This window comes from Eschrichtius robustus, chromosome 1 (genome assembly GCF_028021215.1).
Source record: "Eschrichtius robustus isolate mEscRob2 chromosome 1, mEscRob2.pri, whole genome shotgun sequence".
NCBI classification, from domain to species: domain Eukaryota; kingdom Metazoa; phylum Chordata; class Mammalia; order Artiodactyla; family Eschrichtiidae; genus Eschrichtius; species Eschrichtius robustus.
The window spans coordinates 95703574-96233663 of NC_090824.1; the positions used below are offsets into that span (position 1 = coordinate 95703574).

General features: G+C 39.1%; 2 protein-coding genes across 7 annotated transcripts; both read right to left on the reverse strand.

The window, feature by feature from the left end:
* Positions 1-29290: 29290 nt before the first annotated feature.
* FBN1 (fibrillin 1) lies at positions 29291-282159 on the reverse strand. The gene is made up of 66 exons (XM_068551179.1): positions 281992-282159; positions 281018-281362; positions 245180-245262; positions 243057-243155; positions 233543-233638; positions 230063-230158; positions 168985-169182; positions 165460-165585; positions 157091-157216; positions 151302-151460; positions 146282-146461; positions 145164-145304; positions 143330-143449; positions 140152-140277; positions 138375-138497; positions 134668-134790; positions 133422-133574; positions 129763-129816; positions 128035-128160; positions 125524-125649; positions 124838-124957; positions 124478-124615; positions 123584-123634; positions 121810-121935; positions 119639-119866; positions 117814-117939; positions 117566-117694; positions 116622-116747; positions 116393-116518; positions 115070-115192; positions 113675-113800; positions 111557-111682; positions 103661-103783; positions 103385-103507; positions 101808-101933; positions 99887-100009; positions 98012-98134; positions 97552-97716; positions 95321-95389; positions 95110-95235; positions 93770-93892; positions 92956-93114; positions 90117-90188; positions 86485-86610; positions 83469-83591; positions 79680-79805; positions 77675-77791; positions 76733-76861; positions 76016-76135; positions 73284-73409; positions 69344-69493; positions 68933-68998; positions 68542-68658; positions 65986-66105; positions 63898-64020; positions 62468-62599; positions 60422-60547; positions 59638-59844; positions 57668-57793; positions 57276-57398; positions 46911-47027; positions 46516-46644; positions 45631-45750; positions 34492-34723; positions 31787-31961; positions 29291-30586 (listed from the first exon to the last, which is right to left on the reverse strand). The coding sequence occupies exons 2-66, from the start codon at positions 281179-281181 to the stop codon at positions 30197-30199; spliced, it is 8616 nt and encodes a 2871-aa protein (XP_068407280.1). The 5' UTR covers positions 281182-281362; positions 281992-282159; the 3' UTR covers positions 29291-30196.
* A 110327-nt stretch (positions 282160-392486) lies between these two features.
* CEP152 (centrosomal protein 152) lies at positions 392487-522181 on the reverse strand. Of its 6 annotated transcripts, none has more exons than XM_068535972.1 (27): positions 522116-522181; positions 515820-515913; positions 500369-500472; positions 500072-500144; positions 499712-499990; positions 498487-498652; positions 495633-495776; positions 494402-494541; positions 490991-491191; positions 485486-485633; positions 483738-483829; positions 482811-482974; positions 468596-468791; positions 463158-463280; positions 462450-462559; positions 461574-461702; positions 461318-461450; positions 454511-454792; positions 452139-452270; positions 447087-447737; positions 443650-443785; positions 439433-439600; positions 435317-435416; positions 434306-434409; positions 428586-428742; positions 428237-428340; positions 392487-392562 (listed from the first exon to the last, which is right to left on the reverse strand). In XM_068535972.1, exons 2-27 carry the CDS (start codon positions 515904-515906, stop codon positions 392555-392557), a joined length of 4131 nt encoding a protein of 1376 aa, XP_068392073.1. In that variant the 5' UTR covers positions 515907-515913; positions 522116-522181; the 3' UTR covers positions 392487-392554. The 6 variants fall into 6 exon arrangements, with proteins under 6 accessions (XP_068392073.1, XP_068392063.1, XP_068392047.1 ...); XM_068535962.1 differs by lacking the exon at positions 392487-392562 and adding an exon at positions 397437-397555; XM_068535946.1 differs by lacking the exon at positions 392487-392562 and adding an exon at positions 424170-425464 and having other exon boundaries at positions 495633-495773.
* Positions 522182-530090: the final 7909 nt, after the last annotated feature.

Genomic DNA, 530090 nt, shown 5'->3' on the forward strand with positions numbered 1-530090 from the left:
CCCTACCCTTTTATTGCCCCTCCCTCCTTCCCTCTTCCCACTGGTAACCACTACTTGTTGTCTCTATCTGCAGGTCTGTTTCTGTTTCATTATATTCATTTTATATTTTACATTCCACATATAAGTGATAACAGAGTATATGCCTCTCTCTAATTTATTTCACTCAGCATAATATACTCCAGGTCCATCCATGTTGTTGCAAATGGCAAAATTTCATGTTTTGTGTGTGGCTGAATAGTATCCTATTATACACATCATCTTTATCCTTTCATCTATAGATGGAGAATTAGGTTGCTTCCATATCTTGGCAATTGCAAACAATGCTGCTGTGAACATTGGGGTACATGTATCTCTTCAAATTGGTGGGAGTTTTTCTGGATATGTACACAGGAGTGGAACTGCTGGGTCATATGGTGGTTCTGTTTTTAGTGTTTTGTTTTCCACAGTGGATGCACCAATTTACATTCCTACCAACAGGGTACCAGGGTTCCTTTTTCTCAGCATCCATGTAAACATTTGTTGTGTTCTTTTTGACGATAGCCATTCTAACAGGTGTGATGTGATATCTCATTGTGGTTTTAATTTGTATTTCTCTGATTAGCAATGTTCAGCACTTTTCATGTGCCTGTTGGCCATCTGTATGTCTTCTTTGGAAAAAATGTCTATTCAGGTCTTCTGCCCATTTTAAAAGTTAGGCTTTTTTTGTTTTATGTTGAGCTGTATGAACTGTTTATACATGTTGCATATTAACCCCTGTTGACTTTACAACATTATTCACAACCTAAAAGTTGAGAGTTATGTTTGATTCAGTGGGAATTTTTAGGACTTCAAGCCTGGGAGGCAGCATCTCAAGTAACCGTAAGAGAACTGCTCTGAGGAGGCGAGGAGGGGGGCCAGGTTATATAGAAGTTTTGCAACAAAGGACAGGTAGTCAGGAACATCAAGAGATTATTGAGAACTTCAGATATCTGGTTTTCTTTAAGGAATTTAGCGCTTTTCTATGGATGGGAAAATTCAAGAGTCTGGGCTCACTGAACTCATTCCCTTGATATGCACCTCAGCTATATGGGGCCACTATCCTGTATTTTCACATCCTGAGTTTCCTCAAGGCTCACCATAGGGAATGGCTGCAGTCTGATAGCTGCTAGATGGCAGGTATTCTTCTCCTTCCTGAGTTCCCTCAGGGCTCACGTTAGAGGGCTGCAATTGTTGATGACAGTGACATCCTGTGTTTACTGATATGGCAGGAAATATTTCATTTCTCACCGCTTACTGGTCGTATCATTAGCAAATGTTCTCCCATTCAGTAGGTTTCTTTACATTTTGTCAGTGGTTTCCTTTATTGTGCAAAAGTTTTTAAGTTAAATGAGGTTCTATTTATTTTGCTTGTATTTCCTTTGGTTTAGGAGACAAACCTAAAAACATATTGCTACAATTTATGTCAAAGACTGCTGTGCCTATGTTTTCATCTAAAGGTTTTATGGTTTCCAGTGTTATATTTTGGTCTTTAATCCATTTTGAGTTTACTTTTGCTTGTAGATAATGTTCTCATTTCATTCTTTCACATGTAGCTGTCCAGTTTTCCCAGCACCAATTATTGAAGAGAGTGTTTTTTCCCCATTCTATACTCTTGACTCCTTTGTCAGAGATTAATTGAACATAAGTATGTGGGTTTATTTCTGGGCTCTCTATTCCATTGATCTCTGTGTCTGTTTTTGTGCCAGTACTATACTCTTTTAATGACTGTAGCTTTATAGTATAGTCTGAAGAGAGGAATCATGATTCCTACAACTCTGTTCTTCTTTCTCAAGGTTATTTTGGCTCTTTGGGGTCTTTGTGTCTCCATACAAATTTAAAAATGTTTCTGTGAAAATATCATCCGTATTTTGATAGGGACTGCATTGAATCTGTAGATTGCCTTGGGTAGTAGGGTCATTTTAACAATATTAAATCTGGCAATCCAAGAACACAGTATATCTTTCCATCTGTGTTGTTGTCAATTTCTTTCATCAGTGTCTTATAGTTTTCTAAGTATGATGTCTTTTAGCTCCTTAGGTAGGTTTATTTCTAGGTATCTTATTCTTTTTGATGCAATGGTAAATGAGATTGTTTCCTTAATTTCTCTTTATGATAGTTGTTGTTAGTGTTTAGAAATGCAACCAATTTCTGTGTATTAGTTTTGTATCCTGAAACTTTACCACATTCATTGAGCTCTATTAGTTTTCTGGTAAATTATTCTCTAAATTCCTTGTTTCTTCTTTGTTCAATTTTGGGAGATACTACATTTCTAAGAAACTATCCATTTCTTAGAGGATATCCATTTTATTGGCATATAGTTGTTTGTAGTAGTCTCTTATGATCCTTTGTATTTCTGTGGTATCAGGTGTAACTTTTATTTTTTCCTTCCTTTTTTTTTAAACACCTTTATTGGAGTATAATTGCTTTACAATGGTGTGTTAGTTTCTGCTTTATAACAAAGAGAATCAGCTATACATATACATATATCCCCATACCTCCTCCCTCTTGCATCTCCCTCCCTCCCACCCTCCCTATCCCACCCCTCTAGGTGGTCACAAAGCACCAAGCAGATCTCCCTGTGCTATGCGGCTGCTTCCCACTAGCTCTCTATTTTACATTTGGTAGTGTATATATGTCCATGCCACTCTCTCACTTTGTCCCAGCTTACCCTTCCCCCTCCCCGTGTCCTCAAGTCCATTCTCTATGTCTGTGTCTCTATTCCTATCCTGCCCCTAGGTTCTTCAGAACCTTTTTTTTTTTTTTTTAGATTCCATATATATGTGTTAGCATACGGTATTTGTTTTTCTCTTTCTGACTTACTTCACTCTGTATGACAGACTGTAAGTCTATCCACCTCACTACAAATAACTCAGTTTTCTTTCTTTTTTTTGTAACATCTTTATTGGAGTATAATTGCTTTACTATGTTGTGTTAGTTTCTGCTTTATAACAAATTGAATCAGCTATACGTATATCCCCATATCTCCTCCCTCTTGCATCTCCCTCCCACCCTCCCTATCCCACTCCTCTAGGTGGTCACAAAGCACAGAGCTGATCTCCCTGTGCTATGGGACTGCTTTCCACTAGCTATCAGTTTCACATTTGGTAATGTATATATGTACATGCCAATGTCTCACTTTGTCCCAGCTTACCCTTCTTCCTCCCTGTGTTCTCAAGTCCATTATCTAGTAGGTCTGTGTATTTATTCCCATCCTGCCCCTAGGTCCTTCATGATCATTTTTTTTTGATTCCATATATATCTGTTAGCATACAGTATTTGTTTTTCTCTTTCTGACTTTCTTCACGCTGTATGACAGACTCTGACTCCATCCACCTCACTACAAATAACTCAATTTCGTTTCTTTTTATGGCTCAGTAATATTCCATTGTATATATGTGCCACATCTTTTTTTTTAACATCTTTATTGGAGGATAATTGCTTTACAATGTTGTGTTAATTTCTGCTTTATAACAATGTGAATCAATTATACATATACATATGTTCCCATATCTCTTCCCTCTTACATCTCCTTCCCTCCCACCCTCCCTATCCCACCCCTCTAGGTGGTCACAAAGCACTGAGCTCATCTCCCTGTGCTATGCGGTTGCTTCCCACTAGCTATCTATTTTACGTTTGGTAGTGTATATGTGTCCATGCCACTCTCTCACTTTGTCACAGCTTACCCTTCCCCCTCCCCATATCCTCAAGTCCATTCTCTAGTAGGTCTGTGTCTTTATTCCCATCTTGCCACTAGGTTCTTCATGACCTTTTTTTTTTTTCCTTAGATTCCATATATATGTGTTAGCATACTGTATTTGATTTTCTCTTTCTGACTTACTTCACTCTGTATGACAGACTCTAACTCCATCCACCTCACCAGAAATCACTCAATTTCGTTTCTTTTTATGGCTGAGTAATATTCCATTGTATATATGTGCCACATCTTCTTTATCCATTCATCCGACGATGGACACGTAGGTTGCTTCCATGTCCTGGCTACTGTAAATAGAGCTTCAATGAACATTGTGGTACATGGCACTTTTTGAGTTATGGTTTTCTCAGGGTATATGCCCAGTAGTGGGATTGCTGGTTCTTATGGTAGTTCTATTTTTAGTTTTTTAAGGAACCTCCATACTGTTCTCCATAAGGGCTGTATCCATTTACATTCCCACCAACAGTGCAAGAGGGTTCCCTTTTCTCCACACCCTCTCCAGCATTTATTGTTTGTAGATTTTTTGATGATGGCCATTGTGACTGGTGTAAGGTGATAACCTCATTGTAGTTTACTTTTTTTCACACACACACACTGTATTTTATTTTTACAAGAGATAAATAGACTGACACCAAGCATTGTACATGGATGACCACAACAAAAGCAACAATGATTGCAATTACCACACATGAAACACACTCATACTATGTCATAATATTGACATTCAGTCCAGTAATCCTCCACTGTAACAGCTCCTTTACTTTGCAGTGAAAATTTATTTGTATATTCTTTACCTCTGAGTCTTTGTGGGATTTTTTTTTTAATTCAAACAGAAAGTCACAAAAATTATACTCATCCTCATCAGTTCACTCAGTCCCATGTAATTAATTTTTTTTTTCATCTTGATCTTTAGTTAGCACTTTTATGAGTTCGTCAGTTTTTCATTAGAGTTCTGAAAATGCTTATTCATTCAGTTCAGCAGTACAGTCAGTTACCAGAAACCTGTACTTGTCAGAGTCTTTTCCATGAATTTCTTGAAGATGAAACCCTTTTATAGGAACATATTTGCAAAAGCATCAGAGTACACCCAGAACTGTCTGTAAATGACAAAAGACTTAAAAATGACCACGGTTAAAGATTTGATGAAAGTTCATAATAATGCAGTTGACAAGAAAATTAGTTATTTCTGAGATATACATTTTAAAGTAATAACTAGTATTATGAATTATAACATTATACCAGAATATATAAGATTTTTAGAAATTTCATGTAATGTCTGAAACATTTATATTAACATATTTCCATACAAATAACCCAATGAAAGTTTAGTATTAGTTGTTTTGTTTGTTTTTTTATACTGCAGATTCTTATTAGTCATCAATTTTATACACATCAGTGTATACATGTCAATCCCAATCACCCAATTCAGCACACCACCATCCCCACCCCACCGCAGTTTCCCCCCCTTGGTGTCCATCTGTGTGTTCTCTACATCTGTGTCTCAACTTCTGCCCTACAAACCGGCTCATCTGTGCCATTTTTCTAGGTTCCACATACATGCGTTAATATACAATATTTGTTTTTCTCTTTCTGACTTACTTCACTCTGTATGACAGTCTCTAGATCCATCCACGTCTCAACAAATGACTCAGTTTCGTTCCTTTTTATGGCTGAGTAATATTCCATTGTGTATATGTACCACAACTTCTTTATCCATTCGTCTGTTGATGGGCATTTAGGTTGCTTCCATGACCTGGCTATTGTAAATAGTGCTGCATTGAACATTGAGGTGCATGTGTCTTTTTGAATTATGGTTTTCTCTGGGTATATGCCCAGTAGTGGGATTGCTGGGTCATATGGTAATTCTATTTTTAGTTTTTTAAGGAACCTCCATACTGTTCTCCATAGTGGCTGTATCAATTTACGTTCCCACCAACAGTGCAAGAGGGTTCCCTTTTCTCCACACCCTCTCCAGCATTTGTTGTTTGTACATTTTCTGATGATGCCCATTCTAACAGGAGTGAGGTGATACCTCCTTGTAGTTTTGATTTGCATTTCTCTAATAATTAGTGATGTTGAGCATCTTTTCATGTGCTTCGTGGCCGTCTGTATGTCTTCTTTGGAGAAATATCTATTTAGGTGTTCTGCCCATTTTTGGATTGGGTTGTTTGTTTCTTTAATATTGAGCTGAATGAGCTTTTTATATATTTTGGAGATTAATCCTTTGTCCGTTGATTCATTTGCAAATATTTTCTCCCATTCTGAGGGTTGTCTTTTCATCTTGTTTATGGTTTCCTTTGCTATGCAAAAGCTTTGAAGTGTCATTAGGTCCCATTTGTTTATTTTTGTTTTAATTTCCATTACTGTAGGAGGTGGATCAAAAAAGATCTTGCTGTGATTTATGTCAAAGAGTGTTCTTCCTATGTTTTCCTGTAAGAGTTTTATAGTGTCCTGTCATACATTTAGGTTTCTAATCCATTGTGAGTTTATTTTTGTGTATGGTGTTAGGGAGTATTCTAATTTCATTCTTTTCCATGTAGCTGTCCAGTTTTCCCAGCACCACTTATTGAAGAGACTGTCTTTTCTCCATTGTATATCTTTGCCTCCTTTGTCATAGATTAGTTGACCATAGGTGCGTGGGTTTCTCTCTGGGCTTTCTATCTTGTTCCATTGATCTATGTTTCTGTTTCTGTGCCAGAACCATATTGTCTTGATTACTGTAGCTTTGTAGTATAGTCTGAAGTCAGGGAGTCTGATTCCTCCAGCTCCGTTTTTTTCCCTAAAGACTGCTTTGGCTATTTGGGGTCTTTTCTGTCTCCATACAAATTTTAAGATGATTTGTTCTAGCTCTGTAAAAAATGCCATTGGTAATTTGATAGGGGTTGCATTGAATCTGTAGATTGCTTTGGGTAGTATAGTCATTTACACAATGTTGAGTCTTCCAATCCAAGAACATGGTATATCTCTCCATCTGTTGGTATAATCTTTAATTTCTTTCATCAGTCTTATAGTTTTCTGCATACAGGTCTTTTGTCTCCCTAGGTAGGTTTATTCCTAGGTATTTTATTCTTTTTGTTGCAATGGTAAATGGGAGTGTTTCCATAATTTCTCTTTCAGATTTTTCATCATTAGTGTATAGGAATGCAAGAGATTTCTGTGCATTAATTTTGTATCCTGCAACGTTACCATATTCATTAATTAGGTCTAGCAGTTTTCTGGTGGCAGTTTTAGGATTCTCTATGTATAGTATCATGTCATCTGCAAACAATGACAGCTTTACTTCTTCTTTTCCAATTTGTATTCCTTTTATTTCTTTTTCTTCTCTGATTGCCATGGCTAGGACTTCCAGAACTATGTTGAATAACAGTGGTGAGAGTGGACATCCTTGTCTCGTTCCTGATCTTAGAGGAAATGGTTTCAGTTTTTCACTATTGAGAATGATGTTTGCTGTGGGTTTGTCATATATGGCCTTTATTATGTTGAGGTAAGTTCCCTCTATGCCCACTTTCTGGAGAGTTTTTTATCATAAGTGGGTGTTGAATTTTGTCAAAAGCTTTTTCTGCATCTATTGAGATGATCATATGTTTTTTATTCTTCAATTTGTTAATATGGTGTATCACATTGATTGATTTGCGTATATTGAAGAATCCTTGCATCCCAGGGATAAATCCCACTTGATCGTGGTGTATGATCCTTTTAATGTGTTGTTGGATTCTGTTTGGTAGTATTTTGTTGAGGATTTTTGCATCTATATTCATCAGTGATATTGGTCTGTAATTTTCTTTTTTTGTAGTGTCTTTGTCTGGTTTTGGTATCAGGGTGATGGTGGCCTCATAGAATGAGTTTGGGAGTGTTCCTTTCTCTGGAAATTTTTGGAAGAGTTTGAGAAGGATAGGTGTTAGCTCTTCTCTAAATGTTTGATAGAATTCACCTGTGAAGCCATCTGGTCCTGGACTTTTGTTTGTTGGAAGATTTTTAATCACAGTTTCAAGTTCATTACTTGTGATTGGTCTGTTCATATTTTCTGTTTCTTCCTGATTCAGTCTTGGAAGGTTATACCTGTATAAGAATTAGTCCATTTCTCCAGGTTGTCCATTTTATTGGCATAGAGTTGCTTGTAGTAGTCTCTTAGGATGCTTTGTATTTCTGCGGTGTCTGTTGTAACTTCTCCTTTTTCATTTCTGATTTTACTGATTTGAGTCCTCTCCCTCTTTTTCTTGATGAGTCTGGCTAATGGCTTATCAATTTTGTTTATCTTCTCAAAGAACCAGCTTTTAGTTTTATTGATCTTTGTTTATTGTTTTCTTTGTTTCTATTTCATTTATTTCTGCTCTGATCTTTATGATTTCTTTCCTTATGCTAACTTTGGGTTTTGTTTGTTCTTCTTTCTCTAGTTTCTTTAGGTGTAAGTTTAGATTGTTTACTTCAGATTTTTCTTGTTTCTTTAGGTAGGCTTTTATAGCTATAAACTTCCCTCTTAGAACTGCTTTTGCTGCATCCCATAGGTTTTGGGTCATTGTGTTTTCATTGTCATTTGTCCCTAGGTATTTTTTGATTTCCTCTTTGATTTCTTCAGTGATCTCTTGGTTATTTAGTAACGTATTGTTTAGCTTCCATGTGTTTGTGTTTTTTACGTTTTTTTCCCTGTAATTCATTTCTAATCTTATAGTGTTGTAGTCAGAAAATATGCTTGGTATGATTTCAATTTTCTTAAATTTACTGAGGCTTGATTTGTGACCCAAGATGTGATCTCTCCTGAAGAATGTTCCATGCGCACTTGAGAAGAACGTGTAATCTGTTTTTGGATGGAATGTCCTATAAATATCAATTAAATCTATCTGGTCTATTGTGTCATTTAAAGCTTGTGTTTCCTTATTTATTTTCCTTTTGGATGATCTGTCCATTGGTGTAAGTGAGGTGTTAAAGTCCCCCACTATTATTGTGTTACAGTCAATTTCCTCTTTTATAGCTGTTAGCAGTTGCCTTATGTATTGAGGTGCTCCTATGTTGGGTGCATATATATTTAAAATTGTTATATCTTCTTCTTGGATTGATCCCTTGATCATTATGTAGTGTCCTTCTTTGTCTCTTGTAACGTTCCTTATTTTAAAGTTTATTTTATCTGATATGAGTATAGCTACTCCAGCTTTCTTTTGATTTCCATTTGCATGGGATATCTTTTTCCATCCCCTCACTTTCAGTGTGTATGTGTCCCTAGATCTAAAGTGGGTCTCTTGTAGACAGCATATATATGGGTCTTGTTTTTGTATCCATTCCGCAAGCCTGTGTCTTTTGGTTGGAGCATTTAATCCATTTACGTTTAAGGTAATTATCGATATGTATGTTCCTATGACCATTTTCTTAATTGTTTTGGGTTTGTTTTTGTATGTCCTTTTCTTCTCTTGTGTTTCCCACTTAGAGAAGTTCCTTTAGCATTTGTTGTAGAGCTGGTTTGGTGGTGCTGAATTCTCTTAGCTTTTGCTTGTCTGGAAAGCTTTTGATTTCTCCATCAAATCTAAATGAGATCCTTGCTGGGTAGTGTAATCGTGGTTGTAGGTTCTTCCCTTTCATCACTTTAAGTATATCATGCCACTCCCTTCTGGCTTGTAGAGTTTCTGCTGAGAAATCAGCTGTTAAGCTTATGGGAGTTCCCTTGTATGTTATTTGTCGTTTTTCCCTTGCTGCTTTCAATAATTTTTCTTTGTCTTTAATTTTTGCCAATTTGATTACTATGTGTCTCGGCGTGTTTCTCCTTGGGTTTATCCTGTATGGGACTCTCTGCGCTTCCTGGACTTGGGTGGCTATTTCCTTTCCCATGTTAGGGAAGTTTTCGACTATAATCTCTTCAAATATTTTCTCTGGTCCTTTCTCTCTCTCTTCTCCTTCTGGGACCCCTATAATTCGAATGTTGTTGTGTTTAATGTTGTCCCAGAGGTCTCTTAGGCTGTCTTCATTTCTTTTCATTCTTTTTTCTTTAGTCTGTTCTGCAGCAGTGAATTCCACCATTCTGTCTTCCAGGCCACTTATCCGTTCTTCTGCCTCAGTTATTCTGCTATTGATTCCTTCTAGTGTAGTTTTCATTTCAGTTATTGTATTGGTCATCTCCATTTGTTTGTTCTTTAATTCTTATAGGTCTTTGTTAATCATTTCTTGCATCTTCTCAATCTTTGCCTCCATTCTTATTCTGAGGTCCTGGATCATCTTCACTATCATTATTCTGAATTCTTTTTCTGGAAGGCTGCCTATCTCCACTTCATTTAGTTGTTTTTCTGAGGTTTTTTCTTGTTCCTTCATCTGGTATATAGCCCTCTGCTTTTTCATCTTGTCTATATTTCTGTAAATGTGGTTTCTGTTCCACAGGTTGCAGGGTTGTAGTTTTTCTTGCTTCTGCTGTCTGCCCTCTGGTGGTTGAGGCTATCTAAGAGGCTTGATGGGAGGCTCTGGGGGTGGGTAGAGCTGACTGTTTCTGTGGCGGTCAGAGCTCCGTAAAACTTTAATCCACTTGACTGTTGATGGGTGGGGCTGGGTTCCCTCCCTGTTGGTTGTTTGGCCTGAGGCAACCCAACACTGGAGCCTACCTGGGCTCTTTGGTGGGGCTAATGGCAGACTCTGGGAGGGCTCACGCCAAGGAGTACTTCCCAGAACCTCCGCTGCCACTGTCCTTGTCCCCACGGTGAAACAGAGCCAGCCAGCCCCTGCCTCTGCAGGAGACCCTCCAACACTAGCAGGTAGGTCTGGTTCAGCCTCCCCCAGGGTCACTGCTCCTTCCCCTGGGTCCCGATGCGCACACTATTCCGTGTGCTCCCTCCAAGAGTGGGGTCTCTGTTTCCCCCAGTCCTGTCGAAGTCCTGTGATCAATTCCCACTAGGCTTCGAAGTCTGATTCTCGAGGAATTCCTCCTCCCGTTGCCGGACGCCCCAGGTTGGGAAGCCTGACGTGGGGCTCAGAACCTTCACTCCAGTGGGTGGACTTCTGTGGTATAAGTGTTCGCCAGTCTGTGAGTCACCCACCCGGCAGTTATGGGATTTGATTTTACTCTGATTGTGCCCCTCCTACCGTCTCACTGTGGCTTCTCCTGTGTCCTTGGACGTGGGGTATTCTTCTTGGTGAAGTCCAGTGTCTTCCTGTCGATGATTGTCCAGCAGCCAGTTGTGATTCTGGTGCTCTCGCAAGAGGGAGTGAGAGCACATCCTTCTACTCCGCCATCTTGGTTAATCCATCCTCATTGTAGTTTTGACTTCCACTTCTCTAATGATTAATGATGTTGAGCATTCTTTCATGGGTTTGTTGGCAATCTGTATATCTTCTTTGGAGAAATGTCTATTTAGATCTTCTGCCCATTTTTGGATTGGGTTGTTTGTTTCTTTAATATTGAGCTGCATGAGCTGCTTGTAAATTTTGGAGATTAATCCTTTGGCAGTTGCTTCAATTGCAAATATTTTCTCCGATTCTGAGGGTTGTCTTTTCGTCTTGATTATGGTTTCCTTTGCTGTGCAAAAGCTTATAAGTTTCATTGGGTCCCAATTCTATATTTTTGTTTTTATTTCCATTTCTCTAGGAGGTGAGTCAAAAAGAATCTTGCTGTGATGTATGTTGTAGAGTGTTCTGCCTATGTTTTCCTCTAAGACTTTCCTCTGAGAGTGTCTGGTCTCAAATTTAGGTCTTTAATACATTTTGAGTTTATTTTTGTGTATGGGGTTAGGGAGTGTTCTAATTTTATTCTTTTACATGTAGCTGTCCAGTTTTCCCAGTGCCAATTATTGAAGAGGCTGTCTTTTCTCCACTGTATATTCTTGCCTCCTTTATCAAAGATAAGGTGACCATATGTGCATCGGTTTATCTCAAGGCTTTCTATTTTGTTCCATTTTACTATACTTCTGTTTTTGTGCCAGTACCATACTATCTTGAGTACTGTAGCTTTGCAGTATAGTCTGAAGTCAGGGAGCCTGATTCCTCCAACTCTGTATTTCTTTCTCAAGATTGCTTTGGCTATTTGGGGTCTTTTGTGTTTCCATACAAATTGTGAAATTTTTGGTTCTAGTTCTGTGAAAAATGCTATTGGTTGTTTCATAGAGATTGCATTGAATTTGTAGATTGCTTTGGGTAGTATAGTCATTTTCACAACGTTGATTCTTCCAGTCCAAGAACATGGTAGATCTCTCCATCTGTTTGTATCTAATTTCTTCATCAGTGTCCTATAGTTTTCTGCATACAGGTCTTTTGTCTCCTTAGGTAGGTTTATTCCTAGGTATTTTATTCTTTTTGTTGCAATGATAAATGGGAATGTTTCCTTAATTTCCCTTTCAGATTTTTCATCATTAGTGTATAGGAATGCAGGAGATTTGTGTGCATTAATTTTTTATCCAGCTACTTTACCACATTCATTGATTAGCTCTAGTAGTTTTCTGGTAACATCTTTAGGATTCTCTATGTATAGTGTCTTGTCATCTGCAAACAGTGGCATCTTCACTTCTTTTTTCCTGATTTGGATTCCTTTTATTTCTTCTTCTTCTCTGATTGCTGTAGCTACAACTTCCAAAACTCTGTTGAATAATAGTGGTGAGAGTGGACAACCTTGTCTTCTTCCTGATCTGAGAGGAAAGGGTTTCAGTTTTTCACCATTGAGAATGATATTGGCTGTGGGTTTGTCATATATGGCCTGTATTATGTTGAGTTAAGTTCCCTCTATGACTACTTTCTGGAGGGTTTTTATCATAAATAGGTGTTGAATTTTGTTGAAAGCTTTTTCTGCATCTATTGAGATGATCATATGGTTTTTATCCTTCAATTTGTTAATATGGTGTATCTCATTGATTTTCCATATATTGAAGGATCCTTGCATTCCTGGGATAAAACCCACTTGATCATGGTGTATGATCCTTTTGCTATGCTGTTGGATTCTGTTTGCTAGTATTTTTTTGAGGATTTTTGAATCTATGTTCATCAGTGATATTGGCCTTTAGTTTTCTTTCTTTGTGACATCTTTGTCTGGTTTTGGTGTCAGGGCAATGGAGGCCTCGTAGAATGAGTTTGGGAGTGTTCCTCCCTCTGCTATATTTTGGAAGAGTTTGAGATAGGTAGGTGTTTGCTCTTCTGTAAATGTTTGATGGAATTTGCCTGTGAAGCCATGTGGTCCTTGGGTTTTGTTTGTTAGAAGATTTTTTTTTTTTTTAAACTGAAATAGTTTTCTTTTTTTTATTCACGTTCTTTATTTATTTATTTATTTATGACTGTATTGGGTCTTCGTTTCTGTGCGAGGGCTCTCTCTAATTGTGGCAAGTGGGGACCACTCTTCATTGCGGTGCGCGGGCCTCTCACCATCACGGCCTCTCTTGTTGCGGAGCACAGGCTCCAGACGCGCAGGCTCAGCAATTGTGGCTCACGGGCCCAGTCGCTCCGCGGCATGTGGGATCCTCCCAGACCAGGGCTTGAACCCGTGTCCCCTGCATTGGCAGGCAGATTCTCAACCACTGTGCCACCTTGTTAGAAGATTTTTAATCACAGTTTCAATTGAAGTGCTTGTGATTGGTCTGTTCATATTTTCTATTTCTTCCTGGTTCAGTCTCGGAAGGTTGTGGTTTTCTAAGAATTTGTCCATTTCTTCCAGGTTGTCCATTTTACTGGCATAGAGTTGCTTGTAGTAATCTCTTATGATCATTTGTATTTCTGCAGTGACAGTTGTTACTTCTCCTTTTTCATTTCTAATTCTAGTGATTTAAGTCTTCTCCCTTTTATTTCTTGATGAGTCTGGCTAATGGTTTATCAATTTTGTTTATCTTCTCAAAGAACCAGCTTTTAGTTTTCTTGATCTTTGCTGTCGTTTCCTTCATTTCTTTTTCATTTATTTGTGATCTGATCTTTATGATTTCTTTCCTTCTGCTAACTTTGCGGATTTTTGTTCTTCTTTCTCTAATTGTTTTAGCTGTAAAGTTAGGTTGTTTATTTGAGACGTTTCTTGTTTCTTGAGGTACGATTTTCTTGCTATAGACTTCCCTCTTAGAACTGCTTTTGCTGCATCCCATAGGTTTTGGGTTGTCGTGTTTTCATTGTCATTTGTGTCTAGGTATTTTTTGATTTCCTCTTTGATTTCCTCAGTCATTTCTTGGTTATTTAGTAGCATATTGTTTAGCCTCCGTGTGTTTATTTTTTACAGATTTTTTCCTGTAATTGATATCTCGTCTCATAGCATTGTTATTGGAACAGATACTTGATATGATTTCAATTTTCTTAAATATACCAAGGATTGATTTGTGATCCAAGATATGATCTATCTTGGAGAATGTTCCATGAGCACTTGAGAAAAAAGTGTATTCTGTTGTTTTTGGGTGGAATGTCCTATAAATATCAATTAAGTCCATCTTCATGTAGCATTTAAAGCTTGTGTTTCCTTCTTTATTTTCATTTTGGGTCATCTGTCCATTGGTGAAAGTGGGGTGTTAAAGTCCCCTACTATGGCTGTGTTACTGTCCATTTCCCCTCTTACGGCTGTTAGCATTAGCCTTGTGTATTGAGGTGCTCCTATGTTGGGTGCATAAATATTTATGATTGTTATATCTTCTTGGATTGATCCCTTGATCATAGGTTCACTTCTGATTTTATTGATTTGGGCCCTCTCCTTCTTCATGAGTCTGGCTAAATGTTTATCAGTTTTCTTTATCTTTTCAAGGAACTGACTCTTAGACTAAAAAAAGTAGAAAAGATCAAGGAAACTATTTCATTTACTTCGCTGTGATGTTTATGATTCCCTTCCTTTGGTTGTTCTCTTTCTAGTTCCTTTTAGGTGTAAGGTTAGGTTGTTTGAGATTTTTCTTGTTTCCTGTGGTAAGCTTGTATCACTAGCTATAAAATTCCCTCTTAGAACTGCTTTTGCTGGGTCCCCAATATTTTGGATCAAGGTGTTTTCATTTTCACTCCTCTCCATTTAATTTTTTTAAAATTAATTAATTAATTTAGTTTTGGCTGTGTTGGGTCTTCATTGTTGCGGCAGGCTTTCCCTAGTTGTGGTGAGCAGGGGCTACTCTTCGTTGCAATGCATGGGCTTCTCATTGCGTGGCTTCTCTTGTTGCAGAGCACGGGCTCTAGGCAAGTGAGCTTCAGTAGTTGGGTTACACGAGCTCAGTAGTTGTGGCACATGGGCTTAGTTGCTCCGTGGCATGTGGGATCTTCCCAGACCAGGGCTCAAACCCATGTCCCTTGCATTGGCAGGCAGACTCTTAACCACTGCACCACCAGGGAAGTCCCTCCATTTATTTTTTAGTTTCCTTTTTGATTTTAGTGATCCATTGATTGATTTAGTAGCATATTGTTTAGCTTCCATATGTTTGTGTAAGTCTTTTCCTTGCAGTTGATTTCTAGTCTCAGAGTGCTGTGGTTGGAAAAGATGCTTGATACGATTTCAGTTTTCTTCACCTTACTGAGGCTTGTTTGTTGGGCCTAGAATGTGATCTATCCTGGAGAATGTTGTATGTGCATGTGAAAAGAATGTGTATTCTCTTGCTTTCAGATGGAATGTTCTATATATGAATTAAGTCCATTTGACCTAATGTGTCATTTAAGGCCGGTGTTTCCTTATTGATTATATCGGGATAATCTGTCCACTGATGTAAGTAGGGTGTTACAATCCCTTCCTGTTTTGTTACTGTCAATTTCTCCTTTTTTGTCTATTAATACTTGCTTTATGTATTTAGCTTCTCCTGTGTTGTGTGTATATATATTTAAAATTGTGATAGTTTCTTGGATTGATCCACTGATCATTATATAATGTCCTCCTTTGTCTCTTGTAACAGTCTTTAAAGTCTATTTTGTCTAAGTACTGCTTCCCTGGATTTTCCATTTGCATGGAATACCTTTTTACATTCCTTCATTTTCAGTCTGTGTGTGTTTTTAAATCTGAAGTGAGTCCCTTTTAGGCAACATATATGTGGGTCTTGTTTTTGAATCCATTCACCCACCCTGTCTTTTGATTGGAGCATTTAAGCCATTTATGTTTATGGTAGTTATTGATACTTATGTTCTTTTGCCATTTTGTTAATTGTTTTGGGGTTGTTTTTTCATAGGTATCTTTTGTTCTCTTGTGATTTGATTGTCTTTGGTTTCCTTTTGCTTTTGTGCATGTATGTATTATAGATTTTTGTTTTTGTTTTAAATAATTCATTTTTATATTAGAATACCGTTGATTTACCATGTGTTACTTTCAGGTGTACAGCAAAGTGATTCAGTCATAATATACGTATATCCATTCTTTTTCAGATTATTTTCCCATATAGGTTATTACAGAATATTGAGTAGAGTTCCCTGTGATATACAGGAGGTTCTTAGTGATTATGTATTTTATATATAGTAGTGTTTATATGTAAATCCCAAACTTCTAATTTATCCCTCCCCCAACTTTTCCCCTTTGAATAACCATAAATATGTTTTTGGAGTCTGTGAGTCTGTTTCTGTTTTGTAAATAAGTTCATTTATATCATTTTTTAGATTCCACATATAAGTGGTATCATATGATGTTTGTCTGTTTTCTGTGTGACTTCACTTGTATGATGATCTCTAGGTCCACCCATGTTGCAGCAAATGGCATTATTTTATTCTTTTTAATGGCTGAATAATATTCCTTGTATATATGTACCACATCTTCTTTATCCATTCCTCTGTTGATGGACATTTAGGTTGCTTCCATGTCTTGGCTATTGTAAATAGTGCTGCATTGAACATTGAGGTTCATGTATCTTTTTGAATTATGGTTCCCCTGGATAGATGCCCAGGAGTGGGATTGCTGGATCATATGTTTAGTTGTATTCTTAGTTTTTTTTAGGAGACCATACTGTTCTCTACAATGGTTGTACCAGTTTACATTCTCAGCGATGGTTGTACCAATTTACATTCTCAACAACAGTGTAGGAAGAGGGTTCTCTTTTCTCCACACAGTCTCCAGCATTTATTGTTTGTAGACTTTTTAATGATGGCCATTCTGACTGGCATGAAGTGATACCTCACTGTAGTTTTGATTTACATTTCTCTAATAATTAGTGATGTTGAGCATCTTTTCATATGCCTCTGGGACATCTGTGTATCTTCTTTGGAGAAATGTCCATTTAGATCTTCTGCCCATTTTTGTATTGGGTTGTTTTGGGGTTTTTTTGATATTGAGCTGTTATGAGCTTTTTTTATGTTTTGGAGATTAATCCCTTGTCGGGCACATCATTTGCAAATATTTCCTCCCATTCTATAGGTTCTCTTTTCATTTTGTTTATGGTTTCCTTTGCTTTGCAAAAGGTTTTGAGTATATTTAGGTCCTGTTTGTTAATTTTTTATTTTATTTCCATTATTCTAGGAGACTGATCTAAAAAGATACTGCTGCCATTTATGTCAAAGGGTGTTCTGCATATGTTTTCCTCAAGGAGTTCTATAGAATCCAGTCTTACATTTAGTTCTTTAATCCTTTTGAGTTTAGTTTTGTGTGTGGTGTTACAGAATATTCTAGTTTCATTTCTTTACACATAGTTATCCAGTTTTCCCAGCACCACTTATTGAAGAGACTGTCCTTTCTTCATTGTACAGTCTTGCCTCCTTTACCATAGATTAATTGACCATAGGTGTGTGGGTTTATTTCTGGGCTTTCTATCCTCTTCTATTGACCTCTATGTCCTTTTTTTATGCCAGTACCATACTGTTTTGATGACTGTTGCTTTGTAGTGTAATCTGAATTCAGGGGGTCTAATTCTTCCAGCTCTGTTTTCCTTTCTCAAGATTGTTTTGGCTATTTGGGGTCTTTTGTGTTTCCATACAAATTTTTAAAATTTTTGTCCATTCCTGTGAAAAATGCCATTGATAATTGGATAGGGATTGCATTGAATCTGTAGATTGCCTTGGGTAGTATAGTCATTTTGACAATATTGATTCTTCCAATCCAAGAACATGGTATATCTTTCTATCTGTGTGTGTCATCTTTGATTTCTTTCATCAGCGTCTTATAGTTTTTGGAGTACAGGTCTTTTGCCTCCTTAGGTAGGTTTATTCCTAAGTATTTTATTCTTTTTGATGTGATGGTAAATGGATTGTTCCCTTAATTTCTCTTTCTGGTCTTTCATCGTTAGCGTATAGAAATGCAACAGATTTTGGTGTATTAATTTTGTATCCTGCAACGTTACCAAATTCATTGATGTGCTCCAGTAGTTTTCTGGTAGCATGTTTAGGATTTTCTATGTAGAGTATCATGTCATATGCAAACAATGACAGTTTTACTACTTTTCCAATTTGGATTTCTTTTTCCCCTCCATGGCTAGGACTTTTACAACTACATTGAATAAAAGTGGCAAGAGTGAACATCCTTGTCTTGTTCCTGATCTTAGATGAAAAGCTTTCAGCTTTTCTCCTATGAGTGTGATGTTAGCTGTGGATTTGTCTTATGTGGCTTTTATGATGTTGAGGTAGTTTCCCTCTGTACCCACTTTCTGGAGAGGTTTTATCATAAATGTGTGTTGAATTTTGGCTAAAGCTTTTCCTGCATCTACTGAGATGATCGTATGGTTTTTATTCAGTTTGTTAATGTGGTGTGTCACACTGATTGACTTGCAGATATCGAAAAATCCTTGCATCCCTGGGATAAATCCCAATGGATCATGGTGTATGATCCTTTTAATGTATTATTGGATGCAGTTTGCTAGTATTTTGTTGAGGACTTTTGCATCTATGTTCATCAGTGATATTGGCCTGTAATATTCTTTTTTGGGAGTATCTTTGGTTTTGGTGTCAGGGTGATCGTTGCCTCATAGAATGAGTTTGGGAGTCTTCCTTCCTCTGCAATTTTTTTGTAAGAGTTTCAGAAGGATAGGTGTTAAGTCTTCTCTAAATGTTTGATAGAATTCACCTGTGAAGCCATTTGGTCCTGGACTTTTGTTTGTTGGGGGTTTTTAAATCACAGTTTCAATTTCATTACTTGTGATAGGCCTGTTCATATTTTCTATCAATATTTCTTCTGCTTCAGTCTTGGGAGATTGTACCTTTCTAAGAATTTGTCCATTTATTCTGGGTTGTCCATTTTATTGGCCTATAGTTGCTTGTAATATTCTGTTATGATGCTTTGTCTGTCTGTGGTGTCTGTTGTACCTTCTCCTTTTTCATTTGTAATTTTATTGATTTGAGTACTCTCCCTTTTTTTCTTGATGAGTCTGGTTAAAGTTTATCTATTTTATTTATCTTTTCAGAGAACCAGGTTTTAGTTTCATTGATCTTTTCTATCATTTTCTTTGTCTCTGTTCATTTATTACTCCTCTGATCTTTATGATTTCTTTCCTTCTACTAACTTTGGGTTTTATTTGTTCTTCTTTCTCTAGTTTCTTTAGGTGTAAGGTTAGGTTATTTATTTGAGATTTTTCTTGCTTCCTGATTTAAGATTGTATTGCTATATACTTACCTCTTAGAAAAGTTTTGTTGTGTCCCATAGGTGGTGGATGATCGTGTTTTCATTTTCATTTGTCTCTAGGTATTTTTTGATTTCCTCTTTGATTTCTTCAGTGATCCATTGGTTATTTAGTAGCATATTACTCAGCTTCCACGTGTTTGTGATTTTTACAGTTTTTTTTTTCCTAGTAGTTGATTTCTAATCTCATAGTGTTGTTGTCAGAGAAGATGCTTGATATGACTTCAGTGTTCTTTAGTTTACTGAGGCTTGCTTTGTGGCCCAGCACGTGATCAATTCTGGAGAATATTCCATGTGCACATAAGAAGAATGTGTATTCCGCTTTTGGCAAATGTTCTATAAATATCAATTAAGTCCATCTTGTCCAATGTTTCATTTAAAGCCTGTGTTTCCTTATTGATTTTTTGTCTTGACGGTCTCTCCATTGATGAAAGTGGGCTGTTAAAGGCCTCCACTATTATCGTGTTACTGTGAATTTCTCCCCTTATGGCAGTTAACATCTGCCTTATGTATCTAGGTGCTCCTTTGTTGGGTGAATATATGTTTACAATTGTTATATATTTTTCTTGGATTGATCCCTTAATCATTAAGTAGTGTCCTCCTTTGTCTTTGTCTCTTGTGATAGTCTGTATTTTGTCTGATATGAGTATTGCTACTCCAGCTTTCTGTTGATTTCCATTTGCATGCAATACCTTTACCCAACCCCTCACTTTCAGTCTTTATTTGTCCCCTAGAGCTGAAGTGGGCCTCTTGTACACAGCATATATATGGGCCTTGCTTTTTAATCCATTCAGCCAGTCTTTGTCTTTTGCTTGGAGCATTTAATCCATTTACATTTAAGGTAATTATCAATATGTATGTTCTCATTGCCATCATGTTAATTGTTTTGGATTTATTTTTGTATGTCTTTTTTCTTCCCTTACTCTTTTGTTCTGTTTTCTTTTGATTTGATGACTATCTTTAAGTGTTGTGTTTTGATTCCTTTTTCTTTTTTGTGTGTGTATCTTGTGTAGAGTTTTGGTTTGCAGTTATCATGAGGTTTTCATACAGTAGTCTCTATATATACATGACTGTTTTAAGTTGCTGGTCTCTTAATTTCAAATGCATTTCCAATATCCTGCATTTGTACTCTCCTCTTCTCACCATTATTTGGTTTTGATATCACATTTGTATGTGGATGACTTCCAACCTTTGCTGTATGTTTGTGTTTACCAATGAGCTGTCCCATTCATAATTTTCTTGTTTCTACTTGTGCCATTTTCTTTTTCGCCAAGAGTAGTGTTCCTTTAGCATTTGTTGTAAATCTGGTTTGGAGATGCTGAATTCTCTTAGCTTTTGCTTGTCTGTAAAGCTTTTGATTTCTCTGTTGACTCTGAACAAGATCCTTGCTGGGTAGAGTATTTTTGGTTGTAGTTTTTTCCCTTTCATCACTTTAAATATATTGTGCCCCTCCCTTCTGGCCTGCAGAATTTCTGATGAAAAATCAGGTGATAACCTTATGGGGATTCACTTGTATGTTGTGTGTTGCTTTGCCTTGTTGCTTTTAATATTTTCTTTTTGTCTTTAATTTTTGTCACTTTGATTAATATGTTTCAGTGTGTTCCTCCATGGGTTTATCATGTATGTGACTTTCTGTGCTTCCTGGACTTGAGTGAGTGTTTCCTTTCTCATGTTAGGGAATTTTTCAGCTATTATCTCTTCAAATATATTCTCAGGCCCTTTCTATCTCTCTTCTCCTTCTGGGACCCCTATAATGCACATGTCAGTGTTTTTAATGTTGTCCCAGAAGTTTCTGAGACTGTACTTTTTTTTTTTTTTTTTTGTTCTGCAGCAGTGTTTTCCACCAACTTGTCTTCCAGCTCACTTATTCGTTCTTCTGCCTCAGTTATTCTGCTATGGACTCCTTCTAGTATATTTTTCATTTCAGTTATTGTATTGTTCATTTGCTTGTAGCTCTTTATTAAACATTTCTTTTATCCTTCCGTTCTGTGCCTCCATTCTTTTTCCAAGATCTTGGATCATCTTTACTATCATTACTCTAAATTCTTTTTCAGGTAGATAGCCTATCTTCACTTCACTTAGTTGTTGTTCTGGGGTTTTATCTTTTTCCTTTGCCTGGAACATATTTCTCTGCCATCTCATTTTGTCTAACTTTCTGTGTTTGTGGTCTCTATTCCTCAGGCTGCAGGTTTGTATTTCCTCTTGGTTCTGGTGTCTTCCCCTTGGTGGGTGAAGTTGGTCCTGGTGTTTGTGCAGGCTTCCTGGTGTGAGGGTCTGGTGCCTGCCCACTGATGGGTGGAGCTGGGTCTTGTCCCTCTGGTGGACAGGGTCATCTCAAGTGGTGTATTTAACAGGCGGCTCTTGGCTCAGGAAGACTTTAGGCAGCTTATCTGTTTATGGGTGGGGCTGTGTTCCCACCCTGTTGGTTGTTTGGTCTGAGGCATCCCAGCATCAGAGCTTGCAGGCTTTTGGGTGGGGCTATGTCTTGGTGCCAAAATGACAACCTCCAGGAAAGCTCATGCAGATGAGTATTTCCTGGGATGTCTGCTGCCAGTGTCTTTGCCCCCACAGTGAGTCACAGCTGACCCACTGACTCCCTAGGAGACCCTCTGAGACCCACAGTTATGTCTGACTCAGGCTCCTATGGAGTCACTGCTTCGCTGTGGGTCCCAGTGCACATGAAAACTTGTGTGTGCCCTCCAAGAGTGGAGTCTCTGTTTCTCCCAGTTCTGTGGAGGTCCTGCACTCAAGACCCACTGGCCTTCAAAGTCAAATGCTCTGGGGGCTCCTCCTCCTGATGCCAGACCCCCTGGCTGGGGAGCCTGATGTAGGGCTCAGAACTCTCTCTCCTATGGGAGAACCTCTGTGATAAATTATTTTCAAGTAATTTATGCCCACCTGATGGGTATGGGATTTAATTATATCTTGAAAGCCCCCCTCCTACTGTCTCACTGTGGCTTCTTCATTTTTGGGTGTAGATTATCTTTTTTGGTAGGTTTGAGTCTCTTTGTTATGGTTATTCAGCAGTTAGTTGTGATTTTGGTGTTTTTATGAGAGGAGGTGAGCTCAAGTCCTTCTACTCCGCCATCTTGTCTCCCACTCGTGGTGTCCACATTTTATTATTTATTTATTTATTTATTGAACATCTTTATTGGAGTATAGTTGCTTTACAATGGTGTGTTAGTTTCTGCTTTATAACAAAGTGAGTCAGCTATACATATACATATATCCCCATATCTCCTCCCTCTTGCATCTCCCTCCTACCCTCCCTCTCCCACCCCTCTAGGTGGTCACAAAGCACCAGGCTGATCTCCCTATGCTATGTGGCTGCTTCCCACTAGCTATCTATTTTACATTTGGTAGTGTATATATGGCCATGCCACTCTCTCACATCGTCCCAGCTTACCCTTCCCCCTTCCCATGTCCTCAAGTCCATTCTCTATGTCTGCATCTTTATTCCTGTCCTGCCCCTAGGTTCTTCATAACCTTTTTTTTTTTTTTAGATTCCATATATATGTGTTAGCATATGGTATTTGTTTTTCTCTTTCTGACTTACTTCACTCTGTATGGCAGTCTCTAGGTCCATCCACCTCACTACAAATAACTCAATTTTGTTTCTTTTTATGGCTGAGTGATATTCCATTGTATATATGTGGCATCCACATTTTAAATTTCTATTAAAAGTTTTTAATTTCTCGTTACCATGAAGCTTTTATATATTTAGAAATATATATATGTGATTTAAGTTGCTTATCTTACTTTCAAATGCATTTTAACAATCCTGCATTTGTACACTCCTCCCCTCACTATAACTGTTTTTGATAACATATTTTACAGCTAATTGTTTTCTGTATCCCTTAACTGCTTATTGTGGATATAGATGATTTTACTACTCTTGTCTTGTAACCTTCCTACTAGCTATGTGTGTGGATGATTTTCTACCTTTACTGTATGTTTGCCTTTACTGATGAGCTTTTTCATTTTGTAATTTTCATCTTCCTAGTTGTTGACTTTTTTCATCTAGAGAGGTTCCTGTAATATTTCTTGCAAAGCTGTTTTGATGGTGCTGAACTCTTTTAACTTTTGCTTGTCTGTAAATCTTTTGATCTCTTCATCAAATTTAAGCAAGAGCCTTGCTGAGTAGAGTATTCTTGGTTGTAGGTTTTCCCTTTCACCATTTTAAATATATCATGCCACTCCCTTCTGGCCTGCAGTTTCTGCTGAAAAGTCATCTGATAGCCTTTTGGGAATTCCCTTGTATATAACTGATTTCTTTTCCCTTGCTGCTTTTAATATTCTCTCTATATTTAATTTTTGCCATTTTAATTGTCATGTGTCTTGGTGTGTTCCTTTTTGTGTTAACCTGTATGGGACTCTGTGTCCTTCCTGAATTTTGATATCTGTTCTCTTTCCCAGGTTAAGGAAGTGTTCAGCTACTGTCTTCAAACATGTTCTCAACACCTTTCTTTCTCTCTTCTCCTTCTGGGACTTCTAAAATGCAAACATTAGTGTGCTTATGTTGTCCCAGAGGTCTCTTAAATGGTCCTCATTTCTTTTCATTTTCTCCTGTTCAGTGTCAGTAATTTCCACTTGCTGACCCATTCCTTTGTATCATTTCAGCTTGCTGACCCATTCCTTTGTATCATTTAGCGTATTTTTCATTTCAGTTATTGTATCCTTTATCTGGTTGTTCTTTATATTTTCTAACTCTGTTAAAAACTTCTAACTTCTCACTCTGTGCATTCATTCTTCTCCTGAGGTCTTTGAACTCTTTCTCAGGTAGATTGCCTCTCTCCATTTCACTTAGTTCTTCTGGGGTTTTCTCTTGTTCATTCGTCTGGAATATGTTCCTCTGTTGCCTCATTTTGCCTAAGTTGCTGTTTTTATTTTTGTGTCTGGTAGGTTGGTTAGGTTTCCCAAGCTTGAAGAAGTGGCCTTTTGTAGGAGAGGTCATATGTGTCTCAGCAGCACACTCCCCTCTTGTTACCGGGCTATATGCTTTAGAGGCTCCCCTATGAGGACGGTGTGGGTCCTTCTGTTGTGGTAGGCTGACTCTGTGGGCAATCTGGTAGGCTTGGTTGGACCCTGGTCCAGTTGGTTGCCAGGCTCTGCCTTCTGTAGAGGCTGCTGGCCACTGGTTGGTGGGACAGGGCCATGAGGTGGCTGACTGCAGAACCCCAGGGGGCCCTGGGCCTTATGCTGGCTCACTGGTGGGTGGAGTCATGGTCCAGAAGACTCGGGCTATTGCCTGCCCACTGGTGGGTGAAGCCAGGTCCTGGAGTTAGGGTAAGCCTACTGGTGGGTAGAGCCAGTTCCTGGAGTCCGGTTGTAAGACTCAGAGGTCGCAGAGCTGGTGTTGGATCCTTGGTGGTGGGAGGTAGTTCCTGACTTGGTTGGGTATGGGGCCCAGGGTGTCTCAAAGCTTGTGTGAGCCTGCTAGTGTGCAGGGCTGGGTCCAGCTGGTCACAAGGCAGGGTGTGGCCTGCTGATGGGCTATGGGATGGTGGTTTTCTTGAGTCTAGTGCCTGCCCTTTGGTGAGTGAGGCTGGTCCAGAGGCTAGAGCAGGCTCCGTGGAGGGCAGGGCTAGGCCCCAGGGCATTCTGGGACTGGTACCTGCCCACTGGTGGGTAGACCTGGGTCCTGGGCCCTCTGGTGGGCAGGGCCACATCCTGAGGTGGCTATGGGCTCAGGGGGGTCTTAGGGCAGCATATCTGCTGATGAGTGGGGCTGTGTCCCTACCCAGTTAGTTGCTTGGCTTGCGGCATCTCAGCACTGGCTCCTACAGGCTGTTGGGTGGGACCAGGTCTTAGCACTAATGAGCTAGAGGGAGGACTCCACAATGGCACTGGAAGTAGCAGTGTCCACATGGTAGAAGGAGCTCCCAAAAATGGCTGCTGCCTGTGTCCATGTTTCCAGGGTGAACTGTAGTTATCTCCTGCCTCTCCTGGAGACTCTCCAAAATCAGCAGGTATGTCTGACCCAGGCTCCTCTCAAATTACTGCTTCTGCCCTGGGTCCTAGAGCATGTGAGATTTTGTGTACACCCCTTAACAGTGAAATCTCTATTTCTCTCAGCCCTCTGTGACTCCCAGAAGAAAGCCCTGCTGGCCTTCAAAGCTATATGCTCTGTGGGCTTGTCTTCCTGGTGCAGGACCCCTGGACTGGGGAGCCTGACAAGGGGCTTGAACCTCTCCTTTGGGGGAACCTCTGCAATGTAATTCTCCAGTTTGTGGGTCTCCCACCCAGGGGCATGGGACTTGACTGTATTGTGAATTTGCCCCTCCTACCTGTCTCTTCTTTATGTCTTTAGTTGTAGAAGATCTTTTTTGGCAGGTTCTGGTCTTTTTCATCAATGGTTGTTCTGCAGATTGTTGTGATTTTGGTGTTCCAGTGAGAGGAGGTGAGCTCAGGGTCTTTCTACTTGGCCATCTTGGCCAATCTCCTGAACACAGTTTTCTGACCCCAGATTGCCTACAGTGTCAGGACTCTGGATCCGGTGCTCCCGAGGACCTCAGGACTGAACTGCACTCTCAGCAAACTTTCTCGATATGATAAGGAAAGGTCAGAACTCTGTGAATGAAGAATCGCAGACCCTGAGGGAAAGACACCTTGAGATGGAGAGCCTTTAGGAACGGTGTCCCAGATTCCATGCCCTCTCCTGGTGGGTGAGAGGCCTGTGAGAGTGGGTGTGGATGAGGGGGCATGATCAGGAGCAGTTTTCTCCTAGGGAGCTGGTTCTACAGTAGACTGACGCCTGGGCTCAATGCTTGTGGGGAATGACCCACAAGAGAGCCTGGTGCGGTCAGTTTACAAGTGTGTAGGAAGCAGCAGGCCTCAGAGGAACTTGCAACCTTCCTGAGACACAGGATCACTGGAGTTGGATCACAGAACTGCTGTAGACAGGTGCAGTGAACACGCTGAAGGGGGGATAATCTTGGTGCAGCTGGAGGCAGAAAGACTGAATAGCATATCATGTTGATTTCATGTAGCAACAAAAATATATGGACACAAACCCAATCCAGCCTGTCATGCTTTTGAAATTCTGATATATCAAGGTCCTGTGAATCTTTCCTGATAGGTCTCATCATAGCAGAGCTGTTGGGAAAACCCAGAACAGAGCTTGCCATGCAGACACAACTATACAGGACTGTGACCTTTTTATGTAAATGGCTGGTGGGCTTGATGGGATGTGTGTTTATCATCGGGATTTTTTCACGTCTCCATTTCCAGGAAAAGAAAAAGCTAAATCATTCAGGTTTGATTTAATTCTCCACCAGAGAGAATTTTCCATTAAAAAGGGAACAGACCTCTTCTGATTTCTGCAAGTCTCAGTACAGCTGCAAAAAACACATCCTGTGGGGTATGAAAGTTACCCAGAAACTGCTGAAAGGAGCAGCTGCTTTCTGCTAACCGTCTCCACCTCAGTGTTGCTTAACTTTGAACTCGAGCTAAGGATTCTAGAAATATACTGAATGGGATGCCTTATAGCTGACGCTACAACCAACCCTTGAGGGGCAAAAGGGAACATAGAGAGGGTAATGCTGCCTTGATTTATGAAATGGGAGTAGCTGCAAAGACCAAAAATGACAGTGAATATTTGTGTGGAATGGATAGAGAGCAGAGAGTTGAGCTAGTGGGAAATCACAGCCACTTACCTGCTATGACTTCATTCAGTTAAAAAGAAGGCACCTTCCACTGTCCAATAGTAAAAAATGAAACTGACCTCTATTTGTAGAGGTCGTAATTCCAGCTTACATCAAGGATGCAAAACAGCCTATGTCCTGAAAAGAGGTTATGACGTTGCCAAAAAAACATTTTGGATTCATTAGCAGTTAGTTGAAATAACAGATTTGGTGACATTGCCAGGTTCTGCCAAATGTATGTCAGGTGTCAAATGTACAAGACCCTTATGTTTATAAAGACATTTGTGAGAATGTTAGAACCTTTTCATTGAGACCCAATCTTGTAAGTGAACCCAGTCTTGGATACACATGGGAATTTGCAAAACCAAATTCAGAGCCGCCTTGTTTCTCTCTAACCCTAAACTCATAATACCAAGAATCGTTTTCTAACAGTACATAATGTGAGGCTCATATTGGGTATCAAAATGCTTTAAAAAGTAAATTGGTTTGCCTTTTTTTTTTTTTGACAAAGTGTTTAAAATTGGCAAGGGGGAAATAATTTTGTCTTCAGCAATGTATGAGAAAACTAATCTTTCTCCCGGTAATCTACTAGCATTTAAAAACAATGTCTTTAAACCATTTAATAATTACGTTTGTAACCTATCTCTAGGAACTACAGTTAAAGTCAGAATATAATACATTCTGTGGACAAAGGTGACTGACTTTAAAAAAAAAAAAAACTAACAATTTACAGGTATATAATTTTTAAGTATGCTAATATAATATCAACCTAATTGTCCTTTATTTTGGCTTATCTAATTTACAAACATGATTTCTGAAGCTGAACCGTATTTGTAATGGCAATGTCCAAAGCAGTTTTGGCTGAGTGAAGTGCTATTTGTTGAACAAAAATGTCGTTGTTTGTGCAAGTTTAAACATTTCATAAGGCCAGCTGAGTTCATTTCAACCCTACTTACAAAATAATTATTGGCAAGTGAAATGGGCTGAGGGGTAGAGACAAGACTTTTCAAGCTTCTGAGATTTATAAAACCAAATTCTTCAACCATTGAAAGTAAAATCAAAAGGTCACAGACAATTGGAAGTTACAGGTTTAAATCTCAGAATTAAAAAAAAGTTCCGGCAAGAGGAATATTTACAATGGAGCAGTGAGGAAAATGTTTTGTTACAGTCAGAAGCACGGAAAATATGCTGTTTGAGAATCGTTGGCTCTTAAATAAATAAAATCCACACTGAGACTATTAAAAATATCAAAGTGATCTACTCTGTGCCAACTCTATTTTGTTCTGTTGTTATAAAGAAAATCCATTATTGAATATAATGCAGTTCAGGTTAAATTACCAAAGACATTTTCCATTTGCAAGCTGTTGTTTACCATATGCTATATATTCTTCTCTAACAATTTTAGTACACCTCCATCAGAGAACCATAGGCGCAGAGATAAAAGGAAATTTTGAGTCATTTTAACTTCCTAACCAAGGTACAAATCCCTTCCAAACTAGTCATTCGACTCGCTCATAATTGATGCTCAATAGAGATGAAATTTTTTTGGAGGGCAAAATAATAGATTTTTAAAAAAGAATACTTTGAGATGTTCATGGCCTGTTAGTGGAAGAAATCATCCTTATCCACTGGCTGCCTAGACTGAAACACTCTAGTGACAAGGGAGCCCACCACGTTGCAAGGAAACACATTCTCTCAATGGGTAGCTTGACAATCAGGAAGGTAAGTGCTAAACTGAGCTTTACACCAACTGACCCTGGTTTTGTCTTCTAGAATATACCTACTCCATCTTCATTAGCCTAGTTTTCTGAAGATTTTTGAGAGGACTTTTCTGTGTCCTGTATGGTTTTTTCTCCATGCGGCAACCTCATTTCACTTTTATTTTCACTAGCCTTAAATGCCCTAAGGGCTTTTAAAAATTCATTATCAATTGAACAAGCTTAACTGTTAAATATTCAGTATTGCTCTTAAAATAAAACAGCATTTTCAAATTATGACATTCAGAAAACAAGAGTTATAGCATTCAATTGGATTCAATTTGGGATTATCCCTTTGTAATTAGGCTAGCACTGACTAACAACAGATGTTTAGGGGAGAAAAAAAGGATGGAACGCCTAAGCTTGCCAACACTGTGTATATTTGAGGGGAGGGAGCATGATAAATTTTTATAATGGAACGCATGTGCTCTAAGACAATGAACTTGATGTTTTTAAGTACTGAAATCTAGTAGTTTAAAAGTCACAGGATTAATTAGGTCACGTTTTAGAAATAATGCTACAGTCTAAATATCTTGTTGGTGAGAAATAACTCCGCTGTCTTGAATGAATAAAACAAAGGACCGACTCAAATATGTTAAAATTTCTTCTAGTGGTTGTATATTTGGCACCTTTAGATGCTGTAACTAACAGATCCAGGATAGTTTAATTTCAGGAGACTTTATTTAGTCTCCAGAATGGCCCCTCCAATCCCACATCCATGCAAGAACACAAAGCCAAGGGGTACACTAAAAAAGAGACTGTTTTATTGTGTCATTTATGACATGGACCCCTTGTTGACAGGAATGGCCGAGGGTAATCTTGGCATATTGCACAGGTGTGATGAAGGATGCACTGGTGATCCTCTGGCTGCTGAGGCTGTTTCCTGGTCCTCCCAGACCTCCATGCATGTGTGGGCCAGTCACAGAAATTTCATTACCGCTTGGTGTATACATTTAACAAGTCTTTGGTCTTAATAAGCACCATTACAAACCCTCACATTAAGGGCATTATTATTCTAGTTTATAAATGTTTCAATGATAAAAAATAGCACGATTACAGTATACACACACTTAATTTACATGTAATGTATTATACTCATAACTGAGATAAGCTACTGAACTAACTTTGGTTGATTGAAATTAATGAAGTATTTGAACTGAATACTTGTAATTTGGTTTCTAAGTTGTGTAAATATTACAGTGCATTTATAAATCTAGTTTGAGAATTTACTAGCACCAAATAGATATTATAAATGGCCAACCTAATACTTGTATTTGGAGAAGCAAAGTTTTACAATTTGAAAAAATAGAACAGTCCATAAATTGAAAGCACATTCCTGTACGTCTGCTAGAAGGATGGCACGTCAGCATGAATGGCCAACCCCCAGTGGAAATACATGTCCCAGTTTTCAAAAATAAACACATATGACAAGGTAGCTTAGCTACATACATGAGAAGCCTGAGAAAGTGGTTGTTTTGAACTAGGGTAGTCACCTGTACCTTGCTTTTGTAATACAAGAATAGTGCTTATTTATAGCAATTTACGTGGTGAAAGACTGTACCTATAATATGAAGATTCTGATTGGGGGAAAAATTGAGTTCTACCTATCTATCTTTGTTTTTTAATTATTTGGTCTCTGGCTGGTGAATTAATGAAGCAAAATCTGAATTTTCATCTTCAGATTATCACCCAGTTCACCACTGAGGTAGTCTTTGTCATATTTATCTTCTAGCTGATTAAGTTCTTTCTTTTTATAAAGTGGACTACTACTGATTTGTAATGAATAGGTTCCAACCACTGGCTTCTTCTTTGTGAAGTGGAGGTAGCTGATCCCTTCCTTTTGGTTGATTTTAAAGAAGCCGTTTTCATTTCCAGATTCAATCAAGTATCTGTTGTGATTCGTCAGAGTCGTAAGGGCTGGAAGGAGTTCCAGGATTCGGACCTTGTTATTGATGTGGGAAATATTGAAAGCAAACATGGCTGTCTTCTCAACATCCCAGCTTGCAAGACTCACATTGGCTTCTATCTCAGGCTGATCCTGGAAAGACATATGGCAGTGTGTTAAAGAAAAGGTAAATATGCCACTTACTAAAGAAAAAGTGACTCAAATCTCACACTAACACAACTTTCTTCTCATGTTGTATGTACTGTATTGAAAGTGAGTATTCATAAAATACTGCTTAAACCACGAATGTTAAATTCGCACATTTTTATAATATTAAAAAATAAACATGTCAAGGAGAAAGTTGAAATCACTTGTATTTGGCGGTCTTCTATTGCAGTGGGTCTCAAAGTGTGGTCCCCTACCAACAGCATCAGTATCACCTGGGCATCTGTTAGAAATGCAAGTTCTTGGTGTCACCTGAGACCTAGTGAATCAGAAACCCTGGGGATGTTTTCCAGAAATCCGTTTTAACAAGCCTTCCGGATGATTCAGATGCACACTCAAGTTTGAGAACCACTGTTTTAATATATTATTTTCTTTCCAAAGACTTATCTCATTTCCCAAACCACAGCAGATGGGTTGCAGCACTGATGCTAAGAAAGAACCAGTTTATTTCAATTTTATTCACTGACGCAAAACCATCCCCACCGAAAGACACACCTATGAACCTACTTCCTGGCTCTGATGATCTGCTAATATTCAATGCTTTTCACTGGCTTCTTGCTTGCCTCTCTGGGACCACATGTGCTGGATTCTCCGGGCCTGCAGCCAGAGGTCTGGGTGAGTATCTGCATTTCTGAGTTGACTGAAAGGCTGCAGCAGCCGTAGGCAAAGAAAACCAGGCTGCTTGAGCTCCATGTTGTTTTTGTCTAGAATCCAAGTTCCCTCACACTCCACATGGCTCTTTTCAGTAGAGGAGCCTCTAGCTTTCAGAACTTGGCATCCCTGTGTAGGGAGGACTATATCACTTCACTATCCTGCCCACTTGCTGTCCTGGATCTCAGACCTTGTCCTTTCAGCAGACTTTGGGTGGGTGCTTGACTTTCTTTTCGGCGAGACAGAGGAAATGAGCAAGTATGTGAAAACCTTCGAACGGCCACTCCCTAAAAGCAGCAAGAAGCTCCAGAGAGCCCCACAGACCCTTGTGAAATACAGCCTAGAGCTCAGGGAATGTCCGGATTTTCTCCTCAGGGAGATTTTTCACACTTTGGGGGCATTCTTGGAGGAAACCATAGGAATCTGGAGGACCTTTCTGCAGTAGGAGACACCAGGAGAAACCACCTTCTGACCTACCTCAGTGTTGGAGGCATTTGTTTCATTTGCGCTTCTCCGCTTCCTGCCCCGTTTGGGGTAGCCGTTGATCTTACACTCATAACACGCCTCTGGGGAGAGGGAATTGTCATCCATTTCACCACTGGCAGGTGGCTCTGGGCTTCCTCGGCCCATGCCCATTCCAGAAACACAGTGCCTATGGTAGAAGGGAAACATAGATGTTTTTCGTTAGAATTGGGAGATGGAGGAGCAGGAGATCTGGTGAAGCCTGGACCCTCCCTAGTGACATTTCAGTCCTTGATTATTTGTCCACTGGGTGATCGGCTGGTTCTGAGAACAACACTGAAGCCCTCGGTGTTTGGCCTCAAATTCTCAGTTCCCTGGGTTGACTGATTTCTTTTTACTGTCTCTCAAGGCCCCGTTTTGCATATTTATTTGTCCCTTCACTTCCCAAATGACATGTGGCAGGTGTTTTGCTGTACTGCTGGGGAGGAAACGGGGAGTGGAAACGAGAGAGGAACAGAGAATGAGGGAGACTGTGTGACTCGGGAGGTTCAATAAAAATGCCTTCTGTTTATGAAACAGGCTCCACATGCGTGAGAAAGGTGTGAGACGTCACTGTTCAGTTCCTTGCCCTCTTCCTGCTTAACTGATACTATCGCTGCCACCTCCACTCCCACCACCGCCACCGTCACCAGCCTTCACCACTCCAGCTTCCGAGCAATCACTCCTATTATCAGACCTGTCACTTTGGCTGAAGCTCCTCCTGGAGATAAGGAGAAAGCTCTAGGTGATAACTGAGGTTGATTTAGATATAAATTGTGAGGATATGCTATGCCATGTATAAAATACATGTTATCAAAGCTTGCCCAACTGTGGGAAATTGTTTCAAATCATTCAAAACCACTGGGTCTGTTGGCTCTGACTCATGTGAGGCTGGATAAACAAACCCATGCCCAGGAGAAAACTAGTTCAGCTGTTTTTCTTTGCCTTTCAGTTTTTAAAGCCAAGTTATGGAGGGAGGCTTGCCTGTTTCACAAGTACCTTGTTTTGTTATTCTGCTTACTATTTCATAGGCCACTTGGAGTGTATTTACCAGGCTCCTCTTTCAAACTGTGTTGAAATATTTGAATGATCCTAAAAGAATCTTTACATTGGGGTAGGGTCCACTCTAGTGACTCACGGCAGAACCCAAATTGTTATAAATGCGTAGATCTCTACTACTGGGTCCATTACTGGGTCCATAATGTAGACCAAATACTATTTTCTCTTTCTGTATTAGTTGATCTATTCTTTATAGCTCATTTTCCTTTATGCCTTTAAGATTCAAAATATAATGCCAATAAGAAGAACACTTTGCATTTTGCAGCAATTTACAGGTTTCTAATATTTTCTGTAATCCTGCTGAGCCTGACACATTTCCTTTCCTTGTCCTTTAATCTTGCACCATGAAATGTGTAGAAACAATAAAATGGATGAAATGATAAATGCTCATCCTGTATGTGTGTGCATTCACACATAATGATTAAATTATTGGAAGGCAAACCCCAAATTCACAGGCTTTGGCTCCTTTCTCAGAACTCCCTTCCAGTATTTTCATATCCCTGGAACACCACTTACAAGAAGTGTGACTATAAAGTCCCACTGGCCAGAAGCCAGTTTGGAGTGTCACAATTTTTGCTGGGAAAATGGTTCTGGCATTAAACTTATAAAGAATGAGTCTACTGAGAGCCAGACACAAACATCTGGAAATTTGAGTCTTATTGCTGGCATTCTGTGTGCTTCCCATGAAACATTCTTTTACCTTCTACACACCCCAAAATGAATCACTTGATGTTTGTGTGTCAAGAAATCAAAGACCACAAAATTAACAATTTGATATATACATGTATGTGTGTGTTGTGGAATGTGTGACTTTGTGTGTGGGGGAGTATATATAAGTGTGTGTGTTGGTGTGTATGTATATTTAATGTCTGTGTTCCTAATTAAAAAGTTAAAATTTGAGCTCCTTCACAGAATAGCCAAAACCAAGACAACCAAGTCCAGACTAATTCAGTGGGGAAGAAGACCTAAACTTTGAAAACTGAACACTAACTTTTAAATTACAGAGTAGAATAAAAACACATCTTTCCTGCCCCAGCTCTCACACATACAATGTGGTGAAGTATTCTACCTGGAAAATACAGTAATTCTTTTAACTCTTATATTTAATGCTATTTTGGCAATTTTTAATGTAAATTTAAGTCTGAAATGTAAAACCGTAAAGGACTCCACAAGAGGTATCTTTTTGGTTTATCCTAACAGGAGCTAGATGAGAAGGCATTTTAAGTCGAGACAGAATCCTGCTTGCCCCAGGAGAAGGCTGCATCAGCAAAGCGCAGCCTGCGTCCAGTTCTGTCACAGGTCGCAGCCCCTGTATTTCCTGAGAGATGAATCGCTTTCCAACAAGATGTGAAGATCAAGAGGATGAGACACATGAGCTATAGGGCGAGGTATTTACAATGTCATTTCATTATTTTGTTTGACATTCTATGAACTTCCAGAAACCTAGACGTCCCCTTTCAAATAAAATAACCTAAAACCTTTGCAGCGCTAATTGGAATTAACTCAAGAGTCATAAAAAGTATGGTTCTGCTCTCCCAGGACAGGTCATTTTGAATTAAATATACTTAATTATGTCACGAGTGAGAAAGCCTCCAACCACGACCACGGCTAGCAGGGCTTACCCTTGGCCTATTCGGAAGTAGCCAGGTGGACAGGCACAGAGGTAGCCGCCCTCGGTATTGGAACAGCCGTAACTGCAGGGGGCCTGAGAAGAGCCACATTCGTTGATGTCCTGGCACCCGCCGCTGAACTGCTCGTACTGGAAGCCAGCGGGACACATGCACTTGTAGCTCCCCAGCGTGTTGTGGCAGGAGGCTCCTCCGCAAATGTGAGCACTGAGGCACTCGTTTTCATCTGCAGAAGAAAACAGGAGACGCCGCATATGTGACACCAGCCAGAGGCTTCTATGGAGGTGTCTGCATCAGGCCACTTGCTGCCGGCCAGCTGGCCCTCCCCTAAGGCTCTTGGGAAGGTAACACAGGCAGGGGTGGCTGCGGTGGGAAAGGGAACAAGAGAGAAAGGTGTGGTCTCTTGCCATAGGGTGAGCAAACGTGGTTTCTGAGGTCAAGTGCACCGGGCAGGGTACGCCAGGGAATGGCATTCTGAGGACCGGCAGACTCCAGTTCTCATCTGAAGCCAACGCTTGTATGTCCTGCTCCACGGGCGCATCCCGTGAAGAACGTGGGGGGATGGGTCATGGCTGAGGTTCAGGGTTCAGGGTTCAGGGTGGGAGGGCAGGAATCAGTTCTCTGCGCCTTTGCTTCACAAGTGCCCAGTAATAGGATGGTTATCTCCACAGCAGAGATGAACCGTATTCCTGGAAGCTGCTTTCTCAGCCTTCCTCTTTCAGGATGAGTAGGGCTGGCAAGGGCTGACATCCTGCAGGAAGTGTCGGCCCACTAGGACTTCATCTTCCAAGGTCCGTAAAAGCCCCCAGGTGCTTGCCCTGGGGATGAGTAGTGTCTTCTGGTATGTCTGCTCCCATCTCTGAATGGGCCCCCTTATCCAAACCACCTCACCCGCATTTAAACTGGTCCTTTCTCTTTTTCATTTGCTGAGGTAGATTCATTTTTCAAGAACAAAATTGTTTCTAAGAAAATATCTTTTTTTTTTTTTTTAAATTGGGAGAACAGGTGGGTAAAAACGGTGAGGGCAGTATACTTACCTATATATACACACACACAAAATTCATATTGCCTTCCACCCTTCCTTCCTCTCTTCCTTCTCTTCCTCCCCCTTCCTTTCTCGACCTGCCCCCCAGCACCACTTCTTGCCTGTACGTAGTTACAGAGAGAAGAAGGAGTAGATATACAATAAGAAAGCTATTGGTTGAGCTGCCTGCTATGGCCCAGTGCCTAGCTATGCATCTGTTTGAGATCCTTTATATCCAAGGACTCTCAAGTACCCACCCAAGGTCACTTAGGTTCTAAGGTTCCTAAAACAAAATGATTCAATATGCCATCGTCTGTGTTCGTTTTTCCCTTATTTTAAATTAGAGGTGAGCTGTGTGATAGAAACTAATGGAGACCATGGGCATCCAAGGATGAACGAAGAACCGAGGGTAGTTGCTTTGGTGAAGGGAATATCTCTGGGCTGAATGTCTTCTCCTTGCCTTGCTTATCCACCTCCAGACTTCTCACCTGCCCTCGGCTCTACAAGGCTGATCGGAATGGAGCGTCCACAAGCTCCCCTCCTGTATCCTGAGCTTTTGGTTGGGCTCAGCCATCTGTTACCTGCTGGGACTCTGGCTGATAAAACCTCTTAAGGCATGGGTATATGTGGGGAAGACCTGTTAATACAGAGCTTAGATTTATTCTGTTTTGTTCCAAGGAGCAGAAATAGGACCAATGGTTAGGAGTTAGCGGGAGAAAAGGTTCATTCTTTATAAAAAAAGATATTTCTAAGAATTAAAGTTTTCTATGCATAGATTGGGCTATCTTGGGAGAAGGTGAGTACCCTTCTAGGTTGGAGAGGGATTGGTATGTTAGGAAACAGATCAGACTAGATCATTGCTAAGGTTCTTTCTGAATTTGAGTATCTCTCTTTTTAACTTGGAGTATCTATTCCTGTCAAGAACTCTCCCTGTCTCCTTTTCACATTCTTTTCTACTTTATTTTACATTTTTTCCTCCCTGAGAATCCAATAAGTTTAAATTAAACTTGCTTATCTGGGTTGGAGAGATGGGGTAGAGTGGAGCACGGATTCAGATAAGAAATTGGCAAATGTTCAGTGTTTACAGCTTGAAAACAATCTGTTTGTGCACTCACCCTTTCTATCAGTATACAAATACCATGATTTGTTTAACATGTTTTGCACTTTTCCTGACCTTTTTCATCCTGTGTGTGCACCCTGGAGCAAATGGCTCCACAAGGAATTTTTCTACACGCCAAAATCTTTGTTTTATTCTTTCAGTTGTTACTTAAGTTGGTGAGGGTTTTGCTCTTTTCATAAAAAGAGACAATTCTAATTTGAATGAAATAGCATTAGAGTCTCTGAAAGACACTCCTTAAAAGCAGATGGAAACCTACTTACTCTGTCCTCTAAACTCAAAGGTTCCAGCATCAGGCTTGCATAGTGTGTCTTAGCTGTGGTGTTAAGGGAGAGCCACTGGGAGAACTCCAAATGTAGAACAGCCTTTCCTTTACTAATTTCCTCTAGGTCACGATGGGTCAGCCCCAACTTCAAGCTGCAAGTTTGATATTTTCTAGAAAGCAATGATATCCGTGGCCCTTTACCCTAAACCCATCCATCTTCCAAGAGTGAACTTCTGGCTGCCTAGGAGCAAGGATTCAGGGAGGGCTGGTCCAAGAGATCTGCTCTGCATGGCTCTGGGGAAGCCATTCTGGCCCGAGGCAATACGATGCTCATTCTGGGTAACTATAATTCCCAAGAATTATGTGACCAGTTTGAACTGGTATCTTCTGGGCATCAAAACCCCCAAACCTCTTCCCACTTTTTTAAAACTGAAGTTTAGTTGATTTACAATAGTGTTAGTTTCATGTGTACAGCAAACTGATTCACTTATGTATATTACATAGGTCCATCCATGTTGCTGCAAATAGCAATATTTCATTTTTTTATGGCTGAGTAATATTCCATTGTGTGTGTGTATCTTCTTAAACCAATCGTCTGTTGATGGGCACTTGGGTGGTTTCCACATTTTGGCTATTGTAAATAGTGCTGCTATGAACACTGGGGTGCATGTATCTTTTCGAATTAGAGTTTTCATCTTTTTGGGATATATGCCCAGGAGTGGGATTGCCGGATCATCTGGTAGCTCTATTTTTAGTTTTTTAAATAATCTCCACACTGTTCTCCATAGTGGCCACACCAATTTACATTCCTACCAACAGTGCAGGAGGGTTCCCTTTTCTCCACACATTCTCCAGATGTAGACTTTTTGATGATAGTAGACTTTTTTGGAGATAGTAGACTTTTTGATGATAGTCATTCTGACCAGTGTAAGGTGATACCTCACAGTGGTATTGATTTGCATTTCTTTAATAATTAGCAATGTTGAGCCTCTTTGCATGTGCTGATTGGCCATCTGTATGTCTTCTTTGGAGAAATGACTATTTAGGTTTTCTGTCCACTTTTTGATTGGGTTGTTTGTTTTTTTGATACTGAGTTGTATGAGCTGTTTGTGTATTTTGGATATTAACCCCTTGTAGGTTTCATCATTTGCAAATATTTTCTCCCATTCCATAAGTTGTCTTTTCATTTTGTTGATGGTTTCCTTTGCTGTCCAAAAGCTTTTAAGTTTGATTGGGTACCATTTGTTTATTTTTGCTTTTATTCCTTTTGCTTTGGGAGACTGATCTAAGAAAATATTGCTACGATTTACATCCAAGAATGTTTTGCCTATGTTCTCTTCTAGGCGTTTCATGGTGTCATGTCTTATATTTAGGTCTTTAAGCCATCGTGAGTTTATTTTTGTATATGGTGTGAGGGAGTGTTCTAACTTCACTGATTTACATGCGGCTGTCCAGCTTTCCCAGAACCACTTGCTGAAGAGACTGTCTTTTCTCCATTGTATATTCTTCCTTTGCTGCAGATTAATTGACTGTAGGTGCGTGGGTTTATTTCTGGGCTATCTGTTCCATTGATCTATATGTATGTTTTTGTGCCAATACCATGCTGTTTTGATTATTGCAGCTTTGTATTATAGTCTGAATTCTGGAAGGTTTATGCCTGTAGCTTTGTTCTTTTTCCTTGGAATTGCTTTGAAAATTCTGGGTCTTCTGTGGTTCCATATAAATTTGAGGATTTTTTTCTAGTTCTGTGAAAAATGTCACAGGAATTTTGATAGGAATCACATTAAATCTATAGATTGCTTTGGGTAGTATGTCCATTTTAACAACATTAATTTTTCCAATCCAAGAGCATAAGATATCCTTCCATTTCTTTGAATCATCTTCAGTTTCCTTTATTAATGTGTTACACTTTTCAGCATATAGGTCTTTCACTTCCTTGGTAAAGTTTATTCCTTGGTATTTTATTTTTTTGATGTGATTTTAAACAGGATTGTTTTTTTTTTTTTACTTTCTCAGATTGTTGGTGTAAGGAAATGGGACAGATTTCTGTATATTAATCTTGTATCCTGCTACCTTGCTGAATTCATTTATTAGTTCCAACAGTTTTTGTCTGGAGTCTTTCGGGTTCTCCATATAGAGTATCATGTCATCTGCAAATAGTGACAGTTTTACCTCTTTGCTTCCAATTTGGATACCTTTTATTTCTTCTCTGATTGTTGTGCCTAGGACTTCCAATACTATGTTGAATAGAAATGGTGAGAGTGGGCATCCTTGTCTTGTTCCAGATTTTAGTGGGAAGGCTTTCAGCTTTTCACCATTTAACATTATATTGGCTGTTAGTTTGTCGTAATGGCTTTTATAATGTTGGGATATGTTCCCTCTATACCCACTTTGGTGAGAGTTTTTATCATGAATGGATGTTGAATTTTATCAAATGCTTCTTCTGCGTCTGTTGAGATGATCATGTGGTTTTTGTCTTTCTTTTTGTTGATGTGGTGCAACACATTGATTTTGCATGTGAGCCACCTTTGTGACCTGGGAATGAATCCAACTTGATCATGGTGTATGGTCCTTTTTATGTATTGTTGGATTCAGTTTGCTAATATTTTATTGAGGATTTTTGCATCTATATTCATCAAAGATATTGGCCTGTAATTTACTTTTTGTGTAGTGTCTTTGTCTGGTTTTGGCATCAGGGTGATGGTGGCTTCATATAATGACTTTGGGAGTGTTACCTCCTCTTAAATCTTTTGGAATAGTTTGAGAAGGCTAGGTATAAGTTCTTCTTTGTATGTTTGGTAGAATTCCCCAGTGAAACAGTCCGGTTCTGGACTTTTGTTTGCAGGGAATTTTTTTCATTACAGATTCTATTTTACTTCTAGTGATTGGTCTGTTCAAATTATCTGTTTCTTCTCGATTCAGTTTTGGCAGGCTGTATGTTTCTAAAAACTTGTCCATTTCTTCTACGTTGTCCAATTTGTTGGCATATAACTGTTCATAGTATTCTCTTATGATTTTTTTGTATTTCTGTGGTATCAGTTGTTATTTCTCCTCTTTCATTTCTTATTTTATTTGGGTCCTCCCTTTTCTTCTTGGTGAGCCTGGCTAGTGGTTTGTCAATTTGGTTTATCTTTTCAAAAAACTGGTTCTTGGTTTTATTGATCTTTTCTGGTTTTTTTAAAAATCTCTATCTATTCCCTCTCTGATCTTTATTATTTCCTTCTGCTGACTTTAGGTTTTGCTTGTTGTTTTTCTAATTCTTTTAGGTGGTAGGTTAGATTGTTTGTTTGAGATTTTTCTTGTTTCTTGAGGAAGGCCTGTATCGCTGTGAACTTCCCTCTTAAAACTGGTTTTGCTGCATCCCATAGATTGTGTAAGATTGTGTTTCCATTGTTGTTTGTCTCGAGGTATTTTCTGATTTCTTCTTTGATTTCATTGTTGACACATTGGGTTTTTTAGTAGCATGTTGTTTAGTCTCCATGTGTTCATTTTTTCCCCATTTTTCTTTCTGTGGTTGATTTCTCATTTCATACTATTGTGGTCAGAAAAGATGATTGAAATAATTTATATTCTCTTAAAGTTCTTGAGGCTTGTCTTGTAACCTGGGAAGTGGTCTATCCTAGAGAATGTTCCATGTGCGTTTGAAAAGAATGTGTATTCTGGTGTTTTTGTTTTGGATGTAGTGTCCTGTAGATATCAATTGAGTCCAACTGGTCTGTTGTGTCATTTAGGACCTCTGCTGCCTCACTGAGGAAGGATCTGTCCATTGGTGTCAGTAGGGTGCAAAAGTCTCCTACTATCATTGTACTCCTGTCAATTTCTCCCTTTATGTCTGTTAGTATTTGTTTTATATACTTAGGTGCTCCTATATTGGGTGCATGTATTATTGAGTGTAATATCCTCTTCTTGTAGTGATCCCTTTGTCATTATATAATGTCCTTCTTTTTCTTTATGGACTTTGTTTTAAAGTCTATTTTGCCTGATATGAGTATTCCTACCCTTGTTTTCTTGTCATTTCCATTTGCATGAAATATCTTTTTCCATCCCCTCACTTTCAATCTGTGTGTGTCTTTCTCCCTGAAGTGAGTGTCTTGTAGGCAGCATATTATAGGTTCTTGTTTTTTATCCAATCTGCCACTGTGTCTTTCAATCAGAGCATTTAGTCCATTGACATTTGAAGTAATTATTGAGAGGTATGTACTTACTGTCATTTTAAACCTTGTTCTCCAGTTGATTTTGTAATTCTTTGTTCATGTCTTCTTTTTTGTTTTTCGTTTTGTGGTTTGATGGTTTTTTAAATATTATGTTTGAGTTTCCTTCTTTTTGGTTTTTGTGAATCTATTTTATGTTTTTAATTTGTGGTTACCCTGGTTTTCAAGTATGTTGACCCATAACTATATCTACTTGCTTTAAACTGAGAGTCATATAAGCTCAAACACATTCTAAACAGTCTACATTTTTTAGTCCCCTCCTCCAAATTTTGTGATTTTGATGTCCTATTTTACATCTTCATGTTTCTGCTTTTGCTATTAATTGTAGATATAATCACCTTTACAACAATTTTTTGATTGTTTTTTAATCTATGTACTGGCTTAAGTGATCTTCAATCCTTTTATATATTTGCCTTTCCTATTGGGATTATCCCTTTCCTATAGATTCTTGCTTTTCTATTTAGAGAAGACCTTTCAATATATATATATATATATATATTTTTTCCTGGCTGCACCACATGGCATATGGGAGCTCAGTTCCCTGACCAGGGATAACACCCATGCCCCCTGCAGTGGAAGCGTGGAGTCCAACAACTGGACTGCCAGGGAATTCCCTCCGTATTTTTCTTTTTTAGGGTAGGTTTAGTATTGCTGAATTCTTTTAGTTTTTGTTTATGTGAGAAATTTTTTCTCTCTCCTTGTATTCTAAATGATAATGTTGCCAAGTGTAGAATATCTTAGGTTGCAGGTTTTTCCCTTTCAAGACTTTGATTATATCATGACACTCCCTCTGGCCTGCAAAGTTTCTGCAGAGAAATAAGCTGATAGTCTTAACGGGGGTTCCCTTGTAACTGAATCTTTCTCTTGCTGCCTTTTGAATCCTCTCTTTAACTTTTGCCATTTTATTTATGATATGTCTTGGTGTGGGTCTCTTTAGTTTCATCTTGTTTGGGACCCTTTGTGCTTCCTGTACCTGGATATCTGTTTTCTTCTTTAGGTTTGGGAAGTTTTCAGCCATAATTTCTTCAAATACACTTTAGATCCCCTTCCCTCTCTCTTCTCCTTCTGGAACACCTGTTATATGTAGATTGGCACGCTTTGTATTATCCCATAGGCCCCATATGTTGCTTTCATTTTTTCTTCACTTTTCTTTCTGTCTGCTGTTCTGATTGGGTGATTTCCATTATTCTGTTTTCCAGCTCACTTATTTGTTCTTCTGTGTTATTCAGTGTGCTATTCATTGCTTCTAGATTGGTTTTTATCTCAGCAATTGAGTTGTCTGATTTTGACTGGTTCCCCTTTATAGTTTCTAGTTCATTGTTTAATCTTCATTTCTATTGATAATTTTTATTAATTCTTCAGCATTTTTCTTACCTCCTCTTTGAACTTGGCTTTAGTAGACTGGTGAGGTCTATTTCATTATCTGTTCTTTCAGGGGGGTTCTCTTATTCTTTTAACAGGGAATAGTTCCTGTGCTTTTTCATTTCACTTAACTCTTTCTCCTAAATTCACGGAGACAGAGAAAGTTATCTACTGTGGTCTTGGAGGGGTGTTTTATGTGGGAGCATCCCTGTGTAGACTGTGTGATTCCAATATTTTTGGTGAGAAGGCTATTATTTATGGTATGGATGCCAGCCACGTCTTTCCTCAGAGTGTGCTGGCCATTATTCCTTTGATAGAGGATGTGATTGGTGTTGTGCATCCATAGCCTGCACTGGATGTTGGGTGGGGCCTCCTCTTTGCTCTGTGGCTGTCACAGCCCTGTCAGGGTGGTGTCTGCTCCACAGTTGTTGGAGTAGAAGCCCTGAAGGTCAGGTTTGACCAGGCTCCGTTGCCCTTGAGTGTGTGCTCTGTCCCAAAGGAGGTGACTGCTGAAGCAAGTAAGGCCCGTGTGGTCACAGCAAACCTAGTGCCACCCATGCAGGTGTCCATGGTTCTGCTGAGAAGCAGCCCAAGGTTGTGTCCCTTTCTGTTGTGTTCATCCCAGACCTAGTGCCAGGCTGTGGTGTGGAGTGGGCTGGTGCTGGAGGCCAGGGTGCTGTGGCTGCAGGAATCGAGGTGGTCGTGCTACTGTCTGGAACCTGGACTGCCTCTGTGACAGGCCACTCTGAGGACCTGCCCACCCCAGATCCGGCTCCAAGCTGTGGGGTGGAATGGGTGGAGATGAGTGCTCTTGCCAGGAAACAACCTCTGCATACTCCTTTCCAGGGCCTGTCCACCCAAGTCATGCGTTTCTGTGGCACCACCTGGTGTGTGCGCTGACAAAACCCACCGTGGCCGGACCCGCCCCTGCCTGAGATTCAGCACTTAGTCACTGCTTATACTGGCAGCCCAGCCCCACATGAGTTTCAGACTGAGAAGTGTGGCAAGGTGGCAGCTGTCAGTGCTGGTCTCTCTCCGCCCTGACTGCTAGCAAGCCGGCACGTGTGCACCCCTCACAAGCAGAGTCCAGTTCCCTCCATCTGTCCCAGCAGACCTCCCAGCAGGCAAGGAAGCTCCTCGGGGTGAGGGCTGTCCACGTGGACCTTCCCTCCTTCACAGATTGTCCCAGGGGTTCCAGTCGCATCCCGATGCCTTCTTTTTTATTTTATTTTTTCCACCCTACCCAGCTTCATGGAGATCTTTCCTGCCACTTTGCTCGAATAAGAAGTCTTCTGCCAGTTTCCAGTTGGTTTTCCGTGAGCGTTGCTCCACATGGAGATGTTTTTTTTTTTTATAAATTTATTTATTTATTTTTGGCTGCACTGGGTCTTCAGTGCTGTGCACGGGCTTTCTCCAGTTGCGGCGAGCGGGGGCTACTCTTCACTGAGGTGCGTGGGCTTCTCATTGTGGTGGCTTCTCTTTCTTGCCAAGCACTGGCTCTAGGCACACGGGCTCAGTAGTTGTGGCACACGGGCTTAGTTGCTCCGCGGCATGTGGGATCTTCCCGGACCAGGGCTCGAACCCGTGTCCCCTGCATTGGCAGGTGGATTCTTAACCACTGAGCCACCCGGGAAGTCCTGTAGATGTATTTTTGATGTGTTTGTGAGCTCCACATCCTCCTATTCTGCCATCTTGATCCTCCCCTCTCTTCCCACTTCCTAATAGACTCATTCTTCCACAAGTCCCAGGCAGGAGATGATCTTCATGGGGCCAAAACAGAATCTCCAGGCAACGAGGGCATGACCTGGCTATCTCTACTATTTCTGGACTGAGTGTAGGAAGAGGAGGGTAAGGCCCAGCAGTGACAGACCTCACCTCTTTTATACTCTTCTCCACAGCTCCAATTTCATTCAAGGGACCTACGTAATAAGGGCAGGTAGGCTCATATGCTGGGTATGGAATCAACAAAGCTCATGCTGGAAGTTCTGTGAACAATGTCAGAAACTGGTGATTAAAATCCAAGACCTTCCTGAGCTGATAACAAAGGGCTTTTTATTAAAACCAGACAGCTAATCAGCAAGCTTGTACAGCCTAAACTCTAGCACTGCGGTCATTTTAGCCAACACTACTCACCTCTGCAAAACTGCATCTTGTAAAGAATCAAACCAGATGAGAGAGACACACGTTTGGTAAATGAACACGTACCAAATGTGTCTTCACTTGGAGTCAAGTCAAGCGTTGCAATGTGGAGCAGCCACCCAGGAGGCAGTCGCTCTTTGTTTTTGCTAAGGAGGGCCCTGTACCCAAGAGAGTGGCAGCCAAAACAGGTCACCAGAGCACAAAGCTTGCAGTGCTACTTGCTGAATGAAAAAATAAAACAAGTGAAGGTGACACTAGAAAGGCAGCTCTAAAACATGAAGTTAAGAGCCTTGGGTTCTAGCTCTGGTCCTGCCACCAAAGAACCGGTAAGGACAGACTACCTTTCCTTCCTGGGCTTCTAAGACTTCATCAGTAAAACAAAGGGCTTGGGCTAGATGGATTGGGGTCCCTCTAAATTTGCAACGTTGGGATTCTCTGATGTGCATTAAGAGTTATTTTCCTATGACACTGTGGAATCAAAAATGACAGCTTCAATTTAATGGGAGATTCTGGGGGACTCCCTTAATATTCAAAACAAATCAGCAATCCTGAAAAAAACTTTTTGTGTTTGCTGCTTGCACTCTGCCCCAAAGATGTATAGCACTCAATGGAACCACTTCTGCGTCTTCTGGCCAAAAGTTGCTCATAATAGCCTCTGGCTGGCTGATAAACTACAGTCAGAAGCAGGATTTTGTTGGCCTCTAAGGTGAAAAGAACTCCATGTGGGCTGATGACTAGCAGTGAAGCAGGAGAGCAAGGGGATATTGGGAGTCAAGGAATTCTGGGGACATTTCATTTCAAATGCCCTCAAAATACCCTTTATCATTATTTTTTTTTTTCTTAGTTTGCTACTTTGCAAAGGCTGTGACTTCCTTCTGGATTCAACAGGTACGGACAATTTGCAATGAGTATTTGTTGCTTCAATGACAAGTTGAAACTTTTTAGAAAGAAAGCAGTTTTCTGACTCATGGGAGCTGATAGCAATTCATCTTGTGAACAAGGGAAAACTACTTGCCAACACACTGGTTCCATTGGTAGTGCTGGAGATAGCCCTGGGGGCAGCTGCACCTGTAGCCCCCGATGATGTTCTGGCAGCCATGCTGGCAGCGATGGTTCCCTTCGCACTCGTCCACATCTGAAAAAGAAAGAGTCGCCTTTAAGTCACGTCAGTGCTTGTCTCAGAGGTGTTCTCTGAAGCAACATTTATATGCATATGAAAGTGAAAGGCAATTTCATCAGAAATCTGATCCTTAAAAAATTATTCTACCACCAAAAACTTCAAGAATATCTACTCTGGAGCTTTTGATAAGTCCAAGGAAAAAAACATTCATATATCCCTGGTAAAGTCCACAAATAAAAATGATGAAGAAACTAACGCAAGGCACAAGAGCACTCTATGAGACAGCTGTGTAAATTATTTATATTTCCTTATTTGTGCCAGAATTAGAAACCAAAATGTCAGTACAAGAACAAAATCCTAAAAAATACAAGTAAAACATTTAATCATATATTAGCAGAAGAGCTAGTCCTCATATATTTAATCCACATTGAGGGAATCCTTCTAAGACTCTGGATCCAGTGACTAGAAAATTAGTCAAATTCAGGAATCTAGCTATTTTTCTTGACTGGGTCATTCCCTATTAGACTAAATTAACAACTGAGCAGAAAAAGTCTTGTTATATTCAGGAGAAGCATGGGTTACGGACACAATCAAGCATGAGACAAAAGATGGATCTCTAAGATATGGGACCCGTGCAAACTAGAGAAAACGTTTCCCATCTTCAGCTGGCTATCTCCCCTGTGCTCAGTTCTGATGTCTCCTAGAGGATGATGATGCAGGTGTTTATAGGCCAGCTCCACAAGGACCGACCAGCTGGATCAAGCTAAGGGCTCGACTCACCTTCACAGCTGGCACCGCTCTGATCAAGTGAGAATCCCCGCTGGCATTCACAGGTGAAGCTTCCAGGAGTATTCTGGCAAATGCCCTTAGACCCACACAGGTTGATGTCAGAGGTGCATTCATTGTTATCTGTAAGAAGCAGTGGGGGAAAGGAGAGGGTGAAACTTCCCCAAAGCTGTCTTTGTGTTGTTTGAAAGAAAGAAAGAAGGGTGATTTGCTCAGAAAAGGCCAATAACTTTTCACATACACGCATGCACACACACACACAGACACACATACATGTACTCACATATATTTTTGAGTTTTATCTTCTTATTCCAACAGCAGAAGTGCTCGAAAACAATCCCTTAGAGGAATAGCTGCACTCCATATAGGATTTTTCCCCTCCCACTTACCAATGCAGGCAGTATGGTGTTGGGTAAATCCAGGAGGACATTTACATGTGAAGCTGCCAATGGTGTTAACACACAGGAACTGGCAGTTGTGCTGCTTAGTTGCACACTCATCAAGATCTATAAGAAAATGCAAGATGGGCATTGGAATTGAGCTGAAGCCCAGGTACCTAGAAGCTGCCCTAGGGAGCAGCTCTTGAGTTTTCTTTTCTACATCTCAAATGACCTGGTCAGAAGAGAGCCACAGCAAATGGCTAGGAGAAATCCAGGAGATAAGGGTTTGAAAGATAAAGTATGGTTTCAATTCAGACCAAAAATGCATTTCTTTGGGGATCCAAGAAAAACTCATTCCCTTTAGTTATAGGAATGCAGAAATTTCTCAGCAAAGAAATGTCCAATAAATTATAAAATTTAAATGAATTACAAAATGAAATAAAAGATTAAGGATTCTCAAAAATTTCCAAAGCACTGAAAAGATCTATTCAAGTTAAAATATAAAAAGAAATGTTGGGCTTCCATGGTGGCACAGTGGTTAAGAATCTGCTTGCCAATGCAGGGGACATGGGTTCGAGCCCTGGTCCGGGAAGATCCCACATGCAACGGAGCAACTAAGCCTGTGCACCACAACTACTGAAGCCCATGAGCCACAACTACTGAGCCCACAAGTCACAACTACTGAAGCCCGCGCGCCTAGAGCCCGTGCTCCACAACAAGAGAAGCCACCACAATGAGAAGCCTGCGCACCGCAACAAAGAGTAGCCCCCGCTCACCGCAACTAGAGAAAGCCCGCGTGCAGCAATGAAGACCCAACACAGCCAAAAATAAATAAATTAAAAAAGAAATGTTGAGGGTGGAAATGAATTTCTCGGCTTGGTTCTTTCCTGTTTGCTGTTTTTAGTCTTCTCAAATGAGCTGGTCAACCAGGTCAAACCAAACAAAACTAACTTTTTTTTTAGATTCTCCTTTGGATAAAACAAAATTGAGTAATCAGGAAGGAAACAAAGGAAAGAAAAAAAAATCATTCTGATAAGCTAATAGCATTTTTTAAAAGACTGCCTACAGTATTTATCCAACATTATTTTCCACTTCTCAATAAAATCCTCCGCTTTGACCAGGCCTCTTTCCTCACTGCCAGAGCTTGTGGCTCTTTCTGAACTCCATAGCTATTTTAAACCTTCAAGAGATACAAAGTGTGTTCCAGCTTTTAGTTGAATTTTAATCAAAAAAAAAAAAAAGAAACTGCAGAGAATTTAGGAATCTATCGGCCTACCTTCCTTCCTGCCTGTCTCTCTGCCTGCCTCCCTCCCTCCCTTGTGATCTTCTTTTATCATTGTATACAGAGCTGTGCTTGGAGCTGCAAATCAGTGCCAGTTCCTGGCTAGACTAATATCTGGAGTGGACCTGAACTAAAGAACTGCCCATATTTCTCCCAGTGCTGACATCTCTTAAAAAGGAGCCAATCCTGTGCTCTTTCCATTGCTGGGGAGTTGCTGTTTCTGCTTTTCTGGTTTCTGCATGATTGGCAGCTGTATGTCTCCTGCCAGCAGGTGGCCTCCCTTCTCTGTGACCCCAGGGGACTTGCTAGAGCACCATCACACGGTTACTGAAGCTTACCTGCAAACAGGTGAGGGGGACAATTCAGTGATTTTTAAAAAAAATTTATTTCATATTGGGGTATATAGTTGATTAACAATGTTGTGTTACTTTCAGGTGTACAGCGGAGTGATTCAGTTATACATATACATGTATCCTTTTTCAAATTCTTTTCCCATTTAAGTTATTGCGGAATATTGAACGGAGTTCCCTGTGCTATAGAGTCAGTCCTTGTTGGTTGTCTATTTTAAATACAGTAGTGTATATATATCAATCCCAAACTCCTAATCTGTCCCTCCCACCCACCTTTCCCCTTTGGTAACCGTAAGTTTGTTTTCTAAGTTTGTCTGTTTCTGTTTTCTAAATAAGTTCATTTGTATGATTTTTTTTTTTAGATTCCACATATAAGCAATATCATATTGCTTACATTGATAAGCAATTGTTCATATTGAAATATTTGTCTTTTTCTGTCTGACTTACTTCACTTAGTATGATGATCTCCAGGTCTATCCATGTTGCAGCAAATGGCATTATTTCATTCTTGTTAATGGCTAAGTAATATTTCATTGTATATATGTACCACATCTTCTTTATCCATTCTTCTATTGATGGACATTTAGTTGTTTCCATGTCTTGGCTATTGTAAACAGCGTTGCAATGAACATTGGGGTGCATGTATCCTTTTGAACCATGGTTTTCTCCAGATAAAACCATGGTTCAAAAGGAACCATGGTTCATATGGTAGCTCTATTTTTAGTTTTTTAAGGAACCTCCATACTGTTCTCCATAATGGCTCTACCAATTTACATTCTCACCAACAGTGTAGGAGGGTTACTTTTCTCCACACCCTCTCCAGCATTTACTATTTGTAGACTTTTTGATGATGGCCATTCTGACTGGTGTGAGATGATACCTCACTGTAGTTTTGATTTGCATTTCTCTAATAATTAGTGATGTTGAGCATCTTTTCATGTGCCTCTTGGCAATCTGTGCGGCCAAGGGGCACATTTCTCCATTTCTCTTTGGAGAAATGTCTATTTAGATCTTTTGTCCATATTTTGATTGGGTAGTTTGTTTGTTTGTTTGATACAGAGCTGCATGAGGTGTTTGTAGATTTTGGAGATTAATCCCCTGTTGGTTGCATCATTTGCAAATATTTTCTCCCATTCTGTGGGTTGTCTTTTCGTTTTGTTTATGGTTTTTCCTTTGCTGTGCAAGAGCTTTTGAGTTTAATTAGGTCCCATTTGTTTATTTTTATTTTTATTTCCATTACTCTAGGAGACGGATTGAAAAAGATGTTGTTTCAATTTATGTCAAAGTGTTCTGCCTATGGTTTCCTTTAAGAGTTAAGGTATCAAGTCTTACGTTTAGGTGTTTAATCCATTTTGAGTTTATTTTTGTGTATGGTGTTCAAGACTGTTCTAATTTCATTCTTTTACATGTAGCTGTCCAGTTTTCCAGGTACCATTTATTGAAGAGACTGTCTTTTCTCCATTGTATAGCCTTGCCTCCTTTATCATAGATTAATTGACCATCGGTGCATGGGTTTATTTCTGGGCTTTCTATCCTGTTCCATTGATCTATAGTTCTGTTTTTGTGCCAGTACCATACTGTTTTGATGACTGTAGCATTGTAGTATAGTCTGAAGTGAGACTATACTGGATTCCTCCTGATTCCTCCAGCTCCGTTTTTCTTTCCCAAGATTGCTTTGTCTATTTGGGATCTTTTGTGTATCCATACAAGTGTTAAAATATTTTGTTGTAGTTGTGTGAAAAATGCCATTGGTAATTTGATAGGGATTGCATTGAATATGTAGATTGCTTTGGGTAGTACAGTCATTTTGACAATGTTGATTCTTCCAATCCAAGAACATGGTATATCTTTCCATCTGTGTGTGTCATCTTCGATTTCTTTCATCAGTGTCTTTTAGTTTTCGGAGTATGGTTCTTTTGCCTCTTTAGGTAGGTTTATTCCTGGGTGTATTATTCTTTTTGATGCGATGATAAATGGGATTGTTTCTTTTATTTCTCTTTCTGATCTTTTGTTGTTGATGTATAGAAATGCAACAGATTTCTGTGTATTAATTTTGTATCCTGCAACATTAACAAATTCACTGATGTGCTCTAGTAGTTTTCTGGTAGCATCTTTAGGATTTTCTATGTATAGCATCATGTCATCTGCAAACAGTGACAGTTTTACTTTTTTTCCAATTTGGATTCCTTTTATTTCTTTTTTTCCTCTGATTGTTATGGCTAGGACTTCCACAACTATGTTGAATAGAAGTGGCGAGAGTGGACATTCTTTTTTTGTTCCTAATCTTAGAGGAAATGGTTTTAGCTTTTCACCATTGAAAATGACGTTAGCTGTAGGTTTGTCATATATGGGCTTTATTATGTTGAGGTATGTTCCCTCTATGCCCAATTCCTGGAGAGTTCTTTTTTTTTTTTTTTTAAATCATAAATGGGTTTTGAATTTTGTCAAAAGATTTTTATGCAAATCTATTGAGATGATTATATGGTTTTTATTCTTCAATTTGTTGATGTAGTCTATCACACTGATTGATTTGCAGATGTGGAAAAATCCTTGCATCCCTGGGATAAATCCCACTTGATCATGGTGTATGATCCTTTTAATGTATTGTTGGATTTGGTTTGCTAGTATTTTGTTAAGGATGTTTACATCTAAGTTCATCAATGATATTGGCCTGTAATTTTCTTTTTTGGAGGTATCTTTGCCTGGTTTTGGTGTCAGGGTGATGGTGGCCTCATAGAATGAGTTTGGGAGTGTTCCTCTGCAATTTTTTTCTAACAGTTTCAGAAGGCTAGGTGTTAACTCTTCTCTACATGTTTGATAGAATTTGCCTGTGAAGCCATTTGGTCCTGAACTTTTGTTTGTTGGGGTTTTTTAAATCAGTTTCAATTTCAGTACTTTTGATTGGTCTGTTCATATTTTCTGTTTCTTCCTGGTTCTGATTTTGGAGATTGTACCTTTCTAAGAATTTGTCTGTTTCTTCTAGGTTGTCCATTTTATTGGCATACAGTTGCTTGTAGCAGTCTCTTATGATCCTTTGTATTTCTGTGGTGTCAGTTGTAACTTCTCCTTTTTCATTTCTAGTTTTATTGATTTGAGCCCTCTCCCTTTTTTTTCTTGATGAGTCTGGCTAAAGGTTTATCAATTTTATCTTTTCAAAGAACCAGCTTTTAGTTTCATTGATCTTTTCTATTGTTTTCTTCATCTCTATTTCATTAATTTCTGCTCTGATCTTTTTGATTTCTTCCCTTCTACTAACTTTGGGTTTTGTTTGTTCTTCTTTCTCTAGTTGAGTTAGGTGTAAGGTTAGGTTGTTTACTTGAGATTTTTCTTGTTTCCTGAGGTAAGATTGTATTGCTATAAACTTCCCTCTTAGAAATGCTTTTGCTGCGTCCTGTAGGTGTTGGATTGTCGTATTTTCATTTTCATTCGTCTCTAGATATTTTTTGATTTCCTCTTTTATTTCTTCAATGATCCATTGGTTGTTCAGTAGCATATTGTTAAATATTTATTTGGGTGTGCCGCGTCTTAGTTGTGGCACATGGGATCTTTGTTGCTACTTGTGGGATCTTTTAGTTGTGGCATGCAGGATCTTTAGTTGCACCATGTGGGATCTAGTTCCCTGACCAGGGATTGAACCTGGGCCCCCTGCATTGGGAGTGCAGAGTCTTAGCCACTGGACTACCAGGAAAGCCCCTAGTAGCATATTGTTTAGCCTCCACATTCTTTTAGTTGATTTCTAATCTCATAGTGTTGTGGTTGGAAAAGATGCCTTACATGATTTCAATTTTCTTAAATTTACTAAGGCTCACTTTGTGGCCCACCACGTGATCTATCCTGGAGAATGTTCCATGTGCACTTGAGAAGAATGTGTATTCTGTTGCTTTCAGATGAAATGCTCTGTAGCTATCAATTAAGTCCATCTGGTCTAATGTGTCATTTAAGACCTATGTTTCCTTATTGATTTCCTGTCTGGATTATCTCTCCATTGATGCAAATGGGGTGTTAAAGTCCCCCACTAGTATTGTGTTACTGTCAGTTTCTCCTTTTATGGCTGTAAGTATTTGCCTTATATACTGAGGTGCTCCTATGTTGGGTGCATATATATTTACAGTTGTTATATCTTCTTTGATTGATCCCTTGATCATTATGTAGTGTCCTCCTTTGTCTTTGTCTCTTGTAACAGTCTTTATTTTAAAGTGTATCTTGTCTGATATGAGTACTACTACCAGCTTTCTTTTGATTTCCATTTGCATGGAATACCTTTTCCAACCCCTCACTTTCAGTCTGTATGTGTCCCTAGATATGAAGTGGGTGTCTTGTGGACAGCATATATACAGGTCTTGTTTTTCTATCCATTCAGCCAGTTTACGTCTTTCAGTTGGAGAATTTAATCCATTTACACTTAAGGGTAATTATCAATATGTATGTTCTTATTGCTGTTTTAAAAATTGTTTTTTCTTTGTTTTTGAGGGTCTTTTCTCTTCCCTTCCTCTTTTGTTCTCTTGGATTCCTCTTTCTTTTTTGTGTATCTATTGCAGATTTTCAGTTTGTGGTTACCATGAGGTTTTGATATAGCAGTCTATATATAAACAAGATTGTTTTAAGTTGCTGGTCTTTTAATTTCAAATGCATTTCCAACATCCTGCATTTGTACTCTCCTTGTCTCACCATTGCTCGTTTTGATATCCTATTTGGGTGTAGGTGATTTCCTACCTTTACTGTATGTTTGCCTTTACCAGTGAGCTTTTCCATTCATAATTTTCTTGTTTCTAGTTGTGGCCTTTGCTTTTCAGCCTAGAGAAGTTCCTTTTGCATTTTTTGCAAAGCTGGTTTGGTGGTGCTGAATTCTCTTAACTTTTGCTTGTCTGTAAAGCTTCTGATTTCTCTGAATCTGAATGACAGGCTTGCCGGGTAGAGTATTCTCAGTTGTAGGTTTTTCCCTTTCATCACTTTAAATATATTGTGCCCTTCTGGCCTGCAGAGTTTATGCTGAGAAATTAGCTGAGAGTTTCCTTGTATGTTGTTTCTTTTCTCTTCTTGCTTTTAATATTTTCCTTTGTGTTTAATTTTTGTCAGTTTGATTACTATGTGTCTCGGTGTGTTCCTCCTTGGGTTTATCCTGCCTGGGACTCTCTGTGCTTCCTGGACTTGGGTGACCGTTTCCTCTCCCATGTTAGGGAAGTTTTCAGCTATTTATCTCCTCAAATATTTTCTCAGGTCCTTTCTCTCTCTTTTCTCCTTCTGGAACACCTATAATGTGAATGTTGGTGCATTTAATGTTGTCCCAGAGGTCTCTTAGACTGTCTTCATTTCTTTTCATTCTTTTTTCTTTATTGTGTTCCATGGCAGTGATTTCCACCATTCTGTCTTCCAGGTCACTTATCCGTTCTTCTGCCTCAGTTATTCTGCTATTGATCCCTTCTAGTGTATTTTTTATTTCAGTTATTGTATTGTTCATCTCTGCCTGTTTGTTCTTTAGTTCTTCCAGGTCTTTGTTAAACATTTCTTGTATCTTCACAGTATGTGCCTCCACTCTTTTTCCAAGATCTTAGATCATCTTTACTATCATTACTCTGAATTCTTTTTCAGGTAGATTGCCTATCTCCACTTCATTTAGTTGTTCTTCTGGGATTTGTATCTTGTTCCTTCATCTGGGACATATGCCTTTGCTGTCTCATTTTGTCTAACTTTCTGTGATTGATTGTGGTTTCCATTCTGCAGGCTGGAGGGTTGTAGTTCTTCTTGCTTCTGCTGTCTGCCCCCTGGTGGATGAGGCCTGTCTAAGAGGCTTGTGCAGGCTTCCTGATGGGAGGGACTGGTTCCTGCCCACTGGTGGGTGGAGGTGTGTCTTATCCCTCTGGTGGGCAGTGCTGTGTCAGGGGGTGTGTTTAGTGGGCAGTTGTTTACTCAGGAAGACTTTATGCAGCCTGTCTGTTGATGGGTGGGGCTGTGTTTCTGCCCTGTTGGTTGTTTGGCCTGAGGTGTCCCAGCACTGGAGCCTACAGGATGTTGGGTGGGGCCAGGTCTTGGTGAGATAAAGGCAGTGTCCAGGAGGGCTCATGCCAATCAGTACTCTCCAGAACCACCACCTCCAGTGTTTGTCCCCACTGTGAACTACAGTCACCCCTACCTCTGCAGGAGACCCCTCCAATTACCAGCAGGTAGGTCTGGCCCAGGTTCTTATGAGATCACTGCTGTTTTCACTGGGTCCTGGTGCACATGAGATCTTGTGTGCACCTCCAAGAGCAGATTTTCTGTTTTCCCCAGTCCTGTAGAATTCCCGCAGTCAAACCCCACTGGCCTTCAAAGCCAGTTTCTCTGGGGGATCCTCTTTGCATTGCCAGACCCCCAGGCTGGGGAGGCAGTGTCGGGCTCAGAACTTTCACTCCTGTGGGAGAACTTCTGTGGTATAATTATTTTCCAGTTTGTGGGTCACCTACCCAGTGTGTGTGGGATTTGATTTCACCGTGATTGCGCCCCTCCTACCATCTCATTCTGGCTTCTTCTTTGTCTTTGGATGTAGGATACAGGAAGTCCCCTACATATGAACCTTCAAGTTGCGAACTTTGAAAGATGCAAATGTGCATTCACATGTCCAATCAATCATGTAAGTTAGTTCATGTGTCTGGTGTACATTGTCTTGGGTGCATCCCCTACAAGTGGTTGTGCCTTTGTGTACTTTACTGTACAGTACTGTATAGAATACAGTACTGTACAGTATCTTTATTTCAAGCCCAGGATGTCTGGAAGCAAGTGTAAAAACAGCACTGGTGTAGCTGGTACTACTGTGCTTTTCAAGGTTCTATACTGTAGGATTAAAAATGTTTATTTTTTGTGTTTGTTTTTTTATGTATTATTTGTGTGCAAAGTATTATAAAACTATTACAGTACAGTACTATATAGCTGATTGTGTTAGTTGTGTACCTAGGCTAACTTTGTTGGACTTAATGAACAAATTAGACTTACAAACGCACTCTCGGAATGGAAATTATTTGTATGTAGGGGACTTAATGTATATTTTTTGGTAGGTTCCAGTGGGGTTTTTTTGTGAATAGTTGTTCAGCAGGCAGTTGTGATTTTGGTGTTTTCGTAAGAAGAGGGGAGCTCACATCCTTCTAACCTACCACCTTGTCTCTGTCTCCAACCTCACAATACTATCTTTAACTACACCACTAAGAACAGCAACACTTGCTGTTTTCACATCCAAGAAGGGGAATCCAAGAATCCCCTTCTTTCCTCTTACTTGGTTCCTACCCATCTCTCATGGGGTGAGTGCTGGTCCTTCATTTCCCCTGGGGTCATCCTTCTAGCCTCTTTCCTCTGTTTCAATAGTACCTGTATCTGCACCACTCATTTTGATATTTAGTCATATATGCCAAGTATGTAGAAGAATTTAGACCTTATGAGAAAAATAGGAGAAAGAGTCTTATATTGTAAGTAGATCTGTAAAATTTTTTTGTATTCCTAAAATCAGAGTATTACAGATGTTTTTCATATTAATACATTGTAAAAGAACATAACTACTACTATACATTTATTTTCATTTTCCGTCTCTTAATTGCTAGAAATTTTTAGGATTTTCTGCCCCCACAAGTTAGAAAGACGCTGTAAATTTGTTTTGATTCGTACAGATAGTATACACACCGAGAGACATTTTTTCCCCTGAAGTTGGTTTTTCATTTACACAAATAATTTTGTGGCTGTGAGCTGTAGCCTCACGCTGCCCAGAACTCACTGTGATCCACAGATGTAGAATAAAAGTTCTATGTTTTAAGACAGAATTTTTGAGTAGCTCTCTCAACTTCCTCTCCACATACTGCAGGATTATATAGGACTTGTGCTGCACAGGAAAATTTCTAGCATTGTCCATATGTCATCCTGTATTATCTGCCTCTTAACTCTCCCCCTTTCAGCAGACAGAGGAAAAGGGTTGATGGCTCTACTTCTCTTTGCTCTCCTCTTCCACTCCATCCTACCATTTAACTTCCTTTACTTCCCTTTTTCTCCTTCCAGGCTTCATGGCAGAACACACTAACTCTTATTCTGCCATCTGGTCTACCTTTCCTTCTTCAAATTATCCTTGAGTCTGACTCACTTGTGCTATTCACTCAATATGTGAAGTTCTTATTACAAGAACAAATTTATACCAATATAATTTTGCAAAGGATAACTTCTGGTTGATCAGGAATTTCTGCAGAGAGTTTTGCTGTTTCTTAATTCTTTGTAATATCTGTGTCTCAAATAAGCTGCTGGGGGTCAGGAATGGCCCTATTTTGCAGAACAAAAACCTAGACAAAGTGTTTACTTAATTAGGCACAGTGTTCTCTAGGATCATGGCACTGATTAACCCGAGGTAGGCAGGACCATGCTGGGCTATATAGTTATCGAATAGACTGATTACATCCTTTCTGTTTTCTATTTATTGCATTAATGTGATCAGGTGTCTGATCCACTTGAGCCTTGGAGAGCTGGCCCTGCTGTCTGAGATGCTCATGGACGTCCCCCATGGATGCCCATGGGGCAGGCAGTGAGGATAGCTGCTGCCACTGGTCCTCTGCAATCTCCCTGGCCTCAGCCTCCCTCCAACCAGAAAAGGAGGTGGGTCACAGGGAGGCACTTACCCCAGGGAAGCACTTCTTGCCCGCAGAGAGGGTCTTTCAGCTTTGGATCCCTCGAAGGCACAAGGAATGCAACCATGTGCCCACGAGACAGATGAGTGGGTGAAGGCAAATTCTACTTTACCTTTGCAGCTCCTTCCATCCTCCTGAAGAATGTAGCCTTTCGGGCATGAACACTGGTAACTCCCTTCTGTGTTCTTGCAGATAAAATTGCAGGGTTTGGGGGCCTGGTTGCACTCATTCAGATCTATGATCAAAGAGATACAATGTGACCGCCCATCATCTAAAAAGATGCCTAAATGCTCAATACCCACAGCATCTAACAAAGAATCCTAGTTTTGAAGAAGGAAAAAGTAAATTCTGTGTAGTCTTTGATCACTGTCTTACATTTCCTTAAGAAAGTACACAGGCTTTCTAGATTTTTAGTTTGAGGGTTTTTTTTTGTTTTTTTTTTCCCACCATAATGTACAATTTCCACCTGGGAATAAACCTGAGCATCAGAAATAGAGCACTTACCTATGCAGGCAGTTCCGGTTATATCTGGAGTATAGCCAGTTTTACAAATGCAGTGATACGATCCTCTGTCATTGACGCATTCCCCATTCCGGCAAACGTCATGAATAACCTTGCACTCATCAATATCTATAATGTAATGAGTAGAAAGTAAAATGAGAAAGACATTATAAAGTGGACAACATTCATACATAGGGGTCACTTCACTGTAAATACTAAAACTGTGTGACTATATTATGGACCTAAGGAATTAAACCAAAGGGATGACAGCATAAGTTTCATATGTAATGGTAACTATATTGAAAGGGAAATGAATAACTTTATTAGACTCTAGGGGAAAACTTAATAATTGCTCTTCTAAATTTATATTGTTTTTCTCCATTGGGTCCGGAGAACAACCATCTCATCTAGACATATTTAGCTCCTTGCTCCATCTCATGCCATCAAGCTTGCCTCCTCCAGACATCTCGTAAATGAATCACAGCAGAAGATCCTTTTGATAAGAAAATCCCATTTTCTTCTAATAGTGTATGTCCAAAATAAGGAAAGTTTTCTTTCTATTCTTTTTGTTGTGTTTAAAGTTAATCCTGAAAAATAACAAACTGCATACTACTGGGGAAATGGGACCAAACTTCCCTCCTTTGGTTGAGGGAGGCATCAGTGGATGGCTGGGCTGAGTTTTTGCAGCCTGCTAGGGAAGAGAGACCCTTACTCACAGCTCCACCACAGGGAGAAAGATTTGGTCAATATGTACTGTTGGGCATTAAAGACACTGTCCCCCATATCTTGACCCATCTGTTTCCTTACTGCTTGGCGGGATGCCAATACCAAGTGAGTTCTTAGCCTTTGATTGCCAAGTAACCATTTTCTATCAACAGCTCTTACTTTTCCTGATTTTTTTTCAAGTTTACTCTGAAGTGCAATTTAGCATACCCGTGTTGGTCTCAAGAAATGAGTCTTTCCACCATCTCATTTTCATATCCTCCAAAGAATCATAAACTGCTTTTTGGTCATTCCATCTTATCTATTCCGTCTTTTACCACATCCAGTTCTGTTAGTCCACCGTTAGCCACATCTTTCTAACATGAACACAAATCCTCTTTAATCTCTTTCTTCTCCTCTCACTTCTGATTTCCTCCCAAGGAGCTCAAAAAGTCTTTCTCCTTTCTCTTTCATGAGACTAAAAACAATTGCAGTTACTGTTGATAAACACAGGCCTGAAATTTGTTATTCAGAGTTGCCTCAGACACCTCAACAGCTTCCTCATCCCTCGCAAGTTCAAGCAGCTTGCACTTTTCCAGAGGCAATTGTCTTAATTGCCAATACAATCGCCCCTCCATATCCAGCGCATTGGTTCCAGGACCCCCTCACTGATACCAAAATCCACGGACGCTCAAGTCCCTTGTATAAAATGGCATAGTATAGTTGGCACTGCAGGTTCAATCAATCAACCTCGAATCGATATCATCAATCCAGGGTTGGTTGGATCTACGGATGTGGAACCTACAGACATGGAAGGCTGACTGTGTATCAGCGTTGTTTATACTTCTTTCATGCAGTATATTTCAGCCAATTTTATGAGATAAAATACACATTGGTGGACTAGTTTAGGAATTTAGTGATCACTTATTCCAAAGTTTATCTAAAAAATTATATTCTGAGTGAGTAACCAGTAACTGACTGACTCACAACAAACTTTGGCTTGAAAAGTTGAGGACTCGTAATGCAGAGGCAGGGACTCAAGCACACACAATTTAATCAGACCAAGGACGCTTTGGCAACATGAAGTTGAATATCTAAAATACCATAATGAAGACTTTTTGTCAACCTATACTATGCAACTCAGCCTAGGCCCATATTATAGATTCTGTATTCTCATCTGTTCTTCATGAAACAAATTCCCTGAAAGTATTTTTGGACCATAAATGAAGTACCTGCTCTGTTGGTCAAAAATCAGAACAAAATAAAGTTACCTGCTCCATTGGTCATAAACCCTCGGCCATGGGGGCAGAGTTTTTTGAAAGCCACAGTGCCCTGGAAAGGGCAGATCTCACAGTGGGGACCCCAGCCTCTCCCTCCGTCGCAGCAGCATTCAGACTTGGTGACTGGGTTCCTGTTGCTTGAGCCGATCTGACACATGTTTTGGAGCACCTCTGTGAAGCAGTACCCTTCCCGGTTGTCTGGAAGGGACATGATATTGCAAAGAGAAAATTTGGGGGAATGTTAGGAGCATAACAAGGTATTCAGAATTTGGTCAGATATAAAACCCAAGAAGGATGTAACACTTTACCCTGGGTGAGAAGGAGCAAGAAGGGAAAGCTGGAAACGGCAGTAAGAGAGAAAGGATGACATCTGGGGAAAACAAGAAAGACGAGAAATTCAGTAAGTGGGCAGAAAGGCATTGGCCTCAACAAGGTTATCACTCTGTCTGCTCCCAGAAATATGGGGGAATAGTCATGCTATAGAGGGGGGCAGAGAAACACTTGGAAACGGATCCTGAGCATCAAGGGCTTAAAGAGGCAGCTGAGAAAGAAATTCCAAGCAAGTGATTCAATGATGATACAATTAGCAAAGGAAGAATTTAGCGGCAGGGTGGTGCTAAACCCAATGGACAATCACGGTCATTGAGTCATCTCCAAAATAGGAACATTTCTAACCCTTGCTCAAATTTCAACAGTTTCTATCATTTCAAATAAGAGATCTGGTTTCAAGTGTCCCAGTGGGGGGTTACAAAAGCATCCTGTCATCTGTACTCACCAAGGCACTCATCCTGGGTGGGGCTGGCTGTGAAGCCATCATTGCACTCGCAGGTATAGCTCCCCCTGGTGTTGAGGCAGCGCCCGTTCTCACAGATCCCAGGCTTGGTCTGACATTCATTCTCATCTGTGTGGTTTAATTGAAGGACCAAAAACAAGAGGAGTCATCTGTCTGCTTTGTACAAAGATGGATTCTTTTTCTTTTAAAAATTTAGTTTGTGAATAGGTAACCTACTCACATTGTTCCAAATTCAAAAGGTACAAAAGAATATTCAGCCAATGTGCCCCTCCCTCCCCTTTCCCCAGCCACCAAACTCCTCTCCTGGGAAGCAACCACTGCTACTGCCAGTTTCTAAAGTATCCTTCTAGAGATGAGTTATGCCCATACAAACAAATACAACCATTCATGCGTGTACCTCCACCCTTTTAAAAACATAATTGATAGCATTTTTATATACTTAAACAGATGATAGCATTTTAGGTACATTTACATTTTTCACTTAATAAAATTTAAAACTTTCCATATCTGTACATGTAGAGGATTCTCAAAGGATTATTTTAAATGAAGGGAAAAAAACCTTAAGATCAATCTGTTAAAGAAATATTACAATACTTCACTAGAATAATGTCTGTGATGGTCAGTTTTGACCTGAGGGAGTTTATCTATACTAATCTTCTGATTCAGTGTAGAGTATGCTTATTATAATACTTCAATAATATTAAGGAATCCTAATTCAGTCTCCCAGGTTTAAAAAAAAGCCTTAAAATAGCTGGAGAGTCTTATGATTGTTTAGAAAGATCGTAAAGTAATTTGCCTAGGCGCTTCCAACTGAGAATAGTTTCAAGCCCCTGAGGCAGAGATCTCCTTACGAGAGGCAGAGGCTTGGAAGGTGACATCCAGAACAGCGTTAAAACAGCTCAAAATTCCCAATGCCAAGGCCACCCTGATACCAATTACATCAGAATATCTGAGTGATTCCAGTGTGCACCTGAGGCTGAAAACCACTGATCCCAGAAGATCCAGTGTATGATCATAAATCCACATGCTTTTCCTGTGCTTTGAAAGTCTGCTCTTCAACTTCTGTTTAATTCTGTATCTTACAGAGTAAGAGGACAATGAGTTTCTTAAGCTTCTTGACCAACAACATACAATATACTTTCCTGATGTGATTGATTGATTGAATATTAAAAAGGAAAAGGATACATGTGGGAATTTTCTAGTATTTTTTTCTTATATTTACTGACTAAAGCAGAGGTCAGGAAACTTTTTCTGTAAGTAACAGTAATGTTATAGTATTACTATATAATATACAGTCAACAGTTTAGGCTTTGCAGGCCATTTGATCTCTTGTTGCAACTGCTCCACTATGCTCTGCTATTGTGGCATGAAGACAGCCATGGAAAATAATGAATGGTTACAGCTGGGTTCCAATATGAGTCTATTTACAAAGACAGCTGGCGGACTGCCAGGCTGAATTTGGCCCTAGGGCTGTGGTTTGCCAGTCCCTGGTCTACTATGGTTTTCAAGGCTGAAGCCACATTAGAATCACCTGGGGAGCTTTAAAAAAAAATACCAGTGCCTGGGCCTCAATCTAGACAAGACGAGTTTCTCTGGATGTAGATCCCCGTGGTCTAGTAATGCTCCCGGTTCACAGGGACCAGGCATCTGGACTCAATGTCAGGGGGATGGTAGAAAGTTAAGTCAATAGAGAGGTATTCCAACGTGGTGGAAAGAACTGACCCCAAAACAACAAAGGAGTATAAAAACGGTAAAGGAAGGGACTAGAGGAAATAACCTGGTCTTCTAATCCTGGCAGCAAAATGGGCCTAGAAAGCAGGCAGAGGCCAGCTCAGAGGAAGAGAAGGATGTTGCTGGGGGAATTCATAGATAATCGAGAGGCAAGGGGACCTCTACGGGAAGTCATGATATGAGGTAAGAGAGGCGAGAAGAACACAGTGTCCACAAGGACTCAGAGCCCACGTCTCTTCTGTCCTTTGTCAGTCACTTCCCACTCGTTCAAAGCTCCTTTGGTGGGGATGCCCTTACCTACGCAGCCTTCTCCATCGGGTCTTCGCTGATACCCGGGTCCACAGATGCAGATGTACGTGCCGATGAGGTTCTTGCATTCCATCTGTTTTTCAGCACAATCGTGTTTTCCCTCTTCACACTCATCCTCATCTGGAAAGAATGTACAACCACAAATTCATAAAAGGAGCTGCCTTAATTTCCTGCCTTTTAAACACAAAATGGTATTCAGTAACCAGTTTTCATTGACACTATTTCAGCATTAACCTACTTCCTTTTGCATTGTTGGGAGGTGGTCTCTTAAGATGGGAAGGAGTCTTCTAACCCCCTTTGAACTTAATGAAGACATTTCTCTCTGATAAATTCTTCAAAGGCAGGAAGTGTGATTTCCAATTCTTTTTGACGGATTGAACTAAAAAGGCCTTATAAAAGGCTTTCATAATATGATGATAATTATAACAACAGCATTATCATACTGATATAATAATAAACCAAAGCTTCCATTATACAGTACTTATAACAATATAATAGATTATATCTTAATGTCAGAATAATATATTAGAATCATTGTGAAATATAATAATGAAAGTTTTGGTTTTTATACTTTGAGGAAAAGACAAGCATCCACAAATATCTTCTTCTCTACTGGTTCTTCCCTCCATTTCCTTTTTTTCTGGAAGTGTGGCTCTTCTTCATTCATTACTTTCTGTCCTATGGCATTTCCCTCTCTTTATCTTTCCCCGTTATATTATCTGAGCTGAAAAATCTGGACTTTAGCCTGCACGTGACATGGAGCTCTCACTTAGGGAATTCTCCTACCTTTAAGAAAAAGTCTATTTAAGCCATTTGAGGAGAACAGATATCTGCTCATTTAAGACTTTGGGAGGAGCAAATCAGAGCTCTTCAAGGATCCCCAGGATTTACCCATCTTTGTATAACAGAGCTTAGTCCAGTACTTTGGAAATTGCAGGTGTTCACAGTAAGCATTGTTTAAAGTAGATTCCATGTGTTACCCCATTCTTGGACTATGATATTCCTTAGTGATGGGGATTATTTTTTAATATTCATATTCCTTCTTTTGTGTTCTCAGTTATCATACTGGGATATGATTATTTATATCTGTCTCAACCTCTTCATATTGAGCTTCTTGCATGTGGGGAAATGTCTTTTTTTTTCTTTATACCTTCACACCTTGCAGAATGGCTGGCATGTCACAGGCATGCAGTGCATGGTGAACTATAAAGGATCTGTAGTGCAGCCCTCGACTCAGCTTTAAGCTACAATTTAGGAGAAAAGGTAGCAATGACAACCCCCATACTATCCACGGACTACAGCAGTGTTCCCCGATTCCCAGCCTTCCTCTACTGATGGGAAGCTTTGGAGGGACGCCTCCCATCATAGACAAAGTTAGGGCTCCCTGGCTTAGATGACCTTGAACATGAGTGTCTCACCTCTGCACATTCTTCTGTCTTCTCTCAGAACATATCCAGTGGGACATTTGCATTCATAGGAGCCGTAAGTGTTCACACATCGGAAAGCACAGAGCAGAGGATTCTGGGCACACTCGTTTATATCTGTGGCGGAACGTAGTAAGAGAATAATGGATCATAGGCATCAACCGAAACAAGGAATATACTTTTAGCAAAAGTGGTAATGCTTTATTGTCATAAACATGGATAGGCCAAGCAGTCTTTGATGTTCAAAGAATTATAAAACTGAGTTGGTTATTTTATAATTGGTATAAGTAGGGTGATCATACATCTTGCCTCTTCCAGTACAAACTCAAGTTTATGCCTATTGTGCTGGTGTAACTATTAACTGTTATTTAGCTGGATGAGAAATTACAGGTCACCCTACATTTGGGAGCTTTTCTGAAACCCTGGCTTTGAAGTCTCAAGTTGACCAGTTGCCTCTCCCTAAAGTCACATGGAGTGGGGATCAGTTTTACCCCATTCAGCCAAAACAACTGCCAAGTCAACTGCTGTCAGAACAGAAGCAACCCATCCAATATCATTAACCACCTCCCCTTCCCCAAATAAGAGAGGCTCCTGTGAAGTAACAGTGATTCTTATGCCCAAGAAAATGGTGTTCTGAATAATTTCACACTGATGCCCAAGTTATAGCCTTAAATAGCTAGGAATAATAATGATGATAGATTAATAGATAGAAGTGATTTCTGTAGATTACATAGTTTGGAACCATCAGAATATGTTTTGGAAAAGCAGGGTTAAAACAGACCATCTTGATATCATGTTTCTCCCTAAGGCCAATGGTCCTGACTGAGAACATCAGTGAGACCCTAGATCTTGATTTAAAAATTCACCAACAACTTTGACTATGAGTATTGATGGGTCATATTTCTAATGAAGAGCTCACTTTAATACCCACTTTACTGTCTCCTCCCCTTCATTCTTTTATTAAACCGGTGGTTCTCAACTTGAGAGTGCATCAGAATTACCTGGAGGGCTGCTAGGCCCCACTCTGAGAGTTTCTGATTCAGGAGGTCTGGGACGAGGCCTGAAAATCTGCATTTCTAGCAAGTTCCCAGGTGATGCTGATGTGGCTGATCCAGGGACCACCCTTTGAGAACCACTATTCTAGACACTCCCTCCCTTTCCTTACATCCCTCTTTCTTTCCTTATATCCTACCAAGCATACTGACAGTTGCTTAGAGAGTATGGACAGCCTCTTTTGCTGTGATTGCTCCCAGACGGTTAAAGGATATTGGTGGTTATCTCAGTGTGTAGATGTTTCTGTGAGTAGAAAAGAAATCGAAAAAGAAAGGGCACACGGGATACAAAGAAAAAAGGTTGCGGGAGGGGGGGAATGGAAAATAAGAAAGAGGGTAGTAGACAAGGCAGGTGTTGTATCTACATATTAGTAGTAGAGGACTGCCCTGGTGGCGCAGTGGTTAAGAATCCGCCTGCCAATGCAGAGGACATGGGTTCGAGCCCTGGTCCGGGAAGATCCCACATGCCGTGGAGCAGCTAAGCCCATGCGCCACAACTACTGAGCCTGAGCTCTACAGCCCGTGAGCCACAACTACTGAGCCCGCGAGCCACAACTACTGAGCCCACGTGCCACAACTACTGAGCCCACGTGCCACAACTACTGAAGCCCGCACACTTAGAGCCCATGCTCGGCAACAAAGAGAAGCCACCGCAACCGCAATGAGAAGCCTGTGCGCCGCAACAAAGAGAGAGTCTGTGTGCAGCAACGAAGACCCAACACAGCCAAAAATAAATAAATAAATAAATAAATTTAATAAAATAAAAAATAAGTATTAGTAGTAGAGACACCAACAAGAACTCTGCATGAGATGCGGCATAACTTGTTCCATGAACCACTTACATCTTTTTCAGATACTCTCTGCAGAGAGGAGGCCACATAGAGAAGAAATGATAGCATGGCCCACCAAGCCCAGATTTTCCTTATTTTATATACCCTGAGTGGTATTTAATATTCAGAATTGTAATCAACCAACTACTGTCCCTATGATCAGAACATGTAACCAACTATTCTGTGTTTAAGAGGCTTACCTTCACAAGTCATCATTGGACCAGGCTCAAATCCCTCCTCACAGGTGCATTCAAAACCTCCAATCACGTTCTTGCAGGTTCCATTTCCGCAAGGATTGCCCACTGAACACTCATCAGTATCTGCAGGTGATCAGAAGTGTAGTCAAAACATGATGGATTGGGAGAAAAATGGACTTGGACTCAGAGAATACCTTTCTTTCTATCGGAATATTTTGATCTCTAACATCTTGTTTTATTCTCATTCTGTCCTTGAGAAAGGAGTGCACGTGTCTTATTACCACAGATTTATAGCTGTGAAATTTGACTTGCTAAGTGGCAGTGGCAGTAACAGTAATGGTACCTGGGCTTCTCAGCCCTTACAGTGCTCTTCACCATGAGTGTCCCCAGCCTCCTACATTATGAAGTACATCTACTGGGAATAGATACTCAAAGGGTTAAAACAAGGCTTCTCTCACAAGTCAAAAGTTTTCGCTTACTTAAAGCTAGAAATACATCTCCAGTTTGGCCTTACATTACATCATTCTCCAAGAAGTCTTAAACATGATGCATTTTTGCCAGATATAAAATAGAAGACTAAACATACGCAAAATAAGAGACCAGAGGTTAAGCAAAATTAATACACAAGATAAAGTCAAGATTCAAGTAGATTTTCTTGATTTTGTTGAAACCAGATGGTTTACATTAGGCAGAAGAAAGGCTAGAAAGAAATGTGTTTAGGGTATGATCTCTCTAAACAACTGTGGAGAGAGAACAAATCTTACCAAGGAAGTCTAGAAAATATGTATGTCTCCTAACCCATCCACCTAGAATACTGACTGTTCTTATTCTGACACAGCTCTTGGGGGAGAGTACCTTCCTTTGGGAAAGGAACATTTCAGAGAAATAACATTGCTATCTCAGCTGTCTAGAGCACAGAAGAGCGATGGGTTATTATCAAGGACTATGTCTCATGTTAGGTTCTGAAATCAGCAAGTGAGGGCAAGAGGGTATGGCAGAGAGACCCTGGGTGACGAGGCTTATTTCTCATATACATCGTAGCGCTAACTGAAGATACTGAATAGAAAACATTGACAACTTTGCTTTTGTTCTGCTATGAAATTGCATTTTGCTCTCAAGAATATTACATCTCTTTCAAGTTAATAAAAATCACAATATCATTGGTTTTTAGAGCTGTAAGGTAATTAGAAATATTTTAATCCATCTGCACCATATTACATTCTGAGGCTTAGAAAGGTGGTTAAAGCCTCATGCCCTTATACCCTGAGAAAACCATAATTCAAAAAGAGTCATGTACCAAAATGTTCATTGCAGCTCTATTTACAATAGCCAGGACATGGAAGCAACCTAAGTGTCCATCATCGGATGAATGGATAAAGAAAATGTGGCACATATATACAATGGAATATTACTCAGCCATAAAAAGAAACGAAATTGAGTTATTTGTAGTGAGGTGGATGGAGTTAGAGTCTGTCATACAGAGTGAAGTAAGTCAGAAAAAGAAAAACAAATACAGTATGCTAACACATATATACGGAATCTAAGAGGGAAAAAAAAAAAAAGTCATGAAGAACCTAGTGGTAAGATGGGAATAAAGACACAGACCTACTAGAGAATGGACTTGAGGATACGGGGAGGGGGAAGGGTAAGCTGTGACAAAGTGAGAGAGTGGCATGGACATATATATACACTACCAGATGTAAAATAGATAGCTAGTGGGAAGCAGCCGCATAGCACAGGGAGATCAGCTCTGTGCTTTGTGACCACCTAGAGGGGTGGGATGGGGAGGGTGGGAGGGAGGGAGACGCAAGAGGGAAGAGATATGGGAACATATGTATATGTATAACTGATTCACTTTGTTATAAAGCAGAAACTAACACACCATTGTAAAGCAATTATACTCCAATAAAGGTGTTAAAAAACAAACAAACAAACAAAAACCTCATGCCCTGATTCCCTATATGGAAAGAACATCTTCTAACGGACACAGACAAACCCTCAGCATTTATGCCATTATTAATTTAGGTTACACTGAATGGCTTTGGATTTCTTAGATAAAAGAGGTCAGAGATCAGCCGTAGGAACCATTCTTTGAAATTTTCATAAGGGGGTTAAAACAAGAGGAATGTACACTGGGTACACAGCCTTTCATAGTACTAACTGTAACAAAATTTGGGTAAATTCTGTGTTTTACATACTAAGAGAATAAGATGATGACCATTAACAATTTTTTACCTTTAAATTTCACAAAGGCTTTCATTATATACGCTGTCCTTTCTACTATCTCTTCAAATGTGTTCAGTGCCCTCCTCATCAGACTGTAAGGTCCATGCAAGGAAGGACCATGTTGGCTTGGTTCACTACGGTAGCCATAGAACCTAGCACAGTGCCTGGTACGTGGTGGGGACTCAGCTGGTATTGCTAGATGAATGATATGTGAACAAGTATATAAAACTTATTTCTGTCCCATCTTGGTACTTATTCTTCCTAGCGTGAATGCTGAATAGCTTAATTTCTGATTTGTAAAATCCCAATAACAGAAACCGCTTTATTACTCACCCACACATTCATTCCCTTCCAGAATGTAGCCAAAGGGACACTCGCAGCGATAGGAGCCATCGGTATTGATGCACTGCCCGTGTTTACAGACATCAGGTTCTTTGCACTCATCCATATCTTAAGCAAAGGAGGAAAACATAGTGAATAACGATGTATTTTTGGAAACACAAAGGTAAATTATCATTTCAGTGCCTAATCGATGAAACATCTAGTATTGCAATATTAACATGCAATACAATAATACAGTTGGTATCTAAGTGAAAAGACCAAAAAAAAAAAAAGAGCTTAATTTTCCAAGATAAATGTGGAGAAATAACAGCTAGAGAAAGGACAAGGAAGAGGCTGGTTGAAAATATTAAGAAATGCTGAGAATCCAGCACAAGCCACTCACCAACCGCTGAATCATCGGGTCCCACAATGATTCCACTTCCATAGGGGCAGATCTGGCGGAAGGCCTCTGTGATGGAGATGAACTCTTGTTAATAGGTGGGCCAAAGGCAATTAACTATAGGCTCCTCCCCAAGTACTGTGTGGAAGCTGCGCGTATTGGAACATGATGAACAAGCCAAGCCCAGAAACCAGAGAAAGATAACAAGGCTCCCAGAGCTGGTGTACCTACTACTTGGGCAGCTTTGAGTCGTAACGTAGTTCAGAAGAAAATAACTACCTAGCTCCTGAGATAAGATAATTTTAGTGAACATTTTAGTTGGACTTACAATTAAATTGCCTTACGTTTTGAAGGTCTACAGTCTTACAGCCTGTACCTTGAATGGCCAAAGAGAAATGCAGATAGTGGACATACCATCGGGTTCAGTGGGGCACAGCTCACAGGGATCTCCCCAGCCTTCTCCCTTCAAGGCACAGCAGCATTCTTGTTTGGAGTGATTTCTGGATTTGGGTGATGAACACTTTCCTCCTTCAAACTTCGCGTAACAGTAGCTCATTCGCAAATCTGCAGCACAAATTCAAGAGACCCCTCAGCTGCTTTCCTACTAAGTCATTATTGTATAATACTGAGTGAGAAACAATCCACCCTGTTAAATGTGATCTCTTCTCATTACTAAAGTCACACTTTTTAAGTGATTATAATAGTAATTGAGCTGAGATCTTTAGAGTGGTAAGTAACTTCTGTAGTGAGAGCTGATGAACAAATCTATGTGGCTCTTACCTTATTATTTCTCATTTTATCCAATGTTCCAAAATAACATGATGTGAATAATAAAAACCAACACTGCCACATTTCAATGCTGACGTCATCAGTGACTTCAGGGTGGAGACATTCAGAGATGGTATAACATTTAGCAAGCACAAGTTAAGGCAGACCTCCCAGTTCTAGTACTCACTGTGATATCACACTATGCTGTTTATTCTGTGTCCCCTAAGCCCTGGAGCCAAAATAAAACCCCAGATTCCAGGCACAGAGCAAATAAAGATGTGGCAATTTTGTGGACTGGCAAAAATACAACTCAATGGTATTTCACTGAAGCAGCTACTCACGCAGCTTCTGTCTACAAAACATATGTGAGGTTTTCTGCAGATTTTACACACGTGTGTGTACACACTTGAACACACACAGAAGCTTATTTAGCTCCACAGAGAGAGGGAAGGTAAAGAGGAGGACAGGGAGATGGGTGGATGTGAAGGAGAATAATTGTTCTTCCAAAGAATATATTTCTTTAACATCAGTTATTTCTTGGTAACTCCAACATGGAACATGGGGCTGGGATCTAGTTCCTACAACAGTCTCCAAAATTGCTTGACAGTTTTGGTAACTGACTTTTCCATTTCTTATAGAGCAAATTGGGTGACTCTAAAAAGTGAGCTCATCCAAGAGCCTGGAGTATGTTTTCCCTCAAATTTGACCTCCAAAGCTTTGCAAACTCCTCTGAGTTACACAGAGGCTAAAATCTGCAGGTTTTAAGGAAATGCTTTCATATCCATTTCGCACAATCCCCCTTTCTTTATGTATGACCAGGTCTGCTCTCTCCTGTCACTGTTTTCAATTCCAGGTAGCATATTATTATAGCCATCTTTGATTTCAGTTAAGACAATTTCACCATCTTTTATTTCACGGAAAAGGAGACAAGGCAAGAATAACTGAGTTGCCAAAGATCATAGCAGAAAACTTTTTATGAATTAAAGGAAAAATATCAATCAATCAATCAGTCAACCACATTTACCAGGCTCCAATAAGTCAAATTCCGTTGACCTCTCCAATGAACTTGTTGAACTCTTCATGGCTACCAACTCTTTTAGATAAACTATCTCTCTAGTTTCTACTCCATTTTCATATCCATTATGGCTGGGACCTGAAAGGCACCTTTCAGCAAACTATTCTCCTGAAGGTGAAGAGCAATAAAAGCCTATCCTTGTCCCGCAGTATCTCTGCTATTTAAGTGGTTGCTTTGCTGAGAAGTGTCAAGATTTAACAAATTGTAGTTTCTTGAAGGACACCTTTTGATGTGCTTTGTTCTTCAGGTTCATCGTCACATACAGTGTTTTGTGTTTATTGGTCCAGTTTTTATTATTTATGCCTACAACTGTCTTAAGATATAATTTAATGACTACTCACAAAAATGTCTCAGCAATTATATCAAAACTCAATTCTCTCCTTTGTCTTTCAGCTTGTAATGTTTCTTTTAAACCTAGATACATGCATGTGCTAGTATTGGTCTGTTAATTTTCTCACTCTCTTCTCCTTTCATTACTGACCCTATTCCATACCCCAGCCCAGCTCCCCAACACCGCTCTATCACCTCACCCCGGGAAAAAAAAATCTAGGTATGAAGTTTAGAGTGAGCCTAAGTGACAAATTCCCTTCACTGAACTTTGTAAGTGGGAGTGGCTCATTTACATCTGTGGCCTTTAGGTGCCAGGGTCTGTTCACCTGAGTCCTGTATCACATTTGTTCCTTCAAAAACATTATCTGTGGTTCTGTGGAATTTTCTCATTTTATGGTCAACAGAAGCCTGACTCCTAATTTGTCATCTTACAGTAAAAACCCAGCTCTTAATGCCCTGGCTCTAGCAAAATCTGTGCTCTTTGGGAGATTTACATTTGCTTGTGATGATCCTCTAGAATTGGTTTTGTTTTTTAATTAAAGGTGCCTTGCATCAGGAAAGAGAGTTTTGCATGCCCACATCCTTTAACGAGGGCTTGCTAGGATGCCTGTGTACCGGTCTATCTGCAAAGAGCCTTAATGACCTTTGAAATTTCATCAGAGCTACAAAAGTCACTTTCCCTGCTTGCATTCCTCAATTCTGGCTCTGCCTCTTGGAGCTGAGCATGTGGCAGGGCTGCTCACAGCTGGGCTGATTCTTCCTGCAGCGTTAGCTTGCTCTGTGACAGGCCAGTGCAAATTGAATTAATAGCCTATGAATTTCCTCTGGCCTGCCACATCGGCAGATTCACACCTGGTTTCTCACTGCTTTCTTTCCAAACTCGGCCAAGCCAAAGGCACACAAAAACAAGGGAGTAGGAGTTAGAATTTATCTGGCTGGTCTGTACCATACAGACAGAATATTTGCCTGAATCAAGCACCATCCCACCCATAACCCAGAAATCCACATGGGCCTCTGATAGCTACCTACAGGATCAAACCAACAGAGAATTCTCAACTCTCCCCCTTCACACCCCTAAATGTTAGGTGACCAAATGACCCGTTGAAAAGTACAAAGTTAATCAATTTGAACAACAATAGCAAGAGCCTATGAAGGACTCAGAAATGAACAAAGCTTTTTCACGTATTCAGTAAGACTGGTTGGGCGGGTATTCTTATTGTCGTTTAAAAATAAGAAATATGAAAATTGAGCTTCCAAAAGATTAAATGACTTGCCCTAGGCTATAAATGGCAAGGCTGAGACCCCTAAGCCCAATATTTGGAATCTTAAATGATATTCATTGCCTCTTACTTGGTAATATGGAAGCAAAAGACAAAACAAAACAACCAAGGAAAAAAAACTGAACAAAAAAATATAACAACAACAAAAAAACCACCGGAAGGGGGTGGGACGGGGGTGGGGGGGGAGGATATGTCTGTCTGCGTGTGTTTTTTTTGTCCTGAATTCACTAAACTAGTCTGTATAAGTAGACAGACACACACAATTGATTGTTTAGTAGAATCTGAGTAGTTTGCTGAGACATAATAAACTGTGTTATGCTTAAGTTCAGGCTCCCCTTTTGATTTTTTTTTTTTAAGTTCACAAGTATCATTCCTGAAAACAGACTGTGGGCCAGCAAGAATCCTGGTCGGTTCACATTTATTTCTCTGTTTTCTTAGAAAACTTGTGATGTAAGAGATAGGCATTATATCATGGGAGCACATGAGTTAATCTGCACTTTTCTGTCTGAAAGTCTAGGTTTTGGCCCATATTTACAGAGGTTACCTCTTCAGAGGCAGAGAACTTGTAACTGAACTTCCCCCAGGCTTTGCCATGTTCAGTGGCTCATGGCTGGTCCCCTGCTGACTGACCTATCAGCATCTGTGTTCCCAGGGGGAGAGACAGGTTTAAAGTGCCAGGACAGTTGTTGTACAAGCAACCATAATTTGATGGATGAGTTTTTAACCTTAAAAGTAAAAATGAACTTTCTGACATATGGTAATCATTAGACGTCTGGATGAATGAAAACACTCCATCTTCTCTTTCACAAAGAATCAAAACTTCGCCATGTTTAAAAAATAAAACCACAACAAATAAACACAGAGTAATGAAAGTCTAAAGTCAAAAGTCAAAAGCACTTACCTTGGCACCTTCTTCCAGTGGAGGACAAGGAGAACCCATCTGGACACAGACATTTGAAGCTGCCTTCAGTGTTGCTGCATGTGCCCAAGGCACAAATTTCTGGTTCTTCAACACATTCGTCAATGTCTAAAAGAAGTACATGCGTCAAACAAAGTCAAAACATGATGGAGACACCATCGGATACTAAATGCACAATGTAAAAGTACAAAGTGTAACTGAGTTTCAAAGCTCTTCTAACAATGAAGATTTTTCCTGTATCATGATGCTGTGAGTGGACTTCTAGGCTGTGATGACTTTATTTCTTATTTCTTTTTTTTTTTAAGATTTTTTTGATGTGGACCATTTTTTTAAAGTCTTCACTGAATTTGTTTCAATACTGCTTCTGTTTTACATTTCGGTTGTTTGGCCACGAGGATGTTGGGATCTTAGCTCCCTGACCAGGGATCGAACCTGCACCCCCTGCATCGGAAGGTGAAGTCTTAACCACTGGACCGCCAGGGAAGTCCCTGTGATGACTTTTAAAAAACTAGTTTTGATGGTTCTTATTGTAAAAATGGACTCTGCAAGTGCCTTCTTAGGGATGCAGTGAGAAACATCTTTTACCCAGACTGAATTTCTTGGATAATTAGAAAAGTTGGAGTAATTTCATACCACCCTAAACTAGGAAAGAAGCAAGAAACTCTGGAGTCTGACTTCACCACTACACAGTAAGCAGACGCTCTGAAATTTTAATTGTGCTGCCAATGAGTTACCCCGTGAGAGATGTAGGCCTTTGAACCAAATTTGTTCCCCTCCACCCATCTATCCACAGTGCCTTTCCCCAATATCCCATGCTACAATATCCTAAAACTATGACTTCTACCAGGACACTAGTACTCATGAAAATAATCCTATGCAATACAAACTAAAGATATCACAAGAGATGAGGCTCCCGTCTCTCATTTGCAGTTTAATTTGTCTGAAGACACAAAAATATCTTCTGTGTATAGACTATAGTTTTTCTTTTATCATATAGATAATAGGAATTTGACACACATAATTGTGGCATGTCTCCTTTAGCATGTTAATATACCTTATCTACTGTAAAGGAGTAATTAAGGATGGTTTGCAGGGAAGTTTCAATGGCTCGAGTATGTTCTAGTTTGCCTGGGAGAGTCCTAGTTTATGCCTGTTGACCTGGACTCATTACTAATAGTGCCCTCCTCAAAATTGTCTTGGTTTGGTCAGTGAACTACATGATGACCCTACTTGTGGAAAAAGTATGACCACTCTTTCCAAGAGACGTACCCATCTTTTTCCCCGACTTTCAGCAGGAATTTGTAGTGAAAAAGAGGTAAGTCTTGATTCTGAGCCATGCTATTTTTATGGAAGTTTTTTTTTTTTCAACGAAACAGATACCCCTTGTATCTTGCGACTCTTTATTTTCAGGTTTGTGCAATGAGTTCTACCCACACCAAAATGTATTCGCATTACACAGCTTTATTCCCACGAGGTCCAACTAAAGGGAAGTTAGGATATTAACTTTGTTATCTTGACTTAATTTTGTAAATACCACACAATAGATTTTCTAGAAATGTGCAGTGCAAAGTATCTTCCTGTACAATGCAAAACTAGCTGCTTCATCATTTCATGTTCTCATGTTGCATTTATAGTTGCATCATGTTTCCTGTGGCTTATTATCTGAACTGCTGCTGATGATTGAACTGCTCCATTCCTACACTCCCTCCACCCCGGCATCCAACCTTTGCTTAAAAGTCAACTTTTGTAAAAATGCTCAGATGTCTCCTTTTTGTTTTTGTTGTTGTTACGGTAGAAATCAAACTGTAGGTGCCAACTTCATAAGGGTAGGGACAAAGATTTAGAATGAACACATTCATGAACTATTCTGGAAGTCATTTTTCTTTCTATACATTTTCATTCTGTTCATTTTAGGGTAATTTTGCATTAATCATGGAGTGAATAAAGCTGATCTCTAATAGAAGTAAAATAACACAATAATTTGTATTTAGGTCTAATTTTGATAAAAGTGTTTTCATTTAGAATATTATCTCTTGACTGAGAGTTAAATTAGATACATAATAAACATTTGTCATTGATGATATTAAAAGTGGACAATTCCTACTCATTATGGATTAGATGCAGACTTGTTTAAAGGTGGGAGCATGGACTAGGTGACTTCTTAAAAGTCCTTTCCACCCTATTCATTAATGAAGTTCTGGCAATTAATGTCCTTCATTTAATGCAATGATATACGTATTGAGGAATGCAGTACTATAAAATTTGGTGAGAATTTATTTGTAGTTACACATTTCTACCATTCTACAAGTCAAAATAACATAGACAAATTATATAGCCACATTCATCCAACCTTGAATGTGGTCACTTAAAGATTTTAACTGGAATCAGGAAGCTATGTTTAGTTGCAACCCATTGGCACTTAAAAACATGTAATCCAGAACTTTTTACCAGCTGCATAAAAGTATATTGGAAAAGTGTCAGGGTCATGTGACCACCCACATACACAGAGCAAAATAGCTTCATCAGAGATTAGCATTAGAATTGATGTTCCTGTCTCACTATCTAATTTTGAGCCCATAAGTCATACCCTACCCTTGGATTTGTTTCTGATAAAGTATTCCAAAATGAAGACACCATCACACCATCTCAAAAATTTGATAATGTCAATGCAGTGACCAATACTGCTAATTTGCAAATATTGATAGCCCTCCTACCTTCACACTTGTCATTCTGGAGACTGTATCCAGGTGGACAAATACATCTGTAGGACCCATCCAAGTTCTGACAGGTGCCTGGTGCACATTTTCCAGGTTCTAGGAGACATTCGTTGATATCTGCAAAGAAAAGGGAAAAAGAAGAAAGAGGTTCCCACTAGCATGATTTCCATCAAGCAACTAAAACTGAAAGAAACTGGAATAAAATCTAAGAAATACGTAAATCTAAAGTCCACAAACTCTACCATGGAGAAAAACTAACAGCTCAATAAAAATCAGCTTTATTAGCTTTCAGAAGTGTGCAATGTATCTAACAACCATATTTTATTTGATCTACTTTCCAGGAAAGCATAGCACGTGAAAAGACAATGGGTATGAAGATCTTTGAGGACACCCAAAGGATTGTATAAGAGCTTACCACAAAGCTATGTTGAAGAAAAAGAATAAAAGAAAGGGAATTACAGTTGTTTATAGAACAATTTAACTGTCTGTTACATTGAACGCTGTAACTGTTTCTGTAATTACAAACACTTAATATTAAAAGATAAAGGGGAAGAGTGGTATATATACCATACACACATACAGGCAGGATTAGTGTACTTCTACTCTGATCTTTTTCCTCCAGGCTTCTGAAGGAAGGATTGTGATAGAGACTGCGTGATTCCTGGAGTGGTCTCTGGGATGACCTTTGGAGGGTCTTTCTGAAGCAGCACTCACCCACACAGGTTCTCCCATCTGGAGCCACCTCATAGCCTTCATTGCACTGACACTGGAAGGACCCCACTGTATTGATGCATTGGCCATTTCTGCAAAGGTTCCCATTTCCAGTTGCACATTCATCAACATCTGCCAAAAAAATATCCTTTGATGTGTTCCAAAGAAAATGTCATAATCCCATCAATGATCAAAACTTTTAAAGGGAAAAATACTTATACTGAATTTCAGTGGCCTTTGCTGGCTCAGGCAGACTTAAGAAATTCCAATATGATCTAGTTTATAACAATAGACCTGGCTTTACTCACCTATCGGAACCTAACAAGATGACATAATTCTACTAATTAGAGATTGATCATTTATATTAGGATTTTATATGAGTTTCACCTTGATCATCCTTTAGGTTTCATTTTTAAAGGTTAAAACTGAATTACTAATACACAATGCAGCTGAGGGTACTATTAAGTATTCTTGTAATCAGAAGTATATAAAAGTAGCCTCTAGCGCAATACAAAATTTGGTTCCTTACCCTTGCTTGTGAATAATATAGCATATTTTATAAGAAGAATTTTAACTTCTTTGAAGGGAGGCTATAGTGAAACATCTAGACAAGTAGGTCCACACTGCTCCTGAACTATGGAATTTCTATACAAAGGATAGCTTTTGTATGTTTTAAAACATATTCGATTTATTTTGAAATGTATTTAATTCGCAGCATAGTAGACATAAAAATTATAGCTGCTAATGAGTATATTAATAAAAGTAATAGATGTAGTAACTATACTTGACAATTAGCACATTGTATTTAACAACTCTTTTAACCTCTTGTCACGCATAAGATGGCATATATTAAAAAAGATTGCCAGCACGCTGGAGATGATGCTAATTACAAAGAACACACACAAAACTGCCTTCCTTTGGTGGTTGAGTGTTTTGCACACGCACCTATGCAGTCATTGTTGTGGGAAAGGATGAAACCGTGATTGCAGCGGCAGTTGAAGGAACCAATCGTGTTTCGGCAAGTTCCATTCCCACAGGCATCTCTTTCACACTCATTTATGTCTAGCAGGAACAAAGGACATAGAAAAACATGATTATTAACAGAAGAAGAGGGTGTATGGTTACCTGCGGTTAAAAGGCATTTTAGAGTTCACAAAATGTCATACGTAGGCTGAGAACTTCTAGATTCGATGTTGGTATTAGTTCCAGCAGCGGCAGCTCCCTGTGAGGAACCAGCAAAAGGCAAGGTTCTAAGCCTTGGGAGAAAATCCTTTCCTTGGTTGCCATGTGAAAGGAGGCAAGCTAAGGACATGAGAACTGGACAAGAACTATTTCATTCTATTTACTTCTAGAGTTCTCCACCCTTGCCACTTTTCTCAAATCCTTTCACTTGGAAATGGAAAATTCTGTGCACGTCTGGGTCTTGATTTCACTGCCACCTTTGGCAAACTTCAGCCTTTAAGATTCTCACTCCAGTTTACCAAAAAGCAGTGAGTCACCTGATATTACCCCAAAATCAGCAACAAAATAAATTAGCTTTCTAACTCACCTGGAATTTTAGACATGTTTCTTTTTCCCAGTCCACCCCTAAAAACCCACGACCACTCCCATGAAATGGTGACTTATCTCCCTTCTAAACTATCCCAATGTGATGGCCCCTAATATGGCTCCTCTCTTGCGGTATATTTTGTCTTTTTATTGGTCTATGACTTTTCACTTTGACTATCTGTGAAGCTATTTTGGCATCTTACGTGTCTTTGCATCTTGTGACAGCGGCTATCATCTTTTCTCATGAAGAGTAGGTGTACATTATATTAAGGAGGAAATAAGAAATTAAAATGAAAAAAGTTGATATTGCTGGTTTGTTATATCAACAGGCAGAATGAGGAGGGCAAGGACAAAGAGATGGGGAAGGAGTGGAAGGTAACACCTCAGATTAGCAAAATGTAGTGTTTAGAGTTAGGATTTCCTTTCCTTTCAAATTTTGGACATAAAGATAAGTTATCTGTGATCTTAAATCAAGAAGCTACTGCTGAGCCCAAAGTGACTCCAACATGTGTGTCTGTGGTTGAAGACTGCATCCAGATGAGTCACCCTGCCAGCAGTCAAAAACTTCTGCCTTGATTCATTTTTAGCCAAGCAAGTGAAGTTCTTTAGTTGGGCAGGTTCTTTGGTAGAGGGTTCTAGATAATTCAGATGGAAGAGGGAGAATGAAAGTTGGGCAGGGCTTCATTTGATATGTAGGGATTATCTCTCCAGTGATGAGCAGGGCCTATTATAATCTTCAACTTAAAACTTATCTGCTCTGAAGATGACCAAACTTTATGAGAATGTTCCCTAATGGATAAAGCCAATTACAGCCAAAGGCAAGCACTTGAAACATTACTCTATTGATTGTTCTTTTTCCAGCTGTGAAATTGATTCATGTTCATGAAGTCCCCAGAAGACTTAATGGATGTTGCTTTAAAGTAGAAACAGAAAGGAGGGAAAGAGAGAAATTGACTGATTACATATTTGAAGTATATTCTAAATCAACATTCTGATTCAGTACTAAGACCAAGGAAGAGGTTTAAACTCTTGAGCTCTTTTCCCCTAGGAAAATGATCTGTAAATTTGTCTTTAAGGACACAGAAATATTATAAAAGAATAATAGGCTTTTAACATTAATAAATAGTAATTTTTTGTCTTAATATCTTTCTCAATTTATCTCTTAGTCAAAAATTTTTCTGAACTGACAGCCAAATGATTATCAAGAAAGAGGTTTATGATGTTCAGATTACTAAAGATTAAATACCAAAGGATGTTAATGCTACACACCTGCTTCTGTTTTTATTTTATAAATAAAAAAACAACTACTGAAAGGTTTAGTGTTAACTTTGAATATATTCAGATACAAATGAGTTTTTCAATAGGCTATGAAGAAAAAATGAAATGATAGTCACATACTCACCCAAACACATGGTTTGATCAGCATTTGTTTTAAAACCAGTGTGGCAAAGACAATAAAAGCTTCCAACTGTGTCAATACACTGTCCGTGGCTGCATATATTGGGGATTTCTTGACATTCATTGCGATCTGTAGATAAAAATTAAGTGAAAACTTAGAAGACAAAATCAAATCAAATAACTTACTTCTAGGTATTGCTCTCAGGATTAATCCTAGCTCTAAACTAAGCCAGTAAAACAGATGCCGACATATTTATTTTTGACTCAAAATTGGTTAAAACTTACTCTCATTTACTGGGTACATTCAGACCATATTAACAATACACAAGCAATGAAAAAACAGGGGCGGTATCCAAAAAGATCTTCTAAAAGATGAGAAAACTTAGAAGTAGAATGGGGAAGAAAAATCCAAACGGGTAGGTAATCCATTTGATGATCTGCCTAAGCAGTATCCTAGACTGTGTAATTGATTGAAGTATTTTGTCTAGTCAAGATTTGGTGCCTCAAATCATGGAAGCTTCATGGCTTCCTCTAGAAATTTAAATCAAACAAATCCCATTGCTAAGATAGGTTTTCATGATGGACAGCCTGCATCGTCCCTTGTTCCACTTACCCATCATTATTGTGTCTCACTCCTATAACCTTTTGTTCCATCTGAACCAAGTCTTCCTGTCTACACATGGCTCCTTTCAGCACTTGACAATCCTAATGATGTTTCTTTCTTTTTTATCCATATTCTTTCAGAAGGAAGCCCTCTCATCTTGCTTCTGCCAGTCTTTAGGCTTTAAATTATATCTGTCATCAAGTGATGCTCTCCTGAAATCTGATTATCTGAGGGGCCAAATTTGTTGCAGGAATCCACAGGTGACATAATTACATGCCTACTTATGCCTCTAATTTTCTAAAGCTCTCAAGATTCTACGTTTAGGGAAAATGTTAACTCAAAGGGCACTGCGTTATCCTGATTTTCCTATTGTCACAAAAGAAAGCAAATGGCAGAATGCCGCCTTGGGTGTAGATGTTGTAGAGCACCGCAGCACCCTGCTCTCAGCTGAACAGTCCACACTTGCTGTTTGCCTGCCCTATCTACTGAGAAGACGGCAACTGGGAACAGGCACTTTGTGCTGCACAAAGCAGTTGTGCCCAAGCCAGGAGAGAGTATATTCCCTTCATTTCACGTGCTCAGGCTGCCATTTTTAGAACTACTTCCTTCCAATACGCAAAACATTTAGAGTTGATGCATCACCATATCCTTTAAAAGTCTCAGGTGGGGTTGAGTATATCATGAAGAGGGGAAATTGGGATAGAGTAGCTTAGGAGCTACGGCTAACCTATGCAGAAATGCTAGTGAACAAATTAGGATTATTTCCATCAGAGAAAATGGATTTAAAATGAGCAAGCTGCTCCCTGAGATAGGCAGAGGAGATTGATTTCCATTGCCAAGCTCTGTGGAGGGAGCTGATTTTGAGGAGGGTTGGCCCAAACCTTGGGTAACCTCTGGTAACATGGATCTGGGAGAATGCAAGGACCAGGTCTGTCTTATCTCTGGGACCCACAGAAAATGGAGAGCATTAAGAATCTTATTAGAAAGGGATCCTCAATTAGGAATTTTCTTTCCTACGTTGCCTAGTTCATGATGATTTTTAAAAAATGAAACGTGGATTACTTTGCAGTTCTACTGGTGAAAGAGAAAGTTACAATTCTAGAGAACTTAACTGTGAAATTCACTTTGTATTGAGACCAGAAAACTAGGTTTCTACAGGCACCAAGATTTAAACTCCCAGAAGGTTCTGTCTGAGGTTGAGGTAGGAGATTTAAACAGGGTGCTGGGGGAAAACACCCACGCAGTCAGCAGACAGAGAGGAGACCATGAGGAAATGGCTGGGAAGAATATGTCTTTAGCTGGGCAGTACATTTCAGAAGGGGGCTGCATTTGCTCTAATGCCACACCTCCTCAGGTCAGACCAGCATCCTCGGCTTCGATACCTAACTGTTCTCTAAAAATCTCTCAGCAACAATGCGGGTATTATGGCCAGCGGTTGAAATTGATGTACTTATGGATTCAAATAAAAATCTTATTATGATAAGGAAGTTTTAGTTCTTTTCATCTTAAACACAGGAAGACAGGAGTATTTTACAATATGTCTGAAAAAATGCCATGTATAGGACAGTATTTAAAGACATCTTAAAAGATTTTAAAAGTAAGATGTAAGTGAAGACATTTCCAGAGTGAATTCTTCAGCCCTAGAGGCTGAATAGCTGCAAAACTCAAATTCAAGTACATTCCCTTTCTTGTGAGGATTTCGATGAATGAGGGAAATGAAGATTTGGCTACAGACAACACTCCTTCACAGTACTTATCGCTGGTTAACGCTGGATGAGCTTTATTTATGTTGCTATTCTACAAGAAAACATGACAGGGCTTAAGCCCCAGCAGGCCCTGGTTGGACGTCTTGTCTTGATGTATAAAATAGTTGTTCCCTCATCTTGCCTGAGCATGAAATGGTGTGAAATGACATGTTCTATATTATCAGCAATTCCTTATTTTGATTGGAATTATTTCACGCAGTTTCAAATAAATATAAATTACAAGCAAAATGCAGGGAAGTGGTATGAATGCCAAGTTTCATGAGGGCATTGTGACTCATATCAGAGACGTCCTCACTTTTCCTGTCCTGTTTTGTTTTGTTTTTTTTCAGTACGAGGATAACAACTGCTCTGCTGACAAAATGCTAAATACTTGCACATGTTCCTTTAAACCCCCAAAACAAGCCTTGATTCTCAAAACGAGTTTTTGTTCTGGTATTACACCCTCTTCCCACCAAAGTCTCATAAAACAATGCAAAATACCCTACGGAAAGCAGTGCACTTCCCACCACTTAATCACTTCCCACCACTTAATCACCATGTTCCTTGGTGTTGTTTCATTCACAAATGCATAAAATATCCAGGAAGTTCCTTGTGAAATGAGCCAGAAGCAAAATAACACACTCTTCCTGACCTCCTTGCTAAATATACAGTGATTTATAATTACTAAAAAACTCAGATGAAAATCATTCTGAGGTATTACTTTCCTCCTGGGCTGAAACACCAGTGTTTTTATTTTCACACCACTGGCTACAAGATACCATCAGATACCTAATAACTTTACTATCGATTTAAGTTGGTAGCACGATCATCCTTCTTATTTCTGCCGCATCCCTGACAAACGGGAACAACAAAAAAATTTAACCTCTAGGGGATAGTTTCTCATTTTACTGTAGGTGACATAGCAAATAAAAGGCTTTCAGCGTTTGCTGCCCTCAGTTGTGTAAGCTGTTTAGGAGAAAAAGTGATACTGTTGGTTCTTTTTCCTTGGCTTGTGCAGTTTAATCTTGCCCAGCTCAGGAGAGCTTTGCCATCTAGACTTGGGGTATGTGGCCAGAATGGTGACAACCTCACCCACTCCAGGGGGATTATGTGAAAGGAAAAAAAAAAGTATTTGGTCCTGAATACCAGTTAGGGAGTGTGTATGTGTGTGTGTGTGTGTGTGTGTGTGTGTGTGTGTGCGCATTTGTGGGAGTGGGTGTTTGCAGCAGGGCAGCAGAGAGGCAAATTTGGAAACATCACACCTCCAAAGGGAGAAAAGAGCTAAGTGTGAAGACATTTCAACAATTTTCCCTTTTTCCCAGTTTAGTTACTACAACTCAGAAGTCACGTATTCTTCAACCTAACCATCTCAAATAAATCCAGGTATCTGCAGCTCAATGGGGCTGGCCCGTCGGGTGGGCGCTGGGCGGCCGGGACTACTTGCCATTGCACTGCCCTGTGGAGGTGAAGCGGTAGCCGGGCTTGCAGTCGCAGCGGTAGCTGCCCGCAGTGTTGATGCACTCCGCGTTGCGCTGGCACACCGGGCCGTTCTGACACTCGTCGATATCTACAAGCAGGAGAGAACTGAATTACAGGGAGGGCAGAATCTGGTGTCAAGCCGATGAAGCCTCTCACACAACGTGGATTTATATTTTCTCGTTTTGATCGGTTCTACTGAACAAACCATGGAAGATGGAAAATTTGTTTTCTAATTTTTCTGTTTTACAGATATTTTTCAGAAATGCAAATACTTGATTTATCACCACACACGGCTTCTAATGCTGCTAATGTCTAGAAAAAGCTGTGAAACTCAGCTTCAAGGGCCAGGACTTGATACGGGTATAGACCAATATCCTAGGAAATCTTGTATTTGCTCAAAGCCTGGGGGTTTTAGGATTCAGTTGGGTTGCTTTTGTCTGGAAGGTTGTGAGGTCTGCAGAGCAGAGCATCTCAAACCTTAATGTGCATATGAATCACTTCGGATTTTTTTGAAAGGCATCTCTGATTCAGCATGTCTGGGGAGAGGCTTGAGACTCTGTGCTTCCAATAAGCTCCCAAGTGATGCTGGGTGCTCCTGGTCCACAGACAGTGCTTTGAACTGCAGGGCTGCACAGGCTCTTGCTTAAATTTCTGCCACATGGCAGTCAAATCAAGGAGACTTAACATGAGAGATTGCACATAAAACCACTGAAAATAACCAAACGCTCACTATCAAAGGAAAGAATAAAATGGATATTGTGTGCTCCAGGGCTTTGACTACGCTCAGGGAGTTGTTTGTCTATCTTTTAAAAATTTTAACAGCTACCTAATACAGTTCAAATTCACGGCATTGCAAAAGTTACTGCACGGTCCAGGCTATAGCATGGGGCAAAATACATATTCCCTTCCCCTGCTCTTATGAAACATTCTAATTCAGTCTAAATCCGGGAAAGGGAATAGCCTGTAACACAGGTGGGAGTCAGCCCAGCACCAGTACTGGGGTTTCATGCAGAAGTCGGCTCAGCCAAAGAAGTTCCCACAAGGGGGCGGCAAATACATCAACCTAGGCCTCCTAGGTGTAGTGCTTTTGTGGTGGGAAAACCTCAGGACTATTGGCAGTCAGTGGGAGTTACCGTCTAATATGGGGTGTGCCTCCTCTGTACAACAGATACAGAAGCAGAATATGCCTACCTTGGGTTACGGTGGACCCAGGACCCAGGACCCAGCACCACCTCACCCACCAGGCCTGCCCTGCTCTTAATGAAGGGTGTACAGAGACACAGAGGGTACCTTGTGCAGTTGGAGAAGCCAATCGGTGTCACAGACGAGCATTTCTGTAACGCGTCAGGTGCCTAACATCTGATTATAGACGTACTTGGGCAGACACATGGACCCTCCCTAAGTCACTTCTGGAATCCATTCCAATTTCAGTCTGGCTGAGGCATGTACTAAATCAACCTTCCTTTTCTGATTCTGCGAGCTAAGAGTGTGCTGGGAAGCCGCTGACCCTGGATTAAACGTTCACCCTGAAGATGGATATCCTACGAAACGGACACCGCAAGTTGGAGCGCTTTGTAATCTCCATATCCACTGAATGCTACCCTGACAGCAAAGTGCCTTACGCTGGTGCGGCTGTAGGTTTTCAGTCTCATGTGTGTAGCAAGGTCTAGGTTGACGTGGTGGCCCTGGGTGGCCTTGCCTCTGGTTTCTGGCCAACGGCTGCTGCTTCAGCAGATCTAAGTGCCAAAGAGGCACCTGGGTAAAGTAACCAGCTCTGAATGGAAGAGAAGGGGAGATGCCACAGAAGGCGGCAGACATCCTGAGGCATGTACGACAGGTGGAAGACAGTGGCTATGAGCAGGCAACCACCTCTCGCACTATAAGGTCACCTGCTGTGGGCTTTCTTCTCCATTCCCACATCGTGCCTCCTCCCCACACCTGATCCTTGACGACCTGAAGCCCAGGGCCCGAACCAAAGCCCGAAATGACTATCTCCTTAGGAAGGCTAGGAATGGCTGTCACCCTGTTCCCACTCCCCCGCAGAGCAGGCAGAGGAAGGGACGTGGGCCAACTTGGCCATAGGAACAGAAAGCCTGGTGAGGAGAATTTAACAAGCATGTGCTTGGGGCTGTAACTTGACTCATGGTCTATAAGTTGTCCCCAATTTAGGAGAAAAAGATTTTTTTAATATTAAAATGTTGACCTATGTGCTCTAATACATGCTCTAAGGAGCAATAAGCCTTTCTAACATGAACAAAAACTCTGCTAGAGGCTCTAAGTTTAAGTATTAAATAGAAAATTATGCTAGCTGTCCTAGGGCCCATGGTATATTTAATAACCGGTAACGTCCCTTTTACTAAAATGTAAAAGAACACTATCTTCCCCAGATGTCGGAAAAATATGAAGTGCGGTAAGGAATGCGCAGAATCACAGCACAAACACATGGCAAGCGGAGGTAATTTGAAAATGAAAAAAGTACCATTTGCACGCATGCCAACATTCTTCATATAAAATCGAATTTGCTGTTCTTGCCATTTGGAATTCTCTCATGCATTTGAAATATTTGCATTAACCTTGTTTTCACTTGGGAGGAGCAAAGGCTCCGTTTGGAAGAGAACACTGATTTTGAGGTTCAGCTCAAGATGACTGCCCACCACTCATGCTCACTTTCAAGCAATGTGAAACAATAGCCATCTATTGGACACACCCGGGATCTCGAGGCTTTTCCATATCAGCTGGGAAATCTAATACATTGTGTGTGGGGGGAGAGGGCTGGGGAATGGACATCCTGCTTTCCCCGCTGCGTGTTAGGGAATTTTTACATGAAATGTCTGTTGATCCACATGGTGCCCTTCACTATTGCTAGAGTTTGATGGATTTCTGAAATTCCAATGTTGTGAAATTGACCACGTGTGTGTGTGGGTATGTAGCTCATCGGGGTGGCTCATTTCTGGATGTGATATGGTGACAGCCTCTCTTACCTTCACAAACCAACAACTTGTCATTATAGAAGAAGCCCACTGGACATTCACATCGGAAGCTGCCAACCATGTTGATACACACGCCATTTTCACAGACCCCTGGGATCTCCCGACATTCATCGATATCTAGAAACAGAGCAGGTACGTGTGAGTGACGGAACGGCACGTGGTCCCTCTGCAGGGTAAACTGGAATTGGAAGTCAGCTGCTTCTAATTCATTCTATGTAAGGTCTAAAGCCAAAGAAGAGAAAGTGCGTGTGTATGTGTGTGTACATGCTTGCGTGTGTGCTGGGGTGGTGATGGAAGCGGGGACGTCAGTGAACAGCAAATTGAGATAACTAGACTGCGTGTCAGACACGCATGCGTCTATCTGATTGACTATCTGTTTTTCTGGTTTTGTTTTATAACATCGGCTTTGTCCAGGTAGGAGCCATCTTTGTCCCCACCGGGCCCTGTGCACCAGATGAGTAGAATAAAAGTGACTGCCAAGAGAAAGTGGTCTCTCTACCCCAAGTGTGTGGTGGTGTTGGTCTAGAATGGGAGAGGAGAGCTGGTGAAGAACAGAGGAGGAGCCCATGGTCACGGCCAACTCTGATCTTCCAAATTCCACTTCAACACCCCCTTTCTCCCTCACATGGCTTTCAAATGGAAGTAAGTCAGGTCTGGGGATGTAAGCTGGGCCTGGGCTGACCATGAAGACAGAGCAAGCACCAAGGAAGGACTGTCACAGTAGACCGTGGCTTCCCAAGCCCAGGCGCCGGGGCTGGCTTCTACGCTACGGTGTTACCGGCCCCTGGTACACTGTCTGACAAATGTTAAGTGCCAATTAAAATGTATTCAATGAAGAGCCAGTACCTGGAAGTGGGGTTGGTGAGCATTAAAACAGGACCAAAGTAGGAGTGAGAGCAGGGCCAGGACCCAGGCTGCTAAAGCAGGCTGGCCAGCTGGTGAGGGAGCCACGTGGGCAAGTCTGGTCTCCTCACCAGCCTGGTGGGTCCACTCGCTGTTTGACCTGCTCTGAACTCCTGACCATTCAGTGTCCTCTAGGATAATAATGGTAACAGTGACAGTAACAGTAGTGTCTCCCTTGCTATATGCCTGGTATATTTCTCAAGCATTTAAGCTGGATTTAGTTACCAAATCATCAGGGCCACCCTATGAGATGGTCTCTAGGTACTCTGACTATCCTCATGATGCAGATGATGGAACTAATAAGGCCAAGTGAGAGCATGGAACTTGCCAAAGACCGTACAGCCAACAGGAGGCAGAGTTGGGATTCGATACCAGGAATCCGCTAACAGGCTGTCCTGTCTCTCGTATGCTTTTCCACAGTCAAACAGTCTTCACAAAACCTTTAGCGAAGTGCTTGTTATTCCCAGAGGGCCCCTCTACCAGCCCTCTGGCAGAGTTTCACAAAACACTTCAGAAGCCGGGAGGGAATGTAAAGCTTTGGTCTTTCCAATCCATTAGGTTTCTGTTATTGTTGTTGAGATACTTTCCTTTACATATCACAGTCAGGAGCCTCTGCAAGATACTTTGTTTGCATAAATTGTAAGAAGATGGCTATAGACTTAAGTGGAACTCACAAGAGCTTTCAGAAGAATCACACCCTAAAGCCAATCTGTTTTAAAGGAGAAATTTGACAGAACATGGACTTAACGTTGGACGTTTTTCTAAAGGGCTTGATTTTGTTTGAGGACAAATTGACCTCTTTAATGGAAGTAAACCAGCTTAGAATATCAAAGGGTATATTTCCATTTTGAATACAAGTAATTATGTTTTAGATTTTTCACACATTTGTCATTCATGTTCTTAAAAAGTTAGGCAAAGAAATATCACAACTATGAACTATCAGCAAAAAGCAAAAAAAAAAAAAAAAAATTCAGACATTCTTGAACTAGGTACGGGTTAAAACATGAAATGTTATGTTCACATTCATTTGTTTTAAATATAAGAGATGTATTTTCAAGTTTAACAATAACAGGCTGGGTCAAATTTCTAGCCATTGTTAGGCATAAAAGAGCAAAAGCATATATTAAAAATTATATTTTCTTTTCCTGTCTGGATTCCATTTGAACTTCAACTTGGAAAAGTTTATGTTTAAAGACAAGATTAATAAACTTGCTATAGTTTTAACCCCACACGAATGGGTTCTATATGCCAACAATCTTCAGACCTTTCAGAAGAAGAGTATAAAGCTTAAATAAAACAAAGTTTCTCAGTCATCTAAATATTTTGTCATGCTGGAATTTGCTAACAATAAGTATACTGCTAACTATCACATTTCCAGCTTTCAAGAGCTAGCGGCAAAGCAAGCTGTGAGTCAGGACTGGATTCTGGTCTCAGCTCTGTTATTAATTAGCCAGGTGACCTCAGCTGAGTCCCTTCCCCTGTCTCGGCCTCTGTCCCCTCAACGGTAAGGCAAGGCCTAGCTGATGTGGACTAGACGATGTCTGAGGCCTTTCCAGTTTTATTAGTGGATGTTGTTCATGCTATTTTGAGTCTTTGCCTGCTGCCAACATTAGAAGGTAGGCCTTGCTGGGGTACACGCCTGGTCCATCCACGGAGAACGATGGACTCTACTATTAAAGACCGCTCATCTTCAGATCAGAGATTCTAAGGAGATGAAAAGATCTGTTTTGGGAAGGGGAAAAACAAAGCAGCTAGAGCCGGGTGTTTCATGCCAATGCCATTTAACAGGTTTTCTTTCCAAATCATGAAGTTTCTTTGGATGTTGACTAGGCTACGGAGCCATATGTATTTGGCACTAAGAGAGCCAGGCATCATGATTGCTGGAGCAGACCCTTGTTTTCTTAAACAAGGTCATTGGAAAGGCTGATGTGGATTTCAGTTTACTTATTAGGAATAAGATGGAACAGACCAAGTGGTGATGTTTGCTACTAGACACAACTGCTCAGAATTAAGAGGGGCATCTAAGGATCCATATAAATCACACTGGGGAAAGACTCTGAGAATGCAGTAGCTTTCCATCTGCTTTCATGTTATTTGGTTTTAAACCACAAAGGCATCACTTCCATTGGCTGAACGCTGTGCAGTACTTCTGAATCCTGCATAAGCTTCACTAGCACCGCAGTGGTGTCTGCTCCAGTTACCAGACAGGGCCTCAGATTGGAAAGTTTTTTTTTTTTTTTTAATTTCACATCTAAAAATCCCAAAGCAGATGACCTGAGGAGATTCTATGTGAGATAAAATTGATCCACCTACACATAAGGATTGGTATGAACAGTCATATTAAACTCAGGTCTTAGTCAGATGGAAGGATTGGGAATTATAGTCAAATCAAAAGTCAACTGGCCCTACTCCCAGAATCTCTCTTTGTTGATGCCTAGGGTTGGTTTAACTAAGCTTGATTGTAATTCTGTGAAAAGCTTTCCAGTCCCCTTAATCATGACCGACAAATGCTGCTGCCAATTAGGTGGAGCTACACAGGGTGTCTGTACTGTTTGTTTCAAACTAAGAATCAGAGTTTCAATAAAGCTAAATGGCACTGTTTAATGATTTGTTCCTTCTAAGAAAAAAAAAAGAGCAAACTGAGAAAATAACAGTGTGTACTTCCTTTTCTTAACACAAAGGCAGAGACAAAAAGTTCCAACAAAGGCATCACAACTCACCAACAGGTAAACCAGTGTAAATGTCGATGACGAAGCCTGGCCTTTGACTTCCACAGAGTGTAGCAAATTCATCTGCAGTGATTGAACAAAGGTGGGTTGAGCGGGGTGGGAACAGGGGTCAGCAGAGAGCAATAATTAGGCTGAACAAAATTACTTTGCATCCATTCTTGAAAGGTATTTACCTGTATTTTGAAAAATTTAAAATAAAAAATTAATCTGAAAATTCCTACAGATGGTGTAAACTTCTCCTTAAGACAAACACTGAAGGAAAAGTGACCTCATGTTGATGTAATAATGAGGCAGAAGCAGAGGTTTCTATATCATATGCCACTCATTTGTATGATCTTGCCTGTAGAAATCTGGGTTTCTATAAGGATGTTGTTCAGCTCTGAACCCAGGGACTGGCATGAGTGCCTCTTTCCACTCTGCATTAAGGGATCTAGGATTTAACGAATGTATACAAAAGCCATTTCCTCGATAGACTGGGGGAGACCATGGCAAATCTAGCTAAGTTCTTGATATGAGGTCTATTAATGACTAATTCACGTCAAACAACCAACTCACCTCATTACTTCAAGTTTTGGAGCTGGATTTCTTTTGGTGCAGCTCTCTTGTTCTCTCTCTCTCCCTCCCCCCGACCCTTTATCTTTCTCTCCTTCACCTGAATTCATCAAAGTTGATAATAAAGGATGCACTAAATGTCATCTGTGGTCCCTTTTAACTCTGCGATTCTGTAATTCCAGATCATGAGTGTAACCAGTATAGCATGGTATCAATTTAAGCTCAAGATGGCCATTGCCTTGTGGGTCAAACCTACTGAAAATTAGTAAAAGGTTTCCAAAAGTATTTTAATCAAAATGTAACATGTTCTCTTCCTAGTGCTTTTATTTCCTTATAAAAAAAGGAGTGAGGGTCCACTTCCAACAAGTGTCACGCCACCTCCACTGACCATCCAGATTTCAGGGACTCCTAAAATGTGTGCAGACTGCATAGCTAATGAACAGCCATGGCTGGATTTGGCCAATATTCAACATGAAGACGAAACCTTGCATTTTATATTAAGAGTATGCAGGTTCTTAAAACTCAGACAGATATTTCTGAAAGTAAATGACAGTCTTTATCAGAGATCTCCAAAGTGGTCTGCAGGGGAATGTACAATGATCCATCAAGGTAAAAAAGAAAATACTAGGATGTCTGTCTTTGTAAAATCCAATTTTAAAATTAATTTTGTGTATCTTTTGTAATAGAACAGTTTATGAAAATAATCAATGCATTTCTCAATATAATTGAAAACAAACATATAGAGACATATACACATATACTTTTACTTGTAAATACACACAGCAAGTGTGTGTAACCTCCAGGTTTTTTAACGATAGGTATGTATGATCAAAAGATTTGAAGGCCACTGGTCAAGATCAGGGGTCAGCAAATTTTTTCTTAGAGGGCTAAAAAGTAAATATTTTAGGTTTTGCAAGCTGTGCAGTCTCTGTTGAAACTACTCAACTATTTCACGAAAGCAACCATAGATAATATGTAAATAAACTAGTGGGGCTGAATTCTAGTAAAATTTTATTTACTAAAATTTGAAGTTCATAAAATTTTCAGGTCATGACATATCATTCCTTTGACTTTTTTTTCAACCATTTAAAAATGTCAAAATTATTTTTAGCTTGTGGGCCATACAAAAATAGGAGGAGGGCTGGATTTGGCCCATGGGCTCTTGTTTGCCAACCCCTGGTCGAGCAACATCTTGCAGAGTGGAGACAACTCGTAATGCTAAGTAATGGTTATTACACTCTTTCCAGAGTAAACAATGGATGAAATGGTATATTTTACTAAAAAAGAATCTTCTGTTTTATGCACTGTCAGGTAGCACCAGACAATAGGTTTAGGATTTTACATATCACTGTGGGGAATGGAGTAGGTCCCACACAATTCTCAGATCAGTACTCTGCATGGTAGTTCATTCAATCTAAATCATAAAGATAATCTAGATCATCATTAGTAAACGATGTCCTCATGATATATATGACATATATCATCTACTGTGTAAGAACACTGCACCAAAGTTTTTGCTTCATTTACTGCTAAGATGTAAATTAGACTTTTTTTTCCCAAACAGATAACATTATTTGGATTTTTCTGCATGAGGATATAGAAGAAGAAATTTCTCTAAGATCTCAATATCAAGGAGTTGATCTTTTCTGCTTGTCTTTAGTGTTGATTTTGCTTTGTGGTCATTGAGACTCTTAGATTCGATCACATCTCTCTCTATATGAGCTGCTAGAAGGTTTAGAGCCCAAGTTATTGCTCGTTGCTGGCAAGTGTGTAGGAATTCCCAACTTGGATCGTGTGTATTACCCTTGTTCCTTGCTCTGAGTTTCTTACCCTTGCCTGCCATTTGCATTAGGCCTTCTTATTTTACATTTGCATCTTTGTGGGCCACCTTGAATTCTTTCTGGAACAAGATTAGTTATAAATAAGTAAAACTGATAGGACTATGGTTTACTTATTTGTCATACTGCTTTGCCCAGTGTTTCCAGACTTTTAGTCATATGGCAGACTCCATAACAATGTTTATATTTTTGTGATATACTGAGTCTATACGTCTGGTGAATGGACCTGGGTATAAATTAGAAAGCGTATTCTGTGACTCAGTTTTCAGCTGCAAGGACCAAGATCAACTGTGAATTTAACTATTTGCCCTTGTGAGCTAATCCTTTCTTATGAAGATCAACGATGCACCCTTTTCTTCCCTTGCTGAGATTCATTTCCCCAACAATTTGTGGGTAATGTACCGAGCTATCTTTCTGGTAACGGTGAAACTAAAACTCACCTGTGCTTGGGATGGGACACTGTTCACAGGGCTTATTCCAGGCCCGGCCAATGTTGTAGGAACAACAGCACATCTTCTTGGTCATATTGAACAACAGTTCTCCGTCGCAGGTCTGGTTGTCAGCGTAATAGTTCCTGTAGCACAAGCTTCTCCTCATATCTAGAAGAAAGGAGGAAGTTAAGGGAATGGTGATGCCATGGGGAAATCACGACAGGGAGATTCTAAAGGGATACTTAAGGAGTGAATCTCTTTTGAAGTGTATTGTAACTTGACTTCAATCAGGGCAGGAAAAGCCTGCTCTCACACAGCTCTCCGTCGTCCTACGCTGCTACAAGGAAAAGGACTTTGAGAAATATATTCCCTGTTGTTTTGTGCCACAGAACTTAGTCATTATGTAGCTGCGGTGTTAATAAACTTTACGTGACTCTCCACCCAGTCTCCTAGTAACAATTCTCCCCTGCTATTTGGCAGTGATTTTCTCATTTCCGACTCATGATGTTTTAATACTGTAGGTCAGTGCTGTAAATATAGTTGTATAAAGATACACCCAAAGTCAAACAAAAGAAGTACTATTAAACCTTTGTTTGGGATTTTCCAACATTACATTTTAAAGAAAACTCCCAACCACCCACACGAGGTGGTGAGAAAAGGCCCAGCTTATGCTTTACAGGGGAGGAGGCTCTCTCAGTCAAAGGGTGGCAGTACTCGCTCTTATGAGTAACATAATGCTGAGGACTAATTGCTGCCTCGGAAGCTCTTTTTCTCTTTGCAGATGAGGACCAAACATGCACTATAAAGAAAAGCTGGGACTTACCCATGCAATTATTCCCCCCATTCACTTGCATGTAGTCTGGAGGGCAAATACAGGTGTAGTTGCCCACGGTGTTATAACAAGTCCCTGGACCACAGATTCCGGGAGTTTCACATTCGTTCACATCTATAATCCAAAGAGAAAGGTGGTATGTGAATATGGAAATTTCACTCTTTGGAATGGTCTGGTACTCAGGGTCAATATAAATGTTGATGGTCTTGGAGAAAATCCACAGGGCACTTCGCAACCTGGATAAGGAAAATGGATGTTTCATTCGTCAGTGTCCTTAGTCTGTGCTAATGTGTGCATTTTCAGGAGAGGAGTTTTAGGAAAGGAGATTTTACCTTCTGATATGAGTTCTTAATAAACGAGTCCAAAACATCCTCAAACACGTGCAGTGATGGTAATGTGGAGAAATTATAATTCTCAAGTATCTTTCAGGAAGATAGCTAGGTACTTCACATGTTCACAAAATCTCAGGAAGGATATGATATATCCTGAAGCCATCAAAAACTGGCTTCATGAATCTGCACTGGTAAGACAGCACAGAAGTAGGTATATCACGCCTCCTTCCCCATTTTCAAACACAGGGGTTGATTCTAATTTTTGTTAACTCCGTGGGTCTTAAGCTGTGTCATGTGTATTGTGATGCTTGACTAATACTCAACAAGGTTGTCACTGCCGAGGTCACCTAATAAGCCTTTTGGAGAACCAGAGGAATATTTCCCCTCCAGGACACAGGGAGGTCTCTTCCCAAATCTGTTGTGTGACTCCTGTATATAGATGAAAACCATTTCCCCATGCTGGTCAATGGTCCACGTGCTCTGAAAGCTAACAGTGGTCGATAGTCTCCATCTTCCCAGTAACACAGGATGAACAGGAGTCATCACTTGCATCATAAAAGCAAAGGGGCTGCCTCCAAAGAGAAGCGCATTTAAATGCTTAGTACAAATGATAAGTGGTAAAGGACAAGAACCAGAGCCCATAACTGTCCAGAGTATAGAAGCCACTGAAACGAGACCTGTGCTACACCAATAAAAATGGCTTTTCTGAAGAGCATGGAAAACTCTGCAGGCATAAACAGGACTATGGCTCAAGATAACAAAACACCGTTTCTCTCAAAAAAAAAAAAGGGAGATTTAGGATGTATTGGACATGATATTCTGTCACTAACATGAGCGCAAGCTGCCACATGTGTGGCATCGTTTCCTGGCCATGTTTGCACTTAGACTATTGTGCTGTATTGCTAGAGTCTCAGTTTCCCTGGTGACTAACTGTATGCTGGTTTTTGAGGTCAGTTCTTAATATCTGAAAGAACCTGTCATCCTAAAAGGGCCATTTACCATCACACACTCGGGTGTCTTCATTCAGGTAGTAGCCCGTCGGACAGCGGCACTGGAAACTGCCAAAGGTGTTGATACATTTCCCGCCTTGGCACAGCCCTGGGAGCTCCTGGCACTCGTCGATATCTATCAAAATGACAACAGCAGCATTGTAAATAAACCCGAGGCAGTTCCAAAGGTGCACACTTTAAGATCAGCGAAACAGAATTACCTTCCAATATAACCGTGATAGGGTTGGGTCGAAAACCTTCTCCTCCAGGACACAGAATTTTGTACTCAGCTATGGAAACAAACAAACAAAAAAATCAGACTGAGTTCTTCTGAATCTAAAATTTCTAGAAATAGTATCCTCAAGAGAAAAACTGACATATCCATCTGAAAATATTCATTTTCAGGAATCTCTGGCAGTTACCCCGCTCACCTGAAGCAGGTTAACATCTTTGTATATACTTGTCCTTTCAAATGGCTTTTTCTATGTGTGCCAGATGTAAGGCTACTGTCCTCAGTCTCTGAACCTTCCGCCTACTCTCTGGTCTCATGTTCTCATGAACTATTTTATTCTCTATCTCCATTATTATGTCTTTTTAAAGATTTTTCTTTCCCTTTTAATTTTGTAACCATCTCCTCCATTTTTATGTTTTGTTCGGTCTTACTTCCTGAGAATCACAACTTCCCTTCATATTGTTAATCAGCTTGTCTCCAAAACCCTTTCCAAACAGAGCCCTAGGAAAAGCTGTTCTTTCTTGGTTCCCATCCCACTTCTCTCCTTAATGACTAGAGAGCTTTCGTGCCCCTCTGTTTCTACGGAGGGCAACACTAATTCCCCTGGTTTCCAAAACCAACTTTTTACAGTGTCCTTTGATTCCCTCCATTAATTCTGTCATCCAAGTATTTCACTCGAAAACATTTCTTTCAGTGCCGTGCACCCCCAGTGTGATCCGTAGAGGAACACCTGGATGAGAATGACCCGAATCTGCTGTATCATCCTGACAAGCGTCTGTAAGAATCAGTTCTTTCATAATGATCATGGTCTTTCCAAATCTGATAATCCCCCTCCTCGATTTCTGAAATTATATGTATACATGCATAAATGTATATATGTATGTATTGCAGTTCTAGCTCTGATCCAGTTTGAGGTGGGGTGGACCTCTATCGCTTGGTTAATCACTGTTACTCTGTAGAACCGACTCCCCCTGCACCCCACCTAACCATCTTGCTTTGATTCTTTCAACATCAGTGAAATTAACCGTCCTCCTCTTTTTTCTCTCCCCTTTCTGCAATCATCCACTCTTTTTAAGTTCCCTCTTTCATGTCACACCCTTCCTTCAAGCCCCAATTAAAACATGCACCAAGTTATCACCACACAGTGCCAATCACAACTGACTTCCCCTTCTGAATAAAGGAGAGAAGGAGGTGCCTGCCAAGCATCCATCCCTGTGCTGGGTGCTTTACATGAGTGACTTCATTTAATCCTATGAGGCATATTATGAATGAGGAAACAGGCTTGCCGACTCCAAAGTTACATGGGTGGCAAGTGACACAGTCCTAACTGGAACCAGGTGTGCTCTTTCTCCCACTCATGGCACTGAGTCTGCTCTTCTTTCTTGCCTTACTGAGGTCTACAATGAATTACAGCTCTTATGTTTAGGTCATATTTTGCTAGACTGTACACTCCTGGAAGGCAGGAACTACCCATTAGACGAGAATTAGCCATCCAATTATCCATAAATTATCACCTCTGCACACCCAAAGTACATCCTTTAGGTATTCAACAAATAATTTTAGAAAAAGTAAATAAGTGACCCTTCAGCAAGGAAAGAATCAATACCTATCCCAATATACCCTGTAAGCAGCAGCCACTGACCTTTGCCCCAGAAGCTACATCTGACTCTAAATCGTAATACAGCATCCACTTAGAAAAAAGGAAAGCCTTTTATGTTTTTAGAAGACATTATTTATGTCCTTAAAATCACACTCTAAAGCTTTCTTTCAAGTCATACCACAAGAATGGAATGATCTTCCATTTCATATTTGCTTAGTTAATTGCTTCTTTTTCACCCAGGGAAACTCCCGTCTGTCCTAGAGCTTCTAAGACTAGCCAATAGATGACAAGAGGAGAGATCAATGTGTCCTAATATGATATAAGTGACCTAGCCTGGAAAATCTTCTTTAAAATACTGCTATCTTCTTTTCACTCAGACAGAAATGAAATGTTGCCTGCCCTACTTGACTTTTTAGTGCAAGCCAACTGGGGACATGTTCTGACTTCCAAATTGGGAGTGGGATTCTTCAACAGGGCTGAAAGGACTGATCTCCCCTCCCTGATTAAAGAATAGAGACCAGTGGCAGCTCCCTCCCTCTGTGGCTTCTATTCTCTGGAGCTAGAAAGGAGAACTGGACTGAGCTGGAATGATAATAATAAATAGGAGGATGTCCACTTACATGTGTTCACAGCAGGGCACAGCTCACAAGGAGTACCCCAGGCTTTACCCAGAGAACAGCAGCAGGAAGCCTTGGAAACACCAACTCCAATTTCATTGCTACAGGCTGTATCTCCATTGTCTCCTCGAGGTCGAACATCCAAATAGCAATTTCCAGAGCGGGTATCTATTTACCATATACAAACAAAAAAGCGTCAGGCAAATTCTTTCTACGTAAGGGTTGAAAATTCAAACCCACTTCCAAAACTGTTTAATAACCATAATTTACTAAGAAACTAAAAAGTGCCCAAACACATATACTGGGAATTTACCTAGAGAAAAGGACCTGAAAGTATAAACCATATTTAGGAAATGTTTAAATTTTTATACGATTACTTTTTAAAAATTTGAGAATGCAACGTTCAATGTTGCTTTAAAAATAACAAACAGTACGTTTCTCTGAAAAGTTTTTAAGATCTTACCAACACAGCCAACTCGAGTTGGATTCAGCTCAAAATCGGGTGGACAGTCACAGGTATAGCTGCCTGGGGTGTTGACACAGTTCCCACTGATACACGTGGTTGGATCCAGACATTCATTAACGTCTAAAACCAAACAGCAACGGGCGGCGTTATCACCCAAGCCAACGCGGGGAAGGCATCACCATAAAACGGTAGCACCAAATCTAGGGCTCCCAACTAGAATTTTTAAGAGTTTCCAGTTGTAATTACCCCTAGAAATATAGTCTTCCACTTCTGAAATAAAACCCCTCAGGAAGGAAATATGTCATAGTCTTTGGTCTTTTTCCCCTGGAACACATTTAGCATTCAAATTTGTCATCAGGAGAAAATGTAACTTTGGAACTAGGAAAAATATTTCAGTGAAGGTAACTGAAAGCAAAACACTACTGTGACCTCGGTCAACCAAAACTTCAGACACAGGTTTTAAGAAAATATATTTAATATGTGCAGCTTGTTATTTTATCAAATGAGAGCAAGATGTCCCAGGGAACCGTCAGGAGCAGGAGACTTCTGCTGCCTCCCCCGCTGGGCGTGCTTGCCTCAGTGCAGCTGAGCGCAAGCACAAACGCACACACAAGGCCTAGCGTGTTTCTTCAGGCCTGCTAAGAGTCTCTTTCCCATCACTGATGCTGGGTTGAATATTTCCCTTTCAGTTTCTATTCCAAAAACATGTACAGAATTCCAGATATTTAAGACATGGGTTTTGGCAAATTCCACCCCTGTGCAATCCTTTTGTCTATTTTGAATACGTGTAAAATATTCAAGAACAGACACGCTGATTCAGAGAGAAGAGATTGGGAAATGAGGATGATACTTTCTGCTCCGGTCCTCCTGCTCAGCCCTGGTAACCCTCTTGGAGGTTCCATTGTGGTGAAATTCTTTTGCTCAAATCGCATGTGACCTTAGAGGGACAGGATAGACTAACAGAAATCAGGGTGGGTAGAATGATGCTGGTGGTGATTTGGAGAACTGAGGAGAAGGCATGGCAGTGGAGAGGTGACTTCCTGCTTGTGTGCTTAGAGGCCGGCTTGGTGTCATAATAGTTTTTTGAAAAACCAAGAGAAGTAGGTGTGCTTGGGCAAGAATACCTTAGTCCTGAGCAATTTCAGGGAGGTGGTGGAGGTGGTCATAACTGGAGAGCCACTGAGTCATGGCTTGTTTAGGCAGCTGGAATAATTAGGGTTTTCTTGAAATCCTGAGCCCATACAGAATGGAACTTATTTCCTTAGTATCCTTGAATCGAAGGGGACGCTAGGGTGGAGAACTGAAAATGGCTCTCAAAGTCTTAACTCAGTGCCGAAATCAACCAGTGAGGGTCTACAGAGTGCCCGCTATGGCTTTTCTAATTTTTTTTTTTTTTTAATGTTCCTGAAGAGTTCTTTGCTCTAGGAGAAAATGATCTACACACTAGAAATGAGTGGCTGACTTCTAGGTACCGCGTTCTCTGGTGACCACCAACAGGCCAGGGCTCAGAAGGAGTGGGTATCTCAGCAGAGAAGTTCAAGACAAAACCCATGATCCCAGGGCACATCCTTCAAAAGGAAACTCTCCAAAAATGTGCCCAAGTAGAAAAGGAACGGCAAGCCCCTCTGTAAGCATGAGCTTGATTCTAGGCTACTAATTCTGCACCTTCAACTCTCTTCAACTTTTTCCTCTGCATGCTCACATCTAATCAGTTCCAGGTCTGAAGAAATTTATTCTGTGATTCCTAATGCTTCTTCATCCCTGCTTTTCTTCTGTGACTCTGCAGATATCCCTGTGCGATCCTGCAAGGCCCCAACAGTTGGGTCCCCTGGGACGCCTGGGAACAGATTTCCATGCAAACGGATGCCTTACCTGTGCAGTTCCCCCCGCTTCTGTCCAGTTCGTAGCCGATCTCACACTCACAGCGGAACAGGCCAGGGAGGTTGTGGCAGGTTCCAAAAACACAGATGTTCGGAAGAGAGCACTCGTCAATATCTTGGGAAAGGAGGAAAAGGGGGAGAAATTAAATTATTTTTTTGCTAAAGAAACTGCCTAATGTAATTAGGCAAACGATGTTATTATTAAGAAAATGAAGACTATCTGACATCGACCTAGGTCCTTCTCCTATAGACTTTCAGATGATCTGTCATCTGTAAGGAAGTCTCCTAGGTGAGAACTTCCCTTTTCTCAGCCCCTATTACATGCCAAGCAGTGGACTAAGCATTTTATGTATATGTATCTCATTATGGTGTTCTACATAGCTCCACATCGCTTTTGTGAAGTAAGAGCCAAACAAGCCAACTTAGACTAAATTCTTTGGTTGTTCTTACCTACACGTTCACTGTTTTTGTTGTGAGTTAAAATTTTAAGAACCACAAAGGCTTTGTGGTAACTTTTATCATCAGTTTTTATAGTCCTCTGTGTTCCTAGTACCATGGTGCGTGTTTGCAGTTGTTGATGGAGATCTAAAAACTGCGGAGGCTTTTTCCAGGCCTCTGTCCCTGCCTCAGGTTAACATGCTGCTTGTGTAATTGGCACGCAGGCACATCTGCAGCCTTGAGACTGGCTTTTAATAGCCATGAACACTCTGCCAGTGATGATTTATATTAAGAACAAACAAACAAACAAAACATTCCCTTATAGCATTAAGGGAAGCAAAACTTTCACTGTGCCTATTTCTGCTCCCAGAGGTGGCACAGTACCTGTTTTCCTTGGATGTTCACAGTCACAGAAGTAAACAAGGCATTAGGCACATGATCAACAGCATAATTAGTTTCTTGCCTCAGAGGAATTTTATATCAAACTCTGCCTATTTCATATAAACTGTATAAAGAACATCCAATGGTTCCATAACAAAGAAAAGTATTTACATAGAACTATATGAGGGAATTAGTATACATGTCACAGCTGAAGACTGACTCTGAGTTAATGTCCTAGTAACAAGCAACAACGATTAGTTAAGACATTAATCAGGGTCTTGTTTAAACCTCTACTGTCGATCGTTACCATGTGTTTATTTCTACTGAAATTTTTTCAGTTCACTGTGGTCACTAATTCTTCTCAATGAGGGATAATGTGCTTAAATTTGACAAGTGTGGGTAAAGAGGAGAATCTTGTGTTTCTTAGTGGGATCCATCCTCAGCCAACAGGCTCTCAGGACTCTTCCTGTCTGACCAACACTTCTCAGGAAGATGGAGCCTTACACTGAGAGACATCTTGACATAGGGTATCATCCCTAGGGGTTCCTTACTGAGTGGATTTGCGAAAGACTGTTCCACGTCCATATGTGTTAGATATTTGGAGACCGTGTGAGACATAGCCAGGACATTGTTCTACCTACGGACAAGACTATCCACTCTGCTGTTATTTTAAAGCCTTTATTTCTAGAAACAAAACCATAGCAGAGATTAAAAACTGTGTCTCCATATTTGGAAAGAATCCTTCCCTATCAGGGCACCAGCACTTTGAGCTCTCTCCACCAGCAATGGGGACGCATATGTTGCACTGAGTTGGTTACCCCCATTCTCCTACGACTAATGGATGTACTCTTGCAAATCATCTGGCCAGGGCTGGATGTGCAGCTTATGGCCAAAGAGCTGAGATTTTCTCTGCACAAAGAGGAATGGTCCAGCTGGAGACCCGATCTGTCCACAAACTGAACTGACCAGGTTAGATGGGAAGCCAAAACACAACTTGGTGTAAAAAACAAACAAATGAAAGGCATCAGGAATGTTTCAATAACCTGATCTCATCAGGCCCTGCAAGGCCCCCCGGCAGCTTGCCCATCACTTACCTTCACAGGCTTTCCCGTCAGCACTGGGCACAAAGCCCATGTCACATTCACAGCGATATCCTCCCGGGGCGTTTAGGCACTGGCCATTGCCACACAGATTCAGGTTCTCAGAGCACTCATCAAGATCTACAGCCAGAAAGAAACACAAGTTACTCTTCCTTAGTTAGGAGTTTTCTGATTCCTCAGGTCCAGCAACTTTTATAATTGTCAGCTTCCTGAGGGTAGCGCTATTTCATCATAATTTCTACTTGACACATTAAACTCAATTTTCCCTTTTGAATACTAATATTGACTATATAGTAAACATGGGGTTCAGATACAGAATCCTGAATGCTAAATTATCTCTAATGGGTAATGAGTCAAACAGATCATTCACACTAAGACTTCTGCAAGCAGGATCATCAACATGAGGACACATCCATGACAGGAAATAACACGTCATGGTTTGTGCCTGATTCTCAAGCTTCAGGCTCTGCTCAGATGGGCAGCAAAAGACCTAGAATAGCAACTACAGAGGAGACCAAAGATTCCTGCTTAATCTCTTCTGAGTTTTGCTACTAATCACAGGTGTTAAATATCAGACACATGAACCATACATGCCTGGTACCTGAAACTTGGAATATTTTCTAAAAAGCAATGGGAAGTTTATGATGACAAAACTTCACTGGGTTAAGCAAAAACAATTTCAAGTATGATAAAACTTTTAGTGAGCTAAAACAAAATCCAGGTAAATCACTTACTGGCCCTCAGCCCCTTTTATGTTTAAATGACTTCTTGTAAGTCATTTAAGGATTAACTGACGCTTCAGGTCCTATGAGCTTCTATGCCACCTAACGGCCAATGAAAAATGTACTTCAATATCTTATTTAATACCAATGCCCTGCCTTAAAACGTGCTGTCTGTATTATACATGGTCATGATAAGTGTATATATCATTTCTTTATAATCATGTTTCTAATCATACATATTTAAATATATGTAATAGTTCACATTAATTCTATGACTACTCATTAGCACTGAGAAGAAAATGTCATTAATATACTGTAAAACTGGAAGTGAATGAATTCCTTTCAAAGCAGTTATGAAACTCTTACTTATACTTATATGTGGAATGATAACAACGATGGCAAGTGGAAGAAAAATATATGCTGTTGATCTGATCCAGAATGTCTAATTTCTTTTCCTCACATAGGTTCCTACAGCAAGTTCACACTTGGTTTTAATATGGAAAACAAGTCAGCAGTGAGAAACAGGCACAAAAATATAAAGGCTAAGGGTGACGAAAGGAAGTGTGATTTATTTTAAACTCATGACATCATTACATACAGTGACACATATATCAACTATATAACTATATATACATCTATGTAAATATATATTTAGTTTCTGAGGTCTCCCTAATTGAGTCGGCTACAGATTCCCATTCCACAGGAATGTCGTTTCAAATAACCAATATTTTCTGTTCCAAGTTGTCTGTAACTGACCCAGCCTTCAGAAAAGAACTGATGGTTTGAAAGACGTCGAGCACCTTGCTTTTCTGACTGCCGTTTACACAGCTGTTTCCAACACGAGCCTACCTGTACAAGTGAAGCCATCGCCTGTGTATCCTTCCTTGCAGAGGCAGCGGTAAGAGCCCATGGTATTCTTGCAGTCTGCATGTTGGCTGCACATGTGGGTTCCATTGGAGCATTCGTCCAGATCTTAAGGAAAGAGGTCACACATCATTATGAACAGAAAATGTGACATTTAAAATCAGTAAAACACAAATTAAAGTTTTCTTTACAGAACTGATATGTTCATATTTATAATCCATGCAGTTCATGAGAAGCAGTTTCTGTTATTTTCCAACCCACCAGTACACTTAATGCCATCTCCAATCCACCCGGGGCTGCAGCTACATTTGAAGCTTCCTGCCGTGTTGGTACATACAGCATGTCTGTCGCAGTTGTGTGCTCCAATTTCACATTCATTGATGTCTGGAAAAAATAACCAGTGGTTTAAAAAAAGTTTAGCAAAGATGCCTTTTGGGTCTTTTAAATAACTTAGCAATATTCAAAAGGTGACTTGCTTTCACATTTCTCACAGTATAACATAGATTGGTTTAGCATCCACATGTATATGCTACATAAATTGAACAGATTTAAATTTCAATTTACTAAGAACAACATAATGCTACTTGCTGTTGTTAACTCTAATTATTTTCCATTATTTTAAGGTAAGTGTCCAGCCACTGCAAAACAAAATGAACCTCCTTCCACTGGAAGATCTTAAAAAGTGAGTTGCCTAACATTCTATCCTATTAATGCTCATGGTCATTTGTTTCTATTCCCAATATTTTTATTAAATCAACAATAGAGAAATGATGCACATTGCTTTCATATCTCATATAGACAAAGGAATACAATGTTGTTGGCATGTTAGGAAGCTTTTTCAATCATATTCTATACACTAAATATATTTTATTCTTAAATGTAAAACACCGTATTATTTAATCACGCTTTATTTCTATAAAAGTTTTACTTTAGGTATTGCTAATTCAAGCATTTGCAGAGAATATTCCTTAAGGCAGTGTGTGAACTATCTTTTCTCTAGCTAGCACTTTGGGACCCAAGTCTTCTTGCATATTTCCTGTAAAACTCAAGTCAATTCAAGAGAGATTTTTCAGTAAAGGGAGAACCAGATTAGGGCCACATTGCTAAAAGACTTCAAATTCTCAAAAATTCTCCATTCTTCAAAATTCCATTTCCAAATTTAGCCAAGATAGACTCTATAATATAAAAGCATTATAGAAGAGAATATATGTAGAGAACAAATGTATGGATACCAAGGGGGAAAGGGGCGGGGTTGGAGGAATTGGGAGATTGGGATTGACATATATACACTACTAATACTATGTATAAAATAGGTACCTGAGGGGAACATACTGTATAGCACAGGGAACTCTACTTAATGCACTGTGGTGTCCTAAATGGGAGGGAAATCCAAAAGGGAGGGGATATATGTATATGTACGGCTGATTCATTTTGCTGTGCAGTAGAAGCTAACACAACACTGTGAAGCAACTAGACTCCAATAAAATTTAATAAAACAAAAAAGAAGAGACTATAAATTATAAAGTAAAATATGTTTTGTTTCCTGTGATATTGTGATTTATAACAAGAAGTGTATATTTGGTCTTTGTCCTGTTTCTGGCACAGAACTCCTAAAACCCTTGGAATTTCCTAAGTGCTAAGAGTGAAAAAGGTGTCTTTTGTTATGTTAATGAGGTGACGGACATTTGGAAAGCACTTAAGGATGGGGGCTGGTTGCCAAGAGAACCAAAGGCATGATTAGAGAGGTGGAATTTTCAGTCCCATCCCCCACCTCTAGGGAGAGGAGAGGGGCTGTAGGTTGAATCAGTCACCAAAGGTCAGTGATTTAATCAATCGTGCCTCTGTCATAAAGCCTCTAGAAAAACCCCAAAAGATAGGGTTTGGACAGCTTCCAGGTTGGTGAACAGTGAGGACCTGGGGAGAGTGGCTTGCTCAGAGATGGGATGGAAGCTCTGTGCCATCTCCCCATACCTCGCCCCATGTACCTCTTCCATCTGGCTGTTCTGAGTTATACTCTTTTATAGTAAACTGATACACCTAACGAGTAAACTGGTTTCTTGAGTTCTGTGAACCACTCTAGCAAATTAATCAAATTCAAGGAGGTGGTGGGAACCTTTGATTTATAGCCAACTGGTCAGAAGCACTCATAACAGACAACCTAGACTTGCGGCTGGCACCTGAAGTGTGGACAATTTTATGGGACTGAGTCCTTAACCTGTGGAATCTGACACTATCTCCAGGTAGATGGTTGTCAGAATTGAGTTGAACTGTAAGACAGGGAGTTGGTGATCATTATTGGAATTGGTACCAGAATCTTATTTCCCGAAATTGATCTATTTCATAATGAAAGACAGGCACTTAGCCTCCTAACCAACTTTTTCATTAACTAAGAACAAGAACTCCTAAGTATGGATACAATGATTCCGTATGGAAACCAATGTCTAACATAAAGCTTAGGTTAAGAAGGTAAATCTTGGCATATGAAATGTTGCAAGAATTTTCAGTGATCACTTGAATAGCGACATGAAAAATAAACTGGGCAAGCAACTTAGGTTTACCCTTTTGTTTACTTAAGAAGCCCAATTAAATGATTTGAAAGTGTTTGGAAACATGCTGTTTGCCAAATGTTCCATCTGAAGTTCTGAAATGGTCCTGAGATCTTTGGCTTTGTTATAACTTCTAGAGCAAACACAAAATAAAATAATGTTATTTTTCCTACAAGAATATTTTGCAATATCACTAGTAAGTATAAAATGAAAACACGCCTAGAAGAATGTTCTAACAGTTGCAACGTATTGTGTAGGTGAATCTTAATGTAACCTTGGCAGCCACATGAACCTACTGAGTTATTAAGGCAGGTCAAGGGAAGCACATGCCAGGCAGCTTTAAACTTGTGACTGGGAGCTTTAATCAACTGACTAATTGAGCACGGCACATTCCAAGGAAATGAGGAGGAAGCCCAGCCCAGGGATAACAGTGGTAAATAGGCAGGGAATTCAAGAAAGGAAGCCTGACCTAAGGGCTCCCAGGCAGGGCCACGGACACTTCTTTCTTCCTCAGATAATCACTCCCTTCAGAGTTAATGATGCAAAGCACCACTCTTGCAGTGTGCTGCCATAATGTCCCTGCTTTATTTGTCCTGATCTCTGAGTTAGGTAGAAACAATGACTTTCGATTGCCTAAGTGTTGAAACCTCCAGATGTTAAAGAATCAAGGAATTTTCTAAGTGCAAAGACCTTAGAATTTGACTTTCTTAATCTTCAGTTTCTCAGAGAAGGAAACAGAGGTCCCCAAAGGCATGGGAACTTGTCACGGCCCCAAGGTCAGTGAGGGGCAGAGCCAGCACACCTGGAACTCAGTTTCCCATCCACTGTTTGGTGCTCTTTGTCTTGAGCCACAGCTGCCTAATCAAGCTGATTTCTTTAGTCACATCAGGACTAAGTCCTGATTAAAGGTCTAAGTCCTGATTAAAGGTCTGCTTTCGAAATCTTGGCGGTATTAACAGACTTATAGAAATATTCACTAATCTTTTCTACTAAGTACAATTTTCAGAGATGATCATAGCCTGTCAATCTAGTAATCCTGTTATCTTTTTCTTTTCAATTTTCTAATGTCCAAAGATACTCTTATTTTCATGTGGGTTTTTTACCTTCCATATTTAATCTTGCAATTAAGAAAATAACTATTGTTTTTTAAAAGGAGAGTCTCCCTCCTTTTTGTTATCATGAATAATATATGAACATAAATTTCTAATTCAAGAAAATATTTGCAGTTTTACCACAACGTTTTCAGGGTGAAAATACATTTTATTTGCAAGAGGCCGTGTATCATGGGCTTTGGCATAGGAGGGACGAGTAACTCAGGTGCCCATACTCAATTTTCCATTTTGTGAATCTTTGTATAAGTCATTATCTCAATGGCTTACACTACCGGTATGTCACAAGTGAATTAGAAAGACTTGGTCATAATGTCTAAAGGCATCTCTGAATAAAAGGTTTCTTCACGTGTGTGTGTGTGTGTGTACACACCAACCATTATTCATTAATTGTTTCCACGGCAGACATGGGCCTAAGACTGTACTTCGTTATAAAAGCAGACAGAAGGGGAAACTGAGCCATAAGGGAAACAACCAAACAAAAACACCATATTCAAACACTCCACTCTTCAATAATGTGAGGGAAACATAGCACACGCTTGCCAAGAACATCTCTTTCTGTACAAATGTTCTCTTTCCCCCACAAGTTTGCTCCAGACAGAAAATTCCTTTTTAAGATTAAGCACACGCCAAGAAAAGCAAAGAAATTCAAATTTAGGGCTGACACTGCAACCTCCTTCACCCCACCAGAGCTCCCTCACAGAGACTCAAAGGTCCTACTTGCATGGCTCTCATGAAGGGCAAGGGTGTGGTCTGAGCAGACCCCATGCACAGGTTCTGGGTGTGTTCCACTTGAATCTGACACTCGAGAAAGAGACTGTGCTCTGAGCTGCTCTGGCTTTCTCTGACAGTCATGGCGGGAGAGGCTGTGTCACCCACACAAACGCCTGCCTTCCTGCCATCTGGGCATCAGTCACGAGAACCCTAGTCCAGCAGGGCTGGCACACTGTGGAATCTCCTTGGTGAGTCGTTGGGGAAGAGGGCGTTAGGGTGAATGGAGAGGCCAAACGTGAAGGCTACTTGGATTTTTCAGTTTGGACCCAAATTTGAGCCACGACTATTTAACTGAACACCCACAGAGTTTTCACAGGCTGACAGCCAGTGGAGGACAATTAGCAGTGATAAGGAGCTGGAAGGAAATGAGGGCAAATTTTCACTGAGTGCTGGTGGTTTTGAAGTACGTGATTCTCTTTCATGGACTATACCCATAGCAACACGTCTCGTATGAAAAGCTGAACGATTGAGAAATGGAGTTGCCCAGCAATCCTGCTATTTTAACTGAAAACAATCCTGATTTTAATTGTATGCCTTACTCACTGACCGAGTGAGCAAGCATGTGATGGTAGGTACATTCTTACAGATTACCATGAGAAAGCCAGGACGCACCAAGGATGGCACCTGGCAGCAACCTAGTTTTTCTTCCTTCAATCTGTTGTCTGACTACAATTATGTAGAATGGGCATCAGAAGCCTTGTATGTGTGGGCCACAGAAAAACTGTAATCCAGCCCCCTTAAGCCAAGGATAGAAGAGATGTGTTCTAGGTTACAGGAAAATGTCCATTCTCCCTTCATTAAACTGAACGTTCCCCTCAGCCATATCCACGATGTGAACAAAGCTTAAGGAGAAAAAAGAAACACTTAACATCTGTGTGGGCTGGGAATGTAAGTCAGTGGGTGGATTCCGAACACTGCTAAAGTGATTGGGGGAAAAAAAAACATGTTTATTTGTTAAAATGGAAACAATCAGTAATGACAAGGGAGCTGAAATATTTAGACAAAGCTGTAATGGAACCCAGAGGACATTTTTTAAGTTCTCGTGAAACAAAGTTCCTCCCTATGAAATAGCATACATATTTTTATAATTCCTTTACAAGGTACTCATTAAAATATATGTGTACATACGATATGTATGTATACATATTATATATGTACGGAAATAGAAGTAGATATATTTCTCTTGTCTGTCATCAAAACATATTTCCAGGTCTGTTCTTCACTGTTATTTGTTGTGAGGCTTGCTTACCCCATTAAGCAAGATACATATCTCTATTTACATTAGTTGCCTGGGACATAATAAACACTTGTCTTTAACATACTATCACCAAGGTAACCTGATGGTGTTCTAAGTTGTGAGTGACACACATTTTAAACTAAAAGCAGGCTAAAAGAGCCCTAGTTACATGGGATTCAAAGAAATATTTTGGCTCAGATTTTTTAAAACTTGTTTTTGAGTATACCAAACTTGCTGCCAATTCCTGTTTGTGTAAGTCATTTCCAATCAAATGTGATACCCTTGGTTGTTAATAGCAGGATTTACACAGACCCTCTTTTTCTTCCTGCTCTAATACACCCTCTCCTTCCATACTTCACTGCAGGGCTGCTCTTACCCAAAGGGAACACTTGCATAGCTGTGGAGCACCCTGGTGATTTCTTCAAGCTCATGAACCAGTAAAAGAACTAGGAATAAAATCCAGAGGTCTCCTCCTTTACATGAGGATATCACATACCATGCTGCTATGATATCAGAAGGGCCATGGAATTCAATGCTTTTCCCTACAGTACTAGCTGAATTTTATGCAATTGAAAAATCATTTTAGGCTATAATTTAAAAGTGGGAAGGGGGATGTTGCCCCTTGGGGAAAGATACAGAATATTTCTTGGACTTCAAATCCATGTTTCTGTTCATGTAATTTACTAAAAGCCTGCTGTTCTTAATGTAAAACTGGTGTCATCTCATCTAATGTGGAGTACACAGCTCTCGTCACTCAATTATGAAAAACAAGCCTTTTAATACACAGAGTAAGATCTTCCTTCTCTAAACTGATTTCAAGCATATCAGTAAATAGAAGTACAGAATTTTGCTAGACCAGAAGTTATGTTTTTAATTAAAATGGCTTCTAGACACTGTGTCTATGTGTCTCATTTTATAAGGACAACAATAGCTACTATTTACTGACCAGCTACTGTATGCCAAGCACTGTGCCAAGGGCATTACATGCATTACACCTCATGTACCTAAACTGATATTAATGTTGCATGAAAATTTAAGCTTTCTTCATGATAAGAGGCCTAAAACAGTCAGCCTCTGCACATGCCTCTGTTAGCGGGAATTTGGAGCATGAAATTCTAGAGATCTTTTTCTTATAGGGAATGAAGACTGTCCCATTAGATTAACTTCTCCCTTCATAAGAATCACGGTTCTCTGGGTTGACTTGCAGTGAGTTCAACCTTGCCAAACAATGGTATTAGCCTCTATTAGGTAAAATGCAATATAGAACTGTCCTACTTTCCCCTGCATTACTACCAGACCAACACCCCTTACCCTAAGTCCTATATTTTTAATGAAAGCTAAAAATAAATCTTGAACCACAGATACGCTGATATAAGCATCATTTGTACCCCAGAGACCACATGAGGACTAGAGATTTTAAACTCTGTGCCATTTATCAGAATGGACCCCTAGACATGCTTCATGTGAAGACTAATACAGTGAGCATGAAAGCATTCTAGCTACATGCTTCTTTTTAATAATTTGGCTAGAATCTGTCATTTTTGAACTAATAGTAATTTATTGGTGATGTCTGTATATCTCTATTTGAAACTTTGCATAACTGAACAGTTTAAAGTGATCATGCATATATTGGGAACTTTCTTGAAAAACGTTGATATAATTAAGAAAAGGACCTGTACCTGTACCACACTGCCAATCTGCAAATATTTTAACGTTTGTTTTAAGTCACGATGGCTTGCCAAACTGGCTTTTGAAATTAAAGTCTATTATTTGTAAAGAAATGATGCAGTTACCTAATTCAAGCCCACCAGGGTCTCCATTATGTTTTAAATTATGTTAGATGCCATAATCTGTTTTATTACTATAGGGAACTACAGTAAAACTTTATTGTTCCATGTACTAAGTATCACTGCTAATTAGGGCTAAAGCAACTTAATTGAACAAAAGCACATTAATTTAAGAAACTAGAAGACTGATGAGACTTGATGAAATATATGAATTGTAGGATGTGTTGGGTTTATTTTTTTTTTTCCACATCTTTATTGGAGTATAATTGCTTTACAATAGGATGTGTTTCTTTAAAAAGTCATTTCACTTATAAAACCTTAAATGAAAGGGTTGGCAATGGAGGCTATCGGGAAAGGTCTGCTTTAATAAAGGGATATGTTTGGTAGTTAGCACGTTAACTACTTTGATATAAAAATGTTATTTTAACCTCATAAAATGTTGATGTTTATAGTGTTATTTATGGTGGTAATTTATCTCATGTGCCTTTTTTTCACAGGTGAAGGGAAAAAAACCTCACCTTAGATCCAATCTAAAGTATGACAAATTTCAAAGAAGTGCAGGCTAAGTTAATGAAAAAATACTATACAAAATGCTTTATAATGCAATTAAAATATTAATAGTTTTAAAACTTATGTTAATCTATAATTATGGTAGCAATCTCTTAACCACTTACGGTTTTATTGTTCAATTTGAGAAAACATACCTGTACAGCCAGTTTTTCCTTTCTTGCCTGAATATCCCATATCACAGTGGCAGATAAATGAGCCTTTAGTGTTTTCACAGGTTCCACTTAGGCAGATATTTGGATTCAGATCACATTCATTGACATCTGTAAAACACAGATATTATTAATACATATAACCATTTGTTTGATATCACTGAAAATTTTCCCCTGAGATAAAGCAACTATGACAAACAAATAGAAAAGATGAAATGTTTTCACTCAAAAAAAAAGTATATTTATGTAGCCCAATTCACATTTGCTTTCTACGTTGAAGGCTAACCCTGAAGACCTGCTTTTTATCTGGGCCACAAGCAGGAGGTCAAGTAATCAAATAAACTGACTGACTCGAGGTTGGGGATAGAGCCTGTTTATGTGACAGTCTAGAAAACTTTTTAAAACAGCCTATTCCGTTGCAAGATGAAAATTTTAATTCAGACTGCATGATACCAACATTTTAGTTCCATATCTTGAAAGAAAAGATAGATAAACTAGTAGTCTTAGTGCAGATAGTTACAAACTTCACTTCTTTCCCAAATTAAAAATTATCTTTTTTTATGACATTCACTTTAATTTCTAGGACTTCACAAATATTCGGTAAGCATTTTTTGAAAGACACAAATGTGATGTGATTTTTAAAATTTCAATTCTAGACTCTTGCTTCTGGCCAAGATGGAGTAATAGGAACCAAATTTACCTTCTCACCTAAAATAACAACAACAAGAAAGGACAATATAGGCAACAAAAACAATGATCCCTGAGAGAAAAAACAAACTAGGTGGGTTCTACAAATGCCCCAGATTACTGTGTAGGGAGAGTTTTAAGGCAATGGCATAGGGATGGGGGATGACAGATGGAACCAGGAAATGTCCATGAGTTGAAGAGGTGAGGGGGAAGGCCAAGGTAGCTAGAGTTCATAGGGCTGAGTAAAGGACAGAAAAGAGATGTACAGAGAGAGAGAAGGAGAGGGAACTCCAGAGATCTGCAGAGGGTCCCAGTCAAGCACCCAGATGAGTAGTGATCAGTACAATCATGTAAGGAAACTCTCGAATCTGGAGGAAGCACCATCCAAAAGAATTAGGGGGAACAATCATCAGAGTTCCCAGAAGGCATAGAATTGTGCCTTCTCCTACCAGCCAGACTGGAAAACCTTGTAATTCACAGGGAAGTGAGTAGAGTATCCAGAAGGATCTTGCCTCAGCAATAGAGAAAATTAGCCCTACCCTAACTGCTGCTTCAAAGCTTCAAAGCAAGACTTTGAGAGAACCGATCTGCTTCCAAATAACTTAACTATGTTCCAAAATAAAGCTTAGGAATACAAAAATATTCAGAACCTAGTAAGGCAAAATTTATAATGTCTGGCATCCAAGCAAAAATTACCAGGCATTCAATGATGGAGGAAAATATGGCCCATAATGAAGAGGAAAGTCAAGTTATTGAAATGATCCAGAATTGGCACAGGTGATAGAATTAGTAGACAAGGACATTAAAACAGTTATTATAACTGTATTCCTGTATTTAAAAAGCTAGAGAAATGATTGGACATATTAAGCAGAGACACAGAAGATATAAAGAAAAAGACCCAAATCAAACTTTTAGAGGTGAAAACTGCAATGTCTGAGATTAAAAATATACTAAATGGGATTAAAGGCAGATTAGATATTACATTAAAAAGTCTGACAGATTCGAAGACAGCAATAGAAACTCTCCAAAACAATCCATTCTAGAATTTATTGCATTCTTGTCAGAAATAAATTTTGCTTGCCTTAAGCAAACAATTTAAAAGCCTAAACTCTAATCACAGCAAAAGGAGGGTTAAGTGGACAGAAATAATGCATAGACATAAAAGAAATGTCTTTTGGTCACTGGAGTTGACCAATGGTTAGCTCAGTCCATACAACATATCTGACAAGAGCATCATATCACAGTCACAAGAAAGTTGCTTTTTGGAATGCTAGCTTTGGATTATTATTAGTACTATGCTCCTAAATATTCTTACTCTTCCCTTAGGATCTATTCACTACCCAGACAAATCTTTATGTAATTTAACAGTGTTTGTGAATAACTAGCAAATTGGAAAATTCTGTCTTCTTTGCTTACCTACACAAGTCTTCATGTCTTCAGATGCCATGAATCCATCATAACACAAGCACCTGTACTCTCCAGGTATGTTTGTACACTGACCACCATCACAGATATTGGGGTTATCTTCACACTCATCAATGTCTGCAGAGAATAAAACCAACAATGGCATTTTGCTGATAGGGTTCCATTAATCACTGATGAAAAAGTTAAGTGACCCAAGTCAAGTAAACTCAGCCTGCTCGCATAAGACTGTTAGCTCTGAAATCCAAATGACACTTTACATAAATTATCCCATCAGGTTATCTTGGGTAAAAAAGGAGAGAACCATTTTCAAGATTTATAACCTACAGTTCAGGATGGAGGTCCACATGCACTTAAAAGACCATCATTTAAAAAAAAAAAATGCACATCAGCACTTGGTACATACTAAGTGTTCAATAAATTAGCTACTACTAGTACTACATATGTAATAAAATTTTAATAAAATGTAATAAACATTTAGGTAAAGTCCAAACTCAGGAAAAAAAAAAAAAAGACCACCATTTAATTGGCACTTTTATCTCTGATACAAATTTATCATTCAAAAATGATTATGAATCTTATTTTTCTAATTGTCAAATTTAAATGCCTAATGTCCATTGTTTGCTGTTTTACAGATATTTTAAGGTAAAAAATGCTTGAAATAAGCATATCTGCTTAGATTTTCAAAATTTAATTTTTATAGCTAAATTTATATCTAGGGCTTTTAACGGAGATTTTACTAGGTCCAATAAAATAACTTTGGTTCCTAAACCTGTTTTCTTCTTAACCTGAGCCAAAATTAAAATCTACATTACCCACTCCATTTCCCATCTCCGGCTGATTACATGGCTCTTCTAGCCCATGTGATACAACAGGCAGTGTAAATTACACCAGCAGTTCTCAAATTTTAGCACAAATCCAAAATCACTTGGAAGGCTTGTGAAAACAGACTACTGAGATGCCCCCGTAGGAGTTTCTGATTCAGTAGGTCTGGGGTGGGGCCTGAGATTTTGCATTTCTAACACTTTCTCAGGTGGTACTGAGGCTGCCCGTCCAAGGAACACACACTGAGTAGCACTGAAATAGGCCATGAGATCAGATTCTTCAAAACTCTGATCAATGAAGAAAATGTATTTTATATTCCACTTATTGAGCATGTGCCAGGTACTATGCTGAGTGCTGTACACACTCTTCCCCACAGGCAATGTGAACCCCATTTTATCGATGAGGGATCAGATGCCAAGGATCTTCATCGAGGACGCACAGCCAAAAAAGTGACAAAACAAAGATTTGAATTCAGGACTGTCTGACTCCAAAGCCCAGGCCCTGAACCACTCTACATAGGGACCTGTTAGTGAGAGAGTTCCCAGGAAGCTAAAACTGACTTACCAGTGCAGGACCTCTGGTCAGGCATTAGTGCGAATCCTGGCTGACAGCTACATTCATAGCTACCTTCAGAGTTTGTGCAGAAGGTCTCACAGCCACCGTTCATTATGCTGCATTCATCGATGTCTAAGAAAAAGGAAAATAATATCACCTTCCTCTGTGTTTGTGAGGATGGCACATGTTTGAAGTTTCCAGGTATGTATGGGTCAAATAAAACAAAACAAAATACAAAATCATAAAAGCATCCCAGGGCAACCGCAAGTCACTGCATTGTTTGGTTCCTTCAACAAATATTAACTACACACCTACTATGTGCTACAGATGAGAATCTAACAGTGAATGAGATGGACACTCTCCCTGCCTTCATAATATCTGCACTGCAGTTGGGGAGTTAGATGAACACAACATATGGTGTGCCACACACAATGCAGGAGAAGTGCTGGGCGCTAGAACATATCTCAGTGACAACAGTGGGCACGTGGGGGAAATTCTCTGGGTCACAGATTCCGTTGCAAACTTGACATTCAGTTTGGCTGAGGTTCCAATCCTTTTCAAGGACCTGAGCTGGAGTTCTGAGTTGTCCTGGGCCATGCTTCAGAAGAATTTGGCCTGATTTATGATTTTGGGTAGAAACCATGTGAGACTTGGCAGTTCCACATGGGGTATACCTCAAATCAGGCAAAAACTGGCTGTTTCTACAAAGTTTCACTTTGACTCTGGGCACAATAAAGGCATGGGGCTTTCTGTGCCGCTCTTCCCAGCACAACTAAACCTCCTAAGGGCCAGCCACAAAGCAAAACGCTTGTCCCACAAAACCTCATTTTTAAGGACTGCCAGACTTGGCCTCTATTGCATTGTAAGCTATAAACACGCTATGGTCTTCTTCCCAATAATTATTCTTTGGAATCTTTGAGCTGCTCCAAACCACCTAAGGGTGGAGATCACACCCTAAGCTTTCTGTCTTCCTCCCGGCACTCACCAGGCTGCGTTTATTTCAGGCGGTACTTAGTAATCACTGGCTGATGTGCCTGGGTGTGCATAGGCAGAAACAAAGCGTGTGCCACCGTTCACTAGTCAAAGCAGCATGGGTCAAATTATACTTGCTAGAGCTAAAACACTGTACAGCCTTCACTGAATTGGTTCTTTAAACAGATGGGGGAGGTGAGATCTAAAGATCGTGAGCCACCATGACAAGACTTTTCCTTCCAGGAAAACAGGAAAGATTAAGCAAAAGTAACTAGGGATGGAAACAGAACTCAGAGAACATTGCTTGAGTGTTTTCGAAAGAGACTAAAGAAAATAAATAACATACCATACAGAACTTACCAACACAAAACAGCCTGTCGGGGGTGGAGTGGTAGCCGGGGTTGCAGGCACACTGGTACTTCCCTATGAGGTTCACGCAGCGGCCGTGGGGGCAGAGGTGCGCACTCAGTTCACACTCGTTGATGTCTGTATAGAAGATGAGAATACCAAGCACCCAGCCGTAAGCCTCTGACTCTGGCAGGGGTGTGGGCCGAACGACTGCTGGCAGGTTAGTGGTCTTCCTCCTTACCTATACATGCTGAGATGTTGGGGGACAGCTGATGGCCAGGAGGACATTCACAGCGGTAACTCCCCTCAGTGTTTAGGCACACGCCTCCTCGGCACAGCAGAGGATCTCTCTGACACTCGTCAATATCTGCAAAGTGGAAATGACCCCTGTTGAAGCTGTGGGTGGTGGTCCTGCCAGGTCCCCACGACCAGGCCAGTGCACTCATTGCCCAGTTGCTGGGAGTTCTGGCTGCTAAAGGCTCACAGGTTTCCTTCTTGGAAAACCGCTCTCCACCTCACTCAGAAATGCCTGGGAGGTGAGAAATTACACCCCGCTCTCATGCTGGGGACTGCCCATGGCCAATAACTGCTTGAACTGACATGGGAGTATAAAATCTCAGCCTCCTGGCCTCGAGGTGGGACAGCTCTCGGGTACTAGTCACACTCCAAGGCCCCTGTGGGATCAGGTTAAAGCTAAAATCCAGTCGAACAATTTGCTTCTCTTCTTCCCCTGCCCTAAGCTGCTTCCCTCACTTCTTTACAGGTTCCTCCTAAGAGCACTCCCTCAAAAAATACCCCCATCTCAGTCCTGTTGCTAGGGAACCTGATCTAATGAAACTATCTTAATCAATCTCCTTTTCTCAAAATGATGAACCAAAACCCTAGAATGTGACCCCTAATATAGCTTATGTTTGAATTGTTCTTTCTTCCCTGGGGTGTCTATTCCAGGTGTTAAACTCACTTCTCAGGGACCCATACCTGGTGTCTGAGGCCACCCGCTGCCCCAGAGCATGAATTCCCTCATTCCTTCCACATGTCAGTCTCCCTCTGCCACAGTCCAATGCCTGACTCACTGGTCAGGAGACCAGCGCACTGGGGGAGCAGGAAGAACCGACACAGGCGATGAGTCACCAAAGCTTCTTGGAATGTTTCTTCCCTGGGCTGATCAAATGGTCACGCACTCACCCATGCAGTTCTTCATCATCATGAATCCACTTTCATAGCCTTCATCACACTTGCACTCGAAGTCCCCGGGGGTGTTCACGCACTGGCCTCGGCCACAGAGGTCGGGAGATATGCGGCATTCATCGATGTCTGCACAAAAGCAACAAGTGGCAGCAGATGAGCCTCAGGATAGCTTTACTTCTTGTGGCAACATGTTTAAGACCAAGAGTTTCAAAGGGTATCCCTCCAGGGTGAGCCCCTTCACTGACCTGTGCAGTTCCTTTCTTCAGAATCCAGAGCAAAGCCACTGTCACACCTGCACTTGAAGCTGCCGATGGTGTTTCTGCACTTGCCGTGGGTGCAGAGGTTGGGAATCATCTTGCACTCATTGATGTCTTCAAGGAAAATTATATGTGGGAGAAGTCCGTAAGTGACCGATTAGGAGATCTCAACACCCCCTTTTAAACCCAGGAAGTTAGAGGGTCTTGGTCGTACTCATTTTAAAAAATGTGTGACGCTCCGTGAGAAACACGACTTTGTAAACAGATCTAGACTTTTAAACGTCTACATTTTAGAAAGCATTATTGAAGAAGTAAAGAGTGGGTTTATCCGGACTTCTAAAAGCCCAGCACACACCAAACGCTGAACTATTTGCTGAATGAAAGAATAAGAAATTCTAAACCACTAGTGTCTATATGTAAGGCATGTGGAAGATTTTCAAATATATTGTCCTACAGGAAGCAATTGAGTATGTAGTGGAAAGAGATATTCACTTATGCTTTCTGATGCTTTTTTTTAACACTTAAAAATAAGAATTTCAAAGGGGATGCCATTTATAATTTTAATTCTTTACAAATGATGTATACTATTTAAAACATGTTCTCAAATAATGTGTACTAATTTAAAATATTTTCTCAATTAATATGAAGTTTGCATTGGTAAATGTGTACAAGAGTTTCTTGGAGACTGCATATGTCACATGTAATTTGAGTAATCTGAGTTTCCCCTTTTAGGGGCCTTTCTAAAGCAAGACCTAGAGCTCAAGAAATACAAGTTCATTTCTACCTAATGTCATGAGATACAGAACTGGCAGATTAAATCTCAAGAACATCTAGTCCTTCTGCGGTAATGGATTGCCACAGCTTTTGTAAGCAAATCATCCAAGTTCCTTTGAATTTACTTAAGAGACATTTCAGAGGGCCGTCTAGAAACTGTCTCTCTAGACAGTACAATTTTAACCCCAGGACTTCTTGAACCAAATGCTCAGTAGAAAAAAAGTCTACACTTTTTAATATAAGGATAATTAAGTGATATTTATATACTCATTTCCCATTTTCAGAAATTCATTTAGTTATGAAGTATAATAAGTAGGTCCAGACACAATGGGCAACTGACACAAAACTCTATACTAAGAACATAAGCTGGGCCTCCCTGAATAATCGGAATTCTGAGAAACCAATTATGATTTTTCCATATGCTGAAGTAAACAAGGTCTGTATCATTGTGCATAAGAAGTTAACTCAATTTTGGAATTAGATTAAATCTGTAACTTCCTTTTTTTTTTTTTACATGGGTTTTATATTATAGCATAAGAAAATAAAATTTGAAATATAAGTCACTGGAGTGTTTGCCATAGGAATGAATTTTGCTGTATTTGGACAAAGAGGACCTGTCACTGGGTTTCTCACACCGTTATCTATAGTCAGGTGGACCAAAGTGACTTGGATGCTTCAGATCAGCAGATAAAGGTTACCTCTAGGGCTTTAGTAGATGGCATAAACATCTCCCAAGAAGATTTTTCTTTCGTTTCTGCTTAGCTTTAGGATAGTATTAAAATCTATTTAATGCTTAACAGTGACTACATGGGAGAGGCAAGTGACTCAGGAAGTCCTGAGATGTAGAAAAAGAAAATCCGTGACAGAGTGGACATTTTGCCGTACAAAATTCAGAAATCAGAGAAGGCACACCGAAATGATCCAGGGATGACCGCATGGATGACATTCATTGTAATTCTGTCAGTAGAACTCTGTGCTCCTGAAAATGCATCCTGTTGACCTAAAAGAAGAGTGAAATCAACCACTGAAACCACCGTACCTTTGAAGAAAGGCTTTCCATTTGTGATTTCTTTTGTGGCGAATCCGGGTCCTCTGGGACAGAGCTCTTCATACTCAGGTGTGTTCCTCAGGGGACACTCCTCACACTCCTCGGTCCCCCAGGCTGCCCCGACAGAGCAGCAGCAGGCGTCCATGCGGTGGCGGCCAACCACGGGCAAGGTGCACTCCTCATCCTCGTACCCCAGGAAGCAGGTCTCCAGGCGGATATCTGCCAGAGGGAACGAACGGAGGGAAGCTGAGGAGAGCTACTCTGTGTTCACTGCCCCAAACTGCCAACGTTGTGTTAGGCAAAGTACAGGACACATAACAATTTACTACGAACTTATTGACTGAAATTAATTTTTTTTCCTCAAAGGAACCTAGGCTTGGTGGTGGGTTTTCCTTCTTAATAAAGACTCTTAAGCTGGCAGCTCTTATTTATGTGCACCTCTTCTTGCGGCAAGTATCCTTTGAACTCTAGGTATTTTCTTTTTTTTTTTTTTTTTTTTAAACATCTTTATTGAAGTATAATTGCCTTACAATGGTGTGTTAGCTTCTGCTTTATAACAAAGTGAATCAGTTATACATATACAATATGTTCCCATTTCTCTTCCCTCTTGCATCTCCCTCCCTTCTAGGTATTTTCTGATAATTCTACATAAGGAGCAGTGTTCGAAGAAATCCTGCAACGCTCTTTTGGGAGATGTTTTCTCCCTGTACAGACCATGCCTATTACCAGTGCATGCACTCCATGATGTCTTGACATCTCCTCTCTAGCTGAAAGCCAATTGCAGTCTTTATTGTTGGAGAACATCTCAGCTAGCACCAGCACCTTTTTCTCAGATCCACTTCATTTTTGGAGAGGTGGAATAGTAAACTCTGAAATGAGGACTGCCCTCCTTGTGATTAAAGAGGAAAAACAGCAAAGAAAAGCCATCCACTCCCCTTCTCAAGTATTTCTTTCACCTCAACATGTGCTTTTGTGCACATTCTTCTGGATACTTGTGGGAGTGTGAGCTTCCTTTAATGTTAGAAAGCTACTGAAGCCTTCTGAGCAACTTCACATCCGGGTTGCCTCTTTTAATTAAGATGGTTAATTTCAAAATGAATCCTAAACTAAACCCTGAAGCATGTTTCAACTGAAGAACCTGGAAAAGCGTTCTCATTACATGCTGATACCTCCTAAACAAAGAAGCTAAGACTCAGGATAGGATGAACTGACATCCACAGTTATGAAAAGACTCTAGCCTCTGAACTCCAGCTTTTCTATTCTGTATTGCTTACATTATAAACCATAAAGTTTTATATTTAAAGGCTGATTAATCCTAATTCATAAAGGATGCAGATCCCTTAACTGCATGCCGCTCTTGCAACCACCTACAGTGGTCCTTCACTAAAGATGCTCTTCAGAGTGGTTTCAGATACACAATATGGCTGAGCGTCACTTGCAGAGTCATGGACTCTGAATCCAGTGATCCAAAGGACGTATTCCTGGCAGTCAGAAGCCACAGTAGTGACACCAGAATAAGCCTAAGACGCCACAAGCATGACTGTGGGACCTCAAATCTACTGCCACTGTGAGTCCACAGGGCAGCTTTCTAAGAATTCAGGGTTTGGTGTCCAGTCTCTTCCACGTCATTGTCGCTTGGGTTCTAGCAGTTGTCATGGAGAATCTCATCATGGCTGATATTGACAACAGCCTTCGTTCCCTCAGGTTCACTCCTCAGGCTGTTACACTCTTCACTCCTGATACCCACAAGAGTTTCCTGCAAAGACCTGTCCTTCTGGCTTACAGCAGCCCTGCCTAGCAGGCTAAGGCTACAGTTTCCAATTAAGCAAAAGTGTTCTCCTTACCAGTCACCTAGGATTCTCTGTCCATGGCCCATGGAGGGCAGATTTAAGAGCTCTAGAATAATAACTGTGATGGATAACAATAAAGAACTAAAGTTCCTCTTCACTGACATGTTCTCTACTCTTTTTATAAAGAATTAATAAAGAGCTGAGTCAGGAAGGCTATTTGTCAAGGAAACCACAATGCATCCTAATAGAAATGCTGAATTTGGGATGTGTGTGTGTCTGTACTTGGAACCAAATATTCAGCTCTATCTTGTTAACTGAGTTTTTAATAATCGTTAAGAAATATTCATTAGAAAAGTAACGAACAGTATTTACCTAGGCAAATCCTCCCTGTGGCATCCAAAGTCATCCCACTGGGACACTGACACTTAAATGATCCCTTAGAGTTAACACATAAGCCATTTTTGCATACTCCCGGGAACACTTCACATTCATCTATATCTATGAGGGAAAAAAAAGCATGAAGTTAATATATCTGTATAACATCATTCTACTTCATTCCATTCATGGAGTCATATTATTACCACAACTGAAAAGATCATTTTAAACCTGATAAGTTTACAAAACTAGTTTGCCTCCAAATAATTCATGTAGAATTTCTGGGATGTTTGAAAAGCAACCAGACTGAGCCCACCTATTACCAAAGATATAACAGTTTCTCCATCAGTCTCAGGGAGTAATTTTTGAGTTGTAAAGACACGGAGCTGGTGGGAGTTCTTGGGGACAGGTCTGGGTACTATAGACATCTCAGGTAAGGCTCCCAGGGGCCATACAATTAGCTTTATGAGACCAGAGGGCTGCAAGTGAGTAGAGAAAGAGAAGCCTGGTCTTTCAAACTAGCAAAGAAGAAGTAGCTTGAAGATGAGCATAGAAAAAAAATCCATCATCGAGGAATATGTGGGGCCAGTCAAAAGAGTCTCCTTTGAGAAGTGCTGAGACATCCCAAGAAAGTGCGTATCTAGTTCTAACTCAGCAATGGTCCCAGGCTGTTCTGTCAAAGCCTTGGTGGTCCCAGCTTGAGTTGGGGAGCGGTGGAAGATGCTCACGTTCATTCATTCATCATTCATTGCATCTGTGTCAAATATACTAGTCCTTCCCAGTTTGCTTAATGGAGAGCATTATGTTCTCTGCACATTTTTTTTGAAAAATATTCACCATCAAGTTAACCCAAAGAAAGGCACTTACTTGCCAATGCCAAAAAAGGGGAGCGTTAGTCAAGAAACTCACACACACTGTGTCTCTATTTAGAAGAAATAACTTTCCAAGCCAGGGATGTTGAAAAAAATATTCTAAATCTTTCCTCATGAGAGAAATAAATTGGGAGGGGGAAATTTACCTTTTTTGGGTTGTTTTGTTTTGTTTTGTTCTGGCCACTTGTGTACCAAAATGTGCTGCTGAGGTCAGATAAGTTATTAACAGTGGGTCTGGACCAGAGAGAGGCCAAAGGATTCAGTCATCATTTGGAAAGCAAGACCTTGGGTGGGGGATGTAGTGTTCCTCTTTATTTTAGCTGAGAAAAAAAGTTCATTTCATTCCACATATGGGACTAATTGCTGTTTTAAAAATTTTTCAGCTGCTGTGTCATGTCAGGTTGTGTTAGTCACTCTGACCTATGTCTATCTGGGACTCCATGAGAAAAAAATCACAGGAAACTGGAGAGAATCCATGTAGACTTTCAAAAACGAGGCACTAGAGTGTGTCCTTCTCATCGTCTGTGACCATGAAACAAACAAACAACAACAACAAAAAACCAGGACAAACCAAGAAAAATGCAAATTATATAGCCTCATCAAAAACTTCGTTTTCTGTCTTCCTCATAGATAGCAGTTTGAAATTGTAGTCACTCAAAACTATGGTCAGCCTAAAGCATTTTCAGCCAACCTGCCCTTTGGCCACAGGGATCTGACGCTGGCAATAGCATATATGCTTGTGAAACTCACGTCTGTTATGTTCGGCAGTTCTCATTATTTTTTTCCCCCTGCTACACATTTCTCACTGGGAAGTTATATGACAGCTTTATCCAGTCCAAGTTAACACAAGCATTCTTCATGCACACAGAAATTTATGATTTATAAATAATCATAAATACCTTCACACTGTGTTCCTTTAATTCTTGAATAGCCTTTACCACATATGGGATCTGTACCAAAAAACAAACAAAAAGCAAAAAACAAATTTGAGATAACAATATCCAGACTTTGTATGACATGGTATAAGAAACACGAAAGAGGGCCTTTAACATGAAACCGATTTTATTGCTATGAATAAGTCTGAGACGACAAAGTGTCTCTGAGATTGCATAGGTGAAGGAGAAGAATGAAATGTCTCCTTGAATAAAGCTCAATTCATCTGAGATATCCTAAAAGACCCAAAGGTACCCTAAAGATCAAACTAAGGTGATGACTAAGAAGGAAATTGACTCAATTTCTCTCTTGCTATTAGCCCTAAAATATGAATCACACTATAGGATTACTGTAACATGAATGTGGAAAACAAAGTCTAGAACTGGAAGATCTCATGCCCTGCAGCATTCACACTATATAAATGCACACATTTATATATCTAAACATTGAATCAGCAAGGCTCTCAAACCTCAGCTTTGCAACAACTTTAGTTTAGTGATGAACACTGGTGGCTTTACATCAATCATTTAGCGGGGAAGAAAATCTGCGCCTGTAAAAAGTTCAGGACCCCTAATCATGAGGTTCCTGAGAGAGCCAATAGGAATTGCTGATCTAGGAAAGCAACTCCAGATAACTACATTACAGTGTGGTGATGGAAAACAATCAATTAACCAAATCACATAAAACTATTGTCCTTGACACTTCTCTTAGTTTCCTATTCAGCCACGTGTTTCAGTGAGGTCATCAGAATGAAATCTTCTAAAATTCCCGTGTGAACCTAAATGAACAAAGTTCTCGGCTTCCCCTTTCCGAGCAAAGTGCCCAGTGGGCACAGGAGCTGCAGCACCTGCTTCTCTTACCAACTTGGCATGGGGTGCACGGACTCCCCCAGGCAGCACCAAGGGACGAACAACACTGGGACTTTAACGTGGCTCCATTGATGTTGATCTCACATCGCCCATCAATGACAGTCTGCCAACAGGTGCCCTTGATGGTTTCTGCAGGGGCAAGGGGGTGACGATATTTAACAGACAATAGAATCTATATCAAAAATTCAAACATGTGCATTGGAATTACAGCAAGAATAGCATCATGAAACAAGGAATAATGATCATTTAAAACTTTGTTCTTCCATACTGAAACCCTTTTGCGATAAAAGCAGACATTAAATACAGCAGCCCTGATAAACATAGGAAAATCATTCTCAGAAAGACAAATACCTATGCAGATGGTTTTTGTTGGATCCAAAGTACTTTCGGAAGAACATTCACAAATAAAAGAGCCTGGGCTGTTCTTGCAGACTCCATTAATGCAAGGACTTGATTCACATTCATCGATGTCTGAAACAAAAACAGGTCTACGTTACTGCTGAAAACTAGTCTTGGGCACAAATGAATATTTAAACTTTGGTCTCAATTGCTACCACATATTCTTCATTAGATAGTAAAGCTGACCTAGATAGATTTTTTTTTTTCTAGGCCAGATGGAATGCCAAAAATAATAACTGAGCACATCTCTATGTTCAACACATGGCTGAATCTTTTTATTCAGAAAATCTGGAGCAAATGTAAGTGTGATTTCTGAATTACTAACTCAAATAGCACATATCTAATATTTTCTTCATCTATTAAATGATGGCAAATAAAATGCCAATTGCAGGCAAACACAAAGTGAATACTTTTAAATGGCATTTGAATGCAAAATAAATGGCAAATAAAATACCAATTGCAGGTAAGTACCATCAGTAGCTTACAAAGTGCATAGGAGTGTCATTTAGGATCACAGAATCTCAACGAAGTGACACAACTGTCTAAAATAGAAGTGACTCTAATTTACCTTCGTGGTTTTCCAGTGGCATTCCAGAAGGCAGTAAAGTACACGGTATAAGAACAAAAATACATCTTACCTTCACAGGTTTTTAGGTCAGGTTTGTATATAAATCCCTTGGGGCAGGTACAGACAAAACTTCCAGGAGTATTTCTACATTGTCCATTGTCACAGAGTAGACTATTCAATACACATTCATTAATATCTGGAAAACCAAAAAACATAAACTTTTAAAAGATCCCATCCTTTGCATGCAATTTCTTTGCATTTTTAGGCTAAGTTTTTAAGGTCATAATGATATGATTAATTCAAGGAAAGAGGCAAAACTCCTCTACCATTGATCTTTGCTGAAATTACCTATTTTAGGAAAATAGGGGCTTGAGCTGATTATCTATACTAGGTATCTACAAAGTCTAAAGTCACCAGACACTATTTAATTCTCTTCTTTCTTTAGCAGGAAGAAAACCTAGATTTGCTGGAAATCATTAATATTTATATAATTGTTTCACTGTGCCAGAATTAAAAGGACTAATCCTATTGTCTTAAGGAACTAAATAAATATTTAGAGAGTATGGTCCATCTTTGATAAGTATTAGTTCCAGGATGGGTGTCTCTTCTTTAGAATAATTTAAGTGGTCTCCAGTTATGTTTATAAAGTATGAAGCAATCTGTAGAGTTTATAATTGTCATGAGGAATTTAGACTCGAGATTCAGAGAGCTGAGGAAAATTCCTTGCTTTCAGCTGAATAATAGGCAAGTCTGATACAAAACCAAACTTTTGATATGTATTACTTAGATAATTTAGGAAATGTAGAACTTAAAACAGTTTGTTATACCTCTTTGAGCTAAGGTACATCACTCAGCCCACAAAATAGGCTACATATTCACAAGAGACGTTTTATACATTGAGAGACTCTGCTTAGATTACCATTTGACAAGCTAGTAGCCCTTACCTAAAGGATACACAAATTCAGCACTGGAGAGCTGCATGGGTTCACAGCAGTAAATATACTTAAATCAGCAACTAACAGTTGTTCCTTGGTATCTGCAGGGGATTGGTTCCAGGACACCCCCCGCACCAGGTTACCAAAATCTGTGGATGCTCAAACCCCTTATATAAAATGGCATAGTACTGGCATATAACCTATGCACATCCTCCCATATACTTTAAATCATCTCTAGATTACTTATAATACCTAACACAATGTAAATGCTATGCAAATAGTTGCTGGTGTATGGCAAATTCAAGTTTTGCTTTTGGGAACTTTCTGGAATTTTTTTTCAAATATTTTCAATCTGAGGTTGGTTAGATACGTGAATGCAAAACTCACAGATATGGAGGGCTGCGTTTATAAAGTTCTTAAAATATGGGAAAATCAAGTATAAAGTTATGTATTGTCTGAGCAAATAGCATGCTGAGAATTCTGTCAAAATCATATAAGGAATGCTAATACTTCCCAAAAAGGTCACTATTGCAATTCTTAAACTTTGATGATGTCAGAAGAATCTGGAACTTTAATTTGAGGAATTAAAGATTAAGATATAAAATAGCCAGTCCCTGGAACTCTGTGGGAAGTGGCTGAAGCGGATTTTTGATTCCTAGCTTCACACCTCTGAACATAATCTGAAGTATGAACATACTTCTGACCTGATGATAATGGGTCCAACTTTAGAGTAGACACTAAAGCACTGAAGGAAGAATCCCTTCTGCCTCCCAAACTCTCCCTTTTGCGTGATTTTTGGATGAAGCTAAAACATCTCTGTGACTTTCTGGCCTGCCCAAATAAATAATGATTTTTCATGTCTGCCAATGTAGAGAGGCTCCTACAGAAAAATGAAATAGTAAAACTTTTTTTTGCGTGTAGTTTGAAAGTACCATGTATGCTCATATAACAACTGTACCCCCAAAAAAGGGGCCCTAAAATTAAGGGTGTGAGAGAGAAAGAAATCATTTCTCAAAATTCAACTGTAGACCATAAAGAAGGAAGGGCCAGGTTTAGGCCAGCAATAAAAGTTAGGGAGAGAAAAAGAAACCTGCAGTCGAAAGAAGAGGGTTTTGTGATAAGCCTGTGAACTCCCATGACCTGCTTCTATCCTCCATTTTTTTAGGTACTTGCTTAGCCTGAAACTCAGGTGAAAGCTGATTTAAATGGGGGGGAGAGAAGATACTTTGATTTACTGTGAGTTCTTTTTACGTGAGTACAAATGCCACATAGTTTAGAAAGAAAGCAGGTGAAAATGCTCAAAGTAAGATTTCTGCTGTTTTGAAAATAACTACTATTATCTACTTTGCACATAATGACAATTAGCAGCACCCTAATAACAAAGGCATCTCGTAGGGGCAGCACTCGCCTTCAACCTGCGCAATTAGAGAACTGCACGCTGTATGAGAGGGACAGTTGCCATGTTCCATCCTTTACATAGTTAAACAAAAGACATAAATTGTCAGGATTCAGCTATGCTGACACCCAAAGTGTAGAGCATCCATTTGTCCAGTCCTTTAAACTACTCAAGAGCAGTTTCCCTCAAGCAACAAAAGAAAGAATGCATGATGCATGAAATGTCTTAGAAAACAGGTGAAACGTCTTACCAACACAATTTTTCCCAGATGAATCCACTTCATATCCTGAATTGCAAATACATTTGTAGGTCCCACGGAGATTTTCACAAATTCCATTTGGGCAAATATCAGGATCTAATGCACATTCATTTATATCTACACCACAAAAAAAGTTCAAAATCATTAACATTCTAAAGTAAACATCAAATGAACTATCAAAAAATAACATTACAATAACTGTAAAGACCTTAGGACCTCATGAAAATAAAGCTTCTCCTTGATGAGAATGTTGATCCCTTTTTCTCACTACAAGATATTCTGACTCAAGTCTTCCTTCCATCGGTCCCTGAGAGGAACTTGGCATCTGAGCTAGAACTACAAGATTACCAATCCTTAATCAAGAGGAGAACTCCTGGACTTCTTTTTGTCCAAACATCAAGGTGGAAAGGTTGATCAAATACAGAGCCCAGGTTCCTACAACTGGTCTCCCTGCCATCAGCGTGTCCTTCTTCAATCTACATTCTACACTGCCACCAGACTTAACGGCCTAAAAACAAGGTGACTGTGTCATTCTCATGGTTCAGACTTTCGTAGGTTCGACAGGATTCTCAAGATTAAATTAAAATATGAACTCTTTATTCACTTTAAATCTCTTACTCTGCCATAAACACATAATGCCCTCTGCACTCTGTGTGGGGAATGTCTGGAGCAAGCCTACACATTGGTCCGAAGCTTGCTCAACCACCACCTGCTCTGGAAAAGCCTCTGCTACTCTGTCCGGATGAGGCTGGGTCCTCCTCTTCCGTTTGCTCACAGCCTGAGGAGAGCTCTAATAGTCAAGGGTGATGCTGAGTGACAGTCAGTGAGTGGCTAGTCTCAAATCTTGTTGCCCGACTCTTCTATAAATCAAGGTTGACCTTTTTTTTTTTTTTTTCCTTATCCAGGTCCCTATCACAACTTATTTATTCTGCACTAACTCCTTATTCATTACACATTTCCTTACTTCTCCTCTTTTCTCCTCCAAATATCCACCTCGCCCTTTCTTTATCCACACATAATAATGAAATCAATCAAGAGAATGAACTGACAATCAATTCAGTCAGTCAATTTTTTCCCAGAACTCTCTTGAATCAAATCATTTAGTTTTTTATTAATAAAGGAATCCTTTCCTCTTTCTTGTCACCTAGTTTTACACTTGCTCCAATTCTCCCCTTTAATTTCTTTTATGGCACCAGTATTTCTCTACTTCTAACTTCTACACTTAAATATTTCATTTTCTTCCAACTCAGTTAATTGCTATCACCACCTGCTACAAAACACAAGATGGCTCCCTACTGCCATCTGAGAATGACTGAGCACTTGACCATTAAGAAAGTGTTCAAAATGTGCATAGGTTCAACTGAGCTCGTAACCCTGAACTGTACCTGATAGTGGTAGATCCAAAGGAGGGCCAGGCTGCCCCTTCTCATGAACGAGCCACCACGGTCACTGTATCTCGTTCACATCAGTGACCCTGGGAGAGCACCCAACCCTTCAGTAATGAGTGCCACACCCACACCCAGCAATCCCAGGACCCGCTGGGCCACAGCTGTTCTGCCACTGGGGGCTTCTAAGTGTCCCAGGTAGATCACACAGTGATGGCCAGAGAGGGGGGTCGGACCAGACTGGTGTAAAGGGACCAAGTGGAAACCCACAGGAAGGCCCAGTGCGGCCTCTGCACATGCTTAGTAAATTTCAAAACAAGTCCTAAGTCCTTACCACTGCCTGCTGACGTCATTCCTGGCCCACTGCTGCAGAGCGCCTGATATTCCGCTGCAATAAATTAACAGATAGTAAATGATTCCCTTGTTTGCAGAACAGGTCAATCCTGCCCTTGGCTTTGCACACATCATTTCCTCCAAAGTGAGTGGAACTGAAATAAAGTGGTAACGGAAAAGGAGGCATCTCCTAGGGGAGTCACACCAGGCTCCTATTTTAAAGGCTCCGCAATCACTGTGGAAAACGACTTATAAGGATATACGTGAGTTCCAGCAATTCCTTGTACAAGCACTTTCGGAAAAGGTGTTTTTCCTATGGCTTGATTTTTTTCACCAGGGAACACTTTACACTTACAGTGAAATGTGCCTGTTAAAATGTGGTTTCTTAACTGTTAATAAAACTCTTTCCCACCATCTTGGAAATAAATTTTTTTCTTAGTTCGAGCTATTTTTTTCAGTACAATCAAGTTCTTAACATTTTCTCATTTCTCTCTGCAAATTCTCTAGTCTCCCCTCACAAGAATAACACGGTATCTACACTTGCATTTATGTGTATTTTTAAAGTTAATATTTATCAGGATGCCAGATTCATTCTATTACATAAATCCATAGGAAATGTATTGCATAATGTTAAAACTGGATCTTACTGAAGAAATGGAGGTATATAGAATATGTTCCCAAATTTGTGATGGAATCAGATTTCTATTTCTTAAAATTGACGCAATGCTTTATACACAATTCCAACAATATTTAGATAAACCTAAGAGTGGATGATGGAAATGGAGAACTAACAGGAACCACACTTAATCCAAGGAAAAGAAACTAAGTTTCCCTTAGTTGCCCATGGTTTCTGGCAACTACAGAATCTCATGGTCAAATGCAGATCATTTGTGCTTAGGTGGCAGGAGAAGTGAATATTAGGGATGGGGCTTTTTTACATAGGCCACCTGTACCTCGGTGCTGAAGCAAATAGTTCCTATACCTCCACATTCTAGAAAATTGCATTCCTGATGACAGGGGATGCAAAGGAGTTATACAGATTAAAAAATGAAGGTTGACTCCTTCAGAGCCTCTGTCTTCTATCAAACACAAATTTGAGAAAAGGGGTGAAATCCCTTAATTTTTAAATCATCTTAAAAGGAGCCAAAAAGGGAACAAATGGGAAGGTGGCTGCCATTGTGTTTGAAAGCCAGGGACTGGCAGCAGAAAGAAGTACATCCTCTTTATTCTCTCACATCAGCAATTAATTAAAGCACTTGTGAAATAGAGTAAGTAATAAAACAGGAAAAACAAAATCATGCCAGTTTTGCTGAAAGCAGTTTTATAATTAGCGTTAAATTAGCTGATGCTTAGCCTACATGGAAGTAAATTATTGTCATTATTCTTTTCCATTTGGGCAGGATCTGGTACTCGACTCTGTAGTGAATTCAGATCCGCATGGGTTTGAATGCTGATGACAGTGCTTATTGCTGAGGGTCTTGAGAGCAAGCCCTTTCCCTCTTCTAGTTCCCTCGTATATAAAGTGTAGAAAATGATACCCACCTCACATGGTAGTGCTGCAGATTTACTGAGAGAACATGTAAAGTGCTCAGCACAACTCAAGCACTTAATAAATGGTAGGTGCTGCTGAGCTAACTCAGTGTTGTGCCATGGAGACAGTGGAACGAGGACAGAAGAGAAAATTCCTAATCATTACTCTTCTGTGGCTTTAACTGACCGATTTCTACAAGGAGTAAATGCTCAGCAGCCAGTGAGATATATCTACACATATAGTTTATTTGACTTCCAGAGCACAAAGATGAGCTTTAGATGTCAAGTGGTTAGAATTTCTCATTAAATTGACTAAAGATATGCCTTCTGGATATTTCCAGTCCCCTTTAAAATCCCTCCTCTCTCCTGAAATAAGGGACATCCTACATTTCAATCCTTCATGATTGGCATTTTCATCTATCAAAGAGGTGGAGAAACCAAACGGGATGGAACCATTTCCACATGTGGACCACTTTTGTGTAAATTGATTCAAATATAAAACAGAAGGTAGTGGAACTGAGCTTCTAATGTAACTCTCTTTAAGCTTTACTGCTTAAAGAAATTTGGTCTCTTTGGGTCATCTTTTATATTTCATTTTCCTATGTAGCATAAGAATCCTTTGGAGATGTAATTGGTCCAGAGGAAAATGTAAAAACAAAAAACTATATGCACCAAGGATCCTGGATTCTAAGTAAGCTTTGGCTATTCTACTCATTCAAGACATGGACAAATCACCTATATCCTTGTACCAGTTTTTAGGATACCCATCTATCTTGTAAATTCAAAGTATGCAGGGAAAGTACTTTGAAAAATTAAAGTAACAAACTTTACTTTAAAAGGATGATATTAATAATATACAACTGTAAAGTTGCATGGAAGTATCTTTTTAGATAGAATTATGTTTGTATACTATATAATCGAAGTATTATTGCAAACATGTATTTAATTGTTAGTAATCATATATAAAATGACGGGGTGAAGCAGTCATCCAGAATAAAGCTTTCTTTCTTTAACTGGCATTCCCCCATTTTAAAGACTTTTAAAGTCTTCCACTTAACTTTCTCTGACTTCTCATAATACGTTTTAATTTCTGTCTGATTTCAAATATTATCATTTTCAAAATGGCAAATGTTTAAAAATTGTGAGTTCGTCTTTAATTGATAGTATCTAGGCCAGAAATGAACTAACTGAATCTTAGGTGTAAACCAACCAATCAGAGCTACATGTTTTCAATATTAGGACTTTATTCTATTTTAGGACATTAGAAGTCAACTGCCAAGCTACCTTAAAATTACGTTCAAATATTGACAGTCTGTTGCTTTCATTTCAATAAAATATTTTTGCCTTACAAACAGAAATAATTTACAACTGGAGAGGATCTTCTGGATTACCTAAGACAATTCATTTTGTATATGAAAAAAACGAAGATCCCTTTTCCATATTATTCTATTTTATAATTGTTTACTAATGTAAGCCATCTCAAATCCTTTTGAAATCAGGTGAGAAAAATTCCTAAATAAACAAAAATCCACAAAAAACTGAACCTCCAATTAAGTAATTTGTCTGCCTGTGGCTGGGGAGCAGGATTCTGACTCACTGACCAGTTTTCTTTTCGCTATGCCATGTCACTCAAATTGAGAAAAACACTTTTTCCCTAGAGTTGAATAAAATCATTTAGGAAAAGCACACCTAAACCAGCATGAAGGATTTGAACAAAATTCACAAATGGCCTTTTGGAAAAAAAGCTGGAAACATTCAGGTAATCTGAAAATTATTTACTTTTACACTCTGTAGAATTCTGCTTTTATAATAGTTCCTACAAAATGTAAACACTGTGAAGCTACTTTAGAAAACAAGGCAAGTTGCACATACCCTAAGGAGCATGACTATTACTGAGGTGGAGCAGTTCAGATGGGAGGCATGAATGTGCTGCCTAATCCAAGTGATGGCTGGGCCTGTGAGGAACGTCTGAGCAGAGGCTGAGCAACCCCTGCCAAGACCCCAGCAAGGTACATGATGCACCTGGAGAGCAGACGCAATCTTTCCCCGTGACTTCCAAAAACGCAAAGACTGCAGATGGTGGCGGAAGGCTGGGAGTACTAGGGCATCCCCATGACACCACATACATACCTGAATTCTGTGAAGGACACGGTTGGCAAGGTTCCCCAAAAGCATACTCGGTGCTGGCACAACAGCACTCAGATTTGGTAACAGCACCAAACAAGGGTTTGACACACTGGCCTCTCTTGTATCCACCGTAGCATGTGCTCCGCATGTGTGTGTCTACACAGGAAGAAGCATCTGTCATCATACTATCGCTTCAAACAGATGGGAACCCCCCAGGTCAAAGTGGAAGCTGGTTTTATTTAGCCATTGTCCCTGTTCTAACTCACAGAGAATGCCTCTGGTATTAGGTCCCAATGGAAAACAAAACGAAACAAATCATTCTGCATTCAGCTTCCAAGCACTGGAAACTAATTACTAGACTCTTTCAGTTCTCTAGGGACTATTATGGTTTACCCAACTGTGAGGTCCTTAAGGGCTAGGGTTATACCTCACTCATGTTTTTCTTCCCCAGGAGTGTACAGAGAAGGCACTTAATAAATGTTGAATGAATGATGGATGACCATTCAATCTCACCTTATGATAAATAAGATCTTCATTAGAAATGCAGACCACCTCAAAATAAACATGCAATTATTGAATATCTGAATTAGATGTACTTTCAAAAAGGAGGATGTTTAATCTGTAAAAGGTTCATTTATACAAATCTGCAGATATTGGTCTAACTAAGCAGTATCATCTTTACCACCAGGAGGGGATTTCCAGCTATGTCCAGTCCTCTCCCAATTCAAAGGGCCTACCGACTACCTTTCTTAAAAATAATTTGGAAAAACTTTGTATCTATTTATCAACAAATCTCAAACTTCTTATAAAGCCACATAAAACTATTATCATATAAGTTTCTTACTTATCCATATCCTCCTTTGCATTCTATACCTCCCTTGGGACATTTAATTCCCTAGATGAAAATGAAATGTTCACCTTGAGATAATGGGCATATACAGGTCAATTTCAAAGACCATTATCAACAAAGGAGGGTTGGAGAAAACTGAGGACAGCTAGGTGACTAGGAAAGACAAGGGAGAAGGAGAGGTGGGGATTCCCTTGGTTTGCATTTATCTCGGCTCATCTTTCTATCCCTTAAATTAATATCCATGTCATACAAGAAAAGAACTGACCCTGTTGGTTTGTTACCCCACAAATATTAATTGTATCATATCTGCTACAGTCAAGTGCATTTATTATTGGCGGATTTTATTGACTGACAGAGGGTGGATCTCTGTCGTACATCTAGTTATGGCTTCAACCTTACCAACACACACACGTCCATCCAGACCCACGGCCAGTCCAGGAAAGCATTCACATCGGTAGGAGCCATCGGTGTTGACACAGCGCCCATTCATGCAGATCCCAGGTGTTTCACACTCGTTAATATCTGTGGTGGGGAAAAGCACTTATTAAAAATAAAGCGACTTCACACAACATTGTAAAGAAATTATACTCCAATAAAGATGTTAAAAAAAAAGAGAGAAAAAAAATAAATAAATAAAGTGCCTTTATCTAAAGCCATAACATATTTACAGTTCTAAGGCTTGAAAATGGGGAAGATTTACAATAATATGCAGCGTCAACAATAAAAGCTCAGTGAGATGCATTTCATTTTCCTTTGAGAGAACAGGAACAAAAATTGAGAGAGATAAACTGTCTGAGTTTATTTCTTTTCCATAGAAAGCTATTTCAATAACATTCTCCTGAGATTTTTTTTTTTTTTTTTTTAATCCAAAGTAAGAATCACAAAGGCAAAAACAGAATTGGAAGAAGAAGGAAAGTGACAGCTAAAAGACAAAGGGTCTTGTGTAATGTTTCACATGGCAGTTTTTCCAGGACTGTCAGAAATCTAGCTTGATAATAAACTACATCTTTGGCCTGGGCAGGAAGCTTCTCCTTTTGGCATCCAACACCCAGACTGGTGTCCATTCCAGTATCACTCACGCCTTAACTCTCTGGGAAAGTTAGAATGGCATGAGGAGACACAGAACTAAAGCCTGGATGGAACCCCATAAAAAAGGAACAGAAAATGAATATAGATGATTTTGATGACGATTCCTAGCCAACAACAGCACTGTAATCAATTGGAACCCAGTAAAGAAAAATCTCTCTTAAGCATTACAAATATTTTATAGTATCGTATGTGTATCCTTAGGGAGGTCTGGTAAAAGATTTTATTGGGCACATACTAATAATAGCAGATATTTTCCCCCCGAACATGGTACCAAACATGTTCTATTTCCAACATGGAAATAGAAATGGTACCAAAACTGTGTTTTGGAAAACATATAACACTTAGAAACAAGTCGTTTTATTACAACTCCTTTTATAATATACAACTGGTGTAGGTGAATATTTCCTTTCTTCTGACCTTAAAAAGGCAAATTGAGACTGAAACACCTCTGCGTTTTACATAGCTTGTGTTATTTGGCACAAAATATATTCAGATGGTCCAAGATTCCGTGTAGAGATTGTATTTTAAAACAGCAGTTATATTTAAATACGTGAACTCAAACTGGTTCAGTTATTCAGGTCACCTTTTTGTTCAAATTGAGATCTACAGTGAAACAGTGGTGACTACAGCCTGAAACGTAATCCAAAGGTTTTTTTACTGGGGACAGCGATGGAACACAGATCCAGAGGGCCTTGTTCAAAGTGAGTGGCCTCCACCTTCAGAGAGTGATCAGGGAGACCAGGCTGTTCATCATCAGATCAGTTAACTGTAGCGATTAAATTAGCATTGTTCATTCAGCTTTGAACAGTCACATCTTTGTGGGATCAGAACCAGATGCTCTAAGGGCTTCCCTGGTGGCGCAGTGGTTGAGAATCTGCCTGCCAATGCAGGGGACGCGGGTTCGAGCCCTGGTCTGGGAAGAGCCCACGTGCCACGGAGCAACTGGGCCCGTGAGCCACGACCAGTGAGCCTGCGCGTCTGGAGCCTGTGCTCCGCAACGGGAGAGGCCGCGACAGTGAGAGGCCCGCGCACCGCGATGAAGAGTGGCCCCCGCTCGCCGCCACTGGAGAGAGCCCTCGCACAGAGACGAAGACCCAACGCAGCCAAAAATAAATAAATTAATCAATTAAAATGAATTAAAAAAAAAAACCCAAAAACCAAATGCTCACACTAAGAGAAAATCTTATCCCGCGATATCAAGAGAAAAATGATGGAAAGGAAATTCAGCATACAAGAAATTTTTTTCTTCCTTTATTCTCACTACAAGTGTGTGTAGTCCACCTTCTCTATACATCAGAATAAAGGTGACACAGGTAAGAATATGCAGCATTTTCCCCCTCTCTTTCTCTCTCGCTCTGATTCTTAAGCCAGAATGTTAGAAGTCAGAGCAGACTTTTAATCATCAGGCACTTTCAAATGACTGGAACAATCCATTGATCAATAAGATACTAGTTCACTGATTGCAAACAGTTGCAAAACCGAGCTTCACCTATGAGGTCATAATATCTTCTGAAATAGTTACAACAGCATTACCTATTGGCCACCCTTAAGAGTCTGTGGCCTGGGTCACTGGCAGCCTATAGGTACTGAAAGTGAATCTTAGCATGCTCTGTGCGTAGGTAAGAGAGAGGAGTGTGTGTTCTCGGAAAAGTTCTGTTCACAAAGGGACTTTCACATTTCCTTCTGTTATTTTGTTTGGAAGCCTAGTCCCAAATATTCCGGCAATCATTCCCTTCCCCTTTCTTTTTCACACTTGTACAGCACTTCATCTGCACAGTTTGGTGCTTTGTTGTATGCTGTCTTAATATTTCCATGCATTAATCTTGTCTCCCCAACTATAAGTTCCTCCCAACACATAGCTCAAAAGCACGGAAACCAATTTCCTACTTCAAATTTGAAAAAAACAAAAACAAAAACAACAACTTTCCCTTGCTGTGAAGGCAGATTTCCACGATATTAAGAGCTATTGATGTGAAGGTCATAGAGAATGTAGGTAAACAACCAAGGGCTAGAAGCTCTTTTAAGCCTAGAGAAAATACACATCACGCTGAAGACTTAATACAAGGACTTAATACAAGGGCACCCAGAGAAGAGGCACCACAGGACTTTTTCTTGCCTTCTCCATCTTGAATAGCCTGATGCTCTCTCTACCTTCTACATCTGAAACTATGGTTTTGAGTGTCGTATTTTAGCAGATTCCCTGGATCTATTTTGAGTATGAGGTTCCTTGAGAAGTCTGGTTGCAGCTCAGATCTTGGACACAAGGGCAATAATTACTCATCCTTGACTGCATTAGGCAGAGACACTAAGCACAAATTTAACTTCTTCTCCTGATAACTCCAGTTATATCTCCTGATAACTCTTCTCAGGACCCCAGTTTTCAACAGCACAAATAAAAATCTTCATTTTGCTTCACTACTTGGAGCAATAAGATTACTTCAAAAGTTACAAAGCTAAATAATGGCTCCTGGTTCCTTTATTTCTTCTGCTTAATCCTGTTTCCCTTTTTTGCTTCTGTGACTTGATAAAGCTTAAATAAATTCTGTTTCTTAAGGTATCTGGAGGAAATTATGAATAAGAGATCACCGCAGTTAAGAGTCTACAATATTTTGTCCAGGTGAAGATGTAAGAGGTGGCAAATGACAGCCATCAAGAAGCCAACTGTCATTATTCCTCAACTGTAAGGAAGAGGCAGAACTCAGCTTATCTAAAAAGATGCTCACAGCTGTTGGTAGTCCAAATGGTAGTTCAGCTTCTCATTCATTTGCTATGGAGCCTACCAGGCTCCTTTGAGAAGACACCAAACACCCTTTCTGAAGTAAGAACAGCCTTCTGGGCATAAATCGTAGCTCGCTGGATGGCTGGACTTAAGAAGGAGTTCCAGTCAGGTTTCTTAATCCAGATTTAGGGGTACTTTAAATAGGGAGAATCAATAAGGAAAGGTGGTAGCTCTAAGCAATGTAGAGAGGAGAAAAAAAACGGGTGAAGAATATGATTTAGAGTTTTATAGCACAAACCTTTACAATAACGCCCATCTGATGCCAGCTGAAATCCAGGTTTGCAAATACATTTAAAACTGCCATCTTCATTGATACACATTCCATTAAGGCACATATTCCTTATGCTGCATTCATCCATATCTGAAAAATACAAAAGATACATTTTCTTATGGCCAGATGAGTAAGCTTACAAAGGAAGCCAATCTGGATCAATATGATTCTGTTTCGTCACATTTCTTTACTTTTTGTTATTATTGTCTAAGGTTAATTTTCATCCAAATTATAGCTTACAGAGAGAAGAGTGGCCATATGAAATATGTATCTCAAATTCTCAATTTTTGACATGTGCATGCAAACTATAGGGCTAAATTTATTTTAGGACATGTGTGTATATATAGACATATATATACTTAAACAAGCATATACGTATATATGTAATATATATATGCATGTATATGCGTATATATATATATATACACATGCATATGTATTAGACTCATATAATATATATCTATGAAATTTCATATAAATATATATTTTCATATAAATATATATATGAAATTTAACTCAATAAAAGCTACCAAGGCTCTTTTTAGGAACAGCAGTTCACAAACTGAAAGGTGTGTTAACAGCCTGATGGTTATATTTACAGATCCACATTATTTCTAATATACTGAAAATAAAAACAAAATTGAAACTAAGAATGATGAAATGTGAAATGTATTGAGGCTACTTCTTGATTCTTTAAAAAGTAGAAACCAGAGAACTGCTTGTAGTTTGAAGCAATTTTAAATAGGGGTAGGAAAAATGTATTTTTAAAATGCAAGACTTGACTATAAAGTATAGCCATGACAGCTAACCTTTAGGACCCCTTGAGCATACAGATATTTCTTTCAATTCATCAGTATGCTATTTTATTTAATATTACAGCTGTCTTAGGAGGCACTTGCTCTTCTAGACACAGTGTGTTTTCACTTACAGGCTTTAGTCAGACCGAAGTAATTTATGATTTTTTCTTTTTTAAACAAGACTCTATCCCAACTGAGAATTTTGGCATTAAGTCTTTGAATTGAATCACTGAGATAATATTCTGCCAAAAATGTTTCTAAGAACAATTTTGAAATTCCTTTAATGTATGAATAGATTCTTGGGATCTTTCCCGAAGACATTGGGAAAGATGATAAGGAGCATTCTTCATTTTTTGCTAAAGGTCTAAGAAGTGGAAACTCATCAATAATTGTCACATTTTCAATTTAGGGGAAAAAAGGCAGGGGAAAAGACAAAACGAAACAGCCCAATTCAAAGAGAGGTGATTAATTCAAGAGGCAATATAAAGGGCTGACTCTCGTCAACATTTCTCTCAAATTTTACATGTTCAGATACTCATTAGTAATATTTCATTACTACATAGACACTTTAAACAAAAGGATTATAAGTGACTGAAGAATATACGAGATTAGGTGTGTCCTATTTTTTTTTTAATGTACAAATTCTGATTGTATAAAATTTGGAAGTAATGATTTATGCTACAAAAGTTTCATCACCAGGAATATTTAAATAGTAAGCTCTGCTCCTATACTTACAATGTTATTTGACTCACACAAATGTGAATTAAAGGAACTAATACTGTTGAAAGTTAGGCATCCTCCCAGATAACAATAGGTGAATATATATTTGATACTTTGACCTTTCACTCAATGTTTGACTTGGTCTTGTTAAAGGCTTTTGATACTGAAACTGCAACGGAATAGGGGAATGACATGATTATACTGTAATTATTATTACACTATATCACCTTCGCAGTTCTTCCCATCACGCGTAACATGAAATCCTGCGTTACACACACAATGGAAACTGCCATCTGTGTTGATGCAACGTCCGTTATTGCAGATACGGCCATTCTGTAAACATTCATCAATGTCTAAAATCGAAGTCAAAAAGGAAGAAATAGCTTTATTTAGGGGATTTTAAGTTATTTTATTTCTTCCTCTCACCGTCTCTAAACTCATGATCTTAGTCTTGGGTTTTGGTTACTAAATAATATTCTTCAACATAAACTCAGTATTAAATAATATAAAATTTAGGGTTACTAATAAAAGTTTGAAAGACATATGAAAGAAAAAAATGCCAACATAATAGCATTCAATTTAACTTTACTTTCTAATAAGACTCCCTAAATCTCAGTTCTGTAAACAAAATAGGTTCTTTTTCACCATTTTCCTAGATAATTCAATGAGCCAGTATATATCATTATTTACAATGAACTTTTTGGCTGGTGTCTTTTAAGACATGATCAAAAAGGCAGATCTGATGTTAGCTGTATCAGAACAGTTAAACAGAAATGACATTTAAAAAAAAAAAAACAATTTAGAAACCTAATTCCATCTGAAAACCGTCAATCATTTGACTCTGAAATGTCTACCTTCCTTATGGCAGCTCTGGTCCAAATACAGTTTTATTTGTTTATATATTCTTAGTCTCTTTTATAACTTTATGAGTATTCTATCTACCAAACAAAATATTGGTACTATGGGGACATTTCCCCTTTTTTCTTTCATGTTTAGTGTTATATGCCAAAGTAAACAACAGAGCATGATATGGAAGTGTTAAAAATGACAATAGCTCAAATAACCTGCATCTGATCTCTCATTTAAAGATTAGTAATTCACCTAAAGTGGGCAACGAGTTACCCTGGATTATCTATTCCCCTCAGTTTCTAGGCTACATGCCTGGATGAACATCAGAAAGGATGAACACAAACCACCTTGTCTACAGAGCATACAACCTTTGCCAGGGCTTATTCCCCAGGAGATAGAGGCCAGGGCACTGAGCGGAGTTGGATGGGAGCAGACCCACCCATGCAGAGTTGAGGCCATGTGCCTGGGTATAAGGGCCCTAAACATCCTTTGGACGACAAGAATGTGCATTCATGGCATACTGGTTATTCTGTCTACCCTGTGTCTGCACGGTGTCTTGTGGTTGACCCTCAGACGCACTTTCTTTCTGGGCAGATCCAGCAGTGGTTTCCACACGAGTCATTGGACTAGCTGAGGCAGTCTGGGCTTTTCTTCTGTCTGATCTCTGTGCCAACAACCTACAATCTTTTTCTCTCTCATTTATTTCTTAATCCTTACTAAAATCTGACCTGCTCCACACTCCAAAAAATAGTAAAAGCCACATATTCTTCAGCAGACTTTTTTTTTTTTTAAGATTTTATAATCTACTTTTTTTTTTTTTTTTTTTTTAGGATTCTATAATCTATGGAGGCCCAAGGATAAAATAAACAGGATAAAGAGTTCAGCTTTTTCTCTCCTCACTAATGTGAAAATGCCATCGGGCTCCTGCTGCCTTACAAAAATAAATGAAAAGCTTGCCATTCAAAGTCTCTACCGTGTTTCTGTATGTTTCTTCTGTCCCCTCTGTTCAGTTCCTCGTGTCCTTCTCAGCTAAGTATACAGCCTTTCTGACCATTCTGTGGCAACTTTCATCTACCCCCAAATGTGATCGCGTTACTAACTTCTTGTGCTTGGGCTAAACTTAGCACTAGCTCTTAAAGAATACAGTGCTTGAGGCTTTTAGGTAATCTTCAGTCTCTAATAAACTAAGTCTCAGAGTGATGACAATAACATGCATCTACACTGATTGGCCCCTGCCCCAGCTGAATGCTCTCAAGAATGTCTCCTATTTGCTTATTTAGTAGTGCTGTCTTCTGAAACACTGGTTTCGGTTTATCTTCCACGATTGCAAAATGCCTCGTATACTGTTTGTACGTGCTGATTATTTAAAACAATAGTTATAAAGAAGGTTCTAAACTCAGTTAAAAATTCAAACTATATTTGTAATTCAGTAAGTAGGCCATTAATAGAAATATTAACAGATTGAAATGCCGTGCTCCAGCATTTTCTGCTCAAAATTGCCATTTATAAGCAGAGTACTAAAATACACTGATGGCAAGAAATCCCTAAGTCAGAACCAAATTCAAAGATTTTGAAAACAGTCACTAATAAAAAATAAAAACATCTGTATGCCTTCAACTAATATGAAGAACTTTTGCTAAAAGAGGCAAATAAAATTAACTCATTAATGGCTGACAAATTTTTAAAGTGATACAAACCTCCCTATCTTTCCTTGTATTTAATTTTAACAGAGTTCTGTTGCTTTTATCTGGCTTTACTGATCAATGATAACAGATCATTCTGTACCCAACTTATAGAGATATAGATGTATATAGATATAGTCCCCTGAGGGACTATATCTATATAGATATAGTCCCCTGAGGTGGGGCGCATATCTTAATGATTTCTATCTCAGAAACTCAGTACATCAAAGTCATCCAATAAGAGGTATATTGGGTGGCTTAATAAGTCAATTAATAAACAAATCTGAAGGGAAATTTTTGTGAGGCAACTTTACAGCAGTGCTTCTCAAACTTTAACATGCGTAAGGGTCCCTGGAAGATCTTGTTAAAATGCTGATTTTGATTCAGCAGGTCTCAAGTGGGGCCTGAGATGCTGCATTTCCAACTGGCTGCCGCTGACTACACGAAATAAGCAGCAAGAACTTACAGGCACTTCTTATCCTTCAGGCCTTTCCATGAAGCAATTAATTGCGTAAAATTTCACCTGAAACTTTTCTCAGTTTCTGTGTCAACAAAGGACAACCCCATTCCCTAGCTCTCGGATTAAAAGTTAAGACAATATAGTGATGAGGCAAAAAAAAAAAAAAAAAAAAAAAGGAAGTGAAAAAAAGATATTCCCACAGGCACCAGAAACATCTTTTAAAATAACTTGAATGTTTGCCAGATTTTATGATGCTATCCTTCAGAGTAACCATTTCTGGAATTAAGTGCAAAAAAGCAATGGGAGCGTATTAGCCTCTCCCGGCAAGGGTTATTCAGACTCCATGGAATTCCTTCAAAGCCAACTCCTTACTTAGCATACACGTCCGACGTGCCAAGCTAGGACCATACGTACCTCGGCACTCTGTCCGGGTGAGCGTGCTCTGATAGCCAGGTCGGCACTGACAGGTGTAGGAGCCCTGGGTATTAATACACTCGCCACCAGCACAAGGGTTTTTCTCACATTCATCAACATCTGCAAAACACAGTATATCTTAGTAAGACATTAGATCGCAGTAACTCCTAACTCTAAGACCATTTTACTGGTTTCCTTTACATGCTAAAACACTTTCCTTTTAAGAAATAAATAGCATAATGAAAAGATCTTTTTTCTTTCCACTACAATAACGGTGTCACCAGCCACTTTAACTGGTTGAGCAGTTAGAATGTATTATTTTCCTGTGTCATTTTTCAGAGAAAAATGCCAAATACGTAGCAACTCAACACTCCAAGCCAATAAACATTTTCTCTTCCTTGGGTCTGACATAAGGGAATCAAACAGACAAATATTTCAGAAGTGGCTTCTGGACAGAATTCTGAGTGTCTCTTGAAGCTCAATTTTTCAATGAAAAGAAGGCCTAACCATATCTAAGCATTCCTTTCTGAGTTCCACTATGAATATTACAACAAACCATGAAGCTGTTGTTGTTTAAAGGGCAATTCTCACCCACCATCAAGGCTGCTACCGCCTCCACCCCGCCCCTAGACAGGCTCCCACTAGTTTTACACTCACTTAGAGCTATCAGTATACTTACCGGTAAACTGGTTTTTATTCCTCTGTTTGTGAAGATGAGGAAGCTAAAGCTTATGGAAGATAACCCACTTGTCCGAAGTCACATGCTTCTTGTGGCAGATGCAAGTCTGATCTCACAACCTTGAGCTAGACGTTCCCTTTGCCTTTCTTACCCAGCTCTGGAGGACCTCTCAGGATTGAAGGACTCTCTCCTAACATGCTACTTGAAGGGGCTTTCATATCACCAGGAAACAATGTAGCATGAGAAACCAAGAACTACTTATTTCTACCTGATTCATAATTGGAATTGGGATTTATAATAGACCTAAGAGAGCAGTTTATTTTTTAAAAATTAGATGGCAACTGGGTGTTCTTATCCAATCCAACAAATTATCCTTGTGTTACATTTCCTTCCTTCACTAGCTTAACTGCCTTATCAACAACTTAAAGTTCCTTGCTTCAGTTCCTTGCTAACTAGAGATAGTTGGTAAGTTATCCATTCAAATTAGTAAACCATGCAAAGTTTCATAATCTGGGGATACTTCTAATGCTTTATTTTAATGGTCAGGCTTCGATAGGATGGCTTAAGTTAGAGTTACCAGCAATGCCTTGAATGTGTCTTACAATGAAAGTTAAAAGTCACTGTAGTAGGCATAATAATGCCCCCCCCCCCCAATATGTTCATGTCTTAACCCCCAGAACCTGCGAATATGCTAAATGGCAAGGGGAATTAAGTTGCTAATCAGCGGAATCCATCCCTCCTGGATTATATACAGATGGGCCCAATGTAATCACAAAGATCCTTAAACGTGTTAGAAGGAATGCAAAGAGAGAACCAGAGAGTTAGAGATTTGAAGATGCTACACTGCTGACTTTGAAGATGAAGAAACAGGCCCTCAGCCAAGGAATACAGACGGCTTCTAGATGCCGGAAAAGGCAAAGAAATGGATTCTCTCCAAGAGCCTCGGAAAGGAACACAGCCCTGCCGACACCTTGATTTTAGCCCAGAAAGACCTGTGTCGGACTTCTAACCCATAGAAGTATAAGATAATAAATCTGTGCTGTTTTAAGCCACTGAGTTTGAGACAATTTGTTATAGCAGCCATAGAAAACCTATACAGTCATGGAACAGCAATGCAGTAGCCTCTTGGTGCCAAGCTAGTGGTCTATCACGTACCAATGCACTCCCCACGGAGGTCCAGCTGGAATCCTTTGTTGCACTCACACCGGTAGCTCCCAGGAGTCGGGATGCAGCGTCCATTTTGACAGAGATAGCGAAACAGCTGGCAGTAATCAGTGACGTTGACTGGCAGCACCCCTGAAGGAATAACATGAAACCCCATTAAAGTTATGTCTAACTAGGGCATCTTCCACCAGCACTGAATCCAGTAATAATGGGCAAGATGCTGAATCATAAAGGAAGGAGGACGCTCTGGGCAAAGGTCACCTGGCGTCAACAGAGCATGTTTCCATTCTCGCCTACAGACAGCACGTGTGCACCGTGGCGCATGCTGCCAGGTACCGCGGCCTCGCTGTAGCCTTCTCCTCTGCCTGCTTCTCCCCACCCCTCCCTCCGCCTCACTCTCAGGCCTCGAGCGTAGGGAAACAACAAAGGCAGTGAGTTACTGGTATTTAACTATTTGCAAAACTGCTTTGCATGATATATAACCCAAAGAGTCATCTTATGCCTCCTCTATGGATTGATCCTGTGAATCAGATTTAAATTTCTCCCACAACATCAATAGCAAAAGGACATTAATCTCTGGAGAATATGAAACTGCCCATTTTCCTTTACGCAACAGGCCAGTTGAGCAACTTATATACTACACTCTGTAAATGAAATATTTGAGGATTGGTTAAACTTACTTAATGACTTAAACAGCATAAACAACAACAAAAAAGTTAACCTGGGGCTTCCCTGGTGGTGCAGTGGTTGAGAGTCTGCCTGCCAATGCAGGGGACGCGGGTTCGGGCCCTGGTCTGGGAGGATCCCACATGCCGCGGAGCAATTGGGCCCGTGAGCCACAACTACTGAGCCTGCGCGTCTGGAGCCTGTGCTCCGCAACAAGAGAGGCCACGATAGTGAGAGGCCCGCGCACCACGATGAAGAGTGGCCCCCACTTGCCGCAATTAGACAAAGCCCTTGCACAGAGACGAAGACCCAACACAGCCAAAAATAAAAATAAATCAAAAAAAATAAAAAGAGTGGAAGCAAAGATCTTAGATTTAAAAAAAAAAAAAAAAGTTAACCTGATTAATGCAAGAAACGTAATTAGATGACTTTTGAGCTCTTACTTGGTGGTTCCCGAGATGGATATGGATACTCCACTGGCGGTCGAGGGACTGTAATTTGAGGTCCAGGAGGAAAGCCAGGAGGAACAGCGTGAACTGGAGGAATGGGGCCAAGGGGTGGGGAAGGATATCCTGGCCTCTCGGGAATTACAATAGGGACAGAGCACAGCTTGTTGAAATCCTCTGGAAAAAAAAACACAAAACACAACACAACAGCTGAGCGGTAGCATATGCCATAGGCCCATGGAAGTCATCCTTATTTTGTAAAGAAATTTTGAATAAAATTGATCATCAAACCACGTAGGTCAACTGGAGAAAAGGAAAAAAGCCAACTGACTTGGCTATTTTCCCAAGCCAGCATTCCTAAAACCTACAGCAGCAACCAGACTGGAACAATAACTCAAAACTGGAAACAAACTCCCCAGAGTGTGTACCACATGTCCCTCCTAAAACCTAGGAAGTCTTTACCTATGTCAAAATTCACCTCAAGGAAGAACAGAATAAAATGCCATGATCTCCACCCAGTCTTCCCACCTGTGAATCCCACAGGACTCTAAACAGCACTTTTTAGTGCTTGGATTTTATTTTATATGCCTTGGGAAGTCACTGGTAGTCTTCTGCAGGGGTGGGACATGATCAGATGAACATTTTCAGAAGATCATTCTCACTGGCATTTGGAGACTGTACTGGAGGGAAGTAAGACTGCCACAGAAGACCAAGGGCAAGACAAGGATGGCTGGACAAGGGAGCCAGTGATGGAACTGGACAGAAGTAAACACATTTGAAGATTATTTTCGAGATGAATGGGCTATGTTTGGGGAAGGAGTAAATGTCAGAGCTGAGGGAATAGGAAATCAAGAATGACTTCTAGTTTTCCAGTTGAGCAACAGGGTAGACATTGGTGTCGTTTGCTGATATGGGAAACACTGTGATGGGAGCAGGTTTGGTGGGTAAAAGCTCTACGTTGAGCATATGAATTTTGAGATATCAGACATCCACATGGAGATGTCACAAAGCAGTTTTAAAAGAGAGTTTGGGGCTTCCCTGGTGGCGCAGTGGTTGAGAGTCTGCCTGCCAATGCAGGGGACACGGGTTCGATCCCTGGTCTGGGAAGATCCCACATGCTGCAGAGCAACTGAGCCCGTGAGCCACAATTACTGAGCCTGCGCGTCTGGAGCCTGTGCTCCGCAACAAGAGAGGCCGCGATAGTGAGAGGCCCATGCACCGCGATGAAGAGTGGTTCCCGCTTGCCACAACTAGAGAAAGCCCTCGCACAGAAACGAAGACCCAACACAGCCAAAAATAAATAAATAAATAAATAAATAAATAAATAAATAAATAAATAAATAAATAAATAAATAAAATGGGAGGAGTCATTGTATGCATTTCATAGAGTTATTAAAAAAAAAAGAGAGAGTTTGAAGCCTAGAGAAGAAGTCAGGGCTGCTGCTAAGTTTTGGGGTTATCAGTAGATAGGCGTCATTTAAAGCCATGGGGACGGATGAGCTCACATAAGGAAGGTGTGGAAAGTGAAGAGATGGGAGAAAGGAGACAGAGCCCTGAGGAACACCTATTTGTAAAAGACAACAAAGTGACAAAGAAGAAGCAGCCCATGGGGCAGAAGGAATGCCAGGGGCTGGTGAGTCTGGTGTTAATGCTGCAGAATGATCCCCCAAACTAGTACACTCTGACCTAGTCAACTGTTTTCCCTATAATTGCCCATACAGACTGACTCCTACTTTTCACAATGCCAGTTCTTTATTAGTATAAATCATGTTTAGATTTGTGACATATTTCAGGGGAGGGAGGCTTCCAAACAGGTCTTTTTAAGCAGTATTCAGGTGTCGAGAAATGTATTTACTTGACCACTCATTTTCATGTTTCCTACAAATAGCCATATTTTGTCATAGTTCCCTTCTATAAGTAAACAATATCATTTTTTAAATTTCTTTTTTCCCTCTTTCCAGAATGTTGATTATTTTATTACCTCTGTCACACAGGGATTCTCCCATAGGTACTTTCTATACTAGCTTCATCCATTAATAGAAATTAGGCTAGTATTTTTATTTTCCTTGTGGACTAGAATCTGGCTTATTCTATGACACAGTGATATGTCGTACTGAAATGTATTCATATTTCAACCTCATGGGACATTCTGTCCATTTACATTTGGCTAAACATACCTAGCTAGCTACCATGTACCTTGTTGTTTTTTTCTGGTCCATTACTAAAACTTTTTCAATCATATTTGACATTTCCAACTCAGGTTAAGTTTATGTTTTCAGAGAATTCTACTACTGCATTGTTTATCTGGAATTTCAACCCACAAAGATTCTGTAGTACTTGACTGTATTTGGAAAGGATTTATATATTGTTTATGCTTCCCTGAATCAGGATGCTACAGTCCCTGTTGTTAAACCACAGTGATCTTCCTTATAGAATTATCACCTGGATGTGCCATACTCATCATTTCCTGGCTACCTGCTTTCTACCAACTCTCTACCACTAAGACTGTGCAGTCTCTGAAGTCAAGGATCGTGTTTAACTCATGACGAAATCCCACTCTCGGCCTCACCTGGAAAACTGCACAGAAGAGGAATTTATTAACTATGTTGGATTTAATTGAATGGCAATTGTACTTATTAGCTTCCAAGCACCAATCAACCTTTTTTTTTAGTCTTTTAGGATTTCTATAAAAGAAGTTGGATAGCTTATCAGCATTTCTGCTAACTAGGTGGGTATATTATTTTAAGCATGCCATTAAATTCATCTCAACCTCTCCATGAAAGTGTATCAGGCTGGGCTCTGTACTTCTTCCTACTTTCTTCAGCTTAATAACTTTCCGTTGAGCCCCTTTACATTCAGAATCAGCAAGCTGGGGCTGATTTTGTTCAACTGATGTCCAACTTTCCTATCTCCATTTAACCCGGAGATGATACTGATTTTTTTTTAAAGTGAAAAGCTGACCAATCTGAAATCATCCTTCCTATGTCATCACTCTCCATAAGTTAAGAACCCAGAGCTCTGTAGTACTGGTACTGGAACATTTGAACAAACAAACACACCTACCTGCAAATTAGTTTGCTCTATCCATCTGCTCTGCTCTGGGCCTGTCTCAGGGTTGTGCATCTTTCAGTGGTACCCTTTGGGAGAGCAGCTCCCCGCAAAGCTACATAGGGGAACCCGGCCTTCTGCCCCATGAGTCCCAAAGTAGGTCTTCAGCACCTAAGCCTACTCTGGTCCTCCCTCTTCTATTCAAGGTCTCAACATAGGAAAGAATCCACATCAATGCTGCTGATTCCTAAGTTAACATATACATTTAAAAAGTGATTCTCCTGGTATCCAAGCTGTACGTCTTAGTAGAAAGTCATGTGCTTCTAAACAGTGACCGACTAAATGGTCCCCCTAGTGAACTAAGAAGGGTGCCTTATATTTTTAGGCCAGAGACAGTCAAAATATATGGCAAAATATATGACTTGTTATATGTTAAAATTTATTGAAAGATTTTCTTGCTTCTTTAGTCCACACACATAATTCTCAGTCATAAATAGAAATTTAAAAATAACATCCGTGAGCAGGTCTATAACCCATGATAATGGGGCGTTCATATACTGTGAATAGCACACTCTGAAGTATTTCATTAGCTCTGCATTCATCCATCCGCATCTTGATGTTCTCCCCTAAAATTTCCTGATTTAAACATACTTTTCAGGAACCAGATTGAGAAGAAGTTACTACCCCAAGTTTTACTTAGAACTGGTGGGAAAGACGTCACCTAGTAAGTCGTACACTCTCCGTGAATGCCTCCCATCAGCAAGCTCTCGCTAAGTACCAGAGAAGTGTTAAAAAATTAGAAGGAATAAGGCACTATAATGATGACTGAAACCCCCTAATGAGATTTATTAACTAGTAAAAAAGCTGTATATGAACACACAGAGGCACAAACCTGAGCAGATGGGATCTGTATCACAGCAACAGTACAAACCTAGAGCACTGAGCAAGAAGGCAGAACTTTCAGCAGTGGTGGTCTTGGGATGTGCAGGGATTAGGTCATATTTGAGAGGAATCTCAACCAACAAGAGGGCAAATAACAGGCAGAGGCAGCAGGGGTGGGGAGTAGGGAGTAAGGACCTGAACTGGGGAGAAGTTTGGAGAAAAAAGAATATTTGAGTTTAGAAATGCTCCGACTGGGTTCAAGGAAAGCTGGATTGCATAATTTAATTAGAAAATAAAGCTACTATAAAGAACAAGGATTAAAAGATGAACGGGGATCAGATTTGGGGACTCTAAATGCCCTGCTAAGTAGTAAAATTTATTTTCAAGAAATGGAGTGACTTGGACCACTGGATATTGCCTGAGTTCATCCTGTGAAAAATTTTCTGAACACCTTTCTCTACTTCTTCCCCAGACACAATTTTTTAAAACTGAATTTCAGATGAGTTAGGCTTTGGGAAATGTTACGTGGCAGCTGTGGATTTCACAAAGACCAGTTAGGAGGCTACTGCAATAGTGCAGATGAAAGAAAATGAGCTTTAGGTGGAAATGAATATGACAGAAAAGAGAAATCGAAAAGAAAAAATAATCAACAGGACTTGGCAACCAAGAAGAGGAGAGGGTCAAACGTTAGGGAAGGAGGAAATGTGTATCCCGAATAACTCACCTGAAAGGCTCTGAGGGAGTTGAGTTTTATTCTGCTGAGCTTTTGAGGATACACAAGAAATACAGAGAGCCAAAAGAAATACAGGAGGCTAGGAAGGAACCAGTTCTTCTGACTGGTCAGGTTGCTACCCAGTGGTAATACGCAAGCTAAGTAAGATACAGTAACTGCCAACAGTGTCATTTGTATGGACCTCTGTATTTCCCCTGTTCATTACCTGGGGAAATTTCCCTGAAGGCCATCTCTTTTATTTTCTGGAATGTCATTCGCTTACCTGGGTTTCCACTAAATCTGCAGCACATACACTGCCCCTGGGCTCGCGGGGGGTTGAGCAGAGATACTCTGGATAAATGGAAGGGCTCTTACCCGTTGCTCTGATGGGACACATTTCGGGGGCGACAGTGACCCCCGGAGACCAGCACCGGCCGACGTCACAGCAGCACTGCATCTTGGTGATGGACTGCGGCAGCTGGTTAGAACAGCGCCCGTTTGCCAGAGCCGTGTAACAGTATCCTGGGCGAACATCTGAGAGGACAAAGAAACCGCCACACACATCACTGAGATCAAAGGTAAAACGACTCTCTTTTGCCCCAGCACCTCCACATTTCCCAGTGGGGCTCGAGCAGGATGAGGTGACACTCAGCCCTGGAAGGTAAGCTGTGAGCACCACTCGGGAATAGCGCTCAGGCAGAAATCCCTCCATCTCACACCTTTTGCCCCTGTGAGCTGGTGCACTTGGCCCAAGTCCCACATTCCGTCCCCAAGGTGGGAACAAATGATTACAACCATATGGGTCATAGGAAAAGAGAGAAGGAGAAAATCACTGGCGGTGATGGTTAATTAGGTCTAGAGACATGTCTCTATACTGAAGGGAGACTGTGTTGTCCTTGGTTTCAAATGACCTAATTTGAGCCACTTTAGGCAAATATTGATATAAATCTATTTTAAAACAACATGAAGTCTGCACTGTAGGTTACATCTCTAAAAGACCTTTCTTATTTTTCAGTCTGAAACCGTGAGTCAGACGTGTGAGTTTTTTTTTTTTTTTAAAGGAACGAGCCATTTTGCAGTCAGATCCACTGTTCGTTCATCGAGGTTTCCTTTTGTCCTGGGGCCCTAACAGATTTGATAAGGCACTAATTCTTTACAAGTTCAAAATGTACATGATTGCAAGTTCTTAGTGCTATAGGATACAATACTTCTTGAAGGAACTTTGCTTTTGTGGCAGAATGGTATCTTCTCAAAGCAACAGGGGAAGACATTTCTATATATCACTTTTATTGGGTTACATCTGACGTCTGACGGTCGTGACAACACTGACACACTGAAGTACAACTCTGGGTTACCAGAAAAGAGCCCATGACAAAGGAGAAACCTAACTGCTTCATGAGCCTTTGAGGTCATGCGGTGGAATACAGGAGGTAGGTAGCCAAGTGCAGAACGCCTTGATCTAACTATCATATATTACGGGTGTATCTCTCTTTAAGTAAAATGTATTTCTGTACAGTTCCTATAAAATAAGTTTTGAAATGTAACTAGTATTTTGAATATGCTTGTCATTTGAAGGAATATAACTGGGAAATCCTTTTGTAAGGTGAAGAATTTGTTTGTAGTCAAAAGTCTGTCCTCGTGTTTCCTGTAAGTCTGCATATTAACCATCATTTGATCAGAGAGGGTCATCCCTATCACTGTTTTCATCTACATCATTCTCAAAAACACAAAGCCTTAAAATCTTGAAGGTTGCAATAAATTAATAAAATGAAATAAAATGAAAAAACCAAGGCTGACTTAGAAACATTTAAATTATTAATGTCGAGGGGGCTTCCCCTGGTGGCGCAGTGGTTGAGAGTCTGCCTGCCAATGCAGGGGACACGGGTTCGAGCCCTGGTCTGGGAAGATCCCACATGCCGCGGAGCGACTAGGCCCGTGCGCCACAACTACTGAGCCTGCGCGTCTGGAGCCTGTGCTCCGCAACAAGAGAGGCCGCGATAGTGAGAGGCCCGCGCGCCGCGATGAAGAGTGGCCTCCGCTTGCTGCAACTAGAGAAAGCCCTCGCACAGAAACGAAGACCCAACACAGCCAAAAATAAATATAAAAATAAATAAATAAACAAAATAAATAAATAAAAATGCAATAAATTATTAATGTCGAGTGAAGATGGCTACATCAAACCTAGACAAACTATAAAAGAAAATTATGGGCCAGCTTTAAAGGATATGAGATTATTTCTAAAAAGTACTTTAAACCACTAGCAAGTATAAGTGTGCTTTCCAGAAATTTTCTGTGGTCCCAGTTCCTGCACCTCTGGTCAGACTAATAGTCTCAGCAAAGAGGCAGAACAAGTTTTACTCCAGCCTGGTCCAGGGTAAATGGCTGGAGAGGGAAGCGCAGACAAAGAATGCTCTGTGGAGACATGGGTGGCACCTCCCCTGTGCAGAAGGGGGAGAAACAGAACTTCCTGCTTCCTAATTTGCTTTGCCTTAAAGACACTAATACTTCATATACCCCAGGATTAATATTGGGGCATGGAAACCAAAGGCTGTTAAGAATGGGAAGAGATGTTCAAAACTGGCTTATATCCCAGCTTCAAATGAATTTGGTGGTCAAAACCCAGTATAAACACTTGACCAAAATTTGTATGTACAATTTGCAGTGTGGGCCATCTTTCAGAGCAAAACTGGGACCCACAGCTGCCAACAGCAAGCTCTTAACGGCCTTATGTCTATTATTTTGCAAATTATCTATGATATTATTTTACTGCCCAGCTGGCTGACTTATATGATAAATCAACGGGTCGGAGACTCTTGAACAAAATGGTGAATGGTAGGACTGGAAGAATTAACCAGCCACATTTGCGTTGCTGGCAGTTCCTGATTTATAAATGGCACCTGCATATACAATAATCATTTTACAATTTTTTTTTGCAGGAGAGCTTTTGTTAAGAATACACACATTCACACAACTTAAAATTGTAAAGAAAACCAGTGGGAAGAGTTGTGAAAAGCAGGAACCATTCAGAGGAATTGACCCTTGGGCATGCCAGCCTGAAGTCTTCCATGTCATCAGATGGTAGTGCCAAAGGAAGTGGAAAGGAAATCATCTGGCGCTGGATCGCTTTGCATAGAGGGTAAGGGGTGGCTTTAAAGTAACCTGAAGATCTATGGGAGCTGAGGGAGAAGCATGGTAAGACTTAGAGGAGGTAAATGAAGGTTGGAGAAACCTTAGACACCTTCATCTATTTTAAATCTGCCCTGGTCAAGACATCTGGCAGAAAAGGAGTAAGAAACTTTCTTCCTTTCTCCACTTCTGAATCACTTGGCCTTACTCTCAGGACCCAGAAATCACATTACATCGAAACAAATATATGATGGATTAAATATCAATAGGTGTTTGCAGGTCATCCTAGCCTGTCAGCAGGTCTCCCCTAGCCAATCACTAACATTGCTGGGGCCAACTAGGAGCTAGGAGCTGTGAGGCCCAAGCTAGGTACCAGACATCTCTAAGACTCCTGGGAATTGATGAGACAGAACACACTACTATGAAAAGACAGCCTTACACAAAGTATTATAAAGTGCCAAACGAAGATCACAAAACCAAAAATAAAATGCAATAATTCTACCAGCGCTTACACGACAAAGGCAGTGTTAGAACTGGTGAGAGAGTCGCAGAATGCGGTAACAGAAGGTAACAGTTCGAATGTCATGGTTAAAAGAGATGTATAAGGAAGATACCACATACCACTATCTACACGTGGGGTTTCCTATTGGTTAGATTCACTAATTCCAAATAACCAACTTGCCAACAAACCTTGGGTTTGTTTAAAAGTTGGAGACTATACATATTTTCTTGCCACTGGGGATAATTTTGGGGGTCTCTGTGGTTTACCATGGCAGGAAACAGCAGCAGTAGGGAAGGCAGAAATGTCATTGGCATCACTTTATGTAAGTTGCTAATTATGGGTATCATAAAGTTCCAAGGAAGGAGGAACAGTGCTTGCCTAGGGGTATGGCAAGCGAACGTTTACTGCATCCGATGGTCATTGGGAGGAAGCAATGGGCGGAGTCCGGACTGTAGACTCAGCCCAAGTTGGAATCCCAGCTCCCTCACTTATTAACTGCTTAAACAACTGGAGCAAATTATTTATCTAAACTTCCCAAACCTCAGCTTCTTCCCATCTACAGTACTGTTTTGAACATTAAGTCAGATAATTTCCATAAAATACCTCACACCGAGGAGGTGACCCAGGAATCTTAGTTCCCTTCTTTTGTAAAAAGTTAGCGTGGATATACTAGGTAAAAAGGAAAGAACTTTAAAAATGTCAACTTTCTGATATGTAAATGTGTTAAAAGGATTAATCATTTGAATGCTGTTTGGGGCTCTCTTTGAAGGTTAAAAAAAAAATCTACCTATTATCTGGCCAGGAAAGGACTTCTGCTAGGCATATCCACTGGAGGTCATGTGTTAATTGGGACAGTTTGGGGAGAAAAAGGAGCTACATGAACTGCACTTGCCATCCTTTCACTGCAGTTCCAAGATCTATGGACAGATTCTGGAAAATCAGGCAATCCGGGCACCACCGACCATTGCTTCTAAGGAAAAGTCCAGATATGTTTCCCTCATGAGTTGCACTTATTCAAATGTCAACGGAGAGACTGCCCTCAGCTTTTATTATGTGTGACTAACTAAAAAGGAATTCAGAATTTCAAGTGCAATTCTGTCTTGGTCTGAAATTCATGGCCTGTGGTGAGGACGTGAAGCTGCATGTCTTTGAAACTACGGGCCAGAAACAAACATCGAAAGATAGACTTCACTTTCCTCCGAGGCCTTCTGCCATAGGCTCCCCAGCTTGGTCCTATTAATAAGGGATTAGTTATTTTGATAGTCAACACATGCTTACTGAGTGCCTACTACATGCAAGGAATTGTGCTGAGAACCACCAGGAATATAAGGATAGCAGTTACTGTTCTCTAAGGAGAATTACAACTTAATTAGGGAGATAAAAACATACAGAAACACAGAATTTCCCTATAAAGCCATTTCTAATAAGATATCCTTAGGTTCGGGGTGGGGGGGGAACTGCTTTCAGGTAAGCTGATCTGGGACACCTTCAAAGATAGAGAACCTGAGTAGGAGTGTGAAAGGAGGCTTGCATTGGGGAATGTGTTCTGAGTGGTGCAACATGAATGAAGCAATTGCTGTGAATGGCCTGTTTGGGGGTGAGAAGCAGTCACTGTGCTGAGAAGTCAGCAAGGTTGGGAGGGGTCACAGAGTGAAGCTCCTTCTCTATCGGGCTGTCCATTTTTGAACTTGAACTTTATTCTAGAACACCGGACTTTGAAGGAACTCTTAGCAACCATTAAATCCAGCAATTGTCAGATCTATGTTTTTGAACAACAGAACCTCTTATTTAATTGATATTTTGTAATAGCAAAATGTGGATAGCCTAACACCCACCCAGATGGAAGCCTAACACCCACCCAGATAAAAGCAAAATTGCCTGGCATGTGTGTATGAAGGGGGAGGGGAAGGCAGGAACCCTTTCCACTCAGCCTCCCCCTTTGCCCTGTCCCCCTCTCCAACCCTAGCAGCCCTAGAGGGCTTTGCAGCACCTGAAGATTCCATGGGATATAGACTGAAAACCACTAATTTCCAAATCCTAATGGAAAACTACCAGAGGTGTTTGAGCAAGAGAGTTATTTAATCAAAGCACCATTTTAGGAAGATAAATCTGACAAGATGGATTGTAGGGAAGCCAGGAAGCAGGGAGAGCAATTAAAAGATTATTGCAAAATTTCAGATCCAAATTAACATAGGTCCTGGGAAATGACTGAGGGTGGGGGTAAAGAGAGAGAGGAGTCAAAGATGGCTTCAAGGTCTGACGGTCACATAACTGCAAAGTTAATTTTAGACTGAGTTTATCTGTAGGGTCTCCTGGATCATCTCTTTATGGGAGGCAAAAATCCCAAAACAAGACCACAGTTGCCTCTGTTCTTCAAGAGGGTGGTCAACTACTTAACAGATTTCCATAAAAGCACATTTTACCTCAAGTGAGAAATTATATGTCTCCCTTAACGAATTTTATGTCTCCCTTAGAATGATGTCCATTATGGAACTGATTTACATAAACTGTGCATGCTGTTTCTAATTACACCTACCTATGCATCTGGTACCATCGGGAGAGGTGTAAAAACCAGGGGGACATTTGCAAAAGTAACTGCTGACTGTGTTTGTACATTCGCCCCCGTCACAGATTCCAGGAATAGTGCTGCATTCATCAATATCTGGAATGAAAAGAATAGTTTCAGTATTTGTAGAACACAGCATAAAACCGTTCATCATTACAAGAATTCAGAGGTAACACTCGTCAAATCATGTTCCCAGAAACAGCGATCTTTAGAGAATAAAAGCTGCCTATAAAATAGTTAATTCAAAGAATGGGTGTTTCTTCTCTCAAGACAGGTTTACCCAAGGAATTTACCAAATTTGAAAGACTAGAGCAAAATGAAAGAAATTCTTTCTTTAAATCCTTTCTTAAAATCCTTTAAAATCTAAAACTGTACTGTTGTTTCAAGCCCCTACAGCCTGCTAATATTCCAAATATTTTGTTTAAAATTTTGTTTTCCCTTTTCTCTTCGTGTTTTGCACATTGAGTTAAGCTCCCTTTCTATTCACTGTATATTCTGCGTCACTTCCTGCATTTGTTTTCGATCTGATTTTCCACAGATACTGAAATCCTACAGAGAAGACCACGTGGTCTGACTGCTGACCAAGACGTGGCTAACTTGGTATTCTCAGGGGCTCCCAAACTGCCACTGCGATGGTTTTCTCTGGGTTCAGAGAGTGAATTGTGGTGGACCCTGAGATGCTTCATCCAAATCCCCCTTCAGGAAATGACTTGTTGTCCCAGATCTGGGAGTGCTGTCAGGAGATGGCCTCCAGCTCTCAGCTCCTTCAGGGACCACTTGAGCAGCCGAGAGCTGCCTCACCCGGGGTTACAACCTTCCCAGGCGCCCACATCCACCGACTGATTGTGGAGGAAGGATAATGGTCTGGTCATCTCGCCCCAAAGGGTACAACTCTGAAAACCACTCCAATTCCCCAATTCCCTGTGGGGTCGGCTGAGGTCAGAGTTGTGGTTAGTCCTCAGGGCCTGAGGCCACTGGGTCTCCTTAAGGAAGCAGTCAAAGTCACTTAGACAAATCAGACCATTTCCTTCAAGGAGACCTTTTCAAGAGCCACAGTCAGACACTGGCAGTTGTGGACAGATGTGGCACCAGTGTGGGGAGAGAAGAAACTGAGAATGTCCTGCTTAGGTTAAAAGTGAACTCAGGGCCCAAGGTATCTATGTGGCCTCTTCCCTAAGACAAGTGGGGCTTTCTGCACTGACCCAGGGAGAGGGACGGTCTGACCTGAGCCTCCTGGAACCGTTGCAACGGCCAGGCTGCCAGTGTGGGTAGTTTGAAAATAAGAACTTTTCTTCTCTAGTTAAAGTACTGCTCTTCACTGGTAAAACAAAATAGAGTTCTAAGTGGGCCAAAATAGAGTTCAAGTGTCTTCTGACTCCAGTTCACCCTGTTAGTCAAAAAGACAGCAGTGACACTGTTTCCACGCAGTTTAACCTTTTTAAAAGCAAAACCCCCATTCTTCTAGGCTAGGCTAGAGGCTAAACCAAGCAATATGTCACCGCTTATGTTAGGGTCAGTGCTAACCCAGACAGATCGTCCTTGTGAAGTTGTGTAAGGGAAAGGTGCATATTCTACTCCGACAGATGTAAACGTCACTGTGGAGTCAGTGAAAGTCAGGCAGAGAAACAGCCAAGGACAGAGCCTAAGGGTCTACAACTGGCATAACCTTAATCTAACCATGCTCTCAAGGCTCATTTTAAGGTAGTTCTTTAGCATCGATCCTTCTGTATTTACCAGCCACACTACTACCTAAAACCAACAAAAAGCCAAACAAGTATATCAAAGAGCCTAGAGGATCTGACAACCTCATCTAACGAGAGAGGAGGTTATAACCATAACACAAAGGTATTAACACAAATGCACCTTTCTCAAAATGTCCCTAAAAGTTAATGTCTAAGTCACATGATGCCTATTAAAAATCATGTGAGCAGATAGAGTCTACTGAAAGAAACATTTTTCTACTTGTTTGTATAAATGACTGCTGTCATCCTTTTTAAGGCCACTTAGTAGACATCGACATCCAAAGAGGTTATTTAAGTGACAGCATACGTCAGAAAAAAAAGTTATTTAAAAACAAGAATCTGGGACTTCCCTGGTGGCGCAGTGGTTAAGAATCTGCCTGCCAATGCAGGGGACACGGGTTGGTGCCCTGGTCCAGGAAGATCCCACATGCCGCGGAGTAACTAAGCCTGTGTGCCACAACTACTGAAGCCTGTGCACCTAGAGCCCGTGCTCTGCAACAAGAGAAGCCACCACAATGAGAAGCACGCGCACCGCCACGAAGGGTAGCCCCTGCTCGCCGCAACTAGAGAAAGCCCGCGCGTAACAACAAAGACCCAACACAGCCAAAAATAAATAAATAAATTTTAAAAAAATTAAAAAAAAACAAGGATTAACTTTGGCAGTGTGGAGGAAACATCTTTCATATGCTGGCTACATTAGATTTGGACCCTTTACTGAGGATAAGAAGAAGAAGAAGAAGAAGAAGAAGAAGAAGAAGAATTAATATGTACTGAGTGCCAGGCATTGTCTAAATGCTTTATGTGTGTCAACTCATCTAACCCTCACACTGTAGGTATGATCGTAGAACCTGATTTCTATAATTCCGGTGCCTAGGCACAGCTTTTGCATTCCACTGAGGCCTTCAGAAAACTGGCACATGTAAAACCTGAAACAAGAGCAAAGAGGTTCGTGTATAAAGTGATGTTAAACCCAAGTCTTCAAGTGCCACAGGCTGGGCAGGAGGAAGGGGCAGGGTTTCCACTTAGGGTGCACACCTTCAAAGGTCAGCAGGTCAGGAAACACAACGTAGAGTGTACCTCCCTACTTGTCACACAGATAAAGCTAAAAGTACCAGGCCAAATTGTTCAATTTGAAGGAACTTATTAAATGGCCCCTTCAATGTCCTCTCCTCAGTGACACACCCTTTCCCTTTCTATGTCTAGGGCCCTTCTAGTTTCCTGAACCACCCCGCTTCTCAGTCCCATCACTTCCTAGCAAGGAAAGCGAGTTCTGATTTCATAAGCAGGCCGTGGTGGGAGTCCCTGACAATAAAAGTCTGGAATAAAGCATTTCAATCACAAAATCACTTACACTCTGAAACTCATTCATACTAATCTATTATTTTTCCAGGCTCTTAGCACACTGTGTTTGTTTATCACCTTTTAATAGAATGTCAGGGATCCTACACAGGAGAGAATTTGAGATCAGTGGATTTCTCAGCGTTTCTGTAAGTCAGTCTGTATCAAATGCCAGCTGTAAAAGTAAATCTGTTCGAGGAGGCTGGTGGGAAGTAGAACTTGGCTGGGAAGAGCTACTTTTGTGCTCTGAACATTTCCCCCTGTTTTCTTGGGGCAGGACAGAGCTGCTGGAAGTAGCTATGCCCGTGGCCTCACTGGCTTCTTGCTGTGGACCTAAGAAGATACACAAATGGTAGGTCCCTTCCCTCCTGATTTGCTGCCCTGTCCTTTGTTCTTCTTCTTCCTTCTTGTCCCTCTGTCTCATCTGCTCTCTCCAGGCATTCTTCCCATCCCTTGGCCTCTTCCCTAACCTGGGGCTCCTCTAGCAGGAGGGGAGGAAGGACTGTGGAGGGCAGATGGGATAGAGCTGGGTCCCAGTTCTGGGACAGGCATCCCTGGGACACCCAGCTCTCCAGGAGCTCCATCCAAGATCATGGATGTTGACATGACTGAGAGAAGGGGGAAACCACCAGTTAACCTGACTGTCTAGATCACTAACAAAGTGAGAAAAAAATCAACTAAAAATTGTGGCAGCTGTTAAAAAGCAATATGTGATACTAATAATTATAAATGCCACCGAGCCTGTGAGATTATTATTATTGCTTTATTAGACACCTGAAATCCAATGTAAAATATGTGACTAAAAAACAAACAAGCTGATACTTCAAGTCAGGTCGAAAAAAACATCAGCCTTATTATTACCAGTTTATAGTCACACCACGCATGCCAGTTTGCATGGTTTCTTATCCATGTAGCCCCAGCTGTCCGATCCCAACTGAGAAACAGTGAGAAATGTGGAGATGGAGGCCTGATTGCAGAACTGGAAAGAACTCCCAGATATCATTGTGTTCAATCTCCTCATTTGAAAGTTGATGTAACTCAGAGCTGGTAACTGACTTGTCCAAGATCACACAGAGGATGAGGGACATTGCCAGGGTTCGGCCCAGGTCTACCTGATTCCCAGGGCTCTTGTGCCTATACCACAGAGATTCTGTTCAGCAATTGGATAGGAGCTGGTGACCTTGAACAGTGAATCAGGGCCTGCACCAAACTGCAGAGGATGGAGCCCCAAGATAGCAATGGGTTAAGTAGCCCCAGGAATTCTCCTTGGTGTCTGGCAGGATAAGAGTCCCTGATAGCAAGTAGCCATCAGATAAATAGGCCATTATTTTAGAAAAGGGAAGTCTTAAGGTTTTTTTGGCTTACATAATAGGGAGAGACTAGACTTAAGAGTTACATTTTTAAAAAGTCCTTTGTATCACACAGTGTTGTAATTGCTGAAGGCTGGGCTGGTGATAATCTAAATCCCAAAATATTAGTGGTTAATTAGGAATGCAAGGGACTTCTTCCAGAAATAAAACTTAATCCTTTAATTACACGTTTTATTTCTTAATTTCCTCCCACAGTAACCTATGCAAATATGGATTTGGTTTCCAAAAAGAAAAGGCTCGTGTGTTCTTCCAGGGGGCACACTCCAGAGTCACTGGGAAAATCAACAGCGAAGGTGGGCATGAACTCTGCTTCCCTTTTTCTCAAGTCACAGCTATAAATCTCAATCTTTTTCTTCTTAAGTTTATGAAATTTTAATAATTTTTATTTAATCGCTTCAGCTCGCTAATTTACATTTCAAAGGTACCTAAATTGCACGTGTTGATATAAAACTAGGTACATGACATTTTCAAAAAGTTTTGGGAAAAGGGGGATATTTTAAGAAGTAAGGGAGAATTCTGCAAAAGGAAGATCTCACACAAAGCTGCTTTCACCATCACTGACGGCGTGAAGGTAAGCATCTTGTAAATTGGCTGAAACCAATTTTTGATTGAATTTTTAAAAATTATTCTGGGCTTCCAGGTACCCAGTTCCTTCCTCTCCAAGTCAAGAGGAAGATACATTTAAAAAGCCATTCAATGAATTGGGAGATTGGGATTGACATATATACACTGCTATGTATAAAACAGACAACTAATAAGAACCTACTGTATAGCACAGGGAACTCTACTCAAGGCTCTGTGGTGACCTAAATGGGAAGGAAATCTAAAAAAGAGGGGATATATGTATACGTATAGCTGATTCACTTTGCTGTACAGCAGAAACTAACACAACACTGTAAAGCAACTATACTCTAATAACAATTTCAAAAAAATTGTAAGTCACCAAATAAAATAAAATAGTCTATTTCAAGTTAAAAAAAAAAAAAGCCACTCAAAGTAATGGCAAAGGTGCCAGAACCACTTTCACAAGGGCACAGAACCCCACTGTGGCCTGACCATCTTCCTAGGGCATATATGGGCTCTTGCTCTTCTCTGTGGTGGGGGTCAGATTTTCTGGAATTCCTTCTATTGACTGCCTGGAGATCACCCCAGGCCCAAAGTCATGCCATTCCCATGGTGCAGTGGTGGAACTGGAGAAGAGCCAGGAAGTCGAAGGAGGGGACCCACTCACCAAGCATTCTCAGAGGACTTTCCGACTACTTTCCTACCAGAGTAAGGCGGGGCAACAATGCCCAAACCAGTCTCCAGGCCAGAATAAATGCAGCACTAACAAGACATTCTCTTCCAATATCAATTTTGCATAGAAAAATTAAAGGGAAGGGGAAAAACCCATCATCTGAATTTAATGTAACAGGAGATGGGGAAGAGAAAGAAAAAAAAAAAAAGGTCTAGCCAGAAGTATTCTGTTTTTATCTTGCTACTGACTTCAATATGTAGCCGGAAAAGAAAAAATTGTGGAAAAGGATTAAGTAATTTTCAGCCTGAATTTCTGGTCCATTGGTCACACTACTATAATAGGTTTCTTAGCACTAATAAAAGGATTTTGAATCACTTTTCTTTCAGTCCGAGCATTAATTCTGTGCATCTTCTATCTAGTTCACAACGAGAGAAGGTAAGCAATCCTGACTGATGTTAATTGACTGGTCTGAGTGAAAGAAAGTGTCACAGAAAAACAACTCTAGTTGAAACTGGAAGCTATCATAATTCCAGAAAACAAAACACAGACTGGACAAGCCACAGGAAGCATATTGCCCTAAATCTTGAAGCTGACTACATCTCTTGTAACTGAATATAGTAAGCAGAGAAAGCCTAAAAATGACCCATTTGTTGATGTGGATTTTACATGCAATAAACCTTAAGAGCTTATTAATAATGTCATAAAAGATATGTATGATAATACCTGGAAATCTATACCATAATATTTTAAATATTTCAAAATATTAGGAAATAGAGTTATTAAAGTAGAGGTAATGGCTTGCATCCAGGAAAACAGACAATATAATATGGTACAACAAGCACCAGAATGTGAATCAAAAGAAGTAAATTTTATGTCGTATGATATTGCTTACATGTGGAACCTAAAAAAAGGATACAAATGAGCTTATTTACAAAATAGAAATAGAGTCACAGATGCAGAAAACAAATATGGTTACCAAGGGGGAAGGGGGGAGGGATAAATTGGGAGATTGGGATTGACATATACGTACTAATATATATAAAATAGATAACTAATAGGGACCTAGTGTATAGCACAGGGAACTCTACTCAATACTCTGTAATGACCTATATGGGAAAAGAAACTAAACTAGAGTGGATATATGTATATGTATAACTGATTCACTTTGCTGTACAGCAGAAACTAACACAATATTGTAAATCAACTATACTCCAATAAAAATTATTTTTAAAAAAAGTAAATTTTAGCACTGTCTGATGACCTCAGTCAGGGCGCTTAACACACCCAAGACAGTTCCTTAATATATAACGTAAAAGGGTGAAACCAGGTAAGTTCTTTGCCCTTTCAGTATCAACGTTCTCTACTTCTAACTTAATCCACAGTATAACTTCTAAATTACATTGGCCTATAGACAGTCAACTTTATTGTTCATTGAAACTTAAGAAGCCCTACATCCTTAGAAAGAACTTAAGTATTTTTCACAGCTACCTCAACTGTTTATAACATGTTCAAGAACATATCATTATAAATTATAGGATGATAAATAACTTAAAAACAACTCTAACCCATAAAGATAATTTTAACACAGTTATTCAGTTTCAGGGCAAGTAGATGTTAAACTTCTTAAATGTAACTCAGATTTAAAGCTGCCTTTTGCATGTATGATATACCCTGGAGATCAACAAAGAAGATTAATGATCCAATTCCTGACAAATGACTTAGAATGAAGTATTCCTCAGTGCTAGGGTTTAGGAATATAGATACAACAGCAACTGCTTTCAACAAAAGTGCTTGCATCTAAATGAAATCTTATATCACCCCAAAGACAACGAGTTGAGAATGAAGGAAAAAAGTTTTCTCCACTAAGCTTGATGAGAGATGTTGCCTTAAGAATGCTGTTACATTGTTTTCAGACATTACATATATAAGGTACATGAACTCACTAAAGAAAAGAATTCAATGCTGCCTAGTTACTTCCTGGATGTTTCCCTCTCATGAAAAAAATATTTATTACACTTGGAAACCAGGGCTCTTTTTGGCAAATAGCGGAAGTGGTGAATGTGAACACATTCTCTGTACACACATTTTTAGAAGCTCAATCTATAAACTAAATGCAAATATATAAATTTACCTCAAGTTATTTTTCTGTTTGATTAACATTAAAAGGTTTCCATTTGATAGGCAGAAAAGGAAATCCTAAACTTGTACTAGGAGCATAAATATAAGTGTTAATAGATCTCTCCAAAGGTAAAAAAAAAATCAAACATACATTTTGACTAGAAAAACAACAGAAGATATGTCATTCTGAATGACATGTAATGATCAAATTTAAATTCATGTCTCTAGAACTATACAAAAACATGTATCTTGAACATTTTAACCCAAATATTGGTTCAAAATATTTCATGTTTTAATATTTAATTTGATTCAGATGGATCTCTTATTTTGGGTCTATAAAAATGGAAAAAGCTGCAGGCTTTTTCTGGTTCAATAGCAGAAAGGCATATTATTCCCGGTAAGGATATTATATGTACACATTCACAGGAATGACAAAGACAGAAGGATTTAGGAACAATTTGCAAAAAACCTTGTCACTGATTTGGGTTTTGCCTGCCCCTCCACCCCTTAACTGCAAAGCATGATATTTCTTACCTTCACATTTTTGTGACACTTCATTAAATTTGTGTCCAGCAGGGCATTTGCACTCAAAAGACCCAACAGTATTAATGCAATTTCCTCCTTGACAGAGCCCAGGGATGGCCTGGCATTCATCCACATCTGTTAGATTTCAGAAGCAAGGGATGGGGCAGGGGGTGGGGGAGGAGAGATACATATAAAATTCATTGCAGAAGAAAACATGATAGTTTGCCCACATTTATATTATCACACTTATATCAATGAGCTATTTGTCCATCACAATATTTGGAACATGATGAGAGACACTGTTTCTCACAATTACGTTATGCGAAATAAATTATTTGAGTAACATAACTTGGTCAATAATGTTCTATTGGAAGTCACAAGTATTCTTTATTTTCCTACCTTCCATCTTCCCTCATGCAGAGGAGAATGTTGGTACTAACTTTTGTGAGTTTTATTATGCATGCTGCAAAGTACAAGGATACTATGATAAAAAGATTGACAGTAATAACTAGAAGTATTCAAGAAATGCCTAGAATCAAAATGTAACACATTTCTATAATAACACTGTCTTTAAGAGTTGTATGGAGTGATTCAGTTCAAACAGCATTTATTTGAATGAGGTCACTCAGACTACACGAGACAGCTAATGCTTTTATACAGATGAGATGGAAAATGTTCACCGTAGATTCTGGAGAATTGTCTTGCACGATAAAAATTAAACAACACAGGAAATCAGGCCAAGAAGTGAGAGCAGAGCAGCCGCCAGAGGGAACCTTTTTAAAGGTAAGTCGGATCCTGTTCCAGCTCAGCTTAACTCTTAAGGCCATGCTAAGTCCTAGAGGAGTCTACCTGACCCCTCTCCTCTCTGAACTCATCTCCTATCCTCCACCCTCTCTCACACCTCTCCATCCACTATAGTTTCCTTGCCATTCCTCAAATACAACAAGGTCGCTCCTGCCTCAGGGTTTTGCAGTGATGGCCCCCTGCCTGGACTACTCTTTGTAGAGCTACATGGCTCCTGCTGTCCTACCCGTCAGATCTCTGCCCCACTGCAGCAGGGGACCCTCCCAATGCCAGTCTAATGGCAACACCCACCTCGCCCCCCCTCACTCACCACCCTTCCTTACTCTGCTCATTTTGCCGCATAGGACCAATCACTTGCTGACCTAATAAATATCTGCTTTGCTTTGCTTCATTCTATAAATCAAATGTTTTCAATACAAGATTCCAGGGAGCAGGTTCTTTGTCTGTTTTGTTCACTGCTGGATCCCCAGCACCTAGGAAATCGCTATGGTCCTACATGGAACCCCAAATATTACCCTTCCAGGAACAAAAGTAATCACTCCAGGCTCATTAGAAAGATGTTTATAAAAGTACATGTATATTCTCTCCATCTCTTCATCCATAACACACAAAATTCTGGTTTAATAAGAAACCCCAGGGCGGCAGTCTAACTTTTCTTCCTCTGGGTATTTTTTAGAAATCTGGAAGCCTATGTACCCTTTAGTTTTACTCTTCATTGTGTGAAGTGAGAGAGCAATTGCCAACTGTAAAATCTCTAATAATCTGTGTTTTTGAAACGAGTTGCCATGCAGGAAAAGGGGTACTAACTTAACAACAGAAAGTATCACTTTTGATACTTTGGTACAAAAGTATCACTTACTGTTTTAAGTGAAATGTCCTGGCTCACAGATGAACGAGAATATGTGAGTATAATTAGATTATGTTTTACAGCTGATCTCTATTTTGTCTTACACCAGAATTTTCCATTCTTGATATGTTGAATATGTTTATTAAAATGTTATTTGAAATTAAAATTGGACATAGAAGCAAAACTAGACAGTCTTGTTGATCATGATTTTTGGCCAACAGGAAATATACATGAGGGCACTTCTCTGCTGGTCATACGTTCCAAGGCTGAAGACAGAATAAGTTCCTTTCTGAACCCATTGCTCACAGCCCCTCACATGTGGCCGAAAGACTAAAAACACCAGCAAGGAGAGAGTACCCCAAGCTGATAACAGACTTTCTCTGGAAAAAACCAACCAAACATGAAGAATTTCATTCTCACAGTGGCAATATAACTGCCACTTTGATTCCATGGGTTCTCACAAATTTTCTTCTGCTAAAAAAACTCTTTTTTCCACTGGATGTTGAAGAGTCAGGAAGGAACAGGAAGAAAATGCTGGAAAAGTCCAGGTTGTATGAAATGAATATCAAAGCTAAAGAGAAGCAGCTCTTCCCTCTCCCTCTTCATCTCTTCCCCTGAATTCTCTCAGCACCTCAGCCTCTGACTAGGACTCATGGGCGGCAGTGGAGTACTCAAAATCTGGCTTTCTGGTCACTCTCTGTGAGTTCGTGGGTATTAGCTGACTCCGAAACACCATGGCCAATAATTTTTTCAAAACTCCTTGAGACTTTCCAAGGATGAGAAAAATAAGAAGGCACGAAAGAAAAAGGGGGACAAAACTTACTCTTTATTTTATGAAATTGCACCATTTACCCTTTTGTAATTCTAGGATTTCAAAGTGACTTCTCGCTGCTCCTAACATTCAGAAAGATACATTCAAGGGCATACGAAAGAGTTGCATGTTGTACATAGAAGCCAGGGACCAGGATCAACCGTGTTTATCAGAAATGAAATTTACTGAAGTATAATTTAATGGAGATCCACAGAACTGTGTGATTAAGCTCAAGTTCTGTTTCATTGCATATTATCCTTAGAATTAACATACAGAACAAAATCGAACTAGTATCTATTTGCCTCAGAAAAGCATACCTTGAATTTTCTCTAAACACTGCAACTTGCTAAAAAAGCACTGAAGATGTCTAAAGGAAACAGATACAGCCTGGGAGTTTTCAGTCCCATCAGTTTAGTGCGAAGCTGCCTCTGTTCACTTCCTCCTATTTCCTGCCAGACATCCAGACAATAAAAGAATTTGTACAGCTGGAAGAACAGGAGTAAAAGCCAAAAACAGAGTAAGGGCTTCCATGGGAGGCAGGAGAAGAAGCAAGCAGGCAACATCTGGGGATATTTAAAACTGTGAAACAAATCCTAATTTATTTCTGACTTGTAAACAAACAAACAAACAAACAAACAAAAAGAAACCCATCATGTAGCATGTAAAATGGAGAGAGGAACAATTTTCCTCAGGTCAACTAAGTACAACCCATGAGAGAGAGGAACTCCAGCAATTTCAAATGAAGGGGGAAAAAATTAAGAAAAACAAACTACCTTATTCACAAATTTTGCTTTGTGTTTATACACAGCTTTGCTCTAAACAGAATCATACCACCCCCGGGAAACACTTTTGGGGTCGGAGGGGGGAACCACTGGCAAGGAAAAATCCAGGGGGGCCAGCTGCTGTCTCTGGAGCCACGCTCCTAATGCCTAAGTTGGATATCATGCCGTCAGCGAAATCGTGAAGTTATGCCTCTGACACTGCTTTTCCATTCTCTCCAACTTCACTGGAGAATGGCTCTCCAGAGCAAATAAGATGAATCCATTAATAACTCCACCGGCCCGGGGTTTACCTTGACAAGCTCCTGTGCGGATATTTGGAATGAAGCCGCGGCGACAGGGGTGGGGCTGGGCTGGGCACATCTCACAGGGGTGGCCCCAGGCGCGGCCGACCGTGGCACAGCAGAGTGTTTTTGTACAGACAATCCCGCTGAGCTGTCCCTGGCACATCTGGTTGCTGATCACAGTGAAACACGGGCCTGTCCTGTAATCTGAAAATAAAGAAGGAGAATTCCATGAAAGTCCAGAGAAGCAGGAACTATCATGCAGAAGAACAGCTGGGCCTGTCTTCCTGGACTCCAGGTTGCGAAACGGTCTTCAGGAATAGAACCGCATATCACTGACTCCGTGTGAAGCCTTGCGCAGACCATGCCGCCTCTGAGACCCGTTTACCTCACCTACGAAATGAGGATAAAAACACCAGTTCCTATCCACTTTGAAGACACTGTTGTGAGGATCAGATGAGCTCATGGAAAATACTTTACAACCGTGACATGCTATCCAAACATGACATCATAATATTATTTACACATTCATTCACTTAAGAAACTGTATCAGTGACTATTATGAATCAGCCCCTATGCTTGATATAGATCCTTCAGTGATTCAAAGATCCCAAATCCCTGCCCTCATAGAGTTTACAGTCTATTATTATTTAGGTTGGAGAAAGCAAAGAATTTCAAAACTTGCAACAAGGCAAATCATGGCACCTTCTTTGGAGTTTCTTGAAAAAGGGAAATGGTTACTTGCGTCTTTTGGATTGGGTCCACCTTATTATTTCAAATACAAAAAAACAAGCAAACCAAAAAAAAAAAAAAACCCATTCAAAACAAAAAACAACAAGCAGAAAAGTTAGATATGCAAAAGACATCAGGTATTTAAAGAGTGAGGGCACTGATCTGAAATCACTGTATCCCTTGGGCAAAAGGATCATCTTAAAGCAAATAGGGATAAGCTAAGACCACAGGAGAAGTTCCATTTCCAAGCAGTCTCACCAGTACAAAATCTGTCTCCTTTTTTTTTTTTGAAAAGGGAGAGAGTCAATCTGGATTCAGCAGCCAGCAAACAAGAAAGATTAAGATGTAGTGAGGACCAAAGCCAGGCTGTCCCCAGCCTCCCCATGGAAGAAATCTGGGCCATAATAACCCTTTCTGTTCTACAGCGGCCTTGGCCGATAAGGGAGGCTGGGCCGTGGCAAGACTCTTGGGCTCCTATCCACCACCGGCACCGCATGCTTCCTCGTGTCATTTCTGGAAGTGCACAGATAAGAGTGCTTCCTATGAGTCTAGGGATGGACTAAATGACCTCGGTAAGTTCCTTTCACCACTGAATTCTACAGGTTTATGAAAATCACTGGGTGTGCTAATAAACCACTGGGCTATACTTTCATTTTGATGTTTTTCTTTCTTTCTCCGAGTAGCTCATGAGTCATGATATGCAATTCACTAAGGACAACCCTTTATCACAGTACCCACAAGAGTGAACAGGCTGAACCATGACAACATTTGGACAATAGCTGACTCTTCCCAGCTTGCGTCCCTCTATCCTGTGTATTCCCTCCTCCTGCCCCTCTGTTGCAATTACAGTCCCATCTGCTCCCCATCACTAAATGTTCTTCCTCACTCTCCCTTCTTCCTTGCTGGAATGAGTCAGCCACCTGTGGTCAATGGCACTGCCCTAATTAATGCCTGTGCTGGAAGATGAGGCTTCTAAGAAATTCCACAAACAAAGCTTCACCCAGTCAAGCACAGCAAGAGGATTAGGCCCAAATTACGGCAGCACTTGAGAGATGGACACAATGGTCAAAACGTCAAGTCCTCACCTCCACATCTCCCTCTCTCCATGCCAGTGCTTACCAAAGTGTGCTATGATGGGATGCAAGACGACCTTAGATTGTCTTGTTTGAATAGTCAAATATTAATTTGAATTTGAATTATTAAAAAGTACAAACCTACCAGACTCATAATTTCATAGATATGTTTGCTATGATGAGAACGAATAAAAAAAAAACCTTATAATTCAACTTAAAGAAAAATATTAAGTAAATACTAGTACGGAATATGCAAATAGGCCAAAAATTGTGTAACCGGTACAGAAACACCACCAGCATTATCTTTCCAGAAAACCAACCTCAGACCTTTGCTCTCCTGGTGTCTCTACATTCTCTGGCCCACCTTTCCAGCCCTATCTCCTGATACTTCTTTAGTTTATTATTGTCTTTTTACTTTGTTTCTGCATTTTTTTTATGCTGATTGCATTTCACTTTTATATTGTCAAATTCTAAGTGTATTTTAATATTCTTCATAATATGCCAGATCTATTCAAAATCTGCTATTGTTTTCCATAGTTACTGTATTCAAACAAGAATACAAAAATTAAATGCTTGAGCTGTTGAGTAAAATCTCTGCCCTCATTTCATTCTGTCAATAAAGAAAAAGTCACTCAGCACCACGGTGGTGTGCAACCAAGTCGCTCCTAAACACAGTAACTGCCTGGACAAAGTCAAATGCTGTAGTCATCATTCTTTCTTTGGCTCAGTTCTTCCAAATAGTACTTAGGGGCATTTATTAAATACTTCTCTGATAGATGGTTTCTTTCATATTATAATTTTTTTAACATCTTTATCGGAGTATAACTGCTTTACAATGGTGTGTTAGTTTCTGTTTTATAACAAAGTGAATCAGTTATACATATACATATGTTCCCATATCTCCTCCCTCTTGCATCTCCCTCCTACCCTCCCTATCCCATCCCACCCCTCTCTCTGATTGGAAAATAACTATTTCAGACAATTAGGAAAAGTCAGTAACATATAAATAAGAAAATAAAAATCACATGTAATTGCATCTAAAGAAAGCCTGATAACATAACAGTTATATTATCCTACATAATTTTACATGTGTTTTATTTTTTATCACTAAATGGGAATTATAACAAATACTCAATTTTGAATCCTGCTGTTTTTTTACTTAACATTGCCAAAAGCATTTTCCCATGTAAATACTATTCTAAAACATGGCTTTAATTGCTGCATAATTTTCCATCAAGTTATATCATAAATTATTCAATCATTTAATCTCATGCAACAGCCATCAAGATTTTTATGACTATCTATATCTTATATTTGAGACTAGAAAGATCACAGCAACATAATCTTTTATTCAAAGAATAAATAAAACCTTCCATGTTAGGTAACGAGGAAGGAAATTTAGGTTTATTTCCTATTTTCCTCTTGACTTACTGAGACAAATGCAAATACTTTAATCAAATAGACTCTTGTTGGTATGCCATTTTTCAATCTTTAAAAAACATAATGGAACATGAATTTTAGTTTGCAGTTTTCAACACTGCTTGGATTTGTTTTTCCTCTTCATTTTGCCAAGATACTCTATGGAATTATCTTACATACGAGGATTGCAAAGATTCCGGGTACGTGCAAATACAGTGTTTTGTGAGTTGACACCAGCAAAATCAAGGTCCACTAGAAAACGCTAGGAAAATCTGAGTCAGTCCTATCTAACACTGGTTCATGACTTCAGACATGAATTCCTCATCAGAAGGTTTGCATCAAAAGAAAAAATAACCCTTAAAACTTTTCCAGGGTCAACAACTTTTTGCCCTCATTTCAATATGAAACACATGGAATAGAAACAGCACTTGTTAATTCTGACGATATTCATTAGGCATCTCTAGAGCCCATAGGGATCGATCTTTACTAAATACACTAAATACCTGGCAAATAGTTTGAGTATGTATAACAGAATCTATGGACTTAACACATTTCCACGCTAGATCCTTATCACTACAGACAAAGAGAAGAACCAGCTCATTTGACCATGCAGCTTAGTAAGTGGACATAAGTGGATTTGTAGAGTCAAATTTCCAACAAAAATGGCTGATTGCAGAGGGAGAGGCATAATCTGGATGAAACAGAATTGGATCTAAAAATGTTTTGGAAGGTAAATGCTGTATTAACGTGGTTTTCAAATGTCATTCCGATTTGGCAGCATGTGCTTTTTGTCCTGTGCTTCATTTAGATTGCCAAAGTTATGCTGTTTTTAGTCCAATACTCCAACCACAGAAAAAATCTGCCCACACTCCCAATTCCTTACTAATAATCCAATTATTTACAATTATTCCCATAGCACTTACGTGATACTAGGCTAAATTTACATACTCTTTTTCAGACAGTCCCAGCGCTAGACAGGGAATGTGCCTAATTCAATGCTTGGATAATATCTGACTCATTCCCTCAACGTAAATCATTATTCCTCATGCAAATAAAATATCATATTAAAAACACTTTTTTGTTCACAAGTTGCTCTACAATCACTTCCTTATAAGACCGCCATGAACTAGGGCAATAGGCCAAGCCTTTCTAAAATTAAAATGCAATTTTAATTGTTTTTAACTGGCTTACTCTAGTGTGGCTGGTTCATGGGAAATTCTGCATCTACATGTTCCCATTATGAGTGGTTAGGCTCAAGGATTGTTCCCCAGTCCCAACAGATTTGGCCTCAAGGCTTGGGATCTAACCAACGTATATCTGCAGCCTCTGATCCTCAGCTCCTTCCCAGCCCTGCAGCTCAGAATGCTGTGACCTGTGGCGTTACTTCACTTTCATTTGCAATCAGACTTTCCCCTGAAGCAAGTGCATCATTCACAGAAAAAGAACTGTAGTACAATGAATTCTTGTCACCCCTACCCAGTCACTAAACCACAAACTGCAGGGAAGGCACAAGGATATAATTTTGGGCACTAGCCTCCAATTATTTTAAATCCATCTTTTCATAAAAATTACAAACAAAGCAATGAGATATCAATTTATCCATGATAGAGAGGGTCACAGCATGCTTCTTCCTTCCAGGTAGTTTGGCCTGGGACACATTAAGCTCCTAACGTGTGGAATTTCAATACAACCTTTTGAGGAAGGAGGTCAGAGAACTTTCGGTCTGAGCAAAATGAAAGCAAAGAAGTTCCATGATCGTAATCAGTCTCATAACTGCTGCTGTTTCTTCTTACTCCAATCATTCTTACCCTTAGGACATAACCAAATCACCTAGGGATGTTTTGCAAAATGCTGATGCCTGGGCCTCACCCCTGTCCTCCCATATGCATCCCCCTTGGAATGTGATTCAGTAGACGTGGCATGGTGGCTGGACATCCATATTTTGTAAAAGCCCCCAAAGTGAGTCTGCAAAGTGTTTGCAAGACAGCTGACTGCTCACCTGAAAGTCTAACCTTCGAAATGTGAGACAGTCCATAAGCTGGGATCATTGCCACTCAACATAACTCAGTATCTTTCAACCAGGAGAGACATTCTAATCACGACAAAGTAGTCTTCATTTCCATAGTGTTGATTGACTATGAGGCACTTTATCATATTCTTTATTAATTATTTTGACCACAAGCTCACTAAACCAAACAACAAATCAAAATTTAAGAAGGCTAAACACAGACTACTCCACTGTCCTAATAGTCAACGGAATTCACATTTCCAAGCTCTCCCTTCCCAGTGTCACAAAGCACATTTACATACATGGCATCACTCCACTACCATGATCTCCCACTTCCAGCTTCCCTGTCCAGTGTGGGAGCTGGTACTTGAGTAAAATTCCAGGGGGATTCTCCAAGCAGGATCCAAAGACATTGATCAAACTTACCATCAGTAACACCAAAAGTTAACTCTTAATTTCCTCCAGAATTGCACTACTGCAGACCATTTTGAAATCTTTCCACACAGCCGCTGACATGATGAAATACACAGTACTAAACATTATCTAAGAAGTTTAGGCCAAACATAGTCAAACCTTAAATCAAGCTTCCAGACCAAGCTTCCAGTCAAGAGGGCATACAGGGATAGAAGAACAAGATAAATAACACCACAAGGAAGCAATCAGAAAACTCAGCCTATGTGATTTTCAAAGGCAACTGGCCACAACTTTTCCAAAAGTAAATGACCCCTCATACACAAAAAAGAAGGTAGAATTATTATTTTAGATTAAAAAGATATAATAACCAAAACTCAGTTGGACACTTTCAAAAAGAGACAACTGGGGAAATTTTATATGGGCTGGATATTAGACGATATTGTGGAATTATTGTTCTCTTAGGCATGATCGTGGTATTACGGTTATATACGAGATAGCCTTATTGTTTAGAGGTGAAGTGCCATGATGTATGCAATTTAATTTTCAAATCATTTAGCGAAACAAACAGAGCATAAATATACATATACAAATATATACACAATATGTAATTATCATACATATATAATAATACATACTTATGTAATATGTATTATAAATTATATTGTATATTATATATTATATATAATTAAATATATAATGTATATTAAATATATACAAATTAAATATACATAAATTATATATAATATATAACATGTAGATAACTAGACATATAATATATACATATATTAATATATTATACACAAATATATATATATATACACATACATACATACAGAGTATTATGTGTATAAAAGTGGGAAAATGTTAAATATTTAGCATAGGTAGAAGGTATGTGGGTATACTTTATATTATTATTTCAACTTTGATGTAGGTTTGAAATTTTTCGTAGTAAAAATTCTTGGGGAGGGATGGGAATTCCTTTCAGGGATACTTTTACTATGTAATAGTGCACCTCCTATTTCATTCAAGCTGTCTTTTTTTTTTAAATGACACAATAAATTTTGAATCTAATTTCCAATCCATACGTTTCTATAAAATACTGCATGCAAGACTGCCTATTAAACATGGTCTACACAACGTTACTTGAAGAATATGACCTTTTGGCAAATTTTTCTAAACTACACTATGCAAAATGTTTACTTTAAGCAACTGTATCTGTGGTACAGCTTAACTGTATATAACTAATTTTTTTAAAGCACTTTAGAAATAAAGCATAGGAATAAGCACAACGCTATTTCTGTGTTAATGTTTTCCTCTGTCTTTCAACTTCTTTAATTCATAAGTTAAAAGTATTGCCATACAAACTTTCATATAACTATCATTCAAAACTGCAGAAACAAGGACTTCCCTGGTGGCGCAGTGGTTAAGAATCCGCCTGCCAATGCAGGGGACACGGGTTCTAGCCCTGGTCGGGGAAGATCCCACGTGCCGCAGAGCAACTAAGCCCGTGAGCCACAACTACTGAGCCTACACTCTAGAGCCCATGAGCCACAACTACTGAAGCCCGCGCTCCTAGAGTCCGCGCTCCACAAGAGAAGCCACCGCAATGAGAAGCCCACGCACCGCAGCGAAGAGTGGCCCCGCTCACTGCAACTAGAGAAAGCCTGCGCGTGGCAACGAAGACACAATGCAGCCAAAAATAAATAAATAAATTAATTAATTAATAAAAAACTGCAGCAACAAGGTGATTTGTTGTATAGCATTTAATCTAGCACATAGACTAAGCAATTCACCAAAATCCAAGCCATAGTTCTGCAGACCCGATTTTGTGTGTCAGCAATTCAACTACAGAAAATTATTACCACATTTTATTCTGCCCCATGATGAAGAAAACAGCAAGCAATCTTGTTCAGGGAAGAGAATATCTCATTTCCAAATAATCACTTACCTGACATTATTCATCCCCTCACTGTACATCCTACAAGTCATTACTGATTGCCATTTTTCCCCCAGAGTTATCTCTAAACTACTTCTACTAGAAAAAAACAAAATAGTTAGGGGGTGGATAAAAGTCACATTCTGGTTTAGGCCATATATTTACCATCAAGATAATAAAATCACAGAGAGTGTCTTCATTTTTAATGGTCTGCAAATTCAACTTGAAAGAACCAGCTGGCTCTGATTTATTCACTTTTAAAATGGCTTGTATGAGTGCCACATTAAACCAAACTGCAGTTTCACCACAGAGCATCAGCTATTGAACAGCAAGACAAAAACAATAGTATTATATAACAATTTGATTTATTTGTTCTTTTATATTTTCTTCAAAGCCACGAAGTAGAAAACATTCTCTACCATCCAAAAGCAAGATTAACAACATAAGAGTAAAGGGCCCTATGATCAATGATATTCAATATAAAAATTTCCAGGACCAACATATTCTTAGATCAACTCGTATATCTCAAAAGTGCCCTGTAATACTGCTTAAGTTCCAAATATAAGTTCTACGAACAATGAGTTAAATTTCCAAAGTATCCTAATAGAATGTTTGATCATTAAAATTGGAAGATTTTTATGATAAATGATATTTTCATATTTGGAAGGTAAAGGCCTATGTTAGTACAGGGATAATAAAAACAAATCGATTAGAAATATTCCACTGCAACTTCCATTTACAAGAAGTACCTAGAATAGTCAAATTCATAGAGAAAAAGTACAATGGTGGTTGCCAGGGGCTGGAGGAGGTAAGAATGAGGAGTTATTGTTTAATGGGTTCAGAGTTTCACTTTGGGAAGATGAAAAAGTTCTGGAGATGGATGGTGGTGATGGCTACACACAATGTGAATGTACTTAAAATGCCGCTGAACCACACACCTAAAAATGGCTAAAAGAGCAAACTTTATGTATATGTATTTCACCACCATAAAAAAAAAATCCCACTGCATGAAATAAAATCAGACATTCTGAGTTCAATGATCAGGTTCAATGAGTAAACTTTACAACTGTAAAGTGTAATCAGGGATCCTTTATTCATTCAACAAATATTAATTGTGTTGTATCAGTGGGCAGCATGGGATAAAGTCCCTGACCACATGGAGTTTAAAACCTGGTTGGGGGAGGTAGTCAACAAATACAGGTAAGTACATTAAAAAGAACTATAGATTTGAGGTTGTGATTTAGTCTACAAATGAAATAAGCAAGCTGCTGTGATAAAAAGTAATTGCGGACACCTGACTTGGTAAGGGTTATCAGGGAAGACTTCTTGGAGGAGGTGACGTTTAAACTGAGGCCTAAAGGCTGAGAGCAGACCATCTGTGAAAATGAGAGTAAGCACTTTCCAGGTTTCAGAGACAGCTGGGAGGTAGCCTGGCTTCTCTAGTAACGAGAGAAGGCCGCTGTGAACAGAGCTGAGAGAGGAAGGGGAACGGGGCACACGGGGAAACCAGAACATTAGGCAGGGACTGGATTACACAGCACAGTCTAGGCCACGGTAAGGAGTTTGGATTTGGCCCTAAATTCAACAGGAAGCCACTGAAAACACAATGTGTTAGTTTTAAAGAACTCTGATTAGAAGGTTCAAGAGTGGAAATGAGAAGAAACGTAGTAGTGACTAAAGGAAGGTGGTGGTGTAGAAATGGAGAGAAGTCGACAGGTGGGGGATGTCCTTTAGTCACCTCGCGGGGGTGGCGGTGGGGGGGGAGGCGGGGGCAGGACCAACAGAACTGAAAGATGGATTGGATGTGAAGGGTGAGGGAAACTGAAAAGACAAGGATGTCTCCTGGGTTTCTGGCTTCAGTAGCTGGATATACGGCCAGTCACTTACTGAAATGGAGAATCTGAGGGAAGGAAGACTAGGCTCTAACTACCAATAACTAGTATAAAAGTTCTTCACATTTTCACAATCAAGTCCCCAGTGAAGGACAGGTGATTTGAATCGATGAGGCTGGCTATGCATAGAACTGTATTCTCTGTCAATCTTAATGCTATCAAAACAAAACCTATGTATAATGAAATTATGTCTTTGTCTGTGTATTTCAGCTTTTTCGTGAAACTTCTCATCCTTTTCTTCCTCTTTGTGAGCAAGCATTTAGTCGTATCACATTCAGATAGTTATATATAAATTTTATGGTTGAAATTCATACTTCGAACACGTTTGGCCAAGTCTCACAGAAACCTGAGTGTAAAGTACACACGGCTCAGACCAACAATATGTGACGGAATCCTGGCGTGGTGGGTGGGATTTCCTCCAGGGGAACTTCACTGCTGCTTCTATGAAATGACAGGGCAAGGGAATCCAAGACCACTAGCATTCTAGCTGCCAGCCCTAAGTTCATTCTACAGGAAACAGATACATACCACATTCCGGTGATATTATCAATTCTCAGAGATCTGGTGAAAAACTTAAAGCAAGGACAAAAGTTCAGCCACTTAACCACAACTGAGAAGTGCCTCATGTAAATATGGGCTTTCTGTAATACCAAGACAGATAAATGACGGTGAGATAGTTTAGATATACTGGTTGGGAAGTGTTATTTCTAAATTGGCTTTTTACCAAATGTTCATTTGCTTATGGGTATGTGATACATAGGTTGCTTCTCTCCCTCTCCCTCTCCCTCTCCCTCTCCCTCTCCCTCTCCCTCTCCCTCTCTCCCTCTCCCTCTCCCTCTCTCCCTCTCCCTCTCCCTCTCTCCCTCTCCCTCTCCCACCCCTACACTCACTCACACACACACACACGCAACACTGAACTATGCTAATATACAATACTATCAAGTAGTTCTCAAGGTGACCCTCCTATTCTCAGAATTTTTCTTTGGAAGAAAATGTCTGATGAATGAAAAATTCCTGAGACTGTTTCCAGCTCGGGGTCTGGCGCTGAACTCAACTGAAGACAGACAAGTTGGAAGAAAGAACAAGCATTACTCAGAGCACGTGAGTGAACCGTGTAGAAGACAGGCACCGAAGCTGAGAGGATGGGCAAGGCCGCAGTACCAAAACCCAATCAGCAGGTTTAATTAATCAACAAAAGGAGATTCCTGACAAAAATCTGTGCGTGCTCAGATATCAAAATAGGGCAGAGACCAAAGACTTAAAAGCATCAGAGCCTCAGAACTGCATTTTTGCTGTTATTTTACAGTCATCCATTTTTAAGATCCATCCCACGGACTGAGAATGTGTCACTAACTGGACGATCCTGGTGGCCTCTTGGCAGCTTCACTGGTAACATACAAGTTTTGATGTTCTGGGACATTTATACGTTTGTACGTGACAACTGTTTTTACAGCACAGGATAGCAACTCTACAAATATGCACCATGCTCTTTGGAAGTATTATAATAATTATGTCCCAGACATCCCAGGTTAATGATCTGAAGAGCTAAATATTAATACTATAATATATAGGCAGATAGGCCAATCTAGTTGTAGCTAAGTTTCGCCTAGTGCAGCCAGTGGGAGAATGCTGTATGGCTCAGAAATTTCCACTCTGTAGAACTGGTAAAAAAATCTAAAGTTGTGCCTGAGACGACGAAGTCTACAACTATTAAATCGTGTCCTGTCTGAACACTAAAGAGGCACTGTGTTACTCTGCTCTTTCCTACCACTTACTAAAGATTTACATCAGCTTGGCCAGACATTGGGGTTTCATCTGAGGCTGTTAGTTAGATACGTGTGGAAAGTGCATATGGTTAGAAAATAATAAGAGACAGCATTAAAAGTGGTTTAACATGCCCCAAGAGGCAAGCCGAACACCACAATTTTCTCCAACTGTGGAAGAAAAAACAACTTGAGCCAGATTTTGGCTCTCTGGATGTATGAACAGGTCTATATTGTATTCCCTTGGATATTTACGAAGCATGTTAACAATAATTAAAATTGAATTTCCAAACCTTTCAGGGTAAAAGTTAGGGATATAATATCCACGACCTTGGAGAGTGTTATAATTCAATCTACATCATATTCACCATCCTGGGATTTAACTACTGATATTCAAAATTCACAACTCCTGCACACAGCAAGTGCTCTTAAGCTCTATGCCTGTGCAAATACCTTCTACTCAAACGCATGTTCCATTTCCGACAATATTTTTACAGCTAAAACGAAGTGCTGCTGGGCTATTAGCATTCAAGTTTCCTCAGTCTGGGGTTCTTAACTTGAAGATCACAGTTGGGACTCAGAAGGCCCAAAGGTGCCCTGAAATTGTATGTAAATCACACGTAGCAACATGGTAGACCTGGAGACATGGCAAAGTGAGCCCGGTATCTGAGTGCCAGGTCCAAGCAGGCCAATCATATGTTCTCTTCCAGAAATTTGGAAATGGGATGGAGGAGCACTGGTCTTAATCTTTACAGTGGCTGGAACCTCAGGTGATGGTACTCGGGAGCTGTGGGCCAGTATGTACTGGAAGCAGCACAGAGCAGACCATTTCCATGGAGTAGGGACCAGGTCTGCAGGGAGGAGCAAGGACAGAGACCACGTGGCCCCAGGGAGAGGTGAGAGAGGATCTGGTCCCTGCTCCCAGCCCTCAAGAAAGCCCTGCTGCACCACTGCCCTTGAGTTCCTGGGACACCCTGGTTCCTCATAACAAATCTCCCTTTCTGCATCGTAAGCTAGTTTTGTTTCTTCACCAACCGACTTCACCCAATACAGTGTGTGCGTTTGTACCTTTTTCATCAGATTCTTAAAAGTATCAAAAAAAGGTAATAAGCCTCTGCACTATTTAACAAAAAGGCATTCATAAGAGTGTGCCACTGCTTTGATAACTTGTCCAGATTTATCTGAGTTTTATAAAATATACAACTTTACATTCTCAGAGAAAAGTGAAAATATAAAACCCCTCCCAACACAAGCCCAAACCAAAACCACTTCAGCAAGCTGTCCTCTTATCTCAGTTGTAACTCAAGAGGGGGCCACAGAGAAACAGATAAACTTGCAGGAAAATTATCACAGACATACTTAAATCGGTAGCTAAGTCCTCGTAACACACAAAGCTCTAGCTGATTATCCCCAAACGGCAGCAGGCAACTGTTGATGGTTTTATCTCACCTGTTTAGGCAGACTACAACACGGGGGTAGAACTGAAAGGCAGTAAGCCTCAACAGTCAGGAGGCCTGCCTTTCAGTCTCAGCTCAGCAACTAATTTCCTGTGGATCTTAAGTCAGACACTCCACCTGTTTGATGGACTTCAAGTGGCTGAGCCATGGACCATTCAGATGCCCTGGTGGCCTTTCAGCTGGCCTGAGTCAGGACAGGAGCAACCAGGTTGGGGAGGGAAGATTGTTTCCATCACCCAAGAAGGGCAGAGTGTTGAGTAGAAAGATGTGTCTGACAGGAACTCATTTTTCTACCAGACTTGCTCCTCCCATACTTGTTATTTCGGTGAAGTGTGTCGTCATAGCCCAGATTACCCAGTCCACAAACCTGACGGGCAGGGTGTCACAGAAGCCCTCGTACCCCGTACTCAACCATCCCCACAAACGCTGCAGACTTTACCATCCCAAGAGCTTCTTAATTTGCCCCTCCTCTGTAGCCCAGCTGTCATTGCCTTGCTCTAGATCCCCTTTTCTTCTAACCTGCAGGAGTGAACTTAACTGAAGTTGGAACCTAAGGTGCTTTGCAAAACGGTCCCTACCCAGTTTTGTCTCTTGCCGCTCCCCTATGTGCAGTCCCTCTCTAGTGGCACTGAGCGAAATGTAGTTCCTCAACTCATGGTGCTGTTTCCAATACATATGCCTTTGCAAATGCTGTTCCCTCTGCCTGGAATGCCCTGCCTCCCCTATTTTTCCAGCTAACTGCCCTTCTGGAAGTCTTCCCTGACCACTTTCCTCTTCCTCCCTCTGTGGCACTAATTAAACTACTATTAAATAGTAATTGCTGACTTATATAACTACCTCTTATCAGACTGTGAGCCTTAAGGACAAATATTTTATCTCATTAAACTTTGTATCCCCAGGGCCTAGACTAGTTTCTGGGTCCGTAACAAGCATGCGAGTACTTTTAAATGGATAAATATGGAAAATTCCATATCTTCCAAGTTATTCTGAATCCATAATCATTTACACTTTCATCCCCTTTGCCCAAGCTATAATTTGCTACGTGTGATTCCCTGAATCTATCACATTTGATTTGTATCCTAAGTCTCAAATTATCAATGTGACAGTGAGCAGTTACCCTTTAAATCAGTTTCTTCTACCGCCTGGGGTTGCATGTGTAATAAATCAAACCATGTACACAAAATACGTACCAGAGGTCCTAGTTCTTCTACTTTTCCCTTTCTCCCACACAGAACATGGTTACAGACTGCTGATCTATTTAGCTACTCTTAGAAACAGATAATGCCGCTGATGCACAGATGACAGGACATATACCTTTTAATCTGTTTTGAAGAGCTGATAGATTTGTTTTAAGTCATCTCTACTCTCTTGCTTGGCCCCCTCTCTTGAACAATTGTTGGGATTTGCAAAATAGAGCAAAAGGAAAGGCTGACGTGCAGATCAGGTCCAAGCCTGGATTCGTGAAGCCCTGCCCTGTGCATGTTAAAAGGCACAGGTGGACGGCTGATCCAGCCCCATCCACAATCACTTTCTCCTTAGCCACCTTCCAGCTAGTAGTGGACACGTGCCCAGGTCTGGTCAAGAAGATGCAAGAGGAGGCCTACAGGGTGGAGAGTCAAAGAAAGCTTTTCATTCTCTGATATAATGAGACACACTCATTTTGCCCCCTTGTCCCTTATCCTTTTCACCCTTTTAGAAAGATGTGATGCCTGTAAGTCCATCAGCCAGCTTGCAATCATGAGGACAAAAGTCCATGCACTAAGGGTGGTAAAGCAGAGAAAAAAAGAGCCTTTGATGACATTTTTGATACCTCCAAATCCATTTGTGACATAAGAAAAATTAACCCCTAATTTGTTTAAGCCACCTTGGTTAGGTTTTCTATTACTTCATACAAACTCATTTCTAACTGAGACACCAAGTACATAGATTTTGTTGTCATTCAACATATATGTAAGAGAATGATCCAAGAATAAGATATTGCATTCCTCGAATGTTTATGTAGCATGTATTTTAAAGATTGAGAGCAAAAAAGACTAAGCAAAGCAGGTCAAGCGCGTAAATAAATTTCACCCAAATTCAAAAGAGAATTCCAGATATTATTCCTTCCTGAACTCATATTCTAAAAATCAACTTAATTTTCCTTCCTGGCAGCTGGATAAGGTGTCTAGCGTTGGGACATGAGTAGTCTCTGCTAACCCGCCTTAATACTCTGCTCTCTGATGTACACACATTTTAAATTAATCAACAGAGAAATGGTCATACGCGTCATCACCATCCCAAGAGTTACTGCCAACTCTCATTGGTAAAATACATTCCATTTTTTTTTTTTATATAAGCTCACTGATACCTCTGTTTGAAAAGACCATGCTTCTCTATCTTATTTTCCTAACAGTTGAGGTATTTTTAAAGTGATGTCCCCCATATACATCCCTTAACTGAAAATAAAGACCACTATATCCTCTCCCAGGTTCCCAATTGATATATGTATTCAGTTTGTTACCATAACAATCATAAACAAATACAGTGGACATCTGGAACTAATGGAATTCTGGAGCTATTCCCAAACAGTGGCAATTTCAAACTATATGTCAATAAGAATGTACTGAACAGAAAGCAAAGAACTATGTAAATGCCGAGGAGGTTGGTGGGTCCAGAGAGGCTGGAAGGTAGCTATTGCCTTTGCGTTAACACGGGGAATTAGCCTTGAAATAGGGTAACAGTGCTAATACTTTACACAGACACAGATGGTCTATACAAGCAATAAAAACGAATTCTTAGCTTCATAATCTGTTGTTTTGTCTCAGAGTAGGGGAAGGGAAAGGGTGGTACGTAAACTTTTATCACACTTTCCTTTCCACTCCCCTCCCCTCATTCCTGTGTGAGTGGAACTGGTTTTTGTTTGTCTGTTTGTTTGTTTGTTTGTTTGTTCTTAATCCTGGTTGTTAATTTGAAAAGATTCATCCAGACCTTGGAAAACTTCCTAATGACAAGTCTGATTTGAGAGAAACGCTTAGCCCTTTAACACAGGAAATTCCATAATTATGAGCTGGTGTGCTTCAAAAATTTATGTATAAGATGAGTACTGGAACCTCTCATTTTAGAATGGGAAAGAAACTTATAGAAGAAGGAAAAGAAATCAAACATTTACAGAGCATTGTGCTGGTTACTTTTACATGTGGTCTCACCCAATTCTCACAAGTCTCTGAAAGAGATTCCCGCCCATTTTATAGAAGAGGAAACTGAGGCTCAGAGTAAAGAAAATTGCCCAAGGCTATACAAATGTTAAGTGGCAGAATGAAAATTCTAATTTTGGTATTTCTGATTCTAAAATCTGTGCTTTTCTCACTATACTAATTTGCCTTTCTCAAAGAGATCATATAATTTATACAAGGGTAAATTAAAACTCAGAGAGGTGAAGTAATTTTCCAATGTCATAAAATAAATTGATGGCAGATGGAATTAGAACTTCGATCCCTCATATCTTAGATCAGGCCCTGTCTGTTACTTCATACCTCCTCTTAGGTCTCATTTTTTTTTTTTTTTTTTTGTCTTCGTGTACCCCAGGATTAAATCACAACCCTTGAGATTAAAGCAGTGTTTGTATCAATGTCTGTATCCCACTTCCCATACTCTTAAATCTTGAGTTATATTTAAACCCTCAGTGTGGTGTTGAGGTGTTTGCATGAAATGCAAATTATTCCAATTTTGTTTTTCTTAACATTTTCACCTTAAACCATGATAGCACAGAAGCAATTTTGGTGTCAGTTGAAAAATATATGCACTAAAATTGATAACAGAGGTAGTTATCTCTGTGGAATGAAGCCAGCAATGGGATGGGGAAGCTCAAATAGGTATTGGCATTGTTCTACTGCTTATGTTGGGTGGTGTGTATTCTTTTGTTAGCTTTGTAACTAGCATATATATGACATATATTTTTAAATGTGTCATATGTTGCATTGAAAAAGTATTAGAAAGAGAAAAGGTTAAGCCACATACACAATGTATCTGCAAACTGAGGTGTAAGTGACTAATCCAGCTATGTGACCCTGGGCAAATTATTTACTCTCTCATCTTCACTTTTCTTAATTATAAATAAGGATAAGAATAGCCAGCGTGCTTGTAAGAATAATATGAGATAAAGGATGTAAAATAATTAATCTTGTATAGTAGTAGCTCTTTTTATTCTATGACAATGATACGGTGATGCCTCATTTGATTGGTTTCTTTTTCACATAAGATGCATCTTTAGATAGGTTTCTTCTGCATCAGATAGAACTGACCCTCATTTGTGCACTATTCAAACATAAGACCATGTATAATGTATGTTAATTTCATCTGTATATGTTATGTATGTCCGTATTTATGTAAATTTCACACACTGTTCCTTCGTGTCTTGTTCCCTTCCTTGTTCTCCTTGACCCAAGACTAAAGGTTCCCAGCACTGAAAATCTGTGCCCAGTTAAAGGCTGTCAGGCTGATCCCAGCTGCTCGTTACTGAGGAATGTACACAATACCTGTTAACCCAGCTTGAGCTTTAGAGCTCTGATCCACCTGTGCAGACTCACCCCACCCCACGTCTACACACAGCGCAGAGATCTGGGAAAACTATTTGGCATGGTCTGTATTATCCAAGAACATGTCTGGTTGTCTCATCCCAGAATGCCCTTCCCCCCCTTCAAAAGCCTTCTCAAGCCTAAACTTAAACATTTCATTTTGGGGGAAGCCCAAGGAACACACATAATCCCTGTTTCAATCGAAATGAACATCTTCATCTTCTGAGCTCCCCTGGTGCATTGCCTTTACATTGCCTATTTGGCATTCACACCATTTGGCCTCGTGGCATAGATAGAAGCATACAGGTATAGCCTACTGAATGGTAAATTCCCTAGGAGGAGGGATAGTCACTTGTGTGTCTCTGGCTTCTCATCCTCTATCCCCAAATGCCAGGAACAGAAGATGCTTAATATATATGTTTGTTGAACCAAGCTGTTAACCGGATACAAAAATTGTTCTTGTTTCCCTTTGGGTCATGCACAACTACTAGCAATTATACACATTCCTTAGATGAGCTCATGTGAAGTTAATTAATTCTCCAACTCAGCAGGTTATCAGAACTGAATGTACCCAACTCATCTACATGCTAAGATAATAAACAAGTTTTTGCCTGCTAAATTTCTAATGGTGATCTCTGAAAGAATCTTTCCACCAGCTGTACAACTCAGGTCTCTCCCAAGTAGAGGATTTAAGCGAAAGGGTTTTTTAAAGGTAGCAATGTACCTAATCACCACAAATACCTTATCTCTCAAAGACAATTTTGCTCTACATCATTTCAGGAGAAAATGCAACATCTATGAATTTAATTTTTACCCTCAGAGATTATAACCATGCACAGGTTAACAGCTTAATGGGGGTAAGGTTTTAGGTGAGTACAACAAACCTCAAAGGTTAGTGGCTCTCTTTCTCTATCAGTGGAATCTTGGCACAGTTTTGGAAGAGTCTTTATGACTCACCTTCAATTTCCATCCACTCACGGAATAAAACCACCATGAAATAGGGGTTGGAAAGAAAGATTTAAAATCAAGCTCCAACCATGGCAGATTCTAAATCCAGCCAATGCCAGCCAAATATGAGCTTGAAAGTGCTCATAAGAAGAGGCTAGGGTTTACAAAACAATCCTCTCTGATGAGTTAAGTACAAGTGAATCAGAAACATATGGGTTAAATTCCCCTTGAAATACCCATGGATTTAAAATTAAGTGGAAAAGTGCTTGGCACAGCATAAATTCCAAGCATCTGAAATGCAGTTAACAATCATTTTCTTTGAGACCTTAACAAGAGAGTCGCCCTGCAATTTCTTGCACAAAATGCCAGGTAGTACTTTTTATGTCAATGGCAGGTACTTCTCATAGCGAAGATAGTGGCTGTCCACACACAAGGAGTCTGATTCGAATTCCAGCCATGCCCACTGTGCCACTCAAATCCTTCATGCATCAAGTGGAGATAAGGACAGCTCCTTATATGGTTGTTAAGGTTTAGGTGAAATATTATATGTCAAATACCTAGAAGGGTCCCAAATACATAGTTTTTATTAGTAATACTTTTGAAATCATCACCCAGAAAGGGGCTGATAACACAGTGATTTAACTTAAGAGAAAGCTTCTTAAAGATACATTAATAAGCAGAATCACCTGCCCCAACTCACAGATTTTTAGGATGCCCTTCTTTGTAGCAGACTGTATCGGTGAAGGAAGGGATCTGAGGTTCCCCAGCTCAAGACTAAGAGGAGTGTTGAGTGCACACTACAAAACTACAACAGAAAGAGTCTGTGCTTTGTGGAAAGAAGCAGTGTGGTAGGTGGAAAGATGAGCACTTAGAATCAAAATCTCCATTTATTCAAGAGTTTGTTAACATTATGTGAATCCCTGGCTTCTAGGATCAAAAAGGTCCTAACTTTTCATTACAGATGAAAAAACTGATGAGGGCAGAGAAATGACTTGCCCAAGATCACATGGCTATTGAAAAGCAGAGCCAGCACTAGAACTTGTTTCCTGCCTCCTAGTCCAGTACTATTCTCACTAAATCATGTTACTACTCTGGATGTGAGCCTGATAAACTCCGGTTCCAAGTGGCAATTGGTTTCCCCTCCAGGGGAGCGATGGAAGGGGCAGCAGAGTCCTTTTTAACCTTGGAACATGCCAGAGATGGCGTCAAGAAAGCCAGGTTTAAACCAGGTCAGCCAGAAGGGTTTGTCTAAAAGCACAGCTGAGCAAGCTCCATTTAAGCCAGGATTCCATCAGTACGACGGGTGTGTCAGCGACAAAGTTGAGTGAACTAAGTTCAAGCCAAGTATTCATTGAGAAGGCTAGGCAAGATGGGTCCAGGTTGGGGAAGGGAAAAGAAAGGGATGAAGTGAAGGTTTCAGGAAAGGTACTAGGCAACTACTGGGTTTTTCTCTATGGCATCTTTCCTCCACTGGGGCCGCTCTGAGCATACTTCGCTGTTTGCGGAGGGTCCCTATGACATTGGCCATCGCTTGATACGTTTGCATTTGCAAGGTTCTCACTTAACACAACATTGTAAATCAACTACACTTCACTTAAATAAATAAATAAATAAACTTAACACTCACCTTAAACACTATGCCTAAAATATAATTAAGGTACCAGCAGGAGATGAATTTGCTGGGATTAAGGCTTTGAGGTCAGAATAACTAGGCTTCCCTTTGGTGGCTAAGTCACAAGTTAGAGTGGCTTTATTCTCCACTCAAATATGTTTTCCTGTAAAAGAACAACCCACACAGGCTGGTCATAAATAATAATTCACACCCCCACGTCCTCTTAGTCAAGCCAAGCTACCACCCAACCCCATTTTCCATCTCCCTACTTGAATTCTCTTTAGTCCATCTAAACTGCTCAATCTTTGATCCTATAACAAATTTTATATATTTCTATGCATATACATTTGTTTCCTGCAACTTACTCCCCATCCCAGAATACCTTCCCCCAGTTTATTTAAGTAGTGTAGTTCAGGATATAAAGAATTACAAATACTTGGGTATCATTTTGAACAACATTTCAACATTATTACCATGAGGCTGAGTTTTTTGATATCTTGGTAACTTCAGAAGGGAGGGTTTAAATTATTAGAGCTCCTCCAAGCCAGGACGTAAAACCCTTTCTAAGCAGGTACTCCCTAAAGTGTGGTAAAGAGAAGCATAAATTATCTAAGTCATCTTATAGCCCAGTCAAGCAAAGCATGAAGTTATTTTGCTAAAGTAAAGGCTATTTTGGCACACTGACAACTAGCTTTGGGAATTCTATACATATGAAGTTGGGCAGAATTATGAAAAGGCCCAAAAAATCATATAAAATATCTGGCTACAGTATGTACTAATACAAAAACAGAGAGAAATGCAGAGCAGAGGGCTAAGATTCAGAGAGAAGATTAAGTGGGAATGGACATCAAATGTGTTTTCAAAGAAGCAAAGCCTCTTTGGGGTGATACGGCTGGGTCTGTTTTTCTGATAGCTAATTTTTATAAAGCCACGTGATCTCTGAAGTCATGTAAGAGTAGCTATAGGTGCTATAGAGCTCCAACTTTCTTGTTAGAGCTTAACTCAGGGAGCTATGCAGCACTGCATATACAGTCATATACACATCCTTACAGGGGAGCCCTGCTTACCTGATTTTCCACAAAGAAAGCTGTTTCAGAGCGCTTGGAATTTGCACGGGGAACAAGAAGTGTTATCATTCAGACTAGGAAGCAGGTGAATAAAAAGCCCTGCCCTCACTCAACATATGCCCCAAGGGTTTTGGTAAATGCAGAGAGCAGAAACCAGGGGGTCTGCTTAGAAATAAGCTTTACTTAAAGTTACTGGAAATATTGAACGCAGAACACCAGGAAAGGGAGTAAGACGGCTGTGCACGGCAAACCATTTTCTCTATCTTAGGTATGTGTTCCTTTGACAATTTATTGGCTAGAACAGCCTGGTTCCTTTCTTAACAAATTGTAGCCACAAATATATTATGTCTAAGGAATTTTGAGACCCCTTCGAAAGGCAGCTCGATCCAATCCTCAAGGCTCCAGGCACTTTCAGCATCGGCAGAGAGCTCTCCAGGAAGTCTGGCGGGTGGAGGCTGGGTTCCCCCAGACTGAAACCCAAGAACTCTCTCATTAGAGGTGTCTGACTCAAGCAAAAGGCCTGCCGAGGACACAGACCAAGGATAGGCAGGCAGACCTCTGCAAGGAGCCAGGGACCCGAGCAAAGCACAGTTTTTACAATCCTCAAAAACTGTCTGCCAACCCAGGCAAGCTATGAACCTTGCCTGTGTCCGTGTGAACTAAGGAAACAATGTAAACTGTCCTCAATTCCCAGAATGACTGGGTAAACGCTAAGACTCTGAACTGTCAAGAGGTTTCTGCAGCGTTCAATTGCGGAATGGATTCACTCTGGCAGTGGGGAAAAGATTGAAAGAGATGATGGCATATAAAAAGATGAGGGTGACAGAGGAAAGTTTTCCTATCTGGTAGCAGAAAAGCAATGAACAAACTATACTGAAGAGAAAGACTAAAAGTACTTTACCCGCAAAACCCTTTTTTCACAGAGACAAAGCCGGTCAAATTGTTGAGTGCGCCCATCATTTGCTGTCAGTCGTCAGTTATCTATCTGCAAGGGGGAGTTTGTCTATTTCTACTTCATATATGAGGGAGGCAAAATGAGGTAACGGATTACAAAATGAGGTAACACAGGAGAAGCCAGGCTGATAGAATAAACAGTTTTGAGGCACGAATGCAGAATTCACAGGCCCATTGTTTACTAATGAACACAGTAAAGGTGACTTAAATTGAAACCAAACTTGCCCTTGGTGTTGGCAGGGATTGGTTAAATTTTCTCGACAACACACCCTTATCTAAAACCATCCTATGTCACAGCTTACCCTTCCCCCTCCCCATATCCTCAAGCAGTGACAAAGTGAGAGAGTGGCATGGACATATATACACTACCAAATGTAAAACAGATAGCTAGTGGGAAGCAGCTGCATAGCACAGGGAGATCAGCTCGGTGCTCTGTGACCACCTAGAGGGGTGGGATGGGGAGGGTGGGAGGGAGATGCAAGAGGGAGGGGATATGGGGATATATGTATATGTATAACTGATTCACTTTGTTATAAAGCAGAAACTAACACACCATTGTAAAGCAATTATACTCCAATAAAGATGTTAAAAAATAAATAAATAAAAAGAAAAATAAAACCATCCTATGCATTCTCAAACACGAAGACAAAACAGGCCTGTGGGAAGCTCACACATCGAAAACCAGTATTGGATTCTGCTTAGTGACCTGGTTCCATCACCTACAATACAATTATTCAAATCACTTGATCTCTAAGCTTCCATTTCCTTACCTATAAAAGCGGGATAGGATTTTTCTCAGAGGGGTGTGGTGAGGTTTAAATGAGATAATGCATAACAAGGGCTTACCCCAATGGGTGCTCAAAGAGAGTTCCTATTATTATTCATGGAAGAGAATGTTATTCGCTGGGAATTGGAATTCCCCACCCTCTTGGTAGTTAGGTGCATTGGTCTGTGCTATGCAATACAAGAACTTCTAGTATATTTATAATGTGCATTTGGAATGTACTGAACTTGTAAGTTCTCCTCGGTCTTCTTCATATACGCATGTTCTGATACTATCATTACAATGCGAGCTCCTAAAATTAAGGACCCGTGGCTTCAATTTCTTTTGGACTTCTCCAAAGACTAACAAAAGTTGACTGAGCCCTGAATAGCTCCTATACTCAAGGACTTTAATTCTGGAAGGAACCTTGGAAATTGTCCAATCCATGCCACTTCGTGTCACAGTGGAAAGAATCTGGTTGTGGAAGTTACACGCCCCACACCTATGTGACCCTTCCTAAACAGACTAACCTCTCTGGGCCATAACTTCCTCATCTGAACAATAGAGATGGTACCATACTATTCGCCCCCTCAGGGTTATTGTGAAGGTTAAATAAAATAATGGCAAATTGAAAAGGAGTGAGCTTTCATCATTATTATTACAGACTAGAAAACTACGTCTCAAGAGAGTTGAGTGATTTGCCCAAGGTCACCTGAATTCCCAGTGGCGAGTGGTCTGTCAGCGAGGGCTTTAAGATCATGGGTGTATGTACACAATCACAGTGACTTATCTTTTCAAGCCAATTACTGATTTCCTTAAAACTAACTGAATCGGCAATCTTTCCCTTCCTGGCCTTGACCTTTGGAAATGTTCATTGCCTTCTGCTACGGAGAGATCTAGATTCCAGAGCATGTGTTCATGTAGCCTGGGCAGAGTCAGAGCAATCACCTGCTAAGGTCCTATAGTGAATGTCAACACTTTAAACCTTTATATGATTCTAAAATTCAACATGGGCAATACACTCACAGGGTTCAAAACTCAAGAAGCACAGAAAGTATTCACTGAAAAATCTCTTCCCCCCCTCATTTACCCTCTGCCCAGTTCCTCTCAACAAACAGGTAACCACTTTATTAGTGCCCTCAACATTCATCCATAAAGGTATTTATGAAAACACAAGCAGATGTGAACATATTAAATGCCAACTCAAGCTTCATTAGACTCAGTTCAAACTTTTAAAGAATCACACTTATCTTTTCAGACTTTATCAACAATTTCCAGTTAAGCCAATGAATCAACAACCTTCAAATGAAAAATTTCCTACTGTTACACTATGGAAAAATAATCTCTCTCTCAACTAGGGGCTTTACCTCTCAGACTAGAGTAATAGGTACATAAGAATAATTGAGGGGCTTATTAAAATGCAAATTTCTAGACTGGACTTCCAACAATTCTGATTCTTGTGAGGAATAGGAATCACATTTTTACTGAGCAGCCTTGGCAATTAGGATGCAAGTGGTCGACAGACCACGTTTTAGGAGACATCAGACTGGAAGTTAGGAGAATGGATTCGAGTCGGGACTCCCATCAATTAGCTCTGTGATCCCTGGTTAGTAACTTCAGTTCACTGGACCTTCACAGCATCCTCTACAAAAGGCAGAGACTGGGCCAGATGGTTGTAAGGTTCCTCTCCGGAGGTCCATGCTGTGATGCTGTGACATCTTCGACAACTTTGATACACAGTAGGCTCCAAAGAGACCATGGATTACTATGATGTGTCTACTTCAGAGAAACTTTACGTATTCTGAAACAATATAGTAACTTATGGTTTTTCTTTGCTTTCATAAACTTTTTTTTTTTTTTTTTTTTTTTTGCCAAATGGTGGCCAGGTTGTGTATTACAAATGGGGAATTGAGTCAATGTCAGGAGACTGTAAATGGAACAGCCCTTCATGCATGGGCATGAAAGTTTTGTTTTCTGCCATCAGCAAAGGGAAATATGCATGCCTTTAAACAAATCCAAGCCTTGGATTCATTAGAAACAGAAACATATTTTTAAAACCAAAGCATTTTCATTTTCAAGGATAAAGCTCTGCTATTTTTAGAGATGGCACTTAGTGATGGCCCACTGGTGGATCACCACTCAAACACTGACATGCTGACTTGCAAAAGGGCAGAAAAGCTCTGCCCATGGTATGGGGAGAGCACCTTCCCTACGAGTGTGAGCCCCCAGTCTAAATCAGGCAAAGAGAGCAGCCCACACAAACCCTTTGCTCATAACTTCTTTGACCACAGCCTTTAAGTTAGAAGGAAAAATTTTGTTGATTGTTTTAATAAATATTTTGAAAGACTAAAACTTTTAATGAAACATTTTAAACCCAGTGTTCATTACTCTGTCCTTTCTTTAATGAAAAGGCTGTACTGCATTATAGTTAGATGTGTTTGTATCTATTTCTAAGTTCCTTTAGAGCAAGATTTACCTAGTAACTAGCACTACAGTCCTTGGCAAATACCAAGTCCTCAATAAATGCTTGAGGAATGAACGAAAGAACGAATAAGTGAACAAACGAACCAAGAAGATGTTTTCCTCATAATCCTGGCTGGTGTTCCTTGAAGGACCAAGTTTTATCATCAATACGTATTGAAAATCTACTGTATGCCAGGCACCGTTTTAGGCACTGAAGACATAGCAGAAAACAGGCAGCCAGCTCCTGCTTTCCTGATGCTGACTCTCTAGAGGGTGAGATATCATTTTAGGTAAAAAAAAATTTTAATATAGTAACATGATAAACAGGGACTGGGGAAACATTTGGATGATGAGATAAAATAAAGGGGTTAGTATAAGTAAATTAGTTAAAGATTCTCATAGGAAAAGATTCCTTCTTATAATCACCTGTCCTGAATGGAGTGTTTGCGGGGGGGGGGGGGGGGTCACATCCATTAAATCTATTTTGAACAAACTATTGCAAAGCCATAGACCACAAGTCGAACCACTGCAAAGCTGCCAAGTGGCCTAAGTTCCAAATATACACTCATTCCCAAAACGTGTATAAAATGAAGCATTTTTAAAACTTGCAAGCAATTAGGCATTAAACTATAATAAGTCATCTGTATTTAGCCAGTTCTCTTCTCCCATTTTGCAAATGGATACCCCACACGTATCTGGTACTCTTTTCTCATGGTTATCACTCTCTTACGCATACTCTCCACTCTGCATGTCCAATCTATCTTTAGAGCTCAGTGTGTGTGCACATCCCACAATCTGTTTCTCCTCTGTCCTCTAGGGAATAGTGAAGAGAGGTGCAAAGTTGGAAAGGCAAAGAGACCCTTGAATCAAGTACAGTCTTAAAATGCATATTTTTGGTGGTAAATTTAATCCTGGTATACATTTTTAAACACTCTGGAAAGGAGGCTTGGAGATGAAGTTTGACCTCTCTAGTGAGCCAGCTATGTAAAAACCGTGCTCAAAATCGAGAAGGACAAATGAGAAGGTATCACGCGTGCTCTGCACTTCACCCGTTCTCTTTCCGAGCATCTGGATCCTTTTATATACTATATTGTTACAGTGGGTGGTCTGGAAATTTTAGGGGAAGGCTGTAATGCTTGGTATGGGAGGCAGGCGTTCGGAAAGCTCGAGAGTGACGCTGTGGCAGCTTAACTGTACAACAATAAACCTGTGATTAGCTGACCTTTGCTCACCCATCGTCCCCGTCGTCACACAGACACCAACATCACCCTGACTATTAAATGACCCCCCAAGAAGGCTTTTGATTGTATAGGATTATTTGTTGGACAGTGCCCCCTGCAACCAGATCAATAAAGCATATGTACTAGAATCATCTGCTGGGACAGGGAAGCATTTCTGTGATACAAAGCCAGTGGGGTTTTATGTGTGCTTTGCTGTGAGGTCAGAGAAAAGACATTTTGGAGAGAATTGAATTGAAGTTCCTGGACTCAGTGTCTTCATCTGAACTGCTTTAGATGACCCAGCACATATTTTCTCCTTGTTATATCTTTGTCTTCTCAAATGCTTATTTTCTGTTAATAATATAAAACCAATTTAGTTAATTACAAGGCCAAAACCCCAGGTGGCCCTCATCAATCTACAGCATCACTATCCCTCCTGATGCAAATAGGGATGCATTCTCAGAAAAATCCTGACTGCAACTTGGCTTAGGAGGAACTAAGGTAATAGCCCAGAGTGCTAGGAGTGGTATTTAAAGGGATGTCGTGTGCAACAGCAAACCGCAGGAATGAGGGAGGCGCCTCAGAGACCTGTATCACCTGGGGAATATGGTCTCACTCTCTCCCAGAGCTGGCCAGGCCTAGATTGGGCTGCCTCTGGAGGTAATAACTTCCCCATCACTATGAATGTTCAAAGCACAATAATAATGAACAAAGTTTCCTATGTGTCAACTATTAGACCAAGCACTTTTCATACACCATCTCAATTAATCCTCTTTAAACCCCCATGGCAGAGGCATGAAATTATCAGTTCACAGGTAATAATAATTCATTGGGGGTACCATTTATTGGTCCCCACTGACCATACTTTGGTGAGATGACCACTAGAGGCTGAGCTCATCCAGGATAACAGCTGAGTCTAACCTGCCTTAATCACCCCAGACCCACCAAAATGCCTGGCATATAGTAGGTGCATCATATATGTTAAATACATACATGGAAAGTTCTCTTTCTACAGAAATAAAGTTAGAAATTCCTAGATTTTGTTAATTTTTATAGTTGTGGTTGTTTTAATTTTAAAAAAAAGAACATGGCCTTTACAGAATATTGAAAAAATACAAAAAAATTACAGAGCGGAAAATAAAGTTCAACTGTAATCTCACCCAGAAAGAACCACTGTAAAATGTTTTGATCCATGTCCTTCCTAACATTAATGGATGTGTCTTAGCACATAACATAATAAAGAGTTAGTCAATTAAAAATAAAAGGTCTGCCGAGCTGACCCCATTATTACTAAATGAATAAAAGGAAATCCACCAAATATCTGGCAGAACAGCCAAGAATAACAGAAATACAGTAAGTGTATAATTCAAGTGATGTTCAGTGTGTTAAATGAAAAAAGAAAAAGAAAATTCTAACTTTCCACTAATCTCCTCAGCAAATTTAAACTCATACATATTTTGGAGACTTCAAATCTCTTCACCAAGGGAAACAATTGCTTAACAATATATAAAACTAAAATAAAGTTGTTTTACTGTGTGAGGCCACTGCAAATGTAAATGTAACAAGACTGATACTATTTCTCTTCAAAATTCTAAACAATTCATTTAAGAAAATCCTGGAAGCAGGAGTCTGGTCTTGAATTGCATAGTGGCATCTAATGCATGATCTGAATTTGAGACTGAAGAATTAAAAATTTAATAAAGCAGCTGACTATCTTAAATCTTCTGGAAGAACTGAAAAGAGGGATATGAACTCTCACACACCCTGTAAACCATATTTTTTCTTACCCAGAGAATATGTTATTCATGTGCTCTGTACATTAGGTCAATTATTAGTCACTTTCTTTGGAGGCTAACCAACGGCCTCCACCCTGCATTGCAGGGTGTGCTGTAATCATCTGTAGTAAGAACAGCAGAATCACGCTAATATACACTGAAGATTGAGGATATGGCCCCTGGAGGTTTTGACAACACATTTCTACCACTGATTTACCACCCTTTTCATTTGCTTTTAAGCAACGGGGGAAAACGTTTTAAGTAACGGGGGAAAATGTTTTAAGTATCTCAGTAAATAAAATGAAATATAAAGGAAAATGAGATCATTTCAACTTGGCTGAAATGAAAGCCTTTCAGCTATTTTGTGTCAACTTGAATTTCATAATATAAACACCTATTTTACTTGTCTCTCCGCAGTTTAGGCAAGTCAATTATTTTTTAATTAGATTTCCAACTATAAGTTTAAACAAGACGCCCACCCACTTTTTTAAGACTTCAACATGGAAAAATTCTTGAATGTTGATATTAATCTTTCTGTATCATCCAAAATTTAGTAAAGCGTGCTTATTGTTAATTTTTAACATCTTGTTAAGAACTGTTGTAACACACACTTTGGGTTCTTGTTTTCTTAGGTCTATATAAAAAGAAAATGCAGATGCAGCCGTAATTCTCCTTTGACACGGATGCTTAAAATCACAGACTGTGAGATCTGGAAGAGCCTTCAGAGATCTCCTAGTCCAGCGCCCTCGGTTTACGGATGAGCAGTTGGAGGCCCAGGAAGGTTGGAGGCCAAGAAAAACAACTGGTATCTAGACAATCGTGACTGTTGAGCAACAACCCAACAATCTTTGAAAAACCAAAATATGTCCCAAAGCAATTTATGACAGGCTTATAAAAAATATCACATTTATTTTATTATCTGCATTATATTTCATAGCCTTAGTACTCAAAGTATGGTCTGTGGAAAGGCAGCATTAGCATTACCCGGGAGCTTGACAGAAATGCAGAACCTCAGGCCCTGTCCCAGACTTACTAAATCAAAACCCATTTGAACAGAATCCCCAGGTGATTTCTATGCACCCTAAAGGTCGAGAAGCATGAGTCTACACCAGCACTACTCAAAGTCGGTTCTCATGAAGATCTGTGAGGACTGTTTGTATCCAGTCTCTGATGAGTCTCTGATGAGGTAAGTACAGAGACTAAGAGTGATAAGCCTTTCAAAAGCTGCTAAGAGAGTAAATTTTAAAAGTTCTCATCACAAGAAAAAAAAAAGTTGGAACTGTGTTTAGGGAGGGATGTTAACTAGACTTATTATGGTGATCATTTCACAATGTATACAAACACCAATCATTATGTTGTACACCTGAAACTAATATAATCTTATGCCAACTGTATCACAATTTTTAAAAGAGTAATAAGCCTCTAGAAACTTTTGTATTAATTTGACAGAGTAATTTTATATAAGTGAATCTATTTTATAAATGAAGCTTGTATTTTTTTGTGTAATTTTTCTACTGATTTATTGTTTACAAGAGATTAAAAATGAGTTTTAAATGGAATTTCACCATAAAGAAACACTGTTCTACAACATCCTTCCCTCCTCTCTACTAACTGAAAAAAAAAAAATCAATTGACTCTCTTCTCAACTTATTCCATGAACCAGTATTAACCTGATACCAAAGCCAGACAAAAAAATCACAAGAAAAGAACACTACAGACCAACATCCCTTATGAACAGAGACACAAAAACCTTCAACAAATACTAGCAAACTGAATCCAACATCATATAAAAAAGATTATCCACCATGACCAAGTAGGATTTATCCCAGGAATGCAAAGTTGGCTTAACATCTGAAAATCAACAAATATAATACACCATACTAGTAAAATGAAGGACAAAAACCACATGATCATCTCAATAAATTCAGGAAAAGCATGTGACAAAATTCTACACCCATTCATGATAAAACTCTCAACAAAATATAAATGTAAGTATAAATGAACTTCCTCAACCTACAGCCAACATCAAAAATAATAATGAAATAATAAATACTTTCTTTCCAAGATTAGAAACAAGGCAAGGATGTCTGCTCTGGCCTCTTCTCTTGAACACTGTATCGGGGGTTCTAGCCAGTGCAATAATGCAAAGAAGAGAAATTAAAAGCATACACTTTGGAAAGAAAGAAATAAAACTATCTTTATTCACAGACAACACAATCTTGTACGTAGGAAATCCTAAGGAATCTACAAAAAAATGGCTATAACTAATAAAAAAGTTCAACAAGGTCATAGAATATAATATCAGTATATAAAGAGCAATCGTATTTCTATATGCTAACAAGTGAACAGTGAAAATGAAACTTAAAAAGCAATTCCATTCACAAGTACATCAAAAAGAGTAAAATTTATAAGAATAAATTTAACAACATAAGTGTAAAATTTGCACACTGAAAACTACAAAACATTTCTGAGAAAACTGAAGAAACTAAGTAACTGGAGAGACATTCCATGTCCATGGAATGGAAAACTCCATATTGTTGATATAACATTCCCCCACAGACTGATCTGTAGATTCAATGCAACTATTGAAGTCCCAGTGGGATTTTCTGAAGAAATTGACAAGCTGAAGCTAAAATGTATATGGAAATACAAAAGACCCAGAATAGTCAAAACAATTTGTAAAAGAAGCTGGAAGACTTCAAAACTTACTATAAAGCTACAGTAATCAACAGACTATGGTACTGGAGTAGAGGGAGAGATATAGATATATGGAACAGAATAGAGAGGCCAGAAATAAACCCTTCTGATCATGGCCAGTTAATTTCAATAAAATTGTCCAGGAAATTCAACAAGAGTTTTTTTTCCACAAATTGTACCAAAAAATATGTATATCCACACGCAAAAAAAGAAAAATGACCCTTACTTCACCCCCTTGACAAAAATTAATTCAAAATGGATCATAGACTTATACAAAAATCTAAAACTATACAACTCGTAGAAGAAAACATAAAAGAGAAATTTATAAGATCTTGCGTTAGGCAAGGAGTTCTTAGGTACAATTCCAAAAAGCATAATTCATTAAAAAAAAGACAAACTGGATATAGTCACAATCAAAAGCTTTTATACTTCAAAAGACACCATTAAAAAATAAAGACCGGTAACAAACTGGGAGAAAATATTTGCAATATCTGATAAAGAACTTGCATCAAAAACCATAAGGAACTCTTATAACTCAATAAGAAGAAAAATAACCCAATTTTAAAAGTGGCAAAAGATCTGAATAGGCATTTTACCAAATAAGGTATATTGAAAAGCAAGTGAAAAGATGCTCAACATCCTCAGTCATGAGGAAAATATAAATTAAAACCATGAGACACCATTTCACACCCCCTAGAATGGCTACAATGTGAATGACAGACGAGTGGTGGTGAGGATATGGAGAAACTAGAATCCTCACATTGCTAAGGGGAGTGTAAAATGGTACAACTACCTTGGAAAACAATTTGGCAGTTTCTTAAAAAGTTAAACATAAATTTAGCATATAATCCAGCAATTCCATACCTAGGTATCCACCCAGGAGAAATTAATACATATCGCCAAAGATTTGTACATGAATGTTCACAGCAGGGTTATTAGCCCCAAACTGGAACAATCCAAATGTCTATCAATTGGTGAATGGATGAACAAAATGTGATATATTCATACAATGGAATATTATGCAGCAATGAAAAGGAACAAACTACTGATACATATTACACATACCACAGTGTTATGCAAAATAAAGAAGCCAGATACAAGACTATATATTATAAGATTCCATTTGTACGAAAGGTCCAGAAAAGGCAAATCTATAGAGACATAAAGTAGCTTAGTGGTTGCTGGGCTGGGGCTGGGGCCAGGGACTATTTGCAAGTAGGCACAAGGGATCTTTTGGGGGGTTTTAAAACTGGATTATGGCAATGGTGCATAACTCTAAAATTACTAAAAAGTATTGAATTGTACACTAAGAATGGGCCAATTTTATGGTATGCAAATTAAACTTCCATAAATCTGTCTTAAAAAATCAGTTGGCTCATCAATTCTTATATTTACCTAAAAGATGCACATATTGTCAACTGATAGAGCCATACACTAAACCCTACAAGTCTGAAGTTAGACGTCCTAGTTCTATCTTAGCTACAAAGACTACTTTTTTGTTTGTGTGTTTCACTCACTGGATGAGTAAGCTTTGTATTTCTAACTACCTGGGGCAGATAACTAACCCATTTTCCAATCATATTTTTCCTATATTTTTTAGAATTCATTTTTTCCAAACTGACCCTAGAAGTTAAAAATTTGTTTGGGACCTCTGCTACTATAAATGTTGGAACAACTTTGAGAAAAACAAAGGAAGTGGGAAGTGAGAGGTTCATATAACGTTAGAACCTTAGAGTGAAGAGGTTATCCTCATGAAATGACTCCCCTGTACACCATTTCTTAAAATGTTTTCCCATCTCTGTTGAATGCTTTGGGTGAAAGGGAGCTCACTACATTTAAACTGGGTAGTTCTAAAAGCTGTTTTAACTCAAAGTCTTGCTTATTTTAAAGTCAATTCTTAATCAGTTTTTGAATTACTTGCCCCATACTCATTCCTTTAAAACAGAAAAACAATGTTGTTGCTATAAACAGAATTTTTGTTTATTCTGGAGCAGGGGAGCTAGAAAAAAAAGGCTTTCAGCCAGCTAAGGAAGGAGAGCTGGCCTGGATGTGCTGGCCAAGCCAGGCGAACTGGCCTCTGCTGGCCAGGCCGCAGGAGATGGGTGAGCAGGTCCCAGAGGAAAGGTGATTGGAAGGCATCCTGCCTGCAGATGAATGACCCTGTGTTTTAGACCTTCCAGAGCCTAAGGAAAATGGGTTTGTTGACTAATGCTGAGTGTGAATTGTCTGCTGGAAGGCAGAGATCATAATTCCAAGAGAAAGGCCAAAGACCAGCGTGAATTAGCTGGAGGACGACCAGAAAACAACAGCAATACACCCTTCAGGGACAAATGTCAGATTCCCACTGAGCCACAGAGGGGCGTCATGAGTATGGGAAGTCCTAGGTTAGCCCAACGTTTTAGTAGCATCCATCCGTCTGATTTAAATAACACTTCGTATACGAGTCAGGTACAAAGAAATGTAAGATAGATCCTGGAATTTATCTACCCACCACCATATACATCACTGGTTTAAACTAGGTGTGGCAAAACAGTGGTACTTTAGTACTGTCTCAAGACCACAACAAATTCAAATTGGACTAAAGCATCAAATATATTTAAAAATCAAACCGCAAAAAAAATTCTGAAAGAAAATAAATCAAAATAATTGTCAAATCTTTGGAAGCAGGAGAACTCTTTAAACCTCAAAAGCCATAGATGAAATCATAAGGAAAAGATGCATATGTAACATTAACAAAAATATCTATATACCAATAAAAACAAAAACATCTTGAAAAAATATCTGAAGTTAATAAGATAAAGATTTAAGAACTTAATTCTATAAAGAGCTGATGGCTATTAATAGGAATGAGCAAAGATTTATTTTCTTTTGATTACTTAAAAAATTCATATGTTGGTAACAAAGAGGAAACCAAGACTCAGACACTCAGAAGCACGTATAGCCACACTGGCAGTATGTATCACGAGCTTTAAGGTGCCCATAGTCATGCCCCGATAATTTCACTTTATTGTGAATATAGAAAAAGCTCTATGTACAAAGATGTTACACATATATGGTGATATAACAGGAAAAAATAAAAACTAAAGGTACAGCCCAAATGTGCAACAAAATGGGAACACGGGGTTACGTAATATTTTTAAACGTGTATGTGTGGATAAACACATAATACAAACTACATTTATGTCCTGATTGCAAAGTAAATGACTATGTAAAGATAAATAAAAACTAAAAGTAAATAAAGTCAAGGAAATATCAACTGTGATTATAGTAGTATGTTTGGTAGTTTTTGCCCCTTTTCCAAATGGTCTCAAATGAACATATTAAATATTAATAGCAGTTGTCCAGGAGCCTGTGAGCATTTCTTCCAACTGCTTTGCACTTTTCTGACTTTTTAAAAATACTTTTCACATTGTCTATTATAAACATGTATTACTTTGATATCAGGATATTTTTAAGTAAAAAGCTGAAATTTTAAAAGGGCTTCAAGAAAAAATTCTGAACATTATAAATGAAAGGTTCTCACTGCTACCACCTACCAAGTTCATGAAAAGATAATATGATTTCTGTAAAAAGAAATTGTTGCCTCAGGAGAGAAAAAGGCAAAGGAACTAGGAATGAAAAAAAAAAAAGGGAAAGACACCAGCTTTTTTTGATATGTTATGGTTTGTTTATTTCACATAGAGGCAAATACATAAAATGCTAACATCTGTTAATCCCAGGTGGAAAGTTTACATACAGTTGTCCTATTATTCTCTGTATTTTTCTATGTTTCAAAAAAAATTAAAAAACAATAGGCAAAGGGCATTGAAAGCAGACAAAGGCAACCAATGCTGGGAAAAACCTGTAAGTGTGAAACAGGAAGACAAAAAGAAGTGGGTGTGGTTCCTCAGACAAATGAAAGGTACCTGCTGGTAGGGAGCCCTGGAGGAGGAGTTGGGGAGGTAGGCAAGGACCAGGTCATAAGAGGTCTTGTTTGCCAAGCTTAGGAGTTTGAACATTATCTGAAAATAGGAAGGTAATAGAGCATTTCGATTAGGAAAGAAATCTTTCTTTGAGATCTATCTTTTGGAACTGTCTCAAATAATTTTTGAAAGTTTGTATTTTTGCATATATATTTATATCTACGTAGTCTGAATTATGTGACAATAATGGCCCAGAATACACAACACAATTCAAATTATATGTTGGAACTGGCATATCTGTAGCTCGTGTGGTGAAGCACATTTATCTCACATGGCACAACGAATGACATCTAATCACACTGCTGTACTAAACACCACCATTACTCATGATACCCTAACAGAATCTAATAAATCATGAATTAAACAATGTGGCTTATTATGCACTAAAAATATAAAGCACAATGCCTATTATTATAAAATAGTAAGCTTTTACAAAGCTAACTGGATGGGCAGTTGGGTATTAAATAAGCTTCAGCAAACATAAAATCACAGTTCTAAGGAAAATAATCTCTATTTCGCTCCTAAAACATGGCTCTCAATTACGATTTGTGGCCCAGCAAGGAGACCTCAGATTCTCATCAGTCCCTTGAAGTCTGTCATATTTCCTTTAACCAGATGCCTGGCAAACAACTAAAGAAACGCTGCAAATGAGACTTCAGGCCTCAGACTGAGCCTGATCTCTCGGGACAGACTTTGTTGGCAAGAAACCAAGGGCAGCACCATTCAAGGACTCTTCTCTGAAGAGGGCCAGCTGGGCAGACAGGCCAGGTCCCCATGGATTTCTAGAAGCTGGCCATGGTCACTCCTCCCTGCAGATGCCCTGGCATCTTTGGCCTGCTCATCCTGTCTGCTTGTCCTGAGTTTAGGGCTCCTGTCCTTATGACGTAGAGCAGGGGCCATAAGACTGGGTGATCTTCAGACCCTGGCACTGGCCTAGTCACTTCATTTATTCATTCAAAACACAGTGCTGAGTCCTAGCTCTGGTCAGAAGCACAATATCAGACCCTAACACACAAAGGTAAATAAGACAGAACCGGGCTTCCCTGGTGGCGCAGTGGTTGAGAGTCTGCCTGCCAATGCAGGGGACACGGGTTTGAGCCCTGGTCTGGGAAGATCCCACATGCCGCGGAGCAACTGGGCCCGTGAGCCACAACTACTGAGTCTGCGCGTCTGGAGCCTGTGCTCCGCAACAAGAGAGGCCGCGACAGTGAGAGGCCCGCGCACCGCAATGAAGAGTGGCCCCCGCTCACCGCAACTAGAGAAAGCCCTCGCACAGAAACGAGGACCCAACACAGCCAAAAATAAATAAATAAATTAATTAATTAATTAAAATAAAAAAAAATAATAAGACGGAACCTCTGTCTTGGGTGTACGACCTAGATGAGGAGATAGGTACATAAAGTGAAATGACGAGATGGGCTAACATTATCATGGAAGTACATACAAGATGTTTTAGAAATAGTGAAGAAGTCATTCTTCCGCAGTAGGGCTAAGGGGAAGAAGCTTTCACATCTGGCAGGTCAGTAAGAATTTGCCAGACAGAAGGGTAAAAGCATGGAGCTGTGAACATATATTGCAGAATGTGAATTGTTGGTTGTGAAAGCAAGAAACAAGAACAGAAAGGTTTGTAAGTTTCAGACTGCAAATGGTCTGGTGGCTCTTGCAAAGGAGCCTGGACTTTGTCCTAAAGACAGTGGGAATCTGCTAATGCTCAAGTGTATGTTTTTTGTTTGTTTGTTTTGTTTTTGTTTTGCTTAGCCATTATAAACCTGTAGGGCTCAAGCACTGTCTACATGATAGGCATTAAGACTCTAGGATTTGGTTTGGGGAATTTTTCTAAAAATAAATGGAATTATAGGCACCAAATTTTTTTTTTTAATTGGAGTATAATTGCTTTGCAATGTTGTGTTAGTTTTTGCTGTCATACAGAGTGAAGTAAGTCAGAAAGAGAAAAACAAATATCGTATATTAATGCATATGTGTGGAATCTAGAAAAATGGTACAGATGAATCGGGTGTATGTTTTAAAAATATCTCATATCACCCCATTCAGCAAATACGTACTAAGCCATCTACTTTGTGCAGGCATCATGTACAGATACATGCACACCCTAAACACCTCCCATTCTTCTTTTCATTATAAAAAAGAAAAGTATAAATTTAATGAGCTAGAAAATAATCCAAGAACTGTTAAAATGATCAAAAACACGGGAAAGGTCAAGAGTATGCAGTGGCTTGCAGATGACATGAGATCAGGACAACTACGAGTCTCCCATTTGGAAACTCCAGACACAAAACAGCACCCAATTTTATGAAAATCACTGTTGCTTTGTTCCTTTAATTTAATTTAATTTTTTTTGGCTGGAGATGGGATGCTATTTTATTTTTTAATTTTTTTAAAATTTTTATTTCATACTGGAGTACAGTTGATTAACAATGTTGTGTTAGTTACAGATGTTCAGCAAAGTGATTCAGTTATACATATACATGTATCTATTCTTTTTCAAACTCTTTTCCCTTTTAATTTTAAATATCAATTTAAATGAACAAATGTGGATGACAAATCCATCATATAAAAAGATAATCATACTAAAACTTGGAGGTTATATTAGATCCAATTAACACAGAACTACCACTTTACCCAACAGCTGGGCATTCCTAGAGGCTAAACATAAAAACAGGGTCCAGAAGAGAACATGTGCAGATTACAGACTGGAAACATTTCATGCGCAAATAACATGGAAGGCAAGAGTATTCTCTCAGAGATAACCCCTGCCCACAGTCACAGATGACAAAATTAGGCTGAAAGGACTGTTGTCCTAACATAGCCTCTACAGCCTTGCAACCAGTTATCATAAGCTAAAACGAACGTCTCCACATTCCAAATAATGTGGTGGCAGGGAAATGGCAACCCTGCTTTAGAGCTCTGCTTAAACCTTAGCCTAGGATATCAAGCTGGGAATCAGCAAATAGGGAGCTGGGAAATGAAAAGGTAGGATGATCATAGTGAGCGGTATTGCCTATTTGTCTAAGGTATTATGGCGTCTTAGTATATTTGACTCATCCAATGAAAACACTGAAACACCTTGTAAAGTCAGTGATTTTTAAATTACTCTCCATTTTGCTTATCTACAAACTCCATTTGCTCTGGCATCTCTCCATTCACAATGAGCTACCTACAGTTTCCCTGATAATGCTGTTTTGTTCTTCCAGGCCAGGTCTTTTTCTTCATCAGCTCATACACATCCTTCTAGGTTCCATAAACCCTTAATTTTCCATTCCTCCAAGAAAAATCTTCCTTGACCTCTCAGTCTGATTTAGATGCTTTTGTTTCTAGATTCCCATGGCTCCTTGTGCACATGTCTGTCCCAGCACTATCACCCTGCCCTGGACTCCCTCATTTACAGGATTAGATTTGGCCCAACAGACTGCAAGCTCCAGGAGTACAGACATCTTATTTTATTGGCCTTTGTGGCCTGGTATATCCTGGTAAGCACTTGCTAGAGGAAGGAAGGGAAGGAGGGAGGGAGGAAGGGATCAAGAAGAAAGACAGACTAAAATGAATTTCTGGCTCATTCTCTCATTCATTCAGCAAACTTTCATCGAGAGCCAACTATGTGTCAAACACTACTCTGGCAGTGAGGATACAGAAAAGTAGCTGAGAGTGGTGGTCAGAAACGTAAACCCTGTCCTCAAGAAGTTTAATAATGTAGGGGAAGAGCTAGATCATCAATAAGCTATACAGTGTGTTAGGTGGAAGACGTGGCAGGGAGAGCTACGAAGCACGGAGGTGGATAAGGCGTCTTAGAGGAGAGAGATGCTGTGAAAAACAAACCACTATGCTTCCCATTCAATGTCTCACCATCAATCTTTATTATTTTTATTTCCCTTCATATAAGGAATTCATGCTTTCCTTCTTCAGCCTCCCTTCCAATGGCAATTCTTTTAAAGCTCATAATTCTCCAGTCAATTTTTTTTTTAACCTCAGCCTTTTTTTCTGATGCCCAGCATCAATTGGGCTATAAATCTGTCATATACTACTACTAGTTTAGGCCTCTCCAAGTTATAACCCATGTGGTCCAGCCAAGATACAGAGATTCCCAAAAATGCTTTCATCATATCCCAGCTGGAATCTCTTAATTCATTATTTGCAGGTCTAGCCAGTACCTCCTATGAGCACTTGCAGTACAGGAATAACTAGGTCACAATCATGTTCTCAAGATTCTCAATCCCTAATTACAATTCTCCCATGATAAAGGAATCTGTGTATAAATTTATGTGAACCGGGCTTCCCTGGTGGCGCAGTGGTTGAGGGTCTGCCTGCCAATGCAGGAGACACGGGTTCGAGCCCTGGTCTGGGAGGATCCCACATGCCGCGGAGCAACTGGGCCCGTGAGCCACAATTACTGAGCCTGCGCGTCTGGAGCCTGTGCTCCGCAACGGGAGAGGCCGCAACAGTGAGAGGTCCGCGCACCGCGATGAAGAGTGGCCCCCGCTCGCCGCAACTGGGGAAGGCCCTGGCACAGAAACGAAGACCCAACACAGCCAAAAATAAATAAATAAATAAAATTTAAAAAAAAAAAAAAAAAAAAAAATTTATGTGAACCAAGGTTCTTCCTTTCTCAAGCCAACTACTATTTTCTCCTATGTATCTTGAGTCAGAAACTCAGTTCTCCAGATAAAGTATTTCAGGTTTATGAACCACTGATTAACTCCAAGGGAACATTCAAACATCTACTGTCACTCTTTCCTGGCCCACTTAAATTATACTTTATTTTTTCCCCATTTTATCCATTGTAATACACTCTGGCATTTGCACAATAAGAACGCAATCAGGAAACAGACAAATGAGCCTCTTAAATAAACAAAGCCTGTTCGTTCTGGAATTAAGTTGTCCAAAGAATGCTCACTGCCCCTCCTTCCCTGAAGATTCTATAGTCAACAGCTTGTGATTACTCAACAGTGTCATTTTTACTTTTCTATTTCGTGTGTTGGTGATTCTCCATAATGCATGAATTAATTAGTGAAAGTTAGGAAGTGAGCTAGCTAATACAACATGATCATCCTATTTGCAACCCCTTCCCATAAGGTCTGAGATGGCATACAAATTAAGATTAGCATATTTACGATACATATTTTGTTGTAAAAGCAATCTTCAGTTGGCACAAAAAATGATTGCTTTGTGCAGCTTAACAATTCAATTCAAAAAGAAATTAAGCTGTGATTACTTAGTTGTTGCTAAAATAATGTTGCTTTTTATACCAACAAACAATCTTGGAATAGGCTGTCCACAAGAAGAAGTTGAAGATTTGAATATGTATTTTTGTTCAAATATTTGAGAAGAAAAAAATAAAGTTGGCAAATGGTTCAGATTCATTTTTAGCTCATTCATTTAAAGAGAAAAATAAGGAAGAGGATTCAAATCTCCAAGGTAAGAAGCACAGGGTACCTCCCTCCACATGTATGTTCAAAAAGTATGTTCGCAGGGATCGTGACTGAATGTTATAGACAAGACAATACTTTTGCTGGTAATAATGTTATTTTTTCAGTCTGTGTGGCAACACTGTGAACTCGACTGACTAGACATGTTTGTGGTTTGACTATCCTCTGTTATTGTTCCATTTCTAGACCTGTGCTCTCCAAAGTGCATCCTGTGATTAATTTTTAAGTAAAAAATGTCAGCCTGAAAAACACATCTCCAACTTGGTGAAGCTTGTAGACACTTTCAGTGACCATATACCCAAGTGGTGAATACAGCTTTGAAAGGAGGGCAGGCCGTGCAAATGCAATGTGACGACCAGAGATGCCACCAGGAGCAATGAAACATCTTATGGGATGTCATGATAAATGTCTGAATGTAGCAATTATCGTAGAGAATGATAAGAAGTTATTCTTTATGTGCTCGTAATGGATAATTCCCTGGCAAAAATCAATTCTTAGAAATATACTAATTGAATTTAGGACTAATTTCAAGTATGAAACTAAATGGTTACATGAGTACCGGTATGTCTGTGGCTTAGTTTTAATAATGGCCCTTTTTTCTTTTTGCAATGTGGTTTCAACTACATACAGTTGAACATGTATCTCTACCACCCTCTCAAAAAAGCAGGGAAGGAAGAGAATTGTTACTTTCATTTTTTATCTTCTATAAAGTCTCAACTTCCCAGAAGCTAACCTTCTGAAACCTATGGATGTTTGGAATAGCTCAGGACTCTGAAGAGCAATGAGGAGAAAACTTGGAGCAATCTTCTAACTTAGAGGTGGAGTTCTTTGAACTAATCTGTAAGTCTCACCTCAGTCCACATTGATCCAGAGAAGAACTACGTAAGAAAAGAGGATGCTATGTCCTATCCCTTCACAGAGTGTTAAGGAAAGAAAAATTAAGTTATAAATCAGGGACTTTCAGGCGCCACGTCCTAGGACGTGCAAATACCTCTTCCATATTTAATCAAACCCAGGCATACTTAGATTCGACTTGTCCAAATTCCCCTAAATGTGGTAGGGCGCATATCCTTTTTAGCAACCATTAGGACTAAGAGAGTTATCATTAGTATTAACTTCCTGAAGTTAGAAAGGGAGTCCATTAAACAACTTATTTATTCTAAAATCAGTTAATCCTATATTAATACGAATGTTATTTTAAGATGGAACAAATTAATGAAAGATAACATGGGAAAAGAGCTCAAACAATGAGTCTAAGAATAAATTTGTGATGGATAAAGGAACAAGTTCTTCCTTGTTTCTCAAGACAGTAATTGGCCTTCCCTGTAGTTTCTTTGAAATATTTTGGATGAGAATACTTGCTGTGATAGCATAACCTCATGTTAACATTTTATACTTATTTAGTGAAGAAGTTTCTGAAGTATGTTTAATATTGTATAATTAGAGTTTAAAGAAGAAATAGGAGTCAGTGGATAGCTGCAAAATGTAAATGTTGAAAGTGAAGGGATAGATTAAAACATTTGTGTTTCTTCTTCTTCTTTTTTTCTTTTTTTGCAGTTAGTGAAGTTAAAAAAGAAAGCCTGAAATATCCGCCCTTCTTGTTATTTCTCAATCCAACATCTTATTTTAATTTTCTTTTTCTTCCTCTCCAGTTTTCCCAGTTGCCTTTCAGCTGACAGATCTTCGTACCTACCCAGACCGTGACACTATCAAAGAACATAAGGCCACTATGCACACACCATGGCTAAAAGAAAACACAGGGTCTTTTGGACCATTAGTTCCTGAAAATCTAACAAACGTGACACTTGTATTTCTTGGGGCAATTAAAAAGCATCTGTTAAAAATCTTCAGTTTCCTAGCACTACGAAATATGAAATATATTCCCTGCCCTTTGGAGATCAATCAATCAATCAATCAATTGGTCTCTTTCTCTCTCAGCCTCTCCTTGGAAATTCCACATTATATCCCCTCTGATATTACCTTTTTAGGCTTTCTGAGATGCTTCACATAGTATTATATACTGCCCCAAGTACACTTCATAAATTGGCTTTTCAATGGGACTTGGCAAGATAATGCTCAGCTTATAGATGACAGATAACTCTACAGTCAAGAGATTAGATTGGCTCTTTTTGAGCAACCATGGTAAGGGCATGGGAAAAAAAGAAACAAAATCTACTTCAACCATTCCAGTGGTGCTGGACTATACCAAAAGCCACACACCCAAATTTTAATGTCCTCTGAAAGAAAGATCTCCTTGTGATCACATGTTTCTCAGGAGAAGAAAATTGATAGCATATTAATCCTTGTCACTTCAGGCTACTCAAAGCAATTCATTTTAATTCTTTTCATTCATATCCCCCTATTTTCAGCCACAGATTAGCTATAGTTACTATTCTGTCCTACAGGGTTAAATTAAAGCTAATTATAACTTCATAATCAAGTAGAGTAAGTCAGAGGGGTAGGAAGCTACCCACTGAAACAGTGAATAGAACTGCACGCACTGGTACAGAGGGGCAGACAAGAATCAAACACCAACTCCAACTCGGCCTGAGCTGACTGTCTTTGAGTAAGTGAGGCAGAGTTAGCTCATACATCATTATAGTCACACATAAATTATTTGGTCCACTCTGAACCCAGTCCTGTTGCTAAAAGTGACAGGCTGGGTGTATGTCAGGTCCATTCTTTTATTCAATACTTACTGAGCATCTACTATGCATTAGGCATTATTCTAGATGCTGTGACAAAACAGGCAAAAATCCCTGTTCTCATATGGAACTCGTGCTCTAGATGAGACTATTCTGCTACTCTAAATTCCCAGTCATTTTTATAAGAACAAAACTGCAAACCTCCTGGCATGTGCATCAAGTAAACAAACTCATCATAAAAAGAAACCAAACCCTTCACTGAACGCAGACTCCAATATAGCTGGTCTAACTTCATGCTTATGGAAATTATACCAGAGCAGAGTGACACAGCAGCAGTACATTCATTCATACAGCTAGACTCTCCATGCCTATGTGTATTCAGGTTCCACTGGGACTACATTCTCTTATTCTATTCACAGTTCAATTTCAGCTAAACTCCCACATCCATCACTATATTCATCTTTTGCCTAGGGAAAAGTGTTTTCATCATACAACATCTACTTACATTAAAACCAAGCTCTTCCCAACTAATTCAATCCAAGAGACTTGCCTAGTCACCTAAAATTATTTTAAAACTTCGTCTAGAGACTGAGAGAATGGAAATAGCCAAGTATCAGCAGCCCAAAGAGGTGTGCAACAAAAGACCTTAAATAGCAAAAATAATCTTGAGAATAAAGAACAAAGCTGGAGGTATCATGCTTCCTGACTTCAGACTGTACTATAAAGCTACAGTAATCAAAACAGCATGGTACTGACACAAAAACAGACACAAAGATCAATGGAACAGAATAGAGAGCCCAGAAATAAACCCATGTACTTATGGTCAATTAATCTACAACAAAGGAGGCAAGAATATACAACAGAAAAACTACTGTCTCTTCAATGAGTGGTGCTGGAAAAACTGGACAGCTACATGTAAAAGAATGAAATTAGAACATTTTCTCACACCATATACAAAAATTAACTCAAAATGGATTAAAGACCTAAATGTAAGACTGTAAACCCTAAAACTCCTAGAAGAAAACACAGGCAGAACATTCTTTGACATAAATTGTAGCAATATTGGGCTTCCCTGGTGGCGCAGTGGTTGGGAGTCTGCCTGCCAGTGCAGGGGACATGGGTTCGAGCCCTGGTCTGGGAGGATCCCGCGTGCCGCGGAGCAGCTGGGCCCGTGAGCCACAATTGCTGAGTCTGTGCGTCTGGAAGCTGTGCTCCGCAACGGGAGAGGCCACGATAGTGAGAGGCCCGCGCAACGCAATGAAGAGTGGCCCCCGCTTGCCATGGCTGGAGAAAGCCCTCGCACAGAAACGAAGACCCAACACAGCCATAGATAAATAAAAATAAATAAATTTAAAAAACAAAACAAAACAAAACACAGAGGCCCCCCATCACTGCTCATGAAACCATTGTTTAAAAAAAAAAAAAAATTGTAGCAATATTTTTTTGGCTCTGTCTACTAAGACCAGGAAACAAAAGCAGAAATAAACAAACGGGACCTAATTAAACTTAAAAGCTTTTGTACAGAAAAGGAAACCAACGACAAAATGAAAAAAAAAAAACCTACCAAACGGGAGAAAATACTTGCAAATGATATGACCAATAAGGGGTTAATATCCAAATTATATAACCCGCTCATACAACTCAATATCCAGAAAACAAACAACCAGATTTAAAAGTGGGTAGAAGACGTGAATAGACATTTTTCCAAAGAAGACATACAGAAGGCCAACAGGCACATGAAAAGATGCTCAACATAGCTAATTGAAAGAGAAATGCAAATCAAAAACCACAATGAGATATGACCTAACACCTGTCAGAATGGCTACCATCAAAAAGATCAGAAATAGGGCTTCCCTGGTGGCGCAGTGGTTGAGAATCTGCCTGCCAATGCAGGGGACACGGGTTCGAGCCCTGGTCTGGGAAGATCCCACATGCCACGGAGCAACTAGGCCCGTGAGCCACAATTACTGAGCCTGCGCGTCTGGAGCCTGTGTTCCGCAACAAGAGAGGCCGCGATAATGAGAGGCCTGCGCACCGCGATGAAGAGTGACCCCCACTTGCCACAACTAGAGAAAGCCCTAGCACAGAAATGAAGACCCAACAAGCCATAAATAAAAAATAAATAAAAATTTAAAAAAAAGAAAAAAAAAAAAAGATCAGAAATAAAAAATGCTGGTGAGAATGTGAAGAACAGGAAACCTTTGTACACTGTTGGTAGGAATGTAAATTGGTGTATAACAAAACAGAAACACACTCACAGATATAGAGAACAAACAAGTGGTTACCAGTGGGGAGAGGGAAGGGGGAATGGGAAAGATAGGGATAGGGGATTAAGAGGTACAAACTACTATGTATAAAATAAATAAGCTACAAGAATATACTGTACAGCACAGGGAATATAGCCAATATTTTATATTAACTATAAATGAAATATAGTCTATAAAAATTTCATATCACTATGCTGTACACCTGAAACTAATATAATACTGTAAGTCAACTATACCTCAATAGAAAAAAATAATAAAATAAACTAAAAAACAAAGAGGTGCATGAAATGGAGAGGAAAGAAGAAAGATAGAGCTAAGATAAAAAGATAATGAATGATAGCTAAAAGCAATCCTAGAGATTACTGTAGGTCTAAGAGCCAGGCAAATATTTGTTGGAGAATATGGATGCACACAGTATGGGCTGAGTTAGGAAACAGAGCTCTCATTCCTACACACCTGCCTTAGACAAGACACAATGTGTTTCCTTTACTGTACAATATGAACAGTCTTGCAAGATTGCTCCAAGGACCAGATGAGGTTGTATGTACATCTATAAAGCACAGCGTAGATGGAAGGGATCACCTAACTCTGGCTTCTCTGAAATATTAACTCTTTGCAGAATTCACCTGGCTATATTTGACACTCCTCATGGCTTAAAAATGGCAAGGGGAAAACCATCCATTAAAAGCAGAGATGTTAGATCACTCATTTCTTAACTTGAGTTCTAAGGAATTCAAGAAATAAACTTTTCCTAAAAACTATTCACTTATCCATTCATCTATTCAACAAATACTTATCAAGCTACTAGGTGACCAAAATTAGAGATAAAATGGTAAACAAGATAGATACAGCCCTTCCCTCATGGAACAGAAAAGTACTAAAAAACTAGCAAAAAACACCCACATGTCATTCTTATATAAAGTCACACACCATGCAGCATGATTTCATGTATTGTGTACAGTGGGCCTCCACCAGTATTTGCTGCTCAATTTTCAAGATATATTAGACACAGTTTATCCATCCAACAAGTCATATAAAAATGACATGACCAAAACAGTATGTTGCTAGGTGGTTGTTGTTATTGTTCACAGAAACCATTACAAATGTATCTAGTGACTGAGGTGGTGGCCGTGACTTGTCCAAATAGTGAATGATTTATTGATACCAGAATTGCTATTATGACATCCAAATGCGTTCCCTGGGGATAAGTCTGCATGCGTCCACTCAAAAGCATGCATTATCTCAAAATACTTGATGCCTGAACAAGCCGTTTGCATGATGTACTTGTTTTATGTATTTTAAGGGCATCTGAGTTCCAGTTTAATTACTTTCCTGGGGGAAAGCTAGGGGTCAGAGTCCCTATAAAAGCACAAGGATAATAGGAAAGGCAATACAAGTAACACAAAACTCAAGATCCCTCTGTCTTGAAAGGCATAGGAAATCTACAAGAACTCTCCCGGCCCTGAGTCAGTACTGGGGGGTTCTTTAGGGCAGATTCTCGTGGACAACCTGAACACCAGGCTTCTAGTGTCTGTAGGAAAGTCTACAGTGCTCTTATTATTCCTGAGCATGGTGTCACAGCACTACTGCACTTGTCTTAATGTGCAGTGCCCCCCTACAACGTTCCCCTGACCACTGCTCCCATCTCGTCTCCCATCACTCACTCTCACCGTCTGGACTCTGTCCATAAAGCTTTATTTCACCTCCTCAAACACACAGATGTTTGCCATCTTAGGACCTTTACACATATTCTTCCTTCTATCTAGAAAGCTTCCCTTCACTCTGCACATGGCTGGAGACTTCTCATCCTTCAGAGAGGCCTCCCTGACCTCCAGTCCATATGTGTCACTATTCTCTGCTCTCATCCCTTCTATATTCCTGCATGGCCTTCGCCACACTGGTACTTAGGTGTTTCTGTGTTTGTTTAATCTCCGCTTCCTCCACCTGAATGTAACTCCAGAGGGCAGGGGTAACTGTGTTTCATGTACTATTATACATCTCCAGCCATTAGCATAGTGCCTGGGATATAACTGCTACATGGTGAATAAACTCACATCTCTTCTTCTTGGAACATTTTCTTTTTAGATGACTATCATATCTTTTTATGGATACATTTGACAAAACTGAACTCTACTGAGTGAGGTTTGAAATTTATAGGTTTAAGATACCCCAGTGTTTTGGCTTTTCTAGCTTTAGTCCTCTGGGACTAACACTTTTAGTCGTTTGCAACTAAAGAAGAATGGCATGTGGATTCTACAAGTAAAAGCACCTCGCCACACACTTAAACTGACTATGCCATATTTATAGACTCAAGTTCTCATATTCACCTAGAAAGTTGAATATATACTTTACATAGGTGTTCAGTTTATTTGGTGATGGATAATTTTCTATTATCTCTCACTGACTTTACAATGCCACGTTTCTAAAATAGCTAAGTATCTCTTATATTTCACGGCTGGCCTTTTACAAAGAGACAAGTTCTTTCTCTTTCTGTATCTGTGCATATAAGTAAGCAAAATCTTTTAGTAACCCTTGGTCAGTTGTTGTGAAAACTGATGTTTTTCAGGGCTGCAGTCACCATTATATTTCATGGAAATGGTTGTCACTCACCCCTTCGCTTTCTCCTCCCTTTGTTAATATTTGCACTATTGGGGTCTTAGCCTTTGCTACAACTGCAACAATTGGGTGTATGTTAAAGAAAAGCATATGGTTGATATGATATCAAAATAAGAATGTTGGGCTTCACCTGTATAGAAGATCCAAAAAACATGCTGTTCCAGTAAGAAAATAAAACTTCTAAGTGGAAAACATAGTTACATTGGGACCTCTACATTTAGGTTAACTGTAGTAGCAGCTGAAAGTTTCATGATACCTTTTCTGAAACAACATTTTCAACAAAGATTACTCTCACTTTCATGAGAACGAGAATGTTAATAGCAAATACCTATTAAACATGTATTAAGTATGTGCCAGGCCCCATGCTAAGTACTTTGTATATTACCTCATTTAATCTTCCTAACAATCTCACGAGATAGGTACTATTATTATTCCCGTGATACAGATTCGGAGACCGTGGCTGAGAGACAAGACTTCACAGCCAAGAAATGGCAGGATTTTCTTCAGACTCTTGAGTTCTTAAGCAGTTTTCCAGGAATGGTGAGGTAATTTATAAAGCACAATGTCTCCTAATTAGGTATCTTAAAGACATTAAAAATGAATGTCATGTGATATTGACAAGTTGGAATGAGGACTCCTTTGGAATAAAATTTAGTTTTGAAAACAATTTCCCTATCATTTCCTCTCATTCAGGAAAAAAAAAAAAAAAAAAGAATAACAACTCAGGAGGCATGAGAACAGAGGAGGCCTGTACGCACTTCAGGCTGACTCAGTAAAGGGCTGCAATGACCTCTCAGAGTCATCATCTTCTGTTTGGTTTTGTGATAGCTCGCTTTGTTTGGCACTATGGAAAAATGTAGAAAGAAGTAAATACTAAATAAGGCCTGAAAAGAAACAGCTCTATCCAATTCCACATAATACTTTTTTTTTTTTTAATTAGAGACTATTCTACAGTATTTAAGGGTTGTTTTCCTCAAAGAGGGCAATTCTAACTTCTATTACACGCTGCTTTCCAAAGCCAGCTTTATATTATTAAGATGGATGTATGCCTCTGCTTTTTTTTTTAATTAATTTATTTATTTGTTTATGGCTGTGTTAGGTCTTCATTTCTGTGCGAGGGATTTCTCTAGTTGCGACGAGCGGGGGCCACTCTTCATCGCGGTGCGCGGGCCTCTCACTGTCGCGGCCTCTCTTGTCGCGGAGCACAAGCTCCAGACGCGCAGGCTCAGTAGTTGTGGCTCACGGGCCCAGCTGCTCCGCGGCATGTGGGATCTTCCCGGACCAGGGCTCGAACCCGTGTCCCCTGCATTGGCAGGCAGACTCTCAACCACTGCGCCACCAGGGAAGCCCCATGCCTCTGCTTTTTTATGTTTCTCAGAGCAACAAGAAAGTTCTAAAATATTCCCCACTCTGCAAGTGAAGCTTACAAACCATTATACAGAGAATGAATCAAAATTTGCTTCTGGAGCGTCATGGCTTTGCCTTTGTCTTTTAAATTTCACTAGTTTTCATTTAAAGACTACTTCACCAGAATCCTTAACAGAATATAAGCTTTTCCACTGGGATGTTAGGAAAGAAATGATCCCTAAGAGCTAATACATATTTAAAAGAACATTTTCAACGTAGGTAAAATCTGCCCCCAAACCAGCAAGTCTTCTCTTTTCACCTGGTTGAGTGTCCAACAGGGAAGGTCAACAATGTCTCCTAAGAGAAGGCAGGCAGGAGGATAAGGGCTCTCCAGGGAGAGAGATAGAAATGGGCCTATTTTATGAAGTGCACCTTTAGAACGTTCTTTATTTCCGGAGGAAATAAATATTCCAACCTCTTGTTTACTTATAAAGCTCTTCTGAAACAGTTCAGAGGAAAGGGATTGCTGCAGAGGGAATATGGTAGGAAAGTTGGAGAACATTTCCTTTCATGTGTCCCACAGAATTCAGTTCCCACATACTTCAATTATCAATAGCTATACTAATATTTCCATAGGATACAGATGTATTTGTAGGTTTTCAGAGTACTTTTTAAAAAAATGTTGTATTAAGCAGATATAAAATTGTATTAAAGTATATTTCACATTTAAATACCCTCTCTCATCAACCTTGAGATCCCACAGTTAAATTAAGTAAATTAACACCTACTCTTTTCATAGCACTGGGCTTGGTACTCAATGAGGTAGCAAGAAATATCAGATACAGTTTTTGTTCTTTGGTCTATGGGAGGGATCATAGCCTGGTTGGAAGACTATATATAAATCAGCATATTATTAGCTCCCAAACGAGAACTAGATTAGCAAATTTTGTAATTCCCAAATTGTGGGGTCTAATAGGCTGAATTTAACTTTTAAAGAAAATACTGAATATATAAAAAATATTCACATATATTCATATTTCTGTACATACATATTTCTACATTTTAAGTTAATGTCATTTGTGTTTCATTTAGTGAAGAAAATATTTTTAACTTGCTTATAAGGCTTCTTAAAAGCCATGAAATAGGATTCTAGATATTTTTATGCTGATGTAAGTATTTCAACACAAAAATCAATGTCACGGAAAAAAGTTTTTTGACGAGATGAATACACTCATTCCTCGCCTCTTAGTGAACAACATTGAAACCCATCAAGTATATATCCCCAAAGACAAGGACTAGGTCACCCAATTATTTAAAAATGTAATAAAATGCAAGAAAAACAAGAATTAATTAGAGAAGTAAAAATACTAACGTGGCTGATTCGGGTAAAGTGCATGACAAATACCAAAAGTTTAATACATGCATTAACTATCAAATAGAAATGTGAATGGGGTCCAGGCAGACAGAGGTGGTGATGTCAGTCAAGTTGCAACGACATTGATGGGGTTGGTGGTGGAGTTCCCTGTGGTCAGGAAAGGATTGAGAAAGGAATACATCTTAATCTTGACTTTGAAAGAAGAGAATTTAACCAATCTATAAAAGGAAGCTCTAGCTGCAAGAATATCTGATACTGCTAGTTCTGGTAAGTAGCACGCCCAAGGACTGAAAAGAACCAGATGACATGCATGCCAACCACATCAAACCTTTCAGAACCAGGAACTTATCACTATTTAATGGAAGAGTTCACTTTGCCTAAGTCATACTGTATTTTTTTTAATTGAAGTATAGTTGATTTACAATATTATATTAGTTTCAGGTGTACAACACAGTGATTCAATACTTTTATAGATTATACTCCATTTAAAGTTATTATAAAATAACAGTTATATTACCCTGTGCTGTATGATATATATCCTTGCTGCTTAACTGTTTTATACATAGTAGTTTGTATCTCTCAATCCCACACCCCTATCTCGTCCCTCCCCGCCTTCCCTCTCCCCAGTGATAACCACTCATTTCTTCTCTATATCTGTGAGTCTGTTTCTGTTTCGTTATATACGTTTATTTACTTTATTTTTTAGATTTCACATACAAGTGATAACATAGAGTATTTGTCTTTCTCTGTCTGACTTATTTCACTGAGCATGATACTCTCTAGGTCCATCCCTGTTGTTGCAAATGGCAGAATTTCATTCTTTTACGGCTGAGTAATATTCCATTGTATTTATATACCACATCTTATCCATTCATCATATTACTTTAGAATATTTAAGAACCAAACCCCAGGGATTACATTTAATTTATAAATTAAATTAATTAATTCTAAAATTAATAGATTTGAAAGTGCTGGGTTAAATTATGTAAAAAGAGTTACCTTCTTGCAGGACTCCCAAGAGCTAACATGCTAACACATCCAGTGCCTCTTCAAGAAGAGGACATGGTATAGAGTTTCCAAAATCCTTCTGACCATGGAAACTTCACTTCATGGAACCCCCATGGGACTAATGTTCTGCAAAAAGTACTTTGGCACATCATCTGGACCACAAAGTCCCATATATTTGTTCAATATATATTTATAAACCAAAAACAGCACAGATTCTCTAGAGGCCATAACTGCTAAGGAACGTAAACACTAAGCATAGGACTCTCAATTGAGCATATAAAACTGGTAGGGTCTCCAGACTCCTATCCATAGGATTAAGCTAAAACAGTTTCAGAAATAGACCAGTCCAGCCACTAAGTTATATATACAAAGGAGAATTTTTTTTAAATCCCAATACCATGCCTCATATAGAAACTGTACAGAAGCACAGTTCAGTAGAATAGAAGGGCACCACAGAGAGACTTGAAATAGGCCTTTCCTTCTTTGGAGTTAAGCAAGTTGACATCATGCCCCCCTCCTCTTCTTTCCTAGGAGGTCTCCAAACACTGAGAGTCTGGCATAGCAGGGACTTCCTAAGGGTGACTGTTTCCTCCCTTTTCCCCCGGTCAATTCAGCCTCTGAAGATTCAGCCTCTGAATCTTTGTACTGTCTCTTCCCTTCATCTGTAGCACTTTCCCTCATCTACTCTGCCTAACTAAATAAATCTTTGCCCTGCTTTTTTAACTCTTTCATAGATGTATTTCTATCTTTCTAAAAAATAATTTTAAGTCCCTGATGACAAGAACTATATACTCCCCTCTGATTCCATCTTATTGCCTAGCTTAGGGCTGAGCCTTTATGAAATATTTGCTACAGTTGTTATACCTAATTGACATGACTACAAGAGATTTCATTTATCACCTATATATTTGAACAAAACTCCACTTAGACAAATATCCTGAGAAATTAGACTCTAATCTGAGGTCCCTAGCTCTGTGTTTTTTTTTAAATTGGTTTACTTTTACATATCAACATAGGCTATGATTCTCTAAGATGCTGCTTTCTTAAAAGTTAAATAAACAGCAGCAGGAAGAAAGAAAATTAGAGACCTGATAGAGACCTTAGGTGAGTGATGACGTGACTAGAAACAAAGCTCCAGAACTGTGCTATCCAATATGGTAGCCACTAGCCACATGTCGCTATTAGCTGGCCTAAATTGAGATGTGGCATAATATATGCATTAGAGTTCAAGGACTTAGTATGGAAAAAAGAATGCAAAATATCTCAGTAATTTTTAATATTGGGTACCTATTAAAATAAAACTTTTGGATATATTGGGTTAAATAAGATATATTATTAAAATTAATTTTACCTGTTTCCCTTTACTTTTTCATGTGGCTACTAGAAAAGTTAAAATTACATATGTGGCTCACATTATATTTCTATTAGTCAGTGCTGCTCTAGTGTTCTGAGTATCCAAAAATGGAAAAGTGGTCCAAATATTAAATGTGGCTACTGATAAAAACTAGCTTCATCTTTTTTTAAAGTTCATAAGAGCTAAAAAGAAAAGAAAAAAAACCAATAAAGTTAAAAAACTGTCCCTGAAGATTAAACCATGATACCAAATTTAACATCAAATTTAATAGCTTATTAAATTATTCACTTTGATAATATTAGAGGATGTTAAAATGGATATTTGAACTGGAGCACAAGATGACAGATGCCACATTCTAAGTCAAGTGTGACACTATGATGCAGAATTTGCAAAGGATGTGATGACAATCTGGTCACAGGGCTCTTAAACATTCATGCATATCAAGAATATCAAAACATCCGAGGTAATAAGAGATGGGACGGGAGTTACTTGGGAGAGGGCTGAACTGTCACTAGCTCTCTCTAGGAAACTGGTGGAAGACCACATTATGATGACAAGTCATGAAAGGGGCTTCAAGGAGAATGCTCAGACTGCACGATGTGTGTTATGTATCCACAACAGGTTGGAGGACGCTGTGGACTGCAGACTGTCTAACGCTTGGAAACTGGCTGGCCAGATGCTCAGACACGGTTCAAGGGAGAGGCTGTTACCATGTCCAAGTTGGTTTGCACTCTGGCAATTTATTGTGGCAAAAAAAAAATGTATGAGTGTTTCCTGCTAACTAGTTGTGGGCCACTGTAGGAGAAAGCTGATGTGGAGTGAGATTAGATCCTTTCTCAGAGGGCTCCTAGAGCTGCAGAGGCCTCAGATGGCTGGAGGTACCAGTGGTCACCCTGGGTTGAAGAAGGAAATGTAAGCAACCAATAAGAACACAGATGCCATATGTGGAATCTGAAATACGATACAAATCAACATATTTATGAAACAAAAACAGACTCACAGATATAGAGAACAGACTTGTGGGAGGGAGGGGAGGAGAGGGAAGGAATGGGAGTTTGGGATTAGGAGAGGCAAACTATTATATATAGGATGGATAAAGAACAAGGTCCTACTGTATAGCATGGGGAACTATATTCAATATCCTGTGACAAACCATAATGGAAAAGAATATGAAAAAGTGTGTATATATATATATATAAAACTGAGTCACTTTGCTGTACAGAAGAAATTAACACAACATTGTAAGTCAACTATAGATGCCTTTGCTCGTGTGAGAGACCCGCGGGGGAGAAAGTCTGAAAAGGACCAGAAAATTTCATCCCCCAGCAGGGGAAAACGTAGCCCACTGAGTGGACTGAAAGAGACAGTGAGTGGGAGACAAAAATTAAACTGCTTTATGATTGCATCTCACTAGTCCTGCTGGTGATAGCAGGCGTGTGCATGGTATGGTAGCATACGTTCCCTACTTGCACACAGCTCCTCAACCACAGAAACTGAACGTCTATGTCAACAGATGTATTTCCTGGAACTATTTTAGGAAAATCAAGTTTACTCAATGAGCCACCAACTGAGAAATGTTGCAATACCACTTTAGATGCATAGTAACACTTAAGGCATTCTGCCTCTGCTATCTACACATTAGTATTTACTTTCCATTTAGACTAAATACCAAAAGCTAGGCTCACAGAGGACTTCAACATTTTTTTAGAAACAACAGTTTATTACTTGTTGCCTTTTTAGAGAAAAGAAAATAAGCATAGTTCCCAGAGCTCTGCCTTCCAAAGACACAGTGAGAATGGGAGTTCGCCTATGGCATTTACTCTGGGAACTTTAATAATAGCTGCCTAAAGTATAAAATTATGTAAAATTAGTGTCATAAATGCAGCACTGTAAAATTTACTTCCAAACATTTCATTAACACCTTCCAGAAAAACTGCAAGGAAAAAAGCACAAGAAAATCAGCACTTGATTCCATGAAGCTTTCTAGACAGCCCTTTGAGAGTAGGCCATGATTCTACTTTCTTTTAATGAGGCAAATGTATCTCAAATGCACCACCTGGTTATTTATATATTTGGATCATTATATGTTAGTCTTTTCCATTCATTAGACACAACGCAGACACTGCTTTCTTGGCTTTACAAAATAAATGCTTATCAACTGCTTTCAGGATAGCTTTTTGAAGTCTCTTCTATGAAATCATTAAAAAAGATCCCTGTGCAAAACCATCATTTGTGAATCATCAGAGAAACTAAGTTATGAAGGTAACAGAGGTGCTCATATATCAACTGCACATAAGAGAATGAAGGAGAATTACAACCAGCCTACCTGTCCTCTGTTCTATTCTTCAATTACTGGAGAAAAAGAAAAACAAAAAACTAAATGCCTTTTCCAGCTCCATTAATACTGGAATCCCTTAAGAGGGCAAGTATGATGACCAGACTTAGTTCACCTTCATTGTCATGCTTCTCTGATGGACTATGAATTATTGCCGTTCTTTGATTTTTATTCTACTCCATATTTGCCCCCCACTGTTCCTTTTTCTTAAAGCTATCAGTTCAGTAATGCTTTCCCCTATACCTTTTCTACTAATAGCCAGCAGAACAGCCAACAGACTTTCTTGATTTGGGAAAAATCCAAGTATTGTCTTCACAGTTTAGACTTGGGTAGGAATTTAACATTGAACAAATGATTCAGGATTTCGAAGAATTCGTGTCCATGCTTACATTCAGACGGTACATAATGAAGACCTCCAGATGGAGTAATGATAGAAAACTTCTTGTTATTAGCACTTATGCTTCCAAAAGCCTTCATACTCTGGCTCACTTAAAGTTTGACATTAAAATATTAATCTAATTCCATGTGTTTTAAGAACCATGCAAGACAATTCTTTTCACTGCTTTTTAATCTAAGTCAATTTTCGACCCCAAACAACGAATGTGTTTGATTATTGACTGTCGTCACTAGAACTGACACTATTTTAGGCTGTTTCTAAAAACTCAAATGACTCCCATAAAGGGAAAAAAAATGGTCACATGCTCATTTGAATGAATTGCTGACTCTGTAAAGGTAATTACAGAAAAGAGTTTCCATATATGGCTCGAAGAGTTGTAATATTGTAGGAAAACTATATAACCTTCCATGGTAACTGCACTAAACGACAATATTCATTTTCTATGGCTACATTTTTGAATGTTGGTTCAGTCATTTGGAGTCGATTTATATGTACTGCAAACAGACAGGAATCATCCTCTCTCCAAGAATGGATTATTATATTTAAAATATCAGAATCAATCAAACAGAGAAATATCCCCAAACCCTGCATTACATACACCCAAGCAATACTCAGGACTCCTTTCTCTTGGCTTTTAAAATGATTTAAAAGCAACTTAGCTCAACTCTTCCTCCAGAGAGGAAAACTACCTACCTTGCCAAATTTCTTGAAAGGCTTTTTTCCCCCAATCTATAACTTTCACTCTAAAACTCTTAGTTCTAGATTTCTTCTTATAATTTCTCAGAAAATTTTCTATAGTTACTAATGACCTCTTTCCGAGTGAAACCCAAGTATGGCACAGTGGTCATGTACACAGGCTTATGAGCCAGACCGGCTGGGTCCAGTTGTTGATTGTACCACTTACAAGCTATCTGACCTTGGGCAAGCTCTTTGACCTCTCTTTGCCTCTGTTTGCTCCTCTATAAAATGGGACTCATTATAGGAGTTTTCTCATAAGGTTGTTGCAAATCACCAAAGTCAAGTGTTCCGCATACTGTCTGGCCCCCTCTAAGTAACCAGTCCATGTCACCTCTTATCACATCAAAGGGCCTTTTGTTATTCTCATTCTTTCTTGATCCTTGAAGAGTCTAACAACTGCCAAGCTATTTCTTGAAGTCCTTATTGCTTTTAGTTTCTTTGGCTCAGTGCTCCCCTAGTTCTCTTGCCTCTCTCCATGTTTTCTCAGTGTCTATCTTTTGTTCTCTTCTTCCTCAGGCCTGTTCATCAGTAACCCCACCCCGTCTCCAAGTTCAGGTCTATCTCCACCATTCTTCTCTCTTTTTTCATTACCTTGAGAAGTCTCATCCACTCACATGATTCATGATTCACTGTGTTTAATATAAGAGCATTTAACAAGATTTTAAATAGTCTGCATTCTGAGGCAAGATGGCAAGAGAAAGTGTGCTTCCAATAGTCTTGTTGGCAGTAACTATGGCAATACACAACTAGCTTATGTTGTCATTGCCAAAACAGGCACTGACCTCATTTCAATATTCTAATAACAAATGTGAACATACCATACCACTGAGCTTAGGCAATGATAAGTTTTACTGGTTGCTCAGGACCCAAGCAGAGAGAAGGCAAAAGTGAGGGGGAGGGGGCAATCAGGAAAACCATAAATGTAAATTTACAGAAAAAAATATATATAAGAGGAAGAACAATGAAAGAAACTTGGCATGTGAAACGAAACACAAAGAGATGCAATCTTTGATACAGAATGTAGCAGGAGGTGGCAAACTCAAGTGCCCACAGGGGCTAAAAAGTAAGCTAAATGAATAAAGGGAGCAGGATGTAAGACAATAGGGAGTAGTAGGGATTGTGGCAAGCTAGAGACTATAACTAAAGGTACTCACATTCAGTTTTTAAAAAGTAAACATTACAGGCCAAACAAGTCACAGGCCTCTTCTTTTCTTCCTCTGAACATAGGCAGGCAATAGTATCATTGTCACCTGCCCAATGAGGCTGACTAGCCAAAAATTTTTTTAAAACATATTTTACTGGCTAAAAGCTACAAGTGAGACAAATTTGCTTCATAGTCTGACTGCATTTGTTGAATGAATGTTATGATTCATTATTCAAGCATGGATCCACTGCTTGTCTCCATCACAAACCAAAACACTATGTTCATGGGTTATTAAAATTCACTTACTAGCTTAAAGTGATCCAAATCCTGCCAGTATCACCCCCCAAAGGATAGTCTACACTTATACTGGCTCTCTGATGTAGCTGCAGCCATATAGTTGCAAGACCTCTCAGGGACAAAGATGATTATCCTGAGAGGTACTCGTAACACATTTGAAATGTCCCCTTCCATGTGTATTACGTCATGATAGGAAGTTGTTTGTTTGTTTGTTTATTGCCACCTGGCTTAGGTCAAAACATACCTTCTTTTCTGCATCCTTGCCAACTGAAAAATGACAGTCATGTGGCCCTGAAAGATGGGGCCAAATTCAATTAGGACTCAACACTGCAAGCTCTGTTTAAAATGAAACCAATGAGAAATATCCAGAATTGTCCACAAGTAGGCAAGCAGCAATTACTTCCAGGAGATACTTTTTCATCATCTGATAATCATATCTCAAGATTTTCTGGCGCTTCAAAATAAATTCAGTTCAACATTTATTGGCCATACACTGTGCATCATGCATTAAGCTTGGCTTAGGAATTTAAAAGATGATGAAACCACAGTTGCTGCTGAAGAGCTTACACTCTAATGGGGGAGATGGACATGGAAACCTGCTATTTCAATACAATGTGGTAAGTGCTATCAAAAGATGTGGAGAGAGTGCTCAGAGAGAATGCAGAAGAGGCCCTGGGCTCAGCCTCCTAGAAGAAGGAAAGAAAATTAGTAAAGACTTCCTGGAAGTTCATTTTTAAAAATAAAAAGCCAGGGCTTCCCTGGTGGCGCAGTGGTTAAGAATCTACCTGCCAATGCAGGGGACATGGGTTCAATCCCTGGTCCGGGAAGATCCCACATGCCGTGGAGCAACTAAGCCCATGCACCACAACTACTGAGCCTGCATGCTACAAGTGCTGAAGCCCACGTGCCTAGAGACCGCGCTCCGCAACAAGAGAAGCCACCTCAATGAGAAGCCTGCGCACTGCAACAAAGAGTAGCCCCCCCCTCGCCGCAACTAGAAAAAGCCCGCGCGCAGCAACGAAGACCCAACGCAGCCAAAAAGAAATAAATAAATTTATTTTTAAAAAATAAATAAATAAAAAGTCACATTCCATTTAAAACATAATGCAACTGGCCTACATAGTTGAACAACTTAGTAAGTATACTAACCCACCATCAGAAGTGACAATGAATACTTCCCTATGCTTCAGGATGGATTTGTCCTGGCTCAGTCCTATATTTTTATTAATCACTCTTGAAATCACAAGCATTCGTCTGAGTAATAGGATATCTTGCCTCTAATTCTTTAAAGAGGTAAGCAGATGACTTCCACAAGAGCAGAAAACAGTGAAGACTAAAAATGGAAATACAATCCTGGAATCAAAGAGCCTCCCCTCTCCCATGTGGTGAGAGAAATCACACTCATGTTTCCCTTCTCCCACTGAAGGTTTGGGACTGTATTCCCAGGTAGAAGAGGCAAAGGGCAATGATTAAAGAGAGCCTGCTTCCTCCCGACTCTCCACAACCACAAATGGCTGAAAATCTGCCATTTGGGGATTAATTTTATTTAGATAATCACTATTGTGAAGATTCTATGGGGCCAAAATGTATTTACACTTAAGTGCAACTTTTAGGATACCCTTATCACGGAGGAAAGCAGTTAAAGACACTCCAAAATTTGGAGAAATCCCTAAGTAATATGCCAGTTTTGATTAGCAGTTTAGTAACATAACCCATTCACATCATTTCTTAATCTTGGTCAATGATCAAGTCTTTGAAGAAATAAGTGTGGAATGGTTAAATATCATGCTCTCTTTATTTTAGACTGTTTTATCAATATCTGTAACTATGGGTATCAGTATTCTTTGCAGCAAATTATTAACCAGATTCTTAGAGGTAAAATGCTCTGTAACTTCATTCTATTAGTGATTTTTCTAAAACAAATTAAGCCCACTATTGTCACTTCCAGAATTAGTTTCACACTGTTCAAGTTACATGTTAACAACTTTAATCTCAACAATTTAAATACTATATCATAATCGCTGAGTAAATAATAAGGCCACAGAATGATACTACCTAATCAAAACAGTTGTCTTCATTACTCTTGAGACCATTAGATATATATTAGCTCCAAGTCAATAAAAATGCATCAAGTTGTAAAGAGAAACAGTTCTAAAGAGGGACTCCAAAACGATGCCAAGTACAATGTAAGGGCCAAGAGTCCAGAATGCGTCACGTATCCATACCATGCAGTGGCCTTGTGAACAGAGATACAATATAATCTATCCAGTAATAATAGAGTTACTTGCTAAAATAGGTATTGTTGCTTTATCAGCAAAGAACTGAATTTAGACGAACTCATAAAACTACAAACAGAAGACAATTTCTCACATACCACTCTGTGCTCTTTGCTTTTAAATAACATATATTCAACACTTGCTACTGAATCTTTACTTTCCATCTTAGAATAAAATGATCTCTATACAACTTTGGATAAAGGTGATGACTGCAGTTTAAAAAGTTCATGAATATTTTTCAATGGGTATTTTTTCATGAGTATTTTTGCAGTTTTGTATGAAAGGAACCTCCTAAATCTTCACGATAAAATCTTCGCTATAAAACTAGGAACAATGAAAACATGGCTATGAATGTAAAGACAAGATGATCAACAAAGCAAAGGTCAGGGCGGTGGGTATTTAAGAAGACTGCACATTTACATACATCTCAATATCCTATTCGTATGCATAGGCAAATCAGGTAGAAATCTCTTTTAATTAAGAGCAGCAGTATACATCAGACTTGAAAACTGAAAACCCACATTCAAATTAAAGATGCTTATTATGTGTGTGACCTTAGGGAGCTCCCTTGACCTCCCCGAGCCTTGATCTTCTCAGACAGAAAAGTGATGATGATTATACACGTCAGTGGGCTGCAGTGAGTACTGAATAAACTACAGGTGTGAAAGCACAGTTTCTCAGCAGTCAGTATTTCTAGTGAACTTTGAATGCCGAGTTTGTATGCCACTACAGCCAATAGGTCCTAATAGATCTTTAGGTGCAATTTTTGTTCCATTCTGGATTTCTCCCCTTGCCACACAGATGTTTTATTTGGAGCCACCTCCCTAATTTACTAGGATAATAATGAGCTCAATCCTTACTCTATGGAAAATTTTCCTCTTTTTATCTTGATGCCAACTGGTACTTATGCATAGGCGCACTATTGAGTCCTGCAGTCCCCTGGCAAGAATTACTGAATAACATGCATAGACTTAGGGCCATTGTCTTGTCATCCTAGGAACCTTCCCAGTGACAATTCAGAAACCCCCTCAAAGCTCAGCAAAATTCACGAAGCAGCCGCAAGAATCCAATGCATGTTGAAATCAATCATAGCTTTAGCCACTAGAACATCTTGACACCAATACGTTAAAAAAAATTACCTCTTTCACACTGGGGTCCAGTGAAGCCGTAAGTGCATGCACATCGATTTGGGGCCACGCACCTGCCTCCGTTGAGACAGCCACTTTCACAGACAGCTGTAAAATAAGGAGATAGGAGCTGAGAGGCTGACGGGCTTCATCTGATAGTAGATGCTAATAAAGTAACACTTACTGTCCCCTGAAAGGACAACAATAAAAACACTAAATAATCACCCTGGTATTTGTTTTAAACAGTTACTGTACAGTTCCAGTTCCCCAGATGTTCCTCAGTCAACTCAGGTAAAACTACCTGGAATAGGTGAGTATGCACCTGTGTTAATGCTGACAGTTTCATCCTGGGAAGCATGTGAGCAATGCTTTCAGTTCTGCACCTAAAATGGTGGTTTATAAGAGATACCCCTGATGAGAACTGCATTTTAGCAAGCTGACTCTTTTCTTATGATTTATGTTTAATTTCCAGAGGGTGTTCATGAGGGAAAACATTGGCCTCTCTACTGTCATCCTTACAGAAATGCAGCATGTTAAATCACACTATTAATTGCCAACGACAAACCATGAATACTGACATTCAGTAATTTATGCACCGTAATAAAGACCCAATTGAATGTTATAAGAGAATCTCTGGAAAATATTGGTAAGATAAGTCCAGCCATCCTTGAGGGAGGGACATTTTACTTGTCAAGAAAGGCATTAAAATAAGATCTGAAAGCTCATGCCCTGAACAACTCTTCTCCGTACAACTTCCTGCAACTCACTTATGCATGGCCTCTTTCTAGGCATCTTAATCCACAGGTGGTAGGCTGCCCCTGCCAAATTTGCCAGTCCCTCCCACTCTTCAAAGCCCAGCTCAAACCTTACTCCTCCATGAGGCCTCCCTAACACCTCCATTTAAATTAATTCCTCCTTCATATATTTCCCACACATTTTTCCTGTACCCCTGTGGCAGTCATGGAGTTGAGCCATTCAGATCTCCCTCCAAGAAAACCTACCTAGAGGAGCTTAGTTGGCCGACAGCCTGAAGCTGCTACACCTTCAGATCCGCTACTGTGTTCATGCCAAGGGCACACTCTCCTGGCTGCTACCACCCAGTGACTAAGCATGGTGGAGACTGGACATTTCTGCCCATCATGAAACTATTCTGATGGGCAATCTTTATTCTGGGCTCCCTATCAGCCTGACCAAGGCTTTCGTGAAGTTGCACTATAGTCTGAGCCTCCTTCTATACAATCGTGATAGTCTTTCCTTCCCTCTCTCCTTGCCCAGGGGTGTGACCTGCATCATGGTCTGAAGGTTCTCTCTCCTGATTCCTGCTTTCTTTCCCGTTGATTCTCATAGGCTTTTTCCCCAATAAATCTCTTGTGCATCTAATTCTGTCTCAGCATCCACTGGGATCAGTGCACTTGAACTGAGACAACCCCTTATAGCCAAAAATTATAGCAGTAGTCCATTGATCATCACAAAATTAGAGAAGTTTACATATATTCATTGTTCTAATTTGCTTCTTAATTTACAGTTAGGAGAGAATGAAGAGGCTTAAGCAGAAAAGAAATTTTGAGATTGCCTAAACCAACCCTCCCATTTTACAGATTAGGAAACTGAAGTCTAGGAAAGGTTTTCTAATTCTACGGGTGTTACCTGAGTGCCTGTCGTGCACTGGGCTTTGGGCTCTACTCCCTCTGGGAGCATCAAAGGAAACAGAAGATACACAGCAGCTCCTTCTGATTCCCCTTCTGAAAATGCCTTTGAATCCATCCCCATCCCACCATCTCTCTAGCCATAGCCTTAGTACTATTCTTCCTGCTTCTGTTTCTTCCCACTCTACACTGGCCACCAGTGGTCTTTCTCATTGTAAACCACTGTAAGTGAAGTGTATAGGCCAGTATTTCATAGCATTAAATGCATGGGCTGTGAAGGTAGACTGCTTGGGTTCAAATCCCAACTCTGCTGATTACTCCCTGTACAGCCTTAGACAAGTTATTGCCCCAGCTTTTTCATTTCGTAGAAGGTAAAAAAGGCCTCTACCTCAAAGGGCTGTTGTTATGAGTTAATACGTGTAAAGAGTTTGAACATGTGCCTAGCATACAGTAAACAGAGTAAATAACTCAACAGATGAATGTTGTTGGTCGTTGTCTTCTCACTCCCCTTCCCTGGCTCTACTTTGGGTGAGAAAACGGTACGCATAAAGGCCCTCCAATGGCCCGTGACTTCCATTCTGACCTTAGCTTCCTTCCCATCACTTCCCTCAGCACTTAAGTCCTAGCAACGCCAAAGCTTGACCTCCCATGCTATGTCATGTTCTGCTGCTTTGGCTTATGCTGTGCCGGCTGCCTAAAAGGCCCACCTCCCATCATCTGACAAGGGAACCCCTACCCACCCCTTAAGACTCAGCTCAAGGGTCTCCCACACTGGGGAGGCTGTCCTACCTCTCCTCCCGCCATGCTACTGCTGTGGGCTGCCAAAGACTCGATTGTCATTCTTACTATACTGCAGTGTGTAGACAGTCAGGAGGGTATTAAATAAACTTTGATTTACTTATAATAGCATTATTCATCACAGCAAATACATATACAATGGCAAAAATTGGAAACAACATGAATAAATGCTCATTAACAATTCACTAAATAAACAGTAAAACCTATATATAATGGAGTATTATGCAACTATTAAAATGCATTTTTAAATGTTCAAAAAAATGAAATATACTTCTAATAAAATATTAAGTAAAAAAGTTACATGAAAAATTATGCATACAATGGATCTCACGTACCAAATACGCATTAAAAGACTAAAAGGTAATATCTGGAATGGTGGGATTGTAGAAAATTTTATTTTTTATATTTTTAAACTTTTCTAAATTTTCTGCAGGGTATATATATTCTTCTTAGTGTAATAAAAAGTGAGCTCTTTTAGAGAAAGTTTCATCTCTGCAAAGCACAGGGGCTGATACAGAGTAGACACCCAATAAACAGTGTTCATGAATGAACCAACACACTGGCCAGCAGTATGATAAATATTATAAGAGCAGAATCTAGATTGGGAAACTAGAGAGATACAGACATCAATAGTCAAGAAAAAAGAACATGTTTGGGGAGAAAGGTGAAGTTGAGTTTTGAAATACTCTATTGGAGATGCTTATTGAAAATCCAAGAGATGGTGGAGATGTTGAGCAATCAAACGGAAGGCATACATCAGGAGTGAACAAGAATTCTGCACCTTGGGTGTAAATCAGAGATGAGGTAAGCAGGGTAGTGGAGGTAAATGAAAGAAAAATGAATCAAACAACCCATTTCCAAGGTTCCAGTCAGAAATTTGGTACTATGTGTGTTGGGTAAGTGATCTGTTCATCTGTAAGAGTCCCTGGACATCTCTAAAAATGCCATGTCCCAGGAAATCAAAGAAAATCCACCAGCACTTATCTCCGTATTCTCTTTGTCTCTATAGATTAACATCTAGAATACTTATAACTATGGTTTAACTTACGTTGTCCACAGTGAGTCCCTATGTATCCTTTCTGGCACAGACAGTGATCATCACTGCAGCTACCTCCATTCATGCAGCGAATGTTACAGTGTTGGACTTGAAAAGGAAAAAAAAAAAAAAAGACTGATTTATTTTTGCAATTTAAGCACATAGATAGCAACAGTTCACACGAGTTGATCTGCAGTGATTTGAAGAGAAAATAAAATGGTTTATCAAGATTCATATATTTACGCAGAAATAACCTAATTGACAATGCTAAACATGTCATTTTGTGCGCATAAAATCATTTACAATGCAATGTAATTGCTTCTTCGATACTTACTTTAATAATGCTCAATGACTTCTCTAATTTAGCAGAACTTACCACTCAATGTCATTTCTGTAATTTACACCAACAAGAAAAGAGTGCCTTGAGGGACCAGACGAGACAAGATTTCGACGGCAATAATTTGCTTGTTAAAAGATGCAGGGTCCCAGGTAGGTGGGCAGGAAAACATTCAGGGTGACAAATTCCAAGAAATGTTGTTAAAAGAAATTTTGGAGGCAGCAAAAAGAAGGGAAAAAGTACCTACAACGGCATTTAATAACAAGACTGCTTGATAACGCAGACAGCTGGATTCGGCTCAGAAAGAGCTGCTGGCTTAAACTGTAACCTTAAACCAACTAAGACCCACAGTGTTTGAAACCCACTCTTTATCACACTGTCACCTACAGAAGTGTGAGAGCTTCAGCACCCAGAGCAGGAAGACCACGGGCAGGCGGGCTGACTTAGACTGAGACGATGAGGCGCTAGAAGGAGCTGGAGTGAAAGACGCCTGGGAGAGAGAATGACAGCGCGGTGTGGGCTCTGGCTCCTCCAGGGCTCTGGCTGCCTCTGCTTCAGTAATTTAGGCACTCTCAAAATCCCAGGCTGTTCCTTAGTCCTCTAGAAACAGTCAACTACCTTACTTGGAGAAGACTAAAGGCTTGATCGAATTAATCATTGTTGACACATCCCTACCCAAGGAGGCCAGGAGTGGGCATGGAAATTTGGCTCACTCTGCCCTGTCCTCCAAGCTGTGGGAGTAAATCCCTAGAGAAAAAGGGCTCAACAATTTCACATCAGGGGACGAAAAGCCCTTCTTCTGTGTAAGAGCAGAAATCAGCTGCGTATGCTTGCTCCTACGCTCAGCCTTCTTGGAGTACAGGGTCCAAATCTTCTCCCAAGAGCAGAGAGGAGACCCCTCCCAGGAGCCACCTTCTTCAGTACCCCTTGTTAGGATGCTCAGTTCAGAATCCCAAAGGGGCTGCTGACTTCAGGAGAAAGGGCCATTTTCGTCAAGTGCTACACAAATCTCAGCATGCCAACAGGGAAAAGGAAGGTGCCAGAACCCAATACTTACTATGCCCTCAGAGAGTACTGAAGAGCTAAGTCAAGTTGAAAGTGAGGCACCTTTTCGAGAACATGTCGCATACTTGCTGAAACACCGTCAAAGACTTCCTACGTCTGCTCTGTTAAGAACCCCTCCATCTCAGCATTCAAAGCCCTCCCATGAGCCTATCAGGGCTGCTTTGCCTACTCCTAATACATCCTATGACTCAGTCCCCAGTGTACTTTATCAGTCACTCACTCACTCAACAAATATTTCTGAGTGCCGTACCAAATGCCTGGCACTTGGTGCTAGTCTCTTCATGGAATCTCCTCTTTAACCTGTCACTTTGTCTCTTCGCCCCAACCCCTAACATATAACACACACACAGTTCTCACCAAATACTGAAATCCTACCTATCTCCTAGACCCACTGCAAATGTCTGCTCTTTCCCTTGATCTTTTCTGATTTCTGTTCTCTCCTCCCTCCCCCACTAGATAATAGCCCTCTTTGTTCTGACTCCAGAGTACTTAATAATTCTCTCTGGAAATATATGTTATATAATCAAACTTTTTTTTTTAAGTTATTTCTCCTATCCCCAGCACATTTGTCTAAAGGCATCATGAGAGTGGGGAGTGGGAAGAATCATGATTATGAATTATATCCCCATAAGTGCTCAGAGCAAACCTTGCCTGTACACAGGTGCTGTATAAAACTTTGCTACATTAATTCCTGTTTACTTAATGCATGCTCCATGATAATGACACCAAAAGCTATGCTCAAACACTGAGACTGTGTAGTTGCTAAGCACTTATACAGCACTCAATAGGTTGCTATTAAAAATATTTTTATCTTTGTTGCCCCACATATAAAAGCAGAAATAACTCCTTTATTGGAGCATTGTTATAGAAATCAACCAATCCAGAAAACGGATTAAAACAGTTATTTTAGGCTCCTACGATTTCTATTAAAACGTCTCAGCCAAAATGCGTTTTTAACTAAAAAACTATTTACAGATATACAAAAGAAATGATTTGATGAAAAATTTGGATAATATTCTAAGTAGGTCAGGAAAAGGTGTATAGTTGCTTTAAAATCTGAAGTTAAACTTAGCTTCATCCTATCTTAGCAAAACAGTGAGGGTTGGGAAAAGCACAGGAAATGATGTCATCTGTCAAGCAGCATAGGAACTCAACCCACAAACTGATTTCAATTAAAGTGGTTCATGCCAAGAGCTAATTTCCATTCCCACATGAGCAACAAAGCCATTTAGCTACTTTGAGATAAAAAAGCTAACAGTAGTTTAAATAGTGACTTTACATTATTTGTTCAAATTGAAAAAGAGAATGAATTCTTCTTTCTGGGAAGAATGGTAAGCTTACATTTAAATGTAATATCATAAAAACTTCCCTGATATGCTTTTATACTTTTTCCTACACTGTCTTTCAGGTGAACTTTTTCCAGCATAAAATATTCTTTCTCCTTTAAAAAATAAAAGCACTTGGTCAGATGTGTGAAACAATAAGGCATGGTTAGTCCAGTGGTCGAAATAAACCAATGAACCATGTCTCCTTGGGCCAGAGGGGCAAGCTCATCAACAGATAACAGCATCTTAATCTCCTGCTTTGCCACGAACATGTTTACCAAATTCGCATTCTTTGTGAGTCTTAGATCTTGAGGGGAAAAAGTATTTCCTTAAAGGTGGGAGTGATCACTCAGGATTTCTGTGAGGAAATAAAGGAACTAGATCTGTAGCTTTGCTACACAGCAGACACAGTGTAGACAGTATATATATACAAACTGGTTTTATTTTTGATTGAGTCCTGCCATTGATGCATATTCTAAATTTACTCTGATGTGACAAAGAATTCCAGATGTCTGGCAATTAGGAGACCATGTTCTATGTTGCTAGAAAAAGCCATCTGAAAAATAAGGGCTTCACTTGAACCCATATGATGCTCTAAATACCTCAAGTTAGAATAGATTCCTAAACTCAATCTGTGTTAAGATTTTACCAGAAACTGAAAATACTAGGGGAGTTTAAGTGTCAGTGTACAGGTCTATGCTGCCACGTGCAGTTGGCCCTGAGGAGAACTTCCCCTCCAAGATGGGCAGACAGCCTCAAAGGGTTTCAAGTAAGGCTCAACATCCTAGAACTAACAGAAAATGTTGCCATTAACCTGTATCCACACAGAGTCCCAAACAAATTTTATGTTCATTCCAGAAGATGTCAGTCAGTCATTTCAATCATTCAACAAATATTTACTGAATGCCCGCCATTTGCCAGGTATCAGAAAGAGTAGAAGAAACTTTCTTTAGATTACAGCCCAGCACAAGTTAATTCTTAAAATAACCAACCAAAAGAGAGCGATGTAAACATGCTACTGGAACAAGAGAGATGCAGGGCTGGGACTTGGGTCTAAATACCTCTCAGGTAATGATTTTCTTTGGGATGCATTAGCTTGGGACTGATTCTAAAAACTTCCATTATCTTGGCAGGCACAAGGGGCAGAAAGAACACTGGGAGCAATTTGCAAATAAGTATCTGTATGGCAACATGTGATTTTAATGTAGGCACTAGGAAAAGTACAAGGCAAATTAAACAGCTAGACTAACTTCTGGACTTGACACCTGAGACAACAGTCCATAGGGGCAACCAGAGTCACTGCAGGACAGAAATAATTTTCACTGGGAGAGATAACAGCAATGACATTTTCCATAAGTGCATAAATAATCTATGGTGCCTTAGAAGAGCAACTTCACTAAAGTGTCTCAAAACAAAACAAAAAACCTAGCAGAGCTGCAAATGGTCCAGAGAAAGACAAGTTATATGATAGCAGTGATAAAGGCACTTCCATAGAGGGCTAACTAGAAAGCAAAGAGCTCAACTGTTTCTATGGACAAATCAGAGCAGATTCCACCCATTCCTCTTCTTCCTGTTCATATAAATCCCACACCGCCCTGAAAAAGGTCACTTCTTCCGGACTAGCTACAGTGCCACCTTCCCATCCTTTGAGTGTTCTTACGCTTTCAGCATGTGGTTGCAGCACACTCACTCAAACTCACTAACACACTGCTCTACAATTGTTCCCCTGGCCTTCTGACACCCTTAGAGCTTGGATTCATGTTGGGAGTACCAGCGCCCCCAAATTCTAACTAAACTGAAGTGAATTAAAAATGATAAAATTTTATCCAACTAAAAGGGGTTTCAAATTGTAAAGATGCCAATACTCCCCAAACTGACACACAGGTTTAAAGCAATTCCTATCGAAATCCTAGAAAGATTTTGTTTGTAGATACAGACAAGATGAATCTAAAATTTATATGGAAAGGCAAAGGAACTAGAATCACAATTTTGAAAAAGAAGAATAAAGTGGGAGGAAATTAGTCTACTCAACTTTCAAAACTTACCACATAGCTGCAGTAATCAAGACTGTATGGTATAGGAGAAGGGACAGACAAATGGATCAATGGAATAGAACAGAGAACCCAGAAGTAGATCTACACAAATATGCCCAACTGATTTTTGACAAAAATGCAGAAGTAATTCAATGGATGAAGGATAGCCTTTTCAGAAATAAATGGTGTTGGAGCAATTAGACGTCCACAGGTATCAACTACACCTAGACCTCAACCTCACGCCTCATACTAAAAGTATCTCAACATGGATCACAGATGTAAATGTGAAATGTAAAACTCTATAACTTTTAGGAAAAAATGGAGAAAATGTTCAGGATCTAGGGCTAGGCAAAGAGTTCCTGGACTTGAAACCAAAAGCGTGATTTTTTTCCATTAAAGGAAAAATTGATAAAGTGGACTTAAATTTTAAAACTTTTGCTCTGTTAGAAGATGAAAAGGCAAGCTACAGAGTGGGAGAAAATGTTTGCAAATCACATATCTGACAAAGAGCTAGTATTTAAATTATATAAACAGTGAAATAGTTAAGAATCCTGTTAGGCAAAAGATGTGAAGAGACATTTCACTTAAGAAGATATATACAGGTGAAAAAATGGTACAGATGAACTGGTTTGCAGGGCAGAAACAGAGACACAGATGTAGAGAACAAACATATGGACACCAAGGGGGGAAAGTGGTGGGGGGTGGGGGTGGTGGTGGGATGAATTGGGAGATTGGGATTGACATGTATACACTAATATGTATAAAATAGACAACTAATAAGAACCTGCTGTATAAAAAAATAAATAAAATAAAATTCAAAACAACAAAAAAAAGAAGATATATACAGGTGACAAATAAACACAGGAAAAGATGTTAAACATCATAAGCCAGTAGAAAAATGCAAATTAAAACTACAATGATGTAATTACTACATACCTATCAGAATAACTAAAATTTAAAATAGTGGCAACCCCCAAAGCTGGTAAAAATGCAGAGAAACTGGGTCATTCATGTATTGTTGGTGAGAATGTAAAATGGTACAGCCACTCCAAAAACAGCTGGCAATTTCTAGAAAAGCTAAATATGCAACTACAATACAACCCAGCAATTGCGGTTCCGGACGTTTATCCCAGAGAAATAAAGACTTATGTTCACACGAAGACCTGTACATAAATGCTCATAGCAGCTTTGTTTGGAAATCAAAAAAACTAGAAAGAGCCCATATGTCTTTCAATGGGTGAGTGGCTAAACAAACTGTGTTACATCCATAGCGTGTAGTACTACTCAGCAATAAAAGAGAACAAACTACTGATATATACAACAACAACAACAGGATGAATTTCCAGAGAATTATGCTGAGTCAAAAAAGCCAGTCCCAAAAGGTTACATACTGTGTGATTCCATTTATATAACATTCTTGAAATGACAAAATTATAGAAATAGACGACAGATTAGTGGCGGTCAGGATTAAGGAGAATGTAGGAGGAAATGAATATAAGAGTGACATGAGGATCTGGTGGTGATGGAAATGTTCTGTATCTTGACTGTATCCGTGTCAATATCCTGGCTGTGATATTGCACTATAGTTTCACAAGATGTTAACATGGGGACAACTGGATAGAAGGTACCCAGGATCTCTACACAGCACTTCTTACGACTGAATGTGAATCTACAATTATCTCAAAATAATAAGTTTAATTTTTAAATCCTTTTTAAAAACATAAAGAATAAAACAGGATGAGCATAAAATTGATCTCCAAAGTCTAAAATGTGAAATTCAGGGAGCACCTTTTATAACAACATACTGTATATTATTTAAGAAGATAATCTATTTTATATTTCTATATATTTAAGGAGAGTTTGAGTGAATTCACGGATCACCCATGACAGGTCTTTCTGAGAATTAGCATTGCTCAGGATCCATCTCTGGCCTCAGAGACTGAGAGAGTAGACAGCAGTCCTAATAGACCTCCAGCTAAAGTCTAGAAAACCCGCTCTGACCCTGCCTAGCCAATCCTCTTTTTGCCCTGGTGCCTCAATGACTGGCAGCAAGACTCCCGATAGGTTAAGGGAAGCCACGACTTCCTGGTGTCCAAAGGAATTGCTGGCTGGCAATTTGGACTTTCTGGAAATGCGATCTCTCATTCAGGCCACTAAGAGATCATTCCCTATTTTAAAAGTCACAGGACACAAGTTGAAAATAACCTGAAAGAAAAACCCTCCTTTCATTCTTTATATTTTCAAATGAGAAGGCTATGGCCTCAGAGGTCCTACAACTTGCCTAGACCTCCTTGACTCCATCACATAACAAGTATAAAGTTTCTCATAGGAAATACTGATAAAATGATATTGACTCCCTCTTAGCAGAACCACAGGTAGTGAATGCAAACATTTCACTGAGTTGGATTATTCTTCTGTTAGCAGGGCAGTTAGCAAAGTGATCTATCCAAATTTGTCTACCACACCACGGGCAGGAAGTTCTATAGGACGGCAGAGCTGTTCCCTAGAACATCACTTAAAAAGATCAGAAGTGAATTCTGATCATACCCAGCTACCCTTCATTTAAAACATTCTGCCATCTTTAGTTGTGCAAGCTGTCTGGACATTATTAGTTCAGGTAGAGTCCGAGCCAATGATTTTAAAGGCTCCAAATGCCTCAAAAACCCTGATGAAACCATATCCTCCCTCTCACACCACTCTCATCCACCAGCTACTTGGGGGCTTTGTCCAATGTCCAAGTACCGTAGATGACCCCAAACCATCTCAGAGAGCACCACCCACATGTCTTGAACTTCAGCCTCTACCCTAACCTGGCCCACAAGACCTTACCACAATATTCCTCCCACCTCACTGCTAGCTTAAAGTCTATTAGGACCACAGCTTTTCCCTCTGATCTTGTTAACATCCTTTCTCCACATCTCATGACTTTTACTTGATTAAATCATTAGCAGCTCACACTATCACTGAAGACCTTTCCAGCTGGATACCCAGTTTTGCCATCTGGCAATATTTTCTTCCCCCAGTGGAGTGCAGTGTTGTTGGTGGGTTCAAGAACCAATCTGAGAGATGGTTCTATTCCCAACTTGATGTGGAGACTCCTTCCCCACCCCGAGGCTCTCACTCCTCAGAGGCAGCCTGGAGGTCATCCTGATGGAGATGGAGACATCCGACACGTTCCCCAAAGTGCTGCCGGCTGAGCTCTCTACCTCTTGCTACTCCTCCAGCTCAAGTGCTCCTGATATGCAGAACTAACCTACCCTTGCTTGGAGGACACACATTTAAAACCAAGCTGAGATCAAGTAAGAACATGCTACACTCATTGCTATTAGTAAATGAGTCCCAGCCCAAGGGGGAGTTTCTATCCCAACCTACAACTGTCTGTATTTATTGCTAGACTATCTCTGGTTTCCACCAGAAGCAAATTCTGAGACAATAATTCAAATGTGAGTAGTTTGTTTTAGAAGTAATTTCAGGAAACACTGGTAAGAGACTGGGAAAGTGAAAGAAAGCCTATAAAGTACATTATCAAGCCTATTCCTACTGTGGGCAACTAGGGCTCAATCCCACTAGGGAACTTCAGAAGACAGTGCATAACACACTTCGCAGTTATGCAAAAGGAGAGGCAAGGAAGCATGGGCACTTGCCCAACACTCTCCATCTGTCATTGGTTAAAAGGTGCTTCTAATTAATCCCCTCAGCCTTCCAGCTTGTCCTACATGCTCCATGGCCAGAAAAATGTTACAGAGCTCCCAGGCAGAGTCACTTGTGTCACCCATGAATGCCAAGGTATGTGAGTGGGCACCAAGAGGGTCTGCTACCCTGCACTACTTGCCCTATCCTGTTAATTGGTTCATGAGAGCCACGGTTAAATGTGAGGACTCTTAACAGGTAATGCATCTTGACCCCGCGGAAGTCTCTACTTGCAATCGACGAAAGAGAATGTGCTTATTCCACAATACTCTCCTTAAAACCTTGTCAAAACCAGAACACACTGTAAGAGGAGTGTATTTTCCCATCAGAAATGGGGAATGGAAAAGGAACCTAAGTTTTTGCCTTGGTGATGGTCAAGGTGTTGAGGGGCTATTTATACAGACATGAACTTTAACTTTTTTAACAACCAATGACTCACCTCCTTCCCAAGCCCCACATTTCCCCTAATTCACTGCTGAGCACCCTGCATTTCAAAACAAAAACCAATAGAACAAGCAAGCAAAGTCTCTGAATAATGAACAGAATGAACAAAGTGGTAAAATTCTGAAAGGGAAAATATGTTTGTGCTTCATGATAAATCATCCCCAATAAACTGCCATGATGACTCCTTACATTTTCTTCTTGCAAAAGCAGGGGTCTCAAGTTGTAAAAAGTGTTTAATCAGATTCATATTTCAGTACCACAAGGAAGAATGCTTAGTTTTCTTGAGCCAAAAAATGTTCATTAAACAATCATTTCATTGAGCATCTTTTATGGTGTTTACATTGGAGACACAAAAATGAATAAGGTGATACCTACACAGAAGGAAGCCATAATCTTTATGTTATTCATAGTAGCTATTTCCCATAGGTAATTTCCCTATAAAAAGTGAAGAAGGGAAATGAGAGCCCAGATTGAGGAAAGCCATTCCAAGTATTTTGGGCAGAACAGAGAAGGCAGATGTTCTAGTGAAAAAAAATGTATTGCAGGCAAGAGAAAAGCCAAAAGCAAATTTAGGAGAAAATAGGGTATAACCACATAAAATAATATTATATATAATGACATGTTATACTCACTGGATCTGGAACCACAGGAAGGAGCTATCTGACCAGATGGGCAAGTGCACATATTTGGCCTAGAACAAAATCCATCCCCACAGGAATGCCGGCAAATGGCTGTGAACAAAACCAGAGGTCTGTTAGCACATGGCTTCAGAGCACGGTGATTTACAGGGCCCTAATCCTCAAGTGAGGAAACCTGGCCTATCAGGTTCCTTGTTAACTTTGCCATCGTGACCTATGTGACTTTAGGCTTCAGATTTATGCATTTATAAAACAAATCTGTTGGACTAAATAAACTCTGGCTATAAGATTCGGCAACTCCCTTATCCGTATCAATGGTTCTCCAGCCTCTCTTTGCTTATTCCACAGCTCTCAATCTGTCAAAAAGCCCAGGATATCCTATAAAGGGGAAATAAAATAAACAAAAATCCTGTGTGTGTGTGTATACACACACACACACACACACACACACATTGTTTTTATACTAACTTTAAGATGTAATAATATAAAAATTGTAGCAGTATTCTTGGGAGCCTATTTTATTATAAATCCTTAAAGTTTACTAATTTTTATAAAAATACTGTGCCCTGCTAAGACTACCTCCCTAGATAAGACCCTGCCAGTTGAGAACATATGATCTATGGAGCAACTTGTATCCTACATTTAGTCCTGTTGTGAATTACATCCAAAGTCTGAGAGAAGACGTGTGAATCCACTTCGGTAGTACTGATCCTACAGTCAGGAAGCCATTCATCTTTTAGAGAATTATTAACATTTTCATGCCACCCAGAGACTAATATCATACTGGTACCAAATGCTCTGCTATTGGACTAAAGAATAAGTTCAAATGGTAAATGATTTATATTTAACAGAAGACCAAGATTTGGTCACTACTTTTTATACTCATAGGCTTGATCCTTTCCTTCAAACTCCTGAACAAACTTGCAAGGGCAAATGAAATGTACAAGGCCAAAAATAATACCCTTGATAGACAGTGCATTGAAACTTCAGAACAGCCTAGGATGGAGGTTGAAAACTATTAGGAAATAAGCTGTCAAAGGATCCTACAAACATTTATTTAATACCTGAAGTCAGCATTTCTCAGAGATTCTACAGAACACTAGGGAAAGGGTTTTGTTGTCAAGTTCATTTAGAAAACTCCAAATACCATTACATCCCTCTCTTAGTGAGTCAGTTTTGATCTTGAAGTAAACCACAATGTGCCAAATGAATAAGTTGCTTTTAGTTAAAATCAAGAATTGGGAAAGGGATTAACTTTTTCAGGTCACCAAGAGAATGCTGGTTGAAATAATCTCTTCTTCTCCACAGACCACTCTAGGCCAAATAAGAAGGGGGGTGAAGTAATTCCTTAGTGTCCTTTCAGCTCTAAATTTCCCATTAAACAAACGGAGTTTTCTGAAAACAAAAATTATTTCACAGGTATGATGACTGTAAAAGTTCATGGAGGACAGATGCCGTAACTAACTTGACTTAGTATCGCCATTAAATAGCACCTTGTCTTGCATGTGACTTGTCGCTCAACATTTGTGGGGTATGATGAGAATCTGGGGCTTTGCCATAGAAGCAGAGTCGGTAGAGGAATCTCTGGTACCATCTGAGTTCTTCCCCTAGTCTTTTCACTCATCCTCATGTGATGCTCTATCTGCTTCCTCTCTCCTTTGTCTAAGAGTTAGATCTGCTTTTAGCCTCGATCACCCAAATTCAACATACAAGGTTTGGGTGGGCTTGTGGGTGGCCAACACAGTTAGAAATTACAGTAAGGAAAGCAGCAATGATAAACTGTTTTTCAAAACCCCATCAAAGTGATTACATAGTCTATGCAGCCAGGCACAAGGTATGCCATGATATGAAACCTTGATCAAAGTATCCCTGTGGCTCTATTCCCTCTATCTCAGAAACATTCTAAAGGAAGTCATTGAATTAAAGTATAACAGTGGTTTGACCAAGTTAATATATTTCCCAAGCTGGATTCAGAGAAAGTAGGAAAATCTTAGAGCTGGAAGGCTCTGCTATAAACATATTAATGGTATGCAGTTACAAAAGACCAAATACTAAGAATCACCATGCAACCAAAACAACAAAACAAGAACATGAAAAATGACAGACTATTTACTTACGGACAATACACTGATTTCCACCAGGTAAGGTCTTCCATCCAGGGCAACAGTAAGCATTATAACGTGATCCACAGACATTAGGTCTGAAACAAAAACAAAAAAAATTCAATCATGAGAATTCCATATTTTTTTTAAAAAAAAGGATATATGACCAAATAAAAGGAAAAAAATCCTGAGTTATTAGAACAGTATTAATCTTTGCAGACAAGAAAAGTAAACTCATGGGACTCAATGCTGGCTTAGTAGTTTGGGATATTTTAACATAATGATACCAATACGGATATGCTTAATATCACCTACGCATACAGCACATCAGGAAAATAAAAACCACAGGAACAAAATGCAGTGCTTTCTATCACAATGCACAGATATAAAAATTTATGGAGCCATATGAGACTAGTTTAAACAATAAATTTACCAATCTAATTAAGGAAAGTCATCATAAAATCTACTGAATGTAAGGTTTTATATTTCTATCCATTGAAGTTGTGTGTATTTTTTCCTATGGCCCAGCTACCCTGTAAAACGTGACCACATTCTTCCTTTCACCAGAATTACAGGAATGCACACTCTGACATTAGTCAGAAAAAAAAAAAAAAAAAGCCAAAACATGTAAATATTTCTTTAGCCAAAATTTGGAAACATAGTTGATACCAGCAGTTACAGGAAAACAAAGCCAATGTCACTCTGGCTTCCTTGTTTACAGTTCATCACATGTCTTGGAGCAAAGCCTCCATTCAGGATACATTCAGGATCCAAATGATCCTATTTAACAATTTAAGGGAGCAACTGGGTAAAGATCTAACAAATTTTCCACTGGAAACTAAGGCAGAGGGTATAACACACAGAGATCCAAAAGAAACCATTCATTCATTTCATTTTGCCACATCTGAGGGCCTAAACCTTGATGCCAGTTCCTCGAGTTCAGGGGCTGATAAGGCAGGTCAAAGGTTTTGCAATCAATTTCACAAACTAGGAGCTATTCCAAGGCTTGCTGGTATAAATACTGTAGTCCCATAAGTATAAGCCTTTAAGAACAACTGCAGAGCTAAAATGCATACCTGTATATGCACAGAACCCTCTTGCATTTCCTCTGAACTCACTACTTTAACCAAATGCAGGATTAGGAAGTGAGGTAAAGTCTTTGCCCTGTCCTGTACTCCCTCTACAGCCCCAGAGAACCTGGAATACTCTGCAGGGAAAAATGCACACTTCAGACCAACTGATGCCGAGGTCAGAAAAAGAAACAGAAAGAAGGATGGAGGAGCCAGGGAGAGGGCTCCAAATCCATACCCAACAGCCCAAGGCTTCTCCAAGGCTAGACAGAAAATGATTGGATAGAGGCTTAATATGTGCATGACGTTAGGACCTCTCTGAGCCTTAGTTTATTTCTCTACAACTGGGATAATGAAATGTCTGCCTTGTCCACATTATGTGTGTGTGTGTGTGTGTGTGTGTGTGTGTGTGTATCAGATGAAATAATGAACATGAAAAGCTTACATATGAAAAGGACAATGAAAACACACAGCAGCATCGTGGTGGAATCATCTTCTGACCTAAATTAGCTACTCAGCCAAAGGTACCATAAGAGATTAAGAAAGAGAGAAAGACTTTATTAGGAATTCTAAGCCAAAGGCTCTCAATTCTTTTTCCCTCCTGTGACAAAGTAGTGCCCCAAGCTTCAGTTCAGAGTGCCCAGAACTTCCTAGGGCAACTCAGAACCTTAGAAAGGGGAGTGAGAAGAAAAAGATAGGGTAGAAGGCTGGGGCAGGAGGACACGCAAGCTTCGTAAGAGTTCTCTCAATCTAAAATGACAATCCAGGCCAAAGTCAACCACCTCAAACCTTCCCCACCAACAGCCCATTACAACAACTCCACTGGATTCAGTCCAACCCCAAATCAAACCCTGGAATAACTTCAGAGGATCCCTGAGCCTTTGTAGGGTGTCTGCTGTTGGAGTAACGATGTTTTTCAGACAAAACTCAGGACATATTGTCTGACAAGAAGGAGTGTACTTATGGAGTAACAACACAATATAACAGGGTAAAAAAGCTAAGAAAAAAAGAGTCCAGGATCAGTCCTATCAGCCCTGCAAAGCAAGATATTCAAAAGATTTTCCAAGATACATGAAAAATCACAATAATATAGACATTCTTTATTGCTTCCTCAACCTTTAGAATCAACCCACAGACAAAACGTGAAAAATGTTACAATTTACAATGGTTACAAAACAAAATGTAAATGTTTTAAACCTTTATGTATCATAAATCAAGAAACGAGTTGGAAAGAAAGGTGTGGAGAGAAATAAAGCAACTGATCCAAGAAATAGAGGTTTAGATATATAATGTTTATAAATACCAAGTGATTATAAATACCAAATAATTATAGAATGGCTGAAAGTCATTCTATAATTATTTTAAAAATGGGAAGGAGAAGAGAGAGTAAAAGGTATAGATCTAAGTGAGCTATGTCCCTATCTTTCATGGCAAGAAGCCAATAGGTACTGTTTAAATCCAGACATAGAAGTACAAACACAGAACACGGTGTCACTGGCATAAATGTGAGAAGAACTAAAAACAGACATGGTTAAAACTGGTTGCCTTAAGAGATGAGGATCTGGGGAAGTAGAGAGTTCTTTTGCTTTCTCAATTAATGCCCAACTATAACTGTTAATTTCTTAAATATGTGCTGTTATACTTTGATCATCACATTTTATTTATTGTTTTTCTTGAATTTTATTTAATTTATTTTTTTATATGGGAGATCCTTATTACTCATCAATTTTATACAGATCAGTGTATACATGTCAATCCCAAATGCCCAATTCATCACACCACCACCACCTCCTCCCACAGCTTTCCCCCCCTTGGTGTCCATACGTTTGTTCCCTACATTTGTGTCTCAATTTCTGCCCTGCAAACCAGTTCATCTGTACCATTTTTCTAGGTTCCACATATATGTGTTAATATACGATATTTGTTTTTCTCTTTCTGACTTACTTCACTCTGTATGACAGTCTCTAGATCCATCCACGTCTCTACAAATGACCCAATTTCATTCCTTTTTATGGCTGAGTAATATTCCATTGTATATATGTACCACATCTTCTTTATCCATTCGTCTGTCAATGGGCATTTAGGTTGCTTCCGTGACCTGGCTATTGTAAACACTGCTGCAATGAACATTGGGGGGCATGTGTCTTTTTGAACTATGGTTTTCTCTGGGTATATGCCCAGTAGTGGGATTTCTGGGTCATATGGTAATTCTATTTTTAGTTTTTTAAGGAAACTCCATACTATTCTCCATAGTGGCTGTATCAATTTACATTCCCACCAACAGTGCAAGAGGGTTCCATTTTCTCCACACCCTCTACAGCATTTGTTGTTTGTAGATTTTCTGATGATGCCCGTTCTAACTGGTGTGAGGTGATACCTCATTGTAGTTTTGATTTGCATTTCTCTAATAATTAGTGATGTTGAGCAGCTTTTCATGTGCTTCTTGGCCATCTGTAGGTCTTCTTTGGAGAAATGTCTATTTAGGTCTTCTGCCCATTTTTGGACTGGGTTGTTTTTTTAATATTGAGCTGCATGAGCTGTTTATATATTTTGGAGATAAATCCTTTGTCTGTTGATTCCTTTGCAAATATTTTCTCCCATTCTGAGTATTGTCTTTTTATCTTGTTTATGGTTTCCTTTGTTGTGCAAAAGCTTTGAAGTTTCATTAGGTCCCATTTGTTTACTTTTGTTTTTATTTCATTACTCTAGGAGGTGGATCAAAAAAGATCTTGCTGTGATTTACGTCAAAGAGTGTTCTTCCTATGTTTTCCTCTAAGAGTTTTATACTGTCCGGTCTTACATTTAGGTCTCGAATCCATTCTGAGTTTATTTTTATGTATGGTGTTACGGAGTGTTCTAATTTCATTCTTTTACATGTAGCTGTCCAGTTTCCCCAGCACCACTTATTAAAGAGACTGTCTTTTCTCCATTGTATATCCTTGCCTCCTTTGTCATAGATTAGCTGACCATAGGTGTGTGGGTGTATCTCTGGGCTTTCTATCTTGTTCCATTGATCTATGTTTCTGTTTTTGTGCCAGTACCATATTGTCTTGATTACTGTAGCTTTGTAGTAGAGTCTGAAGTCAGGGAGTCTGATTCCTCCAGCTCCCTTTTTTTCCCTCAAGACTGCTTTGGCTATTCGGGGTCTTTTGTGTCTCCATACAAATTTTTAGATTTTTTGTTTTAGTTCTGTAAAAAATGCCATTGGTAATTTGATAGGGATTGCATTGAATCTGTAGATTGCTTTGGGTAGTATAGTCATTTTCACAATATTGACTCCTCCAATCCAAGAACATGGTATATCTCTCCATCTGTTGGTATCATCTTTAATTTCTTTCATCAGTGTCTTATACTTTTCTGCATACAGGTCTTTTGTCTCCCTAGGTAGGTTTATTCCTAGGCATTTTATTCTTTTTGTTGCAATGGTAAATGGGAGTGTTTCCTTAATTTCTCTTTCAGATTTTTCATCATTAGTGTATAGGAATGCAAGAGATTTCTGTGCATTAATTTTGTATCCTGCAACTTTACCAAATTCATTGATTAGCTCTAATAGTTTTCTGGTGGCATCTTTAGAATGCTCTATGTATAGTATCATGTCATCTGCAAACAGTGACAGTTTTACTTCTTCTTTTCCAATTTGTATTCCTTTTCTTCTCTGATTGCTGTGGCTAGGACTTCCAAAACTATGTGGTGACAGTGGACATCCTTGTCTCGTTCCTGATCTTAGAGGAAATGCTTTCAGTTTTTCACCATTGAGAATGATGTTTGCTGTGGGTTTGTCATATATGGCCTTTATTATGTTGAGGTAGGTTCCCTCTATGCCCACTTTCTGGAGAGTTTTTATCATAAATGGGTGTTGAATTTTGTCAAAAGCTTTTTCTGCATCTATTGAGATGATCATATGGTTTTTATTCTTCAATTTGTTAATATGGTTTATCACATTGATTTACGTATATTGAAGAATCCTTGCATCCCTGGGATAAATCCCACTTGATCATGGTGTATGATCCTTTTAATGTGTTGTTGGATTCTGTTTGCTAGTATTTTGTTGAGGATTTTTGCATCTATATTCATCAGTGATATTGGTCTGTAATTTTCTTTTTTTGTAGTATCTTTCTCTGGTTTTGGTACCAGGGTGATGGTGGCCTCATAGAATGAGTTTGGGAGTTTTCCTTCCTCTGCCATTTTTTTGAAGAGTTTGAGAAGGATGGGTGTTAGCTCTTCTCTAAATGTTTGGTAGAATTCGCCTGTGAAGCCATCTGGTCCTGGACTTTTGTTTGTGGAAGATTTTTAATTACAGTTATAATTTCATTACTTGTGATTGGTCTGTTCATATTTTCTGTTTCTTCCTGATTCAGTCTTGGAAGCTTATACCTTTCTAAGAATTTGTCCATTTCTTCCAGGTTGTCCATTTTATTGGCATAGAGCTGCTTGTAGTAGTCTCTTAGGATGCTTTGTATTTCTGCGGTGTCTGTTGTAACTTCTCCTTTATCAATTTTATTGATTTGAGTCCTCTCCCTCTTTTTCTTGATGAGTCTGGCTAATGGTTTATCGATTTTATTTATCGTCTCAAAGTACCAGCTTTTAGTTTTATTGATCTTTGCTATTGTTTTCTTTGTTTCTATTTCATTTATTTCTGCTCTGATCTTTATGATTTCTTTCCTTCTGCTAATTTTGGGTTTTGTTTGTTCTTCTTTCTCTAATTCCTTTAGGTGTAAGGTTAGATTGTTTATTTGAGATTTTTCTTGTTTCTTGAGGTAGGCTTGTATAGCTATAAACTTCCCTCTTAGAACTGCTTTTGCTGCATCCCATAGGTTTTGGATCATTGTGTTTTCTGTCATTTGTTTTTGGTCACTTGGCTCTAGGTATCTTTTGATTTCCTCTTTGATTTCTTCAGTGATCTCTTGGTTATTTAGTAACATATTGTTTAGCCTCCATGTGTTTGTGTTTTTTACGTTTTTTTCCCTGTAATTCATTTCTTATCTCATAGTGTTGTGGTCAGAAAAGATGCTTGATATGATTTCAATTTTCTTACATTTACTGTGGCTTGACTTGTAACCCAAGATGTGATCTATCCTGGAGAATGTTCCATGCGCACTTGAGAAGTGTAATCTGCTGTTTTTGGATGGGATGTCCTATAAATATCAATTACATCTATCTGGTCTATTGTTTCATTTAAAGCTTCTGTTTCCTTATTAATTTTCTGTTTGGATGATCTGTCCATTGGTGTAAGTGAGGTGTTAAAGTCCCCCACTATTATTGTGTTACTGTCGATTTCCCCTTTTAGAGCTGTTAGCAGTTGCCTTATGTATTGAGGTGCTCCTATGTTGGGTACATATATATTTAAAATTGTTATATCTTCTTATTGGATTGATCCCTTGATCATTATGTAGTGTCCTTCCTTGTCTCTTGTAACATTCTTTATTTTAAAGTCTATTTTATCTGATATGAGTATTGCTACTCCAGCTTTCTTTTGATCTCCATTTGCATGGAACATCTTTTTCCATCCCCTCACTTTCAGTCTGTATGTGTCCCTAGGTCTGAAGTGGGCCTCTTGTAGACAGCATATAGATGGGTCTTGTTTTTGTATCCATTCAGCAAGCCTGTGCCTTTTGGTTGGAGCATTTAATCCATTCACGTTTAAGGTAATTATCGATATGTATGTTCCTATTACTATTTTCTTAATTGTTTTGGGTTTGTTTTTGTAGGTCCTTTTTCTCTTGTGTTTCCCACTTAGAGAAGTTCCTTTAGCATTTGCTGTAGAGTTGATTTGGTGGTGCTGAATTCTCTTAGCTTTTGCTTGTCTGTAAAGCTTTTGATTTCTCCATCGAATCTGAATGAGATCCTTGCTGGGTAGAGTAATCTTGGTTGTAGGTTCTTTCCTTTCATTACTTTAAGTATATCATGCCACTCCCTTCTGGCTTGTCGTTTCTGCTGAGAAATCAGCTGTTAACCTTATGGGAGTTCCCTTGTATGTTATTTGTCGTTTTTCCCTTGCTGCTTTCAATAATTTTTCTTTGTCTTTAATTTTTGCCAGTTTGATTACTATGTGTCTTGGCGTGTTTCTCTTTGGGTTTATCCTGTATGGGACTCTCTGCACTTCCTGGACTTGGGTGGCTATTTCCTTTCCCATGTTAGGGAAGTCTTCGACTATAATCTCTTCAAATATTTTCTCTGGTCCATTCTCTTCTCCTTCTGGGACCCCTATAATGTGAATGTTGTTGCGTTTAATGTTGTCCCAGAGGTCTCTTAGGCTGTTTTCATTTCTTTTCCCATGTTAGGGAAGTTTTCGACTATAATCTCTTCAAATATTTTCTCTGGTCCATTCTCTTCTCCTTCTGGGACCCCTATAATGTGAATGTTGTTGCGTTTAATGTTGTCCCAGAGGTCTCTTAGGCTGTCTTCATTTCTTTTCATTCTTTTTTCTTTAGGCTGTTCCACAGCAGTGAATTCCACCATTCTGTCTTCCAGGTCACTTATCCGTTCTTCTGCCTCAGTTATTCTGCTATTGATTCCTTCTAGTGTAGTTTTCACTTCAGTTATTGTATTGTTCATCTGTTTGTTTGTTCTTTAATACTTCTACGTCTTTGTTAAACAATTCTTTCATTTTCTTGATCTTTGCCTCCATTCTTTTTCCGAGGTCCTGGATCATCTTCACTATCATTATTCTGAATTCTTTTTCTGGAAGGTTGCCTATCTCCACTTCATTTAGTTGTTTTTCTGGGGTTTTATCTTGTTCCTTCATCTGGTACGTAGCCCTCTGCCTTTTCATCTTGTCTATCTTTCTGTGAATGTGGTTTTTGTTCCACAGGCTGCAGGACTGTAGTTCTTCCTGCTTCTGCTGTCTGCCCGCTGGTGGATGAGGCTATCTAAGAGGCTTGTGCAAGTTTCCTGATGGGAGGGACTGGTGGTGGGTAGAGCTGCCTGTTGCTCTGGTGGGCAGGGCTCAGTAAAACTTTAATCTGCTTGACTGCTGATGGGTGGGGCTGGGTCCCCTCCTTGTTGGTTGTTTGGCCTGAGGCAACCCAACACTGGAGCCTTCGTGGGCTCTTTGGTGGGGCTAATGGCGGACTCTGGGAGGGCTCACGCCAAGGAGTACTTCCCAGAACTTCTGCCGCCAGTGTCCTCGTCCCCACGGTGAGCCACAGCCACCGCCCACCTCTGCAGAAGACCCTCCAAAACTAGCAGGTAGGTCTGGCTCAGTCTCCCCTGGGGTCACTGCTCCTTCCCCCGGGTCCTGAAGCACACACTACTTTGTGTGTGCCCTCCACGATTGGAGTCTCTCTTTCCCCCAGTCCTGTCGAAGTCCTGCAATCAAATCCCACTAGCCTTCGAAGTCTGATTCTCTAGGAATTCCTCCTCCCATTGCCAGACCCCCAGGTTGGGAACCTGATGTGGGGCTCAGAACCTTCACTCCAGTGGGTGGACTTCTGTGGTATAAGTGTTCTCCAGTCTGTGAGTCACCCACCCAGCAGTTATGGGATTCGCTTTTACTGTGATTGTGCCCCTCCTACTGTCTCATTGTGGCTTCTCCTTTGTCTTTGGATGTGGGGTGTCTTTCTAGGTGAGTTCCAGTGTCTTCCTGTCGATGACTGTCCAGCAGTTAGTTGTGATTCTGGTGTTCTCCCAGAGAGAGTGAGAGCACGTCCTTCTACTCCGCCATCTTGGTTCCTAATCCTTGCACCTTCTTTTCTAGGAAGGTTTTCCAATCTCTTCTAGGAAGATTTTCCAATCTTCCAGTCTTTGGGAGCTCCTCTTCTGAGTTTCTAAAACACCCTCTATCATTACTTTTCATAGTACACTGTAATTTTTAGTTAACTTTCCTGTAGATTTTTAGTGCTTTGGGAGCAGGCATTTTATTTTTACATCTCTGTCTCCTGATACACAGTAGATTCTGGATTCATTCATTGAATGAATCATCATTTTTTATTTAAAGCAACAATTTTACTTTAAAAGTATGAACTTCTTATCTCATAAACAGGTGCTTTCTGCTTCATTAGAATGAGGCATTCACAGTTCCCTTTCATTAATTATCTCATTTTCATTTCACTGCATTTCTTAAAATTCTATATAATGTTGAATTATGATCTATTGTGTTTGCATGCTCTGACTTTTTTGAGTTTAACAATTTTGTCCTTTTTAATAAGTAATATATATATTTTTTCATTAATTTATTTTATTTTTGGCTGCGTTGGGTCTTCGTTGCTGTGTGCGGGCTTTCTCTAGTTGCGGTGAGCAGGGGCTACTCTTTGCTGCGGCGTGCGGGGTTCTCATTGAGGTGGCTTCTCCTGTTGCAGAGCACAGGCTCTAGGCACACGGGCTTCCGTAGTTGTGGCCTGCGGGCTTAGCTGCTCCGAGGCATGTGGGATCTTCCCGGACCAGGGCTCGCACCCGTGTCCCCTGCATTGGCAGGTGGATTCTTAACCACTGCGCCACCAGGGAAAGCCTAACATATTATTTAATTTCAACCAACATCGTCAAGTGACAATTGCATTAATCTCGCTACCGTTCATTCTTCAACAACACTAGATACTACTATGTCTTGTGGCTTAACGCAAAGCATCAGAAAGATGTAAGATTTCTCCTCCGCTGACTTTGGTTTTGAGAACTGCAAACTAACAGAACATGTTCAGACAAGCTGGGTGGCATCTGTTCTACTTACACACAGAAAAAAACACCTATAATTCTAGAAATCAATGAATGCCTTTCATTCACTTATAAGTTGGAAAGTTCTAAGATACGTAAAGTCTAAAGTGGACGAGTTGGATGATTTCCATTCTAAAAGATTTTACTCTAAGGTTTCAGCATGAAAATCATTAACAGAGAAGACAAATCATTCATGGAGTTACTTTTTTGTGTAAATCAAAGTGTAGCAATTGTACCTCTTCTTCTTCCTTTTCACTTCATCAGCCATACCTACCAACCCGCCACCAAAAAAAAGTCAGAGATAAAGCTCCATTCAAGTGGCAGTGCTATTCCGCAAATTAAAGGTAAAATTCAAGGGGAAAAGATATACTAAGTGCTAAAGATAACGTTATTTCATCGTCATAGAAACTCTTCGAGCTAAACCTTATTATTACCGTTTTAACAGTAAGGTTGAACAACCTAGCCAAGGTCCCATAGCTTGGAAGTAGAGAATGGAGATTTAAACTCAGGAAGTCTTATTCTAGAGTACACTGTCTTAATCCCTATGTTAAGGCAAAGATGTATTTAGGGGACAAGATGATAGTCACCCAGTAGCATTCATGGTGGCATGGATAAAAAAAAATCACAGAACGTCCATCGACTGACCAAAGATTAAGCATAAACGGTTTTTACCTGTATCTTAATAGTTTATGGGGGAAGGGGAAAATATGTTTAGATTCCACTTTACTGCTATACATTACATTTTTTTCAATTACTAAGTCTTTGTCTGTAACTTTTCTTACCAGTTTCTTTGAATGTTGTGCTCTGCAATAAGCCAACTCCAATCACTCTGGGGGCTGGGTGAGCCTCAGCAGGCTGGATATTTGGATCCAGTTCAGACACAGCACTCAGAGATTGTGTGGGCTAGCTAAAGCCCCTCTCAATGGAGCAAACAGCTGGGCTCTACCACGTCTGACCACATCATTGCAAGAATTAGCCTCAGTGCAAGATGTCTGCAGTGTGTCCACATTCCTTAGCCAACTCACTTCTGCGAGTCTGGCCTGTCTTTCAGCAAGAGAGCCTTTCTGCTTCCTATCCCAAGTGCAAACTCCTTTTCAGACATGACCGGGGTAATAAAGACAAATTCAAGGGGCTCTTATTTCATATGCATGAGTTTCTCAGCTTGTGAAGTGATAAAACCTTGGGCAAGGAGAATAACAAGCATTAGGTAAAGGTTAATGAGATGGACCCTGCTCTGTGAGTTGCCTGCTTTTTTGACCTTTAGGCAGAAAAGTTATAATTTAGCCCTCTTGACTATAAGCCTGGAGGGGTATCAAAAAGCATATGCCTCCCACATAATGATGGGTGCCCAAATACCCATGTAACATGCCTCAAGGTAAACATCCTAATATCCCACTGTTCCAGAGTTTAAAAATAATCATAACTTTCACTGTCACAAATTAGATAATGAAAAAACTATAAAACACAAATGAGCTACATATATTGTGAACCACACATCGTTAGTTTATTAGTTCTTTGACAAATTTTATCAAGGTAAAAAGAAAAACCATGAGTGCTATCTGATAAAGGGATCCACTGCTTCAATAAAGTTTGCGAACACTACCCCCTTATTTTATTTCCTGTATTCTGGCCCTCCTCACAGCCGAAGGCAGAGGACACATCTCCCAGCAGTGATCTGAACACCACATGTGACTGTTCCAGCCCATCTGCCAGTCACAACAAGTCGAGCAATGAAACTTCAAACCCTGGTAGTGAAGACAGCTTCCATGGCCTCCTCAAGCTTCAGCCGGGCTCTCCAGACCCAGGGACTGATTTCTGGATTGTCTGAGTCAACACTGGCTGGGACACAGACAATCCTGGTTTTCTCCTTTGAAGACTCAAGCCAGCCAGCCAACCCCTCTAACCTACCTCATGCAGTTTTTCTTAATTAAAATGACCTCAAAAAGGAACAAGAAGAAGAACCATTTGCAGGAGCTTTATCCCCTTCTTGCTCTCTCCCATCTCTGGTAGACTGGTGACTCCATTATCCTTTCCTCCAAAGTCAATGTCTGTCTGTTTCTCAAGACTTCCTTCCCTCCCTCCCTCCTCTTCTCTTCCCTCCTTCCTTCCCTTTCTTCCTCCCCCTCTCTTTCTCTCTTCAGTTCCTACTATCAGGACATCTAGAGTCAAATGTTCTGTTACTACCTCAAACTCAAGGTATCCAAGATCACATAACTTATCTTCCTGTGCAGTTAGTAAGTTCACTGCTGAGCACACAACAGGGCACATGAATAATCATCTTGTCCACCAGCACAAAGCCGCTCAACAATATTTAGTGAGAATCTATTATGTGTTAGGCAGTGTGTTAGATAAATAAAAGTGACTAAGACAAGTATACCTAACACCCAGACCTAACACTTGGTTTCTGATACCATTCTCCAATAAAAGGAACCAGGGCTCCTGGGAAACATGGCTGACTCCAGGACTGGGCAAGAAACGTACAAGGTGAGTCTGGAGCATCTTGTGGCGACAGAAAGTAAAGAAAGTAAGAAAGTGCCAAACAAAGAAACAAATACCCACAATGATGGGGACATGTCAGGGATACAAGAGCCAAATCAAGAGCTCCCAGTGGCCAAAGCTAGCACCATTTAAGTAACGAAATAACAAAAGTAGTATTGGATTATAATCCAAAGTATAAAATAAATGTCCATGAGTCCAGACTGATAAATAAATGATTGAATAAATAAATAAATGGTAGAAAAGAGAGAAATCTCTTGTGCTGGCAAATTCCAAATAATTTATGTAGATACTCTGCCTTCAAGAAGGTGATGCATAACTCCCTATGCCTTAAGTGTGAGCTGTGCATAGTGACTTCCTTCTGAAAGAATCCCAATTAAGGGATAATCTACAAAATTCCTGACCAACGGTCCTCAAAACTGTCAAGGTCATCACAAATAGGGTAAGTCTGAGAAACTGTCATAGCCTAAGAAGATATGATAACTAAATGTAATGTGGTATCCTGGATGGGATCCTGAACATAAAAAAGGACATTCAGTTAAAAAATCAGTTAAGCTGAATAAAGAATGGACTTTAGTTAACAAAAATATATCAATATTGGTTCATTAACTGTAATAAATGTATCAAACTAGTATAAGAGGCTAACAGCAGAGGAATTTGTGTCCAGGATATATGGGAACTCTCTGTATTATCCTCGTGATTTTTCTGTAAATCTAAAACTGTTCTAAAATTAAAAGTTTATTAGAAAGTAAAATAACAGGTCTTCCCTGGTGGCGCAGTGGTTGAGAGTCTGCCTGCCAATGCAGGGGACACGGGTTCGAGCCCTGGTCCGGGAAGATCCCACGTGTCACGGAGCAACTAGGCCCGTGAGCCACAGCTACTGAGCCTGTGCGTCTGGAGCCTGTGCTCCGCAACGAGAGGCCGCGACAGTGACAGGCCCGCGCATCGCGATGAAGAGTGGCCCCCGCTCGCCGCAACTAGAGAAAGCCCTCGCACAGAAACGAAGACCCAACACAGCCATAAATAAATAAATTAAATTAAATTTAAAAAAAAAGTAAAATAACAATATTTTTACCATGCAATTATAATTAAACTGTTACATTCCCCCAAAATTGACTAAGACATAGTCTTTGCTCTCGAAAGAAGATGGACCCGTATGCAAAGCCTGTCAATATGACAGGTAAAACACTGACATCAAGGTCTGCCTGGGGAGCTAACAGAGCCCAGAACAAGGGTGTTTAGCCTCATCACCCAGGGTAAGCATGGAAGGGGACTCTCTGAATTATAACTTGATGTTTCCCAGTTGCTAAGAGGGGTCACTAGTTTTATTTCATCTCACTGCTGAAACTACTCTTAAATTCTCTAACTCCATAAGTAAATCCCTTGTCCAAATCCTGGTGTTTTCACTGTTGGACTAATACTACATTCTGTTTTTCCTGGCTTCCTAGTTCCTCTCTACTCCGTTAGGACAATGGAGCTAAGCATGTTTTCATGTTCACCATGCTTAATTCTGCTCTCCTCTGATCCAGAGATGGATCTTTACTCTCTGTAAAATGTTAAACATCTCACTATTAGCTTCAGATCCCCACCAGGTAGGCCTGTCTTACCTGCCCACTCTCATCACCATCAACTTCCACCCTCCTGCCCTACTCCTTCTCTTCGCCGACTCAGTGGTCTGTCAGGCACAAGCCCCCTCCTCTGACACACACACCCACACTAAATCTAAACTCTTCTTCCATCTTTATACTAGCTCTTCTATCTTTCCCTTTTAATGTATAATTCCATCCCCCCTCCCCCCGCACAGTGTTAATCCCTCCTCCCTGATTAATCCCACCATGTTTCAACCCACCAACACAATTCCAGACACACTTCTCATAAATGTACACATGCTCTATTACAATTATATACTTCAAATAATTCTATGTCTAGAGTCTCATCTGTGAAACCTGCCCCCAGCCCCTCTGATCCCAGTCTAATAGTTTTTCAAGCAGAGGAACCATGCTTGTTATGCCTAGAATATCTTGGAGTCCATTTAGAAGCACACAAGATAACACTGACTAAATGCCTTAGTAAGTACAAAGCACAATTAACAAAGATGAACTTTGGTGTCATAAATAGGCCATCTGTAAATGCCACCAACATGGAGAACTAATAGTGAGAACTATTTGTTAAAAATGAACCTATTTAAGGGAAGAATATTTCATGCTTATTTGAAAGGTTATAGACAGTTAAACAGTAATGCATAATGGTTTCATGCCTTGGTTATTTTGCTGATATTCTGATCATTAATTTATTCTTATCAGTGAAGTTATCAATGTTTATAACTCAGGGATCAATATATTTCCTTCGAGAAAATACAAAACCAGTGTAGAGAAAACACTCATATATAAATATCTGATTCTACTTATTTATTTAGCAAAAGAAAATCAAAAATCCCAAAGGCAACTCAACTCAACAAAAGTTTTAAGTGTATTTTCTTAGGGCAGGTTGTTGCGACTGATCAAAGTCATCGATGGGGCCAGAATGTGTGGCCAATTCCAAAAGACAACCATCACAAACTCACCAGGCAGCCTTGAGAGGTTCCTCCAGATGTGCTGCTTGAACGGAGGCTTTTCCCACGGTGATCAGGGTAACTCAGCACCGGACAGCACAGAGAGGGTGTGGCCTCCACAGTTTCATTTGCTGTATACCCTAAGTTGTGTTTTTGTGGGAATTTTGTGTTGATCAGAAGCAACAGCTCAAGAACTTAAGAGCCAAAGAATTTAGGTCACCATATCAGGGACACACACACACACACACACACACACATACACACCCTCAGCCTTTCTTAGCTAAGGAAACAGAGAGCTGCCAAGGCAGTTCCCCAAATTCGGGAGGTCATTTTGGAGTGGCGGCCAACTTAAATCCTGTTGGAATCTTTTATAGGTGACTGGAACGTGTGCATGTGTGTGCTTTTCTTTGAAATAAAAAAGGAAGTACTTAAAGCCACAGGGTGCACTGGAACAGGAAACCAGAGATTGAACCATGAAGACCAGAAGCACATGGATGTGTGCAGCAAGTCCTAATCCCACTGATATGTGGGGCACTTTCCGCCTCTGGTACTGTGGATTGCACAGTACTGAGAACACAAAAGTCTGCGCAGACTACTAAATCACCTGTGCGGCCTCGTAAGCTTCTAAAGGCAATGGTTTGACTAACTCACTGCCGTAGTAAACTTGCACTAGACCTACTTCTCTCTAAAGCAAGGGATCTTTGTCTGGCCCGCTGGCATCACACCCCTAGCTGGGTGTACAAAAGGGACTCCCATCTAAACATGGGGAGAGGTGTATTTGTTTATGAAGTTGAAACTTTACTATTTGATTCTATAAGGATGAGGAGGGATTTCCTCAAAACAGACCAAAAAAAAAAAAAAGTGTGTCTCAAAATTGCATCTCTCCAGCCTCTACGAGGATTTAACCAGTGGTATCACATAAACCCGTGATCCCTCTAAAGAACTGCTTCCCAGAACTCTGCAATCCCTTGGATTTACCTATGAGTTCAAGACTAGCGTGATATTGTCTTAGACTGGGATATCTGCTCCACTTACTCAAGCCAAAGCTATACTGTACTTTTGTAAAGGGTGGGCAAAATTCTAGAGATGACTGAAATACAAACAAGTAAAGTAAGCAGGTGATCCAGAACAGGCAGGCCCAGGATGGTGTCTATGGAACTCACTGCTCCCAAGCTCCAACTGGTCCCTTTCCACCTCTTTACCACCCACAGAAGAAACAGGGGATTGAAACCATGACTCTCACCACTTCCCAGAAGTTCTCAGACCAAGAGCTCTGTCCAGGGAGATAATATCTTCTGAATGTACTGGCAGCCCCAGGAAAAGACAGGAAAACCGGCCAATGGGGTCAGGCTTAGGCGAAAGCATGGCATCCTTCAGGAGTCGGGAGTGCAGGGTGATTCAACACTCCAGTTCCAAGGAGTGGCAGCTCCCAACTGACAAACAGGTAGGGCTCCAAAATGTCACTTCTATATTGGTATTTAGAACTTGGAATGGCTTTTCCAATAGAAACAATGTTAATAGGTGGTGGTTTGGTCCCCTGTCTAGCCAAATAGCAGCCTCTCAGCTACATTATCAGCTAAATAGGCTATTGTAGGCTGGTCTGGGAACCTGACCACAGACTTAAAATGCTGTTTTTATGGGAAAACACATTCCACGGCAGGCAACCAGAGGAAAAATTGGCCACTCAAACCCATGGTCCCTGCAGCCATAGCAAGCTGCCCGGTGAGCTGTGAGAACCAACCACCTTAAACCCAGGCCACTCCACAGAGTCCTGAGAGGGCAGCCAGAATGGAAGCCTTCCCAGCCCCAGGCCCAGTGCCATCCCCCACCCCCAGCAGGAGCCCATTAGGGCCAATACGGGATATCCCTAAGTCCATAAATCAGGAACTTAAAAAACGGGGAGTAACTGGATATTCTAATCCTCAACGTACCTGAATTATTCTACAAACCAGAAGATCCTACCTCACCAGCAACTATGATATAAAATCAGGACCCAGGACTAGTTCACAGACCAAAGGGTTCCATGAGCCATTTCCAAAAAGAGCGGCTTCCAAATGAAGCGAGGGAGCAGGTCGGTTTTGAACTGTATTTAGTGGCTTCACTCTTGTATTCAAGTTATTTGAGCGTTTCAGATCCCCTGGAACTGAGTAATTACCCTCTCTTTTAGAATGTGAGCTCTTTAAAGACAGAAAGTTCAGATTTATCTTTACAAGCCCAGCACCTCACACAACACCTGCATCTTAAATGGTAAATGAAGGTTTAGGATTTCAAACGTACTTCCAATTAAGACAACCTAAGTTAGAGAGAATTCTGCCAGAGTGGTGAGGATTTCATTTAACAAAAAGATAAATATGTTTATAAGAAATTAAATGATAAAATAAAGGGATGAAAAAGATAATTTCTAATAAGAAATCAATGTCATTTCATCCACATTTTTAAGTTTAAAAAACTAAAATGAAAAATCAAATACATAAAAAAAGACACACATAAATGGAATTCATGGGGTATGACAGTAAAATTTTTCCAGGTTTCTGATGGATCATTTAGAAATATTTTACAGCTTCAAAAGCTTTGGAGATCTTGTATCTCAAACTCTTATTTCACAAGTGTCAACAGGCAATGGGTCTTTTAAAAACATTTCTCTAGGAAATCTTATCATCAGAACAGAGGCAACATTGTTGCTAAGGAACAACAAAAAAAAGAAAAATAAATCATTGATAGAATTTAAGTTTCTAAAAAGGCAGAGGAAGCTAGTTAATGGCATGCGGTAGTTGAGATTATTTCATAGAAATTAACAATTCACAATATTAGGAATTAAGAACTTGACAAAGTTTTTTTTTTTTAAGCTTTGCCATTAAGGTAAGGTTGTAAGCATTTATTTCTAAACTTTTGGATATTGGAACAATTTTAATAAAAACAGTCTAATTTAAATTTGAGGGACTCTGAATCACGAATTTATCTAGTCCATATGAAATCACCATGTAGAATAAAAATAATAATTAGCAATGTTTAGAGAGCTTTATAATTTACAAAATGATTGTGTGACTCTTCCCCAAAATCCTATCAAGAATATGCGGGGGCTTCCCTGGTGGCGCAGTGGTTGAGAATCTGCCTGCCAATGCAGGGGACATGGGTTCGAGCCCGGGTCTGGGAAGATCCCACATGCCGCGGAGCAAATGGGCCCGTGAGCCACAATTACTGAGCCTGCGCGTCTGGAGCCCGTGCTCCGCAACAAGAGAGGCCGCGATAGTGAGAGGCCCGCGCACCGCGATGAAGAGTGGCCCCCGCTTGCCGCAGCTAGAGAAAGCCCTCGCACAGAAACGAAGACCCAACATAGCAATCAATCAATCAATCAATCAATAAATCTTTAAAAAAAAAAAAAAAAAGAATATGCATTGCTGTGCTCATTTTCAGATGAGGAACCTGAAAGTCAGGGAAGTGAAGTAATTGTTCAAAGGCTACACAATGGAAACATGTCATAAATCACTAATTAAAAACCAAAAGAATTTATTAATAAAACATTCCAAGGCTAGTACTAAAGATTTTTAGATTAGAGATTGGAAAAGATGTTTCCATAAATACCCCAAAGAGAATGTGTTCCTTTATATAAACTCATTTGTGCATAATTTTTTGTGCTCTGGTTTTCTTTTCTTAGGTCTGCAAAAACAAAATTTTTAAGCAGATCTCACAAAGTATATTGGAGAAGGAAAGCAATGGTAAAAGGAATACATTTTTAGGAACATTCACTCCTACAGACTGGTACTTCTGTTTCTGAAAGTTTCTACATGGTGAATATCCTGCCCTGTTCCCTCTGGTAAAAAACATCTCTCAGCTCTTAACATGTTCAGTGTCTGGGGAAGTGGTGGATGGGGAGCAATGTAGAGATTCAAAATGTGGATAATTCAACACCTACTCATAGCTGCTACTGGAATGTGTTCTGTGTATACACTTGAACACAGGTACATCTTGTCTTCTGAAAAGTAGCTTCAAGCAAAACCATCAGGTCATGCAGGCACTATCTGACCTGGCTTAGGAAGACAATAAGCTGCACAAAGGCCAGGGTGACCCAGATGATGTTCTAAAAAACTCTCCAGATTCACGTCTCTATGACTTAATTCAGAGGCTGCTGGCACGCTGCCCATTACATGGAGAAAGTGGCAACTCTCATCCCAAACACCAGCACAGCTCTTTCCTGAAATCCAATCTAAAAGATATCCCTCTCGGCCTGAGTCATGCCAGCAGTGTCTTCTCAATACCTTTTGGGCGCCAGAGAAGGTGTGACAGTAATGGTGTTTCATCATCAAGCAGAGTGGGTGCTAAATACTAGCCAACACTTGCACATAGTGACAGCCTCTGAGAAGGAGCTGCTGCTGGCACATCCACCCCATTCTACCTCCTAACATACCTAAAAGGTTTCCAGATCTTCTCTATAGCAGCTCCCAAAGATAAAGCTTCTGTTTTAAAATCAGTTTCCCAGGAAGTTTGACACCAGGTAGTAGAAATATGTCAGGCCCCAAAGAATGGCATACATCTTTCACTGACATGAAACACACAGGAAGTGCAGCTTGTATGCTAGTGCAAGCACGCGCGGGTGTGCGCGCACGCGCACACACACACACACACACTATGCCCCACAAACACTCAGAGTGAAGCTATTGGAGCAGCTCTAACCCCTTTATACCTTTCCCAAGGGGATCTGGATATGCCAGTGTTTTTCAGAATCTTTCACTTGAATCACTAAAGCTTATTAGTATTAGTTCCTATCTCCTTTTGATTGTTTTTTTTCCAGTTTTATTGAGATATAATTGACATACGGCACTGCATAAGCTTAAAGTATATAGTATAATTATCTGACTTACATATATTGTAAAATGATTACCACAATAAGTGTAGTTAAAAGCTCCTATTTCTTAAATAAAAAGAGCGTTCCTGAGAAAGCAATGCTGAAATGAGGGTACAAACATTCCCTTCTGAATGTTAAAATATCTGCAAACATCTTCTTTCCACTCACTGTCCAAAAGCTCACCAACTTTTTATAACCCCTTGCCTGAAACTCCTACTAAATGCATTGAGTGTCTCCGTCTTGACTCGCACGAAAGATAATGGGCTGACAGGAGAGGAATGAACCCTTGGAGAATTATATCCTTCCTTATCTGCCCTCACAAGTGCCTGGCTCCTTCTGTGTAAATTTTCCACAGTGTTACACCTCATAATTGCTATGCCTAGCATTAGATATTGAATAATCCTTCCACAACCGTCGAAGTCATGGGTCAGTTTAGACAAGGGCAGAAAAAGCATGTCTGGCAGCATTGCAGACATTGCTGGCTGTGAGGCATCGAGCGTAAGTTCAAAACTAGATGTAAAACTTTCCAGTACTAATAAACCTATAAGAAACGACAGAATTCAAATATTCCCATTCTGCTCCCCTAATAAATTAATGGACTTCGACAATGATCATCAATGGCCGCTAACATCACAAAAAGAGAGACCAGCAGACATGGTACGCCTCCGAATGGAAGCACAAACACCACTTATAAAGTCTTCTTGCCGAAAAGTTGATTCTGCATTGAATCAAGCTTCTAGCTCTAATTAGCAAGTCACAGCAAATACAGGGAACAGAGGGACACAATAAGCACCACCACCACTGGGAAGCAGTTACCAACAGACTGTAAGAAACCCTGCAGCTGTGTACTCCAAGTGTGATCCAAGGACTGGCCAGTACTGGTCCACACACTATATATTACTAATCTATAATGAGATAAGGAGCTTAAGCTTGAATGTAAGTCACCTCACTGCTTCCTTCATCTAGAAAGTCTTGCTATGAAAAAATACCAGCTCAGCTAAATAGTGTGCTTAGTGACATACTGTATTTATAGTCTGGCACCTGCTTCTCATCTCATCACAGACTGAAAACAAGCATCTAATGGACTGGCATTTTAAGTAACACTGCTCTACAGGTCATGAACCAATTTCTTTTTATTTTTTCCCCAGCTTTATTAGATATAATTGACACATAACATTGTATAAGTTTAAAGTATACAACATGACAATTTGATACATTTATATATTGCAAAATGATTACCACCAAAGCATTAGCTAACACCTGCACTTGGTTACATAATTACGTGTGTGTGGTGACAACATTTAAGATCTCCTCTCTTAGCAACTTGCAAGTATTTAATACAGTATTACTAGCTATACTCAACATGCTGCACCTTAGATGCTCAAAGCTTTTTCATCTTATTACTAGAAGTTTGTAACCCTCTGACCAATCTCTCCCCATTTCCCCCACCCTCCAGCCCCTGGAAACCACCACTCTACTCTTTGTTTCTGAGTTCAGCTTTTTTCACATTCCGCATAGAAGTGATATACAGCATGAACCAATTTCTTCAATAAATAAATTACAAGGAAAAAAATGACACAGGGACAATCTATATATTTTAAAATATTTTAAGAGATTTATCAACCAATTACAAAATATGGACTTAATTTGGATCCTGATTTGAATGAACTATTAAAAAAAATAAAATTTATAACCTAATCAGGGAAATTTGATAATACTAATCAAATTTATGTATTAGCAAATATCAAAATAATATTATCAAATACTCACTAGATATTTGATATTTTTTAAAGTAATGCTAATTTTAAATGTGATAGTATTGTGTTTCTTTTTTTGAAATTTACTATTTTTTTTATACAGCAGGTTCTTATTAGTTATCATTGTGTTTGTTTCTTAAAGAGTCCTTGCCATTTACAGATGCATAATGAAATGTTCGCTAATTAAATTATTTTTCAGGGATTCACTTTAAAATAATCTGTGGCAGGGAAGAGAAGTAGATAAAATAAGATTGACCATTCATTGATAACTGCTGAAGTGGGAGCTTCATTGTAGTACTCTCTCCAGTTTTGTATATTTTTGAAATTTTCCGTATTAAAAAGTTAGAAAACAACAACTTTGCACCAGCATCTGGCCTAGTTCATCCTATAGCCATACTCTCCTACATATCATGAACCACACTTCTGCTTTTTTTTTTTTTTTTTCATTCATATAACAACCATTTCTATCTGCTCTGCAACCCAACATTCTTGAGCAGGATGGGGATCCCCATGTAGATATAATAACAGTCCAATCCCACCATGTTTACCATCTTAAGCAAGTGGCAAGAACCAACCAAAATGCTTCTATGAATCTCACATATGCGGCTACTCAAATAAGGTTAATGTTCATTAGACGAGGAATCCAAGAACAAATGACTTAATCACCCTTGTGCAAATAATTAAGCATATCAGCCCAGGGAATGGGTTCCCTTGGGCATGGAACTACTTTCTGACATGATTCATTTTCATAAGGACACCATATCTTTCTTTATGACAAACATAAATCTATCAGTTAATAAAAGAGTTTGAGGGGAAAGGTACTGATTTGTATCTGGTCCGTAGAAGGGCTGACATGTTCACAAATGGAAGAATTCTTATAGTCATGGGAAATAGGAAACGAAAGGAGGAAATAATTTAGCAAGGAAGCCTGTTATTCCTCGATGTGTGACAATGTGTCAACTTATTTTCAAGGAGGGGCCCAAATGCATATGAGCAGTTGGGTCAATCTAAGGTCAAATTAGACATGTTGTCTAGAATTCTGCCAAATGTTCAACAATATAATAAGTCAGAACTGCTGACAAAAAAAAAAAAAAGAAAGAAGAAGTAGGAAAACCTGGCGCGCATATTCTTGTAAAATTCTTAAAAGGTTTTCAAAAGTTTAAAAAGAAAAGCTTATTTTGTTATTTGAGGTTTATTTATTTCCTGGGAAGTTGGCAGAGTAGAGAAAGTACCTGGTATTTGTTTGTTTGTTTGTATCTATATTTTTGCTTTTTTATAAACTTCTATGGTATTGGTGGTTGTGTGATTTACCCCAAGGGAATGAAAGATATTAGGTAATTTGAACATTTTTAATGACAAGCAGAAAAATAACTATTATCTGTTTAAACTATTCCTTATTTAAAGCAGTCTTATTTTTATAGGCTGTGAATAAATAAGAAGCAACCGCAACTTCTTAGAGTTTATTGACAATCAGTTAACCAGAGGTTGGTGTATAAGGGTGCAGGGTATAGGAATTCTGTCAAAGCTTTGTCTAAATTAAGATAATGTATGTTTTGGTCCACTTTCCCAGATGTTCAATAGTTTAAGATCTCTTCAAAGCCAACTCTCATTAAAATCAAAATGGGAATCATTAAAAGAAAATGAAAAAACTAAAAAGATTTTCAATTTCTCAAAAGAAATAGGGCACAGAAGAAAAACAACAAATAAGAATCCCTTTGTACTGACTGAGCATTACGTTGCTGCAAGGCATGAAGCCAAAGGAAGGGAATGCTCAGTTGGAAAGTGAAGGCCATGGCTCTTCTCAGGGGCGGCTAATCTGAGTCAGCCTGGCCCCAAATCACACAAGCAAGGCCTGTCCACAAGGCGCCTAGAGAGAACAGCAACGACAGAGCGAGATGGAGTACTGGGTCTGTGGAAAAGGGAGCTTTCTTGGTCCAGAGGCAGATGTGTTGTGTTTCCCACTCGGCACCTCTTCCTCTTTTTTGCTACCTGAACTCCTCTTTCCTAAGAGGAACCCATTCCACATCCCTCAGTCCTGGACAGCCCAAGTGCCCAATTTCTTTGGTCACAGTGATGGGCACGTGACAGGAGCAGTGCCAGAGTTCTCAGTGAGATCTGATGTGTGAACGCTGGGAAAGAGTTTCTCTCTTTACCTCTGAGATCAAAAGCTGAAAGGTAGTATGACTTGGAATTACCAGTGGTCATCTTGTCTACCCAATCATAACCAAGTCTTTACTCTGATAAGGCAATTAAAGCACATTTCCAAAACGGCCAACCATGTGACCACAAAACGGTCCCAACTCTCAGGGCATCTCTTTGCAATACTGCCAAAGAAAGTGGTTTTCAGGCCAGTGCTTCCATTTCCTAAAATCTAAATTCCTTTCACAAAGGTTCTTGAAAAAAAAAGTGTTCATCAGGAAGGAGACAAGACCGTTTGCCAGATCTGCCAGTAAAAAAATGCAAACTTCTTTGGACGCATTGGCGGGGCAGTGGGGGTGGTGGGGGGCAATACTAACAAGGAATAATTTGGGGGAAGGGGAAATTGAAAAAATAAAAACCTTATCCATACATCGACTTTAGGTATGTATAACCAGATCTCCACAGACAAAGTAAGTTTCCATTAAGATTATAATTTAAAAATTTTTGAAGTTCAAGTTTGCTTCCTACGTTTCTGAGAGTAATTAGCTCCAAGATGAGAAAGTGGAGACTGCGGTATCCAGATATTAATGATCATCTAACTTTACATAAATGCATCAGGCCCTGTACTAGGAACTTGAAATGTATTATCTCATTAAATCTTGGGACAACTCAGAAAGGTATTATAATCTCATTTTACAAGTGAGGAAACTGAGGCTCAGACAGGTCAAGGCACTTGTCTGAGATTCCTTCCTAGTAGGTGGTGGAGCCAGGATTTGACCCCAGGCATGTCTGTATCCACACTTCCAAGCCTCCCTGAAAACACAGCCAATGGTTATTAGTGTTCACTGAAAATGACTCCTTGGTCCTTTCAAATATAATCCCACAAGCAATACCACTCTACCCAGCTACCCACAACCAGGCTCAAATAGGAAACAGTGTGAGGTAATTATAACGTATACCCCAGCCACTAGCTCTGGGTTTTTATGACTGAACTGCCAAATCACTCTTAGCCAACTCTTCAGGAAATGTGCAGACACTTTCTCAGATTCCAGCTAAAACATCAACTATGTGGCCCTGGGGGATACAGAGCTCACAGGGTGGTAATGGGATATAAAATTTGCGAACTTGAGGTCAGTGGCCTAAACTCTGGGGTGTGAAGCAGCAGCAGTCCATGAAAGACTAAAAACTAGGTGCCGACTTGAAGGTTGCATACCAAGTCCTTCCCTGAAAGGCACTTGTTCACATCAGCTCAGACATTAACCCCATCAGTTAAGGGAGAGAAAGAGAGTCCACATGTACTTCTGCCTAGAATCACTGGAAGAAGATAATAATATCAACAGGCTTGAGACAGGGTGTTCATTTCTGAGAATTCAGCATTAGGTCCAATTCAAACATAGCTGATGCTCAATAAATAGTTGTCACTTGGAGTAGGCAAGTGTTCTACACAATTGGTGGGACAGATGATACAGAAGACAAGAATTTAAGATTTTTCTTCTTCACTGGCATGCTTCTTGCTTGGAACCTCAATGTATAAATTAGTAGTGTAGATAGCTGAGTCAGCAAGTTATAAGATAAGAGTCTGAGCTTACAGACCTAGAACTGCCATGGTTCATCCTAGGACATCTGACGCTTTAATTGCTAATTATTAGTGTGAGTGTGGGGATGGGAGGAGTTACCCATAAGACTCCCAGAGAAGACTCCCACTTCTCTTTCTCCCACCCCCTCCCTACAACCCTCACTAGCAATCACCTCCCTTAAAAAGCCCCATCCCACTCAACCCCACCTAATCTGGAGGCTTCCACTGACAGCAAGGTAGAACTGTGGAGCTAAAACTCCAGTGCGCAGCCTGCCATCAGGGTTGCCCACTGAGAGACTGATCGCACTGCCTAAGGCCAAATAAACAAGAACAAGAAAAATGTTCATGACCACATGATGTAGGAAGTTTGCCTATTTGCAGCACAGTTGAGGACTTGCAGATATCAGTCACCCTTTCTAGGGTAAGGAGACAAATAGGAGGCATAATCTCCTACCCAATAACACACTTCTAGTTAAGTCCGCCTTTGCCACCGTGTGGCTCAGCTTCCACACCTATGAAGTCGAGAAGAAAATAAGAACCCTGAGAACTTTCTAACGAACTTTCTCTGGGCCGCAGTTTCAGCATCTATAAATTTCTAAAGTCTGTGCCACTACAACCATTTTGTAATACTTTGATAAAGATGGATGGCCTGACTATGGAGGAAGATCAGAGTCATGAAAAAAACAACATCTACAAATAAGAAGAGTCTTTAACAGTTACTCATCAAAGGCACCAACCTATTAGGGTCTGATTACACGATCTCATAAATTAGCACCAAATGGGAAGGGGAAATGGCAGGCAAAAAAACATTATCTATGAGGAGAGGGGATGCACCCAGCAACACGGCACCCTATACACAGTTCATAATAAATGATGGATTAACCTGCTTTTCCATGATATTCCTCTAAATGTTTTTACAGGAATCTTTTCTGACATCCAAGCATCTTTCTTTTATGTCCCGCCTCTCCTCCATAAGCCCTCGGTCTCCTGAAGAGCCTGGTACCAATGTGGCCAGGACTGAGGTGGTTGTCATCAGTATCTGTCAGACACCAGCATCTTCTCTGTCCAGCCCAGGTCCACTGGCTGACTGGACTCCACTCTAGAACTTTCTCCAAACTCTCTCCTCCTGCCTCCCTCAATCTTTCTCCTTCCTCCCCTAACAAAAACCTTACCTCTGGTTTTCTTTTTGAACACCCCAAGACCCCCAAGTAAAAATGAACATTTTATTTAGAATTTCTTTTTCTTAATGTTTAACCCTTATTTGATATTCTTATTATCCCTATTTTATTTATTTGTAGCTCAGCTTAGGAAGTTAAAGAAGAAGAAGAAAAAGAAGATGAGACGACAGTGATGAAAAAGAAAAAGGAGGAGAAAATGGCAACGAGAAAGAAGAAGAAAGAGAGGAAGAGGACAAACGAAAAGGAGAAGAAACAGAAAAACAAAACAAAATAAAACGAAAGCCTGTCTCTGGAATACATCTCTTTATTAATAGAGGTTTTACTACACTTCAGTTCAAAACCACGAACTTAACAGCAGACATAATGCGTCCATAGAGCCGACATAAATCTTGCCTCCCAACACCAACATCATAGAATGGTTGTACTATATTTGGACTTAGATGTGTTTGGATACTTATATTTGAATGTAAGTATGACTGATGGTCTAGGAATTCACAACCCTTCAAAACACTGAACCAAATCACTTGTCTAACGGCACAGTTCCCCCGCTCTGAGCCTGCTTGCCGTCTGGAATACATCTTTGGCTGGGAATGGTGGAGATAGCGAATTTTCCTCTCTCCCTTCCGCTCTGAGGAGGCTGAATAAATAGACTCAGTGATAACGTCAACAACAAAAAAAAAGCCACTTGAGAAAGTGGTAAGTCACAAGAACTTAAAACTAGGATTCGATATCATAGAGCTCTGGATTTACAATCCAAACGACTGTATTCCTAACCCAATTTTATTCTATTAACAATGTGGCTACTCCATTTACACAAAAAATAATCTAGTTCAGCTCACTACAATACCAATTCTATTGACAATTGCACATCTATCTTTATTTACTAATTATAATCCCTGATTCCAGAAAAAAAATGTTTCTGAGGTATATTATACCAACAGATATACAGAAATGGGGCTATTAATAGAAATTGAAAGTAAAATCCCACATAGAAGGAATGTAAAACATATCAGATACCTAAATTAATAAAATTAAGTGACTGTGCATTAAATTTGTCCCTGAGTTTCTTAGAGGCTAAAGGAAATGGGCGGAAAGTTAGGAGTTTTATAATTCTTTTATTTGGAAAAACAAAATTTGCCAGTTTTTTAGGAACTGGGGTTTGTGAGTTCTTTAAATGCAAACTAAGAACAATGCCCTTAACATTAATCTAAAAGATCACAGAGATACATTATTCATGTAGTGTTTTGCATTCTGAGGTTGCAGTAAGCAAAATACAATGAAGCATCTTCAATGGGAAACTAAGTCAATCAGACTCGATCAAGCTAGAATTGAAACATCTGATTATCCTTCTCAAAAACCCGCTGCCTCACTGTGGCAGCTAATCTCCAAAGAGGTTGCCCCAAATTCCTCCCCTCCCTGCAGACATAGGCTGCGCCTCACCTCCATCAAGAGGCAGAGCTTATTAGTCCATGCCCTTGAACCTGAGCAAGGTCTGTGACTTGCATGGAATTTCAGACTAGGCTGTCTGAAGAAAGTCTGGTAGCTTCCACTTTTGTTTTCTTGGTATCCTGAGCTGGCTTGTAAAAAGTCTGGCTATGCTGCTGGATGGTCCATATGGAAAGGGAGACAATCTGAGACTCTGTGCAGGAGAACCAAGAAACTCAGCCAACCCTGATAACATATGAACCCACTTAAGCCCTTCCAGACAGCTCTTAGCCATTCAACTCAGTCTGTGGATAACATATGGGGTTAAAACATGTGACCAGAGATCAAGAGGCTATTGTTCAAGATCCAGCCCCAACAGACACTTACCCTGAACAAGGCCTGGTAGCGGCACCTGGGGCTCAGTTTCCCCATTGGCAAGAAGACACTCAGTGGCCCCATCCCCAGGGGCAGGCCTAGGCAGGAGGTCACATAGGAGATAGCTTTAAAACCTGTAAGGCCCCCAGCAGAGCCAGACGAGTGGCTCTCTGCTTCCTTTCGTCCCTTCCTCTGTCCATCCATTTGGACCAACCACACCAAAGTAAACAGGGCTGCAGGTGCCAGTCCATGATCACAGAACCAGAAACACATGTGGAGAAGTCATCTTACTCATTCTAGACCCAACAGACATTGTGGGAAGCAGAGACAAGATTCCCCACTGTGTCCTGTCCAAATTCCTGCCCTCCAGAATCATAAGAAATAATAAAATTATTGCTGCTTTAAGCCACTACATTTGGGGTAATTTGTTACATAGCAATAAGATAACCAAAACACAAACAAAGATAGCTTGTCTCCTTGTAGTAGAGGGACTAGGAATGACTTTGTCTCTCTTTAGTTTCTCATTAATGATGCTATAATGTTTTTACATATAATGAGTTTCAATGTATATGGACGTGGGAGCACCCTAGGTGCCTCCTCGGCTTTGCCTCTCACAACCAAGTGGTCAAGGACTGCTCATGCTGCCACTCAAGCCTCCTCTTCACCCCCTCCACTGCTGTTGCTCTGGCCATCACCCACTCTCACCATGACTCGACTCCTATATTAGCCTCCCAAATCTCCCTGCCTCTAGTCTCCCTACTCGCTAAACCATATACCTTTGACACTTTGGCCAGAGTGGCAGAGATCGGATCGTGTTCCCATCTTAGAATCCTTTACTAGCTCACCATCCTCAGCTTTCACAACAATCAGATAGTAGCATCATGTGCCCTTTAGTCCCTCTCCCACCCCAATCTATGGACAGACACACACGGTTGCATGCTGCACACCTTCAGGGGGCACTACTTGCATAGGCTACACTATGAACCGTGCCCCCCGAAGCCATGCAGTGCAAACCCTGCCCATCATACTCAATGTCCCTCAATCCCAAACACCTTATATCCTTTTTGTTTCATGCCTTTTTCACTCAAAGTTTTCCTTATTTCTCTCCTATACTTCCTCCAAGCTCTAATATATATATAATTTACCTTACCCAGTCAATCAATCAAATCGGTCAGACATTCAAAAATTGTCTACTGAATTCTTACCATGTGCCCAGTTCCTAGGTATACCTAGTGATAAAACAAACAAAAACTGAACCTTCAACAAGTTCTCAGTACTACTAAATAGTCACTTATTTATCACATAGACCAGAGATTAGCAAACCTTTTCTGTAAAGGGCCAAGCAGCAAATAATTCAGTTTTGCAGTGCCCTACTGTCTGTCACAACTACTCTCACTCTGCCACTACGTGTGAAAGCAGACATAGATAAAGCGTAAACAAATGGGCATGGCTTTGTTTCAATACAATTTTATTTATAAAACAGGCAGTCTGGTCCACGGTTTGCTGACCCCTGACAGACTTTCACTGTGAAGTCTTTTCTGAAAAATCCCGTTCCCACAATGATGCGTCCCTAGTCATAGGGACTGCATCTGCCTTCGATAAACATTGAGTCTTTCTCCACAGCAATGGTAGAAGATTCTGGTGAAATGAAGGTATCAAGAATGTGGAAGAAAGAAAGTGACCACATATAGGATTTATTGTAATTGAGAATCATTAAAATATATTGGTTAAGAGCACTCACTAGGAAGCCAGATTCCCCAACTCTATCTCTTACTAGTTTATGTCCCTGGAGGAATAACTAAAATTACTGAAAAACTGCATCCCTCAGTTTCCTCATCTGTTAAATGGGCAAGTAGGTAGAATCTTCCTCATAAAGGAGCTGTGTATTAAATGAATAATATATGTACAGTGCAATAGTGAGTGATATACCAGAGCTTGCTATTCTTTCCCATAGGATACAATCAAGGTGAAAAATGACACAGAAAGAATTAAATAGCTCATCATATTGATGAAAACTTAAGACACACACCAGTTTCCCCTGGAAAGAGAAACATCTCTTGCAACTCTATTCTGAAAGAAGTTCCGCATGTGGAACATGAGAGCAAGAGATTCTGAATGACATAATGAGGAACATCTCCAGCTCAGAACCATGGGCAATGCAGACGGAGGGTGCCTGTGATGGTTACCTACCACACTCAATAAAAGTTCAAGGTATAATACTAAAATACACGTGCTATCCAAAGACCCCACAGCTCAGACATTCTATAAGTCCTTCTGTGTTTTATTAGTGTCTTTGCAGAAGTATCAAAGTTTCTTGTTTGACAAAATATTATATTACTGTGTTATTAACTATACCTGGGATTTGTGAACTAGCATGAAGGAATATTAGGAATTTTAAGTGGAATTTTACCAAAGTCTTAGTACTGCATTTTTGTCCAGAGGAATGAAAACCAAAACCATAACTAAAATTAATGGAGAAAGAAAATTTAATATTAAGAATTTGTCTTTAAAACTTAACCTTTGCGTACCTCAGCTCTCACAGCTGTAAAGGGAAGGTAATAAAAGGACTCACCTTATAGAGATGTTATGAGCATAGAATGAGCTATAATATGCAAAACACTGAGAGGAGTGCCTGGTACCTAAATGCCATCTAATCGTCACCTACCACTGCTACAAATGTTATTATTATTTATTTTTTACTTGCTCCTAGATCCCACGTCCTTTCATACCTTTCTGCTGTCTCCTGATTTTTGTAATGCATCTGATTCTCCTACCAAATATTAAGCCTCTCCAGGCTGTGGGTGCTATGTCTCTGGCATTCCACAAAGCTAAATTCAACATAGCATTCAATCAAGGCTTCCTGAATTAATGAATTCTTTGAATCCCAGCTTCGACAAGTTAGTGTTAAAATGCTTATGACAGGATTCTTGCTTTTGATGATTTTACAATCTAATGGGAAAATCAAGCTTAACAAACTTGAAATATTAAACTCTCATATGCCTGCCATATAACTCAGGCCTGATATGTTACTGATTTCAGCTTTCTTTAAAAATTTCATGGAACAAAATTCTAAGTTTCTAGAATAGGCCTATTTGTTGGGTTAGTTTCTAGACACAAAGAAATTGTTAATACAGTTTATTTCTCTTTCAAGAAAACGTTTTTTAAATCTTATTTTCACCTTGAAAATTAAGGCTAAAATTCAGAAATTGGTTAGGCTTATTGTTTGGTTTATTGCAGGAAAAAGCAAACAAATTATGTGTGAGTATCCTAATAATTTGTTCAGCATTTGGCTTGATTAGAGTCAGTAGCATAATACTATAATCTTTTTAAGTACCTGCTATACAAGAAGACAGAGGAATGTTTCACTATTTTTTAAAAAAATTCCAAATAAGCTTGTAGGGATGTCTGTACTGCCATTTCCATCATCCCTAACCTCATTTCACTATAACTTGATGTATCAATATGTTTAAATTAATTTGTGATACCAACAACTTATGCATTTTTGTAAATAATCTCTATGTCTTAAATGTTACAAAATAAATCCCATAAATAAATATTTTGTCTCCATCTTCTTGTTTAAAATGTGGAATTGCTTAAACCTTTTATTTAAGAATATCTTTTTCTAATGGTGTTGCAATATTTTAGCTTAATCTATTCAGTAAATGAAATGACAAACCATACCACTGCAGGAGTTTTTCTCCATATTTAATTATTAGCCTATCTGACTTCGGATGAAGCCTTAAAGTCTTCTTTATAAAGTAAAATGGACCTTATGAAGTCTACAGAACTTTTTCTGTGTGCCCTGCTAAAGTTCTTTATTTTAATAACAGACGTCTGTGTAATTAATCCCTCTGAGTTTGTCATCACATAATCTATCCTGCGTATGAACTGTTCCATGTGTATTTCTGGTAACAAGACCCCTGGAAAAAAATAAACAAATAAACAAAGACCAAAAGGAATCATGCACAAGGGGACAAATTGTGTGAAATACAACCAGTCTCATACACTTATAAACCAGGCAATGAGCATAGACGTTCTCAGTCCATCTTATCAGAGATTTGGGCAAAGGAGGTTTCACTCTAAAGAATTTTTCCCTTTGATGGGAAACTGTAATATTTCCTTATTTGGGAGCTAAAGCAATAAGGCAAACATAAATAAATGGTGCATAAGTACCGCTATTCAAGTAGAGTTATGTGTTTTTTTTAAATTAGATTGTCTCCCACACTTTTTGCCTAATCACAGAAGTTAAGAATTTAGCTGAGAAAAATTCTTCTGAACTAAAATTCAAACAATAAAGCTAGGATTTTATTATTTCTCATAAAGTCATCTCACACATGTTAAGCAGTGCCCAGGCAAACAAAAACCACTATACATTTATTACTTGAAAACGTTTTTGAAACTTGCAAAACTCTCATTTCAAAATACAGAGAAATGCAATTTTTTCAGAGTGACTGGGGACCACACTCATTCCATTAAAAAAAGGATTTCCTGTAAAAACAGAAATTGGCGATTTACTCTAAGAAAACACAGCGAAAGCTGGGAAGAAACTTGAGGATGCTTAAGTTTCCACTGTGGAACAATGTCTGCTGCCCAGTGAGAAGGGAAAAAAAAAAGAACACCTGCAACAGGATGGGAGGAGAGAAAGACAGGCTAGGACTACACACCCAAAGAGGGAAAAACCACGCAGGTCCCTAGTCTGGGACGCAAAGGAGCTGACAGGAAAGGAATACATATCCCAAGAAGAAGAATACCCAGGCAAATTCTGTGGTCACCTGTCACATCAGAGAAAGAGAAGAAGGCAGTAATTTGTAGGAGAGCCCAGACCAACGCACGGAAGACACTGATGAGTTTAAAGCACCTTTTACCTAGAGAAGATATTAGTGAGGTGCTGAAAGTTGCTGCCACCAACTGGGCATCAGGCGGACTTAGGGGTTACAAATCACTTTCACTTCATAAACTGTGCATCAAAATGGTAAACAGGTTTTACTGTAGTCAGAGAGGTTAGTTCTGAAGCTGGTAATATTTTAACTAGAAAAAGTAGAAGTTTTAAGCAATAACTGGAAAAATGGAACACACAACTGCTCTTCCTGATGATGTATACAGCACCGTGTGGTTAAAAGACTTATTCATGTGAGACTGTAATAGCAATAAGCAGAGAGGATACATCTTAAAGGCTATTCAAATTTAAGATCAAAATTGGCATTTGTTTAAAACTTATGGGTAAACCTTTGATCCAGCAATTCTATTTTCCTTTATTAACTTATACTACATATAAATATTCACATGTACACAAACATGCAAGTAGAAGAATGTTGGTAACAGCAAAAAATTTAATATAATCTAAAGAGCCATCATTAGGGAAATGTTCCAGCCACATTATGGGATTCTATACGCCAAGGGAATGCACAAAGTAGATCCCTATGAGTTGATAGATGGATGCACTAAAGATATATAAGAGTAAGCAAGGTTTGAACAGTATGTATGGTATATTCCATGCATTAAAAAGGATACACACACATATCTATCTGTGTGTGTATATATATACATATATATTACATATATATATATATGGATATGTTTTATACTATCTCTAGAAAAATACATAAGACAATGGTGTCTGAGAGGTATTTACAATTAAATATTTTTAATTGTATATCCTTTTAAATTTTTATTTTTTACCCCAAGTATATGTATATAATACATATATTATATACATATAACATTTTAGATAACACAAGAACTATAAAAATAAAAACCTTTATATTATAAAGGTTCATTATTATAGCATATTAATATATATTGTTATGCTATAAAGGTTAATTATTTGTTAAACTTTTCATATGTATGTAAAATCTCATAGATAACATGAGAATTAGGAACACTCATAATTACTGATCTATTAATACCATGTTTTGGGGAAGGCTTTATGAAGAGTTTGCAATAAGGTAACGTCCACATTAGTGACCAAATACTATAACACAGAGAAGTGTTTCTTTATAATCTTAAAAAAATGTAAAACCCAGAAGAACTAAGTGCTGGTGTGAGTAAAAGCATGGACAGCCTGTTAAGCAACAAAGTAAGGCTTAGTTTCTGTTTTCACGTTGAGTTAGGGCCTCCCGAGGAAACATGCTGGTTGGTGATAGCACATAGAGACGAGACAAATGTCTGGCTAGGCCTAATGTCTCCCTGCAGACCTTCATCCACAGAATTAAACCCCTACTTCCTCTCTCTCTATGGGAGCAATGCCATCGAGCTTAGCTATTAAGATAATATATATGGCAGAAATATATTTTTTGAAGGAAAAATGCTAGGCTAAATCAGGTCCTTTTGAGAACGGGTGAAAATCAGTTTCAGTCCGTCTACTGAACTGGCCATGGGCCGTGCACACAGGGCAAGACACGTCTGCTGCCTGATCAGTATCAGGCTTAACATGATAAGCAAATTTCCTTTCCAGCACTGTTGGAATCCGTGATTTATTTTCCACAAAGGCCAAGATGGAACTAAGTTAATCATAACTATTTCCTAGGGTCAGAAAATCATGCATATTTCACCACGGCCTAAGTGCTTGGCTCTGACAATCATGTTGTCCCAGATCTAGAGCAGGACTCAAAAACTGGTCCGTTCAGTTTACTGTACTTTTTCCTTCCCATACTTGGGCCATACAAACACAAATTGCACTACATATATATAATAAAAACAGCCCATAACAAAAAAGAATACGTGAAATGTCCAGCCACATATCCAAGTGGACACCATCACTTGGTCACTCAGGGTCATATAATCAAACTACACAACTACTCAAAAAAGAGCAGCAATGAGAATCGTAAGAACTTAATAGAAACCTCTGTGTATTTACTGTCTAGGTTCATTACAGGATCCTCCAAGGGGACAAAATGGGTCATTTATAATCCATCCTGCTGCTTCTCCGGAGGCTTGAATTTAAACACTCTCAGAAAGAGATACTTCCCTTTCAATTTGAACAATTTTAAGGGAAGGGTACTCCCACCCGTCTTCAATTCAGGGAACTGGCCATCCTTATAGAGTCAACCTGCCTGATTTAAATATTTTCTGCTGAAACATTTTCTGTAATAGGGGCATGAGAAGCTGGTGAAATGCTCAGTTGCATCTGAGTAACACACACGACAGGTTAAAAACACTCCTTCAAGGCCAGCCACAGCAGCATTACTGCCCGGATGAAATAAAGAGCTTCTAACAACCGCAAGACAACTTCTCAGAAACACTTGCCCTGCTCTGCTTCCAGTGTAGACATCTGAAAGGAAAACTCAGTCCCTAATTTTAACAAGCATAACTTAGAGGAGAACCAACCATTAACTATGTGTCTTCTCTGACTGTCTGTCCCTGAAACTCCTTTCTTTCCTTGCTCCCTTACAAACAGAGCATCTACAAAGATGCCCACGAGGCAAGTACTTTCCCTAAACACAACCGGAATTGGTATGATGGGAAAGGTTGGGCTGCCCCTCTTCCCAGTCGCAGCTCCTCCCCTTCTTCCTCAAAGAACCCTTCTCGCCTCCCAAAATCAGCCTCGACAATGGCCCAAGATTCCTTTTAGCCATGACCTCTCCTCTGGGGCAGAAATCCTTAAAGCGTACAGGCAAGGTGGTTTAGCCACAAACGCGGCGAGAACTGGATAACCCTTGCATCTCTAAGGTGCCCCCAGGAGGTCTTGTCAAGGATCCTTCTACTGTCCAGAATCGACCCTGTCAGTTCCTCTGGATCTTGAACTCGGGAGAAGAGGGAGGGGACACCCACACCCAAGGAGCTGGCCCGTTCCATTACCCTTTAAGCGCGTCGTGTCCTCCGCCGCCTCTTCTCTTGGCCCGGCTGGCTCTGGTTTCCTTCACGTTCCCAGCCTCCAAATTGGCGTCCGCCCCATGGCTCGTGTAGGAAGCTAAGAGCACGGTAAATCCCAGGGCGACCTCCAGCAGCCCCCCTCGCCGCATGATGTCGAGCGGCCGCCGGCTCCCGCCGCCTCTCGCCGCGCCCCGGGCTCGGTCCGGGGCCGCCGCTGCGCCCTGGAGCGCGCCGCGCCGCCGGGGTCCCGCTCTCCCGCCGCCCGTCCCCCGGGCCGGGCTCCTCCCGCCTTCTCCAGGCGCTGCTCCCACTTCAGGCGGCCCCTGCCAGCTGCAACAGACAAATCGCCGAAGCGGGGGAGACATTCAGGGCTTCGGGATGCTGAAGCCTCGGGGTCCCCATTCCCGAGCCCAACCCGCGCGCCGCCTGCGCGTGGCGCAGTTACTTTGGGTAAGTGAAGACCGTTTGGTCCACAGCTGGCTGAAAAGCCCAGGCCCCCGGCGGCAGCGGCTCCAGCCAGCCCCTCGGCCTCCCGGGCGCCGCCTGAAAAAAGCGCCGCAAAGTACCCATGTCCCGAGCAGTTCTAAACCCTGGGGCAAGCTCGCTGCGTTTATTTTTTACTAGCACGAATTGCGCACGATGCGCGCTCTGACGCCCCAGCTCCCCAGCCTGTCCTCTCCGCCAAGCCGCGGGGCTGGAAGCCCGCCGCGCCGTCCCCGGCCGGCTCCGGGCACTGCCACCGCCCCCCGAGCATCTGACGCCGAGCCCGGCACCGGGAGCCCCGGGCCAGGAAGCTGTCAGGCAGGGGAGGGCCAGCGCCAGCTCTGGACGTTCCGGGACAGCCCCTCACCCCAGTCCCTGTCCCTGCCCTCAGCGCGGCGCAAACGCAAAAGCCGCCGTGGCTGCAGCTCCAGCCCCGGTGGCCGCCCGACCCCTGTCGGGACCCCGGCTGCACCCACTGGAGAAGTGGCGGCTCCGGCTCCCGAGGCGGCGGCGGCTGTTCCTTGGTCCTGGCCGCGGCAGCCGCTGCCCTGCTCTGCCCGCAGCTGTCCCAGCTGTGGCCGCCTGTCCGCCTGCGGCACCCACAGTCTCTGCCGCGGCTCCCGCGGCCCCCTCCTTTCCCCACCTCTTCAAGTATCGTCTGCGCAGCGGTTTCTCGCGAGAGAAATACTTTTTTTAAAAAAAGAAAGAAAAAGAAAATGACACCCCCTCCTACATCCCCCTCATCACCACCCCACCCCTCGGCCCCATCCATCCTCCCTTTCCACTCCCCTTTGCCAGCCACCGCCTCGGCGCGGGGGCCTCCCTCGTTCGCGGGATTAGCGCAGTGGGAGGAGGCAGAGGTGATCGGGTCCTGCCCGGCCTGGGATTTCGCGTTTTGGGGTGAGGAGTTGAGGGAATGGGAAGAAGTCGAGGAGCGGTTTCACCCGCTCTGCGGCTGGGAGATCTAGACCCGAGATTAGCCTGCCCCGCGACCTGGGAAGCCCTGCGGGCGCGGAAGGCTGTGCCACCTGTACCTAGAACGCGCGCTGGAGACGGCGGCTCGGAGGCCCCAGCGGCCCCGGCGAGAGAGGAGACGCGTCCCGTTTGCCCGCGTCTCCCCGGCGCCGCCTCACTGCGTCTCTCGGGCTGGGCACAGAGCGGAGGCCGGAGGCCCGGAGGCCGGGGCAGGGCGCCGCGGGGGCGCGGCGGCGGCCGGGGCTGATGTGCGAGCGGGGGAGGGGGCTCCGCCGCTGCCACCGGCGTCGAGAGCCCACTCGAGGCGCGGTTCTGGGTCTTGGTTCAAGTCACCCAGGCTGAACCCAAGATGCTCCAAGAGTCTGAGTGGGATAACGACCCAGAGGCCTGTGAATGTTGGAACCTGGGATTTGGGATGGAGGCATTGAAGGGGCGGTCCTTTTCCCCAGCCCGCAGCTAAGATTGGGCTTCTCCTGGACGAACCTAGACCCTATTTCACCTCCCCAAACATTCATATTCTCTCTCTCTCTCTCTCTCCCTCTCTCCCTCTCTCTCCCTCTCTCCCTCTCTCTCTCCCTCTCTCCCTCTCTCTCCCTCTCTCTCTCCCTCTCCCTCTCTCTCTCTCTCTCACACACACACACACACACACACACACACAAGGCTGCCTCTCCAGGACAAGCAGGGCACAGTGACTTTAGAGAACATAGTATTTATGGCATCCTTATATAGCTAAGGCCCCGTGTTGCCTGCACCCTATAATGGTGTAGGAGGGCAGGAAATCACACACTGGGCCCTAGGCACTGGTACTGGAGACCCCCAGAAAATCCCCGTGGAGTAGCCACCAGCTGTCAAGCCAGAAATAAGAGCGCAGCACAAACAAACAGGAATCCTGTTGAAAGGGATTTTCCTTATTAGCGATTATTTGTGCCCAGACAATAGGGTATAGGGACCTGGGCAAGTTATTTAACTTCTTTCCACTTGCAAGACGGGAATAGTAATGTTGACCACCCAGGGTTGCAATGGTGATGATGAGCCTGCCGAACTGTTATGACACCATGATCTCGAAGATAAAAACAGTGAAACTGTCAAAAATAGGAGCCCATTTAAAATCACAGCCCTATAAGTATGTGGCCTAGTTTGAGTCCTCACCTGCAAAAATTCTCTTACCAGATTCATGAATTGGAGCCTTGATCACACACCCATGGTTGAGTAAAGGCGAGCCTTTGTTCAAGAGGCATTTACTGAACACAAACTGTGTCCCAGTTGGTGTGTGGTTGAACCAAGCTCCTGGGTGAGCAAGGCAGAAACGTTTCTCCCCTCACATAGTAGTCTACAGGGAAAGGCAGACTTGAGACAAATGATGACTCAAATTTTAAATGCCAAGAAGGAGAAGTCCTGGTTGTTTGCTTGGAGGATATATAACGGAGTACTTGACCTAGGTTGTGGCTGACCAGGGAAGGCTTTCCTGAGGAAGTGATGTTTAACTTAAATCCAAACACATGACTAGACTTTACTTAGGGCAGTGGTTCTCAACCCGGGCTATACAGTAGAATGACCTGGGAACTTGAAAAAAAAAAAATCTGACACCAGGACTCAACCCCTGGAGGTTCTGACTTAAATAGTCTCGAGTGGAGCCTTGACACAGGCATTTTTAAAAGCTCCCCAGGTAGGGAGAGGTAAGGGTGGTGTTCAGACTGGGAAAAGAATCTGGGCAGAGGGACCACGGCTCAGGAGAAGCAGGGCTTCGTTGGAGATCCACAAAGGCCTTGTCCTGCCCACCAGTTTTCTGGACTGTGCTGCACCCTCTGGGGAATCCGGAAACTGCCTGCTTTCTCTACACTCCAGCAGCATGTGAGACACTCTGTACTCTCTCTTAGAGTCCTCCCTCAGTGACGTGTTGGACAGCAGCAGCTGAACATAGGGCTTTTCTAAGGCTTTTGCCCACGAAGCCAAGAGTGGACGCTGGTGCCCTGCAAGTCCCCCCTTCCAGCATTTCTGAACATTTCTTTTACCTCCTAACCTAACCCTAAACTGCCTTCCAGGGTCTCACCTCTAAAGGAGATTTAGATTAAATGCTTGCTTCAGGCTTTGGCCCTTTATTTTCCTCCTTTTTTCTCCTTGGCCCCTTCCTCGAGTAGAGGAGAGACTTTCTAGTTCCTCTTCATATTGGGTGGGAGTCCTAGGCCATATATTCCCCTCTTTAGGCAATAAGTCTCATGATTTAACTGTAGTGTTGGAGCGAGAAAACATAACTACTGAAAGAGATTTCTTTCAAATATGTAAGAAATACACCCATTATCTAGGCAATCGACATATATTAGAGCAATGTGCTACCAGTACCAAAATTCAGTAGCAAATGAAGAAAATTATGTATTTGCAATAAGATTTTCTTGATGCCAGATGATTCAGGAGCCACCTCTCTTTAAACTTATCATACTCTTTGCAAAATAAGTCCATGGGGCTAGAATTCCCTTATTTCTCCTCTTCATTTCAAAAAACTCCACCCATCCTAAGAGAATCTGCTCAAATCCCTCCTTGTTCATGAGGACTTTTTGCTCATGATATCTCTCTCTTGTTCAAACTTCATTGTACTTATTACCTGAATCATTCATTTAATAATTTATTAATTGGAATACATAATTGTAGTATGCTTACTATGTGCCAAGCATTATGTTGGGCACTGATAATTGGCATATTTATTATATTGTTGTGCTAAACTATTTTTTAAATCACTGTACTTACTCTTCCTAGATGGATTATGGATCCTTAAGGCCAAGGTCCCATTCCTTATTCAAGGAAATGTGTACAGTGTCCTAGAAACTGTTACAAAAGATGACTAGTTTGTTGGCTGTTGTTTTATCAGTTGGAATCTTCTGATATTTTAGCTTCAAGACCATTCTCATCACTTTATATCCCCTGAATAAATACATGTGTCAGCAGGGTTCTCTATCTACCAGCAAGAAAACTAACTCTAGACAATTTAAGCAAAAAAACTGCTTTAAGTATTATCAGGTTATAAGAGGGCTCATTGACCCTGATGTTGGAATTATATGGGGACTAGTGCAGGCAGGTCTGGGTAGAGGCAGCAGAAACAAATGGAGACCTTCTTCAGCATGAGACTATTTGGGTGAATTGATTCCAATCACTGGATCCTTCTGCCACCCCACTCAGGGTTCAGATTCAAAGGCTAGGGTCCAACTGGCCTAGCTAGCATAAGGAAGCTGCCCCCAGTCCTGGCCAGAGACTGAGGGAGCATCCTGATGGATGGTCCCAATAAGAATGCATGTCATGGGAAAGGGGTTACTCTATAAAGAATGACTGAAATACTATTACCAAAAACCGGGAGCATGTATGTTTGTCAGACACACACACACACACACACACACACACACACACACACAAAATGTCCAGGTGTTCCCTATACCATCTCAAGAACTTTTGAGGATATTTATAATTGATTGAGATAAACCATTTCCAAGAGCATAAGAAGCATACTCTAAAATCAGATACTAAGCCATTCACTACAGACTAAAACATTTCTTTATGAAATGAGTTAACTTGACGCTCATGTAGTCCTAATTCCCTCCATTGATCCATGGATGGTGGTAAATAGATCATTTATAATACAACCAGCTATATCATTAAAAACTAGCTTTTGACTGAGTGTTGTAGAATTTTGCAGTTACAAAAGTATAATGCATATATGACGCTACCAAAAACCATACATACGTATAGCAGAAAAACAATGCCCTCACATAGATAATCTCATTTAATCCTCACCAGCACTTTATAGGAGGTTGAAAAGTAAGGCCACAATATTTCTTATCATCTTTCATCAAGAACTGGAGTCTATTTCCCAACCCTTTGAATCTGAGCTGGTCTTGTGGCTTCCTGTGACCAGTAGAAATATGGTGGAAGTGGCATTGTGTGACTTCCAAGGCTAGGCCTTAAGAGACCTTGCAGCTTCCTCCTTCACCCTCTTAGATGCTGCCCTGAAATGGCCATGGCTTGGAGAAGTTCAGGATGAAAAAGTATGCCCCAGCTAATCTGAGACCCTCACCAAGCCACAAACTAAATGCAGCCACATGTGTGATCCTAGCAGATCAGCAGAAAAATTGCCCAGTGAATTCACAGAATAAATATACAGTATCACTATAGTTTTAAGCCACTTAATTATTAGGGTAGTCTATTACACAGGGATAGATAACTAATACAAACTTATAAGGGAAAATATTTCTGTCTCAGTTTTATAGATGAATAAACTCACATTCGGAAACACTGAGAAACTTGCTTAAATTCATAGAACTAGAACTGGAGTCAGGGCTGGATTCAAAACCTTGCTTTTGACAACAAGTTAAAAGTACTTTTCATTTCATCACCTCATCCATCTGCCATAAAATCTCACTCAAGATCTTGGTTTTCAGTACGCTGGAGCCATTCCCTGTATCCATAACACTTCCCTGGTGTCTTCTGGGAAGCTAAGGTTTCACCCCTGGAGCTTCATTGCAATCCGAACCTACATTGCATCCTATGTGAGAGCTCCATTTATTCCATGCTGCAGTCACTAAGATCTCCCAGGAAACAAAGGGATCATAAAAGCTGCTGTAGTCAACTTCTCTGCCTCTCTGCTTCAGTTTCTAGCCCCTCTCACATCCCCAACACATAGAAGAATTCCTTGTGAATAACAGGAGCTCAAAGAATATTTGTTGAATGAACAGATAAATGCATTAACTTCCTTTCAAGATGGTGATATGACAGCAACTTTAAAACCTCACCCCAGTCTTCCTTATCACTCTGTGTGTTAAGGAAAGACCTAAACCTCTCCAGCCATAGACAAAGCCCTAGTGTGTTACATTGCCTGGTTGTGCTTCTGTGTCGATCAGTCCCTCTTGGGATGTGATATGAATGAATGGGACTTGGCTTTGAAAAAGAACTAAAGGTAGAATTAAGTTGCCTTCTCCTATCTATGAAACAAAACTAGAATCACGGACATAGAGAATAGACTGGTGGTCGCCAAGGGTGACGGGGTTGGGAGAGGGATGGATTGGGAGTTTGGGATTAGCAGATGCAAACTGGCATATACAGAATGGATAAACAACAAGGTCCCACTGTATAGCACAGGGAACTATATTCAATATCTGGTGAAACCATAAAGGAAAAGAATATGGAGAGATCTTCAAGATGGCGGAGGAGTAAGACGTGGAGATCACCTTCCTCCCCACAAATACATCAGAAATACATGTACATGTGGAACAACTCCTACAGAACACCTACTGAACACTGGCAGAACACCTCAGACTTCCCAAAAGGGAACAGACGCCCTCAGGAGACCTACATGAAGAGGCGGGGCCAAATCAAAATCTGAACCCCAGGAGCTGTGCGAACAAAGAAGAGAAAGGGAAATCTCTCCCAGCAGCCTCAGGAACAGCAGATTAAATCTCCACAAACAACTTGATGTACCCAGCATCTCTGGAATACCTGAATAGACAACGAATCATCCCAAAACTGAGGCAGTGGACTTTGGGAGCAACTGTAGACCTGGGGTTTGCTTTCTGCATCTAATTTGTTTCTGTTTTTTGTTTATCTTAGTTTAGTATTTAGAGGTTATTATCATTGGTAGGTTTGTCTATTGACTTGGTCGCTCTCTTCCTTTTCTTTTTTTAATATATACATATATATATATTTTTCCTTTTTCTCTTGTGAGTGTGTATGTGTATGCTTCTTTGTGTGATTTTGTCTGTATAGCTTTGCTTTTACCGTTTGTCCTAGGGTTCTGCCTGTCTGTTTAGTTTAGTTTTGTTTTGTTTTGTTGTTTTGGTTTTTTGCTATTTTTTTAGTATATATTTTAGCACTTGTTATCATTGGTGTGTTTGTTTTTTGGTTTGGTTGCTCTCTCTGTCTTCAAATTACTCTTTGATTTTTTTTATTTTTAAAAATTTTTTTATTTTAATAACAATATTTTATTTTTATTATTTTTCTTTCCCTCTTTTTTTTCTCCCTTTTCTTCTGAGCTGTGTGGCTGACAGGGTCTTCATGCTCCGGCCGGTGTCAGGCCTGTGCCTCTGAGGTGGGAGAGCTGAGTTCAGGACATTGGCCCACCAGAGACCTACCGGCTCCATGTAATATCAAACAGCGAAAGCTCTCCCAGAGAGCTCCATCTCAATGCTAAGACCCAGCTCCACTCAACAACCAGCAAGCTACAGTGCTGGACACCCTATGCCAAGCAACTAGCAAGACAGAAACAAAACCACACCCATTAGCAGAGAGGCTGCCTAAAATCATACTAAGGTCACAGACACCCGAAAAACACACCACCAGACACAGTCTGACCCACAAGAAAGGCAAGATCCACCCTCAACCACCAGAAGACAGGCACCAGTCCCCTCCACCAGGAAGCTTACACAACCCATTGAACCAACCTTAGCCACTGGGGGCAGACACCAAAAACAATGGGAACTACGAACCTGCAGCCTGCAAAAAGACCCCTAACACAGTAAATGAAGGAAAATGAGAAGACAGAGAAACACACAGCAGATGAAAGAGCAAGGTAAAAACGCACCAGACCAAACAAATGAAGAGGAAATGGGCAGTCTACCTGAAAAAGAATTCAGAGTAATGATAGTAAAGATGATCTAAAATCTTGGAAATAGAATGGAAAAAATACAAGAAACATTTAACAAGGACCTAGAAGAACTAAAGAGCAAACAAACAATGATAAACAACACAATAAATGAAATTAACAATTCTCTAGAAGGAATCAAGAGCAGAATAACTGAGGCAGAAGAACGGATAAGTGACCTGGAAGACAAAATAGTGGAAATAACTACCGCAGAGCAGAATAAAGAAGAAAGAATAAAATGAATTGAGGACAGTCTCAGAGACTTCTGGGACAACAATAAACGCACCAACATTCGAATTATAGGGGTCCCAGAAGAAGAAGAGAAAAAGAAAGGGACTGAGAAAATATTTGAAGAGATTATACTTGAAAACTTCCCTAATGTGGGAAAGGAAAGGGTTAAGCAAGTCCAGGAAGTGCAGGAAGTCCCATATACGATAAATGAAAAGAGAAACACACGAAGACACATATTAACCAAACTATCAAAAATTAAATACAAAGAAAAAATACTAAAAGCAGAAAGGGAAAAACAACAAACAACATACAAGGGAATCCCCATAAAGTTAATAACCGATCTTTCAGCAGAAATGCTGCAAGCCAGAAGGGAGTGGCAGGACATATTTAGCGTGATGAAAGGGAAAAACCTACAACCAAGATTACTCTACCCAGCAAGGATCTCATTCACATTCGACAGAGAAAGTAAAACCATTACAGACAAGCAAAAGCTAAGAGAATTCAGCACCACCAAACCAGCTCTACAACAAATGCTAAAGGAACTTCTCTAGGCAAGAAACACAACAGAAAGAAAAGACCTATAATAACAAACCCCAAACAACTAAGAAAATGGTAATAGGAACATACATATCAATAACTACCTTAAATGTAAATGGATTAAATGCTCCAACCAAGACACAGACTGGCTGAATGGATACAAAAACAAGACCCATATATATGCTGTCTACAAGGGACCCACTTCAGACCTAGGGACACATACAGACTGAAAGTGAGGGGATGAGAAAAGATATTCCATGCAAATGGAAATCAAAAGAAAGCTGGAGTAGCAATTCTCATATCACACAAAATAGACTTTAAAATAAAGACCATTACAAGAGACAAAGAAGGACACTGCGTAATGATCAAGGGATCAATCCAAGAAGAAGGCATAACAATTGTAAACATTTATGCACCCAACATAGGAGCAACTCAATACATAAGGCAAATGCTAACAGCCATAAAAGGGGAAATCGACAGTAACACAATCATAGTAGGGGACTTTAACACCCCACTTTCACCAATGGACAGATCATCCAAAATGAAAATAAATAAGAAAACACAAGCTTTAAATGATACATTAAACAAGATGGACTTAATTGATATTTATAGGACATTTCATCCAAAAACAACAGAATACACATTCTTCTCAAGTACTCATGGAACATTCTCCAGTATAGATCATATCTCGGGTCACAAATCAAGCCTTGGTAAATTTAAGAAAACTGAAATTGTATCAAGTATCTTTTCCGACCACAATGCTATGAGACTAGATATCAATTACAGGAAAAAATATGTAAAAAATACAAACACGTGGAGGCTAAACAATACACTACTAAATAACCAAGACATCACTTAAGAAATCAAAAAGGAAATCAAAAAATACCTAGAAACAAATAACAATGAAAACACGACAACCCAAAACTGATGGGATGCAGCAAAAGCCATTCTAAGAGGGAAGTTTATAGCAATACAAGCCTACATCAAGAAACAAGAAACACCTCAAATAAACAACATAGGCTTACACCTAAAGCAATTAGAGAAACAAGAACAAAAAATTCCCAAAGTTAGCAGAAGGAAAGAAATCATAAAGACCAGATCAGAAATAAATGAAAAAGAAATGAAGGAAACAATTGCAAAGATCAATAAAACTAAAAGCTGGTTCTTTGAGAAGATAAGAGAATTGATAAACCATTATCCAGATTCATCAAGAAAAAAAGGGAGAAGACTCAAATCAGTAGAATTAGAAATGAAAAAGTAGAAGTTACAACTGACACTGCAGAAATACAAAGGACCATGAGAGATTACTACAAGCAACTATATGCCAATAAAATGGACAACCTGGAAGAAATGGACAAATTCTTAGAAGAGAACAACCTTCCGAGACTGAACCAGGAAGAAATAGAAAATATAAACAGACCAATCACAAGCACTGAAATTGACACTGTGATTAAAAATCTTCCAACAAACAAAAGCCAAAGACCAGACAGCTTCACAGGCGAATTCTATCAAACGTATAGAGAAGAGCTAACACCTATCCTTCTCAAACTCTTCCAAAATATGACAGAGGGAGGAGCACTCCCAAACTCATTCTACGAGGCCACCATCACCCTGATACTAAAACCAGACAAAGATGTCACAAAGAGAGAAAACTACAGGCCAATATCACTGATGAACATAGATGCAAAAATCCTCAACAAAATACTAGCAAACAGAATCCAACAGCACATTAAAAGGATCATACACCATGATCAAGTGGGGTTTATCCCAGGAATGCAAGGATTCTTCAATATACGGAAAGCAATCAATGTGATACACCATATTAACAAACCGAAGGATAAAAACCATATGATCATCTCAATTGATGCAGAAAAAGCTTTTGACAAAATTCAACACCCATTTATGGTAAAAACCCTCCAGAAAGTAGGCATAGAGGGAACTTACCTCAACATAATAAAGGCCATATATGACAAACCCACAGGCAACATCATTCTCAATGGTGCAAAACTGAAACCATTTCCTCTAAGATCAGGAACAAGACAAGTTTGTCCACTCTCACCACTATTATTCAACATAGTTTTGGACGTTGTAGCCACAGCAATCAGAGAAGAGAAAGAAATAAAAGGAATCCAAATCGGAAAAGAAGAAGTAAAGCTGTCAATGTTGGCAGATGACGTGATACTATACATAGAGAATCCTAAAGATGCTACCAGAAAACTACTAGAGCTAATCAATGAATTTGGTAAAGTAACAGGATAGAAAATTAATGCACAGAAATCTCTTGCATTCCTATACACTAATGATGAAAAATCTGAAAGAGAATTTAAGGAAACACTCCCATTTACCATTGCAGCAGAAAGAATAAAATACCTAGGAATAAACCTACTTAAGGAGACAAAAGACCTGTATGCAGAAATCTATAAGACACTGATGAAAAAAATTAAAGATGATACAAACAGATGGAGAGATATACCATGTTCTTGGATTGGAAGAATAAATATTGTGAAAATGACTATACTACCCAAAGCAATCTACAGATTCAGTGCAATCTCTATCAAACTACCAATGGCATTTTTCACAGAACTAGAACAAAAAATTTCACAATTTGTATGGAAACACAAAAGACCCCTAATAGCCAAAGCAATCTTGAGAAAGAAAAACGGAGAAGGAGGAATCAGGCTCCTGGACTTCAGACTATACTACAAAGCTATAGTAATCAAGACAGTATGGTACTGACACAGAAACAGAAATATAGATCAATGGAACAGGATAGAAAGCCCAGAGAGAAATCCACCACATATGGTCACCTTATTTTTGATAAAGGAGGCAAGAGTATACAATGGAGAAAAGACAGTCTCTTCAATAAGTGGTGCTGGGAAAACTGGACAGCTACATGTAAAAGAATAAAATTAGAACACCATACACAAAAATAAACTCAAAATGGATTAAAGACCTAAATGTAAAGCCAGACACTATAAAACTCTTAGAGGAAAACATAGGCAGGACACTCTATGACATAAATCACAGCAAGATCCTTTTTGACCCACCTCCCAGAGAAATGGAAATAAAAACATAAATAAACAAATTGGACCTAATGAAACAAAAGCTTTGCACAGCAAAGGAAACCATAAATAAGACAAAAAGACAAGCCTCAGAATGGGAGAAAATATTTGCAAACGAAGCAACTAACAAATGATTAATCTCCAAAATTTACAAGCAGCTCATGCAGCTCAATAGCAAAACAAACAACCCAATCCAAAAATGGGCAGAAGACCTAAATAGACATTTCTTCAAAGAAGACATACAGATTGCCAACAAACACATGAAAGGATGCTCAACATCACTAATCATTAGAGAAATGCAAATCAAAACTACAATGAGGTATCACCTCACACCAGTTAGAATGGCCATCATCCAAAAATCTACAAACAATAAATGCTGGAGAGGGTGTGGAGAAAAAGGGAACCCTCTTCCACTGTTGGTGGGAATGTAAATTGATACAGCCACTATGGAGAACAGTATGGAGGTTCCTTAAAACCTAAAAATAGAACTACCATATGACCCAGCAATCCCATTACTGGGCATATACCCTGAGAAAACCATAATTCAAAAGGAGTCATGTACCACAATGTTCATTGCAGCTCTATTTACAATAGACAGGACATGGAAGCAACCTAAGTGTCCAACGACAGATGAATGGATAAAGAAGATGTGGCACATATATACAGTGGAATATTACTCAGCCATAAAAAGAAACGAAATTCAGTTATTTGTAGTGAGGTGGATGGACCTAGAGTCTGTCATACAGAGTAAAGTAAGTCAGAAAGAGAAAAACAAATACCGTATGCTAACACATACATATGGAATCTAAAAAAAAAAAAAAAGGTTCTGAAGAACCTAGGGGCAGGACAGGAATAGAGACGCAGACGTAGAGAATGAACTTGAGGACACGGGGAGGGGGAAGGGTAAGCTGGGATGAAGTGAGAGAGTGGCATGGACATATATACACTAGCAAATGTAAAATAGCTAGCTAGTGGGAAGCAGCCGCATAGCACAGGGAGATCAGCTCGGTGCTTTGTGACCACTTAGAGGGGTGGGATAGGGAAAGTGGGAGGCAGACACAAGAGGGAGGAGATACGGGGATATATGTATATGTATAGCTGATTCACTTTGTTATAAAGCAGAAACTAACACACCATTGTAAAGCAATTATACTCCAATAAAGATGTTTAAAAAAAAGAAAAAAGAAAAAGGAAAAGCAAAAAGAAAAAAGATATTAAATGCAATGAAGACATAATCTATGTAAATAAACAGCACATAGATGTAAAAAACAGAATATGAAAAAGAATGTATATATATATATATATATATATATATATATATATATATATATGTATAACTGAGTCACTTTGCTATACAGCAGTAATTAACACAACATTGGAAATCAACTATACTTCAATAAAAAATAATTAATTTTTTTAAAAAAAGAATTAAGTTGCCTTCTTGCTAGCAGAGTACCTCCACGTATGTTCCCTCCCTTTTTTAAAATTATTGCTTAGTTTCTTTATTCACTTAACCATTTTAATTGAAAGTTAGGCACTATGTGCCAGACACTGTGTCAGAAACTCAGGATTCAACCATGAAGGAGATTCCATTTCTGCCTAGAAGAATCACAAGGTCTAGGGCATTGGAAGAGGGCCTTACAGTTAAAATTACCATTGATTAAGCCTTGGTTGTGCAGGTACTGTGTTAAGTGAGAGGTTAGTAATGTTCTTCCCATTTAATGTTTTAGTGAGATTAAGGTTTAATGGAGAACGGTCTAAAATGACATAAATATATATTTCTTTTAGGGAAAATTTGTACATGTTTGTGTCTGTATTTATGCTCAGGATCCTAAGAAATTCCCACTTCACTGTAAAATTCTGTTTTTGTGAGGGGGAAAGGTGAAAAAGAGAAAAAAAGAAACAGGTAAAAATTTTTACATGCAGTGAAGGAACAGAATTTTTCATTTTAATTGTATACCTGAAACTAACATGATTTGTAAATCAACTATGCTTCAATAAAAAAAGAATAAATTTTTTAAAAGAATTTTTTCATTTTAATCATTTTCAGAAGCTTTGTTTATTATAGAAATATTTTAGCGACTAAAGAAAAGTTTTTTAAAAAGTATTTTCCCATAATCCTACCACCCTAACACAACGATCGTATTTTTTCAGTTACCCTCCAGTCTTTGACCATATGGTATATTTTACATAGTCTAACCAAGGTGTGTGTATAGTTTTGTGTTCTGCTGAACAGTTAGGGGAACTCATTCAGTGTTTAACCTTTGCATTTTGCAGTTGGGGTCCCTGGGCGAGGTTTGCCTAGCTGTACTTCTGGCAGAAAGCATGTACAACTGTTAAATTATGTTATTGAAATAACTTTCATTGCCTCAATCCCCCAAAGCAAACAGTTCCTCTCCACCCAAAACAAAAGCTCTGGTTCCCAGACCTCACTTCATTCGTGTTTTCCATGAGTTCTGTGACCCACCCTGGTATTCCCTGTCATTTTTTCTACCAGACATAACAGATACCAACCCAACAGCAGAGGGGAATAAAGAAAAGGCCTGGATAGCAAGAAAGGACATAACATTGTATCCAACACAAATTAAAAACACATTCCCTCTCAGCTCCGTTCAACAGCATTTACCAAACACCAGCTCTGTGCTCCAGACCACGGTAGACCCGGCAGAAGCAACCAGAAAGTGTCAGAATGGTTACCTCCCTGAAGGGCAACACCCTCTCTCAGGAGGGAGGAACTGAGTGCCTGTAGCAGGGGTCAGCAAACTTCCTATAAAGTGACAGAGAGACTAAATATTTTAGGTTTTGTGGGCCGAGAGGCAAAAGAAAGCAAATGTCTGCAAGCATTTTATTGACCAAAATAAAACTTTACGGACATTGAATTTGAATTCCATATAATTTTCACATGTAACGAAATATTACTATTCTTCAAGTTTTTTCAACAATTTGAAAACGCAATAACCATTCTTAGCCTGCAGGCCGCATAAAAACAGACAGTGGGGGCAGATTTGCCGCACAGGCCATAGTTTGCCAACCCCTGATGAATAAGATAAAAGCAAGCACAGAAAATGTCCCCGGCCATTAGCATCCAGAAATGAGTGGCACCAAAACAGGAGTCCAGGGAGGAGGGAGGTGGGGTGGTCCAGTCAGGAAGCCTTAATGGAAGAGATGGAATTTGAGCAGAGCCTTGAAGGGAGGGTAGGATTTGGCTGCATAGAACAGTCTGGGTCGAACATTCCAGGAGGAAGCAATGAGCATGAGGCAAAGGCACAGAGGGAAGAAAGATCAAGGGCCAAAGGGGTCATATGAGGTGTTTCCCCATCCTTCACTATGACATAGTCCTAGCTCTCCAAGCTTCTGTGACATGCCCTGGGCTGGGTGTTTATGAACAGGAGGTGTATCGTGGGAGTGTGGGAGTAGGCCTTTAAATGACTACAATTAATCATATGAATATTTATAATATTCACCACCCCAAACTTGGAAACTCTGAGATCCATCAGATCTGTAGTTTGAAACTGATGAAGAACAAGCTAGACTATTTTTCTTCATCAGGAGACTCTCCAGGTTTCATTTAGTCACCTATGTTATGGAATTTTTGTGGGGAATGAGCTTTTCCTCAGAATCTTAATAATATTCTAATCCTAACAGGAAATGCCACATGCCCTAACCCAAATTTTCATGGCCAATCTGAAAGTTTTAATCACATTAGGAGTGACAAGCAGCTTTGGTTAGTGACATTTATCTTTTCCTACATGGTTTTGTTTTTACTTTCAGGATGAAGTTTCTCTAAGAAGTTAACAATTTGTGGATACTAGTAATTAATGGATACCTTAAAAAAAATGTTCTTCTTGGCTGACTTTATCTGTTCCCATGATTTCACCTCCTGCTCATAAAATGCTTCTAACTCCCAGATCTGTATCTGCAGCCCAGATATCTCCCTAGAGCTTCAAATTCAGATGTCCATGTTCCTGCTGGGGATCTCCACCTAGTCCTCCCACAGGCGTGGTGGGCAGCCTTCAAGATGGCCCCCAACGAGCCCCACCTCTTGGTACTCACACCCTTGGGTGATCCCCTCCCCTTGAGTGTGGGCTGGACCTACTGAGTGGGGCTTATGGGACATAATTTCCAATATTAAATTACAAAAAGACTCTGGATTCCATCTTATTTACCCTTTCTGGCTCTCCTGCTTGCTCCAGCTGCTGGAAGCCAGCTGCCATGTTCTGAGCTGCCCTATGAGAGGCCTCGTGGCAAGCACCCGACGGAGGTCTCAGGTCAACAGCCATTAAGGACCTAAGGCCCTCAGTCCAGCAGCCCTGGATGAACTAAATTCTGCTAACACCCACATGGGTGAGTTTGGAAGCCTTCAGCGGAGACTGCAACCCCAGCCATCACCTTGCTAGCAGCTGTGAGAGACACTGAGTCTGAGGCACTTGGCTAAGCAGTGCCCAACTGGTGACCCACAGAAACTATGAGATAATAAAATGTGTGGTGTTTAAAGCCACTACATTTTGAGGTAATCTGTTCTACAGAAATAGATAACTAATGTATCGGCAAACTCCCCAAACCTGTTCCTTCCTCTAAATTCTCTATTTAACTGCTAGGACTGCTATGTATCTAATCCACCTATGCTGACAATAGGTTTGCTAGTGGTCCTCCCTTTGTGTTTCTTACATCTACAAAAGTTCACATGCTTTTGTATTTTCTAATCCCAATCAACATGACTTAGTAGGTTTAAAATTTGCCCCCTGTGAGTTCCATCTGGAAACTAAGTCATTTGTGCAACATAACATGCTGCAGCTTGAACTTTCTCGGTTTGTGCATGAGTCTGCGAGCAATGATATTAATGACATCACTCTGGATATCTTTCCACAAATAATAAACCCCTGGGAAGTATCCAGAGTGATAGAATGGGAGAAGGGAGAGTCTGGGAAACGCTAGGAAACTATGCTTATAGCTTGAAAATGAACCACATTTTATGTGAGAAGGAACAAGCACAGGATTAGAAGACAGAAGACATGGGTCTAGACTCTGCTACTAATCTGCTGTGTCCTCAGCAAGTCATTTTATTTCTTCAAGAGTCACTTTTCTATTCAGGAAAATGAGGGTGTTAGATTTCAGTGGGAAACAGAGCCATGAGGGGGTTGCTTCGGAAGGAACTAGGGAGTTTATTAAACTTCATATTCCTCCTCCTAACAGTCACCCCAGGCTGACGCAGTAGGACTGAGATGGGCTGTAGGCACCTGTATTTGTAAAGTGACCAGCTCCCTGAAGTAAATCTAGGAATGGGAATCCTGAACTACATCCTCCCAAAGGAGATTTCAAGTCTAATACTGTAATTACCAAGAAGTTTTCATTATATGCCTATTGTGCTTTGCATGTACATTATAAAATATACCAAAAATTAAAATTCTAAAGGATGATTTTGTGTGTGTGCATATATGTATGTGTTTTCATTTTCTTTTCTTCCCAAACCCTGATGTGTCTCCTTGCATAGTCACTGGGACCCATGCACTTCATTGGGAGACCCCATGAAGACCATGACAGATCTATTGGAACTGGGTGAAGAGGGGCACAAAGGTCCAGGATTACCAAAGACAAACCAACAAGTCAGGGTAGCAAGTGGGGTTCTTATAGTCACGGTACTGCTTGGCATTGTATGAGATACTGAGAAATAAAAGATATTGTTCCAAAAGACCTTACAAACTGGATGAGAATGTGTGTGTGTGTGTGTGTGTGTGTGTGTGTGTGTGTGTGTGTACAGAGTTAGACCTTCTTGTCCTCACCTGAAAGCCTATCACAGCACAGTGTCACATTTTATTAGTCTGTTCAGGCTGCCGTAACAAAATACCACAGACTGGGTGGCTTATGCAACAGACAGTTGTGTTTCTCACAGTTTTTGTGGCCAGAAGTCCAAGATCAAAGTGTTGGCTGATTCAGTTCCTAGTAAGGGCCATCTTCCTGGTTTGCAAATGACAGTCTTCTCTCTGAGTCCTCACATGGCAGAGAGCGAGCACTCTCTCACTCTTCCTCTTCCTATAAAGCCACTAATTCCAACATGGGTGCTCTACCCTCATGACCTCATCTAACCCTAATTACTTCCCAAGGACCCCATCTCTAAATAATCACACTGGAGATTAGGGCTTCAACATAATGAATTTGAGGAGGACACATTCAGTGCATAGCACACATAAAAAAGAAACAGAATCTGACTTCATGAGAAAACATCTGATACAATCTTCAGTAAAAAATACTGTAAGTCTTTACTGAAGGTCTCTTGAGGAGGTGTAAAGGGAATTTTGTTCCACGCTGCACACAGCAAGACTTTATTGCCGAAACCCTCCCTCAAACCCTATTTCACTCTCACCAAATCTCTCAGATCAACAATGCCACCTGTCCTCACCCCGGTTCTCTTCCTCTCCTCCCCGACCCTCTCTCCTAGGATTCTGCAACCTACCCTCCCAGCCCACAGACCTTGGGTAGGCAGAGTTTTCCCCTTTCTCAGCTTCTCCTATGTGTTCCACAAAAGAAAAGGATCAGCCTGGGATCCACCTTCAGCTGAAGGGAGACACAGGGTCACAGTTATGTCTAATATAATATTTTAAACCCTGTACACTAAGAAAGTGGAACTAACAAAATTAAGTAATATATACTTAAATACTAAGTAGACAGAGAATCGGAATTCTAGATGTTCAGAGGAGAGAGAGAGTAGAGCCAGAGAGGACATGGAGAAAAGAGGAGATTAGCCAGAGGTTGAAAACTGGAAAAATCTTTTGCAGGAGAGCAGTGGAGCCCTCCTCTCATATGGGAGCGGGAATTCTTGTACAAGGGAAGGCCAAACAAAACAGGGAAGTATACAACCTGTGTAGAAGGTGGATAAAACTAGGTGGGCTGTATAAAGCAGAAGGAGGGTGAGAGACAAGATTAGAAAGTTGGTTGCGGCCAGAGGACTGAGGACTGTAAGGAAATACACCTTATTAAAGAACTTAAAGCATGGGAGTGACATGACTTAGAAAATTAATATTTTGTCACCATGCTGGAAGGACTGAAGAACAGAAATCTTTAAGAAAGGAGGTCAGGAGGCTAATGCAGCCTCTGGGTCTTGGTGATGAGAGCGTTCTCCAGGGAGGTGGGAGCACACATGAAACAGAATAGAAAAATGATTGTGTGATTTTGGTAGAACCATCATGGCTGGGTGAATGACTGAATATGAAAAGCAATGCAGAGGGAAAGCCAGATGACACTGACACTTGAAGATGGTTGGATGGGGGATGAACAAAATTGAGAAATGGAGGAGGAGAGAAATTGGGAATGCAGAAGGGAGAAGATGGTGAGTTTGATTCTTTTTTTACGTGGCAATTCTGAAGGCAGCTCAACCAAGGTGGAGTAGCCAGTAGGCAAGGAGATGCAGAGGGCTGCTTTGGAGAGATTCGGGGTTTAGATTTTTGAGCATCTGTAAGAAATCACATTCATCAGCTAATTAAAATTGCATTCTCCTAGAGTTTAGAGTTTTGATTCCCGATAAACCTGCAAATTGATCTCGAACGGATAACCCTCTTGTTAACCAGCATTTGTTCTTTGAGTTTCAGACATATTCTTAGGAAGAGATTCAGAAGGCAAGCAGGGTAATAATTTTGAGTAATTAAAGAGGAAAGGTGGGACACCAAAAACGAACTCTTCTCCTAGGAAACACCAGGATAAAAAAGAACTACACACCTCCATTTGGAGCAGTGGTTGGAATTTGGGGAGATGGTTAAGAAACTACATTCATGTATCACACTCACTTCGGGATGATCTGTGAATGATAAATATTATAATTGCACGTAGATACTCAAATGACATCAATTAAAGAAAACTTTACAAATGTGTTTTATTCTTTTAAGAGAAGAGAATTCTTTGTTTAAAACCTGTCTACAATATGCAAAAAAAAATTTACTTAAGATTGGAGAGTACGTTAGAATTACCCTCTTGGTCAGAAACCTAGAAGTATATTCCTGCTGCAGATTTTAAGCCAAAAGGCTTTCACCTGATGCTCCAGGCCAAAGACCTCCAACCTTTTACCACCAAAGGCTCCCTTTATTAATTTTTCACTGAAGACCCATGTTTTGAAATATTTTATTCTGTACTGAGTAAAAATAAATATCCATTTCCATTAGTCTAGGTGCCCTGCAGCACAGGATAACCATGAGCATTAGAAAGCAAAGTTGACAGTTAGTTGGGCAGACTTATCATTGTGTCTAGGTTAGACATTACTAATTTCCTTGGCCCCTAGGGGCCCAGGGAGCCCAAGTTTCTGGGCATTGTTTTGGGCCCTTTCCACGTTTACCTCTCTGCCCCTTGGCCCTCACCAAGCCAAATTTAATATTGTCTCTGCAAATATCTTGCTATTTAACACCCTGCTTTTGCTCAAAGTTATCTCACACTCAAAATGTGTTTTCTCTTCCAAAGTGGATAATATACTGTTCTCTGCCAAGATCTCTTCTTCTGGATCAATGCGCCCATCCCCCAGTTGCTGGGAATGTTAACTGCTAACAGCTCACAGCTGTGTCCCTAACTGAACACTGCCCTTGGCCACAGGGAACTGCCTAGCCCAAGGTGACACCTCCTAGGGTGCGGTCTAATATTTTCAACATTCCTAAAAGCTTGTTATGGATAATATAAGTTCAGCACTCTTCAAGATAAAGGGAGAGAAGATACAAATTACCATTATCAGGAATATAAAAAAGGGGGCGTTATTAAAAATTCTAGACATTAAAAGGTTAAGGAATAGTATGATGGTGTGTTCAAAATTTAGAATGATGGTGTATATAGAACACACTAAGAATCTACAAAAAAGTGACTAGAACTATAAATTCAGCAAGGATACAGCACACAGATCTTTATAGAAGTCCATTATAATTCTATTTGCTAGCATAAAAAATAATGTAAAATGGATTTTTTAAAACTTTTAAACACTACCATTGGGTAGTCTCCTTTTAGTTTGGCTGAATAGGCTCCTACTAGCCTGACCCTTCCACAGATAATAACAATAAATCCTGGAAAAAATATAAAGAACAAAACAACAAAAATAACAACAACCACCACAAAATTATCTAAAAGACTGCAGTGTGAAGAAAAGCAGTCAGATTACAGAGGGGAGTTCACACCTAAAGGAAGCATATGGCACAGGGTGCGGTGCGTATCCCGTTTTTATGGCACTAAGTCTGATGACAGGCTGCAACCAGCATTCTGCAGGGTGACTAAAACTTGAGAGACAATCCACAGACTTTCTGGACCAAAGAAACAGAATACAAAGTTTGGGGCGACATAGCTGCTGGAAAGTGAGGGTGTAACCCCAAAAAGGAGAACACCAGAGAGGGGGAGTCACAAATTTTGTGTATACATTCATCCCAAATATCTGCCTAACCCTTAAATTTGTATAGGTAGACAGACTGCAACAAACCCAGTTAAGGATATGAGAAGTGAACTGTAATTTGAACTATTGCCAAAGAGACTGAGTTCATAGTTTGAGTCCAACAAGTTACTTGCCTCCTAAGAAAACAAAATCACAACTCTCTTTGGAGAAATACAACAAAATCAAAAGTCTATACAACTTAAATTCACAATGTCTAGGATACAATCCAAGGTACTCAACATACAAAGAAACAGAAAAATGCAAGTAATTTTCAGGAGAAAAGACAATTAATGGAGACAAACCCTAAAGTGATCCAGTTGTTGGAATTAGCAGACAAGAATTTTTAAGGCAGGTATTATAATTCTGATCAATGAAGTAAAGGAAAATATGCCCATAATGAATGAAAAGGTAGAGAAATAGAAATGATAAAAAAGAACAGAAGGGAAATTCCAGAATTGACAAATATCTGAAATTAAAAATATACTGGATGAGCTTAACAATAGAATTGAGATGATGGAGAAAAGAGTCAGAGAACTTGAATATCAATCAAAAGAAAGTATCCAATATGAAGAACACAGGAATAAAAGACTGAGAAAAAAATTAACAGAATCTCAAGGACTTATGGGAACACAGTAGGGTCAAACATGCATGTATTTGACATTATAGAAGGAGAGGAGAGAGAGAGAGAGCAGAGAGCATAAAAACTTTTGAAAAATAGTGACCCAAAATTTTCCTATTTTGGAGAAAATTATATTTATATATTGAAGGTGCTCAGCAAACCACAAGAAGAATAAACATGAAGAAAACTATGCTGATACTGCTGGAAATCAAAGAGAAAGAGAAAATCCTGAAAGGAGACAATGAAATTACACACTATATACAGGGGAACAATGACAAAAGTGAATATTGACTACTCATCAGAAATTATGGAGGAAAGAAAAATATGGAACAATGCCTTCAGAATTAAAACAAAACAAAACAAAACAAAACAAAATGTTAGTCCCAAATTCTATATATAGCAAAAATATCTTGAAGGCTAAAGACATTTTTATTTTTAAAAACTATTATTTAAAATATAATCAAAAATAGAAAATAAACTTAATATGTGCAAGACTTGTACACTTAAAATTATGAAACACTGCAAAAAGAATTTAAAGACCTAAATAAATGGAAAGATATAACAGTTTACAGATCGAAAGACTCAATATTAAGAAGCAAATTCTTCCTAAATTGATCTATAGATCTACAACCTATAGACAAACATAATTCCATATAAAATCCCAGTAGGCTTTTATGCAGATTGAAAGACTGATTCAAAATTTACAGGGAAAATACAAAGGATCTAAAATAGCCAAAGCAGTTTTCTGCTTAGTAATTCTATCAATTGCTAAGAATGGGGTATTGAGGTCCCCAACTATAATTGTGGATTCATCTATCTCTCCTTTCAACCTACTGCTGACTAACACTACCTCGCACTGCCTCCTTAATTCTTGTTGCTGCTCAGTGGGCATGGAGTCTCAGCTTACCATGGACTCTGCAGACACTACCCTGATGTGAAAATCAGAGCAGGGAATGGAAGATCAGCTTCCCACTCAGCCCTGATGACAGGCTGGGGGACTGGAGCACACAGTCTGTTTTTGTGGTTTGGAGAGGGGGCTGTGGTTTTTCCATTGGTGTTTGGATGGAGTAGTGCAGGTACGGCCAAAAATGCTTTTTGTTGTTAGGCCACCCTTTTCCCCATTCTTTGACAAGGAGGAACAGAGTTATTTGTCATTTGTTTGGGAGATTTGGGGGAGCATTTTGTCTGTGCCTGTTGGTGGTTCTAGGTTAGAGGTTTCTGCAGCTCCCTGTTCAAGATATATAAGAGGTTATAGGGAAACTCAGAAACTCACCACCTATTCTTCCTTAAGTCGTGAAATCTCTAGGCAGCCCATCTTCTTTTTTCCACCTTTCAGAGACTTCCTATGCTCATAATTGTGTTTTGTCCAGGGACTTTTAGTTGTAAGGAGAAGGCGCTGAGAGGGATAGGGCTATGCAATCTTGGGTGAACCAGAATTTCCCCAAATAATTTGGAAATATAAACCTCAAAGTTAGAGGACTTACCCTATGATTAAGTAATCAAATGAGTAATCCAAACAGTGTGGTAATGGTGAAAGGATATTCCATAGATCAATGGAATAAACAAGAGAGTCCAGAATTAGATGCACATGTATATGAGCCATTGATTTTTTTTTAACTTTTTTTTTTTTTAATTAATTAATTTATTTATTTTTGGCTGTGTTGGGCCTTCGTTGCTGTACGCGGGCTTTCTCTAGTTGCGGCGAGCGGGGGCCACTATTCGTTGAGGTGCGTGGGCTTCTCATTGCAGTGGCTTCTCTCATTGTGGAGCATGGGCTCTAGGCGCACGGGCTTCAGTAGTTGCGGCACACGGGCTCCGTAGTTGTGGCTCACGGGCTCTAGCGCACAGGCTCAGTAGTTGCGGCACACGAGCTTAGTTGCTCCGCGGCATGTGGGATCTTCCCGGACCAGGGATCGAACCCGTGTCCCCTGCATTGGCAGGCGGATTCTCAACCACTGCGCCACTGGGGAAGCCCCTTTTTAACATTTTTACTGGAATATAATTGCTTTACAATGGTGTGTTAGTTTCTGCTTTATAACAAAGTGAATCAGCTATACATATACATATATCCCCATATCTCCTCCCTCTTGTGTCTCCCTCACACTTTCCCTATCCCACCCCTCTAGGTGATCACAAAGCACGGAGCTGATCTCCCTGTGCTATGCAGCTGCTTCCCACTAGCTATCTATTTTACATTTGGTAGTACATATAAATCCATGCTACTCTCTCACTTCATCCCAGATTACACTTCCCACTCCCTGTGTCATCAAGTCATTTCCCTACATCTGCATCTTTATTCCTGTCCTGCCCCTAGGTTCTTCAGAACCATTTTTATTTATTTATTTAATTTTTAGATTCCATATATATGTGTTAGCATATGGTATTTGTTTTTCTCTTTCTGACTTACTTTACTCTGTATGACAGACTCTAGGTCCATCCACCTCACTACAAATAATTCAATTTCATTTCTTTTTATGGCTGAGTAATATTCCATTGTATATATGTGCCACATCTTCCTTATCCATTCATCTGTTAATGGACACTTAGGCTGCTTCCATGTCCTGTCTATTGTAAATAGAGCTGCAATGAACATTTTGGTACATGACTCTTTTTGAATTATGGTTTGCTCAGGGTATATGCCCAGTAGTGGGATTGCTGGGACATATGGTAGTTCTATTTTTAGGTTTTAAGGAACCTCCATGCTGTTCTCCATAGTGGCTGTATCAATTTACATCCCCACCACCAGTGTAAGAGGGTTCCCTTTTCTCCACACCCTCTCCAGCATTTATTCTTTGCAGATTTTTTAACGAGAGCCATTCTGACTGGTGTGAGGTGATACCTCATTGTAATTTTGATTTGCATTTCTCTAATGATTAGTGATGTTGAGCATCCTTTCATGGGTTTGCTGGCAATCTGTATATCTTCTTGGAGAAATATCTATTTAGGTGTTCTGCCCATATTTGGATTGCGTTGCTTGTTTTTTTGATATTGAGCTGCATGAGCTGCTTGTAAACCTTGGAGGTTAATCCTTTGTCAGTTGCTTCATTTGCAAATATTTTCTCCCATTCTGAGGGTTATCTTCTCGCCTTGTTTATGTTTTCCTTTGTTGTGCAAAAGCTTTTGTTTCATTAGGTCCCATTTGTTTATTTTTGTTTTTATTTCCATTTCTCTGGGAGGTGGGTCAAAAAGGATCTTGCTGTGATTTATGTCATAGAGTGTCCTGCCTGCCTATGTTTTCCTCTAAGAGTTTTATAGTGTCTGGCTTTACATTTAGGTCTTTAACCCATTTCGAGTTTATTTTTGTGTATGGTGTTAGGTAGTATTCTAATTTCATTCTTTTACATGTACCTAGCTGTCCACTTTTCCCAGCACCACTTATTGAAGAGACTGTCTTTTCTCCATTGTATATTCTTGCCTCCTTTATCAAAAATAAGGTGACCAGGTGACCATATGTGTGTGGGTTTCTCTCTGGGCTTTCTATCCTGTTCCATTGATCTATATTTCTGTTTTTGAGCCAGTACCATATTGTCTTCATTACTGTAGCTTTGTAGTATGTTCTGAAGTCTGGGACCCTGAACTTACAGCTCTGTTTTTCTTTCTCAAGATTGCTTTGGCTATTTGGGGTCTTTTGCGTTTCCATACAAATTATGAATTTTTTTCTTCTACTTCTGTGAAAAATACCATAGATTTTTTGATAGGAATTGCATTGACTCTGTAGATTGCTTTGGGTAGATAGCCATTTTCACAATGTTGATTCCGTGTCTTATACTTTTCTGCAGACAGGTCTTTTGTCTCCTTAGGTAGGTTTATTCTAGGTATTTTATTCTTTTTGTTGCAATGGTAAATGGGAGTGTTTCCTTAAATTCTCTTTCAGATTTTTCATCATTAGTGTATAGGAATGCAAGAGATTTCTGTGCATTAATTTTCTATCCTGCTACTTTACCAAATTCATTGATTAGCTCTAGTAGTTTTCTGGTAGCATCTTTAGGATTCTCTATGTATAGTATCATGTCATCTGCCAACACTGACAGCTTTACTTCTTCTTTTCCGATTTGGATTCCTTTTATTTCTTTCTCTTCTCTGATTGCTGTGGCTACAACGTCCAAAACTATGTTGAATAATAGTGGTGAGAGTGGACAAACTTGTCTTGTTCCTGATCTGATCTTAGAGGAAATGGTTTCAGTTTTGCACCATTGAGAATGATGTTGCCTGTGGGTTTGTCATATATGGCCTTTATTCTGTTGAGGTTAGTTCCCTCTATGCCTTCTTTGTGGAGGGTTTTTATCATAAATGGGTGTTGAATTTTGTTGAAAGGTTTTTCTGCATCTATTGAGATGATCATATGGTTTTTCTCCTTCAATTTGTTAATATGGTGTATCACAAGGATTGATTTGTGTATATTGAAGAATCCTTGCATCCCTGGGATAAATCCCACTTGGTCGTGGTGTATGATCCTTTTAATGTGCTGTTGGATTCTGTTTGCTAGTATTTTGTTGAGGATTTTTGCATCTATGTTCAGTGATATTGGCCTGTAGTTTTCTCTCTTTGTGACATCTTTGTCTGGTTTTGGTATCAGGGTGATGGTGGCTTCGTAGAATGAGTTTGGGAGTGTTCCTCCCTCTGCTATATTTTGGAAGAGTTTGAGAAGGATAGGTGTTAGCTCTTCTCTAAATGTTTGATAGAATTCGCCTGTGAAGCCATCTGGTCCTGGGCTTTTGTTTGTTGGAAAAATTTTAATCACAGTGTCAATTTCAGGGCTTGTGATTGGTCTGTTTATATTTTCTATTTCTTCTTGATTCACTCTCGGAAGGTTGTGCTTTTCTAAGAATTAGTCCATTTCTCCAGGTTGTCCATTTTATTGGCATATAGTTGCTTGTAGTAACCTCTCATGATCCTTTGTATTTCTGCAGTGTCAGTTGTAACTTCTCCTTTTTCATTTCTAATTCTGTTGATTTGAGTCTTCTCCCTTTTTTTCTTGATGAGTCTGGCTAATGGTTTATCAATTTTGTTTCTCTTCTCAAAGAACCAGCTTTTAGTTTTATTCATCTTTGCAATTGTTTCCTTCTTTTCTTTTTCATTTATTTCTGATCTGATATTTATGATTGCTTTCCTTCTGCTAACTTTGGGTTTGTTTTTTTTTTTGCTCTTCTTGCTCTAATTGCTTTAGGTGTAAGCTTAGGTTGTTTATTTGAGATGTCTCTTGTTTCTTGAGGTAGGATTGTATTGCTATAAACTTCCCTCTTACAACTGCTTTTGCTGCATCCCATCGGTTTTGGGTCATCGTGTTTTCATTGTTATTTCTTTCTAGGTATTTTTTGATTTCCTTTTTGATTCCTTAAGTGACCTCTTGGTTATTTAGTAGTGTATTGTTTAGCCTCCATGTGTTTGTATTTTTTACAGATTTTTTCCTGTAACTGTTATCTAGTCTCATAGCGTTGTGGTTGGAAAAGGTACTTGATACGAGTTCAATTTTCTTAAACTGACCAAGGCTTAATTTGTGACCCAAGATATAATTTATCCTGAAGAATGTTCCATGAGTACTTGAGAAGAAAGTGTATTGTTGTTTTTGGATGGAATGTCCTATAAATATCAATTAAGTCCATCTTGTTTAATGTATCATTTAAAGCTTGTGTTTCCTTATTTATTTTCAATTTGGATGATCTGTCCATTGGTGAAAGTGGGATGTTAAAGACCCCTACTATGATTGTGTTACTGTCGATTTCCCCTTTTATGGCTGTTAGCATTTGCCTTATGTATTGAGGTGCTCCTATGTTGGGTGCATAAATATTTACAATTGTTATATGTTCTACTTGGATTGATCCCTTGATCATTATGTAGTGTCCTTCTTTATCTCTTGTAATAGTCTTTATTTTAAAGTCTATTTTGTCTGACACGAGACTTGGTGTACTACCTTTCTTTTGATTTCCATTTGCATGGAATATCTTTTCTCATCCCCTCACTTTCAGTCTGTACGTGTCCCTAGGTCTGAAGTGGGTCCCTTGTAGACAGCATATATACAGGTCTTGTTTTTGTATGCATTCAGCCAGTCTACATCTTTTGGTTGGAGCATTTAATACACTTACATTTAAGGTAGTTATCCATATGTATGTTCCTATTACCATTTTATTAATTGTTTTGGGTTCGTTATTGTAGGTCTTTTCCTTCTCTTGTGTTTCCTGCCTAGAGAAGTTCCTTTAGCATTTGTTGTAGAGCTGGTTTGGTGGTGCTGAATTCTCTTAACTTTTCTTGTCTGTAATGGTTTTAATTTCTCCTTCTGAATCTGAATGAGATCCTTGCTGCGTAGAGTAATCTTGGTTGTAGGTTTCTCCCTTTAATCACTTTAAATATGTCCTGCCACACCCTTCTGGCTTGCAGAGTTTCTGCTGAAAGATCAGTTGTTAACCTTATGGGGATTCCCTTGTATGTTATTTGTTGTTTTTCCCTTTCTGCTTTTAATATTTTTTCTTTGTATTTAATTTTTGACAGTTTGATTAACATGTGTCTTGGCGTGTTTCACCTTGGAGTTGATTGTGGAGATATAATCCACTGCTCCTAAGGCTGCTGGTAGAAATTTCCCTTTCTCTTCTTTGTTCACACAGCTCCTGGTGTTCAGATTTGGATTTGGCCCCGCCTCTGAGTGTTGGCCGCCTGAGGGCATTTGTTCTTCACTCCAACAGGAAGAGGTTAAAGTAGCGGCTGATTAGGGAGCTCTGGCTCACTGAAGCCAGGGTGAGGGAGGGGTATGGAATGCGGGGTGAGTCTGCAGCGTCAGAGGCTGGCATGATGTTGCAACAGCCTCAGGCACGCCATGTGTTCTCCTGGGGAAGTTGTCCCTGGATCACGGGACCCTGGCAGTGGCGGGCTACACAGACTCCTGGGAGGGGAGGTGTGGATAGTGACCTGTGCTTGCACACAGGCTTCTTGGTTGCTGCATCAGCAGCCTTAGAGTTTCACACCCATCTCTGGTGTCCGCGCTGATAGCCACAGCTCGCGCCCGTCTCCAGAGCTCATTTAGGTAGTGCTCTGAATCCCCTCTCCTCGGGCACCTCAAAACGATGGTCTCTTGCCTCTTACGCAGGTCCAGAGTTTTTCCCGGACTCCTTCCCGGCTAGCTGTGGTGCACTAGCCCCCTTCAGGCTGTGTTCACACAGCCAACCCCAGTCCTCTCCCTGGGACCTGACCTCTGAAGCCAGAGCCTCAGCTCTCAGCCCCACCTGTCCCAGCAGGTAAGCAGACAACCCTCTTGGGCTGGCGAGTGCTGCTCAGCACTGATCCTCTGTGCGGGAATCCCTCCACTTTGCTCTCTCTACCCCTGTTGCTGCGCACTCCTCCATGGCTCTGAAGCTTCCCCCTGCCACCCAGCTCCCATCTCCGCCAGGGAAGGGGCTTCCTAGTGTGTGGAAACTTTTCCTCCTTCACAGCTCCCTCCCCTAGGTGCAGGTCCCATCCCTATTCTTTTGTCTCTGTTTTTTCTTTTTTCTTTTGCCCTACTCAGGTACATGGGGAGTTTCTTGCCTTTTGGGAAGTCTGAGGTATTCTGCCAGCGTTCAGTAGGTGTTCTGTAGGAGTTGTTTCACATGTAGATGTATTTCTGATGTATTTGTGGGGAGGAGGGTGATCTCCACGTCTTACGCCTCTGCCATATTGAAGGTCTCCCTTCTACTTTTTGATCCATTGATTTTTATACAAGAGCCAAGGTAAGTCAATGAAGAAAGGATGGTCTTGTCAATAAATGATGGTGGAAAACTGAGAGTCACATGGGTAAAAATAAGTCTTGAGCTTTACCTCACACAATACGAAAAACTTAACTCAGAAAAGATTTATGTGAAAAATAAAAATTTTAAATTTTTAGATAAAAATATAGGGTATAATATCTTTGTGAACTTTGGGTAGGCGAAGAGTTTTTAGACAGGCAAAACAAAAGCACTAATCATAAACGGAAAAAATTGATAAATTGAACTTCATCAAAATTAAAACCTTTTGCTTATCAAAGATACTGTTAAGAAAATACAAAGGCAAAAGGAGAAATGGTTGTTTCAGACCTATCTATCTATCTATCTTATTTATGTGTTTCATATATTTATATATTATATATATATCTGACATAGTACTTATATCAGAATATATAATGAACTCCTACAATTCAATAATAAGAAGGCAACGCATTTTTAAATGTTCAAAATATTTAAATTTCACAAAAGAAGATATGCAAATAGTACATAATGAGGTGTTCAATATCATTAGTTATCAGAGAAATGCAAATTAAAACCACAATGATATCAATACACACTGGAGGAATTCATTTCATTGATAAGTAGGTCTGTGAGGCAGGGCTGGTCCTGCAGTCAATATGGTAAAGAAACACATATTTATAATCTGAAACGTCCAAGACAACAAGGTCCTGAGGTTCCAAGCAATATAGCAGAAATCCCTAAGAGTAACTTCAATCCCAGAAGCCACATACCCCATTCCTTGGTCCCTCTATATAAGCTGTTAGTTATGAGATGTATATAATTCAGCAGCTGAGAAGATACAAGAAATAACTTGTGCATTTTAGGTTCTCCATACCCCATGGGTACCAGAACATAATGTCCTTTTCATTTCACCTCAGGTCTTTTGGCTGCTTCTCAGGAACCAGGCAGTAAATGAACATGAAAAAGAAAGTATTTTTCATGTATAGAAATGTGAGTCTCAAGAGAATGAAAACACAAGCCTCAGACTGGGAGAAAATATTTGCAGAAGACATAGCTGATAAAGAATTGTTATTCAAAATATACAAAGAACTCTTAAAACTTCACAGTAAGACAATGTATTCCACATTTAAAAAATGGGCAAAAGTCCTGAACAGATATCCCACCAAAGAAGATATACAGATGGCTAATAAGCATCTGGAAAGATGCTCCACATCATATGTAATTAAGGACTTATAAGGTAAAACAACAATGAGATACCACTATACACCTATTAAAATGGCCAAAATCCAATATACTGACAACACCAAATGCTAACAAGAAAATAGAGCAACAGAAACTCTCATTTATTGCTGGTGGGAATGCAAAATTGTACAGCCACTTTGGAAGACATTTTGGCAGTTTCTTACAAAATTAAATATACTCTTACCATACAATCCAACAATCACACTCTCCTTAAAACTTATTCCACATAAAAACCTGCACCTGGCTCTTAGATAGCCTCATCCACCATAGGGCAGACAGTAAAAGCAGAACTACGATCCTGCAGCCTGTGGAATGAAAACCACAGTCACAGAAAGACAGACAAAGTGAAAAGGCAGAGGACTATGTACCAGATGAAGGAACAAAATAAAACCCCAGAAAAACAACTAAATGAAGTAGAGATAGGCAACTTTCCAGAAAAAGAATTCAGAATAATGATAGTAAAGATGATCCAGGACCTCGGAAAAAGAATGGAGGCAAAGATCAAGATTATGCAAGAAATGTTTAACAAAGACCTAGAAGAATTAAAGGACAAATAACTAGAAGAAATAAAGAACAAACAAACAGAGATGAACCATACAACCACTGAAATGAAAAATACACTAGAAGGAATCAATAGCAGAATAACTGAGGCAGAAGAACAGATAAGTGACCTGGAAGACAGAATGGCGGAATTCACTGCCACGGAACAGAATAAAGAAAAAGGAATAAAAAGAAATGAAGACAGCTTAAGAGACCTCTGGGACAACATTAAATGCAACAACATTTGCATTATAGGGGTCCCAGAAGGAGGAGAGAGAGAGAAAGGACCAGAGAAAATATTTGAAGAGATTATAGTCGAAAACTTCCCTAACATGGAAAAGGATATAGCCACCCAAGTCCAGGAAGCACAGAGAGTCACAGGCAGGATAAACCCAAGGAGAAGCATACCAAGACACATAGTAATCAAATGGACAAAAATTAAAGACAAAGAAAAATTATTAAAAGCAACAAGAGAAAAATGGGAAATAACATACAAGGGAACTCCCATAAGGTTAACAGCTGCTTTCTCAGCAGAAACTCTACAAGCCAGAAGGGAGTGGCATGATATATTTAAAGTGATGAAAGGGAAGAACCTACAACCAAGATTACTCTACCTGGCAAGGATCTCATTCAGATTTGATGAAGAAATCAAAAGCTTTACAGACAAGCAAAAGCTAAGAGAATTCAGCACCACCAAACCAGCTCTACAACAAATACTAAAGGAAATTCTCTGAGCGGGAAACACAAGAGAAGAAAAGGATCTACAAAAACAAACCCAAAACAATTAAGAAAATGGTCATAGGAACATACATATCGATAATTACCCTAAATGTGAAAGGATTAAATGCTCCAACCTAAAGACACAGGCATGCTGAATGGATACAAAAACAAGACCTGTATATATGCTGCCTGCAAGAGACCCACTGCAGACCTAGGGACACATACAGACTGAAAGTGAGGGGATGGAAAAAGATATTCCATGCAAATGGAAATCAAAAGAAAGCTGGAGTAGCAATACTCATATCAGATAAAATAGACTTTAAAATAAAGAATGTTACAAGAGACAAGGAAGGACACTACATAATGATCAAGGAAGCAATCCAAGAAGCAGATATAACAGTTGTAAATATGTATGCACCCAACATAGGAGCACCTCAATACATTAGGCAAATGCCAACAGCCATAAGAGGGGAAATCGACAGTAACACAATAATAGTGGGGGACTTTAACACCTCACTTACACCAATGGGCTGATCATCCAGACTAAAAATTAATAAGAAACCAAAAGCTTTAAATGACACAACAGACCAGATCGATTTAATTGATATTTATAGGACATTCCATCTGAAAACAACAGATTACACGTTCTTCTCAAGTGCACATAGAACATTCTCTAGGATAAATCACATCTTGGGTCACAAGTCAAGCTTCAGTAAATTTAAGAAAATTGAAATCATATCAAGCATCTTTTCTGACCACAACACTATGAGATTAGAAATAAATTACAGGGAAAGAAATGTAAAAACACAAACACAGGGAGGCTAAACAATACGTTACTAAATAACCAAGAGATCACTGAAGAAATCAAAAAAGGAAATTAAAAAACACCTAGAGGCCAATGACAAGGAAAACACAATGATCCAAAACCTATGGGACATAGCAAAAGCAGTTCTAAGGGGGAAGTTTATAGCAATACAATCTTGCCTCAAGATAGAAGAAAAATCTCAAGTAACCATCTAACCTTACACTTAAAGGAACTAGAGAAAGAAGAACAAACAAAGCCCAAAGGTAGTAGCAGGAAAGAAAACATAAAGATCAGAGCAGAAATAAATGAAATAGAAACAAAGAAAACAATAGCAAAGATCAATAAAACTAAAAGCTAGTTCTTTGAGAAGATAAACAAAATTGATAAACCTTTAGCCAGACTCATGAAGAAAAAGAGAGAGAGGACTCAAATCAATAAAATTTGAAATGAAAAAGGAGAAGTTACAACGGATACTGCAGAAATACAAAGCATCATAAGAGACTACTACAAGCAAATCTATGCCAATAAAATGGACAACCTGGAAGAAATGGACAAATTCTTAGAAAGATATAAGCTTCCAAGACTGAACCAGGAAGAAATAGAAAATATGAACAGACAAATCACAAGTAATGAAATTGAAACTGAGATTAAAAATCTTCCAACAAACAAAAGTCCAGGACCAGATGGCTTCACAGGTGAATTCTATCAAACATTTAGAGAAGAGCTAACACCCACCCTTCTCAAACGCTTCCAAAAAATTGCAGAGGAAGGAACACTCCCAAACTCATTCTACAAGGCCATCATAACCCTGATACCAAAACCAGACAAAGATACTACAAAAAAAAGAAAATTACAGACCAATATCACTGATGTATATAGATGCAAAAATCCTCAACAAAATACTAGCAAACAGAATCCAACAACACATTAAAAGGATCATACACCATGATCAAGTGGGATTTATCCCAGGGATGCAAGGATTCTTCAATATAGGCAAATCAATCAATGTGATACACCATATTAACAAATTGAAGAATAAAAACCATATGATCATCTCAATAGATGAAGAAAAAGCTTTTGATAAGATTCAACAGAGATTTATGATAAAAACTCTGCAGAAAGTGGGCATAGAGGGAACCTACCTCAACATATATGACAAACCCACAGCAAACATCATTCTCAATGGTGAAAAACTGAAAGCATTTCCTCTAAGATCAGGAACAAGACAAGGATATCCACTCTCGCCACTATTATTCAACATAGTTTTGGAAGTCCTAGCCACGGCAATCAGAGAAGAAAAAGAAATAAAAGGAATACAAATTGGAAAAGAAGAAGTAAAACTGTCATTGTTTGCAGATGGCATGATACTATACATAGATAATCCTAAAGATGCCATCAGAAAACTACTAGAGCTAATCAATAAATCTGGTAAAGTTGCAGCATACAAAATTAATGCACAGAAATCTCTTGCATTCCTATATACTAACAACAAAAGATCAGAAAGATAAATTAAGGGAACAATCACATTCACCACTGCAACAAAAAGAATAAAATATCTAGGAATAAACCTACCTAAGGAGGTAAAAGACCTGTACTCAGAAAACTATAAGACACTGATGAAAGAAATCAAAGATGACACAAACAGATGGAGAGATATACCATGTTCTTGGATTGGAAGAAACAACATTGTGAAAATGACTATACTACCCGAAGCAATCTACAGATTCAGTGCAATCCCTAACAAATTACCAATGGCATTTTTCACAGAACTTGAATAAAAGATCTTAAAATTTGTATGGAGACACAAAAGACCCTGAATAGTCAAAGAAATCTTGAGGAAAAAAATAAGAAAAACAAAAAACGGATCAGACTCCCTGACCTCAGAATATACTACAAAGCTACAGTCATCAAGACTATGGTACTGGCACAAAAACAGAAATATAGATCAATGGAACAGGATAGAGAGCCCAGGGATAAACCCACGCTCCTATGGTCAACTAATCTATGACAAAGGAGGCAAGGATATACAATGGAGAAAAGACAGTCTCTTCAATAAGTGGTGCTGGGAAAAGTGGACAGCTACATGTAAAAGAATGAAATTAGAACACTCCTTAACACCATACACAAAAATAAACTCAAAATGGATTAGAGACCTAAATGTAAGACCGGACACTATAAAACTCTTAGAGGAAAACATAGGAAGAACACTCTTTGACATAAATCACAGCAAGATCTTTTTTGACCCACCTCCTAGAGTATTGGAAATAAAAACAAAAATAAACAAATGGGACCTAGTGAAACTTAAAAGCTTTTGCACAGCAAAGGAAACTATGAACACGACAAAAAGACACCCCTCAGAATGGGAGAAAATATTTGCAAACGAATCAATGGACAAAGGAATCATCTCCAAAATATATAAACAGCCCATGCACCTCAATATTAAAAAACAAACAACCCAATCAAAAAATGGGCAGAAGACCTAAAGAGGCCTTTTTCCAAAGAAGACCTACAGAAGGCCAAGAGGCACATGAAAAGCCACTCAACATCACTAATTATTAGAGAAATGCAAATCAAAACTACAATGAGGTATCACCTCACACCAGTTAGAATGGGCATCATCAGAAAATCTACAAACAATAAATGCTGGAGAGGGTGTGGAGAAAAGGGATCCCTCCTGTGCTGTTGGTGGGAATGTAAATTAATACAGCCACTATGGTGAACAGTATGAAGGTTCCTTAAAAAACTAAAAATAGAATTACCATATGATCCAGCAATCCCACTACTGGGCATATACCCAGAGAAAACCATAATTCAAAAAGACACATGCACCCCAATGTTCATTGCAGCACTATTTACAATAGCCGGGTCATGAAAGCAACCTAAATGCCCATCAACAGATGAATGGATAAAGAAGATGTGGTACATATATACAATGGAATATTACTCAGTCATAAAAAGGAACAAAATTGGGTCATTTGTAGAGACATGGATGAACCTAGAGATTGTCATACAGAGTGAGGTAAATCAGAAAGAGAAAAACAAATATCGTATATTAACGCATATATGTGGAATCTAGACAAACAGTACAGAAGAACCAGTTTGCAGGGCAGAAATAGAGACACAGATGTGGAGAACAAACGTATGGACACCAAGGGGGGAAAACAGTGGTGGGGCGGTGGTGGGATGAACTGGGAGATTGGGATTGACATATATATACTAATATGTATAAAATAGATAACTAATAAGAACCTGCTGTATAAAAAATAAATAACACTGCACTTTTTTGAGTGTCAATTAATCCTCAGTAAAGCTGTTAAAAAATACAATGAACACTGAAATGTTTGCTTTTTCTTTATTAATTTTGTATACCAAGCATACATATGTATGTATTAATTTTGTATAACATACATACATGTAGAAAAAATACTGCTGATGGCCTCCTAGTTAAAAAAAAAAAACCAAAAAAGCCCTGCACTTGGATGTTTACAGCAGCTTTACTCATAATTGCCAAAACTTGGAAGGAACCAAATGTCCTTCAGTAGGTAAACTACATGTATAAACTGTGATACCTCTTGACAATGGAATATTATTCATCACTAAAAGGAATGGGCTATCAAGCTGTGAAAAGATATGGAAGAACCTTAGCATTACCAAGTGAGGGAAGCCAATCTGAAAGGTTACATACGGTATGATTCCAACTATATTACATTCGGGAGAAGGCAAAACTACGGAGACAGTTAAAAGATCAGTGATTGCCAGGGGTTGGAGGAGGGAGAGATTAATAGGCAGAACACAGAGAATTTTTAGGACAGTAGAACTATTCTGCATGATACTATAATCGTGGACACATGTCATTATATATTTGCCCAGATGCATATTACGTATAAGACCAAGAATGAACCTTAATGTATACTCTTGGAGTTCAGGTAATGGTGATGTATCAGTGTAGGTTCATCAGTTGTAACAAATGTCCCACTCTGGTGCAAGATGTTGACAGTGGAAGAGGCTGTGGGTGGGGACAGTTAGGGGATACTTGGAAACTCTGTGTACTTTCTCTTCATTTTTGTTGTGAACCTAAAACTGATTTTTAAAATACAGTCTATTTTTTTTTAATTTGAAAGCCTGAGCCAAGTAGGATAACTATTCCTGATGTAGTCTCCTAGGGGCATCCTGCTAGTAACTGCAAGGCAGATTCCAATCGCAGAAGTAAGTGGAACTTACATGGTAAGCTCCAAGAACCAAGAAAAGAAATTTTTTCCAAACTTCTTTCCCCACTCTTCACCTCAGTTCACCAAATCTCTATCTCAGGTTTTGGAGTTCCCATATTCCACAATTAGAGACTCACTTATTTATAAATCTTAGGGATAAGTAGTAACTTAAACACTGATAAATAATTCTCTTATACGAGGGTACAGATTCAGCTCTTTTGCCTAGACCATGTTTTGATAAGGGATCATTTGTTGAAACATCACAGGTACGCAGAGATAGGAAAAAGAGGGAAGGAGGAAAAGAAATGGAAAACTGGACATACCGAAGATAAATTTTGAGGACTTCACCAAAAGTCATCCCCAATTTAAATTAAAAAAAACTTTCAAATATACTTATTTCAAAACAGTATAATTGTTAAAATGAATAATTTCTGCATATAGGAGAACGTTATAAAGTTCTCTGCCATTCCCCTCAATTTCTGATCCTGGATAAATTATTTAACTTCTCTATGAACCAGTTTTTCCCAGCTGTGAAATAAAGACACTACTTGCTTACTGCCAAGGCCATTCCTGGGAGAGGGTGGAACCTGGAATAAACCACAGTAGTATGGTCCCACCCTAAATATTCTGACATAAATGAAACCTAATTCAAATGCATATCAAGTGTAGCTTTGAAGGAGACAAGAAATCACAGAAAGGCTACCTGCAGTCTTGGGGGAACACATAAGAGGATGATACTGTGTGGCCTGAGCTTCTTCTGGTGAAATCTCATGGGAAACGAAGGCTGATCATAATACAGTTGTGCTTTTTGTTAAAGCAAGCTAATAGCACACCCTTCACTCTCTCTACATTGTCCTCAAGTCACTGCCACCTGGTCCTGCATTGATTTGCCCCTCTCCTGAATTCCCCAGGGTACTAGGCTTTTACCATAACCTTTTATATTATCAACCAAATAAAGGGAAATGTAAAACTTAATTAGAAATAAGGGTTTTTCATAAAAGGTATCTTTATCAATTCTATAAGTCACTATCATTTGGAGCTGGTAATGAAAATAACTAACTTAGCTGAAAACTGAATCAGAAATGTGAAAAACCAACATGAGAATGTACTTCAGGATGCAAAGGAAAAGTGACAGAGAGAGAGAGAGAGAGAATGAATAATAGTAAGGGAAGGAAGACACATGGCAAAAAAACTTATAAGCATTCCCGAGGGAGAAATGAGAAAACCTGGTACAGAAACAACAGCCAAAACACCACTATCCTGAGGAAAACTACCCTGAGCTGAGAAAAGAGAGGAGAGAGCAGATCAAGAGGATTTACTTTATTCTAGGGTAAATAAATAAATAAATAAATAGGTTTGCATGGAACATAAAGAATGAGCTAGGGGCTTCCCTCGTGGTGCAGTGGTTGAGAATCTGCCTGCCAATGCAGGGGACACAGGTTCGAGCCCTGGTCTGGGAAGATCCCACATGCCGCGGAGCAACTGGGCCCGTGTGCCGCAACTACTGAGCCTGCGCGTCTGGAGCCTGTGCTCCGCAACAAGAGAGGCCGCGATAACGAGAGGCCTGTTCACCGCGATGAAGAGTGGCCCCCACTTGCCGCAACTAGAGAAAGCCCTCGCACAGAAATGAAGACCCAACACAGCCATAAATAAATAAATAAATAAATAAAAATAAAAAAATAAAAAAAAGAATGAGCTAAAGAACAAATAAACACCAGAGAACATGAAGAAAATATGTCTTAGCCAAGTTTCCTCAGAAAGCACAGCATGGGACAAAACCTATGTGTGAGCACTTGATTGTGGAGTGTGATCCCAGGGAGAAGGAATGAAGGATAGGGGTGATATAGGGTGTAGGATGCATTCATTATCTATTGCTGTGTTACAAATGCATTCCCCAAAACACAGCTGCTTAAAACAATGCATTTATTATCTCCTAGTTTCTGTGGGTCAGAAATCCAGGAGCAACTTAGGTGAGTGCCTGTCACTCAGGGTCTTTCACAGGCTGCAATTAAGGCATCTGCTGAGGCTGTGGTCACCTCAAGGCTGGACTGGTGTAGGATCTGCTCCCAACTCACTCAGGTGGGGGTTGGCAGCCTTTACATCCTCGCTGGTTGTTGGTCGATGATATCTGTCTCCTGCCATATGGGCCTCTACACAAGGCTCACAACATGACAGGGGGCCTTCCCCAAAAGCTGAGTTCCAAGAGGGAGAAAGAGAGCAAGAGAGGGCAAACGAGATGGAAGTCACAGTCTTTATACAACTTAATCTCAGAAGTGACATCCTCCCACTGTTGTCATATTCTGTTTTTAGAAGAATCACTAGGTCCAGCCCACACTCAAGAAGAGAGGATTACCCAAGGGCATGAACATCGTGAGGTGGTACATTGGGGGCCATTTAGAGACTGCCTACCACAGGAGGGGGGGGGGGCACAGCACAGGGAAAGATGGGGAGTCAGTACAAGATGTGTTAGCAAGTGGACAAAGAGCACTACAAAATGCTTCATAGAACCGTATCCAGGCAAAGAAAGGAAGTAACATCCATTTATGTTTTACCCCACCAGGCATTAACTCTGTCATTCTTCCAAGCATGGGCTTAGAGCAGGCTTTGCTGGGAAGTATATGTGTGCAGAAGGTGAGAGGCATGTGAAGTAGCCATGGGGCCATCTTGAGGAAGTGGCTGTACCATTGCACTTGAATGAAGCTGGAAGAACTCTGCACAGAGCTGGTTGCCAAACAGACTGGTGAGACAAAGAGAACAGAAGTATTTCATAAGAGCTGCCTGAGGCTCTTGATCAACATGGTAGAAGTAGGAAGATCCTGATTTCACCTCCTCCTTCAAACACACCAAAACTACAACTACATATAGAACAACTACCTCAGAGGATAACCTAAAGACTAGCAGAACAGATTTTCTACCACTAAAAATATAAAGAAAAAGACACATCAAGATGGGGAGGAGGGGCAGAGACACAGTCTAGTCAGAACCTACACCCTGGGTACCATGACCCACAAACAGGAGGGATGTCACAGTCTCAGAGTTTTCCCCTTAAGGAGCGAGGGGTCTGAGTCCTACTTCAGGCTCCCAGACCATGAGACCTGCATTGGGAAGGTAGGATCCCATAACGTGTTTCTTTCAAAATCAACAGGGCTTACGTCCAGGAGAACTGGAGGGCTATGGGAAATCAAGTTCATGCACAGACTCACTTTCTCCAAATCCCAGTGCAGAGGCAGGAGCTGGAAAAGTACCTGGGTCATATAAGAGATAGATTCATTGACTAATTTTCAGAGTGTGCGCTGGAGAGGCAGAGATCTGGTGGGACTTTCTCTGGAGATGGAAGCACTGACAGGCACCATATCCTGTTTACTTTCCTTCCATCTAACTGGCCCAGTGCTGGAGGGTGTCATTTCTGTCACTATGAATCAACATAGCGAATACCATGCTCCCTGCCCCAGTGTTCTTCTGAGGACCAGCCTTGCCCAACCTACCCGCCTGGGCCAGAACTGCCCCCCGCCAACTCCAAAGAAGTTCCCACCCTGCCCCACCTGGTGGACACCCCTAGCTGGCATCAGAACTCCTCCAAAGCAGCTTCCCCTCCAGGGGACCAGCCCTGCACATCATGACACCCATAGCAGTTGAAGCCAAACATCTCAGCCAGTCAGGGTGGGGGCCAGCCCCATCCACCAGACAACTGCAGCAGTTGCTGCCAGGACTCCCAGCTAGCTGGCCTGGGGGCCAACCACACATACTAGTGCATCCATAGCAATTGTGGCCCAACAACAGGAGGGTACATGCAGCCCACACAGGGGATACCCCTGGAGCACCCAGCTCTGGTGATGAGGGGGATTGCCCCACCAAGCCACACAGGACACATTCTACATAAGGCCACGCTTTCAAGACTGGGAGATGTAGCTGATATTTCTAATACATAGAAACAAACATAGAGAGTTAGGCATAATAAGGAGACCGATGAATACATTCCAAATTAAAGAACAAGACAAAACCTCAGAAAAAAAAACTAAATGAAGTGGAGATATAAGCAATTTACCATATAAAAAGTTGAAAGTATAGTCAGAAAGATGCTCACTGAACTCAGGAGAAGAATGGATGAACTCTGTGAGAACTTCAACAAAGAGATAGAAAATGTAAAAAGAAACCAATCAGAACTTAATAACTGAAATAAAAAATACACTAGACAGAATCAACAATAGATTAGGGGATGCAGTAGAACCATCAGCGAACTGAAAAACAAGGTAATGGAAGTCAATCAATCAAAACAGCAAAGCAAAAAATAAAAAAGAATATTTAAAAATGAGGATGGGGCTTCCCTGGTGGCACAGTGGTTGAGAATCCACCTGCCAATGCAGGGGACACAGGTTCGAGCCCTGATTGGGGAAGATCCCACATGCCGTGGAGTAACTAAGTCCGCATGCCACAGCTACTGAGCCTGTGCACTAGAGCCCACAAGCCACAACTACTGAAGTCCACGTGCCTAGAGCCCGTGCTCTGCAACAAGAGAAGCCACCACAATGAGAAGCCTGTGTGCCATAATGAAGAGTAGCCCCCACTTGCCACAACTAGAGAAAGCCCACATGCAGCAACAAAGACCCAATGCAGCCAAAAATAAATAAAAAATGAAATGAAATAAAAAATAAAAATGAGGATAGTTTAAGGGACCTCTGGGCAACATCAACCATACTAATATTTGCATTATAGGGGTACCAAAGGAGACAAGACAGAGAAAGGAACAGAAAACCTATTTGAAAAAATAATGGCTGAAAACTTCCCTAACCTAGTGAAGGAAACAGACATCCAAGTCCAAGAAGCACAGAAAGTCTCAAATGAAATGAACCCAAAGAGACCCACATCAAAATACGTTATAATTACAATGTCAAAAGTTAAAGAGAGGGACTTCCCTTGTGGTCCAGTGGTTAAGAATCTACCTCTGATGCAGAGGATGTGGATTCGATCCCTGGTCGGGGAACTAGGATCGCACATGCTGCGGGGAAAGTAAGCCCGTGCGCCGCAACTACTGAGCACGTGAGCCACAACTAGAGAGTCCACGTGCTGCGACTACAGAGCCCACACACTCTGGAGCCTGCACACCATTACTAGAGAGCCCGTGTGGCGCAACGAAGAGCCCACACACCACAACGAAGATCCTGCATGCTGCAACTAAGACCCGATGCAGCCAAAAATCAAATCACTCAATCAATAAATTTTTTTTTTAAATTAGAGATAATCTTGAAGCAGCAAAATAAAAACAACTAGTATGTATGAGGGAACTCCCATAAGACTATAAGCTGATTTTTTTAGCAAAAACTTTATAGGCCAGCAGTGACTGGTATGATATATTCAAAGGAATGAAAGGAAAAAACTTACAGTCAAGAATACTGTATCCAGCAAAGTTATCACTCAGAACTGAAGGAGAGATAAAGAGCTTCCAAGATAAGCAAAAGCTAAAGGAGTTCATCAATGCTAAACTGGCCCTACAAGAAATGTTAAAGGGACTTCTTTAAATAAAAAAGAAAAGGACATAACTAGAAACAAGAAAATTATGGGGAAAAAAAACTCACTGGTAAAGGCAAACATACAGTAAAGGTAGTAGATCAACCACCTATAAAGTTAATATGAAGATTAAAAGCAAAAAAGTAGCAAAATCATCTATATATAAAATAATTAGTTAAGTGATACACAAAATAAAAGCTGTAAAATATGACATCAAAAACATAACATTGGGGGGGGGGTTTGTAGAAATGTAACACTCTTAGAATGTGCTCAATCTTAAGTGACCATCAAGTTAAATAAACTGCTATATGCATAGGTGGTTATATATGAACTTCATGCTAACCACAAAACAAAAATCTGTAACACTTACACATAAATAAGGAATACAAAAGTAACACTAAAGAAAGTCATCAAATCAGAGGAGAGAACAAGAGAAGAAGGAAGGAACAGTTAAGAACAACAAAGCAACCAGAAAACAATTAACAAAACGGCAATAAGTACATACCGATCAATAATCAGTTTAAATGTAAATGGACCAAATGCTCCAATAAAAAGACAGTGTGGCTGAATGGATTAAAAAAATAAGACCCATACATATGCGCCTACAAGAGACTCACTTCAGATCTAAAACACACACTAATAGTGTAGGGATGGAAAAAGATATTCCATGCAAATGGAAATGAAAAGAAAGCTGGGGTAGCAATACCTACATCAGACAAAGCAGACTTTAAAACAAAGACTGTAACAAGAGACAAAGAAGGGCATTACAGAATAATAAAGGGATCAATCCAACAAGAGGATATAACACATATAAATATCTATGCACCCAACGTAGAAGCACCCAGATACATAAAGTAAATATTAACAGATATAAAAGGAGTTATTGACAGTAATACAATAATAGTAGGGGACTTTAACACCCCACTTACATCAATGGATAGATCATCCAGATAGAAAATCAATAAGGAAACATTGGATTTAAATGACACATTAGATAAGATGAACTTAATAGATATAAATAAAGAACATTCCATCCAAAAGAAGCAGATTACACATTCTTCTCAAGTGCACATGGAACGCTCTCCAGCATAGATCACATGATAGGCCACAAAACAAGTCTCAATAAATTTAAGACTTGAAATCATATCAAGTGTCTTTTCCTACCACAACCATATGAAACTAGAAATCAATTATAAGAAAATTGGAAAAAACAAAACCACATGGAGTCTAAACAACATGCTACGAAACAAACCAATGAGTCAACAAATAAAGAGTATAACAAAAAATACCTTGAGATGAATGAAAATGGAAACACAACATCCCAAAATCTATGGGATGAAGCAAAAGCAGTTCTAAGAGGGAAGTTTACAGCAATATAGACCTACCTCAAAAAACAAGAAAAATCTCAAATAAATGCTCTAACCTTACAATTAAAGGAACTAGAAAAAGAACAATCAAAGCCCAAAGTTAGTAGAAGAAAGGATATAATAAAGATCAGAGCAGAAATAAATGAAATAGAGGCTTAAAATGCAATAGAAAAGATCAATGAAACTAAGAGCAGTTTCCTTGAAAAGACAACAAAATTGATAAATCTTTAGCCAGATTCATCAAGAGAGTGGGTCCAAATACATAAAATCAGAAACAAAAGAGGAGAAGTTACAAACAACACCACAGAAGTAAAAAGGACCATTAAGAGATTACTAAGAACAATTATACACCAATAAAATAAAATAGACAACTTGAAGAATTGGATAAGTTCCTAGATCCATACACTCTCCCAGCACTGAATCAGAAAGAAATACAAAATATAAACAGATCAGTTACCAGTAATAAAGTGAATGAGAATTTTTTTTAAAATTCCCAACAAACAAAAGTCCAGGACCAGACAGTTTCACAGGTGTTTCTACCAAACATTTAAAGAAGAATTAACACCTATCCTTCTCAAACTATCCCAAAAATCTGAAAAGGAAGGAACACTTCTGAACTCATTCTACAAGGAAAGTATCACCCTGATACCAAAAACAGACAAAGATGCCACAAAAAAAGAAAATTACAGGCCAATATCACTGATGAACATACATGCAAAAACCCTCAACAAAATATTAGCAAACGCAATTCAAGAATACAATAAAAGGCACACACAGCATGATCAAGTGGAATCTATTCCAGGATGCAAGGACAGATATTTCAATATCTGCAAATCAATCGAGGTAATGTACCACATTAACAAAACAAAGAATAAAAGTCACATGATTATCTCAATAGATGGAGAAAAGGCATTTGACAAAATTTAAAACCCATTTATGATAAAAACCCTCAACATAGTGGGTATAGAGGGAACATACCTCGACATAATAAAAGTCATATATGACAAACTTACAGCTAACGCAATACTCAACAGTGAGAAGCTGAAAACTTTTCCTCTAAGATCAGGAGCAAGACAAGGATGCCACTCTTGCTACTCTTTTTTAAAAAATAAATTTATTTATTTTATTTTTTTATTTTTGGATGCATTGGGTCTTTGTTGCTGCACGCGGGCTTCTCTCTACTTGCAGAGAGCAGGGGCTACTCTTCATTGCAGTGCACAGGTTTCTCATTGCAGTGGCTTCTCTTGTTGCAGAGCACAGGCTCCAGGCACATGGGCTTCAGTAGTTGTGGCTCATGGGCTCCAGAGTACAGGCTCAGTAGTTGTGGCATACGGGCTTAGTTGCTCCACGGCATGTGGGATCTTCCTGGACCAGGGCTTCAACCCATGTCCCCTGCATTGGCAGGTGTATTCTTCACCACTGTGCCACCAGGGAAGCCCACTCTTGCTACTTTTATTCAACATAATTTTGGAAGTCCTAGCCACAGCAATCAGACAAGAAAAAGAGAAGAAAGACATCCCAATTGGAAAGGAAAGATTAAAACTCTTACTGTTTACAGATGACATGATACTATATATAGGAAATCCTAAAGACACTACCAAAAAACTATTAGAACTAATAAACGAATTGGCTGCAGGATACAAAATTAGTACTCAGAACTATGTTGTGTTTATATAAAGTAACAATGAATTATCAGAAGGAGAAATGAATAAAAAATACAAGTGTATCAAAAAGAATAAAACACTTATGAATAAATGTAACCAAGGGTGTGAAAGACCTGTACTCTGAAAACTCTAATACACTGATGAAAGAAGTTGAAGACGACACAAATAAGTGGAAAAAATATACCATGCTCATGAATTAAAAGAGTTAATATTGTTAAAATGTCCATACTACTCAAAACAATATGCAGATTCAATTGCAATCCCTATCAAAATATCAAAGGCATTTTTTGCAGAACTGGAACAAATAATCCTAAAATCTGTATGGAACCACAAAAGATCACAAATAGCCAAAGCAATCACAAGAAAGAACAAAGCTGGAGGTGTTAAGCTCCTTGATTTCAAACCACACTACAAAGCTATAATAATCAAAACTGTATATCGTCCTGGCACAAAAACAGATACATAGATCAATGGAACAAAAAGAGAGCTCAGAAACAAACTCACACTTATATGGTCAATTAATCTATAATAAAAGAGGCAAAAATATACAATGGGGAAAAGACAGTCTCTTCAATAAATGGTGTTGGGATAACTGGATAGCTACATGCAAAAGAATCAAACTGGACCACTTTCTTACACCTTATACAAAAACAAACTCAAAATGGATTCAAGAGTTAAATGAAAGACCTGAAACCATAAAACTCCTAGAAGAAAACATAGGCAGTATGCTCTTTGACATCGGTCTTAGCAATATTTTTTTAGATATGTCTCTGCAAGCAAGGGCAACAGAAGCAAAAATAAACAAATGGGACTACATCAAACTAAAATGTTTTGTACAGCAAAGGAAACCATCAACAAAATGAAAAGGCAACCTACTGAATAGGAGAAGATATTTGCAAATATTTGACACGGGGTCAATATCCAAAATATATAAAGAACTCACACAGCTCAGTATTTAAAAAATAAACAATTCAATTCAAAAATGGCAGAGGACCTGAAAAGACATTTTTTTCAAGAATATGGCCAAAAGACATACGAAAGGATGCTTAACATCAGTAATCATCAGGGAAATGCAAATCAAAACCACAATGAGGTATCACCTCACACCTGTCAGAATGGCTATTATTAAATAGACATCAAAAGTCAAGTGTTGGCAAGGATGTAGAGAAAAGGGAACCCTTAGGCACTATTGGTGAGAATACAAATTGGTGCAGCCACTACGGAAAACTGTATGGAGGTTCTTTAAAAAATTAAAAATAGAACTACCATATGATTTGGCAATTCCACTTTTGAGTATTTTTCCAAAGAAAACAAAAACAATAATTTGAAAAGATACATGCACCTCCATGTTCATTGCAGCATTGTTTACAGTAGCCAAAATATTGAAGCAACCTAAGTGTCCATCAATAGATGAGAATAAAGAAGATGTGGTACATATACAGAATGGAATATTATTCAGCCATTTAAAAAAAAGAATGAAATCTTGCCATTTGCAAAACATGGATAGACCTAGAAGGTATTATCTGCTTCAAAACACCCAGGGTTGTGGGTGGGGGCGTGGGTGGGAGTGTGGGTAGTGATGAAGAAGCGAGATTGTTTGTAAGTTGATCATTGTTGAGGCTGAGTGATGGGTACATGGGTTTCACTTTACTCTTCTTTCATTTTCTTTATGCTTTAAATTGTATATAATAAAAATGTCTTAAAATGTCAATACATATTTACCTAGTAATTTCAATTCCAGAAATCAACTCTAAGGAAACACTCAGAACTAAAAACAGATTTTTGATAGGGAGGGTGGGAGGGAGACACAAGAAGGAGGAGATATGGGGATATATGTATATGTATAGCTGATTCACTTTGTTATAAAGCAGAAACTAACACACCATTGTAAAGCAATTATACTCCAATAAAGATGTTAAAAAAAAACAAAAAACAAAAAAAAAAACCAGATTTTTGTATAAGGTTATTCTATGTCATTTTGTTGCTTATTTCAATATTTATAAGACTGAAATATTAGAAATAATCTTGTTGACTAACAAAAGGGCGATAGTTAAATATATTATGATATATTCATATGAATATGGCATATGATATTACATGATATTCCTATTAAAAATCATGCCATTAATGATTTGGGAAAATGCTCACAATATAATGGAAAATTTTAAAAATAGGAAATCAAATAGTTAAGAAATAAACAAGTGTTGTGCGGATGTGGAGAAAAGGGAACCCTCATACACTGTTGGTGGGAATGTAAATTGGTGCCACCACTATGGAAACCAGTATGGAAGTTCCTCAAAAAATTAGAACTAGAACTACCATATGATCCAGCAATCCCACTTCTGGGTATCTACCCAAAGAAAACAAAAACACTAATTCAAACAGATATATGTAACCCTATAGTCATCAAGGCATTATTTACAATTGCCAAGATATAGAAACAACTTAAGTGCCCACCAACAGATGAATGCATAAAGAAGCCATGGTATGTATGCTTATATATATGTGTATGTATACATATGTGTGTGTGTCTATATATATATATATATATATATAGACACACACACATACACACAATGGAATACTACTCAGCCTAAAAAAGTGAAAAAGATGAAATTTTGCCATTTACGACAAGATGGATGGACCTGGAGGGTATCATGTTAAGTGAAATAAGTCAGACAGAGAAAAACGAATACTATATGATTTCACTCATATGTGGAATATAAAAAACAAACAAACAAAAAAACAAAATAAATGAACAAACCAAACCAAACAAAAATAAACACATAGATATAGAGAAGAGAGTAGTGGTTACCAGAGGGGAAGGGGTTGGGGAGAATGAAACAGGTAAAGGGGATCAACAGTATAGTAATGGATGGAAACTAAATTTTTGGTGGTTAGTATGCTGTAGGGTACACAGAAGCAGAAATTTAATGTTGTACACATGAAACTTATATAATGTTATAAACCAATGTTACCTCAGTAGAATCTCTCTTTGTATGTATGTATGTGTGTGTATGTATGTATTTTATATATGTAAAATACAAAAAATACACATCAAAATATTATCATTGTAATGAGGCAATTATGGGAGATTTTTTACTATCTCATTTATACTATATATAATTTACTATAAATATGCATTAGAAAGAAGTCAACATGATTTTAAAGGGCAGGAAAAGAATGATTTGTTGGAATTCACCTCTCCTAAGCATGACAGTTAAAACCACAGTTGAATTTCTTTCATTCTGGAACAATTTATTGACTACTTATTATTTGTAAATCCCTGTTCCACATAGTTATTCTATGTCATTCACTAGGAAAAATAATTCACATTTCAGATTAGTTTAAAAGAGAAGAGATAAAGTTGGAATGAGCAAAAGAAAGGAATTTGGTATTTAGGGAGCTCAGAATAAATTTATAGAAAGATAATGTGTTCAGTTTGGGAGAACTCAAGTTCAATAGAGTCAGTAACAATTCTCCACCCATTTCCTTTATTGCTGCTGCCTCAAGATGGTCTCAAACCACAGAAAAAAATACTTCATATGTCCCACATCAATGAATTCTAACTTCATAATGAAAACTAGGAGAAAAGTAAGTATCGTTCAATGACAGCTGCTACAAAAATGTGTCAGCATTACTTGTAAAACCCTGGGAGGCAGAGATGTACCCTTTTCTGGGAAAAAAAAATTGGAAAAATGAGTAAACGTTACAAGAATTTGTCATAAAAGTGCTGAAATTACAATCCAAGCTGGCAAGATTTCTTAGAGTTTTCCTTTCCTTTGCGGTCTTCTGGAAAAGCTCAGGCTTCCTCCACCCTGAGATTGGGGCTCTTCCTAGCAGACTTACCAGGATGAACGTGGAGACAGCCAGCTGCCTCAGGGTAGATGGTTGGTGAACCCTGATACTCAGCCACTGATTCTTGACTGGCAACAAGTGTCTGAGTGTGCTTCTGAACTTCAGACATTTTAACCCTTGGCCTGAGGGTTTTGTTTCAAGAGGCACAAGGTCCTGCTTTTTAAAGTAGGAATGGGTGAGGGCTTCTAAGGAGTAAGGATTGCTTCTTTTTCTTACTTCTTTTTGTTTGAAATCAGCAAGTTTTCTCGAGAGGAAGAATTTCTATTTCTTTTTTTTTTTTTTAATTAATTTATTTATTTATTTAGGCTGTGTTGGGTCTTCGTTTCTGTGAGGCCTCTCTCTAGTTGCGGCGAGCGGGGGCCGCTCTTCATCACGGTGCGCGGGCCTCTCACTATCGCGGCCTCTCTTGTTGCAGAGCACAGGCTCCAGACGCGCAGGCTCAGTAATTGTGGCTCACGGGCTTAGCTGCTCCGCGGCATGTGGGATCCTCCCAGACCAGGGCTCGAACCCGTGTCCCCTGCATTGGCAGGTGGACTCTCAACCACTGCGCCACCAGGGAAGCCCAAGAATTTCTATTTCTTCCAAGGCAAGGCGCACATAACTGTTTTTTTTTCTTGTTGCTTATTTTTTAATTAACTTTTATTGGAGTATACCTGATTTACAATGTTGTGTTAGTTTCTGCTATACAGCAAAGTGAATCAGTTATACATATATATATATCCACTCTTTTTTAGATTCAGTTCCTATATAGGTCATTACAGAGTACTGAGTAGAGTTCCCGGTGCTATACAATAGGTTCTTACCAGTTATCTATTTTATATATAGTAGTGTGTATATGTCAATCTCTATCTCCCAATTTATCCCTCCCCCCTTTTCCCCCCTGGTAACCATAAGTTTGTTTTCTACATCTGTGACTCTATTTCTGTTTTGTAAATAGGTTTATTTGTACCATTTTTTTAAGATTCCGCATATAAGCGATATCATATGATATTTGTCTTTCTCTGTCTGACTTTCTTCACTCGGTATGACAATATCTAGGATGATCTATGTCACTGCAAATGGCATTTCATTCTTTTTTATAGTGGAGTAATAATCCACTGTATATATGTACCACATCTCCTTTATCCACTCCTCTGTCAATGGACATTTAGGTTGCTTCCATGTCTTGGCTATTGTAAATAGTGCTGCAATGAACATTGGGGTGCATGTATCTTCTCGAATTATGGTTTTCTCCAGATATATGCCCAGGAGTGGGATCACTGGGTCATATGGTAATTCTATTTTTAGTTTTTTAAGGAACCTCCATACTGTTCTCCATAGTGGCTGTACCAATTTACTTTCCCACCAACAGTGTAGGTGGGTTCCCTTTTCTCCACACCCTCTCCAGCATTTATTATTTGTAGACTTTTTGATGATGGCCATTCTAACCAGTGTGAGGTGAGGGGAGCAAATAACTGTTCTTGACACAGAGTCTCCCCAACCTGTGTGGCCTGTGTTACCCCTATGTTGTTCCAGACACTGATGCACATGGGAAATGTAGAGGGTACATGAGGCAGCTGTCAGAAGAAGAGGGGAATGGAGTGGGGTGGAGGAGTATTGTTTATAAGGTCTGTGCCCTTGGTGAGTAAGGGACATGCACAAAGTCATGGACCAGAGCTCATATTCTCTATGTCTGAGCTCTCTGGACACAATCACCCTGCACTGAAAAGACAATGGAGGCCAAGCCACACCATGCATTTTCCTTCTGTGGTCTCCAAGTTCTGGGTGTTATCTTCCCCTGAGGTAGTACAGATCCCAAATTGCTAGAAACCTCAACATGTCCATGAGATTTGTGAAGAAAATCAGCTCCATTCTCTTCTGCAGATTTTTCTATCCCCTACGGACTCTCCTGAATTAAAAGGAGTATAAGTTTTGCTCTGCAACGAAGCAAGATAGGGTCTTTTAACTCTGGAAAAACCTACAGTGCATTAAAATGGTGACTGACCCGCAGGCAATAATTCACAGTTCATGAGCCTATTCAATATGAAAAGGAGTTTCTGTTTGTGTCATCTTTTAAACTGCTCCAAAGTATTAGAAAACAAGAAGTACAATTGAAAGAAATCCAGACTAAACGTACAGATAACCGAAGAGTGGCAAACTTAAGATATTACAACTTACTACAATAGGATATTCAAACATTTAGACTGACTTCTGATATCTGATGTTTATATGTTCTGGGGCAAGAACTAGAAACAGTCTGTAAATAAGTTAATTATACTTGGATGGCTTTGATATCTGGTGAGACACTCATGATGTATTTTATGTATCTTGCATGTGACACGTGATGATTACGGCATATGAGGTAATGTTATACAATACATGGTGTGCATGAATTAAGAGAGAAATATGCAGCACATAATCATTTGGTACACAGATTCCTGACAGTCAATTTATATTCTGAAAGGAACAGATTTTTAGCTCATTGAGTTTGAAGTTGCATATATTGCCAAAGGATAAACAACCATATTCCCGTTTCTTCTAAGCAAATTATTTTTCACGTTGACAGGCATAAAGTGATTTTTCTTCGATGTAAATGACTGTAAAACCTTAGCCCTCTGACAAGAAAACACCCATATTGAAGATGAGTGAACCTCTCTAATAGTCTTTTAAAATTATTTTCCTCCTTTGGTATCAGGTGACTAGAAGGTTTAAAAAAAGTGAGGGGTTTAATTAATTCCTATTTGATTAGTATTTTCAAACAAATTTAAAAAGATATGACCAAGAACACCAGAATAAACCATGTGCCTGAAAATTCATAATGTATCTGTGTGCATAAATAAGGATTCTAAAAGATGGGATAAACATGGCTAGTTATATACACTTTTTTCTTAATAAAAATAAACTTGTATTTATCTCTGACATGGTGGAGCTATGAGTGGACGATGAAGTGCAATAGCGTTCTATTTCATGGGGAAATGTGGATTGGGACAGAGTCTACCTAAATACAGTCAACCAAAGCGCTTAGACTCAAAAACTTAGGTATGAAATTGTATAGTATGGTGTAGTGCAGCGTTCCTGGCCAAAGAGCTTGGACTCATTTGGGGAGATGTGATTAATATGTGAAACAATGGACAAACCATTAAAGACTAATGTAAACGATCGCTAAACACTGTGGTTGAACTGCAGACCTGTGGAAGCTCATGGGAAGGGGGTTCCGAGTTGGTCAACGAAGGCTTCACGGAGGAGGTGACACTGGAGTTATACTCCAAATGATAGGTGTGTGATCTGTTTAGGCTAAAGGAAGAAGAGGAGGCTGCCCAGGCTGGGGAGAAAAAGCATGAACATAAATGGAATGAGTTTTGTGTGTTTGAGGAACATTAAGAGACCCACCTGACTAAGAGCAGAGAGCACGTGTAGAGGAAAATGGAAAAGCTATTGGATCAGTAAAGGGGAGTCAGACCATGAAGGGCCTCAGAAACCTGGCAAGGGATTTACATTTGCTAGGGGTAAGGAGTGGTGAGATGAAAGCAATGTTTAGGGAACAGTCGTCTGGGGTCCACGTGCAGAACAGACTGGAGTGGGGTCGGGGCCGGGAGCTGAAGTCAGGGAGGTTCCCTGCGAGGCTGATGTTCTGATCCAAGAATGAGCTGGGGGAGGCAGTGACAACAAAGAGACAGGAACAGACACAAGCAACAAGATGAAGGCAGGCAGTAGATTAGCTGATTGAGTATCAGAGATATCAGAAGAGTGGCCCCCGCTTGCTGCAACTAGAGAAAGCCCTCGCACAGAAACGAAGACCCAACACAGCCAAAAATAAATAAATAAATTAATTAATTAAAAAAAAAAAAAAAAAGAAGTGACTGAACACAAGGTTTCAAACCTGGAAAATGAGAGGGGGTAAAACAAAAACAAAAACTGGTGTTGATGACAGAGATATCAAAACCAGGATGGATACCTGGTTGTGGAGAGACCAGTTCATTTACAGGCAGCTTGAGTTTTCACATGGACATCGGAGAAGTGCCTTTAAACTCTAGGTATAAACCAGGGGGCTTAAAAAGCCCCTTTTGGGCATTCAGAAGGCTAGGGAGGGAGTTGAGGCTATGATAATTAAGCCTTGAGGCTTTCTACTGGTTATAAAATTGGAGGAAGAGGGCTTTCCTGGTGGCGCAGTGGTTGGGAGTCTGCCTGCTAATGCAGGGGACACGGGTTCGAGCCCTGGTCTGGGAAGATCCCACATGCCGCGGAGCAACTAGGCCCGTGAGCCACAATTACTGAGCCTGCACGTCTGGAGCCTGTGCTCTGCAACAAGAGAGGCCGCGATAGTGAGAGGCCCGCGCACCGCGATGAGGAGTGGCCCCCACTTGCCGCAACTAGAGAAAGCCCTCACACAGAAACGAAGACCCAACACAGCCATAAATAAAATAAATAAATAAAAATAAATAAATAAACAGTACCTGTTGTTTAAAAAAAAAAAAGATTGGAGGAAGAAGAAGAGGTGTAGAATCTGGGAAATCATATTTTTCCTCCCCACAGTCACTGAGGGTGTAAGGAGAAAAGTGAGTGAAGAGAACGTGTGTTAGACCCTTAGTATCCCTTAAAATGCCATCAAAGAGACTGTCAGGTAGCCAAAAAGATACCCATAAAAACTCTAGACCTTTTTAGGATACATACGGAATAACTACCTATTGCACAGATAGAATGTAAGCACAAGAATTTTTTTTCTTGATTAGTTCACTCATGTATCCCAAGAACTGGAATCATGTCTGGTACCTAGTAAGCACTCATAGCAGGCATTAATTATTGAAGAAATGAGTAAATGAACGAATAAAGAGATCAGGAAGATGAGGTAAAATGGAATTGACGTTTTGTCACTCAGGCTACACGGGTCCTTTGAGGGAGCAAGCCACGCAGCAATTTGCATTTCGACTGCAGAGAGAGGTGAGGTAAAATCCCCCTTAAATCTGGGGCCAGTGTTCTGTGGGCAGGGATACAGCAGGGGTGGAGAAGGAGTTTCACTTTGGGGGGCAGGGGAAAGGCTCACTGCCTTTTCTAACTCTGCTGTTATAGATAACAGGCTGTGTGAAGAAAGCCCAGCGCAGCCGGGGTGATCTCATAGTAAAATTCCCTGAAGCATGCATAGTCATTGTTTCATTCAAAGCCAATGTCTGTAGCCAACATCACTCCTCCCAGCACTAAACTTCAGATTGGATCCACTGGGACGCTGCCATCCCAGAAAACATGGTGTTCCAGCCTCACATACTTTCTGCATGTGTGATGCAGGGGTCTCCCCAAAAGGGTGGAGTTTTAGCTATAAGGGGCCCTTTATTCCTAAGCCCAAAGGAGCTCACCCCCTTGATCTTGCCCGGTGGTTTTCTACAAGTTAAACTTAATAAGTTGAGGCTGTCTTTAGTCAGATTTTGGCCTCCCTGGGTTGAGATGACTAAACTTTTGTAATTTCTCACTCCTCTCTGATTTGATGGGTGGTATTTTTGCCAGAAAGGGACAAAGTCAGTCCAGAGGATTCTCTTATCCCATCAGAAATCCTGTCTGCTGTCTAAAAACGTGAAGGGAGAAGACTCGGGATCAGACACATTCAAGGTTAGAAGGGATCTTAGGAATCCTCTGGTCCAGGGTCCTAACGTCTTGCAAACGAGGGCTGGGCAGATGACAGAATGGTGAAAGGGAGTCACCGGATCTGTGTCAAACTGGAGACTTGATGACCTACCCCGAGGACTCCCGTTGAGGGACTTTTACAACCCCATGCTGGCTGGATAAAGCACATCTGTGCACTGTTCAGGCCCATGAGTCAAGTCAGTCCCTTCCTTTTACAGATGAGGTACCTGAGGCCCAGATAAGGGGCAAGAACATTTTATGATAGAAAGAACACCACTCTGGAAATCATGAGGCCTGAGGGTCTAGGCCTGACGGCACGCACCAAATGACCTTGAATTAAGGTCGACCTCTTGGAATCGCATTTCCTTCTCTGTAAAATAAAGAATTTCCCTAAGATCTTTTTGTGCTCTAAAATTTCAGGACTCTCCAAGGCCAGTCAACTAGTTAGTGACAAATCTCTAACTGGAGCTCAGGCCTCCTAGTGAAGTGTTCTTTTTACAAAAGCAAACCGCCTGCCAAGGCAAGGCAGAAGGAGGAAACAGCATAATCGCGTGGAAGCCAATGTTTGCTTCTTATGACATTTGCTCACAGCTTAGGCTGGTTGTGAGAAGCAAGGGGGAGGGAGACCCAGAATATTTCAGAGCCACACCCGGGGCTTTCTTGTCCCTACCTGAGCATCTGTTCAGGGTCCCAGGGCAGGTCTTCTGAAGATGGGGTGTCAGAAGATCTGAGAATCTCTGCTCCTTCCCACTGAGTACGGTCAGCCAACACCAAAAGGATGGATCCAACTGGGAAGAAATGTGGATCTACTTGGGGTTTTTTAAAATTTGTTTTTCTAGAGAATTTTTCATCCTGTTGGAAGGTGAAAGGGTAAAGAGCTATTCATGAGCCTCTGCTATAACCCAAGGTAAATCCTCATTCGAGGCTTCTCACTTCCAGTCTGATCTTACTCATTTTATTTTCTTTTTGTGTGTGTGGTGGTCCTTATTAGTAGAAATCACCTTGTTTATCTATCTACTTTTTATTCTCGGTATCACCCTTTCAATGAGAGCAGGGACTCTGTCTGCCTTGTTCACCATTATATCCCCAGTGCACAAAACAGTGCCTGGTCCACAGTGAGGTAGAATAAATATTTGATGGATAAATACACAATTGGTCAAAGTTCCACAGCTAATTAGTGGAGGAGTCAGGTTTTGTTACTCAACCTTCAGTTCTTTTCTGCAGACTACTGGGCCTCCGAGCAGTAACTTTGTCAGTGAATTGTGTGAGGAAGGGGACACTAGGTCTGGGCATCAGGATAGCATGATTAGAAGAAAGGGCCAGTTGACCTGAATTCTAATCCAAGCTCTGCCCACTCATGGGCATAAGACCTTGGCCAAATTACACAATGTTAATTTAGACAAGATCTTAGAGATCAACTGGTCTGAAGACTTTAAATATATGTATAGCATCAGAAAACCTTATTCAAACACAACCTTACACCGACCCAAATATACAAATCAGATAAAACAGTGCTAACTCTGGTAAAAGAAGAGGAGGGTTCAGAACTTGCCCTTTAAGCCTATACTTCAGACTCCATTCAGGTCACCTCTGAAACAGCTCTGAAAAACACTGTTGGAAAACCATCAAGTTAGTCCATTTGCCCACCTCGTTCAAGAATCCATAGCGTCAGGGCATTCACTCCATCAGGGCAGCCTATTCTATTGTTGTGACAGTTATGAGGAAGTCCAACCTCATCTTGGTCCCAAAGAACTGGAGAGCCTCCCCTATCCAGTTCTGTGCCAGCTGTCAAAAGACAAAGAACAGTAAGATATGGCCTTTGTCTTGAACTAGACAGACCTGGGTTCAAAGATCAGCTCTAAGCTACTCATCTTCTCTAGCCCTTAAATACCTCTTTCGGTTAGGGATGTGATAGTACTTATCCCATGGTAAAGATTGTGGTAACAATTAAGGGCAGCAATATGAAGGTCTTAGTACAATGCCTGACACAAGGTAAGTGATCAATAAATTTTAGCTATTATTCTCAGGATTGACATCTATGTCGTTACTTATTACCACCTCACCCTCTCAACATCAACACCAACACCACTGCTATTACTTCTCTTCAAGGAACCTACAGGTCACTAGAGGAAGCAGCTCAGTCTTCAGTAAGATACAATTCATCACCATAAGTTCTATTATGGAGGTCTGCACTAAATACTTTAACTATTAGCCAATAGCATCAGGGTAAAACTTACTCAAGCAAACATGTGATGTCCATTGATTTCTCCACTATGCCTTGAAACGTTCTGACTTTTCCTGGCCAGACCAAATGGAATCATTCATGCCCTGTAAGATCTTACCACACACACCAGCATCAGTATCATCTGGAAACTTGTTAGAAATGCAAAATTTCAGGCTCCACTCTAGACCTACAGTAGCAGAATCTGCATTGTAACAGAAGCTCCAGTTGCTTCTTATGTGCATTAAAATTTAAAAGGTGCTCTGTCCACCTTACTAGGATTCATGAGAGAACTGAATGGGATGCATAAAAGCACCTTAGAGCCAATCAGCTGTGAATTCCTCAGTGCCTTCCAGATTCCTTTACACACAGAACTTGTCCAACACTGATTGACACATGGCAGAACTATCCCAGCAGGCCATCCTACTTGACCTCTGCATCAGTTATTGAATGCCTGGACCGTCACACTATCCTTGTTTTATAAACTATATATGTTCTCTGCGGACCTCAGGAAATTCCACTAAAATGCTTTCTGCCTCAGAGTATATTCATGTTCTTGAGCCTGCCGAGTCCCTGTGTGGTCATCTTTCAGAATTCAATTTGACCTACAGTTATTACTCCCACTCTATTTTATGGAACATTTTCAGCTAGCTACATGATTTAATGGGTTTAAACACATCATTATTGCCATTATTTCATAGTTCACATGCCTAAAATAATACATGACACATTTTTAAATGCTTCTGAAGACTTATTTTAAAATTCTATTATGTAGGAATTAATAAAATCTACTCATTAAATCTTACCACCCAGGACAGCTAAGTCAGTTCTAGTTGGCAGTTGGGTGATCAGAACAAATGTAAAGGGGATATACCCTGAGGTATCACCAGAAGGTTGGAGCCAGACACCACAGGGGAAAGGAAAAACTTAGATAGCAGTAGAGCCAATGTCCTCTTAGGTGGCCCAACATAAAAACAAATGATCCAATAGTGCAAAGTCCCCAATTGATTTCACACAGGTGAACAATGCAGGCACTTAGTATAAAATATTCCTCAGACTCTCTAGAGGGCCAGCTGTGAGTCAGATATCATTAGGGAAATATATGAACTGGGAGGGATGAGGAGGTAGCAGAGGAAGACAAAACTGACAAGGATCCAAAGCAAGGACTCACAAAGTCAGAAGTAAGAAGTCATCCCTGCGGGGGCTAGACTGGTACTCACCACCCCATTCAGCCCTCAATTTATTAGTCAGTGCTACAGAAAAATAAGCAGAAACATAAATACCAGAAAACCATGGGGAACTGTCCTAGGTTAGGCGCACCAACATGACCATCTTCTCCGCTGTTTCAGGATCCCCTGTTCCATTATAAGATTGCCTCCGCTCACTTCCTAGTACGGCTCACTCCACATACAGTTTCCCAGCCAGCCCTGTCCAGGGAGCCTTTGGCCACCCTGTTTCAGGCATGTTGGGGTTGACGTCAGCAGCAACTTATCTCTATGGAGACACAGAAAATACTCTGGCTGTATTGTGACCAGAAGTGGTGCCTAGTTCTTTGTGGTCTGGTATTCTTGAGACGAAAACCAAGACTTGAACTGGGGATCAAGCTGGCCTATTGTCTTCTCTCCTTGAGCTGCTCCATCTGTTATCTTATGGTCCCTATAGCTGGATAGGTATAGAGTTTATTTAGTTCAAACTCCATTCACATATAGCCTACTCTCTGGGGACCACAAAAGTGTCAAGTCTACCATCTTTAGTCTCTGAGTTACCTGCTTTGTAACTACACAGAAAGCTCAGAATTCTCCTCATAGTCAGCCACTATGCAAATTCTGAATGGTCAAAACCATCCTACCTTGACATAAAAGCTTCCTTTGCCTCTGGGTTTGCTGATAATTCTATTTTAATTAGAATAGTTTACATTATTTTTAATATTATGGTGCATCAAGAAACCAATGATGGAATGAGAATATAATACATATTGTCCAGTTAGATGGAGAGTATGACAATGCTTTTGATGCAAATTATAAATCCCATCGTTGCAGAAACCACAATAAAGTCTCTTGCCAGCAGTTTCTCCCTTTCCCTCTGCCTCTTAAGCACCCTGGTACTTCCCCATGTGTCCCCCCCAATCGCACCCTTGCCACGGCATGGCTTACCCTGTCCTCTTGGGAACTGTGAATAATAAACCATCTTTCCAATGGCAACTGCATCCTGATATGTTGGTCTTACTAGATCCCAAATTTTCTATTAATCACTATATTTTAAAGCACTGGTCAAATTTGAGCCCGAGTTTGATTGTCAGTCAATGGACTTGCCTTAAGAAAGGAAGTAGTCCTGCCTAAAGCCCCCTGGACACAGTGCTGAGAGGATGTGGACAGTGAGAATATCCATATTGCCCATCAGGCCGCCTGCCGCTGTGCTGCCATCACACTCCTTGCATTGTGCCCAGGCTCCAGCGTCAGGGCTTCTGCAACCTGTGTTCCCTTCTGGGCACAGGCTGATTCATGCTCCTGAGTGAAGCTTTGTGTCTACTCAGAATATAAGGACCTGAGCCATGTTGGTGTGGAATCCCCCAGAGCCAGAAACCATTCCTAAAGGAAAAGCATGGTAGGGACGAGGGAGACGGGCAGGGAAAGTGAGCAGAGACTATGAACTCAGAGAATGAAGCTCTATAGTTTTCTCTTTTCCAAAATATCATGCTTTGATGTTTTAAAACCATGTTGCTTCTTAGTCTCTAAAGTTTCTCACTTGAAATAACTTGTGGGCCTCTTGTTTTAGTTTGAATCAGAGCTTAATTAAAGATATTTGGAGCTTTTAAAATGTATTCATATAAGTGGCTTCTATGTGCAAAATTCTATTTTAGACATCTTAGTATGTTCTGAATAAGCAGACACCATCCCCATTTTAGAAATGAAAAAAAAAAAAAAAACCCCACAGATTTAGGAAGGTTAAGTAACTTGTCCCAAATCACACTACTTGTGAGCGACAGCCTATATTGGGACCCAGATTTTTTTACTCCAAACTCACTATTTTCTGCTACATGCCCTTCAGCTCCCTTCTGCGGAGTGCAACCGCTTGATAAACAGTCTGTGTCTCCTGAGGCAACGTAATTCATTCCACGTTAACCTGCAAAAGGACATGGGTTAGCACAGGCCATCTTGTTTTGGAAATATAATCCAGGGGAAATGCATTCTTCCCTATTCACCACGTATGAGCTCTCTCTGGCCACCTCCATTCTTCTCAGCAAGGAGTCTATACCAACTGCCATGGATATGTCTCTTCTTCCTCAGGTTAGGATAATAGGATTCCATAAACTGCCAACAACTGAGAAGGCCCCATAATATTCTGGAGCAAGAAGTGGATGCTACTGCTTCATTTCTGGATGTTCCCTCTACAGATCCAGCTACAGATCCAGTACACAGATCCAGATCAGATACAAAAGATCTGATCTTTTGTATCGCTTTGGGGAAGTCAGTTCATTTCTTCCTTTCTTCCTTTCACCAACCCCCTGACCTATTTCCAACTTCCAAGTTCTTTATCAAGAATCTCCCCCCAGGGGCTTCCTTGGTGGCGCAGTGGTTGAGAATCTGCCTGCCAATGCAGGGGACACGGGTTCGAGCCCTGGTCTGGGAAGATCCCACATGCCGCGGAGCAACTAGGCCCGTGAGCCACAACTACTGAGCCTGCGTGTCTGGAGCCTGTGCTCTGCAACAAGAGAGGCCACGATAGTGAGAGGCCCGCGCACCACGATGAAGAGTGGCCCCCGCTTGCCGCAACTAGAGAAAGCCCTCGCACAGAAACGAAGACCCAACACAGCCAAAAATAAATTAATTAATTAAAAAAAAAAAAAAGAATCTCCTCCCACCTATCCCCACCTCCAGCTTCCTACTCTAAGTATTTGATCTGTCCTAAGAATCTTTTCATCTCTTCTAATCAGCCAGAATATTGGTTCTATCATAAACTTTATCATCTTATCTTCAAGCCAAGTAGCTACATGATTAGTGATTGCCTCATGCACAAAAACAAACACAACACAAACAAGGTTACTAAGGTGTTCTGTGAGTTCAGACTTCTTGAATTTTAATATATTACCATAGTTTCCCTTGAAAATGTCTACTAAAAACTAATAATAAAACTGCCTGTTAACTGATAACTCATCATGCAGGGACTTATAAAAACTGTCCTATTAAACACTGTCCAAGTATTTAACAATACACCCCTTTCTAGAAATTTATTATATTAGTATTTTATACTTTTAAAGTTATTTTAGTACAATTTCTCAAAAATATTTTAGCAAAAAACTTTTGTGGCAAGCTATTAACATCCGTGGAACATCAATTTAGGAAATTTTGGTCTAATTATTTGAAAGCATCTGAATGCATTAAAATACGGGAAACATTTTAAATGCCCTCTTGGGAACTTGAAGCTGTAGTAATTTACAATGATAATTTACAATGATTAATATTTGATGGACCTCTGAAGGCAAATAAACTGACCAGTATTTGTTGAGTGTGGAAAATAAAGGCAGATTCTATTTTTTTCCTAACAGACATTCTTGGAATCCCTAGGAAAAACTGAAGAGTGAGAACTGGATCTTTTGTCACTCCAGAACATCATAACCCTAGGCAATTGTTTCTCAGTACTTGAAAACACATTTATCATGATCAAATTAAATGTTAATTCTATATAGGGCATGAAGAATGGACTCAGTTCAGTGACAAATAAATATAACAGTGAATCACTTGTATATTTTTTACTGTGACAAAATGAGCCTATGTTAATTCTACAGTAAAAATAAAGATTAAAAATAGAATTTTAATAGAGGAAGAAGAGGTAGAAAGGCACCATGGGAAGGAGATGCTTGATGAGAAAAAACATGGAAATATTTCTGAAGGTCCTGCACCGGCAAGAGCCCTTTTACTTACTCCATATGAATCCCAAAATTGAACATTATGTCAATTGACAATATTTATCGAATGATTACTCATTAGATCAATATCAACTCTTGAAGCTTTGTGGCATATGACTTATAGCAAAACTAACATTTGATAAATGCACCTGGAAATTAGACTATTCCAGTGGGGGAAGCACAGAGCCAGAACTTGCTTATTATTCTCATGGGTCGATAGCGTCATGGAATTCCAGGATATGAATTGTATGGTTATTTCCCCAAGGGTTTATTGTCATTCCTACCCACATTAGCTTATCAGAAAATTCTGAGGGAGACATCTTTCCTGAGGGCTCTGTGGGGCAGAGAAATGAGCAAAACAGTCAGCACAGTCTCCCTTTGGCATAAACAATTCTTCCCCAACATTGGTCAAGGGTTTTCCCTCTGGTCTAAGACTCCCCGGGTTCCATTCAAGTCAACTGCACAAAGGAGGTGGCAAAGGCAAAAGAGGCCCAGGAATAGGCAAAGGAACCCAAACTGAGGGCACTGCTGTTCTGTGTTCTCACAGATGTGGGAACTGTGGGAACTGTTCCCACAAATGCAGCGGGTACCCTCACACCTGGTCTGCTTGGAACTGAGAGATGGAGGGTAATGAAAAAGTCCCTTAAAACAAGCAATGGTATATGCAAAGATATATAATGTAAACTTATTTACCATCTTTGTAACTGTTTTCTACTCATTGTATTTATTCCTTGTTTCTTTTTTTCTTGCCTTCTCTGGTATTAAAAGTCCCTTAAAACAAGCAATGGTATATGCAAAGATATATAATGTAAACTTATTTACCATCTTTGTTAACTGTTTTCTATTCAATGTATTTATTCCTTGTTTCTTTTTTTCTTTTTCTTTTTCTTTTTTTTTGCCTTCTCTGGTATTAATTTTATATAATTCCATTTTCTCTCTTATCAATGATACTTTTTTTAAAAGAAATTTGAATAGTTGACTTAGAGTTGGCAATACACATTTATAATTAATCTAAGTCCACCTTTAAATAACACTGTTCCACTTCACATGCAGTGCAGGCACCTCATAACTGAGTATCCCCTTCATCTCCCTGTCTCTTATGACATCACTGCCCTTCACTTCACTTATCTGTATGACATTATCACTCAATGCATTGCTATTATCATTAATTAAAACAAACAGCTATCTTTTGGAACAATTAAGAATAAGAAAAATAAATGATTTTATACATCGTCATTTATTTCTTCTCTGATGCTTCTCCCTGCTTTATATAGACCCAAGTTTCTAACAATATGAATTTCCTTCTCCCTAAAGAACTTCTTTTAATATTTCTTGCAGGACAGGTCTTTTGGCAATGAATTTTCTGTTTTATCTCCCTGAGAAAAACCTTATTTTTCCTTCACTTTGAAGGATAATTTCACTGGATACAGAATCTAAGTTGGTAGGGTCTTTTTTTTCTTTCATCATTTTAAGTACTTTGCTTTTTTCTTGCGTGATGAGGAGTTTGTTGTTTTTCTTTCTTTCCTTCTTTCTTTCTTTCTTTCTTTCTCCTTCCTTCCTTCCGGCTGCACCACAGCATGCAGAACTTCCCCAACGAGGGATCAAACCTGCACCTCCTGCAGTGGAAGCATGAAGTCTTAACCACTGGACCACCAGGGAAGTTCTGTTGTAATTCTTATCCTTGTTCCTCTATAGGTAAGAGCTCTTTTCCTCTGGCTTCTTTCAAAGTCTTCTCTTTGTCTGCAGTTTGAACATAATGTGTGTAAGGGTAGTCTTTTTGTACTTATCCTGCCTGTTGTTATCTGGGTTTCTGATTCTGTGATTTGGTGTCTGTAATTAATTTTGGAAAATTCCTGGTCATTATTACTTCAAATATTTCTTCTGCTTTATTTCTGGTATTGTAGTTACATGTATATTATACCTTCTGAAATTATCCTGCAGGTTTTGGACGTTCTGTTCTGACTGGGGGTTTTTTTTTTTTTAATTATTCTTTTTCCTCTGCATTTAGTTTGAGACATTTTTTTTTGCCATCTCTTCAAGTTCATTGAATCTCTCCTGCTATCTCAACACCCTCTTCTCATTTGTTCTATGCCACTACTCCCCTAAACAGCTCTTATCAAAATTGTCAACAGTTTCAATGTTGTCGAATCCAATGGGAAATCCTCAATCATCTAAAACCTGTCCTACTCAGCCTCTCAGCGGCATCTGATGTAGTTGATCCCTCACTTCATGAACCACTTTCTTTACTTGGCTCTGGCCAGAATGCCACACTTTTTGGTTTCCCTGGTCCATCATTGTCCACTCCTTCTCAGGCATTTTGGTCAGCTCCTCCTTATCTTTCTGACCTCTGAACACTGGTGTCCCGGAGTTCAATCCTAGGACCTCTTCTTCCCTCTCTCTACCTTCCCTCTTCAAATGTCTCATTCAGTCCCATCTCTATGCTGACAACTCCCCTGAAATATCTCCAGCCCCATCCACTCACCTGAACTCTGTATCCTATAAGTTTCTCTTCAGATTATATCCAGGTTCTCACCTCTTTCCTCCAGCTCCACCAATGCCGTGTGAGTCCAATACTTGTTACACCTGGGGTACTCCCATAGCCTCCTCTTTTGGCTGGCTTTCAGCCTCCATCGTTGCCTCCCTTTATTATAGCCTCCCTCCATCAACAGGAGCGATCCTTCGGAAAAGTAACTCAGATCATGCTACTCCCCTGATAAATGTTCTATAATGTCTCACTGTGAGTAAAGCCAGAGCCCTGACCAGGGCCTATAAGACCAAATATTATCTTACATTTATCTCTACCATTTCCTCCTCACTTAACTACAGTGAAATCCGCCTCCTTGCTGTTTCTCAGACTAGCCAAATGCACTTCTACCCCAGGGCCTTTACCCTGGTTGGTCCTCTGCCTTGAAAGTGCTACCCCACACATCCACAGGACTCTCTCATTTTTTTGTATCCTTTCTCAAATGTCATCTTATCACAAAAGCCTACCCTGACCATTCCAGAAAAAATACATTACACATTCACACACATATACAGCTGTCACTATCTCCCAATACTGGTTTTATTAGTACTTATTACCACTTTTTTAATTGAAGTATAGTTGATGTACAATATTATATAAGTTACAGGTGTACAATATAGTGAGTCACAATTTTTAAAGGTTATACTCCATTTATAGTTATTATAAAATATTGACTGTATTCCCTGTGTTGTACAATATATCCTTGTAGCTTATTTTATACATAATATTTAGTTTATATCACTTAATCCCCTACCACTGTATTGCCCCTCTCCCTACCACCTTTTATCTTATAGACATCAAATTGAAATTTAATTATCTATCTCCTCCAGTAAGACAATGTCGATATGAGAATGTACACTTTGTCAGAGAAGGGACTTGGCCAGTATCTCCAATGTCTAGAATTCTGCCTGACATGTAATAAGTATTCAACAAATTTGTTTTTAAATAAATGAACAAGCAGAATAACTCGGAATGCTTATGCATTCCAACCGTAAATCCAAGCTTAGAGAGTAAAGGCAAGTGTTTCCAAGTGATTGCAATCTGAAGGGGAAGTTTTTCTTGGCCATCCACATAAGCTTTTTGCAATTATGGTATATGAATGTGGAATCTTATATCATGGGTCATCAACCACAGGAAAAATTAAAGTAGATCTTGGGCCACAAAGAAGCAGAAGGCAATACTTAAGGGCTAGAAAAGGGATTAGACAATTAGTCACCACTTGATTTGCCAGAGTGGTTGAGAGCATAGGCGCAGGAGTGAGATGGATCTGGGTTTGAGTCCTCACTGCCAGGTCTTTGCTCCACCACCTTGAGCAAGTTAGTTACTCTCTCTGAATCTGAGTTTTCTGACCTGTAAAATATGGCTAAAACCTTCCAGAGTTGTAAGAATTACATGACATAACATTCTTAGCACAGTCACTGGCACATAATAAACATTTAATATATGCTGACTTTATTCATTTATTATTTTTAATATATTGTTGTACCATGACTCAACTCACCATCAGTACATTTCATTAAGTAACATGGTAGTTGCACATACCCACCCTCCAGAAGAATTCTCCAAGGGGTAAGAGACTGTTTACTGGCTTTACTCACAAGAATCTTCACTCTGTGGTTAGGTAGGAACACCTAACCCTTAATGGAATGATATGATCTACATATCATTCCATTAAGGGTTCGTTGATTCAAGACTTCCTAGGGAATACATAAAGACTTTTTGAGAATAATGGAACCCACACTCAGATGAGAACTTTAGTCAATAAATTACACAAACCCATTTGGAATGTGTTTTTCACATGCTTCCTATTCCCCTGCACTAAGGACCTGGTGACTAGCCTTTGCAGTGAGACTAGAGGAGGAGTCTCTATGCTGATCTGGTCAGAGTCTCTCCTCTGTGAAGAGGAACCATGATGCTTTTGCTCTATATTACTGGTTGATCTGTGCTGGGATATCCTTTCAGTTCTCCTGTTACTAATCTTATTTCTAGCTTATGTACTTCTTCAAAGTCTTCTCTGAGTCTTGAGTCTTCTTACGAATCCTAGGAGTAGCTAAATGGTACAAGGGTCCAAAACAATCCCTTTTTCCTTTATTCATTCAACAGAGGTAAAAAGCTACTATGTGACAGACCTCATGCCAAGGTAACAGAAAGCAAGACAAACACAGTATCTGACCTCTCCTCTGGGAGCTGGAGTCTAATGAGAAGCACAGACAGTGAATGCGTGTGAGTGTTGTGTGTGTGTGCATGTGTGTAATAAGAACTGTCATGAGTGAATCAGAGTTCCCTGCAATACACAGGAGAGGTACCACACCCAGACTTAAAATACCATGGAATTGAGGGAGTTACATTTAAGGGACTGTTTTTCAAGCCTTTTGACCATGATCCACACTAAGAAATATAATCTAGAGTGCAACTCACTTATTCACACAAAACCAAAACAGACATCTCATGAAACAATACAATTTTTCTATTCTATTTCATTTAATTCTATACTTTTTCTCTTGCTAAAAAATACCTACTACACCTACTACAGTAATTTTATGACCCTTTGATAAGTGATAACCTGCAGTTTGAAAAACGCTGATGTAAAGCAAACACTAAAGATGAGTACCAGTTAGCCAGCTCTGGGGTAGAGTAGGAATTGAGAGTAGCAGACACATGTCCCAGGCAAAACACATTACACACGAGGTCCCTGAAGTTAATGCATGTTGTTTCATTTCCTGTCATCCTTAGTGTTGTGATTATGATCAATTAGCCACCAGTTACTGTTTCTACTTACTTTTAAGGTGTCTTCCTGTACTGAGGAAACTGAGAAGTAAAAAATACATTTCCCAGACTCCCTTGCAGCTAGGTTCTACATTTAAAATAGGCTCTGCAAGTTAGCTGCAGTATCATGAGTAGGAAGTTGGAACTGAGTCAGACCCAATGTGCTCTAGATTTTAGATAGCTCCAGCTGGAAGCAACATCTTAAAGACATGGCATCTACATGACAGTAGCCAGAGTCACCAGCTTTAGCTGCTGAGAAGTAGTTGTGCCCATGGTGGCAGCAGCTTCCCTTGGATTATGACTATGGCAGTATATTCTTTTATTTTATTTTATTTATTTATTTTTTGGCCAGGCCATGCAGCTTGCATGTGAAATCTTAGTTCCCCAACCAGGGATCAAACCGGCATCCCCTGCACTGGAAGAGCAGAGTCTTAACCACTGGACCTCCAGGGAAGTCCCCTGTGGCAGTATATTCTTAAAATTAAGGGTGGCCTCTGATTTCTGCTCTCTTTCAATGATTTTGAAAGCACGTACTTCCCTGTATTAAATCCCTTCTTAAAATACTTAAGCTGTGTCTTGGGTCACGTTTTCCAGAAGCAGGTCTGAGATGAGCATTTGTGTACAAGTAATTTATTAATGAAGTGCTTCTAGGAGAAACCATTAAGGGGTTGGGGGAGTGGGACTGGGAAAGGGAAGAAGCCAAGTTAGGGTAAAATTTTAGGCATAGTTCCAGTCTCAGCCAGATCTCACAGAAGTGCTCTCGTGATAAATTATATCTCAGAGGTTGACCTAAGTTGAGGCAATGTAGCTAGCTAGGCTTTCAGACCCTCACACCACCTGTCACTGGCTATGGGCCACAGCTGTGGGTGCAGGGGGACACCCTGTGCTTGCAGAGAAAGTGACTCCAGGGACACAAGGTCAGTCCTCGGAGAGGTGTGGGTGGCTAAAAGCAAAGGCTTATAGAAGCTGGGGGAATGACACAAAGAAACATTAAACAAGGACCTAGGAGGTACATGGAGGACAGGTTCCTCCATAGGGTGATTTCTAAAACTTGTCCCAAACCCTGACAGATACAATCAGCAACAAAGTCACAAGTTACTGCTTACTCATTTATATTCATTGTCATGTAGGTTATAATTACCCCCACTAAAAATGCTACTGAAGTTGAACCTGCAACTACTGATAAAATAGACTTGTTTTCAGAATTGTCCTCATACATGGAATAATTATTAAGCAAAGACCTAGATTCAGCCCTTTGGACTTTAGGTTTTCTACATCAGGTATAGAATTTTGTTAAAATGTGTTGAGGTTTTTTTCATTTTCATAAACATCTAGCAAGAAAAAAGAAAAACAGAAATACTCCCTGATATCTGCAGTTGCTAAGGGCTCTTGGCAACTTAACACAGGGTGGAAGGATGCAGCCATATTAACCTCGAACTTCAACTTACCAAGCCTGTACACTACTAGGCCCCCTGGTGGTTTCCTTCCTGATGTGCAAAGAAGCATTTCTTCCCCTAAAAAAGAGATTGAATAATTTTACTCTCTGTTTATCTATTTCAGAGTCCAGTCAAGATTTACTGTTACACAATATTTATTTCTTTCAAAGTACTTTACCTCCTTCAAATCATCCATTTGACAAGCATGGTTTGACCCAGCTGATTAAGAAGCCATAACTAATTCCCTTCTCTTCTCCTATTCTTTAATATTAAAAACTAACAAAACTGGATAAAATTGTATTTTTTTTAATGTCAGAGATAAAAAGAAGAAAGTATTGTATTTTTGATAGTGAAGAGATCTGAAATTCCTTTTGATTTTCTGGTAAAAATTTATATCCAGTCTTTCATTGACAAAGATGTGAATAGCAGCAAAATTATCAGCTGGGATCATATCAATATATATTAAGAATATAGCTTGTATATAACACAGTAGTTTGAAGTTAGACATGGATATCTTATTTATTGTTGGTAAAAGTCATTTGCAAGGGTTGGTGGGTTTCTTGTATCTAGGCATCCTAGATCATTACTGCCTGGCTGTTCTCATTACGAACCATGTCTTCCCAGTTAGCCATCCAGGTGGGGAACCCCATAGCTTTCTCCCCAGGGCAGGCTAGGTGACAGAACCTACACGCAGGTCCACACCATGACTGTTATACCTATTGGTACCTGCTGGCAAAATTGCTGTTTTTCCCCAAGTGATAAAAGTTATATTCCCATGGACTAGGATGAGCGGGTGTAGGATGGGGGATAGGACAACATTCAGGGTGTCTTGACTTACACAATCCTTAACTAAACTAAAACAGTAAGGCAACATTATCAAACAAGACCAGTGCTAACAAGAATTTCTTTTCCCTTTCTGCTTATCCTGGCAATTCCATCAACATTTCTTGTGCCCATTTTGTATTACCTCTTTCTTGTTTGTTTTATAATTCTCTTCTGTAATATTATATTAACTACCCAATGTATTATTGAACACCTGAACTATAAAGAGTCTCACCTTTCACTAATAAGCAAAATCAAGGGGTTTGTTTTGGTTGAAAATTGAGGGGTTTATTTTCAGAAAGTAACACTCTCCCAAGCCACCCAAAAATTCTCATGTTCTCAAAATTGTAATGACCAAATTTTCTGATCATAGTGCCATAAAATTGGGAGTTTATAACTAAAGGATAAGTAGAAAACTTCAAAGACACTTAAAAACCAAAAATTCATTTTCTATATAATTTTATAGTGAAACAAGAAATAAAAGTGATTATAATTATAATTTATATATAATAAGACATAACAAAGATGACAATGTTGTACCTTAAAACACGAGATTCTGCCAAAGCTGAATTGAGAGGAAAATTCATAGTCTTAATGCATTTTTATTAAATAAAAAATAACAAAGATGAAGTCAGAATTTAAATGAAAAAAATTAGAAAAAAATAGCAACAGAATAAATTCCAGGAAAATAGAAAAAAGAAAATATGAGAAGAAATAAGAGAATTATATACTGGAGCATATTACAGTTAAGTATATTTTAGAAGTGTATTATTTGAAAAGACCAATAAAATAGAACGTTGGCAAAACTAAACACATAGTTACACACAAAAGGAAATGAGTAAAAATATTAAGAAAGAAGGTATTACTACCAATATGAAGGAAATACAGAAAATTCATAAGAGAAAGCCATATAAAACTATTGCAATAAAATTTAAACTATCATCATAAAGGATAATTTTCTAAGGAAATATAACTATTAGTTAACAATAGCTGCATAATAAAGTCAGTATTTTAAGACAATAAGCATTTATTACTGCTCATGAGTCTGTGTGTCAGCTGTGCAGTTCTTTTGATCTTGTTGGGCTCACTCATTAGTTTGCAGTCAGCTGCAGATTGATTAGGCAGCTCTGCTAATCTTCCTGGGATCTTGCACATGTTTAGCAGATGACTGACTTCAGGCAGTCTAGGATGGTCTTGGATGGGACACTGCAGTTTCCTCCATGTGCTCTCTCATTCTCCAGCAGGCTAGTTTGGGTTTATTCACATAGAGGTAGCAGGGTTCCAAGAGCAAGAGCAGAATTACACAAGTCTACCTGACGTCCAAGCTTGGAAATGAAACACTGTCACTTCTATCAGATTTTACTGACTAAAGCAAGTTACAAGGTCAGCCAAGATTTAAGGTGCTGAGAAAGGAAATTCACATTTTGATGGGAAGAGCTGCAAAGCCACACTGCAAAGAACATGGATACAAGGATATCATTAATTGGGTCCTCTGGTGCACTCAACCTGCCACAAAAACTGACCAAAGAGAAAATCTGGATATACCATGAAAGACACTGAAAGGGTTGTCAAAGAACTACCTCCAAAATATGCATCAGACCCTATGTGCTCCACCAGCAAGTTCTTTCAAATATTTGAGGAACAGAGAATTTTTATGCTACAATACTGGTCTGGGGTACAGAGAAAGTAGGAAAGACTTTAATTCATTTTATAAAGCTGGCATAAGGCTGATAACAACATGTTAAAGAAAACTAGAGATCAATGCCATTTGTGAGAGTAAATCCAGAAATATTAAATAAAATATTAGCAAATAAGAAGAATACCAAAGATACGAAACCCCATGGTCATGGACTGGTTCATTTTTGGAATTCAAAGATAGTTTAATATAAAAAATCTATTATTATGAATTATCACATTGATCAAAGGAAAATGCATTTAAATCATCTTAAGTAAATACTAAAATGTATTTTGTAAGAGTTGTCGTTCAACTACTAGTAAAATAGGAATCAAAGGAATTTATGTAAAGTGGGCTTAAAATTGTTTAAAACCAAATCCAATAACACACTTAAACATGTAGAGCACTAGTTGAATAAGACTGTAGTTCTTGTGTTAAAAAAAATAAGGGATGAGGAGTTTATAGTTCATTATTAAATACTATTAGAAAGTGGCAAGCATATATTAAACAAATTTAAACAAGTATATTTACTACAGATACTTCAGAGCCTTAAATATATTAATATTTGTCTCCAAAATATATTTGACTACTGAACTCTTTTTTTAAAGAATATGAGATGGGACTTTGAGAACCAGTGCTACAAAGACATTCTCTTTTCAAGTAGATATAAGGCAAGAATGGATCCTGTTACTACTATGATTTAAAATCATTCTAGAAGTGTTAACCAACACAAGCAGAGAAGCTAACAAAACAAGGAATATATATTTTTTGAAAAGGAAAAGGAAAAAATCATTATTATTTACTGCTGATGATTGCCATCCTAGACCAACAGGAAAAACAACTGGAAAGACTATTAAAACTAGTAAAAAACCAGCTTTTTACTAATTAATACTTAAAAATCAATAGTTTCCTTATATTCCAATATTAGTCCATTAAAAATTACAAAATAGAGCAACAAAAATTATAAAATATCTAGGAATAAACTTAAGGAATATGCAGGACTTGCATAAAGAAAGCAAAGGCAATACAAGTAGAAAATTTTTCTGAAAAACATAAAAAATTAAAAGGACAGATGTGCTCCATTTAAAATGGATAACCAACAAGGACCGACTGTATATCACAAGGAACTCTGCTCAATATTCTGTAATAACCTAAATGGGAAAAGAATTAGAAAAAGAACAGATATAAGTATATGTATAACTGAATCACCTTGCTGTACACCTGAAACTAACACAACATTGTAAATCACCTATAGTCCAATATAAAATTTAAAAAAATAATTAAAAAATAAAAAGACAGATGTAATATGTCTCAAACTGAAAAATTCAACACCACAAAAATGTCAATTTTACCTAAATTAATCAAATTCACAGAATTTCACTGCCATTTTAAAAACTTATCCAAATGATTAAAAATTTCGCCTGGAAAAATGTGAATAACAGCCAGGCACTAAAGATGAAAATCATAAAAGAAAACAATATGTCTATATGTCAAAAAACAAAAGCCACCATAAACATTAAAAAAGGACACAATAAATAGAGGAAAATATTTGCGATATCTATGACACAGGGAAACTACTTGAGATATAAAAAAAGTATAAATAAAATAATTCAAACATCCATCTTGGGTAATTGTAAGAAATCTAGTCTCCTATTTGATATTTCTTGAAATATCGAGACTTACTCTTTTGCATGGTTGCTCGCAAACTCCACTCCAAACTCCCACCTGTGTTTTCTCCTAGATGGCCTCGCCAATTTCAGAACAACTGTCTGATGTCCACGTGTTTACAGAAAATTCCACCTCTTATATACAAGTCTCTACCCTCAGCCCCACCCCACCCCAGAATAATAACCGCTAGGCTTCAGTAATTTCTAGAAGTACTATACCCCTACAAGGAAGGATTTAGGAAAATAGTACAACAGTATCATTGCTCCAAATCCCATCTCCCCCAGAGTGAACTCTCCACCAATGTGAGTTCAAGTTATGCTTCATCCTCCTCATTCTTCCTGAGGCCCTCCAGTCTCAACTCACACACAGATACACTTCTCCCAAAAAGAAATAATTTTCAGAGCGTCCAATCTAAAAATGGTGTCCATGCACATATAAATATATTCAAAAAATGCAAATTAAAACTACAGTAGGGAGATTGGTTCAAGATGGCAGAGTAGAAGGACATGCTCTCACTCCCTCTTGCAAGAACACTGAAATCACAACTAACTGCTGAACAATCATCAACAAGAAGACACTGGAAATCACCAAAAAAGATACCCCACATGCAAAGACAAAGGAGAAGCCACAGTGAGATGGTAGGAGGGGCGCAATCACAATAAAATCAAATCCCATAACTGGTGGGTGGGTGACTCACAAAATGGAGAATACTTATACCACAGAAGCCCACCCACTGGAGTGAAGCTTCTGAGCCCCACGTCAGGCTTCCCAACCTGGGGGTCCGGAAATGGGAGGAGGAATTCCTAGAGGGTCGGACTTTGAAGGCTAGTGGGATTTGATTGCAGGATTTCGACAGGACTGGGGGAAACAGAAGCTCCACTCTTGGAGGGCACACACAAAGTAGTGTGTGCATCGGGACCCAAGGGAAGGATCAGTGACCACATAGGAGACTGAGCCAGACTTATCGGCTAGTGTTGGACGGTCTCCTGCAGAGGCGGGGGGTGGCTGTGTCTCACCATGAGGACAAGGACACTGGCAGCAGAAGTTCTGGGAAGTACTCCTTGGCGTGAGTCCTCCCAGAGTGTGCCATTAGCCCCACCAAAGAGCCTGGGTAGGCTCCAGTGTTGGGTCGCCTCAGGCCAAACAACCGACAGGGAGGGAACCCGGCCCCACCCATCAGCAGACAAGCGGATTAAAGTTTTACTGAGCTCTGCTCACCAGAGCAACAGCCAGCTCTACTCACCACCAGTCCCTCCCATCAGGAAACTTGCACAAGCCCCTTAGATAGCCTCATCCACAAGAGGGCAGACAGCAGAAGCAAGAAGAACTACAATCTTGCAGCCTGTGGAATAAAAACCACATTCACAGAAAGACAGACAAGATGAAAACGGAGAGGGCTATGTTCCAGATGAAGGAAGAAGATAAAACCTCAGAAAAACAACTAAATGAAGTGGAGATAGGCAACCTTCCAGAAAAAGAATTCAGAATAATGATAGTGAACATAATCCAGGACCGGGGAAAAAGAATGGAGGCAAAAATCAAGAAGATGTAAGAAATGTTTAACAAAGATCAAGAAGAATTAGAGAACAAAAAAACAGAGATGGGAGAGAAGATGGCGGAAGAGTAAGACGCGGAGATCACTTTCCTTCCCACAGATACAGTAGAAATACATCTACACGTGGAACTGCTCCTACAGAACACCCACTGAGCGCTGACAGAAAACGCCTGACCTCTAAACAGGCAAGAAACTCCCCCCGTACTTGGGTAGGGCAAAAGAAAAAAGAAATAACAGAGACAAAAGAATAGGGACGGCACCTGCACCAGTGGGAGGGAGCTGTGAAGGAGGAAAAATTTCCACGCACTAGGAAGCCCCTTCGCGGGCAGAGACTGCGGGTGGCAGAGGGGGGAAGCTTCGGAGCCACGGAAGAGAGCGCAGCCACAGGGGTGCGGAGGGCAAAGCGGAGAGATTCCTGCACAGAGGATCAGTGCCGACCAGCACTCACCAGCCCGAGAGGCTTGTCTGCTCCCCCGCCGGGGCGGGCGGGGCTGGGAACTGAGGCTTGGGCTTCGGTCGGATCGCAGGGAGAGGACTGGGGTTGTCGGCGTGAACACAGCCTGAAGGGGTTAGTGCACCACAGCTAGCCGGGAGGGAGTCCGGGAAAAAGTCTGCAGCTGCCGAAGAGGCAAGAGACTTTTTCTTCCCTCTTTGTTTCCTGGTGCGCGAGGAGAGGGGATTCAGAGCGCCGCCTAAACGAACTCCAGAGACGGGCGCGAGCCGCGGCTAACAGCGCGGATCCCACAGCAACAGGGGCGCAGAGGGAAAAACGGAGAGACTCCTGCACAGAGGCTCAGCGCCGAGCAGCGCTCACCAGCCCGAGAGGCTTCTCTGCTCACCCGCCGGGGCGGGCGGAGCTGGGAGCTGAGGCTCAGCTTCTGTCGGATCGCAGGGAGAGGACTGGGGCTGGCGGCGTAAACACAGCCTGAAGGGGTTAGCGCACCACAGCTGGCTGGTAGGGAGTCCGGGAAAAAGTCTGCAGCTGCCGAAGAGGCAAGAGACTTTTTCTTGCCTCTTTGTTTCACGGCGCGCGGGGAGAGGGGATTCAGAGCGCCGCCTAAACGAGCTCCACAGACGGGCGCGAGCCGCAGCGATCAGCGCGGGCCCCAGAGACGGGCGTGAGACGCTGGGGCTGCTGCTGCCGCCTCCAAAAAGCCTGTGTGTGAGCACAGGTCACTCTCCACACCGCCCCTCCCGGGAGCCTGTGCAGCCCGCCACCGCCTGGCTCCCGTGATCCGGGGACAAGTTGCCCGGGAGAACACACGGCGCACCTCAGGCTGCTGCAACGTCACGCCGGCCTCTGACGCCGCAGGCTCGCCCCGCCTCCTCTGTACCCCTCCCTCCCCGCGGCCTGGGTGAGCCAGAGCCCCCGAAGCAGCTGCTCCTTTAACCCCGTCCTGTCTGGGCGGGGAACAGACGCCCTCAGGTGACCTACACGCAGAGGCGGGTCCACATCCAAAGCTGATCCCCAGGAGCTGTGCCAACAGAGAAGAGAAGGGGAAATCTCTCCCAGCAGCCTCAGAAGCAGCGGATTAAAACTCCACAAACAACTTGATGTGCCTGCATCTGTGGAATACCTGAATAGACAACGAATCATCCCAAATTCAGGAGGTGGACTTTCGGAGCAGGATATATTAATTTTTCCCCTTTTCCTTTTTTTTGTGAGTGTATATGTATATGCTTCTGGGTGAGATTTTGTCTGTATAGCTCTGCTTTATAGTAGCTTTATTTTACTTCACTATATTATAGCCTCTTTCTCTCTTTCTTTCTTTCTATTTTTTCTCCCTTTTACTCTAAGCCGTGTGGACGAAAGGCTCTTGGTGCTCAGCCAGGCATCAGGGCCGTGCCTCTGAGGTGGGAGAGCCAACTTCAGGACACTGGTCCACAAGAGACCTCCCAGCTCCACGTAATACCAAACGGCGAAAATCTCTCAGAGATCTCCATCTCAACATCAAGACCCAGCTTCACTCAACGACCAGCAAGCTACAGTGCTGGACACCCTATGCCAAACAACTAGCAAGACAGGAACACAGCCCCATCCATTAGCAGAGAGGCTGCCTAAAATCATAATAAGGCCACAGACACCCCAAAATACACCACCAGACGTGGACGTGCCCACCAGAAAGACAAGATCCAAACTCATCCACCAGAACTCAGGCACTAGTTCCCGCCACCAGGAAGCCTACACAACCCACTGAACCAACCTTAGCCACTGGGGACAGATACCAAAAACAACGGGAACTACGAACCTGCAGCCTGTGAAAAGGAGACCCCAAACACAGTAAGATAAGCAAAATGAGACGACAGAAAAACACACAGCAGATGAAGGAGCAGGGTCAAAACACGCCAGATTTAACAAATGAAGAGGAAATAGGTAGTCTACCTGAAAAAGAATTCAGAATAATGATAGTAAGGATGATCCAAAATCTTGGAAACAGAATAGACAAAATGCAAGAAACATTTAACAAGGACGTAGAAGAACTAAAGAGGAACCAAGCAATGATGAAAAACACAATAAATGAAATTAAAAATACTCTAGATGGGATCAATAGCAGAATAACTGAGGCAGAAGAAAGGATAAGTGACCTGGAAGATAAAATGGTGGAAATAACTACTGCAGAGCAGGATAAAGAAAAAAGAATGAAAAGAACTGAGGACAGTCTCAGAGACCTCTGGGACAACATTAAACGCACCAACATTCGAATTATAGGGGTCCCAGAAGAAGAAGAGAAAAAGAAAGGGACTGAGAAAATATTTGAAGAGATTATAGTTGAAAACTTCCCTAATATGGGAAAGGAAATAGTTAATCAAGTCCTGGAAGCACAGAGAGTCCCATACAGGATAAACCCAAGGAGAAACACGCCAAGACACATATTAATCAAACTGTCAAAAATTAAGTATAAGGAAAACATATTAAAGGCAGCAAGGGAAAAACAGCAAATAACACACAAGGGAATCCCCATAAGGTTAACAGCTGATCTTTCAGCAGAAACTCTGCAAGCCAGAAGGGAGTGGCAGGATATACTTAAAGTGATGAAGGAGAAAAACCTACAACCAAGATTGCTCTACCCAGCAAGGATCTCATTCAGATGTGATGGAGAAATTAAAACCTTTACAGACAAGCAAAAGCTGAGAGAGTTCAGCACCACCAAACCAGCTTTACAACAAATGCTAAGGGAACTTCTCTAGGCAAGAAACACAAGAGAAGGAAAACACCTACAATAACAAACCCAAAACATTTAAGAAAATGGTCATAGGAACATACATATCGATAATTACCTTGAATGTAAATGGATTAAATGCTCCCACCAAAAGACACAGGCTGGCTGAATGGATACAAAAACAAGACCCATATATATGGTGTCTACAAGAGACCCACTTCAGACCTAGAGACACATATAGACTGAAAGTGAGGGGATGGAAAAAGATATTCCATGCAAATGGAAATCAAAAGAAAGCTGGAGTAGCAATTCTCATATCAGACAAAATAGACTTTAAAATAAAGACTATTACAAGAGACAAAGAAGGACACTATATAATGATCAAGGGATCGAGCCAAGAGGAAAGTATAACAATTGTAAATATTTATGCACCCAACATAGGAGCACCTCAATACATAAGGCAAATACTAACAGCCATAAAAGGGGAAATCGACAGCAACACAATCATAGTAGGGGACTTTAACACCCCACTTTCACCAATGGACAGATCATCCAAAATGAAAATAAATAAGGAAACACAAGCTTTAAATGATACATTAAACAAGATGGACTTAATTGATATTTATAGGACATTCCACCCAAAAACAACAGAATACACATTTTTCTCAAGTGCTCATGGAACATTCTCCAGGATAGATCATATCTTGGGTCACAAATCAAGCCTTGGTAAATTTAAGAAAATTGAAATCATATCAAGTATCTTTTCCGACCACAACGCTATGAGACTAGATATCAATTACAGGAAAAGATCTGTAAAAAATACAAACACATGGAGGCTACACAATACACTGCTTAATAACCAAGTGATCACTGAAGAAATCAAAGGGGAAATCAAAAAATACCTAGAAACAAATGACAATGGAGATACGACGACCCAAAACCTACGGGACGCAGCAAAAGCAGTGCTAAGAGGGAAGTTTATAGCAATACAAGCCTACCTCAAGAAACAGGAAACATCTCGAATAAACAACCTAACCTTGCACCTAAAGCAATTAGAGAAAGAAGAACAAAAAAACCCCAAAGCCAGCAGAAGGAAAGAAATTATAAAGATCAGGTCAGAAATAAATGAAAAAGAAATGAAGGAAACAATAGCAAACATCAATGAAACTAAAAGCTGGTTCTTTGAGAAGATAAACAAAATTGATAAACCATTAGCCAGACTCATCAAGAGAAAAAGGGAGAAGACTCAAATCAATAGAATTAGAAATGAAAAAGGAGAAGTAACCACTGACACTGCAGAAATACAAAAGATCATGAGAGATTACTACAAGCAACTCTATGCCAATAAAATGGACAACCTGGAAGAAATGGACAGATTCTTAGAAATGCACAAACTGCCAAGACTGAACCAGGAAGAAATAGAAAATATGAACAGACCAATCACAAGCACTGAAATTGAAACTGTGATTAAAAACCTTCCAACAAACAAAAGCCCAGGACCAGATGGCTTCACAGGTGAATTCTATCAAACATTTAGAGAAGAGCTAACACCTATCCTTCTCAAACTCTTCCAAAATATAGCAGAGGGAGGAACACTCCCAAACTCATTCTACGAGGCCACCATCACCCTGATACCAAAACCAGACAAAGATGTCACAAAGAAAGAAAACTACAGGCCAATATCATTGATGAACATAGATGCAAAAATCCTCAACAAAATACTAGCAAACAGAATCCAACAGGACATTAAAAGGATCATACACCATGATCAAGTGGGGTTTATCCCAGGAATGCAAGGATTCTTCAACATACGCAAATCAATCAATGTGATACACCATATTAACAAATTGAAGGAGAAAAACCATATGATCATCTCAATAGATGCAGAGAAAGCTTTCGACAAAATTCAACACCCATTTATGATAAAAGCCCTGCAGAAAGTAGGCATAGAGGGAACTTTCCTCAACATAATAAAGGCCATATATGACAAACCCACAGCCAACATTGTCCTCAATGGTGAAAAACTGAAACCATTTCCACTAAGATCAGGAACAAGACAAGGTTGCCCACTCTCACCACTATTATTCAACATAGTTTTGGAAGTGTTAGCCACAGCAATCAGAGAAGACAAAGAAATAAAAGGAATCCAAATCAGAAAAGAAGAAGTAAAGCTGTCACTATTTGCAGATGACATGATACTATACATAGAGAATCCTAAAGATGCTACCTGAAAACTCCTAGAGCTAATCAATGAATTTGGTAAAGTAGCAGGATACAAAATTAATGCACAGAAATCTCTTGCATTTCTATACACTAATGACGAAAAATCTGAAAGTGAAATTAAGACAACACTCCCGTTTACCATTGCAACAAAAAGAATAAAATATCTAGGAATAAACCTACCTAAGGAAACAAAAGACCTGTATGCAGAAAATTATAAGACACTGATGAAAGAAATTAAAGATGATACAAATAGATGGAGAGATATACCATGTTCCTGGATTGGAAGAATCAACATTGTGAAAATGACTCTACTACCCAAAGCAATCTACAGATTCAATGCAATCCCTATCAAACTACCACTGGCATTTTTCACAGAACTAGAACAAAAAATTTCACAATTTGTATGGAAACACAAAAGACCCCGAATAGCCAAAGCAATCTTGAGAACGAAAAATGGAGCTGGGGGAATCAGGCTCCCTGACTTCAGACTATATTACAAAGCTACAGTAATCAAGACAGTTTGGTACTGGCACAAAAACAGAAATATAGATCAGTGGAACAGGATAGAAAGCCCAGAGATAAACCCACACACATATGGTCACCTTATCTTTGATAAAGGAGGCAAGAATATACAGTGGAGAAAAGACAGCCTCTTCAATAAGTGGTGCTGGGAAAATTGGACAGATACATGTAAAAGTATGAAATTAGAACACTCCCTGACACCATGCACAAAAATAAACTCAAAATGGATTAAAGACCTAAATGTAAGGCCAGACACTATCAAACTCTTAGAGGAAAACATAGGCAGAACACTCTATGACATACATCACAGCAAGATTCTTTTTGACCCAGCTCCCAGAGAAATGGAAATAAGAACACAAATAAACAAATGGGACCTAATGAAACTTAAAAGCTTTTGCACAGCAAAGGAAACCATAAACAAGACCAAAAGACAACCATCAGAATGGGAGAAAATATTTGCAAATGAAGCAACTGACAAAGGATTAATCTCCAAGATTTACAAGCAGCTCATGCAGCTCAATAAAAAACGAACAACCCAATCCAAAAATGGGCAGAAGACCTAAATAGACATTTCTCCAAAGAAGATATACAGATTGCCAACAGACACATGAAAGAATGCTCAACATCATTAATCATTAGAGAAATGCAAATCAAAACTACAATGAGATATCATCTCACACCGATCAGAATGGCCATCATCAAAAAAACTAGAAACAATAAATGCTGGAGAGGGTGTGGACGAAAGGGAACGCTCTTGCACTGTTGGTGGGAATGTAAATGGATACAGCCACTATGGAGAACAGTATGGAGGTTCCTTAAAAAACTACAAATAGAACTACCATACGACCCAGCAATCCCACTACTGGGCATATACCCTGAGAAAACCATAGTTCAAAAAGAGTCATGTACCAAAATGTTCTTTGCAGCTCTATTTACAATAGCCAGGACATGGAAGCAACCTAAATGTCCATCGACAGATGAATGGATAAAGAAGATGTGGCACATATATACAATGGAATATTACTCAGCCTTAAAAAGAAATGAAATGGAGGTATTTGTAATGAAGTGGAGGGAGTTAGAGTCTGTCATACAGAGTGAAGTAAGTCAGAAAGAGAAAAACAAATATAGTATGCTAACACATATATACGGAATCTAAGGAAAAAAAAAAAAAGCCATGAAGAACCTAGTGGCAAGACGGGAATAAAGACACAGACCTACTAGAGAATGGACTTGAGGATATGGGGAGGGGGTGGGGTGAGATGTGACAGGGTAAGAGAGTGTCATGGACATATATACACTACCAAATGTAAAATAGATAGCTAGTGGGAAGCAGCCACATAGCACAGGGAGATCAGCTCGGTGCTTTGTGACCACCTAGAGGGGTGGGATGGGGAGGGTGGGAGGGAGGGAGATGCAAGAGGGCAGAGATGTGGGAACATATTGTATGTGTATAACTGATTCACTTTGTTATAAAGCAGAAGCTAACACACCATTGTAAGGCAATTATACTTCAATAAAGAGGTTTAAAAAAAAAACAGAGATGAACAATACAATAACTGAAATGAAAAATACACTAGAAGAAATCAATAGCAGAATAACTGAGGCAGAAGAACGGATAAGTGATCTGGAAGACAGAATGGTGGAATTCAATTCTGCAGAACAGACTAAAGAAAAAAGAATGAAAAGAAATGAAGACAGCCTAAGAGACCTCTGGGACAACATTAAACGCAACAACATTCGCATTATAGAGGTCCCAGAAGGAGAAGAGAGAGACAAAGGACCAGAGAAAATCTTTGAAGAGATTAGAGTCAAAAACTTCCCTAACATGGGAAAGGAAATAGCCACCCAAGTCCAGGAAGCATAGAGAGTCCCATACAGGATAAACCCAAGGAGAAACATGCCTAGAGGCATAGTAATCAAATTGGCAAAAATTAAAGACAAAGAAAAATTATTGAAAGCAGTAAGGGAAAAACGACAAATAATATACAAGGGAACTCCCATAAGGTTAACAGCTGATTCCTCGGCAGAAACTCTACAAGCCAGAAGGGAGTGGCATGATATACTTAATGTGATGAAAGGGAAGAACCGACAACCAAGATTACTCTACCCGGCAAGGATCTCATTCAGAATTGAGGGAGAAGTCAAAACCTTTACACACAAGCAAAAGCTAAGAGAATTTAGCACCACCAAACCAGCTCTACAACAAATGCTAAAGGAACTTCTCTAAGTGGGAAACAGAAGACAAAACGGACCTACAAAAACAAACCCAAAACAATTAAGAAAATGGTCATAGGAACATACATATTGATAACTACCTTAAATGTGAATGGATTAAATGCTCCAACCAAAAGACACAGGCATGGCGAATGGATACAAAAACAAGACCCATATATATGCTGTCTACAAGAGACCCACTTCAGACCTAGGGACACATACAGACTGAAAGTGAGGGGATGGAAAAAGATATTCCATGCAAAAGGAAATCAAAAGAAACCTGGAGTAGCAATACTCATAGCAGATAAAATAGACTTTAAAATAAAGAATGTTACAAGAGACAAGGAAGGACACTACATAATGATCAATCCAAGAAGAAGATATAACAATTACAAATATATATACATCCAACATAGGAGCACCTCAACACATTAGGCAACTTGTAACAGCTATAAAAGAGGAAATTGACAGTAACACAATAATAATGGGGGACTTTAACACCTCACTTACACCAGTGGACAGATTATCCAAACAGAAAATTAATAAGGAAACACAAGCTTTAAATGTAACAATAGACCAGATAAATTTAATTGATATTTATAGGACATTCGATTCAAAAACAGCAGATTACACTTTCTTCTCAAGTGCTCATGGAACATTCTCCAGGATAGATCACATCTTGGGTCACAAATCAAGCCTCAGTAAATTTAAGAAAATTGAAATCATATCAAGCATCTTTTCTGACCACAACGCTATGAGATTAGAAATCAATTACAGGGAAAAAAACGGAAAAAAACACAAACACATGGAGGCTAAACAATACGTTACTAAATAACCAAGAGATCACTGAAGAAATCAAAGAGGAAATCAAAAAACACCTAGAGACAAACGACAATGAAAACAGGACGACCCAAAACCTATGGGATGCAGCAAAAGCAGTTCTAAGAGGGAAGTTTATAGCCATACACTCCTACCTCAAGAAACAAGAAAAATCTCAAATAAACAATCTAACCTTACACCTAAAGGAATGTGAGGAAGAAGAAGAAACAAAACCCATAGTTAGCAGAAGGAAAGAAATCATAAAGATCAGAGCAGAAATAAATGAAATAGAAACAAAGAAAACAATAGCAGAGATCAATAAAACTAAAAGCTGGTACTTTGAGAAGATAAACAAAATTGATAAACCATTAGCCGGACTCGTCAAGAAAAAGAGGGAGAAGACTCAAATCAATAAAATTAGAAATGAAAAAGGAGAAGTTACAGCAGACACCGCAGAAATACAAAGCATCCTAAGAGACTACTACAAGCAACTCTGTGCCAATAAAATGGACAACCTGGAAGAAATGGACAAACTCTTAGAGAGGTATAACCTTCCAAGACTGAACCAGGAAGAAATAGAAAATATGAACAGACTAATCACAAGTAATGAAATTGAAACTGAGATTAAAAATCTTCCAACAAACAAAAGTCCAGGACCAGATGGCTTCACAGGTGAATTCTATCAAACATTTAGAGAAGAGCTAACACCCATCCTTCTCAAACTCTTCAAAAAAATGGCAGAGGAAGGAAAACTCCCAAACTCATTCTATTAAGCCACCATCACCCTGATACCAAAACTAGACAAAGATACTACAAAAAAAGAAAATTACACACCAATATTACTGATGAATATAGATGCAAAAATCCTCAACAAAATACTAGCAAACAGAATCCAACAACACATTAAAAGGATCATACACCATGATCAAGTGGGATTTATCCCAGGGATGCAAGGATTCTTCAATATACGCAAATCAATCAATGTGATACACCATATTTACAAATTGAAGAATAAAAAACATATGATCAACTCAGTAGATGCAGAAAAAACTATTGAGAAAATTCAACACCAATTTATGACAAAAACTCTCCAGAAAGTGGGAATAGAGGGAACCTACCTCAACAAAATAAAGGCCATGTATGACAAACCCACAGCAAACATCATTCTCAATCGTGAAAAACTGAAAGCATTTCCTCTAAGATCAGGAACAAGACAAGGATGCCCACTTTCACCACTATTATTCAACATAGTTTTGGAAGTGCTAGCTACGGCAATCAGAGAAGAAAAAGAAATAAAAGGAATACGAATTGGAAAAGAAGAAGTAAAACTGTCATTGTTTGCAGATGACATGATACTATACATAGAGAATCCTAAAGATGCCACCAGAGAACTACTAGAGCTATTCACTGAATTTGGTAAAGTTGCAGGATATAAAATTAATGCACAGAAATCTCTTGCATTCTTATACACTAATGATGAAACATCTGAAGGAGAAATTATGGAAACACTCCCATTTACCACTGCAGCAAAAAGAATAAAATACCTAGGAATAAACCTACCTAGGGAGACAAAAGACCTTTATGCAGAAAATATAAGACACTGATGAAAGAAATTAAAGATGATACCAACAGATGGAGAGATATACCATGTTCTTGGATTGGAAGAATCAACATTGAGAAAATGACTATACTCCCCAAAGCAATCTACAGATTCAATGCATTACCTATCAAATTACCAATGGCATTTTTTACAAACTAGAACAAAAAATCTTAAAATTTGTATGGAGACACAAAAGAGCCCGAATAGCCAAAGCAGTCTTGAGGGAAAAAAATGGAGTTGGAGGAATCAGACTCCCTGACCTCACACTATACTACAAAGCTACAGTAATCAAGACAATATGGTACTGGCACAAAAACAGACATGTAAATCAATGGAACAGGATACAAAGCCCAGAGATAAACCCACGCACCTATGGTCAACTAATCAATGACAAAGGAGCAAAAATATACAATGGAGAAAAAACAGTCTCTTCAATAAGTGGTGCTGGAAAAACTGGACAGCTACATGTAAAAGAATGAAATTAGAACACTCCCTAACACCATATACAAAAATAAAGTCAATATGGATTAGAGACCTAAATGCAAGACCGAACACTATAAAACTCTTAGAGGAAAACATAGGAAGAACACTCTATGACATAAATCACAGCAAGATTTTTTTTGATCCACCTCCTAGAGTAATGGAAAGAAAAACAAAAATAAACAAATGGGACCTAATGAAACTTCAAAGCTTTTGCACAGCAAAGGAAACCATAAACAAGACAAAAAGACAACCCTCAGAATGGGAGAAAATATTTGCAAATGAATCAACGGACAAAGGATTAATCTCCAAAATATATAAACAGCTCATGCAGCTCAATATTAAAGAAACAAACAACCCAATCCAAAAATGGGCAGAAGACCTAAATAGACATTTCTCCAAAGAAGACCTACAGATGGCCAAGAAGCACATGAAAAGCTGCTCAACATCACTAATTATTAGAGAAATGCAAATCAAAACTACAATGAGGTATCACCTCACACCAGTCAGAATGGGCATCATCAGAAAATCTACAAACAACAAATGCTGGAGAGGGTGTGGAGAAAAGGGAACCCTCTTGCCCTGTTGGTGGGAATGTAAATTGATACAGCCACTATGGCAAACAGTATGGAGGTTCCTTAAAAAAGTAAAAATAGAATTACCATATGACCCAGCAATCCCGCTACTGGGCAAATACTCAGAGAAAACCGTAATTCAAAAAGACACATGCATCTCACTGTTCATTGCAGCAGTGTTTACAATAGCCAGGTCATGGAAGCAAGCTAAATGCCCATCGACAGACGAATGGATAAAGAAGATGTGGTACATATATACAATGGATATTACTCAGCCATAAAAAGGGACGAAATTGGGTCAGTTGTCAAGTTGTGGATGGATCTAGAGACTGTCATACAGGGTGAAGTAGGTCAGAAAGAGAAAAACAAATATCGTGTATTAACGCATATATGTGGAACCTAGAAAAATGGTACAGAAGAACCGGTTTGCAGTGCAGAAATTGAGACACAGATGTAAGGAACAAACGTATGGACACCAATGGGGGAAAGCGGCGGGGGGGTGGTGGTGTGATGAATTGGGAGATTGGGATTGACGTGTGTACACCGATATGTATAAAATGGATGACTAATAAGAACCTGCTGTATAAAAAGATAAATAAAATAAAATTCAAAAAAATAAGTACAGTAAAATAGTCTTTATTCATACAATGAGCAAAGATTAAATAGAATGCCCAGAATTGGGAAGGATGTAGGTACTGGGTACTCTCATACAATAACAAAGGGGAGTGTTAAATCGTTCTAGAGGACCAATAGTCATTAGGTATCAAAATTCACAAAAATATGCACACTCTGACTCAGAAAATTTATTTCTAGGCATTGATTTTAAGTAAATAGTTGGACAAATGCCTATGGGTCAGTAATATTTCTTATAATATTGTTTGTAATAGCAATAAAGTATATACACATAGAATAGATATTATATAGCCATTAAATATCATGATATAGCTCTATATTAACTGGTTGAAGGGGAGGTTTCCAAAAAGACATATTCTCGGACTTCTTCTCCTTAAGAGTCTGATTAAGTAGGTCTGGAATGTGCCCGGGAATCAGAATTTTTCAGAATTTTCTAGGGAATTCTGATGCAGAAGAATTCCCTTATAAGATATGAAAGTTTATTTTAAAGTTATCTGAATTTCAACAGTGTATAATATTGGTGCCAGAACTATGGACACTAATGGAACAGGATAAAAGGTCAGAAACACTTATATTTAAGAAATTACTCTGGGAACCAAGTGGGATTTTATACATTTGAAGAAAGGATGGGTTATTCAATATAAAGCATTGTGACCACTATCTGACTACTTAGAAATATGTAATACTGACCAAAAATATTTCCAAGGACTAAACATTCAATGTAAACATGAACCCATAAGAGTGCTACAAGGATATACACACACACACACACACACACACACACACACACACGCATATAGAAATAGTTATATATGAAAATAATTACATAATTTCGGAGGAAGATCCCTACTCAGGGCCTTTCTCCGGTGAAAAATTCTTCTTTTAAATACCTGAATTCTCAGAGACAAAACTTTATATTCATAACTTTTAAACTATGAAATAAAATATTATACAATTTCTTCATTTGTTCCCTTTAAAATATCCAAGTAACTCTCAAATTTTATTTTTTGAGTTAAAATGCAAATGATCAGCCTTCCTTGGGTTAGAGTTGGAAAAGACTCCCTTTTCCAAGCTAAAATATTCCAACCTGAACGATCACCATAGTAGATAATAATTTATAGCAGATGGATATAGTATTATACCCTATTGATTTGCCTACTTTCCTTGTACCTTCTGAGGGAAAGCAAGCTGGTTAGTTCCAGACTAAGTCTATCTGTTCAGTATACCTTCTTCCATTTCTTCATAATCATCATAAAGAAGCAGAACCCATACTGAAATAAACACTATTTAATGGTAAACATGTAAAGATGACGTCGAGTACTAGTTTGATGAAGGAATACCTTTCAAGTTCCAAGAATGAAAACAGATCCTTTTCTCTTGAATGAATGGTCTTTTATTCAGAGAAATAGACTTTTTACATATAGGTAAAACACTAGCAAGCAGTAAAGTCAGCTCCATCTTCCTGAGGCTCAGAGAGAAAGAAAAAAGGAGAAACCCTAGCCAAGAGTGCTCCACACTGTCACAGTTCCCAGCACTTCTTACAGAAGTGGGGCATGTGCTGATGGCCGAGGTGGTGGTAGAGTTGGTTTGATAGCCTATGGGTCCCTAAGTAAATCAACTCCCTCCAAGTTTATCAAGGGTATTAAATAGGCTCACAAATGTAAAGCACTTAAAATGTTCCTGACATATACATAGAAATCGCTATGCAAATGTTAGCATCAGCAGGTAAGGAGGAAGTACCATGTACTAGATTCAGGTCTTGGGGCTTCCTCTATCTATTGGACCAGCTGGGGATAACCTTGACCCTTCTCAGCAGTAGCCAGGATTCTAAATTATTTATGGGTAAAATACTACAATGTCAGGAATTTGCTTTACAATGCTCCAGAAAATAAAGGTGTTTACTGACGAAGGAAAAAATAGATAAACAACTCACCAGTATACAGTTAAACACTAATTATACTTCAATATTTCGAACATACCCAAAGTCAAACTAGTGTATTCCAACCTAGTTGCATCAGCCAGCTTTATATTCACAAACCGGAGGCCTCATTTAGTGGAGAGGGTGACTACTAATTTCTCAATTAGTCCCCCAACAAAAACATATCTTAGAACCTGCAGTAAGGTTTAGCCTTGTGACTTTATTCCAGTACCAATTTAGGACTTTTTGTATAGTGGGAGGTCTTTACAGTTACACAGCCAGCTAGTAATCCACAAAAACTCCAGTCTTATTAACTTCAAACCCATCTAGATTATCTTTCAATTCCAGTGAGTAAGCAATCCCTCTCAGGCTACTCTAAGAGGCAAAGTCAATCACCACAGCCTGTTTTCTACCAGCCAAGACACTGATAAGAGTACTTAAAATTTGGGACTTATCCCTGTTTTCTCCGCTTAGTAAATATATTTTCCAGTGTTGCTAACCAACAAGTCGTGAACCCACCGAATGGGATGTTTGAGATCATTAAGGCCAGGTCACTACTATTATGAGACTTCCATGAGTTTCATTTTCTAAGTCCGTGGCTATTAAGTGGAAAATATGCTAAGACCAAAAGTCTCCAAATTACTATCTTTATTTTCTTTTTACTCTAATTTTAACCAGAGGTCATTCTCATTAAAAAGCCTCTGGGGTCTCTGATAAATGTAAATTTTATACTCCCTGAGAGATCCTTGGCCCTTTGCTGTGGCTGCACTCATGCCAGTCATCCAGCTGCTATCAATTAACATTCCATCGATTTCTCTGTCAGTTTGAGTTAGGCCTGACTGAGTCACAGGTACAGTCTACTTGGCCACATTTTGATTTCACAATGTGCTTACCATAGTAGACTTGGAACCTTTAATAAAGTTTTATTCAAAAACAAACATTTATTGAGCACTTACTATAAATTTGAAAGGCACTATAAATTTGATCTCATTCCAATGACATAGAAACTTTGCCCTAATTAGTGATGGGTAAGCTAATTTTCTAAAAAGAGACTATTAAAGTATTATTCTGTGTTAAACCAAGAAACATTCTTTGGCCTCTGGTGGAAAATTACATGAATGATAGAAGGAAAAAGAAGAGGATAAAGGAAAGAAAAGGAATAAAAGGGCAAGAAGGATTACACAGAAAGAAAAGAAACATAAGAGTAAACAGAAAAGAGAAAAAAATAGCAAGGACAACTGAAAATAAAAATAAAATGACAAAAAGAAAAATGAAATAATGAAAAAGGATTAAAATAAACAATAAAAGCAACAGAGAAGAAAGAAAGAGAGAGGGGAAAAAAGAAGAAGTCAAAGAAGAAAGAATGAAAGGAAGCAAGGTATTTATATTTTCTTCAGTATGCTAAACTAAATAGTTACAGATTTTTCTCCTAGTACAATACACTTTAAAATACTGGATAAAAGATACATGCATTTTTAAAAACCCACAAGTCATTAAATGAATAGTTGATACAGAAAGAAAGTTAGGAAAATCTTCAGAGGCCCAAAATCACAAGACAGCATGAATTGAGAGGGTGGGCCAACAATGAAGCCAAATGTTGCACTAAAACCATCTGTCAATCCCTGGTGGTCTATGGGAAAAGGGGTACAGAAGAAAGTGAGACCTCTGGAAGATAACCCTCTTAGTGGGCAAAATAGAAAAACAAGAAACAAAAGCTCCAAAGAGGTCAATTATAAGAAAACTTTGTTACTTCATACTTGCCTCAGGTTGAAGGAAATAAAAATTATTTCCTGAAATTTCTAACCAAAGTCATAGTTTGCAGTTGAAATTCTATTGGGTGCAAAAAACAAACAAAAAAACCATTATTTTTTACTTATTTATTTATTTTTAACATCTTTATTGGAGTATAATTGCTTTACAATGGTGTGTTAGTTTCTGCTTTATAACAAAGTGAATCAGCTTAACATATACATATACCTCTATATCTCTTCCCTCTTGCGTCTCCCTCCTTCCCATCCTCCCTATCGCACGCCTCTAGGTGGTCACAAAGCACCGAGCTGATCTCCCTGTGCCATGCGGCTGCTTCCCACTAGCTATCTATTTTACATTTGGTAGTGTATACATGTCCATGCCACTCTCTCACTTTGTCCGAGATAACCCTTCCCCCTCCCTGTGTCCTCAAGTCCATTCACTAGTAGGTCTGTGGCTTTATTCCCATCCTGCCCCTAGGTTCTTCATGACGATTTTTTTTACTTTTAGATTCCATATATATGTGTTAGCATATGGTATTTGATTTTCCCTTTCTGACTTACTTCACTCTGTATGACAGACTCTGGGTCCATCCACCTCACTACAAATAACTCAATTTCGTTTCTTTTTATGACTGAGTAATATTCCATCGTATATATGTGCCACATCTTCTTTATCCATTCATCTGTCGATGGACACTTAGGTTGCTTCCATGTCCTGGCTATTGTAAATAGAGCTGTAATGAACATTGTGGTACATGACTCTTTTTGAATTATGGTTTTCTCAGGGTATATGCCCAGTAGTGGGATTGCTGGGTCGTATGGTAGTTCTATTTTTAGTTTTTTAAGGAACCTCCATACTGTTCTCCATAGTGGCTGTATCAATTTACATTCCCACCAACAGTGCAAGAGGGTTCCCTTTTCTCCACACCCTCTCCAGCATTTATTGTTTGTAGATTTTTTGATGATGGCCATTCTGACTGGTGTGAGATGATATCGCATGGTAGTTTTGATTTGCATTTCTCTAATGATTAATGATGTTGAGCATTCTTTCATGTGTTTGTTGGTAATCTGTATATCTTCTTTGGGGAAATGTCTATTTAGGTCTTCTGCCCGTTTTTGGATTGGGTTGTTTTTTTGATATTGAGCTGCATGAGCTGCTTGTAAATTTTGGAGATTAATCCTTTGTCTCCTCAATTCTTTTCAATGTTTTTTCCTTTTTCTGCTCTGCAGTAGTTATTTCCACTATTTTATCTTCCAGGTCACTTATCCGTTCTGCCTCAGTTATTCTGCTATTAATTCCTTCTAGAGAATTTTTAATTTCATTTATAGTGTTGTTCATCATTGTTTGTTTGCTCTTTAGTTCTTCTAGATCCCTGTTAAACATTTCTTGTATTTTCTCCATTCTATTTCCAAGATTTTGGATCATCTTTACTATTACTATCATTATTCTCAATTCTTTTTCAGGTAGACTGCCTATTTCCTCTTCATTTGTTAGATCTGGTGGGTTTTTACCTTGCTCCTTCATCTGTTGTGTGTTTCTCTGTCTTCTCATCTTGCTTCATTTACTGTGTTTGGGGTCTCCTTTTTGCAGGCTGCAGGTTCGTAGTTCCCATTGTTTTTGGTGTCTGCCCCCAGTGGCTAAGGTTGGTTCAGTTGGTTGTGTAGGTTTCCTGGTGGAGGGGACTGGTGCCTGTGTTCTGGTGGATGAGGCTGGATCTTGTCTTTCTGGTGGGCAGGTCCGCATCTGGTGGTGTGTTTTGGGGTGTCTGTGACCTCATTATGATTTTAGGCAGACTCTCTGCTAATGGGTGGGGTTGTGTTCCTGTCTTGCTAGTTGTTTGGCATAGGGTGTCCAGCATTGTAGCTTGTTGGTCATTGAGTGGAGCTGGGTCTTGGCATTGAGATGGAGATCTCTGGGAGTATTTTGCCATTTGATATTACATGGAGCTGGGAGGTCTCTGGTGGACAAATGTCCTGATCTCGGCTTTCCCACCTCAGAGGCACAGCCCTGACGCCCGGCCAGAGCACCAAGACCCTGTCAGCCACACAGCTCAGAATAAGAGGGAGAAAAGAAGAAAGAAAGAAAGAAAGAAAAAAAATAAAATAAAATGTTATTAAAATAAATATTAAAAATTAAAAATAATTTAAAAATTTAAAAAAAGAAAGAAAGAAGAGAGCAACCAAACCAAAAAACAAATCCACCAATGATAACAAGCACTAAAAACTATACTAAAAAAAACCCAAAACGGACAGACAGAACCCTAGGACAAATGGGAAAAGCTAAGCTACACAGACAAAATCACACACAGAAACATACACATACATACTCACAAAAAAAGAAAAAGGGAAAAAAATATATATATCATTGCTCCCAAAGTCCACCACCTCAATTTGGGATGATTCATTGTCTATTCAGGTATTCCACAGATGCAGGGTACATCAAGTTGATTGTGGAGATTTAATCTGCTGCTCCTGAGGCTGCTGGGAGAGATTTCCCTTTCTCTTCTTTGTTCACACAGCTCCTGGGGTTCAGCTTTGGATTTGGTCCCGTTTTTGTGTGTAGGTCACCTGAGGGCATCTGATCCCGCTCAGACAGGATGGGGTTAAAGAAGCAGCTGATTCGGGGGCTCTGGCTCACTCAGGCTGGGGAGAGGGAGGGGTACGGAATGCAGGGCGAGCCTGTGGCGGCAGAGGCTGGAGTGACGTTGCAGCAGCCTGAGGCACGCCATGTGTTCTCCCGGGGAAGTTGTCCCTGGATCACGGGACCCTGGCAGTGGCGGGCTGCACAGGCTCCCGGGAGGGGAGGTGTGGATAGTGACATGTGCTCGCACACAGGCTTCTTGGTCGCTGCAGCAGCAGCTTTAGCGTCTCATGCCCGTCTCTGGTGTCCACGCTGATTGCCACAGCTCACGCCCATCTCTGGAGCTCGTTTAGGTGGTGCTCTGAGCCCCTCTCCTCCACGTACGGTGAAACAAAGAGGCAAGAAAAAGTCTCTTGCCTCTTCAGCAGCTCCAGATCTTTTCCCGGACTCCCTCCTGGCTAGCTGTGGCGCACTAGCCCCCTTCAGGCTGTGTTCACGCCGCCAACCCCAGTCCTCTCCCTGGGATCCGACCTCCGAAGCCAGAGCCTCAGCTCCCAGCCCCCCACCTGCCCCAGCGGGTGAGCAGACAAGCCTCTTGGGCTGTTGAGTGCTGGTGGGCACCGATCCTCTGTGCGGGAATCTCTCCGCTTTGCCCTCCGCACCCCTGTTGCTGCGCTCTCCTCCGCGGCTCCGAAGCTTCGCCCCTCCGCCACCCCCAGTCTCCGCCCGTGAAGGGCCTTCCTAGTGTGTGGAAACCTTTCCTCCTTCACAGCTCCCTCCCACTGGTGCAGGTCCCAACCCTATTTTTTGTCTCTGTTTTTTCTTTTTTCTTTTGCCCTACCCAGGTACGTGAGGAGTTTCTTGCCTTTTGGGAGGTCTGAGGTCTTCTGCCAGCGTTCAGTAGGTGTTCTGTAGGGGTTGTTCCACATGTAGATGTACTTCTGATGTATTTGTGGGGAGGAAGGTGATCTCCACGTCTCACTCTTCCGCCATCTTGAAGTTCCTCCCCTATTTTTTATTTTAAGTGTTCTCAGGTTGGAAAGGCCCCACAGATATGTTGAGAAGCAAACATTATTCCTTGCAGAGTAGCACACCTTAATTAAACCCAGGCTTTGGTAAATTCCTAAGGATAAAGTCCCTAGGCACTTGAGCTCTCATTTAAAAAACATCACCAAACTCATAAAGAAACCAAACACCCTGAGTCAGAAGCAGAAGAAACAGCAAACTTCAGAACTGCATCTATAAAGATTGGATATGTTAGAAAAATCAAAAACAAAAATAACTTTGTTTAATATGCTTAAACAAAAATGGAGGCAATCAAAAATATGGCAAGGAATAAGAGTTTATGAAAAATAGCTAGAAATCAGTTTTTGAAAATCACAAAACGTTTAGAAACTGGAATTAGAAACTCAATGACAGGTTAAACAGGAGATTAGACACAGCTGAAAAAAGACTTTGTGTAGTGAATAATAGGGCTGAAGGAATTAACTAGAATGTAACTCAAGAGATACAGAAATAGAAAACATGAAAAAGAAGTCAAGAGTCTTAGATCATGGATTTAGAAGTTTGAATAACGACTAATCTGGAACTCTGAAATACTGAATATTGAAATATAAAATAAATTAAAAGGAATAAAGTTTCAGACAAACAAACTGAAGGAATTAACTCCCAACTTATCTTTACTAAAGAACTACTAAAGTAAGTAAATCAGGAAGAAAGAAAATAATCTCAAAAGAAAGGTCTGAAATAGAATAAAATACTATGAAATAGAAGACATACTATTAATAATAAGAAAAATAATAAGAATGTGGACAAATCTCAACAAGCAATAGCTAATGGTAATAATAATAATATCTGTAACTTGTGGGATTGCATTGTAAGTGAACTAAAATCCTGCACAAGGAAAGCATTATACAGAAAAGTTAAAAGCCAAAGGATGAAAAAGACAGACCAGGAAAATATTAATGAAAAAATCTGGTATAGCTATATGCATTTTAAATGGAGGGGGAAAACATTACTAAAGATAATGGAGGCCACTAGGTAGTTTAAAAAGTTTTAATAGGGGAGTGGCCAAGATGGCAGAGTAGGAAGAAGCTGAGCTCACCTCCTCCCTTAGGCACACCAAAATGACAACTATTAACAATGGTAATGACCTGAAGATTAGCAGAAAAGATTTTCCACAACGAAAGCTTTAAAGAAGTAACCACTGCAACACAGGTAGGCAGGGGCAGAGATGCAGAATAGTTAAGATCCACACCCCTGGGTAGGGGACGCATAAATGGGAGGATAATCACAATTTCAGGGGCTCTCCTCAAGGAGTGAAGGTTCCGAGGCCCATGTTAGGCTCCACAGCTTGGGGTTTCTGCACTGGGAAGACAAGCCTCCAGAATGTCTGGCTCTGAAGGCCAGCAAGGCATGTATACAGGAGAGCCTGAGGGCTGTAAGGAATGGAGACTCTGCTCTTAAAGGGCATGTAAAATCTCACACTCCAAGATGCAGAGAGGTAGTAATTTGAAAGGAGCTTGGGTCAGAACCACTTGCTGATCTTAGAGAAGGTTCCAAGAAAGGCAGGAGGCCACTGGGACTCCTCCTGGAGACAGAGATGCTGGTGGCAGCCATGCTGGGGATCTTGTTTTACCATGAGAACACTTGGTGTTGGCAAGCACCATGCTGAAGTCCTCTCTCTAGGCTATTAGTGCTGGGCCCTGGCTTCATCTACCAGCTGGTCGGCATCAGTCCCCAGACACCCTCCAGGTATGCAGCCAGTTGCATGAGGACAGAGCCCTGCACACCAGCAGGCTGGCATCAGTCCTGGACTCCCCCAAGGTCTCCAGTAAGCTATCTTGGGACTTAGCACCACATACCAGCAGGACAGGAACAGCCCCAGAGCCCCTGGGCCCACAATCAGCTGAGCCAGGACCCAGCACTGGCCACCAGCTGGAACCCCTAGGCTGTGCAGCCAGCCTAGCCAGGACCTGGCCTTGCCCACCAGTGGCTGGCAGCCTCCACATGAGGCAAGGCCTGGCAGCCAATCAGGCTGAGGATCAGTCCCACCTACCAGTGTGCCCACAGTAGTCATCCCTGCCAGAACGGAAGGGCCCACTTAGCCCACACAGGGGTCACCCCTACATCATACAGCTCTGGTGACAAGAGGGGAATGTGCTGCTGGACCCCATAGGACGCTCCTACAAAAGGCCACTTCTCCAAGACTAGGAAATATAACTGACCTACCTAATACATGCAAATAAACACAGAGAGGATAAAACCCTAGAAACAAGAACTAAGCAAAGTGGAGATAAGCAATCTATGCAATATAGAGTTCAAGGTAATGATCATAAAGATGCTCAATGAACTCTGGAGAAGAATGGATGAACACAGTGAGAAGTTTGACAAAGAGTTAGAAAATATAAAGAAAAACCAAATAGAGCTGAAGAATACAATAACTGAAATTTAAAAAAATATATATTGGAAAGAATCAACAGTAGATTAGATGATACAGAGGAACAGATCAGCAAACTGGAAAACAGAATAGTGAAAATCACATAAGCTGAACAGAAAAAAGAATTTTTAGAACTGAGGAAAGTTTAAGAGAGAGACCTCTGGGACAGCATTAATCATACTAACATTTTCATTATAGGGGTCTCAGAAACAGGAAAGAGAAAGAAAGGGGTAAAGGACTTACTTAAAGTGATAATAGCTGGAAACTTCCCTAACCCTTGAAGGGAAACAGACGTCCAGGTCCAGGAAGCACAGAGAGTCTCAAACAAAAAGAACCCAAAAAGGTTGACACAATGTAATAAAAATGGCAAAAATCAAAGATAAAAAGAGAACATTAAAAGCAGAAAGGGAAAACAGCTAGTTTATACAAGGGAACTACCATAAGATTATCAGCTGACTTTTCACCAGAAACTTTGCAGGTCAGAAGGGAGTGGCACAATATAGTTAAAGTGGTGAAAGAAAAAACCTACAATTAAGAATACTCTACCCACGGGACTTCCCTGGTGGTGCAGTGGTTAAGAATCCACCTGCCAATGCAGGGATCATGGGTTCGATCCCTGGTCCGGGAAGATCCCACATGCCGCGGAGCAACTAAGCCAATGCACCACAACTACAGAGCCTGCACTCTGGAGCCCAGAAGCCACAACTGCTGAGCCTGTGTGCCACAACTCCTGAAGCCCGCATGCCTAGAGCCCATGCTCCGCAACAAGAGAAGCCACTGCAATGAGAAGCCCGCACACCGCGACGAAGAGTAGCCCCCACTCGCCACAACTAGAGAAAGCCCACGCACAGCAACAAAGACCCAATGCAGCCAAAAATAAATAAATAAAAGTATAAATAAATTTGTTCAAAAAAAAAAAAAGAATACTCTACCCAGTAAGGCTATACTTCATATTTGAAGGAGAGATAAAGAGTTTCACAAGAAAGCCAAAGCGAAAAGAGTTCAGCACCACTAAACCAGCTTTACAAACAATGTTAAAGGGACTTCTCTAAGTGAAAAAGAAAAGCCTACAACTAGAAATATGAAAATTATGAAAATAAAAATCTCATTGGTAAAGGCAAATATACAGTAAAGGTAGTACATCAACCATTTATGAAGCTAGTGGGAAGGTTTAAAGATAAAAGTAGCAAAATAATCTATATCCGCAATAAGCAGTTAAGGGATACACGAAAGAAAAAGATGTAAAATGTGATGTAAAAATACATTAAACAGACGGGGAGGGGGAACGCAAGGTTGTTAGAATGCATTAGAACTTAAGATATCCTCAACTTAAAATAACTATTTATCTATCTATCTATCTATCAACTCATGGTAACCACAAACCAAAAACTATGATACATACACATCAAAAAGAGAAAAGAATCCAAACATAACAATTAAAAAAATGGCAATAAATACATACCTATCAATAATTACTTTAAATGTGAATGTAGTAAATGCTCAAATCAAAAGACAAAGGCTGAATAGATTTTGTTTAAAGGCCCTAAATGTGAATGTAGTAAATGCTCAAATCAAAAGACAAAGGCTGAATAGATTTTGTTTAAAAGACCCATATATATGTTGCCTACAAGAGATTCACTTCAGTTCTAAAGACACATATTAAAATGAGGGGACAGAAAAAGGTATTCCATGCCAATAGAAATAAAAAGAAAGCTGGAATACCAATTCTTGTATCAGACAAAATGGAGTTTAAAACAAAGACTGTAACAAGAGGACAAAAATAAAATATTACATAGTAACAAATGGATCAAACCAACAAGAAAATATAACAATTGTAAATATATATGCACCCAACATAGGAGCACCAAAATACATAAAGCAAATATTAACAAAATAAACGGAGAAATTGACAGTAACACAGTAATAGTAGGGGACTTTAACACCCCACATACATCACTGTACAGAAAATCAATAAGAAAACACTGACCTTAAATGACAGATAATATAGACTTAATAGTTTTATATAGAATATTCCATCCAAAAGCAGCAGAATACACATTCTTTTGAAATGCACATGGAACATTCTCTGATATAGGTCACATGACAGAACCCAAAACAAGTCTCAGTAAATTTAAGAAGATTGAAATCATCTTTTCCAGCAACATTATGAGACTAGAAATCAACTATAAGAAAAAAAAAACTGCAAAAAAAAATGTGGAGGCTGAACAATATGCTATCAAACAACTAATGGATCACTGAGGTAATCGAAAGGGAAATCAAAAAATACCTGGAGACAAATGAAAATGGAAGCACAACAATCCAAAGTATAAAGAACACAGCAAAAGCAGTTCTAAGAGGAATAAGAAAAATGTCACATAAACAACCTAATCTTACACTTAAAGAAACTAGGAAAAGAAGAACAAATGAAACCCAAAGTCAGTAGAAGAAAAGAAATAATAAAGATCAGAGCAGAAATAAATGAAATAGAGACTCAAAAAACAATAGAAAAGATCAGTGAAACTAAGAGCTGGCTCTTTAAAAAGATAAAGACTCATCAAGAAAAAAGAGAGAGGACCCAAATAAATAAAATTTTAAAAAAAGGAGAAGTTACCACCAACACCACAGAAATACAAAGGAATCATAAGAGATTACTAAGGACAGTTATACGCCAATAAAATGGACAACCTGGAAGAAATGGATAAATTCCTAAAAACATACAATCTCCCAAGACTTAGGAAGAAATACAAAATATGAACAGACCAATTACCAGTAATGAAACTGAATCAGTTAAAACAAACACACAAACCTCCCAACAAACAAATCTCCACAACCAGACAGCTTCACAGGTGAATTCTACCAAATATTTAAAGAAGAATTAATGCCTATCTTTATCAAACTATTCTAAAAACTTGAAGAGGAAGGAATGCTTCTGAACTCATCCCACAAAGACAGGAGCACCCTGATAATCAAAACCAGACAAAGAAACCACATACACAAAAAATTACAGGCCAATGTCACTGATGAACATAGATAATGTAGATGAAAAAATCCTCTACAAAATACTAGCAAACTCAATTCAACAGTACATCAAAAGAAACATACACCATGATCAAGTGGGATTTATCCCAGAGATGCAAGTATGGTTCAATATCCACAAATCAATCAACGTGATACACAATGTTAACACACTGAAGAATAAAAATCATATAATCATTTCAATAGATGCAAAAAAAAAACTTTTAACAAAATTCAGCATCCATTTGTGATTTAAAAACTTTCCACAAAGTGAGAATAGAGGACACATAACTCAACATAATAAAGGCCATATATGACAAGCCCACAGCTAACATACTCAATGTTGAAAAGCTGAAATATTCTCCTCTAAGATCAGGAACAAGACAAGGATGCCCACTCTCACCACTTTTATTCAACATAGTATTGGAAGTCCTAGCCACAACAATCAGACAAGAAAGAGAAGAAAGGTATCCACATTAGAAAGGAAGAAGTAAAACTGTCACTATTTGCAGACAACATGATAATATGCACAGAAAATCCTAAGAACACCACCACCAAAAAAAAAAAACCAAAACTACTAGAATGCATTAATGAATTCAGTAAAGTTTCAGGTTACAAAATTAATACACAGAAATCAGTTGCATGTCTATATACTAATAATAAACTATCAGAAAGAGAAATTAAGAAAATAATCCCATTTACCAGTGCATCAAAAAGAATAAATACCTAGGAATATATCTAACTAAGGAGGTAAAAGAACTGTACTCAGAAAACTATAAGACACTGATGAAAGAAATTGAAGATGACACAACAGATGGAAAGATATCTCTGTGCATGGATTGGAAGAACTAATGTTGTTAAAAGGACAATACTCCCTGAGGAAATCTATAGATTCAGTGCAATCCCTATCAAAATACTGAAGGCATTTTTCACAGACTATAACAAACGATTCTAAAAATCTCATGGAAACACCAAAGATCCTGAATAGCCCAAACAATTTTGAGAACGAACAGTAAAGCTGGAGGTATCACACTCCCTGATATCAAACTATACCACAAAGCAACAATATTCAAAACAATATGGTATGGGCACAAAAACAGACACATAGATCAATGGAACAGAACAGAGAGCCCAGAAGTGAACCCACACTTTTATGGGCAATTAATCTATGACAAAGGAGGCAAAAATATACAATGGGGCAATGGGGCAAATATACAATGGGGTAGCCTCTTCAGTAAATGGTGTTGGGAAAATTGAACAGCTACATGCAAAAGAATGAAACTGGACTACTTTCTCACACCAAACACAAAAACAAACTCAAAATGGATTAAAGACTTAAATATAAGACATGAAACCCTAAAATTCCTAGAAGAAAACATAGACAGTACACTCTTTGACATCAGTCTTAGCAATATTTTTTAAATATGTCTCCTCAGGCAAGAGAAACAAAAGTAAAAATAAACAAATGGGACTACATCAAACTAAAACACTTCTGTACAGCAAAGGAAACCATAAAAAAAATGAAAACGTTGACTACTGAATTGGAGAAGATATTTGCAAATGATATATCTGATAAGGGGTTAATATCCAAAATACACAAAGAACTCATACAACTCACAACGAAAAAACAAACAACCTGATTAAAAATTGGGCAGACCTGAATAGACATTGTTCCAACGAAGACATACAGATGGCCAACACATGAAAAGATACTGAAGATCACTAATCATTAGGGAAATGCAAATCAAAACCACAATGAAATACCACTTCACACTTGTCAGAATGGCTATTATCAAAAAGACAACAAATAACAAGTGTTGGCAAGGATGTGGCGAAAAAGGAACCCTCGTGCACTGTTGGTGGAAATGTAAATTGGTGCAGCCACTATAGAAAATAATAAGGAAGTTCCTCAAGAAATTAAAAATAGGGCTTCCCTGGTGGCGCAGTGGTTAAGAATCTGCCTGCCAATGCAGGGGACACAGGTTCAAGCCCTGGTGCAGGAAGATCCCACATGCTGTGGAGCAACTAAGCCGTGTGCTACAACTACTGAGCCTGCTCTCTGGAGCCTGAGATCCACAACTACTGAAGCCTGCGTGCCACAACTACTGAAGCCCTCATGCCTAGAGCCCATGCTCTGCAAAAAGAGAAGCCACCGCAATGAAAAACCCGCGCACCACAACGAAGAGTAGCTCCCACTCACCGCAACTAGAGAAAGCCCACGCGCAACAACGAAGACCCAACACACCCAAAAATAAATAAAATAAAAATAAATAATAAATAAATTTTTAAAAAAAGAAATTAAAAATAGAACTACCATACAATCCAACAATTCTAATTCTGGGTATTTCCCCCCCAAAAAACCAAAACACTAATTCAAAAAGATATATGCCCCCCTTACATTCCTTGCAGCTTTGTTCACTATAGCCAAAATATGGAACCAATCTAACTGTCCATCAATGGAAAAATAGATAAAGAAGAAGTGGTATGTGTGTGTATATATATATGGATACACACACACACACACACACACACACAATGGAATAATACTCAGCCATAAAAAAGATGAAATCTTGCCATTTGTGCAACAGGAATGGACCTAGAGGGTATTATGCTAAGGGAAATAAGTCAGAGAAAGACAAATATTATGATTTCATTTATACATGGAATCTGAAACACAAATTAAACATAAAACAGAAACAGTGTCATAGACACAGAGAACAAACTGCTGGTTGACAGAGGGCTGGGGGTGAGAGGGATACCTGAAATAGGTGAGGGAAATTAAGAGGTACAAACTTTCAGTTACAAAATGAATGAGCTATGGGGATGAAAAGTACAGTGTGGGGAATATAGTCAAAAATAATATAATATCATTGTATGGTGACAGATGGTAATGACTTGTGGTGATCATTTTGTAATTTATAGAAATATCAAATCTTATGTTGTATATCAAGAACTAACATAGTGTTATAGGTTAATTATACTTCAAAAAGCAAACAGACAAACTCATAGAAAAAAGAACAGATTTGTAGTTACCTGAGGCAGTGGAGGTGTGGGTGGGGATTGGATGAAGGTAGTGAAAAGGTACAAACTTCCAGTTACAAGTTATGTAAGTTCTAGGAATGTAACATGATTAATATAATGAACACTGCTGTATGTTATAAAGTTAAGAGAGTAAATCCTGAGTTCTCATCACAAGCAAAAAATATTTTCTCTTTTTATTTGGTATCTATATAACACGATGGATGTTCACTAAACTTATTGTGGTAATCATTTCATGATGCATGTAAGTCAAATCATTATGCTATACACCTTAAACTTATACAGTGCTGTATGTCACTTATATCTCAGGAAAACTGGAAGAAAAAAAAAGGTTTTATAAACCAGGAAGGAATAAGAATTCTAAATGTGTATGGACATAATAGGATAGTTTCAAAATATATAAGAAAAATTGAGATGACTCCATGGAGAACTTAATGAATTCACTGTCTTAGAGATTTCACATTCCTATGACAGTTCACAGATTGAGTGAACAAAAAACTGTAGGACATAGAAAATTTAAACAAACATATTTGTCAAGCTAATCAAATGATCACATATGGAACATGGACTTCTGAAATGGATAATATACATTCTTTTAAAACACTGACTGATGGAACACTGACAGAAAATGACAAGATATTGAGTGTAAGTTAATGCTGATAGAAAAAGAAGTAAAGAGGTAATTAACACCTCTTCCTGGGTTCTAATCCTTGTCCCAAACACTAACTAGGAGCCATTCTAAATAAGAATAAAACTCCACAGAATCTCAGGGTGGAGGTACTTCACAGTTGCCTACTCCAACTCTATACCGAATACAAAAGTCACCATAACATTCCCCTAAGCCTTAATCTAGCTTTTGTTTAAACCTCTCCATGATAGGGAGCTGTGGGGGTCCCTGGGCAGCCCTACCATGTCTAGCGCCCCTCCCAGGCTTTAACCAGTTGGCATGCCTGCAAGTGAGTCATTCTTTCACAGCAGCAATTCAACTGTACCTCTGAGATAACTAGTCATTATCTTAGTCTGTGGACAATGTCATAGGATGGGTCTGGTGATGATGGAAGAAATTCTACCAGAACCCCGATGTTACACGTAGGGGATAGGGACTAATAAAAGCAGTTGTATAAGCGCGCAAGGCAATTCTGTGGAGTTTCAGGATAACGTGGTTAGGCTTTGTAAGCCCCCCTCAGAGCTTCTTGCAACCCGGAACACAAGGAACTCAATTTTTAGACTACCAGAATACATACACATCTCCCATTAAGAGTTTTTGAAACTTATAAAGAAAAACATGTATAATGAAAAACAGCAAAATCATGCCCCATCCTTTTCTACACCCAGTTACTGTTCTCCAGGGACAATTTTCGGTTCCTTTAGATGTGTCTTCTAGTATTTACCTCCAAATTTCTAAATAACATGTTTATACTGATTCTTAATTTTTTTTTTAGTTTTATACTTTATTTCCAACTATAGAAAATAAAGTTTCAGCTCATACGTACCCTGCCTGCCCCGACGTATATATACTTTTCCTCCCTGATAATCTCAATAAAACTACTTAACCTTCTTGCTTAAATCAGTATGAAGTGTTTATTATAATAAATTAAATATTATTCAGGAATGAGCCTATAGTATACAATAAGATTTCTTTCCACATGCAACTTTTTGTTTTCTCTAAAGGAAATACTGCTCTTCTATATTTCCTTAATTTTTTTAAACGTACCTCTCCTACTTCATCCACAATTCTTCAACGGAATTAAAAATACTGTCTCAAGTTCAACTCATAAGATATTCTTTACATTTTAATTTTTCTTTAAGAACTCTCTGTCTCAGCTATCTCCGTCCTTTTCCGTTTTTCCAGACTGATTCCACGCTAGGCTTGCTGTACCATTGGAACTTCCCTTCACAAACATCCTGGGAATGTCCTGCCTTCTCCACTGTGTTGCACTGGATCCTTCTTCTCTGGATCCTGTGTCTTTCACCTTGTTTGCCAACTTGTTTTGGTGAAGCACATCCATAGTGTTTTTTTGAGGTAAATTCGTATTATTCATTTTATTGACAGGCTGACTATTGAATTATGAATTGAAAATCATTTTTCCATTGGAATTTTGAAGGCACTGTTCCACTGTCTTTGAATTTTACTCGTTGCAACTGAGAAGTCTCTTGCCCTCTGATTCTTGACTCTTATTCTGATCTCTTTTTATGTGACATTTATGTGAAAATTCAAAAATAATTTACATGTCAAATAATAGGAAAAGTATTAATTTGATTTGATAACTTCATATAATTTACCCATTAAAATCATATTTTAGAGAAATATTTAATGTCATAATAAAATTACCTAGATGAAAGGGAGATTAAATTAACATTTTAAAATACTGAAAGTAGGGCTTCCCTGGTGGCGCAGTGGTTGAGAATCCGCCTGCCAATGCAGGGGACACGGGTTCGAGCCCTGGTCTGGGAAGATCCCACATGCCGCAGAGCGGCTGGGCCCGTGAGCCACAACTACTGAGCCTGCGTGTCTGGAGCCTGTGCTCCACAACAAGAGAGGCCGCGACGGTGAGAGGCCCGCGCACCGCGATGAAGAGTGGCCCCCACTTGCCGCAACTAGAGGAAGCCCTTGTACAGAAACGAAGACCCAACACAGCCAAAAAAATAATAATAAAAAAAATAAATAAATAAAATAAAATAAAATACTGAAAGTATTCACCAAAATACTAAAAGTGGCACTGTTGTATGATAAAATCTGTGGAGCTTGCTATTTTAGTACCTTCTTGCTTTGGACTGAATGTTTGTGTTCCCCCCAAATTAACATGTTGAAGCTCGGACACCCCCCTCTCCCTCCCCCCCGCCATGTGATGGTATATGGAGTTGGGTCTTTGGGAAATAATTAGGTTTAGATGAGATCATGAAGGTGGGCCCCCATAATGGGATTGACTCTTTATAAGAATTGGAAGGGAAACTAGAGCTTTCTCTCATCAACATGTGAGAACACAGAGATGGCAGCAGTCTGAAAACCAGGAACCAAGGTTCTTAACAGGAACCAAACCTGCCAACACCTTAATCTTGGGCTTCCCAGTCTCCAGAACAATAAGAAATAAATGTTTGTTGTTTAAGCCACCCAGTCTGTGGTATTTTGTTATAGCAGCCCAAGCTAAGATTCTTCTATGTTAAATATATTTCTGGAACCTGTGTTTATTTTTATGCTTGGGTTTAAAAAAGTGTCCTTATGCTATGTTAAAAGTCATCTTTAAACCAGTAATAAATATCATCATTACATTATAAAAATTAACAAAGGAGCATATTAATATAAATCTTTATGTCACTTTAATCTCATATTTCCAAAATTTTTAATAAACATTTTAAATATATAGCAAAGTTAAAGAAATTTGTCAGTGAACAACTGTATATCTACTATTTCGGTTATACCAATAATATTTACTATACTTGCTTTATCAAATATCTATCCATTTATACATTACTCTAGCCATATATTAATCTCTCTCAATTCTTTATGTACTTCAATAAAATAGCAGATATTAGTACACATCTCTTTAAATGTTGCGGCTTGCATATTATAAACTAGAGTTTAAAACTGTTTGTAGTACTTTTCATTTGAGGTAAAATTCACATACTGTAAAGTGTACAAATCTGAAATGTACTTTCATTGAACTTTGAAAAATGCATGCACCTGTGCAACGCAAACTGCTATCAAGATGTAATATCACTGTAACATTTCATGTAAAATATACAACCCTTGCAACCATATAGGTCTACCTATCAGTCACTTCCATCCTTTATGCTATAATTGTCACAAGTATTACACCTAAATACAGTTGACCCTTGAACAGCCTATGCAGCCTATGCAGTCCTATGACCCCCTAGGCAGCCAAAAATCTGTATATAACTTCTGACTCCCCCAAAACTTAACTACTAATAGCAGGCTGTTGACCACAAGCCTCACCGATAACATAAACAGTAGATTAACATATATTTTGTATATTATACTGCATTATATATTGTATTCTTACAATAAAGTAATATAGAGAAAAGAAAATATTATTAAGAAAATATAAGGAAGAAAAAATACATATATAGTACTGTACTATATTTATCAATACTGTTAAGTTTATATCATCTGTTTATAAGACAAATTATCTGTCAGTACCTATATCAATACTGTCTTATATAATACAAAACACTGTACATGTTACATGTATTCTTAACTAGACATCAAAAATGAAAAGATAATGAGAAAAATAAATTCATATTCATTTATAGGTATAACAATTTATGCATTGATAACAAAGAAGCAGCAATTATTTTTTAACATCTTTATTGGAGTAAAATTGCTTTACAATGGTGTGTTAGTTTCTGCTTTATAACAAAGTGAATCAGTTATACATATATCCCCATATCTCCTCCCTCTTGCATCTCCCTCCCATCCTCCCTATCCCACCCCTCTAGGTGGTCACAAAACACTGAGCTGATCTCCCTGTGCCATGCAGCTGCTTCCCACTACCTATCTGTTTTACATTTCGTAGTATATATATGTCCATGCCACTCTCTCACTTCGTCCCAGGTTACCCTTCCCCCTCCCCGTGTTTTCAAGTCCATTCTCTACATCTGCATCTTTATTCCTATCCTGCCCCTAGGTTCTTCAGAACCATTTTTTTTTTTTTTTGCTTTAGATTCCATATATATGTGTTAGCATACAGTATTTGTTTTTCTCTTTCTGACTTACTTCACTCTGTATGACAGACTCTAGGTCCATCCACCTCACTACAAATAACCCAATTTCGTTTCTTCTTATGGCTGAGTAATATTCCGTTGTATATATGTGCCACATCTTCTTTATCCATTCATCTGTCGATGGACACTTAGGTTGCTTCCATGTCCTGGCTATTGTAAATAGAGCTGCAATGAACATTGTTGGTACATGACACTTTTTGAATTATGGTTTTCTCAGGGTATATGCCCAGTAGTGGGATTGCTGGGTCATATGGTAGTTCTATTTTTAGTTTTTTAAGGAACCGCCATACTGTTCTCCATAGTGGCTGTATCCACTTACCTTCCCGCCAACAGTGCAAGGGGGTTCCCTTTTATCCACACCCTTTCCAACATTTATTGTTTGTAGATTTTTTGATGATGGCCATTCTAACTGGTGTGAGGTGATACCACATTGTAGTTTTGATTTGCATTTCTCTAATGATTAATGATGTTGAGCATCCTTTCATGTGTTTGTTGGCAATCTGTATATCTTCTTTGGAGAAATGTCTATTTAGGTCTCCTGCCCATTTTTGGATTGGATTGTTTGTATTTTGACATTGAGCTGCTTGTAAATTTTGGAGATTGATCCTTTGCCAGTTGCTTCATTTGCAAATATTTTCCCCCATTCTGAGGGTTGTCTTTTCATCTTGCTTATGGTTTCCTTGGCTGTGCCAAAGCTTTTAAGTTTCATTAGGTCCCACTTATTTTTGTTTTTATTTCCATTTCTCTAGGAGGTGGGTCAAAAAGGACCTTGCTGTGATTTATGTCATAGAGTGTTCTGCCTATGTTTTCCTCTAAGAGTTTTAAAGTGTCTGGCCTTACATTTAGGTCTTTAATCCATTGAGTTTAATTTTGTGTATGGTATCACAAAAATATGTGATGTATCACATTGGTGATACATAAATATGGTGTAGCACATTGACTGATTTCCGTATATTGAAGAATCCTTGCATTCCTGGGATAAACCCCACTTTATCATGGTGTATGATCCTTTTAATGTGCTGTTGGATTCTGTGTGCTAGTATTTTGTTGAGGATTTTTGCATCTATGTTCATCAGTGATATTGGCCTGTAGTTTTCTTTCTTTGTGACATCTTTGTCTGGTTTTGGTATCAGGGTGATGGTGGCCTCGTAGAATGAGTTTGGGAGTGTTCCTCCCCCTGCTATATTTTGGAAGAGTTTGAGAAGGATGGGTGTTAGCTCTTCTCTAAATGTTTGATAGAATTCACCTCTGAAGTCATCTGGTCCTGGGCTTTTGTTTGTTGGAAGATTTTCAATCACAGTCTCAATTTCAGTGCTTGTGATTGGTCTGTTTATATATTCTATTTCTTCCTGGTTCAGTCTCAGAAGGTTATGCTTTTCTAAGAATGTGTCCATTTCTTCCAGGTTGTCCATTTTATTGGCATACAGTTGCTTGTAGTAATCTCTCATGATCCTTTGTATTTCTGCAAAAGGTCAGTTGTTACTTCTCCTTTTTCATTTCTAATTCTACTGATTTGAGTCTTCGCCCTTTTTTTCGTGATGAGTCTGGCTAATGTTTTATCAATTTTGTTTATCTTCTCAAAGCACCAGCTTTTAGTTTTATTGATCTTTGCTATCATTTCCTTCATTTCTTTTTCATTTACTTCTGATCTGATATTTATGATTTCTTTCCTTCTGCTAACTTTGGGGTCTTTTGTTCTTATTTCTCTAATAGCTTTAGGTGTAGGCTTAGGTTGTTTATTTGAGATGTTTCTTGTTTCTTGAGGTAGGATTGTATTGCTATAAACTTCCCTCTTAGAACTGCTTTTGCTGCATCCCATAGGTTTTGGATCGTCGTGTTTTCATTGTCATTTGTTTCTAGGTATTTTTTGATTTCCTCTTTGATTTCTTCAGTGATCCCTTGGTTATTTAGTAGTGTATTGTTTAGCCTCCCTGTGTTTGTATTTTTTACAGATTTTTTCCTGTAATTGATATCTAGTCTCATAGCATTGTGGTTGGAAAACATACTTCATATGATTTCAATTTTCTTAAATTTACGAAGGCTTATTTGTGACCCAAGATATGATCTATCGTGGAGGATGTTCCATGTGCACTTGACAAGAAAGCATATTCTGTTGTTTTTGAGTGAAATGTCCTATAAATATCAACTAAGTCCATCTTGTTTAATGTATCATTTAAAGCTTGTGTTTCCTTATTTATTTACATTTTGGATGGTCTGTCCGTTGGTGAAAGTGGGGTGTTAAAGTCCCCTACTATGATTGTGTTACTGTCGATTTCCCCTCTTATGGCTGTTGGCATTTGCCTAATGTATTGAGGTGCTCCTATGTTGGGTGCATACATATTTACAACTGTTATATCTGCTTCTTGGATTGCTTCCTTGATCATTATGTAGTGTCCTTCTTTGTCTCTTGTAATAGTCTTTATTTTAAAGTCTATTTAGTCTGATATGAGAATTGCTACTCCAGCTTTCTTTTGATTTCCATTTGCATGGAACATCTTATTCCATCCCCTCACTTTCAGTCTGTATGTGTCCCTAGGTCTGAAGTGGGGCTCTTGTAGACAGCATATATACAGCTCTTGTTTTTGTATCCATTCAGCCAGTCTATGTCTTTTCGTTGGAGCATTTAATCCATTTACATTTAAGGTAGTTATCGCTATGTATGTTCCTATTCCCATTTTCTTAATTGTTTTGGGTTTGTTACTGTAGGTCTTTTCCATCTCTTGCATTTCCAGCCTGGAGAAGTTCCTTTAGCATTTGTTGTAAAGCTGGTTTGGTGGTGCTGAACTCTCTCAGCTTTTGCTTGTCTGTAAAGGTTTTAATTTCTCCGTCACATCTGAATGAGATCCTTGCTGGGTAGAGCAATCTTGGTTGTAGGTTTTTCCCTTTCATCACTTTAAATATGTCCTGCCACTCCCTTCTGGCTTGCAGCGTTTCTGCTGAAAGATCAGCTGTTAACCTTATTAGGATTCCCTTGTATATTATTTGTTGTTTTTCCCTTGCTGCTTTTAATATTTTTTCTTTGTATTTAATTTTTGATAGTTTGATTAATACGTGTCTTGGCATGTTTCTCCTTGGATTTATCCTGTATGGGACTCTCTGAGCTTCCTGGAGTTGACTATTTCCTTTCCCATATTAGGGAAGTTTTCAACTATAATCTCTTCAAATATTTCCTCAGTCCCTTTCTTTTTCTCTTCTTTTTCTGGGACCCCTATAATTCAAACCTTGGTGCGTTTAATGTTGTCCCAGAGCTCTCTGAGACTGTCCTCAATTCTTTTAATTCTTTTTTCTTTATTCTGCCGTGCGGTAGTTATTTCCACTATTTTATCTTCCAGGTCACTTATCCGTTTCACTGCCTCAGTTATTCTGCTATTGATTCCTTCTAGAGAATTTTTAATTTCATTTACTGTGTTGTTCATCATTGTTTGTTTGCTCTTTACTTCTTCTAGGTCCTTGTTTAACATTTCCTGTATTTTTTCCATTCTATTTTGAAGATTTTGGATCATCTTTACTATCATTACTCCGAATTCTTTTTCAGGTAGACTGCCTATTTCCTCTCCATTTGTTTGGTCTGGTGGGTTTTTACCTTGTTTTTTACCTTGCTCCTTCATCTGTTGTGTGTTTCTCTGTCTTCTCATTTTGCTTAACTTGCTGTGTTTGGGGTCTCCTTTTCACAGGCTGCAGGTTCGTAGTTCCCATTGTTTTTGGTGTCTGTCCCCAGTGGCTAAGGTTGGTTCAGTGGGTTGTGTAGGCTTCCTGGTGGAGGGGACTAGTGCCTGTGTTCTGGTGGATGAGGCTGGATCTTGTCTTTCTGGCGGGCGGGACCACGTCCGGTGGTGTGTTTTGGGGTGTCTGTGACCTTATTATGATTTTAGGCAGCCTCTCTGCTAATGGGTGGTGTTGTGTTCCTGTTTTGCTAGTTTTTTGGCATAGGGTGTCCAGCACTGTAGCTTGCTGGTCGTTGAGTGGAGCTGGGTCTTAGCGTTGAGATGGAGATCTCTGGGAGAGCTTTCTCTGTTTGATATAACATGGAGCCGGTAGATCTCTGGTGGACAAATGTCCTGAACTCAGCTCTCCCACCTCAGAGGCACAGGCCTAAACACCCGGCCGGAGCACAAAGAACCTGTCAGCTACGTTGCTGCTCAGCAGAAAAGGGAGAAAAGAAAAGAAAGAAAGAAAAATAATGAAAAATAAAACAAAGTTATTAAAATAAAAAAAATTACTAAAAATAAAAATGGTAAAAGCAAAGCTCTACAGACAAAATCATACAAAGAAGCATACACATACACACTCACGAAGAGAAAAAGGAATATATAATATATATATCTATATATTAAAAAAAGAGAGCAACCAAATCAATAAATCTACCAATGATAATAAACTCTAAATACTAAACGGAGATAAACATAAAATCAGAAACAAATTAGACGCAGAAAGCAAACCCCAAGTCTACAGTTGCTCACAAAGTCCACCGCCTCAATTTTGGGATGATTCGTTGTCTATTCAGGTATTCCAGAGATGCAGGGTACATCAAGTTGATTGTGGAGATTTAATCCGCTGCTCCTGAGGCTGCTGGGAGAGATTTCCCTTTCTCTTCTTTGTTTGCACAGCTCCTGGGGTTCAGCTTTGGATTTGGCCCCACCTCTGCATGTAGGTCGCCTGAGGGCATCTGTTCCTCACTCAGACAAGACGGGGTTAAAGTAGCAGCTTATTCAGGGACTCTGGCTCACTCAGGCCACGGGGAGGGAGGGGTATGGAATGCAGGGCGAGTCTGTGGTGACAGAGGCTGGTGTGACGTTGCAACAGCCTGAGGCATGCTATGTGTTCTCCCGGGGAAGTTGTCCCTGGATCACAGTACCCTGGCAGTGGCGGTGCACAGGCTCCCAGGAAGGAAAGTATGGATAGTGACCTTTGCTTGCACACAGGCTTCTTGGTGGCTGCAGCAGCAGCCTTAGCGTTTCATGCCCATCTCTGGTGTCCTTGCTGATAGCCGCGGCTCACGCCCGTCTCTGGAGTTCGTTTAGGCGGTGCTCTGAATCCCCTCTCCTCGTGCACCCTGAAACAATGGTCTCTTGCCCCTTAGGCAGTTCCAGACTTTTTCTGAACTCCCTCCCAGCTAGCTGTGGTGCACTAGCCCCCTTCAGGCTGTGTTCACGCAGCCAGCCCCAGTCCCCTCCCTGCAATCTGACCTCCAAAGCCCAAGCCTCAGCTCCCAGCCCCCACCTACCCCGGTGGGTGAGCAGACAAGCTTCTCAGGCTGGTGAATGCTGGTTGGCACTGATCCTCTGTGCGGGAATCTCTCCACTTTGCCCTCTGCAACCCTACTGCTACACTCTCCTCCGTGGCTCCGAAGCTTCCCCCCCTCCATCCCCCATCTCCTCCAGTGTAGGGGTTTCCTAGTGTGTCAGCAGCAATATAATTTATAGTAGCTTTATAGTAGCTGAGTGTAATTGATACACTTGCTTCACAGTAGCCTAATCTATACACTACTGAATACATCATTATAAAATTTTATGGCATACAGTTTTAGTTCATACTCATAATACAGAATCAGAAGCATTGCTACATTTTTTTTAAAAACACTTACCTTGATGATAGGCTGATACAGTTTCACCAATTAGAAGAGAGGGGCATCACTCACCCTATGCTTTTGTCAGGATAGACTAGTATCTACATATATTTTATGCATTCATGACATACCCAAATTTTTCTTAAATTTTTTTGATATTTCTAGGCTGTGCGGTTCATCTGTGAGTTTTTTCAAATTGGCTCAAAAATCTCCAAAAATTTCCCAATATATTTATTGAAAACAACCTGCTTATACGTGGACCCACATAGTTCAAAACCGTGTTGTTCAGGGGTCAACTCTATATTGTAAACCCATGAGACAACGTTATAAGTTTTGCTTAAAACTGTCATGTATTTTTAAACAAATTAGGAGAAAAATTATTTTATACTGACCAGTTCTGATGTTTTCCCTTCTTTTCTTCCTTCCTTTCTGAAGAACTAGGTTTCCATCTGCTCTTATTTCCCTACAGCCCAAAGAACTTCTTTTAGCATTTCTTTAGTGCAGTTATGATCACAAGTTCTCTGAATTTCCTTAGCTTTCTTTCATCTGAAACATCCTTATTTACCTTCATTTACTGAAGAATATTTTTGTCGATATAGAATTTCGGGATGACAGGTTGTTTTTTCCCTTGCATTTCTTTAAAGATGTTGGTTAACTGTCTTCCATCCTCATTGTTTCTGAGATTTCAGTGGTCATTCAAATCATTGTTCCCCTGTATGTAATGTATTGTTTTTCTCTGGCTGCCTTCAGGATTTTCTCTTTATCCTTAGTTTTCAGCTGTTTGTGCTCTGACTTGGGGTTTGCTGAGCTTTTTTAAAATGTAAATTTATAGTTTACACAAAATTAGGGGTATTTTGGCCACTATTTCTTAAAATGTTTCTTTGTGTCCCACTTACTTTTTGTTCTCTCTTCTAGGCCTGCAAATATACATATGTTAACCTTTTGATATTGTACCACAAATCCTTGAGGTCCTATTTCTTTCTTTTAAGTGTTTTGTGCTCACTGTAATTCAGATTAGATATTCGTTGATCTGTCTTCTAGTTCAGTGGCTCTTTCCCTGGCATCTCCTTCTGATGTTAAGCTCATAAAGTAAATTTTATAGTTCCGGTAATTTTTCAATTAAGAATATATTTTGTTCTTTCCACGGTTTATTTCCTTACTGAAATTTTGTATCTTTTCATTCACTGTAAGTATATTTTCCTTTATATCATTGTGTATAGTTATAATAGCTGCTTTAAAATCCTTGTCTGCTATTTCCAACAACTGAATCATATTTGGTATTATCTTTGTTTACTGTCATTTTTCTCAAGAATAGATCATATTTTTGTTTGTTTGTTTCTATTATGTTCAGTAATTTAAGGTTGTATCCTGGACATTTGTGAACATTATCTGGGGAATCTGTATTGTTACATTCCTCAGAAGAGCATTACTTTTCGTTTGTTTTTTTGTTTGTTTTGGTTTAGCAGGTAAGTAACTTAGATGGACTTAAACTGCAGACATTCTACTCTTATTTAAGCTACTTAGAATCTGGCCCATTCATGCAGAATTTGGCATCAGCAGAGATTTTAGCACAATTTTTACACAGAATTTTTGGTTCCCCTCTCTGACTTTCTCATTGCTAGGATTCTTCCCTAACTTTCTAGTGCCTGAGGTTGCCTTAAACTCTGTTCTCTGATTCTTCAGGCCAGAAAGACTATTGGTTTTCTATAGGCATTTTAACTGCTCCACGTGGTGAAATGTAATCTGCCTTGAGGCTAAAAGCTGTAAAAACAAAGGAAACTACCCTTTGCTATTTCCTTCTTCCAAATGCTAATTTGTCACCATAATCTGTTTCATTTTGTTCAGGTATTTTTTGTTTTGTTTTGTTTTGTTTTCTCCAGAGTTTACAGTTGTTATCTGTGGGAAGACTGGTCTATTAGGATCTTAGTCAGACATTCTTGAAGTGACTCACCATTGTGAGAGAATATTAAAATTTTAATATATTGTCCATATTGAATGAGAATATAATAGGAAGTTTTAAAAATTATATTAGTATTGTATCTCAAATGGAGACTTCCAATACAAAAAAAATGAAACTTTACAGTTATATGGAGAGCAGAGGGAAGCAGAAATTCTTTGGAGAATGATAGTGAAAGTTCAGGAGAATAAAGCAGAGCTGAAAACTACAGTCAGATTCAGACTATAAAACAGAAATGTCTCTAAGCCAAAGGACACCTCTGAGCAGGTATTGCACCCATTAGCACTAGCAAAGAGGATGCCAAACAGGCTTACCTGGTCAGTATTTTCATCTCTAGGTGTCCTTGTTAACACTTAACCTTCCCTTACCAGTGCAAGCCCCTCCCCTCCAGAGTGCTCAGAGCCCATAATACACTTACTGAGCTTGATTTCCAATTTCCTCCAAGACAATATTCTTTCCCCAGTTTACTACCATCTGAATGGACATGTGTAGGCTTTCTATTTCCATGGAAACAACAGGTTTATATGTTCAATATTGCCGTTAGTGATGAGAGGCTCTGTTAGAAACCAACAATGTGATCTTGGGTGAGTCATTTCCCCTTTCTGGGTTTTGGTTTCTTCACCTGCAAAGTGAGGAGCATGAACTAACAGAACTCGTAAGTTTAATTTTTTTTAATCTTTGAAATTCTACAGAATTGCACAGAAATTCTATAGAACATAAACTGCTTTAAATACATTAAATTTTTTTTTTTCCTCTAAAATCTGCTATCCTATACCATACTTATGGTATCATGTGCTATATAAAAATCCACTAGAGGGGAGTAAAACATTAGATGAAAGCATACCACAACTCAATTTGGGTATCCTGCATAAATTATATTTGCAACTGTTGCCTAATGTCTCTTGTTTCTGATCAATCCCAGTTAATTGTTTTAAAATACAAAGATGTGAGGGAATCACAATTTCCATGTGGAAATCTTCTGCTCTGTGGAATATAGCCCCAAGCCAGGGGCTAGGGATTCTTTGTACTCTGGCTAACGGAACAAGAACAGTTCCTTAGAACTAGGGTACCTATTTTATTTCCAGCTTTCTTTTTATTTACAACTGAGTTACAGTGGCCAAAAGATTCGCTAATCCTTAATTCAGAAGATACTTCATCTGAACAACTAATTCTTAATGAAAGGTCGGAGCAACTCCAGTGTTCCCAACACTTGACTAGTTCAATATTTAAAGAGACCTCAGAACCTTATCTGTGTTCCTAGTTCTTTGCACTCTGAATGCTGAAGGAAAGATTCCTTAGGTGGGGAGGTCCCCTCACATTAAGATGATTAGAGACCCCTGACCTAGTGTTTTAATATTTTTACTTTCAAGAACTATAATTTTAATATAATTAGTTCATCTTCTCTTTCAGAGTAGTTTTAGGAGACCTGGGCTTCTCGTTCTTATTATCAGGGAACCAGTTTCAACGGACAGGAAGGACAGAGGCAGGAGAAAGAAGGACCTTGGTGGGGCTCCACTGGAGACTCAGCTCAGAGGACCAGGTATTAGAAGAATTCAGTCGCACCGTGTTCTCTCTTTCTTCAGGGTTTCATAATTTTTTAGTTGCCTAGTAGTTGCAGAACGATAAAGTAGAGAAAGCATTAACTTTGGAGTCAGACAAACCCTAGAAAGATGAAGTGACTTCTAACTGTGTGACGTGGAGCTATTTATGTAATCTTTCCAGAGTCACCAAATATGAAGCAAGACTCTTCAGTTACAAGGGATAGAAATCCAACTCAAATTATGTTGTGTACAATGCCACCAGGTCTGCCTCTCTCTCTCTATCATTTTATTCTAGAGTCCCTGTACTGTATTCGAACAGTATACTGTTTCCTTCATTTGGCTAATGGAGGAGGATCTCAAAACTGACTTCATTCCAGAAAGACAGTGTCTCTTTCTTTCAACAACCAGAATAATAAAATCCTAGAGGCAGACTGATTGCCCAAGCTTGAGCCTTATGCAGAGCCCCATCCAGGCCTAAGTCATGTGCCTACATTTATGGCCAAGGACAGAAGATTAATGATTAAGGTTCCCACTTAAAATACAGGATGCCCCCACTAAATATGAATTTCTGGTGAACAAGTAATTTTTTAGTGTGAGTCCCATGCAGTACTGGGGACACACCTATACTAAACAGGTATTTGTTATCTGAAATTCAAATTTAAATTCTAATTGTCCCCATGCACAACTTGGGACATACTTATCTGACCTTTATGTGAGCAAACGTAGGAAGTCCAGAAACTCACACATATGTCAGATAAGTTTCTGTACGATGTTCTGATGCCTACAGTTTGTACCACATCCACAGGACACTGCAGACATCCCTGGCATCACCACCTCTGCCAGCAACTTACTATCTCCTTTGCTTTACATATTGTTAGAGGGAGTAGTTAGGTATGCTATCTTGTACTGTCGATTTTTTAAAAGATTTTCATGAACCAGCTTTCGGTGATTAAATACAACTGCACTGTCATCCAAAGGCCTCAGGCATTAGCCCACAGACTAATCTGAGAGGCAAACACCAAGCCATATTCAGAATGTCTCTCTCATTATGAGAACTCCCTCTTCCATCAGGATAAGTTATCTCCTCGGAGGTACTTAGGTCCCTCTTGCAAACAGCTTTCAGGAAAGCCACTAATCCTCCAGAGAGAGCTCAGACTCAAATTAGTATACCATATGACTCAAATCTTCTAGATTCAAAGCATGGTCTTAGTGTTCCAAAGTTTGTGATCTAAATAACTCAATGATAGTGCATAGATTAAGAAAATTATAACGAAATTTTAATGAGCCATGTCAGTTAAATATTAAATGAAAAATAAGTTGAATTGAGAAATTAGTAAATGATGGTAAAAGTACTGACCATTTCACATGCTTTAAAAAAACAGAGCAGTGTAACAGGAAACATATAATAATCAAAATAGGATGATTTGAGAATGGCTTATTTACAAAGATGTAGATGCAGGGCAACCATAAGAGTTAATGAAGGAACCCTAGGGCTAGTAACGACTGGATTGACGCTACCCCCAAGCTCTATGAGATGAGAGGCGGGAGAGATTACGCTGACCCAGAGAGAGTGAGTCATGGAAAGCAGTGCTACTCAAAGTGTGGCCTGTGAACAGGTTCCAGTTTGCAAAATTAGTGGTCTACAATGAGATGAGAGCGTAAAAATTGAGAGAATGTAGTTAAAAGCTTTTATAACAATTTAACATCGCTGAGACAACCAAGCCTGTAATATCTTATTATAAGAGAAAAACAAGATCAGTCCATGATGAAATAAAAATGAAAACAACCAAACCTGGTCCTTCACCATGTATGGCTTGAGAAGTGCTGGTGTAGAGAAGGATGCCTTGAGGTAAGCATTCCATTTAGTTCAGGGACACAAGCATCCTGAGATAATCCAAGGGCTGGAGCCAGGGAATTAAACACTTGGACTTCATTCTTCTTTCCTCCTATCTCCTGCCAGCACCACCACTGGCCAAACCCAACTGGAAGCCAGACAGGGTAAAGAATGTCCTACTTTTGTCCATGCCATTCCTTTAGGACACTACAAAAGCAGCAGTAAAGCAAAAATAAAGCTGCAAGTTCTTCTAGGGTGCATCTGGCTTGTTGAGGACTGGGACATTTAACTAGCAACTGCCCAGCATGTTAACTATTTGTGATGATTTCATAGTGTTTCAGTTTGTTTGGGTTAAACTGTGTGACCCAGAATTCCCTTTCTCATATGTTCCTGGATACAGTGGGCTATGAAAGATATTCTCTTGCAAGAGTTGGAAGACGGAAGGAAAAGTGGCAGACATTTTGTTGCATTCACATACCTTCTTCCAGTTACTCAATCAAAAACTCATTTAGGTGCTGCTATAAAGGGAGTTTGCAGATTTAAGTGGTTTTAAGTCATACAAAATCATGATTTTAAATTAGGGAGGTTATCCTGGGTGGGCCTGACTTAACAGGTTGGAAGGCCTTATAAGAAAGAGAGACCCTGCCTATGGACAATGGCTAAAGCTGCATTCTTCCCTTCTTTACTGCCCATCCTATAGACTTTGGACCTGCTTATCCAGCTATCACAATTGCATAAGCAAATTCCTTGTATAAATCCCTTAATATCTATCTATCTATCTATCATCTATCTATCTATCTATCTATCTACCTAACTACCTACCTACCTTCTACTCTATCCCTCCTACTGGTTCTGCCTCTCTGGTTGAACCCTGGCAGATAATACGACTTACAGTTGAGCAGGCAGGGAACGCAGTGGAAGGCAGTCCTGATTCCAGCCCCTGAACCCCCTTCTTCACACCAGCTCAATGTCACCCTCTTCAGACCCAGCCTGCTGTGACCCTTAATGTCCTTCTCATGACCTCCAATATCACAGACAGCTCCTGCCTTCCAATTAAAGAAGGAAGACCTCAAAAGCAAGGAAGGGCACTAGTCAAGGAATCCAGAAGAATGGTCTGGTGGAAGAGATGGGGGTAGTAAAGAGTGGATGCAAAGAACTGAGTGAGTGATCTGCAGAAGAGGGGTGGGCAAGCAGGATGGATGGTGGAAAAGGCACAGAGGGGAAGGTCTGGAGGAAGGGACAGAGTAGGACAGTATGAGGAAGGGAAGGCTAGCAGGGGACACCTATGTTTAGCTTTGTCCTCCTTTGCCAGGTTGCTTCCATCCAACCTTGGGGTAAGGATGGCTGTCCTCACTGGAAAGTCACCCTACACTCCAGTCATAAATTATCTGTGAAGAACCACCCCATACTTATGTGACTGATTTTTTTAATCCAGTTTTCACTATTTTCAGGTTTTCATTATTTTTGAGCATTAAAAAAACATGACAATTTGTTGTTCATGCACTTGCTTTAAACTTTTTGATATAAAAGGAAGGTACAAAACAGTGAATATAATATGCTACCACTTATGTAAAATAAGGGCTATATGTGTACATAGACTGCAGAGTAACACATTCTGCTTCAAGGTGGAGAACTAGGGAACTGGGGTCAGAGCTGGAAAGGAGGCTTTTCACTATACATCTTGTAGCATTCAACCTACCATTTGTGTATATTAGTATTTTTAATACAATATAAACTCGCTTATGAACAAATTCTCACCATATATATTGATCATTCTATCTACTACAACTGCAACACATCCGTGGATGCAGGTAAAATACACAGAACAGACAGCTACTGCAATCCTTATCTCTTTCCTAAGCCTCTCCAAAGCTTAACCTGTTATGACAGCGACGCGCTACTCCCCGTAGAGGTATTTCCGCTTATGATTCTATTCCTCCTCAGCAAACACAGGACTTGTGCCAGTTAACTTAATGAGCTGCAGCGATTGTGCTCACCATTGGCACGACCATCCATCCCACGTGTTTTGTTGGAAAAGGAAAAACTCCAATAACATATAGAGCCAAGTTTTCTGGACTAGCTTTAGTGAGCACTCCAGAACAAAGGGAACACATTTTGTAGCCATTTAAATAGAAACCAGACATCTCTGCTTAGGATGTGCATCTCAATCAAGAAAACAAAGCTGCACCCACGGCAGAGAAGGCAATACATATGAGAGACATCAGGGAGGGACTCTCTCTTTCTCTGGTTTTTCTCCAGTAGAAATGTACGTTATGGGTTTGGGCTTAAATGATTATCTATGGTCTCTAGAATCATGGCAGCACAGGGGAATGAGAGCACATCAAGTTATTTTCTATTTTAAAAAACCCACAGAGAAGCTTTGTGTGATTACGAAGTAATGGATCCGAAAGAGAGTGAGATTTGCCAGCTGGAAGCATTGGGAAAGGGCTCTTGGTGTAAAGCAACTACGTGTCTTGAGAAAATGACTAGTACGTGTTGCAGGCTCAATGGAATTTGCTTAATAAGTTGCACATTTGTCATTGTAGGTCAGTTCTTTGGGTGCCAGGAGACATAACTTCTTCATTATATAATCAAATATTTGTCCTTGCTGGAAAATGAGCACAAAAGAATGAAGAATGTTAGCCACTCTGCTGTTTCCAAAACCCTTTCTCTGGCCAAGAGGTTGTTCTGAATTGAGCCTTCATCACGTGGAACATTTTGAAAGCTAAGTCTGGCGCTGGGCTTTGGCCCCTCTGCCACTTATCTCTGCACCTTCTCTGGGAGTCTGACTCTAAGCAGGCTGATGGGAAGGAGGAAGAGAGCAGCTGTTTGCTCGTAGTCTTAGGCAGAGGTGGGAAGTCAGAGGATTCCAAATTTTTCAACTTGCAAGTTTCTATCTATTTGGCCATAGATTTTGTCAGCTACAGCAACATGTTAATTACTCTGAGGAGCTTAGAGACCAAACATATTCATTTTTCTGAGATCTTTTTTTATCTTATGGTGCCCATACCCATATGTGTTTGGTTCTATAATCCTTGAAGACTTCTTCCAAGAACAACAGAACTTTTCATTTCTCCTAAGGAAGCCTCTTGGGTTAATCTTACATGTTTTGATTTTGAGCAAGTTCGGAATTTCTACTGGTGCTCATTTTTTGCTTCAGAGTGGGCAAATATATGTAAATAATTTGATTTGCTCCATGGAAAAGACCTTTAAAAGTAAACTTCCTACCCCATTTATTCAGAAGGCAACTGGAAGATGACAATTTGCTTTCAGTAGGTGAGATATCTAGAAAGTGGCTCTCACCACTGATCTAGAAGTTGCACATTTGTCATTGTAGGTCAGTTCTCCTTTTCAGTATGGAAAGGGCACGACCTAAGCAGAAACATTTTCCAGAAGCCCTCTAGCCCTTCCCTTATATCACAGTGTCCAGAACTGAATCGTAGGTCCACCCCTAAACCAATCAGAGAAAACAGGAATTGGGGCCACTGTGATTAGCTCACACCAAACAGGAGTCGACTCTAGAACTGAGACTAAGTCATAAGGAGAAGAAACAGAGCCCCCTCCTTGCTGCCAACAAGGAAGATGTAGGTAGTAATGTTGGCTTTACGATCAAGTGTCAGCTAATATACCCATTTTCATATGTGAAATCTAAGTTCACTGATCAGTGATAGAATAAAGATTCGAACCATTTTTGATTCCAAAGTCTGATCCTAATCACTACCTCAGTCTCCTAACCTGAGAAAAGTCTGTTGGACTAACTGGATTTGAGCTCTTCAGTGCAGACCTAATCTGGTTTTAAGAAAGCATTTTTGGGACACCGCAGCAACTCCTAACCATTTTTAGAATGGAGGCCTCTAATTTATGATACAGTAACATCTACATATATTCAGGGAGAAGAAGGAGTATCAATGTTAGAGATATATGGTTTTGGTTTATAGACAATGCTTGGTGAGCATATGGGCTCATAGCCACCTTGCTGTAACTCTGTGGCCACTTTGGATATCTGCTCAGCCACAGGATGAGAGTCCTTGCATAAGTCACTTCATGTCTTTCAATCTCCCTTCTCATCTGTAAAATGAGGATGATAAAACCTACTTTGAAAGGCTGTTGGAAGGATTGTGACAAAATTGAAGCACGGAGCTTAATATGGTAACTGGTCCATTATAGGTAACCCCAAAGCATATGCTATTACTTTGTGTTTATACATGAGCCAAGCCTTAAGAAACCCAGCAGGTAAGAATTTTGAAAAACTTTTAGCCAGTTAAAACAGAAGTTTGAATTCATTCCTGGGAAGGTTATAAACCTAGTATGTGAATACTTCAGCATCCAAGAATCAAAGTAACTGTTTAATGAATAATCAAAGTCTTGGAGACTTTGCAGACTAGATTGTGAAACTGTACATTTTAAAAAAACATCTCTGGAAAGACTCACCGGCAGCCAATGAACCCCATTAATACCTATAGGGCCATTGTGTTAATGCATGAACTAGGTTCACCCTATGTTCTTATATTTACAAATGAACTGAATTTCTAGGGTTCATAAGGTCAGAGAAGTATAGGAAGCAGAATTTGGTCCAGTACATAATGTACGCAACATGATTAATAAAATTGCAAAATCAAATTTGTTGTGAGAAAACAAAATCTTTCAGGCAAGGACTATGTCTGAATCAAAACAAAACAATTTTTAAAACCACATTTTTTGTTAGTTCTATTCAATTTACTCATTAGATAACATTTTCAAGAGCACAAGATTTAATTTGATCACAGAGTTTCCATATTATTCCTGAATTTTATGGAAGAAGCCATTCCATTTATGTTACTTTTAAAAATAAAGAAGTTTCTCTTCAATGCCATTCACCATTTTGATTTCTAATTAATTTCCTGTTCTGGTCCTTAAGGAAAAATGTTGTTATAATAATATCAAGAAGTTTTCAAATGGCATATTTACTGCTAAGAAATTTCTAAATGTCTTTTAATTTTTCATTTTAGATGAATCACTACTGGTTGAATTTTAAAATTACAAAAGATGGTTCATTGTATTATGGGTTTTCCAGTTGTGTTGGTAATTCACAGTTGCAACATGACCTCTATATAATGTCCTAGTCCATAAATCTGCACTAAAGACCTGGTTTTATTCTACGTCCTACCAAGAAAGCAAGTTAAACAAATTTTACATGTGGAGAAGCCTGCTGAACTCATTTTCTTTCATGGGAGCATGGGCGGAAAAGTGGAAGGAGAGGAAAGAGGAAAGAACTCCCCTTTAAAATGAATTCCAACTCACCCGTAAACCAATCCAAATAAAGACAGTATAGGGATTAAGACCATGGGCCCTGGAGTAAATCAAAAAAGGGGAAAAAAAAGCTAGATAAAATTGGTTCCTTAGTTGTGGCAAATACATCACGCTGGATGTTGTTAACAATAGGGGGATCTGGGTGAGAGGTATATGGAGACTCTGTACTATCGTTACAACCTTTTTTAAGTGAAAAGTTTATTAAAAAGAAAAAAAAAAAAAAAGACCTGGGTGTGACTTCTGGCTCTGCCATGTGTTAGCTGTGTTAACCTTGAGCAAATTATTTAACCTAAGTGTCAATTTCATTTACCCAAAAAGTAATACTCAACAGTGAAAAGCTGAAAGCTTTCCCACTAAATTCAGGAACAAGACAAGGATGCCCACTCTCACTGCTTCTGTTTAACATAGTATTGAAAGTCCTAGTGACAGAAATCAGACAAGAAAAAGAAATGAGGTATCCAAATTGGAAGGGAAGAGGTAAAACTGTCACCATTTGCAGATAACGTGATATTCTATATAGAGGACCCTAAAGTCTGCACCCAACAACTATTAGAACTAATAAATGAATTCAGCATGTTTGCAGGATACAAGATTAATATACAGAAATCTGTTGCATTTTTATACACTAACAATGAAATATCAGAAAGAGACAGTAAAAAAAATACTGTGTAAAATCACATTAAAAAAACCCAAAAAACCTAGGAATAAACTTAACCAAGGAGGTGAAAGACCTATATTCTGAAAACTATAAAATGTTGATTAAGGAAACTGAGGATGATTCAAAGAAATGGAAAGATATCCTATGTTCTTGGATTGGAAGACTTAATATTATTAAAATGGCCATATTACTCAAAGCAATCTACAGATTTAATACAATCCTTATCAAACTACCAATGACATTTTTTCACAGAACTAGAACAAATAATCCTAAAATTTATATGAATCCACAGAAATCCTAGAATTGCCAAAGCAAATCTGAGGAAAAAGAACAAAATGGAGGCATAACCCTTCCACACTTCACACTATGCTACAAAACTACAGTAATCAAAACAGTGTGGTACTGGCACAAGAAAAGACATATAGATCAATGGAACAGAATAGAGAGCCCAGAAATAAACGCATCCAACTGTAGTCAATTAATCTATGACAAAAGAGGCAAGAATAAATAATGGAGAAAAGACAGTCTCTTCAACAAGTGGTGTTGGGAAAGCTGGACAGCTACATGTCAATCACTGAAATTAGAACACTCCCTCACAACACATACAAAAATAAACTCAAAATGGTTTGAAGAACTACATGTAAGTCATGACACCATAAAACTCCTAGAAGAGAACACAGGCAAAGCACTCTGACATAAATCATAGCAATATTTTGTTAGATAAGTTTTCCAAGGCAAAAGAAAGAAAAGCAAAAATAAACAAATGGGACCTAATCAAACTTAAAAGCTTTTGCACAGCAAAAGAAACCAAAACAAAAAGACAACCCACAGAATTGGAGAAAAATTTGCAAATGATACAACAAACAAGGGATTAATATCCAAAATATATAACAGCTCATACAACTCAATATCAAAAAACAAACAAACAATTGAGTTAAAAAATGGGCAGAAAACCTGAATACACATTTGTCCAAAGAAGATATACAGGTGACCAACAGGCACATGAAAAGATGTTCAACATAGCTAATTAATTAGAGAAATGCAAATGAAAATCACAATGAGGCATCACCCACACACCTGTCAGAATGGCTATCATCAAAGTCTACAAATAACAAATGCTGGAGAGAATGCAGAGAGAAGGGAACCCTCATACACTGTTGGTGGGAATGCAAATTGGTGCAGCCACTATGGAAAACGTTAGGAAGGTTCCTTAAAAAACTAAAAATAGAACTACCTTATGATCCGGCAATTCCACTCCTAGGTATACATTTGGAAAAAACCGAAAACACTAATTAAAAGGATACATGCACCCCAATGTTCACAGCAGCACTATTTACAATAGCCAAAACGTGGGAGCAACCCAAGTGCCCATCAGTAGATGACTGGCTTAAGAAGATGTGGTATGTACATATAATGGAATATTACTCAGCTATAAAAAAAGAACGAAATATTGCCATTCGCAGCAATGTGGATGGACCTAGAGAATATTACGCTTAGTGAAACAAATCAGAGAAAGACAAATAGTATATGATATCACTTATATGTGGAATCTAAAAAATAATACAAATGTATGTATATACAAAACAAACAGATTCACAGATATAAACTTATGGTTACCAAAGGGAAGGGGTGGGAGGGAAAATTAGGGGTATGGGATTAACAGATACAAACTATTATACATAAAATAGATAAGCAAGAAGGACTTACTGTTAGCCTAAAAAATTATACCCAATATCTTGTATTAACCTATAATGGAATTTAATCTGAAAGAAAAAAAAACTGAATCACTATAATGTACAGCTGAATCTAACACCATATTGTAAATCAACTATACTTCAATTAAAAAAAAAAAAAGTGCCCAGATGAAGCCTACTTCAAAAGACTGATGTAAGGATTAGATGAGCTAACGAAGTGCTTGGCCAGTGGTCAGCATGAAGTTAGAGTCTGTATAGTTTTGTTATCATTAGTGTACCCACCAAAGGACCAGGCACTGCAGTATTCAATGGAAGGCACAGCCACTAAAACTCACCATGTCCTGATTTCCCAATACTTGTTGATAGCACAATAATCTTCACAATCACCCAGGCTCTAAACCCCTTTTGGTGCTTTTCTTTCCCTTGACTTTGTATTCAGTCAGGCAGCAGATCCTGTTAAACCTGTTGCTGTAATATTCTCAATCTTGTCACCTCTTCCTCACAACTATTTCTACCCTGGCTTTGTCCTTGTTCCTACCTAAACATACCAGGACATTGTCCTCCTGTCCTTCCCTATTTCCTCTGCTCCTCGCAAGCCCCCCTACAGCATGGCCTCACTAATCTCTCTAAATCATGCTACCTAACCTTCAACAACTCTCCATTTTTTATGAACTACATTTCTCATTCTTTGGCTTTGGGATTCAAGACCACCCATGATCTAGCTTCAAATTACCTTTCCAGCTGTATTTCCCACTACTCTCCTTCATGTACTCTTAGATGTAATTTACCTGAATCATTAGCCAGTTGTGAGATATACCTAAACCTTAATGACAGCAGACACTGAGGCCCAGAGATGCTAGGAAAATAGTCAAAGGTCACAGAGTTCATGGCAAAGCAGACTTTAGGTCATTGATGGCATTGTAAGTTAATACTGGGGGAGTACCCAACATCTGCCAGCATAGCAGTGCTGGGAAAAAATAGAGAAAAAAGACATTAAAAAAAAAAAAAAAACAAGATATCTCTGAGGACTTCAAAGTAATGTACTACCTCCTCCGGATCCAAAAGCAGTAGAGGTGGCCAGGAGTTCCTCAGAATAGCAAGGACTAAAAGCATCCTACTTGAAGGGGACAAAGGACAAGATAACTGTTTAAACTAGTAACCCAAGTAGAACTCCAAAGTAGAGATTGAAAAACTACAATCACTACCTGAGACCACAGTTTATATAAAAGCTGTGCACCTAGAGAGCCTGGAGGATACAGGCAGAGCCTTGCAGCCAGGACCTGGGCCAAACTGCCTGCTGGCTCAGTGACTAGATTTAGAATAACCCTAATGGATCATAAACCACCTATATAAGACCTGATCTTAGATTGGGGACCCAAGGGTCCAGGTGGAAGCAACCACAAAAATCTAGACAGGATGGTGAGAGACAACTCAGAAGGAGTTAGACTGCAACCTAGAATTCCATACACATGGGGAAACTAATTCTACAAAGGGCAACGAAAGCAACAATTTGAATATGACCTCACTCCCAAGTGATATCAATAATTACTCTAGAAGTAACTTTAAAGTATTTTAAGTCTCTAAAAACATAAGGAAATAGAATATTTTTTAAAAACAAGATTACTAAACAAAAGAAGCAAAAAGTGTAGGTATAAACACACCAACTAGAAATCTTGGACGTGAAATAAAAAACCCAACAAATGTAATAAACAAAGACAGAACTAGCAAACTGGAAGATGACACTGAGGATTCCACAAAGCAGCACAGGAAGAGATAAAAATGCACAAAATAACAGTTAAGAGAGACAGAGGATGGGATTATATGTAATAACAACTTCAGAAGTAGACAATCTAAAAATGGTGAAGCTATATTCATCTCCTTCAAATCTCTACCCAAACGTTACCATATCAGTGTAACCTAACCCCTCTATTCCATTTAAAATTGTGATGACCTCTACCCTCCCATTCCTTCTTCCTCTTATTTAGCCTTATTTTTCCCCATAGCACTTACCAGTTTCTAAAGTACTACATAAATTATGCATATATATTGTCTCCTCCAACTAGAATGTGAGAATTAATGAGGATAGAAACACATCCGTTTCAGTAACTGTTGAATCCCCCTAGAACATCAACAAGCAATTGTTATGTTTCATAAATATTTGGTGAGTGAAAATTCATGGCTGAGCATTTTTCATAATGGAAGAAAAGCAATGAGTCCTCAGTTTGAAGGCAAACAGCAAAGATCTAAAAAAAAAAAGTATAACCCATTACTGTGATATGTGGCACAATTTGAATATAGATTGTGTATATGTTTATCAATATTCAATTTCCTAAATATGATTATATTTATATATAAAAAAAAGCTTTTGTTCTTAGGAGATGCATGCTGAAGTATTTAAGAATGAATTGTCATGGTGTCTGCAACTAACTTTCATGGTTAAGGAAAAAATTATATATTACATATATGCATATGTATGTATATTGACAAATAAATATAAAGCAAATGTAGAAATTTAACAATTGGTAAGTCTAAATGAAAAGTACACAGGTGTTTATTTTCTATAGATTGTGAAGTTTTTCAAGATAAAATACTGAACAAAATAGAGGAAAAATAAGTATTTTGAGATTGAACACCAATACTTATAATAAGAGAACTTCTGGTAGAGTGAAGAGGTCAGCAGTCCCTCTCCTCCCCCTAAAATCACTATAACACTGGAAAAAATAGTCAAAAACAACCATTTCAGGGCTCCGGAAATAAACCAAAGGGAAAAATAAATTGAGAAGCTACTGAACTTTGGAAGATGAGTGGGACTCTGAGGCATTCTTACCTGAGCTACCCCCATTCTGCTCCCCAGCCTGATGGGTGTGGAAGTGCTAACAGGGTAGGGATGGCAGTGAAAACCAACAGCTTCTCTGGCAGAGAGAGCAGACTTGATCTGGAGTGGGAGGCAAAGAGCCCATGCCCAGTGGTAGTCGTGAGAAAAAACAGCAAAATTAGAGGGACAAAAACAAGGAAAGTCTACAGTTCTGCTTGCCTGAAACTGTGGTCTAATTTGGGACAAGATATGGGCAGACTAATTTTAAAATTTGCAGGGAGAAAGTCTGCAAATGAGTGGAAGGCTGCATGCATATACCAGTTTCTCCTACTTTTTCGAAAAGTTTGCTTTACACCACTTCATTTTACAAAAGACTTGGTTAGTACCTGTTTTCGTTTAACCGAAAGAAATCCCAAAGAGGACTTTCACTTTTATGAAAATAGGTGAAAAGCAAAAACAGCATTCAGCATTTGTTTTGCAGCAAGCCCTCACAGAGGCAGCAAACACCCCAAGTAGCGAGAATGACACTGCCAAGCTCCTTCCATACCAACTACACTCAGTACCTGAGCATCAAAACGCCACAGCTTTGAATGGTGTCTGTGAACATCTGTGCTTGATCTCAGTTTATCTTGTGCGCTCACTGGCAAGATGGTAAGGTAAATGCTTCCTCACTTCATGCCATTTGGCTTAAGACAGTTTTCATAGAAACACTCTACTTTTGGTAGCGGGTGAAACCTATAGAGGGAAACCTAAGAGGGCCCAAGCTCTTCACATATCCCTGGGCTGACAGAGAGGATGAGTACCCTGGAAAGGCTCAGGGGTAAGTAAAAGTGGGAGGAGACTAGAACATTGCCTGAACTTTGAATACATGCTCCACACACCCACTGATAAATCATCCGAGGGTGAAAGACTTACTGACTCAAGGTTTTTGAGCACAATCTCTTACCAATCATTGGATGACCACTAAACTACATCGATGCAGAGGCATCCCCTAAAAAGCCACGCTTAAAAACTAAAAATTCAAATTAAAATAACTGAGCAGAAAAATCAGCAGACACATACTTCAGGGAAGAGATTTTCCAGATTAAGTCCAGGCAAATTACAAAGCTAACAAAACAGAAACAACAACCAAATAGTGGCAACAACCCTCAAAGGAACAAATGTCAAATTCAGAGATGCTACAATATGTTACATAAAATCTCCATTTTACAGCAAATTTATGAAGTACATAAGAAGTAGGAAAGTGTGACCCTTACTCAAGACAAAAGCGGTCAAGAGAAACTATGTGTGTGCTCAGATGTTGAATTTAATAAACAAAGACTACAACTCACAGAAGGACAAATATTGCATGATTCTCCTTATAGATCTAAAATAGTCAAACTCATAGAAACACAGAGTAGAATGGTGGTTTCTAGGGGGAGGAGGAAATGGGAAGTTGGGTCAAAAGGGTATACAATTTTAGCTATGCAAGATGAATTACTTCTAGAGACCTGCTGTACAATAGTGTGCCTATAGTTAACAGTACTGATTATGCACTTAAAAATGTTTTTTAAAGAGTAAATCTCATGTTAAGTGTTCATACCACAATAATAATAATAAAAGACTACAAAGCAGCTATTGTAAATTTGTTTTAAAAAATTAAAGGATACAATGATTAAAGAATTAAAGGGAATTATGACAATGACTCAATGACTCAAACAGGGAATCTCAAAAAAAAAAATAGCAACTATAAAAAAGAATCATGAAAATTCTAGAATCAAAAAGTATAATAACTGAAATGAAAATTCCTGGATAGGTTCAACAGGAGAATTGATATGGCAGAAAAACCAACAAACCTTGAAGACAGATAAATAAAAATTATCCAATTTGAAAAACAAGATATTAAGATTGAAGAAAAATTTACAGAGCCTGAGAGACCTGTGGTACAACAGCAAGCATATCAATATACATGAGATCCTCAGAAGGAGAGGAGAACAAAAAAAAGGCAGAAAAAAATAATGGAAGGAATAATGGCCAAAAAACCTTCTAAGTTTGCTAAAAATATTAATCTACAAATCCCAGAAGCTCAACAAACCTTGAGTAGGATAAACACAAACAAATGCACACCTAGACACAGCATGCTCAAATGGTTGAAAGCCAAAGGGAAAATCTTAAAAGCAGTAGGAGAAAAATAACTCACTGCAAATAGAAAAGCAATACAATTCACAGCTAACTTCTCATCAAACACATGGTGGCCATAAGGCAGTGGAATGACATATTCAAAGGGCTGGGGGGAAAATGCCAACAGAGAATTCTAAATCCATCAAATGTTATCCTTCAGAAATGAATTTAAAATATAGTACAAAATAAAGACTGAGAGAATTTGTTGCTGGCATACTTACCTTACACAAAAATATTAAAGGAAGTCCTTCAGATGACAGGAAATGACAACAGACTTGGTAACTTGAATCAATGGGAAAAAAATGAAGAACAGCAGAAATGGTAAATATGTGGGTAAATATAAAGGAATATATATATTTTTTTCTTTTTTTCTCTTAAATTTTTTAGAAGACATTGTATAAAAGCAATAATTATAATGGTATTGTTGTCACATATATATAATAATATATATAAATGTAATATATATGACAATTAATAGCACAAAGAAAGGGGAAGGAAATAAAGCTATACCAGAATAAAGTTGCTATATTCTACCAGAAGTCAGTCAATTTTAATCTGAAGTAGTCCGTAATAAGTTAAGATGCCTATTGTAATATCTAGAATAACCACTTAGAAAATAACTTAAAAAATAGTAAAAACTCAAGAGTAATTAAAATGATGCCCTAATAATTATCTGTTTAACACAAAAAAAGGCAGTAAATGAGCAACCCAGTAACAAAAAAAGGCATAAGATATAGAAAAAGCAGACATATATCACAGGGGAGAAATAGAGACAGCGAAGAATAGAGAAAGCCAAAAGCAAAAGGGCAGATGTAAGTCCAACCTTAATTTTATTAAATTTTATGGACTAAAACTCCAATCCAAAAGCAAATACCGTCTGACTGTGTAAAAAAAGCAAGATCCAACAATGCACTGTCTTTCAGAGACCAACTTCAAATCAAGACACAAATAGGTTAAAAGAGAAAGGACAGAAAAACATATACCACGCAAATAGTAATCATAAGACAGCTGGAGTGGCTGTAATAATATCTAACAAAGTGAACTTTAAGAAATATTACTAGATAAAAAGAGAGATTTTATAATGATAAAAGGCTAATACATAAGAAAAATGTAACAAATATAAAGGTATATACACCTAAAAACAGTCTCAAAATACGTGAAGCAAAAACTGATAGAATCAAGACGAGAAACAGACAAATTAACAATTTGTGCCAGTCTTAATTACTAACAGAACAAGTAGGCCAAAAATCAGCAAGGCTATAGCAGATTTGAACAATACTATCAACCAACTTGACCTAACTGACATTTTTTAACACTCCATCAAATAAGAGCAGAATATGCATTCTTTTCAGATGCATGTAAAACATTCTCCAGGATAGTTCATATGCTAGGCCAAAAAACAAGTCTCAAATGAAGTGACATATTTCTAAACAACGCATGGGTCAAAAAAGAAATCACAAGGGAAACTAGAAAATATTTTGAACTAAATGAAAACAAAAATACAACATATCAAAATTTATGAAGTATGGCTTAAACAGTACTTAGAGGGAAATTCAGCAGCTTAAATACCTATATTAGAAATGAAAGGTTTCACATCAATAATCTAAACTTCCACTTTAAGAATAGACAAAGAAGAGTGAATTAAACCTAAAGCGAGCAGAAGGAAGGAAATAAAGATTAGAGGGGAAAAATTAATGAAATAGGAAACAAAAACAACAGAGAAAAATCAAAGAAACCAAAAGTTCTTTGGGAAAAAAAAAATCAACAAAATTGATAAACTTTTACCTAGGCTAACAGATGACACAGAATTCTAAAATCAGGGATGAAAGAGGGGACATTAATTACCAACCCTACAAAAATGAAAAGGATTATAAGAGAATACTATGACCAACTTTATATCAACAAATTGGACAACTGAGACAAAACGAACAAACTCCTTAAAACCCACAAACTACCAAGACTAAGGAAGAAAAAGAAAATCTAATAGCTCTATAACAAGAAAAATAAATAAATTACTATTAAAAATCTGCCCCTCCCTTCCTACCACATAACACAAACACAAACACAAGCCAAAGCTAGATGGCTTTATCCAGTGAATTCTATCCAATATTTAAAGAAGAAATCATAGCAATCCTACACAACTTCTTTCATAAAATAGAGGTAGGGGAACTTTTCAACTCATTCTATAGGACCAGTATTACCTTTTTACCAAAGCAAGAGAGATATCACAAGAAAACTAGAGACCAATATCCCCTGTGAGCATGCACATGTAAATCCGTAACACAATGTTAGCAAAAACCCAGCAGCATATAAAAAAGATTAAAACCATGATGAAGTGGGATTTATGTGACATTGACATTTATGGGGCTCCTCCCTCCTCTCTAACATCACCCTTCACACAGATTTAAATTGTAATAGTTTGGTTTGCAGATGACATGATACTATACATAGAGAATCCTAAAGATGCTACCAGAAAACTACGAGAGCTAACCAATGAATTTGGTAAAGTAGAAGGATAAAAAATTAATGCACAGAAATCTTTTGCATACCTAAACACTAATGATGAAAACTCTGAAAGAGAAGTTAAGGAAACACTCCCATTTACAACTGCAACAAAAAGAATAAAATACCTAAGAATAAACCTACCTAAGGAGACAAAAGACCTGTATGCAGAAAACTATAAGACACTGATGAAAGAAATTAAAGATGATACGAATAGATTGAGAGATATACCATGTTCTTGGATTGGAAGAATCAACATTGTGAAAATAACTATACTACCCAAAGCAATCTACAGATTCAATGCAATCCCTATCAAACTACAAATGGCATTTTTCACAGAACTAGAACAAAAAATTTCACAATTTGGATGGAAATTCAAACGACCCCGAATAGCCAAAGCACTCTTGAGAAAGAAAAACGGAGCTGGAGGAATCAGGCTCCCTGACTTCAGACTATATTACAAAACTACAGTCATCAAGACAGTATGGTATTAGCACAAAAACAGAAATATAGATCAATGGAACAGGATAGAAAGCCCAGAGATAAGCCCACACACATATGGTCACCTTATATTTGATAAAGGAGGCGAGGATATACAATGGAGTAAAGACAGCCTCTTCAATAAGTGGTGCTGGGAAAACTGGACAGGTACCTGTAGAAGAATGAAATTAGAACACTACCTAATACCACACACAAAAATAAACTCAAAATGGATTAAAGACCTAAATTTAAGGCCAGACACTATAAAACTCTTAGAGGAAAACATAGGCAGAACACTTGATGATATAAATCACAGCAAGATCCTTTTTAACCCACCTCCTAGAGTGATGCAAATAGAAACAAAAACAAATGGGATCTAATGAAACTTAAAAGCTTTTGCACAGCAAACGAAACCATAAACAAGACGAAAAGACAACCCTCAGAATGGGAGAAAATATTTGCCAATGAAGCAACTGACAAAGGATTAATCTCCAAAATTTACAAGCAGCTCATGCAGCTCAATATCAAAAAGACAATCGAAAATTGGGCAGAAGACCTAAATAGACATTTCTCCAAAGAAGATATACAGATTGCCAACAAACACATGAAAGGATGCTCAACATCACTAATCATTAGAGAAATGCAAATCAAAACTACAATGAGGTAACACCTCACAGCAGTCAGAATGGCCATCATCAAAAAACCTACAAACAATAAATGTTGGAGAGGGTGTGGTGAAAAGGGAACCCTCTTGCACTGTTGGTGAGAATGTAAATGGATACAGCCACTATGGAGAACAGTATGGAGGTTCCTTAAAAAACTAAAAATAGAACTACCATATGACCCAGCAATTCCACGACCAGGCATATACCCTGAGAAAACCATAATTCAAAAAGAGTCATGTACCACAATGTTCTCTGCAGCTCTATTTACAATAGCCAGGACATGGAAGCAAACTAAGTGTCCATCAACAGGTGAATGGATAAAGAAGATATGGCACATATATACAATGGAATATTATTCAGCCATAAAAATAAATGAAACTGAGTTATTTGTAGTGAGGTGGATAGACCTAGAGTCTGTCATACAGAGTGACGTAAGTCAGAAATAGAAAAACAAATACCGTATGCTAACACATATATATGGAATCTAAAAAGAAAGAGGTTCTAATGAACCTAGGGGCAGGACAGGAATAAAGACGCAGACATAGAGAAAGGACTTCAGGACATGTGGAGGGGAAAAGGTAAGCTGGGACGAAGTGAGAGAGTGGCATGGACATACATACACTACAAAATGTAAAATAGATAGCTAGTGAGAAGCAACCACATAGCACATGGAAATCAGCTCGGTGCTCTGTGACCACCTAGAGGGGTGGGATAGGGAGGGTGGGAGGGAGATGCAAGAGGGAGGAGATATGGGGATATATGTATATGTAGAGCTGATTCACTTTCTTATAAAGCAGAAACTAACACACCATTGTAAAGCAATTATACTCCAATAAAGACATTAAAAATAAATTTTAAAAAAGTGTGGTAGTTTGGCTCTGTAGTCTTTTCATTTACACACTAATCAATGTAGACCTTCCTTGGTGGTTATGTGTAAGGTGTATGAAATAAAGTAATCTAATCCTATTGAAATTATGACTATCAAAAAGAGATTAAGGATACCATAAAAGTAGCAGAAAGCAAGAAGATTTCCATTTTTAGCCTTGTTGCTGAGGGTTTATATACCTGACAAGGATTTAAAACAAACAAAGATGAAAAAGTAGGAGAGCAATGAGCTTAATTCTCAGTTCAGTTATATCCAGGGCTCAACATAATCAAGAACCAACCAGATCCATGTGGAAGATAAATTCAGCTAATTTAGGAGTTTTCCTAGAGTGAGAAATGACACCCTAATTGTTGGGGAAAAGGCATTGTATCATCAGAAATACAAGTAAGACTTTGAAGAGATGGTGTGTTCCTCTCGCCAGCTGCATGTCAACTCAAGCACTGAAATCCAGGGCTAATTTATACGCTTATCTGCATCTGGTCACCAGTTAAGATGACAGAGCTTTCCAAGCCCTAGAAGGTTCACTTCTAGGCTCTTGCTTTTACAGATGGTTATCAGAGGGTTATGATGCACCTTGCCACCCATCCAACCACCACCCAAGTTAGCCTGGTGGACAATATACTGGCTCAACCCACAAACAGAGTCCAAAATATGTTTGGGGTGAGAGACATGAGAGAAAGCTATGGCATTTTCAGGAAGCACTTGCAAACATCTAACTATTTAAAACCCATCTCTAAGAACCCGAAAAAGAAGCAACCATATTTAGGTGGTCATTCATTTCTGCATGGTTTAGAATACAATCTTCAACCTACAGCATTAATAAGTTAGCCAATTCTGCACTATAAATGAACATAAAAATCTAATACTTTAAAATTTTTTACTATATGACAAACATTATTTCCATTTCCAAAAAGTAATGCTTCAGTTAGATAGCCTCATCCAACAAAGGGCAGACAGCAGAAGCAAGAAGAACTACAATCCTGCAGCCTGTGGAACAAAACCCACATTCACAGAAAGATAGACAAGATGAAAAGGCAGAGGGCTATATACCAGATGAAGGAACAAGATAAAACCCCAGAAAAACAACTAAATGAAGTGGAGATAGGCAACCTTCTAGAAAAAGAATTCAGAATAATGATAGTGAAGATGATCCAAGACCTTGGAAAAAGAATGGAGGCAAAGATCGAGGAGATGCAAGAAATGTTTAACAAACACCTAGAAGAATAAAAGAACAAACAAACAGAGATGAACAATACAATAACTGAAATGAAAACTACACTAGAAGGAATCAAGAACAGAATAACTGAGGCAGAAGAATGGTTAAGTGACCTGGAAGACAGAATTGTGGAATTCACTGCTGTGGAACAGAATAAAGAAAAAAGAATGAAAAGAAATGAAGACAGCCTAAGAGCCCTCTGGGACAACAATAAACAAAACAACATTCGCATTATAGGGGTCCCAGAAGGAGAAGAGAGAGACAAAGGACCAGAGAAAATCTTTGAAGAGATTATAGTCGAAAACTTCCCTAACATGGGAAAGGAAATAGCCACCCAAGTCCAGGAAGTGCAGAGAATCTCATACAGGATAAACCCAAGGAGAAACATGCTGAGACACATAATAATCAAATTGGCGAAAATTAAAGACAAAGAAAAATTATTGAAAGCAGTAAGGGAAAAACAACAAATAACATACAAGGGAACTCCCATAAGGTTAACAGCTGATTTCTCAGCAGAAACTCTGCAAGCCAGAAGGGAGTGGCATGATATACTTAACGTGATGAAAGGGAAGAACCGACAACCAAGATTACTCTACCCGGCAAGGATCTCATTCAGGTTTGATGGAGAAATCAAAAGCTTTCCAGACAAGCAAAAGTTAAGAGAATTCAGAATCACCGAACCAGCTCTACAACAAATGCTAAAGGAACTTCTCTAAGTGGGAAACACAAGAGAAGAAAAGGACCTACAAAAACAAACCCAAAACAATTAAGAAAATGGTCATAGGAACATACATATCGATAATTACCTTAAATGTGAATGGATCAAATGCTCCAACCAAAAGAAACAGGCTTGCTGAATGGATACAAAAACAAGACCCATATATATGCTGTCTACAAGAGACCCACTTCAGACCTGGGGACACATACAGACTGAAAGTGAGGGGATGGAAAAAGATATTCCATGCAAATGGAAATCAAAAGAAAGTTGGAGTAGCAGTACTCATATCAGATAAAATAGACTTTAAAATAAAGAATGTTACAAGAGACAAGGAAGGACATTACCTAATGATCAAGGGATCAATCCAAGAATAAGATATAACAATTATAAACATATATGCACCCAACATAGGAGCACCTCAATACATAAGGCAACTGCTAACAGCTCTAAAAAAGGAAATCGACAGTAACACAATAATAGTGGGGGACTTTAACACCTCACTTACACCAATGGACAGATCATCCAAAATGAAAATAAATAAGGAAACACAAGCTTTAAATGACACAATAGACCAGATAGATTTAATTGATATGTATAGGACATTCCATCCAAAAACAGCAGATTACACTTTCTTCTCAAGTGCGCACGGAACATTCTCCAAGATAGATCACATCTTGGCTCACAAATCAAGCCTCAGTAAATTTAAGAAAATTGAAATCATATCAAGCATCTTTTCTGACTACAACGTTATGACATTAGAAATCAATTACAGGGAAAAAAACATAAAAAACACAAACACATGGAGGCTAAACAATACGTTACTAAATAACCAAGAGATCACTGAAGAAATCAAGCAGGTAATCAAAAAGTACCTAGAGACAAATGACAATGAATACACGAAGATCCAAAACCTATGGGATGCAGCAAAAGCAGTTTTAAGAGGGAAGTTTATAGCTATAAAAGCTTACCTCAAGAAACAAGAAAAAATCTCAAATAAACAATCTAAACTTACACCTAAAGGAACTAGAGAAAGAAGAACAAACAAAACCCAAAGTTAGCAGAAGGAAACAAATCATAAATATCAGAGCAGAAATAAATGAAATAGAAACAAAGAAAACAATAGCAAAGATCAATAAAACTAAAAGCTGGTTCTTTGAGAAGATAAACAAAATTGATAAACCATTAGCCAGACTCATCAAGAGAAAAAGGGAGAAGACTCAAATCAATAGAATCAGAAATGAAAACGGAGAAGTTACAACAGACACCACAGAAATACAAAGCATCCTAAGAGACTACTACAAGCAACACTGTGCCAATAAAATGGACAACCTGGAAGAAATGGACAGATTCTTAGAAAGGTACAACCTTCTAAGACTGGACCAGGAAGAAATAGAAAATATGAACAGACCAATCACAAGTAATGAAATTGAAACTGTGATTAAAAATCTTCCAACAAGCAAAAGTCCAGGACCAGTTGGCTTCACAGGTGAATTCTATCAAACATTTAAAGAAGAGCTAACACCCATCCTTCTCAAACTCTTCCAAAAAATTGCAGAGGAAGGAACACTCCCAAACTCATTCTATGAGGCCACCATCACCCTGATACCAAAACCAGACAAAGATACTACAAAAAAAGAAAATTACAGACCAATATCACTGATGAATATAGATGCAAAAATCTTCAACAAAATACTAGCAAACAGAATCCAACAGCACATTAAAAGGATCATACACCATGACCAAGTGGGATTTATCCCAGGGATGCAAGCATTCTTCAATATACACAAATCAACCAGTGTGATACACCATATTAACAAATTGAAGAATAAAACCATATGAGCATCTCAATAGATGCAGAAAAAGCTTTTGACAAAATTCATCACCAGTTTATGACAAAAACTCTCCAGAAAGTGGGCACAGAGGGAACCTACCTCAACATAATAAAGACCATATATGACAAACCCACAGCAAACATCATTCTCAATGGTGAAAACCTGAAAGCATTTCCTCTAAGATCAGGAAGAAGACAAGGATGTCCACTGTCACCACTATTATTCAACATAGTTTTGGAAGTCCTAGCCGCAGCAATCAGAGAAGAAAAAGAAATAAAAGGAATACAAATTGGAAAAGAAATAAAGCTGTCATTGTTTGCAGATGACATGACACTATACATAGAGAATCCTAAAGATGCCACCAGAAAACTACTAGAGCTAATCAATGAATTTGGTAAAGTTGCAGGATGCAAAATTAATGCACAGAAATCTCTTGCATTCCTATACACTAATGATGAAAAATCTGAAAGAAAAATTAAGGAACTCTCCCATTTACCATTGCAACAAAAAGAATAAAATACCTAGGAATAAACCTACCTAGGGAGACAAAAGACCTGTATGCAGAAAATATAAGACACTGATGAAAGAAATTAAAGATGATACAAACAGATGGAGAGATATACCATGTTCTTGGAGTGGAAGAATCAATATTGTGAAAATGACTATACTCCCCAAAGCAATCTATAGATTCAATGCAATCCCTATCAAATTACCAATGGCATTTTTTAAGGAACTAGAAAAAATCATCTTAAAATTTGTATGGAGACACAAAAGACCCCGAGTAGCCAAAGCAGTGTTGAGGGAAAAAAACGGAGCTGGAGGAATCAGACTCCCTAACTTCAGACTATAATACAAAGCTACAGTAATCAAGACAATATGGTTCTGGCACAAAAACAGAAACATAGATCAATGGAACAAGATAGAAAGCCCAGAGAGAAACCCACGCACCTATGGTCAACTAATCTATGACAAAGGAGGCAGGGATATACAATGGAGAAAAGACAGTCTCTTCAATAAGTGGTGCTGGGAAAACTGGATAGCTACATGTAAAAGAATGAAATTAGAACACTCCCTAACACCATACACAAAAATAAACTCAAAATGGATTAAAGACCTAAATGTAAGACCGGACACTATAAAACTCTTAGAGGAAAACATAGGAAGAACACTCTATGACATAAATCACAGCAAGATCTTTTTTGATCCCCCTCCTAGAGTAATGAAATAAAAACAAAAATAAACAAATGGGACTTAATGAAACTTCAAAGCTTCTGCACAGCAAAGGAAACCATAAACAAGATGAAAAGACAATACTCAGAATGGGAGAAAATATTTGCAAAGGAATCAACGGACAAAGGATTAATCTCCAAAATATATAAACAGCTCATGCAGCTCAATATTAAAGAAACAAACGGAATCAACCTAAATGCCCATCGACAGACGAATGGATAAAGAAGATGTGGTACATATATACAATGGAATATTACTCAGCCATAAAAAGGAACGCAATTGGGTCATTTGTTGAGACGTGGATGGATCTAGAGGCTGTCATACAGAGTGAAGTAAGTCAGAAAGATAAAAACAAATACCGTACATTAACACATACATGTGGAATCTAGAAAAATGCTACAGATGAACTGGTTTGCAGGGCAGAAATTGAGACACAGATGTAGAGAACAAATGTATGGACACCAAGGGGGGAAAGTGGTTGGGGGGGTGGTGGTGGGAAGAATTGGGCGATTGGGATTGACATATATACACTAATATGTATAAAATGGATAACTAATAAGAACCTACTGTATAAAAAAATAAATAGGGCTTCCCTGGTGGTGCAGTGGTTGGGAGTCTGCCTGCCAGTGCAGGGGACACGGGTTCGAGCCCTGGTCTGGGAAGATCCCACATGCTGCGGAGCAACTGGGCCCGTGAGCCACAATTACTGAGACTGCGCGTCTGGAGCTTGTGCTCCGCAACAAGAGTGGCCGCGATAGTGAGGCCCACGCACCGCGATGGAGAGTGGCTCCCACTCACCGCAACTAGAGAAAGCCCTCGCACAGAAACAAAGACCCAACACAGCCATAAATAAATAAAAATAAATAAATTTTTTAAAAAAATAATAAAATAAATAAATAAATAAAATTCAAAAATTAAAAAAAAGAAAAAAAGAATACCAGACAGTGATGAAGTACCAGACAGCAGGGAGGTAACACGATCTGATTTTCATTTCACAAAAAGCACTCAAAAGGTGGGTGGAGGTGGTGTGGAGGGTGATGCAATTAGAAGTGGAAGGACCATTCTGGCTGCTGTTAGAGTAACCCAAGTGAGGAGGTCTTCGTGAAAAAGTCATTATGACTATTATAGTAGTAGTAGTAGTAGTAGTAGTAGTAGTAGTAGTAGTAGTAGTAGTAGTAGTAGTAATTACATCATCCTTCTAAAACAGTGGTTTTTACCTCTATAAAGCCCAATACCTTCATTAATATTAAGTATTTTGTAAAACCCATTTTAAGACAAAACTTAATGATGATATAACCTACCTACACCTTCAGGAAAAAAGAAATTTGAAAGTAAACTTTGAGTAAGATCCCATGTCTTTCAAAATGCCACTGCTCAGACACAGCTAGACTAGAAGACGTAATGAAGTAGTCAGCACCAGATCCAGAACTGACAGCTCTAAATGCTGACTGATATAAATGCACTAAGTTAGCAACTTAAATTCCTCAACGACCTTTGCCACTGTAATGTGAGTTTCCCAAAACAGTGAACCAGTCAAATTCCAAAGCAAGACAAAATGCAATCTTTTGTCCATTTTCCCAGCAGTTATATTCCTGAAAAAGTCAGTCTCTATTAAAACCATACAAAAGTATTTGGTGTTCACAAGCATAATGAAGTTCCAAGTTCTGATCACTATAATCAGATTTTTCATCTATGTGAACGACTGGTGTGGCATCTTGAAAGACTCCTAGATTGAGAACCAACTTACTGAGATGCTTCACTGCCCCATGCATTGCAGGATGTCTGACCTCTCTGGACCTAGTCCATTTTCATTGTGAAGTCCAAAAATATTCCCCAACAAAGTCATAAAATACTGTATTAGACAATGCCATTTTTGTCGACAATCATTAGTATAAAGTAGGCAGAATCTTAAAAAAAAAAAAAAAAAAAAGTAATGCTTCAGATGAAGGAAAGACTATGAAGCCATAAAAGAGACAAAGAAAGTCTCTGGGTGTCACAGGAGATTTGAAATAACGCAAATGCCAACTAAAAAAAATTCAGACTAATATTTGAAATAATGAAGGCAGGACACAGCTATGTATTTTGTGGCAATCCTTGCAATGCTTCTTTTCCACTAACTGAAAGCAAGGATCAAAATCTTGAGGAGAGGGCTTCCCTGGTGGCGCAGTGGTTGAGAATCTGCCTGCCAGTGCAGGGGACACGGGTTCGAGCCCTGGTCTGGGAGGATCCCACATGCCGCGGAGCAACTGGGCCCGTGAGCCACAACTACTGAGCCTGCGCGTCTGGAGCCTGTGCTCCGCAACAAGAGAGGCCGCGATAGTGAGAGGCCCGCGCACCGCGATGAAGAGTGGCCCCCGCTTGCCGCAACTGGAGAGAGCCCTCGCACAGAGACGAGGACCCAACACAGCCAAAAATAATAAATAAATAAATTAATAAAAATCCTGAGTAGAGATTTCCAGGAAAACTATGTGTAGAGTAAATCTATAGCCTCATTCAACATGGCTAATCTCAAAAATTAAATCTGGCTGATCATACATACGAATCATCAAGGTTTACGTGTTTTTCTAGATGAATTTCAAATTATGTCAATATAACATTTCTACATTATGAATTAAAAAATAATTCATAACAATTCTACAGACCATATGCAAGTTTATTTAAATAATTTAACACTGCACAGAGAGCTAATTTATAAGTATAAAAATAGGTTGTTTAGCAACCAAATACAAGCGCCACACAGAAGCAGATTACACATACACGATTAGGCCTTTAGAAGACTTAGGCAACCTTAATATCGCAAGTACTTTTATGAGAATACTTTACTCATATGATAGTCAGACATTATTAAAACATCTCAAAATATGCAGAATCCACAAATATTTTTCAGTGTGAAGCCTTCCATTCCAGTTTTCTTATCAATATATTAATGATTCTTCTTAAATACTGTATAACAGTTAGTCTAGATTGACAAATGGGCTATCAAAGCCACTATCTTGTTGGTTAGACAGAGGAGCAATTAATTTTCTTGAAGGCTGTGGACACACTGCAGATGGTACTGTACTGCTCAGTTTTTTGAAATCTGACTTTAATATATCAGCCTTATGATGAGGTGGGTTTCCAAGAGTCATGCTGATCTTCCCTGGTGGGGAATACGTGGTTTCTTCTGACAGGTCTGGAGTATGACCACTCTGACATTTCATAGGTTGATGAATCGTACTGTTTTTCTCTGAATCTAAAGGAAAACTTACTGCTGAAAACTGTTTGAAATTTACAGATTCGTTGAGCATATCCAGAGTTTCTTGTGGCCTATCATGCAAAAATGACACTTCATGACTGTTGCAGGGTAGAGCGGCACTGTTGGAATGCCAGCTTACAGAGTCACTGAGGTCCCCTCCGTCCTTTACTGGAGTTTCCTTAACACCCAAACTTTGACTTTTCTCAGATGCAGCATTTTCACTTGCCATTAGTGGATTACCCTTGTATACTTTTAAACCAAGTCTTTCATTAGGACTTCGAAAAGTTATATGCGTGGACTCGAATTCAGAAAGACTAGGGGTATATCTAGGTGAGGGTTTATTTCCGAAGGATCTGAGAAAAGGGTGTGCAGTTGAGTGCTGGAGTGATTCAGAGCCAGTATCACCGAGGAGGTCTATCTTCTTCTGCAAACCAAAGCCTCTTTCACCTTTGCAAGGAACAAACTCAGGAGAAACATTCCTTGGCAAAATTTCTAGGTGTTTGTGACTGTTATCCCCGAACTGAAAGTCTGGATGTGACTCTTTGGAACCCTCATGCTTTCTGCCTCCATGCTCTGCGTCCTCTAATCGCCTTTGTAAGTTACAGGCAGCCCTCCTCTTAGGAACTTGGTCACACATACTTCTGGGGATAGTTTTAATACTGTTTGATTTGCTTTCACTGTGACACGATACATTCTGATTCACATCATTTCTTTTTGATTTTTCAACTCCAGTCAGCATCTCTGAAGTCAGAGGCAATACTATTGTATACAAGGGAACAAAAATTAAGGGAAAACAAAATTAGGAGAAAATTAACACTGATAGAGGAGAAAGAAATTTATGTTTTTATATATTTCCAAGGGATGCATATATATTTTAATCATCCTCAAAGAAAATACATCAATGCTGGACATTTAAAAATATTCTTTTACATATATCTATTAGATAAAGCTGAGTAATTTTGTTAATGAAATCTAATATGTTATTATTGCTATCCACCTGATGTATTATTTTCTGTAATAGTTGGTACAGCATTTCAAGAGCCAACTGCAACATTTCCAGTCTTGCTCTGATGTCAAATATGGAGTTTCTGATGGAGGAAATTTGCTGGAAGAACCCACCCAACCCAAGACAGACAGACAGACACACACACACACACACACCTCTCACACACTTTCTCTCTTTTTCTCAAAGCTAAAATAGTTTCTGATTTAATTAGCTAAGACACTAAATCTGATCAGAAGCAGAACAGCCACACAGCATAGAATCAGAGGCATCATATCTCAAAGTAGGGTACCTTGGTCTCTAAAGTCTCTGAAAAGTGTTTGTTTCTGCTGGGGACATTATTCATTATTTGCAGTTGCCCCAAATCTAGAAAACTCTTTTCTTGTTATATGCCACTGCCTTTTTTTTTTTTTTCAAAGGAATTTTTTTTTTTTTTTTAAAGATTTATTTATTGATTGATTGATTGATTGTTATGTTGGGTCTTCGTTTCTGTGCGAGGGCTTTCTCCGGTTGTGGCAAGTGGGGGCCACTCTTCATCGCGGTGCGCGGGCCTCTCACTATCGTGGCCTCTCTTGTTGCGGAGCACAGGCTCCAGACGCGCAGGCTCAGTAGTTGTGGCTCACGGGCCTAGTTGCTCCGTGGCATGTGGGATCTTCCCAGACCAGGGCTCGAACCCATGTCCCCTGCATTGGCAGGCAGATTCTCAACCACTGCGCCACCAGGGAAGCCCGCCACTGCCTTTTTATAGCCAAGGTTCACATCGCCATTCCAAAATTTACACAAATAATCCTTGTGCTTTTATTTGAAGAACGTTTACCAACATTAAACTTGGGAATTCCTGAACAGTCTTTGCTTCAGGCTTTCCAGAAGTGCAAAAACCCCATTTCCTCACAGATATGTTCAAATTCCCCCAGTGTGACTGGGAATTTACTAATTTTTTTCATGTTTTTCCATCAGCTTTTGATTCATATATTCTAAAGTTATTTTATTATGAACAGAAAGAATTCATTTATAGCTTCTTGGGAGGTTGCTCCTTTATCATTATGAACTATCACTTTGGTCAGTTTAATGCTAACTCTAATTTACCTAATATTGTATTTAACTCTATAATTTATCTAATATCAACACTGCATTGCTTGGTATATCACTTTCCAGCCCCTTTATTTTGAATTTTTGACAATGTTCTTATCTGGAATAACATATGTCTAGAATATTTAAAACTGTTTGAAAATTGTGGTCTTTTAATAAGTGAGTTTAACCAGTTCACATTTAGTGTGATTGCTGATGTTTCAACCTACTATTATTTTCTATTTACCCATACTTTCTACATGTATTTTTCCTCTTTCTAGATCATTAGATTGAAACGTTTTCTTCCAAGATTTTCCCCTACTACTTTGAAAATTATATATTCTATTTCTCTATTAGTTAGCTTTAAATTTTTATACACATACTTAAACTTGTATTTTTCTAGCAATCTCTAGAGTTATCAGTATCTACATCTTCTCCTTGAAAATAGTATAAATCTTAGCATATTGTTAGTTTCCTCTATAATATCCTCCTACATCTTTCTGAGAATACTGTATTTTTCTAACATTCTCAGGTCCTGTTGTTTGTTCTATTAATTCTATCTCTTTAGGGATAAGTTCTGTTGGGGATTTTTTTTTTTTTTTTTGCTTTGTCTTATTTTGAGTTTGGTATCTTTCTTCATGGTGCTGGCTTTCTATAAATATGTGGTAATTCTTGGTTGAATGCTTATCTTTCAGATGTCCTGAGTACAGTATCTGCTGCTTGTTTAAAGGAGTTGGAAGTGGAGTGGGAAGGAATGAGCAGCAGGGTAGAAAGACCTGATAGCTGGTACTCTGGGCATTTGGGCTCTCCGTTCCTCCTCGGTGTAGCTAGCCACCTGGAGCACTGCCCAGTTCCCAGACTCTCTGTTCCTGTTGCTCTTACCTAGCCCAGTCTGAGGTTCAGGAAGAAAGATAAGGAGAAATAAAGAGGGCAATCCCACCTGGTTTCAGCTGCTCTGGAACACCAACTAATTACCCCATTGGTATCCCCTAGGCTTACTACTTCTCCTGGAACATACCACCTTCACACGCAGAACAGTTTCAATATTGCTCCCACTTGTAACTATCATCTTCTGGGAGTTTTGAACTGAGGTTTCCATCTTCAGTTTATAGTGTTTGCCTTCTTTCCGGGATTTCTCACAGCCTCCGATTTACCAGTTGTAACTTTTAAAAGCTCAATTATAATTTCTTCTTTTTCTCCTTCTATACTGTTGTTTAAAATCTTTTCTATCATTTCTAGGGATGGAAGCAGCAAGAGGAAGCTGGTGGGTAAGCTCAGTCTGCCTACTTGAACTGGAAACTCTACACTGTTTTTTTTGTAGGTATCCAGTTTAAGTAAAACATGCACACAATTTGATAACTCAGCTCTCACTCCTTACATTCTCTACTCTCATACTAAAAATATTAAATATCTAAAAAAGAGGGAAAGAAAAATGCTTCAAGTAACTCATTTTGACATACCTGACTGTGTAGTTTTGCTCTGGGATCTATTAGAAATAGGTGTTTCCAGCAATTTTGCCATCATAACAAGTTTGCTAGCAGCATTCATAATCTTTTTCTCAGCCCTGTGGGGAATTCCAGAATATGAAATTAATACAGTTTAAAGGAAAAAATAAGTTTCCTTAGCCCCAGGATTTCTGTTTTCCTATATGCTCTGCCACCACTTAGGGCAGCAGAGACGTTAAGCCTCTCTTAATCCCTAATGGCTCATCATGTAGACACAGTTAATTCTGTGGCTAAGGAAAATGCTTAGAAAATGACAACATGCTGTCCTGGTACTCTCAGGACACACTGTTTAGACAGGACTTACCCTTCCTCTTTTCCATCATCCTGCAAAATCTGTTGGAGGCAAACCAAATAGTATTTGCGCATCTTTCGGGAGGTTTCTTGACGTTCTCGCAATACCTCTGCTTTTACCATTTCCGCAGCTCTTTCCTTACTCTCCTGAATATAACGAAGCATATCACCTGGGGGCGGGGGGAATCCCCACAAAATGCACGTTTATTAGCAGTTTTTCCAAAACAGGAGAGGCAGACTTCAGACCAATTTTCTGGGAGATGAAGTGACTGGATGCATAGTTTAAACATTATAGTTTTCCACAATCATTAAAATGGAATATTTCCGGTCACCATTGTGGTAGACTCAAAGCAGGAGTAATCCGAAAGTCCTTTTACAATGATGACAGACACATATGGTAAGGAAACATGGCATATCCCCTAGGGAAACTGTCATACTTTGAAACACTGAAGCAAGCAGTTATCATTAATATGAGGCACAGAAATTTATGCATTTCAATTACATCTTATGTCTAGTTAAGATAAGAGAAAAAAGCAATATACAGAAAGGGTAAGGCAGAAAGGAAGAGAGAAGCAGACAAAGAAAGAGAGAAAGGAGGTAATATGAGCTGGATTCATATTCTTCTGTTTACTTGTGCTCTGAAAATCCATGTTTCATTATTCAATTCTTTTGGCAGCACTTATGAGTATCCAACTAAATATAATACTACAATCCATGAGAGATATGTACAAAATGCTATTGCAGGGAGAGGGATGAGACTTATGATGCCTCCTGAAATTTACATTTAAAAATAGTTCACAGCTTTCAAGTCTTCCTTTTATGTTTAACTCAGTGTGCTTTGATTGGAACTACCACTATTTAAGGTTAACATTTTGTCCTAAATCCAGGACTACATCCTACCTCTAGAATATCATCATCCCTATTATATTAAGGATTCCAACTCATAAAGGAAAATCTCCCTCAATATCAGTAAGCTCTTCCTGAAAATTACACATTCTATGCAAAAATGCTAAGTGGAAGACTATTTTTCATTACTTCAAGTGGGAAAAATTTTGATGGAGTACATGTCAAAACAAAACATCCAAACAATTTCTAAAATGTAAAAAAATACACATAAATACGCAACAAGTTATCATGTTAGGATGAAAAAGAAAAGCTTAAAATTTTACTTTCCAATCACTATAATTGTTAACAAAAAGTAAATTTCTTTCTAGTAATAGGGACTCTGTTAGCACCAGCAACAGCTAAGAAGCACATTCTCTATACTGATACTGAGTGGGCTTTTCAAAACATCTCCACCATGATTCTGATGATCTACCAATTATATTTGGAACTTGAGACCTTTCCCACTCATTCTGTTTAAAATGAATGCAATTTTAGGAGGTAAATATACATTTCTTGTACATAAACACTGGTATTGTTCTGGGACACACATACCAACTATGCAATATTGCAATTAAAAACCAGGAGGTATTCTACTGGGAAAACATAAACCACAGAAATGTTCTGCAGGATATGCGGCACCACCTAGTACTAGAGGACTTGATAAACAAATTTACACCTATGACATAATCCATTATGAAAAAAATGAGAGACAACAGAACAATTCCTAATTACATCCATTTTTCATGGTCCTTAAAAGTTTATGGAAGAAAGTAGTAATTGCTCATTTAAACTCATATGACATTTTCTTTGGTAGTGGTTATTTAAGTTGTAAGATTATGAAATTTTTAGTTTAATATTAGTGTCCAAGAAGAAAAATTTTGGAAGCAGTTCAAGATGGCGGTACAGGAAATCCTGAACTCACATCCTCCCATGGACACACCAAATCTACAACTACATATGGAACAACTGTCTCTGAAAAAGACCTGAGAACTAGCCCAAGAGCCACCCCACACAAAGGATAAAGGGGACACATCAAGGTGAGTAGGAGATGTAGAGACACAATCTTGCCAAAACCTTCACCCTTGGCATGACATCCTACAATCAGGAGGAATATCACAAAAACAAAGCTTCTCCCTGAGGAGCAAGGGGTTTGAGCCCCACATCAGGTGCCCCAACCCTTAGGACCTGCACCAGAGAGATGAGCCCCCAAAACACCTGGCTTTGAAAACTAATGGGGCTTATGTCCAGGAGACACAAAGTGCTGTAGGAACCTGAGATTCCACTCCTACAGGACTCACGCACAGACTCACTCAACTCAGGAACCCAGTGCAAAAACAGCATCATGAAAAATGCCTAGACCTTATGTTAAGGAGATGTACTTGCTGACCTTAAAGCATCTGCCAGAAGGGCAGAATCTGTTAGAACTCTCCCAGGGAACAGAGGTGCTGGCGGGAGTCATTTTTGTACTCTTCTACCTTACTAGTACTGGCCCTTGCAGGCGCCATTTTTACACTCTCCCTCTACCTTGCTAGAGCCGTTTGCCCCACCCCTGGACTCCATGGTGGCCCCACCATGCCAAACCCAGCCTGGTGTTCCACTGCAGCCCCACCACACCAAACCCAGCAGGTGTGCACAGTCCACACAGGGGACACCCCTTGAACACCTGGCTCTGGTGGCTAGAGGGCTTGCATTTCTGGCCCCACAGGACTGAAACAACTGGAGAGATAATTCTTGGCAAGCTACAACCCCCAGGACACTGCACAGACAGCAGCCTGAAACACACCCCAGTCTTCCTGTGACCACTCCTTCAAGACTGGGAGAGGTAGCTGTTTTGCCTAATACATAGAAATAAACACATAGAGAGTCAAGCAAAATGAAGAAACAGAGAAATATGTTCCACATGAAAGAACCAGACAAAACCCCAGAAAAAAACCTTAATGAAAGGGATGTAAGTAACTTACATGATAAAGAGTTCAAAGTAATGGTCATAAAGACGCTCACCAGTAAGAATGAATGAATACAGAGAGAACTTCAACCGAAAAATAGGAAATACAAGAAATGTTAAAGAGACTCACTTCAGATGTAAGGACATATACAGACTAAAAGGGAAGGGATGGAAAAATGTTTCATGCAAATGGAAACCAAAAGAAAGCTGGAGTAGCTTAGCAAATTCCTAAAATATGTGTGGAACCACAAAAGATCCCAAATAGCCAAAACAATCTTGAGAAAGAACAACAAGTCTGGAGGCATCATGCTTCCTGGTTTCAAACTACAATACAAAGCTATAGTAATTAAAGCAGTTTGGTATTGACATCACAGACAAACAGATCAATGAAACAATATACGGAGCCCAGAAATAAACCCACTCACACATGGTCAATTAATTTACAACCAAGGAGGCAAGAATATACAATGGGGAAAGGACAATCTCTTCAAAAAATTGTGATGGGAAAACTGGGCAGCCACATGCAAAAGAATCAGACTGGACTACTTTCTTTAAACCATAAAGAAAATCAACTCAAAATGGATTAAGGACTTGATTGTAAGACCAGAAACTATAAAACTCCTAGAAGAAAACACTGGCAGTAAGCTCACTGACATTGGTCTTAGTGATATTTTTTTGGATCAAACTCCAAAAGCAGTGGCAATATATGCAAAAATAAACAAGTGGGACTACATCAAACTGAAATGCTCTGCAGAGCAAAGGAAATCATCAACAAAATAAAAAGGCAACCTACTGAATGGGAGAAGATATTTGCAAATTATATATCCAATAGGGATTAATTTCCAAAATATACAAAGAACTCATACAACTCAATAACAACAAAAAACAATCAATCTGATTAAAAATGGGCAGAAGATCTGAATAGACAGGTTTCCAAAGGAAACATAGATATGGACAACAAGTATATGAAAAGATGCTCAACATCACTAATCATCAGGGAAATGCAAATCAAAATCACAATGAGATATCACCTCACACCTGTTAGAATGGCTATCATCAAAAAGACCAAGAAGTGTTAGTGAGCATGTGGAGAAAAGGGAAACCCTATGCATTGTTGATGGGAATGCAAATTGGTACAGCCACTATGGAAAACAATATGGAGATTCCTCAAAAAAAGAAAAACAGTACTACTATATGATCCAGCAATTTCACTTCTGGATATTTACCAAAAGAAAATGAAAACACTAATTCGAAAAGATACACGTGTGCCTATGTTCACTGCAGCATCATTTACAACAGCCAAGACAGCCAAACAACATAAGTGTCCATCAACGGATGAATGGATAAAGAAGATGTGGTACATACATACAATGATACTACTTGGGCATAAAAAAGAATGCAATCTTGCCACTTGTGACAACCTGGCTGGATCTTGAGGGCATTATGCTTAGTGAACTGTCAGACAGAGAAAGACAAATATTGTATGATTTCACTTACATGTGGAATCTAAAAAAACAAAGCAAATAGAGAACAGACCGGTGGTTGCCAGAGGGGAGAGGGTTGGAGGGTGGGCAAAATGGGAGAAGAGGGTCAGTAGGTACAAATTTCCAATCATAAATAAGTCATGGGGATGTAATGTACAGCATGGTGACTATAGTGAATAATATTGTACAGTAGTCCCCCCTTTTCCGCAGGGGATACATTCCAAGACCCCTAATGGATGCCTGAAACTATGTACTGAACCCTAAATATACTACATTTTTTCCTATACATACATACCTGTCATAACATTTAATTTATAAATTAAGCACGGTAAGAGATTAACAATAATTAATAATAAAATAGAGCAATTTTAACAATATATTTTAACAAAGTTATCTGAATGTGATCTCTCTCAAAATATCTTACTGTACATATTTAATGTCTTTTCCATTTTAACTAAGCACTAATCATTCACTGTGCCGGTAACTTTTGCAGTTTGACGTGTGACAGCAAAACTAGCACACATTTTTTTTTTTCTTTCTTCACAATTTCTCGGATAGAAGATTTGTTTTTACTGTAGATCAGCAACCTCACCATATGATTCTTTTTTTCTTTCCTTATGAAGTCAAGAACTTTCACCTTTTCACTTAAAGGAAGCGCTTTATGGCTTCTTTTTGGCATAGATGAATTGTCAGCATCAGTACTCTTGTACTCTGAGGCCTTTATTAAGTAAAAGAAGGGTGACGAACGCAAGCTCTGTGATACAGTGACAGTGGATCGGGTAATCGAGGTGGCTACTAACTGACTAACAGGCAGGATATGCTGGACAAAGAGATGATTCACGTCTGGAGGCAGATGTAGCAGGATGGCATGAGATTTCGTCATGCTACTCAGAATGGCCCGCAGTTTAACACTTATTAACTATTTATTTCCGGAATTTTCCACTTAATGTTTTCGGACTGCAGTTGACCACAGATAACCGAAACCACAAGAGCAAATCCTCAGATAAGGGGGAACTACTACTGTATTGTATGTTTTGTAACTTCGTATGGTGATGGGGAAACTAGACATTGTGGTGACCACATACAAATATCAAACCATTATGTTATACACCTGAAACTAATATAGTGGTATATGTCAATTATACTTTAAAAATATATATATTAGTGTCCAAAAACAAAACCCCAGGATAATTAACAATATAAAAATACCTCTATCCTTGTGCCACTTCCAAAATTTGGGGGGCAAACTCCAAATTTACTTGGGTAAAATCATCTATATAATTTAGAAAAGCTATCAGTGATCTCTTCTAAAAGCAGGTAAGAACAAAGTAGTTCAGAAAACTCCCCAAAATTACTACTGCTAGCTACCAAAAAGACCCAAACCACCTTAAAATCTTGGGAATCTCTTTAAGGACTTACGCTTAATTTTTTTTACAGCTTTAATGTACTGCCCACGGAGTTCTTCCAAGGCCACCCCACTGCATGGCAGGCAAGAATGTTCAATGGCCCCTTCTGACAGTGACCTAAAAACAAACCAAAGATTGCAAAAACAGAGATTGTAAGTGAAAAACGTAACTTGAAAAAAAAAAAAAATATATATATATATATATTCCAATAAAATAAGCTAAGATGTGCTAAAAGATTCACGTATGAGGATCTTTATTATAATTATTTAGGAGAAAAATGCCAACAACTTGTGTTATAGTTACTTAAATAAATCATGATAAATCCACATGATGAAAATCTATGCAGCTATTGAAAAGCACATTATAGGAGTACATCCAATGACACAGAGGAAGTGTTTATCTTATAATATTAACAAAAGGTTACAAAATAGCTTATACGATAATCTCAATTTTTTTTTTAATTATTTATTTATTTATTTATTTATTGGCTGTGTTGGGTCTTCGTTTCTGTGCGAGGGCTTCCTCTAGTTGTGGCAAACGGGGGCCACTCTTCATCGCGGTGCGCGGGCCTCTCACTATCGCGGCCTCTCTTGTTGCCGAGCACAGGCTCCAGACGCGCAGGCTCAGTAGTTGTGGCGCACGGGCTTAGTTGCTCCGCGGCATGTGGGATCTTCCCAGACCAGGGCTCGAACCCGTGTCCCCTGCATTGGCAGGCAGATTCTCAACCACTGCGCCACCAGGGAAGCCCCGATAATCTCAATTTTTAAAACATGTGCACACGTTGTGTGTGTATAAAAGGGCTTAAATAAAGGGTAAAGTGCTCGCTTCGGCAGCACATATACTAAATAAAGGATATCTTCCGGGGACAGGGTTTTAGAAGATCTTCTTCTTTTTTATACTTTTTGCTATGTAACAATAAAAGTAACTGATATTCTTGGTATGATATTATTGATATGACTGATATTAAAAAAAAAAGCAAAGATACTCGGAAATAAACAATTTCTTTGTAATAGTAAAAGCCTACCTTGGTGGTAGTGTTTTACGAAGTGTTCTCAGTTCTTCCAATTTATTCTTCATGTCATTGTTTTCTTCTAATAATTCTTCAACAACTTTACTATTCTCTTCTAAAAAAGAAAGTTTATAGTATATTGGTCAATTAATCTCTTTTTCTCTCGGTCTTTCCCTTAAATTACCAGCGACTGAAAAATTTCCAGTTGCTCCCTGGGTCATTCATTCCCTGATAAACCCTAATCTGACCACTCCCTGTTCTATTTTCTCAGCACTTTAAATCTATATTCCATTTTCATCTTGTTCTGGGTTATACACTGTCCTGGAATAAATTTCCAATTGTTTTATATGCATGTGTTTTGTTTTCCAGTTAGACTAAAGGATTTATTTAGAAACATAGTAGGTTTCCTAATTCCATGTCCCTCATGGACCCTGGTATACAGTCTATGCTCATATAAATGATCACTGAACAAGTACCTCAATACAAAATTTAAAAAATATTAAGCTTAAGTAGGTGCCATTTTCAGAAATAATGTAAGATGTTCAATTCTTTGAACTTTTAAAAAGATGAGGAGACTGATGGAGTCCATGTGGTACAGAGGACAAAGAATGAATTTCAGAGTCAGAGAGACACATATTTAAATCCTAGCTTTTCTTCTCACCAGCTGGATGAGCTTAGGCAAATTACTTAATCTTTCTGAACCTGAGTTTCTTCATATGTAAAGTGGGGATAGTATTACTTACCTTGAAGATTATAATGGAAATAATATAGTAAATGCACAGCACCTTACACAAGGCCTGGCAATATCAACATTTAATACCTATGAACATGGCACCCCATATTTCCTGCAACGCTACCCTTTCAACACACCCTATAAGTTGGGGAATGAATCAATCTGTTCCCCCAGTGATGGATATAGCTTGTATATTTCTAAACCACTCACTCTTACTCCATCACTTTTCAATAAATGCTACCATGACAGTGGAAAATGGAATTTAAGAACCAAAAAAACAACCACAATAACAAAAATATTATCAACTAATAGATTTACATTAAGACAAACACTGAAATCAAACTATCAAATGACTTAAATTCTGACCCTGACCCCTTTTATCAGCCTGCTGTTTTGAGCTAACTATCAACTTTGTTGGATTATTTCTAAGTCCACGAATTACAAAAGTTATCAGCCTCAAAAAGCACTATGTAGAATAACTACTGTATGATCACAATGTATGGTGCTAAATATTATTATTTATAAAGAATAATCACATCCAACTGCCCTTGTCATTTTTATTATGTAAAACAGATTTTCTTGATTTTCATCAAATTTGCAATAGCCGCACGGTATCTACATCCACAGTTGGACAAATTTACTCTCACTTACTCTCTGGCCTCTATTAAAGACCTAAGCAATCACCCCGGGAACTGTGTTGTTTTTTATCTCAAAATTCCTAAAACCCTTTCTTGCCTTAAGGTAATTATTATCTATCTCTAGCAGACTTAGCAAGCGGTAGGTGGGAGCAGGTGGCCGCTCTTGGGCAGCAGGATTTACCGAGCGCGCTAGGATGCCAGGTACTGTGCTAAGTGCTAGGACAGGACTTCATCCTTGTCACCATCACACTCAAAAGGAGAGTAGAGACTATAATGGCAAGAGTGAAGTAAGTCAGAAAGAGAAAAACAAATACAGTATGCTAACACATATATATGGAATCTAAGGAAAAAAAAAAAAAAAAGGTCATGAAGAACCTAGTGGCAAGACGGGAATAAAGACACAGACCTACTAGAGAATGGACTTGAGGATATGGGGAGGGGGAGGGGTGAGATGTGACAGGGTGAGAGAGTGGCATGGACATATATACACTACCAAACGTAAAATAGATAGCTAGTGGGAAGCAGTCGCACAGCAACAGGGAGATCAGCTCGGTGCTTTGTGACCACCTAGAGGGGTGGGATAGGGAGGGTGGGAGGGAGGGAGGGAGACGCAAGAGGGAAGAGATATGGGAACATATGTATATGTATAACTGATTCACTTTGTTATAAAGCAGAAACTAACACACCATTGTAAAGCAATTATACTCCAATAAAGATGTTAAAACAATAAATAAATAAATAAATAAATAAATAATTAATGGCAAGCTGATGAATGTTATAAAACTCATAGGAGCTGTGGGGAATGTCTAACGGAGGAACCTGACCAAGTCTGGGGTAGTTAGGAAAGCCTCTCTGAGGAAGGCATGAGCCAGGGCTTTGAGGAGTAAGGGTTAGCCAGGCAATGTGACCCGATGGGAAGACAGATGGTGGGGTAAAGGAAGAGATGCAAACAGACTCGGAGAAAAGAGACAATGAAACCCCTGTCACAGCTCTGTTAAGAGGATGAGAGGGCTGGGCAGGGGCAGTGGCGGGGAACCAGGCTGAGGGGCTGGCAGACATGGGATCACGAAGGGCTTCTTAAACTCTATGTTAAAGTGTTTGTGTTTCATACCGAGAGCCAGACGAGTCACTGAGGGCTTGAAACAAGGCAGTGTGATGATCCAATTTACTTTTGTAAAAGGTCGCTCTATTCCTTCAGAAATTCTCCAACTGGTAGAATCTTTATGTATTACTTATGCATCTAGAATGTCTTTGGGGATTTTAAACTGTTGTCTTCAGTTTTGTTTTTTGAATAGAAAAGATCCTAATAATTGTAATAATAATAATATCTCAAAAAGGTTGATTCAGGAAGTATGTCACTAACAGAGCCTGTATCTAAGCTGCGTGTCAAATAGTAAACCAGAAACTGAAATAAAGCAACACTGATTGTGCACTCAGAATAAATCAGACACCAGAAGACAAAAAAAAAAAAAAAAAAAAAGGTCGCTCTCGCTGCCTGATGGAGAATGGATTGGAGGGGCGAGACTGGAAGCAGAGATGACTGTTGTCCAGGCAAGCGACAGAGGTGAATGTAGAAAAAAAGAGTGAACCTATCTGTCTGGTCTTTTCTGGACGACACGTTATTTGAGACCCTTGCATTCAGTCCTTCATTCATTCAAGCATTTATTACAGTCTGGTAGGTAATGGGCACCATGACTCTAAGGAAAAACAAAGATAATTCCTTATTCTCAAGAAATTTATAGGTTAAAAAAGATAGCGGGCAAGTAACCAAAAAGTGAAATGCAGAATGTTAATTGAGGAGGAGTGCTCTGGGGCCTCACAGGAGCGGCCCATCTAACACCGACTGGGGAAAATCAAGGCTCTGCAGATAAGGTATCTTCTCAGTTGAATGCTAAAGGATGAGGAAGAGTTAGACCAAAACGAGAATGAGAGGGGAAAGTGTAGGACAGAATGATAATATTGTATTCAAGCTCCAGCAGTAAAAGAAAATTCCTGACCAGCTCAAGCATCTGAAATATTTCAAATGTAAAGAATATGAAGCACAGGGTACAAGTCAACAGTGAAAGGTAAGAGGGAGCAGCCTCATGAGCCCAATAGCCTCCCTTCTTCAAAAGGGCAATAGGAAATGGCAGAAGATATCCTTCTTAGATAATTTCCCGACAGTGTTGTGAAGAATGGACGGAAAGGAGGCCAGATCAGACCCATATGCCTTGGGTCATGTCTTCTCCCGCTGCCTAGAATGCTGTTTTCAGCAAACACCTTCATCTTTCAAGGCTTAGTCAAGTCTTCCTTCACTTTAATAGGAGGAAGAGTTAATTAACATCCTTTCTTCCAGGTTTACGTGAACATACTGCCAGATACTCAGAGCTGCAATTATTTATTAATCTGTTTTCAGTTCTCCTCACTTAACGGTAAGCTTCTTGAAGGCAGAGAACAGAGTCCTGTGCATCTGCATCAGAAGTGGAATTTTGTCTGATGTCTTCATTGTTGTATCCCCAGTGCCTACAATGCTGCTTGACACATATTGAGCACTCAGAAGCTATTCAATCAAAAAAAGAAGGAATGTGACCTTTTAATCAGAGCTCCAATTTTCCTCTTGAGTTCAATAATAATAATTTGGTTAGTAAAAATAAGGTCCAAATTAGTTTGTAATAATCCCTGAAGAGAATCAGCGCCTACGTTAACTACAATGTCACATTTGAACATTTCAAAAGGATCAAAGAGATTTATACTGGTAGCAGTGTTACTTTAAATGCTAACCTCCGATTTTTTCCACTACAGCTTTGTGCTTCCTTTCTAAATGCTGAAGATGCCTATAGCATTTCTCCAGTTTTCTTTTCAGATCTTGACATTCCTGCTTTGCCTTTTCAAGTTCTTGGAAGCAGTGTCCACCGCATGAATCTTTAATTTCAAGGATCTTTTTCTTATCTGCAAAAATTAAATGATAGCAAACTTTTGTATCAATTTAGACTAAAAAAGGGAAGGAAGGAAGGAAGGAAAGGAAACCAGATGACATGACTAAAGGCTACAGTGTAGCTGAAAAGAGCATGATGCTTAAGAGAGAGAGCTGAATTTAAATCCTGTTTCCACTATTTACCAGCTGTTGTATTACTTAACCTCTCTTGAGACTTAGTTTTCTAATATGTAAAATTGAATAATACCATCTATTTTAAAAATTGCCATGAAACCCAGTGCTCAGATCGTAGTATTGAATACAATTCCCCACTAAAAGGAACCAGGGATCTTCAAGAAATGGCTGACTCCAGTACTTAGGGTATATACAAGATGAGACTAGAATATTTTGCTATGCCAGAAATTAAGAAATTACTCAAAAACACAGGCATGTCACAAGGACATAGGAGCCAGTTTGAAGGGGCTCCATTAGCTGAATCTGGGACAATCTGAACACTAATTAAGTATAGTAATGAATTATAAAATATTGAAAAAATAGGAATTTGAGTCACACCAATAATCCTACGATAATGGGATAAATGGATGGATAGATGGATAGGTAGGTAAGTTGGTAGATAGGTAGACGGACAGATAAATAGAAAAATAAACAAACAGATAGTAACTACACAGGCAAACTAGAGAGGAGGATTCTCAATGATAACAGCACACCAAGCGCCAAGTGGTAAAAGTAGAAGGAGGTCTGGAAGTGAAAAAATTAAAATTTTTGCAACTGCCAGAGCAAAGACTGGATCAGATAAGATTCAGCAATGACTGTTAAGCATAACGGAAAGTTTTAATGAGGAGAAGGACATTCTTATGGTCTTGAAAGTGTCTCCCCACAGATTGCTTATTAGTTGTGATGGGGTAAAAACACAGTAATTATACAGTGAAGAAACTGGACAACACCTTGACCAGGTGCTCAAATGAACCTCACCAATAAAAGACAAACGGACATTGCGTACCTCCAGGTATGATAGCACGTCACCTATGCAGTGTTCCAGCTAAGAAAACAACTCGAATCAAAATCATGAAGAAATATCAGATAAACCCAAAACAAGGAAAAGGTTCTATTAAAAGCCAGGGGTTGATGGGTGTTGGGGAGAGCGAAGAATATGTCTCTCAAAAACATCAATGTCATAGAAGGCAAAGAGAGGAATATCCTAGATTAAAGGAGATTAAAGAGACATGACATCTAAACATAACACCTGTATATGTATAGCTGATTCACTTTTATAAAGCAGAAACTAACACACCATTGTAAAGCAATTATACTCCAATAAAGATGTAAATAAATAAATAAATAAACAAACAAACAAACAAACAAACATAACACCTGACCCCAGACAGATTTCTGTACTGTGGGGAAAAAAATGCTGTAAAGACGTTATTGGGTCAATTGACAAAACTAGAATACAAACAGTAGACTGATATAATTGTATAACACATTTTCATCTAATGTTAAATTTACTGTACTAAGGTATACAAGAAAAATCCTTATTTTGGGAAAATATACACTGAAGTATTTTGGGGTAAAAAGGAATAATGTATATAACTTATCCTCAAGTGGTTCAGGAAAAAAATGAAATGTTCAGAGACACATACACACAGAGGAGCACAAATGGAATAAAATGTTATCAATAGGTGTATCTAGGTAAAGGGAATATGAGTGTTCTTTGCAACTATCTTTATTTTTGCAACTTTTTTGTAAGCTTGAAATTATCTCCAAATGAAAAAAAGATTCAAACCTGTCAGGAGGTATAAATGTATAAAAATTGTTTGGCACAGTACCTGGCATGGAGCAACTATACAATAAGGAATAGCTATTGCTATTAGTAACACATAGAGTTTATAAAATTTAAGTAATATTCAAAAATTATACAGAAATTGATTATTACTATTAATATAATTGATATAATAAACTAGGAATACAAATTGGCACAGGCTCAGAGGCCAAAATCCAAAATGTTGATGTAAAAACATTAGTCCAGAAAAATTATTCTTAGCTCTCTTTTGACTTTTTAGTTTCATTTAAATGGTGCCATTTAAGTTTACGAGCATCAAAGGATTAATGAAGCATCACCATACATGGCATTTATATATTTCATTTAAGATATGGTTTTGTAAACCCGGAAACCAGGCAAATGCCCATTGATAAGAGAATAGGTAAATTATAGTATATTCACACAATGGAATACTATACAGCAATGAAAATGAATGAACCAGAGCTATATGCATTAAAAAGACAAATCTTACAAGCTTGATATTAAGTGGGAAAAAAACAAGTTACAAAGACTAAAACAAGTATTAAACCATTTTTATAATGTTAAAAGACAAACAAAATATAGCAAAAGCTTTCTGAGGATACCTATATTTGGTCAAAACAAAGAAAAGCAAGAAGATGATTTTTTAAAATCAGAATATTTATTACCTCAGATTGTGGGGAAGTTACAGGGATGGAATTGTGGTGAAACACACAGGGGTCTTCAACAGTACTGGTGATGTTCTACTTCCTAAGTCAAATAGTGGGTTCCTGGTTGTTAGGTTCATAACTTACATGTGCATTACATATATTCTTTGCATGTATCAAGTATTTCATAATTAATATTTAAATGAGTTTTAAAAATGATAAGATATTAGGAGAATATAACCACGCCACTAACAGTGGTACTCTCTGGTGGTAGGATTATGAAGAACTTTATATGTTTTGGATTATTTAACCCTTTCCAACTTACGAATTTGTTAATGTGTTTGTTTTTAGGGAAAAAAGATTAAAGAAAGAAAAGTACATCCTTTTATAGTTTGATTTGTCCTAAGTCAAAACTAATTTCTTTCATATTGATTGGACCTCCCACATAATATTTAAAACTCACTTCTATGCATTTCACAAATTAGAAAGTAATTCTCAGGTTATTCCAAACATAACAACAGACATAAAATGACATTGAAACGTAGGAAGCAAGATACAAATTAAGATAGTATTACCCTACTAATTGGTAAATTAGCGTTTAACTAATTGGCAAAAAGATATTCTCAACTATCTAGCACCTAGAGATAAGGAAAAAGGGTTTCTGGATGGGCAATGAGAAAAATAACTGTCAACTGACTTCTTAGGAAAGGCAGAGATTCTCTAAGACTCTGTTAATATGCCTACTGAATTAGAAACATGTGGAAACTAAGGTTATTGACTCTGTACATATGATTTGTTCTGGCAATTCTTAGTTCTTTTCCAGGTTACAATGGAGACAGCAGACAAGAAACAAAAAGTACGTATGGTTTGTACACGGAGGGAAGGAGCAGGCTGCAAGGGGGCAATGTGCTAAAAGGACTGCAGCTTATAAAGAGTATGGCAGTTCCTAGTTCAAAATCCCAGTAAATAGACAGTATAAGCCCATATTCCTCAGCGAGCTCTGAACACCTCAAGGGGCTGTAGCACAGTGCAATTCTTTTTGAACTGACAACTCTAAGTCACAAAGTAAAAGTTAAATTATTAATTCATCAAATATTCAAGGAACACAAACTATGTGCCATTCACTTTGACAGTTGGTGGAGAGGAAGAGATAAAAACACTGCCCCCCAACCTCAAGAAACCCACGAATACATCAGAAAACACTTAATACACTTCAGAAAGATTTCTATTAAAAAAAGTTGAAATAAGCTTCAATAAATTAAATGGAAAGGTCTCAGTGATTTGGCAATTCTCTTATGTGTAACCCTTTCTCATCAAAGCCAGGAAATAAAAACATGACTGCTCTACTAAAATTCTCATTATTCTCCTCATAATAAGAGTCACTTATGAATGGAGGGAAGACCATGAAAAGATAGGAAATAAGAGGGCCTAAAGCAACCCTGTCTTCTAATACAAAATGAAACCTGGGGAAAGGACACACATTACTTAGGAGTAATATCACACATTTGCTCACTCATGAAAACTGTGCACGTCTTTGATTTCCTTTTATCCTCAAAACAACCCTCTGGAACTGGGATTATGGATGATGCAAAGAATAGTAGGAACAAAATCCCATTACCAGCTTCTGCTTCTTGCACGGCCAAGGGCTGAGCATGGTGTCCAGATGTAGGTGCAGGAAGGAGCGCCAGGACCCTAGGGTCTCCTCTGCCAGTGACCCTTGTGGCAGGATCCTTAGAGATCTTGGTCATATTTCTCTGAAACAGATTATCTTCATAGTTAATGCTTATTAAAAATCTTTCTCTACTCAAAATACTAATATTAAAAATATAAAAAGAAAACACAGCCTGAACAAAATCTTGCCTAAACTATCACCAATATTTTTCTTAGGGTTTTATGTGAATACTGTCATTACTATGAGCTAGACTCCTATGACCGTATTTTCCAAATTAGAACATCATCCAACAGAGGACTGGTGGGCCAGCTATGGGACAGACAGGAGATATAGTTTCCACTTTCAAGATATTTTAATGGTTTCTGTGATCAAACCACAGGACAGACTATGTGAAATCAGAATTGCTTTTGAAAATCCAGAACATTTACACGGCAGCAGGGAGAAAATTCATTAGAAACTATAGTACCAACCTTTTGCCGCCCATGAATTGAAAGTAACAACAGTAAAAACAATTTTTGAAACATATAGTATGTTATGTTTCTAAATACTTTAATACATATTGTCATTTGTTCACAAGGAAAGACAGTCGAATGCCAATGTTAAGGACAGAAACTGAGGCTCATCTAAGTGAAACCTCTTGCACAAGACCGTTTCCTAATATTTACTGAACACTTTCTGCATTCTAGTTTCTGTTTTGGCAGCACAGCTACTAAACTCATTAATGGTGGGACATTCTTTTAAGGCAATATATTTTCAGATTTTGGACAACTACTAAATCTCAAACAGAACAGGTAATCTTGAGAAAGCTGTCTTGTTTAATTACTTAAAATACATTATATATGCTCAATTCTAGAAGCCTTGATTTTGATTTTGAGAAACTCATTTCATTGTCAGGAAACCTACCCATGCCGCCCAACAGAGGCAGAGGTCAGTAGGTATAGAGACAATGCAAACTCCAGTCAATCAAGAGGGTATGAGGTTGAGGCCAAAAGGAATAATAAAAACCGATCCCAAAGGTAGCCAATATTTCCAGTTTCTACTCAAAACTGGAGAAAAGCCAAGATGGCAAAAAAAAGGCAGGAGCAGCAACCTTTTGTCTTAGTTTTAACTTGACATGGGTGGTAAGAAAACACAAAACACACATCCCTAAATTTGTTTAAAAATTTTGTTCCAGTTGATATTTCTGTTTTATCTATTATGAACTGCTGTATTAATATACTTAGTATATGAATATAAATTATATATTTGATAAGGCATTCATGTTACTGGAAACCATATTTTTAATTCATTGCATTCTTGCCATTTAAAATCTGGATCATCTAAACTTAAATGTTCTCACCAACAAAAAATAAGGTAAATATGTGCGGTGATGGATGTGTTAATTAACTAGATGGTGGGGAGCCTTTCACAATGTATATGTATATCAAATCACCATGATGACACTTTAAATATCTTACTATTTTATTTGTCAATTGTAGCTCAGTAAAGCTGAAAAAAATTGATTAAAAATAAATTAAATTAAATTAAATCTTGATCACCTAAGTTATTTTAATGAGGACTTTGTTTTATATATACCGATTGTTTTTTCCAGTTTTAATTTTCATGAACAGTTCTAAAAACCACAAATTTAATCAATTACAAATCATAGTTCCTCACATTTATGGCACCTATATTGCAAATTTATAATCACTGCTTTATAATCATTGCTTTATCTCAAGGTCCTGAGCTGAGTTAGCACTAAGACAGCAGAAGGTTGAGTATTATTCTTCTGTGACCAATGCCAGATTAGGCATTTCAGAGGCACCCTTTTCTCAGGAACAGAATCTGATCCCACTCAGTGAAAGCTGCAAAAGTCTAAATTCTTAGCCAAATTATGTGATTCTGTCTCCATATACATGTGAGACACATAACGTCTTACAGAGGATCTTACACTGCTTGCACAATTTTAAGCCCTATAAAAAGACCCCAGGGTTGATTATATATATTAACAGTAGGAGAAAGGTGTTGTAGTTTCTTGACTTTTATAGCAGAGAAAAGTTTCCTTTTGCTTCAGGAAAGCAAACTTGAAAGCATATAACATGATTTCCCCATCACTTCTTATCCTTAAAGTCTGCTATAAATAATTCTTCTTAATTATCTACTTTTCCCAAAAATTCTCAGTCATGCAGTATTCATGGGAAGTGGTCTTGCTGAGTTAATTTTACATTAAAAGCAACTATGAAGCAGTAACATCTTTGTGAAATCAAGAATAAAAATATCAACTGGGTTGAATTGGGATGGGATAGATTGATCTTTCAGGTTCCTTTGGCTCTAAAATTCTGTACTGTTTCAAATGCAAGATGCAGAAAGATCAAACTATGTCATTTGTATCCTACCAAAATCCAAGGAATTAGACCAGGGGTTTGTATTTTATTTTTCAGATGAGCAACTATGACTACCCAAGGTAAATAAGCTAGTTATCGCTAAGTATGAGGCTGGAACTCAGATTTTTTTGTAGCTTATAACTCTTTCCAGTAGGTATTAATACCAAATGCTCAATCCTGGCCTTGAAAATCTTTGATCACAATATTTTAATGAATTGTAGCTTCTATGTCTCAACTCTTCTATCCGACAAACCTTATAATATTGGCATTTTTTTTCTACCTCGAATTCCAAATGTTGAAATTGGCTGGTCACAATGCCTAGAATATCATTCCGGATTTTTCATGCGTATCTAATGTCTTTAATCATAAGGCAGCAAGACTTTGGTTTTATCAGATCTTCCACACAAACTAAAAGCTGGTGTCAGAGAACACTTACACAACGAAAAGAATACAACGAACTCATTCTACATGCACATATGTAGTACACTAGCAAAACTGGGCTTTTTGTGTGAGTAAGCCATACCTCTACCTGCTTGTTTCTATATCAATATTCTTTGTACCCAGTTGGCACTTTTTGCCTACATGAGATATAAATTCCTTGAGGGCAAGAAATAGGCTTCCAAACTCTTTAGAAGATCTTAAGAAACCCTAGTTTAATACGATGCATATTTCTTGAAGTAGTCATGCCCAAAAAACAAAAATAGGAATGAAAGTTATTCAGTTTCTGAAATCTCAGGCCCTTACAAAGAACAGCATATACTGTTTTAAGGAAAAAGATGTCTAGTGGCTAAAAGCTCCGCTCATATTTGTGGCACTATGAAGAAGCAAATTTTGGGGGGCAAAAAAAAAAAAAAAAATTGCAATCCTTTGAATTTGCTAAAAGTTTTTTAAACCACTTGTAAAAACACAAGTCTTACACCTACTAAACTGGAGAATGAAGAAAGGAAAAAATACCAAAGGCAGCTTCTACAATCATCTTTCACATTTAATCATAGCTTTTTTCACTTATTAGGAACATACCTCTACCCAGTCTGAGTTGACAGTTTCTATAAGTAGGGAGAGTGTATCTTGAAATGCTTTCTGTATGCAGGTCTTTAGTTTTTCAAAATATTGCACAGACACCCATTTCGAAGAACAAGTCGACATGAGTTCCAAAAGGTACTTGTTCTCTGAACCACTGGCTTGCTCCTTCTGGGTGTCCTTTAAGAGAAACTCAAGGACAGTTAGGATGTCTTCCTCATACTGATGGATTTCCAGTTGGATCCGCCTAGCTTCCTGCACAGTCCATTCTCTGCGACTGTGGTCTAAACACGTTTGTAATTCTGTCTCCTTTTGAAGAAGTAGTTCAGTTTTTTGTTTCGTAAAGTCTTCTTTAGCTGCTGCAAGCACCTCATTAATTTTATTTCGATGATCATCTAAAAATTGCCGGTAATCTTGCTCATTTTGTTCTTGAATTCTGTGGATTTCTTCTTGCTTTTCTTTGTTCCATTCACTCCGGGCCTTTGCCAGCTCAGCCCTGACAACCATGGGGACTTCCTCATCCTTTAACTCAAGCTCTCTCTGCAGAGAATGAATCTTCTCTTCCAATTGCTTTCCAGGTATGACATTTTTCTCCATACTTGCAATCTCGCTTTTCCATTTCTCTTTAGCTTCAGAAACAGCAAACAATATCTAAAGGACATAACAATGTACAATGAAAACTCTTTATGATTCTTCTCATTAATAAAAAAAAATAAAGTAACTATTTGGGTTAATCTTTGAACTTATTAATAAGAGATTTAAAATCAAAATTAAAGGGAAAAAGTAAATTTAGATAAGACATTGGCTGGTCCTAAAATATACTTACACTAAACTTAAGGATCTTTTCCCTCATTTTAAATCACCTAATACTTTGTCTCATGTTATTTAAAATAAAACATCCATTTCTATATGAATAACTAGAAATTTAAACTGACCAAAAATATATAATTATATAATTATCTAAAACTAATTTTAGAAAAAAATTCATATTTGTTTTTTTAATACAGATGCTGTCTCAAATCAAAGCCCCCAACAAATGAATTATCTTTTATATGAAGCAAAAGCAGCCTCTAAGGAAATCTTACTAATATTTTTAGGAATGTAACACATAACCTGTACAATAACTTGCTGACAAACATACTGTATTTTAATGCAATTTTAGTGGTTAAAACAGTTCATTAAATGACAATATCAAACAAAGTCATTTTTTCATTAATCCAATTTTTGTTTATAACAGAATAGCAAGACTAGCAGATCACCGGCACCAGTAGTACATAACCAAAAAGTAATAGGGAATCAAAAAGCCTGAGCTGTAGCTCAAATCCTGACTTGGACTGCAGAGGCAGCCTAGCACGGTGCTTAACAGAACAGGCTCTGGAGACAAATTGCTGGAATTAACTTCCCACTCCTCAACTTCTTTGAGCCTCAGTTTCCTCATCTATAAAATGGGGATAATTACAATGTCCACTTGATAGAGTTTTTTTTTCTTTTTTTTGGATTAAATGACAAAAGGAAATAATCTATTTAAAGCACTTAGGGAACTTCCCTGCTGGTCCAGCGGTTAACAATCTGCCTTCCAATGCAGGGGACGCAGGTTCAATCCCTGGTCGGGGAACTAAGATCTCACATGCTGCGGGGGCAACTAAGCCCGCGCGCTGCAACTACTGAGCCTGCGTGCTCTAGAGCTCGCACACCACAACTAGAGAGCTTGCACACCGCAACGAAGACCCGACGCAGCCAAATAAATAAGTAAATAAATATTTTTTAAAAATAAAATAAAATAAATAAAGCACTTAGAGCCTGGCAAACAATAAGACTCAAAAATTGTTATGTAGTTACTGTTACTCTTGGCTGCATGGGCTTAGAAAAATTCTTAATCTCTTTTGTACTTAGTGTCTTCTATATAACGAGCAGATTGGATGATGATCTCAAGTCCCTTTTACTTCTAATATTCCCTGGACTGAATTCAAAGAAGTCACAAGGATACAAATGTAAAAGAAGAACTGGCCATCTCCAAAGGCTTGGCCTAGACAATGGTGACTGCTATGAATCAATACCATATATACTGACTATACTGCTGAACTGAATGAATAAGCATTTTCAGAACTCTAATGGAAAACTGATGAACTCACAAAAGTGCTAACAAAAGATCAAGATGAAAAAAAATTAATTACATGGGACTGAGTGAACTGATGAGGATGATTATAATTTTTGTGACTTTCTGTTTGAATTAAAAACAAACAAACAAAATCCCACAAGGACTCAGAGGCAAAATATATACAAGTCAATTTTCACTGTAAAGTAAAGGAGCTGTTACAGTGGAGGATTACTGGACTGAATGTCAATATTATGACATAGAAAAAAATATATATATATATGTGTGTCAAAAAAAAAAATACCATATATACGCTCTGGCTGTTGAGACAGGGGGTCTGCGTCCTTAATTCTCAGCTATTATACAATTATAGCGAACATCTTCAACTATATGGATACCTAGACACATGTTACATACCTTTATTCAATAAAATGTGTTCCTGAATAGTTGGATATAAATCGAAAATTTTGAATCATACTTTAAGTTTACTAAAGGAACCCACTATCTAAGATGAGCTTTATGAAGGAATTCACAGAAAAATTCTTTTGCTACCAGCAGAATAATTCAGTAACGATGTGAAACATGTTTGAAACATGTTTCCTTTCCCAAAAAGGAAATCAGGTCCTGTCACAATGGATGCCTGGAAATTATTAACAGGTAACTTGGGTGGAGGTGTCAGATCCCAGGGAATTTGTATGACCCGCCCAAGCTCACCAAAAGTGTACAACCTCTCACATAAAGTTTTACAAGGAGAATCTGACAGCATTAATTGATTTAGTGTTTCCTGATGTTGCTACACATTAGAATCACCTGAGGAGCTTTTAAAATCCCTAAGCCCAGGCCACACGCTGTACCAAGTGAAACATAAAGCCTTGGGGTGGGAGCCAGGCAAAAGTATTTTTTAAAAGATCCTCACATTTTTCCAATGTGCAGCAAAGTCTGGGAACCACTGAACCAACTTGCCGACTTCTGGACTCTGGAAGCTGGTTTTAAATTTCCACAGATCTTGACGGATCACTCTAATCTTATAAGAACTCTCCAGCAAATGCTATGAAACTGGCTCTTGCTCATCTCATTTGGCTTGGAGGAAGAATTTGCACAAAACACTATGTTTTGTGGCTGAATAATTATCTAGAACACTGCTACTCACACCCAAGTGTGGTCCAAAGACCACATCACCCGGGAGTCGGTTAGAAAGTCTAATTCTCAGGACTTACTCCAGACCCAACAAATCAGCATCTCCAGGAGCAAAGCCCAGGAATGTGCTCTAACAAACCCTCCAGGTGATTCTCATGCCTGCTAAAGTTTGAGAAGCAACACACCATCCTCTCGTTTCTGTATTTCTGCATTCACATATATTCAGACCTTCTGTGTTCTTAAGGGAAAATCAACTTTATTATTCTTAACTTCTGAGCTCTAAGACACATATGCATACCATCATATTGTTTCCTCTTTCTGTCTCCCTCTTAAATTTCCTTTTGAAATATTTCAACGTACTAAAAGTACAGAGAATATTGTAATGCACCATTACATGAACTACCCATGAACTACCACATAAGTTGAGAAAAATATTAGATTTTTTACTTATGCTGAATTATTTCCTTAAGTAATTTGTGGAATAAGATTATGAATGCAACATATGACTCATTTACAATGTCTGTTACGCACATCATTTTCTAAAATGGTTGTGACAACAGAAGAGTAGCATATGCTTGATACTGCAGTCTATTTTGTGCATTACAATTAAGAAGAGAAGGTATAAACATATGGCATAAAATATCACCTTAAGTTTGCTATTTGGACTTCTCATGAAGACTATCTGTTCATATCTTTGGTGTACTCACCCACAGATTGTTTCTCTTATAAATTTGTATTGTTTTTTTTAAATCATATATTAGTATTAATGTTTCTGTTTGATTCATTTACTTTCCTTATTTTTATTATCCCCTTCACTTCTGTTTTTTATTACAAAAGCAAATGTTTTAAATGTTTGTACATATTTTATCCCATTTACCTATCTTGGCTACTGTGCCTTGCCTGTTGTCTCACGACTGAGTTATTATGATGCAAATCTGAAATATTCCATTTCTTTTAATTTTTCTATACTGTCATTTAAAAATGTTTATCTTCTGAATCAACCTAGAGTTTATTGTGATGTAGGGGGTGGGAAAACAATTTTTCTAAAATGCTATCATAAGACAATTTATTATGGAAAATTCCTCATTTCCTTGTTTTGAAACAATTTATTAAGCTTTTAGTCATAGTTGGGCCTATCTCAAGTCTGTATAGTACTGAATGAAAAAGAATTCTATTTTTGTGACTCAACACTGTCTGAATTGTTGCTTTCCAACATATTCTATTAAGTGTTAGGGCTGGACTACTATTTCTTTTCCAGAACATTTAGAAAAATTTCTAGTCCTTTCAGTTTTCCAAATAAATTTTAGAATTATTGTGTCAAACTTCAAAACTATGTTCAGTTTATTGGCATTTTGATTAGAACCGGTTTACACTAATAAATTAAGTTGTGAGGATACAAATGGTTAAAATATCTGATGTTTCCAGTCAAGGAACATGACATCTCTGGAAAGGAGAGCTTGTTATTTACCAAGGGGAGTATATTATAAGACTACTGACACAGCACAGAAAACAGTAGTCATGCACGTGAAAGGATACTGTAGAGCTAATTGCTCTCTGTTTCTCCTAAAGATACCACAAGATAAATAGGGATTTCATTCCATGGGTAAGGTTATCCTCCAGATTATGAGAGTTTCACAACCCTGAAACACATTCTCTCCCCCTCCACAACTGGATGATGATGAGAACAGATCCCACTAATGAGGCCCTATGCTTAGTATGCATTATCGCATTTAATCCTCCCACAGTGCTGTGAGCAGGTAGGAGTTCCCGGGACTGAGATGAGGCCCTCTCCTGAAGCTTCTTTCCAGGAGAGCTCTTACCCGTGTGGCCACAGACTGCTCTTGTAGCTCCTCCCACTTCTTCTGTTCTGCCCTTAGAAGTGCTTTATACTCTGCAAGCTCTGGCAGTTCTTCCAGCCACCGATGACGAGCATTTTGCACAGCTGTTTCTACCTGCCGGAGAGCAATTGCAGGAGAGAGAGAGGTAAAGGAACGTATAAAATTTCAGAAAGACCCCATATGCAGGTAACCACTATGATTTCATGTGCATTTACACTGTATTGCACTACAGTAGTTAAACTGACTTCAAGCACCCCACCTCATCCCAAACAGTAGATTCTAATCCTTCTATTGTAAATGTCCCATACTATCCACTGCAAAAGGCAAAGCAGGAATTAGAAATCTATACATGTTTGATGGTCACTACTATTATTAGAAAGCTTTATACAAAGTACCAATTGCCATTTCCAACAAACTCCTATTTATCTTGGGGAAAAAGAAGAAGACATGCAGGAAGGCTGCTTGGTGTCAGCTGCTGTCCAATCAGTATACCCACCACCTCCTCAGACCTCGTGCCCGACATATAAACACATGCACACAGGCAAGCATGCACCAACATATTATAGTTTAGAGCCTTACACTTGGCAAATTTTCTTGCTGTCAAGAATGAATTTGTGACTATCAAGTGAGGTTGATAGTTCAGTTCTGGCAAAAACGTAAGACTTGATGAATTATGAGGGTGATCTGGTTGTACATCTGTTACAGGGCGACCACAGATCATTTATTAAATAAACTTTCCTTATTTCCTTGTTTGAAATATCCAGATACACAACATACGTATAGCCATACACACACACAAAAGCAGAGTAGATAAAAGGGGCTGAATTTCTCACTAAAATACTAAATACATTTATAGGTAAATTCTAGGAAGTTAAAAATATGGGGAAAAGATAAAGCTCCTATAGAAATTTACATTCCTTTAGAAGTTATTATGAACATTTCCTTTCTACTATATCATGCTATTTGTTTTTCTTCACAAGATCTGTGATTGTATAAATACCTAAGCAGCACCCCTAAGAACATGTCTCTTTGCCTATAGAACATTTTCTTAACTCTGTTGAGAAAATTACTTTTTAACTGATTGAAAATGTCCTTGATACAATTACTATATTTGCCTATGCTTCCAAACTTTAAGGATTCCTTGTAAAACCATGTATAACAATTTAACAAATAGGTAGAATTTCAAGTATTTATCAAAAGCAGAGTATGTTTTTTATAAAACTTTACTTCAGGCATTATCTTAAGACTTTATAATAAGTAAAAGATCTAAAATAAAAAGTATACAATAAATAATATTATATTAAGGTCCAGGGACCTCTGAGGGCTAGAAACCCTGTCAGATGGTCTGTGAGGTCAAAACTATTTTCAAAAATTTGGATCTTATTTGTCTTTTTTTTACTCCCATTCTTTCATGTGTAAATAGTACGCTTCTCCAGAGGCTACATGCTGTATGATATGTCTCTTCTCTGACAGCCAATGGCAAGTATGAGCGAGGATTCTTGTTTTTTAAAAATTTCTTAGGTATTTTTCCAATATAGTAAAAAGACATACTACCAACACAGAAAAAGCTCTTTCGAGTCTTCAGTTTTTAAAAGCATAAAGACATCCTGAGAACAAAAAATTCAAGAATCACTGTAATAGATAATATTGATAAAACAAATAACTCATCTTTATTCTGTTAACACAGAGCTATACTTTCCTCTGGATGACCTTTCTTGGAACCAAGTAACATGTTATAGTTTAGAGCCTTACACCTGGCAAATTTTCTTGCTGTCAAGAATGAATTTGTGACTATAAAGTGAGGTTGATACTTCAATTCTGGCAAAAATGTAAGACTTGATGAATTATGAGGGTGATCTGGTTGTACATCTGTTACAGGGAGATAGGGGTTGGGATTTATAGACAAAGTCCCATTTGCAGGGGCATGCCTGCAGATTCAACTCTCAAGTCTCAACACAAATACTGTTATATACCTTATTCACTTTAAGCTTACTTATCTATAACTACCTTAGTGGAATATTTACTATAAAGTTAGATAAGAAAGATTCATAATTAAATTGTGCTTCGTTCAGATGTAAAACCATCATCGTTAACCTCAGGCATCTTAATGTTTAGACGGACCTCAGAGGAGCAAACATTTTGTAAACTGAAAGTACTGAAAAACTGAGAGGTGACAGCTTTGTGACAGAAATATAATGAAAATTATGGGAACAACATAAGATTGTTATCCTACCCTGGGGTGTACAAAATGTTTAAGTATAAATTTAGGAACAAGTTCAACGGTAGCACTTTACGGGTTTTCATGAGTAGGCAGGCAGTTCCAATAATTTTACTATAGGAAACCTGCCTATTACCTGTTTGGCAATATTTTCACAGTATTTGAGTTCCGATTCAACCTCAGGTTTCTTCAAGCCCCCCTTGATGGCTATTTCCTTCTCTTGCTCTAAATTTTGCTGGATTTTTCGCTTCTGCTCTTCTACCATGATTGCCATCTCTTTCTTGGCAATAACGTCAATGGTAGTTTCTTGGTCAGTTTGGCTGCAACAATCTGAGGTCTTCTTTTTCATTGCCTTTATAGTTTGATTCAGCTTAGACTGCCACTCCTTTTCAAGCTGCTGAATAAGTTCTTGTTTGATCTGTTTTCAGAAGAAAAATCGTATGAAAAGAAAAATATTCAAATAAGCAAAAACTAGAATTAATAGCTAGACAGAAAAGCAACCACAGCAGTGTTTGAAAACCATCTAGACATTGTTGTAGTTATTATGTGAGGTTTAGAAATTTAGTCAATGAGAATATATTCAAGGAAATCCTGAAAGTTACTCTTTGACCTTATCTATGGGACATAAATCACATGGAAGAGTTAAGTATATTGCGTAAGGTCAGGCTATCTTGCTCTCAAGATGCGACCTTCTGGAAGCTTTGACATTGCCACTACAATGATGGCATGATAAAAAAAAAACCAACAACAACAAAGAAAACTTCTACTATTAATATGTGATTTTCCATCAATACCAGGCTTTCCACAAAGCAGGCACTGGGTAAGCATAATTAATGAACCTAAAATTGAACAATCTAAAAAACATTTTTACTTATTTGGACACAATAGAATCTTGTTTCTTATGATATGAAATTGTACTCAGTCAACTGTGCGTTCAAGAGCAGGGCATTATTGGAAGGATGCCTTAGTGATTCTACTTTCAACAGTGTAGTGGGATGGACCCAAACATAATTAGTACTGGGCAAAACTGTGAAATAGCAAAATTTGCTTTTCCCTTTTCCTGTTTCCCACCTCCTGGTTATCCAGAGTTCTCAGACAGCTTCCCTGGCTACCACAGCCCCTGGCTGTATTGCTTCTCTCAAAAAGGTCATCTTGTGTGGCCCTTTTTGCTCTATGCTTTATGCTTTCCTGACAAAACACAAAAACATTAGCTGTCTCTCTCACCCCCCTGGTAAATAACTGGTTAGCAAATCCAACTAAAAAACAATTTGCAGCAACGTAAAAATAGGGGATTTGTTTTGTGTCATCCATATTTTTTTTTAAATAAATTTATTTATTTATTTTTGGCTACGTTGGGTCTTCATTGCTGCACGCAGGCTTTCTCTAGTTGCTGCGAGCGGGGGCTACTCTTCGTTGTAGTGCGCGGTCTTCTCATTGCGGTGGCTTCTCTTGTTGCGGAGCACGGGCTCTAGGTGTGTGGGTTTCAGTAGTTGTGGCACACAGGCTCAGTAGTTGTGGCTCACAGGCTCTAGAGCACAGGCTCAGTAGTTGTGGCACACAGGCTTAGTTGCTCCACGGCATGTGGGATCTTCCCGGACCAGGGCTCGAACCTGTGTCCCCTGCATTGGCAGGCAGATTCTTAACCACTGCGCCACCAGGGAAGCCCCATTCATAATTTTTTTACAGATATATGGCTAGATATATTCCATAATATATACTTTTATGTTAAAAAATGACTAGTAAAAGAATTTCAGGTGCCAGCACTAGATTGATGAGATTTGGGGGAGAGGAGAGGAGATGAGTAGTAGGGAGGTCAAAAGACAGGACAATGGTCTATGATTCCATCTTGAGATAGCCCCAACCCCGATTAATAGCAATCTTGTGGTCAGAAGAACCTGGTTTGAGAACTTATTGCACTTCCAACTAAGTTTTTAAGATTGTAATTTGGTTCTTAATTTTCTTGGAAACTATGAGCATTTTCTAACCTCACTTGCTACTTAGGAAATAGAGGTAAAGTTTTGTGCTTCTAAGCCTACCCAGTCATTACTTCTTTCTTCCGGTCCACAGTGTAGAGGTTAATTATTTGTTAATTATATTGGTCTAGAGTTATCAGAATCATTTCACAACATGAAATTTGATCATGGTTTCATTTTTGAGGAATCAAAAAAAGTCCTCCTCAAAACCCATTATAGGGACTTCCCTGGTGGTGCAGTGGTTAAGAATCCGCCTGCCAATGCAGGAGACATGCGTTTGATCCTTGGTCCAGGAAGATCCCACATGCCACGGAGCCACTAAGCCCGTGTGCCACAACTACTGAGGCTGCGCTCTAGAGCCCGTGCTCCACAACAAGAGAAGCCACCACAATGAGAAGCCCGCGCACCGTAACGAAGAGTAGCCCCCGCTCGACACAACTAGAGAAAGCCAGCATGCAGCAACGAAGACCCAAGGCAACCAAAAATAAAATAAATAAATAAAAAATTTTTTTAATTCTTAAAAAAAAAAAAACAAACAGCATTATATCCTGAATTGGGCTGAAGAGTCAAGAGGTAGGAAGTTTTAAAAAATAAAACTGGTGTGAGTAAGCTGCTAATAGCCCAATTCTGAGAAGTAAAATGAGTGATTATGTATGTACTTGGCAATTAAAAATAATGTCAGTTCAAGAAGAGCTGTCTCTCAACAGTTAATACCACATTTTTTAAAACATGATGACTAGAAAGAAATTTTAACCCACACCTCTTTCTGTTCCTTAACCCAGTGTGCTTTGGCTAACATCAATTCATTTTCAACCTCCTGTTTAATATCACTTTCTTGTTCTTTCAGCCACTTGTCCTTTTCCATCATAAGGGTATCTTGGTACTTTTCTTCAAGTTCCACCTGCAGTTTCCTTACATACTCTTCTCTTTCCTCCAATAGCTGTCTCTTTAAACAAAATTCAAATAAATATCTCATATGACACTAATATTCTCCAAGTCAAATTTATCAAATAATAGTTATATGCATGTAATAGACAACAGCAACAGAGACAAGTGATCTTCCTATATGCTAACTCAATCAGTTGAATAAATTCTCTTGTAAAAACCTGCCTACATCGCAAATATTTGGACAAAAAATTTACAGATGGTTGTATTAAATGAAAAGGCATCTAATACAATAAATACATCCCTAGAGGACCAAATACTATTTTTAAAGGTGAAACTGACATTTATGTTTACACCCCACCCACAATGAGACGCATAATGTATCACAGCCCAGAAAAATTTATATTTCTGAAAGACCTGTATTCAGAGATAGGCCAAAAATTACTGTTCTATTCTAAAAGCTATGCATCCTTCAATAAAACCCAGATTGGTATGTGTTTTCATTATCAAAGATAAAAATTTTTTATCAAAACTAGCTGAAGCATTACCAAATAAGAACGTTCAAGTGTCAGTTAAAATTTAACAATTTGAACTATTCATATAATATTCCCTATTTATTCTAGGAACCCAGTTGATCTGAAAACTCTAATAAACCTCTACTCAGGGATCAAAATTATCTATGAGAGTTTCTGTTTGAAAAATTTTTGAAATGGTTTTCTGGAGGTCCTATCAAGATGCTATGAGAAGAAACACATTGAAGCCCACAAACTACAATACCAAGGAAGTATACCTCACATAACTAATGCTACATGGCAACCAAGCTTTTGCTCTGTGTCTCTTTGGCATTATTTCTGATTCCTGACTATCTGGTTGTCTGGATTTTTTTCCAGTTCATAGCTGACCTGGATTATTTCTGTCTTAATTGCTATCTGAGTCTTCTCCACCACTGGCACATGCCAAGAAGATAATATCCATGTTTGTTCAGTGTTGCATGATTTTGGAAAACCTCCGGTGACTGAGGGACCCATTTCTGCAGTCAGGTCATGGGGAGTGCAGTTGTACTAAGATTATAGGACAGGTTCATCCACATGGCTGAGAAAGTTGTCCACTGTCACATCAAACATCATATCTCACTGTTATTATTTTTGTTTGACTGTAGAAGGAATCCCCAAATTGTCTTATCTGTGTATGTCTATCCTTTAGGAGTTGTTTCCATATGTATCTGCATTTCCTTTTGACCCGAAGAAGAAAACTGCTACCAGTTTTCCGTGTGTTTGTATGTTTGTGAATATATTAGTTAGCTTAACTACATAGTAAACCAGACCACACAGAGACTCAGAACAACAAACACCGATTATTTCTCATGATTCTGTGGATCAGCTGGGCAGTGGTTCTGGTCTGAGTCCACTCAGCTGATTTCTGCAGACAACTGAGGCTACAATGGTCTAAGATGGTGACACTCACACGTCTGGTGGTGAGTTCAATGTCTGCCAGGATGATGCAGTGACTTGGTCACATGCGTCATCATCTAGCAGGTTATCCCAGATCCTTCACGTGGTGCTTGGTCAAAGGGTTCCTGAGAGTATCACGCTTGCAAGGACCAATGCATAATAGCTTTCTAAGTGTCTTTTTACATAATGTTAACTAATATCCCATTAGCCGAAGTCAGTCATTTGGCCAAGGTCAGATTCAAGGGATGAGAAACAGACTATCTGCAACTGAGAATAGCTACAAAGCCACGTTGCAAGGAGACACACATTCAGGGATAGGAAGAATGTGTGGCCATTTTTGCAATCCACCACAGTGAGGAAAACCTTGCTTCCCGCTCTTCACAGAAGAAAAGCAATAAATTTATTGTCATAGGAATCTACCATTTGAACATACTACAGGAATATCTAATTCAAAAAGTCTTTATCACAGGAGGGAAGGAAATATTTGGATAGTTTTAAAATGTTTAAACTTGTTTTGCATGCCTCAGACAGTCAAAAAACTCTAAGGACTGACTTACCGTGTTTACAATTGTATAAACAAGCCTTAGTGCGTGTAGGAATGGCATTATGAATAGGAATATCGATCATCTTTGCTTTGTCTACAGATTCATAGCCTCTACTGATTACAACCCAGTTTGAAGGGTCCTGTGTTTATGACTTTATTCCCCCTTCTCTGAACAAGCCAGGTTAACATGTGAGGAAAGTCTCTGTGTTAAAATCTTTACAACTTGGAATTGAACTTGTAACTTAACCTGCAGCCTGTCTCAACAAGTGTTTCAGAAAAGAGCACATATGAAACAGGAAAATACAACCAGGGACTCTCGGCATTGCCTGTCTTATAACAGTCTGTATCCAAACAAAGCTCCGGACCTGAAGATCAACCGCAGGGGAAATGGCTTACGTCTTGCAAAGAAGGACTACCCTAACAGTTCCCTAGCTTGCTCGAGTTTAATAGGCTTATGAAGACTATTAAGCTTTATAAAGAGCTTGTATAAATCTAAATAAAAAACTAAAGAATTCCCAGAGGAGGAAGAAATTAAATTTTTCACGCTTTAAGTACACTGGCCCTTTAAGTGGGGGGATGGTTATAACTACAAGGGGATAGCACAAGGGAGTTTTTTAGGGTGATGAAACTATTCTGTTTCAATCCATACATGGGTTACAAATTTATAAAACTGGACACCAAATGAAAAAGAGTCAATTTTACTGTATGGCAATTTAAAAATTTAAAAAAAAAAAAAAATTTAACCTGTAAGTTTTTTTGGAAGGGCCAAGCAGCAGTTTTAACTTTCCTTCTTGCCCCAGTGCACAAGCATTCATGAGCCAAAATATCAGTCAGTAGCAGCTATTAACTGCAACTGACCAATTACGTGAGATTTAATTTTACAGCCAAATTGATTCTTTTAAAAGTACCAGGAAATATATTCCTGAAAAGGATGACCTCTTTGAGAGAATTGCTCTTATGTGCTTGCCAATTTATATATTTAAAGAAAGAAAGAAAAGAATCACACTAGATCTTCTCCCTATTTTAATTTTTTTAAACATTACTGAGCTAAGTCTTTAATTTCTAGGTAATTTAAGATCCCTTCTAACTTTCATACTGCCGGCACTAACTAAAACAGCTCCCCTTAGTTCTTTTTCCACTAGATGGTATGTATACATGGCATGTTTTTCTACCATATTAATCGATTCAAAAATAATCAAAATGTTAAGTGACCTGGATTCCTCATCTGCTCTTTAAGTCTGTGGTAGCAACAGTCACTATAACTTACTCAGAAACTTCACGTCACTATAACTTACTCAGAAACCTCTGTATATAGAACATTTACTCGAGCCTTTAAAATGATTGTCTAATCTTGATGCAGGTGGCTTTCAAATTGTGGTCCGCAGGCTGGTCCCAAGGGGAAGGGAGAGGCAGACGTGCGTCTGGATGAGGCTTGGGCCAGGATGAGGAAGAAGACAGGAGGGGCAACTGTTTACGTGTGATTTCACTCCTGGACACTCACCAAGGGCAACTTGGAAGATTCAGGCAGGAGTAGAGAGGATACTGCAGCCCCTCCAGCTTCCCTGAACGACGAGAACTCCCTGGAAAGAGGTCACACTCACACCGACCTTCCTCTCCACAGCTCCACATCCCCACCTTCCTTATCATGAGACCCAAGTTCAAACTCCTGCCCTTTTCCCCAGAATAAAAGGACGCTTAAGTCCTGACAGAAATGGGTCAGAGGAAAACGTCCGTGCAGTGCGCACAGGACTGTATAGAATCACTTGGGCAGCAAACAAACATGCAAAACGAGGATCCCTGGGTTGCAGAGTTAAAGTGACTCGGGTCCACCTTGCTTATTTTTAGAACTCTCTTCTGCCTCTTAGAATAAATCTATAAGGACGAATCACTTTCTCCTAGGGGTATGCCATTTTCTGCTAGGGCTTTAATAATCATTTCAATATATACTGTACTTTGTGAGCTGAATTAGTGTGAATCAGCCAAACGTGAAGAGACTTCTACAGAAGGCTTCCCTGTTTCACAGGAGAGTGAGTGTACTGGTTTCAGTGAGAAACGAAATGAAGTGAACACAACACGAACGTGTCCTGTACCTTCTCTTCAGCCTGTTGCTCCTTTTCCATGGCCTTCCTGAGAGTTGCTTCTAGATTATCTTTCTCTCTGCACACTTCCAGGTAACATTCCTGCACGGCCGCCATCTCCTTATTCACCTTATCTAAGTCAGACCTTGGACACACAAAACCAGCAACTAAATACAAGGCTGCAGAACAGACAATTTTCCTCTAAACGAGGGAATAAGAGAATGTTGTCTCTACAGCTTCAGGGGCAGCTAAACTCTTTCATTCTCACCTAAGTTGCAAGCGAGCTCCCTCATAAACCTCAAAGAGCTGCCGCTTCTCCAAAGCATGCTTTACTAACAGGCTTTCACGTATTTGGGCTTTCATGGCTTCATGGTGTTGCTGGTAAGTCCTCTCACACCTAGAAACAGACAGCAGACAGCAGAATCTAAGGCAGGGCCAGCACTACCAGAAACACCGAGACGAACTAGTTTCCCTCCCTTCCTTCCCACTCCCTCCTTCTAGTGCAAAGTACAGTTAAGGTCAGATTGGTCTTGCCCAACCCAAAGTGGTAATAATTAGCTTTCAATAGATGATCTTATGAGAATCTTCAAAATTTTCTTTCTTCAAATGTTTCTAGAGAAAAATTAGAAAGCTGGACGTGAGAAATGCCCCAGTCCTTCAAACAGAGTATAATAGTCTGTGTTGAGAACTTCTGTTTATAAAAAAACTAATTGAAATAATAGAGGGTGTGGTTCCAAAATTCCAAATTATCTATATGAAACACAAATACTAAAGTAACCAACTCACGCATAAGTTATGTTCCAAAAGTGTTTCCAAGTTCATGATTTCCTATTTAGAAGACATATTTCCTCCCACAGGTTTCTTCCTTATAAAAAATAGTTAAGCCATTAAGCTCTACTATTTCAATGAACTACAGTTTGGATGGTTCTGTAGAACTCAACTCACTAAATAACATTATTTCTATGGAAAATGTGTTCCAAATTCTAATTTGAGAAACCAAGGATTCATCTTCTCCAATTTATGATCTCAATAGGGAGGGTTCACACCATCATTTCTCTCGAATCTTTTTTTGGGGGACGTTATCGGGAGAGAGAAGGGAAAGAGAGCCCAGAAGACAGACATCAGGCTTCTGTCTAGACCTCACCTATCCACAGCTTCTTGTTTATCATGGTCAAAATCTTGTACCATTTGTCTCATTTGATTGCATAAGTCTTGATTCGTATTTCTCAGTTTTTCTTCAGTTTCTTTAAGCTCCTAAATACAAGAGAATAAAGTATTTAGAGGAAATACCCATCATCTTTATTGACTAGTCTAATCTCATTTTCTGATATCCTCTGTGCTTTATCTCTTTCCCTATAACATTATTTGACATAATATCACTTTCATAATTCTATAAAAGTCTCTTCATGCCTTGTAAGAGTATAGATTCATTTATTTGTCAAGTAGTTTTCTGATAGGAGTAAAGGTTAAAATTCTGTATGTATTTTGAAATGTATGAAAACATTCAACCAGAGAAGTATTGGTTAACTGATGCTTTATGATAAATCTTAGAATACGATAATCTTCCCAACCATATAAATAAGCACGGTTTTACTTTCTGGTCAAGGGCTGCCTAAGGAGGAAAGAATACCTCTATTAGCCATGCTATTAGAGAAATACTGAATTCCTAGAAAATTAGAGGAATTCCAGAAAACTGGAATTATACTAACTTACCTTCTGATGAAAATACTACCCCATGACCAGCAGTAAAAGGAAATAACTGGACTAACTCATATTGCTTCTGTATTTTTGAAAAGTCCTTTGAATGAGGTCATGAGAATTCTCACGAAGTAGAGGAAAGTTTTTTAATCACCTGATTTTGTTGCTGTAAAACCTGAATTTCACTTTTAAGTCGCAGAATATCATCTTTGACAATCATATCGGAAGAGTCAGGCCATACTTGATTAGTTGGTTTTTCTGAGGTATCTGTTTTAGTCTAAATGTTGAAAAGAAGTCAGAAGTTTTTCAGGTTTATAAAAAATTTTAAGCACCAGTTTTGTAATAATTTCATACTTACAAAGAAATTGCAAAAACAGTACAAATAATTTCCATATACCTTTTATGACTGTCCCCCAGTATAACCACGGTACAATTATCAAAACCAGGAAATTAACTAGGATGCAATACTATTACCCAATCCATAGACCTTATACAAAATTTTCCAGTTTTCCTCTAACATCCTTTTTCTGGTTCAGGATACAGTCTACAATTTCACGTTGCCTGCAGTTATCACGTCTCATTAGTCTCCTCCAATCTAAGACAGTTCTTCAGTCTTTGTCTTTCGAACCCATGACATTTTTGAAGAGTACCTATACTGATCATTTAGTTTTACTGACGCTACTTCGTTATTAAATTCACGTTATGCATTTTGGGCATGAATGCCACAGAAGTGACGTGTGTGTGTTTTTAGGAGACATATGACATCAATATGTCTCATCACTGGTGACGATCAGCTGATGAAGGTCGAAGGTTCTGTCTGCAGCCATCTCCACTGTAAAGTTACTGTTTTGCAATTAATAGTAAGTATTAATATCTTATGGGGAGACACTTTGAGACTATGCAAACATTCTATTTCTCATCATACTCTCACCCACTAGGTTTAGCATCTATTCTATTTCTGTATTTAATCAGTGTTAACGCATACATTTTATTCAATAGGTATGCAATGATGATAGACTTTGGTAAATTGTTTCCAGAAAGTTCATACAAATGTATCCTGTCAGGTAGTGCACGAGTCTGTCCAGCTCTCTTTACCTCCAATGGCAGTGACTGTCTTTGAATGATTATTGTGTTGGATGGGGAAAAGGGTCTCCAACAATTTTTTCATTTGCATTTGTGGAACCTCTTACATGCCTTCATTGTTCATTTGTTTTTCATCTTTCCATATATATAACTTTGCATTTTCCTCTTACCATCTTATCCATTTTTATAAGTTCCTTGTTCATTGAAGAGGTCAAAGATTTTTTTTTTAATATCTACTCTATTTGACCTGTTGGTTTTATATTTACCTGAACTCTGAGCTCTCTTCTTCAATGTTTAAAGAATATTCTGTACCAAGGTTCATTCTACTCATTGGGGGAAAGGGAGGTATGCGTATCTCATTCCTACATGGGGTGACAGAACGCCAAGGCTTTGGCTCAGTCTTCCAATTCAGTCTTCACTTCCTTCAGAGAAGGAAGTTGCACTTTCCCCGGTTCACCTGCCATCATTTCCTAGAAGCCACTGCTACTGCCCCAGTCAGAAGAGAGAGGAGCTAAGAATACCTACCTTGTTAGCTTTGCTCCAGACTTGGGGGTATTAATGAGACTTTAAAGGATTTTACTGACTCATTAGAATGGCTTTCTTTTTTTTTTTTTTTTTTTTATCTTAGCCTCTACCTTTTAAAGTTTACAATATTCATTTGTGCTTCCTTCCCCACTGGTGAGTTTCTATTACTAAGAATGAAAGTAACATCATACTGATACACTGAAAAAACAATCTTCATGGCTAGCTATTACACTCAATTTTGACATATTTTCACACTGCAGGCACACAGGGACTTGGTACTTGCAGTACTTGTTAGCACAAAACTCTTACGAAGATCTTTCAAAAGAGAAGGACAATTTGAACGCTGCAATAAAACCTCTCTCCAAAGCTGGAATACTGAAGACATTATCTTCAAGAAAACAAGAAATGGAATATACCAGCTCTCATACTATCTTCCTCGTTTCTATCTCTCAAAAAATTCTAGCTAGGACCCTTCTGAGTTGGGTACTGAACATTGCCTATCAAGTCCCTTGGAATCAGAGTATGGCTTTAACCACAGCTTGTGGTAAGGTAACGATCTCTATTAAGTATCAGACACAGAAAAGCCTCTGTGTTTTATTCCTTAAGCTTACAAAAAATTCAGTGTAGATGTGGTCCCTGACTGCTAGTAAGCCAGTCTGGTTTTCCTAAGGCCTTTGCCACATTCTACCTTAACGGCCCAGTTGCTCAACTGGAATGAACAGCATAGTATTTGATCCACCCCCAATCACTGTACAGTGCAATGTATGGGCAGACCCCTCACTTTCACCACATATTATCCTGGAAATGTCATAAAACAGCACTACTATGAATAGTCACATGACATGAAAGCAAAAAAACAGACTCTCTGTAATAACTTTAAATTGTTTTATATAAGATGGATAGAAACAGATATAAAATGTACTATGAGGTATGTATAAAGCAATAAATACATCAATACCTTTAAAACATTTATGAAAGAATCAGGCCAAATAAGATTACATAGTAAATATGTTTGCTGCCCTTCTTAATACATAGAAAGGCTTTAGGATTTTGATGGCCTAGTTCTCTTTAAAAAGGCATCCAGGGAAGTTTAAATTAATGTGTTCTTTCTCTTAACATCCCTGTAGCAAGCAAAGAAGTTCAGCATCATTTCATTAAGCTTGGGATTTGATGCTAGCTATGATCATTCTTTCTAAAAATCGATATTGAGACACTGAATGATTTTCACCTCATTAAAGATTTCAGAAAGACTGAGTTTATATAATATAAACTTCTAGCTTATTTGCTCCATCTTTTTACATACTTCTGCTCAAAGCCGAAATATCTCTTTCCACCTTCCCGCCTGGATTTATCCTTCAGGACAGAGGTCAAATGTTCCCTCCTCACAGACTTCACTAGGGCTACCTTACCACCTCACCCCCACCCCCAAGCCCAGTTAGTTATGCCTTCTCAATAGCACTTTGTAATTAGCATAATTCTTATTACACAAAGTTATAACATGTCCATCTCCTTACAGATCTGTAGTACTGACTGTGGTAGCCATTAAGCACACATGGTTGGGTACTTGAAATGTGACTTGTCCAAATAGAAATGTGCAATAAGGAGAAAATATGTGCCAGATTTCAAGGACTTAGCACATGCAAAAAATATATAAACCATCTCATTAATAATTTTATACTGATCACACATTGAGAAGATAATATTTTGTATATACTAGGTTAAATGAAATATATTATTAAAATCAATTTCACCTATTTTAATGGGACTACTAGATATTTTAAATTACATATGTGGCATCATTATATTTCCATTGGATAGTGAGGTTCTAGATTCTAAGTTCCTTCATGGAATGGCCATTGTTTCTTTCATCACTGAATCCCACAAGACCTTGCACAGAGTAGCTTAAATAAAAAAAAAAAAAAGCTTAAACTGAATGATTTGCTTTTCCTCCACATACACCCCCAACCCTGCTTTCTGACTTCACAGACTAAATAGAAAGCTCCATTAGAAAAGATGTGGGAAACAGGAGGCAAAGGCCAAGTTTGATGGTGGCCATTTGCTAATTAGATGACTGTGAACTTGAGTGCTTATTTCAAGACCACCTGTTGATTAAATTACTACTTTCTCTCCCTCTTCCCCACCTAGGAAGTGGGTCAATATGTGTAGTAATTCAGCAAATATCTACTGAGCAAACACGTAGAGAATTATCAAGACAATACTCCCAAGAGATTCCTATATAATAACGTGAGGCAGAACAGCCATAACCAGCAAGGGCTGAAGTCACACTTTAAGAAAAACCAAATGTAGACTGCTGAGAAATCACTAGGGCAAAAGGCTAGCTGGGCAAAAAGAGTATTCAAAGATGAGATAGTTCCCTTCGATCCACTGATGAAACAGACTATAGAGTATGGAGGCAAAGGGAAAGGCCTAAAACAACACAAGGAATAGCCACCAGCAATGGCCACACATGTGAAAGTGTATCTGTACAGCAAATGCCACTAGTGATTTCAATATAGAACAAAGAAAGCACCAAGATACCTAAGCTAAGGTTCAGACTCAAAATCAGGTTCCTACTCTTAGCTCACTCTCACCAAAATGCTTATTAAACTAATCAACTCTAATCTAACCCAAGTTTTCATTCCCACCCTTTATAAGAAACATATGGAAAAAGCTAAAACAGCTTGATTTAAAGATGTTAAATGTGCTGGGGGAAAGCACATTCTCCCATTTCTCATTTGGTTATTAACAATGAAATCAATGTGCTCATCAAATGTAGTTACTCGGAAGAAAGAACCAAACCGGGCAGGGCTTTCACAGTGAAAACACACTATTATTTCTGGAAAGCAAACTAGGCACGATTAAAATTCCATAATAATAAACACCAGAGAACATCTTGCACACTTTGCTTTAATAGGACTGTTTTAATGAATACAACTCCTAGTTTAAGGATCAGGAGATAAAACAGTACCAAAGTAGGAAGTAAAATGTCATTTCCATCCAGGAGAAATAGGAATACACTACCTACATTCATTGTTCACCTTCCCTTTCCTCTTTGTTTCTAGGTCTTTCATGTATTACTTTCTACTGGGAATAGAAATGAGCTGGGATTTAGAAATAGGGAAGGGTGAAAATGGCAGCTGTTGAAGGAGGGCAACCCTAAAGATCTCTGACAGCACGATCTTGGAGAAATAACCTTGACCTATTAATTAGTCCAGTATTTTAGTTTCAATTTGCCCAAAGACTGACTCTCACCTCAGAAGGGTCACAAATTCCTCCAGCTTCATTTTCCTCATCTGTAAAACAAGGATGCTAACTGAAGGATATAAAGGTGGATTTCAAGGACTCTGACATACCTGATTCCATACCTTTCCCACCTGTAACACCACCACCATAGAATTAATTTCTTTTAAAATATAGAATGACTATTATTTTAAGAACAGGGGCCAGAGAAATCTCAGACAAAATGCTAGAGGATTTCACTGTGGAGAACTTAACTAGATTTTAAAGCACTGTTGGTACAAGCCAATCTTGAGGAAATGCAGACACCTTGTTACGTAGAATGCTTCCTTGGATTTGTGGTTAAGGAATTTTACCTAATTGGCATCTCATTTACGAGGTGCCAAGAGTAACCAGAAGGTATATTCCTTTAAGTGGCATTTCTTTCTTTAAACTTTACTTATAAAAAAAGTCAAACGGGGAATCCCCTGGCGGTCCGGTGGTTAGGACTCCGAGCTACCACTGCAGGGGTCGCAGGTTCGATCCCTGGTCGGGGAACTAAGATCCCACAGGCTGCGTGGCGGGACCAAAAATAAAATAAAATAAAAGTCATTTGTAAAATAAATAAATAAATAAAACATTCTGCCTTAAAAAAAAAAAAAAGTCAAATGAATCCCTGAAAGACAAAAGTTCAATTTAAATGTGAAAACTGTAAGCGTTTTCTTTATTAAGTCTTGAAAAACGGCATTTTAGCTTTATAAACTCTACCTCGATGCTTTTTTCATCCTTCTCCACTTGGAGATCTTCGATTTTCTTATGACAGTCTTTGAGATCGTTTTGTAACTGAGACACCAGATGACGCTTCACGGAGTTGCTACCCAGCAAACGCTGCACCTCTGCTTTCAGTTTCAGAATGACCTCATCTTTGGAAAGCTCTTCAGCTGGGTCTTCCTGCTGTACAATGCTAACGGAAAAATTATCATATTTAATGTTAAATCAAGTAACAAATCAAGCACGGCTATTCCTTAAAAGCAACTAGCTGCAGTGGTAACCATGTTTTGTAACCCATACAACTATATACTGGTATTTCAAAAACAATTTTAAATTTTGTCATACACAGGATATTGCCTTTGACACATCCCCATATACAGAAATAAGTTCATTCACAGGAAGACCCTTCTGAAGCTTAGTCTTGCTGCCTCACTGAAAGTTCAACCATACGAACTTCAGTATGGCATGCATTTTTATTTTTGGTAAATTGCATGCTATATATACATGTCCTTCATTACTCCAAGAGAAACAAAGTGAAAATAAAGGACGAAATGAAGAGTAAAACACTAGTCATCCTAACCAACAATTCCTGTATCTCTTCTACTAAAACACAAGTCTAGGTGGATATCTGAGCAACTGAAAAGAAAAAATAACAAAAATAAATGCCATGCTAATTTAATCCACGCTTTAGTTTGTCAATACATTCAAAAATTGGAATGAGTATTTCTGTTCCTTGCCATAATGGATTAAAAGGAACAGATTTATCTTCCTGTCTTAAAAAAACTAGAAAACCAAATAAAATATATGAAATGGTGGTGTTCAATCATTAGACAACATGCAGCACAGCAGAGTGATCCCTGAAAAAAGGAAAACAAACAACGTAAGCCCTATAATTGCTACAGCTTTCTGCCTGGAGAATTTCCAGCCTGTAGCACAGAAAGAAGAAAACCAGAGTCCAGCAATCTCACCGAGTTGCAGAATTCAGTATGGGGAAACCAAAATTGCTAGAATCTGAGGAGAGAAATACTGTGGGAGAGGTAGCTACACAGAAAGAGAGCTCTGGAGATCTGTGGATGCATGTGAGAAAATTACCTCAAGGCCATGGAAAAAAACCACAGGAAAATGAACCATAGTGGAAAGACTTCCTAATTCACAGATCATCAAATAGTGCCTTAATAATAAGGGCAAATTAGCCCCAGATTAAAGGCTGCTCTAAATCTGATCTAACAAAGCCTACAAAGAAGTCTTGAAAGGATCAAATGAATTCCAGGTAACTTAAGTGTGTCACAGAAAAAGGATAACAATATTTTTAAAAATACAATAAAGTCCAAAATCTAAAGCATAAAATTCAAAATGTCCAGCATCCAATCAAAATTTACAAAGCATGCAAATAAAGCAGGAAAGAAAATACAAACCATAACCAGGAGAAATTGACCTGAATGACACAGGTAGTACAATTAAGTATATTCCATATGTTCAAGAAGGTAGAGAAAAAAACATGAAAACAATGAGGAGAGAAATAGTAGACTTTATGCCCCAGATTGGACTTAGAGACAAAAAATTAAAACATCTGAAAAAATATACATACTGAATGAGATTAACAGCATATTTAATGTGGCAGAAGTAAAGATCCACTGATATAAAGACACAGCAAATTTAAACACACAGAGGAAGAAGACCAGAAGTACATAGAGCATATTAAGTTTTCTAACCTAACTATAGTTAAGTCCCAGAAGAAGAGTGGGGAGGGGATAGAAAAATTATTTGAAAAAATAATAACTAAAATTTTTCTATTACCTGAAAATTAAGACCCCATAAAGCCTAGAAGCTCAATAAATCTCAAGCACAAAAAACATGAAGAAAACCACCATAAGCTACATCAACATCAAATTGCTAAAACCAATGATAAAGAGAGAGTACAGGAAGATTCCTGGGGAGGAGAGGACCAGAGAAAGGAATTCTGGATTCTGTGTATAAACAAGCCTCAGTGTAAGCCCTGAACTATGCATGCATAGAACAGACCCTCAAACCAGCAAAGATTTGGAGAAGTTAACTGAAATTTGAACCACACACACACGTCTCACACTGACTAACCCTTGAGAGGTGCATACACAGAACAGATTCAAACCAATGTGGCAAAGGCTTGGAAAAATGAACTAAGATTTGAAACACCCATACAAGTTTCTATACAACATAAAAATCACAATGTCTACTATACAATCTAAAATTACTCAACATAAAACTAACAAGGAAAGCCCAAATGCTGGAACTATCACAAAGAGTTTTAAAAATTTAAAGCAGCTAATAGCTATGCTTTATGAGTAAAGGAAACATATTTGAAATGAACGAAAAGATAGGAATTCTCAACAGAGAAATAAAAACTTTAGAAGAACCAAATGGAAATTTTATCATTGAAAAATACAATATCTAAAAGTTAAAAAAAAAAAACAAAAACACCTCACTGGACAGGCTCAATAGAATAGAAATGACAGGGGAAAGAATGAGTGGACTTGAAAATAGTTCAATAGCAATCATCTAACATGAAAACAGAAAAAAAAAATGAACAGTGTCTCAGGGAACTGTGGGACAATATAAAAAGATTTAACATTATGTATAATTGGAGAACCAGAAGGAGAGGAGAAAGAGATGGGGCAGAAAAAATATTCGAAGAAATATTCGAAGAAATATTCAAAGAAAATATTCAACATTTTCACAAATTTGGTAAAAGACATAATAAATTTACATTTTCAAGAAGCTCAGTGAACCCCAAAGGAAATAAACTAAAAGAAAAATACACTTAGACACATTGTAATCAAAGTGCTGAAAACTGAAAAAAAAAAAAAAGAAAAAAAATCTTTTTTGAAAACAACAGAAGAAAAACTACATATTACATACAGAAACAATGACTCAAATAACAATAGATTTCTCTTCAGAAACCAGTGAGGCCAGAGACAGTGGAAGAGCATATCTTTAAAGCGCTGAAATAAAAGAACAGTTGATCCGGAATTCTATAATCAGCAAATATAAGGGCATTTTCATATAAGGAAACTAAGAATTTGTTGCCAACAGACATGCTCTGGAAGAAATGCCAGAGGAGATTCTTCAGCTAAAGGGAAATGATATCTACCGAAGGGATCTCTACACTGAAAACTACTAAACATTACTGAGAGAAACTGAAGAAGGCCTAAATAGAGAAGTATAGCATGCATGTTCAGAAATTGGAAAACTCAATTTCTTTAATTCCCCCAGCTTTATTGAGGTATAATTGACAAATAGCAATATCTTAAGATGTCAATTCTCCCAAAATTGATCTATAGATTCAACACATTTCAAATTAAAATTCCAGAGGACATTTTTTGTAGAAGTTGACAAGCTAATCATAAAATTTATTTTGAAATGCAAAGAACTTAGAATAGCCAAAACAATTTTGAAAACAACAAAGTTGAAGGATGTGTCCAACCCATTTCAAAACTATAAAGCTACAGTATCAAGACTGTCATCACCGAAAAGATCACTGGAACAGAATGGACAATACAGAAATAGACCCACAAACATATGGTCAACTGATTATCAACAAAGATACCAAGGCAATTCAGTTGGGAAAGAAAAGCTTTTCTGACAAATGGGATTAGATCAATTGGATACTAGAATGAAAAAAATAAACATCAATCCTTCCCTCACACCATATTAAAAAATTAACTCATAATGGATCATAAATGTAAATATAAGAGCTAAAACTATCGAATTTCTAAAATCATAACAGAAAATTTTTGTAACATTGAGTTAAAATAATACACAAAAACCATGAACTATAAATGAGACAATTGATAAATCTGAATTCATAAAAACTTAAGTTTTTGCTCCTCAAAAGATACCGTTAAGAAAATGATAAGATAAACCAGAGAGTGCAGGAAAATATTCACAACACATATCAGACAAAGGGCTTGTATCCTGAAATATATGAAGACCAAACAACATATACAAATGATAATTAAGCACAACAAGAAAAAAGGAAAGTGAGGCATATCAAAAGATGTTTAACTTTATTAGCCATTAGGGAAATACAAGTTAAAACCACAATGAGATATCACTACACACAAACTAGAAGTGCTCAAATTTTAAAAGATTGGCTATCAAGATTTAACAATGGCACAGAACAACTGAAACTCTCAGACTTTGCTTCTGGGAATGCAAAAGAGTATGACCACTTTGGAAAAGAACATTTATACTACTGCTATTTAAATAAAATAAATTAGAGGAACTCTAATGTAACCTTAAAAAGAAAGCAATTTGGAGCATAAGTGGAAAAGAAGAGGTAAAATTATCTCCATTAGCAGATGATATAATTATATCTAAAAAACTTCAAATCTAATGGAAAAACTATTACAAACAATAAGAGAATTAGAAGGCAACAGGTTATAACACACAATATAGAAATAATATATACAAACAATACTCAGAAGAAATAATGGAAAAGAACATGCCATTCACTATTGCAAAATAAAATACCTAGGCATCAATTTAACACGAATTGTGCAAAACCTAAATGTGAAAAACTTCAAAACACACTTGAAAGACAAAAATAGATTTAAGCAAATGAAAAGACATGTTATATTCTTAAGTAAATTCAACATCATAAAGATATCAATTCTCCCTGGGTTTATATACTTAAGATGATCCTAATAAAAATATTATCAGGATTTTTTTCCTGGAACAGAACAAGTTAAATATAAAGTTCATTTGGAAGTGTAAATGAGCAAGAATAATCAGAAAAACCCTAATAAGAACAGCAATTCCAGATAGATGGTAAAACTAAAGTATAAGGCAAAGCAATAAAGCTTTTAGAAGGCAGCATAAGAGAATAGCTTCATGATCCTGAAGTAAGGAAAGGTTTCTTAAAGGGACTATAAAAGCACTAACCATGAAGATGGATAAATTTGACTAAAGTTTAAAAACTTCCATTCATCAAGAGATACATTAAAAGGTTAAAAAGGCAAGCCAGAGGGGAGACAGAGAAGAAGTGAGTGAGAGGAGATATTTGCAACACACATAACATCAAAGAGCTCTTATCTAGAACAGTTTTCAACAAAAATGCCTATAAATCAACAGAACACATGCACACACAAAAAATCATGTAAAAACTGAGAAGGAACATGAACAAGTCCTTCTTCACACACACACACACAACCACACACAAGCCACCAATAAACACAATAGGCATATTTTTTTAATGGAGTGCAATCTCATTAATAATCTGGGAGAATGCAAATAAAGACCACAATAAAATATCACTACACAATAAGTGGCTAAAACTAAAAGACTGACAATAACAAGTAATATCAAGAAGACAGAGCAATCAAAACTTTCATACACTTCTGGTGGGGATGTAAACTGGCACAACTACTTTAGAAAACAGTTTGGCATTACCTATTAAAGTTGAAACACAAGTACTACAAGCAATTTCACTTCATATTATATACCCAACAGAAATGTATGCACATTGTACCAGGAAATAACATTAAGACTCTATGGACAGTAGGATGGAAAATAAACTGTGGAATATTCATACAAATAAAGTTACACACACACACATATATTTACATATATAAATGAATGAGCTACAGCTACAAGCTACAACATAAGTTCCACAAACAAAATTTTGGTGAAAAAAATCTAAAGAACCTATATCTATGAAAAACTAACAGCCAGAATTCATGCTTAATGGAGAATGACTGAATACTTCCTTGTAAAATCAGGAGCAAGACAAGGATGTCTGCTCTTGCCACTTCTATTCAACATTGTACTAGAGATTCTAGCTAGAGCAATTAGTCAAGAAAAAGAAGTGAAAGGCATCAGATTGGAAAGAAAGAAGTAAAACTATCTCTATTTTCAGATGACATGATCTTGAATATAAAAGATCCTAAGGAATCCACTAAAAAACTATTTGAACTAATTAACAAGTTCAGCAATGTGGCAGGATACAAGATCAATATACAAAATCAATTGTATTTCTACACACTAGCAGTGAACCTCCTGAAAATAAAACTAAGAAAACAATCCAGCAAAAAGAATAGGCAAGAGAATAAAATACTTTGGAGTAAGTTTAACAAAGACATATGACTAGTACACTGAAAAGCACAAAATTATAGAAGTAGATGACTGGTACACTGAAAGAAATAAAAGAAGACCTAAATAAATGGAAAAACATCCCATGTTCAGGGGTCAGAACACAATATTGTTCTACAGATTCCCTGCAACCCCTATCAAAAGCTCAGCTGATTTCTTTGCAGAAATTGACAAATTGATACTAAAATTCATAGGGAAAGGCAAGAGACCCAGATTAGCCAAAGAAATTTTGAAAAAGAAAAACAAAGTTGGAAGACCCACACTTTCCAATTTCAAAAGTTATTACAAAGATATAGCAATCTATAGGCAGTGTGGTACTAGCCTAAGGACATATAGATCACTGGAATAAAACTGAGAGCCCAGAAATAAACCCTCACATTCACAGTCAATAGATTTTCAACAAGGGTGCCAAAACAATTTAATGGAGAATAGTCTTTTCAACAAATGGTATGAAACAACTGGCTATCCACATACAAAAGAATGAAGTTAGAACCCTATCTCATATTATATGCAAAAATTAATTCAAAATGGATCTCAAGACTTAATGTAAGAGATAAAACTCTCATAAGATAACATAGGTATAAATCTTCAGAGCCCTGGATCAGAAAATGGTTTCTTAGATACCAAAAGCACAAGCAACCAAAGAAAAAATACATAAGTTGGACTTTATAAAATTAAAGACTTTTGTCCTTCAAAGGATGCTATCAAGAAAGTGAAAAGACAACCCACTGAACAGGAGAAAATATATCCAAACCATATATCTGACAAGGAACTTAAACTTGGAATATATAAAGAGCTCTTAAAATTAAACAATAAAAAGACAACCCAATTTTAAAATGGGCAAAAGATGTGAATAGACATTTCCCCAAAGAAAATATACAATGGCCAATAAACACATGATAAGATGTTCAACATAATTAGCCATTAAGTAAAAACCACATCATTAGCAAATCACCATGATGAGAAACCATTCCGTACCCACGAAGAAACTATAATTTTTTAAATGGAAAATACCAAGTGCTGATGAGGATATGAAAAAATTGAAACCTTCATTCATTGCCAGTGACAATGTAAAATGGTGCAGCCACTTTGAACTGTCTGACCATTTTTCAAAATGCTAAACATAGAGTTTGAAAACATATGTCCACTCAAAAATTTGCAGCATTATTCATAATAGCCAAAAAGGAGAAACATTGAAACAATCCAAATAAATGTCCATCAGCTGATGAATAAATAAGCAAAATGTGGTAAATTCATACAATGGAGTATTATTTGGCTATAAAATGGGTTAAAGTACTGATACATGCTACAACATGGATGAACCTTGATAGCATTATGAGCTAAGTGAAAGAAGCCAGTCACAAAAGACCACATATTATATGAATCCATTGAAGTGAAATGTACAGAACAGGCAAATCCATAGAGGTAGAAAGTAGATTAGTGTTTGCCTGAGCTGTGAGGACAGGATAATGGGGAATGACTGGTAAAAAGTATTGGGTTTCTTGTGAGGGATATTGAAATGTTTTAAAATTAGGTTGTGGTGATAGATGGACAACTCTGGGTGTACTAAACACATTGAACTGTGTACACTTCAAATGGGTGAATTTTATGGTATCTGAAATATAGTTAACCCTTGAACAATGTGGAGGGTTGGGGGCACCGATCCCCCCCACCACCTGTAAAATAAAAATACACGTACCATATTTATTGAAAAAAGCCACGTATAAGTGGACCCCTGCAGTTCAAACCCATGTTGCTCAAGGGTCAACTGTATATCTCAATAAAGCTGTAGAAGAAAAGGAAAAAGAAAAACCACCTAATGTATGAGTTCCCTCTAAATAAAGGCAAACCTAATCTATAGTGTTTAGGCATGGATAATTAGGTCTTAAAAGAACAAAAAGCCAGAAAATAATTACCGTAACAGTTAAGATAGTAGTAACCTCAAGGTTATGACTGGAAAGAGGAATATAGGCAGCTGCTGACAATGTTTATTTCTTGGCCTCGGTGGTAGTTCCATGGGAATTCACTTTAAAATCATGCATTAAGCTATACACTCATGTTTCATACACTCTTCTTTATGTGTTATATTTCACAATTTTAAAAGTTTTAAAAGGTAAAATAAAACTATAAAAAGTACTAGAGAAATACCATCAAGAAATCATAAGGGAAAAAAGTGATGGATCCAACTTTATAAAATTTTTAAACAGGAAAAGTGATAACCCTCAGCAATGGATAGGGTACAGAGAAATAGGTACCATCACACAATGTGGGTAATAATGCAAACTACAGGGTTGCTTGACAACACTTGTATCAAAAGCCTCAAACATGCATACTCTTTAACAAGAATATTCACCCACATCTTCTTAAAGAAATAACCAAAGACATGAATAAAGACTCGACAACAAGTATGCTTATAATACTGCATTACTTACAGTTTAAAAAAATTTTAAATAGTGTATTACTAACTAAAATATAGTTCATTCATCCACATATCCACTAGTAAGTATTTACAACATTTACTGACATCTAAAGATTTCAGAACGTACTAAGTTAAAAGATACATTATAAAGTAGTATATTCAATAGTATTTTATCCTTTAGAAACCTACAAAACAGATAATGCGGAAGTTAATACCAAAATGCTAATAGTGGTTTTCTTCACGGGGGGTGAAGTAAGATTATGGGTGCTTTTAATCCGTATTTCCTAATTTTCCCATAATAAAGGAGAAAGTTACTTTTGAAAAGAAATGAAAAGCTGATAGAGGTACCCTTAAGGTGATGTGATGAAAATGGAACCTCATCTGGTTCCACCCATGAGAAAAACGTCAATTCCAAGAGGCTCTTCCCTCCTACAAAATGCTTGACCAGTATTTCTCAAACTGTCAAGGTCATCAAAAACAAGGAAAGTCAGGAGGAACCTAAGGAAAAATGACTCCAAAATGTAAGGAGGTATTCTGGTGCAATCCCAGAACAGAAAAAGGACATGAGGTAAAAACTAAGGACGTCTAAATAAACTATGGACGTTAGTTAATAATAATCCATCAATATTAGTTCATTAGTTGTAGCAAAGATACCATGTTGTTGTAAGATGTTAACAGGGAAAAATGGGCGCACAGTATAGGGGAATTCTTTGTACTATATTAATTTTTCTGTAAATCTAAAAATGTTCTAAAAAACTAAAGTCTTTCTATGAAATTGAGTTACTTGTAGGGAGGTGGATGGACCTAGAGTCTGTCATAAAGAGTGAAGTAAGTCAGAAAGAGAAAAACAAATACCGTATGCTAACACATATATAGGGAATCTAAAAAAAAAAAGTGGTTCTGAAGAACCTAGGGGCAGGACAGGAATAAAGACGCAGACGCAGAGAATGGACTTGAGGACAGGGGGAGTGGGAAGGGTAAGCTGGGACGAAGTGAGAGAGGGGCATGGACATATATACACTACCAAATGTAAAACAGCTAGTGGGAAGCAGCCGCATAGCACAGGGAGATCAGCTGGGTGCTTTGTGACCACCTAGAGGGGTGGGATAAGGAGGGTGGGAGGGAGACGCAAGAGGGAGGAGATATGGGGATATATGTGTATGTATAGCTGATTCACCTTGTTATAGAGCAGAAACTAGCACACCACTGTGAAGCAACTATACTCCAGTAAAGATGTTTAAAAAAAAAAAATCTGAACTAGAAACCACAGACCTAAAGTGCTATATATATATATATTTTTAACACTTCTGGCACATTATTAAATAAAGTCAGTTTGCTAAATAAAGAAAGAAAGAAAAAACTAAAGTCTTTCTAAAAATAAGAAAGAATAGTACCTGAATTAACATATTTTTTCCTGTTTTTCAATTTCAGATGATTTCCAATGAAATGTTAAAATATATATATATATACACACACACATATATATGTATATTGTGTGTATTATACACACATGTATACAGAGAGAGAGAGAGGATGAACAAAATATTAGGCTTTTTTTAATATTACAAAAAGATATCCTGATGATACACTACATATTTATCAATATACACAACTTCTGTATGTGTAATATATATAGTGTAAATATATCTGTATGTGTAGATCGCCAACTTAAACCACTTCTATTTATATAGAAATGTAAGACATAAATATAATTATATAAGAAATATAAAACATATTGCAGGGACTTCCCTGGTGGCGCAGTGGTTAGGACTCTGCCTGCCAATGCAGGGGACACGGGTTCGAGCCCTGGTCTGGGAAGATCCCACATGCCACAGAGCAACTAAGCCTGTGCGCCACAACTACTGAGCCTGTGCTCTACAGTCCACGAGCCACAGCTACTAAAGCCCACGTGCCTAGAGCCTGTGCTCCGCAGCAAGAGAAGCCACCGCAGTCAGAAGCCTGTGCACAGCAATGAGGAGCAGCCCCCACTCGCCACAGCTAGAGAAAGCCCGCGCACAGCAACGAAGAAGACCTGACGCGGCCATAAATAAATAAATAAATTTAAAACAAAAAAAAACCATATTGCAATGCAGCTTCCTGTGCTGCAAGACATGAACTAACTTTCAGCAGTTAACAAATTATGCATCCCTAACTTCTTTTCTTACTGAACGTTGACCACTGAAATAGCACATCATGTACTCCTAGAGGGAGCCAAGTCAGAGCAGGGAGAGTGCTTGCTAAAATAATTTTCTCTTCTTTCCCAAAAGGGAAAAGTCAGCAGTGGTGACCAGCCCTATATTAGGCTCACTAGTGAGCCCTGTGAAGGTTGGTTCCCCTCAATCCAAATAAACTGTAGTCCCTTATGAAGCCTGCTGAGAAGACCTAGGGAAAAGGCATTCCACTTGTTAAATGTTTATTAGTTGAGCTTCGCAGCCAACTACAATAAGGGAGAGGGGAAGCTGTCTGCAGGCTGCATGAAGATTTAGCTACTCAAATTCCATGAACGTGAAATAGAACACTGAGGCTAAACCCTTAAAGTTTACTAGGCAGTAGCTTGAGGGAGGTGGTAGTCGGGAGTGAAAGCTTGGAGCCGCTAATATTTGGGTCAGTGATTTGAAAGCAGCTCAAGTCAACAAAGAACTAAAATTCTCAACACTGGGAAAGTGCTGCTTCCTTTTGTTCTAAGAACCACAATCCAGCAGAGGAAAGGTACAAATCTAATCTCTCCTATATCTCCTCTCACTTTGAACTAAGAATAAATATTTTTACTTTTTCCTCAAAGCTGAATTCTTATCCATTAAAGTGCTGGTGGGAGGGAAAACTATAAGCTAATCTTTCTCACTTATCCTGTACTTCATTGAACATCTCCTTACTGAGCCTCAGTGACTACCCACCTGCTTTAGTTATTCCCCACTTTCTTGCTTGAATGCAGCTGGCATTCCTTTTGGTACGATAGCAATGTGATATCTCAAGTTTATTATCTATAGGAATGTGCTTTAAATTACTGTAGGATTTGGGTTATAAGTACTAATTAAATAGAAAGGGCAAAGAAGTAAATACATTTTAGTAAACATCATGATGGAGTAAGTCTACTTGGAAAGACAAACCTATACACATATACATGTATTATTTACCCAATTCCCAGGCTAATTATGGCACAAATTAAAGTAATAAGTTGGAGAGAAATCTTTTTTGGCAGGAACTAAATCGTTAATCCTCTAAAAAAAAGTATATATATATAGAAGAATGACGTTTAAGGCAAAAAGGTTGACTGTCATGCATATAAGAACCAACAGATTTACATGACAGTCAAGTTTGGGGTTTAAGTACTGGTTCTGCTGCTAAGGGTCTGTCTTCTTGGGCTAAGGAGTTCAGCTCTTTGAGCTCCGGTTTTCCAAACTCTAAAATGACAATGTGGATCCCACGTTTTCCCCAAGATTTAAATGAGGATCAAGGACTTTTTATAAAATGTGTGTCCAATCAAAAGCTGATTAATATAAAATCTGATCAATGGTATATTTTAACCAAGCATCTCTTAAATAAAATAGTAACAGCTACCACTGATTAAGTGCCTAATATGTGCCAGAACTTATTACATGAGGCCCTTTATATTCATTATCTATTTTAATCCTTGTTTTATCCCCCAAGGGATATGCTATAATCTACCTGATAGAAAAAGCCTGATAAGAAAACAGGCTCAGAAAAGTCAAGAAACGTGCCCAAGGTCATAAAGTTAGTAATAAATGGCAAAACTATGATTCAAAACAAATCTGGATCTAAAGACCGTGCTCTTTCCACTAGCCCCTTAGAATTAATCTGGCATTAACAGGAAATGAGGCATTCAACAGCAGTAAATTTTCCAGATGACTACATTTTAACTTTAAATGTTTATGTAAATCTGTTTAAAGCACATTCATCCTCTTTTTGCTTTAATTAACTAACCAAAGCTGAAGGCTTTCTTCGACCACTCAGGACCATGACTGTGGACATTCTGATGCGGATCAGAACAGGCCTAGATGTATAAAGCTGCTTCCCCCGGTGCTCGGCAGCTCCGGCACTGTGGGCTCCTGTAGTTCTCTCCTTGCTGAGGCATAGCCGTCTGGCTGAAGCCCTGGCAGCACCCCTCCCAACTCCCTGACCCAGTTACTCTGTGGTCAGTTAGGTAATCAGGTAACTCATGGGGTACCAACAAATCTAAGTCAATATGGCCCTGGGATAAGAGCCCCAAGGTGGCTCCTAATAAATACATCACATAATCTTGGTCTGCTGTTTGCTTCTTGGCTTCTTTCTAGATTGTCGTTGGGATCTGTTGAGATGAGAGTCCCTAAAGACTGACCTCCGGATAAATGGAAACTTACTCAGCTAATGTAACATCATGTTCCACATGATGGAACACAGCATCACCTGACTGAGATTTTAATTTACTGAATCTCATTTTCCTGTTTTGAAAATGGAATCACAGCATCAGTTCTAAAACTTATTGTGGAACAAACCTTTCAGGAGATTTATACATTTGTATTTAGTTGCATGATACCTGAAACACAACAGGTGGCAAATACTTTCAAGAAACACTAACGATGGCAAACTCAGTCTTAATCTATAAACAAGATGGTGGTGGTTTCATTCAAGAATGCATTCAAGGGGGACTTCCCTGGTGGTCCAGTGGTTGGGACCCCACACTTCCACTGCAGGGGCACGGGTTCGATGCCTGGTCAGGGAACTAAGATCCCACATGCCACGTAGTGTAGCCAAAAGATAAAAAAAAAAAAAAAAAATTAAAAATAAATTAAAAAAAAGAAAAAAGAATGCATTCAAGAAAGGCTTTCCTTAGCCTGAATACAATCTCTTTCATCTTTCGTCTTTATCCCAGGCCACTAGAACAAATGGATAAATGCCCCTTTGTACATCAAGCATTACATTTAGCACACAGTACTTAGTTGCTTACAACTGTGTCTCCTTTTCCCCATCAGACAAAATATAAACTCCCTGTGGGAAGGGAGAATGTCTATCTCATCTTTTGTACTCTACTCCCAGAGCCTTGCATAGCCCCTTACAAATAGCAAGTGCTTCAAAATATACATCCTTTCCTTCGTTCATCTTTTAAGTGTTTAATGGTATCTAAATGTGCTCCCTCTTCTACCACGACCACTCCCCCCCCCACCCACGCTCGTCCCTAGAAGGGACGATGAAGCACTCCCTTCCATGAGATTGCTAAAAATATCAGTGTTAAGCAGTGTTAAGATATCTCCGTTAAGTGTAAAAGACAGAGTCCGTATTTTAAAACTAAGGTCACAGTAAGGTTCCTAGGGAAAATTAATGCTCTGTTTCTCATATACCATTGATAAATGCCTACTTCCAACACACAGCGTTAACATCATAAAAATAATATGCCCCAACCTTAATAATAAAACATACATAATTTAAGTCGTAGAATTTAACTTACATATTTTAACTAAATCATTTTTACCTTATTGAAACTGAGGTGCCCTACTGCTATTGGGACAGTACGATATTAATACTTGAGGTTTTTGTTAATTTTGATTTCAGACATTGCAACTTCATTAGAAATTACTAAAATATACTGTTCTGCACTCAAGAACCCCTTTTATTATGCACCAGCAATATTATTAATGTGAATTCTTCTATAGTAAAGTATTTTCTAGATACCTCTTAACTTTGGATTTTTTCCGGTTGACTTTCTTAATACCCAAATCCACATACGATTCAGTGAGTTCTATATTTAATTCTCCTTCTGAGTCACTTGGAAATATTCCTAGTTTTGCAGCAGATTCATAGAGAGAAATTTCATCTTTTAGTTCTTTTATTTCCTCCTAAAACACAAAAGTACTGCAAGTTATATTCATTATTTTTTATAAGAAGGAATCAGTCATTTTATTCTTCAAAATTCATCTTAATCATCAATAGAAGGCAGAAACGCTTCTTCAAATGCATTTTTGGCATACATTAAAAATATAAAGGTAGCACATGTCAGGGTTTCAAGTAAGTCGAATGAACAAATGAATAAATGAATGAGAAAACAGATGTAAACAGCTTCTCTCACTCCTCCCTCACTTACATTTTTGTCCTCCACAAAAAGCCTCCCTTGAGCCGAGAAGCTGGTGGCAGCACACATTGGCTTACTAGAGTAGAGGACAGAGGAGACTGGTTTGCCAAGAAAGTGCTGCACTTTAGTCTGCCAGTGGTGAAAAGGCAAAAAATGCCTCTTTCCAGTGGAGGCAATACTGCAACTCTCCCTCCAGTGGAAAACGTTAAGTGGGTGCTGGAGGAGGATGTGAGAGAATGGCAGGTAACTTGTAGGTTTCCCACACCTGTAGATAAACTTATCTCTGGGACACCTCCAGAGATGAAAGGATAGGCCATGTGAAGGAAGGGGCTGGGCCCTGGCTCTGCAGTTGGACAGACCTGGGCCTGACTACCTAGATGTGTGGGTGAGGTTGTCAACAACTCCCATGGGCTGGACTGGAGACGGTCCAGCCACCTCTTTTATATAGAGAAAGCCAAGGCTCAGAAAGGTGATGTAACCAATGCCTAATTCAGTTACCCATGGAGTCTCTTTCAAGTGGCAACACTCACTTGCAAAGCCTTGTTCATGTTTTCACCCATAGCATGTGCCTTTTGTGCTTGCTGCATCTGGAGCTGTAGCTGAGCCACCTCCTGTACTGAGCCTGTGGGAGAAAGAATCATAGAACACACCAGATGTAAAGGGACAAAGTGCCTGTGACGTACAGAAGAACTTGAATCCACTGAGGCTACAGAAGGTGGAGCTCTGCTTTATTACCTTTTAACTACCTTTTTAGGAGCACAAAGGTATAGCTAGTAGGACCCAGAAGGCATAGGTCTGGTGCAGACATTTCCAAGATTTAGTATGGCTCCCCATAGGTCCTTGGGAAGTTGAAGACACAGGCTACTGTGACCTTGCCATGAATCAAATCAGCCACGTCTACAGACCTTAACACTCCACAAGTCCTTTAATAGGAGCAGAACATTCCAGCTCACAGAAAGCCAGAGCAAAAATTCTTTGGAATCCATTTCTACCATCTAATAAGAAGACTACATCTTGCTGCCTTTCGCTTCTCTCTGAGTTCTTTTATTTCCACCACCCCACCTCCACATGTACAAGAAGCATATTGGTATTGTACTTTTGAAGCTCTAGTAACCTAATATTCTAAATGGTTAAAAGGTTCCCATTTAAAAAGGACTTTACTGGATTTCCTCAAAAGAAAATGAGCATCTGGAAAATGGTTAAGCAAAGTAATGATGGCATATAATGCAACAAAAGAAAATCATATTTTCAAAGTCTTTAATGGCAAGGGAAAAGGCTCAGTAAGTAATGCCATGTGAAACAAAAGGATACAAAACTGAACACAGAGGTGGGACCTAAATGGATTATGATGAAAATTTTGCCTCCACCAAAATACACACACACACACATTTAGACAGTCTTTTCAACTTTTTAATAACCCACTCTTACATACATTGTATCAATAGTCTGATTGACATCATATGCCAAGGTCTGACTTTCATATATCAGTTGATAAATAATCATTGAGCTATTTTCAGTGTGAGCTATTCACCAGCAAACCAGGCGGTTTTGTCTGTACAGTAGTGTTTGTATAAACATTTGATTATTTTATTGCATTTTACTCTCATATCATTTTATTAAATAAGAAATAAAAGTACTACTGAAAGTGATAGGAAGCATATGTCTCAAACTTAATACCATGAAGACCATACTAGAAATCTTAAGCGTGACAAAAACGTAACTTATGGGCTTCAACTGACCAGGTAAGCGGCTACTCCACTTAGAAGAAAAGAAAAATTAAAGAAGTTATATAAAAGGATAGAACTATATGATCAAAGATCGAGTTTAAAAGCAAAATATAGTGGGATTTCATAACCATTTTTAGCTTGCAGGTATAGAACCTATCTTATAACATATATTTTATTGTTCAATTTTTGCACATTCAGCTTTGATTTATTTTAAAATGTACTGTGTACAGAAGCAGGGAACTGTCTATATGTGTGTGTTCATTTCACTTGAAGGAAATACATTTAAACACTAACAACAGTTATCTCTGGGTAGTAGGATCACTGGCTATTTTTATTTTCTACCTTATACGTGTCTGGGTTTTCCAAAGTATCTAATGGAAATACGCCACACCTCCATACGTATATACCAGTAACAATGTTAAAAAAAATTTTGTCACCGATGATCTTTTCTGTCTTTTCTGGATTGTTAGAGTAACTCACGGATCCTACTGTGTTCTCTCCACGTATTTCTACTAGGCTTCTGGGGGGCCACCGCCCACGCAGACACCGACCTGAGTGCAACAAGTTGGCGCACTGCTTCTGGCTCTCCTCCAGGCTTCTCGTCAATCTGTTAATGATCTCGGTCTTTTCTAATTTGGTTGCTTCTTGATTCCTTTCCAGTTGTTTAACCTGATCTTTCAAATGACAGCAAATATCTTCCTAAATAGAAAAAGTGTCCAAGAAGTCATTTTCATGATCAGTTAGTTATTAAATATTAAACTAACAATTATGATCTTACATACTTGGATTTTAAGTCAAATATAAAATCATCACCTGGCAGGATCACCTCTTGTACAAGGTCAAGTGCACAGGACTGGGAGTCAGAAGAACACACTTATACGATCAAGTCATCAACTTCTCAGTCTGTTTTTTCTTCTGTAGTTATGCTAATGAAGGTTGAATTTGAATTTGATGGCTTCTAAAGTCTCTCTCTGCTCTATATTCACAAGGCACTGTTGTTCTAAAACTAGATTTTATTCAAGCCAAAGGAAATGTATTACATCCCTATTTGCATTTTACAGTCTCAGTATAAGTGTATGTATACATATTTAGGCAGACCACTTTGAACCATGGAATTTGTATCCCAAGTCAGCAAGGATACAGACAAACACATGGAAACTCACTCTATTCTGAACAGCCAAAAGCTCATTCTATTCTGAACAGCCAAAAATTATCTCTCCCTCTTCTGAACTTCTTTTAAACTTGATCTGTTTCTCTCATGTTTTTCTTTCTACCTTTTACATGTCTTACTTCTCTTAATAGTCTCTTTGAAGGTGTCTGTGCAGTGCCTTATACATAGGGAGTGCTACAAAAAAACACTTGAAAAATGTCAAAGAAAAACAGACAGGATAAATGTGTGAGTGTACGGAAATACATGGAAATATATAGAAAATTTAGAGCATGTATATAATATATTCAAATGTCTACAAAAAGAAAATGTGTTTGAAAGTAATAAGCCATGGGAATACCATTCCCAGGTAGAAGAAATCATCACCCCTCATTCAAAAAGGGCTTCACAGGCTGACTTCCAAGCAAATAGCAGAGCATGTGAGAGGCAGAGAAGTAAATTAAGGTAAATTGGCTGACGTTACCTGAAAAAGCCTGAGGAAAATAAGTAGTAAGAGGAATATCAAGAAAGGACTTTGAAGCAGAGAGAAGGCATTTGGGGCCTAATTTATAGCATAATCTAAAGCCCAGTAATGCCTTAAGGATACAAAGAGAAAATACACCTCATAAGGATACTACTAACAGTCTCCTTAAGCAGAGGAAAGGGACTCTGAAGTCTCCTCTTTTAGCTTAAAATTTCATGTGAATTTTGTATTCTATTTCATAATGTAGTCATGTTTGCTTTAAAGTTTTTCTACCAAATTTTTGAGCAAAATGAAGCTTCTGGAAACTGGTCCATGTTTATTCAACCGTGCAAACCTCTTGGCACACTGCTGCTGACTCCCAGGCCAGCTTGAAAAGCTTGGTTCTAAAGCACCAAAGTAACACGGCAAACACAACGAATGAGCTAATATTCATCACAGTGTGAATGTGTGTGCAAGAGGTGGGGGACAACTAACATTTATGTGCCAGGGAGGCCACAATAGCTTTTACAAGAGACTGAGAACTGGCCAAAAAAAGTTCAAGGAAAGGTAGTTACGAAAACCATTACAAAGAAGAGGCAGACCATTGCAATAATTTGACTATACACAACAATCAATTAAGAGTTCCCCAGTGGCCTAGTGGGTTAGGATTCTGGGCTTTCACTGCCACGGCCCGGGTTCAATCCCTGGTCAAGAAACTAAGATCCCCACAAGCTACATGGCCAGGGACGGAGAAAGAAAGTGTCTTAGGCAACAATCAATTAAGCCACTCTGTTTCCTGTTGACAAGTTCAGGGAAACAGATTATACTCATGACACTATGCAATTTAAATACTAAGAAACAAAACAAAACAAATGGTTCCATCTTTTCCATGATTAGCCTGAGTGAGAACACTCAGTTCAAGACTGATAGAGAGGCAGACGTCTTTTAAGACTGAATGAGACAATTGTAGTGATAAAGAGATAATAGCTGAATCCACTAGAGCAAATAGAATTGAACAGATATGCAGTGCACAAAAATAAAAAAAAAAAATAAGGATTAGGCTAGACTCACAGAGGTCTGTGGGAGTCTCTTAGCCAATAGGAAGTGTTTAAGTACATATAACATTTTTAAAAAGGTTAGAAAATAGATCAGGTGAAGGTCATAACATAGAAACCAAAGTCCATGACTTCACCAAAAGCTGAAGATTTCAAGAAGACCAGAATGAATAAAGGTTTTATACCATCGAGGAGATAATCAGAGATCTTAACCTGTATCAGGAGGAAGTACTACAGAAGACAGTTTGGACAGATGACCAGAGATCTTAGAATATGATACTTCTATGAATGGGAGAGACAGTTTGGAGGAGAGAGCCGAGGAGATAGTTTGCTATTAGAGTTCTGTCAGTGAAGAAACACTACGAGCTGCGAGAAGCTCATTTCTTCTCATCTTCTCTGTCACACTAAAAAACCCAAGAGGAACTCAGCCAAAATAAAAAGAACTGCTATATGTTGAGGGTGTGTACAATCCTTTCTACCAGAAAAGCTGATGACTTAAGGAAAACATTAAATTAATAATATAATTTTACAAACCATGTTTTTCTCAAAATATACTAGTTACACAGAAATTCAAAAAAACACAATTATACGATGGATTGCTACTTCTCCCATTACATGGAATAAGGTAGTCCCTGTGTTGAGTTTTGTCTTTCAAAATATAATTAAATCTACATAAAACCTGTTTACATCCTGATGTTTAGCTGTTTTCAGTAAAAGTTTACTGAACAAATGAAATAATATGACTAGTTTACAATTATTGTCCTTTCCCTCCAAGAACGAGTTTTTCCCAAAGCAGTGATTTTCAACTTCTTGCAAGGGGACATATGAACTTCTTGGAAAATCTGAATAAGCTCAGGCGTCTTCTCAAAAAAAACTGCATATACTGACACCCAAGAGAAAATCATACCCACAATTTCAGAGGATTCATCAGCTCCCTGGGGCCTACTCATGGACTGCCTTAGGAGATGCCAGGTTAAGACTCTCTTGTCACTAGCAAAACTTAACAGTGTGTGAACACCTACTCTGCTACACTGTCATACACATAGGTACACACTTGTGTGTGACTACATGAGAGCCACTCAGAACCCAGACATTAGCAAACTTATTCAAGTTCATCTGCTAAATCTCCCAGTTATTTCCTCGCTGCTCTTTTTCAAGAGTTGTTTTATTCTTCTTTGTAGCCTGCTGAGTGGAGTAGAGCAGGAAAAGGCTTATCTACAAGGGAAATATTTTGCTCCTCTTCAATAACTTTGATAAAGAAAAAGAGGGCAAGGGGCACTATGTATGTATAGTTACCAGTTATTGTAAGAAAATCTAAATCAACCATCTCTCGTGCATTTTTCTGATTACAGGCAGCCATCTCCCTAGCTCTCGGTTGATCTTTACAGCACCTCTCCAGTCAGGAATCTCAATTTGGATTCAGAGATAATATGAATTGACTTTTCATTAAAAATACTGCTGAAGATGTAGAGAATGGACTTGAGGACATGGGGAGGGGGAAGGGTAAGCTGGGACGAAGTGAGAGAGTAGCATGGACATATATACACTACCAAATGTAAAATAGATAGCTAGTGGGAAGCAGCCGCATAGCACAGGGAGGTCAGCTCGGTGCTTTGTGACCACCTAGAGGGGTGGGGTAGGGAGGGTGGGAGGGAGACGCAAGAGGGAGGAAATATGGGAATATATGTATATGTATAGCTGATTCACTTTGTTATAAAGCAGAAACTAACACACCACTGTAAAGCAATTATACTCCAATAAAGATGTTAAAAAAAAAAAAAAATACTGCTGAGCCAACTGATAGCAAATTGACAGCACAAAAGGGATACCAGAAGAAACATTCCCAGAAAGGAAAAACCCTAGGCACTTTGGAATCACCACTTTGCAAAGCAGTTATACAACTATATGCAGAAGCTAACATCAGTGCTATGCTCTGCTCCATTTAAAAAAGAAAAAAGAAAAGAAAAAAGAAAAATCACTCACAGAATGCAACAGTGGAAAAGACCTTAATCAATAACTTCAACATATGGTTCAGGGGTCTGAAGCCCAGTCAGCACAGAATTAAAACTTTGTTCTGTCTAGGGTTCTAGTCTAGGGTTCTTCTACTGAGGGGTTGGGGGAGGTGAGAAAAGAGAATGGAGCAGGCACAGGGGTTGAACACACTAGGAATTGCTCCCAGCCTGTCCCTGTGTAATTGTGCCCACGTCAGCAGAGAATGGAGAGATCCTCAACCCAGCATGGAAAAGCCACCAGACTCCACTCCTCTCGTCATGCAAGGAGGCACCACTCTCCCCGTCCAACTTTCATGCTGCTACCCAAACACAGACAAGCTTAGTAAAACCATATCTCAAATTCCATTTGTTTAAAATATTATATAAAGTAGACTTAATAATTTGTCACAGGCTTTGTCTTTCACCACCCATATATATATCCTTCACACTGATCAAATTCACAATATTTTTCTATATAAAAAGAATAAAAAACCTTATGTAGGAAAATAAGTCTAATAAAAACATAAACACATATGAAAGTAAAATAAAATGAAATGGTATACAATTATTATTGCCAATAACACAATCTTATATAGCTCTACCTAAATCATGGAAAAATTTAGAGTCAGCTGTATAAATAAGAAAGAACAACCCAAATCAGTGTGAATTTTAAGTGTGGTGGGATTTTCCAGATCCTCACATCTTATTATTCTTCTCTTCTTTCCTTGGGTTAAATTAATTCTGAAATTACATTGAGAAAAGTGATCTCTGAAATGTTATTCATTCAACTGATTCCCTGGGGTTTTGGAGTACAAGCAAACCCACTATCTGACTCACCCTCAGCTTACAACATTTTATTCTCTTTGGGGCAAAGATAAAATAAAAACTGTGAAATACGCTCGAGTTTCATATCTAAATGATTTTAGATCAGAATCTCTTCCCTATTGATTACACTAGTCTCCAAATTAACTCTTCTCCCAAGATCTAGACAATCTTTATTGACAGGTTAATAACGAAAACACTGGGAGACCCAAGAAAAGCCTTCTCCTCCTGGTTAGCTCCCAGGACAACCTCTCAAGTCCAGGCCAGCTCCCAGACACTCCTTCCTTTCAGTCCGGATTTTTCTAGGTCATATGAACAATATGCACAAATACTCGACAAATGAAGAACTAGTAATGTGAGAACTGAGAAAGTACTAACCAATCCTGTTAGAGGATGGATTTCCAATAGTATGTCTTGAAGGCATATTCATAGATAAAAACTCTTTGGGCTTTTAAATTATACTCATACACCTACTGCAAACATCCAGCATTTCTATATGATGAACTGCAAAATGTCAGTTATAAAAAATAACCAGCTTTACTTGTTTATAACAGTTGCTCATTTGAAATCATCCCAACCTGTTCTTTAAGTGCAGCAACTGTAGCATCCAATTTCCTTTGCAAGGACAGCACTTGCTCTTCATACTTCTTTGTGAGGCCCGTAACAATGCTCTCGTGCTGCTCCCTCGCACGCTGAAGTGATTCCGAATGACGCAGGTCCAGCAGCTGCTGCTTCAGGCTGTCCAGAGCCATTTCAGTTGTTCTGGACTTCTTAATCATCTAGTAAATACACACAGGACACCTATGTTTACGGTATTTTGACTCTGTGCTCTCTTTATGAATTTTAACTCTAAAAATCAACCACGCTTCATTAAATGAAAGTAGAGAAGAAAGGGTCTCCCCATGGTGGCTCTAGTTCCTTAAGACTTCCCTAGCTGGGACCCACCAGGCCCATGGTTGCTGGAAACATTATTCACGGAGAAAAAAAAATCTGTAGTTGTTCGAGGAGAGTGAAAGAGGATTTTGCGCAACATGATGGCAACATAGGTACCAGGCAAGGAATCTGCTGCTTCTATACTGGTCCCAGTGCTGTCTGCATCCCCCTTTGCTCCAAGTGTAGGGGGAAATCCAATTGTTAGGTCACAGAAAAATGACAGCTGTTTCTTGAGAGACTGATGAAACCTGTCGATGGTCACTTACTAAAAAGAAAGTTTTGAAAACTGTAGAGTTGTTATGAAATAATTGTATAGCAGGTTAAATAATGGTTCCCAAAAGATGCCCATGTCCTAACCCCTGAAACCTGTGAATATGTTATGTTACATGGCAAGGGGAAATTAAGGTTGTGACTGTATTAAAGTTGCTAATCAGATGACCTTAAAATAAGGAGATTGTCCTGGATTACTAGGGTGGACCCAAGGTACACAGAAGGGTCCTTAAATGAGGAAAACCGAGGCAGAAAAGTCAGAACCAGTAACTTCTGGCTCTGGAAATGGAAATGGGTCATACACCAAGGAATGCAGGTGGCCTCTAGAAGCTGGAAAAGGCAAAAAAAAAAAAAAAAAAAAAAAATGTATTCTCCCCTAGAGCCTCCAGATAGCAACACAGCGCTACTGACACCTTGATTTTAGCCCAATGAGATCCACGTCCGACTTCTGACCTTCTGCCTGTAAGGTAATAAATCTGTGCTGTTTTAAGCCACTAAGTTTGTGGTGATCTGTTACAGCAGCAATAGAAAACTAATATACTTGGTGATTCTGTTGCTTTTTTAATTTATGCTACTTCATTTTTTATAAATGCAAGTTCTAACTTATAAAAAGATTACCAAAAGATTATGTAGGTTATGACATAAAAGCAATTCAACCCCTTAATAACTACCATTTTTCAAAAAGTTTAAAATGATGATAATCTATATTACACACAAAAATTAAAATTTCAAATGAGGCCTCTTCTTCATTCTGTTCCAGAGATTGCCTATTTATCCAAATACCACTTTAACTGCTTAAGACATTCATTCATTTGTTCAGTAAATAATGTGGACACTTTGTGCCAGGCAGGGTTCCAAACACTTAAGGACATGACGACAAGACAGCCAAGGTCTAAAGTCCTACTACTTTCTGGTGAGAAAAGACAGACAATAACAAGTAAACAAAGGAGATAATTTCAGATATTTTAAAAATAGAGTAATAAAATACGACACAATGAAGGGGAGTGAGAATGTGAAGCAATAGGCTACTTTAGATGTAAGGTGGATGGGAAGTCCTCTCTGTTTTTAGCTGAGAGCTTAAGGACGAGAAGAAACCAGACATGAGACAACATTCTTTAACCTTTTCCATTTAACCATCCTCAGAACGAGCCACAAATCTCATCTAAAACCAAGTCACTTTCATTTTTAACCACCAAAATGGTATTACTCTCATGAATCACCCACCACCAGGCTTGGTTACCAATGACTTGTGACTATTTCCCACAGTCAAATGGCCACCCATCTCATTAATCAAAGAATGTGCCACCCCTTTAAAGGCAAGTCTGTTGGGGTCAGAAAATTTAGGTTCTGATGCTTTGTCAGTAACTGGCTTTGTAGTCCTGGAAAAGTAATTTGACCTCTCCAAGACTTGGTTAACCATCCATAAAATGGTAAATACAATGCCTCACTAATCAAAATCCCAACAAGATTTTTTATAAAGCATGAGAAGTTGATTTGCAAGATCTAGAAGAAAAAATGTGAAAAAGAGCTACTAAATATTTTAAGAATAGTAAGGGTTGCCCTGTTTACCAAATTCCAAAACACAACATAAAGCTATACTCATGACACTATCAGAGCAAGAACAGAGAAACATATAAGGAAAAAAAAATACACAGGTTAGGTCAGTTTTGAACACTGTACTGACCACCTATTATGTGCCAGGCAGTGGGCTTATGGTGGGGCTACTAAGATGAGGGCCACCCATTCTTGCCTTCAAGATGTTCTAGGTCTGTTATAACAGATGTGATCATGTGGCTTGGGGAAGAAAACAGGAAAGACTTAGGAAAAGAAAACCCTTGAGCATGGGCTTGTTAATGAAATAGCAGTGCGTTGAGGAAAGGGCATTCCAGAGACAGGAGACAGCACATACGAGTACATAAAAACAACAGACAGACTGTTGAGTTTGAGGAGAGTTTGAGAAGAGTAAGAGAAGAGAAAGGGAAGGATCAGACAGTCATCTCGACACCATACTTCACCCCACAAGTAAAGCAGGGTCATTGAAAGGCTTTAAGCAAGGGAAAGACATAACTACAACTGTACTTTAGAAAGATTACTCAGATGGCCAGATGAAAGAGTTAGGAGAAGGGGTAAAACATTACAGACTAGTTAAGAGACTTTTGCAAAAATGGTAAAATCCTGAATTAGGGACATGTAGACAGAAATGAGGAGACCCAACAGAACATAGTGGCTGACTGGACGAAGGGGAGCAGAGGAGCTGAGGTCTCCCCGCCCCCCGATTTCTGGTGTATAGATGACTAGGTGGATGGGAGACCCATTCTTCCAAGGAAAGGGAAAGGAATGTAGGCTCATGATAGAAGAAGGTGTAAACTTCAAAGTTCTAAATTCAGTCCCACAATACCAAACGTTAAGTAACTAACATTTCATTGTAAGAAACAACTGTTGGGGCTTCCCTGGTGGCGCAGTGGTTGAGAGTCCGCCTGCCAATGCAGGGGACACGGGTTCGAGCCCCGGTCTGGGAAGATCCCACATGCCGCGGAGCAACTGGGCCCGTGAGCCACAACGACTTGAGCCTGCGCGTCTGGAGCCTGTGCTCCGCAACAAGAGAGACCGCGATAGTGAGAGGCCTGCGCACCGCGATGAAGAGTGGCCCCCGCCCGCCGCAACTAGAGAAAGCCCTCGCACAGAAACGAAGACCCAACACAGCCAAAAATAAATAAATAAATTTATTAAAAAAAAAAAAAAAAGAAACAACTGTTTACCATAAGTAATGAAGATCAAATATTTACCTGTTCTTCATTGACTTTTAATGCTTGTATTTGGGTCTCCAGTGCTTTTATTTGTGCTTCAAGCTGAATTTCTCTTTCTTTTCCATTCTGAAAGAGTTTCTGTGATTCTCGAAGGCTGAGGGCCAAACCATCCTTTTCATCTAGAGTATTTAAAAATTTTACATAAATAATATGTTACCGTAGAGGGACCCTAATTGTCACAATCTCTATCAAATATCAGATCTATATCACATAAATGTTGTAGTATTTAATTCAATTCATATAATGAACTTCACTTGATTTCGAGAAAACTAGAAAGGTTTCAAAAACGAATGGGAATGACACCAAAATTTTTTTTTTTTTTTTTTTTAATTTTACAGAACAGGAACCATTCTCTTCAAAAGTCTTAATGTATCCCTTTGAGGACCAAAAGGTCCCCTAACAATCATTTCAGCATTTGTTACTTGAGAAGCTACATAGATATGACAAACCCCTGCTAATCAAAGAAGGAATCTGAGGACAAATTACTTTCTACACATACTTGCAATGAACGCTTAAATTCACCTAATCTAATATTCTTACCACATACTTTATTGTAACAGCTCACAAGTTCTCACAAAATAAATTTCATGAGCATTACAGAAAGAGATCTTTTCACTATCAAGTCTGAAATGAGCTGGAGTCTGGAGTTCAGTCACAAAATTATTCTACAAAGGAAAGTTCAACACTGACCAAAACTACAGAAAGCACGAAGAGTAAGCAATTATAATTTGAAATCTGTGTTTACACTATGTGCTTCTCCCCGAGATGACTGCATTTTCTCCTTGGCACTCCCAAAGCAGTTCAGGATCACAAACTCTTACTTGGATTAAAACATTATGCTAATTTGTAGGCTCAGAAAATGTATTGCAAACTAAACACAAGTATCTTTGGGAATTGGAGGTAAACCATATAAGGATACAACAACTTTTTAGGATGGAATGCTATCAGCATATTTAAATAATGTTCACTGATCCTAACAGAATAGAAAGAAGGGAAATAATGAGGACCTCAAAATGTACGTTCTGGAGAGAAATCCAAGGCAATGGGTCAAAAGCCCTGGATTTTTGTTTCGTGCTGACTAATTCACTCTGAGCCCCTGACCAATTACGTCAACCTCTCTAGGCTTCTTATTTAAAATGAGGTTATTGGAAACAAGCTATCTAGCTCAACTGACCTCATACATGACAGCACCCAACAGCAGTTATCTTACCTTTGATTATCAGAAGCTGGTGATTCAGATATCTAATTTGACGTTGGCTTTCATTTAACTTTTCAACTAAATTGTCTAGTTGTCTCTCCTTTGCTTTGTTAAGAACCTGTAGTTGAATAATCTGCATATTTTCTACAGAGTCTGCTTTGGAATTAAAGACAACTTATTAGATAAAAGCATATCAAATTATAAATTTGTGGTCATTTAGGACAACGTTTAGGACAATGTTTTTCAAACTGCAAATACAACTCATCAGAGTATCATGAAATCACTTCAGCAGATTGTGACTAGCATTTTTAATAAAAAATGCTACCAAACCAAAACTTGGGTCTGCTCACCCACACACAGTAAAGCCAATCTACTGACACCAGGTTCTGGTGAAGGAAAGTGAAGCGTTTATTGTAAGGTGCCGTACAAGAAGTCCGGGACAGCTGATGCTCAGAAAGCCCAAACTCCTTGTATGGCACCTTACAATAATGCTGCACTTTCCCTCACCACAACCCGGTGTCAGTAGATTGGCTTTACTACACTTGGGCGAGCAGACCCAAGTTTTGGTTTGGTAACAAGATTATATAGAATATATTAGAGTGTATCATGTAGTAGAAATAAGTATTATTATGTGAAACTTCTGTTTCATTTACATAATATTTATAAGATAAATATTATAGACCACATCACAATGTAAAAATTGTACTTCTTACTATGGTCACTTCCAGAAAAGTTTGAAAAGTCACTTGTTTGGTGTATAACTCTGAATCGCTACCATTTTGGCTAATGAAAAATAAGTATAGGGAATTCTCTGGTGGTCCAGTGGTTATGGTCCCGCGCCTTCATCTCCGAGGGCGTGGGTTCAATCCCTGGTTGGGGAACTAAGATCCCGCAAGCTGTGGGGCATGGCCAGAAAAAAAAAAAAAAAAAATGAAAAAGAAAAGGAAGTATATATCAATTGTAAAGGAATAGAGTTCCATGCTCTCATAAAATTGAAAAAATAAAAGTACATCAACTTCTATAAAACCATTTTCAAAGAAAATTTCTAGACATCCTTCTTAAACTATTTTATTTTAAGCAGGAATGAACGCATATTTATACTGGCACAGAACTGCTAAATTAATAAATTAAAGAATAGATTAATAAAGAATTTTGAGGTCTTCTTTCAGAAACAAAGTCATTTTAAGGACCACTTAAAAATCATTGGGGGAAAAAAAGAAAAGCGTGATTCGTAGGAGAAGGATAATCCTTCAACTACACAATGACAAATATTTTTCATTTCCTACAAGAACAATGCTTCTAAATGCTAACAAATAAAACAGTCTTCTGTTTAAAAAAAGCCATGGTTAAACCCCCAAAAACTGAAGACTGAAAACTCTATTACAAGTCAAACTCCTCTTGGGCCTTAGAACAGGGCTAGTCCAGGAATAAACACAGTCTACAAGCCACTCCTCTCCTCAAACTCATTTTTTTAAACTACTGTTACTAAGAAGCTATAATCACTAAATTAGGCACTACCATTAAGTTATTTAATTAACTTCCAAATGTCAAATTTAGGCAAATGTGTAACTGACTTAAACAAAAAATAAATCAGCGTGATAAAATGCAGACTGTTAAGGAAGTGATGAAAGGTTATATATGCAAAACAACCAAGAGCTATAAATGTAACTGAACACAGCAGAACTGAAAGAGTAACGCCAAGATGTCAGGCCACTGTTGCGATACTTATTTACTCAACCCCAAAACAGTTATGCCATACACACTATCCACTTCCACAAAAATTCAGGAAAAAAAGAGGCTACCCCTCCACATTTGCTGATGACTCCCTGGGGGAAAGGGCATTCTGGCCACCTCTCTGGTAACTTTCCTGTAGCCTGAGCATGAGATGGAAGCAGCACCATGAAGTTAGGGCCACTAAGTCCAGTTTTCTCATTGGCACAGTGCCAGAAACCCAGAATATCCAATATGACTTTCCCCCGGCTTCTTAAATGTAAAACAAACAAAGAAAAAACTTGCTGTCATACTCTAGAATCACAGTGGCTCTTCAACATGTACAATAACTGGAAGTCATTTCAAATGCCAGAGAGTATGATAACAAAAGTTGGACGTATGAAAACACTGATTCAGGTTAGTCAGGTACAAGTTTGGTTTTGAATGTTTAGATCGCCTCAAAATTCTCTAGTAGCACTTTTCTCATTCATAGTGAAACATACACTATGTGAAAGAAATTATTTTGGCAAGTGTCACATGACTAAACCTGAGATGTAAGTCTAGTTTTAATTTTGAGTATAAAGTAATTTATACCAGAGTTGCCTATTACAGTAAAACTCTAAAAACCAAAAGAAAAAATTAAGATAGTGGTTGACTTACTAAATTACATTTCTATATAACGAAAAATCTAAGATTGAAAGGAAAACTACGTTTCGCTTTCCAAATTAGATTTCAGTTAAAAAAATATATGAAGTTAATGAAGCCTTAACCAACTAGAATGACTAAAATATACAGCTGAGAAAATTTATTTTAATTTTTCATTAAGGAAAATTTCAAATATCTAAGAAGGCAGAGAGAAGAATACAATGAATCCCATGAACCTGTCTCCTAGATTCAACGATTGTGAATTCATGGCTAGTCTTGCTTTATCTATATCCCCACCCAAACTTACCCCCAACAACATGATATTTGAAGTCAGTTCTAGACTTCATTATCAGTTTATTCATAAATACTTCAGAATATATCTCTTAAAATAGGACTCTTTAAAAAAATTCCATTATCATACTTAAAAAAAATAACAATTCTTGAACATGCTCAATGTGCTCAAAGTTCTCCAATTGTGTGATTAAGAAATAAAGATAAACTTAATACCTACTTTCATTAGCTCCTAAAAATTGCTGTTGCAGGCCTTCAAATGTGTCACTTCCTGCAATGTCCTGGGCTGGGGAGCCATTATTCTGGGCGAAAGACTGATAAGGTTTATACGTCACTTTATATGATTCCAAAGCTTGACAACTGGGACCTTGTGACATACCAAATTGCTATTACAAGATGATAAACGAAACTGACAATTAGGATTTGGTCTTTGCTTCAAAAATTATCTGAATTAAACAACTTAGTTTTGCTATAGAACTTAATTGTGGTACAATTACAAATTTTATACATACATCTTTGCTTAAAAATTGCACTTATTGTTATTTAACACTGTTCGCTGAAAGCCTGCAATTGTACTTTTGAGCATATAATGGGGCCAATTCTGTAAATAACACTCAAGAATTCCAGTAAGATTGTATATAAATATTGAAGAATGATTTAGATGATGCCAACATCGTGGAAATGCACGTATGCAATAACAAGAACGTGATACAATGCTTCGTATGTAATAAATACTCAATAACTTTTGTGGACTGAATAACATTTTATAGAGATGGAAGTAAGAGAAAATGACCACCTTAAAAGGACGAAAAAATTATCCTGTCATCAGGTGACACAGAATATCTATTGGCAAAATGAGGCATTCACTGTCATTGAGAAAATCTAAGAAGCAGCTAACTGTATCCTAAGGCCTTGCTTCATCAAACTCTCCCAGGGAGGAAAAAAAAGTGTTTCTTTCCTCAACATTCATCCTGTCTACTGCTATATCATCACAAAACAGATATCAGCTTTGAAGTATTTGACCCAAAATCTGTGATAAGGGGGATGAGCTAGACAATCAAGGTAACTGACGGGTGTCATCTAGGTGATTAACCGCTTTCAAACTATATCAGGATACCTGAAAGTAGCTTCTCACTGGAGCATAGTAAATGGCAGAAGCCAGAAGCAGCAATAAATGGAGATGGCTATTCTTTGACAGACTTAACTTTTAATGCTTAATTGTTTCCACAAAGTCTCTATTTTAAAATTCTCATTTAAGATGATTTAATTAGACTGTAAACAGAAAACAGCATGACTAATTCAGCATGAGCCTGAATAAATGCACTCTCAGCAATATTTGTACTTAAATCTTACTGTTGCACTTACGAATATTTCTTAATCACACACACTCAGCAAATGCGTGTACACACATACACAAATTCTTGAAAGTCAAGTTCTTACAATACCTGAAAATGATTCCCCTGAGGATGAGAAAATGTGATTACATTGGTTGGCTGGCTGTTAAATTCCTGCTTCTGACCGCTGGTATATGGCCGAAAGTTTTCAGGAAGGTGATATAAATCGGTCTGTTCATATTTACTCGGAGGGCTATAACCACTACCGCCTTCATCTCCACCTCCTTCAGGATGATACCCAGGATGCTGGTCTTCAGTTCTACTTTGATCCTCTTCCCAGCCATTGTCGCTCTTCTCTCCAATATACACATCCCGAATCTCATTATAGTCCTATTAGATAACCAGAGTAAAAGAAAAGCACTAAGATCTGTTCCCACCCTCATCCAAGTCATTATCACACCAGATACTTACATTTACACTTGGAGATTTAGGCAGCACTTGACGCTCATTCCAGTTCATCGCCAATTGCTCAGAATGATGTGGTCTTGAGAAAAATCAATACTTTAGATGAGAGCCTATCATTTATTTGGACAGAGACATCACAAAGAACCCCAAGATTTTAACGTGTTTTCCCTCCAAACTTCATCTAAAAGTTTAAGAATTAGTCTACAATCTTACAATCATATCCATTATTATTGCCTGCAAGAGAATCTAAAGAAAAAGACATAGAATTGTGATATACAAGCGAAAGGGATTTTGGGTCCTTACCCTTCCTCTCTGCCATCCTCACTGCAGTCCGAATAGTGGAGTTCGGGGGAGGACAGGTCATCATCCAGCATATCGTGAGGAAGGTCTGTGAGTAACTGCTGCAACTGAGACAGGAAGGTCAGCGTCGATATCACATTGGCTTAAACACAAGATGCCAAACCAAAGCTGCCTTGGAACGAGTGATTTTGACTGTAGAAGTCAAAGAAGTTCCTAATTTCTCTATGTAATCAATGTCTTAAATTCCACAGGAATTACGTTCATCATTTCACTTGGGGAAAGGGAAACACATAAACATCAGGATTTATATTAGAAGGCTTTACCTTCTTCTACAAAGGTCTTAGATTCAAGTACACATACAACAGGACTTTAAAATTTCTTTAGGCAAACACAGCAAGTCATAATAATGGTACGATCACTGTATCATGTTATGGATTCTACCAGTAATCAGACCTGGAGAACTTGACAATCAGTCACCCCCCCCCCCCCCCGAGGGGATCTGAGTAGCCAGATGTGCTTTGCCCAGGTGATAAGAGTAGCAGCAGCAGCAGGTGGCCTGGAAGCCCTTAAAAGCTCCAATAATGTGATAGAAACCTCTTGGGGAGTGACTAATTAGTAGACAGCCGTCCAGTTCCAATGATGAAAAGATATACAATGGTTGGCTCTTATAAACAGTTGAGTAAAAAGAAGGCTGTAAGATTCAGGGTTTTACAGATAAAGCACTGTCAAAAGCATAACTCTAAAACTGACGTAAAAGCACATGACTTTGCTCTCCATTTTCCTAGAAAAATTACATCTCTAGCATTCTGTCTTATAACAACTAGATAAATTCACTCAAATTTCAAGATAAACTGTGATAAAGAGACAAATGAATTGTCTAATTTGTTGAACTTCAATATCTATAAATGTCTTTCTTCAAATCCCCATATAATGACTTAAAATTTGTAATAATAAGATTCAAATATTGTGTTACTAAAGAGTCAACAAACTACTTATAATGACTTCTCTTTAAAAGTTAAGCACCAGTTAGATTAGTAAGCTGACCGAGTCCCTCCACAGTGTGTAAATCAATCCCGTAAAATTATGCAATGAGTGAGTTGAAAGATATTAAATACTCTACAAAGCCCTGGAGGAAAAAAAAAAATGAGATGCTTCTTAGTCTATGGCAGGTCCCCTCCCCAATTTCTCTGCCATTAGAATAAAAGAAATGAAATGTAGCTATAAAACATATCTGGGTGTTACATTTATAATCAAAAAATGTTCTTAAACAAAATGCATATGGTGAAAGTTAAATAAAAGTATTCTAAGAAAGGTCTGAAAGGAATGCCCCAACTGTTAACTGAGTTTTGGTGAAGTCAAATTCGGGAATGGAAGTGGGGCCCGTGAGGTGGGGAAGGGGGACGCTTCCTCACCCACATAACATATTTCTAACATTCACTGGATTGTTTGTTTACAGGTATTCTCAGTCCATTTGGTTCTTTAAAGATGAAACAAGAGAAAAATATTCTAGTCCAATGAAAAGTTATCGTGATACTGATATTAACAACCAAGACCTTGACTTATTGATCACCTGCTCACAAAGGTAATTGAAAAATCATTTTGAGAATTAGCTGCATTAGAGTTGACCCGAAGATATAAAGAATAAGAACCACTAAAAACAAAACAGAACACGGCAACATATCAGTATACCACATGTGGCTAAAGAGAAAGGTAACAAAATGATTTCACAAAGACACAAAATTCACTAAGAAAAAAAAAAATCCATGAGATCTTTACAGAAAAAAAAGAGTATACTCACATGTAACACAGGGGAAAAAACCAAAATAAATGTTTTGTACTTACATCAAGTAAGGACTCCTGTACATAAAGAATATTTTCTTCTAAACCTTCAGTGAGGTTTAAGTACATAGACTTATAATTTAGAGGAACCTTGACAGGCACATCTAAACAGTACATTTTTCCCCCCTCACAGAGACAGAAAAAGCTACACAATAATTAAGCAGTTCTTGTAGCTTTCTTTGTGACACCACAAAATTAATCAAACTGGCATCAATGGAGGAAGGTTAATTTGAGCATAAGCAATGAGTTCATCAAAATGCTTCTGGATCCACAGGTAAACTTATCAACTAGCAAAATAATCCCTACTGTATTTAGTGTTTTATAGAATATTTTACACCTGTACTAACATTTTTAAATCATTTCATTCACCTTCAAAAAATTTCTCCATCAAGTTCTTTGGCATAGCTGGGCCATATTCCTTGGTTTCCATAACTTTGAGGGCAGAGAGAGGTCATTCAGGAACAAAATCCCAGCCCCCCCAAGGCTTCCATTCCTGGAATCAAAGTGTACCCTCCTCATATACACTGTCAAATAGATTTTTCTTTGGGTCATTGAACCTTGTGCTATGAAACACGAAATTACAATATCAACTTATACATGTTACAAAATAGAGAATTTTAGAAACCAAATTTTCCTCATTAAAGATCCACCAGACTACCAAATACGGATTCAAAGACAAAGATAACAATCCTTATAAATGGCAAGATTTAATTCCACTCATCACATTTGGAAGAAATACTGCTTTTTGGTTGCAAATGCAATCTTCTTGGTGGGATATTATTGAATATCAGCTGAGTTTAATAATTAAAGAGATACCTTCTCTAGAAAAAAGATAATTTGCCATTGCTAAGGCACCTATTGAAATGCATTCTAAACTATTCTATAAACTCCTCTCCCTTTACTACTTCATGTGTTTGTTCCTGAAAAATAACAAAAAAAATGAGGGCATTTTAATCAAGGAACTTCAGCAACAAAACACTTTACAGTAATCCACATAGAACATCCAAAAAGCCTAGTTTAAGGGGAATGTAAAACGGAGAACATGTAAACCTTTTGTTGGGATTTTTCGGCTTTAATTAACTAAACAGACTGTCTTCAGAGGCTATAATCCTTGATATTCATGAAAGCAAGAGTTCTCAGATTACAAACCATTCAATACATCTTCTCCCCAGAGAAGAGCAGCAAATGGAGTGGCCAACATTCATCTGCGTTTTGAACAGGTTACCCAACAAGTACGCTGATGAAAAGATCCTGATATTTTAAAATATGAATTATTAAATAATGCTTTCATGGATACACACCAAGTAGAATCTTCATTTTAGCCTCACAGCCAAGTTAAAAACATCCTTGAAAAGGCCCAACATGGGACTGACAAAGGGCCAAAAAACTTGGTAGCTAGAGCTTTAGTCTATGAATTATACTATGCACGGAATTTTTTTTAACCCATTCCATTAGTTAAAACAAATTTTACAGTGTTAGTGGGGAAGACTTTGCCTAGATTGCCACACATCTGAAAAAGAAACATGGCAACATTTACTAGACAAATACCGGCTAGACTGCAGGTGACACATAATAGAACTTTAGACCTGGAATGAACACTGGAGCTCCTCCGAGCCAAACCTCTCCTTGTAAATGTGAGCACACCAAGGCCCAGAGAAGGTCAGGGGCATGCCCATGAAAGTGAGACTTACAGTCCCACGGCCAGCACTGGAACCTGAATCTCTCCATTCCCACTCCTACCTTCTTCCACATGACATTCAGTCAGTCACTGGAAGACATGTTTCTACCTGTCTGTATACGAGCAAGCGTCAGTCTGCCAGAGAGAGTTCAGTGTTTTTGTCCCCACTGTGACAGCCCCTTTAAAATACCTATATATTATGGGAAACCGTTCAAAGGCACAATCTAGATAAAGTATAAGAAATTGCTAAAAGAAAACAGAATACGATAGGAACAAAAAAATACAATATGAACACTCAACCATTTGTGTCTTTGCTTTTCTTAGGTGACGGCGAGAAAATTCCACTAAATAAGTCAAATAATATTGTTCAAAATGTAAACAAATGCTAGCCTTACAACTCCCCCTAGTGGGGACAAAATATCAAAAATGTTTCCAGAAGTAACATCAAACAAGGCAGTTAAAAGTGGAAGAAAGGCTATGCAATGGAAAGCCTAACCTCTAAAATACACGATTCCAAGCTCAACTGAGCTTATTATTCTACTAGAGAAGTACTGATATAAAAACTAAGAGGGACTCAAATCAGTATTCCCAGGTGCAAGTGTCTGTCTGCCATCTGCTACTCAAACCGCTTACCTTTCTACTCAAGATCATTTTCCAGGCTTCAAATAATATCGTCACTCAATGGAGGATCATCAGCAAGTATTATCTTGATAAGCACAGATGACTAAGTACTTCTGCCGCAAACCACCAGCTCCAAAATACATACTTGCATACATAATTTTACTATCTAGAGCCAAGCAATAACCCCAGAGCTACTTCTGGTGACACTGCAGAAAGTACAGGTACGCGCCAGCAAACTATGAGATCCCAAGTGATACTCAACCTTAAACTGTGGCTTTACCAGTAACTTTGAAGCTTACAGCAACTGCAATGACAACAACAACTATATGTCTGTAATATTCAATGATGAAAGTGCAAAGTATAGTAACTTTAGGTGAAAAATATTTTGCAAAATCATATTGTTACATTATGAATGAGCTAATGAAAAAACTTTTCAAGTCCTCTTCTCTGGGCCAGATTTACAAGTAAAAGTTTGCCTAGAGTACTTTGGATGAGGTCTACTTAGTAGCTGTCCTTCTTGCTACATCAGCAGTTCTCAAAGTAACGTGCTCCAAGAAGCTGTGAGGAAAATGAGTGATATAAATATTAATTACTATGATACTGTATCTCCATGGTATTCTCACCCTTCCTCACCTGTACCCTAATCTGCTCTGTTTACTGTGGAGGAGATGGAGTTTCCAGTGAAACACTGGGTGAGGCTGTGGGTTATGCATTTCTTTGCTATGCCTTGGAACACAGTGGTCAAATTTTTACCAATAGACCATTTAGAACTGTAGCGATTTAGAAATGATTATAGTGCCTTACTTTTCTGCAAAATTCTTGGAGGTTTTTTCAAAATATGGGTCTATCTGTAGTGGTCTGTGGCTTGAGATTCCACTGGTCTAAATGTCCTCTGAATATTGAATCACTTTACTAAATCCTTTCCCTTTCCAAAGATTAAATGCATTCTCCATTTACTCTTCAGTGCAAACAATGGAGGGAATAGAAATGGAAAAGTCCAGATCATCACTGCAGAGCTGCTAATTAGGATGGCAAGGAGGTTGGAATTTGACTATGGCTTATTCACTGACTTATGGGCAAGTGTGGACAACACCCCAGCTGATCCCAAAGCATCCAAATCGAACAGTTTGGTAAAGCATATTGTATTAGCAACTGGCCATTCACACTAGACGGTCAAAATCAGGATTATTCTGCCATTTACAGAGAGGGGATCTCACAAATCCTTAGCAGGGTAGCCTATGAGTCAGATACGGCCTGCTTGGCCAGCTCTACAGCACATCCTTGTGATGCAAGCATTCCACCTACATAAATGAATTAAATACAAAGCGATTCATTAAGTAGAGAAAGCAGTGTGTATTAGCCTACTACTAACACTCTAATCCACCTGGCAATCCCAAAGCTACCAACCAGGCAGGCATGAAAAGACCATTCTTTTCTTTAACCACTTAAGGCTGTAAACTATTCTGTTATCATAGGGTCAGGGAGATTGAGGGAGTGGAAAAGGCTTCTGGATATGAAAACGAACTTAGGTGTGATCAGCCAATTTATTATTTTAACTTGCATTGACAAAATATACTTACAGCTGAATTTTCATGAATAGTTCTGAATTTTATCGCTGAAACTCTCTAACATCTGACCTCACTTCTTCCCTTGTAGCAATTTTTTTAAAAAAGGTAAAAATACTTTTTACTAACATAAAACAATTTTTATTAATATGACCCATAATCATCACATTAGAGTCAAGTTAGCTAAATAGTCTTTTCTTCCACTCTGCTAGAAACACTCATTCTTAGATACTTCACCTCTTAAGAGCACCTTTTACTATGGAAACTCCCTAACCTACCCCAGCACATAATCTACCAAGAAGTGATCCCACTGGCTATTTTCCATAGCAGCGGGCCCCAGCCCGCATTGGCACCAGGGACCGGTTTTGTGGAAGACAATTTTTCCATGGAGCGGGTGGTGGAGGGGAGTGGTTCAGGCGGTAATGTGGGTGATGGGGAGCGGCAAATGAAGCTTCACCTGCTGGCCCGCTGCTCACCTCCTGCTGTGCGGCCCGGTTCCTAACAGACCGTGGACCAGTACCGCTCTGCAGCCTGGGGATTGGGGACCCCTGTTCTATATCATCTAGAATTTACCGCCTCCTTAACTAATACCCCCTTTAAAACTTTCACCACACAACACACCTGGCAGTACGTTCTCTCTAATACCCTACCCATCTTTTCCAATGAAAAAAATCACCTGTCAGATTATTTTTTCTCCTTCTTTAAAATCTACTATAGTAACTACTTAAACTGATCCTCTCAAAAATCCCAGTAGCTAAATTCCAGAGAACTACCCAAAAGCCATCAAGGTCGTGAAAACCTCATGCTGTGAGTTCACAAAGTAACAGAAAATCCTCACCCGCCCCCCCACCCTTGCCACCAACAATTGTTGGTGAAGGCCCCTGTCAAAATCCAGAAACCCTGGAAAGGGTCACAAACTCCAGTGTCCTCAGGGACTTGGCAGAGAATTTACAAGAGTGAAGCTGGAAGGTCCAAGTGCACAAGCCCATGTCAGGGGGGCCTGGGGGGTGGGGGGAGGGACTGTGGACAGCTGGGACGGGAGAGCCATCGCACAGCTCCAGCCCACTTGCTGCCGTGTGCAAACACACACCACGTGTGGCCCAGGCTTAGGATGTTTCAAGACAGGTCAGAAACTCTGGATTACTACATGATATTTTCTAATCTTTAAATATAGACTCAATTTTTTAAGAACACTGTGCAACCAAACAATACATGTCTATGGACAAAATCCACTCAGATGCCAGTTTTCTGTCTCTACCATAACTCTACTGCCAGCCACGTGGGCAACTGACCCTATTCTTTGCTTCCTATTAATACAAATGGTCCATGGTGGCTCTTAAAAAGAATTACTTTACATATTAGAAAATGGGTCATACGATGGAAGCAAACTAAGTGTGCATTGACAGATGAATGGATAAAGATGTGATGTATGTACACAATGGAATATTCCTCAGCCATAAAAAAGAATGAAATAATGCCATTTGCAACAACATGGATGGACATAGAGATTATCATACTAAGTGAAGTAAGTCAGACAGAGGAAGACAAATATCATATAACATCACTTATATGTGGAATCTAGAAAAATGATACAAAGGAATTTATTTACAAAACACAAATAGACTCATGGACATAGAAAGCAAACTTATGGGAGGAGGAACCAAGATGGCAGAGTAGAAGGATGTGCTCTCACTCCCTCTTGTGAGAACACCAGAACCACAACTAGCTGCTGGACAATCATCAACAGGAAGACACTGAAACTCACCAAAAAAAGATATCCCACATCCAAAGACAAAGGAGAAGCCACAATGAGACGGTAGGAGGGGTGCAATCACAGTAAAATCAAATCCCATAACTGGTGGGTGGGTGACTCACAGACTGGCGAACACTTATACCACAGAAGTCCACCCACTGGAGTGAAGGTTCTGAGCCCCACGTCAGGCTTCCCAACCTGGGGGTCCGGCAACGGGAGGAGGAATTCCTAGAGAATCAGACTTTGAAGCCTAGTGGGAATTGATTGCAGGACTTTGACAGGACTGGGGGAAACAGACTCTACTCTTGGAGGGCACACACAAAGTAGTGTGTGCATCGGGACCTAGGGGAAGGAGCAGTGACCCCGGGGGAGACTGAACCAGACCTACCTGCTAGTGTTGGAGGCTCTCCTGCAGAGGCAGGGGGTGGCTCTGTTTCACCATGGGGACAAGGACACTGGCAGCAGAAGTTCTGGGAAGTACTCCTTGGCGTGAGCCCTCCCAGAGTCTGTCATTAGCCCCACCAAAGAGCCCAGGTAGGCTCCAGTGTTGGGTTGCCTCAGGCCAAACAACCAACAAGGAGGGAATCCAGCCCCACCCATCAACAGTCAAGTGGATTAATGTCTTACTGAGCTCTGCCCACCAGAGCAATAGTCAGCTCTACCCACCACCAGTCCCTCCCATCAAGCCTCTTAGATAGCCTCATCCACCAGAGGGCAGACACTAGAAGCAAGAACTACAATCCTGTAGCCTGTGGAACAAAAACCACATTCACAGAAAGATAGACAAGATGAAAAGGCAGAGGGCTATGTACCAGATGAAGGAACAAGATAAAACCCCAGAAAAACAACTAAATGAAGTGGAGATAGGCAACCTTCCAGAAAAAGAATTCAGAATAATGATAGTGAAGATGATCCAGGACCTCAGAAAAAGAAAGGAGGCAAAGATCGAGAAGATGCAAGAAACGTTTAACAAAGACCTAGAAGAATTAAAGAACAAACAAGCAGAAATGAACAATACAATAACTGAAATGAAAACTACACTAGAAGGAATCAAGAGCAGAATAACTGAGGCAGAAGAACGGATAAGTGACCTGGAAGACAGAATGGTGGAATTCACTGCTGTGGAACAGACTAAAGAAAAAAGAATGAAAAGAAATGAAGACGGCTTAAGAGACCTCTGGGACAATATTAAACGCAACAACATTCGCATTATAGGGGTCCCAGAAGGAGAAGAGAGAGAGAAAGGACCCAAGAAAATATTTGAAGAGATTATAGTCGAAAACTTCCCTAACATGGGAAAGGAAAGAGCCACCCAAGTCCAGGAAGCGCAGAGAGTCCCATACAGGATAAAACCAAGGAGAAACATGCCGAGACACACAGTAAATAAATTGGCAAAAATTAAAGACAAAGAAAAATTATTGAAAGCAGTAAGGGAAAAACAACAAATAACATACAAGGGAACTCCCATAAGGTTAACACTGATCTCTCATCAGAAACTCTACAAGCCAGAAGGGAGTGGCACGATATACTTAAAGTGATGAAAGGGAAGAAACTCCAAACAAGATTACTCTACCCAGCAAGGATCTCATTCAGATTCAATGGAGAAATCAAAAGCTTTACAGACAAGCAAAAGCTAAGAGAATTCAGCACCACCAAACCAGCTCTACAACAAATGCTAAAGGAACTTCACTAAGTGGGAAACACAAGAGAAAAAAAGGACCTACAAAAACAAACCCAAAACAATTAAGAAAATGGTCACAGGAACATACATATCAATAATTACCTTAAAGGTGAATGGATTAAATGCTCCAACTAAAAGACACAGGCTTGCTGAATGGATACAAAAACAAGACCCATACATATGCTGTCTACAAGAGACCCACTTCAGACCTAGGGACACATACAGACTGAAAGTGAGGGGATGCAAAAAGATATTCCATGCAAATGGAAATGAAAAGAAAGCTGGAGTAGCTATACTCATATCAGATAAAATAGACTTTAAAACAAAGAATATTACAAGAGACAAGGAAGAACACTACATAATGATCAAGGGATCAATCCAAGAAGAAGATATAACAATTATAAATATATATGCACCCAACATAGGAGCACCTCAATACATAAGGCAACTTGTAACAGCTATAAAAGAGGAAATCGGCAGTAACACAATAATAGTGGGGGACTTTAACACCTCACTTACAGCAATGGACAGATCAACCAAAGTGAAAATACATAAGGAAACAGAAGCTTTAAATGACACAATAGACCAGATAGATTTAATTGATATGTATAGGACATTCCATCCAAAAACAGCAGATTACACTTTCTTCTCAAGTGCGCATGGAACATTCTCCAGGATAGATCACATCTTGGGTCACAAATCAAGCCTCAGTAAATTTAAGAAAACTGAAATCATATCAAGCATCTTTTCTGACCACAACGCTATGAGATTAGAAATCAATTACAGGGAAAAACACGTAAAAAACACAAACACATGCAGGCTAAACAATACGTTACTAAATAACCAAGAGATCACTGAAGATATCAAAGAGGAAATCAAAAACTACCTAGAGACAAATGACAATGAAAACACGACGACCCAAAACCTATGGGATGCAGCAAAAGCAGTTCTAAGAGGGAAGTTTATAGCTCTACAAGCCTACCTCAAGAAACAAGAAACATCTCAAGTAAACAATCTAACCTTACACCTAAAGGAACTAGAGAAAGGAGAACAAACAAAACCCAAAGTTAGCAGAAAGAAAGAAATCATAAAGATCAGAGAAGAAATAAATGAAATAGAAACAAAGAAAACAATAGCAAAGATCAGTAAAACTAAAAGCTGGGTCTTTGAGAAGATAAACAAAATTGATAAACCATTAGCCAGACTCATCAAGAAAAAGAGGACTCAAATCAATAAAATTAGAAATGAAAGAGGAGAAATTACAACAGACACTGTAGAAATACAAAGCATCCTAAGAGACTACTACAAGCAACTCTATGCCAATAAAATGGACAACCTGGAAGAAATGGACAAATTCTTAGAAAGGTATAATCTTCCAAGACTGAATCAGGAAGAAACAGAAATTATGAACAGACCAATCACAAGTAATGAAATTGAAACTGTGATTAAAAATATTCCAACAAACAAAAGTCCAGGACCAGATGGCTTCACAGGTGAATTCTACCAAACATTTAGAGAAGAGCTAACACCCATCCTTCTCAAACTCTTCCAAATAATTGCAGAGGAAGGAACACTCCCAAACTCATTCTACGAGGCCACCATCACCCTGATACCAAAACCAGACAAAGATACTTCAAAAAAAGAAAATTACAGACCAATATCACTGATGAATATAGATGCAAAAATCCTCAACAAAATACTAGCAAACAGAATCCAACAACACATTAAAAGGATCATACACCATGATCAAGTGGGATTTATCCCAGGGATGCAAGGATTCTTCAATATACGCAAATCAATCAATGTGATAAACCATATTAACAAATTGAAGAATAAAAACCATATGATTATCTCAATAGATGTAGAAAAAGCTTTTGACAAAATTCAACACCCATTTATGATAAAAACTCTCCAGAAAGTGGGCATAGAGGGAACCTACCTCAACATAATAAAGGCCATATACGACAAACCCACAACAAACATCATTCTCAATGGTGAAAAACTGAAAGCATTTCCTCTAAGATCAGGAACGAGACAAGGATGTCCGCTCTCACCATTATTATTTAACATAGTTTTGGAAGTCCTAGCCACGGCAATCAGAGAAGAAAAAGAAATAAAAGGAATACAAATTGGAAAAGAAGAAGTAAAACTGTCACTGTTTGCAGATGACATGATACTATACATAGAGAATCCTAAAGATGCCACCAGAAAACTACTAGAGCTAATCAATGAATTTGGTAAAGTTACAGGATACAAAATTAATGCACAGAAATCTCTTGTATTCCTATACAGTAATGATGAAAAATCTGAAAGAGAAATTATGGAAACACTCCCATTTACCATTGCAACAAAAAGAATAAAATGCCTAGGAATAAACCTACCTAGGGAGACAAAAGACCTGTATGCAGAAAACTATAAGACACTGATGAAAGAAATTAAAGATGATACCAACAGATGGAGAGATATACCATGTTCTTGGATTGAAAGAATCAATATTGTGACAATGACTATACTACCCAAAGCAATCTACAGATTCAATGCAATCCCTATCAAATTACCAATGGCATTTTTTATGGAAGTAGAACAAATCATCTTAAAATTTGTATGGAGACACAAAGATCCCGAATAGCAAAAGCAGTCTTGAGGGAAAAAAACGGAGCTGGAGGAATCAGACTCCCTGTCTTCAGACTATACTACAAAGCTACAGTAATCAAGACAATATGGTACTGGCACAAAAACAGAAACATAGATCAATGGAACAAGATAGAAAGCCCAGAGAGAAACCCACGCACCTATGGTCAACTAATCTATGACAAAGGAGGCAAAGATATACAATGGAGAAAAGACAGTCTCTTCAATAAGTGGTGCTGGGAAAACTGGACAGCTACATGGAAAAGAATGAAAATATAACACTCTCTAACACCATACACAAAAATAACCTCAAAATGGATTGGAGACCTAAATGTGAGACCAGACACTATAAAACTCTTAGAGGAAAACATAGGAAGAACACTCTTTGACATAAATCACAGCAAGATCTTTTTTGATCCACCTCCTAAAGTAATGAAAATAAAAACAAAAATAAACAAATGGGACCTAATGAAACCTCAAAGCTTTTGCACAGCAAAGGAAACCATAAACAAGACGAAAAGACAACCCTCAGAATGGGAGAAAATATTTGCAAACGAATCAACGGACAAAGGATTAATCTCCAAAATACATAAACAGCTCATGCAGCTCAATATTGAAGAAACAAACAACCCAATCCACAAATGGGTAGAAGACCTAAGTAGACATTTCTCCAAAGAAGACATACAGATGGCCAAGAAGCACATGAAAAGCTGCTCAACATCACTAATTATTAGAGAAATGCAAATCAAAACTACAATGAGGTATCACCTCACACCAGTTAGAATGGGCATGATCAGAAAATGTACAAACAACAAATGCTGGAGAGGGTGTGGAGAAAAGGGAACCCTCTTGCACTGTTGGTGGGAATGTAAATTGATACAGCCACTATGGAGAACAGTATGGAGGTTCCTTAAAAAACTAAAAATAGAATTACCATATGCTCCAGCAATCCCACTACTGGGCATATACCCAGAGAAAACCATAATTCAAAAAGACACAGGCACCCCAATGTTCATTGCAGCACTATTTACAATAGCCAGGTCATGGAAGCAACCTAAATGCCCATCAACAGACGAATGGATAAAGAAGTTGTGGTACATATATACAATATATGTATATTAGGGCTGAATATTACTCAGCCCTAAAAAGGAATGAAATTGAGTCATTTGTTGGGACGTGCAGGGATCTAGAGACTGTCATACAGAGTGAAGTAAGTCAGAAAGAGAAAAACAAATATCGTATATTAACGCATGTATGTGGAACCTAGAATAATGGTACAGATGAACCGGTTTGCAGGGCAGAAGTTGAGACACAGATGTAGAGAACAAACATATGGACACCAAGGGAGGAAAACCGCAGTGGGCTGGGGATGGTGGTGTGCTGAATTGGGCGATTGGGATTGACATGTATACACTGATGTGTATAAAATTGATGACTAATAAGAACCTGCAGTATAAAAAAACAAACAAACAAGAAAAACAACTAATACTAAACTTTCTTTGGGTTATTTGTATGGAAATATGTTAATATAAATGTTTCAGACATTACATGAAACTCCTAAAAATCTTATATGTTCTGGTATAATGTTATAAGTCATAATTCTAGTTATTACTTTAAAATGTATATCTCAGAAATAACTATTTCTTTGTCAATTGCATTATTATGAACTTTCATCAAATCTTTAACCATCGTCATTTTTAAGTCTTTGTCATTTACAGACAGTTCTGGGTGTACTCTGATGCTTTTGCAAAAATGTTCCTATAAAAGGGTTCCATCTTCAAGGAATTCATGGAAAAGACTCTGACAAGTACAGGTTTCTGGTAACTGACTATACTGCTGAACTGAATGAATAAGCATTTTCAGAACTCTAATGGAAAACTGATGAACTCATAAAAGTGCTAACAAAAGATCAAGATGAAAAAAAAAATTAATTACATGGGACTGAGTGAACTGATGCAGATGATTATAATTTTTGTGACTTCCTGTTTGAATAAAAAAAAAAAATTCCACAAGGACTCAGAGGCAAAAAATATACAAATCAATTTTCACTGCAAAGTAAAGGAGCTGTTACAGTGGAGGATTACTGGACTGAATGTCAATATTATGACATAGTATGAGTGTGTTTTGTGTTTTGTAATTGCAATCATTGTTGCTTTTGTTGTGATCATCCATTTACCATGCTTGTTGTCAGTCTATTTATCTTTTGTAAAAGTAAAATACAGTGTGTGTGTGTGTGTGTGTGTGTGTGTGTGCGGAAAAAAAAAAAAAAAGAAGTCACCCAGAATTGGCCTAAAAATAGAAAAGAAAGAAAAGAAAGAAAGAAAGAAAACAAACTTATGGTTACCAAAGGGGAAAGGGGGGAGGGATAAATTAGGAGTTTGGGATTAACACATATACACTACTATATAAAATCGATAACCAACAAGGACCTACTGTATAACACATGGAACTATACTCAATATCTTGTTATAACGTATAATGGAAAAGAATCTAAAAAAGAATATATATATATATATATATATATATATATATATATATATATATATATATATATATATATATATAACTGAATCACTTTGCTGTACAACTGAAATGAACACAACATTGTAAGTCAACTATATTTCAATAAAAAATTTTAAAAACACCTGAAAAAAAAATGGGTCATAGCAACATTCAGTACAAAAGAAGCCTGTTATCGCAGTCACTCAAGAAATCTGACTCAAACTAAAACCAATCATAACAAGCAAGTTGATTCCCACCAGCTGCTACTATTACTACTGGGCCAAGGATTTCGTTACACACACACACACGCACAAATAATATGATCTCCTCCTCTTACTCCTTTTCTCCTGTAATCTCGTCGCACAACACAGCATTCAGGAAGATCTTTCAAATAAATATACGGTCAGATATCACTTCCCTGCTTAAAATCCTCCACTGGCTTCCCACTGCCCCTAGGATAAAATACAAACACCCTCCCTTGACAGGCCGTGACCGGGCCCAGACCACCTCTTCCCGGCCTCCACCACTCACCCCTTGCTCACACAGTCCCAATACCACAGCCTTCTGGCTGCTTCACAGATATGCAGGGTCTGCTGCCTACTTCCAGGCTTTACACTGGTTGTGTCCGAGCTTAGGGCATCCTTCCCAGGCTTCTGTGCGGCTGCTCCTTTCTCTTGAGTCAAGGCTCAGCTCAAACATTTCCTCCTCCGAGAGGCCTTCCCTCACCAGTTCCTGGCTGGTTGCCTTAATATCACCCTACCCTGTCTCCCTGTTATTTGTCAGTGCTAAATCAGCCCTCACACAGATTGCTTTACTCGCCTGTGTGCTTGTTCACCAGCGGCCCCCACGCGGACGCAGGCTACCCAAGCAAGGGAACCTGCTGCACTCGCCCACGCAAGTAGGCCTCTGCCCCAAGACCAACCGCTACCTCCTAAATGAAAAGCGCTTCAGCAATCTAACCATCAATCTAGGGCATCGTACACAGTTGTTTTATTCTTGTCCAAAAGAAGGAAGCATTCCACTCATCTACCTTTCAAAAGTCCAAATGCTGATCAAGTTTTGGGACTTTCGGAAAAAAAAAAAAGAACCATAAATCCTTCAAAATGACACAAAATGATGTAATTTTGGTCAGGATATAAAATTGTTTAAGATTGAGTTTAGCATTCTTTTTCTGAATAACTTACCTCTTTCTCCCTTTCATAGTCTTCTTTGTCATATTCTTCGTCTTCATTTTGCGTCTGCAGTGCCACACTGCCGAAGTCTAGTGACATGGTCCTCCTGCGGGAACAGAAAGATGTTTGGTTTCTAAACAGCCCAGAAAATCTCCCCAGACCAAACTACATAAGAGATGCCATACACAAAAAGACAGGAGCAGCTGGGGAGAAGATATATGTAACTCATGTATGACAAATGGTTAGTATTCCAACTATAAAGAGAGTTCTTACAAATTAATCATGATTCACAGAAAATAGCTGTTATGACAGAAATTCATGAAAGTGAAAAAATGCCCAAAGCTAATAAACCTACAACTAGACCTTGCTAGTGGTCTGGAAAGAATAACTCAAACAGTAAGATTTTTGTCCACACACAAAAATAAGATAATAATAACGAACCAGAAATATGCCAAAACATACAAATTTTAAGAATACGCTCAAAGTTTCTAATTTGATGTATTAAAGATGGCACAGGTAGCATCCTCCACAACTTGCTTCATCTTCTGAATATCACAAATCCAAATGTCATGTTTTTCAGAAAGAGAGCCACTAAATCCTGAGTTAATGATTGCTCCCAAAAAAACATTTACAATCCAGTAAACTCCACAGAGCACACAACAAAAATATGTGTTAGGACGTTCCTGGTGGAGCAGTGGTTAAGAATCCGCCTGCCAGTGCAGGGGACACAAGTTCAAGCCCTGGCCCAGGAAGATCCCACATGCTGCTAAACAACTAAGCCCATGCGCCACAACTACTGAGCCTGTGCTCTAGAGCCCACAAGCCACAACTACTGAGCCTGCGTGCCACAACTACTGAAGCCTGTGCGCCTAGAGCCCGTGCTCCGCAACAAGAGAAGCCATCACAATGAGAAGCCCGCGCACCACAACGAAGAGTAGCTCCTGCTCGCTGCAACTAGAGAAAGCCTGCACACAGTAACGAAGACCCAACGCAGCCAAAAATAAATTTAAAAATATATATATATGTATATGTGTTAAATGTCCTGCTCTTAAGCTTGATAAAATCAAGTTCTAGCAAAAAATACTCAGGAAAAACAGAAGTGAAGGATGTGAAGCTATGACACTGTCCCAAAGCAGCAGCAAGACTTCCCTGGAGAATGGTCACTGCTGTGGCAGAAGCAGCAGCAGGAAATGGGTTTTCAAGTACTTACGGTCAAAAGACTGCTGATGATTTGAATTATACTTAGGGATCCTGACACTACACAGAAACTACCCAGAATTTCAAAACTCTGAACAATCCTGACAAAAAAGTAGGCAAGCATCATCAATTACACGGCCTAATGCTGTCCTCTATTCAGTCCACTCTCGTGCATGCCAATGAAATGCACTTTGATGTGAGGCTGGGCCACAGATCATACACTCACTTTTCAGGCTCTAAAATGTCATTAAACTGGAAGTGAAATGAGAAGCATAGACCTGGCAATCCAAACATATTTTACCATAAAGAACTTAGCTCCCTCGTGTTGACAGTAGAGGACTAAGATCACAAACTTTTATGTAAGCCAATAGCTCTATAGCAGAAGATATTCCACTTCATCAGCTCTAAGGTGCCCTTGATGGTATGACACAGTTCCATCTGTACCACTAAGAAAAAGATGTGGCCAATTAAATCATGACACATCATTAACTTTAAAATGCAGCCTCTTTGTAGATGTTAAAATGTGAAAAGAAGGGAGCTCCCGGGCGGTCCAGTGGTTAGAACTTGGCGCTTTCACTGCCGTGACCTGGGTTCAATCCCTGGTCAGGGAATTAAGATCCTGCAAGCCACACGGAGCGGCAAAAAAAAACAAAAAAAAAGTGAAAAGAAAATGTGCACATTATAATAGATGAAATATGGTATTACAGGTTAACACAAATATGAATTTCGATGCTGAAAATCCCCATAAGTTTTAGTTTGTTTTACAAGGACTGTTTCTCGGCCAAACTCTAATTTGCAGTCCAACTTTTTTATCCCTCCCCTCTCTGGTCCCTACACCCAACCCATCCCTTTCAATTCTATGAATTCAGACTCCTCACATCAACTAAACCCTTCCAGCCTCTGCTTCTTAGACCAGACCTCCTCCTTTCTGTTCTTGTGCCAGGGCTACATGGAGGAAGGGACACACGCACTCCTTCACTGAGAAGTAAAGTAGAGAGGCCTGGGGACTCTAAACCTTGTCTCCACCCAGCAGCTACAAGCAACCTCTTGTATACCAGCATAAGATGGATACCTGAATATGGTAAAGAGCCTACAATGTAGCTGAAATGGTGAGGGAAAAACAGTAACACAAGCTCATGTCTCTAGGGTTTTTTCACTACTTCAAGTGAACATCAAGTCTATAGAATCTATAGATTATGAAAATACAAGCCCTTGTAAATGCTGGCTCCTTAAAAGAAATGCAATTAAGCTGGACCTTAAAGGCATCCCTGAATTCTCCAGGCAGAAATAATCTTTCCTGCTTCTAATTCTTATGGTATTTTCCACCTTTCCCTGAATTTTATAGTTAAAGCCAGAATAGGGAATTTGGGTTAATTTCCCTTTTATTAAGTAAAAGGAGGGAGGGTTTTTTTTTTTTTTTCCAACACTTCACCAATCTGCCATCAATTCCTGTTGAATACTGAAAAGGAACATTAAGATTTACAAGAGCTTATTGCTAAATAGTTATTTTAAATAAAGAACTACTTTTTCTCAGATAGAGAATAATGAATTCTACAAGGTATTTTCATTTTTTTTAATAAAGTCTAGTTTTCTCTTTTTTTCTTTTTTTGGCTGCACAGCATGCAGGATCTTAGTTCCCAGACCAGGGATTGAAGCCAGGCCCTTAGCAGTGAAAGTGCAGAGTCTTAACCACTGGACCGCCAGGGAATACCCTATTTTCATTTTTAAGTGAAGAAAATGTAAAAGACAAAACTATATCTTTGTTTTGAATGGCGTTTTAAATCCAAACCGTGTCATTAAAGAAGAAATCTGAAAATATCTGAAAGAACAAACTCTCTCTCCACTGGGAGGAAAAGGTACAAATTAGCTTTCCTTCTGAAAAGTGCAAACTACCAGAGACCATAAGAAATTATTTTAGGCATTAAGGGAAATTTGATAAACTTACTGTGGCTTAAAAAACAAAGAGACTAAAAAGGTAATTAGTATTTAACTAAAATTTAAAATAAAAGCTAATGCTTTTCTTCTGCTTATTAATCACTACTGATTACTGCTATCAGAGACTTCACTATAATATTCAGAACAATAAAAGAGGCTGCTTAAATTAAAAAAAAAAAACTAGCAAGATAATAAACCCAGAAGCCATAAAGGAAAAACTTGACGGAAACTTAAACATACACACATACAAAAAGAAACTGTATATGGCAAAAACCATCATTAGCAAGTCAAATATTATGTATAAAAAGAAAATACTATCAAAGGGTAAAATAATAATGAGAAAGAGACTTGCAAAACACAAGAGAAAGTCCCAATATACAATTCTCACAAAGAAATGAGAAAAAGACAACTTAATTTAAAATGGGCAACTGATACATTTCATTAAAAAAAAAAGAAATGCAAATGCTCAACGAACTTGAAAACATGCTTAATCTCACAAAGAATTCAAAGTGCCATTTAAACAATGAAATATGATTTTCAACCACTAAATAAAAAAAAAAAACATGATAACAGCTAGTGGTGGCTATTATTTTTTAAATTAATTTATTTTATTTATTTTTGGCTGCATTGGGTCTTTGTTGCTGCACGTGGGCTTTTCTCTAGTTGCAGCGAGCAGGGGCTACTCTTCGTTATGGTGCACGGGCTTATTGCTGTGGCTTCTTTTGTTGCGGAGCACGGGCTCTAGGCACATGGGCTTCAGTAGTTGTGGCACACAGGCTCAGTAGTTGTGGCTCGTGGGCTCTAGAGCACAGGCTCAGTAGTTGTGGCACAGGGGCTTAGTTGCTCCGCGGCATGTGGGATCTTCCCGGACCAGGGCTCGACCCCGTGTCTCCTGCATTGGCAGCCGGATTCTTAACCACTTGGCCACCAGGGAAGCCCTAGTGGTGGCTATTTTTATAGGAAACAGGCATCCTCATGAATTGCTGATGAAAGTATGAATTGGGAAAACCATCTTGAGAACTATCAATATTAATATATTGAAAAAGAATATGTGCCCTAGTAAAAGTACTTTTGAATAAATTTGGCAATACTGTGTCACTAATAAAAATAATGAAATATCTCTCTATATATTGACTATTTAAAAAATCAAGATGCAGAATAAGTGTACAGTATGCTTTTTTTTTTTTTTTAAGAGCAAGATGGTTAATACTTTCTTCCTAGATAGATAACTTTTTCTGAACCTATTTACAAGGCTATGTTCTGTCATATGTCCCACTCATTACTCATTTTGTTGTCGCTGGTTATGTTTTCTTTGCCCTCCTTGCAATGAGAAAGACCAATATGTGTTTAATTGGACAAAACATTAGAAAGCAAAAGTAGCATTGTTTTTGCCTCATCTAATAGCCTATAAGCACTCTGGGGGCAGAATTAAAATGTATCTCCCCCACCCTTTGCACACAACCAATATTTGTTGAATGAATATAATACATTCATGTTGCTCTATACAGATTCATTATTTCAATAAAGATTTTACTGAGCACCTACTGTGGGCCAGGTTATAGCCTAGATGTATCTAAGACATGCTACCAGCCATGGGAAGCTCACAGTCCCTTAGGGAAACAATGATATGAATTAATAGTTAAATGATACCTTGTAATACATTCTGTAATAGAGGAAAGTACAAAGTACAAATTAATTATGCTAAGAAGAAAAGAAGGCTGAAAGAAGTTTCACAGAAAGACTTTAGAAATAGATCTTAAAGGACACAATATGGCTGTTAAGTGGTTAAGAATGAGGGCACTCATTCAGACAACCTGGGCTCAGTTCTGGTTCTCCTGCTTAACAGCTGTGCAAACTTGCACAACTGTTTCCATTTACTCATTAATAAAATGGGGGTAAAAAACAGTACCTACGTCAAAGATTGGTTACGAGGATTCACAAGATTAATGTACTTGAAGCGCTTAGCACTGTGTACCAATCAATACATCTTAGTTTTGTTTTTATCATGACATGTTACTCATGAATAGAAGTCTGCCAGCTACAAATAGAGGTTAAAGGAATAAACAGCATTCAGTATATCTGAGAAAAAGTGAATATGCAGTGTGTGGGAAACTTTCCTTCAAATACTGCAATCATTACTGGGATGAAAATGCCACTTCCTTCAAGATGCCCTCCCCCCATGAAATTAGTCATTCTTTGGCGCTTTCAGGCTATATTTCTTATACTTTTCTTATAGCTTCAATTTCAGCCTCTCATTTAGTTGAGTGCATTCACATCTAGGAGGTGCATATAAATTGTCATGCATTGTGAAGGATACGGCGAAATTCAGCTTAAATCACACTCAAGTTCATGACTGTAAGATAGAAAAGGTTAAGTGCCACAAAAGGGTCTTTAAGTGCCCTGAGAGTTAGGAAATTCTACTTACTTGCTTACATGTTAGCTTCCTTTCTAGAATGGAAATAGCCAGAGCACACTAGCCTGTTTCAGACTTGCAATACCAGGCTTAGGAAGCCTATTTATTCATTCAACAATTACTTGCCAAGCACTGTTCAAGATTACAAAGTTCATCAGGATTTGGTGAAGGGAAAGAAACACACATAAAAACAAAGGATGACAATAATCTGTGATCAGTGCTAGTGACAGTAGCTTGGACAAATACATTCAGGGTGCCCAGAGGATGCAGCAAGTAGGCAACCACAGGTTGAATGAAGATAAACCCAAGTCCTTACCAAGGAACTCCGTTTGGCGTCAACTATGGCACAGCAAACAGGTACTGCGAGACCCAAGCTGCACGGAGCCCAGGAGGCCTGGGGCTGCTAGCCTGGGCTGCCAGCGTCACATGCACTCGGTCAACACACGTGTACAGAGCACCCACTGTTAGCCTGGCACGGCGCCAGGGTGACCACGGCGGGGGGTCCCCAGGGTCAGGTCTCAGCGCTACCCTAGCAGCCTGGAGGAGGCGAGGAGGGCTTCCCAGACGTCACTTCTAAGTAGGATCTTGGGGTCTGGATGAGACTTCAAAGTCAAAGGCGGAGCCCCGCCACCTGCAAGCAGTCCACCACCGCGGGATTTGGGGAGGGGACGGGTCAGTCCTCCGGGAAGCCTCAGCCAGAATCCCAAGGACCCCGCACCTCCTCCTATCCCAGCCACAAGCCCAGCCAAGAAGCGAAACTCACCGGAGGCCACGGATGCTGTCACCGCGGAGACACCCTAGCTCCCGCCGAAAGCCAACTTCTAGCAAACCCCTCACCCAGGCTCTAACCCGCTAGCTCCTTCCTAGTCACAACTGAACCCACAGAGCCCCGAGGCCATTGAAGAGCAGCCGGCTCCTTCAATCGCTGGTTAGAAGCGGGCCTGGTGGGCGGGGCCATGCCGGCTTGGGGCAGGGCGTAGAGGCGGAAGTCTCCGCCTTTCTCAAGCTAGGTTGAGAAGTCCGCCTGCAGTTGCAATACTGTACGGCTGTTTAAAAGCGGGCGCCAGAGGTGGCGGGAAGTTCCTCCTGTGTGCCCATTGGTGGATCCTTGAGCCAATTACGGAAGGGTTGACTCTAGAGGGGGCGGGCCTATCGGTTGCATAGAGACGCCCAAGCACCTGGCCTCCTGCCCTTTCCTAGGATGAACCGGTTTTGCCCGACCTCCTTGCCCCTCCCCCTCACCACCTAGTGCAGTGACTCGTGCCCCCTGCGCTCTCCACTCCTAAATCCCAGTTCTCAGCTGCAGCACATAGAATCCCTCACTTTCCCCAACGAACCCACCTTGGAGGTTTTAGTATTTGCCTTTCTGATTCTCTAAGGTGCCTGCTTCCCCATCACCTTAACAGCCTTAGAGGTCGTTTCACTTTGTCTTCTTGCTTACTAGGTCCCGCCTTGTTTGAATGTGTTTCTTTAATTACTGATGAGATGACACATTCTCTACATGTTTATTCACTACTTGAATCTCCTCGAGTGCGAATGTTCCTGTCACTCTGGTCTATGTTAACCTGTCCTTTAGGACAGAGCTGCCCAGTCTGCGGTAAAGCCCATTATTGTATCTACCTTCCTGGGGTAAAAGGGTTCCAGTGAATATCAAGGTAGTAGTAGGTTCACAGATCCTTTTAACCCTTTCCCATATATACTAGTATGGAGTAAAAGGGTTGTTAAAGGTTGTTCACAATCTGGCTAGCTTTCATTTGTTACCTCACCATCCCACCCCTACACTGACCCCTATAACCCCATCCACTAAGCATAAGGGTCTGGCACACATTAGGTACTCAATCCTTGGCAACAGATGAGTGGAATCTCTGACCCAGCTGCCTGTGGTTCCCAGGGTGCTTTTGTTTTGCTCAAGCTATTCCTTTCACCTGTATTGATTGCCCCACTTAACTTCCCCGGCTACTCAGTCTTCAAGATAGATGAGCACCTCCTCTGAAGCCTTTCATGACACACACCTCCCTCCCTTGGTAGAAATGATCTTTCGTCCCTTTGGACACAGTGTACATATCTTATTATAATCCTTGTTATCTACTATATAACTAGTTGCTGTGTGAATGTTTCACTCAGTCCACCGTCAATATCTTAAGGCACTTACTTTGCTTTGTGGCCCCTGGTAGGCACTCAAAACAAAACTTGATAAATGAGCAAATGAATGAACGAACAAATAAAATGAAACCTCTTTGTGCCAGGAAAAGCAAATAAAAGGCATTCAGGTAAATGGCAGTTGTTGAAATCTGAGCCAAGGTGTCTGTTAGTGAGTACTAGGCTTATGGGCTTTCCACATCTCACTGCAGCCCATCAGCAAGCTGCGTGTAGTGTCCTGTGCTAAGGGTTAAGATGAAATGCTACAGCAAGAATGCTAAATGATCCCTGCCCACAAACGACTGTTTACTAGAGAGATGAAAGAAAAAAAAAAAGATGTTAAGGCAGGAAAGCACATGAGGAGACAGTGTTTATAATCCCTTACATACTGCTTTAGACGTTGGTAAGTTTTTTCACAGACACTAGCTCACTTTTCCTCACAACAACCCTGTGAGGAGCTAGTACAGGTATTAGGATCCCATTTTACAGTGTAAGAAACTGATGAAAAATAATAATAATAATAATAATAATAATAAAGTGTCCAAGGTTACACAGTTAATGTGAGACAGAGACAGAATTTTGAACCCAGCTCCTTTATCTCTAAATCCAGAGCTCATCACTATATATAAAATATGTGAGACTTAAGCACCTAAGTCACAAAAAAATAGAATAAATCAAAATAAAAAGTAAATCAGAGCCCCTTACCTTTTTAAAAAATGGATTTGAGTGGAGTTGTGGACATATTATAATCAATGAAATTTTCTTGACTGCCTATCGTGTTTAATTCCTGGTCTAGGTGCTTGATATATAAAGTGAGAGGCAGGACCCCAGCCAGTGAGGCACCCACACTCTGAGGTGCAAGGTGTTTACATAAAAAGAGAAATGATAACACAAAAAAAAGTAGTTTACTACATGCAATATGAGTAGATAGTAATAATTCTGGGGAAAAGTGAACACGTTAGGAAGGATCTCTCAGGGAAAGTTCCTGGAAGAAGAGGAAGAGTCAACAGGCAGGTTGATTAGCAAGAGTGATTGCAATATGAAGGGCAGATGAGCAAAAGTAAAGGATTCTTGTATTTAGAGGTAAGATTGGAGAAGTAGACTGGGACAAGATAGCCAGTAGAAGAGCTTGACGCCTGGAGGGATGGGAAAGGCATGCTACAGAGGTAAGGTATGGTAACACACAAGGAATGAACTTACATCCAGAGAAACACAAGCACACAGAGGCATCCTGGGGTAATAAAGACAAATACAGAAAAAGAGAGGAAAACTGCCAAAGACGTTGAATGCTGGAAAGATTATCTGTAGAATGTTGGGTCAATGTTTATCCTGCATTTTTGACACATCTGTGAGCTGGGAGGGGCTATCTCTACCAGACTCATTTACATTTCAAGGGGAAATGCCTGTTGTTGAGATGTGGTCCCTCCCATTCACATCATTTATAAAGGTGCAGCTAAGCCCTCATTTCTTCCTTTTCCTACCTTCTCTTTGGTGTCAGAGCTATCAGGTCAAAGCAATGCCATCCTGTAATAAGGAGTGCTATCCTCAAAAAAGCACTGAACTTAAAGAAGATCTGAGTTCAAGTTCCAGCTCTCCTACCTACTAGCTTTTGTCCACAATTTATTTAATCCTTCTGTGGAGGAAAGTCTTATTTGAAAATAGGAGTGATAATAACTGCTTTGCAGGACTGTAAAAAGGATGAAATAAGATTGTGTGAAAGAGGTTTAAAAATGTAGAAACACTATTATTTAACAGTGTTATTTGAGGAATATCAAACCATTATTTGTTGCATATTCAATAGTATTTTCTGAGCATCTACTTTGTACCAAGCACTGTTCTAGGGGCTTGTTTAATATTATGTGGGTCAAAATGCCTTCCCTGATTAAGCTACTTATCACAGAATCTACACCTGCCCTCAGCCACTATGACCTCACCACCATCACCTCCCCACCACTCCAAGACCTGGCCATACCTGATTGGGTCAAAGGTGAGCACCAGACCCAAGCTGAGCCAATCATATTCTCTTCCCAGATAACAGAAATGACTCCATGAAACTGGGTCAAGTGGTAACCCTACAGAAGCAGATTTTTATTACATTTTCTGTATTTTATGGGAAATATGCTCCTTCCATAGCTGTGTCATGTATATGGTGGAACACAGACTGACGATCATGAACTTCTGCCACTCAGAGCCATGGATCTGCCTGGTTCCTGTGCTTTATGAAGCCTGACAGTTCATCTTTTCCTTGGTTCTGTGATAATCTGAACTTTTTTTTTTTTTTTTTAATTTATTATTTATTTATTATTTTTATTTTTGGCTGTTTTGGGTCTTCGTTTCTGTGTGAGGGCTTTCTCCAGTTGCGGCGAGTGGGGGCCACTCTTCATCGCGGTGCGCGGGACTCTCACTATCGCGGCCTCTCTTGTTGCGGAGCAGAGGCTCCAGACGCGCAGGCTCAGTAATTGTGGCTCACGGGCCCAGTTGCTCCGCGGCATGTGGGATCTTCCCAGACCAGGGCTCGAACCCGTGTCCCCCGCATTGGCAGGCAGACTCTCAACCACTGCGCCACCAGGGAAGCCCCAATCTGAACTTTAAAACATCTTTTAACTTGAGTAAGCTTGTAAGGGTTGAATAGCGTTCCTGCAAATTTCATGTCCACCCAGAACTCAGAATGTGACTTTATTTGGAAATAGAGTCTTTGCAAATGTAATTAGTTAATATGAGGTCATATTGGATGAGGATTGGCCCTAAATCTAATGACTGGTGTCCTTAAAAGAAGAGGAAAGGACACAGAAAGACACGCAAGGAGAAGACAGCCACGTGGAGACAGAGGAACAAACTGGAGTTACATTGCTACAAGCCAAGGAACATCCAGGGCCATCAGAAACTGGCAAGGGATTCTTCCCTAGAGTATTCTGAGGAAGCATGGTCCTATCAACTCATTATTTTCAGACTTCTAGCCTCCAGAACTGTGAGAGAATAAAATTCTGCTGTTTTAAGCTAGTTTGTCGTACTTTGTTGAGGCAGCCCTAGGAAATTAATACAGGTGGGTTCCCGTTCTTCGCAACCAAATGTTTATGACTAAGATGCATTTGTGACAGATTATATTTGAAAAGTCTAGACCAGTGATTCTCCAAACATGATCCATGGCCCACTGATGGACCTTAAGGATATTCCTGATGGGTCATTACATGACACAAACACACAAGTCGTTTCTCTAGTTATCATGGGAAAATAACTTGCAATTTTATAGGTTTTTATTTTTACATACAGCTAAGGTTTACCTCATAGGAATCATCTACTAAGTAAGATGTTAGGGGCTACTAATGTTTAGAATTTGTAAATTAAAATTAGCACATTATTTAAGTTTACCAAGAAGGATTATTCATCATTTCTACGTGCAACATTGTAAAGTTCCTGCTCATGCACACTTGAAGATAATTGAAATTCCCACTTTTGGGAGAGGGATGTTAATAGCACCATTCCCAGGAAGTCATGCTTTTTAAGAGCTGTTATTCCTGCTTCTTAATTATAAACTAGCTTTGCTTGGCACCACTGATATCAACTAAGTTTGTTGTGAGTTTGGTTAACCTAACTGCACGTAGTGTTAACTGCTTTAATATATTAATTTACACTTTTCCTATAACTTGACTTTAATATCCAAGTTGAGGTTCAATTTTTGTCACTAGTAATCTATTACTAAAGTCAATTTATAATTCCTCTGAAATTTGCTTATGCTTTATTGAAATGTGTTGGCTATTAATTTATTCTATTTAAATAACTAATAATATATTATCAAGGCAAGTGATAAAATTACTCATTTTCTGAAAAATGTATAGGGCAGTATTTTGGAATATAAAATCATAGGAACAGTATAAAATTCCTCCCCTAAAAGTGAGTAAACACTTCCTGTTGTTCCTCTCTAGTTCTTTATTGTCACTGCGTCATATTTTTCACGACAAGAAAAAGAAGGGGTTGGGGGATGAAAGGTATGTGGGACAATAGCCTTTTGCCTCTTCAATGCTCTTCGGCCAAAAGTGTGAGAGCCAATTGCCTGGATTTAATGCTTAGGAGTTTCCACAGCATCAAGGTTTTTAATCAGAAAACCAGTAAAAGCTATTAGAAAAGTGATGATGACCATTTGATAAAGATCCAAAGGTGCAAAAATTATATTTGAACGTGGAATGCAGACCCTCCCAGATGCCACACTCCGCTTCTGCTTCTTGAAACAGTAGATTAAAAAGGAAAGAAAGAAGTACCAAGACAAGATTATAAAATTGGTGTGTACTTTATGTGCTTACATAACATGTTCAATGGATATTAACAAAATACAACATAATGATACCATTTATAAGAAATTATAGGATTTATTTAAAATGTTAATGTATTTGAACACTTAGATATTATTGTCCAGTAATGGGATACACGTTTAAAGTTATTTGATATTCTTCTATCTTTGGTCAGGTTCCCAGAAGTGAACTTTGGGATGAAAATTTGAGTGCAAATGATTTACTAAGGAAGGGCTTCCCTGAGAAAGCTATTAGGGAGTGAGGAAGCTGGACAGGGACAGGGGAAGAAGCCAGGCAGGGATATGTTTTCAGGAGAAGTGCTGGCCCCAACCTGACCCTACAGGGAGCTCTGGAGTGTAATCAGAATGGGGCAATTGGCTGAGCCTTCCTGCTCCTGCACCAGGGAAGGGGAAGAGGAAGTCCATGGGCACTTCTGGCTCTTGGTAACCCAAAGCAGCTCCCCTGGCCTGAGGTTGTCCTTAGAATCAACAGTCACCTGTACAAGCAGTTAGGAGCAAAACACACAGAAATGGCTCAACGGATCTGAGGGGGTCTGGACGGAGCTGACCGTCTATGTTTGCCATCCTTTGATCTTATCAATGTGTCTTTGGAGATGACATCAAACATTTACATTTGAGTAGGTAATGGAGGTGGTCTCATGCCGCTCAGTCAAATGACCCCTCCCAGTCCTAGAAGGATGGGACCTAGGACTATGAAGATGAACCAACCACCATGTCTGTGGATTTAGTATATTCAGTGAATCTGCCAAGGGTTAAAGTGGCAATCTTCTTAAAATCTCTTGCCATATCTAACTTTTACCCCCCAACTTTTTTTTAAATTAAACTTTTAATTTTGAGAAAATTGTAGATTCACATGTGATTGCAAGAAATAATACAGGGACATCTCCTGTAAGCTTTATCCAGCTTCCACCAATGATAACACTGTAGTACAATAACACAACCAAGATATCCACGTTGATATAGTCAAGATTCAAAGCAATTCAATCACACAAGGATCCCTAATGTTGTTCTTTTACAACTGTACTCACTTCCCTCTCTCCTACTGACTCCTTCCTTAATCTGTTCTCCATTTCAATAATTTTATAGAAACATTTCAAGAATGTTACATAAATGTAGTTTTATGGTACATAAAACTTTTGGGATTAGCTTGTTTTTGCTCTGCATAATTCTCTGAAGATCATCTAAGTGGTTGTATCAGCATCTCATCGTCTCATTCTTTTTTACTGCTGAGTAGTATTCCATGGTACGGATGTACCACAGTTTGTGTAACATTCACACACCGAAGGAACATTGGAGACTTTTCCAGTTTTAGGTCATTACAAACAGCGCTACTATAAACACTCCTGTACAAGTTTTTGTGTGAACATAACTTTTTATTTCTCTGTGATCAATGCACAGGAATACAATTATTGGGTTGAATGTTAAGTTGCATGTTTACTTTTTTAATAAACTACCAAACTGCTTTCTGGACTGGCTGCACTATTTTACATTCTCCCCAGGAATATATGTATGATCTACTTTCTTCTCATCCTAGCCAACATTTAGTGTTGTCGTTATTTTTCCTTTACGCGTTCTGTTATGTGTGCAGTAATATCTCACTGTGATTTCAGTTTGCATTTCCCTACTGCCTAATGATGTTAAATATATTTTCACCTGCTTTTTGCCATCTGTATACCTTCAGTGAAATGTCTATGCATGTTTTTTGCCCATTTTCTAATTAGAGTTTTTATGTTGAGTTTTAAGAGCTTTTTATTTATTCTAGACATTTGGTTTGCAAATATTTCCTCCCAGTCCACAGCTTGTCCTTCATCCTCTTATCAGAGCTTTCACAGAGCAAAACTTTGTATTTTTTTCTCTCTCTCTCTCTTTTTTTTTTTGGCTTGTTCCTGACCAGGGATTGAACCCAGGCCCTCGGCAGTGAGAGTGCAAATTCCTAACCACTGGACCACCACGAATTCTCAAAAATGTGTACTTTTGATGAAGTACAACATACCAGTTTTTCCTTAACAGATCGTGTCTAAGGACTCTTTGCCTTGCCTTATATCCTGAAGACTTTCCTCTATGTTTTTCTTTCCTAAAAGTTATCACAGTTTTACATTTCGCATTTAAGTCCATAATCCATTTGAGCTAATGTTTACATAAAGTGTGAGGTTCATTCTTTTGCCTACAGATGTACCGTTGCTCCAGCATCATTTGCTGAAAGGCTATCCTTCGTCGTCTGAGTATAATGCCCCTTAGCCTCCTCCCAGTGGAGTCCCCAGGGCTGGTTAAGTGCCTCCTCTGTAGGCCACAG

Coding starts and splice junctions, on each gene's coding strand:
- FBN1 (XM_068551179.1), bottom strand. CDS start 281,181: ATGCGGCGAGGGGGGCTGCTGGAGGTCGCCCTGGGATTTACCGTGCTC. Junction 138,498..140,151: donor TGATGGGAAGAACTGCGAAG/GTGATATAGTGT, acceptor TGTATTTTTCAG/ATATGGATGAATGCAGCATA. Junction 69,494..73,283: donor CACTGGAAGAAGGTGCCAAG/GTAAGTGCTTTT, acceptor TTTGTGCTGCAG/ATTTGCGAATGAGCTACTGT.
- CEP152 (XM_068535936.1), bottom strand. CDS start 515,906: ATGTCACTAGACTTCGGCAGTGTGGCACTGCAGACGCAAAATGAAGAC. Junction 434,410..435,316: donor CGTAAAACACTACCACCAAG/GTAGGCTTTTAC, acceptor GTTTGTTTTTAG/GTCACTGTCAGAAGGGGCCA. Junction 425,465..428,236: donor GAGCAAAACTACACAGTCAG/GTATGTCAAAAT, acceptor TGTATACAATAG/TATTGCCTCTGACTTCAGAG.